This window comes from Nilaparvata lugens, chromosome 10, assembly GCF_014356525.2.
Source record: "Nilaparvata lugens isolate BPH chromosome 10, ASM1435652v1, whole genome shotgun sequence".
Classification (NCBI taxonomy): Eukaryota; Metazoa; Arthropoda; class Insecta; order Hemiptera; family Delphacidae; genus Nilaparvata; species Nilaparvata lugens.
The window spans coordinates 32,206,951-32,783,666 of NC_052513.1; the positions used below are offsets into that span (position 1 = coordinate 32,206,951).

Sequence of the window (576,716 nt, forward strand, 5' to 3'; positions counted from 1 at the left end):
CTTTGTCAATTTTAAGTGTGTTCGACACTTGATGAAGAATTTTTATCCAAATGTCTGTTTCATAAAAATTAGAGGTCTTGTGAAACAACTGCTGAAAGAAACAAGTTCGCACACTTTACTAGGACTATTTTGATGCAATTACCGTTGAAAATATCTTAAATTTGGTTAGTTCAAGTTACACTGTTTGTGTGCACATCCATTGTCAGTTGTTCCCGTTTCACAAGTCTTCTGAATTTTTTTTGAAAAAGACCTTGTATCTAGGAAAATATGAATATCTTTGGTGTTATTAACTGATCAACTAGTTAGTAGCCTAATGGTAAAATATGGTGAGGAACTGAATAAATGTAGATAGTTGGATTACAGGATTGTAGAGCTGGTGATATTAGATTGTATTATTTCATACTAATCTTTAACAAAAATATCAACTCTTAGTAGTAGATCCCGTTTTTCCTAAACCCGTTTTCCCGTTTTTACCTAATAAGTGGTCATCATTTCTCACCATCATCCCTCTCACTCATTACCCACGCACAAGCCTAAGAGCTTATGTGGGCATCACCCTCAGTATTATTATTATAGCAATAATCAAATAAACGTATGGGTTAGTTATGTACTCTTATGAGTTACCGGCAAGAATTTAATTACTTTTGATACGATCTAATAGTTGCCGCCTCATTTACATTTTATTGATTAAACAAACTTGGGGTGCACGCATAGTGAAAAGGGAAGATATAGAGGTACCTCCTGTAACACAAATAATACACTAGTAGTTCTGTGAACAGTAGACCTCACGCAGTATTCTCATCCACAAGTACCTGATTAAAACTATAGACCTTATGGAAATACAGCAATAGACTCGCTTCTCCACACATCTGTGTAATCACTTGTCAGCTGATTTATGATGAATAATTCTATAGTCTGATTTTCACTTTCCTTGCCCTAATACCATAGGTAAGGAAAGTATTGCTTTCCGAAAAAATTAAGGTACACCAATTTCTAAATTTCTATACGTTTCAAGGTCCCCTGAGTCCAAAAAAGTGGTTTTTGGGTAATGATCTGTATGTATGTGTGTGTATGAGTGTATGTGCGTCTGTGTACAAGATATCTTATCTCCCAATTAACGGAATGACTTGCAATTTGGAACTCAAGGTCCTTCCCCTATAAGATTCAAGTCGACGGTTTGGCATTTCTCTTAATGTTTGAATGTTTAAATGTTACGCAACATATAAACATTTAAACATTAAGAGAAATGCCAGACCGTCGACTTGAATTTTAGACCTCACTTCGCTCGGTCAATTACATGTTATGGGGCGCCCGCATGGTACTAGACCGAGGTAGATGTACTGTAAACCTCTTCCATAACAGGGAATGTATTTATGTTACAGTGAGGTACCTCTATCCCGCTTCGACCTCTTTCCAGTACCTCTTCCCTATGCGCCTACCCTTCCTTCAGATCAGCTAGATCCTCTTGGTAGAAAACAGAAAGAAAAAATCTAGTGTGGCGCACACACACAACTTTCCAATAACAGCTTATCAATGTCTGTTTTGAGTATGAGTTTGATCAAAATCGTTGGAGCCGTTTTCGAGAAAATCGCGAAAAACCCTGTTTTTAACAACATTTTAGCCGCCATCTTAAATTGCATTTGATCGAAATTGTTCGTGTCGGATCCTTATAGGGGAAGGACCTTAAGTTCCAAATTTCAAGTCATTCCGTTAACTTGGAGATGAGATATCGTGTATACAGACGCACATACACTCATACACACACACACACATACAGACCAATACCCAAAAAACACTTTTTTGGACTCAGTGGACCTTGAAACGTACCATATAGAATTTTGGAAATTGGGGTACCTTAATTTTTTTCGGAAAGCAATACTTTCCTTACCTATGGTAATAGGGCAAGGAAAGTAAAAATATACAGTTCTCCATTAATTAAAAAATATACTCTTCAAAAATTGTGTGTTGAGATAAATAGACCGATTCACAGTTGTGTCTTAAGAAACATACGAAATGGTATGAACCAGGACCTTCTGTATATATAGGAAGTCCTGTATTTAATGCTCTTAAGAACTTTGTCATTCTTAACTCACTGTGAACTGATAAAGAAATATTACTATGAAGATTGGTAAAGTCAATTTAAAAATAGTATCCTTCATGGAAGTAACTATTGGTAGAAATGAAGTGGTTTAAGTTTTTCATACCAAGATTGATTTTTAATTTTTTGGTATTGTGTTGTCTGTTGTCTTTTCTATTCTTATGTGCATTGTCTAAGTTTGCAGCTAATGAATAAAATTCTATAAATTCGCTTCATTGAACAGAAAGTTGAACAGCTATGAATCATCATTCATCGTTATGAATTTGAAGAGAGAACATTCAAAAGTTATTGTGTGTGATTTTTCTACGTTGAATAATTTAATAATTTTGTCCTTTGTCCAAAGTCGTTTTCCATTCTCATTACTGAACTCTCTTTACACGAAAATACTGCACAATTGCTTCAGAATTGACTGATACCATAGAGATAAAATATCATAAGCTATATGCTATCCTTTTTCTATGCTGATACTGAAGTTCCCGTTTTCGACTGCCGAAAATTTCCGGCGAAACGTAACGTTAGTGGCTTACCTAAAGCGGGTCATTCACTGTTCGATTTGTTGTCCCAACTCTGTTGGACTACTATAGTATGATCGGACCAGAATTTCACGGACTGTTATCGGAACCAATGTTGGATGACAAGTTGCACTACAAATCGGACAGTGAATAATCCATCCAACTAATATAATTTTGGAAATAAATTATTACATTTTTCTACTTTCTTTTCCTTCCCTATAATTCAATCTTGTAGTGAATGGAACCAGGGAACAAAGGTAATAGTAAAACTAATTAGGTAGATGTTTTTTGCCTTTATAATTTTCATAAAAACAAGAACATATACAATCTTATAACTAGATTTTTAATAGACATTAATGCATGCACCAGCTAAACATCACAGACAGTGCTAGATATTTTTGTAATCAAACATTTGTGCAATTTTAATAGATCAGTGTTCGAATTGCATGTTCAACTTGTTCTCTAGTAAATATAAAAACTAAATAGGAAATATATTCAAATATTAAAAGTTGATTCAATATATTGGAAAGATCATAAATTTGAATGAGCCATTTATTATCTGGTTGGTTTTGTTAACTTTTCTTAGTTTCATCTCATCAGAAAATATGCTAAATTCTGATTTAATGTCTTTTGAAGTGCGATAAGTTTTGATTTAAATTCTGGTAAAGTACCACACTATACAATTAACTGACATATAGTGGGGGTATTACGCCTATATCGCCAATAAGATTTAAAAATAATTTCTGGACATAATTATAATACCTATAGATGAAGTATAATATTTTTAGAACATGCAATTCATTAAATATGGCTCCTAATAAAGTTGGGGTTCGTGACCTCATAATATATAGGTTTATTCTATCGCTCCAACTTGATCTTACTCTAAATTAAAACTATTTTCTCAAGATTCACAAGTATATTTGTACTATTATCAATTATTACACATCAAATACTGCATATCTCCAATTTAATAGTCCTTAGTATACACATTAATGTTTTGTGATTTGTGCATTTTATTCTTCTAACATCTTTAGTAACGTGAAATATGTTTTTTGTCTTTTCTTCTAGATTTCAAATATTGAAAAACTCTTCATTGCCATTGGATCTGTAGGATAATTAAAATAAGTATAATAACGTATATTAGTATATACGTTTTTTATTCATACACGAATTAGTGTACATCTCTAATATGAAAAATAATTCCATTGTACCATTTTATAAAAAACTGTTTTATATAAAATACAATAACATCATTTCTAGTTTCGAAATGATGAATCCATTATCCGTTATTGTTAAAAGATTTAAGAAAAACTTGATAATAAGAATAAGAATCTTTATTATCATAGACATTGTTAACAATGCATTGATAAACGTCAAAAATAGGTACTATATATTACATAATACAATTAATACATACAAATAATATTAGCCTACAAATATCTGGTCCAGTCTATTATATTAATTCTTGTATGTTATATAAACTTTCAGCTTTCAGTAAAGTTTTTAATTTCCTTTTGAAGAATGTAAGAGGCAATGCCTTAATTTCTAGTGGTGATGAATTCTACAGTTTAACTGATGTGTACAGAAGTACACATCAGAAGTAATGGATTCAACATTCTGAAACTTGGAAGAATCTTGAAAGATTTAAGAAAAACTTGATAATGGATTCAACATTCCGAAACTAGTTGCTATTGTATTTCGTATAAAAAAGTTTTTTTATAAATGGGGACTATGGAATTATTTTTTAACGAATAAAAAATATGATATTATTCTCACCCTTCTTTGTAATTTTGTAAAGTAAGATTTATTTAAACTATCAGCATTCGTTGAAAATAACATGAATGCTTCGCCCATTCAACGATGAACGCTGTCAGTGAATCTCACTATATATATACGGTACCATTTTGTGACCGATAATTAATGTTGAATCATGCATTGATAGAAGCAGATCACAGCTCAATGTGGTTGGTTTGTATCTGGCCCGGGGCAGTGTACGGTTCGAGGTTGCGTATGTTATCGGGCACTCTGTACTTGTCAATCTGTTGGGCCAGTTTGAAGTTGCGCAGTCGCAGATGGTGCGCCGCTGCCTTGGGTTGACGCTCACGTGTTAGGATTCCCTTCTTGTTCCCGCCCACTCTCGTGTAGGCTGCAATCACATTTTCAAATTAAATTGAAATTCATTCATTCTCCAGAAAAGTAATTAGAAATTAATGAAATATTATCATCATACACGAAATTAAACAATGAAATACAATAAAACTCCGGTTTTTAAGAATAAGTATAATGATATAAAGCTAATCGGATGGACACGTTAAACTGTCGGTCACGGCTGAAGTACGACAGTCGTAAGGCCCATTGACGGCTTAAATGATATGTGACGGAAGGAGGTATCTATATACACTACCTCACACCTGACATCATTGTAACGGGTGGAGATATTCATAACACTACCCCAAACCTGACTTCATTTGTAGCGGGAGGACGCCATGGGGACTTTATGATAGAACCCCACTTTGTAACGAGTAAAAAATATAATGATAATTGCTTTTAAAATCTCCACTCAACTATTAACCTGCTTAAATTATTTGAATCCACGGTTGGGAGCTTTGGATGGATTCGTTCATGCAAATGCCAAGATCTCCACTATTGTTCAACAACTTGAAAGAAAGGCACAAAGAACTACTATTCAAACCTCTCAATATTCACCATATATTACAGATATATTCAGACGAGGTGGATCTTCCGTCAGGAAATCCCCACTAATAAAAGTTATAAGAATATTATTATTATATAAAGCTCAACACACTTTTTTCTTTGTATTTCACACGACATGCAGTCATATATTATCTTCTTCTTCTCTATACTTATAAAAGGCTAAGCCCCGACAGACTGAAATCACACCACAGCCCAAACTACTGAGCCTAAAAACTTGAAATTTTGCACGATTGTTTATGGTAGCCTGAAAACATCCACTAAGGAAGGATTTTTAGAAATTTGCCCCCCTGAGGGAGCTGGGGCCCCCCAAAATTTTGTACTTTTAACCGCTCATTGCACAGCAAAGTCATGAGGAACTTTTTTGTTCAGCTACGAAAAAAAATAGATCTATGCAGAAAAATTTCGATCAGGAGCACCGGGGGTCCAGGAGAGGGCATTTTTCGAAATTTTTTATGTAAAATCACATTACAGCTCAAACTAATTGTCCTACAGACTTGAAACTTTGCCCAAATATTCTTCAAACATGCTAGACGCGCACTAAGAACGGATTTTGAGATATTTTGCCTCTAAGGGTTTCAAAGGATGAAAAAGGATCCTATTAAGTAAGGTTATGAACATGGTAAGGTGAGTGCCATATGGAAATGAGATAATTTATTCATTGACATGTGATATCCTAACATATGTTGTAATCATTGGAAATACGGTAACAAAATAATATGATAATTATATTAATAATAGAACATCTGTTCAATTATTGCTTTCTACCTGATTCCACTCAACCTCAATAATATTGTTCTGATAATTGATAAATATGTTTAATAATATTATTATTATTAATATGATAAAGGTATTGTTTGATAATTAATTATTATCATTAATATAATAATAGTATTGTTTTGGTAATCAATAAATATTTTTATTTTCACAAACTCTCTATAATTTATAATGGTGGATGTGAGACAGCTGCATCAAAGAAATTATCTCAAAAACATATGTTTAGGAAAACCATAGTTTTGAACTTCGTTTTCTTGATGCAATGTATAAGCCTACACGTGGCATGAATTAATTTTTCAGCTAGAACAGTTTTTTGAGACTGCTAAACGTCTACAGTTTTATCAATGCTGTATCGGCAATATGAAAACGAATGCAGTTAATATGTCTTTGAATAAAGTGTTGATATCTACATGATAATTATTCTCCACCATTTTTATTCAATTAAAATTTCAAAATTATTCAAGCCTTGATAGAATGATTGACTCACTGTACAGTCAGTCGAAAATTTTAATATTGAAATGAGGGGTATTTCAGCAAGCTGAACAAAAAAGTAAGGTCCTATGCACCTTTTTGATATTATTTCTTCAAATGAAAAATGAGTTTTGTGGGTTGTCAAAACTCCCCCTGAAAGAGAACTATTCATTTTATCCTATCTTTTAGTAAAATAACAATGATTTCTGCGTTGAATAACATCTTTCTTGCCAACAAGAATCGAACTCTTTGTGAATTTAGATATGACCTACACTTTAGATTTATATAATTCTATTAATAAATTCATGGAAATTGAAGTACTTTTTTCAGTTAGTTGATGAAATTGATTATCAATAGATAAAATGATTATAATTTTATCAATACAGAATTAGTTGAATGAATTGTCGATGTACTGAGTTCTTGGTCAACAATAATTCAATATTGGTATTTATCCAATCATTATTTTTTTCAGAAGTTATTTCATTTGAATTAGAAAATATTATAAGCTCCTATTAATTTATCATTCGTAACAATGAATTCTTTAAAACATGAATTTAATCAATTAAAAAATTGCCCATACTTCTGTATTCATGTTCGCATGTTTTCCACTTGTGATGGATAGCCAGACTTAAAACTTTGCACAAATATTCTTCAAACATGCTAGATGCGCACTAAGAACGGATTTTGAGATATTTTGCCTCTAAGGATTTCAAAGGATGAAAAAGGATCCTATTAAGTAAGCTTATGGTAAGGTGAACTGCATATGGAACTGAGATAATTGACACATGATATTCTAACATATGTTTTAATCATTGGAAAGCTTAAAACAATTTCATTAGCTGATCGAATTGATTTTGCATTGATTGAGAGCGCGAGCTTGCCACGTGTTTGTTCCATTGTTGTATGCTTGGCCAGTTCGGTTTGCGCCTTCTATCAGCTGTATATGGAGTCTCATACACTCCGATTAGAACAGAGCACAAAGGTTTTCTTTGGTTAAGAGTTTGTTGATAATTCTTTTTTCAAATTCAAATTTTATTGCCATCAAAAACCACATTGAAAACTTTCTTAATAGACAACAAGATTACAGAAACAAAATGTCAAACATATACCTACATTTATTTGTAGCACGGCCAGAAAAAGACAAACTTGAGTACTAGCCGTGAGTTTATTAAGTATAACTTAATATATTATATTTTTTGTTAATATTTTGTGAATAAAAATTACGAGTTGATGAGAGATGTGAACAATTCCTTATATTTGATTCGAATGGTTATTCATAATAGAGTAGTCGGGGTCACTGCAATCAAAATTTTTTATTCTGTACGGTAGCTAATAAATTTCATACGTATTGATTGTCCATAATGTATCCAGTGTCCATAATGGAAGTAATTGAACTACTCAAAATTAATGGCTTACTGGTCCCTCGTAGCTTTATAGTATTCCTGGTGATTGAGCCTGTCTTTTTCAGCATTGTCTATTAATAATAAAGCTTAATTTACAACTAGCTAATGTTTTATCAGTGTTTCAAAGAAAAATATTCAATTTCTTTCATAGCTGTAGATTGTCGATATATGGTCCAGGAAATATGCGATGTACAATGAATCACACAGTAATTCCATATTCTTTCCATTTTAGGATGAATATAAGCTAAGCTAAATTCAGAAAATTGTAAATTATTCTTTCATTCTTCAGTAATTAATGAATACAATATGAATACTATACATATATACTATACAATATAAAAATATACACTCTTTCATTAGGTGAATAATTTTTTTCAACAATTTCCAGTTTCTCAATGATAGGGGAGTGATAATAATTATTTGTATAGGTCTTCTAAGGAACCATTATCAACAGCTGGTACCAATCAACTACACTTCAACTCCAAACTACCGTTTTAATACCAGTACACAATTTATCACAGGGTGATGTGTTTATTACAGCTGGTAACTTTAGATGCTAAATCATATTATCACAATATGATCTTGAATCATGATCATCCTTTCGTTCTTCAGTAGCCGCTCGGCCGAAAATTTCGAAAACATATGTCTGTAAAATGGATTAATAAATAATTATTATTAGCCCCCTTATTAAAATTTCTGTTCAGAAACCATCCCCAATATTCACACAATATATTCCCGAAGTTTCATGCCGTTACGTCAAGTAGTTTTCAAGTCTACAGGGAACAAACAAACATACAAACAAACATTCATTTTTTTATAAATAGATTTCCATTCGGCTCAAACAAAAGCCTCTCTAAATGAAGGTAGAATGATAAGGATTCAGTTCTGTTGTTTTAACATTTTTTCAAATCATTTTCAAAAAGTTCATGTAGTACCTACTACTGTATTGTGTTTGAGACAGTTCTGGCGCTATCATAGTTTCACCACTATTCTGTTCCACAGTCCTATCTCTTGCAGTCGTTAACTATATCTATAATAATTATATAAAGTAAAGAGCTGGCTTATGCACGTACGGGATAAAAAAATTATGTTTGACACATCATCACGTCTGAAATACTGGACTAATCAACTTGAAATTTTGCTTATAGATTCTTAATTAACCAAGGATGGTTATAGGCCTATTCTCAATTCTTCAATATTTCATTACGTCAAGTTTTCATTTTGTCAAGTTTAAAAATAGATCCTTGCGAAGCACGGGTTCTTGCTAGTATTATTATATTTTACTGCATCGCTATATCAATATAGGCTACTATATCAATATTATATATCATATTTGACTGCATGTCGTGTGAAATACATAGAAAAAATTGTGTTAATACATCGCCGTGAATGGATCAAGAAACCATCACATATAACGCTTATTACTATTAGCTTTAGAGTTAATTACTATTATTTAGAATCTTGAGCGGTTCAGTTTAGACTCTCACACTCGGTCTGTCAACTTTTTTAATTGTGATATTTCTTATGAATAAATTAGTGCTATTTCTGACAACATCCCAGTGTTTTTATTATGGATAGATATCACAACATCTCACCAACAACAGTAGGCCTATCTGAAGTTTTAAATTGCATAGGAATTGTAACATAGCATGAAAAACTATATAACCTCATTGGACTGTGTCATTACCTAAATTTGGAAGGAAAATATCACAAGGATTGCTTTATTATTCTATCTACCAATGTTTACATCAGTGCCATTCGTATCATAAATAAATCCTGATTGACGAATGCTACGAAAACCAATCAGAGAAGCTACTTTCTCAGAAAACCCCTCTCTGGCTCTCATGGAGTTCAATAATGATTAACAATAACAGGCTTTTGTGCAACCAGGCCTTAATATTATTGTGCAATATAGTCCAGTCAATATAGACATAAAAAAAGGGGGTGTGCTTGCAATATATATTGCAGTTCTGATTTTTTAAATATATTGTTTGGATACATGAGAGAAGCTCAGAACCAATTTCTTCATGCAAAATTTCTTTATGCTAGATACAGAGTGGCCCAAAAAATTTCCTCTCGCCTTTTTTTAGATTCAAAAATTCTGAATAAAATGAGATTATTCGGAACTCTCTATATCTAATGAGTACTGAATTATGATTTTTCAAAAATGAGTGAAATTTAAAAGAAAGAAATCAATTTAGATGAATTTCAGTTTTTGATCAACAATATCCTATTGCTACCATTTAGATGTATAATTGAAAATCCCTTTGGGCGTATTTTTGTGCTCTACAATCTGAGATCAGGTAGAGCGCTCTATCTCATATAGATTCTCAGGTACACCTGACAACAATGCTCTTTGTATTGTGAAAAACACCTAATTTTTAGCTTCAAACCATAATCACAAACTAAATTGTCGTCACATTGATATTTTGTACAATGATATAAGTTCATGAGATTATGTTCTATGAGAATCACCCTTCAGATGCACTTCATTTCAGTATTTTCTAGAGGAGAGGCGCGCATAAGGACACCTCAAGGATCAAAATTTCAAACACTCATAACTGTTGACACAATGCTCGGATCTCATCGTACTACACTTCATTCTTTTCAGCTCGTCACGGCGGTTCAAAATCATGCATCATAAGTGAAATTCGGTCGAAAAATGGAAAATTTATTGTTGAGAGTAGCCTACTTCAACCCGGTATTACAATATACTGAAAAATGACCTATTTCTATATTCAAAGCTATGTATCTCGGTAGCCCGTTATTATAACCCGTTTTAGACCCGGTTTCTAGGATACGGTACCTACTTATTAATGGATCATTAAACCTAAATATTCAACATTCAATGGGTCATTAGATTTAATAAGTGTCTTAGAAATTAGACCATTTACTAAAAAATATATAGATGGTGGATTTGCTTACTCTGTGCTGTTTTGAAATCAGCGAAATTCCAGATCATTTCACCAATGAAGAAGCCCTTCTGTCGCAGATTGTCGAATGCCTTGAAATGCTCGGATAGCATTCTCACTTGGTACTCCTCTGACCAAACGTAGGCGGGTTCCTGAAAATCAAAAAAAAAAAAAAATTATAAATCACAAAATATAAGTGGTAACTGGACTATCAAGCCTTATATTATAGAATAAGAATACAGAAATCAGTACACATAGGCTATCATATCATATACAGAGTGTTTCAGAAGTAGTGTCGAACATTTTTAGGGTATTGTTCCTGGATGATAGGAGTCTACAAATGTCGTATTTGAAGTGTCCAAAACTCAACGATTATCCTTATAGCTGCCATTTTGTTTTTTTACTTGAGAATTTTTATCTCAAGAACGAAATGATGTATTGATTTGAAATTTGGCATGAATATTTATGCTATAAAGACTTAATTTTAAAAAAAGAAATAAAAAATGTTCGATGTAAAATTTCAAATTGGTGACCATTTTAAATTTTTGATTGCAAATTTCACGAAAGCCGTTCACTTCACAGAAAATTTACAAGAGACAAAAAAGTTAGCAAATTTTATCCAGATTTCAAGGATACCTCATTTATTAAGATTGGTCAGAGAATAACAGAGAAATTAATTATTTTCGTACAGCATGCATGATCATGAACAAACAAGATCATCTGAAAAACATTGTAAAATCAGCTGGATAGCCATATGGAGCCATACCGTCAAAGCCGTTTCAAAGCTTCATCCTAAATACAATTGGAATTAAAAATGTTATATTGATGTTTAAATTGTGAAAAGTGGTCATGCATGCAATGATTAATTTCTTGGTTATTCTCCGACCAATCTCAATAAACGAGGTATCCTTGAAATTTTGATAAAATTTTCTAACTTTTTTGACTCTTGTAAATCTTCTGTAAAGTGAACGGTTTTCGTGAAATTTGCAATCGAAAATTTAAAATGGCCGCCATTTTGAAAATTTACATCGAAAATGTTTTATTTTATTTTTTTAAGTTGAGTCTTTATAGCATAAATATTCATGCCCATTTCAGATTAATACATAATTTCGTTCTTGAGATGACAATTCTTAAGTGAAAAAAACAAAATGGCAGCTACAAGGTTAACCACTGCGTTTTGGACACTTCAAATATGACATTTGTTGTCTCCCATCATCCAGGAACAATAACCCTAAACTGTTTGACACTACTTCTGAAATATTCTGTATATTATGTTTTCTCCAATGATATTTTATTTAAGGTTCCTCTAGAATACAGGTATTCTAGGTACCTCTACATTGATATTATTCAAATGCAATTTTTGCTACCCTAGCCAATTTATTCATCAATACACAATTATAAATTATAATAGAGCAAGCGCAATACTGAGCAAGAGCAACAAGGCTAGCCCAAACCTGCTCTACTACCAAATTTTATAAAAAATGATAGAATTATTCCCAAAAGTTAGATATATATATTTTCACTTCCAATTTATTTGATGTTTTAGAATTTCTTGGGTATTCAGAAACTCCATGTTCAAAAATATTTCTCTCTTTTATAATGTTCAACTCGCCAAGGCTTTTAAATTCAAATCAAAATTTCATTGCTGATTTTATATTATTGTATAGAAACTCTAATAATGGATGAAAAGTTGTTTATACTGATCATCAACAATAACCTGCTTCCTCACAGTGCTGGGCTACTTGGTGTAAATATACAGAATGATTCATAATTATGGTAGAATATTTTAATACGTGATAGTAGAGGTAAAAATAAGAAAAAAAGTTCATATAAACATAATATATCCATAAACGCTTCATTAGCGAGCTATACAGGGTGAAAGATTTCGCCCAGAATTCAGTTCCTCTGGTGAAATACACCGATGCTGAATTGTTTGGGCACTAGTTTTTGAAAAACTTATGCTGGATTCATATGGAAAAATATCTGAAAAATTGAATAAAACTAGTCTGGCAGCTGTAGTGTGAGTAGTTTTTGAGAAAAAAGTTGAAATATGCAAAAAATCTAAGTAGAAGAACATAGACTTCTACGTTTGATGCCCAATAACTTTCTTTAATGACCAGTAAACAAATAATTTTTCGCAATAAAAATCGTAGAGAATTTAATTCTGAAAAGAATTATGTAAGCTGTGTAAACTAAATTCAAATAAAAGTTGAATAAAATGTATTCTTATGTAGTACATTACACCACAAAAATTTGCTGTTTTACAAGGAGAGATCAAATAACTCATAGGTTGTAGCTGATTGCGAATAAAACATGGATTAACAGCTGTTCCAAAACAGCTGATTTATTATGTTTTAAATAAGAGAATATTTTAAAGAAATTATCAGCTGAAAATTATTTTCAGAAATATTTAAGCTCACTGTTGAACAAAAAAAAAAACAAACTGTAAGTTAGGCCTACTGTAACCGCGCTGTGTTTTTTGTTTAATCTATTAACTAGTAGTTATTTGTAACCATTCCACTTCGCTTTTGTGTTGAGTGTTAACTTTTGAAAAATGGCAGGTAATCTTAGATTTTATCCATATTCCGAATTAGCTGACATGCATTGAATGTATGGAATGGGACACAACTGTAATAGTACTGAAGCAAGACGTTTGTATCAAGAGAACTTTCCTAACCGAATATGTCCAAGTTCAAGGTTTTTTGCCACTATTCATCAACGTCTGTCTGAAACAGATTCTTTGATATCCAAAGAGCACATTTATGCAGGCAGATCCCGATCTACTATGACTGTTGAGTTAGAAGAACAAGTTCTTAATGAAATTTATAAACATCCAGAGAAGAGCACGAGAGAATTGTCAGTGCAGTTTAATGTCAATCAATCTATTATTTGGAGGATACTAAAATAGCAACAATTACATCCATACCACCTCCAGAAAGTTCATACTCTATTGCCACGAGACTGTATTCCCTGTGCTGATATTTGCCTATGGTTTTTAGAAAAACTTGTTTACCCAAACTTTTTAACAACCGTTTTATTTACCGACGAGGCACACTTTACAAGAACAGCTATCGTTAACGTCCACAACCAACATATTTGGGCAGCTGAGAATCCTCATGCCATCAATCCTAATCTTCCACAACATCAGTTTTCAGTAAACATTTGGGCAGGAATCAAAGGAGATCATCTACTTCTGCTCGAGCTTCCTCCCAGGCTTAATGGCATAATCAACTAGTCCTTTGGTATAAGTTTAATGTCATTTAGATATGCTACTTTCATATAAAAAAAAACTTTTCACAAAAAACCGAATATTTTATTCGCAATCAGCTACAACTTATGAGTTATTAGTTCTCTCCCCATAAAACAGCAAATTTTTGTGGTGTAATGTACTACATAAGAATACATTTTATTCAACTTTTATTTGAATTTAGTTTACACAGCTTACATAATTCTTTTCAGAATTAAATTCTCTACGATTTTTATTGCGAAAAATTATTTGTTTACTGGTCATTAAAGAAAGTTATTGGGCATCAAACGTAGAAGTCTATGTTCTTCTACTTAGATTTTTTGCATATTTCAACTTTTTTCTCAAAAACTACTCACACTACAGCTGCCAGACTAGTTTTATTCAATTTTTCAGATATTTTTCCATATGAATCCAGCATAAGTTTTTCAAAAACTAGTGCCCAAACAATTCAGCATCGGTGTATTTCACCAGAGGAACTGAATTCTGGGCGAAATTTTTCACCCTGTATTGCTCGCTAATGAAGCGTTTATGGATATATTATGTTTATATGATTTTTTTTTCTTATTTTTACCTCTACTATCACGTATTAAAATATTTTACCATAACTATGAATCACTCTGTATACTATATGGTGGAAACCTTAATATTTGAGAATAATTAAGGAATAGACGATTTGATACCGATCGAGTGATGAAAAATATACATAGAAATTTCATTAGATATAGATTGGAATTGAGCTTCGATAGGCTATAGATCATTCATAGATAAAGAAATAAATGATTGATTATCAAGTTATGGGTGATTTCTTTTCCCATCATGTTTATGTCTTCCCTTTTCAATTTTTTCCTTGTTGCCGATAGTAAGTCCTCACTATTTTTTTCTAAATTGGGACTAGAAGAGCAAATTGGCTCGATTCTGACTCACTTTATTAACTAATAAATACATTTTCTAAACTTTAGAGAGCTCGATCCTAACTCACTTTATTTACTGATAAATACATTTCTGAATGAAAAATCTTACCAAGTGTAGTCCAGCCATGGTATCAGCTCCATACTCTGACATAAGGACCGGCTTGTTGTACTTTTTATGCCAATTTGTTGCCTCTTCTTCGACGTTTCCTTTGATTGTTTCCAGTCGGCCCGTGTTTTGATACCACGAGTTGTAGCGGTTGAATGATATTATATCCAAGTATTGAGCCTACCACAAATTAAAACAAATTTAAGTGCAAGTTTTTAGAGCAATCGTAGTAGTCTCAAATGTAAATAAATTATGTACAAGACACAATAGAGTTTCAGTAAACGTTTTTAGAATAATGATTGTTTTACTTGATGTGCATACCATACATAGTCTTATTAAAGTTTTAATTGCATATTTAACGAACATGTCAAGTTGACTGGCAATATAGCCTAGTGTATATTTGAAATTTCCAATTTGTAAAAATACACACATTAGCATGTAATGCCAAGGAGCAAAAACCTTTTGCTAATTATTTGTCAGATTATTCTGTTCTCATCTCAAGAGAATAAAAATTTAATTTGTAGTTTCTATGTAATTGTCTTATGAGTAATTTGAGTAATAAACTCTAATAAAGTATTGTCTACTAAAATGAGTTGTAATGAGTATATGAGTATAATGAGTATAAAAGAGTTATAATGAGCAAAAAATCATATTGCTCTTTTAGTTATGTACCTGGTAAGTTACACAATCTAAAACTCTGAAACACATACATAATGTTAATAAGACTATAAGACGTTATTACTAGTAATTGTAGTGATGTGATGCTGTTTTTGTAGTTTTTTTACCAGAAATAATAATTAAAATCAGTATTAAAATAATTAATCAGCATTAATTAAAATTTGAATGTAAAACTTTGGAACGTCTTATCTTAATCATGCACAGGCTATTTACATGAAGTTATCGTACTATTTCACAGTGTGTTAGTTGTAAAGTTACCCTTAAAACTTATATAAATATATATTTTGTATTTTTTTTCAAATTGCATGCAGTAACTTTATGCTGGGTGTCAAAGAAAAGTCTGTCAGACCATTTGCATAGCGTTTTAATGGAAGATTCATGCATTCAAAAGATGTAACATATTATGTGAGTATGAATTTCTAGAAGTGATTTCTATTGATGTCATTCTGCACTTATTGTTAGTGATTAGTTTTATAATAAGCGTGAGAGTAATGGAAAATGGAGAGTTCGTTCCCACAAACTATACAGTATCTATCACCAACTTACAATAATTAACTACTCTAAAAATAGGTAACTTTTAATACTTCAAGCTATAAAATAAGAAAAAACATCTATAATCAACATCCAGTTGTATATAACTAATGCAACCTCCAACATGGATAAATAAATAATAATCTCGTAAATGTAAATGTTATAATAATGTAAATATAATTTCGTAATTGTAAATGTAAATTGACAAACTTTAAACTTGAATTAAAAAAAAACATTTATAGAGTGAAAATGCACTTACATTGGTAGTGACGAGTCTGATGAGTCTGATGATAACCAACAACAGGTCGAAACGATCGTCACTATCAAAGTAAGTGCTTTTTCACTCTATAAATGTTTTTTTTAATTCAAGTTTAATTTTAATAGTGAAATAGTATGGATATGCAACAGAGTGACAAACTTTGCATTCATACTCCTGGGTTTTTTTTAATTTTATAAAATTAAATTGATATCAGCTTATTACATGGATAATGAATCGGCATTAATTATGATGAGTGGAAGTGGATTGACAGTCTTTGTATTTGTGGTTCTATTTTTTTGAAAATCGAATTCTCACTCTACTAAAAACTATTCAAATCACAACGATGCACTTTTTTCTAATGGCAACCTCCAAGATGATTTATGATGAATTTTTCCCCTGTGCGTTCAATTTATTACTGTGTATTATCATAGATAAACAATAGCATAAGTGGATATCCCATGGTATAGGACGTTTATGTCGCATCTTTTACTGTTATCTCAAGCCGATAGTCCAGTTCTTTCCCGTGAATCTGTGTGACGCTCGTAGTCTCTCAAACTGTGCCGTTCATACACTCTCACCCCAACAAAACATTAAAAATCGACAATAATCGACAGTAATCGGCTTGAGATAACAGTAAAAGTTGCAACATAAACGCCCTATACCATGGGATATCTACTTACGCTATTGTTTCCCTAAGGTATTATTCAAATGAGCTTCAACTCTACTTATAATCATTCAAATTATAATAACATTTTTCTATTCAACCTTAATATAGGTTCTTTAGTGGGTAATCTCTCTGATAATATTATTTTTTGCCTTTGCGAGTTTAATATTTGTGCATAATTTATAATTCTTCGAACTCACCTAAGTAAACTATTTGAATGTTAAATCACAACAAAGCATTTCTATTTACAACGTTTCTTAACTTCCCTGAGAATTAGCAATATTTTTACCAATATGTTCATGTTTTGTGCATTATTTACAGTGAGTGCTCCTATAAAAAATAGCTGTAGTGCTATTTGTTGAATAGCCTCCATATCAACTTCACTTACCAACTCTTTGGAAAAATAGGATGTGGCAATGGCGGCAGTAATAGGGCGGGATGTGTCCAATTTCTTAATATAATCCACCACAGATCTAGAATAATTCAGTCATTAATTCATTTTTGTTGTAGACTGATTCATTTAGTGATTTTTGTATATAATCATTCTAGTTGTCAACGCACTAAAAAAGATATTTTTTTTCTTGAGAATTCAAGTAGTCTAAAACAGTTATATTGTTCTCCAGTTTCGGTTTTAGTAGATTTTTGTCAAGTACCTATTTTTCCTCTTACGGCTCCTGTTTTTTCATCTATCTGAATAATACATATTTTTAACGATGAGGTATTGTTTATATTTCAACTTTCCATGTCTACCTATATCTATATTATTCTTGCCTATTGTTATCATTGTATATATATTTATCAGGTCTATTATTATAATTGTTTGTGTATTTTTTCTCTCATTTATTAGTGGTCGATTACCTTCTACAAATCTAAGCTACGATAGTATCGATGTTATCTACAATTGGTTTGAACATAATATGGAACTGCACCTGCACCAGTAATGAAGGAGAACTGTATTGAATACGTTGTAAGAGAGTGTGAGATGATACTTTCTATGTGGGGTTGGTTGTTGCTAATTGGAGGTAGCTGCGTTTGCATCATCGTGGGATGCAGAGATGGTCTGAATTTAACTATATTTAGTTGAGTCCAGACGGTGATGAGCGACCCTTCGCGTTTGCATGATCCTTGCTGTGGAAGTGATTTTGTGAGTGGATGAAATGTAAAATGGATTATCTTGAATATTTAGATTTTAAGTGCGGACAGTATAGTGTCCGACTTTTAAATTGGAGAGAAGTGCTGATTGCTCTCAGATTTTTTTATGATGGTAGTCCACAGAGAGACTGGTGATTTATCATAATGTGAGAGTACTGCAGCATCATGTCGCATTGTACATAGTGTTGCGAAGCTTAGTGATGAAAAAATATTAGGCTACATCAAATTCCTAGCTGGACAATACGCTAGAAAAAACTAAATTTTTGCGAAATGAATGGAAATTAATTCCAAATGATCACCAAAAAGGTGAGGAATTGTGTTAAGAAAGTAAGTATCCACTGTAACGACATTTGAAAGAGTTTAGAAGATTATCTAATCGCAGATGATCATTACAACCTTGCGAAGCTGGGCAAAGTTGCCCTCGGCCAAGAAATGACCGGCGGCTAAACCCGATCTCAGCAAACCGATTTTTTAGCCGAGACCAGAGTTGCGCTAGACCAACGTTGCGCCGGGGTTAGCCAGACCAAAGACCTTGAAGAGATATCTTTAGAGAGCATCTTTAAGGTCTTTGAGCCAGACCCGACTATCTAAGTATTCTAGAATAAGTACTCTAGAACTATATCTAGATCTAGATCCAAGTACTCTAGTGTTCTAAATACTCTAGAATATTCAACACAAACATGAACAATTACTGTTTCCATGAATGTTATTCTATCTATATGGTGTTAAAGATAGTTCATCAAGGAAAATAGAAACTTAAAAACCAAATGAAAAAGACACTTTCTAAAGTAGATGTTTGTATAAATAAACTGAATGCTATTACTAAACGGAATACAAGAGAAATGGATATTTCATTTTCTCTGGTGGATGGTTCCAAAATTGGTTTTGGAGATGAAAAATTAACTTCCACAATGAATATAAGCAATTATATTGGCTGACAATTGATTGAGTTGTGAATGTGTGCTTTTAACAGATAATAATAATATTATATCATGTGGCATATATTTTAAGTAGGTACAAATATTATTGTATTGTGTAAATTTTAATGTTAGAGTATCCACACCATTCTATAGCTATCTACTCAACATATATGTAAGAGTTTTAATGCGAATCTCTAGGAAACGTTTTATGATTATTTTGAAGTAGTTACTTTTAGTAAAACAAAGATTAGACCTTAAAGGGTCAACTCACATTCTTCATGTTAATTGTCACACACATGCTTCAGTAGTATATGGGTCTTTACAAGCATTAGAACACGGAAAACATCAAAACAAACAAATAACAAATATATGTAAAAGCAGAACAAGAAAGGAAACATAACCCTCGTTTAAGACTGATCTAGGTTTTGACTCACTGCCTCATCAACGCTAATCCCCTTGTTAATTGCTGCGGTAATCGGTCGGTTAGTGTCCAATGTCTTAACAAATTTCACCACTGACCTACAAGTTAACATTGAACAGACAAAATGAAAGTATTCAAATTTGGGGTCAGCTGCTCGAAAATCTAATCGAATTTAACCTCCGTAAAATTACCTCAGATAAGATTCGCTCAATGTTTTTGTATGGCATTACATTAAAACCGTTGGATGGCGCCATTTTACGGCGGTTTAAATTGATTGGAGATTTGTGCTGACAGTAGATGACTCTATTTTGACACTTTTCTGTAGCTTTGCTATTGGATAAATCTGATTCACAAATAAAAGGTTGACTATTCCATATCTATAATCCACAAATGATAACAAGGAACCAAAATTGAACACATACTATTTAACACTCAATTAAATACACTATTCAACACTTTATTGAGATTCTATTAGTTTGATATTGATATTGTATAAATAGACTATGACAGACAAGAATAATAAACGTGACATCTAGGACATTATTTTCACAGTCCTGTGTAAGTATAGGTTTTCACTGATATTCCTTCTATAATAGGAATAAGAATGTATTTACTGTATTATTTTCATCATATTTAATCATCTTATATTAGATGTTTAAATTTTCTATGACTTTTTCAAATAATTCGATCCCAATACTTGGGTATGAGTTTAGTGAAAGAAATATAAGGGTTGTTTTAGTTTTGACCAAGAAAACTGTCATTCATATAGGATAATCATTACGAGAATCTAAATTTTCTTTCCATCTTAAAATTATTCGTTTTCTCTTGAAGATAGTAAATTTACAGTATAACAAAAATTAACGAATACATACGGTAGGCAATAATATTTATCAAGTAATAATGATACGCTTATGACCCAAGTTTACATAAACTTTTTTACTTTATTTTCAGCAATAAAAACCTTCTGCTCACTGTTCTTGTGAATAATTTTGTTCCTTCTTGAACATCTAATGTTCTGTAACTGAGAGAGCTCGACATCCTCACCATATCAAGGTACGGTAACTATTTCATTACACATTCTATTATCATCTTCTCATACATTCCAAACCGAATAGTAACTTGAAGTAATTTATCTCCGCAACAAGTATCTCTATGAGGTTTGAATTCTAATAGTAGTGTTCACTGTCAAAACTATTTAAAATTGAGTGCCTAATAGTTATCCACTTGATCTTCTATATTCTATTCTTTATACGAGTACAGTGGCTTACGGAATTTGATGAAAATCTTGAGTACCTATGAATGAAATTTGAAAATATTTATTTTATAAACTGTAGGCCTATACTGTTCACAGTTTATTGTTTCTTGGTGAAACTTATTATATAATAATATACAATTCTTCAATGTGTTGTTTTCAATCACGAACTGCTTACTATTGAATCACTTCTTTGTTATTAAATAGAACAACTATCAGTCAAGTTTCTTCAATAAATTAATTTATTCACTAACTGCTAGTCATTCTATTCAGTAAAAAATATGATAATACATAATAACGGTGTATATATTTTCATCATTCATTCAATTGGGGATTTTTTCATTTATTACTAGTTAATGGGATTTAAATACCCGATACTAGTCGTGTGACAAATGAAATAAAAAAGAGTAAGCCTAGGCCTAATAGTAATTATAATATATGTAATAAAATATATTTTTTAATTGAATTTAATAAGGCTACTAGTAGGCTAATTATAATATTATTTAATGAAATATATTTTTTAATATAATTTGTTGGAATATTGCTTACTTGAAATACCAGCTGGCTCCCGGTTTCGAGCTTCGAGGTTCATTGGCAATAGACCACATTATAACACTGGGTCGGTTCTTGTCTCTCCTCACCAGCTCCGCCAATGAATGGCTGTGCTTTTTGAGCAGATCTTCTGAGAAATTACTGCAAAAATCAACCAAATTAGCACTGATGAGAATTTTACAGGTTACATATTCACAAATAAAAATATAACATTTTGGAGAAATTATTAGCTACGATACTATACTGGTTTACAGTTATTATGAATACAAATATAAATGGAAATGGAGTAAGAAGTCCGTATATGAAATATGAATTAATAAATGAATATCAGATAAAATCAATAACAGATACAATAAAAATTTGTACGAATGGATCAATACATGAGTAAATAAAAAATAATATGATTAACTGTAAATTATGATGAGAATCCTTAATTGAATAAGAAGATTATAAATATATTATCACATTAGCAAGTGCCATCATCATTGTAAATGAGCACAAAGTAAAAAAATATTCCTTCTCTGTGATAGGAATTAGCTTGATGATCACTATAGAAGTGACTTGTTAGATACCGGTATCATAACAAGTAAAGAGCAAATTCGTATGGCTTTTTTTTGGTGTGGAGTTCCTTACGGGAAGGTCCCACCAAGCCTGAATATATCATTTGAGCGGTCAGTGGGCCTCACTGTTATATATAAAACAACTTTACTGTAATAAACAGAGTGATTCACATAAGGTGTAACAATAGGTAACTCGTTAACCGTTCATTTTACAGAGAACTTTAAAAGTGCAACTTCTCTTCTTTTTTGTGACATTTTACGACATACCATTTTAAATTGAAAATTTGGCCGCCATCTACCAAAATGGAGGACAACTTTATTTATTTGAATGGCAACCCCCATTTTTTATGAAATTTATAGATTCTACGTAAAATTCAAATACATTTTTACTCTTGTCATTTGTTTGATAAAACCTAACCGTTCAGGATGTACAGCCATAATAAGCCTAATATTGCAGCCATAATATATTGCATTACTGGCTTATTATGGTTGTACATCCTAAACGGTTAGGTTTATCAAAAAAATGACAAGAGTAAAAATGTCTTTGAATTTTACTTAGAATCTATAAATTTCATAAAAAATGGGGGTTGCCATTCAAAAATATAAAGTTGTTCTCCATTTTGGAAGATGGCGGCCAAATTTTCAGTTTAAAATGGCCATGTCACAAAAAAAAAGGGAAGTTGCACATTTTAAAGTTCTCTGTAAAATGGACGGTTAACAAGTTACCTATTGTTACACATTATGTGAATCACTCTTTATATATATCAGCCGTGACCGATAGTTTTACGTGCCATCCGATAACACAGGAGTGACCCGGCTAAACAGTTTTGTCATATCAAAAACAGCACATAGCAGTATCAAGTGTTCTGTACAGTAGGCCTACTGTCAAGATGCAGATGGATCCTATCACGGTATTTAGATAAAAACGGTAGGGGTCATGAAATGTGTGCGCAGTGGCCAGCCAGCTAGATTGCGTCATCGCCACCAACCGAGGTTTTTAACACCTATTGGCAATTTATGAAACGTATTTGTTAAAAACAGATGATTGGATATAAAATGACGTCAGCTACACCGGGAATTTAGCACAAATATGCGCGTGACACCTACCGTCTTCTTCTATATACCGTGGATCCTATCACGGTATTTAGATAAAAATGTATAGATTTTTCGATAGTTTTGGAAGACGTCAAAAAATAGGATGGTCATATTCTAATTCTAAGGTTATGGTTTGTAAGAGGAAGAAATTTCCAATAAAATTCATAGAATTTGTTTCTTTCTTTGACGTTTTCAAACTTTTTATGAGCGTTCAAACTGTTTGAAATTTGGCTTTGAACTCGAGGAACTACTTTTTTCAACTTTGAATTGGCTGTTGCACCTTTCGTGTGGTACACTCTGTAGCCTATATGATTCTACTTTAGATTATTTATTTATTTATCTTTACATTGATAGATGTAATATCAATTGATCAACAGTTCGTCGCACGAAGGTTGAAAACTTTTTTAGAAGTCCGGTAATCAAACCTATGATACTAATTAGTTTTCCATGACTTTTGACATTATGTTTGACAGTGATGATTAGAGTAGGGGGTAGGCCTACTCACTCAGTATCAACACTGGGACACTCATCGATGACCATAATGCCTTGCTGATCGGCAAAGTCCATGATCTCCTCAGCATAGGGATAGTGTGACGTGCGGAATGCATTGATACCCAGCCACTTGAGTAGGTTGAAATCTTTGGTGATTAGTGCGTAGTCAAGACCTTTGCCTCTTATCTGCAATATTCGTAAAAATTTACTGATAAAAATTTATTCATAAAAAATTAAATTTATTCTTATTTTCACTGTAGGCCCGTTTAAGCAAGGGTACAATTTAGCATAAGTACAGTATCTAGAGTTTACAAACTCTTATCGTAAACTACATAAACAAATTAGGGTTAAATCTGTGTTTTTATCATTTTATCTCATCAAAGAGATATGATAATAGGCGGTAGCCTATTCAAAATATCGAATAATTAATTCAAAGTTGATCTATTATTTGAGTTGAAGTATAAATACGAATAGTATAATTGCCAAATGAAATATCCTAGACGAAGTACCTTAATAATAAAAACTCTCTATTGAAATAAAGATAGAAAGCATTAGAATATAGATGAATCCTAACTTGAATGAAATATTCTGAAAGAGAGCCGCACAACGATATCTTGAACCGATTCAAAGATATTCACATTTTGAAGATAGACCGTATAATAATACAAAAATGAAATAAATGAGTACGATAGGTACATAAAAGTCTGACAGATCAGACTTTAATGTTCAAAATGTTGAAGATTTGAGTAGATAAATGCTTACTAGCACTTGAATAAAATAAAATTTGATAACTAACATTTTTTAGACGTCCAATGTACGTCTAAATTCATTCACTTTTCGTCTAAATTCATTTCACTTTGGTATGATTTATGAGCATATTTGAATGTGAATATCTTAGAAAATATTTTATGTGTAGTTCTGGCCAATTATTTTCTCTTGAAATTCTGTATCGAAAAATGTAGGCTTATATCACATGAACTCCTTCCCAATTACAAGATGAAGTTGGATTCAAAATGGCGGACCAACAATTTAGACCCACAGAAAAGTATAGGTAGTGTTTGCAATTCAAATTAAATTCCCAATCAAACCTGCTGTCAAATTATATTCTTGTCAAAGAAATATTATCAAGCAGTTTCGGTAATTTTTATAACATCTTTAAAGGTGCAAATAAATACTTTGCAGTGTAAAATTGTTAGCGAGTGATACAGTATTAAATATTTTTACTCATGGCTTGGTGTACTACACGTCGCATTAGATTATAATAACTAACTTCCAAGCTCCTCAATCTAACCCTGAGAATATTAAAAAAATATCCAAAACTATTTAAATTCAACAATTTTGGTAAATTTAAAAGTTATGTTGACAAAGGTGGTACAGTCACCGAAAATTTCGTAAAATAATTTAATAATAATATCATTTTATTTCTACATGTACATAACTTGTATGTATTACAGTCGTAACCATAACAATACCAAACCTACTTCAAAAGCATGAATAAAATTACTTATTCCAACGAATCAAATATAGAAACTCAGTTGACAAGATGATAAAATTCAGTTGAGAGAAGGAAAACTTTTGAGAAATAAATGAATTGAAGTGAGCTCACATCTGAATCCTCGTGCTTGCCGACTCCTCTGATGTAAACCTTCTTTCCATTATGAGCAAGTTTTTCTCATCCCAGCGCACCGTCCTAATGCCCACCGGTTGTCTGTAGATGTCACTGATGTTGTATTTCGGAGTTGTTATCACTACCTGCAAAATCATCATTTACTTATTCATTTATCTAAAACGGCAACTTTCTACAAGTACATAAGCCTGTTTTTGTTATTTTAAGCCTGTATTTCAAGTCTGGGTGATGATAAAAAGGGGCTGAATGATAATACAAACGTTTTCATTTATGATGATTTCATAAATTTTATAATATTCAGTTCAACATTCAACATGTTGTAATTATTCGCTCTCCAATGGTAACACAGATTTCCCAATAAATTAATTGACCCTATCCTGCTTCACTGTTGAAAATATAATAATTTGTTCAAATATGAAAAATAATTCATTATTTTAACTAATCATTACTATAATAATTATATAAATATTATTAAAAGGGTACTTGATGATTTCTATTTCATTTCAATATAGTTGTAGTAGCCCTAAGAAAGATAAAAATGGATACCGCATATTTATTTATTTATCTCATTGACAATTACAAATCATAATTATAATAAATTAATATAATATGATTGGGAGAAGACAACAGGCATAGCCCAAAACTGTCTTCTCCCAAATTTTTACAAATAAAAGTTTCAAAAAAGAATAAGGTTAAGATTTCACTTTTACTTCAAAAAGTCCAATTTCCACTTCAAAATTAATGACTAAACTAAAAATTTTGAATTTTGATATTCAAAAACTGATTAAAAACAAACATATTTCACTCAAATCTCTACAAATTGGAATTTTTTGAGTAATTTTTCAAAATTTTGAGCCAGAAAAGAAACACAACACAAATAATATTATTATAGCCATTCTCAATCATTCGTTCAACCATCCTTATGGAATTTAGGTACTGAAAATTCAAAGCTCTGTTAACATAGCAATGCAATACGAAATTCAGATATAGATATTAATTTATCAATATAAATTTATTGTTTCAATTATACACAACTCATTAAAATGATTTCAATAAAATTTGATTAATTGAGCTGAGAGCAGCCAATAACATGTTGAGGTTCCCAAGGCCTCACAACTCCTTTTTTCAAAGGTGTTTTGTTTGCCTTGGCCCAATTTTTTTTCAATTATTTGCCTATCCCAATAAGAGAAATTAAAAAAGCGAACACTTTCAAGAAACAAGTTTTTGAATGGCTTTTGACATTGACACCTACTTCAACAATAATTGAGTTTGTTTGATATTATTTGTTGATACAGATGTCTTGAATTCAATTTGTTAGTTCTATGCTTGTATAACGTGCGTAGGTATGCAATAATAATGGAAATAGAGAACATGTATTTCAATCATGGAATGATGTTTTGATGTGTGAATGTGCTGTGTGTGAATAAGGCATCCAAAAAACCTTTTTCTAATGCTTCCCACTTGCATACGAATTAGTTTTAATGCAGCAAGGGGTAGCCTACTTTTAATTTCGTCAGATTAAAGTAAAGATTTTATTGAATCCAGTATTCTTATAAATATGTTGAATTATATTATATTATATATTTTTTTTGCTCTGGATTTAGAATAAGCGAGAATTAGAATAATGAATTAGCGATGCTTTTTTTTTTAGTTTTGTCATACATGACATCAAAACCTATTCAATTTTTGAAATATTATTTTGTGAATTAGAAGTCTGGTCGCGGATTTAATTATTAAATATAATTGATAAAGCGAGAAGATCTCCAATGTACAAAGATGAAACGTGAGTGTTTTATCACGTTTTGTGAAGGCAATATTATGGGTTTTAGCTCCATGCTATACAAACAAGAGTGAGTTGACTTTTGGTCTGTGAATCAAGGCTGCATGTGTTTTTCACATAAAATAGATTTAGAATTTTTCTTTCGAGGCCCGTATACTTGAACCGTTTGTGAAGTGAGTTGTTGAGTTAAGGCATTGGTTACCTGAAGGATTCTGTCTTGAGAATTCAATTATAGGCTGTCGCAGTCTGGGCAGTTTAAACCTACATAATTGTATTTTCAGGATTTGAATCTTGTAGGGAAAGCTGGTGTTTTTGATTCATCAACTGGCAGAGTTTTTTTTATTTTAAAATTCGGGAGTGTTTTAACTGGACCTTGAAGAGCAGGCCAAGGGACTCTTGTTAAGGTAAAGTAAGATAATAATTATTGTACCGTACATTTTTTTTTTTTAGTTTTTCAGATCTATAACTCTAAATAGTAATCTTTGTTTTTTTTATTTATTATTATCATAAACTGAGCGACCACAGATCAGCAAAGCGAGTAGCCCCTGAAATATTCATCTGATTATTATTTCATAATAAATTCTAATTATAATTCTAATTTCGTAATAAAATAATTCATTGATCTGTTTAAAATATCAAAAACCTGTACGATCTTTTCTTGTTTTTCATTTTTCCACCCTTACATATTTGGTGAAGGCACATCGTGCCTTCGTATTTTCGTATATGTAGTAGATTGGAGTGTGTAATTAGAAAATGTGAAAAAGTGATACACATAACCTAGCTAGATTTGCACTATCATTACAAATTAGAATTGGAACCATTTTGGGTTTAAGCGTGTGGTGCTTTACTGAAAGTTGTGTAATACTGAATAATTGAATAAATGATTTGAATGAATGAATAATTCATTTTAATGAATTAATAATCAATTTGAAAAAAATGAACGATGCATTCGAACGAATGGATGCCGTACATCTGAACGAATAAATAATTAATTTGGAATGAATGAATGATGACGCATTTGAACGAATGAATAAATGATTCAAATGAATGACTAATAGATTTGGAATGAATGAGTGAATGAATGAATGAATAATGACCTCGACAGTGTACATGTAGCCAGGTTGGGGATGCATCATGTATGGCCACCACAGAGTGGCATTGGGGATGACAATCTGACCCGACTGCCCCTCATTCTCCTCGATCTTCTTGATTCCCTGCACCTCCTCCCCATTCTCAGCCAGCAGACGGGTGGTGCAGATCACCTCCTCTGTCTCTGTCACGAAACCTCCGAACGTTATGTTGTAGTAGATCAGACCTGATTACAAATAAATACAATAAAATATAATATGTTTTTATCGTATTTCACAGAAAAATAGATAAACTACAACAATAATAGTACGGATAAAGTAATAAAGTTTTACTTTTTGTGTAGTTGAGAAGTTGATATTGTGGTAATTATTCATATTGAATAAAAAAGACTAAGAAATTGTCAAAAACCAAAGATTTATTGATACCGGTACTTAGAAAGACCGGTTTCGGTTATTACACCATTGTCAATCTCTGATAAACATCAGGTTAAATAAATCTGTGGTTTTTGACAATGTCTTAGTTTTTTTCATTCAAAATAAAGTTTTAAATCAACTCGAACAACCTCGCTCCTACAGTGTTAGAAAAGAAGATAAGAGGATAAAAAGGAGGAAACCAAATTCACATAACAAGAAGGATGTACTGAAAGAAGAAAAGAAAAGAAAAGAAGAAAATTCATTGTAATTCAAATGATTATGCGCAAATAATACGGTACATTGATTATAGTGTCTTTTTTCTACTACTTGTCATATACGGTAAATAGAAATACAAATCTCACTACCCTTCTACATTTATCACAACATGTTTCGGACATTAATGCCATTTTCAAGTAATTTTTATTAATTATAGTGTATTGTGATATTTCTCCATACTATTGATTACAAATAAGTTATAATAATACATAATTGATTATAGTTTATTATGATTAAAGTTGTGGTATTTCTCCGTAATTGATGACAAATAAAATACATTCATTAGAGTGTAAGCTACTGTGGTTGAAGCTCCGATACTTCTCCATAATTATTGAAAAATTGACTCTCATGAGAAAAAAATCCACAAGAATAATAATTATATAGAATTAAGAAGAAGAATAGTAATAGTTGAGGCTGTGTTGGGTTGGGATGACTATTTTTGAAAACAATAGAATAAGATAGTGTATTATGATTGAAGCTGTGATATTTCTCCATGATTATGGAGAAAATTTGATTTTCATAAAAAAAATGCAAGAACTGTTAATGTTAAGGTAGAGTCTGGGATGACTATTTTTGAGAACAGTATACCGTAGGTCTAGTGTACTATGATTTAAGCTTTGATATATCTCCATAATTGAAAGAAATTGATGCTTTATTTGAAAAAGAAAAAAAACACATAAGTACCGTAGTGTTGAGTTAGACTAGGTATTTTTGAAAACAATAGGTAATAAATACCCAATACATTATTAATTACAGTGTATAATGGCTTATGGTAGGGTGGCCCCAAGAAAAATGGGTCATAGGCTCGGGAGAAGACTGTTATTAATTATGATAAAAGCTGTGATATTCCTTCATCATAATTGAGAGAAATAGATGCGTATGAAAAATAAATGACCATGAAGTCAATGTTTTTAGAGAATTATGCATTGGTCTATAGAAACAACATATTATTTAATGAAATAAATTTAGATCATTATAAGCAATATATAATTTTGACTGCCATTGCCGTTTCCATAGGTCCATACACTTCAACTGAAGAAATTGTTTTGGATGATCATTTATTACGTATTATGACACATATTTGATAAATTTTGATACATAATTATTTACTCACCAGTGTCATTCTCAATATCAGTATTTATAGTGATGTCATCAATGTAGACAATTGGGGTGGTATACAAATGTACCGATCTATGAATTCCGGCGTAGTTGAAAAAGTCGAACGTATAAGTTTGGTACGTTCTTGGTTGGTTGTCACTGAAGAAAGCAAGCAAACAAGAAAAAGATGTTATTAACAAATAATTCCATAGTTATTACAAAAAGCAGTAGGCTAATGTAGTTCAAAATTGAAAAGTAGTATGTGTAGAGTCGTATAGTTTAGAGTTGAATAATGGAGTAGAGTAGTTTTGATAAGTTGAATGAGAAATTTTAATTTGTTTTTGAGATTTCTATCCGTCATGGATAGTGAAATAGATGAGGAGTTTAAGTTCAAAATTAGATATTTTTTGTCAGAGTGCTTGTTGTTTCTCTAAAAAGTTGAATATACTAACTAGTCAAAGCACAAATATATTGAAAACAGTAGGTGGTTTATTGATTCGAGAAGAAATCATATAGACAGTTCCTGAAAACATCAACTATGTAGAGTTGAAAATTTAGTTTAAGTCAGTTTGTCTGATAGTAGTATTTTGAATAATAACCCTTGGCTGCAATCAATATTAAACATTTAGGGCCGGTTTCCGAGCTCGGGATTTATAGCTAAGCTCTAGCTGTAGACTTTAAACAGCTGCAGTCACAAAATTGGCTTTCCAAAACGGGGCGTAGTCCCAGTTTTTATGACAGTACCGTAGTCGTAGTTTTTAATTTCTCATTTCTATAATTGGAAACGCTTTTCCTTGACGAAATTAATGATTCCTAAATAATTCAAAATAGCTGAAACTTTACACTATTCTCTCTTTATTTTATTTTGTGCTCATTTTCTAGTTTTTTCGAAATTTAATTCAAACGTGACTATGACAATATTACTACGACTACGCCCCTCATTTGAAAGCCAATTTTCTGACTCCAGCTGTTCAAAGTCTAGAACTTAGCCAAATCCCGAGCTCGGAAACCGGCCCTCAGCTAGGTCAGAAAACATGTTGTTTCTCTCCAAGTATTGAATAATCAATAGAAGTGGATAATGGTGGAAATGATATTCTCCACCTTCCAGGAACAGAATTCAATTACTAAATGCACTGTTCTATATCAAACTAATTTTGTGATTGTGACATTGCAGATTATTCGAATCCAGAGCACGCAACTTCGCTTAATATTTTACGTGTCAATTTTCCATGAAAACAGAACAACCCATTTGCAAACCATTTGTCACCCGAATTCCATTATCGCAAGCTGTTTTTTCCATTACAGATTTTCCTTTATCCTATCATAATATAGGATATGTAGTGTATTCCATTATTGGAAATCAAAATTAGACTGCGATTGCTTATTCTCACATTATAAGTTACATGTTATTTTCATACACGTGAGCAATATTGACAATTGACAAAAATGTGTCTAAAATTGTCTAAACATGAGGTTCGTGTGTATGAACCAAATGTCAATAGATAGTCCATTATTCTACGTTTGGCGAAATTTGGCTGGAATTTGAAAAATGAGCTTTGGAAAATGTGTTTCATACATCAATGAAGGATGGCTATTCATGTTTTTCTGGCGATTTTTCATCAGGGATACTATAGCAAATAATGGCCGAGTATACATATGTTTCAGTCATAAAATATTTTGTGAATTATATTTGTCAATATTGTGCCCTTTCATAAGTGAATTTATCAAAATTTTATTGAGGATTTTGCAAGTATCAGATAAACAACAAACAAAAATTGCAAAAATTATTCAGAAATTGAAACTTTAAAATGTTGAGAACATTTTCCAGGCATAGTATGATATTTTTTATATACAGAATGTTTATGAACTCCCTACCATAGCCCACCCTTGGGCATTGTTCCTGGGTAAGAAACATATCTGAATATCATAATTATTTAAATTGTCCGGAAGTCTTCAGCTACTCACCCAGCGGCCATTTTGCTTTTTTCACTTTTTTTCTAAAAAATTGTTTAACATACGGGATTGAAACTTCGCACAATCATTTATAAAAACTAGACAAAGCTAAAAAAAATAATATTTTTTTAAATTCATAAAACAAAATGGCAGCCATTTAACATTTTGTCTCTTGAATAACTCAGAAACCGTTGGTTTTACAAAACATACAAGAATAACTTTTTTTGGTAAACTTAATTATTTATCGAATGGTATTTAATTTTCCAATATTTAACCAATATTAACTGAAATATAACAGCTTTAGTGATAGGACACCCCTGGGGGTTAGTTGCAGTGCATGTCAAGACATGCGGCTAAAGTCCGCCACAACAATGCAAAAGTCTCCGTCTGCTTTGCATGTGATTTGTAAGGTACTTTAGATTATTTCAAACAATAATTAATGTTACATTACCCTCTTGGTCACTAACCCCCAGCGGTCACCTATCACTAAAGCTGCCATATCTCAGTTAATATTGGTCCAATCTTGAAAAAAACAGATACGGTACCTACCAATCGATAAAGTAAGTGAAAAAACCAAAATGACCGCTGAGTGAGTGAAGAATATAATTCAAATAATAATATATTAATTTAGATGGTTTCAATTTTATTGCAAGGAAAAATAATTCAGAGAGTGAACTTACACAATAAGAGTTTCTACGGCACCCTGGGGAACTGTTACATTTGTGAGGGTATTATCGACTGCAACTGTTAACCTGTTGATCTTGCCATATGCCAGCTTGGATGTCACCTCTGCTTGGAAGGGAAGGTGACCGATCTCGTGGGATACCAGTTTCTGACCGTTCAGAAACTAAAATATGAAAAAACGTGAATTATTTGATGAGAAAAGCAAGTAAATGACAGAATAAAAGTACTACATAAATTTTGACCCCTTGAAATCTGAAATATGGTAATTAAAAAATGAAATCATTATAGAAAAAATGGAAAAATTGATGAGAAGTGAATATACATGATCAAATAAAAGACATCATCCTGCTCAATGAAGAATGGAAAATGATGAAGATGAAAATGAACTAGACAATATAAAATTATTGAGATTTTTAGATTCACGATCTAAAATAAAAAATCAAAACAAAAGTTATTTGATGACAATGGAAATATGATAAGAATGATTTCATGTGGAAAAGAATAATTATTTGCATAAAATTGATGATTGAAATCTTATGATTGATGATTGAAATATTTTTGTTAAAATTTACAGAGATGTAGAATTTCTCCATATTAAGGTGAAATGGAAGAGGTGTTATCAGTTCCACAGAATTATGTTTAATTTCAACCATAATTATTTCTGTAACAATATTATTATCAAGTTACTTCTAATAGAAGCTCAAACAGAATAGATTACACTACAGTATTCAAATAGCAGGGTGATAAATTATATGTAATTATTTCTATTATTAAGTGGAGCCTGCAATTTAAATGGAACAAACGTTATATTGACATTCGAAATCAATTAATTTGTGTTATTCTTTGATAATACTATTTATCATCAACATAATGGACCACTATCCATTAATTTCAAATAGTCAAAACGTTGACGCTCTCCACCATCTTATACAACACTCAGAATAGAATTATAAACTATTATTGGGAGGTGGTATTTTGGAATAAAAATATGTATTTGAATACATGTGAGTTTATTTAATCTCTAAACATTTCATCTCTGATTGAATTGAAAGAAAACACCATACCTAAGATAAGATAATATATCCATTTATTCAACACAGTATATCATGCAGTACAAAATAATAAACAGAATATCAAACAGAACAACCTACTCAAGAACTGATTTATTGAAGAAAAAAAACAGAACTTCAGGAAATAGAATAGTATTGAAGAAGTATTATAAAAGCAGCATCTAGCCTCATCCGAGTTCATGGCTTAATTGATTACAGTGGTATACTAAGCTCGGCATTGAATGTATATATACATTTATAATAAAGGTAAATATTGTAAATACTGTAGTATGTATATCATATTTTTGACGCTGTTCCTGATGTACCTGTACCTACATAATTATGAATGAATACTTTTTCAATTCGATTCAATTGAATATGAATTATATGTGATCAATTGAAGAATGTCCTTGTACTATTCACTTTCACTAGTAATCATAGAAAAAAAAAACATATTATCACAGAGAAAAGATAACATAGAATGTATTTCTTATGCTATAAGCTTATGATTTATTTTCTCTATGATATAATTTTAGTATAATGTTAGTGATAGAATAAGGTATAATTTGGTCGGTTCATATTAATATTTATTTTGTTAGATTCATAATGCTCTATCTTCATCTACAATCTATCTATGTGTAATAATATAAAAAAGGAAAGAATTGGCTTTCACACGTACATGATAGGAAATTCACGAATGACGCATCATCACGTCTGAACAACTGGACTGATTAAGTTAAAATTTTGCATTTTGATTCTCAATTTACCGAGGATGGTTATAAGCCTTTTTTAAATTCTTCAAGATTATAGTAGGTCGAGTTTTTAGTTTGTCAAGTTTTTAATTAGACCATTGCGGAGCACGGGTTACCTTCTAGTCATATTATAATATTATTAAAATGTTGAGCGTTAAAGATTAGAATAAATTTCAGATAAATGTTCAATTACTGTGTGTTATTATCGGTTTTTTTGAATAATGAACTCACCACATGAGCGAGATAATGCACGGACCCGAATCTGAGCCAAACCCTGAGAGAATCCAAATGCCATCTCTCTGGCACGAAAAAGGTTCGCTCATACCACACAAAGCCCACATGGTCTCGCAGGCTTCTCTCCTGAGTTATGTCATTGTAGCTGCTAGGAACTGGCATAGGAATCACCTCCCCTGTCTAGAACAAAATGATTCAAAAAATGTTAGCCTATACCGTCTTAAATAATCAATCTATTTGAAATAATTTTCAACTATTCAAATAACTATTTTAAATAATTACTATTACTATTTTTAATAATTACTAAATTAACTATTTTGGATAATTGAAAATTTTAACGTCTCCTGTCTAGAAGAAAATGATATTCTAAATAACTATTACTATTTTTAATAATTTACTATATCAACTATTTTGAATAATTAAAAATGTTAACCTCCCCTGTCTAGAAGAAAATAATTCCAAAAATAATAGCTGTCAATGTCTTAAATAATCAATCTATTTGAAATAATATTCAACTATGCAAATTACTATTTTAAATAATTACAATTAACTATTTTGAATAATTGACAATTTTAACCTCTCCTGTCTAGAAGAAAATGATATTCTAAATAACTATTACTATTTTTAATAATTTACTATATCAACTATTTTGAATAATTAAAAATGTTAACCTCCCCTGTCTAGAAGAAAATAATTCCAAAAATATTAGCCTTCACTGTCTTGAACAAAATAATTTGAAAAATATTAAACTTCCCTGTCTCAATGAAAGTAATTCAATAATAAATGTTAATCTCTTTCGTCTTAAATAAAATTATTTCAAAAATGTTACCTCCATTGTTTAAAAAAAACCTTGAAAATGTTCACCTCCTTTGTCTAAAAGAAAATAATTATTTTAAGATCATTGAAAAATATATTGTTAAAGACTATTGAATAATTAATATTGTTATTACAGATGCAAATTACTGAGATATTGCAATTATTCAAATGCTAATAAATTGATTATTATTATTAAACGAGAATCCAAATTAAATGCTGTAATTCAGCCCGAAGACTTCTGCTACTGCAAATATTGACAACAGGGTAAACAGCTAGATGGAAATTCTATGAGCGCTACTATTCAAAAATTATTTGTCATCCCGGGCTGACAAATAATTTTTGAATAGTAGCGCTCATCGAATTTCCATCTAGCTGTTTACCCTGTTGTCAATATTTGCAGTAGCAGAAGTCTTCGGGGTGAATTACAGCATTTAATTTGGATTTTCCTTTAATAATAATATTGTTATTTGCTGAAGTAACAACTTGGTCTAATAACGTTGTTTGTGTGTTGATAACTTGAAGATAAGGTTTGGTTTAACTGTGTAGTTATAATATTGAGTCAAATATTAGAATGAGTGATCGAGATGATGTGTTTGCTAGAACTAATTTGACAGTGATCATTCCATCGATAATATGATAAAGTAAAGAATTTGCTTATGCACGTACGGGATAGACTGATTAACATGAAATTTTGCATATTGATTCTCAATTTACTGAGGATGGTTATAGGCATATTTTAAATTCTTCAAGATTTCAGTAGCCTACGTCAAGTTTTTAATAAGACCCTCGCGGGGCACGGGTTACCTGCTAGTCATGAATATATAAGGTATTTAGCAATAATTATTGGAAACAAGTAAATTAATAATAAAATGCTCCTTAAAGTAATACTAACTGGATTTATGGAATTGATTATAGAGTTGAAGATGAAGTTCAGTTTTACAGATAAGTAATATTATAAACATAAATATTGTAATAAGACACAATACTATAATAGAACATAATTTTATTTTTATTTATTTATTTATTTATTAATTGGTGGATAGAATCACAAATCATATAAATATGATTAGGAAGGAACAACAGGCTTGCCCAAATCTAATTTTAATAAGAGTATTGAAGTATTAACTGGAACCATAATATTACTTAGGTGTTGTTAATTTGAGGATAAAGTTCTGTTTTGAAGAGCAATATAAATATTAATTATCCTTTTTTATGGAGAGTAACTCAACTTGGAGATAGGCCTATAAGTCAGGGTTACAGAGTAGTGAAAAGTCAATGATAAATGTTTGTTGATAATAGCTTGGAAATATGATGCTGTACTATTCTGCTTTTAACTATATGGTGCAGAATAGGTCTAGTGGAGCATTATATGGATAAATTTGCAGTAAAACATATCTGCGAACGATAAAAATAACATTATTGTCGGCTGAGAATGTGGAACGTTTAATAACTTCATTTTTCGCTATTCCTTAACGTAAGACGAATTATTGAATTAAATAATAACTGAAAATTTTGTGAAGTGAACAACTACGACTTAGGCGGGGTGCACACCGGAAAAACGCATTTCGAGAAGCCCTTTTCATGAAACTTTTTTATGCAATCCGTTTCACTCGCGCATACATACAAAAGAAACGTTCCCTGCTTAATCTTATCAGTCGATTGCGAGCAACTTTCGTTTTACGTTTCCTGAAACTTTTTTCACGAAACGCGTTTCTCCCGCCTTAACCTTTTCGGACTATGTGTAACCTTATCTAAATTTGGGAGAAGAATAGCACAAGGTTATAAAGAAAATAAATAAAAATCTCAGTACCCTTTTTTTAAAATATTTTATCACAACATGTTTCGGTCATTTAAAATGGCATAAATGACCGAAACATGTTGTGATAAAATATTTTAAAAAAAGGGTACTGAGATTTTTATTTATTTTCTTTATATTCATATTACAAGTAGCCCTATACAGGGGAGAGATAAATAAGATAGCGCAAGGTTAGGTACCTTATTTTTTCTCTTCCTATCATTTTTGATGATGTACTTATTGAAAGAATTAATAAAGAATAAATATTGTATGAATCAATAAATTTATTTTAATATTCAATAAAAATAGTTGAATTGCTGCCTATATTCAATAATTATAGGAAGGCGAAGTTAGGACGCAGCCGACCCTCTCTTGCACTTAATCCTCCAATACAATACTGATTCACAAGCTAAAACAGTATATCAGAATATCACAAACCTAGTTCGTTAGGAATTTTTATCATTTGAATATTGATAGCACTCAAAGTCCAGCCGATGAATAAATTTGTTACAAGCTTGTTCAGTACAGCATGTTCACATTGAACAACTATCATCATAAAAGTAATCAACAGTTTTCCATTACAGGATATGTACGATAGGGAAAGCATGCTCTTCCTGTATGCTAATTCTATGCTATTAGTTAGGTTATTGAGTATAGTTCATTATAAATTTAGCACATTGTACAATTGTTTTTTGTAAAGGATAACAATAAAGAATTCTTCTATTTTATGTAAACATACCTCATGCAATGGGTAGTCATACCAACGCTCCTTGAAACCCTGGTATTGACTGTCATCCTTTCGAAAAGCCCAAACCCCGTCCAGCGATCGCACCTCTCTCGTCTCGGACTCTTTCGGGTACAAAATTCCACCAATCAGAGCAGCTCCCGCCAATTCCGGGCCCAATTGCACCAATAGGAAGACAGCGACTCCACTAAGAAACATCAAAATCAAAAGTGCTACTAAAATGATTTTGAACTTAAAACTACTTCTACTAATGTACGGACACATTAAAAACAGTGGAGTGTTTTCTATTGATCATGACAACTGAGTAAGCATGAACATATGAGACTGAATTTTAATTTCCATTAAATTAGATAGGCTGTTGAAGATAAGCGGCACGATACTAGCGCTTCTGGTGGGGTAAAGTTTCTCCGGAACATGTCAAAAGAGAGAGAAGGATATATTTATGGTGAGTATTAAGAGGGAGAGAAGGAACATATATAGAGTGTTGGAAGAGAGAGAAGGAAATGTATGAAGTGTGAGTGTGTGAGCAAGTGGGATGATAAATCCATTCAGAAAGGTATTAAGAATGAATGATGTTGATAACACTGCTTTCAGTTTGGAGAATGCAACGATTAAACCACTTGAGAGCAATAAAATGACGGGTCACGTCAATAATAATTTATTGATAGCTCTTTATTTAATTTAGGATTGTAACTGAATCTAATTTTAAATTGATATGCTGGTAGAGGTGGTCTATGACAAAATGTTATTGAATGAGGGGTTTGAATTTGAAGTGTATGATGCATTGTGTTTATTTTGAAGTGGAAAGCCTAACAAACACAGTTATTTGAACTCTTGTATCTTATAGATAAATATATTCAATATTCAAATACAATTATTATTAGACAAATGGAATTTAGTAGTTTAAATATCATGGTCATCAACGGATGTTGAAAGGTTGTTTAAATTTTAGAGAAAAGACCGAAGTATACTAATTTTAAATTTCCTAAAACAAAACTTTTCATTCTCAGTGAAGAAGCACACTAGGAGTAAATTACTACTCTGCACATGCGCATTGAACAGTTTTAATAATATTAATCATATATATTTATTTCATTCAAAATCAATGTTGTCCCAATATTTATTTAACTATTTTACTGAACCGTACTGCATATTGAAAAACGAAGTCTAGTTGTGAGTTAACTCTAATCAGGAAAATTTAATGTCGGAGGTGGGAACTACTAATGTAATGGGAAATACTGAAATACAGCTACATTGTTATTTGATTGCTCTTATCATGAAAAAAGGAAATTACAATTTTTTAGTAGGCCTATGACAAGGACTGGGTTGACGATTTGTTTACTCTTGAGCAGATTTTTGTAAGGCGCGCCCCTTTCTCCAAGGGAGGGGTCATAATTTTCATACACTCTGCCCCCTCACATAGTACAAAGCTTCTGTTGCTCAAAAAGCTTCCGTTCCTCAGAAAGGGAGAGTTATTTCGTCATTAATTCACTTAGGCCCGGTTGCACAAAAGACGGTTGAGTTTTAACCGTGATTAATTTCACGAGAGCCAATCAGAGAAGGCTTAAAATAGGTTTAAATAAAGTACATGTTATTTTTACCTGTATATTCAAAAAGGCCGCATAATTCAATGTGGCATTCTTATATACTCACAAGAATACACATTATTGACTTGAATATCACTTAGGCCTGGTTGCACAACAGCCGGTCAAATTTTAACCGTGATTAAACCTTTTAGGTCCTAGGCAGGACCTTTTCCTGCCTAGACGGATAAGGCGAGTGACGCGAGCCTACTGGCTACTCGTATATAATATTTGTCACTGATACTACGTACTTTATACTATGCATATGCCTATCACATGTATACCAAGTAGTTATTTTAGGTAGTATAACAGTGTGCTCCAAACGAGTCTTGTTTTATACTTTTATAGTCCGCCGCTCACTTTGACAGAAGATTTTAATCGTTATCCTAAACCATTAGATTGAATTTTTTAATTCATAAATTTAAATTCTCAATCAGAATATTTTCCAAGCATATCTTCCATTCTATAAATTTTAAAAATTATGAAATAATAATAATAACGAATGCTTATAATGAACCAAACCTCACAGAAAAATATTTTATCATAAAAATCAACTTTCGATTGTTCTATTCTAACATTAATTCAAGTGTCCTCTTCACACAAATTCACGACAGACTATTTCATAAGATTCATGTTATTTTGTCTCAACCAGGACATCACTATTATTCCCTTCCCAAATTTCAATGATTCATGTTCTCATTGTTGGGAGTGTGTTTGAAACGTCAAGGCTGTTTCTCTTTCTTATGTAGAGTGGAGTACTTGAGTATTGTACCTGTAAAGCAATGTTTCAAGTAGATACTGTGGAATGGAAGAGAGAAATTGTTTGCAAATTCGCTAATTACACTTTGGAAAAATAGGAAAGGTACCATTGAATATGCATTTTGTTGTGACAGACTTCTTTTGAAAGGTTTTTCGATGTTAAAAAGAGGAGAGCTGAGTTTTTCAGTCTCCATTGAGGAAACTGCCTCTTGATAATTCAATTTGAATGTGTTTTAATGCTGTATATTGTAGGAAACTTCAACTAGGCTACAGCCTTGCTTTCCAATAAATGTGCGCTCTGATGGGCAGGAAGAGAATACAAATACCATTGGCTCTAATGGGAGTGTTCACACATGAGCAGACTGCAAATGTGTCATAAGAATGCATTGTTCTCATTTCAAAAAATGTGATCACTCCCGTACGAACAAATTCTATTCTCTATACGCCCAACAAGGAAAATTCATTGGAAAAAATGGCTTGAGCTGTGGATAGAAGATAGTAGATAGAGTAAGTTTTATCGAAACATAATATCAATGACAAAAAGTACTATTCGGCTCATATGAGATATTACATGCATGTGTCGAATAGTTTTTAACATAATAGTATCGAATTTTCATTGATAATACCATAGAGAAATATAAACTTCAAATCAGTAGTAAAAGAAACTACAGAATACTATTACGGTATGTCCTCTTTGATAATATAATAATGATACAACAATTTAGTCATACGATAATATTATCAATTACGTTATTAATTTAAGCGCGATAGTATTGAATTGGAATATTGATCATTACTATCTATTAGAATAAATAGGTACATGCATAGATAATTATAGTAATATAATAGTGGAGTACATGAATAGATAAATTATAGTAATATACTATTGGAGTAAGTGGAGTATGAAGGCTAATACAATAGATAATAGAGTACAGTAACTTCAAGTATAAATTCAGAAAAAAATGATGCAAAAAATCAGTGGCGTTAACCGCATTTAATTAAGTCACGATAAGATTTACTGTAATTGAATAATTTCTTATTAATATTAATTTATCGTAGTGAAGGACGTCTATCCTGTGACCTTGCATGATGTAAAGCACTTCACTTTTTAGAAGTGAATGATCAGTTGAAGGACACATAAAATTTCTATTATTTTTGGATGAATTTATGTTTCCCGGACTGGAAATTGAGAGCACTGTAATTGGGATGCCGTACTTGGAAGTATTTTGTTCAGTTTCCTGCTGATGAGCATAAGGAAAAGGAGGACCAACTAATTTTCATCGTCCTCAAATTTACTTGGAATTATCATGAATCTTTCTCATGTTTGAGAGACATACTTCAAATCTTACGTTCATTTTTATTGATACAGCTATGTCTCATTTTCGATTTTGAACTAGTAAATTTTGTCAAAAAGTGGAAAAGCTTTCAACTTGAACTGTTTTACATTATCACTTACTGTGTTACATTAGAAATGACATTGCAATAATATGATTAATGTACAGTACTGAAACATTAATTTATTGCATAGAGCAAACAATACAATAGTCAGAAAAGAAAAAAACAGGCTATTGTCCAAAACTTCTTCTATTTCATAATTTTGTCTCAAATCGTACAAATATTATGTAGTTTATCTATTTATTTATTTATTTATACAATATGACAATTTCCACTGAGTCTAACAGGACCCATAGTGCTACAAAACAAAATAGCACTGTACATGAATAAACTATACGGTGAGTATTAATGTAAAACTAAAAGTATAATAGATGAGCACAGTAAAAATTAATATAGATTATTTCAAAAACAAGATAGAAATAGAAAAATGAGAAGGGAAAAAAAGTCATGCAGTTCGTGAACCCATGCAAAAATCATTATCCACATTTCATAAGTGAATAATTTATATAAAAAAAGGAATACAACTTCTCCTCGCTACCAGCCATAAGTCAATACCCAGAAGCAAGAGCTAGGTGTCGGTGCACTCTCTTTTGGAATAGTGATAAGGATGGGGAAAGGATGATATAAAGTGGCAGAGCATTCCATTCACGAGAAGCCGTAGCACAGAACGAAGCTCCGAAAATTGCCGTTCGGTGTTGAGGTATCTGGAGAAAGAACTAATTATCTACTTAGATTAATTTCTACACCAAATAACACATCTGGCAGTGTTCTTGGAGATTTGTATGAAATTATGCAATAATTGATTGTGATATTATAATTATGACTCCAACTGATTTACTTTTTTCAGGTGAATCATGAACAATGCATGAAAGTAGAGATCTATTGAAATTGAAGAAATCCAGGAAAAGTCTGTAATGTCAGTTTGAGAACTCTGAAATGAATTACAGTAAGCTATGGAACATCATTGCTGAACCTTGGAGATTGGTGAGTAAATTTTCTCAAAGTAATATTATATTGAATTACCCTTATATAGATTCATAATGACTATTGGATTCTCGTACTACTAAGGATTGAAAATAATTCTCCGAAAATAATCTCCAGATTGAAAATAATAATCACGAACTGCGATTATTAAAAAAAATGATAGTAGTTAAGCTAATTGTAATTGTAAATAGTGATAAAAATAATGAGTAGTAGTATTGGATTATTCCGTTAACTGATAAACATACCCAATGGAGTCAATTTGATCATATTCTTATGGATGTTAATAAGAATTCTCTTATGTTTCATTGAAATTCGTTTCTGCTTGGTAAATGCATGGGAAATAATAATATGTTTTTTTTGTTTGTATACATGGGAAATGTATACATTAATATATACATACTAATATACATTAGTTAATAATTGGGAAATACTCAGTTATTTTATGGGAAACATAGCTTATCTTCTGCCTGCTTTAGTTGTACTCCAGAATAAAACCATCAATCATGAGATTTTGAATTAAAATAATGTGACTAATATATTATATAGTGCTTCACATATTTTTGATGGAAGAGTACGTGAATATTGCTTATGAGATTAAACATTAAAGGTAATTACCTTTTTGTTTACTAAATAATTAGGTGATGTCAATCAAATCTCGACCACTTAACAACAATTAGGTCAAGTACCTATTTAAATAATAATTTCAAGTACCTTGTCATTAATAATATGGATAATACTGTCAAACTAAATTGAAATTCTTGATACGATTTTTAATATCTGTTTTAATGACTCCAAATACGTATTACACTGAATAACAAACATTTGACTTGGAATTCCCTGATAAAATACAGTAACTGGATCTATGGCCAATGCTAAAAAATGACGATCTCAGAAACTAATCTATGAGTTTGGAAGTCTATTTCAAACATATTCTGATAAGATTAGACGTTTATTCAACGAATAATAATTTCATCTTATTCCTATCACGCGATATCTAATTATAGGTGACTCTATTATTTTGATCATGATTATTTCAAATGAAATGAGTAGCTTAACGTTGAGTCTTTACGAATATATTGATGCTGTTTTCGGTGATCATAATCTTGTTTCATCATTGTTGAACTAAATCGTTCTATCGATTATTCACTCAAACTTAGAGTTCCTTGAGATCCTAGAGATCCTTGGAGTTCCATTCTATTCCTAAGACAATTTTGTCACGAATATTACTGAAAATTCAGCCAATCCTAAAACTATTTTAATCTTAAAAACTAACGAATTTGATTGAATTTGGATTATAAAGATTTTGCAAAAATAATCTTCCTTCAATTCCCGTAGCGAAGCACGGTGCCCTGCTAGTCATCTAATGAATCAGAACGAGGATCTACACACATCTTTCATAGCCTACTATTCAACAGACCATAGTATATTCTCATTAATAATATTATGGATAATACTGTCAAACTAAATTGAAATTCTTGATACGATTTTTAATATCTGTTTTAATGACTCCAAATACGTATTACACTGAATAACAAACATTTGACTTGGAATTCCCTGATAAAATACAGTAACTGGATCTATGGTCAATGCTAAAAAAATGACGATCTCAGAAACTAATCTATGAGTTTGGAAGTTTCTTTCAAACATATTCTGATAAGATTAGACGTTTTTACGGTACTTAATTTATTCAACGAATAATAATTTCATCTTATTCCTATCACGCGATATCTAATTATAGGCGACTCTATTATTTTGATCATGATTATTTCAAATGAAATGAGTAGCTTAACGTTGAGTCTTTACGAATATATTGATGCTGTTTTCGGAGATCACAATCTTGTTCCATCATTGTTGAACTAAATCGTTCTATCGATTATTCACTCAAACTTAGAGTCCCTTGAGATCCTAGAGATCCTTGGAGTTCCATTCTATTCCTAAGACAATTTTGTCACGAATATTACTGAAAATTCAGCCAATCCTAAAACTATTTTAATCTTAAAAACTAACGAATTTGATTGAATTTGGATTATAAAGATTTTGCAAAAATAATCTTCCTTCAATTCCCGTAGCGAAGCACGGGTGCCCTGCTAGTCATCTAATGAATCAGAACGAGGATCTACACACATCTTTTTCATAGCCTACTATTCAACAGACCATAGTATATTCTCACTGAATCCTCACATTATCAAAAATGATGTATTTAGAATCTCATATCTTCTCATAGGATCCTCATACAGCTTTTATAATCTCATATCTTCAATAGAATCTCCACATAAAGGTGAACGCACACAGCAGCAAACATAAGTTTGCAGACTGATTGACGAATAGTCCCTCCCCAGAAGATCGAATATTGCAACGAAGACGTCCGTCTGTCTCCTTATGTCTGATCACATATGCATACATATACATACATATGCATACAGAAGTTTAATTTTTCACCCTCTGTATGCATACACCCTTTGTCTGTTGCAGTGTGCGTTCGCCTTAGTCAATTATTACGCAACTTAATAGTTGACTAATTACCTTCCGGCAGTCGCACTGTTGTAAAAAGTACAACACACAACAAAGTGGTGTCAGTGAATGAGTCACCTATGCATTCCAAAACTTTCCCCCATCACACCACTGAGTTGCAGTATCAAACCGAGCAATGGTTCAGTCTTTAGGTGCCATTTAGTCGCGACAGTGCATAAGTCGCACTGTGCATAAGATAGAGAAAGACTGTACACGGAGACTAAACGAGCCAATAACACAGAATTGATGGCTTTGCTTGATGTACCTTATTGGGCTATGAAATGGTAATCATCCAAATGTTCATAGGCGTAAAATAATCCAAGAAGATGGAAAAGTAATTATACAATTAATTAATATGTTTTGACAGCAAACAGAGTACATAACACTTGGAAAATTGGATGTTGTACAAAATACAACACGCGACTGCTCGTGTGATTGAGAAGGGCGTGACTACCGGAAGGTTTTGTAGTTGATTAGGGATTAGGTTAGGACTATGGGATAATCCAATCCCATAATAATTATCTTCTCAATCCAAACATACAAACATAACATAGGCTAATTTATTATCCCATTCAAAATTCATATAATATATATATGATCATGATCATTGATATAAATAGTTATACTGATCATATGCGAAAGAGAGATAATAGTGTGTGTGAAATAGAAAAGAGATCGTATACGTTTGAAAGAGAGAGAGAGAGAGAGAGAGAGAGAGAGAGAGAGAGAGAGAGAGAGAGAGAGTGAGTGAGAGAAATTGAAAGTGACAGATGTGTGTGAAGTAAGAAAGTGTGTCAATGATTATTGTTAATTTCGGCGTTGTGTTTCCGAAAATGCACACTAGACACCGTCCGCCACTAATGATTATATTGATGATAATTTTCATTACCGTAATAGTGTTTGCCTATTCATGATTAATCATTATCAAGTAACGGGTTACGATTTAACAATCGTGAGTGTCCTTGCAGCTCCTGAATTCATTCAACTCATTAAATTATCATAAGATCCATTTTCACTTTCTGTCAGAGGTTAGCCTGAGACTGTCAGCATTCCTAATTTATGAAACCATTATGCTACTCATTTGAGCAATACTGACAGTTTGAAGGGAATTTCACAATAGAGACATGCATTATGCGTGGATTCACATGGTTAACGGTAACGATCTTCATAATATTTATCAACTGAGGTGTGAATGTTTTTTGTGGAATATGGTGCTCTGAATTCTGAGAGACTTCAGCTTAAGTCAGAAATTAATTTTCATAAATCAGTTTAGGATTTCTTCGAGAGGATAATGTTCATGTCTCTTGATAGACCTATAGTGAGGTCTACGTTATAATGGCAGTGGAGAAAGATAGGAGAAAAACGTTGCCGATCCTCTGTCAATGCCTTCTATAGACGGTAGCTGATACAGGTTTATTGATGTAATATTAACGGTTCATTCTCGTTTGAAATAGTCAATTATATTTTATTAAGCAAGAAATTATATTTTTCAACAATTTCATAATGAATTTTCATAATTAAGATGAAATATTTTGTTAATTAATTATTAATTATACATTGTTAAAAGACGATCTGGCAACAGAACAAAGCGAGAAGGAGATATCGCTATCCGCTTTGTTGATTGATAAGCAAGGATAGCAATACCATTGCTAATCAAACACTGCGATTATAACGTGCAAAGTTAGTAGACAGAAGGTTGGTCACTCATCTATATAATATATAAAAGCGAAATGGCACTCACTCACTGACTGACTGATTCACTCACTCACTCACTCACTCACTCACTCACTCGCATAACTAAAAATCTACCGGACCAAAAACGTTCAAATTTGGTAGGTATGTTCAGTTGGCCCTTTAGAGGCGCACTAAGAAATCTTTTGGCAATATTTTAACTCTAATGGTTGTTTTTAAGGGTTTAAAGTTCGTCTTTTAGCATGTATATTCTTCTTCTCCCAATCTCTTGATTATAATTGAAATTTCCATATCATATGTTACTATAGAACTATAATCTAGATAGAGTACCTCTTCGAAACAGTTGTTAACTGGCAACTAAATTAATAATTTTGTCAGGTTGGCATTAAGTTGAGTTGACTTTGTTAGGTTGGCACCAAGTTGAAGATTTAAATGCATTTATCGCGGAAAAATTGGTGGGCACTGCTACTTCAATCCTGGGAATATTATATTACTAGCCGTCAGGCTCGCTTCGCTCGCCATATCCGTTTAGCCAGACGTTTAGTCTGGACCCCCGACTGGATTGTTCTAACATATGATAAAAATGCTCAAATGAAAAATGCAGGCGAGCGAAGCGAGCCTGCTGATCTCATTCCTGGACGATCCAGTCGGGGGTCCAGGGGGCGGAGCCCCCTGGCTAGACGGATATGGCAAGCGAAGCGAGCCTGACGGCTAGTCTATAGTATTTTAGTTGAAATGCAATTGGAGTGGGGGAACTGCAGCCGTGACGTAGGCTGTAGTACAGAGTAGGCAAAATATCGCATTCTTGAAAATCATACGGTGACATATAGTCAAATTATATAACACAAACATTTTCTGACATGCAAGCTTTCTGTTTCTGCCTTACAATAATTATCAAAACATTTAAATAATACAAGCATTTTGCCATATAAAAGCAAAAACCCCACCTCCTAACTTTCCTTTTCAAACCCTTAAGGTTTCTTCATCTTCTAGGTCGTGTTTATATTTGTAGTTTGGCTATACATCAGCTTGTGAATTTCGGGGATAAGATATTTTGATTCTCGTAGAACATGTGCTCGATACCAGCATGTGTTCAGTGCCTTTATATGAACGAAATTTATCGGGATCGGTTTATTGCAATGCATTAATTTTTCAATATTTTTCATGCGTTAATCTGAAATTATAGTAGTATAACGTTGTCTACTAACGCTTTTCCAGCTTATTAACTTTTTCTTGTCACGTTTTTAGATTCTTGAATAACTTTCAACTTCATTTTATTCATATAAGTTGAATGAACTTGGAATATTTAACAACATAATTAGAAGCGGTGATTCATTAGCTATAAGTATGGAGAATTTTCAAGTTCTAGGTCAATCTTGAGGGCAATAAACGACGATTTATTTGAAGATACAGTGAATAAACTGTATGCTCAGTAGTGTGGTTACTCTATCACATTTTTACTACACGTGACGTCACGCTGGCGTTCCCCCCTCCACTTCGAATCTTACACCTGTGAGTGATCAACCTTCTGTCTACTAACGTTGTATAACGTGAACCTCAGTATAAAGAGATTATTTTTCCATCATAAATCAGCTGAGGGATAGAATTTTGTCGGCGAGGATGTAGGATGATGCTTTAAATAAGTATGAAAACTTGTTCTTGATTGATTTTATAATTTTTCTCGGTTGTGACAAGTGTTGATTTCGCCCAAGTATGATGCCCAGTGTGATAATTAGGCCTATATAAGGATGATGATCACCGGAGAATTTTCTGAAATAAGTAAGAGATGTTGGTTAACAAACATTAACTCTTCCCAGTGATACGATCGAGCTGTTTTTGACGCTCAGAATGATAAGTTAGATGTAAGAATATGATATCCATGAAAGGTTTGAGTTGACAGTATTTCAACAATCAACCCCAGAGAAAGAATTCGCGAGTATTGAACCAATTATTACTTCCAATCCAATTCCCTTTACCTTTAGTTTCGATAATTTTCAAATAATTACCTTAATACCAGGGTTTTAGATATGGTAATAATTGTTTTAATTCCCAGTAATCTGGATAATTATAATAATTTTGAGTAATAATCGGAAACAAGCTTTTCAAGTACAATTAAGGAACGGATATCCATGTCGATTCCACAAATTATTTATTTTTTTAAATGAATTCCAATTCATATTCACTCTATTCAGAGCAACTATTTCTATTACAACTTATTCCATCACAATTTGTTCTATTATATCACATATCCAATTAATGTATATTAAACCTGCTTCACTGTGATCAAGAAATCTCAGATGTTCTCAAGAAATATTCCTATTTTTCCTGAGTTCGTGGAACTATGAGAAAACGCCTAAGATTGGAAATGATGAGTAAATGATAGGAAAAAGGAAGACGACAGCAATTCTATACTGAAATTCACTTCAAACTGTCAGCATTAGTTGAATGTAAATCATTGCTGTTATTTATAAGGAATGCTGACAGTTCGATTATCACTATCAAGGTACAGTAGATAGATAGATCTACCTTATTGAATCAATATAGAAATAGCTTGTTCCATATCCTATAATTATTATCACCTGGATCGACGTGATAAGTTATTTTTATTATTTTTCTCACGGAAAAGTCAGTCTCCTTTTGTTCAAGATGTGATGTAATGCAACAATAATACAAACTGATACACCGTGGCATTGTTTTCATGTCAGTTATCTGAATGTCAGGGTTCATGATCAAGAAGGAGAATTTAAATACGGTTTCAATGAAAAGTAATATAATATATGGTAAATAAAACATGGATACTATTTTAGTTGAAGTTGAAAGTGGGAGAAGCTAAACAATTTATTGGCCCACATTACTTGGACATTAGAATTAGTAGGTGCAATGATTACTCAATTAGTGAAATTAAAAGATATTGAATAAACAGTTTGATTGGGAATAGACTATATGGAAGACATTTTTAGCGGAAATAGAGCAGATTCAGTAAAACTGAAATGAACGTTTGATTTATTACTTTACGATAGTTTATAACTGATATTATTACTACAGTATGTCATTAGCATTATGATTTATTACTTCAAGGTAGTGAACCTAGTTTACAAGTTTACAATTATTAAAAATTACTACTACCCATGTCATTTGCATTGTAACTTACATATTTTTTATGGATGGAGTCCTTTAAGTGAATAAGACGGAAATATTATGTTGTGGATGAGAATCATGGAACAATAATATTAATATTAATATTCCAACATATCTGAAAGTAATGGTTCCTGTTGTTGAGTTTGAAGAAGCCTACATAAACCCTAGGCTTGTGCGTGTTTAATAGGAGGTATTATGACGAGAGATAAGAGGACCTGGAGTTTTTGGTCAAAACATTTTTAATATTCATTTATTAGGTTAGCACCATCAATACAATAATCGGAAAAGAAAAAACAGGCTATTGCCCAAAACTTTTTCAATTACCTAATTTTGTTTCAAATTGTCCAAATATTATAAATAGGTTATGTCCATTTCAATTTTCTACATCAAATCACAATCTGAGGATATAGATTAGAATAAAACAAACAATTTTAAATTTGGAGAGATTGATAGTAAAACTTTCGTAAAAACATGAAACAAACTTTAAATTCACAAAATAAAGAATAAAACCACTTAATTTTGAGCTCGAAAATATTACGTTCACCTCAACTACATAATTATATCAATTTTTGTATATGTATGTATTTTTATTCATTTATTATTTTACAAAGGCGACTTTCCAGAAGTATTTTGAGCCTAGGTGATGATGATGGGATGAATGATAATACAATGGAGGTAGAGTTATGAATGAATAAAAATTATAGGTTATGCTATCCACTCGAATTGATTTGAGTCCACTTTTCAGTCCAGAAATAAATAAACTAGAAATTTCGAATTTGATTTGATTAAAAACCGAATTATAATAGAATGATTACTATCAATAAATTCTCAGAACTTGAAAATATTGAGTTATTGAGAAAAATTTTGAACCAGAAATAATATGCTTTGTATTTGCCAGTAATTATGTCGTATCTTAGATTCTCCTCGTATTCCCTACAAAGACAATGGAATTTGATTTGATTTGGTTTTGTATCGTGTTATTTTTAGAATTTATTTTAAATCGGACTTTTTTGCGACTCCCACCACCGGTCAAAGACTTTTCTTTTGCTAGTAGTGCCTGAAACAATTTTTAGTTTTTTAGTTCTGGGTAGTTGATTTTATTTTATTTTCTTGTAATAAGTGTTTGATTTATTAGCCTTTGATTTGTTACGTTGTTAAATCTTGGCATTAAAGAATTGAATTGAATTGATTATATGGAAGGTTAATGACCTACTTTCAATTCTCTACACTGTACACTGTAAATATATATTTTATAACTGTTGATATCTCATTCATTTTCATGATGGAAGTATCCGGCCCACCCAGTAGAATACGAAATACAAAACAAAAAGTAAAAAATAAAAAAATTAAGAAATACTGAACGAAAAATACAACGCCAAAAAATAAAAACGAATAATAATTAGTACTGTACACGGAATGGATAAATATGAGCAGTAACGCTAGATCATTTCATTGATCTAGAAAAAGTAAAAGTAAACAACAAAGCCAGTGTTAACAGATTCGATTTGCTTGAGTTTGTTAACTGTTGCAAATGAATGGCACGAAGATTTGTTAAGGCCAGTCGACTATACTGTGTCTTGTGAAACGGATTTGAACTGAGAAGAAAAACACTGTACTTGCCGAGATAATTTTTATCCTACAATCGATAGAATATAAATATGTTGAACTATCTCGTTCATTATATGCAATTGATAGCTTATTTAAATGCTTATGAGCTCATATTACATTAATATGATACTCTCAATACTGCATTTTTATTGTTTGAATTTGAGCGAAAAACATTCATAATATCCAAATGTTTAGTTAATCTTGAATCATTATATGGTTTGTATCCAATTACCTGTAAAAGAACAGCCATGATATTTAGTATTGTTTGTTTTGAGTAAGATGATCTCGAACAAAAATTGTCGTCTTATCAAAATCAAAGTAAATATTATATTATTGTTGAGGCTTTGAGTGTCATTTTGAAGTTTGAAAATTCGAGAGTAATTATTAGAGTTTTGGGAAAAGTTTGAATACATCATGTTTTAATAGAATCGGTTGAGAAAGTGTGAAACTCAGGGTTCACAATTCATATAAAATAGGAGTGTCTCCTTACGAAATTAGAACAATAGACAATAATACAAATTGTTCTGACATTGATCACACTGTGTATACTCCGAAATTATATTTTGAAAAAGAAGTCATAAAGCTTGGTAATAGATCCAAACATGATTAATGTTGATGCTTGTGAGGAAGATTAGGTAGCTCAAGTTGAGGAAAACTGAGGTATTATGAGCCTAGTATGTGTACAAAATACTTTATGTATGAGAAATTTGAAAGAAAAGTATTTCAAGTTGAAAAGAAGAAAGACTGGAAACAAATATTTGTGTTTAGAAAACTTGTAAATTGGTAATTTGTGATGGAATTTGGGATTTCAACAATGATTGATAGAGAGGATTTCTACAAATATTTGTTAAGAAATAGAATAGGAAGTAATAGACTAGACTAGTGAAGTGAATTGAAAGCAAGGCAAAAGAAATTGAGAATTTGAAAAAGAAGGAAGAATATACAATGCGGAGAGAGAAGACAATATGAAAACATCATTAACGAAAAATGAATGGAAACTGAATCTAGGTCTAGAAGAAGACGAAACGTTTGGATGTTGTAGATAGAAGAAAATGAAGAAACATGGTAAAAGATAAAAGTCGTGTCTAGTAATTATTCATCATAATAGAAAAATATTTTTACGTGAAATCCCGTGTCTACTAGAAAGTTTAAAAACCCGCCAAATCAATTCTTTGTATAACCAAATTCCTAATTTACTTCACTAGGAGAAATGCTAATAAATAAAAATGATAATGTGAAAAAAAATAGTTTCATTCAGAATAGAAAGGAAAATAAAAATCTCAGTACTCGTTTTAAATTATTTTATCACAACATGTTTCAACATTGATGCCATTGAGGGTACTGAGATTTTTATTTTCCTTTCTATTCAGATTACAAGTAGCCCTATACAGAAAAGAGATAGTTTCATTCAATATCATAGAAAATACTCCTATGGGAAATCCCAAGGTTTTCAGCTAGGGTCAAGAATATTTACTCATTCCGATTCTGATTCAGTCCAATCCGGTTAGTGCTTTCTATAGGCCTTCTTTGCTTAGCGAGTATTAGGTAGGATAGAATTTACTTGGAACTGTTTACACAATATAGACCAGGACACTAAGCCAAAGTATAGATGCGCCACCCTTGGGCATAGAGCTATATATCTATGGTAAACTATATAGATCCAAGACCCTGAATTATATGTATATATTTTAGCTATACATGCATATTTGAGCCTCTGAATTAAAGTATATATTGGAAGTATATACATATATATTAGTAAACTCCTGGGGCGACAACCTCATTTGTCTACCATTGCAAAAGATCGATCCATGTATTTCGTGTGCCAAATATGCCTCCTACTACAAAGGTACTACATGTCACAAGGTCCCAATCCATTGCTGATTTTAATCTTATAATCTTTAGGATCAAATTTGAAGATGTATTACGATGGCCACAAACAGCATGGTATCCTCCTACTGCAATGCTCACTATTTCCCAATGCTCCAATGTTCCAATGTCCCATTGTTCTAATGTTCCAATGCCCCAATGCCCTATAATGTCCCAATGCAATGCTGAATTGAATCTAATAATCTTGAAATCGAATACCTTTTGAAGATTTATTACGATATAGCTACAAATAGCATTGTAGCCTTCCACTACAGTGCTCACTATGTCCCAATGTCCGAATCTATTGCTGACTTGAATCTTATAATCTTTAAATCGAATACTCTTTCAAGAATGAATAATAATTATTAAGATACCCCAATTGTGATTGTGAGTAGGCCAATTCATTGATTGTCCCAATGTTCCAATATCCCAATGACCAATGAGCAATTCTGACTCAAATCTTATGATCCTCAAATATCAAATACCCTTTTGAAGTTTTAATACAATAGCTACAAATAGCATTTTAGCCTCCTACTACAATTCTCACAATGTCCCAATGTCCGAATCCATTGCTGACTTGAATCTTATAATCTTTAAATCGAATACTCTTTCAAGAATGAATAATATTAAGATACTCAATTGTGATTGTGAGTAGGCCAATTCATTGATTGTTTGAGAACCGTTGAGATTCAAGTCGTGCTACTTGAGAACTTATTGATAATGATGGCAGGGTACAAAGTAATTCATTCAGAATTTTATCTGAAGTCACACGTTTTTATTTTATATAATGTATCAATTTGATTCAGTCACTAGCAGAGCTATAAATCATAATATACAATATAATTAGGAAAGAACAGGCTAAACCAAAAACTGACTCGCTCCCACATTTTGAAAGATAAGAGTTTTCGAAGCAATAAGGTTTACTTTCACTCATCTAGATTAATGTATCATTCAAATTATCACTTATATTGAATATTGTTTTGATTCATTGTTGACTTCTTGAAACGGTTGAACATTTCTTACAGACCACTTGCAATGACCACTCCTTGAAGAACTTTTGAAGTTTCGAAATTTTCTCGAAATCTGGAAACTTTTGAGTTTTTAGGGTAGAAGCCGCCACATGACATATCAAGGATCCTACAGACTAAGCGTCAAGAACACGCGCATTTCACTTCTCATAAGCTCATTATATGTGTATCTGTACAGAAACAGTAAGATACTGATATAATAAACATACAGAGTGTCTGATATGTCACTACCTATTTTTATACAGCTATAATTTCCTTATTTATGAACCAATTTTGTTAGAAATACATTTGTTGGATAGAGTACTCCTTGAGGTTTTGTTTAACACCAATTTTCATTTGTTTCAGTTTAAAAATTCCCCCTCTCATGTCTGTGGAAGAATGAGCCAAAATAGCAGCTCTTTATGAGGTCTGGGTATGTGTGGTGCAAGTACAAAGGTGGTGGACGGCTGGACGAGGGATCCATGCAACACTGGATGCAAAAACTGTTAAAAATTGCCATTTCAAATTACTAACAGGGAGTGTCGCTGATGCAAGACGATCAGGAAGACCATCAACGTCAAGGACAGCAGAGAATGTTGACAGAGTTCGTGAAATGTTCATGAGGAACCCTAAGAAATCAATGTGTCAAGGATCTCGTGAAAGTGGTTTTTCACATTACTCTGTTGCGAATCGTTGCGATTCTCAAGAAATATCTCAGTGTTTTTGCATCCAGTGTTGCATGGATCCCTCGTTCAGCCCTCCACCAGCTTTGTACTCACACCACAGATACCCAGACCTCATAGAGAGCTGCTATTTTGGCTCTTTCTTCAACAGTCAAGAGAGGGGGCATTTTTAAACTGAAACAAATGAAAATTGTTGTTAAAACCTCGAGGAATGCTCTAACAAATGTAGTTTCAACAAAATTGGTTCATAAATAAAGAAATTATAGCTGTAGAAAATAGGGAGTGACTTATCAGATACCCTGTAGAATCAGCTGATGAAAAGTGAAATGCGCGTGTACGTAGCACATACGTTTGTACGCACCTTCAGAATATCTCATAAATTCAGCGTTCCAAAATAAATTTATGAAATCGTTGAGAAAAATCCATTCAGGACTCTTTCCTGAGAACCTACCATACATCTCATGAATTCAGCGTCCCAAGATAAATTTTTTAAAACTATTGAAAAACATTCATTCAAGGCCCTTTCCGGAGAACCTACCTACATAGAGATCTCATGAATTCAGCGTCCCAAAATAAATTTAGAAAACCATCGAGAAAAATGCATTCGGGACTCTCTCCTGAGAATTCACCATTTGACTGGACTACTAAGGGTGTAAGTATTCTTGTAACTAGAGACGGCTACAAAAATAATCATGTCTTCGTTAATCTTGGGCGAGCAAACAAATTCCAATAAGCGACGCCCAGACAACGAGAATGAAAACACGAAAGGACTTACAGCGAGACCAACCTTGTCAGCATTCCTTGTGAGAAACACCCGCGTTTTCCATTTAACCAATGCTGACAGTAAGCAGATGATTTCAGAATAGATAGATCCACTTCAAACTGTCAGTATGGTTGAATGGAAAGTATTGACCTTATCTATTGGAAATACTGACAATGTAGAGTGAATCTCACTATACCACTTCCCATTCAACCAATCCTGACCGATGAAAGTGAATTTCATTATAGTTGCTATATATAGAATGTTGTGTATGTTTATAGTAAGTGTATAGTGTGTAGGGTATATATATATATTTGAGGGGAGACATTGCAGGGTGAATGAGATTACATTATTACAGGGAAATGTGGGGTTATTGCCCCCTTGTAGGGGGGGTTCAACACGCAATGTTGAAAAGGCCACAGGATAATGGACAAGCCAATTGAAAACATCGGAAAAGGAAGAGGGTGACTTGAGAAAGAGTGGAAGACGAGGAGGAGGAGGAGAGAGTGTAGTGATTGGTAAAGGAATGGGGGGAGGGGTATATTGGAAAAAAGAATGAGAGGTGTGTGAGATATTAGGAAGCCTCAAGGAAGGAGGAGAAATGATGATTGAATGAAAAAAGAGGTGGAAGTGAAGAAGAGGGTGGGAGATGAGGAAACCTCAAGGAAGAAGGAGAAGAACAAGGAGGAACGATGATTGAATGTGAAGAAGAGATGAGAGGGGGAAGAAGTGGGTGGAAGATAAGGAAGCCCTAAGAAAAAGGAGAGGAACTGGAAGGAACGATAATTGAAAGAAAAGAAGAATAGGGAGGGGGAAGAAAAGGGTTGGATATGGGGAATACTTAAGGAAGAAGGAGAAAAACTGGAAGGAACGATGATTGAATGAAAAGGAGAGAGGGGAAGGGGAAGAATTGGGTGAAAATGAGGAAGCCTCAAGGAATAAGGAGAAGAAGAAAATGAACGATTATTGTATAAGAAGAAAAGAAGGCTGATTATGAGAGTTTGAAGGAGAGAAAAAAAGGAGAAAGATAATAAAAAGGCGAAAGGAAAAATTGGAATAGTGAAGCAGGAATATGAAGGTGAAGTGGGAAGAATAAGGAAGAAGAGAGGAGATAGAAGATTGGGGAGAAAAGAAGTGGGAGAGCGAAGGGAAAATTCCCATCAAGAGCATTAACAAGAAATGAAATGGAAGAAGATATAATATAAGAAGATAAGTAGATGGAGGAAGTAGAAATGGAAATGAAGATAGATGAGTAATTGAAATAGAAGAAGTTTGATTGAGAAGACGAACACTTAATAGGATGAGAAGGAAAATAGGAGAGAGAGGAGGAAGTGGCAGGTGAAAGAGTGGGAAGAGAATAAGGAAGGAAAGGTGAAATAAGAGAACGGCGAGGAGATACCATCAGAAGCAAGGAGGTGAAAAGGAGATGGAGAAATTTAAAAAAGGAAGAGGACGAAAAGTGAGAAATAGATTCGAAAATACAAAGAAGAAGGACATCAAGAGAGGGGAGTGAGAAATTATGGGAGAAGAGGAGTGAGGAGGACGAAGAGAGAGGACAGAGTGGGAGGTAGAGAAAGAGAGAGTGGAGGAGAAGTTCGAGAAGAGAATGAATCTAGTGGAAGAATAAGAAATTGGGGAGATGAAGAATGAAACATAGAGTCAGAAGCAGCAGAAAATATAAGAAGACTTTATAAAGCATGAGCATTACTAGGAAATTGTAAGGAGCTTAAAGAAGGTAAAAGCAGCATGGAAAAATATTCAAACAAAGAACAACGGGAGAAACAAGTAGAAGATGATGGATTGAGAAGGACAGACTAGAGAGAGATAGTAGAAGAAATGTCTTTTGAGAAGAAGACGAGAAAGAAGAGAGCAGGAAAAAAGAAGAAGAAAAAATTGATTAAGTAGTAGAGAAGACGAAAAATAATCATGTAGGAAGAAAAAGAAGGAGAAGAAGAAAAGGAAAGTACGAAGTAAAAGAAGGAGAAGAAGAAGAAGAAGAAGAAGAAGAAGAAGAAGAAGAAGAAAAAGAAGAAGAAGAAGAAGAAGAAGAAGAAAGTAGGAAGAAATTGCCGGAAGAAAACGTCAAGTAGTCAATCACGTATAATAGTTAGTAGCTGAAAAGGGGTGAGTGAGAAAATGAGTGTTTCTAAACCACAGGGGAGGCGAATTCAAATTATGTCAAGAAATAAATTGCTTCCAGACTTCCATGACCTGAAGGGTTAAGAAGACTGTCCCCCTCCTCCAATCTCCAATGTCTCACCTAAAATTCATTAATCACTGGTAACACTTGGGTTTTACAATTATTTTCACTCAAAAAATACCAGTGTCAAATCCAATAATTTATGAAAAATTCTCCTCAATGAACATCGCCTCACTTTGGGGTGCGCGCAAAGTGAGAAGGTCGAGATAAGAGGTGAAGCTTGAGATAGTAACACGAATACGGAACATGTTGTTTTATGAGGCGCCCGCATAGTTAGGAGGTCGAGGTAGAGGTGACAGGTCGAGGTCGAGGAAGGGGTACCTTAATGTAACATAAATACATGTTCAGTTATGGGGCGCCCTCATGGTGTGAAATGGAGGTAGGCCGCGCGGTAAACCTCTATCACAACCTCCTCACCATGCAGGCGCCTTCATGATTTGAGGAGGTTGACCGCCCTCATTAGTGAGGAGGTCGAGGTAGAGGTGACAGGTCGAGGTCGAGGAAGGGGTACCTCAATTTAACATAAATACATGTTCAGTTATGGGGCGCCCTCATAGTGAGAAAATAGAGGTAGGCCACGCGGTAAACCTCTATCTCAACCTCATCGTCATGCAGGCGTCTCTTAACACAACATGTATTTGTGTTACATTGAGGTACCTCTATCTCAACCAAGACCTCTCACCTCCACCTGTACCTCTACTCCTATCTACTCACTTTGAGAGTACCCTCAATTATGAAAGCCATAAGTTAACTAAATAAAGATACTTTTCAATTCTTCTGTAATTATGTCCTTTTGTGATAACCGTATCCAAACGTAGATATTTTTCAATTCTTTTCCCGTAATTATGTCCCTTTGTTACAAATTCATCCACGTTGATATTTCCCATAACAATAAATTCAAGTTCCAATTCAACTGGAAGCACCTGTTAATTTAATTTGAAAGAGTTAATAATTCTTAGTCGAGCACATGTTGAGGATGCATCCATATATTTCTATACTCTGTGTTTGAACAAGATAGTGAGTCTATTGGAGTAATTGAAGAATAATAATTGGATTAATAGAGGAATTGACTCTTCACATCATTTGATCAAACATTCAATCAAGCTTGTATATCATGGGTTCATTGCTACCACTTTAGTGATCCCACAGAGTAACTGGATGATGTAGGTATAATATTAATCTATGGTGATAGACGGTGTTTCATAAATTATTTTTACCGTAAAATGAATTGTTGCTGCGTTCCATGGTACCGAAAATGTTTTGTCGTGAAATAATGGAGGTTTATCGTTTCATCAACAAAAAATATTTCTTCATAGAAATGTTCAGTAATTAAATAAAAATACTAAGAAATTGTCAAAAACCATAGATTTTATTGAAAGTTAGAAAACCCGGTTTCGGTTGTTACTGTATAAACTGATAAACAGTTTATCAGAGATTGACAATGGTGTAACAACCGAGACCGGTCTTTCTAACATTCGATAAAATCTGTGTTTTTTGACAATTTCTTAGTCTTTTTATTTAATATGAATGATTACCACAATAAAAACTTCTCAACCACACAAAAAATGTTCAGTAATATTGTTAATTCAATAGTTATCTTGTTTTTTGCTTATTTCCTTCTGAACAGTACTGAACTCAAAATTCCGAATGGGAAATATGATGGAGTTTTTCCTCTATTTTAAACAAGTTACATCACATTAGAAAAATATTTGTACACGAACATAATCTATTAAACAGAATTGAATGCTGATTTAGGAAGTTTATCTTTAATTTTTAATAAATTACATCGTGAATACATTTATCAATTTAGAAATTTGATAGATTTGAAAATCGAAGTTTGACACTTCAAAATAAGATATGTTGGTAAAATTGTTGGACCTGATTATAGATACTCTAGAATTCAGAATATTTCACAAGTACGTTTTAAACTAATGGTAGTTTTTAAGTAATCCTACAATTTAGGAATACCAACCATATCCACTCTACTCTCAATAAGAGGAATAGAAAGACGTTCACAATTCACAACAGAGAACATACAACAAGAAATCAGAACAAAACAAGTAAGTAGAGGATACGATAAAGAAGACCGTCTCAAGTTCGAGGTTAAACGCTGAAGAGCTATCAGTAATGACAGGTGGATTTCTTGACCAGAATCAATAATAAGAGTTTAATTTGTTCCCTAACCCGTACCGGTTATAATGAACAAGTCAAGATATTGCAAATTATTCAATGATCGGCAATTATTTATAAACCAGTTGATAATGGACTTATCCGTTAGAATTACATCGTTAAAAACGGTTACCCCATTTCATTCTTCTTTATCCTCATTATTAACTTATTATCCGTCTATCCTCTTCATTTTTCTTCTACATTCTCTGTCTTTATATCATCATTAGCTAAGTTTATAAATAAGTAGGCCTACTATCTATCTACTATTGTATATTTCATTTGTTTTTCTGTGAAAAAAAATCTATTCTATTCTATTCTATTCTTCTACCCTCTCATGTGTTCATCCTCTTTCATAACATTCGTTTGTTGTACAATCTCTATTTTCCATCTTCATATTTTCCTTTACCTTTCCATCCTCGCCGAATCTCTCTTGAATGTTTCCTTCCTGTCTCCACCTATTCTCCTACTTTTCCATTCTTCTATCTGCTCGTTTATCTTGATATTCTTCTCATTTCTCAATATTCTCCTTCTTCCTTACTGCTTCCGTCTTCTCCAAAATCCTTCCTTCTTCTTTTCTTCTACTTTTCTTCGTATTTTTGATCATCTTTCATCATATTCTTCTCAATCAATTTCCTTATTCCTCTCGTGTGTCTTTTTCTTGTTCCTCCTACTTCATCTTCTTATTCTTCTTTTTTCTTCTTCTTCTTCTTCTTCTTCTCTTCTTCTTCTTCTTCTTCTTCTTCTTCTTTCTTCTTCTTCTTTTTTTCTTCTTCTTCTTTTTTTTCTTCTTCTCTTCTTCTTCTTTTTCTTCTTCTTCTTCTTCTTCTTCTTCTCCTCTTTTTCTCTTCTTCTTCTTTTTTCTTCTTCTTCCTCTTCCCGCTACTCCTGCATCTTCTGGCTGTTCTTACATCTCTCGATGTGCTGTTACTTCATCTTTCTCTCATCTTCCTTTTCTTTTCAATACTACCTCCTCCAACTTCCCTGTTTATTTCCTCTGTCTTTCTCTCTTCTCTTCCGCAGTTTGCATTATACCCTGAAATCAGCTCAGTAGGTTAACCCTTGGCTGATTTCGTATTCTTATCGCGAATAACATATTTAGTTCAGACTGGCGGGAGAATGTCAAGACAAGCATAGAGAAGAATCGATTAAAAGAGTAAAGATGGTAGATTGAGGAAACAGAGATAGTCGCTGCAGTAAGTTGATGAGAAAGTGTGATTTTGTGTGAAAAGTTTTATGACTTATATTTGGACTTCTTGAAGTCTCATCTCATAATTTTATAATGTAGTTCCATGAAGTCTAAATAATGTCATGTTATGTTATTTCCATATCATTTCCATTAAAATCAATATACAATTTTGTAGAATTAGTTTTACATAATTCTCACTAAAATGTAGGCCTTCTAAAAGGTGGAGTGATTTTTCGCAGAGGAAAAAATACGTGATACGTGATGTATGAATAAGTAAAAGAAAAAAGTGGAAAAAGATTCATATATTTATCATAATTATCTACCTAGTCATGAGAGTAGATGCAGGTTGTTTAGAATAAGTCAACAAAACAGAAATGAGAAAAAAGTATATGAAAACTTGAAGAAGAGAAACTTTGAAAATAAAAGTCACAAAATTTAAGACGAAAATGGGAGCAGGGGGAATTGTTAATGAAAAGTAAAATAAGATTATTTGAGAAATTGTATTATAAGTCAGAACGAAGTTTTTTAATTAAAATTGACAAATTATGTCGGCTACGTGCTGAAATTGAACTGAAAAAATGTTACTTTGTCACGATCATTCTTCTGTTGAGCAATGATTTTCACGAAATGAATTCATTATTTCTGCAATATTGAAGATTAATGTTGCTCCGAGTCATTTCTTATAAGATACTACTTATTCCTCAAGAGCCTATAGATTTCACATTCACAGTCTTGGCATAGACCAACTTAACAGGTTGGGTTTGTGGTATTGGAAAGATTAATTATCGCAAAAATCTTGTGTGACAAATGCATGAAAATTTCCTTGCTTGTTTAATATATTCGACATTCAGTGTTGAAGTTCTACGGTATTGGGTAATTTCTACCTCATTCATACACTCTCTGACTTTTTATATCACTATGTATTCATGACTTCTATTTTTGACTACTTAAAGTCTCATCTCATGATTTTATATTATGTAATGTAGTTATTTAGTTATTTATTTACATTGTTTACAAATACTTAACATGAGGAAAGGCACAACAGGCTCATGCCCAAAACTGTCCCATTTCCAATTTATACTATACTGTCCAAATCAAAATGTTGGTTATGTCACTTTCACTTTTCAAAATACAATTTACACTCTTCAATACTCAGGTAAACGAGCAAATTTTGAATCTAATAGATACTATTAGAATCTGAAATTAAAAAATCTAGAACAGTGACTAAATAATTATTCAAAAAGTCTAAATTTTGAATGAAACTAGAAATTTTTGAGCTAAAAACTTCTCACTTTATTGAAAACTAGTCTAGTTTCATGAAGTCTCAATAATGTAATGTTATTCCCATCTCATTTCCATTAAAAACCAATATAGAATGAATTTTGAATAATTCTCAGTACACTGAAGGCCTTCTAAAAAGTGGAGTGAATACTGTAAATAAAAATCATGACAAAGATTGATGGATATGATGGAATAAATTGAGAGTTTTCATTAGGTTTCAACAATGAGACCGATAACTATGTCCTTTCAGTTGACATCTGATTATCAACATCCTTGAAATAGCTATGGAATATTAAATTTATTTAATGATTCACAGAGCACAATTCATTTGAATGATCGGGGAAGGACCAGCAGGCACAGCCCAAAACTGTTCCTTCCCCGAAGTTTGATTCATTCACTATTATAATAGTCGAAAAAGTAGGTTATGTTGCATACACTTTTAAATTTGAGTCCAATTTCCAGTCTAAACATTTGAGAACAAAAAATTTTATATGAGTATATAAGCTATTGCACCTCTAAACCACAAGCATTATGTCTTGTCATCGCGAATTTTAATCAAGTTATCGAATTATATCTCATACTCAAGTCGATATCTACCATATCACTCTCCTCATAATCACTTTTTATTCTTCATGGCTAACTTATTTTATGTTTAACGTCTAATCTCGCCTTATACTTAACACAAAACAATTTTTGTTTTTCTATAGAAGAAAACAAATGAGTATTACAAATACGTTCCGTAGCGCCGTCGACAAAATCAGGATAGTCATTATGATCGCCAACATCCGAAACGGAGCAGGCACGTGAAGAAGAAGAAGATTATAAATACAAATAAAAATCTCAGTACCCTTTTTTGAATTATTTTATCAAAATAATAATTACCGTTTTGATAAAATAATAATAATAATTGCCGTTTTGATAAAATAATTCAAAAAAGGGTACTGAGATTTGTATTTCTATTTATATTACAAGTAGCCCTAAACAGAAAAGAGACATATGAGTATTTCTTTATTTTCCACCATAACTACCTGAGATAATTTTATGTTTAACGTCTAATCTCTTCTTGTACTCAACACAAAACAATAATTATTCTTTTTCTATAAAAGAAAACATATGAATATTTCTTTATTTCCCACCATAACTACCTGAGATCATACTAGAGATTGAAAAGATTATTATATTTGAAGTACGTTAAACCAGTGATTATGATTTGGTGGTAGAATGGTGCGGGGGGAGTGGTGAGGGGAGTAGAGTTCACTCACGACTTGAGCCAGGGTCAGTGATGGTCAATAACATTGTAGTCAGATTCACTTTGAATTGTCAGTATTGGTTGAATGGGAAGCATTAATGTTGTTTATGAGGATTGCTGACAGCATAAGAAGTGAATCTTATTGAAAGGATTTTCACCTCATTGCTTTTTTGTATTTTTTCGCTGAACACATCTTTTTATCCGTCGGTACTCACTGCTGAGGTCCTATCCCAATATTGAGTGATGCTGGTATGAATATGTTTTAAATGAGTATTGGATTTCTGTCTTCGTACGGTTAGCGCAGGAGAAGTTGGTTAGTTTGATGAAGAGAATGAAAAATTAATACTATTATTCAAATTTTTATCCCATCTGATATTATTATTCCTTATCTTCTTTGATTTGATCTACGATAAAATTTGTTTTCTTATTCATTCGAAACTTATATTCATCTAAATTCATCATTCCCCATCCTTTTTAGATAATTTTTGATCTACGATAAAATTTGTTCTCTCATCAGTGGGCATAATTCCAAACAACATTGATTGCAGTGGGTTAGGGTTCTTATTCTTATTCACTAATTGAATCAATTTTTTCAAAAAAATTGTCATTATTGCCACACAAATTCAACATTCCAATTATTCTAAGTAAATTAGGGTAATAAAAATTATCTAAGTAATAAAGATTTATTATTGATCCGAATATTACTTTAAATGATTTAGTTGTTCTCGAATTATCAGCAATCTTAGTTGTATTTTGTATTAAAAATAGGATGCCTTCATACTGCTTTCATCTGTAATTAGAATGATTACAAGATGAATATAAGATTATCAGATTATTACTATCATAAGATTAGATTAAATGGATTATTAAATAGTATAATAATAATAAAATCTGGTGTGGCGCACTCACACAACTTTCCTTGCCGTTATGAAGATTGATCACCTGACGCTAGTGTTCCCGCGCATCTCAAGTCTACTATTCAAAGATTTGAGTCAGCTGGTGACAGGGCAATAACGCTGGAGACACACGAGGTCTGTTATCTCTTCATAGTGAATCATTCAATAGAATCAACAGTTGCCTACAGTTTGCAATAATTGGATAATCACATTTTCTCCAATTTCGAGCTTATTTTCAATTTTAGGTGAAAATTTTACTGAACATTAATATTGTAGAGATTCACATGCTCAATCTTTTCCACTCAATTTTTTTAAAATTGTATCTGAACCCTGATCATTGAGAATCTAAAATCAAACTTTGCATAGATGGGACTGAGCTCATGAAATTTTTACAGATATGGGACTTGTGGCAGTTGATAGAGCTTATCGATTACTATTTCAGGTATAACTTTAATCGAAATCGTTGTAGCTGTTTTTGAGAAAATCGCGAATAACCATATTTTTGACAACATTTTCGCCATTTTAGCCGCCATCTTGAACCGCATTTGATCGAAATTGTTCGTGTCGGATCCTTATATTGTAAGGACCTTACGTTCCAAATTTCAAGTCATTCTGTTGATTGGGAGATGAGATATCGTGTAAACAGACGCACAACGCACAGGGGACCTTGAAACGTATAGAAATTTAGAAATTGGGGTACCTTAATTTTTTTCGGAAAGCAATACTTTCCTTACCTATAGTAATAGGGCAAGGAAAGTAATATCGAGTAGCCTGGCTGGCTCAGGTCTGGTCTCAGAGTTTTCAGGTCACAACTGATCAATTTCAGCGACTCTGACATGACCTAACGACTGCTTTTTAGGCAGCCGGGACCGACGGTCTAACGTGTCCATCAGAAACACAGGAGTGGCCCGAGAAAGATATCTTGCCCAGGCCAGGATTTGATCCGGGCCTCTGAATTATAAAGCCAGCATCTAATCCACTCGACTACGACTACAATAGTATGTAGTATATAATATACTATTGGAAGGTAGTGTGCTAATCATTACAATCTATTATAAAGAAAGAAACTTCATCCATGTTACAATCTATACTGGTTGCAATACTGTTCAGTAGTGGCAATAATCTTCAATAGAAAAATGTTGATATAGGCTAATTTGCTTCATTCTTTTCGAAATGATCATCAATTTGAGTTTAACGATCATCCGATAAATCCAAGGCCAAATAGATTTGAAGCAAATTGCAATCAATTGATTCGTAATTAGTCTCATTCAGGATGCAGAGTAGAAAGAAGATAAACTTTAAATGCATACAATAAAGCATGATTGATTGTATCACTCGACCATATTATCGGAGATCTTAAATATTATCTTACAAATTCTGAATAACTGCACCTCCTCTTCAAGCTTTTACGTCATATTCTTCGAACTTTGTTTTATTGCAACACATGAATTAAAATCTTTCTGAAGTGAATTTACCCAAGCAAATCACAATTAAGCTCCTTTGTCTCGTCTTTGACAATCTGTTTAATTTTCTCGTCAAATCAAAATTCCAAACGAAACTCATCTTTAGGTTTTGGATCGTATTTCTCAGTTCCTACAATACATGTGACAGAACAGCTATGACTCTATAAAAGTTTAATTTCAGCGGTCCTTCAACTATCACAAAAATCTGGTGTGGCCTTCTCACACAACTTTCCTTGCCGTTATGAAAATTGATCGCTTGACGCTAGTGTTCACGCGCATCTCAAGTCTACAAACGTATAGAAATTTAGAAATTGGGGTAATCCAATAGGATTTTTTAGGAAAGCAATACTTTCCTTACCTATGGTAATAGGGCAAGGAAAGTAAAAACTTCAAATAATATCTAACTATAAGTCGATATTTCGTTCCATATCATCAGCTTTGGACTCAGCCTATTTCCCTTTCTTGTTCATAATTATTGTATAATATTATGATTTGTGACATTATTTGAGAAAAAATGAATGAATCGTTTAATACTTGAAGATTTTAGCTATATACTCGCAGACTGGTAGACTAACATACGTGAGTTATACACGAAATGTGTAACAGTCGAAGATTCTACATGAAATTTGCAACAAAAAATAGTCATTGAAATTATATCGACCTTAGTTTTCGGTTTTTCGATCTTTTTGAAAAAGGTCAACAATAACTTGAATACTATCAGTCAAAATCTAATTCTAAGGATATGGTAGGAAAGAGAAAGAAATTTCAAATAAGATTTGTATAATTTGTTCTTTTGACGTTTTTGAACCTTTTACCACAGATGAAAGAAACACTACTTTATGAAGAATAAATAAACACTACTTTATGAAGAAACACTACACACTTTATGCTTCTTCCGTGCTTTTACTAGCACTCAAAGTTGAAAAAAGTACTTTCGTCTAGTTCAAAGCCAAATTTCAAACGGTTTGAACGCTCATGAAAAGCTCAAAAACGTCAAACGAAGAAACAAAATATTATAATACTAGCGTCAATATAGCAAAATTTTACTGTTCATTTTTTGTTGCAAATTCCATGTAGAATGTAACTATGATCTTCGGCTGTTAAACGTTTTGTGGAAGAGCCTGAATTTATGCATGATTCAGATAATCTATGCTAGCTGTCCTATAATATTTATACTCAAGGTTGAGTGGTAGAGAGGACTTTAAAGTCCTAACTCCGTCTAATAAATCATTTTTTCATTTCCATTTTCATTTATACCTGATGGGTTGAAAGCGAAACGTGACAGGAAACCCTGCATTTGAACCATTCCAGATGAGAAAAAAGATGAAGCACAAAAATAGGTCCATAAATGGAAGCTATATTTGGACGCCAAACCCCAGCTAACAAGACAAACACAGCATTTTCCACTTGATGACGTCATCCCAGACCCCCTCACACCATCACCGCCCTGATCACGACTCTATTTCGGGAGGTGCATCCTTTCCACACCATTAATGGTGTTTATAGAGGGAAGGTAAAATAGGGGAAGAGATATTTTGTATTCTTGAGGGTGATTCTAAAAAGATTGAACTCTGTATCATCAAGGTACAGCATTCTACACCAATTTAGTGGTTATGTTCTTCCTCTTCCTCTTCTTCTTCTTTTCTTCTTCTCCTCCTCCTCCTCCTCCTCCTCCTCCTCCTCCTCCTCCTCCTCCTACTCCTCCTCCTGTCGTCTTTTTCTTCTTATTTTTCTTCTTCTTCTTCTTCTTCTTCTTCTTCTTCTTCTTCCTCATTTATTTACCACTAGACATTTATTCTACTTTTTTATTCTAATCTTCTTTTATACGTTCGTCCTCTTCTACCTTTCTTCACATTCAGATCCGTGTTGGTCACTGTGTCAAAATCAGACATCATCATCATTTTAGGCATCGGAATTTTAGGCACATTTCAACGTTGTTTTAGTCGGCAAGCAGCCCATTCGACACAAAGAAAAGAGAGGAAGAGGAACTCAAAAACCATGAGAGCCTCTACGGTGGAGTGATTCGAAATTATACAGTAAGAGATAGAGAGTGATGAGAGGGAGGGAGAGTGAGTGAGAAATAAAGAGAGAGAGATTATGAGAGGGAGAGAGAGATTATGAGAAAGAGGAGTAAAATTTTAGAGAGAGAGAGAGAGAGATGAATTGAGAGAGCGAGAATGATTGAGTATGTGAGAGGGAGAGAAATAGAGTGAGAGAAATGGCAGGGATGAAAAGTGGTAGCGTTCAAAAAGGGGATTTTCCGTATCTCGCAGAGCAGAAAGGATGTAATGGGCTGTAAGAGCTTTCCTTTACTCACGACCCATTTAACTTGGGCGGGAAAACCGAGAAAGCTGTTAGTAGGCCAACTTATTTTTACCTGGCAACCTGCTGCTAATGCCTGCAACTTTCTCCTGGGATGGCATTCATTTCAGATTCGTATCTTGGGGATGTTTAAAACTGAATGAAAGGGAGTTGGCTTTAGAGTTGGGTAGGTTATAATATTGTTGTAGGCATCTATTCACTGTTTATTACCATAGAAGGAAGAATACTAATATATAATCTTTGTTATTACACATGGATGATATGCTAGGAAAAGACCTAAGATTGAAAATCTACATATAAAAAATCCATTTTGAGTATCAAAAGAGGTATAAAACAATGGATGTATAAATTATTTAAACAGTATTATGTTGAAAAAAGCTTGAGACTTTTGAATGTGATTATACGGATGAAAAATTTCAATATGGGCCTAATTTTAAAAGATGATACCTTGTAATTATTTTAAAAATTTCAGCATTAATTAGCATATTTGATTTTTTATCACTGATGTAATAACAAAAGTCATTAATATTATGTTAATTTCTCCAATAACAAGGAATTTCTGTCAAAAACAGGAGTTATTAAAACTTTTGTTGAGATAAATTTTTGAAGATTCAGTCAAGTTAATAACTCGAGTTATTAATTCCTGTGTAAATGCAGCTTTATATTGGTCTCATATAAGATTATCATAATAAGATAGGTCTATCATCCAATCACTACTATCTATCATCTTTACTACTATCTCAACTACTAAGGGTTCAAACCCTCTCAATACCAAAAGTTCTTTAACCAGATCACTCCCGTGTTATCGGATGGAAAATGTCGGTCCCGGCTGAAGTATGACAGTCGTAAGGCTCATTGACGGCTTAAATTATATATTCAGGCGGTGAGACCTTCCCGCAAGGGTCTCCCCACCAACAAAAGCCATATGAATTTACTTTTACTCTCAACTACTCATAGAAGAATTCTCGAAAAACAAATTATTAATACACTTTTCACGAATCTAATAATTGTATCAAGAGGATAGAAGAATAGGAAGATACTATGATATTGAAACTTCATGAAGAGCATAACTTCGTTTGTGATAAAAGTTTAAACGAGTAGTTTCTCCACCAAGATTACTGGAGAAATGGAATAAATAACTTACAGATGCTTTGCATTCCCTATTTACCTTCCTATCCACAAATACAACAAATAACAAATTTGAACTCTTGAAATTTTGTGAACTGTTTCAAGTATTAGGCTTACTGTTGAAAAAATAATTAATAAATCAGTAAACTGTTTTGATTGGTAAAACTAACTTAATTTTTCCCCCTAAACTCTTACATAATTATTTGTAAATTATATAGACAATAATTTGAAATAATGAGTAATAAATTTGTGAACTGTTCTGCTTTGTAGAACTTCCCTCTGATTACATGAAAAATTATTTGAGAATTTTTTTTTGAATGTATTAATTTAATTATTTGCCAAAAAAATTTATGTTTGAGTTATCCACGTTTCTGCAGTTGAAGAAAAATTTCCACTAATTTTGTCATCCATACATGCTCTGTTCGTAGAACTTCCCTCTGATTCCATAAAAAAATATTTGAGATATTTTTTGAATGAATCAATTTATTTACCAAAAACAAAAAAAATCATAAATGAGTAGTCTATATTTTTGTCATCCAAGAAAATGTTCATTACTTTGTCATCCATACAAGAAGAATACTAATTATTAACAACAATATAAAAACATGAAATAAAGTATTTAAACTTGAAAATGGCCAAAGGCCGAAACTGGTTGTTTGAATTTTCTTGAATAAAAAGGTACTTAATGTTTTATAATGCTTTTAATATTTTTTAAAAGTGTAGCCCTTACAATTGAAGTGATCTTAAGAAAAATACTGTATTTACTTGTCCTACCTGTTTACAAACAGACGATTCAGTGACATCTTGAGCACAGTGTGAACGAAGCTGGAACAACAACAATTAACCTATCACCAACACTTGGGCCATTCGTTGAGTTGTTGATCACACGACGCCACTTTGATAACTGATAACGGATTACCGCAGCTTCCACGGTTTTACGCCGCTTGCCAGTGCTGCCAGCGGAGGGAAATTTTCCTGGCCTCGGGGGAAATTTTGGTCGGGCTGAGGGATGCTGGAGTTGTTGAGGTGAATAATTTTGTTATCATCTATCCATGAGGTAGGGAGGATGCGTAGTAATTTTGATAACTGTGTTATTATGTTGAAATAGTTATTTGTATATCTAGAGTGAAAAGTGCTGTTTTTTCTCCCTGAGGGAGTAAAAATTTTTTTCACTCGTGATATACACAACATTTTTCCTCCACCTACAATTTTAAAAAAAACTGCAAATAAAATAATTTTTTAAAAACGTACGTGACCAAACAATGTGTTTCATGTTACAACATAATCTGAAAAGTAAACAGATGGGCTGGATTGTAATCACAGTTCTCCGTCGACTGCGCTATGCGCTACCATTCGACAAAAGTTGTAACAACAATGGCCGCCACAACTACAACTATGATTTAGTTCCCGTTTCAAATTTGATTAGTTTATAAGGAATATTTTGAATAGCATGGAATATAAAAAAATATTTATACATTTTTTTAGTATAGTGATATGTAGTTTGTAATAATTTTAGCATACAAGCATTATATTTCATATGTTGATTAAATCTGGTTGAGGTATTGAATTTAGTTGGCTCAATGACTGACTACTCTATATGCTTCCTCATCTGAGCTCAGACCTTCTAACCTATTACAATGTAAGTTTTTAAAATAGAGATGCTTCCCATGTTATTTAAATGGAGTCACTTTTCCTCCCTAGGGAGTTTTTCTGTTTTTTACTACCGAGAGCGAAAAAGTGACACTTTAGTATTATATTTTAGGGAGTAAAGTAAGCACTTTAGACAGTAGGTGGAGTAAAAGGTTATTTTCAACATATGTTATGTTTTGTAGGTTCTTTTTAACATCTTATGTTGAAAAGCGAAGTTCTTTATTATCAATCGCATTCATATATTACTATTTTATTATACATATTCAAGTGTTCCCACACATGATAGTCTATCGGGAACATCAATTATGAATCGGAAATCAATATTCCATTTGCTATTTGGGATACATTTGTTTATTAATATGATGCTGGGTTTAAAGAATGAAGAATTTCATGAAGGTGAATAAAGGGATTGGGATTGTTGTCACTATAGTAAGATTCATTCTGGATATTGTTTGTAGGGGAGGCATTGATCTTATTCGTGAGGAATGGTGTTACCATTACCAAACTGTTAGTTTGTTAGTGAATTTTACAATTCATTCAATTGATGGAAATATATTTTAGGACAGCTAGAAAGCGAAGTTTCCTATGCTTTTCCAGTGATTTGGCTCTACCAAATTATAAGTTTAGCAGTTTAAATTATAAGTTTATAATTATATACAGATGTACAAAAAGAAATGCGATGTTTTGGAATTTCGATAAACATTATGTGGTTGAGTTGAGTCTATTCCAATATATGTTTTTTTTACCAAGTCAAGTGTTTGGAAAAGTGGCTAGTATCTTCTCTTATGACTGGGATCAGAACAGTGACGTGCTCTCAGTATTCTCATTGGAAGGGTGACTTTTTAAATTCATCCTCACGAACCGGTAGTTATTAGAGTAACCGCTTGAAATATTCCCCATGAACCGATAGTTAATGAGCTCTAAATCAATTCTCTGAGGTTTAGAACTGGCCTGCAACTTCAATATGATTTTTTCCACACTCCCTCTCCCTCTAAAAACAAGAATGAGTATAACTTTCCGATTATGCTTAATGGATATGTAGTTATAACAATCAAAATGAAGTAAAATCCTAATTGTCCGTATTGAAATCATTCACTTCAAATTCAAAAGTCTTGAGCTCAATCGGACATAATCTAGCACAAAGAATATCATGATGAATTTTAAGAATAGGTTCTTTACATGAACAGAATTCCTAGTTTCAACCTTTTTTTCAACCATCATACTTGTTTCGATTAAAACTATCACATCTATCTCTGTGATGAACAGTGGCGCCATTTCACCAAACTGCTAGAGGGTGTAAAAACCAAGAGATATTGGGGGTGGGGAGGAATACCCCCAAAGGATAGAGGGACCTGGGTTTTTCCCCATAAATGTTACATTCGAAGATGTTATAATATGCTTCATTTTTTCCACTTTTATACAAATGTGCTTAAATTATCAATACAAACATATACATTATTAGTTATTAAATTCAATCATGAAATATTTATTAGAAATATAGGTCTACAGAGAGGCCCTAAAGTAGGAATACACTGAAACAGATTTCTCAAAAATCATGGAAAAAGATAAATTTTTTTACAATGACAATTTCAACAATTTCATTGGGGATCATATTCTAATTAGAAAATAACTTTCAGTTAGAAAGCTAAAGATACATCAAGCTGTTCCCATAATTATTCTCTTACCGCTCTTTACATACATTTTTGATTGTCTGATTGTGCCCTTTCTTTTGCTTTCACTGTGACATCTTGCAACTTGTTAATTCTCACATTGAAATTTATTCAACAACTCACTTATTGTGCTCTGATCAATAAGTGTACCCATTCTGTATTCAAACTATACCACAGGGAAAAATATATTCTTTATTACTCTGTACCCGTATCCATACTTTCAAGGCAATTTTGCTACATTGTTGATACTGTAGAAGGAATTATACTACTGCTGTTAAAAAAAAGTATTAAATCATTATGGGATCCTAAGGATTCGTGTAGATATACCCGCATTTTCATTATTCATCTGATCCTTGAGGGGGGCCTAGGACCCCCCTGCCACCCCTAATGGCGCCCCTGGTGATGAACTATTATCATATTGCACTTTTCTTCAAACTCTTAATTCAAAACAAGAAATTAATATTCGATATGTGGATACAATTATTACAAATCATATAAATATGATCGGGAACGAACAGGCTTGGCCCAAAACTATTCTTTGCCCCATTTTTCCGTGTAAAACTGTGCCAATATTCTCAACTCGACATGAAGTTACATCTCCTGTAAAAGAGCGTCTCTCCTAACAAGCCAACCAATCCACATAACACATTGCGAAATTGAAATATCCACAATCTTCCCCGTTATTATCCTCTAAATACCGATGGGAAAGTAATTAGTTAATGAACGTCTATTACTTGTACAGAGGATAATAATTAATTACCGTGTAGTAGCTGTCATTCATTGTTCTATCAATTTACAACTATTACACATGTTAGACGTGTGTAGTGGAACTTACACTTGTGTAAAAGTTGGCATGTGTATAGTGTCACAGATTTTCTCATAGGATAAAACTCGAGTGTGCTCAATAGAGAATAATGGTCAGCCATAACCATAAATGACGTATAAGTGGCATCGTTTATAGTGTAGTGTGTGTTATGAAAGGTTTTTCTTGTTCACTAGGTTATATGGGTTTATGCAATAATGTTTCCGGGATGATATTATTTGCACTTAGGTTCTGGCAGAGAAAAATTGTACATTAAAGTCAACTTAACGTTCAACTTGAGATTGTTCTATTCTACGGCTCTGGGTTCGAGCATAAGGTCTATTTTCAAAAGTGATTTTTCATCTTTTAGTCTTGGCAGCTGAAACTAAACTTGGTCTGTTTGTTCTCTTCTATTGAATTTTAATCATGGTCAAATGCCATGAGAACCAATCATTGGAGGCTTTTTTGAAAAGAAAGCTTCTGTGATTGATTCTTACGACATTTAATCACGACAATAATTTGATAGGTAGTCATTTGTGCACCCGAGACTCATGCTCGGTTCCACAAATGCCTGTTAAATTTTAGCCGTGGTTAAATGTCACAAAAACCAATCAGAGAAGACTTCTTTTCAATAAAGCCTTCTCTGATTGGTTCATGTGACATTAATCATGATTAGAATTTAACAAGCATTCGTGCAACCGGGACTTGATATTATAAAAATTCTGAGAACAATAATTATTATTGTATTATAGATTGTAAAAATTGAGATATTATTCTTGAATTAAATGGACATCTATAATCCTAGCTTGTCAACTGAAAATTATATTTAAAAGACTCTTAAAGAAGTTGAAAAATATTTGAAATCTTAGAACTCAAAGAAAAAATTATTGCGACATTCTCTGATAAGTCTATTCGCACTTGAGTCCTGGGTTTGAGTAGGGTATCACTCAATGAAGAATTCTGGATTACTAAGGACCTCTTGGAACCTTGAATTTGGGAAGAGGGAATTGTTATTGATGACTTGGAAAGTTTTATCAAAATTGAGAAAATTATGAAAAGAATAATTGGATGGAGGAATAATTTGGAAAAGAAAGCTTCTTTAAAACAATTCTGCAGTACTAGTGCTGATTTGGAGAAGAAAACTGAAAGGAACTCCTCTGAAAAAACTTCAAATATCACACTAAAATTTCCAAACGAAATATGAGTAGAGAAAACAGCATTCGAGTGTAAAATTTGAATGAGTTACATTGGAAATTTTTGGAACATACTTTTTTCAATGTCAGTTGATTGGAAAAATGCAATTTTTTGAACCTGAGGAAAACTTCAATTTTATTCAAAATCCAGATATCTTATTGATATAAACTGTGATGTGAACGTAAATGCGTGAATGAATTCATCTCAGAATACAGTAATTATTACATACTAATTTTTGACACATTTTACATGACAGCTTGTGTTGGGAAACTAATAATTATTATGTTAAATGATAAACTCAGCTTTATTCAAGGTGATGACAATCAAAATTTGATAGGCAGTCGATTGTCGTTTGATTGGCAGTGATGACAACAGTATAAAAATTGTAACATATTTGATAAGAGGTACGAAGTTGCTGGATTATTTTATCAATAAGATTTCTTCCAAGAGTTCTCGAAATTCTCAATGTAGTCGTACTGTAGTCTCATTGATTCAATGTAGTTTGTTGTAGTCTTTCAGCATAGTCTCTTGTAGTATTTTGTTAAAACTCGGATTATAAGTCAATATCAAATCAAGTCGCCAATTAGGAACGTATAAAATAACTTTATTGTAGTAGATTGATCAAAATTAAGATTGAGATGATATGTCATGTTTATAGGATGCAAATTTATTCGATTTGAAAATCTTTTCGAGCTCTAATTGGCAAAATTTCAAGTAAAATAATAATTTTTAATTATAATTTTTCATCATTAAGAATGTCAGCAGGTGATAAGGAAAACTTTTTGTGTAGTTGAGAAGTTGATATTGTGGTAATTATTCATATTGAATGAAAAAGACTAAGAAATTGTCAACAACCACTGATTTATTGATAATCAGTGAGTTTATCAGAGATTGACAATGGTGTAATAACCGAAACCGGTCTTTCTAATTATTTTTAAGTCTTATATTTAAGTCTTTTTCATTCAATGATAAGGAAAACTTGGAATAATTTACTCAGTTATCAAAACTGTGGTCATACTTGACAGTGTCTTTCAAAGGCTTCATAGTTTTAAGGAGGTAGAATTAATAGTTTCAAATGGGCTATCTTTATCTTTATTCACCGATTGTAGAATAATTTAATTTAAAAATCGTCAAGTACCTATGTGAGTAGTTTACCAGCGTTAATAAGTTTTAGGGAGTGTCTCAATATGGATGGTACAGATTTTTGGTTATATAAAAATGATAGAAGCTTCAAGGTAATAATAAATTGGGAAAAGTTGCAATTTGTTGAGCTTATGTATTAACATGAAAAAATTTAATAATTCATTATGAAATGAAAATCTGCTATTGAATTTAGGTCGAATCATTCAAAATTGGATGGTAATGTGCTCCATTCCAAAATCAAGGAAACTTTTGAACTTTTTCAAACTTTAAAACTTTAAATACTATTGTTAGGCTAACATCACCTGTTGAAAATTATAAAATGTGTGAAATATGGAAGTCGGGTTAGAAAATAAATATAATTTTATAAATAATATTGTAATTATTTTACTCGAACTTGAATTTACCAAATAAAATTCGTCAATTTTGAAGCTGATACATTTCAAATATTTCACTAAAATACGATCCGTTCGATATAACTTAATGAGTTAATTCGTGAAGAATTTATTTGGAAGATGAACTTGATACATTTCTGATTTCTTTCTTATTTGAATGAAGTAGATCTATGAATTCCTGAAAATTTGGAAGCTAAACTCCATACATTTCTAAGATTTGAACTATTATATTTCTTTCTTCCAGCACACATTATTTTAGTAATATTGTCTTTTAATGTGTTAATATCATTGTTACTGTTATTGTTATTGTTTTGTTGTATGTTGCATTTTCTCAATGTATTTTGGTGTGTTGTGGATAGATTAAATTTTAAAATTGGAATTGAAAATGCATGTGATCTTGATAAGGCTGACGGTTGATTAACCCACCTTCATCTCATTCATCATCTTGATAGCTTTATGCTTCTCAATTGAGAAAATTACATATAGTGACACTTCGTTCACACTGTCAGCATAGTATACTTTTATAGCATTATCAATGCTTCTCATTCAGACAGTAAAAAGTGAGTCCTATCTGAGCTTCTGCTCTGGCACAGATAAGTGCATCAATAATTAAAATACAATGGCTGCTGTGAGATTGGAGGCCACCCAGGAAAAATGATAATCTCTCCATTCATTCACTCACCGATCTCATTGTTCTCTGCGGTGTATTGAGTGGCTACAATTAGTCAATAAACGTGATTCAGAATACAATTATAGTGCCTCAGATTCCTATAAATAATAATCACTCCTATCATCATAATTGTAGAGGAAGGTGAGCTCTATCTATAACGTTTAACAGTGTATCGTTTACGGTACTATAACTATAGTGTGGTCCACGTTATAATCGCTGTGGAGAAAGATGGGAGAACAGCGTTGCCGATTCTCTGCCTTGCCACTGCCTTCTATATACGACATTCTGGTTAAATATGATGAGCATGAAGTGTGATACAGAGGAACAGTTGGACTTTGGAGGCTTCTATCACAGGACATGAGTTATTTCAATGAGGAATTCTAGTTCAATGATGAGGAATGGGTGGTTTTTATATGGAGATTCTGATGAGGACAGACCTTGCAGATTGTGCCAACGGATAGAGTTAATCACGTGGGATCACTCCATACTCTTATAGAGGATAGCTGATACAGTATATCCGATGTAATATTAATTTTTCATTCTAGTTTAAAATAATAAACTATTTTTTATTCGTCAAGAAAATATATTTTTCCTACAGTGATATATTTTACCTTGGAAAGTGACCATTCCTGCACTGATTACAGAACGCAAAGAATCACTTTTCCGCTCTAGTGCGCAAAATAATCCTTTGCTTACTTTGCGTATTATCTTGCAGCCATCCCAATCAGCTGATGACATTGTTGGCGTGTATTTTGAATGCGAATTTGTTCTATCTATATTTTTTCAAATTTCAAATAAATAAAAATGAGAACTCATTGAATTATACATTTTGAATATTATTAATTATTCATTATTTCAAATAATATATTTTTATTCATAAATTGATTGGTTGAAAAATTATTTAGAAATTAAGATTTACTCAAAATTATTAGAATTTTCAAATTAATTTGATTAATTTAATTTTTAATTTGAATAAATTATCGATTATTAATTTTCAATTGGATTATCAAGTTTAAAATAAATTAAAGTTGTTATTAATAACAAAATTATACAGATAAACATTTGATGGATTTCAGCCATCATTTTACCCATAATCAACCACTTCTCATATTCAATGGTAACTGTAGGAAAAATTTCATGTGAAATACGTGCGCAAAGTTCCTCTGCTGCACTCAAGAAACCATTCCGCCCTCGCCTACGGCTCGTGCGTAAACGTTTCTTTCGGTGCAGCAAACTGTCACTTTGCGCACTAGTTGCACAAATAACTATTTCGATGATTTTATAATGAATTTACAAATTCGAGATTGAATATGTTGTAAATTGATTATATTTTCACATTGTTAAAAACCGATCTGGAGGTAGAATTGATTTGGTTGAAGGTTTTGGTATGATGTTATTAATGAGTTTTAGTTATATATCGAGTGAAATGTAGTTCCTTCTGTACTAGAAAATTATGCAGGCCATTGCAGCATATTGATTAAACGCAGTAGATCAAGATCCAATTGGTTACCCAGATCTCACCCCTACACACAGACGTGTATAGTCTTGTAGGGGTATTCTTGTAATATTAATAGTATTCGAATTGATTGAAAAGTGTATTTTAAAAATTGTAAAGTGCTTTTCGGAGAATAAAAAGTAATTTGATTTAAGAAAAGGATAGAGCTAACTGCTTTGTCGAATGATAGACTAGGATAGCAACACCAATGATAAATAATCAAATACCAAATCAAATCAAAATCAAATCAAATCAAATTTTATTCACAATTTCAAAAAAAACAATTTAGGGTCCTGCCAAACCTGTAGGTTTTTCGGCGGGTGCCCAATCACAAAAACAATATTAAGAACATAATTACTACTTTTTTTAACGCGGACCGTACTATAGTATAATATAACTATGTATGAGTGTGTGATGCACTCTGTAATTTTTTAATATGCATACTGTAAACTACCGTAGCGTATATATTAATTACTCGAGGAGCTTTGAAAAATATCAATAAACTATGTAACCATAAAAGATTGAATCATAGTATTCAGCTTATGTTGGAAGTATGACTTCGTAAACCGGTCAATCATTACTGTCAACTTATAGGCTGTTAATTGAATGGAGGAATGTGATTGAAATTTCAATCTATCAATCAAAGATCAACTCGGGTGATGTGATTGATTGACGTTCAAATGACAAGTGTCAAGAATGTCGAACAAGTGATAATAATAAGTATACTTACTTTGTTCTTGTATTTGTACAAGTATGATTTGATTTTTCAGTTATACTTTGAATTTAAAAACCTAATATGCATTTTAGTTTGATTTAATTTTTTTTTAATAGACTATGATTATGAATAGGTATTCATCATCATAGGGATGCATCATCTTGGAATTTTTTTGTTTTTTATTGGGAATAATATTGATTATGATTATTATTAACTTTCTGGGGACTTAACACCATCATCATTAATTTTTTGGGGGAAATAGTTAACTTTTCGAGTTCACGATTTCATTCAGAACTATTCAGTCATCAAAGTATCGGTATATTTTTTACCATTAGTCCTAATATTTTTATGATAAAATTCATGTACGTTATCTACTAGGACAGCTCATACATTTATATTAAATTAATTAACTATAGTATGCATTTACATCTTATTATTAAGTTTTAAAATCAGAATTATCAATTTTTCATTGTAAGCTCTTTTATTGTTCTGGCTCGTACAATTTTGCAATATGAATGACAAATATGAATTCAGACATTTCACATAGTGTATTAGCGTGAATATAGGTTTAGGATGAATTTTGGGTGTGTTTGATTTTCTGAAGCTATTCATACTTTCAGAATATTCAGAGATTAAGTCTCTCACACAATGCAAATAGGTACACGATTCTTTTGTACTTAGAAGATGAAAACTTCTTATTATAAACTGAAACTTACTTCAATTATCATATCATTTTAATACTGACTTCAATTGATCAGTTGTTATTCCATTGTTGAAATTTTTGTTATATTTATTTGGTATGTAGTAGTTCAAATGTGCTGTTGAAATACTTGTGGATGTGCTAATTCTTTGTTCCATTTCCTTCATATCAATCTTCACTTGCTAACCATATTCTTTATTCTTGCTACCACAGAGGATAACATTACCATTTCCATTTTCTGTGCTTCTCCTTCTCCTGAGCTGCAGCATTGATTTAATGGGTAGCATTTATGTTATTAAGCAATATGTCAGTTCGTGGTGAATCTATAGACCTCATTGGAGTATCTGTAGTTGTGTCTCCTATAGCTGCTGCCACCTAGTAGAGAATTCATGTACTAAGTCTTCTTGTTGTCGAAGCGGTACAGTCTGTTCACTGGTAGATGTCGCTTTAAATGCTAGAAGAAAATGTTTTTATTGCATATCTTATTTTTGTTTCATCAATATTTTACATGAATTATTGTGGATTTTATGGTTGACTTTTAAATATCAAAAGGAAGAATTCGAATAAGAAAAAATCCAGTCGAAGCAGTCATATAGAATGATAATAGAATAGACAAAGACTAGTATATCCACATTATCATTAGGTGTATTTCATCAATTGTGGTTTAGAACCCACCTTAAACTATAGGTCCATTCATCTCTCATTATTATCCGCCACATTGCCCATTCACAAACCTAGAGCTCATATTTATGCGCATCATCCTAAAATATGATACACTACTTCTACAATTAAAATCAATAAATCAGGTCTTACTTACTTACTCCTCAGCTCTACAGGTCTTTACAACCCTTGGCCTCCCTCACATAGCCTCTCCATCCGTCTCGATCCTCGACCTGCCTCCTCGAGTTACGAACTCCAAGCGTCCTTAGATCGCGTTCCACATCATCCGTCCACCTATTTCTTGGTCGACCGTTTCTTCTTCTGTTATATTATATCCTCTCCTTCCATATACATTTCACCACTCTTCCATCTCCCATTCTCAACATATGCCCATTCATCTTATTCTGCCAGCTTTTATCGACCGCACAATGTCTTCATTGTTTAAGAACTCCTCTATTTCAAATTTTTTTCTTCCTCTCCAGAGACCATTCTCAAAAACAGGGCCCACGATTCTTCTCAACACTTTTTTTCCAAAAACTCTCAGTCTTTGCATATCTCCAGCAGTAAACACCCATGTTTCCGATCCGTAACACACCACAGGCTTCACCAATAAATCAGGTCTACTCCTCAGTACACCTACTACTCATCAAAGACGTTACACATAGATAATTTGTCAATATTTTGTCCCTTTTACTTTATTCCGTATTATTCTTATACAAAATAATGTGTAGTATTGAAGAAACAAAAACGTTTAGAATGCATGAAATAGAATATTCAATTATCAATGTCCCAAAACAATACAGGTATTTTATTCCCTTCCTAAATCTAAATTAATGTTCAACCTTTATACTCTGTCCAGACTGCGATGAGCGCTGAAAGATTAAGCCGACCCTCCTACTACTCACACTCACACTCACAAGCGCAGTCTCCTTTTGTGTGTATGAGTCAAGGGACGGTCTGTCTACCTGTATACTTACTAAGTAATATACATAGTATATCAATGGCGCAGGTAGGCCAGGCGTGTGTGACTGCGCGTGGAGCAGCGAGGGTCGGCTTAAAATCATCCAGCGCTCATCGCAGTCTGGACAGATTATATACAATCACTTATCAATAAATATCACTACTCTGTATTCTACTACTCCACTAATAATGTTTCCATTATATATTAATTAAACGCCTTTTCCTGCCTTCTTATTATATCTTGCGCCTGCTACCCCCTTTGGAAGGGTGACCGCTTGAGTAGCGAACTCCTCTGAATATGAATCATGAGTTTTAAAATCGCTTCACGGTGGTTCGGAACCCACCTAAAACATTATGTCCATTCATCTCTCTTTATCATCCGCCCTTGTGCGTGGGCCTAGAGCTTATTTGGGCATCACCCTCAGCAAAAAAATCAACACTCATCGTCTCACAATCGTACCACCTTACAAAATACTTCAATACCTGAGATGACCCTGGACTCCTGTTTCTTTCCATACTTGAACTTTTTATATAGATATCTAAGGGCCGGTTTCCGAGCTCTGGATTTGGCTAAGTTCTAGACTTTGAACAGCTGGAATCAGAAAATTGGCTTTCCGAAACGGGGCGTAGTCGTAGTCATTGTCACGTTTGAATTAAACTTCAAAAAAAAAGAAAATTAAACATATAATAAAATAAAGAGAAAATAGTGTAAAGTTTCAGCTATTTTGATTTATTTTGGAATGTTTAATATCGTTAAGAAAAAACGTTTCCAATTATAGAAATGAGAAAATAAAAACTGTGAATACTGTCTTAAAAACTGCGACTACGCCCCGTTTTGGAAAGTCAGTTTTCTGACTCCAGCTGTTTAAAGTCTAGAACTTAGCTAAATCCCGAGCTCGGAAATCGGCCCTAAAAAATGTTCTTAGAGAAAGCTATGTGTATATTTCAATATACCTCAGATGACAAATTATTGAACGTCCATCCCATCAACTCTGTTACATGAATGTCTATTTCCCTTCCATTATTCAGTGGCTTTATGGTTTCATGCAAGCAATTCGGTAGCAACCAGCAAGGGAACTAGGAAAGCTATGGTCTGATTCACTACATACTGTCAGCAAGTCTCATGAATAACATCAATGCTTGCCGTTCAACCAATGCTGACAGTCTCAAGTAGTAGCTGGCTACTGATCATTATTCGGTCAGAATGGTCAACTTCCGCCCACCTGGTCTATCCATAGATATAGGTATAGTTCTAGTAGATATATAGAGGAAATGTGTATAAAACATATGCATAAATAGATATAGCTCTGATAGGTAGTGGACTCTAGAATATAGCGATTTGGTTACATAGTTATAGTTCTAATAGAAAATGAAGGAACCATGTATATACAAGTAGATATAGTTATAGTGATGATAGGTGTATGGGGGGAATATGTATGAAACGTATGGTTATATAGGTATAGAATGCATTGGTTGTTGGGCCCGTGCTAGTGATGAGTCATAAGACAGGAAGAGGCACTCTCTCTTCTTCCGGACAAACTGAAAAGTTTTACGTGAATTTATTCTGTCGTTAACTCATGATTTACCTCACTGAATTGGTGATTTTGAAGCGTGTTGTAGCTGGAAGTTGTGATGCTATTGAAATTTTTGAAGCTATCATGACTTTTATTTGACATTTCATTGATAGATCTGTTGTAGTATAGATCCGTTTCATTGATAGATCCGACTTTTCAATAGATCCGTTGTATTTAAATTGAAATTTCATGCGTTATTTATTGAGTATTTTATATTCCGAAGATATTATTTTCTCGAGGCTGGATATTTTTGATTCAGAGAATTTAGCTACTACTGAGTCGCTAAAAGTTCACTGTCAGAATAGTTGTCTAGAATAATTTCCAGCCTTCTGTGGAATGAGTAGTTTTATTCTTACTCAGTTGATATCCATAGCGAAATATGTATGATTAAGATATTGAGGTCTTTTGAATATGGAGTTTTAAATCTAAAAACACATTTCTAAAACCTTGTCCACCTTCTCAACTAGTAAATTTCAACTTAGATTTTCAAAGATCCGTTGTGTATCTGAGTTGAAATTAGCCAGTGACATTATAAATATGTAATTTCTTGAGTATTTATTTTCCGAGGCCGAATATCTCTTGAGGCTGGATTTCTCTAAAATAACAATTTATGATAAAATGGACTATGTTAAAATAGTATCATTGTGGATAGCGAACAGATTATTGTATCCAACTTCTACCAAAATTGCGAATTCACGTTCATGTGAATTTATTCATTGTATTATTTGGAAATACTCCAAGCTCTTTGTATATAGGGCATGGCCTTGACTACAAATAAATGCTATTCTACTCCACTACAATATTATTTTAGAATAATTTTCTTCCTGTTGGTTATTGTTAGTTGTTGAATATCATCTTAGCTTAACTTCGCCAGCAAAATTATTAATAATAAATACAAAAATAGCTCATACATATGAAAATGTGTTGATGGTATAAAAGGTGTGACAAATTGTAATAATTTTTCTCTCAGGTGTTGACTCTTCTTCAGCTTCTCATTATTTATCTTCATCCTCTTTATCCGATATCATATCAAGACAAGTTATTACTCTAGCTGTAATTATTTTGTAAATTATCACAGTCGCAGTAGCAGTGTTTCACAATAGAGAAATGGATATGAAATCTATATATGGTTCCTCTTATGGAAACATTGGGATTTGGAGAAATTAATGCTTTACATGGATAATGAAACTCCATCCACAATTTTAAATACAGGAAATATTCTTGAAAATTCTTTATACTAGTCTATCAAATTATATCAACAGAGATCTATAGATTCCTCGTAAGCTATGAAGAAAGTTTCCCAAAAAAACTCCTTTATCCTACTACATTTGTGAGGAAAGATTTACATAAACCACCCACCAAACGATGAGAATATTCTTGCAATAGCGGGATCCCTATTTGTATATCGAAGTTGACTTCTCCATTCTTTTTCTCTCAAAAAACAGGGCAGCCCAACCAAGCCTGAGACAAAATACTGTTTATTCTATTTTGTGTTTCTTCAGTTGTTTTCTCGTCTTCGCCGCATACATTTACACTACATAAACACAGACACAAACCCTCGCACGCACCAGCACGCATGCGTTCTCACATACAAATTCTAGCAAACAATAGAGCAGACAGACATTTGGTACAAGGGGTGCGGCCATATGGTCATGATCCTCTCATTTTTCTCTTCTCATTGTTCATTATTTTTCTCCTTCTAACCCTGCTTTTCTTCCTTCAGTCCACTCCGATCTCTTTGATTTTCTCTTTTTTTATTCTTATGGTAAAATTCATTTTAATTCTAATCCGAAACATCATTACGGTATAGAATAATTTATCTTATTACAGAGTGTAGATGCAAGTAAGTACCTTAATTTTCATAGAATCCGGGCCAGATGCAAGAAAATAGGATCGAATTCAATTCACCATCGTGAAATGACGTCATTGCTTTTGCATTGCATTTTCAGAGTTCTTTATTGGTTTTCGTTGAATAACTTGAATGACTTTTGTTTTCGTTACATAAAGTCATTCTACAGTGGTTGAATTTAATTGGGTCTATATGCAACTTGCTGATTTATTATATTAATGCATTATCACCATACTCACTGAATGATATACCCCTTATTCATTTTAATGAGTATGTTAATTTAATGTTAATTAAATTAAGTAATTTATTAAGTAAGATCAGTAATTTAATGTTAATTTTTTCATACTCTTAATGCTGTCTTCCTTCCCCAATTTCATAATTTCTTTAAACTTCACCGTTATCTATTTCCACCTTACCCTCCAACTGCTTTTTGACTCATCCCCTAGTTTACTCACTCTTCCATCTTGTGAATAATGCCTAATTGTCTTTTCCAACTTCCAATGACCTGTTTCGGGCTGAATTTCTATTATATTCTCTACCCGGCTTCTCAATGTCCAAATTCATATTGGATGAATGAATTTATTCATCATCCCAAAATACAAAAAAGCTTTACAAGAGATAAATATAAACTAAAGTACATCAATAAAAAATAAGGAATTGCTAATTTATTCAATTAGAAATAAACAAGAAACGATATCCTTTACCATAGAAAAATTCTCATAATCTATCATACACCGGTGCACCCTTGTGCATGCACTTGCCTTTGCCAATAGCACGTTAATGCAAAAAGGTAGACGGCACCTTTGTTAGCTCTAAAAAGACAGGTTAGTTGAACAAAAGTTGTCAACACATTAGTTTAAGTATGCTAATTTATATTGTTCTTATATTTCTCATTATATTAGCATTTCACTAGAAAATATGCCAATCCAATCCCTCCTTCAAATCGTTTCTACTTTGTCATCAATATTTCTATAATTTCTCTATTTTCTACCCTCACTTCTTCTGTACATTTACAATTCTATTTCATGAATATTATTCCTCTTTCTCATTCCTTCCCATCACCCACTCTTATACTGTCTACAGTCGAAAACTCATTTACCCTCACACCCTCTCTCACCACTTCTCCATCTTCACTCTCTTTTAAATCTCCTGTTCTTCTTCTACGCATTCGCAAGAACAGCGGGAGTGTCATCCCCATGGAGCTTGGCTCTTAGATAATAGTCCTGCTTGGCATTCCTCACATCACGGGCGGTCCACAAACAGAATTGCTTTCTTCATAGTATAGTACTGTACTTATTATTGCTCTCAGTTTAAGCATGAGATATTGCCCTGAACTTAAGTTCATAATGTATTGCATTGAGCCTAGTTCATAATAAATTGCCCACATACTATTCCATAATTACATTGATAATAATTGTTATTGCAGTTATTCTGTAATCTGCTACCCGCATACGTTACTGTATTACTGTTACTTCATGTAAGTTTGCAGTATGTTACTGTTCTCTTAATAATAAAGCAGTAATAATGGCATAATGCTCGAGTTATTGCCCAATTGAAGATATCATCTTAATTCAGCCTATGGTTGATTTGAGAATAACATATTCTCATATTTTATTATTTCTTTTTTTTTCATTGTGCAAAATATCACAATCATAATATAATTATGACATTGGAGGAAAAAATAGGCTGAGCCTGTACCTAAAATTATAATACCTATGTACCTATAGCCTAATACCACAAATTTTGATAAAAAGTTAATGTTGTCCAAAGTTTGAGGTTATGATATCACACACTGCTTCTTCACTTGATTTTTGATCCAGGGATAATATCTAAAGATTTTGAATTTTGAAGGTTGACATAATACTTCAAATGAATCACAGTGAATAAAAACCCTTAGAAATAATACACTTACTTGAAAAATTTGAATACAAAATCACAAACCTACTCACTATTAGTAAGTTACAGCTGTTATAGGTATATTGAGAGGCAATTTGCCTTAATAGAGGCCTATGCCTTTTACCATCTCTTTAATAGAGGCCTATTCACCTCTTTCAATAGAGGTCAATATTACCTTTCAAACTATGCCTTTTAATAGAGGCATATTGAAAGTTATGCCTCTATTAAAAGATATTTCAATAATTTGAAGAATAATTTGTGAACCTTTTCATTTTTGGCAAATGTTCAGTCGACTGAAGATTTTTCAATAGAGGATATTTTTTTCGAAAAAGTGCTTTCTTCTAAGCGTTAATTAAATAATTGTAAAATTCTCTTTTTTCGTAATGAGGAGTTTTTCTCCAATTGTAATAGATTTCAATTCAATCCAAACTGACCCATTATAGCCCTGAAAATTATTTTAAAATGGCGGCGTTCAAATAATACAAGCTGAAAGTTTTAGTAGGAATTCTCAATTGAAGAAAAACAAGTTACTATTAGACAGAGTGTCTGTAGCTTCAGTATCAATTTAATGAAATAATTGAAAAGCGTCTCTCTCATCAACTTTAGTTTCCATGTATTCATTTTCCAAGATCGCGGAGCTCGGAACACCTGACAGCTTTCTGTGTACTCGAATCACCCTCAATGTAGGATTTTAAAAAATATTCAATCTTCACCTCTCAAATTCTATTGAAATTTGTGTTCAAATCAATGAAGACTGCAAACATATAAGATTCGATGTTACAGTATGAATTGTAACAAAATATTTCTTCCAGTATTGAGTATTGACTTGAAATTCCTCTATTCTGTATTTTCGTTCAATCTTCTCCTTCCTGATATTTATCAATTGCTTTCCTTCTTCCATTCCAATTTCTCCAAATTCCCCATTGTTCATTTTCTTATCTTGTCTCACTCTTTCTTTCAAATTCTCACTTTTCTTGTCAATTTTGTCCTCTTCCAGCAATCCAGTTCCATTCCCTCCAACCATTTCAATCTCTCTCCTCTCCATCACTCTCTATCTATTTAAATAGCATCCTAATCTCCTTTCCTCTCCTTACTCCACTCCTATCACTGTGCTATCCGTGAATTGAATGAACTCTAATCTATCCTCTTTCTTCTGTTCACTTCTTTCTCCTCTTTCTTTCCTTCTATTTTGTAGAGAGTTAGTGGGAAGGATATTTTGAATATTCTTTCCGAAGAATGAACATTGATATGTCCAAAGCTCAGCCAATTTATGTAGATGTATAGAAATATTATCTATTATATTATTCCATATTGCTTTTTTCATATCATATACGGTTCAATAATTCTTTTCTTAGTCTATATTATGTAAATTCATCTATAATTTTGCTGCATACAATGTAAGCCATTGTATATAAATGTATAAGCCAGTATACATTGTAATCTACATAAATAAAGTACTCAATCAATCAATCCCACCTGTACTCCTCGCCTATATCTCCCCTATTATTCTTTTTCTTTACTTATACTTCTTTTTTCACTTTTAAATTCACTTTTTAATGATTTCATTCGCGTCATTGACATTATTTATCCTTCATACACTTAAGGATGAATGCTTTAAGAAGATACACCTTATAAGGTACAAGAAGGTACACCTTCTTAACAACAATCTGGTCTTAAGTTTTAGTCACCTCATCTTCCATATTACTTCGCAACCTTATTTTCCCTTCTCTCATCTCTTATCTTCTAATACAGATGGCTTTTATTCTTCTCATTTTTCTGTTTTTCAACTTCTTTTTCTCCTCATTTACTGAAGAAATGAGTGAGCTACACAACATCCATCTTTGACCCTCTCTTTCCTATTCTTAGTTTTCCAATTCTTTGACTTCCTTTCGTGTTCAGGTTCTCTTCATTTCCCTCCTCTGCTATTCCTGCTTCTTCTTCCTCCTCAGGTTAGATTCTTCCCATACCGTCTCTTCTTTTTAACTCCTTCTTCATTTGATATACTGGAAAATAAGTGATTCGGACAACATAGTATCGGTTACTATGGGCCCGGTATGGGATTGATTGTCAAGTTGGCGTTGCCATGACGACGCGTTGCGCCATAATGACGCCTTGTCGGCGTCCCGACGCCGATTCGAAAACCCCCTCAACCCCATAAAAAGGGTCTCAACCCCTCAAGAATGTCCGGTGTCCCTACAATGAAGACACTACCCACTTCAATAGTTTTTCTCGCCTCACTGTTCATTCCCTTTCCCCCTTTTTTCTCCTTAATAATCTCTCAGTACTCATACTATTTCTCACTTACTCACTCACTCTGTCTCTCTCCAGCTTGTCTTTCTCTCACTCACTTCCTCTCTCTCTTGATTTTGTTATTCATAGTATTTACTTTTATCAAATTAAATTTTGACTAAAATTTGACAAATCAATTGATCGATTTTTCTATAAATTATTATCGATTTTTTGGAGATAGATAGAGAGAGAGAGAGAGAGAGAGAGAGAGAGAGAGAGAGAGAGATTGATTGATCGATTGAGTGCCTTTATTAAGGGCAGAGTTAGAACTCAAGGTCCTCTTATAAATATCCCTATTTCTCTTTCTGCTCTCTGTTTCTATTTCTTTTTTCTAGTTCGTTTTCTCCATTTAATTGCATGTAAATCACTCGCTAAATTGATCTCTCAATATCACACTGTTTCTCTTCTTTCTTTCACTAAATTTTACTGAACGTGTCTCTCTCTCTCTACTTACTTTTCCAACCACCCTATCCCTTTTTATCATACCATCTCGTATCGTTTCTTTTCATCTATCATAAACTTTCTCTCCTCCTTCCTTTCTTTCTAGAGCGCTGTATTTATCACTCTCTGTTACACACTCTCTCTCCCCCATTCACTCACACACTCTCTCTCTATTCCACAAGTACTTGGCATCCCCAGGTGGTTGATCTGTCATCCTACAGGTTGCTGTTGTCATCCTCCCAAATTTATCATCTTTTTTCTCGCTGTCCCTAGCGACTGTGAAGGGAATTGATTCGGTTTTTTCGCAACACTGGAAAGTTTCAATTCGGCGCAGAAGTGATTTATCACTATTTTGTTAGGTTTAGATCCTCATTTCTATCTTGTTTTCAGTTCGGTCTATTCTATCTTGTTATATTATATTGTCGGGGGTTTTTGATGATAGATTTTCGTACCCTCTGTGGTTCATTAGTGAAGTCTGGTTATTGTGGTCAATCAGAAATATTGAACTAGAGTGCCATCCGGGCTGGGGAACTCGCTCAAAATGCCACTAATCCTTTGTCAATTGCTGTATTGGATGCAGTGGAAGGTTAAGAGAAATGATTAAAGTTGCATTAAGTCTGCAATGTTAATGGTGCAGGTTGCATGCAATTAATAATCCAAGTTAATTATAAAATAATCGAACTTCATTTCGAAGTGAGTAGTGTAAATTTAAAGTATTGTGCTGACTATAACCTTAGTGTCCGGTTTCCAATTAGGGAACTTTGGACTATATACGGCGAGGTTTTGTTTTTTATTTTGTTATTTCAGATTGGTTTCTACGGTTTTACCCTTCTGGGTGGAACTACCCTTAGGTCTCCCAACTATTGAAAGCCAAACGCTAATTATAATGAGTATAATCTAATTGATATCCTGTTTCTATAAATCCCAAAAAAAGGACGAAGGAGTAAGTCAATTCCGTTGGCCAACAAACTAAATCTATTGTAGATTCAAGTTATTGATGAAAGAATTCAAAAGTTATCGTCGAACATAGACTAAAAGCAAACATGCCTTAAAATAGACAACTACTCAAACCTCCAGTTATGAGCACGGTATATAAAAGAATTTTCATCTAAATACCGTGGTTATGAGTAGGAACTCTACGATTCTAAAATGGATGGGATGAAATCAATATTTTCAATTCCAACAACACTTGATTGGCATGAGTCAAATGATCAAATTTATCATTGATAAAGGACCTAAGCATCATCATCATCATGTTGATAATATTGGGATTGAGTTGATTGGAAATTTCAGATGAAAATATGATAAATGAAGGGACCTGTTTTCAGATTCAAAGTTAAAACAAGTCTACATTAATTAAATTTTAGTGGATGTATGTTATCCTATTTTTTCTATTTGAAAAAATTGTCAATTTCATTTCGATTTTCAGAGTGACTCATTTGATAATTGGGATTGAGTTAATTGAAGATATCAGATGAAAATATAATGAATGAAGGGAACTGTTTTCAGATTCAAAGTTAAAACAAGTCTACATTAATTAAATTTTAGTGGATGTATGTTTTAAAAAAATACAATTTCATTACGATTTTTAGAGTGACTTTGGAGTTTTTACAACTACAACTTTCCAATTTTCTAAACTTCAATATTTTGTGATCAAGGAATCTTATAAATCAATTCACCTCTTCCAAGATTCAATCAATCCTGGAAAATCTTTTTGGAATGTATTAGAAAGTTAAAGTTTCTTTCCGGCTGGATTACTTGAATAACTGAGTCTCTGAGTTTTAGAGAATATGAAAGAAAAAGAGACTTGGAAGAGAACAGAGGACGGAATGAGACACAAAAATTGAGTTGACTTCCGTTGAAAGCAGTGATTTTTTATGAGGGCAAAGGTCATTGACTTCTGGCAACAGAGTCAGTCAGAAAAATCTAGAAAACTTCTGCAAGCTTTGATCACGAACATCCAAGTCCAATTAAGGGCATAAGAAATCCGAAACGGATTCCTCAAGTCATCGATACTTGGTACAAAATGACACCTCAAAAATATATCTGTCTGTGAACTTGTCAACACTGGATTTCTCTATATTTGACACAAAAATGTCTGTCTGTTCTAGAATAAAAGGTCAAATAGAATGAAATGATGTTTTTTTATAATTTATGGATCGCAAGATATTCATTAATCTTTAAATTATAGGAATTTCAATATTGTATGGATAGATCGAAGAAGGTTCTTTACGTGTGCGGTTGCCTGTGAGTGAGGAAATACTCAAATGGTGGAAAAGGATTTCTTGGTTATACCTTTGATTATGGATACTGTATACATAATCAAAGATAATACCTACAATATTGAGAGAAATTGGAAATTTTCAAATTAAATTGTTTAGTTGGAGTAATTGAATTAATCTAACTCAAATTTCTTAATTAGAACATGTTTCATTGAATTACTGATTGATTGGTTCTTGACATACTGATAACTACATTAACTATATTACCCAATAGGTAATTCGTACCTCAAATATAGTTACCCAATATAGTATTGGAATATTACCCAGTATAGTTACTGTACTGATAACGAGTGCTGTATAATCTATCTTTTTCAGTATAGTGAACATAAATTTTGCTTGCTGTAGGGCTATACTCATCAGACTGATTAAACATAATGTTTCAATAGACTACTCCCAAATAATATTTCAATATTTTTAGTACTGTATTCTGGAAGGATCTATTCTTATCTATTGAATCCTCATTCAAGTTTCTATTCCTATAAGTGATCCGCTTATTCATAGAAATAGGAGAAATAGATTTATGCGAATCTATCAATATGGAAAGAAAATTGATAGAGGATTGATTTTCCAAATTGAGATGTTTCACAATTGAAAGAGATTAATTACATCAAATTCCTTCTCGAAAATCATTGTCTTCCTCCTCTATGAATGTATGGTCATTTCAACAATAGCTTCACAAGTGACCAATATCTACCAAAACATGATCTCTCTATCATGAATATCTACCAACATGACAAAACCACTCATTTTTCCCCAAATCCTCACTCTAAAAAAATCGGAAACTCACATCATATTCACACATTTCCTCCCAAACACTGATAACACTCCTGACACATTCAAACTTATACTTTCCGGTGTTTTCATTCATAACAATTTCGTTTAGGTTACAAAAAGAAAGGTCCAACGGATGTTGTAACCTGTGTTTGTCTGTTTTTTTTCGGGCACTTGGCTACTCAGGGTCCAAATCTGAGATGGACTATGGGGGGGGGGGGTTTGATGGTCAAAGGGGGTTACACTAGCGCGCCCTAGCGTTGACAACTGATAAGCAGCAGCAGCTTGGTGATTTGTACTTGAATGTTTGGTAGCTGGGTAGCTCGAGGCTCGAGCTCAGTAGCGCTTAGAACTTGTGGCGGGACGGTTGTGTTACAAGTTTTGAGGTTAAGTTTCGCGCCGTCTGTATAAAGAATAACAGAGTGCTTGTTTTATGTTCTGCTTTATTTCGACATGTTCAAGTGTGTTGTGTTTGTTCTAAAATAGGATACTTTTTCACGAGGTTTAACAGTTGGGGAACATTGTCTCTCGTAGGTCTAACTATGTTTTGATATTATATTCTCTAATGATATTCTAAAATCAATTGATTTTTATTTTTGAGACAAAAGAGTTTCATAACATTGATTCTCTTGAGTCTAACAATGTTGTGGTATAGTTGTCATTAAAATTCCAAGATCCAAAATAGAATTTTCTCCAAGGTAGAAAGTTTGGGAATATTGTTCCCATTGGACCTCAATATGAATATAGTTTTTACTTAGATTACCCTTTTCTAGGTAAAACAGTTTGAAAATATTGTTTCTATTAGGTCTACATCAATGTTCTGATATAATATATTACTTTTATTTCTAACAAGAAGTAGTCTGTCTAAAAGTCTGATTTTGAGGTTGATCATCCTATTCCTATTATATTATGAAAGCATTGTATCTCAGATATGATGTAACTAGGTCTTTAATAGCTGGGCTATAATCCTATAATATTTCTATTATCATAATAATTTAATTCACTATGATTTTCTATGAAAACAAGTAAAGCTGAGATTCGATCAATCAATTCATAGCTTCTAAACAGCTTGTCAACAAATTTTTTAAAATATATTATATTCAAGTGAATGATTATTTCAAACGTTTTCTTTGAGTTTTGGAAGGTCCTTACCATTTTTCATGGTATACATTTGACAGTAGGCATAAGTTTCCATGTAGAGATATGATAGATTATTGGAATAATATACTGGAATGCAATGCCCCAATAACTTATGGACTTACTGAATCAGAGTAATCAATATCTTCATTGAGGCTACCTGCAGCTACCCTACCCTATACTAGGACTTTCTGTCTCTTGTATAACAATACTACTATCCTACCATGTATGATAATTTTCCACCTTATGATTTGTCCCATTTATTACGATTATACAATTTAGATCTATGCACGCTTGTACAAATTACTTTGTTTATTTATTGTTGAATTTTCTATGATCCTGCAAGGATCCTGGATGATCCTGTAAGGATCCTGGATGATCCTGTAAGGATCCTGGATGATCCTGTAAGGATCCTGGATGATCCTGTAAGGATCCTGGATGATCCTGTAAGGATCCTGGATGATCCTGTATAATTGATTGCAAGTTGGGGTAAAGAATACGTTCATCTCTCATTGTCTTTCATCAGAGAAAATAATCTGTGATGATTAATTCTATTTTTCTATGCTTTTATTAATAATCCACCTGTAAGCAGAAGGGGAGCAAAAACGACTTCAAATTTGAGAATATTTGAAATGTATGAACAAAGAAGTTCAGCGCTATAACCTGTTTTTCAATTCCGTTATTGTAATATTGTTATTCAATGTATAAATATTGCCCAAAGAGCAACAATTTATCTCATGAAGACTGTCATCAGCCACTTTATAGTATCTTGAAAATACTCTTTAAATTATCGCCTGAAGCCTTTTTAAGTGTTCCATTGTGTTAACATGCTTTTATAATGCACTCTCAATCGGTGATTCTCTATTATATTCTTTTGAAAATATGTTATTATAGCCATTAACTTTCATTGTATTATATTTACTTGATCCATGCTATTGTTACTGGTTGCTGATCGGTTGATTGAGTCTTGGACCTCCCATACTTCTTAATCAGCATTATAAATTGCATAAGAAATTCTCACAACCACTTGTTTAATCAGCCTATGTAGATTCAATTCATAAATAATAGGGTTTGTAATAATTTGAGATAGTTTCATTCAATATGGATACCTCCCACAATATGACTTGTACTATAACACAGAAAGTTGATGGTAATTGAATCAAAATCAACCCTTAATTATTTCTTTGTTATTTTCTCAAACTCACCCTTTGTTATTTCCTTGAACTCCAAGTCATGTACCATTTCCTATTCAGTAGGGATCAAACCAAGTTGTAATGGCATGTATTGAGGGTTAAATAGCCGAGTTTCGACTGTAATTACCTCAATAATTGACATGGTTTTCATGAAATGTAGAGGGGTTGATTCAAGAACTGTAGGGCATCAACCTCAAACCATATCCAGACCTCCATCTTTAGCCCTACAAGAAGGGTTGTTTAGTGATGATAATTTATTCTGCTGTTCATGTTTAGCTTTCTATCGAATTGAACATTTCTTTTCCACTCTTTAAGGCATCAATAATTTTATTCAAAATTACACACTACTTGAAGTTGCAGTACATATGAAGCTGTATCGTGTAAGAGATCTGAACATTGGATTTAAGATAGAATTTAGAAGCTTTTTGGTGAGTGCTACTCTTATTTATCAGGAAATTGAAAATGTAGATACCCTTTTTTAAAACTTTTATTCACATCATGTTTCAAAATATTCCACACATTTTCAAGTGAGTAGAAATGACATTCACTCAAAATTTACTCACTTGAAAATGGCATTAATGAGTTGAAACATATTGTGAATAAAATCTAAAAAAAAATAGGTACTTAAATTCTTAATTCCCTTATTTAAAAGCTACTTACTACAGCTCTTTAATAGCTAGCTACTGTATATATTTTTTATTATATTATTTACTGAGAATGTCTCGGTCTTGGCCAGCAGGGAGGAGGAGGGAACAGCTTTTTATCCTTTTCCATTTTTAATTTGTCTTCAAGTGTTTTTAATTCTCTCTATCTCTAAAACCCACTATCTTACTATATTTAGACCAAACAAAAAATTGGTCTCATCAGTAGTCTATCTCACTCAGATTATTCATTCATTTTCAAAGATAGGACAATTTAAAGGTAGATAGACAGATAGATAATGCTAAACCTTCATATCGTTGCGAATTCGATGATACACAACTGAAGAATTGAGTGAGATTTAACGCTCTCTCTTATCTATTAATGCATCTACTACATTGAATTGAAACTGACTTTGGTTCGTTCAATCGAACTGCATTACCATCTCAATATAGATTGTCAACTCCCTTAAACATCTCAACACAAGTTGTCAACTTCAAATCTCAATTGAAGTTGAACCAAATTCGAAACCTAAGGAACAAATTTTAATTGGAGAACTCACTTGAAATGTCAGTCTTATCGTCCAGTAGAGCTGATAAAAGTCATGTTGGTCACACTGTTTTTCTCTATCTTCATTTCCAAGACGTTAATTTAGTCTCAGTTTTGATGGAGAAATCCAAGAGCTACTTCCTACGTAGTAATTAAATTAATTGCTTCTCTAGCCATGAATAAAATCTTTAGAGCTCGCTTATGAAGTTCAACTTGTGGCATTGAAATCTTGGAGGAAGATGATCTATTTCTCTTCTTCAAATTCATAACTCCTATTCCCACTACTATCTCACTATAGTATGCTAATTGTATGCTATATCTATTAATCTGCTCTATGTTGTACGCTATAGTGCCTATCGCACTGAAATAGATGTAACGTTGTATGCATAGTTTATTAACAAACATCCTAGACACAATTAATATTGTAAAAATTAGGAATTAATTGATTCAGTCAGGTCTACAATATGTAGCATTCGTTTATTCAGAGGGACATTTCAAATTTCAATTCATACTCAAAATTCAATGGAATTGTCCGCAGCCTATACCGCCTAATCCGCCTGATAATGATCATCAAGTTTATGTACCAATTTCCACTAAAATTGACTTTGTGCAACATAAACTCGGTACACCGATTGGAAAGATGACTGCCTAAGGCCATCTCCATGAACTGATAGCTTCAAAATCACTTCTTGCTGCTTTGGAACCATTCACCTCTCGCTATACAAGTCTAGGGCGCAAGTGGCATCATCCTAAAAAAATGACATCCCAAAAATTCTAGAATAGAATATCAACTTCATTTTTCATGGTAAATTTCTCTCAATTGTCAGCCCAGTTTCTATAATTTTCACTATCTTCTCCTACATTCTGCTTTGTTTTTCTACTCAATTTCGTTTTGTCTTCTCCACTTATACTCTTGATACATTTCACTCTCGTTTTCCCTTATTCCTGCTGTCATATTCTTCTCTCCCTCCTATTTCATACGATTTCTTCCCCCCTGCCATCTTCACATTCCATTTTCTTCAAAACAGACTTATCCAATTCTATCTTTATCCGTATTGTACGTTTCCTGTTTGTATTGGTTCTCCCTACCCTCTACTACCTTTACGTCTGTATTAATTTCTCATTCTGCTTCCGTGCCTCCAATTCGTTGCTAGGCTTCATTCATTGATTATTAGATTCAAAATTGTATCATGGAAGTGCTAGTTATGATTGATGAATACAAGTTGACCACGCCTAGAGAAAATTGGAAGAAGGAGGTTTATAGGATAGGAAATACAATTTGCAAATTGGAAAAAGGAGATTAAGTTGGTTATTGATGCAGATAGATATCAGATAGAAAATTTGCTATTGGTAGCTTAGATATTCAATTTTATAAAAGAGGGGATAGATATACCTATACACTTTGAACTTTTGAGACAGGTACTAATAGTTAATGGAAATTGGTGATTTATTGTGATTTGCAATTATGAACTGAATAATCAAGAGAATCTAGTTGGGAAAGTTATCTCAATCAGGAGACAAGCTGGTGCAATTTCCAAGTTATTCAATTGGAATCATGACTAATTAACTCAAGTACTGTCATTTCAATTAGGTAATTACTGGGCGTAGTCATTACAAACCAATTACATTATCATGTTCCCTTGACTACCCTTTCAAATCAGGGAAAATAATATTACATTAACAATTTCTCAAAGCACCCTTCTAAGTTTGTCTACCATAGTTGAGCTGGTGATATTTTTTGGTAAATTATTTAAACAAATTTGACAGTCTCCAGAGAAACTGTAGAATTGTTCTATGGTTTCTATTTTCATAGTAGGCCTAGTATTATTCCATTCTATCATCATTCAATTCATTAATTTGACATTTGACATGAATAAAAAGCAATCAACGCTGATGACATTCTTTAATTAGATTCCAAAAAAATATATAAAAGTAATAGATTTTATGCAATGCACCTAAAATGATGTATCCTAGGAATCTTCATTCTATAGAAGTATTCATACGAGTATTAATGAATTAGATAGATAATAACATAGTATCATCTCTATAGTAATGTACCCATTTGCCTGGGAAAATTCTATGATTATCTCCCAAAATTTGCAGTCTATATTTTTGGGCTATTGCATTCCAGTAAATTAATTTATTAATTCTAGACATATTTCACTTACTAGCTTCTGCTTACAGTTCTCAACAACGCTCCTAAAAATCGGCAAATATTAAGTTGAAGATTTAATACAAAATTGACTTTCAAATCATCTCTAAATAGATTATGTGAGAAACTCTGACAATCAATTGCGGAAATAATTTTTGGCAATCAAAATGTATCAATGAAATACCTCAGATGGAACATTTTTGGAACTCAAGTTTTATCTAAGTTGAACTCTTTTTTAGATCAAAGTGTTGGTAGTGATCAAACTATGTCTGTTGAAAATCCTTCAAGAAGACATTAATAAGTGGAACAGTTGTGACAAAATTCGAACCTAAAATGGCAGAAATATGTACCAATAGATTGAATGTTGTTGTATCTTATTCAATTCAAGACGAGAGACTCGAATTGACAAAATAAACAACAAAACGTAATTTTACTAACGACAAGACAATCTCAAGACTGAGTTTTCCAGAACATTATCAATTCTAAGATTTAGATTATCAATATTGATGTGCCCTCTAGATTCACAAAAGTATACTCTCTCAAGATAAAAAGTTACGAAATACGTGTGAATCCCATGCAAATCAATGTGAATCAATTCATTCTAGCAACCAATCAGAGCAAGAGTTATAAAATGAAACAGTGAACAAATTTTGAAAAACAGTGAACTTTCATCGTTTATAAGTGATTGAACTATCGTTGAGCAGTTATTATAAAAATTAACTCCAAGGCTTCATTCGAGATACTCAAGGAACTTTAATATTGGGAGAGCCAAAAATCTCTGGTGAGAAGAATTGTAACAACATTCAACTTTTAGTTGGAAAGTAAGTGAAAAATACAAAACAATCGAACAATTAGGTGCAAAACATGGGACAAGGTACTAACAGTTTTTAGAAAGGAGTAACCAAAGGATAATTCAGTTTTCTTTACTTGCTGTTCCTTAGACAATTAGGTACAAGATAAGTCAATCAAACAATCAGGTACAAACAAAGAAAGACTTACAAGACAAAGTACAAGTATTACAAAACAATCGGAGCTTGATTAGGAGCATCGAAGGAGAACAACTCTCTTCTAGATGTAGTTTCTTCTTAATCTTGGTGCAAATTACTAGACAATTGAACAAAATATCAACTAAATCTCTAGTGGAAGTGACAGAAAACTACATTTTCAGTGCAACGATCGAATCAATCAAACAATCCCGTACTATCAAACAAATATCAACAGATTTGCAAGTGAAAGTGACAAAAAACCACAACATTCTGAGTGAAAGGATTGAAATAATAATTTTATACAATTCTCAAAACAAGGTACCTATACTTGGATAAAAATCAAGGTAAAAGATCCGAGACAATCAATTTTCCAGACCAACCAATAGACGCTCTAGTTTGAGTTTTTTCTTGTACATTCACTGGGCAATCATTCACTTGTACATTCACAAGGAAATCAAACAATCAGGTGAAAAAAGTACACTTGAATACAAAGAAGAAACACTTGGGTGCAAAACAAGGTACACTTGGAAACAAAGCAAGATACTTTGAAACAAACAATTTTACATAGAAGATTGAAGAAGGGCCAGCAGTTTTTTACTTGTCAACGATTTTTCAGTGACAATCACACCCCTCTCATGCGTTTCAGTTGTTACCCCGTTCCTAACTCTTCAAAATGAAGTCAGCTGACACCGACAAGGACCGTCAGTCTACGTCAGTCGCTGTCGGCAGATGATTGCGTCAGTTCGGCTGCGTTCTAACTGAAATCACGTGACAACGTGACACGACCGCGTCACAACCAGTTGGGAAATGTGTCATGCGTGCTCTCTGTCATCGGAAAATGTGCCGAACAAAAAATGGAGAACGGACTGGAGAGTTGGGGAGTTCTTTGCGGTCATTGTCGGAGTTCTTGCGTTCGCCTCGTCGGTCGGAGACGCTATGCCGAGGAGGTCGACTGGACGGGAGGCTCCTGAGATGGATAATAAGTTGGTGAGTTTTCAAAAAAAAAAATACTCTTATTTATTATTGATTTTTCTGTGGTAGTAACTCGAACAACATTTTGAGTGCAAGGAATGATCATTATTAAATATTACTTGTTTTGCTCATGATTTCATGGTATATTCTCTTGTTAAAATTATTGTTGTTAAGTCTCTTTTGTGTTTTGTATTCGTATTAACTTGTATTGTGAAGTTACTGCAATACTACACTTTCTTCTTATCACATTAGCCCGGTTGCACGAATAATTCATGAAATTTAACCCTGATTGAGTGCTGATTGAAGACGTCAACCACTAAAAAATCTATCTTCTAAATCAATCAATCAATGTCATTGCTTCACGTGCCATTGAACCGTCATTTAATAACGGTTGAAATTGAGTAACCGTTCATGCAACCGGATTTAATCATTCATAAAATAATATTAAAAATAGAATCAGGAAAATAATTCTGTTTCATGGAAGTCTAGACGTCTGGAGAAACAGGAAAGAGCCTCACAAACACAGGACATATGCAATTATCATATAGCTCATCATTCTATCATCCATGGGCTCTCGAGAAGGAAACAATATAACGATATAGAAACCGTGTATAGAGCTACTGTTTAGAAATTCTTATCATTTCATCCAACATTTTCCCTGTAGTATCCTACAAAGCTTTTAGATTTTCATGAAAAAGTTCCCAGATACATAAAAGCATTGAATACTGTAAACTCCGCTTTTTATTGAGTTTCGTCGCTTCCCCAATCATATTTTCAACCGTACTTTTTAGTATTACTAGTCCAGTGTAATACAAGAACGGATTGAGAATATTTAACAGTAGTTGTATCTATTAAGGAGTTCCACAATATCTAACTGAGATTCTATTCCGTGGGGTCCCATCTGACCGAATCCCAAAAGGTCGAAGAGTATACTTTCCCATATGGTCGAATCCCATCTAGCCGATGAGTCCATCGAGCCGATCAATTGCGACGAACTACAACATTTTTCTATCAAATGGGATTCGACTGTTTGAGAATCGGTCAGATGGGAAAATCAAATCTTCGACCTTTTGCGACAGCTGAGATTTTCGGCCAAATGGGATTACTATTAAAAATTTTCGATCATTTGGGATTCGACCATTTGGGAAAGTACAAGTTTCAATTCTACCATTTGGGATTCTTCAATTTTCGATCTTTTGCGACAAAATAATAATTTCGACCAAATGGGAATCGGTCATTTGGCATGCCACCTTGTATTCCAATGATAGATTATGTACAAATTATAGGCCTATAAAATATTATTCATGGTAGTAAAAATCAATCATGTCCTATCAATTACGAAAGATCCTATCACGCTAAAAAGTGGAATCCACTTGAAATCTGTCAGCATTCCTTATAAATACCACCAAAGATTCTCATCTAAACGGATACTGACGGTTTGAAGTGAATCTCATCATAGAGGATAGTCAATGTTAATCTGGAGCGAACATAGAACGCGTTTGTTTACTTGAAATCTGGGAGAAGCACAAGTCGCTTTGAAATTTACCGCCCGTAAATAGAGTCTCAGTTTACTGATTCCCCCAGTGGGGTTCACTTTAAACTAGCAGTATTCCGCATAAATTGCATCACTGCTACCCATTCAACCAATCCTGACAGTATGGAGTGAATCTCTATAATCTTCAAACTAGCAGTATGCAGCATAAGTGGCATCACTGCTTCCCATTTAATCAATGCTGACAGCTTGTAATGGATCAGAGAATAGCCTGAGTTTAGTTTGGCTTCCGGTGTTGTCAGTCTGTGGGCCGTGGCTTATGTAGAATTACACCCTTCTGTTGTAAGCTGTCGGTGAACGATTGATGGACTATTTTTTGCTGAGGATGATGCCCACAAGGGCTCTAGGCTTGTGCATGGGTAATGAGACGGATGATGCCTACATGAGCTCTAAGGTTGTGCGTGTATAATGAGATGGATGATGCCCACGTAAGCTGTAGGCTTGTGTGTGTGGTTGATTAGACGGATGATGCCCACATTAGCTCTAGGCTTGTGCGTGTGTAATGAGACGGATGATAACCACGTAAGCTGTAGGCTTGTGCATGTTTAATTAGACGGTCGGTACCCACATGAGCTCTAGGCGTGTGCGTGTGTAATGAGACTGATGATGCCCACGTAAATTGTAGGCTTGTGCGTGGGTAATGGGACGGTTACGCCTACTTGAGCTCTAGGCTTGTGCGTGGGTAATGAGACGGATGATGCCCACATGAGCTCTAGACTTGTGCGTGGGTAATGACACGGATGATGCCCACATGAGCTCTAGGTTATGTGCGTGGCTAATTAGACTGATGATGCCCACATGAGCTCTGGGCTTCTACGAGGGTAATGCGACAGACGTTACCTACATGTGCTCTTGGCTTTTGCGTGGGTAATGATAGGGATGATGTCTTCATGAGCTTTAGGCTTGTGCGTGGGTAATGCTAGGGATGATGCCTACTTGAGCTCTAGGCTTGTGCGTGGGTAATGATACAGATGATGCCCACGTGAGTTTGTGAGTTTGTGAGTTTGTGTGTCACCATGAGACGGACGATGATGATTAGAGAGAGAGAGAGTGAACCTTAAGTTGGGTTTCGTACCATCATTTATAGCATTTTAACGGTTATTGGTGAGAGTCTCCCATTATGGAGAGTTGATTGAGTATAAGCAGAGTAAATAAAAGAGTAAAAATACTCTTATAGTGGAGACAATACGAGTAAAATCCAATTTTTTTCATGGGAAAAGGCAATGGTGTTCTAATCAGTAGGAGATTTGAATACTTTTTGGGAGGCTATTGGTGATATTGATTGGAAAGCAGGGTAATCGTGAGGAAACACTGATAGAATTGAAAGAGTAGAGAATCCAACTTTATTACATATTTAAATTGATGAGAACAATGTAATATTTTACATTGATGAGGGAAAGCTTGTTTCAGAACTTCGTCTTTATCAGTCTTGTTTTGATTAAAATTTGGAATATCTAGAGGTTTAAAGAGAAGTTCTAAGTTCCTTGTTATATTCCTAGTTTTTTATCCCTGTTTTTCTTGTACATGCTTTTCTTCTTCTTCATCTTCGTCTTCTTCTTCTTCTTCATCATCATCTCCTCCTTCTTCCTCATCAAATAATCTATTCCTTCCCCAACAGTCTACATCATCAAACTTATCATTATCATCTCCCTTATGCATAGCTTCCTTTTTCTTCCGCTTAAAAAGCGATCTATATTTAACTAGCAGCACCCCGACCAATGCAAGGCTTAGTGCATTGACACTTAACTTGACTCATATTCAGTCTAGCTGCCAAAATTGAGTCAACTCCCCTCTCTACAAAACAACTCTCTCATTTACCAGTTTAAGACCATAGTGCACAATTAGCAGTGTAGAGAACAGTATGTAGTACATTATGTATATACACAGTATGTAGCATGTAGCATATAGACACATATATTACAATGAACGAACATTGAACTTGACTGCAAAAATTTTAGTTAGTCTCCGCCTCCCCTCTCCACACAAATGAATTAATCATTCTCACTGAGTAACAACATGTTGAACAAAATTTAATCAGATTCACTTCATACTGTCAGCATTCTGAATAACAGAATTGTTAACAGAATTCCAAGCATTGTCAATCCTGATAGAAACTCACTATAGCCTAGATAGAGCAGTGTGTAGTACAATAATTTGTACAGCATATATTATATACGAAGTTGAAGTATAAAGTTTAAAGAATATTAAGTTTGTTTTTTTTTGGTCCTGCTAAATTATTTCTTTTACATGTGAATATTTCCTATTTCAGTGATAATAATGTGAAATATATTTCTTCCATGTTTGGTTTTGAAGCATCTAAATTTAAAAATCTACTTTGTGAAAATAATTAAGTATTCTGTGGAGTGAAAACTACAAGACCTGTATAACCTTATCTTAATTTGGGAGAGGAATAGCACAAGGTTACATTATTTTTCTCTCCCTATCATTTCTAGGATATACTCATTATATGAATCAATCAATTAATAAAGTACTTGAATTAATCCACAAAACATTGAGCCATTTTCTCCTACATAGAATTCAACACTTTCATATACAGTAACTGAACATTATGAAAAAAATCATGTTTTTGGACTCAGGGGACCTTGGAACGTATAGAAAACTTGAAATAAAGGTACCTTAATTTTTTTTTGGAAAGCAATACTTTCCTTACCTATTGTAATAGGGCAAGGAAAGTAATGAAACGTATAGAAAACTTGAAATTAGGGTACCTTATTTTTTTTGGAAAGCAATATTTTCCTTACCTATGGTAATAGGGCAAGGAAAGTAATAATTCATTATAAATAATAGAAAAGGAAAATTATCACTTTTAATATTGTATTGTATTGAACAAGCGTTGTGATTTCTTACTGGTGACTCGAGCCTTAAGCCCTGCACACACAAATCGATTTTTGTTCGTACTATATTTTTCCGTACTTATGAATTCTATCAGATTAAACGGAACTTGACATACATCATCTGTTTGAAATCATCTGTTTAATTCAATAGAATTTATAAGAACGAAAAAATATCATACGAACAGAAATCGATGTGTATGTAGCTAGCCATTTGTCCGTTTGTGTGTAAGTCGGTTACTTTTGATTGGTTTTATCAATCAACGTCATATTTTTAATATATTTTCTTTGAACCTTCATAATCCATAGTCTATACTCCTTACAAAATTACTTCAGACTTAGGAGGGACATGCGCAGCAAAGAAGGCATACAGAGGTAGAGACAACAGCGGTGATGTTGCCGTTCTGAAACGGCAAGCATTCTCCAATTTCTAGTGAGTATTCAAGCGCTCATGATAAACTTACAAAGTTTCCTCTCTAAAAGCCTTCAGTCGACTGACTCTAATCGACAAATTGGCAACTGCGCTTCTACCTTTGACTCTATCCATCACAGTGATTGGCTGATCTCCCCTCATTCCTCTTTACCGCATATTTTTCCAAGTCAAAAGTTATTTTGTACGTAGTATTGTTCGTTGGGTCGAAATCGGTACGGTACAATAGTTCATTAGCGAGTTCTCTAGCCTGGGGGGCTTACTAGTATTTTAATGTATGTACAGTATAAATAAGAATACAAATCTCAGTACCCTTTTAAATTATTCATATTAAAAGTAGCCCTAAAGAAAAAAGATTGTATGTACAGTCATAGAGACACAATAGCGTAAGTAGATATCCCATGGTATAGGGCGTTCATGTCGCAACTTTTACTGTTATCTCAAGCCGATTACTGTCGATTTTTACTGTTTTGACCGGGTAAGAGTTTATGAACGGCACAATATGAGAGACTATCAGTGTCATAAAGCTTCACAGGAAAGAACTAGTGGACTATCAGCTTGAGATAACAGTAAAAGTTGCGTCATAAACGCCCTATACCATGGGATATCTACTTATGCTATTGTTTCTGTATGGTACAGTGTATTGTCTGTGCAGTGTGTTTCTTCACAGTACAGTATACGACGATGATGCTCAATAAATTAGTACCAAATCCCAGTATATATTGTTCAGTTTATGTGAAATATACTAATAGCCTATACAATACTGCATAGTACCAAAGTTAGTAGACAAAGTTATTTCTGTCTACTAACGTTGGTATAGTCATAGAGAAACAATAGCATAAGTTACAATAGAAACAATAGCAAATACATAAGAAACAATAGCATAACTTACGCTATTGTTGCTCTATGGTATAGTACAGTATTCAAACATTCTAAACGTTGGTATTCAAACGTTGGTATAGTCATAGAGAAACAATAGCATAAGTTACAATAGAAACAATAGCAAATACAAATACCTAAGAAACAATATAGCATAACTTACGCTATTGTTGCTCTATGGTATAGTACAGTATTCAAACATTCTAAACGTTGGTATAGTCATAGAGAAACAATGGCATAAGTTACAATAGAAACAATAGCAAATACATAAGAAACAATAGCATAACTTACGCTATTGTTGCTCTATGGTATAGTACAGTATTCAAACATTCTAAACGTTGGTATTCAAACGTTGGTATAGTCATAGAGAAACAATAGCATAAGTTACAATAGAAACAATAGCAAATACAAATACCTAAGAAACAATATAGCATAACTTACGCTATTGTTGCTCTATGGTATAGTACAGTATTCAAACATTCTAAACGTTGGTATAGTCATAGAGAAACAATGGCATAAGTTACTATAGAAACAATAGCAAATACAAATACCTAAGAAACAATAGCATAACTTACGCTATTGTTGCTCTATGGTATAGTACAGTATTCAAACATTCTATTTCGAACATCCAACTCAACATACGTTCACTGAACGCTCTTTGATAATATAATTTGAGGTTATGTCAGCGAGCCTCCACAATTCGCGGTTTCCGACCTTCGTTTTAATGATGTCGTTGATAGGGGCGATGTGCGATGAGCGACATCTTTTTTATTCCAGTAGAATGTTGTTCTGGCATGGAGCCTGTTGCGAGTAATGTCGTGTGACACAGATTAAAGGCAGATTCCCACATATCAGTGTACGTTTTCGCTACAGTGAAAATAGGAGTATAATTCCCATGAGTTCTAATGGGACTATTCCCACTCAGCCTGGACGAGCGTGTATGAATAGTTCCAATAGAAGTTATGGGAATCATATTCTCATTGTGCCGGACACTTTCACTGATATTGATATATGGGAATCCAGCACAGAGGGCAGAGGAAACTTATACTATTGTCCTATTCATCGTTATATTCTATGGTTAGGGCGTGAGAGTGAGTACCGGTTGCACAAAAACCGGTTAAATCTTAACCTTAATTGGAACCGTTTTGGGCATAAAGCCTGTGGTACTTTTCTATAAGTTGTATAATTCAATGATTAACTAACTAAATGAATAAACCTTGATTGATTCCACGAGAACCAATTAGAGAATGTCGTTTAGAAAAGACGGCTTCTCTGATTGATTCTCGAGAAATTGATCAAAGTTAAAATTTAACTGGCTTTTAACCTGGCCTTAGTGTTGAGATTGGAGACCACTAGTAGTTGGTGTAATTGGTGAGCAGTTTACCTCTTGATTTGACTTTAAGTTTTGTAAGGAATTTAGGACATGCCTTGAGCCCCATTTTGGCGGAGGGCTAACTATTTGATTTGAATTGAGTTCTTGTGAGTAGTATAGGACGTGTATTTATTGTACCTTTGGCATGAACATTGTATTGTCTCATTGAACATTGCATTGGAAATATTATTTTATCAAATTGATAGAATTGATGTAATTGAGTTCAATTAATGTCAAATCAATGATGTCATGAGTTATTAGATTCATAATTAATAATACTAATTGATTATATGTCAATTCATAGGAAAATAATGTTATGATAATGGTAGAAGGGAAATGGAAGTAGATTCCTCTTGAATTTTATAACCTTAATTAATTCCACGAGAACCAATCAGAGAAGGCTTTTTAGAAAAGACGGCTTCTCTGATTGGTTCTCGAGAAATTGATCACAGTTAAAATTCAACCGGCTTTTAACCTGGCCTTAATGTTGAGATTGGAAACCACTACTAGTTGGTGAAATTCGTGAGCAGTTTACCTCTTGATTTGAGTTTAAGTTTTGTAAGGAATTTAGGACATGCCTTGAGCCCTACTTGGCGAAGATTAACTATTTGATTTGTATTGAATTCTTGTGAGTAGTATAGGACGTGTATTTATTGTACCTTTGGCATGAACATTGTATTGTCTCATTGAACATTGCATTGGAAATATTATTTTATCAAATTGATAGAATTGATGTAATTGAGTTCAATTAATGTCAAATCAATGATGTCATGAGTTATTAGATTCATAATTAATAATACTAATTGATTATATGTCAATTCATAGGAAAATAATGTTATGATAATGGTAGAAGGGAACTGGAAGTAGATTCCTCTGTAATTTTATGACAGAAGGGAATAAAGAGGGAACTACAAGAAAAAGGGGAAAAGAAGAATGATGTGAAGAACAAGAGAAGTTGTGTTAGTTGATGGGAGAGAGAATATGGAAATGAAGGAAGACAATAAATAAAAAGCCAAAGTGAAACTCCTGGGGTGATCTCTCAACAGGTATCATATACAGAATATAAGCCCATATTTATGCTTTATATCTAGTATAAGAAATAAATCCACTCATTAATTTCTAATGGCTGAAAAAGCTGCGTACCTTCTTGGTTCTCCAAGACTACAACAGAACTTTTCAGGATTGCATATATCCATTGTCAGGCTGATCGCCAAAATTCGAAAAAATCGGCAGAAGAAGATTGATTTTTTCGAAGAAGACGATGATGAAAATAAGTAAATGAAGAAGAGAAACCAAGAAGGAAAATATCAAGAAGGAAAGCACCGGTAAGTAAAGCCCCATGCATGCTACAACATGGCAAGCCTGGGCGTTGTCAGAATTGTGTATACTGTATTTTGGAGCAAGGAGATCCCCTTGCATAACCTAAACAAACCCAACAAAAACAAGCAGGCAAAGATAAAAAAGTCGTAAATCTAACGACGTCTGGGTGTCTCTTCGCGGCTATCCTGCTGGGCAGCTATCACCAGCGACAGTAATCGTTCTTTCCCCTCCCCCTTTATCCACTCACTATCTACTGATAAAGTTATTGACGACCTTCAAAGGGGAAAACAACATGGAAGAGGAGAGAAGGGCAAATATAGGAGGAAGAAGGAGTAGAAGATGATGGAGAGGAGAAGGAGTAGGAGGAGGAGTAGAAGGACGAGGAGGGAGAGTAGAGAGTAGGAGTAGTAGGAAGAGGAAGAGGAAGAGGAAGAGCAAGAGGAAGAAGAAGCAGAAAAAGAAGAAGAAGACAAAGAAGAAGAAAAAGAAGAAGAAGAAGAAGATGATGATGATGATGATGATAGTGGTGGTGGTTAAGGTGATGATGAAGAAGAAAAATACGGAGAAGAGAAAGAAGAAGGAGGAGAAGAAGAAAAAGAGAAGAAGAAGAAGAAGAAGAAGAAGAAGAAGAAGAAGAAGAAGAAGAAGTATAAGGAGGAAATTATAACGATGGGAAGAAGAAGGAGTAGGAGGAGGAGTAAGAGTAGGAGGAAGAAGAGGTGGGAAAAAAAGGCTGGTGGAGAGGAGAGAGAAAAGTTGTGGAAGAGAAGAGTGATAAGAAATATAAAAATGGAATATATGAGGATTACATGAAGATAGAAAGCATGAAAATTAATAAATTCATGTTTTATAAAGCATGAAAAGTATGTAACCTAGGAAAACGGAGCACAAGAAGCATAAAAGGAGGAGAAAGGAGGAGGGGAAGGTGGAGGAGGATGTGGAGCAATGGAGGATGATGAAGATGTGAAGAAAGTGGAGGAATAAGAGGTGGGGAAAAGAAGAGGATGGGGAAGAGGAGAAAGGTTGTGAAAAATGAGGAGAAAAGAGATAAAAATGGAATCATGGAGGATTACATGAAGATAGGAAGCATGAATATTAAGAAATGTAGGAAAACGAAGCACAAGAAGTAACGTGAGAGGAGGAGAAATGAGGAGGAAATGGCGGTGGGGGATGAGGAGCAGGTGTAGGAGGAGAAAGTTGACAATAAGAGGATGAGCCACAAATGGCGACCATGTGCTCTCCTAAAATTTAAAAATTGTAGATATATGTTATTTGTTGCAACACGTGCTCTGAACATATTGTATTTAGGAATATGAACGCTCGAAGAGCTAGAATAATAAGAAGAACCGTTTCTCAAAACTATTGAGAATGCATTTGAATAGCTTACCTAGCCAGATGACTGGGGTTATTATTCTTTTCAAAGTAGTTTGAGACAAAATCATTCTTTCATAGAAATTTGCTAACAGCATTCCTAACGTCAGTCACAGACACGTTTACAATAGAAACCACATGGCCCACTGTGCTTTGTGTCAACCCTTGTATATATCTATAGCATAAGTTGATGGCAGGTGAATGAAGTTTGTGAATAGCGATATAGATATATAGTTAGGAGAGAAGTAAATATAGATATTTAAGTTAGTTTACAATGTAACCACGTGGTTAGCATATGCTACAATTTTACCACGTGGTCAGCATATGAATATTATTGAAGCAATTATTTGATGATCAGTTATTTGAATGGTGATCACATAAAACGATGAATATGATATATGAGTAAATGTATTTATAAATTAGGGCGTGAAGTAGATTAGGCTATATGTATAAAGTATTCAACAAATAATGTTGTACAATAAATTATAATTCAATAATTATTATAAGCTAATTAAGTTAGTTGAATCCGAATTCATAGGCTAAGGACAAATTTGTAAATAGAATAAATTGGGTATATTTGATTGAAACAGGTTGACAATGAGTATAAGAAACCTGCTTAATTAATTAAGTAATAATTGATTGGTATCTTATTAATTTGATTTATTCAACTCGATTGTAATGATTACTGTATGACATTGTATTTTGTTCATTTCATGTATTTATTATTGAAGTATTTGCTATATTAGATTTATAAGATTGATTAGCCTACTGTATTAATCAAATCAATGCATTCAATTGTCAGTATCCAAACTTCAGAGTTTAAATATTGATAAAATATATGATATCATTTGTTTTAATAATGAAGGGGAGCCATAGTTTAAAATGATTTAACATAATAAACATTATAGTGAATTCAAATTGATATTTGAATCCAGTTTGTTAGCAGAATATTAGCTGATGAGTTTGAGGGTAGGCGGAGCTAGAGGGCGAAGGGTGATGAGGGGTGGAAAATTGTGGTTCTAGTATATAAACAGGCAGACCATGCCTTGCAAGTTAGTGGCATTTGAGTGGGAGTTAGTGGCAGTTGAGTTGCTGTTAGTTGCTGTGAGTCTCTTGGATTTTGGACAGTGTTCAGGGTAGGAGTGAGTTTTTGGTTTCAGACTTCAATTATCCTATAGGGAATTGACTGAGCCAGGTAAAGATTGCATTTAGAATTTTCAATTTTTCTCATTTCAAATCCACACCACCCCACCCTAAAAAGCCCAAATAAGTATATCAAATTACATAGCATCAAAGTAAACAGCAAATTTAATTATTTAGCTCTTCTAAATACAAATCTGTAGATACAGTTTTAATTAACTTCTTGAAGCTTACAGTTGAAATTTTCTTCTAAGCACAAATAATAGTTTTTAGCAAGGCTCCCCTAATCATATTCATTCTTCAAACTTTATCAATTCTCTTATTTTTGACTATAATCATATTTTTTTACTAGAGTTGTTCAATACTTTGATTTTATATCTTATTGTTCAAGTAACCTGATAAAAGTAATAAGAACTGTTTGTTAAATTTTGTTGTTTAAAATTAAACTTGAACTGTTGTACTTTCAAAAACTTAATCATCTTGTATTTATATCTAATCATTACTATATTTTTGATCAATTTTTTTATAAATTCATATAAATTTAAAGTTCAATAATAAATTCATAATTAACCTTTGTTTTGCCTTTCACTTTATACATTCCCTTACACACGACCCTGATCTATCTATCTTTATCTTTTTCTTCAATACTATTATTAGCTCAGTGAGTGAAATATAAGTATCCACACAGTGAGTGAAATTATAGTAAAATAATTATTTTATCAATCCAAAGTGATTGATTGGCGCCGGGCAAAATACCGTATAGAGTGAGGGAGTTCGAAACCCACTCTAAACAAAGACCGACAGTGGAAAGAGTTCAAGGAATGGAAAAATATTAATACTGATAGTAGACTGATTTGAGTGACAGGTTTTTGTTTGTCAAAGAATTGAGGTAAACTGTAAATTATTCAAACACCAATTATTTAAACAGTCAGGTGATGTGGGTATGACAAGTTTGTCACTTTATCTGTATCTATATGCTATACGGCAGGTTGCCCTCATTAACTTCTGTGTTTTCTACAAGGGAAGAGGTGGTTGACATCCCATTAACGTCTGTCAAAGTTCTTTGTAAATATTCAGTTGTGACTGAAATACCTGGATGTAGGCCTGCAACTGTTCAAAGTACATGTAACTTTGCTGTATGAAAATGTGATAGGAATCAGATAAGCCTAGATTCAATTCTGAAGATTGGTTTCAGGCTTTCATCATTGTTTAATGTGAATAATTCATGTTGTTTGTAGGGATGCTGGCTTTTTAGTTTGAAGTTTAAAATCTCTTATTGTGTTAAAAATCACAATATTCTTATTGTGCTGATGTGTTATAGCCTACTAGAATGTAATAGCTTAGAGGAATTATACTATAAATTGAACTAAATTAGAGATTGGTTATTCTATGATATTATTGAATACAAAATTATGCTTTCAAACATGGTTACTTCAAATTTTTTGTTGTATTAAAACATACAATTTTTGTAATATGAATTTTTGAATGAAACTTGACCTTGCCACAATTCAATGTTAGCGATTCATTATTTTGAACCACCACAATGGAAATCTAAACTCAGTTATTTATGAATCACATTATCTCTATATTCACAATTTTGTCCCCGAATTCCACGTTTGGATGAATTGCTATCGAAATCAGTGGATGAAATTTGCACTATTTGACTTTGTCACTGTGGAAGTTCAACGGTTAATTATTCAGAACTCTGACAGAGCAGCCACAATGTTTTCTGTATTTTTTGGCAATTCTGTTCAAAAGTAATGAAATCGTGATAATTAGTGGAGTAGAAAGTAATGAAATATTGTAATTATCAATTTCAATTATTTTCGATGCTACAACTACAAATTTTGTGTCGAAATTACCACGATTGAAGGAAATGTAAGCCAAAGTTCTTGACCAGTAAACCCAGTTACACACTCATCGATTCTTGGACGCACGAGTTTTTGCCGTCCTCATGAATTCTATCAGATTAAACGGAACATGACAAACATAATCTTTTTAATCAAAATAAAATTCATAAGGACGGCAAAATATCGTACATCCAAAAATCGATATGTGTGTAACTGGCTCAAAGGTTTCTTTTGAGCTCTCACATAGGACATTATTGATAGCTTTAGAAGCATAGAATACATTCTATGTATTCTAGGCACATTGGTTTTAGTTGTGTATTTCATTGCAATATTATCCAAGATTTGGTTTGTGGAATCAAACATTCATGAAAATGATACCGTATCATAGACTAGTTACAATAACTGTTTAGTTATTCGTGAAAGTAATAACTTGACCTTCAAAACTTCAACACCCTTAAGTAAGAATAACAGTGGTTTGGATGTTAAAGTGAATACGGATTCAGTAATTGATAAATATTCTGATATTCATATTCCTAATATCCATGATAATAACAAGATTTCCAACTGAATATGGTTATGAGAGATGATGAACTTGACCTTCAAAGTATAACGCCGCTCAATGGTACCCGTGATGTTTTCTTTTTCTGCTAAATTGAGTTATACCTTAATAGTTATCTTTCACAGTTAATTCAAAAATTCATCATAATAAAAATGAACTATAATCGAAAAACTTCGAACTGAATAATATTACTAAAATAAAAAACATGGCCTTCAAACTGTAACACCGAATAGTAATAGTAACCTTGATTTTGTATTACTAGTAGTTAAATTAAACATTGTTGTTGAAAATTGAATGTATACTCCCAAATATTCTGATAGTTCACTCTGAAATTAATGATGAAAGCGAGATTTCTAACTGGCTACCGTTACGTTAGAGAGGGAACTTGACCTTGCCATTGAACTGTAACCGTGAGAGACAATTTGTAGCGGTTCCGAATGATTTGAGAAATTTAAACATTTTCATGTTTCTTGTTAAATCTATCAAAGTTCAAACAATATTTTAAGGAGAATTTCATCAACTGACTTCAGTACTTGTGATATGGAACACTGACATTGAATAATGTAGAAGCCTTGTAAAAACTTGGCGTTAAATTGAATAAGTATTGTCGACCTGCTGACAGAACGTTTTTCATCATTGAATGAAAAGTTGTAGTTGTGAGATACTTAATTTATCAATATTTGGGTCATGATGTATGTACGGTATAGTAGGTCCGTATCACATAATCAAACTGTAGACTACTTTTATTGGAACAAGCATGAACTTCGTAACATTTATATCAAGCTTTGAACTATTTTCAAGGGAGATCAATTTTACTTTTAGCATAATGCTGTTTGCGTTTTCTTCCTGAAAAGTTGAAATATTTCACAGAGAATTTTGTACCTTAACTTGGCTACTTCCAAAATTGATTAATGAACTAGGCATTATATATGAACGTTTTCCTAAAAAGTTTGAATTTACAGTTTATCCTCATTAGATTCGTAATTCTCTAATAAACTTGAATAAATGATAATAATTTTCGCAGATAATTGCAATAGGTATTCTCGTACAAAAATTCGAGTGTATAAAATGACATGACCTTGATACTGATGTCAATGTCAAACGATGTCTGAGTTCTGGTCCAGCCTAAATCTTGTAGAAACCTTTCCAGGAGTATTTTGACCTCACAAAATTTCTTGGAGAAATTCGGACGTGAAATTATGGATTTCATCATGAATATTAAATTGGCAGTCTGCCCTCATAAGAGATAACTATGAGAAGGAAATTATCCAGAGAATCCATTGAGAATGGAGTTCAATAGAAAGCAAATAGCTCCAATTTCTACTAAACTTGGATATTGTATTTTGCTGATTCAGGGGAGTTAGCGAAAGAAATACCTTGATATCGTATCATATACAATTTATTTAATATTGAAGTATTTACAATAATATTATAGTATATACAAAGCGAATGAACTTTTAGTTCATACATTATTTTAATGTCGCAGTAATCTTCTCTTCTGCTGACTTGAAATTGACTTTTTAGGCCTCTGAATCTTCAAGCTGCTTTCCATGTTGACTTTCAACTTCCCCAAAATGATTTCTGAAATAATAAAACAATCAATATTAGTTTATACTATACTATTACAAACATGAAAATTTTATAAGTTACTCTGTTCCTGTTCGCATTAGTGTTTGAATCGAAACAAAATAATATGACCTCAAAATCATCATACTCCTGAAGAATTGAGCTGACAACCAAAAATAAACTTTGAAAATTTCAATAAAACTTACCATTGGAGCGTGGAATAACCATTGCAGGTTCTGCAGTACGTTTTTGGATCTGAATACTGAAATCCACATTCCTGGAGGTTTTAGGCCTGAAAGCTGGCACCTCATCAACGGGAACATAGGAAGATCTCTTGAGTGTTCCATAGATCTGCTCCTTCTTCCTCTTCTTCATCATTCTGAGTTGTTGGCGTCCTCTTTGTCTCAGTTTCTTGTCTCCTCTGCACAAGCTGTTCCATCGCTTGCTAACGGTGGCTGCTTTTAGAATACTTTCGCCATCCAGATATCTGAAACATCAAAATAAATAATAATTGATCAATCACAAAATTTAAACTTAGTTGGATTATGAAGTTATTATTTAGATAAATCTATATTAATAATCTTCATGTCAATATTATAGTCTACCAAAAATTAAAAATAGAAAACAATAGGCTAGAAGTAATTCAAATGCTAAACATACAATTCAACTTACAAATCGGGTCAAAGTGAAATCAATAATAATTACCTTAATATCATTGATCCAATTTCATTGGGAAGTTGTCCCAGTATATCAAAGTTATCAAAATCCATCAGTGAGTTAAATAAACCATCCATATTTTCTTCTACCTCTTTACTCATTCACAACCAAAGCGAGAATGATCGGTCCAGCTCAGGTACACGCTTTTATAGATCTTCGTGCTCGCTTCTGATTGGCTCTTGACGTCCAATGGGAAGCAATGGCAAGTCTGACGGAGTCGGCCAATGGGAAGCGTAGGCTTGAGTTTGACTCCTCCTACATTTTGTTGCAAATACATCTGTATCACTGTTGAATATTATTGATACGTAATTCAGTATCTTTCATACGTATCACAATTTATAATAATAATGTTTATCCAATACTTGTGTAGTAACTCTTATGAAGTCAAGTTTGACTCTTTTGGAGTCGGCCAATAGGAAGCGTAGGCTTGAGTTTGACTCCTCCTCCATTTTGCTGTGAATAGTTCTGTATAACAAGACATTTTATGCATAACACAGTATATTTGATATTTATTATAATGATAATGTTTTTATGGTGATTTTGCAGTAACGTTTTTGGATCTAGATTTTCAGATTAAGTTATCAGTAAATTTTGTCCACTCATATTTTGCAGATCAATAAATGATGTTAATAAATGAATTCACTGTATGGAATGATGGATATAAGATTATACCAATATTTGAATGGCCTTTTATTGATGGAGATTCATGAATGGCTGTGTGATTTATTTATTCCTGAATCAGTTAACTTTACCTTCTCCACTCCAACACTCCTCTGTAACAATAGCATTGGTTTGTTTGTTCTGCATTATTTTCACTGCAATTGATACAGAAATTGATAATTTAATATCATCCTCATCTATGTACCGTTATGAGAGATTATAAATTTGACCTTCAAAGTGTAACACCGCCCAATGATTCCCGATGTTCTCATTTATCACTAAATTGAGTTATGGCCTAGATCTTCAAAGATTTTCATAGTTAACTCCAAAATGTACCATTATATGAACTGGGCTATACCTCCATAAACTTCCAACTTAATAACTTTAGTAAGGCGAAGAACATGACATTCAAATTGCAACACTGCATAGTAATAGTAGCTAAACCTTGATTTTGGATGCCTCTAGTACAGTAGTTGAATAAGACTATTGTACGAGTAGTTGAGATTAGTTAATATAAGATACCTATACTTATCAAATAGTTTGTTAGTCTACTCTGAAATTAATGAAAAAAAACCAAGATTTCCAACACTGGTTACCGTTACGTTAGAGATTGAACTTGACCTTGTCATTGAACTGTAAAGGTGAGTGACATTTTTTAGCAGTTCTGAATGATTTTAAACCTTTGTATGTTTCTTGACAAATTAATACTAGAATTCATCAAAAATCAAACAATAGCTTAAAGAGAATTACATCACCTGATTTTGGTACTACTGATGTGGAAAATTGATATTCAATAGTAATAATCCAGAGCCTTGATGAAACGATAAAATGAATAAGTTGTCGACTAGATGGCAAAATTCAACATGTATCATCATTGAATAAATGATAGTTGCAGAGATATTCTATTTTGTGAATATACGGGTGATGATGATCTTATGATTGACGTAATCAGGCTGTAGACTTCATTTATGATTGGAACGATCATGAACAAGGCTTTTTAAAATATTATTGAATCTATAGTTTATCATCGTCAGATTCGAGCTTCCTTTACCTGGATGGATGACAATTATTATGTATACTGATAATAATTGCAAAAGGACTCCCTTAGAAGATTTTTTAGAATGTGAAGCATTCAGTGACATGACCTTGCTACCATTGTCAATGTCATTCGATATTATAGGTCTGGTCTGTTTGCTTTTCGCAGAAACCTTCCTAGGAGAATTATAACTTTACCAAATTTTTTTGACTTAAAATTGATTAAATCCTAAAAATTGGATTTCATAAGAATGCCATTCTGCCCTCACATTGAGGGGGCCAACTATGATGGAAGTTTCTAGAGCATCTTGAGAATGAAGCTTGTTAGAAACCAATCAGTTCTAAATTATGCAAACCTGAGACATTGTTAATTATCAATTCAAAGATATATACTTCCATGTACCATGAAAAACATTCGGGGGTAACAAGAGTTCTGGAGGACCAAAGATTAGATTATGTTAGTGAGCTGTGTGAAAATACAGCTAAAACAGTTCATTCTTGAGGGAGTTTGAGCCAATGAAATACTATGATATTTTTTAATATACAATTTATCCATAAGATAATATTAACAATAAAATTCGTTATTTTCAATTTTTACAGTATGTATCTGGTAAAATTTCAACTTCCTCAAACTCGTTTGACGTTTTTATAGAAATATGGGCTTAGCTAGCCTCATAATTAGATTTCATGATATATCAAAATGCCATTTGAGCCTCATATTGAGGGGGCCAACTTTGGGATGGGAGTTTCTATAGCATCTTGAAAATGAAGTTTGATAAAAACCAATTAGTTCTGAATCATACAGAGCTGAAGACGTCATTCTTGTAAAAATAATGAATGAATTGAGGTAGTATGAGCCAAAGAAATACTATGATATCGTATTATATACCATTTATTCATATGAAACTATTTACAATAAAATCTATTATTTACAATTCCTACAGTAGGCTAGGCCTAGGTACAAAGTGAATGAACTTTCAGTTCATGCATTATTCTAATGTCGCAGTAATCTTCTCTTCTGCTGACTTGAAAGTGACTTCTTAGGCCTCTGCATCCTAACGATGCTTTCCTTGTTGACTTTCAACTTCTCCAAAATATTCTCTGAAAAAAAAGAAAACTAATATTAGTTCATACTATATTACTGAAAAAACTTTATAAGATACTATTCTATCGTTCACAAAATTACATGACCTTGAAATGATGAATCTGACTTATTGTACTCCTCAAAAATAAAGCAATCAATAAAAAATAAGTTTTCAAACATTGAGATGAAACTTACCATTAGAGCATGGAATAACCATTTCTGGTCCTGCAGTACGTTTCTGGTTCTGAATATTTAAATTCATATTCCTGGAGGTTTTTGGCCTGAAAGCTGGCACCTCATCAACGGGAACATAGGTGGATCTCTTGAGTGTTCCATAGATCTGCCCCTTCTTCCTCTTCTTCATCATTCTGAGTTGTTGGCGTCCTCTTTGTCTCAGTTTCTTGTCTCCTCTGCACAAGCTGTTCCATCGCTTGCTAACGGTAGCTGCCTTCAACAAACTTTCGCCATCCAGATATCTGAAAAATTAGAATAAATAATTATTAGCGATTCTTCAAACAAAATCAAAAAGGAAACCAGTAGTTTTGACTCAGAAGTAATTTATAGCCAAACATACAATTTAATTTTCCAAATCGCAAAGTAAAATCAATAATAATTACCTTAATATCATTGATCCAATTTCATTGGGAAGTTGTCCCAGTATATCAAAGTTATCGAAATCCATTAGTGAGCTAAATACACCATCCATATTATCTTTATTCCTTCACAATCAAAGTGAGAATGAACGTTGCTGCTCAGGTACACGCTTTTATAGAGCTCCATGCTCCCTTCTGATTGGCTCTTGTCGACCAATGGGTGCGATGGGAGCTCTGACCGAGTCGGCCAATAGGAAGCGTAGGCTTGAGTTTGACTCCTCCTCCATTTTGTTGCAAATACATCTGTATCACTGTTGAATATTATTGATACGTTATCCAGTATCTTTCATACGTATTACAATTTATAATAAGAATGTTAATCCAGTACTTTTGTATTAACTTTTATGAAGTTAAGTTTTCAGATGATTTTATTTGATCAGTAAATTCTGTTCACTCTTATCCACAGTTCGATGTATAATATAAATGAATGAAATCATTGTATGGAGCAATGAATAAACTACCACACAAATATTCGAGTGGGTCTTTTATGGTGATATTTATGGCAGTAGACAATGAAAATATAATATAATTGAGAAAATTCATTCCTTTAAAGCAGTTTTACGAATAACGAAATCCAATAATAATAATATTCGTATGGCTTTTATTGGTGGGGAGTTCCTGACGGAAGTTCCAACTCGCCTGGATATATAATTTGAGCCGTCAATGGGCCTTACGACTGTTATACTTCAACCGGGACCGACTGTTTAACGAAATACAATACACATATGAATCGAATGATCCATACGGAAACTAGGCTATATCAAAATTAGTAAGGTACCAAAATTTATAAAGACCAAATCTCTTTTAGATTCTAAAAATAATTATTTGAACATCTATGAGAAATGAATATCTTCAAGTGAATTTATGGGATATAACCATTTGAACAGCGTTGAAACAAGTAAGCAAATGCATAAGTTTTGTGATTTTGGCCAAGTATACGGTAAACTGGATGCGTGTGCTCAAGATGGGTAACCCACCTACTCACTAAGTCCATGAGCGCAATAAGGACAGTATCAAGATCACAGTTTTCTAGTCCATTATATCTCAAATATTTGATTCAGTCATTATGAATTTCTGTATGGTTACCTTGCTTATCAACTTTCACTCTTTTTCAAGACAAGTGGTAGAATCGTTAGCTGCTATGCAATAATTAAGTTCAGCGTTTAATTGGTCAAGGTAGCCAGGCGCTATACACTATTCCTCTACTGTTGTAGCAATACTTTTGAATATCATTTTCTTTGCAATCAATCATTTATTTATGAATACATACAATATTATTAATATGATCTGTGTAATAATAGATATCATAATCTGAGAGAGGTAACCTAAAACTACCGAAAAAGTTGAACTAATCAAGTTAAATCATTCAATTCCCATAACTTTTAATGTGGATACTGACCATTGATAAACTACAACTAAAACCGAAAAAGTTGAACTAATCAAGTTAAATCATTCAATTCCCATAAATGTTAATGTGGATACTGACCATTGATAAACTACAACTAAAACCGAAAAAGTTGAACTAATCAAGTTAAATCATTCAATTTCCATAACTTTCAATGTGGATACTGACCATTGATAAACTACAACTAAAACCAAAAAAGTTGAACTAATCAAGTTGAATCATTCAATTCCCATAAATTTTAATGTGGATACTGACCATTGATAAACTACAACTAAAACCGAAAAAGTTGAACTAATCAAGTTAAATCATTCAATTCCCATAACTTTTAATGTGGATACTGACCATTATAAACTTTTGTATTTATTTCATTCCCTGAACTCCACCAGCACTCGATAAGTTCTGTCTATTGCGATTCTCAATCTTCCTCAATCAAAAATACATTTTAAGAGAATTAATTTGTAAAATAACATCATATTACCCTTTTTTGGGAGCTTTACAATATAAAATAACAAATTAAAAACAATTATTTTTTATGCTTACATAATCTTCAAGTTTTCAAAAAGCTAGTAGTTGTATTTAATCTGTGTTTTTTAATTTGGTATTTATATTAAAAAATTATCAAAAAGGGTACTATGCAGTTATATTACTAATAAAAAATAAAGTAGCTATGAATACGTACGTTTTCAAAAACATTTAAGAGAAATTAAGAAGATTCGAGTATACCCTCTGTATAGTAGGAGAGTGAGAAGTTGTGGATAACTGTGAGATAAATTAAACAGATGCAAATGAGTTGGGGAGGGGAGGCGATGAGAAGAGGTAGTGAGGTTGAACCTTCACACAATACAGAACGAAAAAATGAGAGTTTATTTTTAGCTCGAGCTCTGCTAAGTACAATAGAACTGTAGTTTGAAACGTCATCAACATACAGCTTGTTACCGAAAAAATACAAAGTTCGAAAAGCTCTGTTCAGTAGTATTTATCCAGACTATGACAGACAAAAGTTTCTTTATTTCAAAGAAAAATTCACATAACTACTACTATGTATATTATTACTACTATTATGTATATTACCTTGCTGGGCTCATATATGTGCGTGAATGCACACAGCAGTCCTGGAAATTGGATGCAGGAAAATGAAAAATTGGAAATGCAGTCTAAAATGCGTTCTGGAAAAAAGCCTGTGTAGATTCCACTATGCATTTTCTTCCCAACTCGGATTTGAAGGCTATGGACATATTATTTTAGCGTGGATAGCACACACACTCTTGTATTATACATACATGTATAATACATACTGCATTATCATACAGTTGTATTCTTTTAATGTCATATATAGAGTAAATTCGTTAGTTAATTACTTTAATAAATCTTCACCTCTCTACCTTCTCACTTGTAATTTTCTAATTGTACTTAACTGCATAATTTCAACTGTTTAATAGAATATTACTTGAGAACGGACATTACTATAATACAGTATTGTAAAGAAATGAGAAACATCAAGTTACCATTTTTAGATGTTATCAATTCATAACATGTTTTATCTCATTAGAGCCGTTTTCGAATGAAAGTTTCGTTTGTTGATGAGATGTAATTATATTTATCCATAATGAAGCACATGTTTCAACACTATGGTTTCATATTCTATGTGAACTTCAATAAATTCATTTTTCCTACAGTTACGTTGAAAAGTGGCCATTGCTGCACTGATTACAGAACGCAAAGAATCACTTTTCCGCTCTAGTGCGGGAAAAATTTTTCTGCACTCCAGATTTGCAACATGGCAACGCAAAATACTTAGTAGGTTATATGGAGCAACAGTGCAGCAAAATCAAAATGAAGTTGGTAACAGTGACTGCTGTGGCTGCTATAGTGAGCAGAGGTGCAACCAAGCACAACGCGCTAATTATTATTCATTATATATTATAACCAAGGACAACGAGGACTTTAGGATTTTAGGATTAAGGTTTTTATCAATAATAAAATTACACAGAAAAACATTTGATGGATTTCAGACAATTTTACCCATAATTACCCACTTTTCATATTCAATGGTAACTGTAGGAAAAACTTAATGTGAAATACGTGCGCAAAGTTCCTCTGCTGCACTCAAGAAACCATTCCGCCCTCGCCTGTGGCTCGGGCGTAAACGTTTCTTTCGGTACAGCAAACTGTCACTTTGCGCACTAGTTGCACAAATAACTATTTCAGCATTCTAGTGTCTCATTATCTTCTATAATATAATAAAGGAAAGAATTGGCTCATAAACGTAGGGAATAGGAAATTCATGAATGACGCATCATCACGTTCAACTACTGAACTGATTTACTTGAATTTTTGCATATAAATTCTTAATTTACTGAGGATGGTTACAGGTCTATTTTAAATTCTCTAAGATCTCAGTACTTCAAGTTTTCTGTGTGTCAAGTATTCAATTAGGCCCTTGCCGAGCACGGGCTACCTGCTTGTCTTCAATAAATTCGTGATATTTTTCTTGACAACTTCTATAGTTTCATCATTTCCAATAATAAAAAATGTTTAATAAAATATGAAAGAGGTACCTTGATGTTATTTTCATCTCAATAAAGTGGTAGCCCTGTAGGACAAATAGAATATTTACAGTATTGTACTATATCGTTATCACATTAACATTGTCCTAGACTGCAGTTTCAGTACATTCCTCGCCCGTTCGAGGACAGTCCACCGACTCTCTGTGCTATTTGCGCCATGCCCCTTGCACATTCCAGTGCACACTCCAATAATAAACAAAACGTGTTCCCAAACGATCAGTAAACAATCCTCCATTCTGTGCTGCCTCCAGAGAATGCTGATCTCTGGTTGAATGCCAAATTTTTCAGCGGCCCACTCTTGAAAGCAGGAGGGACTATAATGTCAGCTGTTCCGTTGCTATTCAGCAGAAATGTATACTTGTTAATTCACTGGGGTTTATATTCATTGTAGCTAGTTTTTATGGCAATTGTTACTATATACGTGAGTTATATACAGCTACACTATACCAGAGAAAACTTCTATACTTCTATAGATTGATCTGTGACTATAGATAGCTTAAACTAGTAAGATTCACGTAGAACTGTCAGAATTCCTCCATAAATGACAGTAATGCTTCCAATTCTACCAATGCTGAAAGTTCAAAGTTATAGTGAGTAATCTCACTATAGATATATACACAGACCTAATCTGACTTAACTCATCAATGGGCTTTCGCTGCTACGGAAAGGGAATATTTAAACGACCGGATATAAGACTCTTATTTTTGTTTTTGCCGCTGCAACTCTTTTCAACTTTTCTCTTTCTGTTTCTATATCCTTCTTTGTTCATCCAGGCTCTCTATCCTTGTTCTGTAGCTCTTTTTCAACAATATTATGTCTGTCATTATTGAGCCAAGTTATTAAAACAATAAAATAAAAACAATATAAAAACTTGTAGTACCCTTTATTGAAAAATTAAATATATTAAACTTGATTGAAATATTTAAAGTTTGAAAGGTACTACAAGTTTTTTATATTGTTTTTTTTTTTAACAATAAAATACTATTAGTCGACTTTTTACGATAAAACTAAAGATTTTTAAAGGTTTCACTATAAATTTGGAGTGTATACATCATCTCATTTTACCTAATCTTTCTGACTGTCTTTGTCTAGGTTCATAATTCATGTAACTTTTAAATGCTTGTCCCAACTGCATTGAAACTACTCAGTGACCATATCCAAATATTTCTAGAAGGCAGTAATCTTTCTATCCCAATAATATTCATCCATCATTTTGGAAAGAAGATGGAAGTTTCAATTGAATACATTTTTTTGTAACTAACTATTGCATGTACTAGTAATTGTATTTATCTAATATTTTCTGTAATTGATGTAGTAGTTTTAGTTTTTTTTTGGGAAATGAACATTTATTTATTTTTATTCATATCTTCACATTTTTCATGTACAATATTCTTTCAATTTATACAATATTCTTTTATATTATCTGTAATTGATGTAGTAGTTTTATTTTTTTGGAAATAAACATTTATTTATTTATTTTTATTCATATCTTCACATTTTTCATATACAATATTCTTTCAATTTTCATACTTTCTCCTCCCATCACCATTTCTCAATCTCTATCAATTACTGTTTCTCCCAGGACAATATAAATATTTCAGTACTGAGTATAGAACATTAGAGTTTTGTACTGTAAAATGCAGTGCAGTGAATACTGTTCAGTATACTGTAGGAACTATACTGTTAATTTCATCGTTCCGATAGTTTCTCCTTCACTGTCGTGCTGTGTGTTGCATTACAAAACAATAGCTGATTAATATTTCAGAGGCTGTTCGCAACCAAAATAGGTTTTCTCTTTACTGTTTTAGCTTTCAACTGTTGATTCTCAATCCAAATACTCTCTAACAGTTAATCCAACTAATTCTCTAAGTAACAGTTTATCCAAAACTTGATTATATTTTCTATTTTGTGAAACTTTGTAGTATACATTTCAGTATCAGATGATTTAACATTTTCTAATATAGTATTTTCAATGGGCTCTTGAGTGTCCAATTACAGAAAAGTACTCTATAGTACCCTCTTTATAATTATAAACACAACTTGCACAGTGCTCGAAACTACTTTTTGTTTATATGAAAAAATATAAAAAGGTTTTTAGTGACTTTCTATAATAATTGATATAGCATTTACTTTATCGGGGAAGATATATCTGAATTGAAGGAAACAAAACGTAGTCTAGAAATGTATATAGTGTCTGAAAAGAAGCTACTTAAACTTAGTACACATTACCAATGAATATAAAAAAAATCCCGAATTACCTATTATTTAAAAAATTACCAATTGTAATTTTGGGCCATTCTGTATCTTCTGCTCCTGTATCTTCACTCTGTATCACTTTACTCTGTATCAATTGCAAATTATTGTTAAGAAAATTGTCTGAGTTTGTTGCTCTGGGAAGATTGTTTCTGTTTTATGGAACATGAAAATTGAATGGTTTCTCAAATGTTTCCTCTCTCTATTTTCCGATCAAAGTGGCTTAGAAACTGGGGTTTGAAATAATGTGAAAATGTAACAGTAACCTTGATCTTGAATTCCTTGTTACTAAATTTATCACAATAAAACTCCCATTAAATAAATCCCACTCACAAAAACCACCTGCATATTCACCCATAATCTACATCCAATCTATGTACACTTTCAAGTAAATTCAACTCCAATCTGTGCTGTATTTATTGGGACAACTTTGCCTGCTAAAAACCGTAGGAGTGTGAGTTGCAGCCAATTTCCGTCCTCTACCTTTCCCTACCATCAAATTAGCATAATCCTGTCAATAGGAAAGACGTATCGGTCTCCATTTTTCTTCCTTTTCTCCAAAACCATTTTCTGCATTTCCTCTCTTTCTCTACCTCTATTTTCCTCATCTTTTTCTATGGGTGGAGTTTCAGTACTTATTAGAACACTGACCCAGTTTTTGGAGGTTTTCGTCTCATCACTTCGCTACACGAATCTATTTATAGGATGTGAAACTATGGTGCGATTCACGTGAAACTGTCAGTATTCCTTTATTAGATCCAACACTCTTCCAATGCTAAGTAATGCTGACAGTTCAGAGTGATACAGCAAACTTGTATATTTTTCAAGTTTATCTAGATATGTTGGAATAGGCGTCTCATCCCAGGTGCATTGCGCAATTTTGTCACCCGTCCAAAAAACATGTTTTCTCATTTCTTTTATTTCTGTTTCATCTGTCTGCTCTGTTTTCGTTTTATCATTCTGTTTCACTGTCAACTGCACACAATCTGTGTCTTCTCCCAATATTTTTTCAAGTGACGGTCTACTCTATTGTTCTTAGGAAAGTGTTTTGTTCCATTCTATTGTTCCGTGTCATTGTAGTCGTCAATAGCTGGTTTGTTCCTTTCATTTCAATTACAAATGAACTGTAGTAAGATTCACTCTTCAAACTGTCAGTATTGGTTGTATGGGAAGTACTGATGCTATTTATAAGGGATAAATGACAGTGTAAAGTGAGTCACACTACAGACTACGTAACTAGTCACGTTTGTTGAGTTTGGGTTGCCATCGACGATTTTGGTTTATCCAAAAATTGCTAGACAGACCAAATTCTACAGAATTGGGAATTTATTCAAGTGGAGGATACATCCACAAGCATATTCCAGTATGCAAATTGATTAAGCTTTATGGTAGAATTTTCTGTTCAAGAATATCTTCGGAAAACCTGAATTATATCAGACCGAGTGAGTTCATCATACAGTAATTCGTGTGGTAAATCAATTCTATACATGCTTCTCAGGTAAAATCTTTGATTAGAAGTTGACTTGAATTGAATCTAACAAGATTTATCGTTACATTGGGAATATCAACACTGTTTACAAACACTTCAGTCCTATTTCGGAATTGAATCTGAATTGTTCATTTAAACTGTTTTTAAGGGGAGTTTTATAAATCGATAAATTTATTGGTACAATGAATCTATTGTACAAATAGATCTAGGCTTCAAATTTGGTAGCCTGAATGACGGATATGAATTAATCAATACTGTTTACATAATTGCATATCCCTTAGCGCATATTCTTGCCATGAGTGTATAGGATGTTAAATGAACATCATAGAACTTTATTATTGTGATAATGAATAAATAAATAATGTGCGTGTTTAAAAACAATGAATCACTACTAGGCCTACGTCAATGAGAAAAATCTATAACTCAATCAATTCAGAAGGAAATAGTGAAGAAATGTGGAAGGATGTTTGAAAATGATTAAAAATAGAGAACCAAATTTGTTTATTCATCAGAAAACTAGAAAAATGATCTATAACATCCAGGAAAAGCTGTATCTGAACTGGAATAAAACTATGAAGGAGATAAAAATTGTTTTGTAGCTCACTCATAAATGAATGCTTGTCTAGATTTCCCGATGACGCCAAATGCAAGAATAAAATATTTTCCTGTTAACTGGAGGTGATATTCCATTCAAATCAATGTATTCATATCATAGTGTCATTGGAATAGAATAATGTTTATATACACTTTTCCTTCGATTCAGAATCCAGGAATTAAATGCTTTCCAGTTAATTGAAGTGGCGTCAATCCATTATTTTAATTGAAGTAACAATCCGCCATTATTTTAATTGAAGTAACAATCCATTCAAATCACTCTACGTACATTATACAGGAATGAAGTTTCGTTTTCTGACTCACAGCTGTGAATGTTTCCTTGATGCACCATGCTAGAATCAGAACTTTGTTTGTGATTGAGATAAATTACGTTGCATTCCGACATAGATGGGCTTTTTATAGGAAGAAAGAGCTCTGCTCTGACTCAGAGTGTGAAGTGCTGGTCTGGACTCTGGACTTCCCATTGATGCACTTTTAAGCCACGAATATATCCAGGCTCAAGATGATACTTGTCTCAAAAACTCGAGATCCATCCTGTCTTCTCGATAACTTTCTGACTCAGAGGTACAATTTCACCTTCTCAACTCTTTTACTGGTATTTGTAATTCATGGTAATATATCAATAAAAGAAATAGTTGAAAATATGATACATTACAGTAATAAGTATTCACTCTAATAATATAGTCTGTTATATTATTAAGAGCGAATGGAAGTTTGAAGATGCTGAATTTTGAGGTATATCTATTGAACTTTTATTCTGAAAGTGTATTGAACAATGAAACTACTCGAATCTTGCTAGCTACTAGATGATGACAATAAACCCAATCTGTAGTTATTGAAAAATTTATTGGATTGATGAGTGAGTGTAGTAGATGGATTAAATATAAATTATGGATCAATCACTGAATTTCGAATGCTGTTCTTCACTTATTAATACTGTTGTTCCACGATTTTATCTATTTTTCTCGTGACTTGAACAGAAAATCCCTCTCTTTAGGATCCAATAAGATCTAGAATAAGTTGATAAATAGTTGGTTGATTCCACAATAAATGTGGGCTTTTGATTGAAATACTCTCAGTTTACTGACTAACTGACTTACTACTAATTTATACTGTAGTTCCATAATGTTATCTAGTTTTCTCGTGACTTGAACAGAAAATCCCTCTCTTTAGGATCCATTAAGATCTAGAATACGTTGATAAATCGTTGGTTGATTCCCCATTAATGTGGGTTCTTGATCGAAATACTCTCAGTTTACTGAATCACTGACTTACATAAAATACTCATATAAACTTCCTCTCCTTCCAATAATGGAATTATTTAATTTTATCTCTTTTCTGTATAGGGCTACTTTTTATAGAAATAGAAAGAAAAATAAAAATCTCAGTACCTTTTTTGAATTATTTAATCACAACATGTTTCGGACATTGATGCCATTGATTCAAGTCTTGAAAATGACATGAATGTCCGAAACATGTTGTGATTAAATAATTCAAAAAGGGTGCCATTTTTATTCAATTTTCTATTATGTCTATGTTCTATTTGTCTTTTAGATAAATCATGACATTTCCTTTCAAGCAGTTTAACGTCAAGACTCTAGAAAATTATTGTTTGATTAAAATAATTCACTATTAAAGTAAAACAATGAGAAATATGTCATATGTAAAATAGAAAATATTTCATATATGATTATCAAGTTTATCCTCTGAATTTATCGATCTCTCCATCGGAATGCTTTGAGTGACATTTCCTCTGTAATCTAAATAAAGTCGTACAGCGTCAACGAAATTTTTGTATTATTACATTAAAGAGATGAGAATTTTTTAAATTTGGACATCACAACAACGATGACGCGACTTTTGCAGCTTGAGACATTGATTGACCTTTTTAACCTCAATCTGATAGCCTTTAACCGTCATTAGAAGACAATTGCTAGTTTGATTTATTATCAATGGAGCTTCCTGCCGGCATTCTATATACGTCGTGAACACAGATATAGCATCCAATATAGCCACACATCACCTTCATAATAAGATTAGTGCTCTTTATGAGGTCATTTTACTACTTTCTACAATTTCATTCATGCTTAGTAGGCATTGTTCGGCTATTATTGTTCAATTTGTGAGATGCAACGAATGAATCAGACGATTTTATTTGGAAATAACTTTGATTGGGACATTATGAGATGGCTTCAACTTGAGACACATGTCATATTGATTTCATCATTACTTTTGTGAGTTTCATTCCCAACTTCCAATGTAATCATTGGTTGATAGTGGGAAGCACTAATGTTATTCATACTGACAGTTCTAAGTGATTCTCTTCATACTTGATTTATAGACTTATTTCAATTTTATGACAATATGATATTAATAAATTAATAATGTGCATTGTTATTTTTAAATTTTTGTCACATTAACATTGATACGCTGAACATGACAGTAATATGTAATATCGATTTTGTATTATTGTGCATTGTTATTTTTAAATTTTTGTCACATAAGCATTGAGACGCTGAACATGAATAATAAATTTTTGATATCAAGTTGAATCATGACATTTTTGTATGTGAGTAATTTGGATATTGTCTCGTGATCAATTGACATTTTATTTGTGATCAATTAACAATGTCTACATGATCAATGCTAGTGGCATAGTCTCAATTCCATCTCTTGGACTTACTTGAAAAATGCACTTATTCTTACATCATACATGATGTGACATTGGTTTTATTGGAGCATTCAAAAGACACACTAATGTCTTCATTTTGTAGATTAAATAATCTCAATGATAAGAATGCATTATTTTATTTAATGACTCATTATAGATGGGGAGAAAACCACGATTTGAGCCCAACTGCTTTAGGTCTGATTTATGATCACAGATAGGCATTTATAAAGATAGATGGGTTGTAAATCATTTGATAATTGTTGTCATCTATCAACCTCATTATTACATAAGAGGTAGTTCATACATGAGTATGTATTTAGATAGAAATTATAAATTGTTTGAATTGTTCGTTCCTAAATGTATAAACTTTATTTTCTTATCGAATCAGTCCTGTCGGCTAGAAATCGGTAGGCCCAAATTTTTAAACGGCCAAAGAGTGTTGAGTAATAGCACAAAGAAAAAAAACGAATTTGAAGGAGTTTTTTTTTGGTAATAGAGATTTCAATGAATTACAAGCTAACCAATGAGTGTGTAGCGAATCTGTCTATCTTGGCGATAGCCAATAAATTAGAGTTGAGACTTGCTAGAGAATTCAACCAATGATTTTTGGTAGAGAGCTAGTGGGGAGGATATTTTTAATATTCTTTCCGAAGAATGGATATTGTCCAAAGCACCGCCAATTTATGTAGATGCATAACAATATAATTATCTATAGTTATTATTATTACAAATTGCTTTTCCATATCATATACAGTTCAATAATAATTATTTCTTAGATTATATTATGTTAATTCATCTATAATTTTGCTAAATTGTAAGCTATTGCATATAAGTGTATAAGCCAGTATATATTGTAATCTACATAAATAAAGTACTCAATCAATCAATCAATCAATCAATCATTAGCTAACCAATAGGAGAGAAGCAATGTTGAAGTCATGGCGATAGCCAATGGGAGGAGAGCAGGATAGTAAGAGACTTCAACTAATGACAATTACTATCTGACCAATAAAAGAGTAGCAATTGATTGTAATGTTTTCGGTCACATCACGCATCTAAACGCTCAATTGTAAAATCTAAGTTATTTTGGAATTTGGATTGACTGAGTTGTAAATCTAGTGTCTGTTCCATAAAAATCTGAAATACAATTTAAGGTGAAGGGTTCCTTATACACTGAATATACGTATAAAATTATTAAATATTTCGCCATATCAAGGTGAAGCCTTTTCCGATTATCAAGGCTTATAATTTTTCTTGAGAAACGAACACCAGCTCAACAACAATATCATTTTGTTTTCACAAGCAACATACAGTTTGATGAACTCAATACAAAACTACCATTTCCAAATCCAACTTACGAAACTGTTGAATATCATTCTAAATCCTGTTGTCATTCTTAATCCTTCTAAAATCTTAAACATGTTTTCACATTTCTAAATCCTTAACTCACTCCTTAGTACATACTAGAATTCACAACTTCTCATGCTGAATGTTATCCAATAGAATCTGACCGGTTTATCACTGTTTCCCAAGGGATTAATCCCTCATCACAAACTTAATCCCTTCTGTCAGCCTGATTTGGATCTCCAAAGAAGACTCTGATAGGGTTCAATTAGTACATTAACCAACTGCTCTGTAGTGGGATCAATTCTTAACTGTCAGTATCCCTTACAAATAATAATCAATGCTTCCCGTTCGAACAATGCTGACTGTTTCAAGTGAAACTTACTATACCTAGCTTGACAGTTTCAGCGCCTGGTGATATTTAGCAAACTGAAACGCTCTTGCTTAGAATGTCAGTACTATGTATACAACATCGTCTATGTATATACTTGTACATGTGCTATGTACTTTGTAATGTTACTATGTACTTTGTAATATATTTGGCGCCAGAAGCTGTAGATCCCTGCACTTTGACCTAATCCACTCAGAGACAAGTTGATGATGTGTTCTTGAAGTTTCACCCTCTGGGGACTCTAGATTCACTTTCAACTGTCACCAATCCTCTCCAATAACATCTCAATGCTATCCATTCAAACAATGCTGACAGATTAAAGTGAATCTCACCATAGACAGACTGGCAAAACAGCTGTCAATCCTCTGGAGCGTTCCTGTCTACATTATTATAGTTGCTATCACATAAAAAACGCAGCGAATGAGTATTCCTCTCCACAATTTACAATCTCCACAACATCATTATTATCCATTCATTTTTTTTTATCTGGGATGAATCATGCCGTATTTTTGTGGTTCCCGTCTGGAAGGGAAGGCAGTTCTGTCGGCTCCCGCTTGGATGAAAATGAAGATTAATTTGAGTTCAACTAGATTAACGTCGTCTAATGGGTGTGACCACAATGAGGGGGTCATGCTAGTCTCTTGCCCTTTCAAAATGCACAATACTAAGCGTTCAAGACTTGTTTTCATGATCCTCCAGCAGTTAAGGAAGGATCTATTGATAATTCATAAGTTATTAAAGAATTTATTAACTTTATAACTAGTAGTTCTGTGAGCAGTAGACCTCGCGCAGTTTGAAAAAACAGCCTCCTCTTATACTGTTCATCAGAGTAAATCCTGTATGTATGTCTTGTCGGCGAGATATCGGTCAAAAGGATTGATATCGAGATATAACATCAAAAGCTTATCTCCTTCAAGACATACTGGCAACAGGTCAGCCCGAGTTCAAAGCAGGGAAAGGTCGAGAGACAATAATATGTTATTTTAGTTATTAATTGCATGCAATCAATAGTTCATTTAATCGTGTATAAAAATTGCATTCAATGAGGCATGCAATTAATAGTCCACACAGCAGCTGATTTTATCAAGTTACATTGAGATATTGAATTGCATGCGTCATGGCATGCAATATTTATAATCCACTCGACAGCTGATTTATGATGAATAATTCTATAGTCTGATTTTTACTCTAATATTGGCGTTAGAAGGAGACTCTTTTCCTTATGTACTATCCTTAAAATGTTTATAATCCACTCGACAGCTGATTTATGATGAATAATTCTATAGTCTGATTTTTACTCTAATATTGGCGTTAGAAGGAGACTCTTTTTCCTTATGTACTATCCTTAAAATGCGAAATTTCAAAAAAAAACTTATATATACGTCGATGCGAAATTCAAAAAGGAACATACCTGTCAAATTACATGAAAATCTATTGCCGCGTTTTTCTGTAAATGCGCAACATATAAACATATAGAGAAATGCAAAACCGTCGACTTGAATCGTATACCTCACTTCGCTCGGTCAATGAAAAATAATAATTCTATTCCTATATCTAGTAGCTCTGTGAACAGAAGACCTCACGCAGCTTTTTCATCAACAGTATCTGGTGTCCCCTGTTCACCGGCTTCTCCAGACATCTGTGTAATGCATGCAATGGATTAATCAATTTGTTAGCTGATTGATTATGAATAACTTTATAGTCTGATTAATCCTTTCATAGTGATTTCGGAGTATGGAAGAAATTCTATTCCTTTCATAATATTATCCTTAAAATGCAAAATTTCAAAAAAGGTATACATCGACGCGCATTTAAAAAAGGAATATTCCTGCCAAATCTCATAGAATACTATCAACACGTTTGGCCGTGAATGCGTTACATACAATATAGACAAAAGAAAATGCGAGACCAACAAATCACTCACTGCGTTCGGTCAACAAATAAGGCAATATTATTTCACAGTAATAGAAAGAAAAATAAAAATCTTAGTACCCTTTTTGAAATATTTAATCACAACATGTTTCGGACATTGATGCCATTTTCAAGTTCTATTTCTATAAAAGTAGCCCTATACAGAAAAGAGATAAATTCAATTATTCTACTTGTTGGAGGAGTCAACGACTTGAAAAGTAGATAATATCAGCTACCCACTTTGAAAACGAAGGTTATGAAAATATTGCAGTCAGCAGGACATATTATGATTGTCAATATGAGAAATGTTCAAATTGCAACTACACCACAGTTTTTAAAAAAGTCACTGACTTAACGCAGAGATATTTTAGAACTCAGAACTCCGATGTTATTCATAAAGATCTGTGTGTATCCACAGTAGTTTATATTCCTCTAGTCTCTATTCGGCAGTCACACTAAAGCTACGTCTACTAAGTTAAAATTACTAACAAAATGTTTATTTTTCTGTCCTTATAGATTCTATTAGATTGAACGGAACTTGACAAACACATATGTTCATCATGTGTATGATAAGTTATGTTCAATCTAATATAATCTATAAGGACGGAAAAATAAACATGTTGTTAATAACTTTGGTGTAAACGCAGCTTAATTAGATAATGTTGTATAAAAAATAGAATAATATAGGAAGATAAACCAGGACACACTATGAACCTCTATATTAAAGGAAGTCCGGATAAACTCAATTGAATGTTGTGGCTGGATGAAATGCATGGAAGAAAGAATCATTGTTAATATTATTAGACGTTCCATTATTCCATGTTACAAATATCTCAAATTTTAGGTGGAGAGTCCCTGACGGAATAATATTATACAATTTTGAAGTGTGATAATAGAACCAAGTTTGGATCATTTTTCTCTGAGAACTTGTGAAGAAAATTCAAATTACAGAATTCTTTGGAAATGAAGATGCTGAAGGTATCTTATTTTTATCTATCAATTTTGTAATTTTTCATCAAATGAATGAATTAAGTAATGACTAATTAGTAGAGTAATATTAAGAATACAATAAGCATTATTAGAAAAATATATACACAAATGATAGTTTCACAAAATTTATTATATTCAAAGTATCAATGAAGCTGAATGGAAAAGACAGTGTAGTATTTCCAAATCAAGTTTATTCCAAGGCCAAAAGGAAGAGAAAATCCATTATTTTTTTTCAAGTAAAGCATGTCTTTGGTTGTTGAGCATACTATTTTTTTGTACCAAATTTTTTCAATAAATCAAGAATTTTTAAGAATTCCCAGCAATAATCAAGCACTCATTGATATTAGGATGGAGTACAATATCATACCTCAATGTCCAGGATGAAGTCAGTCCAATGATGTTGCCTTATTTCAGTATATGATCTTGTCAAGTAGATTCGAGGAGTTCAATTCTAGTTTCTGTAGGTTGATTGTCTTGGAGTGAAATTCTAGCATGCAGGTTTTGTATCACATTTCTTACATTGCTTTTTTGATATTTGAGTTTTGCTTGGTGAACAGCCCTTTGAATTCTTCTTCATTTCTGAAACACATTTATTACCACCTCCAGAACTATAACCCTTATTTCCACCTTCATAGTTATAGGCTGATGCTCCCTTTCCGCATTCATAATCTTGTTTTCCACCTTCATAGTTATAGGCTGATGCTCCTTTTCCACATTCATAATCTTGTTTTCCACCACCATAATTATAAGCAGATATTCCTTTATTTCCTCCCTCATAGTTGTAAGCTGATGCTCCTTTTCCACATTCATAATCTTGTTTTCCACCACCATAATTATAAGCAGATATTCCTTTATTTCCTCCCTCATAGTTGTAAGCTGATGCTCCTTTTCCACATTCATAATTTTGTTTTCCACCTTCATAATTATAAGCAGATATTCCTTTATTTCCACCTTCATAATTGTAAGCTGATGCTCCTTTTCCACATTCATAATCTTGTTTTCCACCACCATAATTATAAGCAGATATTCCTTTATTTCCACCTTCATAATTGTAAGCTGATGCTCCTTTTCCACATTCATAATTTTGCTTTCCACCTTCATAATTATAAGCAGATATTCCTTTATTTCCACCTTCATAATTGTAAGCTGATGCTCCTTTTCCACATTCATAATTTTGCTTTCCACCTTCATAATTATAAGCAGATATTCCTTTATTTCCACCTTCATAATTGTAAGCTGATGCTCCTTTTCCACATTCATAATTTTGCTTCCCACCTTCATAATTGTAAGCAGATATTCCTTTATTTCCTCCCTCATAGTTGTATGCTTTGTCTCCCCCATAATATCCCTTATTTCCAGCATCATAATTATAAGCAGATATTCCTTTATTTCCACAATCATGACCTTGGTTTCCTCCATAATTATAGGCCGATATTCCTTTATTCCCACCCTCATAGTTGTAAGCAGATGCTCCTTTTCCACATTCATAATTTTGTTTTCCACCTTCATAATTATAGGCAGATATTCCTTGATTTCCTCCTTCATAATTGTATGCTTTGTCTCCTCCATAATATCCCTTATTTCCACCTTCGTAGTTGTAAGCAGATATTCCTTTATTTCCACAATCATAACCTTGATTTCCGGCTTCATAATTATAAGCAGATATTCCCTTATTTCCTCCCTCATAGTTATATGCTTTGTCTCCTCCGTAATATCCTTTATTCCCACCATCATAATTATAGGCAGATATTCCTTGATTTCCACAATCATATCCTTGATTTCCTCCTTCATAATTATAAGCAGATATTCCTTTATTTCCACCTTCATAATTGTAAGCAGATGCTCCTTTTCCACATTCATAATTTTGTTTTCCACCTTCATAATTATAGGCAGAAATTCCTTGATTTCCTCCTCCATAATTGTATGCTTTGTCTCCTCCATAATATCCACTATTTCCACCTTCATAGTTGTATGCTGATATTCCTTTATTTCCACAATCGTATCCTTTATTACCACCTTCGTAATTATAAGCAGAGACTCCTGTATTCACATCCCAGTCATTATTGTTAATATCATTGTTGTATCCTTGGTTTCCTCCTGCATAATTGTAGGATGAAACTCCTTTATTTCCACCTTCATAGCAACCTCCTTCATAATTTCCGCCTTCGTAATTGTATCCTTGTTTCTCACCCCCATAATTGTATGGGGAAACTTCTGTAACAGAGAAATTCATGTTTTTACAAATAATGTAACAATATTGATAAAATGAATTTATCTATGATCAATTTTTATGGTACTTGTCGAACTGAATTATCATCATTTTCTGTTCATTAATTGAAAGACCTGAAGCTCCATGGGTGATTTTATTCCATCTAAAATCATATCTTCTAAAACATTTCAATATCAGTTTAATGTGATTATGAATCATGATAGTATTTGAACTTGAACCTGATAACCACTGGCGCCGACTTCATAAGGCCTGAGTGGGCTGAAACCCAACCAAAAACTTGTTGTAAATAGAAAATGGAATTTTTAAAACTGTAAAAATTATTGTCACCCTTTTATTGACGTACTGTATCATATCTATTAAGAATATTTTAATCAACAAAAATTGTCATTGTAAAAACATATTAGAGAACCATCTGAATAGATCTAACTGCATCTCAAGCATAGATGTTGTTGTAATCATGCCTAGAAGTATACCCAAGAATCTCGAAATATCAAAACGTTTCTGGATCCTCCTATTTTGGAAGGTGTTAAATAGCGCCCCCTCCCCCAGATCAGTTATTGAGGCTACTCAAAGTTTTTGAAAATTCGGCCCCCGTGCTGTGCTGATAACAACTTTTTGGTACCTTTGGTGTTGAAACTCTAAGTGCCGGTTGCACAAAAGCCGGTTCAATTTCAATCGTGATTAATCCCACGGAGAGAAGCCGTCTTATCAAAAAGGACTTCTCCAATTGTTCTTGTGGAATTAATCACGGTTAAAATTTAACCTGGCTTTTGAGCAACCGGTCTAAGATTTTTTGTGTTATAGCATCACATTAGTACTTAACATTCATTTGCCATATTTTTCACCTTCAGCTGAATAAAATTGATATTAGTGATGACACAGTAATAAATTGAATAATTTCCTAATGTGCCAACAATGTTGAAATTCTCATACAATTTCATACCTTCTAAAATTCTATTGGTAGAAAACAAGTTATTATAGGGACTGTATTTTGTATCCAACTATGTAAAACTATACTATAGTTGTAAAAGAACTGAAATTATTTATACTATAATGACCGACAATCTCTATATAAACTTGTTCTTTTGATTAGAAAGTCTCAACCCAATTTGCAACTCAATCAGAAGTATTTATTTATTCATTCGTTGATATAATTACAAATCATATGAATATGATCGGGATAGAACAACAGGCATAGCCCAAAACTATAGCCCAAATTTGATAAATTATGAAATGTCCGAAAAAAATAAGGTTATGCTCTTACTGAGGAAATTTAAAGTTCAAAGTTCTGTCCAAGAATTTATATTAGCTAGAAATTTTGAATTTAGAATGATTTTAGAAGTGTATGATCACATTGAATGCATGTATTAATTTAATTTATACATTGATAGATACAATATCATTCTCAACTATGAATGATTGGGGAAGGAACAACAGGCTTAAAGCCAGAAACTGTTCTTTCCTAAATTTGGATAGAAATTGTCCAAAAATAAGTTATGTTTATGCACTGTATGTGCAAGGCAGATCATGCATGAGCCGAGAAACAAAATGTGGAAAGAACCATTGAAACATATGTAGCTGTTCACACTGAATACATCCAGCGAGTGCACACGTTCAGTGTGAGTGTTCCTATTGCTATTTCCAGATTTTTTCTCATCTGTGCGCTTCGTCATGCATGAACATGCGTGCACTTGCACATATACACATCCAAAATGATCATACCCTCAGATGCATTGGAAGGTCAAGTCTTATATGAATAACAGAGAGCATCAAATTGTCTAGGGTTGTCCACTTTTATATCTTTCTTTTTTATTCTGTATTATGGTTGTTTGTGAAATAAATGGATTGATTGATTGAATTGAGCAACAATTTGTCAACAAATGCCTTCCCGCTTTATAGTTCAGTGAACAATGGAAAGGACAAAGTCAGTGGAATATGGGAAAGATTGGAAAGTGCACTCCCCCCTCTACCTAAAAGATAAGCCTATGTTTTCATTATTCACATGTTTCGGCTTGAAACAATTAAATTGTAATCTCAAACTCCATTCCTTCTTCTGATGTTTTAAAAAATTGTCGAATATGTTGAGACTTAAGCTGGGTTTACACCAAAGTTATAAACAGAATACTAATAGCTTGATCCTTATAGATTCTATTAGATTGAACAGAACTTGAAAACGCATGATGAACATATGTGTTTGTCAAGTTCCGTGCAATCTAATAGAATCTATATTATTTGTCTTTAATTTGAATCTATTTTGAGAATGTCTTTGAGAATCTATTAATCTTTTATTTGTTTTTATGTGAAATAAAAACATATTCCATTCTATTCTATAAAGCTGCGTTTACACCAAAGTTATCAACAAAATGTTTATAACTTAATTCTTATAGATTCTATTAGATTAAACGGAACTTGACAAACACATAATTATGTTCATCATGTGTTTGTTAAGTTCTGTTCAATCTAATAGAATCTATAAGGATTAAGTTAATAACAATTTGTTAATAACTTTGGTGTAAACGCAACTTAAGGAAAGTTATTAACATTTTGTTAATAACTTCTGTGTAAACGTAGTTCTATTATTAATTAAAATGTGAAATGGCAAGAAAGCATCCCAATTTTTTCCAGATTTTTTGGTAACATCATAAGCAAAAAATGTTTATTGATGAAATATTTTGTGATCTAGGTAATTTGGGTATCCAGTATTAGAGCCATGTTTTATTTTTTCTTATAATCAAAAGATCTGATATCAATTTTATTGACTTTTTCCACCTACATAAACATCAACCTAGGAAGAATTCACATGAGATTCTAGTAAAAGTATTATGCTCACCATTTCCATCGCATTTTTTGCCTACAGACATGCGAATATCTGTGTCGTTCTCAAGCGCAACCACTTCCAATTTGACGTTATTAGGCATGATGTTATTTGCCTTTTTGCCTTGGAAAGTTGAAAATAAAACTGAAAATTTTGCACCCAAGCGTGGTGGACTCCGAAATTGATTTGATTAAAATAACAAACTTTGTCAATCAACACATGCCAACACCTGGGTTATTATAGAATTTCCAAGAGGTATTGGTAATTTATTTTATGTTATAAACAGCTGCTACTTTTGTTTAAAGTTATTTGTTTCTTCTTATTGAGCGAGTTCAAGATTTAATGGTTCATTTCGACATACGTTTATTAAATTTGATAGACCCGGTTGCACAACAGCCGGTTAAATTCTAACCGTGATTTATTTCACGAGAACCAATCAGAGAAAGCGTTTTTAGAAAGACGCTTCTGTGATTTGTTCTCGTGGAATTAATCACGGTTAAAATTCAACCGGCTGTTGTGTTGTGCAACCGGCATTTCCTTATAATCATATCCTTTTAATTTCGTAGAGCTTAATCGCGTTTTGATTTACATTGCATTGCCGTACAATTAGCATTGATGAATTTTAAAGAAAAATCTATATTTTAATTTGAGGGTTAGATTCAATAAATTACATACAGATACAGAGATTTTGATGAATTTATTTTGTAATTAAAATGAAGTGATACACAGTGTATGCTCTCTCCCAAATACATTCTATTTTGCTAATCAAGGTATTTTTTAGGCAACTTTTTCCACAAACAAAAAATGTTGTACATGATTCAGCTTCCGCTTGAGGTCCATGAACTGGTGGAATACTTGGAATACTTGGAATACAAGAATGTTTGCGATAAAATATTGATGAATTATTGATAACGTGAAATATTGATGAATTATTGATAACGTGAAATATTAACATAATTTATGAAATATTGATGAGTTACTCACTACCTATTTTCTACCATGAAGACATACTCTAACATTTATCATTATTGTTTACTGTGTATCATTTTCAATTGTTCGTAATATACATCATTTCTCTTGGGAAAAAAGGAAGATATAGTGAGATTCACTTTTTGCAGCATTTATTATAAATAACACCTATGCTTTCAATTAATACAATGCTGACAGACCTTAGTGAATTGCACTGTAGGAAGCTGGCTGGAAAACTTAACAATAGGAAAACGGGATTAATCATCAGCCTACAAGGTCAATCATTGTTTGTTGTAAAATGTAGCTTTTTTCCAGTAGAATTAAATGACCCACTGAATCATCATTATGATTCAATTGAAGGATTACACAATAATTGAGGCTTGAAATCCATCATAGTGACATTAAACTTTTCAAATTGAGTCTGTAGTTGGTATGCCCTTAGAGAAAGATATGCTATTTTTTCTCTATGGTATACTCTACAAAAAAAAAGTTTGAAATGTACTTTCAACGCTGTAACTCGAGTTTCAAAGATGATGACTTCCATCATAGCCACCTCTAATACACTTCTAATGTATTAGAAGTGGCTATGCTTCCATACTTGATTGATATAATGCTTAGGAAAATTATATTTGATCAACTATTAAATTTTTTGGAATCTATCCATCTATTCTGTTAATTGATGGCAATAAATCTGAATTTGAAAAACTCAATTGAAATCAAACTACAATAATTATTTTTGGACGGTGAAGTTATAAAAATTGTTACCATAGCTTCATTCAGACTCATCAACTAAATTCGGGAGAGGAATAGTTTTGGATTAATTCTGTTCTTTCTCTCCCAATCATTGCTTTGATTATGTGCATGTGTGAATGGAATAAATAAATTAGTAGTTATTGACTCTTTATTGATTGATTGATTCTTTATCACAAATGACAATGTATTGCCAGGTCTCGCAAGACCCATTGCATACTAACACTACATTATAATGGGAACAAATTAAAATTAAAAAATTAACATATTCAGAACAGATAATAAATATGTAGATGAGTTGATAACTTCTAGAAGCACAGAGTAGAACCTATTTGTTATATACAGAATAGAAATTAGGAATACACCTTAAATTCTATGAATGCTAAGTAAATAAGTAAAGTTATAGGTGGAACAAGATTATCAGGATCGAACAAACCCTAGTAGTGCATGTGAGTTTCTTGCAGATTGTACTTCCATTCTATACTCTCTGGTTCTAAGTAATAGTTCTTCCATTGTTATGAGGTATAAATCCGCCCTGAACATTCACTACCCCTTGTAAAAAGTGAAACTTTATGTCCAATATGGTCCCTGTCCATAGGATTAACAACTGTACTAGATGAGACACTAGTACAAATCATGAATCTTGTGTGACCACACCCTTTGCTTGACTTATCACGAACTTTTCAATGACCGAGGCTATCTAACTGATGTTCATTTCCATGATTAAAATTGTGAATTCATCCACCTGTCCTTGATGTGGAGCTAACAGGTCATTTGGGAAGACTAGGTGGTATATGGACATAATCAATAACACTGTATGTCTCTTTCAAAAGAAGTTCTGTGTACTCTATTATCGTGATAAACCTTACTTTTGTTCCAACCTACTCGTGGAGCATCATGTAGGCCTATTAGTTTGAAGGGTTAAATCATTTATTACTTTTTAATTGTTGAAGAGTTCAGATTGGATTTCTTTGAATATATAGATTACAATATATACTGGCTCACGATATACCCTACAGTATATAATAACACTTATAACTTCTAATAACTTACAGACAACTTTATAATGCATGTACAAGATTGTATTACTGAATAAAAAATAATACTGAACACTGATACTGAATAAATGATACTGATATGGAAAGACGAAATGCAATTTGAAATTACCATGAAATAGTTAACGTGAATATGCTATAATGAAATATGGTAAAATATGGCTTTAATATTTTAGAGCTAGAGATTTTATGACTTTAATAGTTATAAATTGGCAGTGCTCGAATCGACACTTTACCAACTTTTATACTTAACAAGCACAAACTTTTGTTTGTGAAACTATGTTTTGTCTCTTTTTTCGATGAACAGACTATAGTATAGTTTATCAATGATGCAATAATTATATAATCACCCCATACGCTGATGTTACTATGTTAAAAGTTTTATTATTTATATTAACTGCTAGTATAACTCAGTCTATACGCCAGTTACACACACATCGATTTCTGGAAGTAAAATTTTTTGCCTTTCTTATAAATTCTACCAGATTTAATGGAACTTGGCAAACACATGATGAGTTGAGATATTCATCATAATATACAGTGTTTGTAAAGTTATGCTCATTGTAATATAATTCATAAGGACGGTGAAAAATCGTACGTCGAAAGATATCTAGTTAGAAGATGTCTAGTTGCATCGATGTGTGTGTGTAACTAGACATAGGCTCATGGTTTCATATCGGTAGTCTCATAATTTATTATCATCCAATCATTACAGGTTAATCCATACTATATTAACACTACCAAGATTCTCCGTTATATTCTGTATTCACTTATTTTATTTATATTATTTAATGTATCTTATTTTATGAATCATTTTGTCGTTGCACGTAGACGAGTCAGACAGTACTTTGAGATATTATTTGTCTCTGCTTCTCCTTGGAGATATTTGCAGTTTGCTGTTTAGTGCGATGGCTGCGAGATATTATCCCGCTTTATTAAAACATTCTCTCACTGACCCCTCTTTCCTCAGTTTATGATGTCTGCCACATCTTCGTTTCCCCTCTTCCTCACTCTCTCACATTCTTTCTCTTATCCCTTCTCTTCTTTGCCCTTTTTCTCTTTGTTCTTCTCTTTCTTCACCCATCCTCTTTAACTTTAATCCCATTTTTGTGAAAATTCTCTCACTGACTCTTTTTTTGTTCTTATCTTTATTTACTCATCCTCTTCAACTAATCTTATATTCTATTTTTTTGTAAAAAATCCTCTCACTGACTGACCCTTTCTCCTCATGATGCTTCTCACTTCATAATTCTACTACTCCCACTTACTCTTTTCATCTTGTTTTCTTCTTCTCTCACTTCTCATGATTTCTGTTATTTCTTCTATCTTTTCTTCATTTACCTTTCTCTTTTTGCACTCTTCTCTCTCTCTTCTTCTTCTTCTTCTTCTCTTTTCCTTAAGTTTTCCTTTTCCTTATATTTTTATTTTTCTTATATATCCCTCCTTCTGAATACTTAGGGTTACACTCTCTTCCAGACCCTTTATCTCTTTCCTCGAAATCTCGCGCTTCTCTTTGATTTCCCTCTTCCTTTTCCTCACTCACACTCTCTCTCTCTCTCTCTCTTTCTTTCTCTCTCTCTCTACCCGGTCGTGTGTTAATGAGAAGGATATTTTATATCCTTCTAAAAGAATCGACAATTATTTGTTGAAACACCGCCGATTTATGAAGTTACATTACATTATTATATTATCGTTATTCTAATTGCATTCTATATTTATTCTCATTGATTAATTATTATTTATACTTTGTGAAATTCATTGAACAACTAGCATTATCGTCATTTAATGTTAATTAGTGTATAAGTCAGTAAATATTGTAACATACATAAATAAAGAAATCTAATGTAATCTAATCTAATCTCTCTCTCTCTCTTTCTCTCTCTCTATCCATCTCTATCTCTCTCATTAGCTATCCCGTTACCCTTCTTTCCACTCCTATTCTTCCTCTTTCCCTCCTCTATTAGAAAGCGAGAATTGAGAGCCACCCCATTTTTCAGACTTCTCTTCTCCACACACACTCTCTCTCTCCCTTTATTCTTATCCCACCCTCTCTGAACCATTCTTCTCTTCTCTATTTTCTTTCTTGCTACTACAAAATTGAGAGTCTGCAACCACCCCATTTTTCAAACTCGTCTGCACGATATTAAAGCGAATGACCAACAATTTCATATCCGCCTCACTTTTATTACGGCCATTCAGCATTCTATCTTTTCTGGCTGCATTCAAAGCCAACAATTTTCCGAAATTCTTCGACAGCTGTACAAAGCGGAAAACTCTTTTCATGAATTTTCATCAGTTGTGTTCGCAGACTTGAGATTGTGCCGTTGTGTGGTTATTTTTTCAAGACTCATATTGACAAATAATGAAAATATTGTTGCTTATAATCATGAAATTTAGTTTGAAATTAATTAAATCAAGATACCTTGCTCAGTGACTAATAGGGAATACGAATGCAATTTTAATTTTGATTCAAAAACGTTTTGTTCATTGCAATGCAAAGCTGAAGAAAGTTCAATACTTACTATATCATTTACATTCGTCTTAAATGTAACTAACGACATCGAATTGGAACAACTGAGGCCATGTTAAGAATTCTACTGTATGTCTTCCGGAATTTGGGAATTCCTATAGAAGTCGTTGTTTAAATTTGGTATTCGGATACAATCAACTCCAAAGAGGACTTTGGAATGATAATTTTATCATGATAATTTTCTTTGCTTGATTTTTGAAATTTATCAAAATAGGGCTTCAGATTAGAAGGTCATATGAAAATGGTGAATGTAGGAATAAATTCTAGAATTATTCTTATGAATTCTGGAGAGAGGTGGTAGGGATCATCTGCTATTTCTCTCCCAATAATCCCAAGTGATAATTGCATTAATTGATTAATGATTGTGTGACTGCTGGCTATCTAATCATCTCTTTTATAAAAAAGGGAGGAATTGAGGCTTATACACTTGCGGGATAGGAAATTCACGAATGACGACGCATCATCACGTCTGCTTTGAATTGTATTCAGAAGGAAAAATTAAATTGAATTGAATTGAATTGGGATACCTGGACTGATTAACTTTAAATTCTGTATATAGCTTCTTAATTCACCGAGGATGTTTATAGGCTTATTTTGAATTCTTCAAGGCTTCAGTAGGTCAAGTTTTCAGTTTGTCAAGTTTTTAATTAGACCCTTGCGGAGCACAAGTTATCTGGTAGTATAAAATATTTGTATATGCTGTTGAGAGTCCTCTCTTATTCACGATTTTGTTATTCTTTTCTCGCATTTTATTAACATTTTTGTACCCAGCTTACATATTTGATGTAGGTTCTCTCCTCACCATTACATATTTTTAGGCTTATAGCCTACTTATTGTTGTTATCAATTGTATTTCTCCCGGTTCTTCATCCAAGATTGATCTGAGGAATGCAAAAAATGCATCAAGGTGAAAAAGTATCTTAATTCTCCTTCTCCTCTATTTTTCCATCATTATCCCCTGGACAATGAGTTGAGGTATTTCTACCTCTCCTCATTGTCTCTCCTTCTCATCGTATCCTCTCTTTCTCTCTCTACCTTCACATTCTTTCTCCATTTCTGTCTCTCAGTTCCCACATTCTTTCCCTCCTCTGTCTCTATCTCTCTCCCACTATCTAATCATTATTTGCTTCATTTTGTTCCTGGTTCAAGAGCGGCGCGCTTCGAAAAAGGAAAAAAACCTTACGTAACAAAAGAAGTTTATAGATTATGTGCGCATAGCTTGAACAATGGCTTGAGCTTCTTCGCGTTGACCTATCCAAGGCATTCGATAGAACAATTCCGACTAAGTGCTTTTTGAGCCTTGCTATAACATTTTTGCCCCCAGAAAGGTTTTGTCCCTAGCAAAGGTCTTGCAAGCAACATATATGTAACAGGGATTCGAGTTGACAATGGATGGGTTGGCAATTAGTTGAATAAGCAAGGAAAGGTTACTGGGGCATGAGTTGGAAAGTCTTTTTCTAGAGATTCCACTTCAATATGTTGTTGTAGGAGTTATTTAGTACGTGACAATTTTGAAAATTTGGAGAACAAGAGTGGAAATAAACTAATATGATTTGCTGTGTTACTAATATGACTCATATCTTCACCTAAATGTGAGTCATAATATTCTAGATAGGCCTATATTTAAAAAAATATAAATTGTTCGAAAATAGTTAGAATGGAACAATAAGGGCCGGTTTCCGAGCTCGGGATTTACATAAGTTCTAGACTTTAACTGGCTTTAAACACTAAAGTCAGAAAATTGGCTTTCCGAGTCAGAACGTTAACGTAGTTGAGGACTTAAATAGACTCTGGAGTTTAGAGATCACGTTAGACCCTGGAGTTTATAATTTCGCTTTCTGAGTGAAGGGCTTATAAGTCCAGGACTTGAAATAGATTCTCACCTCTTTCCGAGTCGAGGATTTATTAAAAATCGTTAAGTCCAGAACTTAAAACAGCGTAATTTTAAACCCTCGACTGGGGTAGGGTTTAAATTTAAGTTCTAGACTTAACTTAGCAAACACAATATTCAGTTGTTTTGGAGTAGATGAAAAGCCAAATAGATGTCATGGAATACCTAAATTATTTGGATTAGTCATCTAAATTCATAATTTATAGTTTGCAAGTTTAGTTTGCAATAAAATTGTATCAGAATTATGCGTAAAAAACTAACCCTATTTTACGAATGTGACATAACCTAAAAATGTTCAAGAAAAATAATACAAGGATTGGCTTGGAATTTATATTCCAATCTGAATGTTATTAATCAATGTCATATTCAACATATTAATTAACATTAATAAATTATTATTCCAGTTTTTTTCTCAAAAAAATACATTTCCAAACTCAATAGCCTAATGAAAATTTTATTCCAAAATCACTGGTTAGGATCAATGATCAAAAATAGCATAAAGTAAAATGAAATATTTATTCATTCATCTTTCAAAAGGTTAGGTTTTGCTTTGAATAGGCCTACAAAGAAATCGAAACGTATTTTCACAAAATAGTTTGGAGAGCATGCTAATTTGAATTATCCCGCTGCAATCAGCTGTTTTCGTTTTGCTATAATGCCAAAAATATAACAGCAAAATATAGTGAATTTCCCTCATGTTTACTACATTAAAGTCCTGGACTCAAATACGGCGTGAACTTTATAGACCCCGGAGTTTAGAAGATAAAATCGTGACTCAGATAGTCGATTGGACCCGAGCGCTTATTTCAGTCCTGGACTTTGTAAGTCCAGAACTTATAGATCCCAAGCTCGGAAATCGCCCCTAAAAATCAGACTTTAAAACGCCTTGAAAAATGCAGAAATTGGGAGAGAGCTATGTTAAATTAGAAGGAGGAGGATTTCCAAATCAATTTCTTGCTCTAGGGGGATTTCCAGTTCTCTACTAGAGGAGAACTCCTGTTTTCTGATATTCTATTACTGGAGAAGTACCGTATTGGGGAAATTTACATGAGTGTATGGAAATATACATGGAAACGTTATATATAAACTCTACTAAAAGACGTAAAATATTCATACTATTTAGTTATTCATGAGTTTCTCAGCATATCTAGAAATGAAGATTACAATTTTAAGATAAAAAAACTCTTGAATAAAAAGACTACGACATTTTCTAAAACCGCATATTTTATTTAAAGTTAGAAAGACCGGTCTTGGTTGTTACAACATTGTCAATCTCTGATAAACTGAGTTTTTTCAATAAAATCTTTCTAAATTACAAATTAATTGTTTCAAGTGTTTGTGTTTTGTTTCAATGTGGAAATTAGTGAAGAATTGGAAAGTCGCACATAACCTTTATTTGGACAATTTATTTTATGAAATTGGGATGAAAAGAAGTTTTGGACTGTAGTCTGTTTCTTTGTCCTTAAGTTGATTGTAAATGATAAATAAATAAAATCTGTGGTTTTTGACAATTTCTTAGTCTTTTTATTCAATATGAATAATTACCACAATATCAACTTCTCAACTAACTTACACAAAAATAAAAACTCTCATGATCAGACAGTGTTAACGAAAATTCAATGAATCACTGATGATTGTACCCTGGTTTGATCTTACATGCCTCATGGAGAAGAATCTGTTTCCAGTGCTTTCAATATTCCTACAAAGAAATCGAAACGTATTTTCACAAAATAGTTTGGAGAGCATGCTCATTTGAATTATCCAGCTGCAATCAGCTGTTTTCGTTTTGCTATAATGCCAACAATATAACAGCAAAATATTGTGAATTTCCCTCATGTTTACTACATTAAAGTCGTGGACTCAAATAAGTCGAGAACTTTATAGACCCCGGAGTTTAGAAGATAAAATCGTGACTCAGAAAGTCGATTTAGACCCGAGCGCTTATTTCAGTCCTGGACTTTGTAAGTCCAGAACTTATAGATCCCGTGCTCGGAAATCGCCCCTTAAAATCAGACTTTAAAACGCCTTGAAAAATGCAGAAATTAGGAGAGCTATGTTAAATTAGAAGGAGGAAAATTTCCAAATCAATTTCTTGCTCTAGGGTGATTTCCAGTTCTCTACTAGAGGAAAACTCCTGTTTACTGACATTCTATTAGTAGAAATACCGTATTGAGGGATTTTACATGGGGGTCTGGAAATATATAGAAGACTTTACTAAAATACGTAAAATATTCGTACTATTTAGTCATTTATGAGTTTCTCAGCATATCTAGAAATGAAGATTACAATTCTAAGATGAAAAGACTAAGAAATTGTCAAAAACCACAAATTTTATTGAAAGTTAGAAACACCGGTTCCGGTTATTACAACATTGACAATCTCTGATAAACAGAGTTTGTTCAATTGAATCTGTGGTTTTTGACATTTTTTTAGTCTTTAATATGAATAATTACCACAATTATCTCAACTACACAAAAATAATAAACTCTCATGGTCAGACAGTGTTAACGAAAATATTCAATGAACATACGAATATAATGATTATATTGAACATACGAATATAATGATTATATTAATGGGTGATAATTGTACCCTGGTTTGATCTTTGATGGCTCATGGAGAAGAATCTGTTTCCAGTGCTTTCAATATTCTCTATGACTGAACTCCATATTTATTGTGAAAGATTCAGTTTGCACTGTCAGCATTCTTTTCCTTATATCATCAATGTTCCCCATTCAGCCAATGCTGTCAGTTTGATGTGAGTCCCACCATATTTCATGTGATTTCCCAGTTTCATAAAAGTTCCACAAGAGCCGCGTTATTGTCATAATAATACTGAATGATAAGAGTTAAATCCAGTGCATAGCACATACAAGATACCTTTCAAACGAATCAATTTTGAAGATTCTCAATGATTCTCCCGTTTCATAAGAGCTGGAAAATACCCTTGATTGAAATACCTCTGATATGAACTGACAATGTCAAAATGACGAGCTGGAAGCAACCAGTGCGACGTATGATTGAGCAATTGCTGCAATTAAACCATGATGATATCCATTGAATCAAGTCACCGTCCGGCAAATTATAACTCAATTACGCCAACTTCAATCAATGTCAGTGTAGGCGGTGTCGTGCAACTTCAAAGCCATCGTTATGTCATATTATCATCGCAGCTGTTGAGTTGTTCTGGATTTGACTTTATTGTAGCTCACTATAATTGAGTATTCAAAAATATACTACAACTCGAAGGTTGATTTTATTTTAGCCAACTATGATAGAGTATCCAAAAAATATCCTTCACCAATACTGGAGTCAAATCAACACAATTTAACTTTTATATGAGCAGTATATCTAATACAATATCACTCAATTCAAAACAACAAGTTTAATTGAATATATTGTACACAATTGGAACTGTTGAGCATTTTGTATTTGATTTAATTGTAGCTTAGTACCATAGAAAAAAGGTCTTGGGTCCCGGCTGCCTAAAAAGCAGTCGTTAGATCATGTCAGAGCCCCTGAAATTGATCAGGTGCTACCTGAAAACTTTGACACCAGACCTGAGTCAGGGTCAGCCAGGTCACTTGATATTATTATTATTATTGTTATAGAATAAAACAATCTCGTATAAGTTTTCTCTGCTAATACAAGAACTATGGTTCAAAACCTAGAGCAGTGAAGGAAGGTGCAGTGATGTATCAGAGAAGATAGTTGAGAGTATTTGAATAATGCATGTATGTAACCCTTATCTAAACAGCAGATCCAATATAATGTCACCCAGTTCAAGTGAACTTGCACAGTACTGCAGATCAAAATAATGTTCTTCTGACTGGAAAAATATTATTTGCCAGAAGTTATAAAGAGTCGCCAAGAACTTTGGGCAAGCCAACTAACGCCAATTGGTTCTGATCTAATAAAAGAGCCTCGAGTTTATTCATTTATTTATTTATTTATTCATGGAGACAACAGGTAAAAACCCATTTTGCCTCCTTCACACTATACAATAATTTCCAACATAATACAATTCTCATTTAAAAGAAGATAGAAAATAATAAATTATAAAAATAGCTAATTATAAAATTATGAGAATGAAATAAGACGAAAAATAGAAGAAATATACAAATATACCATGCAAAGGTGTCGGCTGAGCCACAATTTCGTGTACTCTCAAGATTCTAATGTGAAATTTTCAGTTCAAATAGGTAGACCGTAGTTGTCTAAAAAGATAGAATGAATGGAATTCAAGAAAAATTAATGAATAACAATCAATAAAATCTAATAGGAGATGTCTTGAGATGTGTAAGGAATTTTATTGTGTAGTCTTGTGTTGAGATTGTAACATATAGTTAGAATCTTAACATATATAGCATTCATATTTCTACTATATACCTAAAACTGCAAGAATACCCAGTATCACATATAATAATATCGTAACTTTGTGGTAAAATTTTACAGTTTTAATAGTTACAATCTATTATTTACATTCTGGTTAGGGCTACTTATATCTAATATAAGCTACTTAGGGCTACTAATATCAAGAAAAAAATTAAAGAAGGGTACTTGAATTTTTTATTTTTGCTTCTTGAACTTACAATAAAATTCTATTTGCAACATAGTTTCGTTCCACTATCTGAGGAAAATGAATGATTTAATTGAAAACGTAGCTTCCGCGTTCGTATGTCCAGTGTTATCTTAAATGCTAATGACCTTTATGCAGTTAGTGAAGGGATGCCGGAATTCCGTTGATAAGCCACTAAGACAGGCTGTGGGTGTACTATTATACTCTAAATAATGCATTTCTCTCTGGGATATTCTCTGTTGCCTCCTTATCTATGTCAACTGGAATCAGAGTTCAATGAAATGTCGTAAAAAGTAATTTGAAACACGAACGGAACGTGGAATAAAAATTTGATCTTTCACTCGTCAATTGATTCTGATCTAATAAAAGAGCCTCGAGTTTATTCATTTATTTATTTATTTATTCATGGAGACAACAGGTAAAAACCCATTTTGCCTCCTTCACACTATACAATAATTTCCAACATAATACAATTCTCATTTAAAAGAAGATAGAAAATAATAAATTATAAAAATAGCTAATTATAAAATTATGAGAATGAAATAAGACGAAAAATAGAAGAAATATACAAATATACCATGCAAAGGTGTCGGCTGAGCCACAATTTCGTGTACTCTCAAGATTCTAATGTGAAATTTTCAGTTCAAATAGGTAGACCGTAGTTGTCTAAAAAGATAGAATGAATGGAATTCAAGAAAAATTAATGAATAACAATCAATAAAATCTAATAGGAGATGTCTTGAGACGTGTAAGGAAATTTATTGTGTAGGCTATCTTGTGTTGAGATTGTAACATATCGTTAGAATCTTATCATTTTTATATAACATTCATATCTCTACTATATATCTAAAACTGCAAGAATACCCAGTATCACATATAATAATATCGTAACTTTGTGGTAAAATTTTACAGTTTTAATAGTTACAATCTATTATTTACATTCTGGTTAGGGCTACTTATATCTAATATAAGCTACTTAGGGCTACTAATATCAAGAAAAAAATTAAAGAAGGGTACTTGAATTTTTTATTTTTGCTTCTTGAACTTACAATAAAATTCTATTTGCAACATAGTTTCGTTCCACTATCTGAGGAAAATGAATGATTTAATTGAAAACGTAGCTTCCGCGTTCGTATGTCCAGTGTTATCTTAAATGCTAATGACCTTTATGCAGTTAGTGAAGGGATGCCGGAATTCCGTTGATAAGCCACTAAGACAGGCTGTGGGTGTACTATTATACTCTAAATAATGCATTTCTCTCTGGGATATTCTCTGTTGCCTCCTTATCTATGTCAACTGGAATCAGAGTTCAATGAAATGTCGTAAAAAGTAATTTGAAACACAAACGGAACGTGGAATAAAAATTTGATCTTTCACTCGTCAATTGATATGCTGCCTTTATAGTATTTCGAGATATTCTCTGGAATACAGTTTGAATTTTTTCTGTATTTAGTTTGGATCAATTTTTTGTAACACCGTTGTATTAAATGATCACTCAGGTGAGGTGAATCAATTAGGCTCTAAAGCTTAACTTTCCTCAACCTAATACTGTTAATCTATAACTCACAACATGCTAATAGATTTATAGTCAATTCCATCCAGATACTTGCATAGATCGGGTATGGACTACTAGCCTATTGTAGAAAAGCTACTTCATAGTCGTGTTCACTAATTAGAGAGATTAACTCCCTGTATGTACGGTCAAATAACAACTATTTTCGTATCCTCTATAGTTTTCGAGATATCCTTCTCTCAAAACTGGCAAATGGTCTTATACGGAGATGTTTGTCCGATAAAACTTGAAGAACATTTTATGAGGATTAATATATAGTTTTGGTATAGATTAAGTTCTATACTGAACTTAGTTGTGTTTTCAAGTGCGAGAAACAAAGAAAAAAATGGTGTCTGGCCATAAAGGGTGATGACTTTTATACCAAACATTTTCAAGGTCAGAAATTGTGTTGCAAACATCATCCCCCAAAACCTTACATTGACTGGAGTTTACTTTGTACAGAAAAGGAAATCAATCAATCGATCAACTCATTTATTTCACAAACATAATACAAAAAAACAAAGAAAGATTTAAAAATGTGAAATAAGAGTGGACGTATAAGCCCGATTGGGATGTACTACTCCTAATAAAACAACTAAAAATACTTAGAGTAGTAAGGCCGCTCCGCTCTATAAATAAACTTGGTATAATAAATAAAGTCCAAATACATTTGAGTTGAATTTAAGTTTAATAAATTTGAGTTAAATTTATTTCGGAACATGAAAAAACCAAAATTGATATTCTTTTAGACTACTACTTAAATATTCAATAACAAGAACTCCTTTTTCTGGAAGGAACTGGTTGATTGGTCAGATGGATGTTAACAGAAAATGCCTGCCAAAAAGAAATGGATGTCAACTTGCATCGGATTGGCCAGCACGATGACATCTTCTCTGCTCTGTGATTTGAGGAGATTTGACAAGCCTATGCTCCATGAAGGTGAGTACAGAGTGTTGTGATCCCCGAACACGCGCATTTTTCTTTTTCATCGGCTGATTTTCAGCTTCTCATATCTGTATTTGCACAGGAACAGTAACATACAGAGTATAGCATAGAATCAGCTGATAAAAAGTGAAAGCGTGTGTTCGTGGGGGTCAAGTCTGTACGCAGCTTAATAAGAAAAGCCAGCTTAATCTATATAAGAGAGAGTAGGGTTGTGTTTGTTCGTGTGTTCGTTTGTTCGCATCAAAACATGTCAACTTGTGGATTGCATACCGGAAAAACGGGAATGATTTAGATCTCCAAATTCTACACATAGATTCTAAAAATATCCATCTCGTGCACCTCGAAGCCCAAATTTCAATTTTCCTTCTAGATTTTTCAGAATTAATGTTCAAATTTCATTCATATGACATGAAAACATATCAATAAATAATATGTTAATATAGAACTATAATCTGGAGAGACTACCTCTTCGAAACGTTTGGTTAAAATTGTTAACAAAATTAATAATCCAATTTTGTCAGGTTGGAATTAAGCTGAGGGAGGTTTTTAAACAATTTTTGAGTTCTGTCACTTTATTAGGTTAGCACCAAGTTGGAGAACTTATCTATACTGTAATAAAGGAAAGAACTGGCTCATACACGTACGAGATAAGAAAATTATGTTTGACGCATCATCACGTCTGAACAACTGGACTGATTAACTTGAAATTTTGCATATAGATTCTTAATCAACCGAGGATGGTTCTAGGCCTATTTCAAACTCTTCAAGATTCCACTCGGTCAAGTTTTTAAATAGATCCTTGCGGAGCATGGGTTACCTGCTAGTGAATGAATAAAATAATTGAAGAACGAAAGAATTATTTTTTCAAGTAATTGAAATGAAAACATGAGCTTTTTACTTGTGCGTGGGTAATGGGAAGAGCGTTGGTGGATTAATGAGACGGTCAAACGTCCATGCCATCGGCGGGATTCGAACCCATGGACCAGGTGGTGCTAGCAGACCGAAGTTTGTAATGCACTAGACCAACCCGGCCGGCAAATTGCTTCTCGGTGGTTTCCTATTAGAAAGTACTTCATGAACTCAACTAACTCACTTCTACAAAAAATACAATCAATCTTCTGTCCTCTCATTCGATTCCTCATTATTCACTCGAAGATAATGATAATCAAATTTCTGTACAGTAAGTGAGAAACATGTGATTACCTTCCACAGAAATCGCAATGTTTCCAACCTCCTTCTGTAGTGCCTTTCACAGTCCCCAAGATGGCGGTCTAATTTGATGTCGATCTCCTTTTCGGGATTGTGCACCTTGTTCAGAGCTCTGTTGATCATTATCCCAGCAGACCATGAATCACTCTCCCATTCAGACGTGTGTACCCAATTATATTTAATGGCCGCTGGATTAAATTGTTGTTGCTCTATGTATTCTGTAAGTTGGATTGTAGAGATTCAAAAGGCTATGTTTTGTATAAACTGGTGCTTTTTTGGAAGAAATCATGCACATAGAATGGTGGAGTTAGAAGAGGGAAGACTGATTGGAAATTTATCCTTCGGTTTAGGCTGATTGAAATCTATCCTGATTGGCACCAGTATTTGCATTCCAATTATTATAATGTAACAATATTTTCATCTAATTTTGAATGTAACATTATTAGAGTAATATTGATTGGTTGTAAAAGCCTATGTTTGTCCTAAATTAAAAGTGAGTGACATATACTTTTCTAGTAATAGGGTTTTATTTTTCTGTAAGCTAATTATCAAATTGACTGCTCCAAGGTTTTCACACCTCCATAGGCCTGAACACATCTATGAAGCCAGTCTGCTCAATGATGGTATTCAATTATCACCTGTTGAGCTAGTTTTTAAATCAGTATTTGTATGATTCGTACTTTTTTCATATATACTGGGGATGCACGTATTCGAATGAGCTATTAAGATTTCAATGCTATAACTTAGTGGAAATGGTGAAGAATATATTGCAATTGTGAAGAAGCATTGCTCCATTACTCTCGAGTTTGAGCTTCTAGTTTAGTATTTATAATTGATTGCTCAGATATTGTAGTATTTTGTGTAGTTGAGAAGTTGATATAGTAGTAATTATTCATATTAAATGAAAAGAAGAAGGAAATTGTCAAAATTTGAATAAATTTGTCAATTCTTTTTGACAATTTATTTGTCTTTTTATTTTATATTTTAGTTTTGATTTCAAAATTTATTGGTGTTTTCCTTCTCAGGTGTTGTCGCTATAGTGAGGTCCACGTTTTAATAGCAGTGAAGAAAGATAGGAGAAAAACGTTGCCAAGTCTCTCCATTTTGCCACTGAGTGTACACATCTGTTACTCAATTCATCCCATTAAATTTGATTTGAAAATAATTATCATTTCCTAGATAAAATAATCAATTTAATGTCAAATTAATCAAGGATATAATTTTTTTTTTCATAATTTGATTTGAAAATTTGCTTCCATAACTGAGATCAGATTTTATTTTGATACAAATCTGATATGGCGGCTAATTTAAAAAGCTGTGATACACCAATCTGAATTTCAAAACAACAGAAATTGAGTTATTTGGTAGGTATTATTTCCCAATTTCTTTTAAAATAATATAAAAATTGAAATCCTATTGAAAATAAGTAATTTCAATGGAAATAATTCTGAAATAACCTTTCAATATTATTTATACCGGTACGAGTAGGTCTAACCTATACGTGTAGGCTAACTGAAGCAAGGATGAAGTCTAGGATGGTTAGTTATCAACTTTTGAAATGTCATTTCAGGTATTTTGATTTGTGTTTCTCATACGGTAATGTCTAAAAATGATCCAATTGTTCTGAGAATACATTTTAAATCAATTTTACGACTTGTATAATAAAGTATTTTGATAGAATGAAGAATAAAAATGGCGGCTGAGAATTGTTTGTCTACTTTTGTACAGTCACTGTCAAAAGTAAAGATAAACTATTCTGGAAAACGGACAATATTGCAAAGCTAGAGAGAGATAGCGCTATCTGTTTTGTTGTATGAGAGAAAAGGACAGGAACATTATTGTCAATCATACACTACCATTATAACGTGGACCTCACTATAGTTTTGAAAGATTCATGGAGTTGAGAGAATGTAAAAGTTTACTGAATGAATGCTCACTTTTCTCTTTAGGTCTTCTGAAATTATTGAAACGTAAACTATCATTAATTCAATGTTGTTCATTTATTTCATTCACACTTGAAAATGGCTCTTGAATAGTTGAATCTAGCTGTGTTGTGATAAAATAAAAGGATACTTGATATTATATATATTGTGAAACTGAAAGATTGGAAGAACACTGGACAACTGCGATTATTCACCCACTGCACAAAAAAGGCGACAGAAGCAATCCTGATAACTACAGGGGAATTTCGCTTCTAGATTGCACATATAAGATACTGTCGCGAATAATTTACAACAGAATTAAAGATCAGCTAGATCTAGAATTGGGAGAATACCAGGGGGGTTTCCGACCGTGGCGAAGTTGCGCTGACCAAATATTAACGCTAAAATTAATCATGCAATATTACAGGAAACGAGGCAAACAACTAGTACTCTCTTTTATTGATTTCAAAAAAGCGTATGACAGCATCCATAGGCCATCTTTACTGAAAATTTTAAGGCATTTGGGTCCCAACCCGAAGTTGATCAAAATGATTGAATTATCTTTAACAGATACAAAATCAAAAATAAAGTTCAGAGGAGAACTGTCTGAGGCATTTGAGACGAAAACCGGCTTGAGACAGGGCGATGGGCTCTCTCCAATACTCTTTAACTGTGCTCTGGAATTCATCATTAGGAAATGGAGAGAAATTAATCCTGAAACCATACAAATTGGCTATCATAAAGACAACATCAAACTTAACTGCTTGGGTTTTGCAGATGATTTGGTTTTCCTTGCAAATGGAGTAGCAGAAGCACGGCAACAAATAACATCTTTGGAAGAAATAGCAGGAAAAGTCGGACTGAAGATTTCTTACGAAAAAACGAAACTCATGATAACTGATCCTTTGTGTATAAATAAAATTAATATTAACGGAAGTCTTATTGATATTGTGGACAGTTTTAGATATCTAGGAGAGACGATCACATATAATCTTAGTGAGAAGGCCTCATGGAAGGCCAGAATTTCAAAGCTTTCCAAGGGACAGCATGTAACTAGGGACACTTATAAGAGAAAAGTCTTTCCATTCATACAAAACTGAAACACTACAAGGCAGTTCTAAGATCACAAGCAATGTATTGCAGTGAAACACTTTTCAATATTGATGGAAATGGAATTAAAGAAACTATAAGAAGAGTTGAAAGACGGATTCTTAGAACCTGCATAAACAAAAAACATGTAGTTGACAACCAGTTCAGACTCCTTCCAAGAGAACAGATTTATAGAGAAATCGAACCAATAACTGACGCAATGCGCAAAAAGAGAATTTCTTTCTTTGGACATATTCTCAGAACCCCAGCTAATCGATTGTTGAAAAGACTTATTGAAAAATTCATGAGTGCGAAAACAGACAGAGCCACAATTCCTTGGCTTGTGGAAATTAAAAAAGACATATCGGAACTAAATTTAACTATTGACGATGTCAAAAATCGCACAAAAATCTATAGGGAAACCATCACTGACAGAAAGAGGATCTTATCTATAAAAACAATTAGGAGAAGGCAACAGGTTTGTTCAAATGAATTGAGAAAAGAAAGGTCTGAAAGAATGAAAGGTACTGGGAAGAAAGGAGGAGAATTGAAGCGAATAAACGAAGAAAGAGGACTAACCAGAGACTACAGTGATCCTATGTGGTCATAAAATTGAAAAAAAAAAATATATTGTGTTTCAAGTTTATTTTTCCTGTTGGCTGTTTCCACAGTAACATCATTTTTGTACAGAATCATGCTTCTTCTGCTACTCTAATGTCCAATCTCTATGTTTTATCTTCTACTCCTGTCACCCTCTCTTCATCTATCAATATTCTTTCTAATTCATTTTTATGATGACTTTCGTCTTTATTATTCGTTCCATATGACTTGTTCGTGGTGTATTTCTTCTGACTCCTGATCTTGCAAAACGATAATTATGTTACATTAGAAGTTGAAACGTTTATGCTACATTAAAGTTACATAAAGTTGAAACTCATACAACTTCCTCTCACCCAAACCGGAACCACATAGGCTACTTGGTACATTTTCAAGTGGTGGCTAGCATGCTCAAATCTACCGCCCGCTTTTGTTGAAAGCATAAGTGGTGGAGCTGCAACCTACCCCAAGTGGGTGCTAGCTATGTAGTATTTCCATCAACAACATCATGCATCATCATAATCATCATCCCACCACCTCTTACATCATCGTCATCATGATAATCATCATCATGAACGAGGGTGACTCCCCCACAATACACCTGACCTTGTCTCTCTCCTAACTCCTCTCCTGGTTGTTCTCTCACACTCTTTCACTCTAGCTCTCTCACACACTTACTTTCTCTCAATCTCTAACTCTCTCACTCTCTCTATCTATCTATCTCTCTCTCTCTTTCTCCCTGTGGCACTCCCTTTCCGTCTGTCTGTCTAGTGATACCATAGAACTGCTATATATTTATAGAATCATAGATATAGTGATACATTTACTGTAAGTGGCTAGCCTATATTTGGATTATGCGTGAGGGCGAAACTAATCCATCCAGGGTAGGATGGAAATATACAAAAATGTATATATTTTTACTATATATACAGACTTGAATGCACCCTCTCACATCACTCAGACGTTGGGCTGCATCTTGAGTTCAATTTCATGCTCGGATTTTTTTCAAGCCAGAAAACTATTGATTAGTTTGGGTTGGAGTCGAAATGGGATGAATGGATGTAGATCCTTTGCTGGCTCCAATTCAACTCGGATTGTATAGTAAAGAAATCTATAAATTGTTCGTACTTACTAGCTCTAGTGGAGGGCTTCATAACTCTCAATATTGAAAACAGAGACTTGAATTGTAATAACGTGATTTTATCGAGTGATAATGTTATAAAAAATATTGACATTGAGAATAGCGCACACCAATTTGAAGAAGTGAAGTTTTTGATCAGCTCTTATTTGTACTTTTTCCCATCATTTCATACCTACCTGCTATTTACTTTTCCTGATACCTTTTTACTTTCCTTGCCCTATTACCATAGGTAAGGAAAGTATTGCTTTCCGAAAAAAATTAAGGTACCACAATTTCTAAATTTCTATACGTTTCAAGGTCCCCTGAGTCCAAAAAAGTGGTTTTTGGGTATTGGTCTGTATGTATGTATGTGTGTGTGTGTGTGTGTTTGTGTGTGTGTGTGTGTGTGTGTGTGTGTGTGTATGAGTGTATGTGCGTCTGTGTACACGATATCTCATCTCCCAATTAACGGAATAACTTGAAATTTGGAACTTAAGGTCCTTACACTATAAGGATCCGACACGAACAATTTCGATCCAATGCAATTCAAGATGGCTGCTAAAATGGTGAAAATTTTGTCAAAACAGGGTTTTTTACGATTTTCTCGAAAACGGCTCCAACGACTTCGATAAAATTTATACCTAGAATAGTCATTGATAAGCTCTATCAACTACCACAAGTCCCATATCTGGAAAAATTTCAGGAGCTGCGTCCCATCTATGCAAAGTTTGATTTTAGATTCCCAATTATCAGGCTTTAGATACAGTTTAAACAAAAAAAAAATCAAGTGGAAAAGATTGAGCATGAAAATCTCTACAATAGATGTTCAGTAACATTTTCACCTAAAATTGAAAATAAGCACGAAATTCGATAAAATGTTATTATTTCAATTGCAAACTGTTGATTCTATTAAATGATTCACTATGAAGAGATAGCAGACCTCGTATGTCTCCAGCGTTATTGTCCTGTCACCAGCTGGCTCAGATCTTTGTTCATAAGTAGACTTGAGATGCGCGTGCACACTAGCGTCAGGTGATCAATTTTCATAACGGCATGGAAAGTTGCGTGAGTGCGCCACACCAGATTTTTCACATTTTCAAGAATTGTAGGTTTTCCTAGTACATGGATAATTATAGTTGGAAAACCCTTCAATCTTCCCCCCCTTTTTTGCACCACTATTCTTTTATTATTGTTCTATTGTGATTGTTTTATGTTTTGTATGTGTTCATTTCTTCATTTGTATTTATCTTGTATGTGTGTGTGAACAAATAAATTGAAATTGAAATTTTTACTCTGGTTAGCGTGTCTTATATGGGTGGTTTCGACTTCAGGGACTATAGTCATTCATACTTTTGTAAGGAAACTTGTATACAGGACTCCTTAACAATATAATGATACACTTGAACCACCTAACCAATAATTGACCGTCTGATTCACCTTTTGGGGAGCAGGAATAAATCCAACATTACAAGTAAATTATATACTGACGCGTCAAGTGTCTGCATGCAAATAATTCAAAACAAGTTCTTAGTTTATTTCTGAATCGTCTTTTCAAGTTCAATATAAAAGAATTCAGGCTGCTCTGCAAGGCTTTTCTCCTGATGATAATTTTATTCCTTTTGTGAAGGCGATTAAAAGGAAGAAGTAAGCGAATTGAGTCAAAGATAGAGGGGGAAGGAAATGATATGCAGAGGAGAAGGAAAGGGAAGAAGAGGAAATTAGAATGTAGAGAAAGAATCCAGAAGGATACAGAGAGAATACGATTTGAATACAAAAGCACCAGAGGATACAAAGCATCTCATTGAAAGAATCATCAATTTTTGTTTTGTACTTATCTTCAAAGTTCAAACTTATTGTGAGGAAATGGTGAACTTGGAACTTGGAACTGGAACTTGATGGAACTGGAACTGAATTGGTTCCATGAAAATGGAACTTGTGATTAAGCTGTAATCGTTGAGATCCTTCTATTAGTTGATCTTCGAAATCGATTGAATAGTAAATTATTTAAGCTTCTTGAGTTCATTTAATTACAAGTGAAAAATATTCAACTGAGCGATTCGGTCGATACCACTTCTGGTGGAAATAGTATATTTCGCACCTAGGGCCGAAAATGAGACTTTTCCGGCTCGAAATCGGTTTTCAAGTCCGAGGCCGTAGGCCGAGGACTAGAAAAGATTGAGAGCCGGAAAAACATTTTTGCCCGTGGTGCGAACGCTATTTTTCGCCACACAGAAAAATATACAATATATATGAGAATAATTGTTCATTAAGCACTTCCGAAAGCAAAAGTGGAAGGTCATAGCTCTAGCAAATCTGAGGTAATCTGAATATCAGGAAATTGTCCAAGTATTTTTATTTTTTATTCTGATTTGTCTAAATAACCTAAAAGATTATGTTCAATTATGTGGGACGTTGAGTTTATACTTTTTTATTCTTTCATATTACAATAAGATGATAGACTATTATTATAGATGTTTTTATTATTGAATAATAAACACAAATAATCGAAAGTTTTTTGATCAGCTGTTTTAGCACACTTGAAATTTGGCTAATCTGAATGTCAACGTCTACAATGCTTGTTGTCATCGACTTGGGAAGTTTAGGTTAGAAGTTCTATCCTACTCTGAAAATAAAATTTGAATAGTTTATAATATATATGAAAATGGAACTTGTGATTGAGCTGTAATCGTTGATATCTTTCTATTAGTTGATCTTCGAAATCGATAAAATAGTAAATAATTTAAGCTTCTTGAGTTCATTTAATTACAAGTGAAAAATATTCAACTGAGCGATTCGGTCGATACCACTTATTCTGGTGGAAATAGTATATTTCGCACCTAGGGCCGAAAATGAGAATTTTCCGGCTCGAAATTGTCCAAGTATTTTTATTTTTTATCCTGATTTGTCCAAATAACCTAGAAGATTATGTTCAATTATGTGGGAGGTTGAGTTTATACTTTTTTATTCTTTCAAATGACAATAAGATGATATTATTATAAATGTTTTAATTGTTGAATAATAAATTCAAATAATGAAAAGTTTTTTGATCAGCTATTTTAGCACACTTGAAATTTAGCGGCCGGAAAGTAAGCTGTTCTGACGTCAGACGAGTCGTCTGCAAACAATGTCTTTCAAATCTACGTAGTGACTGGAAAACAGCTGCTTTCTGTGCAGTGTGGCGAAAAAATAAGTTGGCGTTCTAGTCTCTCTATACACTGTATTTCTGTTGGGAATGTGACTATATCAGGTCAACTCACCAGCTCACAAACTGATATTGTGTGAAATATAAGTTCATTATAACTTATAAGTTCCTGGCACCTAATATAAGTACTATAATTACTGTAATCAATTAATATCCCGGTCGTTCAGAATCATCCAAAAACTCTAGATTCTGCAGTCTTATTTTGATTTTGTTTCTTGAAAGCACATTGAACCGGCTTCAAGCCTGTTTCTCCTTTTCCAATCATTCATAGTTGAGAATGATTTGTATCTATCATGTATGAAAAAAATTAAAATAATTGCTACCATGATCGCATAGAAAAATAAAATTCAATAAGAGTTGTATTCTCTCTGTTATTACCCACAGTATATCATCAAATTCCAGTGGACATCAAATTCAGCATTCACAATTTAGATAAGTTTTTCTAGTCATGTACAAATGAGGTAATAAATACGAGAAATAAAATATGGATGACCGAATTTATCACTATAAATTATTATTTAACGAAAATCCCAAATAAATGCTGCAAATCACCCCGAAGACTTCTGCTACTGCAGACATTGACAACAGGGTTAACAGCTAGATGGAAATTCGATGAGAATTACTATCCAAAAAAAATCCTTTTTTTTGGATAGTAGTACTTACCGAATTTCCATCTGTTACCTGTTAACCCTGTTGTAATATGTCTGCAGTAGCAGAGGTCTTCGGGGTGATTTGCAGCATTTATTTGGGATTTTCGTTAAATAATAATTATTATATATTAATTAGCATTTGAATAAATGCATTCTCTATTTAATTCCATCTGTAACTATAAATTATTCCAATTTTAAGTCATAAATCATCAGTAAATTCAGAGGAGGGTAAAGAGTTTCACGACATTGCGACAAAAATGGATGAGGTAATCTCCAAAAATTATCCTTTTTGAAGTAAATTTCGCAAAAGATAGAGTGAAAACCTGTTCGATTGTAGGATGGACGTGTTATGACTCTATAATGATCCGCTTTTCTCATTCAACATACCTGTATCTATTCTATCTGTACTCCTATAATAGGCCATGCCACCGAAATAAGCTATGTATACCCTGCCTTATACAACCAAGTGAACCCCAATTCTGGCAATCCAGAATAATTCGCAGGATTTACGTGACCTGGGTTGATTTCGAACCTTGAAACGGGATTGGCACCCCCAATTTCTTGTGAGACGTCCGGAATAGAATTTTGTGTCGGGTTGAGACCCTAGCCAATTGAGATCACCTTTGATCATCCGAGAATCGGTTCTCAAGGTGGTTATAGTTGAGGATGGATCTATCAATGAATGCTTATACCGAATGTTTGTGGAATTCGTGAACGGAGGGGGCTCAATTTTACCCTGCGAACCGTTATAATTGAAGAAGTTTGGTTTTCTACTTCAAGATAAAAATAAAAATCAGTAATTGTCATTAAGAACAGAAATTTTTTTAACAACGTCAAATACAGTTGAAGTTTGCAACATTCATTTCAAAATACATGAATAAGTATGATAAAGTTTTTTCTACAACTGCGCGTAAAGAAAGAATTTACATACTCAATTCTCCTCGTAAAACAACTTATTTCTGAGGAGAATCTACTTTTTCGCTCGCTAACCATCCGCGCATGCGCAGTTGTTTTTTTACGCTTGCTAATCAGCTGATGATAAGCAGCTCGCCAAAAGACTAACCACCCTCGGTCAGATCTTACCCTAAAAAGTCGGTAGTTGTACCGATTCTACAGCCATGATGGATATCAGTGAAGACGAATTATTATTATAACCACGCCAGATATAAGTAATTTTAACAGGTTTGTGCAGTTGTAGAAAAAAATTTGTATGTAATTCGCGCGTAATGCTTCTTTATCGCTCTTGCAAAATTATCATGCTCTGCTTCGCGTCACGTGATAACTGTATTGCGCGAGCGATAAAGTCGCGCATTACGCTCTTAATACATAAATAGCTATTTTGCATTATTTGTTTATAAAATACGGTTACAATAACTCCTCCTCTCTTCCTCATATCTTCCTCCCCTCCTACTCCTCCTCCTCCTCCTCATCCTCCTCATCCTCCTTCTCCTCCTCCTCCTCATCTCTTCCTCCTCCTCCTCCTCTCTTCCTCCTCCTCCTCCTTCTCCTCCTCCTCCTCCTCTCCTCCTTCTCCTCCTTCTCCTCCTCCTCCTTCTCCTCCTCCTCCTCCTCCTTCTCCTCCTCCTCCTTCTACACCTCCTCTCCTACTCCTTTGCCTCCTCTCATTCTACTTTCCTAATCAACAGTAGTCACAGATACAAGTTGTTATGTCTGTGCTACAGTTCAATGAATTCAATGGCAGACTTATTTGTCAATTTGTAGGCTGTCATTGTCGGCTGGACGGCGTCTCTGTCTCTCTGTGGAATACAAGTTATTCTCATACAGCTGACCATCTAGGAATTTGCACAGTTCCAATAAAAATTAATTATTGCAGCAGCAGTCGCCTTCCATCTTTCTAAAGATGCGACGTCCCCTGCTTCAATTCTAATTGGTCTCATTAATTAATGCTCGTGTGCATGTGTGCGTGCGGTCGTTAGATTGTAGAGTGTAGGGGTGTAGAGATTGTAGTTCAATTCAATTCATTTAAAAACTTTATACATTACATAGATAGTATGTAAAAACAAAGTAAAATCGATACATTGGATTGTAACATTAATATGAAAAGCAAGTAAAAAGTGAATGAATAACTGGCACTTGGACGATTAGTCCGTGTGCTTGGAGGAGTCTTCTGACAATCGATAAGAAAAAGAATAACTATACCATTAATATTGGTGTCCGTTCACTGTGAATACATTTACAGGATAAAAAGTAAAATTTATTGTAGATAAATTATGTTTTCAAGTACTTGAAATAATATTAATCATTAAAGAAGTTGTTGAAATGAGGTGAATATTCCAAACATTGTAGTATAAATAGTTTGGAATCATTCACAAGTCATCAGCTGAATACATAACAATAACTAAAAATTTAATTATCCTTTTTTTCTTCTTCTTCTTCTCCTTCTTCTCCTCTCCATAGTCTAGACATTAACCCTTCGACCGATTTTTGTGTTTAAACCACATGTAGGTCATTTTTTTCTAGGTCCAAATTCAATTTCCCTGCAAATCCCTTGAACCTTGAGTAGGCTCATACCTCATTAAATTAACCTAGTCCAAGAAATTTCTCCAACAATCATATTTTACATTATACATAATTATGAGTATTTTGAAAGGGAAAAAGTACAAACCATTTCTTCCTCCTAATTCTCCTTAACAACCACCTCCTCTTCGAATCTCACTACTTGGCCTTTCCATTGCTTTCAGTTGCTTGTGTAACCTGGTGATATGATACAGTATCATAATATACTAGCAGGTAACCCGTGCTTCGCATTGGTTTAATTTATAACTCTACACACTGAAAACTTGACGTGATAAAATTTTAGAAAATTGAAAGTAGGCCTATAATCATCCTCGATAAAGAATCTTTATGCAAAATTTCAAGTCAATCAGTCCATTAGTTCAGCCGTGAATATTTACTTGCAATTTGAAAATTTAAGCAATTTAAAAAGGCGTCAAACATAATTTCCTTATCCCGCTACATGTATAAGCCAGTTATTTCCATTATTATAGTATAGATGAATGATTTTATCAGTATCTTTGAATGACAATAACTCTTGAGCGGTTTGAGAAATCGATTTCACCTTTGTTTGCTTCCCAATCCTAAACAAAATGTCTACAAATTCGTTTCACTCCCAATTTGTGTCTAATAGTACATTAAAACTGAAGAATATAAATTATTATGGTGCTGATTTTATTGTGATAATGCTTTTCTTATGAATTACAATAATACAGCATGAAACCCATGTCCATTCATCTACACTGGTTGAGAAATTTTACATACAGAGTGGGTGAATAGTTAGAGAACAGCTTAATATCTCATACTCAAAGGTAATTTGACGGTGGGTGTGATTGGGGTTCCTACTAAAATTGAAAATACTAGTAGTTCAGAGAACAGTAGAATTCGCTACACTCACTAAACTACTTTACTATGAATTCGAAATGTGGTCTGCGTCTGCCATATTGAATGCCATATTGTCTGCCATATTGAATGCAACTTTGTTTTTTAAATGAAGGTGGTATGCAATACATGATTTCAATATGGAATTTAAAAAAAAATCTTCCAAAGGGTTCGAGATTCCGTGAAACTGCCTTGGAATTCCGTATTGAAACCATGTATCGGATGACCACCTTCCTACTTAAAAAACCAAGTTGAATTCAAAATGGCAGATCCAAGATGGCGGACCAGATTTTTGAAGTCATAGTAAATAGTATTTTCAATTTTAGTGTGATCCCCAATCACACCCACCATCAAATTACCTTTGTGTATGAGATATTAAGCCGTTCTCAGACTTTTCACCCACTTTGTAATATATTATTTGATGAAATTCAAGTTCAAACGTAATGAAAACAACTTCCTTCAAAAAAGTATTTATAATTATACATTTCGAGGGAGAAAATTAAGAACAAAAAAAAAGTGGAAAATTCGGGAATCGATCCAACAGAGAACACTTGCCACTCGCGCCGAAGCCGAGCACTCTACCGCTAGACCACGGCTGCATTCTAAATAATTATGATGTCTTGTACTAAAGCTATAGGTTGCTCACTTATAAACAAACACATTTTACAACAATGTAAGCTATGCTGGCTGTAATAAAAATGTCATATCCATAATGAAATTTGAACATAAATAAGAAAAATCTAGAAGGAAAATTGAAATTTGGGCTTCGAAGTGCGCGAGATTGATATTCTTAGAATCTATGTGCAAAATTTGGAGATCAAAATCATTCCCGTTTTTTCCGGTATGCAATCCACAAGTTGACATGTTTTGATTTTGATGCGAACAAACAAACACACAAACAAACGAACACACACAACCCTTCTCTCTTTTATTTAAATGGTTCGTACCAGTACCCGTTGCCAGCCCCATCTAGCGTGTTAATAATAAACTACATTAAGCTGTTCTCTACTCGATTTTCCGTCGATGTGATTTTTATCAGGGATTTTATTGAGATCTTTAAGTTGTTTTATCAGTTTTCACTCCTTAAAAGCATTCTTTGATGTGCTATGAACATTCTCAATGAGTTTTAATGCAATGTGCATTGAATTTGTTACTCATAAATAACTTTCAGTCTGCTGCCTCTCGCTAGAGTTTTGTGCGATCGTTTCAACTCCCCTCATTCATTGGCTATATTTTACATGACACGTATTCAGGAATGAACAAAAACACTATTTTTATGGAGAATCACCTTGAAATAAGATTCCTTTGGGGTCTTTAATGGGTGATTCATCTGGTCTTTTTAATTCGAAATAGTTGGTCATTATCTTTATTCCAAAATTCTGGTTTTTTATAACTGGGGATGGCAAAATTTTTACAAATATCGATATATAGATTTTTCGATATATAATATATGGATATATTCGATATATATATCCGGAGCGAAATATCGATAAACCCGTATATTAGAGATAAAATTAATATACTTCTTGTATATGTGTTTGAATAAAAAATCATTTTAATCGCTTTTGTTTGGACGTATTGCTCAAAACACACTGTAATATTCAATATATTGATTTTAACATAAGATTTTAGAATTATAATGAAGGAAACTTTGAGTTTATTCATTTATTTACTACTAAAACATAATATTATATTTGTTCAGGCTTCTGGCCTCTCACAAAAAATAAGGAAACGACCATTGGACAGGTATTGGGACCACCAAATTCATGAAAAAATTACCTTAATTATTTTTTACTACACTTCAGTCTTCGGTGGGATAGCGTGGATGAGAAGTTTAGTTGGAAATATTTAATGCTTCAAATTATTAATAAGAGGATCATGCAGTAGAAATAGGCCCAATTCATTCAATAACACAATCATTCCTGAGAATTTTATTGAGAATTCTAAATTTACAAAAGTATTAACACTCAATTTACTGGCCATAATCATCTACTATATTGAATAAGAGCCATAATAGCCAAAGTATCTAATATGGTACATTCTTTGTGGGTTTCATTGTAGATTGAATAACAAATTACAACTACTACCTACTATCAACTTCGTCTTTTAACTATATTATTATTCTATTAAATTATTAAATAAAACAACTAAAGGTTAACAGGAACTGGGCGAAGCAAAGAACACGAATGCATGACATCTTGACATGAATGAAATGAACGCGAGAATGAAGACCGAGAACGCCAAGGAAGAGTCGAAGACAGATCGATATATCGGAAGGAATATATCGATATTAGCAATATATCGGTCCAAAGATATCGATGTCAATATATCGATATATCGGAAGCAATATATCGATCGTTCACAAATATCGATATTTAAATGTTTAAATGTTTAAATGTTTAAATGTTTAAATGTTTAAATGTTTAAATGTTTAAATGTTAAATGTTTAAATGTTTAAATGTTTAAATGTTTGAATGTTTAAATGTTTAAATGTTTAAATGTTTAAATGTTTAAATGTTTAAATGTTTAAATGTTTAAATGTTTAAATGTTTAAATGTTTAAATGTTTAAATGTTTGAATGTTTAAATGTTTAAATGTTTAAATGTTTAAATGTTTAAATGTTTAAATGTTAAATGTTTAAATGTTTAAATGTTTAAATGTTAAATGTTTAAATGTTTAAATGTTTAAATGTTTAAATGTTTAAATGTTTAAATGTTTAAATGTTTAAATGTTTAAATGTTTAAATGTTTAAATGTTTAAATGTTTAATGTTTAAATGTTTAAATGTTAAATGTTTAAATGTTTAAATGTTAAATGTTTAAATGTTTAAATGTTTAAATGTTTAAATGTTTAAATGTTTAAATGTTTAAATGTTTAAATGTTTAAATGTTTAAATGTTTGAATGCTTAAATGTTTAAATGTTTAAAAGTTTGTTTAAATGCATTTACGGCGAAACGCGGTAATAGATTTTCATGAAATTTGACAGGTGTGTGCCTTTTTCAATTGCCCGTCTACGTATATACTAGGTTTTTGGAAATTTTGCATTCCAAGGATGATATAAAAGGAAAAAGGAGCCTCCTTCATACGCCAATATTAGAGTAAAAATCAGACTATTGAATTATTCATCATAAATCAACTGACAAGTGATTACACAGATGTGTGGAGAAGCTAGTCTATTGCTGTATTTCCATAAGGTCTATAGTTTCAATCAGGTACTTGTGGAAAAGAATACTGCCTGAGGTCTACTGTTCACAGAACTACTAGTATCTGAAGAGTAGAGAAGTGTTTAACCTGAAACGTAATGTCATTCCATCTTATTCTCGTGTAAATAGAATGTAAAAATATATGTATAAATAAGGATGAGATTGATGTCAAAGTCAGTATATTGTGAGATATATTTTGTTTGGTAATAAAAAGGTATGATTTGGCATAACTTTTGTAAAATCAACACTGTGATCTCCAAAGAAGGATTATTCAAATTAATATCTTCGAAATCACCGCCACTCCCACCCAACCAAATAGCCACGTGTAGACTCCTCCTAAACACATGGGATCTGATCAGCATTTTGAATACAGCGAAATTCTTCCTGGTCCACTTCTTCTTCTTCTTCATCATCATCTTCTCTTCTTCCTCTTTCCTCACTTCTTCTTCTTCTTCTTCTTCTTCTCTTCTTCTTCTTCTTCTTCTTCTTCTTCTTCTTCTTCTTCTCTTCTTCTTCTTCTTCTTCTTCTTCTTCTTCTTCTTCTTCTTCTTCTTCTTCTTCTTCTTCTCCTTCTTCTTCTTCTTCTCCTTCTTCTTCTTCCTCTCCTCAGCCTAGACATGAACTGACCTTCGACCGATTTTTGTGTTCAAACCAAATACATGTAGGTCAATTTTTTTTCAAGGTCCAAATACAATTTCCCTGCAAATACCTTTAATCTTGAGAAGGCTCATACTTCACTAAATTAACCTATTCCAAAAAAATTCTCCAACAACTATATTTTACATTATAAATGAGTATTTTAAAAGGGAAAAGTACAAACCATTTTTTCCTTCTGCTCACCCTCCTCCTCATTTTTGAAGCCTACTATTTCATCAAATTTTGTTGCATTACCTGGATATAATCTTTTCCGGAATGATAGATTGAATAAAGCTTGTGGGGGTGTAGCAATTTATGTGAAAGATGATATCAAAACAAAAGTTTTAATCACATCTGAACAAGACTATTGTTCCAGACCAGAGTTTATGCTACTTGAATTATCCTTATCTAGTACTGATAAATTACTCGTTGGTATCTGTTATCGTCCACCAAAAATAGGTCATTTTACAGATTTCGAAAATGCCTTGCTTTCTCTTATGCCTTGTTATAGCTGTATACTAGTTATGGGGGATATGAACACCGACTTGAACATGACAAATCGTAACTTTGACTACTTTCAAATGACTACTATTTTCCAATGCCTAAACATGACTATTTTACCTCTCGATCCAACTCATCATACAAATGAATCTGACACACTCATTGACCTTCTCATTGTTAGTGATCCTAACGAGGTTGTTCAAGCAGGCCAAATCCCAGTCCCAGCTATTTCTGGACATGATTTGATCTACTGTGTACTTTCCCATAAGATACCTAAGCCAGAACAGAAAATTATCACTTATAGAGACTTCAAAAACTTTGATGAAGCCGCCTTCCTGACTGATGTGGCTCAGACTCCATGGCATCAAATTAAATCTTTACCCTCAGCTGATGACATGGTCAAGACTTTCGAGAATTGGACTTTGACTCTGTATGACAAACATGCACCTTATGTGACAAGGAGGATTAATAGAAAACGACGAGTACCGTGGATGACTGAAGACATACTTAAGATGATGGGACGTAGAGACAAAGCACATAGAAAATTTAAAAAGACATTCGACTTGGACAGTTTGATAGAGTATAGGAGCCTTAGAAATAGAGTTAAACAGGAATTACGGAACTCAAAGATTAGGTACTTGAATTCGTTTATGACAAACAATAGACAAGACTCTAAATCACTTTTGCAGGGAATAAAAGAATTCGGGCTTGGCAAACAGAAATCGAATCCACAAATTGACTTACCATTGAACAATATAAATGACCATTTCGTTTCACACTCTAACCAACGCAACGAAGTTGTCATTGCTAATCATATCGATGATCTTGAGGAACAGGTTACAAACTTAGATTTACCAATTACTGATCAATTTCATTTCCATCTAATCTCAGAAGAAGACACTTTCAGAGCAATTCAACTTATTCATAGTAATGCTACAGGTGTAGACAATATTCCTATTAAATTTATCAAGAAGATGTTATTTGCTGTTTTACCAACCATTACATACATTTTCAACAAGTCACTTGAAGGAGGCATTTTCCCTGAAAACTGGAAGTTTGCTCTGGTTCGCCCTCTAAATAAAGTTCCATCACCCAATAAAGTTGAGGATTTTAGACCAATCAGTATTTTACCTGCATTGTCCAAAGTGCTAGAAAGACTCATTTATGCTCAAGTTGTAAAATTTCTAGACAACAATAGTAAGCTTCATAACTTTCAATCAGGCTTTAGAAAATTCCATTCAATTGAGACAGCTCTGCTTCGTGTCACTGATGATATAAGGTTAGCTATGGACCAAAGAAGATGCACCATCCTCACCCTATTTGATTTTTCTAAAGCATTCGATACTGTTGATCATACAGTCCTTCTGAATAAGTTGGCTATTCTTGGTTTCAGTCACAACTCGTTAGTCTGGTTTAAATCCTATCTATTAGGTAGGAAACAATGTGTATCTGTCGGTGACAAAAAGTCTACTTGGAAAAACGTTATGCATGGAGTACCACAAGGTTCAATTTTAGGCCCTCTCCTCTTCACTTTGTATGCTAATGACCTTTCTTCCATTATCAAATTCTCCAGTTTCCATACTTATGCAGACGACCTTCAAATCTATTTAAGCAGTCCCATAACAAAAATTAATGAAACAGTTGGAATAATGAATCAGGATATCAATTCGATAGTGGAATGAACAAAGAAAAATGGCCTTAAGCTTAATCCCATCAAAACACAACCCATTATAATTGTATATTCTCATCTTATAAACAATATTGACCTTGAATCGATTCACAAAATTAGTGTAGATGGTAATGACATTCCTTACTGTAGCTCAGTAAAAAATTTAGGAATTATTATGAATAATACTCTTGACTGGTCAGAACAAGTGAACAAAACTTGTAAAAAGGTATTCTCAGCCATGCATGCATTGAAGAAAATGCACGATATTCTCCCTAGAAACATTAAATTATTATTGGTTCAATCTCTCATCTTCCCACATTTAATGTATTGTAATTCTGTTCTTAACGATATGCAAGTCACTCTGAATGATAAACTACGGCGTTGAAGAAGAAAAATGGCCTTAAGCTTAATCCCATCAAAACACAACCCATTATAATTGTATATTCTCATCTTATAAACAATATGACCTTGAATCGATTCACAAAATTAGTGTAGACGGTAATGACATTCCTTACTGTAGCTCAGTAAAAAATTTAGGAATTATTATGAATAATACTCTTGACTGGTCAGAACAAGTGAACAAAACTTGTAAAAAGGTATTCTCAGCCATGCATGCATTGAAGAAAATGCAAAAATATTCTCCCTAGAAACATTAAATTATTATTGGTTCAATCTCTCATCTTCCCACATTTAATGTATTGTAATTCTGTTCTTAACGATATGCAAGTCACTCTGAATGATAAACTACGGCGTTGAAGAAGAAAAATGGCCTTAAGCTTAATCCCATCAAAACACAACCCATTATAATTGTATATTCTCATCTTATAAACAATATTGACCTTGAATCGATTCACAAAATTAGTGTAGACGGTAATGACATTCCTTACTGTAGCTCAGTAAAAAATTTAGGAATTATTATGAATAATACTCTTGACTGGTCAGAACAAGTGAACAAAACTTGTGAAAAGGTATTCTCAGCCATGCATGCATTGAAGAAAATGCAAAAATATTCTCCCTAGAAACATTAAATTATTATTGGTTCAATCTCTCATCTTCCCACATTTAATGTATTGTAATTCTGTTCTTAACGATATGCAAGTCACTCTGAATGATAAACTACGGCATTGCCAAAATTATTGTCTACGTTTCGTCTACTCTCTCCAACGCCATGATCATATCACCCCATCCCACATTGCTAGTTCAACATTAAAGCTTCCCAATCAAAGGCTTTTTCGAATAGTCAAGCTTGTTGGAGATATCTTCAGATACAGTAATCCGAACTATTTTAAAGATGATTTCAAATTTGTCTCTGAAGGTAGAAGGATAGATGCTTCACATACTAGAACCGGAGAAAGTACTTTAAGGATACCCAATCATCGAACTACTATTTTCACAAAATCCTTCTTATTCAGTGCATGTCGTGCATGGAATGCACTTCCTGTTTCTATCAGGTCCATCGAGAGCCGAGCGAGCTTCATCCTGACTTTAAAGAAACATCTTTTGGAACAAATGACTGGAACTCTCCGGCCCTAGAACGATCACATGACAACCATCCCCCACCCATCCCACAAATACAAACCTTTAAACCTGTTATAAAATGAAAAAAAAAAAAAAATATATATATATATATATATATTGTCACGTGGTAATTTAAAACCACCAAATATTTTAAAATGAACCAATGAAATGTAATAGAACTATAAAATTGGAAAGAAAGGAGACCTGCTCAAAGGATAAATCAACTTAAATCAAGTATCATTAGCGATTAGGAGCAATAGCGTTATCAAAAACGATAGGAAAACATGTATAATTGTGATTTAATAATTATGAGAACCCATTGGTAAGATCAAAAAAATAAAGCGGCTTACTTATTATTGGCGGATTATAAAAAATAAAATGCATGAACATTGAGGTTAAATTATTTGTTTACATTTTGAAAAGAATTAGTCGATCTTGGATAAATCGATAATTATTAGAATCAATACTGAACGAATCAGCTGATTATTCGATCAACCCATATAACAGGTTGAATTATATAAAATTTACTCATAAAGGATATATTATGTATACTAAAGGAAGTCGATGTGTAGAAATACGAACACCCATTATTTCTGTATAAATAATTTATTATAATCTAAAAAAGCATGATAAATCAAGAGTATACAAAACTCATATAAAAACTAAATATATTAAAATCGCATGTTAGGATTTATTTATGAAATCAATTTAAGATAAACACTCCATACATTTGTATAAAAACTCTTTTTTATTTAATTTTTTTCTATTATAAAGCCGAGGAAGCCCTGATTCCCAAGGCAACCAATTGTATTGAGTTTATTAAATTGAAGGCCAATCAGAGAGTAGCTTACAGAATTATTCGTAAGAGACAAATTTTTCTGAAAACCTCCTTCTTCTGGCTTAAGATCCCGACCTGAGAGATGCACATGGAGTTTAGGGTTCTTTCTTCCTCTTTTTAAATTTTTAAAACTATTAAGCCAAACCCTTTTTTAATGTAAAGTATTTGTATTAAATGTTCAATTATCTGTGAACTCAGTGCTGTCAAAGAGTTCGTAATTTGTAACGATTCCCATAAAAATATCTTTAATTCGAAAGAACTTATAAGAATCTGGATCACACGTTAGCCCAGCAGTGACGAAAAGGAGCCTACCTAATTAATTATTGGAAATAATTAATTCAATCCACGAGACCATCAAGAACTTCAGTTCAGTGAGTGATAAGTCAAACGAGCTCGTTTTAGGTCTACATACAGTGGGGGAATTAATAAAAAAGCGCTATTCAAATTAACTTGAATTAAATAAAAAGTCACCACGTGTTGAATAATATCACATAGTTCATAAGAACATTTTATAAATTTATTTAATATATGTAGGAAGCTTACTTCCATGCACAGCCCGAATTCATATAAATCCCTAAGATCTCATGTTTGAATATTAATTTATTAATTATAATTTTGTTAATTGAACAAAGTATATCATATCAAACTTATAGACCGAACAGGTTTTTGTTTGCAGAATTTTGTATTGATTGGAAGTATAAGTATCAGTATTAAATATAATATATTTATGAATTTGAAACTCACTATTGTGAATATTAGCAAAGCCTGTGATAATTATTCAGATTTTAGAAATAGATTATTTAAGTAAATTATAGATATATCGAATATTTTATGCACATCTTTTTATGGGAATATATTTTGTGTTTTATGTCAGCATACAAACTCATAGAATTTTTTATTATATCCTAACTCATCTCGTGATATGCAGTTTGAGCTGTTTTATACCAACAAATATTTAGCAGCACTTGAAATTATTGAATCAAGTGATATTAATCTTATTCAAAGCACTCAATATTTATCATCCTTTGATGATATTCATTTTATCTGCCAGAACAAGTATATTAAAAAATTATATTAATAAGGTTCCAGTTATATCATATAAGGATCCAGAGAGCTTCAAGAACTGGCGTTGTAAGTTCTAAGGAATTTTTTGAAGGATATATTGGTGAATACCTGTATTCACGACGAGCGTTTTAAGAATCAACTAGAAACAACTATAGTTGGTCCTTATCATTCTCTAGTGGTACATGGTTACTGATAATCAGTCATCAAATATTCTTTTAATTTCCTTACTGGTATTCTTCAAGAGCTTCATAGAAGCAGCGGTAAGAAATTATCAATCACCGGTCCTTGAACCTTATGGTGATTATTTGTATTTATAAAATTCATGTTTCTACCACTGAGCTAGAGATGAGGTTTGATCCCAGTAATTTTGCGAGCCGGACGGCCTTAATTTTTTGTGAATTTATTCGCAAAGGAGGGAATTTAGAGACTGCTCTTAGAAATATCAGAAACCTCGTATCATCTGTGAAGGATTTACAATCCACAACTTCACAATATATATATATATATATATAAACTCATGTTATTCTAATTATCCACTGCATACTGCTGTATATTAACTGAAAGTTGATTACCCTGATCTACTTTCAGCCTACTTCATTTTATTAATCAATAATTTGATCTTATCTACCTATATAATTATTTTACTCTATCCATTTTCTGTTTTTTCCTCTTAAATATTTATATTAATTAAAACTTTTACAAAATTTACATTAATAAATAAATCCTTAGTTTAATTAATTAATTAACGTTTTGGTAGAGAGTTAGTGGGGAGGATTTTTAATATTCTTTCCGAAGATGGACATTGATATGTCCAAGCTCCGCCAATTTATGTAGATGCATAACAATATAATTATCTATAGTTATTATATTACAAATTACTTTTTCATATCATATACAGTTCAATGATTATTTTCTTAGTCTATATTATGTGAATTCATCTATAATTTTGCTGTATTGTAAGCTATTGTATAAGTGTATAAGCCAGTATTATATTGTAATCTACATAAATAAAGTACTCAATCATTCTCCTTGACAACCACCTCCTCTTCGAATCTCACTACTTGGCCTTTCCATTGCTTTCTGTTGCTTGTGTAACCTGGTGATATGATACAGTATCATAATATACTAGCAGGTAACCCGTGCTTCGCAAGGGTCTATTTTAAAACTTTACACACATGACGTGATAAAATATTGGAAAATTGAAAGTAGGCCTATAACCATCCTCGATAAAGAATCTTTATGCAAAATTTCAAGTCAATCAGTCCATTATTTCAGACGTGAATATTAACTTGCAATTTGAAAATTTAAGCAATTTAAAAAGGCGTCAAACATAATTTTCTTATCCCGCTACGTGTATAAGCCAGTTATTTCCATTATTATAGTATAGATGGATGATTTTATTAGTATCTTTGAATGACAAAACTATTGAGCTGTTTGAGAAATCGATGTGTGGTTTTCACCATTCATTTCCTCTTGAAATTCTGTATCGAAATCATGTATCATATGACTTACCTCCCAATTTAAAAAAATGAAGTTGGATTTAAAATGGCGGTTCCAAGATGGCGGACCAGAATTTTGATTCGACAGAAAATCAGTTATTTTTATACGAATAGGATCCTCAATCATACCTATCATCTAATCTCCCTTTTAAAAGAAATGTTCAGCTGTTTCTATACAACTGGAAGCATGACAAATTGAAAACTTGACGTAATGAAATTTTGAAGAATTGAAAATAGGCCTCCAACTATCCTCGGTTAATTAAGAATCTATATGCAAAATTTCAAGTTAGTCAGTTGAGTAGTTCAGACGTGTTGATGCGTCAAACATAATTTTCCTATTCCGTACGTGCATAAGCCAGTTCCTTTCCTTTATTGTAGTATAGATAACTGAAAAAGACATAACACTTGAAACACTCAAATCATATTGATTTTTTCAATACATCAATTTTAGAATTGATTAGATCCTCCTCAATTTGAATCAGGCAGCCTTTTTTTGCTTCCCAATTCTAAACAAAATGCCTACAAATTCGTTTCACTCCTAATTTGTGTCTAATAGTACATTATAACTGAAGAATATAAATTATTACGGTGCCAATTTTATTGTGATAATGCTTTTCTTATGAATTACAATAATACAGCATGAAACCCATGTCCATTCATCTACACTGGTTGAGAAATTTTACATACAGAGTGGGTGAAAAGTTTGAGAACAGCTTATATCTCATACTCAAAGGTAATTTTGACGGTGGGTGTGATTGAGATTCCTACTAAAATTGAAAATACTAGTAGTTCAGAGAACAGTAGAATTCGCTACACTCACTAAAATCACTATTGACTCACGCCCGCCTATTCACACACAAACACACATACAAATTGGATTCAGAGTATACTGATATAAATGCAATAGGATCAGTGGTGGAAATAGAGAGAGAGAAATAGAAGTTCTTTATATTTTTGAGCTAGGATGCACGGTTAAAAAGATAAAAAATCAGAATCTTGAAATGTGGGTCTTTTGGGGGGGGGTTAAATAATTGAATTACAAAAATTCAAAATTTTCAACATGTAATGTATGAAATAAGACCGCCTTCGAGCTCTGGAAAATAAAAGTTTCCTACACTTTTGAGCTAGGATGCACAACTAAAGAGATAAGATATCTGAAACTTGAAATTTGTGACTTTCGGAGGGGGGGATTATCAAATTCTAAATTTTTTAAATTTTGAACATGTGATATATGAAATATAAGACCACCTTGGAGCGCTGAAGAATAAAGGTTCTCTACACTTTTGAGCTCGGAAGCACGGTTTAAAAGATAAAAAATCTGAAACTTGAATTGGGACTTGGAAAAAAAATCGAAATGCCAAAAATTAGAAAATTTTCAACATGTGATACATGAAATAATACCGCTTTGAAGAGCTGAGAAGAATGAGCCCAGTTTGAACCTGATCTGATAAGTATTGAAAAGTTAGGTTTATTTTTAGGGTAAAATTTCCGAATTAAAGGGCAGCCATCTTGAAACGGGAATGAATTTAAAAATTTTGAATACATACGTTTCTGCGCCTTGTTTTAAAGTACTTGTATACCAAATTTTATCCAAATCGGACCATAACTGCGACTGTAACTGCGGTACAAACAAACAGACAAACGCCAATAATTGACTTGAACAATAGAATTCGCTTCGCTCATTCAACTACTTTACTATGAATTCGAAATGTGGTCTGCGTCTGCCATATTGAATGCCATATTGTCTGCCATATTGAATGCAACTTTGTTTTTTAAATGAAGGTGGTATGCAATACATGATTTCAATATGGAATTTAAAAAAAAATCTTCCAAAGGGTTCGAGATTCCGTGAAACTGCCTTGGAATTCCGTATTGAAACCATGTATCGGATAACCACCTTCCTACTTGAAAAACCAAGTTGAATTCAAAATGGCGGATCCAAGATGGCGGCCCAGATTTTTGAAGTCATAATAAATAGTATTTTCAATTTTAGTGTGATCCCCAATAACACCCACCATCAAATTACCTTTGTGTATGAGATATTAAGCCGTTCTCAGACTTTTCACCCACTTTGTAATATATTATTTGATGAAATTCAAGTTCAAACGTAATGAAAACAACTTCCTTCAAAAAAGTATTTATAATTATACATTTCGAGGGAAAAAATTAAGAACAAAAAAAAAGTGGAAAATTCGGGAATCGATCCAACAGAGAACACTCGCCACTCGCGCCGCAGCCGAGCACCCTACCGCTAGACCACGGCTGCATTCTAAATAATTATGATGTCTTGTACTAAAGCTATAGGTTGCTCACTTATAAACAAACACATTTTACAACAATGTAAGCTATGCTGGCTGTAATAAAAATGTCATATCCATAATGAAATTTGAACATAAATTAAGAAAAATCTAAAAGGAAAATTGAAATTTGGGCTTCGAAGTGCGCGAGATTGATATTCTTAGAATCTATGTGCAAAATTTGGAGATCAAAATCATTCCCGTTTTTTCCGGTATGCAATCCACAAGTTGGCATGTTTTGATTTTGATGCGAACAAACAAACACACAAACAAACGAACACACACAACCCTTCTCTCTTTTATTTAAATGGTTCGTACCAGTACCCGTTGCCAGCCCCATCTAGCGTGTTAATAATAAACTACATTAAGCTTTTCTCTACTCGATTTTCCGTCGATTTGATTTTTATCAGGGATTTTATTGAGATCTTTAAGTTGTTTTATCAGTTTTCACTCCTTAAAAACATTCTTTGATGTGCTATGAACATTCTCAATGAGTTTTAATGCAATGTGCATTGAATTTGTTACTCATAAATGACTTTCAGTCTGCTGCCTCTCGCTAGAGTTTTGTGCGATCGTTTCAACTCCCCTCATTCATTGGCTATATTTTACATGACACGTATACAAGAATGAACAAAAACACTATTTTTTTGGAGAATCACCTTGAAATAAGATTCCTTTGGGGTCATTCATGGGTGATTCATCTGGTCTTTTTAATTCGAAATATTTGGTCATTATCTTTATTCCAAAATTCTGGTTTTTTATAACTGGGGATGGCAAAATTTTTACAAATATCGATATATAGATTTTTCGATATATAATATATGGATATATTCGATATATATATCCGGAGCGAAATATCGATAAACCCGTATATTAGAGATAAAATTAATATACTTCTTGTATACGTGTTTGAATAAAATAGTATATTTCGCACCTAGGGCCGAAAATGAGACTTTTCTGGCTCGTAATCAGTTTTCAAGTCCGAGGCCGTAGGCCGAGGACTAGAAAAGATTGAGAGCCGGAAAAACATTTTTGCCCATGGTGAGAACGTTATTTTCGCCACACAGAAAAATAAAAATATAATATATATGAGAATAATGTCTATTATAAGCACTTCCGAAAGCAAAAGTGGAAGGTCTAGCTCTAGCAAATCTGAGGTAATCTGAATATCAAGAAATTGTCCAAGTATTTTTATTTTTTATTCTGATTTGTCTAAATAACCTAAAATATTATGTGAATTATGTAAGAGGTTGAGTTTATACTTTTATTCTTCCAAATGACAATAAGATGATATTATTATATTTTTTTTTATTATTGAATGATAAACACAAATAATTAAAGTTTTTGATCAGCTGTTTTAGCACACTTGAAATTTGGCCAATCTGAATGTCAACGGAAGTTTAGGTTAGAAGTTCTATCCTACTCTGAAAATCGAATTATTTGAATAGTTTATTTATATCTTATCTGTATTTTATTCATCCAAATAAAATGATAGTATATTATTACAGAATACTTTATTGAATTCTAGAAGCATAAAATGATTCCGTTTATCCACCATGTTCCGTGATAAACTCTTTACTAGGAGGTTTGAGGTTAGATCTATTATACTCTGAAAATTGAATTTGAATAGTTTATAATATCTCATTTGTATTTCATTCATCCAAATAAAATGATAGTATCTTATTGCAAAAACTTAAATATATTAACATTTTCTAACTTACTACCATATCGACAATCATGTGATAAAATTGTAAATACTGTTGGAAAAAAGCTTTTAGATTTTATGGATGAGAAACTTTTCATTTTATTGAATGGAAGATCAAAAAGCGATTCTCCTGGCAATTATACGTTTATTAACAATAATGGAAAAAGTACAATTGATTACATCTGGGTCAGCACGAATTCTATTGAATTAGTATCAGATATGATAGTTTCGGATTTTGTGTTATCGTCTGACCATTTACCTGTTATCGTTAAAACCAATTTAGGAGTAGTGACAGGTAGAGTAGACGAAAACATACAAAGCAAAGAGAGATTAAATTGGTGTTCAGATAAAAAGGAACTTTACAAACTGTCAATGACTTTATCAGATAGATTAGAAAATACCTCCGATGATTCGAATAGCGATTATTGTAATTTAATTGTTTCTATAAAGCATGAGGCTAACTCACTTGATATGATAAAGAATTTTAACGGTTCAATTGAATTTAGGAATAAGCCATGGTATGATTTAGATTGTAATAATAAAAAAAGACTTGTACGTCAGGCTTATAGAGCTGCTAAAAAAGTTAATTTCATAGGAGAAAGTCTTGAAAAATATTTGACTATTAAAAATTATATAGGCTATTATTAAGAAATAAGAGAAATCAATACTATACTGATATGCAAAAAGAATTTCCAACATACGATCATCAAATGAATTCTGGAAGGCAGTTAAGTTTTTCAAAAGAAAATCACTAATAACAAACTGTATCAGCAGTGAAGTTTGGGTTGAGTTCTTAATCAATAGATATACTTCTGAATTTGTTACGCCTCCAATTTTTATAGATGCAACCCACCCAACACTCGATGCAGATATCGGTATGGTGGAATTGAATTATGTATTGAGTAGTTTAAAAGATAGGAAAGCCCCTGGTTCTGATAATGTAACTAATGAATTCTATAAAGCATTACCAGATTGCTGGAAGATTTATTTGTTGAATTTACTCAATAAGGTTTTCAATGGTCAAATTATCCCAAACGAGTGGTGCAAAGTATTAATGTTCGTGTTACATAAAAAAGGAGATCCGAATGAGCCAAGTAACTATAGGATAATCGCCCTAGTTAATACAATTGTAAAAATTCTAACGAGAATAGTTGAGATTCGTTTATCGAGGTGGGCAGAGAATAGCAGAGTTCTCCCAGAAGGACAAAGTGGGTTTAGAAAGGATCGCAGCTGCATGGATAACATATTTGTTTTACATTCAATAATATTTCAACATGTAGAATTGCGACATAAACCCATCTATGCACTATTTGTGGATTATGAGGCTGCGTTCGACGGTGTACCCCATTTTAGTTTATGGTACAAGCTGGGAAACGTGGGAGTTAGTAGTAAGATTGTAAGATTTCTTAGCGAGCTTTATCGTAGAGCAGAGCTGGTCCATATGAATGCATCCATCCCAGTAGGTAAGGGCGTATTGCAGGGGGACTCGATTAGCCCGCTTCTCTTCTCATTGTATATTTCAGATATTGAGGAATTTTTCAGAGCTAGAGGTCTATCTGGAATATACATAGATGGAGTTACTGATATTCTAATTCTTCTGTATGCGGATGACGTCGTCATCCTAGCAGATTGTCCTTCCGACATGCGAAACAATTAAATGCTTAGAAGATTATTGTGAATCTCTGAAATTGAAAGTTAACATTTCTAAAACGAAGATAATCCCTTTTCATAAGGGCAGGTTGAGAAGGAATAGATCATTCTATTATAAGGAAGAAGAAATTGAAGTATGCAATACATATAAATATTTGGGTGTTGAATTCAGTTCCTCAGGCCGTTTTAATACACACTGCTCATCTGTATTAACTAAATCTAAGGGGGTCAGTGAAGTAATGTTACAGGTTCTCAGAAAATCTCGCTCGGATACTTGGGATAGCAAGATAAGATTATTTGAATCAGTTGTTCTTCCAACGGCGTTATATGGTACTGAAGTGTGGGGGTTGGCTTGTGCTGAGCAGGTGGAGAGAGTTCAACTTGGATTTTTCAAGAGAATGTTGTTTTTGAGTAGACGTACACCGAGCTGGGCACTACGTTTAGAAACAGGAAGGGTTAAACTGGTTAATTTGATTATGTTTAAAACTTTAACGTGGCTGATAAAATATTAGGCATGCCAGAAAACAGGTACCCCAAAATTTGTTTTAAGAAGCTCATGCTTTTGTCAGACAGTCAGCTCTATCAAAACAGAAATACTCTCAACTGGGTGAATTTGGTGAAACATCATTTAACTCTTGCTTATGTCAATACTGATTGGAATCAGGCGGAGAATTGGTTGACACGGCTTGGTAGGATGAAATGGGATATAGTTAGTAGACATGGTGCAATATTGTTCGAGGCAGACAAACAGGAAGCATTCAACTCCATTTCTTTCCCTTTCTACCAGGCTTTAAATCCCAATTTTGCTCTAGGCGACCAGCTTCAAATAAGATCAGCGTTTAAATGTATAAGATTAGTCACACAATTACGTATGGCATCGAAATCCGGAATTTATCTTTATTTAGAGAACAGGGGTATATACATAGACAGTATGGAGTATTGTCCACTTTGTAACATGCGAGAAGATGAAACACCCACTCATGTCCTGGTACGTTGCCCGATGTATATTGATTTGAGACAACAGTTCTTGGCCAAATATGTAAGAAACATAGTCAATCCTGAAGATAAAACTCTAGTTCTTCTCTCAAATATAACAGCAAATAAAATGAGGGATATTTACAATTACATGATTAACGCTATGAATATTCGAAATTTAATTCTGGAAACTACAGGATAATATTGATGTATAAATAAGTATAAGTTTAGAGTGTATGTACAGCGTAAAGCACATTTTAATAAAATTATAGACTTTGTTGTTGATATTGCTCGATGATTGATTAAGAACTAATAATTATTGTTGGTTATTCTTCTTATGTTTTTGTAAAGTTTCTATTTGTAATGTTAAAGGCCTATTATTCTCATATTATATTATAAACTTTGTACCTATAGTATTGTTATTGTGATCACTATGAATAATTTTGTTGTTTATGGGCTCTAATCAGATAGCAACTCTATTTGTATGTGCATAACATGCTCGTTTACAAATAAAATGATTATTTATTTATTTATTTATTTATTTATTTATTGCAAAAACTTTATTCAATTCTAGAAGCATAAACTGATTCCGTTTCATAAACTATTTTGTAAACACGTTCACATCAAATCAGAATCAGCTGACTTCAAGGTTATTTTACAGCCCTAGGGCCGTAAAAATTTTACCGGCCTGGTCAGAAAACAATCACTTTCGGCCTCCATATGACGCACGTAAACCAGCTCATTACATCCAAGTGGGGCGAAAAATCATTTTAATCGCTTATCATTTTAATCGCTTTTGTTTGGACGTATTGCTCGAAACACACTGTAATATTCAAATATATTGATTTTAACATAAGATTTTAGAATTATAATGAAGGAAACTTTGAGTTTATTCATTTATTTACTACTAAAACATAATATTATATTTGTTCAGGCTTCTGGCCTCTCACAAAAAATAAGGAAACGAACCATTGGACAGGTATTTGGGACCACCAAGTTCATGAAAAAATTACCTTAATTTATTTTTTTACTACACTTCAGTCTTCGGTGGGATAGCGTGGATGAGAAGTTTAGTTGGAAATATTTAATGCTTCAAATTATTAATAAGAGGATCATGCAGTAGAAATAGGCCCAATTCATTCAATAACACAATCATTCCTGAGAATTTTATTGAGAATTCTAAATTTACAAAAGTATTAACACTCAATTTACTGGCCATAATCATCTACTATATTGAATAAGAGCCATAATAGCCAAAGTATCTAATATGGTTCATTCTTTGTGGGTTTCATTGTTGATTGAATAAAAAATTACAACTACTACCTACTATTAACTTCGTCTTTTAACTATATTATTATTCTATTAAATTATTAAATAAAACTAAGGTTAACAGGAACTGAGCGAAGCAAAGAACACGAATGCATGACATCTTGACATGAATGAAATGAACGCGAGAATGAAGAACGAGAACGCCAAGGAAGAGTCGAAGACAGATCGATATATCGGAAGGAATATATCGATATTAGCAATATATCGTTCCAAAGATATCGATGTCAATATATCGATATATCGGAAGCAATATATCGATCGTTCACAAATATCGATATATCGTTGCCATCCCTATTTATAACCGTTACTGTTACTTCTGCTTAACGGTTATTTTAAACCGTTCTTTAATAACTGCTATCAATATTTTCAATCGATACACATAGAAAGTTCCTTTTAACTGTTCTTGTGTATGCTGTAGCGTAGCCATAGCCTACCAGACGATTAGATGTCTTGTAGTCTACAGTTTATATTCACCATGGATATTAAATGAAAATTTGAATAAAATTATGCATATTTATATTAATTTTCCTATTCTTTCATTCATTTCCTATAAGTATTTTTTCTCATTTATCATGGTAATTTTCTCAACCAAATTGCACAAATAATATAATTCTAATTTTTAAGATAATCTAAAAAAGTTTACTTGAACTGTTTACTTGACATTATTGAATAAAAATGAATATTGATGACTCTCAGCTGAAATTTGGATATCTCAGAGATGAAACTTTCTCAGATAATCTTTGAAATTAGAAAAGTATTTAGCCATCAATTTTACCCATAAGTATTCATAGGCCTAGTAGTTGTAAACAGTTTGTCATGGAAATCCAAATCAAGAACTTATTATTTTGATTGTGCTTTAACCATTCAACCAGTATAATGTATAATGTTTTTCACAGATAAACTTACTTCAACAAGTTGATTTCTTTTTTTAAGTTTTGTTGCCATTGATGGTGGTAAGGTAAGGACACAGTTGGGTGTTTTATCGAAAGTTTTCGCAAATTGGAGGTTGTGCTTTTATATGAAAGTTGGCATTTGCACATATTACAAGTAGCTATTTCATTATTCAATGGAGTGAAAAAGCTCCACAATTCGCTAGTTTTGCGTCACTTATTATTTGAATATTTCAAATAGACGAGAGAAGTGACTGCAATTTCATCAAGAACCATGAAGCAATATACATAACCTATAAGCAATAGGCCAGTATTATTTGAAATTCAGTGCACAGCTGCACAGCGCGACAACGGCCAAATAATGTACTACAGTGAGTATGTTAGTATAGTGCAGTCCACGTTATAATGATAGTATTTGATCAACTTTGATGCTGCTATCCTTGTCTATCATTCAACAAATCAGGTAGTACTATCACTTTCTAGCTCCACAACGATGCCAACTCTGTTTTTGACAGTGTATAAGTATAATTAATTAAGGCAGAGAATAGGCAACGCTGTTCTTCTATATTTATCCACTGCCATTATAACGTGGACCTTACTATAGTTACCACGCTGCCTACTGGCAAAGCATTGTATTACTAAACGGTTTATTTTCTTTGGCTCCTTACGTTATTCGTTATTCGAACATTTTTGTCAGTTCATAAGGTTATAACATTACAACATTTTAGTGAAGTTGAGTAAGTTACTGGAGGCTGAGCCACCTAGTGGCAAAATATTGTACTACTAAACGGTTAGTCGTTCTCGTTATTCGTTACTGTCAGTAGTCAGTAGTTGAGCTTGACGTGTTGCGGTACTAGCCTACTGTAGTGTTGCTTTGCTATTTATTTGCTTTGGTGTACTCCGAAGCGATAATATTCTGAATAATAATATATAATGAATAATATTCGCTCCTCGCTCGACGTTAACCGTTCAACTCAATAACAGTTATTTGCCAGATGCGATAACCGTTCTTGAAGTTATTTTTCAATAACGGTTATAAAATCACAGATAACAAAATAACGCTCTACACTACCAAAACACCGGGAGTGCACGCACGCCCATGCACCAGTATGAATAACTTCATATATTATACGTAATCAAAGACCTTAAAGATGCATGATATCTCTTTAAGGTCTTTGTACATAATATACACTGTTCTCTAATATTGTTAGGTTAGGCATATAGTGGAAAACCTGTTTTCCTCTGCTCACTGCAAGCAGATGTCTACTTTTCTCTCTTCATCCCATCACATTCCAACCGTCAAAAACTGACATACAGTCTCCAACCAAGTCTTCAACCAAGGATAGTATATAGTAGCTATATACTAGCTGTATACAAGCTATATACTATCCTTGGTCTTCAACTTGGGATTTCAAAGCTTATGAAAAAGTCCACTATACCATAGAGAGAAATTTATAGCTTGAATATCAGTTGTCTCTGACTAAACTGTGCCAATGATATGAGTGTTTGTTCACTGTGAATAAATTTATAGGGTGGAAGGTAAAATTTATTGTTAAAAAATTATGATGTCAAGTTTTGAAATTATACTATTCATGTAAGAAATAGTTGAAATGAGGTAAATATTCCAAACATTGTAGTAGGAATAATAATTTGGAATGATTCCAAAGCAGGGTAGTAAACCTACTGTAGAACATGGTACGCCATAGTGGAGTAGGTCAATTTCCACACAGATAACACTAAACAAGTAGAGGACACATTATAAGAAATTTATGAAACTAACCATTGTATGTAATTGTAAACTATCTAGTATTTTTTGTAATTGATGTAGTAGTTTTAGTATTTTTGGGAAATGAACATTTATTATATTATTTATTCATTCACAAGTCATCAGCTGCAAATATAAAAATAACTAAAAATCTAAATACCTTCTTAAGATTTTTTTCATTTCTATTCAAGAGAAGCCCTAACGAAAAAAGGTAACAATAACTATTATATAACTATTAATTATATCTGAAGAGTAGAAAAGTGTTTAATCTGAAACGTAATGTCATTTCATCTTATTTTTGTGTAAATAGAATGTAAAATATGGGGGACCGAGCTTCGCTCTGGAGTACAAAAGCATAACAAATTACGAAAGAAGAAATTATCATAACATTCATACAGAAATGTTCCATCTAATCACAGTAAATTGAGATTAATTCCCAGATGAATGCAAAAATTTCCCTCACAAAGGCCCATTTGCACAAAAGCCTGTTAAATTTTAATCCTGTTTAACTACACGTGAACCAAATCAGCGAAGACCATTTCAAAAAGATGGATCTACTGGAATTAATCAGGATTGAAAATAACCCGGCTTTTTTGCAACCGGCACTAAGTACCTGATTCAATGATTACAAAAGTTTAACAGCTTAGTCATAATTTTGACACAGTCCCACACACATGAACTCGCTCACTCACTTCCATCAGACGACGAAATAATTATTATCAGCTGTTTTCCCAAGGATGAATAATAATTATCCTTTCAATGTCCTCCAGCGAGTTTTCCCAGGGATGAGACCTAGTGCAATCGAATCTTTATATTATAAATCTACTATGTTCTGAGTTTCGTGAGAATCGTTAGAACCGTTTTCGAGATCTGGTGAAATACAAACATATAAACATCTAAACATCTTAACATCTTAACATCTAAACATATAAACATCTAAACATCTAAAAATCTAAACATCCAAACATCTAAACATCCAAACATCTAAACATCTGAACATATAAAAATATAAACAGAAGTTGCTCGTTTAATAGTATAGGATATATGAGAATGTGAATAAGGATGAGATTGATGTCAAAGTCAGTATTTTGTGAGATATATTATTTTTTTGGTAATAAAAAGGTATGATCCATCACAACTAATGTAAAATCAACTGTGATCTTCAGAGAAGGATTATTCAAATTAATACTGTCGAAATCTCCGCCACTCCCACCCAACCAAATAGCCACGTGTAGACTCCTCCTAACCACGTGGGATCCGATCAGCACTTGAAAATAGCGAGATCATCTTCAACTGTCAGCTCCAGTTGAATGATAAGCATTGGTGATTCCTATATGAGGAATGCTGACAACATGATATGAAGCTCATTGTACAGTAGCAACAACCACTTGAGATGTTCAGTAGCTTCCATTAAATTTATAGTGCTGAGATTGAATTTTAACTGACAGCATCGCTTGAATGCACAGCATTGATGCTACTAATATGGAGTGATGTCAGTTTCAAGTGAATCTCACCATAGTAATCAACTAGTTTCAATGCAACCTTTTAGGACTCGGATAGAAGCTCACTCGTTATAGTGATAGGCAATCAATTCGTTTATAGTCAAAGTTGAATATTCTCATGAATATTGGTTATTCTCATGATTATCAAGTTTAATTTGGTCAATCAATCGTCTACTGAACTACTCTATTGGTTTTATACACATTTGTACACTCAAGTGTTTTATCTGTCTATGCTCCGTTGGTGATTATAGTCCGTGAAATTTTACTTCAGACTTTGAGGAACATGCAGCGCAGAGAAATGGAGGGAGATCAGCCAATTACAGTGATTAATATAGTCATAGGTAGAAGCGCAGTTGCCAATTTGTCAGTCGTCTGACTGCTTTCAGACAGGAAACTTCGCATGTGTAGCATGAGCACATGAACAGACACTGGAAGTTGGAGAACGCTGGCCGCTTCAAAACGGCAACGTCGCGCCTCTTTATCCCTCCCGCTGTATGCTTTCTCTGCTTCGCATGTCCATCCCAAGTAATTCTGCAAAGAGTATAAGTTAATTATATTATTAAGTTAATTCTACTTTGGATGTTTGTGATATTTTTCACAAGGTTGAGTGGTAGAAAGAACTTTAAAGTACTAAACTCTGCCAAATAATTAATTTTTCCATTTTATGATCATGTTTTGCCACAAATTGTCATACCTAGTTATTCTCCTAGAATGAACTCCACTTCAGAATAAAAATTAGAATTAAATTGAGGCGGAATTGTGATTTTTTCATTTCATTTCAATTAAACGTGGATGTAGAATTCTTTTTGTGTAGTTGAGAAGTTGATATTGTGGTAATTAATCATATTGAATGGAAAAGACTAAGAAATCTGTTTATCAGAGATTGACAATGGTGTACTAACCGAAACCGGTCTTTCTAAGTATCAATAAATCTGTGGTTTTTTGACAATTTCTTAGTCTTTTTCATTCAAGATGTAGAATTCATTTATTAGAGTTCTCTTGTATTGGCTCAGAACTGCATTCTTTATTGGTTGATAATTATCAAGGTATATAATTTCATTGATTGAATTATTGATTTTGAAATATATGGGCTACATTTGAAAATACAATCGATAAATTACATCAATTTTCCGAAATCTATTTAATGTTCACTACAACTGAAAAAATATTACAAATATTAAAGAGAATTTCATAATCGAACACATTTGAAAATGATGTTGCTGTCTATCTATGTAGCTACTGACTAATCAAAAGTTTGAACTGAGTTATGATGGACAATAAGCATTATTCACAGACTACCATCATCTTCATTATCACCATCATCATCATCATCATCATCATCATCATCATCATCATCATCATCATCATCATCATCATCATCATCTTCATTATCATTATCATCATCATCATCATCATCGAAAAAAGTTATTAACTTTCTTAATATGTCATTCCGATTAGAAAGGTCAATTAGCCTGTGCCTATCTTTCTTCTTTTTTTTGTTTTCTTAACTTAATCAATTTTCCATCCTTCATCTCTTTTGTTATCTCAGTCATATTCTTCGTTCATATCTAATTTCTTACTCCTGTTCTTATTTTGTTTGAATACATCCTCCTTTCATATATGTTGTATCTCACTCATCTCCAATCAATCATTTCTTCTTCATGTTTCTTTGGTTTAAATCTCCTGCTTCTGATCGTCTTCCTCTCCAAAAACTCTCTGTTCCTCTTTCCCGTTCTCCTCCTTGTTCTATTTCCTATTCTAATACCATTTCTATCCTTATCACCTTTATCGATATTCTCATTTTCTTCCCTTCTCATGATGTCTATGAGATCATCAATTTCTAATTATTTTTTATTCTCTTGAATAAAAATATTTCCCCTTCTACATTCCTTTTTGTTCATTCAGTCATACAATAAGTATGTCATCAAAATTATAGGGAGACGAAAAAATGTCTAATAATTCTGTTCTTAATGCTCTTGCTCATCTTCATCTTCCTCTCTATTTTCATGTTATTCGACTACTCCCCGTTTTCTCTTCTTTACAATACCTTCTTCTATCTATTCTGTCTTCCTCTTTCCATGATACTTCTGCTTATTCTCTTTCGTGTACCTTTTTGGCATTCAATTCATTAAACTCATCTTCTTTTTCATATTTTTTTTGGTCTCGCCTTGGTCCTAACTCGTATTCTTTCTCCTCCTCTTCCTTATATTTTTATCAACTTCTTTTCCACTTTTATCTTCCTCTTCATTCTCTTGTTATTCCACTATTTCGGCCCTGTTATCTCCTTCTCGTTATAATCTTCTCCCCCTCCTCCTCTTCCTTATATTTTTATCTACTTCTTTTCCACTTTTATCTTCGTCTTTGTTTTCATGTTATTCCACTATTTCGGTCCTTTCATCTTCTACTCTTTATAATCCTCTTCTCCTTGTTTTTCCTCTTCTGTCCTTCTCTTCCCTCCTTCTCAAGACACTTTAGTGTATTCTATTTCGAGTAGCCTTTTCCCATCCAATTCATTAACCTCGTCTTTTTCACCATCATAATCTTCATTTCTGTTCTCTCCTTAATCACCTTAGTCTCTTTTCAATCTTATTCTTCTTCATCTTATATTTTTTCTCTCTTACTTTCCATTGTTTCCCCCTTCTTAATCTTCTCCTTTTATCTCTTCTTCTGCGATCTTTAGACACATTCTTTAATCATCTTCTCCTCAAAACTATCCGCCTTTCCCTCTCCACACACTCACCTTCCTCTCACTCATTCTCTATAATCTCTTCAATTCTTCTCTCTCCAACTCGAATCACTATATCATCGCTATCGAATGATACTGTCTTCTTGATTGTTCCAAATTGCAACGACACTAGCGCTGTCTGCGCGACAACGGAGCAAACAGGAACTGTCAGTGACAAATCGAATAAATAATGAATGAATGAGCAAGTCAGTTGAAATCGTATGTAAAAGGTCCTTGAACTTGTATATTTAGTAGTAGAAGTCACCACAGCAATTAGTTCCAGATCGGTTCACATTTTCTTTCTTCTCCTTCTTCTTCTTCTTCTTTTTCTTCTTCTTCTTCTAGTTTTTTTTAGGGAGTCTCAGCACACAGTGACTCCCTTTGAACAATATTCTCCACTAATGTCGGCTTAATTTCCGCTCGTTCGAACCATTAAGAAAGGCCCATCATCTCCCCTTGCATTATTGAAACAATTACAATAATTCAATAATAATTGTAATTTGGAATTGATATTGTGGTGTACGCAGTACTTCATTCAATTATTAATGTTGGTGGATAGCTGCATAACGTAATTGATATTACCATAGAGTTAAGATATCGTTTGAAATTATTTGATATCTAGATTATTTTTGTCTCTGATATTGCACTGTATATATCTCTATTGAGAGTTAGTTCAAAATAATGAGCATACTATATAATAATAAAAGGTAATCCGTGCCCCACAAGGGTCCATTTTAAAACTTGACAAATTTAAAACTTGACATAATGAAAACTTAAAAAAATGAGTATAGGCCTATAACCATCCTCGATTAATTAAGAATCTATATTCAAAATTTCAAGTTAATCAGTTGAGTAGTTCAGACATAATTTTCCTATTCCGTACGTATATATAAGCCAGTTCTTTCCTTTATTATAGAATAGATAAGAAGAGGAGGTAGGCTACTAGAGTTTTATAACAGTCGTAACAAAGGGCATAATAGTGTGTATGTGAACCAGAGGTTTATTTATCAGAGGGTTTAGAGAGATTTATATACCAGAGGTCTTAGGATACCAACAGAACGGTCAGGTGGCTATGTGGATTTCAGCTCTCTAGCCTTCTTCTATATCTATATTAATTACTCTAAGTGCCGGTTGCACAAAAGCCGGTTAAATTTTAATCTTGATCAATTTCACGAGAACCAATCAGAGAAACCGTATTGTCAAAAAGGTCTTCTCTGATTGGTTCTCTTGAAATTAATCACGATTAATATTAACCGGCTTTTATGCAACCGGACCCAAATGTTTTTATCAATGCACAGCTGTTTAGTGGCATTGATCTTCACCGCCACTTACTCTACTAGTTCTGTTCGCACCTTCATGGTTAATAACTGACCTTCCTTATCAATCATAATCTACTGAAATGTCTTGAAATTTTTCACTTTTCACTTTCATATCCCTAAGAATTCTATAGAGAATAACTAGCGACACCCTGGGTTGGAGAACTCGCTCAAAGACTTTTGTATTTTTGTATTGTAATCTTTGAAACCCGCAACTTTGAATTATACAGAGTCGGTGAAAATTATGGAATCACCTAAATATTTCTCGTACAAGAATAATTTGACAGTAGGTTTCATTGGGGATCCTATTTGAGATGAAAAAAAATCTGGTATGGCGCACTCCCAATACTTTCCTTGCCGTTATTTAAATTGATCACCAGACGCTAGTGTTGACGCGCATCTCAAGTCTACTATTCAAAGATCTGAGCCAGCTGGTGACAGGACAATAACGCTGGAGATACACTACTGCTATGTCTCCATAGTGAATGATTTAATAGAATCAACAGTTGCCAACGGTTTACTATTCAAAGATCTGAGCCAGCTGGTGACAGGACAATAACGCTGGAGATACACTACTGCTATGTCTCCATAGTGAATGATTTAATAGAATCAACAGTTGCCAACGGTTTACTATTCAAAGATCTGAGCCAGCTGGTGACCGGACAATAACGCTGGAGATACACTACTGCTATGTCTCCATAGTGAATGATTTAATAGAATCAACAGTTGCCAACGGTTTGCAATTGAATAATCTCATTTTCTCGAATTTCAAGCTTATTTTCAAATTTAGGTGAAAATGTTACTGAACATTACTTGTAGAGATTTTCATGCTCAATCTTTCCCACTTGATATTTTTCGTTCAAATCGTATCTGAAGCCTGATAATTGGGAACCTAAAATCTAACTTTGCATAGATGGGGCGGAGCTCCTGAAGATATGGGACTTGTGGCAGTTGATAGAGCGTATCAATTTCTATTTGAGGTATAAATTTTATCAAAATCGTTGGAGCCGTTTTCGAGAAAATCTCAAAGAACCCTGTTTTTGGCAACATTTTCACCATTTTAGCCGCATTCTCGAATTGCATTTGATTGGAATTGTTCGTGTCGGATCTTTATAGTGTAAGGACCTTATGTTCCAAATTTCAAGTCATTCCGTTAATTATGAGATGTGATATTATGTACACAGACACACAAACACACATACACACACATACAGACCAATACCCAAAAATCACTTTTTTTGACTCAGGGGACCTTGAAAAGTATAGAAATTTAGAAATTGGGGTACCTTAATTTTTTCGGAAAGCAATACTTTCCTTACCTATGGTAATAGGGCAAGGAAAGTAAAAATTAGTTAGTCGCTTCAACATCTTTGCCACTCATATGAATACAAACTCATTCTATTGGTGGTCATGTGATACATTATTTCAATACTTAGTTCCAAGAGAAGATAAATAGTGAAAACCGCACATTTATATCTCAACCCGTATTAGCTGAAATCAGGTTTCAGCTCATGAAGGACCGACTGTGTGATAGCATAGAGAAACAATAGCGTAAGTAGATATCCCATGGTATAGGGCGTTTATGTTGCAACTTTTACTTTTATCTCAAGCAGATTACTGTCGATTATTGTCGATTTTTACTGTTTTGTTGGGGTGAGAGTGTATGAACGGCACAGTATGAGAGCCTACCAGTGTCACACAGCTTCACGGGAAAGAACTACGTGGACTATCGGCTTGAGATAACAGTAAAAGTTGCGACATAAACGTCCTATACCATGGGATATCTACTTACGCATTTGTTTCTCTATGGTGATAGCTTTCAATTAGTAGTCTCGGTTGATTTCATGAATGAATGGAAAACGGTTGCAATTGAATTCTCCAGCTGATAAGAATAATTCGTCACCATACAATTTTTTTCTTATGCACTTCCAATGTTATTTGTTATATCCTGAAAAAGGAGTGAGTCAATTTTGTTGTCCAACGAACTTGACCTGTAAAAAGCTTTGAAGAATACGTGTTCGAAATTTGAAACTGATTGATCAATCCATTCTAAAAGTATAACATACAGACGGACTACGACTTTTGGCTTCTAGTAAGTCAAAAGTGAGAACTCGCTGACGCTCGTTCAATAATAAAGTATTTCAATAGGGCTTCTTCATTTCTTAATTAATAAAAAAATGAATTCATAGTACCCTTTTGTTTTTAAAAATTTTTCTATATAAAACACAACAACTAGTATCTAGCTTTCGTGAGCCGTTTTCAAGTTTTACCCAAAATGAACTAGTTGAAAGTAGAAAAATACAAGGAAATCAAGATACGGAAAGATTAGGAAAGCTGAAACTAGTTTGTGTTTCAAATAAAAAAGTTTTATCAAAATAAAGGCTACTATGAATTCATTCATTTATTGATTGGTATAATAATACATTTTCGAAGAAAATATGATCATTTTGGAGCAATCATGACAACATTGATTTTTCCCCGGATCATGTGACATTTGTATACGAGTTGAATGAGGCCACATTCATCAATCATAGACGTCCCCTCTATACGACATTATGTTGGAACAAAAGAATTCCAGCGAAGTTTTCCAGTTTTCCCGAACCAGTAGACGAGAGATAGAGAGTACTCCGGCTGGCGTTCATTGAAAAGTTCAAACTTCATCAATATCACATAATCGCGTCACTAGGCTGGAAAATTGTTCCTGCAGTCAGATTCACACCAAACTGACAGCATCGGTTAAATAGGAAGCATTGATCCTATTCATAGAGAATACTGACAGTTTCAAGTTGGATTTCGTTGCCGTAAGATCCACGACAAAGTGTCAGAACTATTTTAATGGGGAGAATCGTTGTTAAATTAATGGAGGACGCTGCCAGTTCGGAGTGAGTCTCAGTCCCCCTCGAAGGGCCACGTTAATTATCAAAATTCAACATCCCTTTAAGGGCTAAGTGAAGCGTTTGGTGGAAAAGGGCTTGCGAGGAGGGAAAACCCTTCGAAAATGCTTTTCGTTCACTTGGAAAAGTCGAAGCGGAGAAAATCGCCTCCTACCAATTTTCTCATTAGGTCGCGCGCACTGCTCTATAAACCGAGATTCACTACATACTGTCAGCATTGTATAGGAATAACATCAGCAATTCCCGTTCAACTAATACTGACAGTTTTAAGTGAATCTCACTGTAGATAATTCCGTTTGAACTGTGTCAGCATTGTTTATGAATAACAGCAACGCTTCCCATTCATCGAATGCTGACAGTATGAAGTGCATCCCAATTCCTGCTGCAAAGGTCAATGAGCAGTCATTGTTTAATTGATTGGCGCATTCTGCCCGGCTTTTAGTGATTGGAGACAAAATTGTTGAATGGGGTGATTTTCATTCATCAAACTTCGAGGACCACTGGGTTTTTTCCAAAGCTTTCAACATGGTCGATAAGTTCATTGATTGTAGTTGAAGAAGTGGAGGATTTTGTTGGAATTCGAGATTTTCATTCATCGTTCTTTGAGGACTTCTGGGTTTTTCCAAAGAGTCAATAATTATTATCTAATTATTATTATCATGTACTTATCATCTACAGTGATTGTTCACTATTATCACTATTGACTCAATAGTCCAGTCAATATAGACATAAAAAAGGGGGTGTGCATGCAATTCATATTGTAGTTCTGATTTTCTAATATATTATTTGGGTACATAAGAGAAGTCCTGAACCAATTTCTTCATGCAAAATTTCCTTGTGCTAGATACAGAGTGGCCCAAAACCCTCGTATTTTCGGTTCATTTTCCAGTTTTCAGCTATTTCTGACAAATCTCGTAATCGTACAGAAAAATTTGCTCCCGCCTTTTTTCTTTTAAATTCTGAATAAAATGAGATCATTCGGAACTCTTTATCTCCAACGAGTACTGAGTTATGATTTTTCAAAAATGAGTGAAATTTGAAGAGAAAATCAATTTTTGATGAATTTTAGATTTTGATCAACAATATCTTCTGATTGTTACCATATGGATGTATAATTCAATATGTACCCAAAAAATATATTAAAAAATCAGAACTACAATATAAATTGCATGCACCAATGTATATAGTGACTGGACTACAATGTACAATGTATGTTATATGAATAAAGAGATTATAATTGATTAAATTGAATAATCTCATTGAATATAGTTTGTTCTTCATAAAACGAGTATTTCATCACTCGAATAAAGGGTATTCTCCCTTAATTCATTAAAATTTGAAGACCACTGAATTTCTCAAAAAAGTTAATTAATAGTACTAAATTGTACGAGTTGCTAAATTGAGGCAAAACAATGATTCTCGTTCAAATCAATGAATGATTTTTTTTCAATGATCATTGAATTCCATTCATAAAACTCTGGAGTATTCTAGTATGCTATCTCGAAGAGTAAATAGGTAAAAAATGTTTTTGATCGATGATTGACTCATATTATTGAACAGTTTTCATGACTTCAGTAACTAACTTCCCCAATAATAAATCATAATTCATGTCCGATTATTAGATATCGATAACTTTAGATATAAAATACTTCTTGGAGTATTTCTTTCGTAAATTTAGCATGTGAATTGATCATGGAATAAATATATTCTATACATGTAATGAAAATCACATGTAATGAAAATCACGAATCCCTGTTCTTCTCCACTCAAAACTACAGTTTTGTTCTTGATTGTCATATCTGATAGATAAATGAGTCATATAGTCGTACTTATATTCAATCATTTGAAGTGAATTTCACTGTGGATGAATCCGATTTGAACTTTGTCAGTATTGTTTATGAATAACAGCAACGCTACCCAATTCAACTAATGCTGACAGATCAAAGTGAATCTAACTTTAATTTCTACCGAAAGGTCAATGAGCAGCCATTGTTCAATTAATTGGCGCATTCTGCCCGGCGTTTAGTGATTGGAGACAAAATTGTTGAATGGGGTGATTTTCATTCATCAAACTTCGAGAACAACTTTTTAAAAAATATGATTATTAAGAATTATTTTTTAGAGAAATACATAAGTTAAAGAAAAGTACCATATAGGCTAAAGCTCAAATCTGTTTCAATTCTAATCTATACATAAGAGCACTTCTGTTATTGTTTTACTGATACCAACTATTTCAACTGACTCAACAAAAGCATCTATAGTGAGGTCCACGTTATAATGACAGTATTTGATCAACTTTGGTTTTGCTATCCTTGTCTATCATTCGACAAAACCGGTGGTACTATCCTTTTGTAGGTCCACAACGATGCCAATTATGTTCTTCACAGTGTAGAAATATAATTAATTATTGCAGAGAATCGGCATCACTATTCTTCTATCTTCATCCACTGCCATTATAACGTGGACCTCACTATAGAAGCTATTTTATACCGGTATACAGTGAAGTATTTGAAAGCGTCTTTAGAATTTGGTTGAGTATAATATTCCGTATAAGGACTGACATCCGAACTGTTACTGACAACGTCTCTTATCCGTCTGACAGACATGGAACTATGTAATGTCATGCACCTGACAAGGATCATAAACTAGCAGTGAGATTTATTTCAAACTGTCATTTAGACTGGATGGGGAGTTTGTTGTTTGTTATGAGTAATTCTGTCATCATCTCACCATAAGTAGTTTGTGATGAATTCTTACTGTGGGCTACTCCTTTTCAATAAAAAGTTGAGAGCTGACATTTAGACTTGAGAGAATGTATTTTGTCTTCAGTGCAATCTCTGAGTGATAGATTGGAATATATTGTTTTGTTTCTGTATCATTTCGGATGGACACGTTAAATCATGGGTCCCGGCTGCCTAAAAAGCAGTCGGGTCATGTCAGAGGCCCTGAAAATTGATCAGTTGCGACCTGAAAACTCTGACATCGAAACTCTGTATCATTTCGCATGGACACATTAATCGTTGGTCCCGGATGCCTAAAAAGCAGTCATCAGGTCATGTCAGAGGACCTGAAAATTGATCAGTTGCGACCTGAAAACACAGACCTGAGCCAGCCAGGCCACTCGATATTATTATTATTTAGTGTAACCGAGCCTATAGTGTGGTCCACGTTATAATGGTAGTGAAGGAAGCTAGGAGAACAGCGTTACCGATTCTCTGTCTTGTCACTGCCTTCTATAGAGGATAGCTGATACCGATATATTTGGTGTGATTTTGTTCGTTCTTGTTAAAAAGATAATCAATTCTATTTTTATTCGTCAAGAAAATAATATATTTTTCAATTTTCAAATATTTTATAATGAATTTTGTTCTTCTACTTCTTCTTCTTCTTATTTTTCTTCATCTTCTTCTTCCTCCTACTTCTTCTTTTTTTTCTTCTTCTTCTTCTTCTTCTTCCTCTTCTTCTTCTTCTTCTTCTCTTCTTCTTCTTCTCTTCTTCTTCTTCTTCTTCCTCCTACTTCTTCTTCTTCTTTTTTTTTCTTCTTCTTCTTCTTCTTCTTTTTTCTTCTTCTTCTTCTTCTCCTTCTTCTTCCTCTTCTTCTTCTTCTTCTTCTTCCTCCTACTTCTTCTTCTTCTTCTTCTTCTTCCTCCTACTTCTTCTTCTTCTTCTTTTTTCTTCTTCTTCTTCTTCTTCTTCTTCTTTTTCTTCTTCTTCTTCTTCTTCTTCTTCTTCTTCTTCTTCTTCTTCTTCCTTCACATATTATTTGCCTATTTCATCACAGTCTGAAGCTAAAGACGACTTGGCAAGAGTGCGCAGTTAGAAAAGGATAGAGCAACCTGCCTTGTCTAATGACAGACTAGGATAGTAAATCAATGTTTGTTATCAGGTGCTGACAGGATCCTACTAGAGATTGTATATACCTCGATCCATCTTCTGTTTGCTGATCAGGTGCTGATTTTAATACGTTAATCTCGACTCACGATTCTCGATTCTTGAATCTCGACTTGAATACTGTTTACCTCGATCCATCTTCTGTTTGCTAATCAAGTGCTGATTTTAATACGTGAATCTCGATTCACGATTCTATAATCTCGATTCTTGAATATTGACTTGTATACTGCATACCTCGATTCATCTTCTGGTTGCTAATCATGTGCTGATTTTAATACGTGAATCTCGATCCACGATTCTCGAATCTCGATTCTTGATTATTGACTTGAATACTGCATACCTCGATTCATCTTGTGGTTGCTGATCAGATGTGCTGACTTTCATCACTGCATACCTCGATCCATCCTCCAAGTCGGGCGACTGCGTGACTGCTGTCACAATCAAATGGCTCTCCAAATCGGGAAGGTGGAGGACGGCCAACCTCTTATCGGGCAACTGGCATCTAGTTCGCCTTGAGTCAACTCCAATCGCCGCTCTTCCGCCTCAAACTGTCAGTACCCTCCATAAAATATCATCAATACTTGCCATTCAAACAATACTGACTAATTGAAGTGAATCCATGTCGCTCTTATTTCACCCTCCTCTGTCAGCAATCTCCATTGAATAACATCAGTACAGGCCATTTAGACAATACTGACTAATTGAAGTGAATACATGTCGCTCTTATTTCACTCTCAACTGTCAGCAATGCCCATTGAATAACATCAGTACAGGCCATTTAACCAATACTGACTGATTTTGGTGAATCTCACTACACTTCACATGTGTGCACTTGTTGCAAGATCTTGTTGTTGAACTCTGAGGGAGTCTGTTGCAGGAATCTGCAGTGTACTGAACTCTGAATGACTCCGGCATATTGATTGTCATCTTTCTTTTTGTTCGTTTGTTTCTATCAGTTGGATGTGAGCTGTGAACGGGGCCAGATGGCTACAAATTTCGTGATTAACAAAGTTAATTTTTTAAAAATTACATGAGTAATTTATATACTTTATAAACTTTATATACTATTACTTATAAAGTATACACAAGGGATGGGTATCGATACATCGATGTTTTAACATCAAACATCGATGTTCACTGGTCGATGTTTTTCACTTATCGATGATTTTTCCTAGACATCGGTCATCCAATGTTTTTCCCAACTAAAAAGTAAAAACAATTCTAATTTTTTAATTTGATTTAAGTTTTTTTTTTGTTTGAAGAGGATTATCTTGAGAGCTTATAGTAACAATATAAAGCAATAGTAACAGAATATAATCATTATCTTTGTCATATTTAGTTTAGTATTCTGTTTAGTGTTTTTCGTGAATATCGATCACTCTTGTGAAAGATCTCGCATAAGTTTTGACTTCCTGCTGATTGTTTTTTTTTTAATCAGGCTCTCTGTGTTTTTTTTTTTAATCAGGCTCTCTGTATTTTTATGTGAGACTGTTAATACTCTTGAAGATTTACATTACTTCTACTTCTGCGGCCCGTGTCAAGGTTGGATACTTATTCAGAATTGAATAATAGGTCGGATTCTTCGTTTCTTAGGAAGAAAGAGTTTTTTCTTATTACAATTATATATTTCCTCAACATGCGTTTAACACTAATTAATCTAGCTCTGGAAAAGAGGTCCTCCTATTGTAAGGAGAGCAGATATCATATAAAAAACTTAATCCATTTTCATTTCCTGTGCTCTGCTAGAATACCTGTATTCTAGGTACCTTGGTATCATCCGTAAAAACGTAGGGCGATACAACGTTGTTCAAAAACATCGATGTTTACTCTATTCGATGTTTTTCACTTATCGATGTTAAGGTGAAAAAAACATCGATGTTTTTTCTTTCGATACCCATCCCTAGTATATACTCTATATACTTGACATAATTTTTATACTTTATACATGTATTACAATCATAGTAATTTTTTTTAAATTAGGGCCAAACCACACGAAACGTTTTTTTCAAAGTGTCGGCAGGGCAAGAAGCTCAAATTTCATGTTTTTTTAGAATTAGGGCCAAGCCACACGAAGCATATTTTTAGAGAGTCAGCAGGGGAAGAAGCACAGATTTCGTCTTTTTTTAGAATTAGGGCCAAGCCCAACAAAGCGTTTTTTCAGGGAGTCGGCAGGGCAGGAAGCTCTCCGATTGGCTGATTATCAGCATATTCCTGAAGGCTAATCCATTCAGCCAATCGGAGATCTAACTGCACTGCTGACTCGTCTGAAAACGCATGAAAAAACGCGGCATGTGCCTTGCTCCTAATGTTGCTGAACTCTGAAAAAATTGCTGAGAATTGAAAAGAAAGAAATTTTAAGGAGTACTGAGCTGTTGACTGGTAAAGCGGCACAACTATAGTGAGGTTCACGTTATAATGGCAGTGGAGGAAGATAGGAGAACAACGTTGCCGATCCTCTGTCTTGTCAATGCCTTCTGTAGACGGTAGCTGATACAGGTTTATTGATGTAATATTAACTGTTTATTCTCGTTTAGAATAATAAATTATATTTCTATTATATCTTTCAATAACTTTGAATTTACATAATTAAGATGAAATATTTGTTTATTCTACATTGTTAAAAGGCGATCTGGCAACAGAGCACAGTGAGAAAGTGATAGCAACAACCGCTTTGTTGAATGATAGATAAGGTTAGCAAAAGCATTCCTAATCAAACACTGCCATTATAACGTGAACCTCACTCTAGCAGAGATTATTGTAATTTTCAAGCCTTGTTAATCATTGTCAAGCCTTTTAACTTGAAAATATTTTATTGGAACTGAAAAGAAAAAAAAACAGGACTCATTTTATATTCATCATCGCATCTGTACTTCATGGATTAGGTCTATCGCACCTGTTCCGGTACCCATCTTATTTTTTTGGCATATCTAGATCTCTTTTTCAATCGATTTTTACTTCTGCCCTTCAAAAGTAGTCTACTCATATTATGATGTAAATAATATAGTTGTTGGAGAAATTCCTTGCAACAGGTTGATCTAGTGAACCATGATCCTACTCAAGGTTCAAGGGATTTGCAGGGAAATTGGATTTGGAGCTTGAAAGAAAATTGACCTGCATGCGGTTTGAACACAAAAATCGGCCGAAGGTCAGTTCATGTCTAGACTGAGTCACTCCATTATATCACTGAGCGTGACTAACTGCTCAGCTAAACTTGTTAAGTCCCATTGCTAATCAATAATTGCGAAGCACGCATGAAGCTCAGTGGACTTACAGACGGTTCATAACAGACGTTCACAACTAAAATGGTTCAAAGAAATTGTGTTCGAGAATTTTTACTTTATTATCTTTATCCTAATTTATTCCACTATATCCATCTTATTCTACGGTATTTCTATTCTACTTCACTCTCTTTTTTACCTTATTCTACTTAATTTTACTTATTTCTCTTTCTATACTTATAACCTTATAATACTTTGGACATCATTAACATTTTATCAATTTTTTTTGGAGATAAACAGTACTGGCTCAGCCTAGTTTCCCTCCATGGTCATAATTTATATTATGAGTATCGTAGGGTCCCAATTGACAGAATCCCAAACGACCGAAACGCTATATTTTCCCAAAAGGCCGAAAACTACTTTTTTCCCCAATTGGCAGAACGCTTTCTGTCATTTGTGACTAACTAGAGAAACTTTCTGTCGTTTGGGAAACCAATCACTTTCGGTCGTTTGGGACTCTCACCACTTTCGGCTCGATGCGACAAACAACGTTTTCTGTCGATTGGGAAAATTCTTAAAAGTTTTCTGTCATTTGGGATTCGGCTGAATGAGAAAGTTCCAGTTTCAATATTTCATCAATTCTGCCAATTGGGAAAAAAGTAGTTTTCTGCCGTTTGGGAAAATATAGCGTTTCGGTCGTTTGAGATTCTGTCAATTGGCATGCCACCATGAGTATAGTATTTTGTACATTGAATGAATAAATACCCTATTTCATATTATTTTTTCAACTTCGCTCTTTCCTAATCCATATGATTCTACTTCATTTTATATTACTCCACTCCATTCAAATTAATTTCAAAAATTTACTTTCTTCTTTACCCTACTCTACCCTACTTTATACTTAACCCTCGTGAGTTAAGAGGAAGAGGGGGCTCTTATTGCCTCAACTTCGCCCACATCACATTTATTGAAAAGTGTAAATACAAGTAATTCATCTATCTATCTATCTACTTTAGATTTTTCTGTTCAATTTAAATTTTTTTTTTCATTTTTTATATCCACTTCATTCGGAATATGTGCTCTGTTCTACTTTATTCCATTGCATTCTACTGTTGGCTGTGGTTACTTATTATCCGGCCCATAAACCTGCCTCGAAAGGTCGAATAATAAAGAGGTTAGAATAATAGGATAATAGATCGGATTATCCAGACTGCTACACGTTATTGCATTTTGAAGTACCGTATTTCAATGTCACTAATTAACCATAATGTAATGTTAACGATGAATAGGTAACAATTGTATGTTACAATGTTATTTTAACAACGATTTGGTAACAATTGTATATTACAATGTAATGTTTACATTTTAACATTTTACATTGTAATGTAAATGTTATATTTTTTCTATTATTCAACTCAACTACTCCAACTCAATTTTTGTAATTTCAATGTGAATTGTACAATACAGTACTCATTCATGTTCTTTTAAAGTAATTACTCAAGTAGTTACCTCTCCATGATAGAGAAATTCAGTGATTGGAGACTGCAAACAATAAATAACCTTCTTCTGTAATGAAACTTCGATGATAGCTGCCTTATTCGAACATGATTACCTATTACTACAGATCTAAACAGATCATGTTCAGTTATTCTACGCTATTACTCAGTCTTGACTCTTGACAAAGGTACCGACATTTTTAAATGAATATTAAAATACATACAATGATTTACTATGGTTCAGTCTGATTCTTTATTAAATTACAGTTCCACTTTTTACTGGCATAGACAAGCATAACTTGAATATCATTAGTAAGTCTGTTATACTACTTTTTAAGTAGACGTCTTGGAACATAAACCTGTGAAAGGTTACTACCATGTAGAGTTTTATCGTTGAAATCAGTTTAGTAGATTGGTTTAGTTGATGAGGATTACTGGATAATTTATAAGGTTGATGATAGCTCCTTAGCCTACCTATATCTTACCACTTACCTATTACTTACTATTCATGTACTTATATATATTTATTCAACTTATTACTTATATATTTCTATGGCGATACTTCACAATCTATACCTATAATCTATCTCTCATGTAATATTATTGTTTTCTCTTACTACTTCACACTAACTTTTTTTCTCCTATACGTGTACGGTACATTTTCTTCCTCATTCTCCATGCATTTTTCTCTTTGATGACTCAATTCAAGGTCCTCTACTACTTTAATCGAAGTCGGGTTTAGTGGAACCTCCAATGTAAATATTTTGTTCAATAAAACTTGAAACTTGACTTGATTGAGTAATTGAACAAACGCAGTTAGGTCTATGTTTTAACTCTTCTTTCGTCTGTCTGTATGTATGTAACGCATTTCTGTATGTTTGTACGGCCAAACGCATTGATAGAATTCTATGAGATTATTAAGGAATATCCCTTTTTTGTGCGTCGATGTATACACAAAGTTTTTTTGAAATTTTGAATTTTAAGGATAGTATGAAAGGAGAAGAAATTTCCTCCATACTCCGATATCACTATATATCATCTATTCTAAAGATAGGATTATTCAGACTACAGAATTATTCATAATCAATCAGCTGACAAGTGGATTATCCATTGCATGCATTACACAGATGTCTGGAGAAACCGGTGAACAAGTGACACCAGATACTTGTGGATGAAAACTGCGTGTGGTCTACTGTTCACAGAGCTACTAGTATAATAAAGGAAAGAACTAGCTAATACAAAAAATTCACGAATGACGTATGATCACGTCTAAACTACTGGACTGATTAACTTGAAGTTTTGCATATAGATTCTCAATTCACCGAGGATGGTTATAGGCATATTTTCAATTATTTAAGATTTCAGTACGTTACGTTTTCTGTTTGTCAAGATTTCAATGAGACCCTTGCGGAGCACGGGTTACCTGCTAGTCTGAAGTTAGTGAGTTTTATCGAGTTAGAAGAGGATAGAGGTAAAAAAGCTAGTGAACTTCAATTTCCACAGTAAGACACCATGTGTTTTACTGTGCCAGTCCTACTATTTTCGATAATAAGGAATTATCGTATTTTGACGAATTATTGACTAATTATTTGGTTTTAGAATTTTATCAGCAAAATTCTGATGGTACTTTTTCTTTATTGTTACAGATGGGCTATCTAGAGAGCTTCGGATATCTTCCTGAGGTTAAAGGCGGTCCAGGAAGCCTCAGGTCCGCAGATCAGCTCAAGGATGCCCTGAGAAACCTTCAGGTCAGTAATAGTTATTTGTGCAACTAGTGCACAAAGTGACACTTTGCTGCACCGAAAGAAACGTTTACGCCCGAGCCATAGGTGAGGGCGGAATGGCTTCTTGAGTGCAGCAGAGGAACTTTGCTCACGTATTTCACATTAAACTTTCCCTACAGTTACTATTGAATGTGAGAAGTGGTTAATCATGGGTAAAATGGCGGCTAAAAATCCATCAAATTTTTGTGTGTGTGTGTGTGTGATGCTGTTATTAATAACAACCTTAATTAATTTAAAAATTAATAATCCAATTGAAGTTGAAAATTCTCAGCCAGAGTTCTCATTTCTATTTATTCAAGAATCAGAAGAAATACAGATAGAACAAAAAATGTGCATTCAAAATACACGCCAACAGCTGATTGGGATGGCTGCAAGATGGCTGAACCGACAAGCGCGCGACCTAGCGGGAAGAATCGTACCTAAGTTTGTTTCATCCAGCTAAAAAATACTGAAACAGGATTCAGAAATTTAGACTTTTGCTCAAATTACCGAGAAAAATGCTCAAAGTAAACTGAAAAATATTTATAAAAATAACATAGACAACAGAGAATTTTTATTGTAGTATTGTTATGTTTTTTATTATTTTTATTTATATGAAAAAAAAATTAGAATTTTATAATTATATTTGCTACTTTTCTCATTTCTTGCAGTTGAAATAATAATTATCAATATAAGAACTATTATTATTATTAAATGATGATTATTTAATTATGATTTAGATGAACATTATTCTTGTTTTGGATTTCTGGATTGGGATTTTATCATCAATGTAGGGTAGCCATTGAAATGATTCTTATCTCAATCTAACCACAGTCATTGTTACCAACTTAATTCTTGTTTGCGTGCACTAATCCTCCATATAACCACCAGCTATTTTGTGTTGCCATGTTGCAAATCTGGAGTGCAGAAAGAAATTTTCCTGCACTAGAGCAGAGAAGTGAATCTTTGGGTATTGTAATCAGTACAGGAACAGCAACTTTCCGAGGTAGCTGTAGGAAAAAATTATTTCAGCTCAAATAAACTTCAAGGAGAAAATATCTAATTTTAAATTCATTTATATAAGTATATATTTAGAGTACCCACATTTCGAATGTTAACAGTCATTTTACCTCTCTCTCTCTCTCTCTCCCTCTCTCTCTCTCTGAAAATTCAGAACTAAGTTTTTCCTAGGTAAGAAATCCTAACACAAAGGTAAAAACTTGTCAATCAAGTTGACATTCATCCAGTTTTTAATAATATTGTTCATTTAGCAGCTGAATTACGTTGAAATTACGCTGAAATGAATTCGTTCCCCGTCGATTTTATTGCTTTACTATCCAAAAAATCTGGTGTGGCGCACTCACACAACTTTCCTTGCCGTTATGAAAATTTATCACCTGACGCTAGTGTTCCCGCGCATCTCAAGTCTACTATTCAAAGATCCCAGCCAGCTGTGATAGGACAATAAGGCTGAGAAACACGAAGTTTGCTATCTCTTCATAGTGAATTATTTAATAGATCAGCAGTTGCCAACAGTTTGTAATTGAAATAATAACATTTTTCGAATTTCGAGCATATTTTCAATTTTAGGTGAAAATGTTACTGAATATTATTGAAGGATTTTCATGCTCAATCTTTTCCACTTGGAATTTTTTGTTTAAATTGTATCTAAAGCCTGATAATTGGGAATCTAAAATCAAACTTTGCATAGATGGGGCGGAGCTCCTGAAATTTTTACAGATATGGGACTTGTGGCAGTTGATAGAGCTTATCAATGACTATTTTAGGTATAGATTATCGTTGGAGCCGTTTTCGAGAAAATCGCGAAAAACCCTGTTTTTGACAACATTTTCGCCATTTTAGCCGCCATCTTGAATTGGATTTGTTCGAAATTGTTCGTGTCGGATCCTTATAGGGAAGGACCTTAAGTTCCAAATTTCAAGTCATTCCATTAATTGGGAGATGAGATATCGTGTACACAGACGCACATACACTCATACATACCACACACCACACACACACACACACACACACACACACCACACACACACACACCACACACACACACACACACACACCACACACACACCACACACAAACCACTTTTTTGGACTCAGGGGAACTTGAAACGTATAGAAAACATGAAATTAGGGTACCTTAAATTTTTTTGGAAATCAATACTTTCCTTACCTATGTAATAGGGCAAGGAAAGCAATGAAACGTATAGAAAACATGAAATTAGGATACCTTAAATTTTTTGGAAAGCAATACTTTCCTTACCTATGGTAATAGGGCAAGGAAATTAAAATGAATATTATCATTGGATATTTATTATTGATGATAATTATTGTTTGTGATAGGCATTTGCTGGTCTACAAGCCACTGGTGAACTAGATGTGGAAACGAGGAGACTGCTTCAGAAGCCCCGCTGTGGGCTGCCAGACATATCACTGCAACACGCCAAGCGTAAACGTTATGCCGTGCAGGGCCAGAAATGGCACACTCTCAACATCACCTGGAGGTAATGTCCCATTTCAAGTCAAATTTATCATATCAAATTTAAAACAATACAATGTAGAATTTATAAATAATAGATAAGTAAAAAATGCACACTATATATTCCAATCAACTCAATTCAATTAAAAACACTTCACTCACAAGGGCTACTTTTTAACAAATTAATGAAAACAATATACAAATCTTGAAGTACCCTTTATTTTTTAAAAAACTTTAAAATAGTTCAACAACTAGTTTCCAACCTAACTTAGGTCATTTTCAAGTTGAAAAGGGTACTTCAAGATTTGTATATTGACTTTTTGTGTAGTTGAGAAGTTGATATTGTCGTAATTATTCATATTGAATGAAAAAGACTAAGAAAATGTCAAAAGCCACAGATTTATTGATACTCAGAAAGACCGGTTTCGGTTAATTGTCAATCTCTGATAAACTCTGTTCGTCATTTGTAAATGGTGTAGGTAATACCGAAACCAATCTTTCTAGGTATCAATAAATCTGTTCGAACTCTGTTCGTCATTTGTAAATGGTGTAGGTAATACCGAAACCAATCTTTCTAAGTATCAATAAATCTGTGGTTTTTGACAATTTCTTAGTTTTTTTTCATACAATTTGTATATTGTTTTTATTAATTTCTCAATTTGATTGTATGGTAAGAGATGTAGTGGTATATCTCCATAATTGGAAGAAGAAAGAGGCTGAGGTGGTATTGACAACATCATCATCTTTTTCGTTCAACACATACATTTTTAACTAAAAATAACAAGTTTTCAATGTGACAATGCCAGCAAACCCTCCTAGTTTTGTTCGCTGGCATACGTAGTTTTACACTGACAGAGTTTATAAGGAAAAATGTAAAAAAATTGATCGATTGCCTTTATTAAGGGCGGAGCTAGGACTCCAGGTCCTCTCTGCCACACAACCAGAATAAGAGAATAAGGGAGACAGATATAGGAGGATGGAAAGAAATAAGATTTTGGAAAGGTTTGCATACAGTAATTATTTTAAATTACTACTAAGATATTTTTGAAGTCACCCTGCAATTTCATCCAATCCTCTATTACTTGCAAAGTTGACTTTAAGATCCTGTTTTTGAGGAAATTTTCCGGAATTTTGTTGGTTGTTTTTTTAGAATTATTATGGGAATAGATTTCAATGAGAATAGATCATAGTAAACTAAATATCAAATAATAGGAAACTGGTGGTTAGTTTACAATAATTCCATGTGTAAATAGATTCACATATTCTGGTTTTTATTCCTAAGGAAAATTGTTAGGGGAGTTCCTCAGATCGGCTAGATTTCCAAATTTGTTTTGCCTATAAAATTAATAGGCTACATTGTCTACAAAATTGAACATAACCTGTTTAATTAGGTCCTTTTTAATGTTTAAAGAAAAAGCTTCAGTATTCTTTTTTACATTGAATGTAACAATTTAGGAACAGGAATGATAAAATCATAAAATGATTGAACAGCATTTCACTCTCCAATTCTCTCCCCAGTTAATGGGAAGGATATTATTTTGTATCCTTATCAGACAGCAGTCGACAATATTATTTGTTAGAACACCGCCGATTTAGGTAATTACATCATAATTATTATACTATCATAATTCAAATTGGATTCAATCTTTGTTCTCATCAATTGATTTCTAATACACCGCAAAATTTGTTGAATAATTAGCAATACTGTCAATGTAAATTGTTCAATTTTTAAATGTTTAATTGACCGAGCGAAGTGAGGTCTAAAGCTTCGTTTACACCAGAGTAAATAATACAAGTTTTTAACATTTTTGTTATCAACTAATGTTAATTACAAAAGTTAATAGCATCATGTTGAGCTGCGTTTACACCGGAGTTGATAACATGAGTTATTAATAAAAAGTTGTCAACTTGACTGAATTGACAAAAAATTCTCTTGAAAAAAGTTGATAGCTCATGTTTTTAACAGAAAATTCCTTGTTATTAACAATTTATGTTATACATCGAGAGTCGGTAACTTTGTTAATAACAGGTTACTATCTTCCCCGCAACCCCCTCGCCCAGCATCCTACCATACAACTACAGCTGCCCCTAATAACTACAGCTGCAGACAAACACGTGACAAAGCTATTAACTTTTGTTGATAACAAAACTAGCAGCCAAATGAAAATGTTATTAACTTATGTTGAAAACTTTTGTTTTAACTCTGGTGTAAACGCATTATAATTTATTTACATTAGATCAATGAAGATCATTATTTTAATGATCACACACATGTTTCAATTCAAATACATTTGAATGTATTTTTTAAGTACTGTATACGCTAATTTTAAAACGGTTTTATTATTTATTTAAATATCTCTCTCTTTTTGTTGTCTACAAACGTTTCACTTCGCCAGTACAGCTGTACAGGAGTCAGATCAGAGTCGGTTGTCATTCAGTTGGTGGAGTAAGAGCCTTAGACCAGTTATAGAAGCCTTAGAGCAGCTCTACAAAGGTAACACTAGCTGATAAAGATCAGCTGTAATCAACGAATTTTCATTGGTGTAGGAGCCCTACCTGTGCTGACGTCACACGAATGCACTACGGTTTTGTTTAGGGAGGTAGTGGTAAGTGTCGGTGCTTTTGGCTACTTTGTGTTTATTGTTTTTTTTTCAATTTGTATTGGATCATTTTAATTGGTTTAATGTTTATAACCATCGCCAACAACATATAACAAGATTTTTTTTATTCTGGAAAGAATATATGAGCACTTATATTCTTTCCAGAATAAAAAAAAATCTTGTTATATGTTGTTGGCGATGGTTATAAACATTAAACCAATTAAAATGATCCAATACAAATTGAAAAAAAAACAATAAACACAAAGTAGCCAAAAGCACCGACACTTACCACTACCTCCCTAAACAAAACCGTAGTGCATTCGTGTGACGTCAGCACAGGTAGGGCTCCTACACCAATGAAAATTCGTTGATTACAGCTGATCTTTATCAGCTAGTGTTACCTTTGTAGAGCTGCTCTAAGGCTTCTATAAACTGGTCTAAGGCTCTTACTCCACCAACTGAATGACAACCGACTCTGATCTGACTCCTGTACAGCTGTACTGGCGAAGTGGAACGTTTGTAGACAACAAAAAGAGAGAGATATTTAAATAAAAATAAAACCGTTTTAAAATTAGCGTATACAGTACTTAAAAAATACATTCAAATGTATTTGAATTCAATACTGTATATCAGACCAAAAATATCGATATCTACGATACTATCGGAACGAATTTGTCGATGGCGATTTTTCGATATCAACCTATTGATTTATTATTATTATCCTATCATCTATAACATTATTCCTTTATTAGGCTAGTTGACTTTTGCTTGAGCTTGTCAACAGATGTCAACAGCAAGGTTTATAGAAACCTTTGGTATTTATATATAATTTGAATATAGAAACCTTGGTATTTATCAGGACCTCCTGAATACCTCCTTGGTATTTAGGAGGTCCTGGTATTAAATAGACCTTGGTCCAAAGACCTTAAAGATGCATAGACTCACATGCAGCGCTAGTGTAGTGTCGTACTTGGAATTGAAATCGGCCATTGAGGGGGCAACCTATAAGATTATTACTTACCAAAGACCTTAAGAGATGCATCTTTAATCTATATCAGCTAGTGTTACCTTTGTAGAGCTGCTCTAAGGCTTCTTGGAGATGCATCTTTAAGGTCTTTGTTACATACCAATGCCTTTGTAATCTATAATATTACAAACATATAGATATAATATCTCGTGCTAAAATACCCCAATGGCGGTCTTCAATTTCAAGTAAGAGCTATCATTGGGAAGGCATAGGCATTGTGGGTCTATATCTCTTGGTCTTTGCCTTGGTCGACAGAAGAGAATCACAGCGCATTCTGGCAGACTAATGTAGAAGCAGAGGTCTTTAAGTTCTGACATGTGCTGCGCTCTTGTGATACTTTGTAACTTTCTACAAAGTATCACAAGAGCGCAGCACATGTCAGAACTTAAAGACCTCTGCTTCTACATTAGTCTGCCAGAATGCGCTGTGATTCTCTTCTGTCGACCAAGGCAAAGACCAAGAGATATAGACCCACAATGCCTATGCCTTCCCAATGATAGCTCTTACTTGAAATTGAAGACCGCCATTGGGGTATTTTAGCACGAGATATTATATCTATATGTTTGTAATATTATAGATTACAAAGGCATTGGTATGTAACAAAGACCTTAAAGATGCATCTCCAAGAAGCCTTAGAGCAGCTCTACAAAGGTAACACTAGCTGATATAGATTACAGATGCATCTCTTTAAGGTCTTTGGTATGTAATAATCTTATAGGTTGCCCCCTCAATGGCCGATTTCAATTCCAAGTACGACACTACACTAGCGCTGCATGTGAGTCTATGCATCTTTAAGGTCTTTGGACCAAGGTCTATTTAATACCAGGACCTCCTAAATACCAAGGAGGTATTCAGGAGGTCCTGATAAATACCAAGGTTTCTATATTCAAATTATATATAAATACCAAAGGTTTCTATAAACCTTGCTGTTGACATCTGTTGACAAGCTCAAGCAAAAGTCAACTAGCCTAATAAAGGAATAATGTTATAGATGATAGGATAATAATAATAAATCAATAGGTTGATATCGAAAAATCGCCATCGACAAATTCGTTCCGATAGTATCGTAGATATCGATATTTTTGGTCTGATATACAGTATTGAATTCAAATACATTTGAATGTATTTTTTAAGTACTGTATACGATAATTTTAAAACGGTTTTATTTTTATTTAAATATCTCTCTCTTTTTGTTGTCTACAAACGTTTCACTTCGCCAGTACAGCTGTACAGGAGTCAGATCAGAGTCGGTTGTCATTCAGTTGGTGGAGTAAGAGCCTTAGACCAGTTATAGAAGCCTTAGAGCAGCTCTACAAAGGTAACACTAGCTGATAAAGATCAGCTGTAATCAACGAATTTTCATTGGTGTAGGAGCCCTACCTGTGCTGACGTCACACGAATGCACAACGGTTTTGTTTAGGGAGGTAGTGGTAAGTGTCGGTGCTTTTGGCTACTTTGTGTTTATTGTTTTTTTTTCAATTTGTATTGGATCATTTTAATTGGTTTAATGTTTATAACCATCGCCAACAACATATAACAAGACTGGTCACCTCCCTCCACAAAAGTTTCTGATGAAAAAAAAAACATTCATAGTGTAATAGTTTGAAGTTACCTATAACATTACCAACACTTGACATCATTGTAACGGTGGGAGGCCAGGGGTACTTTGTTAGGACCCCATTTTGTAACAAACAAAAAATATATAATAATTGCTTTGAAAATCTCCACTCAACTGTTTAAATTATTTGAATCCACGGTCGGGAGCTTTGGATGGATTAGCTCATGCAAATTCCAAGATCTTCACTATTAACAACACCTGTTTTAGCAACTAAGTAACTTATCACGAGCCAGGAACGTAAAGTAAGAGATTTTATAGAATTGCTACTGGCATTAATTTATTAGTTGTATTCAAACATAAAATTTTCGATCATCTTTGAAATTCTGTTACATCGAATCATAATCTTCACTGTAACCAATCTGGTTATTTATTCAATTACTTGTTTCAAAATTACAACATTAAACAAAAATTAATTTCAAATTATATTTCTCAAATTAGCACTTTATCGCAATGATTCATAATAAATTGATATTTAGACAAGAATTCGCTAACTCACTCTACAATAAATTTAGGGCCCTGGTCTATTTATCTGGTCAATCTATCTATTCGAGCTTAATAAAATAATTTTGGCACTCACCATGGAATCGAAAGTTTTAGAAATAAATCAGCACTCACAATCACTCACGTTTACATTTTAACTACCATTTTCCAGACTACATGCTTTTAAATTATACAAAATAAAGAAAAATAAGAATATTTTCCATCTAAATAGGCCGAAGCCTAATTTAGAGGCCGAGACTTGTTCTGCGACTACATCTTCTCGCATTGACGACTCGTTTAGAACTGCCGCTCTTCCACTCAAATTTTCCGATTTGCAAGAAAACACGTGGAGTGCCCGGCCTAATTTCAGGATGAAAAGTCGTGGGGACGCACGGTTCAAATACATTTCTAAATACGTTTGCATTAATTTCATTACGAAATCCAAACCAGTACTATGTAAATGCTAGAAGACTGCAATAATTTGGATGAATAAGAAGCAAGTTAGCAAATCTTTCATGGCAACACGAAATTTAGGTGCTTAGTTTGTGCATGAATAAATTCTTTAACAATCGAAACAAGGTTCACTGGAGTTCATATTGGAAACATTTATTTCAATTTTAATCAGTTCAACAACCTGAAAGAAAGGCACAAAAAACTACAATTCAAATCTCTCAATATTCACCATATTACAATAGTCTGAGGAAATTAAATAAATCAAAATTATAAGCTTACCCCTCAAACCAGCTACATTGTACACGAGAAATTCAAGTTTATAGTTCTTCTTCACTTCCTAACGGCTCCCTTCAAGTCTTCACTTCTGTCCTGGAAGTATGGAGAATATAAACTCAATCAACTAAACCTGGGTTTTCGTTTGTGCGTAAATGCCGTCGTCGACCACGACAGGGTGGGGATCTCAGATTGGGTAGATTTCAATTTGTCGAAATAAACTAAAAGATAATGTTGAATTATTTTTTAATGTGGGAGATTGAGTTTATTATTTTGTATACTTTTAAATGGCAGTATGTTGATATTAATAGAATAAATAAATATTTTGATTCTTGAATAATAATAAACTGTCACAAAGTGAATTTTTGTGACGGACGTAGAGCCGTCGACTAATGTATAATTTAGCGAATTTATTCTGTTTTAGAATAAGAATAGGGTCGACTTCCAGATATATCTTGTTAGATTTGTAGTTGTGTATATGCATTATCACCATCACCGTCAACCCCTTTAAATCATCAGCAGCGGATTCATCTAACCAGAAATTTCCAGATCTTGTTTACCACTCTGAGCGTTCTCGTATTTAGTATTGCAGCAGCAGCAGCCATATCATCTAAAGATAAGCGACTACTGAGTTGAGTCGGTATCATTCTTCTTGTAATTTCTGGTGAGAAATATTGTTTACCGGCCTGATTTAGTGTAGCAATTAGTATCATTGTCATCATTAGCTGCACCCTTAGCATCAGCACTAGTGGATTCAAACCCTGTCACATGACCAGTGGCGTGATCGTCTTTTCAGACTCCCATTGGTCGGGAATCTCTTTTCCCCCGGCCTCCTAATTTTCAGCGACCCGGTGCTGCTTCAAGAAGACCTGGGAGAGGGCAGTTGTTCAGTGAACGGGGTTGTGTACGGCTGCGTTCCGAGCGGCGCTCCCAATAGTGGTGTACTAGAGGGTTGATATTCTATTCTGTATTTTAGTGAGTGGAATATTGTATGACGAATTGCTGACTGTATTTGAAGGTAAATTCTCCTGGGGGATTTTCTTTCTTGTCGGTTATTTTTCCTAAATTCGTATCACTGGGGGTGAACGAGTTATCCTTGGTTTTGAAACCTGTAAGGGATCTCAAGTTTGTGCTACAAATAGTTGAGTGGGAAATTTAGCTAGGCTCTTATAGCGGATTATTTTGGAGTACTTAATTTATAAGTCTCGACTCTGTTGCTTCACGACGTTTTTAATTAACTTATAATACGGGAAGTGAGGATCGGTTCGCTATTCTCCGTATCAGTATCCACGTCGATTCAGGTAATTGTATGTCAGGACTGGTAGTCCGTATATTTTTCCTTCTCTGTAGTAAGGTGGCCTTCAGTTTAAAGAGTAATTCTTCTCCATTGAATTTTTATTCTTTCAGGGAAATCCCTGTCCTTTTTGAGAATAGTTTTACTCAATTAATTTTTATTCTTGTGGGAAAATCCCTGTTCCTTTTGAGAAAAGTTTTCTCGATTAATTTTTATCCTTGTAAAGAGATTATTATCATTTATGGTAAATTTTCCTTGCTTAGTTTTCATACGATAGAGTGGCCATGTATTTTAAATTCGCTTAGCAGTTTCTGACTTGCTGTAATTCCAAGTAGGAAAAGTCCAATCCTTTTCCTAGAGAACTCAGGTGCAGCTTGAGTTCGTCCTTGTCGAAGTGTCTAGACTGCGACGTTCATTCTCTTTCTCTCTCTTCACTTTCCCTATTCTAAAATCCTTCTAGCTCTCAGGTACAGCTTGAGGACTTCCTCGCCGAAGTTTCTAGACTGCGGCATCCTTTCTCCTACTTTCTCTTCACTTTCCCTATTCTAAAATCCTTCTAGCTCTCAGGTACAGCTTGAGGACTTCCTCGCCGAAGTTTCTAGACTGCGGCATCCTTTCTCTTTCTTTCTCTTAATTCTTCCTGTGTTAAAATCCTTCCTGATCTCAGTTCCAGATTCGAGATCGTCCTAGTCGCGGGTTTTCAGACCCGCGAATCCTTTCTAAAATTCTTAGAAACCTGTCTTCTTTAATAGCAAATATTATTTGCTGGTTTTCCCTATGGAAAATTCACGAATTTTCCTGTGATCTCAGTTGCAAATTAGAGATCGATCTTGTGGTAGTCCTCAGACTGGCAATTACTTGGAAAAGTCTATTGAAATCTTTTCCTGAATTAGGAGTCTCTGACTCGATATTTTCCTTGTGGAAAATCCTGGAAAAATCCTTTCCTACCCTGACAACGACAGACTGTTGTCTTCCCGATATTATTCTACAGACTGTGTCTGTGAAAAATCTTTTCTATCCTCTCATAATAGTCGGCATACTGACTATTAATTTAAAAGCGTTTCGGATGATTGAGAGTGATTCCCATACCCTTAAGGGCAGTCACAGATTGGCCCTTAATAACCGGCGCGCAGTCATCAGATTAGCGCGGAAATCCTGTTTAGCAGTTTCAGAATTGCTGAAAATCCTTTCGCAGCTGCAGGCTCGCGATTCAGAAATCCGACACCCGCAACCTCATCCTCAAAATTTTAATTATCATAAAATTGAAATAGATATACTATGTTTAGCTAGCAGGTCCAGCCTGCTGAGAGCTAGAGCGCAATTCTCAGATTGCGGATTATTGAGCAGATATTTATTTGCTGTAGAGAATAATAATCTTATTATTGATTCTCTGTTCCCTATACCCTATACCGTATACCTCATACCCTGCACCCTATTCTCTATGGCTTACACCCTATACCGGGCCCTATTTAACCACATCTCAAATACTACTAATAACTCCATAGTTCCGTCATACCTTTACCTCATAGCTCTCACCTTAAACCCCATAGAAAAACCACATCCCGGGCTTGCAGGTACAGCTTGCTCGCCGTCAATTCGCAGTTGGTTCAGATTGCGTACTACCTTTATAAATAGAATTATTGGTAGGGATCTGATAGTCAGATCCGTCTCCTTGTGTAGGGTTATCTTAATATCCCTTAACACCCACCCTGTATTCCAAAGGCCGAGGGCCGAATCGGCCAGTAACGCCACGGGTAAACGCTCTTCCCCTGAAAGTAAAAATCTCGCGAAAGAAGCAGAGGGTAAAGAATCAGGATAGAGGGAGAAGTGTAGGTCCGGTAACTCCACCTGTCAGTACGGCTACTGACCCCGACCCATATCCGACTGTAGCTAGTCCGGACTGTAGCTAGTCCGCGTTGTAGCAATACTTCGCAATTATTAGGAAACCTAGAGGGTGGAATAGGACATTCTAATAAAACACAATAATGAAAATTTATTAGATCAGCTGTTTTAGCACACTTGAAATTTGGACAGTATGAATGTCACCAATCTGCTTGTTGTAGTCGACTGCAGAAGTTCACGCCCAAACGAAAATACACCATTAGTAAGTTGACTGAATCACGATGATTAAATCAAAGTGATCCTCCAAAAAATACTCGAAAATGCAGATTCTAGTCGACAAGGTAGAATGGAAAAAGTTTTATCAGTATTGGGAGCATCCACAAGCGTTCCAACAAAACTCTAGCGAGAGGCAGAAGTTTCACAGTCATTTATACATGACAAATACAATGCACATTGCATATGAATACATTATAAAAGTTCATTGCACTTCAGAAAATGTTTATTGATAGTAAAATGTGATAAACAACTTAACGATCTCAATCAAACCCCTGATAAAAATCACATCGACGGAGAATCGAGTAGAGAAAAGCTTAATGTAGTTGATTATTAACACGCTAGATAGGGCTGGCAACAGTTACTGATACGAGCCACATGATACTGTATCATACCCTAACGTGTATAAGCAACAGAAGGCAACAGAACGAATCGGAAATGGGAACAATATTGATGATAATAGAGGAGGAAAAGAAGGATTAGGATGAGGAGGAGGAAGAGGAGAAGGAGGAGGTGGTAGAGCAGGAGGGAGTGTTGGTGGTGGGGGTGGAGGAGTGGGAGTGAGAGGCAGGAGAAGAAAAAGAAGAAGAAGAAGAAGAAGAGGAGGAAGAGAGTTTTGAAAAAGAATTGAGGAAGCGGAAAAAAATCTGGAAGATATTATCAAGATGAAAAAGATCAGCCAATAAAAGTAGAAAAGGATGAATGTATAGGGGAATACTGAAAGACCAGTCACTGGAATATTTTTAGTGAGAAATGGCAGATGGGTAAAGTAAAAGAAAGAAAGAGTAGTAGAAGGAGGTGTCGAAGAAGAAGGATTAGGAAGAGGAGTCTTCTTCTCCTCCTCCTCCTTTCTTCTTCTTCACCACTAAACATTTACATGTTCTCCTTCTTTTTCTTATTATTTTGCCATCAGTGGTGCAATGGTCAGACAGTGAATAGCCTGCTTTATAATATGATTGATTTCTGAAGTTCACTAGCACAGTAGACTTTCATTGGGCGATATGAATAAAACCAGAGTAAATGCTCATTAGCATGAGCATGGAGCATTCGCTCATTTTTATATGAATAAGCTTTACCTTATACTCTTACCTTATGCTCCTGAACTCTGTAGCAAATGCTCACATAATATTTTAAGGATTTTTCATCAGCTGATTCGCCTTTGTGACCTTACTTTGTTTTTATAGCTCACGTAAGCGCTAAATATGCAAGTATAGAAACCGCTTGTGTTTGGTCCTCTGCTGTGTTCTCTATTTATGAATTGAGTTTTAGTTTAGTTGAGTTATGAATTTTGAAATAATTGCGTGAAAAATGTCATCTCTATAATAATTTCCAGCATAATCTTATAATCTCAATAGCCTTCTTATAATCGTCTACACTCTCATCTTCTTAAATGCCTATTTCCTATTCTTTGATGGCTATCTTAATATCGGGTAGGTATCTTTTGTAGGTATAATGGTGAGATATATCATGGTTGAATACTAAAAGAGTTTTTTATAGTTCTCAACTATTGGTTGTGATCGTATCTGGTATAGTCTCCTCTTACTCACACGAATTAGTTAAGCCATTTTACTTTGAGCAAAAGTTAAAAAGCTGCTCCAGAGTAGACTCAACTTCTTTGAAGCATTTGCTTCAAAAGTTGAGCAAATGCACTTGTTTATTAATACAATTTCGAGCGAAAGCTTTTATACTTTTGAGCAAATATGCTCAAACTATTTTTTTATTTATAGAAAATGAAGCAAATGTTCCATATTTTAGAAGTATATTTGCTTATACTCGACTTTACTCATATGGCCCATTGTCTCTGTACTTACTATTCTGTATTTCTGGACCTGGATATTGATTAGGGAACTTAATCGAATTAGTAAATGAATCACTATGATGGTTATAATAGTGATCCTCCAAAAATGTATTTTCTGCATGCTATTTTTTTCACAATTTGTAAAAGATAAGACTAATGTGAAGACTTCAAAGGTCTTCACAATAGTCTTTCTTATCTTTCACAAATTGTGAAAAAATAACATACAGAAGGTACATTTTTGGAGGATACAAATAACACTATTATGAAGAGCTTCATACATAGCCTCCACAAAACTCCTTCGAGAGGCAGCAGCTTTAAAGTCATTTTATGAGTGACAAATTCATTGCTCATTGCATATAATTACATTATAAAGATTTACTGCACTTCAGAAAATGTTTATTGATAGTAAAAACTGTTACACATATCGACGAAATCAATAAAAGCCATGATGTAAATCGTGGTGACGGAAATTTGAGTAGAGAAAAGTTTAATGTAGTCATTTTTTGATACGCTAGATAGGGCTGGCATCAGTGATTGATGCGAGCCACATGATACTGTATCATATCAACTCATGTTACAAGCAACAGAAAATACCAACAACTAATAAGTGATTATGATAGATAAGTGATCATGAGGAAAAGGAGGTGTTGAAGAAGATGAAGAAGAAGAAGAGTAGGAGGAGGAGGAGGAGGAGGAGGAGGAAGAGAGTTTTAAAAAATGCAGGAAAAGAGAATAAAAATATGGAGGATGAAAAGAAGGAGTATGATGAAGAGGAGAAGATGAAGAAGTAGGAAGAGTAGTAGGAGGAGAAGGAGTGGGAGTAGATGGCGGAGGAGTAGGAGGAGGAGGAGGAGGTGGTGGTGCTTGAGGAGGAGGAGGAGGAGGTGGTGGTGGTGGTTGAGGAGGAGGAGAAGAAAAGAAGAAGAAGAAGAAGAAGAAGAAGAAGAAGAAGAAGAAGAAGAAGAAGAAAAGAAGAAGAAGAAGAAGAAGAAGAAGGATGAGGTGGTGAAGAAGAAGAAGAGTAGGAGGAGGAGGAGGAAAAGAAGAAGAGGAAGAAGAAAAGAAGAAGAAGAAGAAGAAGGATGAGGTGGTGAAGAAGAAGAAGAAGAAGAAGAAGAAGAAGAAGAAGAAGAAGAGAAGAAGAAGAAGAAGAAGAAGAAGAAGAAGAAGAAGAAGAAGAAGAAGAAGAAGAAGAAGGATGAGGTGGTGAAGAAGAAGAAGAAGAAGAAGAAGAAGAACAAGAAGAAGAAGAAGATGATGATGATGATGATGATGATGAAGAAGGAGGAGTTGGACAAGAAGAGGAATAATGAAGGAGAGGAGATTTAAGGTTGGCGCCAGTTATAAAACCTTCTTGCTCTGGACACAAACATTGACATCTTATCTTTCTTTTTCTTATTATTTTGCCATCAGTGGTGCAATGGCCAACGATCAATCAGTTTGTTTGTCTGCCTGCCAATGTTGGCCCATACTTCGTGCATCATGCAAAATGTTGTCTCATGCAAAATGTTGTCCAATAGTTAGCCTCACTACATAGGTTCGGTCACTTTCCTTGCAGAGGGATTCTGTTCAGTGTTATTAGGTCTGCTTGCATTCTACAACAAGATTTCTATTATCAATTTTGTTTGTTTTGAGAAAAAGTGTTTTCAGGTTCAAATAATAAGAAAATAATATCGGCCCACAGTCACAGTATATACATACAGTATGGAAACTTGGCTATAGTGAGGTCCACGTTATAATGACAGTATTTGATCAACTTTGGTTTTGCTATCCTTGTCTATCATTCGACATAACCGGTGGTACTATCCTTTTCTAGGTCCACAACGATGCCAATTATGTTTTTGACAGTGTAGAAATATTATTAATTATTGCAGAGAATCGGCATCGCTATTCTTCTATCTTTATCCACTGCCATTATAACGTGGACCTCACTAATAGTACCCTGGCGCAAAAATCGGCCAACTTGTTAGGAAGCTCCGCATTGTAATAGTATTGATGGGAGGTTCGGATCACTTTACTGATCCGGATCAATTGATCTCATTCACTGCCGCGAGCCAATCAGAGGACCAGGATTTGAACTTCCTAAGGTCACGTGACGTGTCCAGTATTTGCAACATGTAAAAGGCATTGGTTACATAGGCGTTTTATTGACAGTTTCCATTCTGTACCTATTTTGTGCCACAGCTATCCAGGTAAGATAACAGGCAAAAACAGCTGAAAACTCACTTTTTCAAAGCGTCAGATATAGGACATTTCATTCTTGAACGACATTCTAAACTATGTAGGCCAGAATAATAATGTAGAAAATTTGAGTCTGCAGGGAAGAAAGTGCCAAAGTAGTCAGACAGTGAATGACATACTTTATGGTATGATTGGTTTCTGAAGTTCACTATAGTGATGTCCACGTTATAATGACAGTGGATAAAGATAGGAGAATAGCGATGCCGATTCTCTGCATTAATTAATTATACTTATACACTGTCAAAAACATAATTGGCATCGTTGTGGACCTAGAAAAGGATAGTACCACCGGCTTTGTCGAATGATAGACAAGTATAGCAATTCCAAAGTTGAGCTAATACTGTCATTATAACGTGGACCTCACTATAGCACATTAGACTTTCATTGTCTCTGTACTTACTATTCTGGACATGGATATTGATTAGGGAACTTAATTTATTTAGTGAATGAATCACTATGATAGTTATAATCTAAGTGATTCTCCAAAAAAAAAATATTGAAAATATTATTGTCAAAAAAAATGTGAAACATATCAATGTATTGACTATGTACAAATGCAGGTCTCCACAAAACTCTAGCGAGAGGCAGAAGTTTCACAGTCATTTATGAATGACAAATACAATGCACATTGCATATGAATACATTATAAAAGTCCACTGTACTTCAGAAAATGTTTATTGATAGTGAAATCTGATAAAAAAATTAACGATCTCAATCCCTGATAAAAATCACATCGACGGAGAATCGAGTAGAGAAAAGCTTAATGTAGTTGATTATTAACACGCTAGATAGGGCTGGCAACAGTTACTGATACGAGCCACATGATACTGTATCATACCATAACGTGTATAAGCAACAGAAGGCAACGGAACGAATCAGAAATGGGAATAATAATTATTAATGATTGATTATTAATTATTAATGATAATGGAGGAGGAAAAGAAGGAGTAGGATGAGGAGGAGGAAGAGGAGGAGGAGGTGGTAGTGCAGGAAGCTCTCGCATGAAGCTGGCTTAAAGTAAATTGAATAGACCAAATCGTTTTTATGAAAGTTGCGGTATCATGCCAGTTTATATTAAAAATTATTAATAATATATAGCATATACAATAAAATACTGTAAATAATCAAAAAGAATTATATCCAACATTATGTCAATACAAGTCACATAGCTTCATTTATACCTATTTAGAAATTTTATCTGTTCAGTTAATTTTTTTAAATTATACATGTTCATTAAAAGTGAGCATAATAATGAATTTTTAAATAACGAACAAGTCATCAACATCCAACATGAAATTCTGTTCAAGTCACGTAATTTCTAAATTTACGTTTAATCAATGTATACGTTTTATTTCGAAGAACTATCACTGGTCTATAGAAAATATTTGAAAATACAGTAATATAGACTACAGAATATTATTATAATGAATTTCGATATGATCAACAAAGTCAACAAATGTATCTTTTATTTCAATAAATATATTTTCAATTGACCATTATGTTTCCTCTATGGTTTCATTTATATATTTTTCAGTCAATCAGAGGGGATTGAACTGTTCTGTAGATGGCACTTGGGCATTAAACAAGAATTATTATTGTTTTGCCATAGAAAAGCATACACAATATCCTATGCTTATTCTCTGGTATTACTGTGTTAATTTCTATGCCAAATGCATTGAAAGGCAACTGCGAAACTTCATGACGTACCTACTGCCATCTATTTATTTTATTTATTTATCGTATAAAATAATATAATCATAATACAATTATGACATTGGAGGAAAAACTAGGCTAAGCCTGTACTATTTTTCTCCAAAATGTTTGATAAAATGTTAATGTTGTCCAAAAGATAAGGTTATATAGTCACACACTGCTTCATCACTTGATTTTCGGTCTAGAAATGATGATTTAAAATTTTGAATAATGAATCACAATAAATTAAAAACTTTACAAATATTGCACTTATTTCAAAAAATTGAATACAAAATCAAAACCCTACTCACTATTTGTTATTCACAGCTCTGAATACCGGAAGAATTGAGAAACGCGTAAATTGTTGTTGTTGACCAATCAGTAGAGAGTAGACAGAGCTTGGAGGCGTGACTAATGAGGCTCTTGCGCGTGATTGGCCCGTTCTGCTCTGTCCCATCTATCTTCTCTCTTCATCTATCTATATTGATCTGTTCATTCTCATTCATCTATTCAGTATATTTTTGTTTCTCCCTCCTGCTTCCTTCTCCTTCCTTCTCGTTCCTTCTCCTTCCTTCTCCTTCCTTCTCCTTCCTTCTCCTTCCTTCTCCTTCCTTCTCCTTCCTTCTCCTTCCTTCTCCTTCCTTCTCCTTCCTTCTCCTTCCTTCTCCTTCCTTCTCCTTCCTTCTCCTTCCTTCTCCTTCCTTCTCCTTCCTTCTCCTTCCTTCTCCTTCCTTCTCCTTCCTTCTCCTTCCTTCTCCTTCCTTCTCCTTCCTTCTCCTTCCTTCTCCTTCCTTCTCCTTCCTTCTCCTTCCTTTTGTTTTCTTCTTCCTCTTTTCTATTCTATCAATTTCTTTGTCAAATTTTCAGCACCAAAACTCATCAATTCCTCTTTCTTGTCGAATCATATTTCTTTTTATCTTGAATTCAACCATCTTCATCTTTTCAGATTTGTAACTCACTTTGAAACTCATTGAATTGTCACTCCTCTTATAATTTCAGTACAATTTCACATTTAAATTTGAAGTAATTATAATACTAGCAGGTAACCCGTGCTCCGCAAGGGTATAATTAAATAATTGACGTACTGAAATCTTGTAGAATTTAAAATAGGCCTATAATCATCCTCGGTAAACTGAGAATCTTTATGCAAAATTTCAAGTTGATCATTTCAGACGTGATGATGCGTCATTCGTGAATTTCCTATCCGGTTCTTCTCTTTATTATACTGTAGAAGTAGAAAGTGGAATATTTATTTATTTATTCATTTTCTTTACATACAAAGGCTCACAGAGATCCATAAAGAGCCTTATTTACACAATTAAATGAAATAACAATTTAACTTATATACATTTTGAAATATAGTGAGGATACCGATGCTATCTTTATGTCAATAAAAGTGGGAACCCTATGTATATAGACAAATTGCATTTTTTTAGTAGAAGTGATGTAGTGGAAGTGATATTGTGGTGGTTATCCATATTGAATACAAATATTATTGTCAAAATACAGATTTTATGTGGTTTCAATCAGAAATCTGTGGTTTGAACAATATATAATTTATGATATCTTCTTTATTAAATGACAAATGGAATGTATACAACGTGTCTACTCACTAATTTGAATACTCTACAGCTGCGTTTTCACCAAAGTTATTAACAAAATTCAAATAACTTAATCCATATAAAACACTTATTAAAATGGGCTGCTTTTAAATTAATAAAACAAAATAAATCTTATAGCACCCTTTATTCTTTAAAGAATAGTTCAACTATTTTAAAGTTTTTTAAAGAATAAAGGGTGCTATAAGATTTATTTTGTTTCTTAATCCTTTATATTCTATTAGATAGAACATAACTTATCATTCATTTATAATTTATTATTATTATTCATTTATTCATAGACAATAGATACAATGCAGGTAAAAACAACAGGCATTCGCCCAAAACTGCTTCAACCCTTAATTTGGAATACACAGTCTACACATGCACATGATGAACATATTATGTGTATGTCAAGTTCCATTCAATCTAATAGAATCTATAAGGATTAAGTTATTAAAATTTTGTTAATAACTTTGGTGTAAACGCAGCTTAAACATTTGAAAACTTTCTAAACTAATATTTGGAAACAGATCATTGAATTTCAAATAGAATTTCAAGTAAAGATGGAAATTTAGTGATAAATTTTCAAAGTCAAACTTAAAAATCTGGTGTGGTACACTCACACAACTTTCCTTGCTCCGATCAGACTTTTGTATATGTGTATATATATAATTGTTTTCAGAGTACTTTTTCCTTTGTGTAAATTGTGAAATTCGATGATTTTTCTAGTCGTCATTTTTTTTAAAGCCGTCAAAACAGCTGTTCTACAGATGAAATATCTCGACTATGTGTTCTTTTTATGAACTGCGCTACCTACCTACCTCATGCACGAGAAGGAGGTTACTAAGTCCATTTCTCAAGGATGGGGTGGACCCCCCATTAGTTTCCCATAAAGGAGACTCATGCCAGTTGATAGAGCTGATGAATATACAGAGCTGTATATATATAGAGCTGTACTATACAGGGTATGAATTTTAAAAAAAATCGGTCGAGTTACTTTTGAGAAAATCGTGAAAAACATCGTTTTTTAGTAATTATCCGCCATTTTTCTCAAGAATATTACGGAGCTCCTGCAATTTTCCCAGAAATGAGACTCATGTCAGTTGATAGGGCTTATAAATAGCTATCCATGGTATGAATTTGAAGAAAATTGTTAGAGCCGTTTTCGAGAAAACCGTGAATAACATGGTTTTTTAGTGATTATCCGCCATTTTCACAAGAATATTACGGAGCTCCTGCAATTTTTCCAGAAATGAGACTTATGTCAGTTGATAGGGCTTATAAATAGCTATCCATGGTATGAATTTGAAGAAAATCGTTAGAGCCGTTTTCGAGAAAACCGTGAAAAACATGGTTATTTAGTCATTATCCGCCATTTTGTCCGCCATCTTGAATTGAATTTTATTGAATTTCTTGTTGTCAGATCATCATGGTATAAGGACCTTAAGTTTAACATTTCAAGTCAATCGGTTGATTAGGAATGGAGTTATCGTGTTCACAGACATACACACATACACACACAGACCAACACCCAAAAATCATGTTTTTGGACTCAGGGGACCTTGAAACGTATAGAAAACTTGAAATTGGGGTACCTTAATTTTTTTTGGAAAGCAATACTTTCCTTACCTATGGTAATAGGGCAAGGAAAGTAAAAAACAGATCAAAATATACAGTATTAAATGAGATTCACAAAAGAATTGACAAAACGTGAAGTGTTGATGCCAGTTATAGAGAAAAGTGTGATACATAAAAGTGTGTGTAGGCCTACTTTCATCTGTTTTTTCAAGTTTGACTTCGAAAATTCATTATAGATTGTCATCTTTACTTGAAATTGTATTTGAAATTAAATGATCTGTTGGCATATATTAGTTTCGAGAGTTTAAGCTGCGTTTACACCAAAGTTATTAACAAAAAGTTTAACTCAATCCTTATTGATTCTATTAGATTGATCGGAACTTGACAAACACATTTATGTTCATCATGTGTATGATGAGTTATGTTCAATCTAATAGAATCTATAAGGATTGAGTTGTTAACATTTTGTTAATAACTTTGGTGTAAACTCAGCTTTAATCTAACCATAGCATGGATAATTTGATATTACACACGTACACATCTCCCCTTCTTTACTCACGATTAAATCATGCAATAAATGACCTACATTGAATTCACCTGCAAGTTTTTATTTGTTTTAGTTTGCACTGAAAATTGGAAATAGGTTTTGAAATTTTCCCATACATCCAGTCTGTCGCCAGGCTACGTTAGCCTAATTATATTGGGTGCATAAAAGTGGCCATTTTATGGACCATAATAAATGTGTAAGGGCCCCATTGATTAAAAGCGCACTCGTAAACAACCTTAACCACTCCACCTCCTTCTCCTCCTCCTTCTTTTCCTCCTCATCATCCTGTACCTCCTCAACCACCTCCTCCTCCTCCTTCTTCTTCTTCTTCTTCTTTAGAAGTTTATATCCTCCTATTTTTTCTTTCTTCTTCTTTCGTCTTCTTTCGTAGTCTTCTTCTTCTTCTTCTTCTTCTTCTTCTTCTTCTTCTTCTTCTTCTTCTTCTTCTTCTTCTTCTTCTATTTCTTTCTTCTCCTCCTCCTCATCCTTCTCCTCTTTCTTTCATCATCATCATCTACTATCTCCTCCTCCTACTTCTTCTTCTTCAACTTCTCCTCCACTTCCTCCTCAAACATCTCCTCCACAAAGATGATACCCGAGAATAAGGCATGGTGACTTTCTAGTGCACCATAAAGACATTTTCAATCAACCCGTTATAAAGAGTGGGTTCGCACAAGATGGCGGACCAAATTTTCAAAGTTTCAGGAAAATAATATTTTATGAATTGAGTAAATCCTTAATCACATGCACCGTCATATTACCGTTCCCATACGTTCATCCACATTGTAATAAGTCAGTGAGAGTGAACGAGTCCGGTTCAGTGAAAAATGAATTTCATGTGTTTTAATGGGGCCATTCATACTCGCTTGGCTAAGATGTGTGGGAATAGCCCCATTGAATATCATGAGAATTATTTTCACTGTACTGGATGTCTTGTTCACTGATACTGATATGGGAAAATTCAGATTAATTATTATATATCATTGTCCAGTAGGGAAAATGAGTATTTCCCTGTAATTTATGAGACCAATACCTATCTCTTGTAAAAAGGGCATTCTCCTTTACTATATATTCTTCTTTTAGTTGCTATTCGTTCAGTGAATCAGCGAATAATTTTGGCGATCAGCCCGACTATGGATGTCTCATTCACAGCCAACCTGAAACGTTTTGTTGTACTCCACTGAACGAAGCTTATCAATTTTCAGTTCTATCATTTTTTAGATTTTCATGATAAATTTCTCTGATTTTCTTTGGAGTTCATTATAGCCAAACCACGGAGTTAAGAAACGTTGTTTCTCTTTTCTCATTCTCGTTCTTTCTCGTTGTTGTCTCTCTTTTCTGTTGCCAAACTGAAATCAACCGAGTGGAGAAAGATGAATTTGAAGCAATATAGAATAGAATAGAATGGAATAGATATAATTCATTCAAGTCATTTAAAGCCATATCAAACGGCTTTCATTTTTGAACTAGCAAACCTCGGTTTAGCTAATTCATGAACTAGCAAACCTCGGTTTAGTTGCTATGCAAGCTCATATTAAATCAGAGTTTGTTCTAAGGATCTGTTAATGAACTCTGAAGAGTTCATCCCAGTTTACAGGCTTGTTCTGGCTTATACTTCCAACATTATCTCCGCAGTGGCATATTCACTCTACAGTTGGTTTTGTGTTTTATCTTGAACAAAAACAGACATGGCTGAGCACAGAGATTAGACAAATCTTCCGGCAAAACTATGAGCTTATCACAGGATACGCCCACTGATTTGCTCGCCACTAGGAAAACATGAAATTTGTCTACTGAATAAGTTATCTGGTGTTTCGCTCAGGCGAAACTGGAAACCAAAGCTACTGGGCGTCAAAAACCGGTTATTTCAGTAGCAGAATCCGAAAATTAAATTCTGAATTTAAAAAATCTAGTGCATAGGAGATGGAATCCAATTTTTCAAAAATGTCTGAAATCCACAGTCCAAGAGAATCAGTATAACCTATCTTTTAGAAATTTTGGTATTTCAATAAGAATAACAATATTGTATTTTACATTGTCTCTTTACTGTATAGGGCTACTTGTAATATAAATAATATATTATTTATTATACATAAATAATATATCATACAAGAGCTACTTGTAATATAAAAATAAAAATAAAAATTGAAAGATGTTGTGATTAAATAATTCAAAAAAGGGTACTAAGATTTTTATTTTTATTTCTATTTGCATTCTACATGTATTTTTGTGTTTAATCATTGAAATGCGAAATGCATAAGTACGAAATGCTACGTACGAATGTGTAAGAATGCGAGAGTGCTACATCACATAGGCCTATAAATTCAGGTCTCTATATGTTCATATATCATACATGATACATGTATTAACTTTATGGTAAGTGCTACTCTTATCTACCTTGGGATTAAAAAAGTTTTTTAGAAAAGGGTTATTCGATTTTTAATTCCAAGATGATAAATGTGTTTAAATTACATGGTAATTCCATTTTATCATACTCGATATGGTTTGAATTATAGAAGTACAGAAGCTATGCAAAATATATAGAAATGAGGAACAATAAATTATTGATGATGTAGGATGAGTGATAATGAAATTGTATTTCAAAATACTGTTATAAAACATTGGAAACCGTATAATTGTAGTTGATATTTGACTGTAATCTAGAAAAGATAATATAGTGATCTCTGTACATTCTGTGATATTCTCTTCTATAAAGAATTGTTCTCATTCAAAAAATCTCTTGTTAGTATATAATATTTATAATGTATAATATTCCATTATTTTTATTTCATAATATATTCGAACTGATGTTTCAAGGATGTCTAGTTCAAATATATATTGAATTTTTAAAGAAGACTTTTATATAAATTCATGAGGTCTGTGATTTCAAGTTCACAATTGAATGGTTGAACGTGAACTGTATAATATAATATGAATTCAACAGTTCACGAGAATTGTCATTAGTCAAATGTTACTTTAACTTTTGAACACGTTAACCCGACCAAAACCACGTTTAATTAATTGAACACTGTATTCAAAGATGCTTTCAGGATGAATTAATTTTTTTTTTATTTTAAATGACAGAATTTTTCATGATGAGATAAAACCCAATATGTTGTCTTTTCTAATTATAACCACATAATTCTACCTATATTTTATTTCCACAAGACTCAGGGTTTCAATGCTCATGACATCATCATCAATATTGACTTTTTTGAGTTGGCTTTTACTTCAATATCACTTCCGGTACCAATTTCTTCTGATAGAAAAAAAATCGTCCCCACAGGAACGAAGAGATCGGATTGGGTTGAACGACATCGGCAGAACAATGTTATTACTTCCAAGATTTGGTAACATGTGTTCACTAACAATAATTGTCGTAAAAGAATTCTGACACCAGTTATTAACAAAAATCCTCTCCGATCTCACAAAACTTTATTTCCTGTTTTGTAAAATTGTGGGTTAGGCCTGGTTGCACATAAGTCAGTAAAATGTTAATCCTGATTAATTCCACGAGAACCAATCAGATAAGGCCTTTTTGATAAGACGGCTTCTCTGATTGGTTCTCGTGGAATTAATCTCGGTTAAAATTTAACCGGCTTTTGTGCAACCGGCACTTAGAGTCTAACCCTAGATCATTGCGCAGATTCGATTGATTATTCAAGAGCGCGCATTTTTTGAAGTGCTACATTTTTTATACCACAATACAACCTGCGCTACATCGAGTAGTGAGTACAAGACCACTTCAAGCTCGAGTTTAAAGTTTTTCGATAACAACCTGGCCCTGCTGTAGGGGGTCTTGGGGGGGTGAAAAAGGGGTTCCACTCCTCTTTGACAAGAGAAGAGAAGAAGAGGCCTTCCACCATGACTGGCTCCTAGAAGGACAATAAGAACAATGGCAGGAGTCACTTGAGATTCAGATACACGGCACCCTGCTTTGTTACCGGGGGTGCTCGGCAAGTTTATCGCGATATACGTGATCGAATATCATGTGATCGAATCTTGTGGCTTCGTCGTGGAAGACCCATCCGGGGCACAGTTTTCTGTGCAATCTTCACTGAGAGCTTGGTTTCGGGATTGTACAGGATATTTTTAGAATAGTTGGAATATTTCAGAACCTCTATAGTTGTTGACCCAAAACTTATATATCTATAGGCATTCATAGGCCAAGGTTTATAATGACCTAAGAATTGATTACATTATACGAGTATTTCGATGAGAAGCAGCTTCATTTGGGATATTCTTTAGAAATTGAAAAACTTTCGAACCAGTAACTTAGTTGAACCAAGTATTGAATAAAGTACTTGGTCAATCAAGATTACAAGGTGCAAAAGTGGTTAAACAATTTTCTCAAGGCTTTGATAAGTAATATTATATTACTTCTCACATAAGTGTAATAATTGTCCATGACTGGGTAAAAAATATATAACTGGTAAATGGTAATTTATAAGGTACAGTATTGTAAGGTATGAATCAAAATTCGGGGAAGTAACAGTTTTGGGTTGTGCTTGTTGGTCCTTCCTCAATCATTTTGATTCATTTTGTTTTATGTATCATTGAATGAATAAATATACAATATACGAGTATGATGATTAACGGGATATTGAAATGAAGGTTGAAATTCAGTATTATGGAAGTGACCAATAGTTGAACTAGTAGTTCAGAGAACAGTAGAATTCGCTACACTCACTAAAATCACTATTTTCTCACGCCCGCCTATTCACACACAAACACACATACAAATTGGATTTAGACTATGATGATATAAATGCAATAGGATCGATGGTGAACTCTGAGAAATAGAATATCTTTATATTTTTGACCTGGGATGCACGTTTAAAGAAATAAAAAATCTGAAACTTGAAATGTTGGTTGATCTTGGGAGGGGAAATGATTGATTTACAGAAAATTAAAAATTTTCAACATGTAATGTATGAAATAAGACCGCCTTGGAGCGCTGGGAAATAAAAGTTTCCTAAATTTTGAGCTAGGATGCACGGCTAAATAGATAAGAAATCTTAAACTTGAAATTTGTGACTACAGGTGGGTGGTGGGGGGGGGAATTATCGAATTCTAAAATTTTAAACATGTGATATATGAAATAAGACCACATTGGAGCGCTGAAGAAGAAAAGATAAAAAATCTGAAATTTGAATTGGGACTTTGAAAAAAAATCGTATTCCAAAAATTAGAAAATATTGAACATGTGATACATGAAATAATACCGCTTTGAAGAGCTGAGAAGAATGAGCCCAATTTCAACATGATCTAATAAAGTATTGAAAAGTTGGGTTGATTTAAGGGTAAAATTTCCGAATAAAGGGCCGCCATCTTGAAACAGGGATGAATTTGAAATTTTTGAATACATACATTTCTGCGCCTTGTTTCAAAGTACTTGTATACCAAATTTTATCCAAATCGGACCATAACTGCGACTGTAACTGCGGTACAAACAAACAGACAAACGTCGATTGACTTGAAATAAAGAATTTGCTTCGCTCATTCAATAATTGTTTAAGTGAATGGGATATTTCATGAAAAGAAATAATTTTCGAGTTAAAATCTTTTCAACTATATCGCGAATAACACAGGCATAGGAGTATGTATTATTGGAATCTTTAGAGAAAGATTTCTTTCAAAACGATTCTGCCATAATTATTGAGAGATTTAAATTGGAAACTTATTCCTCAACATTAGAAGGAACAATTTTTCTAGATTGAGTGTTTGTGATACTTTACTTTGTCAGTGCTGTTGCTGCTATCAAAATTGATATCTTCAACAAAAACAATCCTTTTTAAATTGATTTCAACGAAATTCGGTTTGGCAGTTACATTGAGGATTGACTATCAGTATAATAATTATAATTCCTAATGTATTTCTAGCATTATAAATTATTCAATGATTGATTACATCCATTGATCGAAAAATTGAGTCACATACAAACTCTCAAACTCCCAAATACTGATTTCGAATGAATAATAAATTCGATGCTGAGTGGGAAATGTTGAAGTTGTCATTCAACCTACTATAAATAGAATTTTTCTGTATAATTTGTTGATAAGCCTGCCTGCCAATTTTCATTACTTTGAGTTTTCATTAAATTTATTATTCTACATTAATTGAAATTTGAAGAGTTTGATTTGGTTTCAGTGCATAACTGATGAGTGCTCAATAAAAACTGATGAATAGAGTTTTAATTGAATTTTTGCATTTCGTATTTTCAAGCTTCATTCATATGAAATTTCATTTTGTTATTATTGGAGTCATCCCAATAATCATTAGTCATTTGGAATTCAGTTGCAATAGAAACTGAGTTTTAGTCAAAGTTTTCTCATGATGTTCAATAATAATTGGGTTTATGACTTGTGTCTGGATAATAATGATACGAATTAATTTATTGTATTACATAAAAAACAGGCAAGTATATTCAGAAGTTTTTCACTTACTTTTCAAGTTATTTAGAAATGAATCAGAATTCAGGACTGATTCCTGAGCAGATGGAAACAGAATTTCCCTAAAACTCTCTACATCTGTCCACAAGTTCGTTTCCAGAACGAATCTCTGGAAAATGGAGGAAAAGCGAATGTAAGAAAAAGGAAATGACTCGTAGTTAGACGCACGATTAACATGTATACGAGTAAACGGAGGAACGATTATCAATTCTCTCGGTCCAGAAACGGTGCGCTATTTGCTTTTGCATGAGAGAGATAGAGAGTGGTTGAAACGGATTGACATTGACGGAGAAAGAGAAGAGCGTGAGAGAGAGAAATGAATATGTTGTAATGAAGATTGAATTTAATGGGTGACAGAAAGAGAAGTAATATGGACTGACCGGTGGATAAGAGAGAGAGAGAGAGAGATTGGTTGATTGATTGAGTACTTTATTTATGTAGATTACAATATATACTGGCTTATACACTTATATGCAATAGCTTACAATACAGCAAAATTATGGATGAATTTACAAAATATAATTAAGAAAATAATTATTGAGCTGTTATAATATGAAAAAAAAAATTGTAATAACTATGGATAAAATACATAATTTGTTATGCATCAATAATTGGCGGAGCTTTGGACATATCAATGTCCATTCTTTGGAAAGAATATTCGAAGTATTCTTCCCATTACTCTCTACCAAAGAGAGAGAGAGAGAGAGAGAGAAAAAATATAGTAAGAGGATGGAGAGAGTGGAAGAACCTCACTTTCTTTCACTCTCTCCATCCTCTTACTATTTCTCTCTCTCTCTCTCTCTCTCTCTCTCTCTCTCTCTCTCTCTCTCTCTCTCTCTCTCTCTATCCACCGGTCAGTCTATATTACTTTCTCTTTCTGTCACCCATTAAATTCAATCTTCATTACAACATATTCATTTCTCTCTACAGAGAGAGAGATGGTTAGAGAGTGATGAAGAGTTGAGCATTGGAAAGAATTTGCGAAGTATTCTGCATGTTTTTAAAACATGAATTGGGAGAAAATTAAGGGTACAATAATCACCTAATTGAATGTGAGACACAAGTTTGTCAAAACCCTTATTCGTTGCATGGTGACTCTATTCACTCCACTCATATATTAGGTTACTTCTCTCCTCCATACTTATTAGGAGATATTCCACATAAGAGATAATATAAAATGCAGATAATATCCTCATGAGCCACGTCAATAGAAATTAGACATGCCTTTCTACAATTGGATTTGAAAATATAATTGGCTTCATGATTGAATCTATTTCCACGTAATTGAATGGTAGAAAACGTAACGAACTAGATTGAAAAGTAATTTTGCCTCTATTGGTACATGAATTAGGCTATCCTAATTTCTATTTGGTTTGTATTTTCCAATATTTGAAAGTTATTTATTGTTTACAGAAGCAAAGCTTCTTTTCAATCTAGAACGTTACGTATTCTACCATTCAATTATGTGGAAATAGATTCAATCATGAAGCCAATCATATTTTCAAATCTAATTGTAGAAAAAGCATGTCTAATGAAAGAAACAAGTACTTTTGAACATCTCTTTTAATTCCATTAATGGTTGGTGCATGCCGATTACAACGTCAGTTGAGAGATATGGAACATTAAAAAGGTTGACCAATCACGAGCGAATACAGTCCAGGTCACGCCCACAACGCACTCCTATTGGCTGTTGACATAACGAGTCAGCATAGCGACTCCATTTTGTGTTAATGACTTATCGAATAGAAATGACTGTGATATTACTTTCAAATTCAATTGCATGTATATTTTATTACAAAAATGTTTGTTTGTTATGAAATGTGAGCTAACATTACCTATGTTAGCTATATTACCTACATTAGGTAATACCAATAATAATTTATTACACCTCATTAGAAGCAAGTTGTGATCAGCATTTTCGAAATATAATCATGTTGATGCTGAGCTCCATTTAAAAAAAATATATATTCAAATAAAAAATAATATTCGAAATTGGTTCATTAGTTTGAAAACACTCAATAGAATGGGTACAGTTTTTAAAGATTTTGGATATAGGTAGACTAATACATAATAGGAATTAGGTTGAAAATGTAGTCACTTGTCATGAGTTGTCTATAGTAATGTTTTGTAATAATTATGCCCAACCCGTGATAGGTCGAAGAAGAATCATAGTGACCTATTATCACATATAATATACTGTACATTATAAGGGTATTCACAATATCGTTCAATTACTGTATCGTTAATTACAAAGACAGATTATTATTCACCTTCTGATTTCCATACCTGAACTTGTATAATCTGCCAGCCCCACACAAAGGTGGGGAATGTTTTATCTCCCCAATCAATATATATTTATTTCTTTCCTTGCCCTATTACCATAGGTAAGGAAAGTATTGCTTTCCAAAAAATTTAAGGTACCCTAATTTCATGTTTTCTATACGTTTCAAGGTCCCCTGAGTCCAAAAACATGATTTTTGGGTGTTGGTCTGATTTTCTTCAAAATTATATCCTAGATAGCTATTTATAAGCCCTATCAACTGACATAAGTCTCATTTCTGGGAAAATTGCAGGAGCTCCGTAATATTCCTGAGAAGAATGCATTTTGTTAAATTTCTATCACAATTTTCTCAAAAATGACTCGACCGATTTTTTTCAAATTCATACCCTGTATAGTTAGTTATATATCATCTCTATTAACTGGCATGAAACTCCTTTCTGAGAAACTAACAGGGGGTTCACCCCATCCTTGAGAGATTCACTTTGTAACGTCCTTCTCGTGCGTGAGGTAGGTAGGTAGAGCAGTTTATTCAAAAGAACACATGTCGATATTTTATTTCTAGAACAGCTGTTTTGACAACTTTTAAAAAATCCTCAAATTTCATAATTCAAACAAAGAAAAATGTACTCTGAAAACAATTACAATAGTATGATCGTAGTTTTAATAAAATTATTTAGCCGCCAATCGGCATTATGTTATTCCCCTAAAATATCCTCGTTAATGAGGGTTATAGATCAATGAGCAAGGAAAGTTGTGTGTGAGTTTGGTAGTTTATTTATTGAAGCTTTTCAGTTTATCTTTTGATAGTCTGACACCTTGTGAGACCGGACTCCCCGGTGTGTACCACACCAGATTTTTTCTAGATAATATTTGGTCTGCCCGATCACTATATCTAAGTTTGATGATAACTTATATAGAGTAGCTAACAAACATTATGAAGGGGCTTCAGTGAAGCCTTACGTATTACGACGCATATATTGGTGGGGAATCAATTATTACGCTTCCACAACCATGGTCACAATATGGCTCCCGAAATGCGACTAGTCACTAGCGTTTCACAAAAATAGAAAAAGTTCAGGGTAAGAATTTTGTCCTCTATGATAGCTAGGTACTGACGATATAATGTGTAATACACGAGTTACTCGAGAAATTGTATTGAATATTATAGTGTTGTGTTGTAGGGAAATATACTGAAGAGGAGAGGAGGAGTATACTAAATGAAGAGAGACAAATATGAAGAACAATATGCCAATAAAGAAAAATTCGAAGACTCCAACATGAACCTCGTCGTATTCTTCATCAATTTCACCATTCATGAATTATATATTTTTATTTTTCTGCTACAGCAAAACTTCATTGAATAAAAAAACAAAAAATCATGAGTTACACACTAAAATTTGTTGGATGCGTATTGTGCTGAATTCAGTAATGATACAGAGTGAGTTATATCACAGACAGGGGTGCTCACAGCGTATTTGGACAAAGACTACGTCAAAATTGAAGTCAAGTTTACAAGAATAATTGGCATATTAACAATTTATGGGCAATATATTAATGTACTATAGAAAATCTACTGATTTGAAACTGAGAAATAGTAAATCACATTGTCATAACACTCGATCAGGAAGATCATATATAGAAAATATAAGATGTTTTAAAGCTCATCTGAAGGACTATCTTTTTACTGGGAATGTCTTTCAGGAATTTGTTCAGGAGTAATTTTATGCGATTTCGACATTGACTGTATTTATTTGTGTGTTGGTTTGTTCTTTTAATTTTCTCTGTTTAATGTGACAACATGTGTATGTGAAAATATTCAATGTACTTGTACATTTGATGAATAAATATGATTGCTTGAAGAACAGAAACAGAATTCGCTATACCAATGGAGACCCTTCTCCAAGTTTTTTTGGCTCAAGTAAATGTTGAACTTATGAATAAAAATATAGTTCTGCGTACCCTTTTAAAATTATTTAATCACGTCATGTTTCGGCTATATAATGCCATTTATCAGCATAAAATAATGGCATTATAAATATGGCCGAAACATGTCGTGATTATTAATTTTGAAAAGGGTACTCAGATTTATATTTCCATTTATATTCAAAAGTAGCCCTAAAGGATACTGTTGAACTGTTTGAATTTTGGATTCAACTTGAATTTTGAAGGTGTCAGTCAATAGAGAATGTCTATAAACAACTAAATAGAGCAGTATGATACAAGAGAAGTTTGATAAGAGAGAAGAAATCTTTAAGGTTAATTAATATCTAGATTGATTATAGTTACTTTATAATTGCCTTTTTACTTTCCTTGCCCTACTACCATAGGTAAGGAAAGTATTGCTTTCCAAAAAAAATTAAGGTACCCCAATTTCAAGTTTTCTATACGTTTCAAGGTCCCCTGAGTCCAAAAACATGATTTTTGGGTATTGGTCTGTGTGTGTGTATGTGTGTGTGTGTGTATGTCTGTGAACACGATAACTCCATTCCTAATTAACCGATCGACTTGAAATTTTAAACTTAAGGTCCCTATACCATGAGGACCCGCAATAAGAAATTCAATAAAATTCAATTCAAGATGGCGGAAAAAATGGCGGATAATTACTAAAAAACCATGTTTTTCACGTTTTTCTCGAAAATGGCTCTAACGATTTTCTTCAAATTTATATCATGGATAGCTATTTATAAGCCCTATCAACTAGCATAAGTCTCATTTCTGGGAAAATTTCAGGAGCTCCGTAATATTCTTGAGAAAAATGGCGGAAAATGACTTAAAACCATGTTTTTCACGGTTTTCTCGAAAACGGCTCCAACGATTTTCTTCAAATTTATACCATGGATAGCTATTTTAAGCCCTATCAACTGGCATAAGTTCCATTCTGGAAAATTTCAGGAGCTCTGTAATATTCTTGAAAAATGGCGGATAATGACTAAAAATCCATGTTTTTCACCGTTTTCTCGAAAACTGCTCTAACGATTTACTTCAAATTCATACCATGGATAGATATTCAAAGCACTATCAACTGGCATGAGTCTCATTTCTGGGAAAATTCCATGAGCTCCGTAATATTCTTGAGAAAAATGGCGGATAATGACCAAAAACCAGTTTTTCACGGTTTTCTCGAAAACGGCTTTAACGATTTTCTTCAAATTCAAGCCATGGGTAGCTTATTCATAAGTCCTATCAAATGACATGAGTTTTTTCCTTGGAAAATTGCAGGAGCTCCGTAATATTCTTGAGAAAAATGGCGGATAATTACTAAAAAACCATGTTTTTCACGATTTTTTCAAAATAACTTGACCGATTTTTTTCAAATTCATACTCTGTATAGTTATTTATCAGCTCTATTACTGGCATGAGTCTCCTTTCTGGGAAACTAATGAGGGGTCCACCCCATCCTTGAGAAATGGACTTTGTACCTCCTTCTCGTGCATGAGGTAGGTATGTAGAGCAGTTCATAAAAGAACACATAGTCGAGATATTTCATCTGTAGAACAGCTGTTTTGACGACTTTAAAAAAATGACGACTAAAAAAATCATTGAATTTCACAATTTACGCAAAGGAAAAAGTACTCTGAGAACAATTATATATACACATATACAAAAGTCTGATCGTAGTTTCGAATATGAGCAAGGAAAGTTGTGTGAGTGTACCACACCAGATTTTTTTTTAGATCTACTTTTGAAATGAATAAAAATATAAATCTTAGTACCCTTTTAAATTATTGAAAATGGCATTAGTAGCCGAAACATGTCGTGACGAAATAATTTAAAAGGCTACTGAGATTCATATTTTATTTACTTCACAATTTCATACTCTTGAGTTATGAAAATTAGAATTCAAGTAAACTTGACTTCAAGTTCCAAAATCACCTATTCAACTCAAACGTTAGAAAATCTTGAATTCAAGGAAACTAGGCTAATGTAAACCCTACTTCAGCTATATAATTTTTTAGTGAATTTACAAATTATGAGACAGTTAACGGAATAGTTTATGAAACTGAACGGGATTCTCGTTAATTTATTATCATAAAATTCTTGTTTAATTGATGAGTAGAGTGGAAACAGGGATGGATCACTAACAGCATACTAATAACACTTTTTATAAGGTCACCGGCAGCCAGTGTGTCTAGACAGTGCGCGCATTGTCGGAGGGTAAAATAATTAAATTGCTATTAAAGGGCCCGCTGACGCCCTAAAGGTTGTGGAGCCCTACATGAACTTTCCTCCAGTCGTTGTCATGATATTTTGGGGCGCAAATGTCACCAAATGCCCTTTTAGGGCTTCCAAACATCGTGGGGTGTGTTGCATAAGGGATGCTAGTTTCGCTGAGTGATGGGGGTTTCCACGTTGGGGTGGTATTTTTGAGGCGCTAGTTTTTATAGGACAATGAGGTTTCGGTTTTCCCTTAGTACGGGCATGGAGAAAAATACTACTATTCGTTTGTCTCTGGTACGGGTATTGCTAAGTTATGTATGGAAATGACAATTAAGCGGCACTGAGGATTGAGGTGTAGGTTTTATTAAAACAATCAAATAATGAGTTTTTCCAGTATAAACGAATGAAACAAAACAATAAATGGAAATAAAAGTCCAGTAGGAGAGGGGAATGAGTTTATCTGTCAGGACAATAAATTATTTTGTTCTAACAAAGTAATAGATGGAAATGCGGGTTTGGTGGGAGCAAAGCATTATAGAAAAAGCTTTTTAAGAAAATGAGTTATTGATTTATTTTTTTAAGAACTCTTCAAAATGAAATGAAACAATTTTTCATTCTCAAGAAACATATCATTTACAAACAATCGAATTATATACAATTGTAGAAATGATGGGCGAATGTTAGTGAGAAAAAACTGTTAGTTCATTAAGAGAGGAAGTTTCATATTATTCAGTATAAATGATCTGAAATGAAGGTTCCAAGTAAATTTAGTCAGAGAGGAATGATAAGAGAATTTCTATTGATTTATTTGAGCTATTCATATCTTTGAAGGTTTTTTTGTACACTTGAGCTCCATATGCGGTTTAAATTTGAATAGGGTTCCATATTTTGTTTGGAGGCTTAAATTGAAATTTTTGTGTTTTAATTTCTTTGAATAATTGTTAGGTTTACAAATTTATCGTTAAGTTTTGAAAATTTGAAATAATGTATGTTAGATTATACATGAAGCTATGATCTGTATACTAAGGACATACTAAGGAAATACAGTTGATTCTCTTTGAAGTCAATTTATTCAATTGTTTACATTGTTTGTAGCATAACAGCTCATCTATATACAATCATGAAGTATCACAATATTTTCTCTAATTTATCATAGCTAGATAATAGTTATCAACCATATTATCAGCTGGAAATATATCCTCTGTTATCTGACTTCCCCTTTCAAAGAATTTTCGAACCGTGGGCAATCTCAGCCTCTGGCGTGCTATCAATCCATCATAGAACGGTGATTGACACAAACTAGAACAAAAATCGAACAAAATCCGGAATGAGACAGAGAGCGAGTGACAGAGAGAGTGAACAGGAGGGAGCTGACCACTGAAAGATGAATGATTATAGTCCATCCTAGCAGGATCTGCTAGGAAATGCACATCAACCCTTAGCCCTCCGTGTCTGACAAGGTCCTAAATGTTTAATGTCATCTCCATTTACCAATCGCAAGTCTTGACTTGAAGTAACAACCAGGGTATCTCCCCTGACTTGCCTGTCTTGCTTGAGTCTTGACTTACGAGGAAAATCAATGGTCTATGGTGAAATTCACTACATACTGTCAGCACTAGTTAAATGGGAGGCATTCATGTTATAGATAAGGAAATCTGACAGTTTCCGCGAATCTGACTACACCTGCTGGCTGTCACTCTTCATTCGTTTTCCCGCGCTTTTACCAGAGATTCCCGCGTTTTCTCAACGTTTTTGGCGCGTTTTTCTCTGTTTTTTTTCTGAGGATATCTTCTACCGACACACTTCTCAGTGCAATACGACAAGCGTTTGTAGTTAGGTACTCTACTGATTTAGAAAGGAGTCGGGAAATATTCGAAATATTCATGAGTGAAACATTCCAGGAATGACTAACTGAGAGAATTGATGCATTCAGAGGAATAGCTCAAGGTTCAACTTTAAGCTTACCTTTCAAAAGCTTGTATAGACTTATGGTTTTACGCATCTACCCATATACGTTTAAAATAGAATAAGAGAAATTTCACAGTTTTAATAAAAGCCCATATTTTATTTAGTTTTTTTTTAGTAAATGAGACACAATTCACTCTATATTGAAGCTATTTTTCGTTTCAGTCGAGAATTTATAGTTTACAAGTTTACCATAGCTTTACTATAAAGTTAGGTTGGTTTTGTGATGTCTATTAATTTCATGAAATAGATAACTAAATGGAGGATTGATTATTATAGAACCACTCGACGCTTAGACTCTACTAAATATAATATTCCTGAAATTGAGAACTATAGATTAGTTCTCGTTTTAGTATTGTAAAATATTTTAGGATGTACGAGAGGATATTTTGACAGTAAACTTCTTGGTTGAAAGATTGACTTTAGGAACTCTGATTTTAGGAACTAAATTTAATATTCCTGAAATTGAGAACTACAGATTTGTTCTCGTTTTAGTATTGTAAATTATTTTAGGATGTACGAGAGGATATTTTGACAGTAAATTTCTTGGTTGAAAGATTGACTTTATGTTCTAGTTCATAAGTTAGAAGCAAGCAGGTTTTATCACTTTGAGGAAGTTTGTATTGAAACTTTTCATCTTCTGCAAATACGGTAACAGATCTTTTAACTCGATGAGAACAAAAGCTTTACGGTTACTCTTATTATTTTTTGTCAACTCATTTTTGAATTTATCTCCAACTTTGGTACTTTTCCAAGGCTGAAGGCTGGCAAGCAGTTCAATAAAATCCTAGTAAAATTAAATTTTCTAAAATTCAATTAGCTCTTCGAAATCTCAAACTCCCATGAAATTTCAAGCTCCATAGACAAATTTTCAATAAAATTTTTAAAACTCACTTTTTTCAAAAACGTAATATGCTTATTGAATTTCAAGCTCGAACGACAGATTTTTACAATAATTTTCTCACTTGTAGAGTCTGGCGTTGATTCGTGTTATGGGTGCAGAATTGGTAGAATATATTGACAGAAAATTATGCTACTTGAGTTTATTGAGAAAAGAATGTAATGGGGCGTACATGTAGAGAATTATTGCTATCACTCAACACTGGCTGCAATACGAGCTTCTAACTGATAAACAAATGGACCAAGCATCATTTCAGCTCTCTTTTTCAATCATTTATTTTTCATGCACTCTTTTCTGTTCTGCATGTTTCCTCTCTCTCTCTCTTTCTCACTCAATACTGCATTATTTGCCATCTCACTTGTTTTTTGTTTATCGTTCTCTGTCTTTTCCCAACCCTCCTCTCTATCCTTCTTCCTCATCCGTTATCTCACTCAAACGTCTTTTTCCTTTTTGTGACTCATATCTGCTACCCATTCCCTTTCTTCTCAATCTACTTTCTCTCTTTTCTCTCACGTTCCTCCCATTTGATTTTTTTTGTTTTCTATTCACTCTTGTTCTTTTAAAACCATATTTTCCTTTTCCATACTTTTTGTTTTTCATGATACACTTCTTGTTCTCACTCAATCATTATTTCTGTATTTCTCTATTCTTTATTAGTTATTTCTTTAACCTCTTACTATCTCTTCAACCAAGCGTCTCCTCTTCTATCAGTCATATTCCAATCAAAAACTTTTTCCCCCTTATACTCTATTTTCATATTTTTTCTCATTTAAACCTGTTCTCACTGCAACCTCTATTTGCTTCCTCACTATGTTCCAATTTGTGATAAAATGACTCCTTTTTGTTTATCGTCAAACCTTGGTTCTCTCTTTCACTCTTTTTCATTTTATTTTTCTCACTGTTTGTTGTTTACATTGAAAGATTTTAACTTTTCTTTTATCTCTCACGTCTTCTGTTTTCCATTCTCTCTTGTTCAACCCTATCTTTCATTTCACTGGTCCCTTTCCTCTCCTGTTTCCATATCTTCTATCTCCACTGAAACCTCTCTTTCTTCTCTCTCTTTCATATTATCTATCTCCACTTGAACCTCTCTTTCCTCACTCTCTCTCTCTTCTTTTCCCCATTCACCCATGTTCCCCCTCAAATCTTCCACTCTGTTTTCCATCAGTTTTTTCATTGCCTCTTGCTCCCACTCCTTATCTCGCCCCTCTCACTCACACTTTTCGGCTCACATGTCGTCGTTTTGAGAAATACCAGATTTAATGGGCACTGAGTACTGGGAGTCGGGATCTGCGCATGAGCAGTAGAGCTTTTTCAGCTCCATAAAGTTGACAGTTTGAGTCGGGGAGCGTCAGTATGGTTCGAACGTGTTAGCGAGTTGGGCGTTATTGCTTCAGACAACTTCTCCCTTCTTTCTTTGGCACTTTGTTACTTCCTGGTGACTCACTTCCAAGTTTCCATCTGCAAGAGATTGTAAGTTTGATATTTTTGTCAGTTTCGTTCAAGTTTATCAAGTCTATTTCCAACTGAATTGTAGGAGATCTTTCAGAAGAAAAACAATTCACTAGATATTTATACTAGAGGTCTTCAGGGTTTTAGATAGCAAGTTGGATTTTCGTTAGACGATGAAGTATCTCTATTGACAAGTTGTTTAAGAATCTTTAATCTGTACGACTGCGATATTGTCAACTTATCCATTAAAGATTGTATCAATATTCAAGATAAAGCTTCATTTTCGGCATTAAAGAGAAAAAACTATTTATTCATTCTCTCAACGGCACTTAGTGATTATATGAACGTCATTCAGCTACATGGCTTTTCTTGTAAGTGGGTGATTTTCATCAGCTTCATATGTGCATATCTCGAATTAAATATTCAGTTTAAGAAATTGAGTACTTCGATCGGGGGTTTTTAATTCTGTTAACTATTGACTTACTAATGATGCAATGATTCTTGATGCATTTTTAAGCCTCATATAAGTATGTGTTTTTTATTATGTGCCTGATTCAATTACTGATTTCTACTTGAGGATCAGAGTATTTCGATCGGGGATTTTAAATTCTATTGACTTACCAAGAAAGTTTTTGATACATTATTCTGTAAACCTCATATAAGTGTTATGTTTCCAATTATGTGACCAAAATTTATACTAGATTCACTAAATTTTGTTTCAGCAGTATATTTTTTGTGGATGATAATTCTGTATTAATTCACAATATTTATTTAATTATTTTATTCATATACGCAATTTCTTACTTCGTGTACACAATTTTCAATTTATCATTGACCTTTCACAAAAAAAATCCTGAACATGTAGGATATTAATTTCTTTTTCTATTTTTGTTCACTCCATTCTAGTTTGTTCTCAATCAACTGAATTATAGTGAAGAATACATAATTGACGATTCTTTCTAGATTTTTTATTAACTAGATTATTACTCTTAGAGTTTCAGTGTTGCATTTTCCATTGCAATAATCTTTTCTATTCTGATCTTCAATAGTGATTAATTTCAATAGGCTTTTCAGATTATCTGATCCATTATCTATTCAAAAAGATGTTTCTATGTATTAATGAGACCTACAATTGAATTCTTTATTCTTTATTGATTGATATAATAAGTATACATCATATAAATGATAGGGAGAGGAAAAATGAGGTAACCTTGTGCTAATCCTCTCCCCAATTTAGATAATATGGTTACACATAGTCCGAAATAGGTTAAGTCTTGTAGCAAAATTTAGTCTAGGTAGCTTGTAGCTCCACTTCGCAAAATTTTCAGACCACTAATATGTTCACAAAGTAAATTTTCAAATTTAGATGCTTCAAAACAAAAAAATAGAACAGATATTTCACATTATTATCACTTGAATAGAGAAGATTCATATATTAAAGAAATAATTTTGAAAAAGAACCGAAAAAACAAACTTAATAAATTCTAGAATTGTACTGCATGTTGTAATATTCCGTTTCACAAAGACCTCTCTCATCTAAGACTACATAATTAAGATAAAATTATCATTATTAATTTTCGGAAAAAATCGTCAAGAATTTTCCAGACTGGATACTTTACAGGCCTTCAAAGTATTTCATTTGAGATGAATTTTTCTTGTCCTCAACAACTATGTTATATTATCTTTGTCTATTATTTTTTTCAAACATTGATGAATCTTCAATTATTTAATGATAATGGGTTTGCTTGATGATAAATTACTCCAAATTACTGAATAATCAATAAAGTAGAGTACTATTAAACGAATCCCTCATGAAGTATTTCCAATATTGAACTTTTAAAATGGATTACTGTGGCAATGAATATGATGTCAGACTTTGATTTTGTGAATCACTAATGTATTTTTATAAAAATGTTGACCCTCGATGTGAGATTTCAGTAGGTTAATTGTTGGGAATTTGAGATATACAGTAGAAATTTCATAAAATAAAGGTAATAGAGTGAATAAACTGAGCTATTATCTTCAAGAAAATTTTAATAGAAGAAGTTAATTCAAAATAAAATCTGTTATGATGGATCAATAACTTTTAATCCAGCATTTTGTTTATATCAAATTCTACAAAATGTATTGGCATTATTCTACTCAGAGATTTTCCAAGTTGAATATCATTGAGATTCCCTTCTTTAATATTATTTCATTTTCAACCTTCAAAAATTCGAATCCGAATCATAAACTTACCTTGTAAAAGGTGAACATGAGTTGCCCAATGAAAATATAGTGAAAAGACAAAAAAAATATATAGCACATAATATTTAATTATGAAACATGATTTTATCGTGGAACACGTCATCAGTAAACCATGCTGAATTCAGTGAACTTCTAGCTCGATCTTCGAGTATTTTATTCTATTTTCAATCAGTAGGAACTCCAATATACGAATTCGCATCATTAATAAAAACTAAATTGTGAGAATTCAGTCTAATTTGCATCATTCGTAAAAACAAAATAGTAGGAATTCAGTAGAATTTGCACCATTCATAGAAACTTAATAATTATAAGTCAGTTTATAACCTTTTAACACAAATTGACAATTCGGCACACACGAGCGTCAATAATAATGTATTTTAGATTAGTAATATTAAAGTGAAATAATATAATTGTGATTTGGAATTCATTCGTTGGTTGTATTTCATACATCGAAAAAACATCCCAATCATGATGATTCTAATACTATCTTGAAGAATCACTCCACTTGTATAGGCTACTTAATTCAAGTTAATAAAATCTAGTCGTAAAAATATTTTAAAGATTTTAATAAAGGGTACTACAAGTTTTTATATTGTTTTTATTATCTTTAAGATTTAATGCTGCCCCTTCCTGAATAATAATTGACAAGCATAGTCTTCATTATTCTGGCCTTTGACTCACATATTGGTCTGAATAATCGATTCCGTAGTCATTTGAAATAGTTTCCAATATAGATTCTTATCTGCGTTTTTTTATTGAGAACTGAACGTCTGTAACAGAGACTGTGTGATAAGCAGGCCTGCTGCATTCGCTCTCTATCTAAACAACTGATGATGAAATACAATAACAGCAATAGAGAGAGAGAGAAAGAGAAGAGATCTGGTTAAAATCACAGCGTGAGACAGCTTCTACTTGCACATGTCCCTCTCTACAAAATCATCTTCCATATTTTCGAAAAGTTCGAGCACATCCTGTAAAGGATTAAAAAGGACCGTGGCCGAAGAGAAGGAAAATGGAAAACTAGGGAAAATTGGATAGGATGAAGGAAAAGGAGGAGGGGGAGGAGGTGGATGAGGAGGAGGAGAAGGAGGAGGAGGAAATAGAAAGAAAGTGGAAGTGAATTCGGGAGGACGTAGGATGTAATTTGGCGAAGGCCCTTAACTAGATTACGGCCCGTGTCAGGTAAGTTGCTATTACGGTTTGCTAGTGTGCAACGGGCCGAAAGAAGGAGAAAGAATAAGGGAGAAAGAGAAGTGAAATAAATTTGGAAGGATATCGGAAAAAGACAAAGAGATCGATGGGAAGTAGAAAAAAAAGAAAAGTGAGAGGAAAAAGGAAGAAGAATAGGAACAGTATAGAAGAAGCAGAAGCAAAGAACAAGGAGAAGAATGAAGAAGAGGAATGCGGAAGTGGCAAAATAATAGAAGAGGATGAGGAGGTTAATGAGGATGAACATAGAATGAGACATGGGACGGAGAGGTAGAAAGAGAGGAGAAAAAACAAAAAGGGAAAAGAGACGTGAGAAGAAAAAGGAAGGGGAGAAAATGAAATGAAACTATAGAGGGATGAACATAGAATGAGACATGGGACGGAGAGGTAGAAAGAGAGGAGAAAAAACAAAAAGGGAAAAGAGACGGAGAAGAAAAAGGAAGAGGAGAAAATGAAATGAAACTATAGAGGGATGAACATAGAATGATACATGGGACGGAGAGGTAGAAAGAGAGGAGAAAAAAAAAGGGAAAGGAGATGTGAGAAGAAAAAGGAAGAGGAGAAAATGAAATGAAACTATAGAGGGAGAAAGCGTAGGAGATGGAACGAAGAGAAAGGGGTGAAGAGGTAGGTGATGGAGAATAAGAGAAGAAAAAACAATTATCAGAGAAAAAGAGAAAAGCTAGTTTTAGTATAAGGAAGAGAACCAGGGGACACCGAGGGGGAGAAACAAGAGGACAAAAGAAGATTAGCATGGGATGGAGAGGAGAAGAGGAGAAATAGGAGAGCGATGACGAAGAGAAGAAATGAGAGAACAATGATGAAGAAGACAAGGAGGGAGGAGACTTAGAGATATAACGAGAAAGAGGAGAAACTAAAAGAGAAACTATGAGGAGGAGACGTGAGAGAGAAATTGAGGAGGGGGAGAAGGGAAAGAAGCAAGAAAACATAAATTGGGTGATGAAAAAGAAGGGAGAGGAACCAGAGAATCGAACAAGAATTGGGAGATAGTTAAGAAGGGGATGGGGAAGAAATATGATAACAAAGAGGGAAGAAGATTGATTGATTGATTGATTGATTGAGTACTTTATTTATGTAGATTACAATATATACCGTCTTATACACTTATATACAATAGCTTACAATACAGCGAAATTATAGTGATGAATTTACATAATATAGACTAAGAAAATAATTATTGAACTGTATATGATATGAAAAAGCAATTTGTAATATAATAACTATAGATAATAATTAAATTGTTATGCATCTACATAAATTGGCGGAGCTTTGGACATATCAATGTCCATTCTTCGGAAACAATATTAAAAATATCCTCCCCACTAACTCTCTACCAATAAAGGAGAAGGAGAAGAAGAAGAGAAGAAGATTATAAAGAAAAAGAGAGATAGGAGAATTGCAAAACGAAGGATTTAGGATATGAGAAGGAATCGAAAATCAAAAGAAAATATGATGAAGCTTCATCAGAATAAGGAGGGTTCATGAGAGTGAGGGTAATTAATAGGAGATTGGAGGCCGTAATGCTCGCTCACTGAAAATGTGCAAAACAGCGACTAGATGACTGGAAAGGGATGAATTTCGGATGAATTTGGGATGGGTGGGATTCACACCTCCTGTCCGTATATCGCTCATAATCGACATCAAACTTCTCATCATCAACAAAATTGATTACACTTTCCACTCTTCCTCATCTTATCCTTCTTTTCCTCCTCCTCCTCCTCCCCCTCCTCATATTACTTCTCCTCCTACTTCTTCTTCTTCTTCTTCTCCTTCTCCTCCTCCTCCACCTCTTCCTCCTCATCCTCCTCCGCCCCATCATCCTCCTCCTCCTCCTCTTTCTTCTTCTCCTTCTCCTCCTCCTCCTCCTTATCCTACTCCTCCTGCTACTCCTCCTCCTCCTCCTCCTCCCTCTTCTTCTTCTTCTTCTTCTCTTCTTCTTCTTCTTCTTCTTCTTCTTTTTCTACTTCTTCTTTTCCTTCTCCTCCTTCTCCTCCTCCTCCTCCTCCTCTTAGTCTCCCTTCTCTTGCTACTTCGTATTAATCTTTCTTCACCTTCTTCTCCCTCATTATTCTCCCCATCTCCTCTTTCTGTTACTTCTCCTTCTCCTCGCTTTATTTTATTAATATAGTATCTTATTCTCTTGTACCTTCGTACAATTTCGACCACCATATATCTCTCTTCTTCCTTCATGATCTTTGTTTTCAATCTTTTTCGTTTCTATAGTTACTATTTACATAATTTTTCCTCTCCTTTCACTTCTATCTCAAAGTACTCTTTTCTTTCGTTCAATCTTCTTCTTCTTCTTCTTCTTCTTCTTTCTCATATTCTTCTTCTACATCTTCTTCTTCATCTTCTTCATCTTCTTCATCTTCTTATTCTTCTTTTTCGTCTTCTTTTCTCTTTCTCCTCATACATCCCCTTATTATTCTGTCTTTCTCTTTCGCTTTCTTCTTCTAGACCCCGTTTCGCAATCGACACATCCACACTCTCACCTTCCAATGATCGACCCAATCACTGCGTTAATTTTGTCCCATGCATGAAAGCATTGCAAATTGATTCAGGCCTATCGATACTTATCATGTTTAATCACTTTATGAACATGATTTTCTAGTCGTTAACATGTCAAATTTGAGGAAGATCAATTTTGCACTAGGACATTTCCAATTGGAATCTGAAATTTGATTTATAATTAAGTTTGTAACCCAATTATCGTCAAGAAATTATGAAACTGAGTTGATTTGAATTACTATCTGGAAGAGATAACTTTATCTTAGATGATATTATTATTATATTTATGCCAAATCATTAAAATACAATTTGCCTATGTGAGGAGTCGAGAGGTTTTCCACTCCAAACTGCAGGCATTCCTTATAACATCATTGCTTGTTATTCAACCGATGCTGACAGTTTTAGCTGAATCTCACTTAGGCCCGGTAGCACAAAAGTCCGTTTAACTTTAATTTTTAACCGTGATTAATCTCACGAGAATCAATCATAGAAGGCCTTTCAGAAAAGACGGCTCTACTGATCAATCATAAAAGGCCTAGACTTTATGTATGCTATTTCAGGATAAATGCTACTATCATGCTATTTCAGGATTAGAGTTTTAACTATGAAAAAATTATACATAAAGGATTTACTCATTCATGTTTATAAACAGTTTGGTTCAATTTTCCTGCCATCTTTACATTTTCATAACACGAGATATGCAGCCACAGTTGGGATCAGAACTATCCAGCTAACGAGATCCTTCTCAACAACAAATTGTTTCTTCTTATCCCAAGTAATATATCGTAATCTCAAGAGATTATTTCCGCAAAATAACATTTTTTTAGCTGCAAGTCTTGCAATTTTCAAAAAAAGATTGAAATATTGGTTGTTTGAAATATGTGATGAGGAGGCTGTGGCTCTGGTCTTGGCGGGCGACGGACTCACCTGACTTCACAATTAACATGACTTCTACTGACTATATCAATACCGACTGACTTTACCATACAGACTGGCTATATACGTTACAGACGGACATAACAATATAGAATGACTTTCTACAATACGAAATTATGACAATCATTTGAATGAAATTATCCTCATCTATTAAATCCATTTAGGCTCTCCTTCTTCTTCCCCTTCATAAGATTCACTCTACTTGAAATACCAACTCGAGTCTACGCACAGGCCACAGTGCCCATGTAGGCTCATTCCATAATGTATAATATGAAACCCTAATCTAAGTACTTAATATTTTGTATTTTATATTTCATATTATTTATCATTTTTGTACTTGCTGTATTGTGGAATAAAGAAGATTCTTGATTGATTGATTGATTGATTGATTGATTGATTGATTGCCTTTTAGAAAAGACGACTCATCCGATTGGTTCTCGTGAAATTAATCACAGTTAAAATTTAACCGGCTTTTGTACAACCTTGCCTAAGTGAGATTAAGTTCAAACTGTCAGCATCGGTTGAATAAAAACCAATGATGTTATAAGGAATGCCTGCAGTTTGATGTGAAAAACTTCGATGACTTTTTGGCAAAAGGCTTTTGTGCAACCGGCACTTGGAGTCGTTTAATCAATATTCTTCTTTTTTTGCAATTCTCTTGATACATCCACTATCATATTGTATTGATAAATGTAATTTGTATTTTTGATTTTTTCTTTTCTTTCACAGGTAAGAACAATCTCTTCACGAATCTATCATTCTCCATCCTTCCAATCTAAAGCGAGAAAAGGTCAGTTATTAACTGTATTCACCGATTATTAATTTATTCATTTATTATAGCAAACATTACAATAGTCGGAAAAAACAGGCTATTGTCCAAAACTTCTTCAATTTCCTATGATTTTGTCTTAAATTGTCCGAATATTACGGAGGTTATGTCCATTTCTATTTATACACCAAATCATCAATCAGAATATAAAAATCAGAATAAAACAAACAATCTCAAATTTAGATAGATACATAATAAAACTTCCGTAAAAACATTAAACAAACTTCAAATTCACAAAATAATTCTATAAAAACACATAAAGTTCGAGCTATTAATATTATAAATACTAAATACCAGTTTTTTATTATTTTTGCTCTATTCATTCATTTCGCATTCTTCATATCATGCTAATCAAGTAGTTTTATAGGTCTACTTTGAATGAAAGGTGTAGTTTGTAGAAGTTCTTTGAAATCAATCATGCTATCTATTTATTCATTAGAAATGATAAATATCTGCTTCATCCTTCATACCATTCTTTCTTGCTGCTGATGATGATACCCATGTGGCCCCTAGTCTTGTGCATGATGAATGGTAGAGATGAATGTACTTACAGTTCTTCAGGTGGGCTCCAAAGCATTGGATAGTAATTTTGAAGCTCATAACTGTCATTCAGTTTAGCAGGTTTTCACGACAAGTTTACCTATAGCAAGTTGAATGACTTATCTAATCTAATCAATGACTTGATTACCTGGTCAACCACTGGTCCACACCAGAGTGATAACTTATTATTTTTCTCTCAAAATTTTTACTCGGTTTTTCAATTTTTTTCTAACAATGTCTAATAATTAATTTTCCCCATCTCAATTGTGATTATAAATTTGAATATTTTACTCATACAGTATTATTCAATATCCAATTGATGCTATATACCTATTTATACCAGCTGTGCTTAGTAAGAAGTTGTGTGTATTTTCGGCCTCAAAATGTTTTGAAATAACCATTTCAGAAAAAGTTATTCAATGTGCGGTGATAATTAAGTGTAATATTTGACTACAATTTGCTGTTTTAATTTTACTAAATTCAAAATTTCTAGCTCATATATATTTTTTTAGCAAATAATGAATTTGTACTTATAAGTATAACCTATTTTATTGGACATGATATTCATTTTCAAAATTTGGGAATAGAATAGTTTTGGGCCAAGCCTGTTGTTCGTTCTCGATCATATTTATATGATTTGTAATAATTGTATCCACAAATAAATATATCAAATTTTCTCCTTGTCCAACATCAACTAACTATTCACAAAGAATGAATAAAACATGCTTTCCCTCACATTATAGTTTCTATGTTTTTCCTCATTTCACTAAACTCAGATACCCTACCTCCTATGACCTCTCCCCCCTCGCCCTCCTACTACTTTCTCCCTATTCCCTTTCCTCCCTTTTTCGTTGCACACCCTTCCGTGATTCGTCCCTGAGTGCCTTCTTAGGGGTGTGGTTGAGTGGACTCCACACGGTCGGTTGCTAATTGGAGTGCCCCAAGGAGGCGTTGAATCAACCAAGCAGTTTTATTAACAGGTTTATAGTTATCAACTGGTTGATAGTTATCAACGGGTTTCTGTTTCATCGTATCAGACTAATTAGTTGACGTTGAATTGACAAACAGTTTGATTGAAGAGTTAATGATTATTATCAACAGTGGTTCAGATTTCACCTGGAGATGTACAATAATTGTTTGTTGTTCAGAAAATTAATCTCACAGTATTCCATCATAATCCTAGGGTTTATGTGTATCTAATCAATGTTTGAGTGTTGTTTAGAGAGATGGTAAGAAAAAGATTAATTCTATTGTCTGATATTATTCTGCACAGACTTATTGTACTTTTATTTGAATAATAATTATTAAGTATAAGTATGCCTATTCTATTATAGTGACAAGTAAGTCTTTATTTCGAATGAAACCTCCATTGATACCAATTTTATACCATATTCATGAGTCAATTTTCGTTTTTCAAATTTAAACTTTGACTTAGATGAGAAAATTCATGAAAAACCTAAATTTCCCAACTAATTCATGTTTTTATTTATGGAATCAATATAATAGGAATCAAGAAACAAAACTTCCCTTTTTCCTAATTTTTGGAATTGGAAATTTTCAATTTGTAATTGAATGTAATATCGTATGTACTTGTAAATTCAGTTGTAAATGAATATGTTATTATGATATTATTCCAAAGACTTCACTTCTCACAGAAACAGACTATGAGCTTAGAACTGTCAAGGCTAAAAATGTATGATCACCTAAAATACCAACAATAAACTACACTGAATGCATGTTTTAAATACTAAATAACACTTAAAAATGTCCATACAGCCTGATATCAACACCTTTATACCAGCTTCATCAACTAGTTGACGTTTTTCCAAAACCAGTTTCGTTTCCTTGATGTTTTAAACGTCAACGGCTTCAACTGGAGTGGTCCCCTGGTGGTAGAGAGAGTACGAGGGAGAGCCATCCTCGAAATGATCGTTGATCATGCTCACTCTGTTTGTCTGAATGATAAGATAGTTTGCAAAAAACGTTTCCTGTCTCTCTTGGAAACCAAACCAGTCACGAATCGTTGAAGGGTTTCGTCCCCAATACTTACTTTCTGACTTGATTTGACAAGATTCTTGACTTGCAGAGGTTGTAGGTTTCGTCATGTTTTGTGGAAAAGTTTTTTCCCCTATTTCTGTGATCTCATGGAGATAAAATGATCTCACAGAGATGATCTCTGTGATCTCATGAAGTAGACTATGAAAAGTGGTTGGAGTTGGTTGAGTAGTATATCTATTCTTCATTCATAGATCTCTCTCTATTTGGATGGAATGAAACGATAAAAATCAATATGAGAATTTAAAACGTTATTGAAACACTATTGCGAACCAGGCTATAAAGTCTGAATCTGATTAACATTCGTTTTCTATTCATGTCTGTCATTAGACAAAGCAGATTCTTTTCTAGTTCGCATCGTTGTCAAATTGTTTGTATGCTATGAAAAATATTATTTATTCATTGGATAGAGCAAACAATGCAATAGCATAGAGAAACAATAGCATAAGTAGATATCCCATGGTATAGGGCGTTTATGTCGCAACTTTTACTGTTATCTCAAGCCGATTACTGTCGATTATTGTCGATTTTTACTGTTTTGACCGGGTAAGAGTGTATGAACGGCACAATATGAGAGACTGCCAGCGTCATAAAGCTTCATAGGAACGATCTACGTGGACTATCAGCTTGTTATCTCAAGCTGAGATAATGTGTATGCCGTTCATACACTCTTACCCGGTCAAAACAGTAAAAATCGACAATAATCGACAGTAATCGGCTTGAGATAACAGTAAAAGTTGCAACATAAATGCCCTATACCATGGGATATCTACTTACGCTATTGTTTCTCCATGACAATAGTCAGAAAAGAAAAACAGGCTATTGCCCAAAACTTCTTCAATTTCCGAATTTTGTCTCAACTTGTCCAAATATTATGTACGTTATGTCCATTTAAATTCATACAATAGATCATCAATCTGAATATACAAATCAGAATGCAACAAACAATTTTAAATTTAGATAGATTGATGATAAAACTTTCGTCAAACATTAAACAAACTTCAAATTCCAATATATTTTCCACATTAAACAATTCTTTATTGAAGATAATGAGAAAATTGATATTAAGTTATAACCTTATAGCACCTAAAAAATCATTGACATAATGCAAGAAACAACGGAAGATCGAACTTCAAATTATGATCTACCTACCAAAATATTTCATGTATTATTAAATCATGAAAAACGTGTATATTCATAGAAGTAGTTGTAAAATGTTACCGCATGTTTTCGGCAATATTCAATCTATTGAAAAAAATATTCAAATAAAATACATTTAAAAAACACCTTCTCCATGAAAAAATAACTCTCATTAGATTTTTCGATGAAAAATAAACCATCTTCCAAAAATAGATACAGGATACAGGTGAAAAGAAATAGTAAAAAAGTATATTACAGTGACATTTTTTTTTGTTCTCACAATGGACCTAGCACATATTTCATTGTTGTATATGCCAAGATTTATTGTGACTTCTCAAAGATCCTGGGATCCCGATTTTCAAAAATCTTCATGAAAAATTGAAACTCTTGCTTCAAGGTGTTTCCAATTCACGCTATCTGTCAAAATTAGTATTTCAAATCATTGCAGATCTAATGGAATTTGTGCTACAAATTTACGCAGATTATCAGTCAAACCCATCCATCCTCTTTCTTAATAGTTGGGAAATATTTGTGAGCCTTTTGAATGCTTCCTATCATTAGAATAATTATTTCATTTTTCTATTTATTTATCAAAGACATTAACACTCAAGGCTGTGCAAAGGCTAAAGATAAACTTTCTACTGGTGTTTCTTTTCTGTATAGGGCTACTTTTATAGAAATAGAAAGAAAAAGAAAAATCTAGTACCCTTTTTGAAATATTTTATCCCAATGTTTCGGACATTGATGCCATTTTCAAGTGATATGAAGTAAATAAATAAATACTGCTAGATGATTCTTATTTTGATCATAAGTTAGTGTATTCATATGATTTTATGAACTAAAACTATAAAAAGGGTTTTCATATTTCAAAAAGGGTACTAAGATTTTTATTTTCTTTCTATTTCTATTTCTACTGGTGATATTTTCCAAAGTTTTCGATTTGTATATCATCAAGCTATCAAAATGAAAATGTTTTCTCAGAAAACATTTTTTTCCGATCATTACTTTTTGAGATATGTCTCACGACTAAAGTTTGAATTTTTGGGACAGAACATTTCAAATTCGGTGAGAGATAAATCCATGAGATTTGGAGGATAAATTCTTCATGGTATTGTTGATTGAAAAATATCACCAATAGAAAGTTTATTTTTAGCCTTTGCACACCAATTAATCATAGAATATCTTTATATCTCTTTATTTCCAACTTTCTGATTGGTTCAAACTTATTCTGCGCAAGTCACTCAGTCAACCGCTATCATGATAGACTACCGAAGTCCACTAATAGAGCAAACTCGATTGTGTGTGGGTGTTGTCATGGATTGGGGGGGTTTCAGTTAGATGAGGGGGAGGGGGAATAAGTCGATCATGTTGTGTAAGGAGATCGATTTGTTGTCGACAAAGGATGTTTCAGTTTCCGGTTTGGGTGGAAAGGGGGGAACCCAGCAGGGGATGATTAGGGTTGTCTTGTGTCCCCTCTAACCACTCACTCTCTTTCTCACTACTCTTTCTCTCGCTCTCTCCCGTGACAGACAGAAGGCGGACTTCCTGAGGTGTGGGCAACACTGTGAGGCTTCTTTCCCATTTGTCTCAATTACATCATGTTTCACCCCGATCTGTTTCCCCTTTCACTTTCTCCCTCTTCCTCCTCGCTTCCTCTTCCTACTCCTCTCCTTCTTCTCCTACCTCCTACCTTACTCCGTCCACTACTCCGTCTCCTCATAACTATACTTATGCTGAATTCAAAATACAAGGTTATGTTGTGAGAAGAAGTTTTTGGAAAAAATGCCTATTATTCCGACCCTTTTGCTCTTCTTCGTTTTCCTTTTTATTTATGAATAAAATACAAAATATTTGAAAATTAGTTTGGAAGAATTTCATTTTATTCTGACTCTTTTCCTTCTTCATTTTCTTTTTCACAACATATTTCCACCACTTTTTCTCAAAACCTTCCCTATCCAACTTTCATTTGCATTTATTTGATATTCTTGCTATATTCATTGTCTTTCATTTCTGTCTCTCGTTGTCCTCCACTTCTCCTTTCTCACTCTATCGATAACTTTCGCTCCTTTTCTTCATATTAATCTAATTCTATAATTTTTAGTTTCCTTCTTCTTATTCTCCCATTCGTTTGTTATTTTTTTCTTCTTTATTTTACGTCTTCTTTTCCAACATCGCCTCAAGCTCCTTATCGCCTTCCTGCTGCATTCTTCCAATAATTTCCATCCTCTGTCTCTTTATTCCTCTATCTTGTTTTTCCACCTTCTGTTCCTTTTTATATTATATTTTCTTCTTACATTATTTTCACTGTCTTTTTTCAAATTATCTTCTTCACATTTCCTTCTCCATATTCTATACTCCTACACTCGTTCTCATTCTGCCCCTTTCTCCCTCTTTCCTCCCCTTTATTTGCTTTCTCTTTTTATGTCTTCTTTCTCTTCTTTTCAATCTCTTGTTCTCCTTCTATTTTTTTCCTGTTCTACTTTTACTTTTTTTGTCCTTGTTCTTTTCTCAATTGATCTTCTCCTCCACCTTCCTACCTCTCTTCTCCAACTTCTCTGCATTTGCTTGTCTCCCAGCAGGAGGTCCACACATACACTCATTGTGCAAGATCCAAGTCAAACAAGCTAGTTTCCATGTTGCGGCGCTCGAAGAGAGGCTGAGTGAGTCCTTGGTGGAAGGGGGTAGTGACACAGGAGGGGTCCCTTCATCAATTGACTAGCACGTGTCAAACTAAATTAGGCCACGAGTTTCAACTACACTATGAACTACACTCTCGTCTTTCATTCATAGCTTTGTCCCTACAAAGACTAACATCTAGGAGAAAACTTCATACACGGTACCTTATATTCTTTTCATCTTTTGTGGCAGATGGAGTAGAGTTTCATGATTTCAAAATGTTATTTTTGTTTCATTTATACTAACTATTCATAAAAATCTGGTGTGGCGCACTCACACAACTTTCCTTGCCGTTTTGAAAATTTATCACCTGACGCAAGTGTTACCGCTCATCTCAAGTCTACTATTCAAAAATCTGCCAGCTGGTGACAGGACAATAACGCTGGAGACACACGAAGTCTGCTATCTCTTCATAGTGAATGATTTAATAGAATCAACAGTTGCCAACAGTTTGCATTATTGAATAAACATTTTCTCGAATTTCGAGCTTATTTTCAATTTTAGGTGAAAATGTCACTGAACATTAATTGTAGAGATTTTCATGCTCAATCTTTTCCATTTGGAATTTTTTGTTTAAATTGTATCTGAAGTCTGATAATTGGAAATCTAGTATCAAACTTTGCATAGATGGGGTGGAACTCCTGAAATTTTTACAGATATGGGACTTGTGGCAGTTGATAGAGCTTATCAATGACTATTTTAGGTATAAATTTGATCGAAATCGTTGGAGCCGTTTTCGAGAAAATCGCGAAAAACCCTGTTTTTGACAACATTTTCGTCATTTTAGCCGCCATCTTGAATTGCATTTGATCGATATTGTTCGTGTCGGATCCTTATATTGTAAGGACCTCACGTTCCAAATTTCAAGTCATTCCGTTAATTGGGAGATGAGATATCGTGTACACAGACGCACATACACTCATACAAACACACACACACATACAGACCAATACCCAAAAACCACTTTTTTGGACTCAGGGGACCTTGACACGTATAGAAAACATGAAATTGGGGTACCTTAATTTTTTTTGGAAAGCAATACTTTCCTTACCTATGGTAATAGGGCAAGGAAAGTAATGAAACGTATAGAAAACATGAAATTAGGGTACCTTAAATTTTTTTGGAAAGAAATACTTTCCTTACCTATGGTAATAGGGCAAGAAAAGTAAAACATTATTTTGTTACTGTTATCAAACATTATTCATGACTACTTTTACTATCATAACTAATACAGTATTATAAAGATTACTAGAAAAAACTAATAATTAGATTGTATTCAGTTATTGATCATCAATGGAGTAATTTAGAATAAAATTCAAATTTTGTAAAATATTGTTAGTTAAGGTTTATGTAATCAAACTTTCTGTCACATTGTTGTAATTGGAAAAAATAATCCATTTGTATCAATATGTTTGTAACTTTGTTTGGTAAGCCTATGAGTTGTATTGTCCCTATATACAAATAGCTACGTTTTGCTGGTTCCCATAAACTAGTCTAGAATGAATTACGATATTTATTACCACTAATACTATATTATGACATTTCTATCATAGCTATTATTTTTAATAACACTTCACTTGAATGGGCTACTTTTGTACAAATTAATAAAAACAATATGAAAACTTGTAGTACACTTTATTATTAAAAACTTTAAAATATTTTAACGACTAATTTCGACCATAAGTCATTTTCAAGTAAAAATCAAAAATTATAATTTTATCCTGAAAATGACTTAAGTTCGGAACTAGTCGTTGAAATATTTCAACGTTTTTAATAATAAAGGGTACTACAAGTTTTTATATTGTTTTTATTAATTTATATTATATCTAGTATTATAGGTCTAGGGTATTCTATAGCAGCAAAGCTTCATGAACGCTGAAAATGAAAAAACATGAAAATTATAAATTTAACTTAAAATGCACCACATTGATGAAAAATAAGAAATTTGACTTATAATGCAACACTATTCTCATTCTTACTGCTAAAAATCCATTGTACTCTTACATCCTCCTTCATGAAGAAATTTATCTATATCAAAACTATATCCTCACATGTTTTTGTCTTTTATTTTAATATTTTAAGTCTATATCATTAGTCAAGACAATGAATGTATTGAAGATTACATGAAATTTGTGGCAATTTTTTACTTAGGGGATTGATTTAGATATAGCCACTAGCAGACTAGCACTTCTGTTGTTACTTTATCTCCATCATCTCAATCATGCATGGATATTTACAAGTAATTACTATAGTAGTTTTTATAAGTATTTCTACTTGAATGCCGAGCAACTAGTGAACTCCATAGTCGACGTCCGAAGCAGATGAAAAATGAAGAAGCAACAAATGAGGAGGTTCCTCAGAAGAAATATTGGTGAGTAATGGTCACTCACTCAATCCGGGTGTGATGAGTTCATTTCCACCATCACAACCTCCTTGAGTGAGCGATTTTACTCACCTCAATCACCGATCATCACTCATCAATATCATCAATGAGAATTGATCAGCATCATCAATGGAGATTTCGTCAATGGTATCACATCAACAAATTGATTATCGATGAATATTGGAGCTTCAAGATAGACCAAGTTAAAATCATGAATGTAGAATTATGAATAATATAGAAAAAAATATTAATATATTGTCGAAACATTTATGTATATTTTATTTATATTATTAGCCTAATATATTATCATCAATAATTTAGATTATATTAATCTGGATTATCACCATTACATGAATATCAAGGAAAAAATCAATTTTAATCATTGTAAAACTGACTGAAATTGTAAACTGGCTTGAGTACATTGAAAATGAATTATAAGTTTATAACATTGTAAGCGGGATAGATTATATCAATTATGAGTATCAACTCAAACTTGGTTCGGTACTTTTAAAATTTTAATAGATTGTATATCCATTGTTTAATCTGACTAATCATGAAAATTCTTCAATAATTAACGAAGAATACTTCCAATTTCATAGTTCCATTGGAAATTTTGAACCATACTTATATAAATGCAATCTTCTTCACTGAATTATTGTGCTAAATCTTGTTTTCAGTGAAAATTAGTCACGTGGCTTTAATAAGTAACTAAATAAGTTGAGTTTTTGAGAGTATTACCATAGAGAAACGTTAGCATAAGAAGATATGCCATGGTATATTCATTTATTCATTTATTTCATTTCACAATCACAATATCAAATTAATGATTGGGAGAGAATCAACAGGATAAACCCATAACTGTTTCTTACTCTAATTTTGATTAAAATAGTCCAAATGAGGTTATGAAAACACTCTTATGAAGATAACAAAAAATTGTATAAGTCGTTTATGTTCCAAATTTCAAGCCGATTTTTGTTAACTTAAGCCGATAGCTTGGTGAAAGTCCAAGAACGGCACAGAATGAGAGACTATCAGCGTTTCATATATATTCACGCAAAATAATTATTTGGACTATCAGTTTGAGATTTAGAATATCAACAATGAAATTTGGAACATAAACGCTTTATACCATGAGATATCTTCTTATGCTATCTTTTCTCTATGGTAATGCTCTCAAGAACTAAACTTTATTATTCACTTCTTTCACTTTCACTTTTCTCTGTGGTGTTAGGCCTACCCATTGTAATATGCATGAAAATATATTCGAAAATAGATGAACAAACAATTTCATGTTGGTGCTAGAATTTTGAGAGGCAGCAGGCAGGCAAAACAGCGCAAAGAACATGCGAGTAGATGTTGTTGGATTCTTTTATGGCTTTGACTTGGCTTTTAAATAGACGGCAATTGAGAATTGACTTCTGCCCCACACAATCAACGCTGCCTCCATTGTGGCTACACTGCAAACTGTCAACATTGGTTGAATGCGAAGAATTCATGTTGCTCTTATGGAGAAGGCTGACAGTTTAAAATGAATCCCAGGCTTCAGCTTTTCTTTTCGACGCTGCTGTCTTGAAAATATGTCTAGCTCTGAGATGCCAGTGCTCATATTTCCGAATGAAATTGTTCAAAACACACACACAATGCTTCCACTGAGAGATTCATCCCAGACTGTCAGCATTGATGGAATGAAAGGCAGCGATTTTAGTTATGAGGATTGATGCTGATGGTTTGAAGTGAATGTCACAGTTTCCTGTTGATTTAGTAGTTTCAAACAATTTGCAACGAATTAGAGAGGATTTCACCCAACAAAAATGGTGTTCATATTTGGTTTATAGACGATTTATAAATACTTTTCGTGTAGTTGAGAAGTTGATATTGTGGTAATTATTCATATTGAATGAAAAAGACTAAGAAATTGTCAAAAACAACAGATTTATTGATACTTAGAAAGACCGGTTTCGGTTATTACACCATTGTCAATCTCTGATAAACAGATCAGATCTGATAAACATTGTCAGTTTATCAGAGATTGACAATGGTGTAATAACCGAAACCGGTCTTTCTAAGTATCAATAAATCTGTTGTTTTTGACAATTTCTTAGTCTTTTTCATTCAATCCGATTTATAAATGATTTGTGAACAAATTGTAGAGGATTTCAAATTTCAAACAACATGAATTGTTTTCATATTCGGTTTATAGACAATTTATAGACCATTTGTGAAATATAGAATTAAAATGTGTTCATATTTGGTTTATTCCATAGTACAGAGTGTTTGAAAAAGAACTCCCTAGTTTTAGGTATAGATTTAATGTGTAAATTAATGGAAAACTTCATCAACAAGTACATACAATGAAAGAGAGAATCTTCAAGTTTTACTCTGTTGTATATCCATACTTTGATGATGACCAACAACAGGTCGAAACGATCGTCACTACAAAAGTAAGTGTATTTTCACTTCGAAAGTGTTTTTTTAAAATTCAACTTCAAGTTTTGTTCAACATCAGTACACTTCAACATGGGATCCATTTGTTGCCCTGCACAAGCCGAGACGATATTCAAGCTCTCGCCATGTATTCACCAACATATCAGGTGTAGTGTAACTGTCCCAACCGCCTTGGCGATTCTTTCCCGTAAATGGTTTATGTCTCAGATTTTTTAACTGTACACAAAATTTGTATATGTCTCCAAAAGAAAAAGTCCAGAGGGGCTTAGTCCGGGCTTCGTGGTGGTCAAGCAATTGGGCGAGCTCTCCCTGTCCACCTTCCCGGAAAGCGAGTGTCAACTGAAGGAACTGTTCCCTGGCGCCGTCTTAAGGTCAAGCAGGTCTGCCAATTGCAGGGGGGACAAAACTTGGACAGTTGCTGAATCAAACACCACAAACTAGAATAGTGTATATCACTTTTTACAGATTTTATGACACATCAAAACTAGGGAGTTCTTTTTCAAACACTCTGTATTAACGCAATCAAAAATAGTAGTTTAAATCCACAGTTCTTCAAGTTTCCTGTAAGTACAAACAGGATTCCAAAAAAACAGAATAGTATTATAAAACATATTATTGGTTAATGGGCCTATTAACGTTTTGGTGAGATTACTATTAATAATCAGGATTTAACAAACAGTACTTGGATTTTCATTTTTTCGAGTCTACGCACATGCCATAGTGCCCATGTAGGCATGCTCATTCCATAATGTATTATGTATTATGTATTATTACATGAAACCCTATTTCAAGTATTTCATATTTAATATTATTTATCATTGTATTTTTATACTTAACGTGTTTTGGAATTAAGAAGATTTTGATTTGATTTTGATGCATATTATTGGTGTATGTGAATATTCGTTTCACTAACTCAAAAGTGTCTCAATACAGGAAAAAAGTATTGTACAGCAATATGTACAGTATTGTAGGCTACATAAGCTGTATTGTACAGCAAGCTAAGAGCTCATCATAAAAAGCTGCTTATTTTAAATGTCTAGTGTGTTGAGATATTGCATTTTGATCATATCGTCTTTAATGTGCTCTAATATTGAAAATCATATCGGAGATTTCTCAATCAATCCTGATAATCGATAACCAATCCTATAGGTAATAGAGGAAAGAAAAAATTCACCTTGAAAGAAAAAATTGAAACTGGAAATGATTCTGAGAAAAATCTTCATAAAGATTAGAAATTTTTCCGGGCCACCAATAACAAAATGTAGGTCATACATGTATGCAAAGTGTATACCGAATGCAAAATGCAGTAAAGAGGGGAAGAGAGAGAGAGAGGGAGAGAGAGAAAGAGAGAAGAGATGGAGAGAGTGATTTATAGAGAACCGCAGTCATATTGCAATTGCAATATTGCACTCAAGCAATGCAGGCACTTGTTCTATTTATGGCAGCAAATCTCAAAAGGATACTTGAAAATATTTCATCCAATTATGTCACGCTCACATTATACTTGACATAATATTATTTGAGAGATTGTCTGATGTCTTAAGAAGATTTTATCATAGAATGATTCGTTTTTGTTAGATAATTGGACATTGTAGAATTAATGAACTCAAAGACTAGAAGTGATAATCTGGGCATGATGTGATATAGATCACAATTTTTTTCAAATCAGACAATTTTTTGTTAACTGAATCTAAACTTTTCTTTGAAAATTATGAGTTGTTTGTAGACTATTAGTGAGAAGTTGAATTAATACAGTAAACCAAACGGATTGATGGTTCAATCATCAATGAACTGATTAACCAATCACCTCGCACACAGCTTGAACCCATAATAATCACTTTGAACAATTAATTACGACATAGCAGTCAGGTATTAGCAGTCAGGGTACATAGCAGTCAATACCTGACTGCTGTCGTAATTAATTGTTCAAAGTGATTATTTAACAAGCAGTTCATATTTTAATGGAATCAAACATTGAAGACCATAATAATCCTTTCTTTTCTTTTGTTTCTCATTCTCTATTGTTACTTTTTCAAGTGCATTTTGATTTATTCAGGCAATAACTGATTATTCTAATTTTAACTATATGTATGGTTTATGAAAATAATTATCCAGGTAAAGGGTAAAAATCAATATTCAGGTTCATACGTAGATAATATAGAAGGGGAATCACAATAATCCATGACTAGCCGTCAGGCTCGCTTCGCTCGCCATATCCGTCTAGCCAGGGGGCTCCGCCCACTCGCTTCGCTCGCCATATCAGGCGATATAATATTCCCAGTAATAGCTCTGATTGAAGTAGCAGTGCCCAATCAATTTTTCCGCGATAAATGCATTTCAATCTTCAACTTGGTGCCAACCTAACAAATTCAACTCAACTTAATGCCAACCTGACAAAATTATTAATTTAGTTACCAGTTAACAACTTTTTCGAAGAGGTACTCTCTCTAGATTATAGTTCTATATTAACATAATGGTATGGACATTTTTTCAATTATAATTAAGAGATTGGAATAAGAAGAATATACATGCTAAAAGACGAACTTTAAACCCTTGAAAACCACCCTTAGAGTTAAAATATTGCCAAAAGATTTCTTAGTGCGCCTCTAAAGGGCCAACTGAACATACCTACCAAATTTGAACGTTTATGGTCCGGTAGATTTTTAGTTCTGCGAGTGAGTGAGTGAGTGAGTCAGTCAGTCAGTGAGTGAGTAAGTGCCATTTCGCTTTTATATAAAATATAGATAAAACAGGATGAAAATACCTTACGGTAATAGTAACTTTTCATGTGATTCCAGAAAAATCACCTATATATTTTATCTGTAACTTTTGACTTGCTTTAATATACACGTATAGATAAATTAATTTATTTAGATAAAAACAATATAAAAAACTTTTAGTACCCTTTTATTAAAAACTTTAAACTATTTTAACGACTAGTTTCGACCAGAGGTCATTTTCAAGTTAAATTTAAAAAATAAACAAATTGCTACAAATTGTTTTTATTTGAATCAAGTAGCCCATACAAGCGAAGTGATTTAAATTTATTTAAATATACTGCACTCGTCTACACAATGCACTGTATTTCAAGTTAGAGGCTACATCGATTAAACATTAGAGTATAGTCCTAGTTAGAAAGTGTAACATATTATTTTCCTTTCCACTTATTTGCCTTCAAATTACTAGTAGTTCTGTGAACAGTAGACCTCACGCAATATTCTCATCCACAAGTACCTGATTGGAACTATGGACCTTATGGAAACACAGCAATAGACTGGCTTCTCCACACATCTGTGTAATCACATGTCAGCTGATTTATGATGAATAATTCCAAAGACCTTAAAGATGCATCTTATCTCTTTAAGGTCTTTGTGAATAATTCTATAGTCTGATTTTTACTTTAATATTGACGTATGAAGGAGGCTCCTTTTTCCTTTTATATTATCCTTGAAATGCAAAATTTTCAAAAACCTTGTATATTGACGCGCAATTAAAAAAGGAACATACCTGTCTTATTTCATGAAAATCTATTACCGCGTTTCGCTGTAAATGCATATGAACATACAAATATTTTAACATTTAAACATTCAAACATTTAAACATTAAGAGAAATGCCAAACCGTCGACTTGAATCTTGAAACCTCACTTCGCTCGGTCAATAAAATTAATATACTTCCACTACTGAATCCTACAAATAGTGAAACAATATAAATAGCTTTTATTATTGAATCTCTCCATGCCTACACCACCAAAAGTCCTGAAATTTTTCCCTGTTTTTTCCAGTAAATGAAGACTCTACATCTAGCATTGATTTTCCATTGATTCCATATTTCACAGCATTGTGCCAACGCCCTATTCACAGCGTCTGTTTGCCCATGACGTGACTTACGTGACTCATGATTGGAAAATAAAAGATTATTGTCTTTGATTGCAAAACGGGTCGAAACCAAACGCCGTCTATCAGCAACTGCTTTTTTATTCTGTCGATGGAGGCACGTAGCTGAGATATGTTGTCATTAGACTTGCCTTATTCATTTGTAACGAGATTCACTGATACTGTCAGCATCCTTCATAAATATCATCAGAGCTTCCCATTCAATTAATACTGGCAGTCTGTAGTGAATCATTTCACTATCGTGCTGTGAATAGTTACAAGAATGATAAGTATTTTCTATCAATATAGTCGCTCGCTATAGCTGTTAGAACAGTACTGAATGATAATATAAGTTATCTCTCTCTCTTTGAATATAGTCTGTATAGTCTTCAAATGGTACTTCAGAATAATAAGTTGATTCTTCAAATATTATAAATGAAGGAATTGTCTTATACCACAGAAAGAAGGAGGAACAATTTTGTTCTCTCCTCAGTGCTTTACTGCTTTTACGGGATAAGAAATTATCACGTTTGACGCATTATCACTTATTATGAACTAATGAACTGATTAGCTTGTCATTTTATACAAAGGTTATTATGAATTCACCGAGGATGAATATAGGTATTTCATTTTTATTAATAAATTGATTTAAAATAATAATTGAAACAGATCAATTTTCCATTTGTGATTCAAAGTTTACGCAACAATAAAAGCTCATCAAAACAAAGCTTTCTCCAAGTGAATGAGTGGCGTTATTGGTAGCACGAGTGTCTCATGTATGAAAGATGTGGGTTCAATACCAATAAAGCTATTTTTTGCTGAGAATTTTCAACTCTAATGAAGATTATCCACAAAATTTTGACAAAATAATAAATAATTATTCTATTTTTGTTTCCTGGACATAAGGAGATTGCATTTTACAACACAACATTTCACCCGATGCGAAGCACGGGTTACCGGCTAGTTGAATATAGCTTATAGTCACTATAGTGACGATATAATATTATAATAGTCACTACAATACAACAACTCTTATAAACTGAATCTTCATATTTGCTCCAAAGCCCCATAATGAACGTATACTTGAATATGGATCTAATAGGTCTTCTACAGTATATGGGCATTTGTTGGGCGGTTTTTCAATTTCAATGCAATTTTATTCATTCACACACAAGCTACAGAATATTTGCGGACAAATAATATACAAATGAATACATGAAAATAATATAACGACAATCAAAATACACTAATTAGGAACTGCGGTGCTACACCTTTTGTCTTTAATTTCCTTTTTAGTCATTTTTCTACGATTTACTTACTAATTTTCTTCTTTTGCAGTTTGCAGACCCAGAGACTTCTGTCTTTGGACCATGGCAAGGTACGAAGGGAATTGCATCGAGCTCTCGATCTGTGGGCTCAAAATTCCCAGCTCACTTTTCGTGAGATTGCGTCCGAGAATGCTGATATCGTGATCAACTTCCATCGGTGAGAAACTAAAAATAGACCTATATTTCAAAAATTAGACCTTTAAAAATGTAATATGAATTAGTTTTCTCGCTTTCTTTCAAACTCGGTAATTTTCAAAAGTGTGAATTCAATCTTGGTGTCTTTGAAAATGTATCACATAGTAAATAACCTTCATGTCATCTCCACATTCATCATGAATTAAAAATGGTGTATTATGATTCATCATCACCTTGACTAATACTTCTGGAAAATTTACTTTGTAAATATATAAATGTATAAATATAAAAATTTATCCTTGAACCGTCAGCAATCCTCAAGATTATAAGTAACGTCAAAATCAATGCTTCTCATCAACGAATGCCGACTGTGTCAAACAAATCTCACTATAGGAATTATAATAATAGTAGTGACTAAAATTTATTAAGATAAGATTATACAGTGGAAAATTTACAGAGATTAAATAAAATTGGTAATTTTTCAGAGGCTATCATGGAGATGGATATCCATTCGATGGACAAGGCTTGATTTTAGCGCATGCGTTCTTCCCTGGGCCGGGTCGGGGGGAGACGTCCATTTCGACGAAGATGAAATTTGGCAAGTCGATAGTGACAGCAATCAAGTTGGTAAGAACATAATTAATAATGGTACATGATAGAATACAAACAAGCATCATCATAAAACAAATGAATATGATATATTATAGGCCCAGGAATAATGCTCTAGCAGTTTTGTAGAGTATTGAAAATGTGATAAAAACTTTTTCCGATGTTGTGAATTGTTATATGCAATAGGCTACATGTAAGAAGTTAATTATGAAACGTTTATTTATTTCACCTATATAATAAAGAGGATTGAAATTTTTAAATATCGTCTCTCTCATTAGCAGCCTATTGAAACATTTTCATTTCGTCAAATTTACTCATAAAGATACCCAACCATGATCAAGTATCAAGAAATTTAAAAAGGTAAGCAGTATCAAGAAATACTTTCAAGAAAATTCATAAACGAAGAAAAGAGTGGAAAAAGGGGGGTTTAAAATCAAGATAAGCTGATTTCATAGAGACCTGTCACAAATACTGAGATATTTGACATATATAGAACTAGCTTTAATTATGGAACTTATTAATTCTTTATAGAACCAGCTTTAACTAGCTTTATAGAACTAGCTTTAATTTTATGGATAAGTTTTGACGTATCATTCATCCATAGTCAATAGAACTAGTAAGTAGTCATTTAGAAATTTATTTATATCTACAGGGCTTTTTGATAGTTTTTGTTTTATAGGAACTAGTAGTACTATTCACGTTCTCTTATATTATTATTATTAACTCGTATTAATTTAATTCTCTTTACAGATGGAAATTACTGTGATATTGCAATTATTCAAATGCTAATGAATTAATTATTATTAAACGAAAATCCAAATTAACTGCTGTAATTCACCCGAAGACTTCTGCTACTGCAAATATTGACAACAGGGTAAACAGCTAGATGGAAATTCGATGAGTGCCACTATTCAAATAATTTTTTAATTAATTCAATAGTTTTTGAATAGTGGCACTCATCGAATTTCCATCTAGCTGTTTACCCTGTTGTCAATATTTGCAGTAGCAGAAGTCTTCGGGTGAATTACAGCAGTTAATTTGGATTTTCGTTTAATAATAATTAATTCAATTCTCACTTGAAAATGGAAATAAATAGTAGAAACATGTTGTGGCGAATTGATAAGGCATATCAAAAAGGGTACTTGAGAATTTTTATTTCATTGTAAACTATTAGTACCTTTTATTTTTCGAAGATACGCCCAACATTCATTTCACAAATGTGAAAGTTATTAAACAGAGTTATTACACAACATTTATTTCGACTATTTATTTATTGGGTTTCTGTCAATCCAATTATGCCATCAGAAAGTGTTCAATTTAACATTTTTTGGTAACATGATGACACAATTGGGGCTGAGTGTCTTCAAAAATCAAATGTACTAAGCTAGTAATTAAAATTGAATATTTTTTTGTGCGAAATAGATGATTGAATTGTTGATTTATGTGGCAGGAGGCACGAGTTTGTTTTCGGTGGCGGCTCACGAGTTTGGGCACTCCCTAGGCCTGTCACACTCGTCTGTGGCGGGGGCGCTCATGTACCCCTGGTACCACGGACTTGTCGACTCCTACCGACTTCCCGAGGACGACAGGCATGGCATACAACAGCTATACGGTTAGTATTACAAATAAAACCCAATACAATTTTATTATAATGTGAGATGGAAAAATGATAATAAAATAAGAAATGAGATATTTCAGGCTACAAGATGAGAGATCAATATTTTTCAGGGGATTCAAAATAGAAACAAGGAGATGAAATGATAATACTCCACATTTTTTCAATTTCTTTATTAAAACACACAAAACAAAATGACAAAGAAATACAAAACAAATAAAATACAATAAAATGTTACAAATATAAAAAAAAATCATGCACTTTGTGGTTGGATGTGTTGGAGAAGAGAAAAAAAGAGAGGAAGATACCTAGCCAACTATGGTTTTCCATGTAATAGGCAGGCAACGAAGAGAAGTGATGAGGAAAAAGGGAAGGGAGTAATGGGGGGAAGGGAGAAAAACAGAGGAATAGGTACGCAAATATTATTATATTATCTTTCTGTACATTTTTTTTTTTTATCAAGTACTTGGATTATTGATAAAATTCAACATCCATAGATTACCATCCATCAACAGAATTATATCATTTGTACTGCTGTTATTAGATTTAAAAAATGTATTTCTTATTTTTAGAACTCGTGGCTGGAGCTCAAGGCTTCTTTTTGCAGTCTCGCCAAAAACATATGTACTTTAATGATGATTTTTATTTGTAATTGGTAAATAATGTAGTCTACATGATGAGAGATGAATATTTTCCAGAGCATTAAAAATAGAAACAAGGAGATGAAAAATTAAACAAAAGATATTATAGGCTGCAAGATAAGAGTTGGATACTTTTTAGGGGATTGAAAATAAAAAAATGACTTTTAAAAAATACAGAAGATATTATAGGCTACCTACAAGATTAGAGATAAATATTTTCAGGGGATTAAAAATAGAAACAAGGCAAGGGCTTCAGTAAATTCATTTGAAGAATATATTTAAATGACAAAAAATATACTAATCTATTTCACTTTCCATGACTAATACATTGAAAAATTTAGACTGCAGATTCGTCCAAAGAATTCTTAGTGTAATGAGAAATAGGCTATAATAATATTCTCTTCTACACATAATAATTCAATCGTACCAAATCCTAAATTTCAAGTGAAAATACATTTGGACAGAAAATTGTGATGTAGAGTGAAACGTAGAAAGTGATTTAACCGTAATTTGAACTTTTTAACTAAATTTTGAAAAGGAAAATCAAAGGGTTCGCCTGTTTTTGCTCTTCCAATATCATTTTAATGATAAGTAATTTTGTGCTAATGAATAGATGAAAATAAAATAAATAATAGGACAGAGAAGTTGTATGTTTGTCTGCTTATTGGTGGAAATTTGAGGCTCAATCCATATAAGGTTTTTGAGATAGTGATATTAGAAATAATATTAAACAATATATTAGAAACAGTGATTTTCAACTCTCAGCGTCTTATAAGTTACCTGTTTTTATAATTTTCTTCCTATTACATTTTTCTAAATATTATAATATATAATAGTTGAAAATAGCTTGCATTATAAAATATCTGGAAAAAATAAGAATTAAAATTCATAAGAGGAATGATACATTATAAAAAATGCATAAAGTTGAACTTGAATAGTAAACTTTTATTCAAAATTCAGTTCAATCAATTTTATTATTGCATACACAAGCATTACAATAATTATGGTACCTGTCATACAATGTAAGAATATTCAAGTAGAACATATCCAATTATACTGTGTGTACTGTACTTTCTGTTGAAATAAAAGTGCGCAGGTGAATAATTGTTTTTGGAATGTGGTAAATTTAATAAAATGAATATGTCTTGATTATAAAAACAACTCAATTAAGAATAAAATAGAAATAATAAATTTCTAAAGAAATATACCTTTGATTTCACGCAAAACTATGTAGGTGAAGGTGAGTACTGTATATGAAAACTAGTAATAAACAAAACAGCTAAATTTGAACAGAAAAATTTGTTCAATAAAATATTTCACTTGCCATTCGATTAACATAGTATTTCATCGAATAATAATAAATTCTGTAAATTCAGGGACACTAATCAAAAACGTAATTCAATTCTAAATAATTATTGACAATAGATAAAATCAATTATACTAATAATAATTACGTTAGTGGAAAAAATAATGAATAATCAACAGTTTATAAACAATGAACAATGTAAGTTTATAAATTGCATTGATTGATATTCGGATGGTGATATTAAAATATTATATTGAGTAGTAAATATGAATATTATAAGAGAACTAAAATAAGTAGCTTTGTCATGGAAAATAAGATCAATTTCAATTGAATAATTATTTTTAGCATTTGTTTGTGGGTGGTTTGCCTAACTAACATACTACTTGGGAACACAATAAGATTCGGTTGACGTGTGGGGCTCTTTGAACCTTTGGATCCTTGAATCCGTCCCTTCAAAAACAATAAACAATAGCATTTGTTCAACCTTTTTTACTTTCCTTGCCCTACTACCATAGGTAAGGAAAGTATTGCTTTCCAAAAAAAATTAAGGTACCCCAATTTCAAGTTTTCTATACGTTTCAAGGTCCCCTGAGTCCAAAAACATGATTTTTGGGTATTGGTCTGTGTGTGTGTATGTGTGTGTGTGTGTGTGTGTGTGTGTGTGTGTGTGTGTGTGTGTATGTGTGTATGTCTGTGAACACAATAACTCCATTCCTAATCAACCGATTGACTTGAAATTTCAAACTTAAGGTCCTTATACCATGAGGACCCGACAATAAAAAATTCAATAAAATTCAATTCAAGATGGCGGGAAAAATGGCGGATAATTACTAAAAAACCATGTTTTTCACGTTTTTCTCGAAAATGGCTCTAACGATTTTCTTCAAATTTATATCATGGATAGCTATTTATAAGCCCTATCAACTGGCATAAGTCTCATTTCAGGGAAAATTTCAGGAGCTCCGTAATATCCTTGAGAAAAATGGCAGAAAATGACTAAAAACCATGTTTTTCACGGTTTTCTCGAAAACGGCTCCAACGATTTTCTTCAAATTCATACTATGGATTGTTGGATGATGTCGCCGTGGATGACCGGGGTCACCGTGGCTTGGAGTGTAGACCGGCATTAGACAACGACATCATCCTAACATAAGCCCTATCAACTGGCATGAGTCTCATTTCTGGGAAAATTCCAGGAGCTCCGTAATATTCTTGAGAAAAATGGCGGATAATGACTAAAAAGCCATGTTTTTCACGGTTTTCTCGAAAACGGCTCTAACGATTTTCTTCAAATTTTTACCATGAATAGCTATTTATAAGCCCTATCAACTGACATGAGTCTCATTTCTGAGAAAATTGCAGGAGCTCCGTAATATTCTTGAGAAAAATGACAGTTATTAAAAAACCATGTTTTTCACGATTTTCTCAAAAACGGCTCTAACGATTTTTTTCAAATCCATACCCTATATAGTTATTTATTAGCTCTATCAACTGACATGAGTCTTTTTCCTGGGGTACTAATGGGGGGTCCACCTAATCCTTGAGAAATGGACTTTGTAACCTCCTTCTCGTCATGAGATAGGTAGGTACACGGTTTTTACTTTTTCTTCTTCCATATACCGTGGGTACGGTAGGTAGAGCAGTTTATAAAAAGAACACAGTCATAGTCAAGATATTTCATCTGTAGAACAGCTGTTTTGACGAATTTCACAATTTACATGAAGGAAAAAGTACTCTGAAAACAATTGTATATATACACATATACAGTAGTCTGATCGTAGTTGCAGATATGTTGACGTCAATCGTCATTATGTTATTCCCCTAAATTATTCTCGTTTGATAATGAGGCTTATAGTTCAATGAGCAAGGAAAGTTGTGTGAGTGTACCACACCAGATTTTCTTTAAGAGAAAAGAGATGAGTTTCCTCCAGGAAAAAACATCAATCTCATATTAAATTAGATAGTAGTTCTATAAATAAATAAATAATTGGATATAACTCTACCTTTCATTAAGTTTATATCCTTATAATAATTAAATTCATAATTCTGTTTAATTCATCCTTATACTAATTAAATTCATAATATTCATTCTAATTTACCATTTTCAATTTTCAATTCAATTCAATTTATTAAAACACACAAAACAAGAGAAAACAAAATGACAAAGAATTACAAAACAAATAAAATGCTACAAATATAAAAAACCATGGGCTTTTGGTTTGGTGTGTTGGAGAAGAGAAAAAAAAGAGAGAGGAAGATACCTAACCAACAATGAACAATATAAGTTTATAAATTGCATTGAGTGATATTCGGATGGTAATATTGAATTATTATATTGAATAGTAAATATGAATATTATAAGAGAACTAAAATAAGTAGCTTTGTCATGGAAAATAAGATCAATTTAAATTGAATAATTATTTTTAGCATTTGTTTGTGGGTGGTTTGCCTAACTAATTAAATCTATAATTGTTTGTAGGATCGAAAGGTAAACTGTGGGCGAAAATGCCGGTCTACACTCCAAGCCACGGTGACCCCGGTCATCCACGGCGACATCATCCAACAACCACTACAACCACCACAAGCACGACCACCACGACCAGCACCACACCGCATCCACGGCCCGAGGAGCCACTCACCTGCGACACCACCTATGACGCGGTGTCCGTCATCCGCTCCGAGGTGTTCATTTTCAAAGACAAAGTGAGATACTTCATAACTTCAGTCATTCCATTAATTAATTACTTCAGTAATTATTATTTAAAGAGAATCCAAATTAAATGCTGTAATTCACCCCTGACTTCTTCCTGCTACTCAAAATATTGACAACAGGGTAAACAGCTAGATGGAAATTCGATGAGCGCTTCTCATTTGTCATTCCCGGGCTGACAAATAATTTTTGAATAGTAGCGCTCATTGAATTTAACCATATTCCAGCGGTTGGGCATTCATAATATCTATGGACTGTACATATTAGCATCAATACTTCATGTCAAAAACACCTGTCTGCGTTTTCAAGAAGAGAGGAGGTGCATGACACTCGAGGGAGGATCAACTTAATTTCCATCTAGCTGTTTACCCTGTTGTCAATATTTGCAGTAGCAGAAGTCAGGGGTGAATTACAGCATTTAATTTGGATTTTCGTTTAATACTAATTTTTAATTCATTAGCATTCGAATAATTGCAATATCTCAGTAATTTCCATCTGTAGAATTACTTCAGTTTTCAGTTGTGTACATTTCATTATTGAATTCCTATTCATCAGCCATTACTGATTCCGTTATTTACTCAGAGGTAAATAAAATTTCAATCCATTCACAATCACTGTGTCTCGAGGTATGGCATGTTGTAACCCATTTAGCGATTAACAGTAATATACCTATGTTGTTAAATACTTTTTAGAATAATATGATTAGAAGACAAGTATAGCATTATCAAGTTGAATCAGCCAAAGAATACGATATAATTATCACTTTTCACCTATATAATTATTAATTATCACCTATGTTCTTAAATACTTTTTAGAATAACATGATTAGAAGACAAGTATATCAAAAAATCAAATCAAATTTTATTCACTCGAAATTCATACAAAATATTAACAAAAGTATAACACGACAAGTTACAAGTGAACAAGATACTATTCACAAAAAGTACAGTATGTTACTGGACTTTGTCCAGTAAAATACGATATAATTATCACTTAGCAACCGGATATATGGGTTAACGGAGCTTGTGAGCCAAAAATAGGAAAACGGACTGACAAAAGACGGATGCGTGTGGACGCAATTTTACATCCTTCTTTTGATTGAAACGAATGATCCGTCTTTTGCTTGAAAGACTGACGGCAAGGCCGTACCCAGAAAAAAATTTCGTAGTGGTGGGGTTGTGATACTAGGCGGGGTCCGGAGGGCCCAATAAAACCTTTCAAAAATTGTCAAATAACCCTTTTCCAGACCATTATGTTTTTATTGACAAAACGAAGCTTTGATGGGCTTGCCGCTTGGACCATTTCCATACAAAGCCGTTTGTTGTTCTCTCTGGCTGGCTCAAAAAGGTACTCATGGCATTAAGGCTGGTCGGTACACTTTTTTTCATTTAAATTGGATAATCTTTGTCAATATAATTGTTAAGATCATTATAAGAGTGGGAAAAAGTGGCAAATTAAATTTTTAAGTGGTCTAATAAGCGAGTTATGGGCTGTTGAATTGCTAAATCCGTTTTCTTTTCAGATCATAAACGGTTTCGACTATATTAAAAGAACTTCTCTTAAAAATTCAAAAAAATGTATCTTTCCAAACTAAAACATTTTATTCCCCATCATCGTTCATAAATAAAAAAGTAACATTTTTTGTAAATTTGATAACTGTTTTATTTTGGCATAAATCGCGAAAAACGCATATTAGAACAAAGCCAATGATATACTGAATGTATTAAAAAAACTCCAAAGGAAAATTCGATACGGTTTAAATGATCTGTGAAGAAAACGGAGTTTAGCACTTCAGCAACCCATAACTCGCTTATTAGACCACTTAAAAATTTCAGTTGTCACTTTTCCTCACTCTTATGAATGAGATAATATGATCTTAACATTTATATTTAAAAAGATTATCCAATTAAAAAAAAGTGTACCGAAAACCTTAAATAAACTACGTATATGAAAGATAAATTAATAAAACAAACTTGAAGTACCCTTTATTATTTAAAATATGTTTCAATATTTTTTTATTAATTTATAAAAGTAGCCCATTCAAGTGAAGTGTTTTTATGAAAGATAAATTTATACTAAATTTTCCCCGTTATGTAGTCTGTGGTGATTAGGAAAATAAAAATATAGACAATACAAATAGACTTAACGCACCACAAAATTGTGTACTTAACGTACTTTTTACTAGATATTGTTTTGAACTTTCAGCTCTTCTTTATTTACATATGAAAATAATTAAATAATAGCCTACTTGAGAAATTTAGTTCCTATGTTCATAAAAATTTTCATTTTTGGGTAAATTTCCGGGGGGGGGGGCACAGAGGTTGGAGCTGGGTACGGCATTGACCGACGGTAAACTAGATGTTCTTTGTAGAAATTAGGGATGGGTATCGATAACATCGATATATCGATATATCGGGAAAAAATATCGATAAATAATTATCGATAAGTTCCTTCCGATATTTATCGGTTATCGATATTTTGCTCATCGATATATCGATAAATACTTTTGCTTTTGGGGCATCCATTTTGTTTTTTCTTTTTTGTTTTGATGAAGAAAGAACAAGACGCTATAGAATTGCAGTGAGTTACTGAGTTTATGAGTTTAGATTATGTTAGTTTTATTTTGTGTTAGCTCATTTTAGTCTATTAGGCCTACTTATTAGTTTCTTCATTTTTCCAATATCTTGAAATGCCGCCCAAAAGTGACATTTGGCAACATTATGAAAAAGTTGGGAAATGGCATGGCAAAATGTCGTTACTGTAAAATTACAGTGAAAACCTCCGGCAACACGTCGAATTTGCGGAGTCATATACAGTTCAAGCACTCAAAACTTTCAGGTGAGTAAATAGTTAATAGTTGATACTGTTAGCCTGTTACTGTAGTTGGATTTTATCTTAGGCTACATAATTCATAGACTACCATAACCATAAGAGCTCAGCCTTAGCATTTTACAACGTTTTATTTTCCTATTTTACTTGTTTGAAATACCAGTCTACCTAACAAGGTAAACTACTCAAATATCGTATATCGAGTAGAAATAGTTCTTCAATTGGTTACTGATCAATTGGTAATTGATTACTGCCATTTTTCACTGTGTCACAGTATACATACAGTACGGAAACTTGGCTAGTACCCTGACGCTAAAATCCGCCATCTTGTTAGGAAGCGCCGCATTGTAATAGTATTGATGGTAGGTTTGGATCACTCTAATGATCCGGATCAATTGATCTGGTTCACTGCTACGAGCCAATCAGAAGACCAGGATTGGAACTTCCCAAGGTCACGTGACGTGTTTAGTATTGGCGTCATGTAAATAGCATTGGTTAGATAAGCGATTGATTACAAGTTTCCATTCTGTATATTCTGAATACCAGTCTGTGCTGCGGCTTCCTTCCCACTGGGTCCTGGGTTCCCAGTGGGAAGGAAGCCGCAGTTACTATGGAAACAATGTTGTGATTAACAACAATGTTATGGTGTGAATGAATAAATTACTAGACACAAAAATCATTGAAAACCCCACTCTCATGTGGTAGATGATATCAACAATATCTTGGGTTTCGCAATTAATTTAACTTGTTTTACTTTAACCACTCAGATATCAAGATCTCCCTCAGACCAGGCAAGAGATAACCTAATCCGAACGATCATCGATGACCAAATCAGAATCATAAGATTCCAATAAGATCTGCCTCACGCTCAGGAGAACTTGATAAGAGTTCCTCATCGTGGTAAAAGTGAACTCAAAAGTTGAGATTTAGATGAGAAATACATACTACAGAAAAGATCCTGTCAAGTATGATTTCGATTTCACCGTTCCAACAGCCAACTATATATACCAACCAACGCACAAAACTCAAACGAGAGTTGCTAGAAAGTAGCGTCAAAAGACTGCTGGCGCTATCTGGCGGCATGGATACAGACTTCTTGGCCAACTGACAAAGACAAGGCGACTAGAGAAAGGACTATTCGCCTTGGACAAAGATAGTATTGTTCTCATCCAATTATCCTATCCATTAATATTATGCGCCACATATATTCAACTTAGAAATTACATAGCTGCGATATATTGTCTATCCACATTGTATTATAAGTTTAGACGAATAATAAAAGCAATTTGAGAAGATAGAAAGTTGAAGGAAAAGTCGCAGTATGTAAGGTGATGAACTATCTCAAAATGTCAACTTGAAAAATGGAATGCAAATGAATGAACATATTCACTAAACAATCACAACGTATTCTTTAGAATTATATAGGCCTTCAAACACCGCATCATTGCATTATTTTTTAGTTTTAATAATCCAATTCCAACCTTTTGCCATCAACCTTGGTTCAAATCCAACATTTGAACTTGCCGCGCATACCTCAAAATCGAAGTTTCGACTACAGATGCCGCTAGCCATACCAAAATACTCTGCAGGTGTACATTTTAATCAATTCTAGCTACAATAACAAATTTTAGTAAATATTTGATCGGTTTGTGATGATTTTACACTTGTTTTATCTGATGAACTAATTAGATTCACATGGGAATTGTTATAATGTTCATAAAACGCGATTGAAGTTAGAGATATTCCCAGTTCTCGCCAGAGTTTTGTGTGTTGGAAGAATGGTGTGCTCTGAAGATTATGGTTGAGGTTAACTTTGCGCAGTGGCGATATCGTAACCAATGAAGTTCTACTGAGGTGCGATTATTGCTAATTGAAAACTTTTACCAATACCCCGCCTTGTGGACGTGAAATACCGTCCGCTCTGGCAATTTTTGAAAGCCCTAACGAGGGCTCCCTATTTTAACCAACAAAGTGACTCACATTTTCAAAATTAGTTGAGAAATTATTGATTGCTATAACATTGTTTCCACATAATTTTATGTTCTAATTTATTTTTAGAATCTACTAGGTAGTCTAGGTAGTCAGCAATCTCAAAGCTGCTCAAATCACAAGAGCAATATTTCCAAGTCACATTAATAAAATAGGTTTATTACTAGTGACCCCCTGGGTTGGAGAGCTCGCTCAATAACTATTGTATTTTAATCTTTGAACCCTGCTACTTTTAATTATACAGAGTTGATGATAGAGATCAAATATTATAAAAGTTTATGAAAAATCAACAGATTAGACAGAAAAGATGAACAGCTAAATATTTATCTTACAAGAATAATTTGATAGTAGGTTTCATTGGGGATCCTATTTTAATTTAAACATTTCTCTTCAAATATTACTCTGTCGCTTCAACATCTTTGACCCTCATATGAATCCAAATTTATTCCTTTAAATGAGAAGGAATTGTATGATCTGGATGAAAATCCTTCTAACAGGAATCATGTATGTACCTCTCCAAGGGCAGAATACTGATAATGACGATGATAAAATTAGAAGGTTGTCATGTGATACTTGATTTCAATACAGAGTTCCAACAGAAAATAAATGGCAAAACCGCACATTTATAATATAATAAATATAATTATCAACCCCTATCATTTTGTTCATTTGTTGATGTGAAGTTGTATATTAACCAGCTAAAATCATGGTGTCAGCGCGTGTGATAGCTCTCAAATAGCCTCATCTGATTTTATGAATGAATGGGAAAACTGTAGGAATTGCATGCAATGAATTCTTCAACTGAGTATTGCAGAGAATTGACTTGACATTTGAGGCAGACCCATAGAGGCCATTCCAAAATATGCAGTAATACTGCGTATAGCATGTCCTTCAATGTACATCTTTGATGTAATTTTTGTTTTGTGTTTTTTTTTAAATTATGACAAGTCACTTCTGACGCTTCCATATGCTGGCCCATAAAGCATAAGCTTATAATTATTATATATAATAATTATAACTGTCTAAATGATGAATCATAACAATTTTTTTCTTATGCACTTTCAATGTTATTTTTAGATCCTGAAAAAGGACGAAGGAGTGAGTCAATTTTGTTATCCAACGGACTTGACCAGTAAAATGGTTCGAAGAATACATGTTCAAAATTTGAAGCTGATTGAACATTTCTTTCTAAAGTTATTGTGAAACATAAGCTTAAATGCAAATATAAACAGACGGACAACGACTGTGTATATAAACAGAAATTTTAATACAAACAGACGGACAGACAACGACTTTTGGCCTTCAGTAAGTCAAAAGTGAGAACTCGCTTACGCTTGTTCAAAATTAATTGTTTTAATAAATGTTGTTTGTTTGTTGTAGTACATGTGGCGAATCAGCGACAAAGGCCTGATGACTGGCTACCCGGCGCTGATCACACGGCTGTGGAATCACCTGCCGGCCGACCTGACGCATATCGACGCCGCTTACGAACGCACCGACAAACGCATTGTCTTCTTCATAGGACGCCGTCTGTTCGTGTTCCGCGGCAACAGCCTAGAGCACGGTTATCCACAGCCTCTCACGTCACTCGGCCTGCCGCACTCTCTCAACAAGGTAATGAGAATTACCAAATTCAGAACAGACCAAACTCTTGTACCTGTCGAATAATGAAACCCTTGTATCAAAATGCCGGAAGAACTCTTGTACCGAATAATAAACTCATATTTGAAAATGGGTGATCCTGTAAATAGATCATTGATGAAGGTTAGGTTAGGTTAGGCACAGAGAAAGAGAATTACCTTCTACTTTGTGGGTTAGGTTAGGACCTTGCATTGAAGTAACTGTGTTATTATTTAATATTAAAATAAATAATTCAAGTGGTTTGGTGTATTACATGACTGCATGCTAGTAAACCTGCAGCGCTTATATAAACCAGGAAAATGAGATTTTAAAAACTTTCTTTAAAAAACGTATTATGGATGGATGATACATAAAATATAATAATACAATTTGTCAAGGTTTCCATCCTTCGAGTTTTCATTTTGTCTTTTTTCAGTATTTCAAGTTTTTAGTTTAGGGAAGTCCGATGGTAGCAAGCATTCAAAAGGCACACCATTGTATTTAAGGCTGTGCAAAGGCTAAAAATAAACTTTCTACTCGCGATATTTTTCAAAGTTTTTCGATTTGTATATCATCAAGCTATCAAAATTAAAAAAGTTTTCTCAGGAAACCATTTTTTCCGATCATTACTTTTTGAGATATGAGCGCCTGAAGTTTGAATTTTTGGGACAGAACATTTAAAATTCGGTAAGAGGTAAATCCGTGAGATTTAAAGGATGAATTCTTCATGGTATTGTTGATCTGGTAAAACAAAATTTTTCTGAAAATATCAATTTTTGAAAAAGTTATTCAATTTACCAAAAATACCCAAAAATTAACACAACTAAAAGTTATTTTTAGTAAATTGAATAACTTAAGTAATTAAGTAATTAGTAAATTTTTGTCTTAAAAATTGATATTCTCAGAAAATTTCTTCAATGTTGTTTTCCATCACGAACTGCTTATTATTGAATCACTTTTTGCTTTTAGAAAAAAACGACTAGCAGTCAGATATTTTACAATAAATGAATAAATCACTCACTGGACAACGAGATCTCTCGGCAGTTCCGCCGTCTTCTTGGTTGTCAAAATTTATGTAGAAATATAAATATAAAATATAGATTATATATAGAAAATTTCTATTTTACTATATCTACAATACCATGAGAATATATCCTCTGAATCTCATGGATTTATCTCTTACCGAATTTGAAAAATGTTCTGTCCCAAAAATTTAAACTTTAGGCGCTCATATCTCAAAAAGTGATGATCGGAAAAAAATGTTTTTCTGAGAAAACTTTTTCATTTCGATAGCTTGATGATATACAAATCGAAAAACTTTGAAAAAAAAATATCGCGAGTAGAAAGTTTATTTTTAGCCTTTGCACAGCCTTAATGTTGAGTCGGGCTTAGGCCTCAAACTCATCTCGGTCATAAATTTGTCAAACTCTTTAAATAAAAAAAGTTCTTAGTTCACTGTTCACTCGCTCTTAGTAGCTTTTCACCTATCGTTACTTCAATATTTTTACCATATAGGCATGGTTGATTTCTATAAACTAACAAAAAGTTAGCAATGTGATTCTTTGCTTGTATGGTCGCAGATAAAATATATTGTATACAACAGTATTATATATATGTTCTTTGAAGCACTCATGAGTTGTTTAAGACACGCGTTCTCTCGCTAGTCGCTACGCTTGCTCACTTGTATCTCAATTCTACATCTAACTCGTGCGTCAAAGACCCTCATTATAAAACTATTGTATTACTGATTTCAATTGTTTTGATTTGAAGGTGGACAGTGCCTTCGTTTGGGGCCACAACAGCAAGACGTACATCTTTGCTGGCGACAAGTACTGGAAGCTGGACGATGAGGATGGCAGGGTGGAGAAGGACTATCCCAGGCCCATTGGCGGGGTGTGGGGGGGAGTCGGCTACCCCATCGATGCTGTTTTCCAGTGGAAGGACGGTGAGTGGTTTGGAGCTCACCTAAACCTTTCATTTTCTCAATTTAGATCAATGTCATTGATTTTTTTTTTTGAAACTTATTTATTCTTCAGATAGAAGAATATTGATAATAATCATTATTTATTAATAATCTATTTGATTACCCATGACTAACTGCAATAAATAATCCGTTTTTGACGACACTACTTTCTGATATCTTTGAATATTAGTTATTAAAACTAGTTACTCACTGTGGAGTGCTTTAGGACTTTAAAATATAATTAACTAGTTTTAATAACTAAGTAATTAGTTTTAATAACTTATATTCGAAGATATTAGACTGTAGTGTCGTTAAAAATAGTTCAAAAATGGATCATTGGCGCGTTTACACCGGAGTTTGAAACACGAGTTGCAAACAGAAGTTGCAAACATCTCTAAAAACGCGCATTTTTAGACGAAACATTTCGCTGTTGCAAACAGTTTTTCAGTGTTTGCAACAGAAATTTTTGTTTCCACCTGAAGTCGGTAAAGATCAAAGGGAGTTGCAAACTTCTGTTTGCAACACTAGTTTCGGTCACTATGTGCCGTTGAAACACGAAACAGAAACATTTCCCCGCCATCCCCTACGCTGCCACCTCCACTCTCACTCACGTGATCACTCGAACCACCCTGTCTCGACTCTATAATACAAGCATTAGCGTCTAGTACAGAGCAGCACACACTTCTGGTACAAATAAAGCGAAATACCAGTAGTAGATTTATTGCTTAAAATTATAAAAATATATTTGCCATAAAATACCCTAGGACCTTTTAGGGGCGAGAGCGGGGGGTTCTTAAACAGGTTCTGAGTGTTAACAACAATATTTTATATTATATTATTTAAAAATGGCTGTCAAAATAACAAATATAGGCTATGTATAGTCTACTTATAACGTCTTACCTTTATGTTATCCTTCAGAAGATCTATTAAAGCCTCGCACACCTCAGGTACAAACAAAGATATGGTTGATTTTGATATCTTGAACAGGTAACTCAAGCTTGTGTATGAACTCCGGTAGCTAAAAAACGCAAGGTTACGGCTAGTTTTTCCGTTACAGAAATAGCCTTTCGGTAATTCGTATCCATTTTCGAAATTTTGTGACCAATCATTAAAGTTATATTTCAAAATCCTAACTGGTCATTCTTACAAAGTTTTTAAAACTTCCGTCCGTTCTCAGTTCACCTGATAGAGGGTCGACATCATCTCTATTTAAATCGTCCAACAGGTCGTTTCCACTGTACGTAGCTCTGGAATTCAGAGACGGCCTCACCCAGTATCGTCTCGGCCTACGTTGCTTTGACAACACGACACACGCCGCCGCGGCTAAAATGACATCCTCGACACTTGACATCCTCGGAAGGACTGATCCCAGGAACCAGAACATAGGCGAGTCATAATCAAGGTTGAAAACATTTTCATGAAACATGGAAATAAAACCATGAAATAAAAGTTGCAAACTTTTATTTGAACTACTGTTTGCAACTGCTGTTTGCAATAAAAGTTTGCAACTTTTTGTTTGAAACTTCGGTGTAAACGCGGCTTTTTTATTATTCCATGAGTTTGCATAGAAAGAGCTTCTGGACTTCCTTACAACATCATGAGTGTGATGCATTATCCTAAAATTGCATTTTCGAGAAATGGAAAACTGTATAATTAAGGTCAATTTACAATAATTACCGTATATTTCAATCCAGAACAACAAAATCACAATGTATAATACCTGAATGTTGGGGTTAACTACAAATGAGCCTTATGGCCCAATTGGCCTTATAACTAGGCGGCCACTGTTTCTAGGGTTAACTTTATTGAGCGAAAAAACGCTCCCCATAGGTTCCATGCATTTACTGAAGATGCGCGAAATAGATTCAGCACATCTTGTCGCTCGTATTGTTGGGGTCTTTCAATATTGACAACTAGTTAGCTCAGTTGAAACATGGCCAATGCGCCAATCTACAGTGTAACACTAAAAATGGCCATGGTTAAAAGCCGAGAAAGGTCGAGAGAAAATATTTAAGTTATTTTGAGCTCTTAATATTGCATGAAATTAATAATTCAAAGTAGTCATCATTGAATACTGCTGCATATGCATAATGACGCATGCAGTTCAATTCATTGGTACTTTTATTGGGGTAAAAGAAAGGAGATGGGGCCGCGCTACCTGTGCACTGGGCTATTGTTCCAAAAAGGTGCATCCTCTAACTCTCGACTAGCATACTTCATTGTCCTCTAATTCCGCTTCATTACCCTTTTAGTGGCCCCGTGTGCTTTCTTGAAGGCAATTATTCTAGCTGGTAGCACCAACTTATCTATTACTTTGCATCTTACTTACATCTGTTATTTCTACTTGTATTTTCTGCAGTTATTGAATGTGAATCAGTGATCAAGTACTTGTATATTATTTTATTATTCCCAATAGTTCATTTGATGAGACTAAACTTGCTCGCAATAGATTTTTTGGCGTCCTTTCAAATTCTATTAGATTGAATTGAACACAACTTGACAAACAAATGTATACGTGTATTATGTGTATGTCAAGTCCCATTCAGTATAGTAGAATTTATAAGGACGGCAAACAAATGTACGCCCAAAAATCGATGTGGGCTTTACTTACACACCACGTACATTGACTAAATTTGTACTCATCATCGAAAGTAATGTGTGTGGTTATCCAATCACTGTATGCTACCACTGGTTTACAATTGAAAGTGCCTTCAAGCAATCACACTGGTCCACCAATATATTCCTCGGAATAGAAACCTTGACAATAGTCCACGAAAATTTCGAAATTCAATAACATCGGCGACCACTGTAGGGCCACTAGAATTTCTACCTGTCCATCCATTGTTTTCGGCGGCCCCGTCTCATTTCTTTAACCCCTTTTATTGTCTATAATTTTGTTTTATTTCGAAAAACCTGTGATTTTCGGAATAAAACGAAAAAATTGAAAAAAATCCCTAAATTTGGGGGTTTTAGGGGTGAAGCCGCCCTCTGGTATGTTAGCAAATTCTAGATTCGAATTCAGCGCTCTAAAAATACTTATAAAACCGACGAGATTAATTCTTTCGGGGCTGTTTCCTGAAAAATGACAATTTTTCCATTTATTTGTTCATAACAATTAATTTGCTCCACAATTTTTGTATTACTCCATAATATCAAGTATTAATTTTACTGTACTTCTAGGATAAGGGACATCAGTGTGTTTCACCACCATAGTGGTGTACCGTTTAGCAGAGCGCAATTCCGTTCAATTGTCTGACAACAGAACTCTGGTGTCTCTAGTGTAATAAGTGCCCTAAGAACTGCGGATACTCCACAATTTGCTTGGCCACTGTCTCACAACTGGTATCCTCGTGTCCTAAATGTAATACACACATAGAATTCCACTTGGTTATTTCAGTTCTTTGTGATCACTTGATTGATACTTTTTTATCCAAGCAATTGATCATCTAGCCTAATGTAATACAAGCATAAGAATAGAAAAATGAAATGCCACTTGATTATTTCAGTATTCTTCGTGATGCCGATGCTAATCAAGAAAAATACTTCCCATTTCAGGCGCTACATACTTCTTCAAGGACAAGAGCTTCTGGAAATTCAACGATCTTCTAATGCGAGTTGACAATGAGCGACCAATTCTGTCGGCGCCATTTTGGATGGGGCTGTCCAAGGCCAAAAGTAGATCCCATAGACGGAAGCACAGACGATAAGACCGGTTCACAGGCGATCACACTCTCTCCCGACTATGTGCATATCTATTTGTTACTTTTTGCAATTTACACACTATTTAGTTGACAAATACTTCATTTGTGAAGAGGAACTATTTCTTTCATTTTATTGATACTTGTTTCATGTAAGGAGATCCAGTTACTCTAAGACCCAGTTTCTAAGACACTTATTTAATATAATAAGTGGTTTAATGGTAGCCTACCTTATCTTATTAGAAACTGGGAGAAATACTTTGACTAGTCAGAGTTATGAGTCAGAACACTGTGTCTGACTGCTTGTGGTCTGATTAAAAAAAAATGTATTCATGTAGAAATGCTAAAAATGTATTTTGCTAGTATTGCTGCAAAATACATTTCAGCGTTTCCATATTAATCATTTTTTATATCAGACCACAGTCATGTGTATAATTTTACATCAGAGCATGTCTTGGAACTTGCTTTGTTACAGATGGGGTACACTTATCCACTGATGATCAATAATAATTTGATGATCTTTTGGTATAAGTAAATGTGTAATATTGTATCAAAGTGTATAGATCCTTATGTTTTTTCATGATTCTCATGTAGTTAGGCTACTCAAATTTGATATATTTTTAATATAATGTAGTGTGTATCACAAAATGTTCCAAACAGCTTCTACTGAGGATAATACATGATCTTTTATAGATAAAGTTTTAACAAACATTTCTCATAGTTCTATGTAATGTACAGTATCACATATACCTATGTGTTACAATATTTAAATTATTGTAAAAATTTTGTACAATATTAATCAAAAATAGTATATATTACTGATTCATATTTCTACTAAAGATATATATCTCCATCTCAATACACATGTATCTAAACCTACTGCAGCACATGTAAAAACTATTTTCATGCTCTGGAATGAACACAGAATCTGAATAATCTGATGTAAACTTGAATTAAAAAAAAACACTTTAGGAGTGAAAATGCACTTACTTTGGTAGTGACGATCGTTTCGACCTGTTGTTGGTCATCATCAGACTGTAGGAATTTACTCCTTGACTCGTATTAAACCTTGACATCTGAGTAAATTCCCACAGTCTGATTATGACCAACAACAGGTCGAAACGATCGTCACCACCTAAGTAAGTGTATTTTCACTCCAAAAGTGTTTTTTAAAATTCAAGTTTAATTTTAACAGGGGAAAATTATGGATATACAACAGAGTAATCTGATGTTTCATTTTTTGAGCCAATGATACGGTAATATGTTTAATAAAAAATAAAGAAAAACACCATACCGTAATTGCAATGCCCAGTTGTAATAAAAATGTTAGTGTATAGATGCTCTTATAAATTATCTAAGAATCTATTGTACTCTATTGTAATCATTATACTCTTCTATTTATAATATTATTTCAAAATGTTTATATTCATATTATTTTATTGTCTTGCGTATTTTTGTTTATTCAATTATTCCAATTGCCTGCAAACTATGGAACTGTTGAGATAAAAATAATGAAAAGTGTTGATGTTGAAAAAATCAATGAAATTTATACTGCCACTTTCATAAGACTGATTTTGTCTTGAATGCAATCATGTTTATTGATAGAATGATACATTAAGTTGAATGTTTTTATGGTATTAATGTGTTTAAGTGCAAATTTATTGTTGGACTTATCTAATTGGATGGTATACTATTATTTATTGAAAGAGCTTCAATTTTGTATACTATGATTCAATTGAAAATGTATTTATTTTAACTATACTGGCCTTATACTGGTTCAATTCATGAATTCTGATACATATATTTTTAAAAATGACTAGATTTAGTATAAAATTACGCAGAGTATAATAATCGATTATACTTTTATTATAATAGTCTCAAACTCTATTATAATTCTCTACCCACATCATTATGTATTGCTTGAATGTATAAATGTATCTCTTATCTCAATAATGTAGAAATAACAACGTTATCTCCTTTTCGGAACTATATTTTTGGGGCAGAAAATTTGTAACTACTGTGATAATTATATTTGAGAAAGATATAGTATCTTGTTTTTGGAAATTTATATAGCATTTTTTTTTTTTAATGAAGAGGTTATCAGTGTTATTTTGTTTTCCAAACTCTAATTTATAAGTATTTTAGAGAGATTAAGTACTGTACAGTATAATATTGTAATACAACAATGTATAATATATTACAGTTGTATTTCTGGACACGTCTCTATCAATATATTTCCCTCTACCTGACTGTGATATTGATATTTATGAACAAAACTTGCATAATTTGTGTGATTTATTTCAATTTATGAATTCTACTCTGTTATTTCTAACCAAACATCAATTTCTGTATTTTTTCTCTTCCATATTATCAGAATCTTTAATTAATTCACTTCAATCCGCACTGAACTCTAAATAACTTTCAATGCTTTTTCATTAAAAGAATGCTGACAGTTTAAATTGAATCTCATTCAAATAGAGTCCTAACTATAATCATTCTTATTTTCATAAAAGGGTACCTACTAGCACAGAAAATGGGAACAAAAATGAAAAATGTTGGACATTAATCTGTGGTACAAGTGATTCTATATAACAAAAAACTATCAAGTGGCCATGAATAAACAAATGAAACATCCTAAATATTATCTATTCAATCTACAAAAATCCTTGTTTGCAATAACTATAAATTATAACTCTTATAAATTTTTCAACTTAAAAATAACACGTTTTGACGGAAATCAATGAGAAATTGCATTTATTCGAATACTAATTAATGAACAATTATTAGTAAACAAAAATCCAAATTAAATGCTGTAAATTTTTGGATAGTAACTCTCATTGAATTTTAAACTAGCTGTTAACCCTTGTTGTCAATATCTGCAGTAGCAAAAGTCTTATGGTGATTTACAGCATTTAATTCTGATTTTTGAATTTTGAGAAATATTAATTTGATGAACTCTGTACTGCAGATACAGATTTGTACTACCAGCACTACTAAAATAGAGTAGGACTATATACGTCATATTGACATCAAATTTGAAATAAGCATCAAACCATTTCTAGTTGAAAATGTTGAATCACTATACCTATAGCATTATTGATAATTTATGAATATAATAGATAACTCAATCATCATAATAATTATTCTAGAAGCCCACGAAGCACTAAACCAAAAATTGGAATTGGTTAGAATATTGACAACTGAGAAGTGAGGACTGACTATTAGCCCTTCTTTCCTATGAGGAGAATATTATTATGGGAGTAGTCACATATTTGCAGTCTGCCAATGGGTGAATACTCCCATAAGTCAATGATATTCTCTCAATTTTATCCATCAACAGGATTCAGTAGATACTCATACTGCTCAGTTTTGATGACAAATAGATCAAACTTTTCACTAATGAAATTCAGCAGTTTAAACTCAAAAATTGAGCTATTATCAAGGATACACTGGTTGCAATTAGATTTGGAAAAGTTTTCAATTTGTTATAAAGCTTTAGTGAATATAATATAATTACTATTTCTAATAATTTTACCCCTACCTAATAGCTACCCCTACTGCTCAGTTCAGATAAGAAGTGGTAGATCATTAATGAACTTCAGTTTAAACTCAGAAATAGAGCTATCATAAAGGATACATTAGAGCTATCATAAAGGATACATTAGTTGACATTGGATTTGCAAAGTGTTCAATTCATTATAAAGCATACAGCCAGTATAATGAATTGAACACTTTGCAAATCTAAAGATGCGTACAGACTCCCGCTCTGCTCCGCAATCGAACTTTACTCGAGCAGATCGATTGATGATCGACCGGGGAGCAAGAGTGGAACGCGAGAAGAGCTAACATCTCCCGTAACGTTCATGATCGGAGCGATTGCAGAGCGTGTTGGAGGCGCGTATATCTGTACGCACCTTAATGGCAACTAGTGTATACTTGATAATAGCTCTATATCTGAGTTTAAACTGAAGTTCATTAATATATCAGTAGTAGCAACTACTGGCTGATAAGGGAACTTGGAATTGTACGAAACTGAAATATACTACAGCCAGTGAACGCTTGGTTGACGCTTCTATTGTCCATGTGTACAGGCTGCTCAAGGATAACGGCAGAAGGATAGTAGTATGCTATTTTTTATAATCGAAAACAAAATCAGATTTATCTCCAACACAGTTTTATATAGTCTTATTTTATTATCTATAACAAAAATGCACAATATATCTTCAACAAACTATCAATTTGAATTCACAAAACTAGTCCATAGTCTGTTAAAACTCACATTATGAACGTAAGGCCGGCCACTAATGTTATGTATCACATGTCCGAAAAACAAATAGGGGCCAGACCATATTAAGCGCTTTTTTCAGGCGTTTTCTAGAGTCGGCAAAACAGAAAGCTCTCCGATTGGCTGATTGGATTGGCGCCTGAAAAAGCACTTGATAAAATGCTTAATATGGTCTGGCCCTGAATCTTCTCAGTTCATCTGTGCAACAGATTTTCGTCTGCAGACTTTGCAGACCTACATGCATTGGGAAGCCACAGCCTTACATTATAAAATTTATATTATAAATTTTATAATATCAAGTTATAACTTATATATTTGTCTACACCTCATTGACAACTCTAACACAGTGAGGAGACTGAAAAGGAAGAAGCCACCAGATCTCAATGTAAGTTTAGCAGAGTGATACCTTAACAGTGCATGGGCATTGCACAATTAGAGTGTGAAGGAGTGATATACCCCTTTAATGTCAAAGTTTCCTATTAAACTGTTCATTAGGTTCCTATGAAGTTCCTCGAAGTTTCCTATTTGAACTGTTCATTAATCAAAGTGTTAGATTACAGTCAAATTACAAGTAAAAATTTAACTTGTATTTTATAGAATCCCTTATATAATAACAGTTGACTTTCCTTCCTTCATTCATTTCCTTTTTAAATTTTCCTATAATACTCTCAAACCTTAAGATTCAATTGAGCGTAGTTTCAGTAGTAATTGTGAACTTTACTTATTCTATTTGTATGCTGTGTATAAATGCACATTGTATGCTTGTATTTTGTTGGAAACAAATAAATTCAAATTCAATTCAATAAACTCAATTCTAGCTTACGCACAGACAGATGTTGCCTATCTAAACTTTTCCCTTTATTATTTATTATTACAGTAACTTAAGATTAATTCAATAACCTAGCATTGTTTTGAATTCTTTGTCAAATTGATTCAGGTTTGTTTTATTTTCATATAATTAAATGAAATTAAGTTGAAAATTATTAATGTATAATTTGTAAATGCTGATATTTTTGCTGTATTTCTGAGGAAATAAATTTGATTTGAGTAATATTATATCGTAACTGTTATAATATTGAGTTATAACTTGTATTTTATAGAATCACAACTTATATTATAACCTGGCTGTCCCCCAGATTAGCATTAGACGTTCAGGTTTTCGACTTTATACAGATGTACCAGACATGTGAAACGTTACTTTAGTGACCAGCCTAACCTGAAAACAACTAAATGACTAGTAACCATCCCTACTGTTTAGGTTTGATAACATGCGGCAGATCGTATTTGCCGCGAATGCACCTGAGTTTGACTCCGGGCGTGTCTTTCAGTTTGTGCGTCTCGACAAGGACAACGTTGTGCTCCTGAAGGTTGTGCCCAATGCCCGGCACAAACGCCACCATTTCCTTTCCGGTGCTGAGTCGGAGCAGAACGCACTTCCGGTTCGCCGAGTTGGGCTTTTTTGGCTTCTTTATGAGCGCCTTCAACACAATGCCCTTCGCCTGCGGCTTGCTCATGATCGGGTTTTTGTTGGGACGGTACTTGGTGACAGGACCTCGTCTGTGCATGTACTCTAACGAGTGCTTGCCCTGAGCCAGAACTGTAAACATCACAAAATAAGAAATTGAATAAATAAGTAGTGTAACAATTCAAATCCAATCCATTGTATTCAAGAAATTAATAAGTATAGACTCATATGTTATGAGAAGTGATTGTTAAGGGCCGTTTGCACAGTATAGATTGCTAAACTCGATTAAGTTAATTTGAAAGTTTAAACTTGAATCGGTTTTCTCAGTGCATTTACTAATCCAGTTCAAGTTAAACTAGTTTAGCGTTAAGTTGGTAATAGAATGTCATCGTTTAAGGCTGATTTTTACAGGAAATTTGTTATAGTTTACAAACCATCAGTAAATTGAGGTTATGTAGCTATTATTTTAGTTTTTCTTGTTTTTGTTCAAAATCCACAAATCTGTTAGTAAGCTGTACGGTTATAAAATTGAAAAGCAATCAAGAAATTCTTAAAAAACTTATGTTAGTTGGCACCAGAAAATATATTTTAGAATGTAAAATAAAAAGTTTTTTGTTACGCTTGAATCTACTACGGTCTTCCTCGTTATTAGAAATCTCTCGAAAACAATATATCTCAGTATGTGTTATTAAAAACATGTTTTCTAATCAAAGACCACTGTTAAAAATTGTCTCAATTTTATCAAGTGGTTTATCAATCAAAATACTAAATGGCAGTTGCTGCACGTACTCAAGCAAAACCGTTGAAAATTCTCTATCCAGAAATTTAAATTATTTGTTTTTTGACCAATTTCTCCCAGTTTCGAAATTTCTTCGCAGTCATCTTTATCAATCGCATTAAAAACTTCTATCAATTCCTCCATTACAGTTATTTTACATTCAAATAATGATTCACTGTAAATTAAAAAACTATCGTCTACAGAAGCATTAAAAACAACTGTCGAAAATAATTTACTCTTCTCCTAGACTTCTCGGAACTCGCAATCGTAAAGGTGTGCGGAGAATTGAAGTGATAAACGGTTTAGTGAATACGCGTGTGAAAGAAGGCTGGCGGACGGAAGACTACCTAATGCTCTACCGGAGGTATTGCTGTCCGGGGACGAATGCTTAAATAAAGCCCGTCCGTTCCTTATTGAAAAATAGTTAAAGGGACCCTTAGTCAATCCAAAATTCTCACAAAATGGAGTTCAGACGTGATGATGCGTCATACATGAATTTCCTATCCCCCACATGTATAAGCCGATTCTTTCCTTTATTATAGATTACAGTAAACCAACGGCTGTAATATTATTACTGTATGATAATTATTTCAAATATCCAATGTGATAGAATAAATAAAAGAACATAAGATACATAAATACATGAACATAGATACATAAATAGAATCATAGAGAAAATATAGCATAATAAGATATCCCATGTATAGGGTGTTTATGTTCCAATTTTCAATGTCAACTCAAGCTGATAGTCCTAGAACTACTTCTTCATGAAGCTATGTGACGATGGTAGTCCCTATATTTCCTGGTAGCCTAGATTTTCAATCATTTTATGATTGTGTTTTTGTCTGTTGAAGAAATATTTTGGACTATTTCTATCAAAATTTGGGAAAGGAACAGTTTTGGGCTTGAAGCCTCTTCTTACTTTCCTAATCATTCATATTGAGTTAATAATGACATTGAATCTGATATTGATATTGAAGTAATAGTGTGCCGTTCTTACAACCTCACCCCAACAAAACAGTGATAATAGATAGTATTCGACAGTAATCAGCTTGAGTTAACAAGAAATCGGCTTGAAATTTGGAACATGAACGACCTATAGTATGGGATATCTTCTTATGCCATCTTTTCTCTATGATAAGTCCTTAGTTCTATTTATATAGAGTTCATTGAATATTGAGAATAATATTATTATACAGTAATATTACATCCTAGTTGTATTGTGACATTGTGACTGGAATTGTTATTGATTATTTCTCAATAATGAATTACAATAAAATAAAGGCTTTAGCCATGTTCAATTTATCAAATTTTTAAAAAGACAGTAGGTACCTGGTTAAATATAATGATATTTCAATTTTTCATCAACTTTTTTATCATTATTACTTATGACAAACTTTGTGATATTGAATCGGGAACAGTTTTGGGCTATAATGCCTGTTGTTCGGCCATACCTGTTTGCATTTTTGTAAATAAATGAATAAATAAAAACAATATAAAAATCAAGTTGAAAATGACCTAAGTTAGGGTCGAAACAAGTTGTTGAAATATTTTTAAAGTTTTTAATAATAAAGGGTACTACAAGATTTTTTATATTGTTTTTATTATTTTTGTACAAAAGTAGCCCATTAAGTAAAGTGTTTTTATGAATTAATAAATATTCAGGTTTAAGTCAGCATCTGATTAATATTGGTTTGCTATCCTTGTCTGTTATTGGACAAAGCAGATAGCTCTATTCTTTTCTAATTCCGCACAGTTGACAAATTGCTTGTATCGAAGACTGTAGGAATATTAGAAACTAACATATTTCATCACATTTCAAAAATGTATTATAAAATCATGAAAAGATTTATTTTCTTGGTAATATACATTTTGATAATATAGTTGAAATTGATCAAATATTAACATAAATCAACGAGCTATCTATTATAGAAGGCGGTGGAGGAGTAAACTGACAACTATGCTGTCCTTTACACAGACGGTTTTATAATAGTCATAATAGAATTATCACTATAATAGGTAAGTAATTCTTAACAATTGCAATCCGTAGTATCCAAATAATCGGATAAACATTAAAGTTGTATTGTGACTGATATTGTGGTATTCCTCAATGATGAATAATATCAATAAACTTCATGTTTTTCAGTACCTGGTTCTATAGCTTACCAGGATCATATTCTCCTTTCTAGACAGTAGTGAACAACACAACTGAAGATGTGACTATTCAAGCCATGAAACCACGTACTGTTTTGTAAAAAAGTAGTCACAATACAACTAAAATGTAAAAATTCAAATTGAACCAGTCGTTTCAAATATATTGTATAATATTACTATTAACTAGTTTTTAAGATTCTGGAATTATAAGAAAGGTGTATTATCTCTCAAGGACATTCAATCATTTTACACTAGCCACTGGAGACATTTTGACTCCAGTATAAATGTATTATAGTAACATTCGTTTTAAATTGTCAGCAATAGCTGTTTTCACACTCCGACACGATACCCCGAATGTCATCCGATTGGCTGATTCTCATTTCAATTTAAATTGTGACTTATATTCTAGTTGTCGTTTCAGCCGAAAATCGGTAAGTGTGAAACGGCCATAGGTTAAATGTGAAACCACGATGATGTTAAAGAAACATTTTTTTTTCTAAACATAAATGTTATTTATAGGGAACGTTTACACATCAAAGGGAACTTCACTATGGTAAAAGCTCAGACAAATTCATACGAATAACTTTTGCTGAGGGTGATATCCACATGAGCTATAATCTTGTGCGTGGGTAATGAGGCGGTTGTAATTGTATTTTTGTAGTGCTCGTTCCGTTTGCCTGCCAATCTCTTTTTCATACATCTATATTGAACCAGAATGCAATTACGCGCAGATGCAAGCTAAGCCCTTTAGTGGTGTTCACAATTCCTGAGCTGAGAGACAACTATACAGGAGGCATTCGCGTCCCCAGTATGACGAGGATGACATTATATTCATGTAGGATGGGCTTGGCACTGACATGAGTCCCCGGCATAGCAACTCTCAAAACTGGATAAATGTACCCTCTAAAACTGCTACCTAGTGTTCCCCAAGAGAGAAGTTGCTGGAGTTCTCATAGAGAGAAACATGTTTTTTCTCATTTATTTATTTCAATTTACAATCACAACATTAAATTAATGATTTTTCTTGTCTTATTCTGCAGGAGGGGTTCAAGGAGCAAGACAGATGTCCGCCTTTTTCTTGGATTTTTGTTTATTTAGTATTTATTTTGATCAATTAGGTCCATGAAAGAGATCACTAAAGTGAAGCCCACTGAGACACATGATGTGACCCGTGTTGAGGTGAGCAGGTTGAGTCTAGTGATTTGCAGCATTAGTTGCACCCTTCATGTTCATGGCACAATTTAAATTTGTGCTATACTCATTCCCTGTTACTAATCACCCACACTCAAGTCACTTCTCATTTTGGGGGTTTCAATCAACTCCATTAATTAGCCTATTATCAATAAAAATTAATCGCAAGTCAATCAGAAAAAATATTAGAGAATAATTCTACTTACTGGTACTAAAAGGTGTTTGAAACATTGACGACAGTGTAGTAGTGAGTCTTTGGAACAGCGCACTCATTTTGAACTAGAAGCAAAAAAGGCATGGTGTATCATAAAGTAGAATATATAGAAGAAATTCGAGTAAGACAAAAGTTATCACAATGATATAAAACTTGGATAATTGTAACCTATATGTTATAAATCTTCATCATCATCAGAAAAAGAGGCATACGTCATTGTCGTGCCATTACCTTTTAGGTAGTCACTTCACTCTTATAAATGACCAAAAATCAGTTGCCTTCATGTTTGATCGTCAAACAGCTGGCAAAATTATAAATGAGAGAATAATGCGGTGGCATCAGAGCTAGCTGGGTACAAATATGCCATGATTGCATGATATTCATACCTACAAAGAAAATACAGTTCATACTTTCAAGAGTATGTGCACCGATTGACTCCAGTACAGGGAGCATTTAAGAGCTCCACGAAACATTATGTCATCCTGGCATTGAACGAATGCTTCACTGCAGTTGAAACAAGAGTCCTCCATTCTCAGTTGAAGATATTCGAAATTTAATCAATTCTTGTAAAGTCTGTTCTGAAGTCAAAATTAATTTTTTGAAACACAACGGAACTTCAATAATTAAGGCTACTACACCATTTGAGAGACTAAATACTGCTTTCAAAGGATCACTACCTACTTGTACCCGTAATTATTGTTATATCATCACTATGGTGGTTGAGTAGGCCTACACAAGATTCGCATTTACCACAAAAATAGAATGAACTCTTCTTTTAACTGCTTAGAGTGGTTCAGCTCGCACCGGTTAATTCATATAATCGTCAAAGTTATGTATGGCCGCCAGAAATATAGGATTGGTAATAGTATATGATTCTGCATTGAGTGAAGCCATTTATAGGAACTGTTTCTAATCAAAGGCAGCTTCAAGAGTAAGATTTCGATTTTCTAGTAGTCGTTGTCTAATTCCAGTAGGTAATGAAGACATCCCTGAGCTGAGATATTAATATGTTTCCATGATAGAAATGAATATTCACTCTCATCATTATTTATAGTAAGAGAGTACTTTTGAGCAGCATCTAAAAATCTTTACATATTCAAATAACCTACTTATGAAAATATCGTGGATGGCTGAGTGAAACTTTCAACTCTCATAAAATAACATTAGCTTCAATTCTTTCTATCAGATTCATTGACTTGTGTGTTCTCTCTTATTTATTATTGTTAAAAACTCAATAATAAATATATATTTACGATAAGAACAGATTAATATTACATTTTGATTTAGATACAAAGCACTTTTACTTACCACGGTAAGGTTAACAATAATAATAGATAGGTACTTTTATTTTATAGAATTCACTCTTATGTAAACAATTAAAAATCAATAAGAGAGAAGAGGTTTTTATGATAAAAATAAACTACGTAGAATTACATAATTACATTTATAATCTACAATACAAATTAGTAAAAATGTTGAGCACTAGATTTTAGCTTTTTTAGGTTATGTCTGACAGTCTGACCGATTTCACGAATATCGAAAAATCGAAATAAGCAACCTATCGATATTAAAAAAATCGAGATAGTAAAGAGTTTTAAGTCTCGATACTCGATAATCAATTATACTTTCGATAGTGATGTTTCATAATTAATAGTGAGGTCCACGTTAATATAATGATTATTATAATGACAGTATTTGATAAACTTTGATGTTGTTATCCTTCTCTATCATCTGACAAAGAAGGTATTGCTATCCTTTTATAGCTCCGCAACGATGCCAAATCTGTTTTTGGCTATGTAGAAATATAATTAATCAATGCAGAGGCAAGGCAACGCTGTTCTTCTATCTTTATCCACTGACATTATAACGTGTACCTCACTACAGTTTCTTGGTCCTTTTGGTTTCCTAAAATGTTTTGTAACGTAAAGAGTAAAGAGTGCCGGTTGCACAAAAGACGGTTAAATTTTAATTGTGATTAATCCCACGAGAACCAATTAGAGAAGCCGTCTTATACAGTTCCGTAAACCGGGGTGAATTCGGACTACTGTGGCGAAGTCGGACAGAGCTACCCGCGTCTACTGATTTTGAATTTGGAGGCATTAGACACTCGATATAACCTCAAAAAGTGGTGACTCGAGAAGGCAGTAAGCTGTTGAATGTTGTTTACATGTTTTAAGAACCAACACACGTGATATTTCGAGTGAATAAATAGAAATTTGAAGTGCCAAAAATATTGATTTACATTTATATTGATCAAAACCTCCACAAATCATCGATATCAAAGTAAGTTGAAGCTTGCACTTATTTTTCTTCGATAATACATATTCTCAGCTACATAACCAAACTTTCACATTCTATGTTTTCGACTTTTTAGTATTTTTATATAATAAATACTGAAAAGTCACACTTTTCAGGGGCGAATTCGGACATGCCAAGAATGGTTGTAAAATGGTGTTTAAAGTTTAAATGTCAAAACAAACGTAATTTTTCATTATTCTATGCATTGCGGTACAGATACGGTATCGTGACAAACTTTTTTTTGGGGGGGGGGGCAAAATGTTTTATGAGTGAAGGGGTGTACAACATGCCAATATTGTGTAGTTTTTCATTATTTTATGTTTAGCTAATGCATTATTGTGTACCTACATTTTTATTACCTATTCTATGCATGTCGGTACAGAGGTGTACTGTGATCAACTTTTATTGTTGGGAGGGGGGGAGTAGAATAACTTTTTCTTGAAGGGGGTACAACATGCCAATATTGTGAACTTTTTCATTATTTTATGTTTAGATAAAATGAGTTACAGTGTAATGTTTCATTATTATTAGCTTAGTGGTACGGAGGCGTACCGTGACCTACTTTTTTAAAATGGGGGGGGGGGCAAAAATATTTTTTGTGGAGTACAACATGTCAATATTGTGTAGTTCAGGCATTGACAAAATTCTTTTTTTTTAAGGGTTTTCAACATGACAAGGAAATATAAGCCAGTCCTTGGGCCAACTGGCCACAAGAAATATAGTGAAGAATCACTTCTAAAAGCTGTAAGAGAGGTGAAGACTGGATTACTAACGATACGTAAAGCTGCAGAGAAACATGGGGTCCCAAGGTCTACGCTATCAGATTATCTGAAAAGAAGCCGTTCAGGACAAATGCATCGTAAACCGGGGGGACAACCTGTTTTGTCAAACAATGATGAACAATGTTTGATGGATGGACTCCTTGTATGTGCAGAGTGGGGTTACCCACTACACGCTGCAGACGTGAAAGATGTTGTGCAGTCTTTTCTGAACCGGGAGGGTAGGGTAGTGAAGCGTTTCAAAGACAATAGGCCTGGAGAGGATTGGACTTGGAATTTTTTAAAAAGACACCCCCAACTGACCAATAGGTTCGCGGAGAACATCAAGAGGTGCAGAGCAGCAGTTGATGCTGAGGCAGTAAAAAGCTATTTTGAACACTTAGACAAAACTCTTGAGCCTGAAGGAAGTGCTGCAATTCCACCTGAAAATTGGGTGAACTTCGATGAAACAAATTTTTCCGATGACCCCGGATCCAAAAAAGTAATTGTGCGTCGAGGCTGCCGCCGTCCAGAAAGAATAATGGACCACTCTAAAAGCTCCACTAGTGTTATGATGGCAGTAAATGGGAGGGGTGATCTACTGCCACCATTCACTGTGTACAAATCTCAATTTTTGTACCCCACCTGGATAGAGGGTGGTCTCCCAGGAATGAGATATGGATGTAGCAAGAGTGGGTGGTTTGACATGCGCCTGTTCGAGGAATGGTTCATCACGGTGGCCCTCGTCTATTTTCGTGACAAAGTGGGGAGAAAGTTGTTGATTGGTGACAACCTAGCCAGTCACTTCTCAGCTGAGGTTATAAGACTGTGTAAGCTGAATGGCATTGATTTTGTTTTCTTCCGCCAAATTCTACCCACTTATTCCAGCCGTTGGATGTTGCAGTTTTCAGAAGCATGAAAGCTGCCTGGCGTAGCACATTAGGAGAGTGGAAGAAGAGGAACAGAGGTGCTGTGCAAAAATCTGTGTTCCCCAGACTTTTGCGTGAAGCTATAGAATCCATGGGGGACAAACTTCGAGCGAACATCATTGCTGGATTTAGGGCTACTGGTCTAATCCCATTAGACAAAGAGGAGGTGCTCAAGAAGCTACCTAAGCAAGCAGATGATACTTCACCAAATTGGTGCGATGCTCTAAGAGAAAAGTTGGAGGAGACACGAAAAGGTGACACTCCTAAAAGTCGTGGGAAACGCGTGACTGTCCATCCAGGGCAGAGCATCACAACAACATGTTTGAATAATGACACCGACAATAACGTCCTGCAAACTGTTATGGCTGAAGAGGAAGGAATCTTTGCATCTGAGTCTGAAGAAAGTGATGCTGGCACCTCCCATGAAGAGCTGGTCGACATCCCTGATGAGCACAAGGCTGAAGGTGACTTCGTCCTTGTTAAATTCGTGACACAAGAAGATAACCGGGACAAAGTTTATGTTGGAAGAATCGAAAACATCCTTGATACAGAGAACACCGAATATGAAATTCGATTTTTAAGAAAGAAGGATGGAAAAAAGGAGATTACTTTCAGTTTTCCTGATATCCCAGACATTGAAACTGTGTCACTGGGATCAATCATAACAAAACTGAAACCCAAAAAACTGCGTAGAGAAAAGTTCATGTTCCCTGGACTAGAAGACTTTGTAAATATTAAGAATGTATACTAATATTATCTGATTGTGTTCAATTCATTCCTTCATATTATCTGATTGTATTTTTGATTTTTTGCATTATTGATTTTGCATTATAGTAAATTTCAATAGTGAATTTTATGGATAAATGCTTCTAATTATTTTTAAAGGGTTTTCTGTTTTTTTTTAAAACGAAAATATGTGTCCGAAATAGCCCCTAGTGTCATCAGAATTCGGAAATAAATGCAAAACAACCTGTGTCCGACTTCACCCCAACCCATGGGGTGAATCCGGACACAATTTGGGATTTAAAAAAAAAAAACGGGTTGGTGTACAAATATGAAAATGGGATAGAAAGCACCGGAAAGAACAGTAGATTTTATATTCCAAGTATGAAAATGATCATTTTAATATAAACCACTTAAATATTTAAAAAACCTGAAAAAGTGTCCGACTTCACCCCGGTTTACGGTTTTTGTTCAAAACTCCCTTTTTTTGCTGGAAAATTGAAATCTTGCCTTAGCACAATCAGTGCGTTAAAAGCTAAATAAATTCTTCATAGAAAAATTTAGTTATATGCCTAATAAGAGCCTACCCTTATTTTTATACCATATCCACCTCTCAGTTTTTCCGAGATGCACTTTTTTAAATGAATGTACAGTTCTGTGTTACAGTAACCATGTATTTACACCGGTACCTACTAAATCTAAATCTTAGGATTAATTAAAATTTTTTGACCTGAAATTTGTGGTTCTTATGTAAAATTATTTCGGTCATTAATTATATTCAATTTAAGATATAAAAATTCAAATGAATTGATTAGAAAAAAGCTCAGAAAATAAATTATTAGATGAATAAGAAAAGATAAAAAATATTATCTTTGCAAAAATTTTCATTGGATAGAAGATCCCTAGGTAGTGTATGTAGGAAAGATGATAGTTCAAAGGTCTTCTGCAGAGTCAGATCTATACACACTCTATACAGGCATATATTCTCATGTCATCTCTCTGATAACAATAATGGATTATACTATTATCAAATTATTGGGAAATTATTCACATGAATATGACTGATACGCTACAATGTGTAAAAATAACAGTAATAATTTTATTTTGTGTGTGAGTTTTAACTCAGAGTGAAGATGAAGTGATAGCAGTAAAACAATCATGAAGAGCGTTTGCATTATTATTGTTGGGATGGACTGTACTTAATAGCCACCTAAAAAACTACTGAATTACCACTGTGCTACTAGCCGTTCTGAAAATGTTGGTCTGTCATACAAATAGAGGCACAGACTGCTGGTTCAGTATGTTTCATAACGCTCTATAGTGAGATTCACTTTAAACTATCATCATACGTTGAATGGGAAGCATTCATGTTATTCACAAGGAATGATCTGACAGTAGCTTGAATCAAATCTCACTTTAGTGAAGAATGTTGTTTATCAGTCTATCAGGCAGTTGAAGCGTACAATAGCCTACATTCAACAGTTAACACAGTTTTGCTAATAGATTTTGTGTTACTACGGCGATTTCAATGTATAAGGGATTAGTTGTGTTTGAAAATTGCATTAGGATAACAATTATTATTATTCCAACGTAATCCCTTAAAGTGAATACTTTTCTTACAATAATAATTAATCATCTTGGAAATAATTTTTTATCGACAGTGAGTATTTTTTCAAACAACTGTTGTGATTTTTCTTCTGAACAAGAAAGTGTCTTTTTGAATCAATTTTCAAGTACCGGTAAGTGAACTATTGATAACATTTTCAAATTGTGACTTTTAATATTATATAATTATATTTACGGTGTGCTGCTTAGAAGTAATTTTAGAATGGAGCAATGGAACTTTCAAAGAAATAAACGCAAAAGTGCCTTGAAAAACCTCATAAATTTATGAATCCATTTGTCATAAATATTTAACAAAAACTATATAGGCTTATAAACATAAAAACTGGATTTTTAATTGATAAATGAAATATGGATGAATAAACATAAATTGGTTTATAATTCATATATGGTTGATTATTACATAAATAAATTAATGTTCAACAGGTGTGGATAAAACTTTTGACATTTTCCCCCCACATATAGATGACATTTATTATCGATTACCTACTATACACATCTTAAAATGTAATTTGTAATTAAAGTAACTAAATATAGATGCTATAATTCAATTTGTCCTTCTTAAAGAATAATGATAGTTCTTATGCAATTAATTGCTTAATACGTCTTATTGAATTTCATAACACGTTATTAACAATTTAATATTTCCAAATAAATTACTACCTAAGTATGTTTATTATTGTAATGAATATTAATATGTTTTCAAATCATTGCAGAGCCTGAAAGAGCCTACCTATCTAAATTCTCGCAATAATTGATGGTCACTCAAGCAAAAAATTCACTAGATTATTAACAATAAGTTAGTACAGTATTACTGCTGCTTTTATGAAAAAATATAAGTTTATTTTTTGAGGCAGCCTTTTTCTGTACTGCACTGTACCTGTAGTGAGGTCCACGTTATAATGGCAGTGTTTGATTAGCAATGGTATTGCTATACTTGTCTATCATTCAACAAAGCGGATAGCGCTATCTCTTTCTCGCTTTGCTCTTTTGCCAGATCGGCTTTTAACAATGTAGAATTAATAATTAATCAACTAAATTTTTCATCTTAAATAATTATGAAAATTCATAATGAAATTATTGAAAAATATTTTCTTGCCTGATGTAATATAATAATTGATGATTTCAAACGAGAAAGAACATTTGATATTACATTAATAAAACCTGTATCAGTCACCTACCTTCTATAGAAGGCATTGACAAGACAGTGAGGATCGGTAACGTTGTTCTCCCATCTTTATCTACTGCCATTATAACGTGGACCTCACTATAGTTAGTTTTTCTATTGTTAATCGGATACTATATTATTTGAATCAATATTTATTCAATTTATTATTATATTCCAGATAAATTGATGCAGTTCGTCAAGATTTGTTGAAAACCATAAAAATGTATATTTTCGTAACAGCGTTTTTGGGGGCTGTGATACTACTGCTTTTCTACTTGAAAACATCACAAAAACTGAACTACTTCCAAGAACGAAATTTCCCCTATGCAAAAACAAGTGTTCATGAACTTCTTAGGAAGATGGTTGAATTTGTTTTGCGATTGAAAAGTATTGATGCTGTGGTCCAAGATATCTATGATAGTGGCGCGGGTATGAAATATTTCGGCCAAATTGGACTACATAAGAACGAGATTGTGATTCGTGATCCCGACATAATTTACAATATAATGATAAAGGATTTCTCGTATTTTATGGACAGACCGTTTCCGGTGGATGAAAAAAACGATCCCCTGAGCGCTCATTTGTTCAGTTTGAAAGGCGACCGCTGGAGAGGTCTCAGATACAAACTTGCTCCCACATTTACAACGGGGAAATTACGAAGTATGTTCAAACAACTAACAGAAAGCTCAGATTCCATTACTAATTACATTTCCAGCAAACCTAATACATGTTTGGAAGTAAAACAGCTATCGTATTGTTACATTTTAGATGTGATTGCTTCGGTTGCTTTTGGTATGAAAGTGGAAGCCCACAAGTATTTAGACGGAGAAAAAAGCGAGTTTGTTGAAATGAGTTTGAGATTTTTCCGAATGAACAACATGAGATACTTCAAGTTTTTTATGATAACTTTTTTCAAAAGTTTTAGTAAGTTTATTGGATTGACATTGACTGAGGATGACGTGAAGGCGTTCTTTTTCGATTTGGTCAAGAATATTTATCAAGTATCGTGAGGAGACTGGAACCAAGTCTAATGATTTTCTCCAGCTGTTGATAAACATGAAAGAGCAGGATGAGGAGAATGGTGGGAGGGTGGAAGAAGCGAGAAAGGAGATGATGAAACATGAAGAGGAGGATAAAGAATTATTTGAAAATTTGGATACAAGCAAGAAAGGAGCTCAACATTTCAGTGAGTACTGTAATACTTGCATAGTCAATGATACAATTTATGTTAATATATACCGCTCACATTATCATTTCTTGTATTAAAAATTGAAATATGGTACCATAACTACAAATTCTAATAATTGAATAACTCATCTTCCTTTTAGTTATATCCATTTTCAACTTGAGCTTCATAAGAATATTTTTTAAACATTGCCTGCTTTATAAACTTAAAAATAAATTGAACGTTTATTCTGTGACACATTTTATAACTCAACAATTCAAATTTTCTTAAATTTGCAAGTAAAACAATTTTGTAATGATTCAACTTTTCTCTTCAGAAGTTGAGTGATAACAAAGAAATAAAGAATATAATATTAGGTGCAAGTGAGTTAGAAGATTACCAGCAGGCTATATTATAAGAAATGATTTCATTATTTCTGTACGGTTATAGCATAATAATATTGTTTCATTATAACACTGTTGAGTTTTCTCCTTTTTATTTTTCACTTTACTGTATCATTTTTTCTAAATATCGGGTATTATTATTTCTAAATTATTTCACAAGATATTATTTTTGTGAAATACTTTATATTCTTCTTATTTGCATTTTTATTTAAATTTGCTTGTAAGTTGTAATTTATCAATTTTTCTAGAAACCACCTGTATGTAGTATCACAATACTGCAAAGTACCTACTTTATACTTCTCTTTTACTAATTATTCAAGTATTTTCTTCCATTTTATCCGGTGTCAATAGATGTAAATTTCAAATGTAATCTGTTTATTTATTCAGAGATCACCGATACACACTTGGCAGCCAACACATTTGTGTTCATATCGGGAGGAAGTGAGTCGACATCGACAGCGCTCACGTTTGCACTTCTGGAAATCGCATGCAATCCGCCAGTGCAACAGAGAATGCAGGAGGAAATTGACAGTGTTCTAATGGACCAAGAGCTCAGTTTCTCTGCAGTCAACTCTATGACTTATTTGAACCAAGTTGTGTTAGGTAAGTTGAGTAAAAAAACAGAGAAAGACATAAGTATATACTGTATAAATACATAATTATTATTGAACGAAAATCCAAATTAAATGCTGTAAATCACCCCGAAGACTTCTGCTACTGCAAATATTGATAACAGGGTTAACAGCTAGATGGAAATTCGATGAGCGCTACTATCCTATTATATTAAGCGAGCAATTTCCGTATATTTGTATATATTTTATATCTGGTTATTGATGTTCAACGGATCTCGAAAACAGCTCTAACGATTTCAAGAAATTTGGAACATAGTAGGTTTATGATATGAAAATTCGATTGCACTAGGTCTCATCCTTGGGAAAACTCGCTGAACGACATCAAAAGGATAATTCATCCTTGGCTGAAACAGCTGTGGATAGTAAAAAAGTGAGTCAGCGAGTATGTGAAAAATCAAAATATCGCATCCCCGAAATTCATAAGATACATATAGCCAGCTGTGAAATATAAACATGATCATTTTAGAGAATTGTGTTCTGTTTATCAATAAATAAGAATAACGAGCGAAGCTCGGTGCCCCGATATTTCAAAAATTATTTGCAGCCCGGAAATTTGAATTAATTTTTGAATAGTAGCGCTCTTCGAATTCCCATCTAGCTGTTGTAAATATTTGCAGTAGCAGAATTCTTCGGGGTGCTTTCCAGCATTTAATTTGGATTTTCGTTCAATAATACCGTTAGCATTTGAATAAATGCAATATCTCAGTAATTTCCATGTGTATAAATACACATAATTATATTAATACTACTATTATTATTAATAATAATTATATTAGGAGGTACTCAGCCATTCCAATTTCCATCGGACTATTTTTGTGCGGTTGACTATAGTTACTACTAACAATATATTGGAAGAGGCTACGAGAGATATAACATGATACTCAACAGAGCCTGGTTTGTGGGAGTCAAAGTGTAATGTTTATATACCTCGCGGCCTAGTTCAGTCTGAAAAGTTTTTAAATTACATAACTATAAAATGAATTGTCATTGGACACTTGATAATTACGGTAATAATCGAAATCATATTTTAATTTTTGTTATTGATTTTATTCTCTGCCTTCTCTTTTTCAGAGGTTTTCCGTAAACATCCGCCCATCGCATTGCTGAACCGACTGTGTGTTCAGGACTATAAGATCCCAGACACAGATCACGTGATCAGGAAAGGTGATGAGATAATATTGCCAGTGTCGAGTATACACAATGATCCAGAAAACTTTCCTAATCCGGAAGTATTTGATCCAGACCGATTTTTGTATCCTGACTCTATCCGGAAAGGAACTTACCTTCCGTTCGGAATGGGACCTCGGTTTTGTATTGGTAAGTTGAGAAAGATTAATAATTACAGAGTTAAGTGAAAGATAAATAATTGAAAGAATAAGACGTAATAAAGAATAAAAATGCCGCAAAATCTCCTCACATACAATCAAATTATTAGAATATGAATAAATTGATTTTCCAGGTTCGTATGTTCGAAATCAGTTATCAGAAAACATTATATTTCGAGCTTTAACCAATAGCTAACACATTCTAACAAATTCTATCTTGCATCAATTTAAACTTGGAACTGCTTTGAGAAAATGGTCCTTAAAATTAATCTTTGACATGAATCATGTAAAAAATCCTCTAAAACCAGATTATTTTTCAATTATAACAGTAATTTTTGAAAACATTGTCAAATATCTAGGTCAAGGACGATGTTTCGAGTGAACATTTTAGTAGCTTTTCTTCAGTGAAAACAAACCACCAAATCAAGATGATGATTACCAGGGTTTTTGATGTGGTTCACAGTAAATTATGAATTTTCAAATATAAGAGTTACATAGAATTTTCATTGTGTTACCGGTTCTCTATGCAAGCGCTAATGAAAGCTCCAGCAACGTCATATTTCTAATTTCCTGTTCTAAAATTCTAACAGTTTCCAAATCCTGTTAAAATCCCAATCTTGTTCTGAAATTTCTAATATCCGATCGAAAAAGCTAGACTAGTCAAGTGATAAAAATATTAGAGAATGTCTAAATAATACTTAAAATTGTCATCAGAAAAAAAAGAGGTACACAATCTATATTTCTTGTGTTGCGGGTAGTCTACAGGTATACTTGTGTCCTAAGGCGCTCACAATTTTGCAGTTAGCATACATTGTTTAAAAAAAGACAATCTATTTGTAATAATTTTACTACAAAATTGTCATTAATTTTTTTTATTCTTTGTTACAGCTATGCGCTTTGCTATTCTTTCAGTGAAAGTGTTGCTTGTCAAGATATTTATGGCATACAGTATCAAAATAAGTCCAAAAACTATAATGCCTATAAAAATGAAGACAGAGTTTTTCACAAAAGGAATCCAGGGAGGACTGTGGATCGACTTTGAAGCAAGAAATTGAACAAATAAAGCATTTTATCATTTATAAAACTATTACTGTGAAATAATTATTTTAAATATCAAATGAAAGCTATAAAGATAGAACTAAGAACTTCTGCTACTGCAAATATTGACCGAAGTTATAATGTTACAGCAGTTGGTACACTGCAATTTCTAATAAATCGTCCATAATTTATAATTGGAGGTTCTGTATTATAGTGAATAAATAAACAAAAACCACTTATTGGAAGCTCACTTTATTAAAAACCTTACACTATTTATACAATTACAGGCGTTTAAGAAAATAGAATAATTTACAGGAATCAAAAGCTTATCGTCAGTTAGTAGGTTGGTAACAACACAGTGCTCTATCTCTCTCACTCTGAAAGGCACTGAAGCAAGTTAAAGTCTCTTAGGTGAGTGAGGCAAAGTGAACCATTTCTTCTTGCTCCTCTTCTTCCTCTCTTTTTCGCTTTCGTCTATGTCCTTGTCGATGTCGATTTTCCCCTTCTTCTTCTCCTTCTTGATCTTCTTTTCTCCCTTTTTGTCGGGCGTAGTTGATCTGCTCGATTCTGAATCGAAACCCATGGCAGCTGCAAGTGATAAACACAAGAAATCAGAAAAACATGTCATAAAGGAAAAAAGCAATTAATTTGAAACTAAAGTCAATTAGACAATCTATAGATCATTATTAAATAATATTTTAAGTTAGTAAATTTTATGAACCGGACACTTCAAAATTCGGCATTGAAAAACTCTTAATGCCATAATAATACTTGAATACATTACATATTATACAATATATTTGAGATTGCAGTAGTTTTGAGAAAACGTCTGTAGTATCATTGTGATGCTTATTTTTGAATACTGCAGAAATAATACAACGAAATATCTTGTGAATTTAAAACTCTATATCTACGTCTGCATTCTTTCCGATTATTTGACATTTCTACTGACATTATTTGAAAAATATCCAAGTATTTGCAATGCACATCGAATGCTCTTCATACGAATGAATAAGGATTATTTTTTGAATTATAAGAAATATTAAAACATTATTCAAGTGCAAACCATTCATAGCTCAAACATTTTTTATTCTGTAAGGACCGAAAGAAATTAGATTACTAAAGGCTAACTTTTATTATTTTTCAAATGCTGTTAAATAAAATATTATGGTTATTAAACAGAAAAAGTAACCCGTATAATTTTTGTTTACAAATATTATAATGCTTTCTTATTCTGTTAACCTTTCAAAGCCTTTTGTTCAATAGACAGTATACTACTTTACAACATCCACGTTATCGCCAACAGTCACAATATAATAGACAACATCCACTATTAAGAGGAAATTTAATTGACACAAGATTCAATGAATGACAGTAACTAAGTACGGGTGAAAACATAGTGAAGCGGCGAAGGGCGAAGCTAGCAATATTAAGTAACCTTTTTTTAGAATATGCATTTTTCTTTGTAAATTTTCTATTTTTGGTTTCATCTCTGTAAGGCATACCTTTTATTTATCATAATGTTATAATTTCAACGAAGCAAGCTTTCGTTGTATTCAAGCCTGAGAGTGTTGAAAATAATGCATGTATTTAAATGGGTCAAAACACAAAGTGTAGCGGTACCCATTTAAATAAACAAATAAATAAATACTACCTTAAAATTTATATACTCAGGGCTACTTAATTTCTTATTTGTAAAATAACATCATAGTGCCCTTTTTGAGAAGTTTTTAATGTAAAATAATAACAAATTAAAACAACTAGTTTCGATGTTCACATCTAGTTGTTTTAATTTGTTATTTTATATGAAAAATTTCTCAAAAAGGGTACTATAATGTTATTTTACACATAAATAAATACTAATAAATTAATAAATGCATATTTTCAACGCCCTCAGGCTTGAAGCAACCTTTGCCGCTCCACTATGTTTCGATTATATGACCGTTTTAGGTAGATTATTTCCAATTTTTATGACATGTTGATGATTTTCTTGGATGACTCACCTGCAGATAAGGTATTGAGTTGTGCGTTGACGCTTCTGTCCTCCTCCGCCTCCCTGAGTCGGTCCATCTCCAAGCACTGCACTATTTCGTTCCGCCTCTCCACTATGTCCACCAATCTACAAAAATCAATTAATATGATAATGACAATATTAAGTAACTTTTTTTAGAATATGCATTTTGCATTGTAAATTTTCTATTTTTGGTTTTATTTCTGTAAGTCACAACTTTTATTTATCATAATGTTATAATTTCATCCTTGTTTTCATATTGTGATGTAGCAGAAAAAAATGTATTTTCTTTCAAGTTATAATTTATTATGCCAAGTTTATTAGAGCGGAGCGGCCTTACATCTCTGAGTATTTTTAATTAGTTTATTAGAAGTACACCCCAATCGGGCTTATGCCTAGGGTTGTCCACTTTTATTTCACATTTTTATATCTTTCTTTGTTATTTTGTATTATGTTTGTTTGTGAAATAAATGAATTGATTGATTGAAAAAAATATATATGATAATGACAGTTAGTAACGTATTTCAATAGGCTTCTTGATTTGTTAATAAAAAATAATTCCATAGTACCCTTTTGTTTTTAAAACTATTTTATATAAAACACAACTCAGTTTCAAAAACAAAAGGGAACTATGAAATTATTTTTTATTAATATTAAATGACAATACAGTATTTATCTACATGAATGGATTGAATGTAGCAGGTTTTTTATGCAACTGAGCATCAATGATTGACAAAGTTGGGAGTATTCTACATGACAGATAATATCAAGCATGCAACAAAATTGAAGTAAACTTCTATGGTGTAAGGTCCCTTTTGTTGGTGTAAGGTCCCTTGCGGTAAGGTCCCACCTCACCTGAATATATAATTTAATCCGTCAATAGGCCTGTCTTAAGACTGTCATACTTTATACTACACTCAATTAAATGATTGATATGTGAAATCATTAGGCCTATTGTTTTTTTTTACAATTTATTAGTGGAAATATAATAATTACCGTATTTGAAGATGTCCAGCTTCCTTGCCAAACTGTGTAAAATTATTGTATTTTGCTCTTGATATACGAGGATAATATTTTGAAAATTATTAAATAACAGTTCAGAGAATCTGGACATCTTCAAATAGTTATATTTCCACTAATAAATTGAATATAAAAACCAATAGGACTAATGATTTCACATTTCAATCATTTAATTGCTTGATTTTTGAGTGTAGTATAAAGTATGACAGTCGTAAGACAGGCCTATTGACCGATTGAATTTATATATTCAGGCGAGGTGGGACCTTACCGCAAGGGACCTTCATGAACATGATAAACATGCATATTCTACCGATATAGGCCAGCCTTACACGTTCTACACCAACCTAATGATCCATAATCACTAATATTGGTAATGTGTTTACAACAATTGTGTAGACTCTCGAACAAATTATTATAATTTTTTATTGCGGATGATGCCATGAGCTTTTTGCGTAGGCGTGGGTAATTGATAAGGCTGGCTACTAACGGTTGAACGTGAATGCACATACACTAGATCAGCGGGAGGCTTCGAACATAAAATAAACAACCAATAACAATAAATAAACCACAGGAAAATTACAATTTATAATAATAGAAAAATAATCTAACCTCAAATAGAGCAGCGAGGAAAAAATAAATATTGGAAATACAAAAGCCTAACTTCCAAAAATATTGCTCGAAGCGTTTCGCTGTGAACACAGCCGTGATGACATAACAATGTAAGTCGACTGTGTACATTTGCATGCTCATTCAACCGTTAGTGGCCAGCCTTAGATGATCAAACGTCCATGCCTACTGGCAAGATTCGAACCCACGACCAGGTAGCGCTGACAGACTGAAGGGTACAACGGCTAACCTGGCCGCCATCTATTGGTCAATATACTTAATAATACGAATTATAATACAAATAATAAGAAGTAGAAGGTGTTTCTGAAAGGGTACATATTCCATTTAATTTCTATTAAAGTAACACTTGGTAAATTAATGATTAATAGTACGAGTGCAATCATATTGTTTGGTAATGATTGATTGAATGACTGACCGTTGAATGAGTTCCTCCTCTCGCTCCTTGTCGGAGTCAGTCTTATTCTGCTCGGGACAGAGCATCAGGCACCGGATCTGGTATTCCAGCTCAGCATGCTCCTCCTCCAAGTGGTGTTGCCTTCGTCTGAACAAATAAAAAGAACACATTGAAACACAATATTTTGTATATTGGCGTTCATGTTTCAATTTTCAATGTTAATTCAAACCGACAGTTTTAGTAGTTGTTTTTCGTGAAGCTATGTGACGCTGGTAGTCTCTCATACTGTGCTGTTCTTACACCTTCAACCGGCCAAAACAGTAATAATAGACAGTCGTAGTACAAAATTGATGAATTTTTAGAAAAAACCTCCAATGTAATTCAAGACCATACATGTTCTGATATGTATCACAATCTCCACCTCCTGACGGCACTCTGCCAAGGAGAAAACGCTGACAATAAAAATGTATTTACATTTACTTGATTATTTTCAAAAATGTGATGTATAATAAAAGCATTTATTTATTCATTTATGTATCACAATCTCATTAATTTATTTGTTCATTTATGTATCACAACCTCATTCATTTATTTGTTCATTTATGTATCACAATCTCATTCATTTATTCAACCATTCTTCGTTGTTCCCATTTATATTCAAGTTGACATCTCATACATCACTAGAGCTCTGCTCTATCAAGTGATTCAATGTGAAAACTGTGTAATAAATAAAATAAAAAGTAATCAGTATGAGTTAACAAAAATCGGCTTGAAATTTGGAACAAGAACAACATATTATTCTTTATTGACTCATACAATAAGTACATCATCAAAAATGATAGGAAGAGAAAAAATAAGGTAACCTTGTGCTATTCCTCTCCCAAATTTAGATATGGTTACACACAGTCCGAAATTGGTTAAGTCTTGTAGTTGTTCACTTCACAAAACTTTCAGTCCTTAATTATTTTCAAAAAGTAGAATTTCAAATTTAGATGCTTCAAAACCAAACATAGAAGACATATTTCACAATATTATAACTAAAGTAGGAAATATTCACATATAAAACATATAATTTTGAAGAATTACCGGAAAACAAACTTAATTTTAAAAGCACAGCTAATCTTATTGTTTTCAATAAATAAAATAATTTGCTTGTGTGTGCCAACAACAGTATTGAACATTTGGAAAGTGAATTGACTCCCTATACATGCGAGCAACACTTACAAATTACATAGGTACAATAGGAGTAACAATACTTACAAGTACATGAGCTCAGCTTGGCGCCGGAACAGTTCGTTCTTCTCGTTGACGAGTTCGAACAGCTGGAGAATGAGCTCCTCCACGTAGGGAGTCATGCTCGACTCCACGTCGAACTTGTCACGTATCGTCTGCTCCAAACTCACGCCCTGTCGCTCCAGGCCCTGCTGCTTGATCTCTATGTCCTGAAAAACAATAGATATCGTCATTCAACAACTGAAACCAACGTACCAAAGTCTACACACAAATATTGTAGAATTACCTAGATGTCCTTATGGCCTCATTACACTGTATATATTCGTCCGTATAAAGCTGAATTCCCACATATCAGTGACAGAGAGAGCGATACCGGTTCAGTGAGAACATTATTAAATAATGTTTTATAAAAATTCTCATAGGACTATTCATTCCGTGCTGAGTGTGAACAGAATTCATGAAAATTCTATTTTAACTGTACCGGTCACTGATAATTGAGAATGCTGCTTAATACATAATATTATCATTTTGACAGTCATCATTCGATTAAGTATTCTTACGTGTAATGAGGCACTTAGAAATGAAAATGGAAATACTTTATTTATTCTTTATTGATTCATTCAATAAGTACACCATTAAAATGATAGGGAGAGAAAAAATAAGTTAAACTTGTGCTATTCCTCTCCCAAATTTACATAATATTTTTGTAGAACAACAAACAACTCTGATATTATGCAAGAGTACATTCAAGTATTTTCACTAAAATCAAATTAAATGAATTTTATTGGACATATAAAAAGTAATGTCATTGAAAAATATACGTGATCTATTCAATTTTATACTTGTATTCTCTTATTTTTCAACAATGAACTTCGTTGATGATGTGACGATTATATCATACTTTAATGATAAAGGAAACCATTCCTCCATATCTCATTGATTGAGTAACAAAAACAAACAATCATTTTATAAATAAATTATTGTTTACGGTAAACTGTAATTTATACTGATTGACGAGCAGATTTTACCCTTGCTCCGCAAGGGTCTGTTGAAAGCACAAATAGTTGAATTTAGTTTTATAATACCGATATTGAAAGTATCAACAGCTGTAAGGATTAACAATAGAAAAACTAACTATAGTGAGGTCCACGTTATAGTGGCAGTAGAGAAAGATAGGTGAACAACGTTGTCGAATCTTTGTCTTGTCAATGCCTTCTACAGACGGTAGCTGATACAGGTTTATTAATGTAATATTAACGGTTAATTCTCGTTTAAAATAATCAATTTATATTTTATTAAGCAAGAAATTATATTTTTCAATAATTTAATAATGAATTTTCATAATTACGATGAAATATTTTGTCAATTAATTATTAATTCTACATTGTTAAAAGACGATTTGGCAACAGAGAAAAACGAGAATGAGATAGCGCTATCTGCTTTGTTGCATGATAGACAAGGATAGCTACACTATTGACAATCGTACACTGCCATTATAACGCGGACCTCACTAGAGGCTTTAATCTTACGTAAACATTGCAAAACAAATTGAATAAATTTGTTTTAATGAAATTATAATCATTAAATGATTAATAAAAAAAGTCTATAACCATATAACCATCCTCGATAAATAAAGAATCTTTATGCAAAATTTCAAGTTCATGAGTTGAGTAGTTCAAAGGTAATGATGCGTCAAACATGTATTTCGTATCCCGTACATGTAAGCTCTAATTCCTTCCTTTAATCATAAAGTATAGATGAATGAATACATAAATGAATGAATGAATGAACTGAACCTGGAGCTCTTGGCGTAGCTGTTTGATGGGCATAGGCTTGACGGGGCGGCGGTGAGCAATAGGTGGGAGGGGGGCAGGTGCCTTCTTGCGTTTCCAAGTGCCGTACACGCTCTTGTGCGGTATGTAGTCTGCAATCATAGAAACCTAAGTTCAATAACAGAAGTTTGTTTGCAAATAAAAGCTTAAAAAGTTCGGTGAGAATTTAAACTGTCAACGTGGAGATTGTTTAGGATTTTTTAGACTCAGGTCCGGTCGCACAAAAGCCAGTTGAATTTTAATTATGATTAAATTCTACGAAATCATCATCATCACCTTCTTCTTCTTCTTCATAATCATAATCATCTTCTTCTTCTTCTTCTTCTTCTTCTTCTTCTTCTTCTTCTTCTTCTTCATAATCATCATCTTCTTCTTCTTCTTCTTCTTCTTCTTCTTCTTCTTCTTCTTCTTCTTCTTCATCATCATCATCATCATCTTCATCATTTTATTCATCTTTTTCTTTTCCTTCTTCTTCTTCTTTTTCTTATTTAATCACTATTTATTCAACTGGCTTTTGTGCAACTGAGCCTCACTTTACAATCATGAATCATCTTCACGTTGAAAACTGTTTAAAACGTGATGAAAATTGAATTTTGGAAGTTTATTCACAAATATAAACTTTAAAACATCCAACAATATGAGAAGATTGTTTGAAGCTCTATCATGAAATAATATTCTCAGTGTTGTGATAACGGTGATCTTTTATTAGTGATCACACTGCAGTGATATTCAATTCAAACTGTCAGCATTAGTTGAATAGGAAGAGTTAATATTACTGTAAAAGAAATGCTGACAGTGAATATCAGAATAAAACGCCAATATTTTGAATTTGTTTTTCAACTTATCGAAATTCCTAGTTTATTTTGGACTCAAAATTGGACAAAGCTTATGAAGTTATAAACATAACCTATTTTTAGACAATTTCTATCAAAATTTAGGAAAGGAACAGTTTTGGGCTTTAGGCCTGTTGTTCCTTTCCCAATCATTCATAGTTGAGAATGATATTATTGTATCTATCAATGTATAAATTAATAAATAATGGTCGCCTGGGAATTTAAGTCTCAACTACTTATTAATCAAACTATAATAGCGATTCAAAGATTTTATTGATTTGAAAGCATTAGAATGGAATCCTTCATATTCATTAGCATCATAGATTATTACCATATCTGAATTTGAGAATGCGTTCATTTATTTATGGAGACAACAGATAACTCCATATTTGCTTCCTTCACAAATACATAAAACAATTGAATACATTAACAATACACGTGATCTAATAATACTGAGGGTGATGCCCACATAAGCTCTTAGGCTTGTGCGTGGGTAATGAGTGAGAGGGATGATGATGAGAGATGACGACTACTTTTTAGGTAGTCGGGACCGACGAATTATCATGTCCTCCGAAAGACGGGGGTGGCCGTATCTGTGTCATTGTGCTGTGGTCAAAAATTTTTGCCCCGGTCGAGATTCGAACTCTGGTTCTCTTGATTATTAAACATTATAAGATGTTCATGGATCAAGAAAGATATCTAATCTAATAAATTGTTACAAATCAACTTACCTGCACTCTGCTTCTGTCTGTTGGATGCATCCTTGTAGGATTTCTCCTGAGCATCAGGCGAAGAGAAGGTGCTACTGAGACTGATGGCAGAGGGGGTGGGGGAGACACTGCGCGAATCAGGGCCCACCTTTTTAGTGGGAGGGGGAGGTGGGCGTGTCTTCTTCTGTTTTGGAGTCTGCAAATTTGGAAAATGAAAAATATAGCAAAAAGTTGAAAAAATAACGTTGGAACTCTGGAACGAATAGGAGAAGCGTATGACATATTTATATGATATAATAAAAGTAATTTAGAGTATAAGGTCCCAATGAAACGTTTGAATATTTGCTAAAATATGAATGGTGACGTATATAAAGACGTATGGTGACATTGGAAGAAATATTTCTATGATAGAATAATAGTAATTTAAAGTATTAGGTCTCATTACACGTTTGAATATTTGGTAAAAGATCTTTGATAAAATGTTGTCAAAGATAAAGGACGAAATGTTTTACCCTGTAATGGGGTGCTAAAGAGGTTGAATTTGAAAATAAAATACTAGGAAGGAATTTAAATACTCTTCAAATTAAGAAATAAATAGAATGTTTACATCATAGTTTTCCTCAACGTTTTGTTTTTTGTTTTGAAAAAAGAATTTTTGATTGATTGATAGTTCTAAATCCTAATAAGACTTTTTTCACTGTACTATTCATTGTAGTTATAGTGAATTTTTCACTTTTGCAGCGTGGTGAAATATAATGCTTGTGATGTAGAGCTTCTAACACACATGGAATTTGAATAAAATAATAGAATTAAAATAAGTTTTTTATAGAAAACAGGATCTAAATAGATTAAATTGATGATTTGTCTAAAATATGCTATTACAGTGAATGTGTTCAGAGAAATCCCAATAAATGAGAGCTGAATTGGTTTATCATAAAGATAACTTAATAGAAAGATAAAATAATTATCAGATGAGAGTTGTTAAGAGTGAATTTTTCACTTTTGTGGCCTGGTAAAATGTAATGCTTTTGATATGGTGCTTCAAATACACATAGTTTGAATAAAATAATAGAATTTGAATACGTTTTCTATGGAAAGCAGGATCTAAATAGATAAGATTGATGATTTGTCTCAAATATGCCATTATAGTGGTTATATTTTGAGAAATCCCAATAAATGAGAGCTGAATTGGTTTATCATAAAGATAACTTAATATGAAGATAAAATCATCATTATAATAATAAGATCACGTATTTCAGTTTTGAAGCTAAGAACTACTTCATACTGTCAGCATTGATTCAATGGGAAGCATTGGTGCTGTTTGGAAGGAGTAATGACAGATTGAAGTAAATCCCACTATACCGGTGGAACTATCGATTTAAGTGGAATCCGAATCACTATTTGACTCTAAAAATGGTATTTTTTAGTTGACTTATAACCTCATAATATCATCATAGTATGATGTTTCAAGGCAATTATTATTGAAGGCTTCACTCGGATTCAGAAATGTTTTATAAATATCACAAGCAGTCCGAAATTGAAGTAGTCCAGTCCAAATGAGAAGGAACACAATGATAATGATAATGAGTGGTAGCTGGTGGGATCGCATCATATATTTAAAAATTACTCCCAATAATGTAGTAATATTTGTAGATAAAATACAATAAGGAAATAATGTTCCTTTATTAAATTTATTAACATCCTATAGCGATTCACTTAAAATTTTCAGCATTCCATAAATTTTCAGCATACATAAAGTATAATCCATTTTAATGGGCTGGAACCGAGGGCTTACTTCATTCCTATGCTTCTTAAATCTCTACAATTTAATAAATAAATTGTCACAGTCTTGAGTCCTCTTGCTCTTTTTTTTTAGCTCTTTCTTTCCATTTAAGCACTCTTCACAAATGGTTACAAAAACAGTGGTAGGGAAGTGCAATAGTCTGTAGATTGCACTCTATCATACTAGCATATATGTTAGGTTAACTTAGTATTATGAATGTATATTATTTTGCTTATAACTATTTCAAACTTAATTTACTTTTTGTTATATTTCTTGCTCATAGGAACTCTCCCCCATTCACAGATGTATAGTCTTCTTGGGGGATTCCACTTTTCAATAATGTTACAAGTTTAAATAAAATAGTGAAGTAATTTATCTTTATATTTATTGTTTTATTGTAACTTAACTATATTTACAAAATTTGTAATTTCATGTGGAAATAAATTGAATTGAATTGAAATTCCATATGAATAAGACCAACGTTTCCCATTCAACTAATTATGACAGTTAGAAGTTGAGGGATATCTTGTTTATTCTCTACTAATATCACCTTGATATATTCTTATCGTTTTTGAGCTATACTATTATTATTTTTAGAAAAGGTTTGAATACTAATCAAATTGAAGGGAATTACTTCTTGGAAGACAAGGACAAGGATTTTGTATACCGGCCAGATAGCCGAGTTGACTAAGGCGTTGCACCCTTCAGTCTGCTAGTGCTACCTGGTCGCGGGTTCGAATCCCGCCGAATAGGCATGGACGTTTGATCATCTCATAATTCACCCTTGCACTTCCCATTACCCACCCACAAGCATAGAGCTCATGTGGGCAATGAAAAAAAACTAAAGTATAAGTATAATAATCTATTAGACAGCGTAGTATATGCACTGCAACGACCTTCATGAAGCTATCAAAAAAATTAACAATTTTATACTAAAAATTTATTTATTCATTAATTTATTGTACAAAATACTACAATCATAATATCATTATGACATTGAAGGAAAAACTAGGCTGAGCCTAGAATTTAAACCTTCTCTTAAAATAATAGTGTAGCTCAAAAACGATAAGAATATTCAGTTTTCTACTAAAAATATTCAGTTTTCTATTAAAAATATTCAAGTTCAGTACAGTTTATGTTGGGATGAAAACGTTAGCATAAATTCGAAATATTATCTTTCTTTACTGGAAAATATTCTGAATACTCAGATATTGGTATAAAGCTATAAACGAATTGCATTCGCATACAATATGCACTGAAAACACCTTCATCAAACTACCAAAAATATCTCCGATTTTTTCTAAAAATGTTCTGGACTCAACCTCACCTATTTATCTTGCTGCATAGGTGAGAGAATAGATACCAATAGGCCTATCACATGAGTCCTTAGTAGGGTTTGTTCTATGTTCATGAATTATTATCCATTTTAATGTCATTAATATATTCTTCTAATAAACATCATGAGTTTTACATAGGAAATTCATTTCTCACGATAGACTACAGTTTTACTTATCTAACAATTTCAGTTTCCTGAAGATTTCATTACAGTACTTAATGATTAGGTTTAACTATAGGTTACATAATGATTTGAGACAAAATAAAAAAATAGAAGTTTTGGTTCTTCTTTTCTAACTATTGTATTGTTTGCTCTATCCAATAAATAATAATTGTTTCAAAATGACTGGCCTCTCCACGATTCTTGCCTGCAATTTCAGCCTTTTATTATCACATTTTCTCCACAAAATGAAGTCCAACTTGCAACTTGTAAAATAGGCCTAAGTTTTCATTCGGCTGAGGATTTGTTGTTAATCTTTACTACATCAATAAGAAATTAATTTCTAATTTTGAGACATTCCCTCATTGAACCATAAGTCCAATATTTCTACTCCTTACATTGTATTTAACCTTTACTCTGAATATTATTGACAAAAGGCAACACCTAACGATACTCTTATATATATGGTACAGGGCTATTTATGATGCATGAGTCATATATTAATTTCAGCTAGGAGTTATTCAGTTACATAAACTGATAAAATTGGCTCACATAACGGAATGAATCATAATCATAAAAGCTTGAAATATAAGCTATGTCCCAGAAACATTCGATATGAATGAAATAGATTTTCGTCAATATTCAAAGTACAATTCCCACGTGAAGTCATGAAATCACAGATTGAGATAAGAGCTTCAAATCTTTATAATGGTACTCCAATATCTGAAGGTTACAGTTTTGGGATTACTGAAATGAAGGTTTAAAATGTGCATTATCACACTCCAATATTGAAAGTCTTCATCTGCCATATATGAGCAACCCACCCAATAAAAAACACCATAAAATAACAATCTTTATTGTTTACAAAAAATATATCTCGCCACAAAAAATTATTTACATAACAAAATCACAGTTCAAGTTTCACAACTTCTCCAACGCAGTTCTAATTCTGGTTGAAGCCGTTCTCAGAAAACCTCTGGTGGTCTTTTTCAATTTTCTCAATTTACCCAACGGCTGACTCAGTTCGCTTCTCTTTTGAACATGACTGTCCACGACTGGCCTCTCCACGATTCTCGCCTGCAATTTCAGCCTTTTATTATCACATTTTCTCCACAAAATGAAGTCCAAAATGCGTCAAGCGTTCATTCACATGCTTCAAGCAAACGTTTCATAACCGATTACTTCGCAACTAAACAGTGGCTTATTTACAACAGGTCCATCACTTTTTTACAAGATTCTAATTTGGCTCATTTGAAACGGGATCCTTCAATGTCATTCGTTATCAGGTTTCAGAAAACAAGAGTAGATTTTTTTATTTTCTCTTGATGTTCAACTTAACTATGTTTCAGGGTTTATCTCAGTTTTAAGAAGGCGATGAAAGTTCCATAGGAATTTTGTAATATAGGGTAAGGGTCAACTAACTTTTATTATTTTCATCATCGTCAGATACATAGCTCATCGTAGGCCTACTATCTATATCTAGCGAAAGGAAACCTTTTCCCTCTAAAAATTCTAAATTAATAGGAAACCGGCCCATATTGAAATATTAGTAGGACTGTATACTGGCAAAGTATTCCTCAATCAATGTATCCATCTCAAACTCTATCTAATCCTATTTCATTCATCCTTAATCAAATTCTAACTAATCCTATTTCAATTATTTATTCCTAAACAAATTCCATCTAATCCTATTTCAATTATTTATTCCTAAACAAATTCTATCTAATCCTATTTCAATTATTGATTCTTAATCGAGTATCTTTATTCAATTCATTATTGCTGGTTGTTAGGTTACCTCTTATACTCTAGATACCTCTTAGAGACCAACTCAAGCCTTATTGATAATGTCTATTATTGTAAGATTATTAATGTAGCAGTGGGATAAGCTGTTACTCGACTAATCCAAACATATAAAACATTACATCTCCAAAGTGGAATGAATTTATTCATCTACTGCATCATTGTACAATACACAGAAAACACTCTCTAGTTATAAGTAAATCCAATCAATTCATGTTCTATTACTGTATTCTACACACAATAATAAAATATAGTACTATATACAAATTGAATACCGTACATTTGTATTTCTTATACATATATTGAATATGTGTATTTTAATACTACATATTCAAATATTTTCTGAATAGTGATGAAGGTGAACTTCTCGTAGATAAGAAGAATTGATATTGTCACAGCCATTTATTTAGTGATAGAACAAAATTCTATAATTCTAAAAGCTTTCTCATTGTTCCAATAAGTGAACAGTTGTGACAAGTCTTCTCATCAAAATATTTAAATAATCTTATAGCCTAAATAAAAATTAGAAATCTAAGTAGCCTACTCTTTTAAAATTGTTACTATCCAATCACTTGATTACATTGATTATAGAACAAAATTCTATAATTCTAAAAGCTTTCTCATTGTTCCAATAAGTGAACAGTTGTGACAAGTCTTCTCATCAAAATATTTAAATAATCTTGTAGCCTAAATAAAAATTAGAAATCTAAGTAGCCTACTCTTTTAAAATTGTTATTATCCAATCACTTGATAATGACATTATATAGCCGAAATATGTCGTGATTGAACAATTTTAAAAGGGTACTTAGATTTCGAATTTTTATTTATATTTAAGAGTACCCCTAAAGAAAAAAAAACATATGATTTTTTTTTGACGTTGGATGAATAAACGGAAACTCCTAGCCTATCCTGGGTTTTGATTGATTGATTACTTTATTCAATCAATAAAGTGTTGGAAGGTTTATAGAGCAACTTCAAAGAGTGAAGGTTTTAGAGCAAACTTGTGTCTGTATATAAGAAACATAAAGAAAATGTCTAACTTTAATATAAAATACGAGCAGAAATAACTTATTGTCAATGAGATAATTGTAATGAATACTTACGAGAGGTGGAGGTGGAGGAGCCGGCTTCTTCTTGCGAGGTGAAGGGGAGACAGGCACTCCGATTGAGCTGGACATTGAACTGTTTCGTGAATGGAAGCTGCGAGGCTTCGGAGTTGGACTCAGTGGAGGACTTTTCAGCTTCCTGAATAAAATAATATTTTTAAATGCATCTATGTATTATTAGTATTAATTTATAATTAACATTATAAAATGGGTGAAGACATGAACATAAAAACATACTAATATGTGATGGTGTACAGAAGAACAAAATTGCATTAGATTTAAAACCAGCAATAGGTTAAACTTATAATTTCAATGGGAGTATTGGAATTACAATATCCTTTACTAGGCGGATTATTTTTATCTCTCTTACACCAATTTGCTAATATGCAAAGTAGAATGAACGTCATGCAATAATATATTGATAATATTTTATCAATAATTGCAATACAATTTCTTGCATGAGCTTATCAATAGCAGTTTCATTATTGCAATGCATGTACTTGATTTTTTGTATTTATTAATTTCTCTAGCATCTCCTCATAGTTTTTCGTATATTACATCAATTTTCAATATTTTTGGCCATTTAATTTATACCGTGATAAGAAAAATATTGAGACTGTAAAAATTATTGTTGCATGCTATTCTATCGAAATTTTTCCCACATGATAATTAATTGAACTAAGATACTTCTGATGCCATCGAAGATGCTGAATTCTGGATTGAATAATTCAAAATCTTACGATTTCGTACATAATTAAAATAATTATATGAATCTGGTAAATTGATAAGAGCATCTTGATTCATCTTGATTATTATTACTATTTTTCTTATGCTTCATCGAAGATTTACAATTAATTCTTATAGTTTTATTCATCACAAATTATGAGATAGGTAGGCTACAAACATACACACAATAGCTCGTGATTTGAATGAATTTATTTATTTGCCAAAAGCAAAATACAAAAATCTATCTTGCTATGAAGATGAAACCTATCTTTCCATATATGGTACACCACAAGGTAGATGGGTACACCAGACCTATATAGTGTGAATATCAGTACCGTATATTGTGTGACATATAGTTTGTGAATATAAACATATATTATTCAAGCCGTATTTCAGGAAACTATCATAACAACATTTTTGTAAATTGTTGTGCATATTGTTTTAATTGTGTTAGCCTATGTGTATTTTTTTTAAACTGTATGACGATTGTCAATGCTATTTTGCAATAATCAATGGCATGTATCAATAATATCATAGCCACCTCTAATACAAGGCCGCGGCCTACGATATTGCAACGTCGCAGTGTAGGCCTAGAATCTAATAAATGATTGGTGAAAAAGATTTCTAAAAATACCAGCTGATCTTTTTCTCCAATCAAGTATTAGATTGTAGGCCTACACTGTGACGTTGCAATATCGTAGGCCGCGGCCTTGTATTAGAGGTGGCTATGATAATATACAATAAACAATAATGTGACATTTATAGTTTGTGGATATAAGCTTATACTACTCAAGCCGTATTTTCAGTATCTATAATGAGATTCACATCAGAATTTCAACATGTATAGCATGGTAGAAGTAAATCTCACAATGGATACAAAAACAGCTAAGTCAGCAAAAATCCGAAACTTACCTGGGTAATGGCACAGGTTGAAGCAGCGAAGTCGCCTCAGATTCTTCTTCTTCATCTTCATCATCGCTTCCGAAAGGATTCGTACTTGGCGCCGGTGAATTCTTCTTCTTTCTTTCCACCGGTTTCGGCACAATTTCCTCTTCCTCCTCATCTTCATCATCCGACCCAAACGGATTCAAACTGGTCGATTCCTTCTTTGCTGGCACATTCTTCTCTTCTTCTTCCTCCTCATCATCATCTCCAAAAGGGTTCAGTTCCACGGGGTAGTCAGTTTGTTCCTTCATACTTCCAGAACTGATCCTCTTCTCAGGTTCTTGTATCTTCTCCACAACTACTGGGGGTTTTCTGGTGCGTTTTGGAGGAGTTATAACAAAACTTTTCTCTTCAATTTTGCTCGATGACAAACTAGGTTTTACTCCTCTTTCAACCGGTTCAACAAGAGGTTTGACCCCTCTTTCAACTGAATCATCAAGAGGTTTTATTCCTCTTTCAACTGAGCCATCAAGAGGTTTTATTTCTCTTTCAACTGAGTCATCGAGAGGTTTTACCCCTAGTTCGTCATCAGCTTTCACTTCACCTTCAATTTTTGCTGTAGCTTTCATTTCCACCACTTTCCCACCAAAATCATCACTACCACCCTCGTCTTTATGAACTGATGAATTCTCACTAATCTCCTCATAAATAGGCTCCTGTACCACTTCCTCAGGCTCGGGTGTTAATGGCTTCATCTCAACATAAGTATCTTGATGTACATCCAAAGTACTTTGCCCAACATGAGTATCCAAGTCATTTCTTGCAACATCAACATTAGATTCTTCTTCAACTTTTTTGGAAGACACTGGGGGAATACCGACATCAAACTTCTTCTCATCTACTGATTTCAATTTTAAATCGGAATCAACAACTTCTTCATGATTTAGATGAGGTTGTGAGACATCTTCGCTAGAAACTAGATCAGGTTGTTCTTCCACAATGTTTGCAGGTTCAACACTATCAATAAAAGGAATACTGTCATGGCGTACGTTCTTTGTTTCACCTTCATCACTGACAACAGCTCTTTCTGTATGTTTAAAGCTAGATTCAGCATCTAATTCTGGACTTTTTGGGGTCTCACCATCTTCTTCTACATTCTTTGAGGTATGGCTACCAAAATCACTTCCTAATTCTAGACTTTCCCGGTTCTTGCTACCAAAATCCACACCGATTTCTACACTTTTTGGGGCTTTGCTATCATAAGCTTCTACACTTTTGGGATTTTCACTACCAAAACCACTTCCTATTTCTAGACTTTTCCGGTTCTTGCTACCAAAATCAACACCTTTTACTACACTTTCTTGGTTTCTACAACCAAACTCACTCCCTACATCTAAACTCTTTCGGTTTTCACAACCAAAATCACTATTTGCTTCATTCTTACCTAGCCTAACATTACCTAACCTAACTAAAACACTATCTGTCGCCGGTTTGCTAGCAAGCTGAGCACTCTTGATATCCAGCTTGGCATCAGTTTTCAGTTTATCTGAACTAAACCTATCTAGAGATCCCTTACGCGCTTTGTTCTTGATGACTTTATCGTCATCAGTAAGTTCACAACCGGACTCAAACATGAGTTTACGCACACCTACTAGTGAAGCAGGTCTTGGCTTGTTTGTAATGGCAGTATCAAGCTGAGAGTTAACACTGGACTCATCACTAATGTTTGTTTGTGGTTTTGAGTCATTAAAATCGAGGCAAATGTCTTTTTTCTGCTGTTTGGAGGCGTTTAGATCGAGGCGGCCACTGTCTTTGAGCATGTTTTTCTGCTCGTGCGGTTGGCAAATGTCTTTGAGTTGATCAAGTTGGCAATCCTCCTCGTCGGGACACGTTTCGCAGCAGAACTGGCCGTCCATTGTCTCGTAGCAGTTGGCCAGACTGAGCTGCGCAGAACAGCGTGCGCACCGGAAGCAGGTGCGGTGATATAGATGGCCGCCAACTAGCAGACGCTGCGCGAGGAAGACAGACGTGCCACACGCGCGACACGAATCGCCGCCGCCGCCACGTCTCAACAGTGCGCCGCACCTCGCCTCCTGCCAACACAACAACACAAAAACTTATTAATTCATTCCAAAACCATTATAAAAATACATGATACATTACAAAATCTTCTGAAGAAACTCAACTACTGCTAACATAAGAACACAGAAACTCATTAGTGGATTTCAAAATAACAACAGTGCTAGCATACTGCTTAATGCTAATATAACAACACAGGAACTCGTTAGTGCATTTCAAAATAGCAACAAATTAACAATTCATAAGCTTGAAAAACATTAGACTATTTTAGTTAAGACAGTTTTGTTTATGAGTGGAAGTTGGTAAGAATTCTAATACAGAGGATAAGATTTTTATTCTCGCATTACACCTCCTGCCAATATCACAAAACAACACAAAAAAAATCCATCAGAAAACTGATTAAACTATTTGAAGAGTAGTATTTGGGGAAATCAAGTCACAAAATTCTTCAAAACAGTAAAATTTGTAATGTAAGTAGTAGTAAATGATATGGGTGAATAAATGAATGGATGAATGAGATGATTATTGAATGAATTTTAAAAGATTCCACAAACCTATAAAGATAAAAAACTGTTCCATACATGATCTAAGAATAAATAAATAAATAAAATAAATTACAATTACATACAATAGTTAGTTACAAAATTTCTTATAATGTGTTCTCTACTTGTTTAGTTTTTTCTGTGTGGAAATTAACCTACTCCACTATGGCGTAAGTTACCATGTTCTAGAGTAGGTTCAATACACCAAGATAAACTCTTACTAAGATGAGCTTCATAACATAAATAAACTAAAAATCATCAGTGATAAAAATTTATGGAACAATTTCCAATAACAGCCTACAAGATTAGACCAGAGTAGTTGGGAAGTCGGGAGAATGAATTAAAAATCTAACTAATTTACATTTGAGAAAAAACACATTTTCGCACAATAAAACATAAATTGAATTGGCATCAATGATTTTGACATTGAAATTTCAATCTCCCAGCAAAAAATGTAACACTTTGTAAACTCGTAAAATACAAGACTAATAGACTCATAAAATAATTTGTTGCTTGAATGATATATAGTAATTGATAATTATGAAGAAGCTAAAGTAATATTAATAGTATAGCTATATACTATAGTAATAGTATAGCTATGGTCATTGACAATTGAAGAAGCTATAACAGTATCTCTTACTTAATAACATAAAATACAAATATGGAAATCTTATTGTCAAAAGTAAGCCATAATCTATTTATAGAGTGTAAAAACATTGTGAATTGAATGAATCAACTGGGAAAATTAGAGTTATATGCGAATGACAACTACCAACAAAACGAAATAGGCTATCTATCATCTATCTAGCAGGCTATCTATCCATCTAATCTATCACTCACCTGAGGCCTATATCACAGCAATTATCTAAAATATACAATCCACCAGTAAACCACAATGATAACAAACGATCAGTAGGTTGAAAGTTGGCAGAAAAAGTTAGCGAATTGAATGAATGAACTGGAAAGACTAGAGTGAAAGAAAGCAGCTAAGCCATGACACCTATCTACCTACGTCAGTCTAGGCAGACGCCCAACTCAGCTAAATGTCAAACAACTTCTAGCCACTGAGTGAGTGGACTGTAAAGAAACACTCCACAAAACAAATCCTACTGAAAGAATAGAAAGAGAAAAGAAGAGGAGTGGAGAAGACAAGGAGAGAAGATGTTGGGGAGGAGAAGGAAGAGGAGAAGAGAAGAGGAAGGAGGAGAGAAGAAAGACAAAGAGGAGAGAAGAAGAGGAGAAGAGGAGAAGGAAAAGAAAATTCAACAAAACAAATCCTACTGAAAGAATAGAATAAGTCTATGACGTCACAAGATAGGTGAGTCAGAGACAAAGTTGTTGGTAACTGAAACTGGTTTCTCTCTCAATCTCTCTCTTTTTGTAGAAGAAAAGATGGATAATCCCACTCAAAGCTGACATCATCAGTGAGAAAAATTCAAAACTTGAAGTGATGATGACACCATTGGTGTAGCAACATGTTTGTAATTCTACAATAAATTAGTGATCTTTATGTCATCAATCTAGTGTTTTTTTCTGGATAGATATCACATCTCAACAGCAACAGTATCTGCTGTTTCAATAATTGTCGAATTCTCTATGCAGGATGAGGATAATAGACCGATTATGAATGCTTTCAAGCTATGTTCCTTTATTACTCCTCAATTCTACATAATATTCGAAATTCCTGGATAGTTGAAGTAGCTGAATTCAATTGAAAAAGTTGTGGTGAATGTTAATTCACAATTATTGGTGTTATCAAAGACAATACCATAGGCCTAATCATTCTACTATATCATTCTCACCCTACTCTACCATACCACACAGGCTACCCTACCATTGACATATCATAGAATTTACAATACTTCTGACATTTTTATTTGTTCATGCCAGTTTGTGGTGTGATGTAATTATTTCTATAATTTTTTTATGTAGAATACTTCATGCTTTTTTCGAGGGAACTAAATGAGGCCATTTCCTCTAATCTTTATTGTATCTGTATTCTTTATTGATTTATACAATAACTATATCATTAAGATTATAGGGAGAGAAAAAATAAGGTAACCTTGTACAAATAAAAAAATATTTCACATTATTAAAATAAATAATTTTTCCGAATCAGATCATGGTAAAAAATAGCTTAATACATTCCTTCATTTCTGTTTTATTTTCTTCGTTTTCTGGTTAACTTCGCTAATGTCTTGTGTATTTTTCTCCTGTCGTTTTCATTCATGTTTTCTCTATGTACATCAGTCGTTCTAAACATCTTGTACTGAACCATAGACAAGCAGTTTCAGACTAGTTGTATATTATGTGGCTGAACATATTATGAGTCTCCTAATAATAAATAATTTGTATTTCTCATTAAACAAAAGCACAAACAAAAACTCTTCTAGTTTGATATTCCATTCATAAATATTCAAATATTCCGCTAGTAAAACATAGTGTTGGAAAAAATTTAAATTGGAGCAATCATTGGTGTTATAGCGGTTTAAAACGGTATGTGAAATTCGGCCAAAATAATTTGGCATTCAACTAGAATTTCAGTACGTTCTGCACTGTACTTGATAGTTGCTCTTCGTTTTTGTCACTCCTTATCTTCTTCCTCCCGTCTTTCTTTCTCTCTCCATCTTTCCCCTTCCACTACCACCTCCAATATTTATTTCAGTACTACATTTTGGCATTCAGCTAGCTGCAACTTTACTTCAACTTAATTTTTTATATATTTCTTGTTTGGTTTGCTTATTTTTTATTTACATTTTGGCACACATACCTTTTCTAATTGCCTACTATATTATTATCTCTCCCCACCACATTCTTTCAGTGCATATTTTTTGATTCTACTTTGTCGATTTTGTATAACTTTTTACCAGCTGAGCATTCCAAATATTCCTCTCTGTTCTATTCTAAACAGTTTTTATACCTTCCCAATCTCATCTATTTCACTATGTTCTTTTTCTATTTTTTTAAATTCGATAAGTTGAATGTTAACAACGTCAAAACTATTTTTTGTAAACTTCCTCTCCATTAATGTTTTGCTGAAAACTTTTCCTATTCCTCTATTCCAGTACCTTCACATTATTGTGCTGAATTTTTCTCCTCTCTAAAATTAAGCACAATAATGTGAAGGTACTGGAATAGAGGAATAGGAAAAGTTTTCAGCAAAACATTAATGGAGAGGAAGTTTACAAAAAATAGTTTTGACGTTGTTAACATTCAACTTATCGAATTTAAAAAAATAGAAAAAGAACATAGTGAAATAGATGAGATTGGGAAGGTATAAAAACTGTTTAGAATAGAACAGAGAGGAATATTTGGAATGCTCAGCTGGTAAAAAGTTATACAAAATCGACAAAGTAGAATAAAAAAATATGCACTGAAAGAATGTGGTGGGGAGAGATAATAATATAGTAGGCAATTAGAAAAGGTATGTGTGCCAAAATGTAAATAAAAAATAAGCAAACCAAACAAGAAATATATAAAAAATTAAGTTGAAGTAAAGTTGCAGCTAGCTGAATGCCAAAATGTAGTACTGAAATAAATATTGGAGGTGGTAGTGGAAGGGGAAAGATGGAGAGAGAAAGAAAGACGGGAGGAAGAAGATAAGGAGTGACAAAAACGAAGAGCAACTATCAAGTACAGTGTAGAACGTACTGAAATTCTAGTTGAATGCCAAATTATTTTGGCCGAATTTCACATACCGTTTTAAACCGCTATAACACCAATGATTGCTCTAATTTAAAATTTTTTCCAACACTATGTTTTACTAGCGGAGTATTTGAATATTTATGAATGTAATATCAAACTAGAAGAGTTTTTGTTTGTACTTTTGTTTATTGAGAAATACAAATTATTTATTATTAGGAGACTCATAATATGTTCAGCCACATAATATACAACTAGTCTGAAACTGCTTGTCTATGGTTCAGTACAAGATGTTTAGAACGACTGATGTACATAGAGAAAACATGAATGAAAACGACAGGAGAAAAATACACAAAACATTAGCGAAGTTAACCAGAAAACGAAGAAAATAAAACAGAAATGAAGGAATGTATTAAGCTATTTTTTACCATGATCTGATTCGGAAAAATTATTTATTTTAATAATGTGAAATATTTTTTTATTTGTACAAGGTTACCTTATTTTTTCTCTCCCTATAATCTTAATGATATAGTTATTGTATAAATCAATAAAGAATACAGATACAATAAAGATTAGAGGAAATGGCCTCATTTAGTTCCCTCGAAAAATAAGCATGAGGTATTCTACATAAAAAAATTATAGAAATAATTACATCACACCACAAACTGGCATGAACAAATAAAAATGTCAGAAGTATTGTAAATTCTATGATATGTCAATGGTAGGGTAGCCTGTGTGGTATGGTAGAGTAGGGTGAGAATGATATAGTAGAATGATTAGGCCTATGGTATTGTCTTTGATAACACCATAAATTGTGAATTAACATTCACCACAACTTTTTCAATTGAATTCAGCTACTTCAACTATCCAGGAATTTCGAATATTATGTAGAATTGAGGAGTAATGAAGGAACATAGCTTGAAAGCATTCATAATCGGTCTATTATCCTCATCCTGCATAGAGAATTCGACAATTATTGAAACAGCAGATACTGTTTGCTGTTGAGATGTGATATCTATCCAGAAAAAAAACACTGGATTGATGACAAAAAGATCACTAATTTATTGTAGAATTACAAACAAGTTACAACACCAATGGTGTCATCTTCAGTGAGAAAAATTCAAAACTTGAAATAGTAGGTTAGGATACACAATGTTTGAATTTTTAACACTGAAGATGATACCATTGGTGTTGAAACGTTTGTAATTATATAGTAAATTAGTGATATTTTTGACAACAAACCAGTGTTTTTTTTTTTTTAATTAAAACAGCTTGAATCGAAATAATATGGTTCAAAATCACACTATTCATCGAGTTTCAGCATACTCACTAGAATATTGCTCGATGAATCCACAAATCACAATTTTCTAGAATCAATAATGTCGTATTACAATTTTATTGAAGTGAGATATTCAAAATGAGTGATGTAAATCAAAAAGTTGAATAAAATTGTCTAAAATTAAGAATCACAATTCTGCCTTGCTAGAATATTCTAAAATTAGAAACGTCAAATCACACAATTTTTCAGAAATGCATCACTATGCAACAATTTGTGCAACACCACACAAAAATTCACAACATGCTGACACAGAAATCCATGGAATAACCACCATTCCACTCACAAAACTGGACTAAATCTCTGCCACATAGCCAAATTCTAAAATCATTACATAACCAAGCAAAACTACTCAACTAACAGAGCTAGTTATTAATGGAATAATGCATGAAAAAATATTGGAGCAATAATTCCAAGTATGACAGGAAGTAGATAATAGCCGAATGTGTGCTGCAACCTAGTCGAGAGTCGAGAGTCACTTTATCGTAAAATACTGAATGTGTGTACAGAAAATATTATCAACGCATGCGCATGTACACGCGTTAAAAATTACTTTGAACTTGATAAGGCGCTCAAATGTTTAGATAAGAAGTGACACATATTGAATTAAACCAATAGAAGGAGCTCACGGTTTCTAGTTTTATTTTAATAGAGATTGAGATATCAACGTGATATTCAAATAGTCTTAAATATTAACAAATATTGAATATTTAATAATAAGGTCACAGTTTTCTAGTTTTAATAGAAATTGAGATGCCAAAGGAAATAATCCAATAACTCTGTCATGACTTGCATGAAACATTAATAATGCAAAGTTTCTAAATTCTAATAGAATTGACCAAATAGTGGGTGAGTGATTCATTGATTGCTCACAGGTAAATTAAATTGTATGAACAAGATTCAAGTTTGTATTGTATTTCTACTATTATTACAATAAAACATTATTGGGAATTAATATTATGATTGGCAGATTGAATGTAAATTATAAAAATAATAGGTTATTTCTTTACAGGGGACTATTAGAATTCTGAAAAGATTGATAAATTCTGTAAAATGCGAAAGCCCAAGACTAAAAAATTATGCAAAATGCACTAAAATCGTTAGCAACAGAGAAGACTGGATGCAAAAATGCAATACGTTCATGCAAGGTAAGAAAATAGTGTAAAATAAACAAAAAGCATCCAGCACAGAAAAATAGGATTAAGCACATAAAAAGCAAATAGGCTGATATCATCATGCATGCAGTTATGAAAAAATAAGAAAAACCAACATACCACCAAAAGAAAAGTCTTCGAAATAAAGTTTCTGAGATTATAAAAAAAATAAATAGAATCGTTTTAAAAGTAAATAACATCCCAGACAACTTCACAGAAATTTCTAAAAGTTGACAATCTAGCAACGTTTATTAGGGCAGCACAATTCAATTCTCAATCATCAATCAACCAAGAATATTAATGAGCCAATAGTAGACATGTAAAGGCCGAAAAAGAAGTTGATTGGGCCTGACAATACTACTCATCAAAATCATGTTTTAAGAAATTTTCAAATTGAGACAAGAATATCTATCTATAAGGATTATATTGATTGGTGATTAAGTTCAAATTATACTGAATAGTTGAGAGTTTGGAATGGATAATAATGTTCGATAATTGAATTGAAAGTAGGTAGAGTGCAAAATTATTGTAAATACATGAATTCCAGATTTTATATTTTTCAACAGATAAGATTATGAAATTAGGTAGCCTACGGTAGAGTACTTTGATTCGACAAATCTATTCCATTGAACTGATTATAATATCAGCATTGGAGAAATTAACTTCAATATTAATAATACATTCAACCAAGTTTAATTTTTAAAATGAATAATGGTTACTATGAACGATATTATTATGGACTAATTTACTTACTATCTCTTATCTGTAATTATTATTTGCAGCAAACATTAGAATTAAAAAACGTGTTCAAGTCATAAAACTCACCGAAAAGAATGATTCATTATGAGTTAATGAATCATTAATTTGAATAGCACAGGAGAAGTTCAACTCAACAATGAAATACATCCTCGCATCATGCAAAAAAATTGATAACTAGAAGTCGATCTGATTTGAAAGCAGAGTTATATGTTTTCAGAAAATGTAGACAATAACATTATAATAAACATTGAAAACGTATGAGAGTATTTTGAGCATAGTACGGTATGTAAAATCTGGATAGAAACCAAACGTTATTAGTTGAGATTAAATTTGAAATTCGTATATAATGTGAAGAAACATAATCTATCACTGTATTGTAAAATTAAAAAAAAAATAAATAAATACCAATGGACATGGAAGATAATTATGTTTGGTACTAGCAGGTAACGATGCTTGGATGTTCGATTATAAAAAATAACTACTGTTCTAATATCACAAGGTAACTACCCTTGTAATATTACAAAGGCACTACAATAGTTACTTGTTATATTTGAATAAAATTAGATTTATGAATCTTGGATTAGTATGAATCAATAAATTCACACTCACTCTGACTGTAGGTATATCACAAAATCTAAATGTTATTGGTGTACCGTATTCGAGAATTACACTAAATAATAGAATAGTTTAACTTCAAAGTTTTGTGTGAAAAAAAACATGAAGAAATTAAATAAACTACAAATGCAGAAAATGAAAAGATTAATTTTGTGATAAAGTGCAAATCTACTGAAAGAGATAACCAAGCTCAGTAAAGCCAGATAGATACGGTAATCAACGCAATCATCATGCACTAATAAGATTTATTATTCATCAAATATAAGTTGACTGTCCAGGAAATTAATTGTGTTAAAAGAAAGATTATTTTTTAAATAAAATTTTTAATTTGTACTCAATTTTTACCTCTTTTTAGCAGAAAATTTCGGGTTTGTATTGGCCCACTATCTCTAGGCCATCCTCCTGGTAAAAAGAACAGTTTTTGTTAGGAGGTGGAAGACAAAAAATATATAACTATAAAAACAAATACAATAAAACGATAAAAGTAAAGTGCTCAATAAAAAACTCAAGGTTTTTTCAAAGAGTTTGCAATATTAGAGACTTTTAACCAACTATGTATTTCTTTACGGCCCAACCCCCTACAAATTGATAACTTATTATATTTCAAATCACTTCAGATTATGAGCAGATGAAAAACAATTATTTACATTAAGCATTACTGCATCTGCAATATATTCACTAGCTAGCCTATGATAAAAAAATGCATAAAATACAAGAAGTCGTTTAGTTTGTGCTACCTAAAATTTTAAATGTTATTTAATTATTGTCATTAAAATTATTGGTTTTCTCAACACTGTTAATTTATAGTAATACGTGGTAATACAAATAAATAATGCTTTTGCAATCACAAACGGGTGACCGCTAAGTACCGGTAGCTCTATCAGCTATCAGTATATTTTATCATAATTTACCTGTTTAAAGCCTACAAAATAAATTTACAATTAACTGTCTAACTCACTACCAATCAAATAAATAAAAAATATTGAAAATTTTATCCAGCACTAAAAATAAAATTTGCCAAGTCAATCGTTGCATTCGTTGCAAACATAACCTAACAGCCTTACTTTGAAGTGTAAACATAAAATGTCAAGACTTGTTCTTTTTTAAGAACGCCTTATAAAATTAACAACAGTTTTATCAGTTTTATTTGCAGATATAATAGCATTGTTGAATTATGATTATCTCTTTGGTTTTTATAAGTTATCACTCACCGGGTGTAAACAGTTTTTGTGAACACAACCTATAAATAGACGCGGTTCATTGTTATGATTTGTCATTCAGGAATTCACAACTGAAGTCATTTTGGAATCAAGCTTTGTTAAGAAAATAACCGGTCTACTGATTTTAATAAACTTTTTATTATAATTCTCAAGAAATGAAATAAAATCAAAATAGAAATAGAAGTTTTAGAACTGATAACATAAACACAACACAACGCAAACCACAACAAAAATCTTGATTGTGCCTACAACGCTCTCTAGTGACGAGTTGATCAACTAGGATACCAGTTTAGAACAGATATGGCGGGACTTTCAAATTATTGACTCAGAAAAAGTTTAGCGCTTTGTAGTAGATAGTGGAATAACTCTTGGAAATAAATTTAAATCTACTTCTTCAAAAATTTCTACAAAAATATTTGAACTTTTCAATCGTTGGTATTTTTTTTGAGAAAAATTTCCAAGGAAAACATAATCAAATTTATTACGGTACCCAAGTTACTACGGTACGGAACCTCTATCATTGAATACTATTACAGTATTCCGTAATTTATTATCATATAAAGCTAAAATCTGCTATTGTGTTATTGTATTATTATAAAATATTTATTATTCGTGGTTCAATTTATTGTATTGAAATTTCCGAAAGTCTAAAATTATACAAACTAAAATATTAGAGACCTTATTTCAATTATGACATTCTTACAGAAAAGAATGTCCAGGTAAGATTTTTTATTTAAATTTCAACATGCACACATTCAAGTGATAATGTGAACTAGTCTATGAATCTATTTATTAAACTAAATATCATTTACTTCAGTGTGTATAACAGTGTAACACATCCATTCTAGCACAGTTGTGAATCAACATTTCAATCTAAAAATGTAAACGTACCGTAACATTCTTACAGAAACAAACAACTACTTCCACTTATAATTTGATTATTTTGAACTATTTCAGGCAATTGTGCAGGAATTACACATTCAAGTTCTCAAGTTCAATAATAGACATTTCAGGTAATTTTTGAATTATTTATGTTGAGTTACTCGCATAACATGTTCAATACTACCATAGAGAAACAATAGCGTAAGTAGATATCCCATGGTATAGGGAATTTATGTCGCAACTTTTACTGTTATCTCAAGCCGATTACTGTAGATTATTGTAAGTTTTTACTGTTTTGTTGGGGTGATAGTGTATGAACGGCACAATTTGAGAGACTACCAGCGTCACATAGCTGCATAGGAAAGAACTACGTGAACTATCGGCTTGGGATAACAGTAAAAGTTGCGACATAAATTCCCTATACCATGGGATATCTACTTATGCTATCGTTTCTCTAAGATACTACAGAGTTAAATCTACAGATATATGAGTTCTCAAACCATAAGGAATGGAAATTTAGGTTCATTTAGACGTTCTAAACATTCAATCTCTAGCAGATACTACAATATCTACTCTATTATATTGAAATTATTTTATACAGTATGATGTGAAGTTGTACCGTATGAAAATGATTTGTTAATTGATGAGAAAGACTCAATTTCTCAGTGATTTGAATTTGATGAAAACACTCACTTATAATATTTAGTTACCCACTGAGTAATAGTAATAACACTGTATTACAGCCACAGATTGGGCTATTTTAACCTCAGTTTAAGACACTTCAGAAGTGTCTAAATTTCTTACAGAAATTTCACGGATCTATAATAACACTTTGTTATACATCTAGAATGTGAAAAATATTAATGAGAAAACCAAAATAGGCTACCGACCAGTGAATAAACGAACTGAGAAACGATTTTCAGATCACAACTAATTTAGCCTACAATCTGAATAAAATTAGCATGATAAACGTTCAGTAGGCTACTATGATGACTGGATATAATACTATTGTCTTTGAGTCATGAAAATTCTTATGACCTAAATAGGAAGTACTGAGGTTTGCTTTTTTGAATTTAATTTTAGATCAGCACTTGCTGTTGAAGTTTTATTCAATTGTTTTGAAAGACGAGATGGTAATTAACAATTACAATTTTCAATTGGATTATTTTTGTTATTCTGTAAGAATAAGTGAAACAATCTAATTCAAGAATTCCTTATTCAAGATGAATTGTGATATAAATCTCTTAAATTATATTTATATTAAATTTACATTTTATTATGATATCATATTCATATTATTTATATTATTAAATCGTACAGATCATGATTCTGAGAAACAAGTCTTGATTTTCACACCATTATTTATCTCCAGTGGATTCAATAATTTATCATTCATTCACGATTAGACATTAAAATCACAATGAAACATTCAACAATATTCTAATCACAATGATCCTCCTTAGATGTGAGATCATGATTATTCAAGTATACCTAATTTTGTTCCTACATTTCAAGTATAATTTGTGTCTACAGAGGAAAGTAGAAGTCTACAAGCAACAGACATGAGAAGAATCTAGTTTCATCTAACCAAAAAATTCCTCCAAGTTCCAAAAACTTTAACAAGCTATCTGTCATTTGGTGTACCACCATCACCATATAGGGCAAGTGTGTGTTGTACCCCTATGAGCGAGCATGCGCGTATGGGATTCACTCTTCCCCCCTCCCCCAAGCAGACAAAAACTAACATCTGGAAATGTAGATGAAAAATTGCCTTGTCGAGAAATCTTTCCCAGAGGACTTCCAGCCTTTTTACGATTCCGAAAACACGTAGAGACCCCACAGATTTACAGATCACGTTCTATATGTTTTAAAACTATAGATACACTGAAATGGACTTTCAGGAAACCCTGTTTTTGGGAGATAATTGGGCCTACACTTCACACAAAACAGAGACAGATCTTTTCCTTAAAATTGTTTGAGTTCTGGCGGTAAAATCAGAGCGTTACTTAATGAACTCAGTGGCTAAGTTTATTCTCTTGTTAACACAGGATGTTGTTAAACTGCTCTAATTAATTTGACGATGGCCTTTTAAAATTATGACCGTACAAATAAGGAATGGATGACATGTTAGCGTAACAGGTACACTTTTACTCTTGACGTGTTGGAACGCCGTGAATTCGCAAAATTGGTAACCGATTACATAGAATGGTATTGGATGAGGAAACTTCTATGTCTCTTATTAGATAAGTTAATAATTTCCTAATTTGAAAGTTACACAGAGTAAGTTTTGTAACATATTTGAGTCTACTCCCAAATCAATTTTTAATTACTACATTGCAATTTCAGTTTCTATTGGATTTTATATTTGTAGGGGAAATGATTCATTGTATTCATATGTCAAATATTATTTGAAATCTTCACTGTTGACTATGTGAATTTCATATTGCAACGTTATAATTATTTCCAATGCTGAGTTCTCAAACAGTGAGAAGCTTCAAAACAGTTCTATCAATTATATGAATTTTCATGAATACATACAAGAGTTTATCATTTGAGGAAAAAGTGTGGTCATGCTACCAAAAATTTCAGTTTTCAAAGAAACTTTTACATAAACTTTTCAGTTTTTAAAGAAAATTATTTTAATGTAGTTTAGATCTCTAATAAAAATTGAGATCTCTCTTTATAATTATAGATATAACGCATATTGTTATGACAACACGAGCTTACGCACAGGCCTTTGTTGCCTATGTAAGCTCTTTCCTATCTGATACAAGAATAAAATTGTGATTGTTCAAGAAGAACATGTCTAAGTTTCACTTTTAGCTCTTTTATGATTAGTTAGTTACATGAGTTGAAAATTGAGCATTTTATTAAAAAATATCTTTTGGGGATTCCAATGATTTTGCAGCTTTAAATTAATGTATCTCCTGCATTTATCAAGGAGTCGACTAATTTTAATATTTTTCTTATTAAAAAAAATCCTAATAAGTTAATCTATATTACATCGTAAAAAATAGGCCAACCGAGTCGGTATTTTATTCACACTAAAATGTACTCATTACAATGGTGCTGGAACATTTATGTATTCCATGCAAATGAATGTGATAGCTTCACAATCTTATAGTTATTTCAATGGAATGCATTTGAAATCAAGTATACTCTGAAAAACAATTCCTAGATTTCATGATAAGAACACGAAACTAAAAATACAACCAAACACTTGACTACCTTGACTACCTGTCAAATGAAATTAACATCTCTGCTACAACCCTACAATACTTTAATAAAATAACACAACTATGAGTGTAGGCCTATCTGTTAGCTACAACCCAGATGATCTTCACATTTTCAAATGCACATTCTCATTGATTTAAAATTACTAGACGTCCTTATAGAGCCAAGTAATTACACACAAAGAAACCACTGTTCTTTATGTGAAGTTACTTGGCAGATTTCACTATCACTTGGTACAAGATTTTATACACCACTAGTGAACATAGATAGCTACACATATACTTTTCAGAGTCAGTGATTATATCTACCTGACGAGTACAGTAGTTATACCTATGATTTTTGAATTTCTATCGTCTCGTATCTACAGTTCATTATTTGAATTTCATATCACTATATACCTATCTACAGCTCATTCAATTAATAATATTCACCTGTAGATATTTTCATTATCCTTGAGTCAAGATTTTAAGTATACCTATTTATTATGAATTCTTACTATTACTTGTAACCATCCATATATCTATAGCTCTCACTCAGAAAGATTCCGAATGATTTAGCGATAAATAATTGTTGGCGCATTACTGCAACCGACCTTAAGGTGTCCTTAAAGTATTCAGGTCACACCTGTAGGTAAGTCACGTGTATAAACATAGAGCTCGAACTTCACTTTTACTGACTTGAAACTTTCGTTCTTCTTCCATGCATAATGTGTTTTCTAGTGCTTTTGGAAGAGGATTTACTTGGAAAGTTCTCAAAAAAGAAAAGTAATTTCAGAATAATTTTTATATTTTATCGGTGGTTTGTGTTTATGTCATTTGGTTCCATTGGAAGGAGATTTACTTGTTGAGCTTTCGATTAAAGTAGTTTGTAGATTGATTTTTATTTATAATTTTGAAACGTTTATTTTCACGTTAGATAATAACATAGAGAAACAATAGCGTGAGTAGATATCCCATGGTATAGGGCGTTCATGTCGCAACTTTTACTGTTATCTCAAGCCGATTACTGTTGATTATTGTCGAATTTTAATGTTTTGTTGGGGTGAGAGTGTATGAACGGCACAATATGAGAGACTACCAGTGCCACACAGCTTCACGGGAAAGAATTACATGAACTAGCGGCTTGAGATAAAAGTTGCGACATAAACGCCCTATACCATGGGATATCTACTCATGCTATTGTTTCTCTATGATAATAATTTGATCGGTTATAATAATTTCAAGTGAATAATGAATAATATGGTGAATAATATTCGTCAATATATTGAGTGAATAATGAATAATGTCAATATTACGAAGTAGTTTTCATTCCAATTTATCTCAGGGTTCTTGACATTATTTGGGCTAGGTTCATTAGTTAGTCACTTGATCAAATGACTCTCAAGGAAAAGAAGTTCAATGCTTATAAAGTGTAACTTTGAGTAACCCATAAAGCCTAGAAGTAAAGTAAGCTTTGAGTAATGTCGTAGTCAGCTTGATATTATAACAATGGTGTTAAGTATTGCTATTGGAGATATTTAACTCATAAATGTGTTACTAGATGAATTGAAAGTCCATATTGGTTCCATTGGAAGAAGCTCAAAAAAATGAAAAGTATTTTGAGATTTCTTTTTTAATTTTGGAACGTTTATTTTCATGTTAGATGATAATTTGATCGGTTAAAATAATTTTATTGTGAGTGTATATTTTTTTCCTGTATTGTATTAAGTGTATTATTTTGTATACAATATTGCATAATAGTATGTTATTATTCAATTGTATTTTTGCCTTGGAAATGGAAAATAAATTTGATTTGATTTTATTATAAGCCTAATTGGCTGCCTGATTACATCGTACTGTGGCCTGGTAGATTTTCAAGTTAAAAACACTTACTAGCAACTTGAAAACATTAAAATCTTATTTAATACACACCGACTCCACCACACACATAATAAAAAGCTCACTAAGATGTTTCACGTTAACCATTGTTAGCCTTCAACACAGGAAATTAAACACAAAAAATAACATTAGAATAGTTAATTCATTATAAATTCAAACAGACCCCTCAAGCAGAGAAACCCTACAGTATGTTCATTGAAAGGAGAAATAACAACATAAGGTTAGCGCTTGTACTTATGTTGTTCTCTCCTTTCTATGACCACACAAGTATTACACCAGCAATTGAGCGTGGGTGGATTTTAGTGTAAAGCTTGTAGCAATGCAAATATTAGAGAAAAAAAAAACACACATACACAAACAAGAACAGAAAACAAAAATTAGTTGAGTGGATTAGCAATATGAGAATAAATTAGATTTGATTGAAGATTAGGTCTGATAGCATTGAACCATAAATTACGTTCGTTTTTTAAATACATTTTCACCGTAATTGAATTTGATTACAGTTACCAATTCATAAATTCTGTTAGGTCATTAATAGAAAATAGTAACTTTGTGAATCCTTAATTAGAAGTATTCTTAACTGTTTGATTTGTTTGAAACTATCACTAATACAAAAAAGTGAATTAAAGTCAAATTTGAATAACTTTTAGATATTCTAGATTCAAGCCTAATTGAACGCTTTTTCAGATTCTAATATCTGACATCAAAAGGGAGTTGCATAAAGTGCTGTAGTATTTTAGGTGGGTTCCACGCCACAAGGTGAGTGATAACAAATAACGGAGAGATCATGTTCTTTATTTTATTCATGATGGATGACTCCACTAATGATTAGTACACTAATCCATTATTATTAGTAGTTATTATTTTTTAAAGAGAACGGCGCTCTTTGAAAAATAGACTATATATCTTTTATTGAGTCTATCAAGGATTTTTTCTAGTTTTCGATCAGGGTACGATATTATTTTATTAGAGTAAGGTAGTGTTTTGGGTTGGTTCCGAACCACTGAGTGATGACTAGCAATGATTAGTATATTATTTTATTTTAAAATAATGTTAATTTTCATGGTAGATGACTTCAACAATGATCATCGATGATTATTAAACGAAAATCCAAATTAAATTCTGATTATTATAATTATCCAACACAGACAGATCATGTTTTTATAATAATCAAGTACTTGATAGGACGACTACATAATTTCTTTATGTTGTAATATATAAACATGAATTTCCCAAAGCCTAACAACGAAAGCTAGATGTATATATCCCAGTACTAAGTTATAATAGCTTAATATTAGGGGTGGGTTCTGAACCACCCAACCAAGGTAACTTCAACAATAATTCATTACTACGATAATAATATGATTTTTCAACAAGAGATGATATTTTTTTAATTCGAGAGATGAGATGACAAATGATTTGTTTCTAATAAATGATTTTTTTCTAAACAACTAACATCAAAAGCGAGAGGGATAGAGTATCCAGATCCTTACCTTGCTCTGAGGACTCTGCACTCCAGAGTTTAGCACCAGGGATCGTTCAGCGGGTTCCGGAGATCGTTTCACTGGAGACGAACCTGCAAAAATGGAGAGAGAAATTTTCACTACGAGCAAAATGACGGTCAATGGGATCACATTCACTTTCAACTGTCAGCATTCCTTATAGATAATACTAGAGCTTCCCATTCAACCTTTGCTGACAGTTTGAGGCGAACCTCACTATAGGCGTATCCTAATACGCCTTATAAATCGTGGGAAAAGCAGAAAACTATCGTGGAAAACACCCAGGTCAGTCACTAGTTGTTTACTATAGTCACTGTAATACAATGTCGTATAATAGTACAATGTAGGAGAAGAAAGCAGAAAGCACATTGTAGTAAAGTGAGTATAGAGTATAGTGAGTGTATAGAGTACTATAGTATAGTACAATGTGGGAGAATAGTCATTCACACAATGTAGTATACAATGAAGTGTATAATAGAATACTTGAGTAGAAAAGAGCATCACAATATAGGCTCTCACTGAAATATAATAAAGCACCAGACAATATTGTGAATGAGAGTATAATAGGGAGATACTGTAGACGATAGAATATCATCTCGACCTTTATTGGGATCAAAAGATAGGGGTACTGTATGTTGGTAGGAGGTGGGGTTATAAATTGTTAGAATTTTAGTTTTAGGTATCATCTAAAACTAAACTAACAATCTTTTTTTTTTATATATACACTGTTTATAAATCTCTTTAGTGTTCTCTATGCTGTAAAGTGTTGTATTATTATGTTTTGTTTTGTTTATTTTGAGAAATAAATTTCATTTTCATTTTTCATTTCATTTTCATTTTCATCTGTAGAATTTCAGTAAGATCTTATTTGTAAGGCGACGTGAAACATTTAAAGATAATATATTTTTGAACTGATAAATGCTTCTCAAAATATGAGTTTCAGAGATATTCTTATACAAACGTGATAATTCAAAGAAATGTAATGCTGTCCAGAGTATGGGTGATACTGGAAAATATGAATAGAAAATGAAAAATAGGCATAATTGAAAGTATAGTATTTATTATGTTGGAAGGAGTTGTAGGGAATGCTCATTTGAAAAGTAAATTATTCCAAATACTTATATACCTAATACATTAAATAGATAAATTAGATAGATACATTGAAAAGATGCAAGGTTTTGAATATAAAAGGTATATTTCTGTTTACTTTGATTTTAGAAAATTACTTCAGCAAAAAATATTTAGTTATGAAAGTTAATCGATATGATTTAAGGAATGAGAGGTATGTTGTACCATTTACTTCGAATAATTTAGATAGAAACACCTTAATCTACATTGTACCAAAAACTTTCAATGATTTACCCGATAATTGTGCTGAGTTTGTTAATATGTGCCTGTTGAAAAGAAATTTAAAGATTTGGTTAAATTACACTTTAGATGTAACTCATTAATGTATTGTATTGTTGTAATTCATTCTGTTCTATTTCTTGTATGTAAGTTCAGGTTGACTATATTATAACACTTTTTAGATTTTTGAGAGCTGAGCCAACAATTAATTAATTAATATCATGATAATTTTAACTGTTAAGTAAATTCTGTAAGTAAATTTAACAGTGTAATAAACTGATAAGTAAATTTAACTGTTAAGTAAAAATAAAGTTTACTGATAAATGTAGATTTATATTTGAATTTACATGTTTTGTATAATAGTACCTTGTCAAGCAGCCTCTTTGAGGTTCGCTTAAGGTAGCTTATTTATTCAATAAACGTTTTTTTCTATTCTATTCTATTATCTACTAGATGATAAAAATCTTGGAATAAATGTTGGGAATATTGAAGCAGAAACAATCAACCCGCCAATTGACATCAACTCATAATAAATCAATCAGAGCTCTACTACTTCGACTTCCAGTTTTTTTCTTTGATTCTATATATCTTATATTTTTCTTTTGACTTCTTATCTTGAGCTTTATTCTCCTAAAGATTCTCTCGACAATAATTGATAGTTATGCCGCATCTACATGTTATATACTAGATGTGTTATGTTATATACTACACGGATGAATATGATCTAATATTGAACTAAACAATATAACAATGGTTACTAGGTATTAACAACTTATTTAATATCTCACTCTGATTTATACTTATCTTATACGTTTATTTTATACTTAATTATGAAAAATCGGAAAAATATCATTCTCTGAGCATTAAAACTTTTTGAACATGGGCGCTTAAACGATGATCTTTTACTTGCACTATGGAGACATATAAGTGACACACTAGAGATTCATATAAGTGACGTCAGAGACAAATAATCTATATATTATATCTTTACTATATTATGGTGACACGCAGTAGGCTACAAAAACATAAACCCACTTTTCAAAAACTAGGTAAACAATACACTAAAACAATCCATCAAACAAGATTCTCCTAACCTACATTGTATTTGGCTGTTTTAGTGTAAATAGTGTAAGTAGGCCAAACAAGAGAGACAGCAACATGTCCAACAACAACGAAAATCATTAACAAGACGAAGAGGAGGAGGAAGAGAGGATTTAGCCCAGCAAAAGCCCATTAGCTCTCTTCATATGTAAATAGCAGTCAAAAACCGGAAAGGGAAACGCTTCTGTTGACCAGTCATGACTAAAACAGGAGAAATATCAAGTTTGACTTCCTGTAGGTTCGTTGGTACTTCAAAACAATTTCAAAATGTTCGAGTTTCGACCATTGAAAATGGATTCAATGAATGGAATGATTGCCATTTCCATAATCTACAGAAACTACTGGAGCTGATTTTCATAATGTTACGAAATGAGTTTCCGTTGTTTTGTGTCAAAGAGGAGTTAGTAGGTTGGAGGCTGCATTTTGAGAAACTTTCACTCAGGTTCGACTGTACAGGTTCCGACGTGGGTACCTCATGAATTAATCAGAAGATCTGAACTGAGTGACAGGCAATCTATGTAGGCCGTGTTTTGGAATAATTTTATGGAACTCGGAAGCTGGTAAAACTGCATAACTTATTAAAATCAATGAGTTTCACAAATCTTCTTTAATATAATAAAGGAAAGAATCGTGTTACACATGTACAGGATAGGAAATTGACGAATGACGCATCATCACGTCTGAACTACTGATTAACTTGAAATTATGCATATAGATTCTTAATTTACCGTCAAGTTTTCAGTTTGTCAAGTTTATAATATTAGACCCTTGCGGAGCACGGGTTACCTGCTAGTCATGAATAATTCTATCGAAAATCAATTGATTGATCGATCTGAAGAACATAAAATTTACTATAGTGAGGTCCACGTTATAATGACAGTATTTGATCAACTTTGGTATTGCTATCCTTGTCTATCAACCGACAAAGCCGGTGGTACTATCCTTTTCAAGGTCCACAACGATGACAATAATGTTTTTGACAGTGTAGAAATATAATTAATAAATGCAGAGAATCGGCATCGCTATTCTTCTATCTTTATCCACTGCCATTATAACGTGGACCACACTATATTTTGTTTCACTTGATAAGTAGAATTAAATTGGAATCTTCTACACGATTTCACCAGAATGTAGAATAGATTTAAAGAGGATTCAGCAAACAGTAAGTACGTGTACAAAAAATGAGTAAATTTAAGTTAACATTCAAAGGACAAAGAAGATGCGTAATAGTTAGTTTTATGGAATTGAGTTCTTTTTTAGCAATATTAGGACGTTTTTGAAAATGAAGTGATCAATGAACGTGTAGTATTGAACTCTAGTGGCCCTCCGCCGGTAGACAAAGCTAAACGACGGGGACTGTACATACAGCATCATAGAGTAAAATACTCAAATACTCGAAATTTTAGATATGCTAGATATATTACTGGATATCCTAGATTTAATACTAGATATCCTAGATATAAGGCTAGACATCCTATAATACTAGATATCCTAGATTATTTGTCTCTGGCAGTATAAACTAGACAAACATAAAATCCAACTTCAACTTATATGAAAAATCTAACAATGTATTATGTGGAAAATACTTCTCCAATTGTACACAAATGCCACTGCATAGAATGTTTCAAATGATGATTTCTATAGAAATGCAGTACAAAGAAACCCCGATATAACGTACCTCAAGGGAAACAGAGAAAAAAATGTTGTATCGAGTATTTTTAATGGAGAGGGGTCACTTTTATATTGAATGTAATATATTAAAACTTTCAAGGGTCATCAAAATAAATACTTTAAACAGTAATGGGGAATTCATTTATTCGTTTAACAGTGGTTAAACTGGGAACATATTATTTTAGGTGGATCAAGACTTTAACTGTGCCAATTAAAACGATTCACATGAGAAATCAAGATAACATCATACGAGTTAAATGAGGTATATTACAGCATAATATCCGTTTTATAACTCAACCCAAGTTCCTGTCGAAGAATCAAGCTCCATATTTGATTGGGAACACGTAATCGATATGCCAATTCCAATGACCCGTCTACTTCTTAATTAATAAATTAATGACTTCTGGAAATGTCCAATGGGAGTGAGTCAATCCGAACGTTCTCACTGATTTATTGAGTAATAAAGTTCAGTCTCAAGGTGGAACTTAATTAAGAAATGGATCGTGAAATGGAATAAAATTATTTTATGACTGCAATATTTATTTTGTAAATTTTGAAAAATAGTTCTTGAACCATAAATGTATGATGGTATATCATGTCTCTAGTATTCAGCTCTACGGTGTCTATTTAGTACAAATATCGGGGCACCGAGCTTCGCTGGTTATTTTTATTTATTGATAAACAGAACACAATTCTCTAAAATGACCGTGTTTATATTTTACAGCTGGCTAAACGTCAGCTTATGAATTTCGGGGATGCGATATTTTGATTTTCCACATAATCACTCGCTCACTTTTTACTATGCACAGACGACGAAAGTCTCAGCTGTTTCAGCCAAGGATGAATTATCCTTTTAATGTCGTTCAGCAAGTTTTCCCAAGGATGAGTCCTAGTGGAATCGAAATTTTATATCATAAACCTACTATGTTCCAAATTTCGTGAAAATCGTTAGAGCCGTTTTCGAGATCCGTTGAACATAAATAACTAGATAAACAGATATAAAAATATAAACAGATATACAGAAATTGCTCGTTTAATATAATAGGATTTTTGAAAGAGTTCATGAACCATAAATGTATGATGGTATATCATTCATGTCTAGTATTTAGCTCTATGGTCCATTTCCTATTCTAAACCACTCTGATATATAGAGAAATAAAGATGTACATCCACGGTATTTAGATGAAAGTATACCGTGTGTATATATTCTATATTGTATATCTTCTTCTATATACCGTGTGTACATCTCCATTCCCATACTATCCCTGATTATGACTCTTCCCAATGATAAGGCAAACAGTTGGCTCCATGGTCGCGCTGATAAGCAATCGATAAGGTAAGTTAAGCTTCATGCACCTGCTACACCCGCTGGAAGGGTGACAACTTGAAGAGCCGATTACTCTAAAATATCATTAATTTCTGAGTTTAAAAAATCGCTTCCCGGTGGTTCGAAACTCACCTAAAACTGTAGGTCCACTACAGATCAACCTGAAGCTCACTAAAAGTCCACTAAACCTAAAGGCCACTAAAGGTCCGCTAAACCCAAAGTCCACTAAAGCACACTAAAGGTCCGCTAAACCTAAAGTCCACTCATCTCTCATCTCTGGTAGAGAGTTAGTGGGGAGGATATTTTTAATATTATTTCCAAAGAATGGACATTGATATGTCCAAAGCTCCGCCAATTTATGTAGATGCTTAACAATATAATTATCTATTACAAATTATCTATAGTTATCATATTACAAATTGCTTTTTCATATCATATACAGTTCAATGATTATTTTCTTAGTCTATATTATGTAAATTCATCTATAATTTTGCTGTATTGTAAGCTATTGTATATAAGTGTATAAGCCAGTATATATTGTAATCTACATAAATAAAGTACTCAATCAATCTCTCATCATCATCATCCGTCTCATTACCCACGCACAAGCTTCAAGCTTGAAGCTCATGATGACATCATCCTCAGCAAAACAATTATCTATACTAGTTGAAGAGATTCATAACTATAGATAAAATCATTATTATCATTTTCTCTAATTCAACCACTCACAAAAATGCAAAAAGCTCCAATTATTTTTCCACCCATACATAGTCATAATTTTGAGCACAAACAATCTAATCACACTCCTTCTAACCTAGCTTCTAGAATATTCATATAAATTCTCCTTTGTTTCCCTTCTTTAGTGAAATAATTAGCAGGTTAAGTAGACGAAACGTGTGAGTAAACTAATCACAATCTAAATCAATAGTAAATTAATCACAATCTAATCACACTCCTTCTAACCTAGCTTCTAAAATATTCATCTAAATTCTCCTTTGTTTCCCTTCTTTAGTGAAATAATTAGCAGGTTAAGTGGACGAAACGTGTGAGTTAACTTCCGTTTGGCCTTGGGAAAAGCTTCCGTTTGGAAAACTGTAATTTAGCCTGCCATTAGCGACTTAACGGAGGTTTTCAGCGGTACACAAAAGTCGTTTACTTCACTTCAAACTGACAGTAGTGCTCATAAATAACATCAATGCCCCCCATTCAACTAATGCTGACAGTTTGAAGTCAAACTCACAATATAGGAATTATACTGAACTGAGAGACAGATCTGTCAGTTTTCCTTGTAAATAACCACAAAGCTTCCCATTCAACAAAAGCTGACAGTTTAGAGTGACTCACAGTATGTCAACAAACAGTGTTTTGTGTCTAAACACCGCAAACCAAATGCATCCATTAACAGAGTTCTAACAGAGTTAATGGATTTCAGTTGTACCAACATTTGTGTAATGGAATACTAATTAGAGCTGTTTTAACGTACTTTGCAGATTATACGTGGAAGTATATTTTGATACATTATCAGGTATCATGCCGAACCAGAATCTGTTGAAAACTTCTCATACTGGTGTGAGACTATAGTATGCAACTTGTAACTTCCTATAGTCTTTTTATTTAGGGCTAAATTCATGATTTATTAGTGTATACAAGTAAAAATTATTGTAGTTTTATAATGTTGGTATTCAATAAAATATTCATATCATCCCCAATAAGCAAAGTCCTTATTGATACCGTCTCTTTTAAAAAGATTAGTTGAGTGGAAGAAAGGTAACATTCCAAAATACAAATTATTTTATATTCATACAACTAATACAGTTACAGATTTGCAATTCTGATATGAGATTCTCAGCTTATCAATCTACAAGTTCACAATGCTAAGTATTTTTCTAAAGTTACAAGTTTACTTGATATAGTTTTTTTGAAATTCTCGGATTTGGCGTTTTTGGAATATTACTGTTTTTCCACTCAGACGTTCAATTGTAATATAAATAGAAATACAAATCTTAATACTCTTTTAAATTATTTTATCACAACATGTTTCAAACATTAAATTCAAAAGAGTACTGAGATTTGTATTTCTATTTTTTTTATGTAACTTCCTAATTTGTATAATTTCTTATCACACTCATTATAAACTATGATACAGTAGTATGTGAGTTTCCTCTGAATAACTCTAAAAACAGCTACAATGGGTAACGGAATTCCGCCCTTGAACTACTACCATTAGAGGTAGATTCTATAATGCGGTCCACGTTATAATGGCAGTGGAGAGAGATAGGAGTACAGCGTTGCCGATTCTCTGCCTTGCCACTGCCTTCAATAGAGAATAGATGATACCGGTATATCTGATGTATTAACTGATCATTCTTGATAAATTATAATTTATATACTTTAACAAGAATTATTATTTATTAATCGAGAAAACTTATTTAGCAATGATTGAATAATAAATTTTCATAATTGAGAGAAAATATCTTGTTAATTAACTATATTCCTACATTGTTAAGGAACCATCTGGCAACATTAGAGAAAGAAAGCGCTTTGATCTGCTTTGTCCAATGATAGTAACACCAATTTTAATCAAATCAAATTTATTCACCAATTATCAACAGTGTTACAAGAAAATAAATAAATTATTTTTTGTTAAATAATTGGCGTTGCTAGTAAAAGAAATCTTGTGCTCTAGTCACGAGTACAAACATTCCCCACTATATTTAACATGATTTTTGAATTAAATCAGTCATTATAACGTGGACCTCACTATAGCATAGAGTAAAAATACAGTTAAATATGTATTATTTGTCTCTGATTCTAGCAAGTAGAAACAGTTGATTGGACTTCACTTTCAACTGAAGAGCCTTCAATCAAGAAGATGCAACCCGCTTAACATGCAAATTCAGAAGTACTAAAGTGAATGATATGATAAAAGAGTGAATTATAGAAACCAATTATAAAAGAGAGAAAGCAAAGGTAGAATTGGGAGACAAACCTAAGAGAGCAGTAATTAGGGACAGAGTTGATGAAAGGTAGGAAAGTGGATAATAAAAAGTGAGAAAGTGACCGATAATGAAAACACTAAACATCAGACGCTCCTAATCAGCTACTGAGACAAGAAGTTGTATCTTGACCGGTGGACGGGAGTGTCCCTGGCCGGAAGCTGACAACGCCCTAGAGATGAGGAAGAGGAAGTCAGATAGGAGGACGAGGATGGGTAGGAGGAGAGGTAGTTGGAGGAGGAAGAGTGTCGATTGCAGACACGACGTGATGCGAATTTGAATGAGCGAGACAGTTTAGGAGAAATGACGCTTTCTAACGAGATTGAACTTGAATCAGATGATACCCATTGAAAGATGAAATAGGTTTTATTTAGTAGCACAGGAAAGGGATACTTATTATATTCAGTTTTAACCTTCTTTAACCAGCAATCAGTTTTTATAATTCAAATATAGTAACGCTAGTTCGCCTCCATGGTGCACATTGGGTAACGCTAAATGGACTAGCAAATGATGGCGGTCAGACAAACGTATGTTCTCCTGACCAAAAACTACACAAAATCTCAAAGGAATTGGAAATATACAGTGTATATCTAGGCATTTGAGACTCATAAGCTATATATTTGTTGTGTATCTGCCATACGCTAAATTCCACCTAATATAAATATATATAAAAAAAGAAAGTAGCCCTGAATTCATACATTTTGAATAAATATATTTATATTATTTATACTGTGATAAAATTACAATACTGCAATTACAATATTATCACAATAGCTTCAATTACAATATATTTTCTTTCATACTATTCATCAACACACTGGCTAAAAGGATAGACAGGAGTGTATATTATGTGGAAAAGTAGAATTGAATTGAATTGAATTACAGCCTTTATTTTCGTAGAGAGCGCAGTCGGCCCTCTCTTGCACTTAACTCTCTATTACAGGATAACAATACAAAAAAATACAAATAATATGATAAAAAAAATTTCCAAACAATATGAAAAAACAACGCATCAACGTATCAATAGAGAGAGAAAACATGAGAACGAGGAGGTGCAAACCACATGGGAAATATTGAGTGAGAGATGAGGACGGAATGGAAGAAAGAAGGACCTGAAGTTATGAGAAGCCTACGAAGATAGTGATGAAGAAAGGAAAAGGATGAAGAAAATAGATTTATGGATAGATAATTGCCTTTATTTATAGCACTTTAAAATACTACAAGTGTTGTGGGCAAAGAAGAAGTAGAAGAAGAGGGAGAAGAGAAAGAAGGAGACAAGGAAAAAGATGATGATGAAAAAGAGGAAGTAGAAGAAGATGAAGAAGATAAAAAAAGAAGAGAGGAAGAATAATGGGAAAAAAGTGGAAAGCCAAGGGTAGAAGGAAAATGTCAACGAATAAAAGAGAGAAAACATATTATTGGTGAACATGACCCAGAGAGGGGAAAATAAGATGAAGAAGAGAGGAAGATTATTGAAGGGAGAAGAGGAGGCAGAGAATGGTTATAAGAATGAGAGAAGAGAAGAAGATCGAAACTATTGAATAATTTGTAGGATTCGGCCGAGAAAAATCTGGAGATAATATACGTACAGTATTCGAATATATGTATATTGAGAAGTTTGGAGATTGAATAAAGGTATAGAGAGAATCAATCGTGACCAATTGCTGTTTATATAGGTGGTCTGTTCGTTTTAGGACGAAAACTGGTAACTGGTTATGAATGCTGGTTATGTATGGGAGCTAATTTCAAATCCATACACGGATGCTATTATGGGGGACACACATTTAGGTAGGTGAGTAGGCCTACAAGTTGCTTCCTTGTAGTCAAACAAGAAGAGAAAGAAAGAGATCGAGAAAAACGAGAAGAATAAGAGGAAAAATAAAATGTATGAAGATGATGGAGAAGAAGAGGAAGAGTATGATGAGGAAGAACAAGAACAAGAAGGAGAAGAAAACTAAAAAGTGGATAAGAAATGAATAAAAGAAGAAAAATGAGGAGAGGAAGAGGAACAACAAGATGAAAAAGAACAAAAAGATGAAAAGAAGACGAAGAGGAAGAAGAAAACTGAGTAAAATGATGAAAAGAACCATAAGGAGAATCGAAAAGTTAATATAAATAGAAATGAAAGTAAAATGTACTTAAATTTGATTTATACAATGTAGAGACTAACCTCCCAGTACATTCAATTCTGTATTTGTCTAATTGGCACAATTTGTTCTTCATATTATTATTTACTGTGGCCAGTATTGTTGTAGTCAAATGGACAGACTACTACAATAATTTCAATTGTAATCGAAGTTGATTACTACGAAATTGATAGTGAAGTTGTGTTTCTTTTCTGGCTCAACATTTTACAAAATTACTCAAAAATTTCCAATTTGTAGAGATTTGAGTGAAATATTTTTGTTTTCAAGTATTAAAATTGAAAATTCCTAGTTTAGTCATTAGTTTTGAAGTGGAAATTGGACTTTTTGAAGTGAAAAGTGAAATTATAACCACATTCTTTTTTGAAACTTTGTAAAAGATTGGTAAAAGACAGTTTTGGGGTATGCCTGTTGTCTTCTCCCAATCTTATATCATATTTTAATTATGATTTGTGATTGTCAATGAAATAAATAATTAGTATAAATTTCCATTCAAAGAATGAATAGAGTAGCTTGAAATCAAAGTTCTACGTAACTCTTTAATGCAAATACATTGATGGCGGACCTGAATGGAAATTAAATAGCGTGATTGTGAACTTCATAGAGGAATACCTTATGATGGGAAAAGGAGCAAGAAGGAGGTGGAGAAGGAGAAGGAGGAAAAGGAGAAGATAGGAATAACCATGATAAGAGAGTAGAAAGACTGATATAAAAGAAGTGAGAAGAAGAAGTAGAAGAAGGAAAAGAAGAAGAACAACAATAAAAAGAAGCAAAAGAAATACAATAAGAAGAAGAAGAAGAAGAAGAAGAAGAAGAAGCAGAAGAAGAAGAAGAAGAAGAAGAAGAAGAAGATGAAGAAGAAGAAGAAGAAGAAGAAGAAGAAGAAAGAAAAAGAAGAAGAAGAAGAAGAAGAAGAAGAAGAACAACAACAACAACAACAGCAACAACAACAACATCAATAACAAAAACAAAAAACAAGATGAGAAGAAGTCGAAGAAGACGAAGAAAATCAAGTTAAAGGATAAAGTAAAGGTATACAAAACATAATGCAGTATTTTCTACTGTACAGCAGTACTTTAACCTATAAAGGCTTTCAATTTCTAAGCTCAACGCAATAGGAAAGACGTTGGTGTGATAGGAGTCTATTAGTTCCACTACTACTTCCCGAGTCGCGACTCTATAATTGATTGTCAAAACAAAATTGGTTGCGTTTGGTCTGGAAGATTTACGCATAGTGTGTGTGCTTCAGCCACACCCTTATCACTTTCACCTTCTCATCTCGGATGCTGTTCAATCTCTCTCACTCTTCCAGACTCTTCTAATCATTTATTTTCACTCCTCATTTTTCTACTTTTTCCTACTTCTCTGACTTGTCTCCTACTTCTCCTCTTTTCATGTTCTTTTTCCACTTTTATTTATTATTTAATTTTTTTCCAGTCCAATATCAGATTTTCTCTTCATTTACCAGCAACCAAATAATTTTCTCACCATAAAAATGGCCACTATCTTCTTTTCGACTATTTTCTGTCTATGTACTTATCCATTTTCTTTCTCTTCACCACTATCTCTTGCACCTTTACCTTCTTTTTCTTTAAACCTATCAGACTCAGATTATCTCATGATTCTACATTATTGATGAACTTGTCCTGTTATCTCCAATCTCTTGTTTACCATTTTTACTTCCTGTAGTTATTCCTTTTATTTATTTTCACTCCTCGTATTATATTTATCCTTGTATTATACTTATACTTATACACTCCTTGTATTATATTTATATTATATTATCACTCCTTCATATTATATTTCAGCTGTGGTAGCTTAAATAGGCCAACGTATTTTTAACTTGGTTTCAAGTGAAATTTTAAATATTTTGAAAATAGTGATGGAGGTTTCTTGTTTGGAAGTAAATTCCATTTACAAGATCATGAGATGATCATTTATTGACTTAAAATTGTGTGTTAATCAAATCACTCTACCAAAGACCTTAAAGAGATATAGACCCACAATGCCTATGCCTTCCCAATGCTCTTACTTGAAAATTGAAGGCCGCCATTGGGGTATATGTAGCACGACATATTATATCTATATATTTGTAATAATATAGATTACAAAGGCATTTGTATGTAATAATCTTATATGTTGCCCGCTCAATGGCCGATTTCAATTCCTAGTACGACACTAGCGTTGCATGTGAGTCTATGCATTTTTAAGGTCTTTGAACTCTACATAACATCTGGACTATTTATTTTTAATTGAAGTTAAAAGCTGATTTGGGCAAATGTCTGTTGTTTACACCTGGATTGTATCTATTGTCTACGAATAAATAGATAAATATTCCTTCCTCGTTCCTCCCATTCATCTCTTAATTTCTAATTTATCACTCATCTTCCACTTCAAATTCTAATGTTGTTCCATATCTTGTCTTCGTATTCTCATCCCCACCAATTCACCCAGTCCACCTACTTCTCCTCACCCTATTTCCTAATCCTGCCTGTCCACTCTCCTTCACACTCCTATTAAAATTTCCTTTCTTCCAATATCTCTTTCATCCTTATCTCCTTCTTCCAATAACTCCAATACTTATCCTTCACCAATTAGTTCCTTGATAAGATTACCGTCCTTCATTCCACTTTTATTTCTACCAATCGGCAGTGTGACCCACTTACTGCCTCAGATCTGTTCCGAAATTTGTTTTTAGTCAGTTATCGACGAAAAAAATAAACTGAACCTGCTCTGTATATTGGATGGGAGATTGCCGAATCCTGCGAAACTGGATCAACTAAAAAAATAATTGAAAGAGTGAAAGGAAGCCGATTATGGGTGCCGCTGTTTGTTTATAAACAACAGAAAGGCTTCACGCAAGAGAATTTTTCCAAACATTGATAATAATAGGATGGAGAGTTTTTTTACGAAACTATTTCTTATAAAATATAATCGTCTGTGGAATAACGACTCTGCAGACTAATAAAGGTGTCAAGGATATCGTAGAATAATAATGGAACCTCATTTTATCTAGAATCAAGACCACTTTTTCGCGCTGGAGTTCTAATATAGAAACATAGTTACAGCAGATCTAGTTACTTGACGTGATTTACATATTTTCCTCAATAATTCACTCAAACCATATTGAATTCCATGTAATACAGATACAGTCAGTGAGTATAGAATGTAAGAGAATGTATCTCACTGGATACAGTAGAGTTTATTATTGCAACAGAGACACGTGTTCACACACAATTCACAATGCAAATGACACTGATGTAATAACATGGTTAGATAAAATAATAAGGTAGTGCTATTTTTCTTCCAAATTTATAGGTGACAAAATCCAAGATCAGGTTAGAATTTCACGTGTACAATTTTTATACAATTTTAGACCAAATTAAACATTAAAACTATAAATTTTGAATTTAGATGGCTTGAATTAATATAATAAATTGATTAGAAGTATTCCATTCAATTACCACTTGTAACGAATAATATTGAGTTATTTAAGAAAATTTGGAACCATTCAAGAAATGAATGGTTACAGATCAAATCTTCTAATCAGAAAGAACCTCCCTCCTCAAATCAAATTAAAAAAATTGGGAATTTTTAATTCTCTTAGATAACTTCTATTTACAATCTTGACACTGGACTCTAACGTTTCGGAATTAACATGATTGCAACAAACCAGATAGACTTTCAGACAGATAATAAACAAATTACTCTAAGTTTGAACCCAACTTAACTGAAATTTAGTCAATAATAAACAACTAACCTCACAACAAAATATAAACTAATTTGATGTCCTCAATAAATTTTAAGGCTGTTAATGGATAAACAACTACTAAAAACTACAAGCAGAGTCAAAAGATACTATGAAATGAATAATAAATTAATATAGATGAGATAAATAATACTATTGAATATCTTCACTCTACAGATACTGTTGTTGGTGAGATGATGTGATATCTATCCATAATGAAAACACTGAGATGTTGTCAGAAATTTCACTAATTTATTTCAAAATTATATACATTTTTTAACACCAATGGTGTCATCTTTAGTGTGTTCACTGTATGTTCTCTGTGTGTTCACTGAAGACAAAACCTTTGTTGTTGAAAAATGTATGTGATTTTGTAATAAATTAATGATATTTCTGACTATATCTCAGTGTTTTCATTATATTCACTCCTAACTAGTAACTAGACTAGTACCTAGTCTGCTATTAACTAGACTTGCAGCTAACTAGTAACTACTTACTACAGCTATACTGAATAAACTACATCGCTCTAAAATCTAGTAAGCTCACAAATTTGAACTACACCGCGCTAACACAAACAATGTAGTAAACTGGACAATGATTCAAATATATTCTCAGATCGCTAGCAAACAACTACACTCAATTATTGATTCGTAACTCACTAATTCAACAACTGAACCGAACTTTCGAAGCGGATGGAATAATTAGATAAACAAACTCTCGCATAGAATGGAACGAACTCCATTGAACTGAAAACTGAACGCTTCCAGTCGACAAATCCAATGCTTATTCTGCCTGCCTCTTCTTTGCTATCTGCTTTTAGTGGAGGTATTTTGAGGATATCGATCGAAGAGAGAGGAGAAAGAAAGAGAGAGAGCGAATGAGAGAGGGACAGGTCGATGATAGCGAGCTAAAATGCGATTCATCATCTGTCAGCCATGGTTGATGGGAAGAGAAACAGTAGGCGGCTGGAGCCTGGTTATCCGATTTTACACTTTGCATTCGATCTAGCCGATTCAAATGAAAAGTCTGAAAATCAAAAATATTCATTTCATATCCTTCTCGACAAACCTCCAACGACATATTTAATTCGTTAGATTATCAATTTCCAATTCGGACAATAATGCCTATCTACATACATATTTGCAAAAACTAGTGACGTTTTAATAGTGAAGGAGAAAAATTCTCATTTCTCAAATTCAAAATTCTCATGGATTCTCCCCATGTGTGGAATCATATATGGGAAGAATCGATAAAACTGATTTGGCTATAATAATATCGTGTGACCTGGCTGGCTCAGGTCTGGTGTCAGAGTTTTCCGGTCGCAACTGATCAATTTCAGGGCCTCTGACATGACCTAACGACTGATTTTATGCAGGTGGGACCGACGCCTTAACGTGTCCATCCGAAACACGGGGCTATTATATTTTGGAAGTATGAAGCTATTTCATTCAAGTTCTAGAATACAATGATTTGCATCCATTTTGTAGTAATTCTTATTCATTGTCAAAATTGCAGATCATTAAATTATAGATTCAAAAAGGGTAATAGCTTGGCCACTATTATAGCCTTCAATTATTATTATTTGGTAGACATGAAATCGTCTATGTTTTCATTGATTGAATCAATATTTCTCTAATCACCCTAAGCTTCATACACCCGATAAAACTTTGATAGTTAAATTAGGACTGTGTTCCAAGTTTAAGTTATTTTACTATTCAAAGTTTTTTATAATAGATGGAGTGAACATTATGTTCTTGGACCTTATTTGATTCATCAGCTTTTCTCCACTCGCCCTTATAGTAGTTTTGGCAGACATCATTCAACTTATTTGAAAGTAGATTTGGTAACATTATTAGTCGATGATCAGTTTTTTCTACTCTGATGGGTACTAGTTTTGTCAATCGATATTATTATTTATTTTTTAAAATGGATATTCACTTTTAATCAGCTGACTATATCTGTATTTTTACAAAAACGGTAAGATACAGATATAAAAAGCTTGGCATCAGCTGATTAAAAGTGAATTGATCATGTTCACGGCGCGTGTATCTGTACGCAACTTTAAGCAACATTATGGGTTTATCAGTAGTTGATTGTTATCAACTTGTTTGATAATACATTGATAATGATATTGATTATTAATCTTCATTATTATCAACGTGTTTGTAGTGGCTGATAAATATTGGGAAAAATTCTATCCGATTAATTAAGAACATGGAAAGTTAGCATCAACTTGTAAATTAATTGGATGAATTTACACGTTTCAATGAATTTATAAATAATTGATGAATATTTTGGCACTCAAGTACAATTAGTATTCAACGATATCTTTATGGTATCAAATTGTAAATTGATTGCATGACACTCAATGTTTCAATGAATATTTATCATTTGATTGATAAATATTTCAACACTCAAGTATATATTAGTATCTTTACTCTAAGGCATCACAGTCTTCACTCTATTACTATTTGTTTTACTATTATTTGGTATCTTAACTTTAGGGTATCAACTTGTGAATATAATTGGATTACTCTCAACTTTTGGATGTATTGATTGATTGATGTCACTCACCCTGCGACGCGAACACCTGATAGAACTGCGACAGGTAGGTGAGGATGGAGAGACGGTCGGGCACTTCGTAGAGGGCCATGTCTTCTGCGTCGAGGAGGGCCGGAATTCCAAGATGGCGTTCGGCCACCCTGAAAGCCAGCTCGTTGTTCGCGTAAACGTCGCCCTTCTCCAGGCTCGGGAAGTCTCTGTTGGGCAGAAAAAATGAAGAAAATTAGTTGGTTGCCAGCAGAAAAATTGAAAAAAACTATAGTTAGTTGATTAGCAAAAAATTGAAGAAAATTTGTTGGTTGATAAGCAAAATCATCATCGTCTCAAGCAGCGTACAGACTTGAGCGCCACGAGCACGCGCATTTCACTTTTCATCAGCTGATGCTATGCTTATCTCACTGTTTCTGTACAAATAAAGATAACTTATAATAGGCATAGAGCATCAGCTGGTAAAAAGTGAAGTGGCGCTCAAGTCTGTACGCACCTTAAAGCCGGGTCCAGACGCTCAAGTTAACCATCAGTCGTTTGCTCAAGCAAAAGACTGATCGTTTGGTTCAAGCAAAAGACGGATGTAAAATTGCGTCCACACGCATCCGTCTTATGTCGTCCGTTTTCCTATTTTTGTGCTCACAAGTTCAGTTCGTCATCAACTATGGAAGAGCTAGTACTCTTGGCCACTTTTGTTTTGTGTGTAAAAAATAGGAAGGAAGGTAGAGTTCATCGTTCACGTTGGAGTAGGGACTGGTTGAAAAGACACAAATTTTCTCACGTTGCATTGCTTCGAGAATTGCAAGATGAATCTGAAAATATGTTTATAATTTTGTTTATATGTTCCTCATTTACGGTGAAACGCGGCAATAGATTTTCATGAAATTTGACAGGTATGTTATGTTCCTCTTTAAATTGCGCGTCGACGTATATACAAGGTTTTTTGAAATTTTGCATTTTAAGGATGATACAAAAGGAAAAGAAGTCTCTTTCAAACGCCAATATTACCGTAAAAATCAGACTATAGACATCATAAATCAGCTGTCGAGTGGATTATTACTTGCATGCAATTAATATCCCATTGTAATTTGGTAAAAAATCAGCTGTCGTGTGGACTATTAATTGCAATCAATGTGGCATGCAATATTGGTAACTCGATGTAGCTTATTATTTTTTCGCCCGACTTTTTCTCTGCTTTCAACTCGGTAAGCTTTTAATGATATTAGCATAGTTGTTTAAAACAAATTATTAGCATTATAATGCTAATAATTATTTTTAATATTAATAATTATTGTCGATACAACTAAAATCATAATATCAACATTAAATTCTGTGAGTATCATGAGAATTAGGAAAGAAAAAAAGCGTTATATAAAATCAATAAAAAACTTGCTTATTTTCAAGTAATCGCGAGGCATTTTATTAATTTGAAGGCGCTGAATCCGAATCTGAAATCACAATTTATCTATCTCCATTTTTACGCGATTTAGGTTTTGGTGAATAGGCAAAAGACGGACGGTTTGATGGAAAAAGATTGCCGGCCGATACATTTTAAGTTTGACGACTTGAGCTTGAAGACCCATCCGTTTTACCGTCCAGACGCAACGACTTACATGCTCCGACTTTTGCTTGAGCGTCTGGACCGGGCTTTACATAGCCCAAGGATTGGGCTATCGCCTGTTCCGACTTACAAACAGTTTATTGTTATTTCAGTTCGATAGATAACATGGAAATCTGAATAAAAAATTTGATGAACAAAATATACATAAAATTAATTTAATTACAAATGAACTGTCAAAAAGAAGAGTGAAACAAACAAAAGAATAAGAGGTCGGCAGCTGATTACAATCTGTAACAAGTCGGTCATACACCGGCCAATGAACAGGTAGCAAATCATCTTTCCAAGAGCACAGAAGAGAGAGAGAGCGAGAGAGAGAGAGAACGATTGAAAGAAGAAGAAGAAAAAAAAGAAGAAAAAGAAGAAGAAAAAGAAGAAGAAGAAGAAGAAGAAGAAGAAGAAGAAGAAGAAGAGAGACAAGAGCTAACACGCTGACAGATAGTGGGTTATAAGAGAGAGGATTGAGATGAGTGACAGTGACATTGCATTAGTGTGAGTGGCCAGTTTAGTATTGCATTTGCATTGCAGCCGCCTGCGCATGCGCATGCCCACTGCAGACTGCACTCTGCACTGTAAATAATTTGCATCTTTCGTCTCGGCTCTAGGACTCGGCCCAGTCTTGATTGTCACGGTCGCGGTCATAAGCACCACTAAATCTTTGCTTTGATCACAGCTCATTTCCTCCAGTTTTCCTTTCTTCCTCTTCCTTGCGTTCTTCCTCAATCTATCCTTATTCTGTGCTCTTATTTTCTACTATAATCAGCAGTGTCTATCGTGTTTCTTTACCTTCTCTTCATCATCGTTTTCTTCTCTAGCTTCAATCATTCGAGCCTCATCTTCTGCTCCTCTCTTATTCATCTTCATCAAGCAAGGGGATGAAGAATATGGAAAGAAATAGAGGATGAAGAGCCTCAACTTGATTTTTCCTAACTGCTCTTGTTGTTCTTCCTCATTTCTCACTTATCATCATGTTCTTTTCTTCTCTATCATTTCTTTATAGGTCCTTCAATATTCTATTCTACACCAGCTTCACCTCTCACCTATTTCGTTTTGTTCCAATTGTTCTACACTACAATTTCTTGTTTTTTGATTTTTTCTTTTTGTGGAGGATTCTCTACTTCTTAATTTTCCCTCCATTTTCAATTTCTCAGCTTTTTCGTCTCCTAACCTACTCTAATATACTTTTCCATAATCATAGTTACACATCTTGTATTGGGTCCGATTTGTTTTATTTTCTCTTCGGTTTTTCTAAATCTCTTTCACCTCTTTCGAACATTGCACTCATTTGCGTCTCCTCATCTCAGGCTTGTCTATCTTTTCAGTACTCTTTCTCCTCTTGTTTCATTCTTCTTGTCCTCTCGTTCTTCTGTTTCTCTCTCATCTCCATATCCTCCAATCAATCAATCAATCATTTATTTCTTTCCAAAACATACATGAAAATGTACATGAAAAAGTCAAAAACTAAAACTAACTTAAAGCTAAAGAGAAATCAGTGACTGTATAAAATTCATTTTTTTACAGTAAACTCGTTTATACTGTAGCATGCTAAATCCATCAAATATGCTCTCAGCAATTCCATAAATTTTGATCTATCAGGTTCATGTCTTATGCAACCTGGGAGACAACCAATAAATTTTATTCCCATGTACGTTGGACTTTGTTTATATTTTTCCTTATTGTGTTTCTTTACTGTAAAATTATTTTTATTTCTTGTGTTGTAATTATGTATATCTACTTGCCGTGGGAATCTAGATTCGTTAGTTTTTATATATAATATTGTCCTATAAATGTACAGGCTGTACACCGTCATGAACTTTAACTTACTGAAGAATGGCTTGCATGATTGCTCTCTATCAAGATTTAGAATTATTCTTATTGCTTCTTTTTGTAATAGGAGTATTTTATTCAAGTTTGAGATGCTTGTTCCTCCATATATTTCAATTCCATATGAAATGTGGGAGTGGATCATTGCAAAGTACACTGCTTTTAACGTTTCTAAGTTGGAAATTTTTGCTAGTCGTCTCAGCGCGAAAATTCCTGAGCTTAATCTTTTACATATTTTTTGAATGTGAACGGACCAACTAAGTGTGTTTTCAAGATATAGGCCTAAAAATTTAATTTCTTTCTTATTATCTACGGAATTAAGTTGTTTTACCTCTGAATTTCTACAAGTAAAATGGAGGAACTTTGTTTTGTTATCATTAAGTAGCAGATGTCTGTGATTTAGGTACTTTTTAGTTAATGATATAGAATTGTTACATTTAATTTCTGTTGTGTTCCAGTCCTTATCAGCAATGCACAGACTTATATCGTCAGCGTATAAGCATAATTTACTATTTTCAACTAAATCGCACATGTATTTAGGCAACCCCCCTAAGTAGCACAGAAACAAAAATGGACCTAACACCGATCCTTGTGGTACAGAATAGTTATTACATTTTAAGTTTGATCCAATATTGTACTGATTTTTATTGCTTGTATACTTTATATTTACATACTGTTGCCGTCCTTCTAGATATGACTTGATCCAGCTAAGCTCTTTACCTCTAATTCCGTAATTTGAAGTTTATTTAATAATAATTTATGATTCACACTGTCAAATGCTTTGGTTAGATCCAGGAATGCTCCCACAGTATTTAATCCCTCATCTAAGTTTTCTAAAATGTTTTCTGTTTTCAATAGCTTCTATTTCTCCTCTTACTTCTTATTTTTCTTCCTCTTCCTCTTTTTCTTCTTCTGCTCCTTCTTCTTCTTCATCATCATAACTTTTATCTCCTCCTCCTCCTTCTTCTTCTTATTCTCCACCTCCTTTTCCTTCTTCTACTTCTTCCTATTCACCACCTCCTTTTCCTCCTGCGTCTTCTCTTTCTTATCTTCTTCTCCGAGACCTTATTTTTCTCATTCTCCTTCTACTTCTTCACCACCTCCTTTTCCTTCTCCATCTTCTCTTTTTCATCATCTTCTCCTTCTCCTTATTCTTCTCATTCTTCTTCTACTTCTTCTTATCTTCGTCTCCTTCTCTTTTCCATCCTTCTTCTTCTTCTTCCCAATTCTTCTTCTTCACCACCTCCTTTTCCTTCTCCGTCTTCTCTTTTTCATCATCTTCCCCTTCTCCTTATTTTTCTCATTCTTCTTCTTCTTCTTCACCACCTCCTTTTCCTTCTCCATCTCCTCTTTCTTATCTTCGTCTCAATCTCTTTTCCATCCTTCTTCTTCTGTTTCCCTATTCTTCTTCTTCACTACCTCCTTTTCCTTTTCCGTCTCCACTTTCTCATCTTCTCCTCCTTCTCCTTCTTTTTCTCTTATTTCTTCTTATCGTACTTATTCTTTCTCATCTCATTTTTCGTCTATCCTTCTCCACTTCTCCTTCTCGACCAAGTCTCTTCCTACATCTTCTTCTATCCACCTGGAAATCATTGCACAACATCTCCATCTCCCTCCCACCTTGCAGAGCTCACCAGATGCATCTTTCCTTTCCTAATTAATTCCAACCAGTGACCATGCAGCATCATACACATTACAACTCGCCAACTGACGTTTTTGCAACCTAATAATTTAACGGACAACTTGATGGACATTTAAATTGCAACCAACGGTTACAACTGACTGCTGCATATTTGACGTCTAATTTCTTCATATTGAGTTATCAGATTAACCGGGTTGAAATCTTACTTGCATATAAATCATTATGTTACCTGGAGCAATGTCTTGAAAACAATAATTTACTATCTAATTGGTATATTGGATACAGGAGTGATGAGGAGCTACATCAATAATCTTCTCAAGGATTTCTTAATGATTTACTGATTGGATGCATAGAATCCATTAAGGGAAGATCAGAGTAGTGCGTAGTCTATGATATTATTGCAAAACAAAATCATAGAATAATTATGTAACCATCACAATCATAGTGAAACATCAAACAAAATATGAGATAATATTGGTTTATCAAATGGTGGTTCAAGGACGAGACCTAATCCTTGAAGTAAAGAAGAAGAATAATATTTGTTTTTATGATTTTGTTTATCAATAGAATAAAACACGATCAATGAACACACATTACTTGGAAAGAGCAAACTTATTATAGGGTTTTGAACGAGAAATAAGTGTAAGAGAGGGCCGGCTGCGCACTAACTTCGCCATCTGCAATTCGAACAGTTTAAAACTGAATGAATTTTCAACAAAAAGAAGAAATAAGGGACAATACTACCAAACAATGTTTCAAAGACTGTTCGATATATCAAGTTCATCTAAATGATTAGGCAAAATAGCCTGTTTTGATATTGATAAATACATAGATTGTTGAAATAATCACCTGTATATTAGATATTTGATCAATATGAAAGTATTAACTGACTTACTATAAAATATACCGAAACAAAAATCATGAAGGTTCAGGTTACAAAATGTAGCCTACACAAATAATTTTACTTTCATAATGTGATAGTGGAAAAATGAAATTTCTTTCATAATGATTGAAGCAAGCAGAATGCACTTGAAGAAAACATACTGAAATGAAAGTGATTATATCACGTAACAATGATAGAAATATCGAAAAATTATGAAGCAATTGGAAGTTACTCATGTAAGGGCTTAAAAACTACCTATAAGTCATCGACAAATATATTTCATTGACGCAACAACAAAAGCATTGACAAATAACACTTGTGAATCACAACCTATCACACAATTTCCATCCAAGATAACTTTAGTAATTAATCATTTTCCAAGACAGAACATTTCCTGTATCATACCATCAGTTGTAGTACCAATGAAATGGATTCCCTAATTATGCCAACATTTTTTCATCAACAGTGAGAACTATGAGATCAGTGATAAGGCACTCCGTGAGAATTTTCAACACTTGTTGCAATCGTAGACCAGTAGATCTACAGTGTAGATCAATGTTGTTAACACGACCGGATTCAGAAATTAACAGTTGTGCTAATTACGAAAAGCGAATATCCAGAAATCTGTCATAATGACGCTGTGGGAAGTTGAAGATGGAACTTTGTTGGTTCAAAAATAAGGTGCGAAAGTAATGTATTTTGTAATTTGTATATTGTTGTTTTTGGTAAATAATAAATGAATTCATTCATTCATTCAATGAACTGTCATATATGTGGATATATTTAATTCGATTGGATATAATATGAGGTTTGGTTTGATTGTTATGAAATTGAAGCTCGAAAAGTAAATCCGATGAATAAATAGAACCTGGCACTATGATGTAACTGAACTATAGTGAGATTCACTTTATACTGTCAGCATTAGTTGAATTTGAAAATTTATGTTAATAAGGAACGCTAACAGTGTCAAGTATATCTAAATTAAAGAGTTACATTATTTAATAGCATTCGATACTACATTATTTAAAAACGTGTAACATTTAGACTGATCCAGTACAAAAAATTAAATATACTAATTATTATTAAACGAAAATCCAAATGAAATGCTGTAATTCACCCCGAAGACTTCTTCTTATTAATTCATTAGCATTTGAATAATTGCAATATCTCAGTAATTTCCATCTTTGTATATACTCTTCAGAATTACACATTGAGATTCATTCCTTGAAAGCTTCGCCCGTGCGATTGGCTAACGAGATCGCTGTCTCTGATAGGCTGAACTATGCTGGTCTGTGATTGGCTGCTTGACAGTAACAGTGGTGGGGAAACATACCCAGTGTTGAAAGTGGGCGGAGCCAAGCTTTTAATTTCAGTAGCTCTGTTCAAATCCATCTTGTTAGTATTTTGGCTGTAGGATGGGGAATTTCTAAATGTTGATAGTATTCTTTCTTGTGATTTCATATGATGCGACCATGTAAATTTTCTAGTATAGTGATGATACACATTAAAAATTAATTTCTTTGAAAAAAAAATACAAATGGAATGGATGAAATAACCAGATAACCAAACGTATGCTAAGTAAAAACGTTTTTGGAATTCACAAATAATAAAAATAAGAAATCAACCAGTACTTGGAGGGAAGTAAGCTATCGGGCAGATTCTATTGTTTATTTGAACCACAATAATTTCATAATATAATAGATGCACAAAAAATATTGAAACGATTATTCTGGAATTTGATACAAGCAGAGTTGGAAACATTATTTATAATATAATTCAAATTTGAAGCCTCGGTTTGAGATAATTTTGATTATGTTTGATTTTGATTTTGATTATGAAGCTCGAATTTGATACAAGCAGAGTTGGAAACATTATTTATAATATAATTCAGATTTGAAGCCTCGGTTTGAGATAATTTTGATTATAGCTCAACACTGTGCCTCAGTTTTGAATTGAAGCTCATATAAAGAGCGTTTAAGAGCAGAGCTTCGATAGACAGTAGTATGGAAGGAAGTATCAAATCAATATAATATTATGCAGGCGGAAAGAGAATAAATCAATATTATCAATATTATAGAATATAAATTTGCCTTAAGTTTGAGCTAAGGCTTGTACGAAATGGAGCAGAACATCTATAAACATCATGGGAGTATCATTAAGTCGTAAGGAAAATACACCAATATCATCATAAAAAATATAATGCTATTAGAACTTGTATCCTCTTTGATTTATTATCAAACCAAGTCAAATCATATGTTGAAAATTCTATCAATCAAGCTACTGGACATTGAAGATGCATTCATTCAATTCTGTATTCAGAACAGCCTATTTTGGAAAAGTATTTACACCCATTACCACGTAAAACGTGAATTGACCGGTTCGGTGACACCAAAATAGAGCAATGACCATCACACACACACACAGCCACGTGACGGGACGTGATGACGTGAGTGTGTGTGAGTACGAACGTGAACATATGCAGTGCGCATAGAGTGAAGAGAGTATAGAGTAGCCACCAGGTATACAGGAAGTCCATTACCCTGTAAGTGCTAAGAAAGAGTTGATTGACCGTTATAGTATCTTCTGGCACGCATATGCCAAACTATAGTTATAGTACAATTGTAGCAGAGTATATACTAAGTGAGGACACGGTCAAAAACGGTGCATGAACTCGGGAAGATGGGCAGGAAATTTTTAATGAGAATTTCTTTTGTACATTGTAGCTTACAAACCCCCGTTGCTATTCAATTCAAATTAATTGTTCCACCGGTCGCTCGAAACAAAAGAATTCCATGTGGATGAGAAGATTAAAACTGTTAATGAATTTAGGATTTGGCGTGATGTATGCCGATTGAGTTATCTTTGATTCTCTGGAGATTATCTTTGAAGAGTAGTCTCTAAAGAGTGTTCAAAGACCTTTCAATTACTGTTCAAAGTCTTTGGATATGCGAAACAGCTGTTATTGAAGACGGAAAAAGACTGTCAAAAGATTTCCAATACGCGAAACAATTATTATCAATTATTGTATTAAAGACACTGCCTCATTCGAGCTTGTAGCTGAAAACTCAGGTTTTGATCAAAATCCATACATTTTTCCATAGTGTTAATAAGATAATACTGATGGGCTATCATAACAATGCTACCAATTCTACAATAATATGAGCTATTGAGTAATTACAACAGTTTTTATATCCACCAATCTCAATACACTACTCAAAAGAGTACAGTCGAAAATGGAATTCCTATTTTTATTTTTTAGTTTCAACTTCTTTAATATTCATCGTTAAATTCAACGTTTTATGTGAAGTTGTTGGTTTTCTGAGAGAAAACAGAAGTCAGAAATGAGTATGATACTGACCAGGAATGGTCAGAATCTTACATTGCAAATACAGAAAACTGCGTCATTAAGAGAATGAAGGAATATTATTTTAAACTTGGCTTAAACATATTTCAAATGCACAAAGGTTTAATATCAGAATGAATTTCTTTTATAGTGCCAGAAAAATCTCCTATTGGATATTCATCGATAGCAGAGATGAAATCAATAATCGAAAAAGCGAACTTTCCAAACCTACCAAACTATATTACCTTCGATTCCATTCTATTACATCTCTATTGTCATATTTTGTGAATTATTACATGAATAGATGAAATACGTGAAATAGTAAAATGTCAATCCAAGGCACTAGAACTGACATTAGAAGCACTTTAAATGTCGAAGTAATACAATCCTATAATAGAGAACATTCCACTCAAACAATGAATCAAATATTATGCCTTCAACAGGGAAACCAGCCAACAATGAAGACAGAGTTACGTAAAGATCGATGGTCATTATTTATTAACAAGTCGCTAAAACCCAACACAACTTTCCAAAAAAAAGATTCAATTAAAAAATTGATAGATTCAAATAAGTAAATTCGAAAGGCAATCTAGGAATAAATTTCTGGTGCCATTTCGCTTCTCTATATATATAAATAACATAACTGAATTGTAAAGGCAAGTTGGAATATATACAGTGATAATAAATGAAATAGGCAACTAGAATATAATATATACAGGTAATGAATAAAATATACAGAGGTATATAGGTTAATGTGAATATCTCCAGCTCGACACAATGGAATTGTTCATTCAACACTGAAAGGTCAATGAATGTAATTTATTGTTAAGTTTGTGCAATAGGTTCGCAACATTTTTCTCTCATTCCGAACAACAACTGTATAAATTAGCAGGGCGCGTGAAGGCGACTGCGCATGCGTACAGGAGGCAGAACATGTTATGTAACAAACGTGTAATCTGTTTGTGATCACTGTAATTATGCGCTTTGTTTTTCTCATTGGTGTTGTGAATCTGTTTTCCAAAGTTCGGTGAACTGTTTTCACCACAGGAATAGGAATTCGAAAATACTATAGAATAGTACCGAAAATACTGAAAACACATAGATGTAGTCCAATCAGAGAGTATAGAGAGTGTAACTTCTGTTCTCTCAGTATTTTGTACTCTTTAAGTCGAATATAATAAATTGTTTGTTATATTGGTCTACATCTTTGTGTTTTCATTATGATTGAATACAGCTCACCAATCACTGTGTCAGAGCCTGAAATACTCATCAAAACCTTATTTTGATACTGAATCATAGATTGCCACTCTCGTTCTTAGATTGTCTCTTTGAATAATTAAAGTCTCTCTTACTGATGAGGCTTACCAACTTTGAAATTTGACTGGGAATTATAATCTGCTATGAAGAGATCAATGAGTCGCTGGCAAAGGGAAACCTTTGAGTCAAAATTTTCAATATTGCGCTCTTGTTTTTAATTTTTCCAGAATTTCAAGCTCAACAGAATTGATAATTCATAGTTCTGAGCGTTAAAACTATCCTTCGAACAGTATGAGCATCTGCAGAGGGAAAGAATGCCTATAAGTTATTTTCCTTATCCTTGTACCCTGTACTCTTCCTCCTACTCCCACTCCTTTTCCTCCTTATCATCATCGTCCTCCTCTTTCTCCTTACTTTGAGGACAAGAACAACTAAGGAAAGAATACTTACTAAAATTTACCTAATATATACTTCAAGTTTTAATCACTGCTATGGATAAAATGCCTCATATTTATAATGTTTACATCAGTTTGTGGATTTGATTGAAATTTTCAATATTTTTTTGCAATTATGGAGGAAGAGTTTTGTTTGGATTCGTATTTGGAAATTGATCAATTTGATAAATTCAAAATTGTAGTAGATACATTTTTTGGACTCAAAATTGTGTACGAATCATCATTTACGTTACGTAAGTTGCATAACCTTTAGACTGTGTATTCAAAATTAAGGTTTAAAGCAGTTTTGGGCAAATGCCTGTTGTTTTTACCTGAATTGTATTTGCATATGAATAAATAAATAAATAAATATAACATGGAAGGTTGGGTTTGTCGGTGTCTCTCAAGTGATTAGTGCGGATTTATTGGAGTGCAGATTAATTACACATTACCTTTTTGGATAATTAAATAAAACACATAAAAGATCTAAAAAACATTGAAATTCATATCAAGCAAGGAAGAATTAACTCATTTTATTCAATTACGAAGACGAAAGAGGATGGGAAGGAGAAGAGGAAGCAAGAGTGAGAAGTGAGGAAGATGAGGATAAAAATGAAGAGTATGTGATGAGGATGAGAATGAGGAGGAAGAGGAGTGAGAAGTAAGGAGGATAAGGAGAACGATGATGAGGAGAAGAAGGAGTGGGAGAAGGAGGAGGAAGAGTAGAGGGTACAAGGATGAGGAGAAATATGAAGTTGAGGAGGATAAGGATGAATATCAGGAGTGAAAAGTGAGGAGGAGTTTGGAGGAGGAGGAGGAGGATGGACGTAATGGTGTCACATCCGTTCGTCAACCTAAATTGGTGAATCAATGGCAACTGGCAACCTGCTGACTGCTGATATGTACACCGGATATCACCTCCTATAATAGGCCCTTCAACTTTGATCCTACTACTCGATCTGGTTATTCTTCTTCTTCATCGTCTTCTCTTTCCCCATTCTCCTTCTTCTTCATCAATTCTCATCATTTCCACTGTTTCATACATTTCTCTCCTCTTGGATCATCTTCTTGTCCACCAGTTTCGTCATTCCCCACTTCTCATATTGTACTTGCCTCTTCCACTACCTTTCAAAATCCCTTCTCTTGCCCATCCTTCTCTTTCACCTTTAAAACCAACTGGAAAAGATACATGACTGGACTTACGAAGAAATAGTCTGGTGACTGAGAAGAAAATGGAAAATAAAAGCGAATGAGCAAGAATCAAAAGCATCAGAACAAAACTATGAAGGAGAAGGAGAAATGAGAAAAATTTAGAATAAGAAGGAGGAGGAGAGGAGAGTTGGTGGAATAAGGACAAGTCGGAGGAAGAAGGCGCTCCCTGAGATGTATGAGACTTCTCTTCATACAACAAAACAGTGCAGGCAGTCTCAATAAGACAGGTGTCCTCATTTAATGTGTCTTCGCTGAGAAATTGTCCTTAACATGTCTTCCTCTTTATTTCTCCTTCTTCTTCTTCTTCTTCTTCTTCTTCTTTGTATCCTACTTCTTCTGCTTCGTCATGAGGAGGGAGACTTCCACCCTGATACTCTTCTGGCTTCTTCTCCACAGTTCATTCTTAGTAGTTTGTATTGAATGCTTTATTCTTCTTTCTATTTGAGCAATTCAATTCTATTTGGAACATCAGCATTCCTTGTGGATAACAATCAATGTCCCCCATTCAAACAATGCTAAACCTCACTTTAGGTAATGAAACAGTAGTTTAATATTAGAAAAAGAAACACATTGAGTTGTAAATGATAGGAAAATTTTCAATCCAATACAATAATAATAATAAACTTCCATTCTTCTAAACTAAACATGTTCATTATTTTAAGATTGTTACTCATAGCAAAATCTAACAGCTTCTCCCCTCTTTCATTTGTAAGCTCTTCTTTTCCGTATCTGCTACTGTTTCTCTTTCCATAACTCCTTGTAAACTGCTCTTGCATTGAAATCTCCTCAATCCAATGTACAAACTAATAAAAAACTCCAGTAGTAATAAAACGGTACATTAACATTTAGTTGAACATTGAATGAAAAAAAAGGAAAAGATTGTTCAGCCACTGACGATTAACAAACGTCATTCCTTATTTGTATCTACGAAGATCATAATGATTTTTGCTGTATTAATAGAGTCTACTACGGTAATGACGTCTATACAAACCAAATATCATGTTGGCATACTTGGACCTACCAAGATCATTATAATATCTCCGGGTGTTGTCTAATGATTTCTATAAACCGAGTCTTTGAATCCTTCGACTACCAGGATCAAATTATTTTTCGCGACTTAATGATCTTCATATTTCCTATTAGGAGGTGAGTGGTCAGATTGCCACTACAGAAACCAATGCAAATATCAATCGGAAGTTATTCAATTCGACATGCGCGATTCTAAAAATAATTGTGAGTTGCAACTGGTTTCTAACAAATATTAAACTTTACCTTCTTTTTCTTTTGATCAGCTTCTTAATTTGGGTCTTCATTTTTCTTGTACTTTCTTTCTTCCTAATCCTGTTCTTCTTCTTCCCTTTCACTTCAACTCTTTTCTTGTTATCCACGTCTTCTGGTGTAAATTATTTTCTCTTTTGACTTCATTCATTCCTCATTGAACTCTTCATTGATGTTTTAATTCCATTTTTTAGAAATTTTTCCAATTTCCACTCTCCTACTTTTTCTTATTCACGATTTTTTTTTGTATTTATCATGTTATTTTCTTCTCTTTCCATGTCATTCATTCCTCATTGTTGTTTCAATTCCATTATCTGAAACATTCTTCAATTTTCATTCCTATTTCATTTCGAGTATTACCATGTTTATCTAGAGCTGCTTCCATATCTATCCACTTATTCTGTTTTCAAATTTCTTGGCTTATCACATTGCTATATAAATTTCTTAATTTTTTCTAATAAGAGTTGTTTTTTAGTTATGGTTTTCATTTTTCGACTGCGTTTTCTCCCTCTTACAATTTTTCTTTTCTCATCATTTTTCTTATATTTTTCCATCAACATATTCTTTTATTTTTTCCTCAACATAATGATTTTTTTCTCAATCTCTAGTTTCTTCATTATCACCACCACCTTCATCACTTGTTCGAATGATCTTTCAATAGTTTTTGAATTTCTCCTTTGTCTCTCTTCTTTACCTTCTCTTCGACTATTTCTCTAACTTTGTAGACTTTTCTTCTTCTTCTTCTTCTTATTCTTCGTTGCTCTAGTCTTATTTCTTTTTTTCACGTTCCTCTATGTCTTATTCTGTTTTTTCAAGCACTTCACCTACATACTATTCTTCTTCTTTCTACTATCTGCTCTTCTTTCAAATCTTCTTTTCTCCTTCCTCTTCTTGTTCTTGTTGTTTTTCTTATCTTCTTCTTCATCTTCTACGTGCTCTTCATCTATATATTCTATTCTCCATATTCTTTCTCTTCTTCTTCTTCTTCTTCTCCTTCTTCTTTCTATTCTTTCTCTTCTCCCATTTCTTCTTCTCTCCTATTTCCCACGTCCACCACCTCCTTCTTCTTGCAAGTTTCAGATCAACGTCTACATAAAAGTTGATGACAGAAGCACTATCACGCAATACTGTCTTCAAGGGGGTCAGTGTTTCGAGAAGGGAGGAAGGGGTAATTTGAAGGGAGACCACCGGTCACCTTGTACCAGAGGCAGACCACCTCGGATTTTTTTATCGACCCGACAAGTCGATAAAAAATCGATTGTCGATTAATTTCATCCGGTTGTCTGGTTTCTAATCTACCCAAATCTGAATCGATACGATGTTATCGTGTATCGTTCATGGTAATGGAAGGAATTTTGTATCTATTTTCACTTCACTTATCGTATAATAGTGATGGTAATGATGGGAATCTCACTGTGTTATCACGATTTTAAAAAGTTGATGAGCAATCTGATAACCTGATACTATAGTGAGGTCCACGTTATAACGACAGTGGATAAAGATAGGAGAACAGCGTTGCCGTCTGTCTGCCTTGATTAATTATATTTGTACATTGTTAAAAACTTATTTGGCAACGTTGTGAAACTAGAAAACGATAGTGCTATGTCTTTTGTGGGATAATAGACAAGGATAGCAACACCAAAGTTAATCAAATACTGCCATTATAACATGGACCTCACTATAGTTGAATGATAGCTAGTGATAATGATAAATCATTGTAAAGTTTAATCATCTTATGAAATAAGTATGACGATTTTTTATAGAAAAACGACATATTCTATTACAATAACACAATAGGGCATGTGAATAACTCACATTTTCTGAAGAAAAAAATTCTCAAACCAGTATTTTTGTGGTGATTTTAGTGAAGTGGATTTACTGTTCTATTTATTAGTGGATTTATCTTTAGTGTTTTACTGATACTCTTCTGTATTTATTTGTGAGCATAACTTTATACGTGAAGCTATACAGCTATACGGCTTATACAGCTTCACGTATGTAGGAAGTCTAAGCAATAGACTAGACTTCTAGCTTTACTAGCTGTAGGTTGTAGGTAGTCTGAATAGGTTAAACAAGTTAAAAATTGAGAAGAAACGTAATATAAAATCGAAATACGTAATTTATTTATTTAGCGTATGGCAGATACACAACAAATATATAGCTCATGAGTCTCAAATGCCTAGATATATATACTGTATATATTTCCAATTTTGAGATGTTGTGTAGTTTTCGGTCAGAAGAACATACGTTTTTTTGACCGCCTTTTCCTAGTCCATTTAGTGTTACCCAATGTGCACCATGGAGGCGAACTAGCGTTACACATAACTAGTAGTTCTGTGAACAGTAGACCTCCCGCTCAGTAAGTTACATTGACCTGTTGTTATGTTATCTCAAAAATTAATAAATAATTTATCAATTTAAAATGTCTAGAAAAAATCCTAAATAAATATAGAGCTTTCTGTCCTATCGTACCGTGACGTGTCGTCCCGGAATGTGAGTGTGAGCGCTGTTATCAGGTGTGGCTGCAACTGTCTACAACGTTGATGGAAAGATAAAATTTCAGATGTTCGATGTTTTTGAACGGGTAATATTATAGTCCTCCAGACAGCTGATTTATGATGAATAATTCTATAGTCTGATTTTTACGGTAATATTGGCTTATGAAGGAGGCTCCTTTTTCCTTTTATATTATCCATGAAATTCAAAATTTCCAAAAACCTTGTACATAAGTCGACGCGCAATTTAAAAAGGAACATACCTGTCAAATTTCATGAAAATCTATTACCGTGTTTCCCCGTAAATGCGCAACATAAAAACATTTAAACATTAAGAAAAATGCCAAACCGTCGACTTGAATCTTAGACCTCACTTCGCTCGGTCAATTAAGTTAAAAATCTGATTGCTGGAACAATCGAAATACGTAATCGTTCATTGCAAGTAAAAGGAGTAAATGGAAGATTAAGTTCTAGAACCAAGGACTAGTCATTATTGACATTGAATTGGAATAAGAATGAGAATTATGATAATAAAAAACGAATTCCATTATAAATCTATAATATAATAAAGGAAAGAATTGGTTTATACATGTAAGGGATAGGAAATTCACGAATGATGCATCATCACGTCTGAATCACTGGATTGATTAGCTTGAAATTTCGCATATTGATTATAAAATTTTACCAAGGATGGTTATAGGCCTATTTTGAATTCTTTGAAATTTCAGTTTGTCAGGTTTCTAGACTCTTGCGGAGCACCGGTTACCTGCTAGTAAATAACGAGTAGTTCTATGAACTGTAGACATCACGCAGTATTCTCATCCACAAGTACCTGATTGAAACTATAGACCTTATACAAATACAGTAATAGACTGGCTTCTCCACACATCTGTGTAATCACTTGTCAGCTGATTTATGATGAATAATTCTATAGTCTGATTTTTACTCTAATATTGGCGTATGAAGGAGGCTCCTTTATCCTTTTATATTATCCTTCAAATGCAAAATTTCAAAAACCGTTGTATATACGTCGACGCGCAATAATTGAAAAAGGAACATACCTGTCAAATTTCATGAAGATCTATTACCGCGTTTCGCCTTAAATGCGCAACATATAAACATAGCCTCATTTAAACATTTAAACATTAAGAGAAATGCCAAACCGTCGACTTAGACCTCACTTCGCTCGGTCAATAAACACGAATTCCGTAAGAAATACATGAAAATTCAGAAACAGGAGTCAAAGTAGTGTATTATAATGAGGATGAGGAGGATGAAGATAATGATCCTCGCTTAGGTCAATTATTGCAGCATGCAACAGATAGCACAGTCTGTGTCCTTGATAGTGTTTGTTTTGAAACATAACCTCAAACCATCTACGAAACCTATCATTACAAGTATATGCATGGTTTGCGCATATGATGAGCAGCAGGATTGCTCGCTTGCATGATGAAGGAGCCGACTTCACTCTGCTGCAGACAGAATCACTTTAAAATATCAGGGTTCCTTTCAAATAACCTTCATTAAAACAATGCTGACAATTTGAGGTGATTTTCACAACAGCTTCTCACACGATTTAACTGGTGGAAAGACTATCAAAGTCACGAACCTGCGTTTTCTTTCACCACCGCTTTTAGCTCTAGTGAAGTGTGTCATCATTTTAGCATCTCTATGTACTCGTACTGTTTCTAGTATCAGTTGTACTGTTTCTAGCCTTTACTTGTGTGTTTTGTGAGAAATAATTTTAGCATCACTGAGTACTGTTTCTAGTCTCACTTGGGCTGTTTCTAGTATTACTTGTACTATTTCTAGCCTTTACTTGTGTGTTTTGTGAGAAATAATTTTAGCATCACTGTGTACTGTTTCTAGTCTCACTTGTGCTGTTTCTAGTATTACTTGTACTATTTCTAGCCTTTACTTGTGTGTTTTGTGAGAAATAATTTTAGCATCACTGTGTTCTGTTTCTAGTCTCACTTGTGCTGTTTCTAGTATTACTTGTACTGTTTCTAGCCTTTACTTGTGTGTTTTGTACAGTCTATATAGTGAGACCATTCAGTCATTTTATCATTCCATTCAGTCATTTTATCATTCCATTCAGAAATCATTTTAGCATCTCTGTGTACCGTTTCTAGTCTCAGTTGTATAACCATTTTAGCATCTCTCTGTACTGTTTATAGTCTCACTTGTACTGTTTCCAGTCTCACTTGTACTGTTTCCATCTTTTACTTGTGTGTTTTGTGAGTATCATTTTAGCATCTCTGTGTTTTGTTTCTAGTCTCAGTTGTACTGTTTCCAGCCTTTACTTTGGGTTTGGTGAGATATAATTTTAGTATCTGTGTACTGTTTTTAGTCTCAGATGTACTGTTTCTAGCATTTACTTGTGCGTTTTGTGAGATATCATTTCAGCATCTCTGTGCACTGTTTCTAGTCTCACTTGTACTGTTTCTAGCCTTAACTTGTGTGTTTTGTGAGATATCATTTCAGCATCTCTGTGCACTGTTTCTAGTCTCACTTGAACTGTTTCTAGCCTCAACTTGTGTGTTTTGTGAGATATAATTTCAGCATCTCTGTGTACTGTTTCTAGTCTCAGTTGTACTGTTCCTAGCCTTTACTTGTATGTTTCGTGAGATATCATTTCATCATCTCTGTGCACTGTTTCTAGTCTTACTTGTATTGTTTTTAGTCTCACTTGTACTGTTTTTAGCCTTAACTTGTGTGTTTTGGGAGATATAATTTCAACAACTCTGTGTACTGTTTCTAGCCTTAACTTGTGTGTTTTATACAGTCTATATAGTGAGACCAATAGCATTGATTGAATGGGAAGCATTGCTGTTTTATATAAGAAATGCTGACAATTTTAAGTGAATCTTACTGTAGTCTCTAGTCCAACTTACTGCTTGAGTGAGCACCACTGAACTTAATCAGTGAACTTGAGTTATGTTACACTCCAATAGAGAGAGAGAGAGAGAGACAATCGTTCTGAATTGGATTCTTCAGTGATAAACGAAGCAGGAACAGAAATCCTCACCTAATTCAATCCTAATCCAAGTTAACCTAGGTTAAGGTTAATCTAGATTGTTTATTTTATGGTTGAGGTTTAAAGAGTATATGATGAATTATAATGAGTTATTATTAATGACGAATGTGATTTTTGTACTTGATTACACATAGGCCCACATCATTCAAAATTATAAAAATGTCTATTATAATTGGTCGGTGTAACATAGTTTATACCCTATACGTAGAAAACAAATTTGGAAAAAGACGTTAGAATATATTAAAAATTAGGGTTCAGGTAATGTAAATGGATACTAACAGAGAAAAGCTGAGGATTATCTTACTGTTATCAATAAGGAATTCTACACAGAATATCTATAAGGAATATCTTTCTCTATAGATTTTGGTTTGTAGTATTTGTTGTTTTCCCTTCGATTAACAGACAACTATGTAATAAATCTACTGTATTAGAATTGTGAATCCGAATGGAGAATTCAAATTTGTAGTTCCAATAGTAATTAGAAAGCATACTCACAAACCCAATGACGATTAAATCTTGCAACAATGAGTCAACTCACCTGTAAAATAAGAGAACAGATTATTAGACAACTCCAAATGAACAAAATTGAATAGAATACTACAAAAGTTAGAATGGAAGTACAATACACGCAAGCAAGCAAGACAAATTAATCGTTTAATAATGTTTTGTTTTCCATGACCAAACACTTTATAATACCCTAGTATTATATAAAATATTAGTATTATATAATTGTAGTATTATCAACACTTTGTTGAAGTGTATTTGTTTATTCACTTTGAAACAAAATGTCTCAACGTCAACAGAGTTACAAATTAATCAAAATGAAACCTCAAATTCAACACTTTGTTGAAGTGTCTTTGTTTATTCACTTTGAAACAAAGTGTCTCAACGTCAACAGAGTTACAAATTAATCAGAATGAAACCTCAAATTCCAGTACTTTCTTTACTAATTTAAAATTTTATTTTTTCAGATTCCCTTTGTAAACTCTTCAAAGTACTACGAAGTTTGACGTCTTATACTTTTTCTTCTACCATTCCTCCAGTACATCCACTTCCTCCTCCGTCTCCTCCTCCTCCTCCTTCACATCTCTTCACTACTTTACACTACTTTTACAACATTTTTACTCATTTTAATATTACTTTTGTACATCTTTCTATTCTTTCACAACGATTTCCCATCTAGCGTTTGAAGCAAGTCTTCACTGTGAAACGGTAGGCCGATTGTCCAAAGCCAACACATTAACCAAACACGAATAGGCTGCAGTCAAGCATTACATGCATGAGTGGGAGCGAGAGGTCACCAAAGGGGTGAAAAGCAGCTGACCTTTGACCCCAATAAAGTGACCTGTCACGTGACCCTATGGTGAGATTCACTTCAAACTGTCAGCATTCGATTTGAATGACATCAGTGCTTCCCAATTTAATAGATACTGACAGATTTGGGTAAATCTCACTAAAGAGGAGCCCAAAGTATAATCGTGCGATACGCGATTTGAATTGAAGTTAAATGTGAGACAATGCGAGAAACGAGGAGAGGTTATAGAGTGAGAAGGTGTAATGAAATGGGACAAAGTTGGTGGGAGAGGGGAATGGTTTCGGAATGAAAGAGAAAACAAAAAAGAAGGAAAAGAAGACAGGAGATGAGAAGGAAGAGAGGAGATGAAAAACACATAATCTCAAGAAGAGGGAGAAATTGATGAGGAGAGGGAGGTGTTGGAAGAGGTAGCGGAGGTGGAGGAGGATAAAGAGAAGGAAGAGGAAGAAGAGGAGAAGGAGGAGAAGGAGGAGAAAGAAGAGGAGGAGGGGGAGGAGAAGGAGGAGGAGGAGGAAAGGGGGAGGAGAAGGGAGTAGATATGCTGGAGAAAGGGAAGAAGAAAAAGGATAAGATTGTATTTGAAGGATAAGAAAGAGAACCAGCAGCAGAGTAAAGATGATGACAAAAAAAGTAGAAGCCGAGAAAAGGTAACGAGAGAAAGAGACAAGAAAAAGCAGGAGGGAAAGGAAGTGATCGGGAAAATACTGAGTGGAAGAAGATAAAGGTGAATGCAAAGAAAAAGCGTACGAAAAATAAAAATAATGATTAACGGCAATATAGAACAAAAATAGATAGGGGGAGAAGTGGGAGAAGAAAAACAAGAATAGAAAGGGAGAGAAGAAGAGAGAATCGCAAAATCAAGAATCCAATGATGATGAGTTCAAGTTGGCAATAAAATATTATTTTTGTTAAAAAATCTTGGAAGAAGAAGCAGGAGCAGAGAAAGAGGAATAAGAAAAAAGGAGAAGAAATAATGGAAAATGGAAATGAGACGGGAAAAAAATGGAAGAGATAAAGTGTGATAAGAAATGGCAACAAATGATAAGAAATGGCACCAAAAAGGGTAGAGTCGGTCAGAGGTGTTTGCTTTCCGTTTTATCTTTGCTTAATTACGTTCGCACGACCCAAGGACCTCTGTAAACGACCTCTGTAAGGACCTCCATTTGTCCTTAACCCGTCCTATAACCCAGAGACTTGAATCTAATCACTCACATTAGATAAGCAGCGTGCCCTCGGTACTCCTGTTGGAAGGGTGACTGATTGAAGCCAGTACACTAATTGATAGCAGAGACAGATAAATAGGTATCTTTAAACAGTAAACAATTGAGCATCAAAGTCAGTGGTTCGGTACCCACATAAAGTTATAGTTCCATCTATATCTCGAAAGGGTTTCAAGCAAAAAGATGTAGAATTTCAAAAAGGAGTTTGGTTGACAAGATTGGGAGTTTTCAGTGTTTTAAAAATATATCGGGGCACCGAGCTTCGCTTGTTATTTTTATTTACTGCTAAACAGAACACAATTCTTTAAAATGATCATGTTTATATTCTACAGCTGGCTATACGTCAGCTTATGAATTTCGGGAATGAGATATTTTCGCATTCGCTCACTCACTTTTTTATTAATCCAATTTTATTATCCACAGACGACGAAAGTCTCAGCTGTTTTTCCAAGAATGAATTATCCTTTTAATGTTGTTCAGCAAGTTTTCCCAGGGATGAGTCCTAGTGCAATCGAATTTTAAAATCATAAACCTACTATGTTCCAAATTTCGTGAAAATCGTTAGAGACGTTTTCGAGATCCGTTTGACATAAATAACCAATATTTAAATAACATGAATTGCTCGCTTAATATAATAGGATATGAAATTCGTATTTTAAAACAAATCCTATAAAACACAAAAAATGATAAATGAATGAATGTATTTTTCATCATATCATACCTTCGATTTATTTGTTTACCTTTCTTTCCCATATTTTTCATCTTATCATACCTTCAATTTATTTGTTTACCTTCAATCCCCACACATTCATGTAAGTATTATCTTAAAAAAAAAAATTAAAAACTTGATTCCACTCAACCCTAGACCAAAGTTCATACCAGAAACGCAGTTCTGATATTAATATACCACGTTATTTCTAACGTTACAACAAGTAAGTCAATGACTTTTGAAAAGAAAATCGAGTATTGTACTCGCAGTTACTTCATAGCTATGACCTATTGTTCTATTTTCATTGGTATATAATCGACCTTCAATCTGATAGTAGCACAGCTGAAGGTAGCGTGCTTTACTAACCGGACTTGGATCTATATACAGTACTGCATAATAGTATCTGAAATGATAGATATATGAGAGTTGATAATGTTGAGTAACAGAGTCTAGTTTTCAAGTACAGTTGGTTGTATATGTGACTGCAGTTGTCGAAATCGTTCACGATCTCTACATGCATATAGAGACAATAGAATAATATAGAGTACAATAGTACATTTAATGTTGTATTGCTAATGTTTAGTATGTTAATTTTGTTAATATTACTTGTTTTATGGATCACTTATACAACTAATAAGTGATATATGAAATACTGTTTCTGAAGATACCCAAAAATTGTAATGGTAATTTGGGAAGACCAAGTTGAAGAAGAGTGATGAGAAAGAGTAGTGAATTAGAGAAAGAGTGAATTCAATATTGAATAATGGAAGCATTTAACCTACTCTAGAACATGGTACCCCATAGTGGAGTAGGTCAATTTCCACACAGAAAAAACTAAACAAGTAGAGGACACATTATAAGAATTTTTTGTATCTAACTATTGTATGTAATATTGTAATTTATCTAATATTTTGTGTAATTTATGTTGTTTTAGTTTTTTTTGGGAAATAAACATTTATTTTATTTATTTATAGTGAATTGCAGAAGGAATAATGAAGTGGAATTAAATTGAATCGTTGCCTTTATTAAAAACCTTGGAGGGCGAAGTTAGGGCGCAGCCGGCCCTCTCTTACACTTAACCCTCAAGTGGAAAGAAAGAGATGACAACAACAAATCATCTTATCTCTGAGGATCGTATCATCGTTGAGTAATGAGTAAATGACAATCAATTATGGAATTGTGAAGAGGGAAAGCAGTGAAGAATGTGAAGTGAATTGAGGGAGAAGATGGAGCAGATAAAAACTGGGATGATTATTAAGAATTGACAATGACAGAGAGGTATGATAAAAAATGAAGAGAAATGTGGCTGTTTGAGGCAAAAGAAACCAGGGATTGAAGACAATTATAAAAATGGAAGAGGATAATGAAGAAGGAACGAGAAGATAAGAAGAACAGAAAGTGGTGAATAAGTAGAGTGGGAGAATAACAGGAGATGAAATGAATAAACAAAAATTGAAGTAGAAGAGGAGAACCAAATTGAAATAGACATGAGTTAAAAAGGAGAGATGACGAAGAAGAAGGTGAACAGAAATAAGGAAAGCTGAGAGAAAACTGTAAAAAGTTGGAAAGGAGAAGAGCAATAATAGTGAACAGCTGTTTATATTTAATACTAAATAGAGAGCAGTAACAGCTGTGCCTGGTTGAAAGTTGTGTGTATATTTTTGGCTTCAAAATTTTCTGAAATAACTTAATTTATTCAAAGAGCGGTGATATTAAGTGCAAAATTTGACTATAATTTGGTATTTCAATCATTCTAAATTCAAAATTTCTAGCTAATATATATTCTTGGACAGAACTTTGAACTTTAAATTTCCTCAGTAAGAACATAACCTATTTTTTCGGACATTTCATTATTTATCAAAATTTGGGAACAGAATAAGTGGGCTATGCCTGTTGTACTATCTCGATCATATCATATTATTTGTAATTATATTAACGAATAAATAAGTAAATAAATAAATAAAAAAATAGATAAATAAATAAATAATGACATAGAATAAAAAAAGAAGGAAGAGGAAATGGAAGAAAAATATGGAAAAAATATGAAGCAAGAGGACAACACAGATTATAACATAAGGAACATCAGGAAAGAGGTAAAAAATGGAAGGAAAAAGAAAGAAGAATCAGAGAAAGAATAATAACGAAAAGGAGAAACGGAGAAACGATACGAGTAGGATGTGCTCATATATTTATAGTGATACATGTGACTATACACTCTTACATCTAGAGCAAGTAACATATACATGTCATCACAGTATTGTGCCGAATATTACGAGCAATACGGTTCACACGTTTTTGCATGTGCATGCGCCAACCTGATTACATGCAATACATAAACTGAGTTCTCGTGCTGAGCGAGGAAGATGCTCTCGCTTGATGCCCTACTCATGCTGCTGAATTATCAACAGCCGATTATGCAACCAATGCACTCTTCGACCTCGGATCTGCCTTTTGCTGCACTCTTCTATTGCACAGAGGAGGATGGGAGGTCTTTCTAATCTTCTCTATTCTTCTCGTATATCCTATCTTTATTTTATCCCTTACTTTATCCTTCTGTATATTTTGTATAATATTTGTATTTTCTGCTGACGACGTGGTTGAGTGATAGAGGGACATTAATGTCCAAACTTCGCCACGTCAACAAATAACATAGTCATTCTATTCTATTCTCGGATAGAAAAGATTAGAAAGACTCCTATCCTTATCTGTGATTAGTGTTGAAGTGAAGTTGTGAGTTCTTTCTCATCACGTCAACCGGTTGGGATGGGTGAGATAAAGAAGGAAAAGATTGGTGGATGGAGAATAGATGAAAGGAAAGATGAAGACAAACATAGGCCTACAAGTAAACGGTACAAGTAGGCGGTAAACAAGTGTTTAGATAAAAACCAATAAAGGAAAAAAGAAGTAAACAGTAGAAAAGGTGAAACTATAAGAAGGAGAGGAGGATGAGTAGAAGAGAAAGAAGAAGAATGAGAAGGACGAGGAACAAAGAAGAAAAAAGACTGAAACAAAATGAGAAGGGAAAGAAGGAATAGAGTAATAACCGTATTTGATAGAAACGAGCATGAATGAGATTAGAAATTAATCATGAAAAACAAGATGAGCATGAAGTAAGTTAACAGAGGAATAATGATACAGAGAAAAAAGTGCCAAAGGAAAGAATGGTGGAGCACAGATAGGGTGGGGATGCAAAATTTGAAAGGAGGAGGTGACGAAGAGGAGAGGAGTGAGAAGAAGAGATAAATAATTGGAACAAAGTTCAAGGAGGAAGGAAGAGATCGAATTCAAAGATGAATAATAGAGGTGGAAAAATAAGAACACGGGAAAGTAGTGTTTGAAGCAGAAAAATGAGATTGAAGAAGCATAAAAGTGTAGAAGTAGGGGATGAAGATGATGCTCATGGAAGGATGATGATTGTGAGAAAATATATTATGTAAAAATTATATTAAGAGCATAAAAATAAAAAAAAACTCTCAAGGTGGTTCAGTAAATAAAACGAACTTTGGGATGAGAAATGATAAAGAAGTGATGGAAATAAGAGAAGTAAATGGAAGAAAAAATTGAATGAGGACGTTGGAGGATGATTGGGAATGAATCGATAAGAGAAAAACATAATGATTCAAGAAGTAACGAGTAATGAGAAAGAAAAACAAGGAGTATGAGTAGATAATGAGGAGAGAAAAAAAGAAGAAGGAACGCATAATAGTTGAAAGAGATGAACAGAAGACGTGTAAGGACACGGATGAAAGGGCAAGAAGAGAAAGGAAAATAGAAATAAAATGAAGAATTCGCACACTTGGATGATTCTGTGGCCTTTCAACGAGATCTGCTAGAAACGATAAAAACGTTCGTGCTTCATCGACCTATCATGACTACTCCGCAATAAACCTCTGTTGAAGGGTCACTTGCAAAAGGTTTTGCTCTTATTGATGTAATTGATTCATCATTTGACATTTCAATTGTTTGTGGGTGTACAACAATAGATAATTGATTAAATGTCCACGGGTTTACATAATACAGGTTTAATACGGGTTTACATACACAGTAAAGCCAGTTAAACAAACATCATTTTTTTGCCGTCCTTATGAATTCCATCAGATTAAACAGAACTTGACAAACATCATCTGTTTGAAATCATCTATTTAATCTAATAGAATTTAAAAGGACGACAGAAAATCGTACGTCCAAAAATCAATGTGTGTGTAACTATAGTGAGGTCCACGTTGTAATGACAGTATTTGATCAACTTTGGTTTTGCTATCCTTGTCTATCATTCGACAAAGCCGGTGGTACTATCCTTTTCTAGGTCCACAACGATGCCAATTATGTTTTTGACAGTGTAGAAATATAATTAATTAATGCAGAGAATCGGCATCGCTATTCTTCTATCTTTATCCACTGCCATTATAACGTGGAACTCACTATAGCCTTACCTATTATTTAGCATCAACTATTCTTAATGATATTTCTGAATGAGGGCGATACAGCATCAGTAAATAGTAAAATTATTAAATACACTCATCGTGAAATACCCTACACCATAAAGTCACTGACGCTAAACATTATTTCACAAGATTGCATCAGAATTGATTGATAAGAGATGTGAATGATACATATTCCTGAATCAACAAGACTAAGGCTAGGCACACACCAGTTAGTCGGGGCAAAACAATACATGATCAGACCCGTTTAGTCACAATACTTCACATGGTTACTTATGAAGACATGTCTAATTGCAATGACTAATCAGTGTGAGATGCGTCATAAGCAATAATGTAAAGTATTGTGACTAAACGTATCTGATCATGTCTTGTTTTGACTAACTGGTGTGTGCCTAGCCTCTAATCAGTGTGAGTTGCGTCATAAGCAACAATGTGAAGTATTGCGACTAAACGTGTCTGATCATGTATTGTCTTGTCTTGACTAACAGGTGTGCGCCTAGATAAGATATACTTCAAATACTAAGAATTATTGAGATTCTCATTGCGAGATGCAATTAAGGATTGTGAAACCATTTCACAGTATGATAATAGAATGTTAATCTCATAAATGTAAGTTTTAAATTAGAGTGATAAAAATCTAGTATCATACTGAAGAGTAGTAGATTCAGAAAACTTGATTATTAGATAGGTTTCTAATGTTCGAGTCATTTCGATTGTAATGGAAACTGATATCTTAAATAGAACTAACATCAATACACAACATATCAATCAATTGGACTATTTTTAGAACAATATACAATAACTGAATTAATAAAATTGTAACCTATGATAATGTATATGAATTGAAAAATTATATTATATTTATTTATCAATTCATATAAATTATTGGAAAATTCATCACCAAATCTACACAACAACGGTTCAGCTGCAGGTCATTGGCCCAGACATCTTCTTAAATTTTCAATTCTATTTTTCTCAATGACCTTTCCTCTCTCAACAACAAAAGACTAGCAGAATAATTGCAGCCAGAACTGCTATGGCTCACAATGATGATACGATTGATTATTGTTAATTAAAAGCCAAGTGACCGTTGCAAATTGGAAGGAACATCTTCCAAATAAGATTCCAAATTGCTGTGTCCACTGGTTGAAAAGAGGCATGCAACATGTCGCATGAGAGGAAAAGAGGCATGCAGCATGTTGCAGGAAAGGGATAGAGGCATGCAGCATGTTGCATGAAAGGAAAAGAGGCATGCAACAAGTTGCATGGAGTGAATCATTATTATACTCTAGCATGTAACCCGTGCTCCACAAGGGTCTGATTGGATTTGTCAGACTGAAAACTTGACCTACTGAAATCTTGAAGAATTTAAGATAAGCCTATGAACATACTTGGTAAGATTGAGACTCTCTAAACTTAAGTAAATTAAGAATCTTCATGCAAAATTAATCAGTCCAGTAGTTCAGACGTGATGATGCGTCATTCGTGAATTTCCTATCCCGTACGTCTATAAGCCAATTCTTTCCTTTAGTATAATATAGATTATCATACCAGAAAATTAAGAGATCAAGAATTGAGTTTGAATAGTCGAGGCAAGATAAAATGTGAAGTTGAAAAGGCAAGACACAAGTTGAACAGACATTGCACATGTGTTGAAAGCTTATTGGGAGCTGCATATCACGTATAGTAGCAGTCCATTTTCAATTGTTCAATTGCCATTTTTAAAAGGTCAATCAACGGCAATTGGACTATAGTGAGATCCTCTTCACACACTGTCAGTATTAGTTGAATGGGGAGCATTGATTTTGTTCATAAGAATGCTGACCGTTTGAAGTGAGTCCTGCACACATCATGTCTGCACTGAATTATACCATTTTCTACTCTAGTCTGCATGCACGATATTAAACTGAATTGCCAATTTGAACAATATTGAGATTGATGGTTTGAAAAGAGCTGTTTCATTATAGTTAGGAAGCGTATATATTGAATATGATAAAATGGGATCACTAAATCTATGTATTATTATATTATAAAATATATAAAATTGATTGCTTCAGTAATTGGATAAACTAAACTCCTAATTTGGACAATATTGAGATTAATGATTGTAAAGGGCTGTTTCATCATAGTTTAATGGCGTTAGGAAGCCTCCATATTGAATATTATAATAATACACGATCATCACATCTATGTTTTTTATATTAAAACATATATAAAATTGATGGTTCAAGAAACTGGATGAGTTGAACTCGTAATTGAACAATATTGAGATTGGCGTGAATAACTGTATCGTTAAAGTAGAGGCGTGACGTAGCTAGTTCGCTACAAATGAAATTAATTTCAATGGATTTCATTGAATGAAATTAAATATTGATGGTTCCAGTCAAAGGTGATAAAAAGGTATACCTGTACTATATCATGTATCTATACTATCCTTTGGTTCCAGTAACCGTAGGCCCACTGTTTTAATGAATGGATTCAATAACTAGATTTTCCAATTATTCATAAATGCATTCGAATATGACAAGGTACTTCAAAGTTAATTGGAGGAGTCCCCTCTCCATTGTTCAACAGTTATGTTGACAATAATCCACCTTTGATCTTATCATTTCACTTATAATGGAGTTTAACCCTTAAACTGTAAAAAATCACTTATTCAACAAATCTTGTTGGATATCTGCTCATAAATCGACCAGTTTTAATGAGTTTATCTGACAACGATTTATAATTTCTGTTTTCACATGAAAATCAAATGAGAAATTCTGATAATGGATGAAACAAATTGAAATTATTGTTACAAACACTTATTCCTAGAAATAATACGATATAGGTACCAGTTTCGTTACACAATTATCAATCTCTAGTAAAGTAAAATCTTCAAAATGGTGCAGCAGAATAGATGAAGCCATATGATTGGTAGTTGGCTGACCTATCAAGCTAAAAGGCTACCATTGGCTGAGACGAGACACGCCCATTGAAGGCGAGCGCCTATATTATCTCCCTTCGCCAATATTGCATTTTAAATCTCTGATACACCTTGAAGGACAAGGATAGCTGCACAACAGCTATAAACTGAACGATAAATGATACAGAAGAAGTATAAATTTAACATCCTTCAGAACAAGTTATTGTTAAACATAGCAACAAAGATAAGAAAAAGGTTTAACAAAAACTTCAACAAACCTTCATAATCTAATGATAACAAGTTTCAAATAGATAACTGACAAGCAAACAGATTATGATTAAACACTCCTGAGAACTAAGTCTGGTGTGAAACTGAACAAATGATTTATTTATTAATTTATGAAGTGAACATGGAAGCATACAGGATTTCTCCCAAAAATTGCTTCCATAACAACACAATTACAATAGTTCATTATACATAGTAAGAGTACAGAAAAGAAGAATATTAAAAAATTACAATGAAAGAAGAGGAAAAATAATAGAAAAAAAACTGAATCAGTACTAATCATACCCTCGAGGACTAGTTCAAAAGTGGATTAAAAAAAACATACAACATCAACTCAACAGACAAGAGACACATTAAAACACTCGACTGTCAAACTCGCAGAAGTCGCCTACAATCCCTACGGAAGCAACTGTAAGCGGATGACAAGTCGTGATGATCCGAGAAGCAATTGAAAATGAATGATGATCTATAAAAAATGGGAGAGTTCTGATACAAAAAGATACAAAAACTGATAAAAAATGTACGGCGTTGGAAATAGTCACAGAAGCTCCATCTTATTAATTATATAAAAAATATCAAATAAATTTTATGAAATATAAATTATACAATCAAAGGGTACTAGTTGATTCACTATTACGTGGTCCTACAAAATATCTGTATATAACATTCATAGCTATCATATTATTATTATTAGGTAGGTCTATTATAAGTACAGTAATAATTTCGTAAGACGCTAGCAATAGATGTGTGCTTTGAGTCAATTGGTCGGAAAACGGAGTTTTATTTTTGGAATTAGCCCTCTGAGAGTCCGTTACACACTGATAACGGCTTACCGATAGTGTAATAATGCCTTTCTACCGTTCACGTAAACGCTTGATGGCTATTACTACTACTTGCAACCAGCAAACCTATCTTCTTCTTCTTCTTCTTCTTCATCCTATTTCTCCATCTTTTTCTACTTCCGACAGGTTCTTCCTCTTTATCATCGTCTTGTTCTCCTTCTTTGATCTACGTGATCATTTTCTTCTTCTACATATTTGTGTTCTTTCCTTGAAATTCTTCTTTAATATTAATTTTTGTAAATGCATTTCCTTTTCTCCTTCAGTTTGTCATCTTCTAAGTTTTCTACTCAATGCCATTTCTCAATTTCTCTAATTCATACATCAATAAGCTATAGTATCAAAATTATTTGATACATTCTGTTTGAATAATCTCAATTTCTACGATTTTTCCTTTCTTTTTTATTTTCCTTCTCCAAACATCACTCAAGTCTGTTCAAACATACTTTGACATCCTCTTATGACCTCTTCTGATTTACTCTACTCTTCTTGTTCTTCTACTGACTCATTATTTTCCTCTAGATAATATTTTTCTTCTCCGCCCTTCATCATTTAATACTTCAAATTGTTTGTATCCTTCTCAAATACACTCATTTTCTTCATTTCTTTACCTCTTCTTCTTCCCCTTCCACCATTGGCATGAACAACATAGTTAGTTCTGCTTCCTCCATCTTCATCATTCTCTTCTTCAATCCAAAATATTTCTTTGTTTTTCCTTCACTTCTGAGTCTTCTCCTCACTTTTTTCAAATACTCCACTTCCATACACCCTTTCCCTATTTCTTTTATATTATCATATTTTCGTTTTTCTTCTTCAGCTTTTTCTTCTTCTCCTTCTTCTTCTTCTTCTTCTTCTTCTTCTTCTTCTTCTTCTTCTTCTCCTTCTTCATCATCATCATCAACATCATCATCATCATTTTCTTCGCCTTTCTCTGCTTCTACTCTCCACTTCACCTATTCTTATTCTGCATCATCTTTATTCTTTACGGTCTTCTTCTTCAGCTTCTTCTCTATCTTCTTTTCATCTCCCACTTCCTCTTCATTTACACTCCACTTCCACTATTCTTCTTATTCATCATCATGATCTTTAAACTTTGTTCTTCAGTTTCTTCTTTATCTTCCTATCTTCATCTTTATCTTCATTTTGTTTATCATCATCTTCTTGTTTCTTTTCCATACATTTTACTCTCCACTTCACCTTCTTCTCATTCCTTTGCAGTTAGGAAAGGAAGAGGAAGTCAGGTGAGGTCTCCCATCACAGAAATGAACCGTAAGCTATTTGCTGCTCTAATCAGTCGAGTGGTTTTTATTGGTGTGGTTCATTATTATTACAAATTGGCTACTAGTTGCCGTACAACGTTATTATTCAACGGGATTACATGGATATGACTCTAAGGAACGGAAAATTTCCCTGGCTATGCTAAATGAGGACGTAAAAGGAAGATTAGAAATATATGTTACAAAATATGTCACAAATATAACATCCTAATTTGAATGAATAAGCTATTTTATTAATTATATAAATTCAGGTGAAACTTACTTCACTTTAAAATAACTTTACTTAAAACGTTTAAAGTTTAGAGCATACTGGAACCTACAGGACTTTTGAGGAGCTGCATCATACGATTTAGGTTCTATCATATGGGAAAGAAAGCACAAGTAGATATCTCATTGTATGGGTCGTTTATGTTCCAAATTTCAAGCCAATTTATTGTAAAGTCAATCCGATTACTGTCGAATACTGTCTATTATTACTGTTTTGTTGGGGTAAGAGTGTATGAGAGACTACCATACTATAGCTTCACGAAAAAGAACTACTTTTTCTTCCTACCTCTTCTTAAATGAATTTGTTTTCTGGTCAAGGGACCCACTGTTCATGTTTGATCTGGGATGTTAGCTATCAGATTTAGTTAACATTGAAATTTTGAATATAAACGTCCTATAACATGGGATATCCTATGCTAACTTATCTCTATGGTTACATTCAGTCTCTGAAAATCCGACCAAATATAGTCTAGTAAATTCTTGAGAATTATGAAAATAATTTACTAAAATGTTTCGAGATAAATAATTGTCTCATGTTTCAAATTTTTCTTTATACTGTATTTCGAATAGTTTGAGCTCCAAATATGATGAACACAAACCACTACCCCAAAAATAAACCCAGAACGGCTAGTAGACTCATTATTCCATGCCATGCTATCAAGGAACCACGCATTAGCACTTAATTCGTCCTTGAGCGGTTGTACGCTATTTAACCTTTCCAAACAAGGTGCAACCTTTTACTTTGTGCCACCGTACTGCTTTTAGCCGCGTGACGTCACCACGGTGACATAATTCATTCAATACGGTTCCACACCACTGAACTGCTGCTGAGCTCTGGTGAAATTCACTTCAATCTGTCAGAATTTGTAAGATTAGCAGCCGTTGATGTATAATAAACTATGATAGATGAAGTAGACCACACTATAGTATTGATTCAGAGGACCAAGGAACTATGACAGTTTTAAGTGGACCTTACTAGTATTGCTTCTGGCAAACTTACAATAATTATTGAATGCAAGTCTGATGCAATTAATTGATACGTTTGTTCAGCACCCGGTTGTGGAAGGAGACTTGTTCAAGATAAAGAATTTATAGATGTGATTACAATGGAACAATAATAATTATCCAATTGGTGCATTGACATCCAGGATGCAGTTAATGGTGCAAAGTACTGTAATAGATAAATGTCTGCATGACGAAATTCAAATTCAACAAAACATTACAATGAGAAATTAGATTGATTACTTTGAACATGTTTCCTACAACTTCGGCTATTTTCCTACCAAGAGAGAATTCAAAATTTTCTGAAGGTTGTGTGATTGATTTACAAAAAAGGCTACAACATTTGAAGGATAAGAGTAATATTTAAAGTATAGAAAACTACTTGTTAGAATTGGGCAAGTCCAAGGGATGACAGGAGGTGAACTGTTGAGGAGGCCAAGGTCCACACTGAGCTACGACCAAGGCAAGAACGACAAAAGCAGTCTCCGCCATGCCAAGACTGATTTTTAATGCTAGGATGGATGTGTCTGGGTTTGACGTTAGTGTATGCTGTCTGTGTCTCTTTTGGGCCTGTTGCGCTCATCATGTAGTGAGTAGGTGATATTTGAAGAGAGGAAATGAACTTGAGTAAGTAATATCATAGAATGAATAAACATATATAGACGTTAAGATTAAACCTGTGGTAATATTTGAATAACTGAGAGTGATAAGTATGATGCCAGTTGATGATTTGATAGCGTTATTTCTCCCAGAATTGTGATTATGAGCTTGAGACTTGATAATAATATTCTTCACGAAATTTCGTATTTTTGGCGTCCCACTCCGACTGCATAGAGTACCATTAAAGTTCGATGATTGGGTGTGATGATTAGTATAATATATTATTATTATAATCGATGAATGATACAGGACAAATACAATAATACTGTATATTTTATTCATTCATTTATACAATAAGTACATTATCAAAATGATAGGGTGAGGAAAAAGGAATATATATTTTTATATTTATTATAAAAATATAATAAATATTTTCTCGATGCTATTATGATTATTAAGAAGTGCTACTCCTACCACTTTGCACTACTACTTTGAAATCCGAAAATAGTTTGTGAGTTACCATAAATCTTTTCAAATCAATAAAATTTTATCCAATCAGCCTATTCAATAAAAATTAGCACATAGAACCATACAGTAAAGATATTCAAGATTATTTGTCTCTGATAAAACTTCATCACATCTTGAAACCCATATACAAATACAAATCTACACCAACTGTAGAAACGAGGTTAATAAGATGCTCAGTTCACACACCTTACCAGCTCACATTAGATAACAATAGTTAATGAAGAAAAGATAACTAATCAGCTCCTAAACAAATTACACGATGTTCGTGAGTTCTTTCTTAGTTAGCTCACATATACTCCTTGAAACAATGTACTACAGAGTATGCATGCATAATACTGATTATGAATAAGGTAATAACATACTACTGTGAATAATAGTATACTATACTTTGTATGTATAGTATGTATCCCATCTAGCATTGTGTCCATTGACCTCGCTAAACTCTCTCACTCTATCTCTATCACTCTCTCTCTTTTCTCTCTCTCTCTCAGTTTCTACCTTTTGTCACTAGCTCTCTCTTTTACTCTTTCTTTCACTCTCTCTAACAATCACGTACTCAGCCTCTCTCACTTCCCTCTCCCACTCTCTCACTCTCGAGCTGCGAGACATACGTGAGAGTGAGACAAAAACATGACGACTTTTTTGAAGTCAGGTACATTGTACATGGCTTTGTTAAGGCCGGTATTATGTGGATATTGTATCTTCCTATGTTAAAAAAAAGTCAATAAGTATTTGAATAATGAGAAAAGATGCTCAATTCATTACAATGTGCTAAAATAAGATCTGCCTGAGGTCGATGGAATGAGTGATAGATGAAGTTAATTCAATTCAATTGTATGGTTTTTGAAAATTGAAGTAATGGTAGAAAATGACATTAGTAGCCGAAACATGTCGTGACAAAAATAATTCAAAAGGTTACTCAGATTTATATTAAAAGTAGTCCTAAAGAAAAAACAAGTAGTAGTTTTGGAGTAAGTCTTGTTAGAAATGAATACAAAATACAAATGTTGTAGATAATTTTAGTTGAAATTGGATATTTAAAAATTATTTAATTGAATAGAAGAAAGAGAGGGAGAAGGAGGTGAAGAAGAAAGAGAAGGAGAAGAAGAAGGAGGAGGAGGAGGAGGTGGAGGAGGAGAAGGAGGAGATGTGGAGGATGAGAAAAAGGAGGAGGTGCAGGAGGATGAAAGAGGAGGAAGAGGAGAAAAAGGCAAAAGAAAAGGAGAATGAGGAAGATGAGGATAGAGTCCCTACAGTCGTGGAAGTCTTAAGGTGCGTACAGATATACGCGCCGCGGACATGAGCAATTCACTTTTAATCAGCTGATTATATCTGTATTTTTAGAGAAACGGTAAGATACAGATATAAAAAGCTTGGCATCAGCTGATTAAAAGTGAACTGCTCATGTTCGCGGAGCGTATATCTGTACGCACCTTTATATGAGTGTTATTTCCATTGGCGGAAGGAAACCTGGCTACAGGTAATCTTGGAGCAAGCTTTTTGAAGCAAAGTATCAAGAAAAAGAATTAGTTTACAACAATATTAGAATAATTTATTGAAGTTGGTGAAGCAAAATGTTGAGAACAGCACACAGCTTGAGTAATTTTTTTCAAGATTTTTGATGCCAAGAAAACTGAGTGAAATTTACAAGAAAAATTGCACTTCGGTCTCCCAGATGAACAAATGCATCTGTATCAATTTGAGAGTATTGATACCTGTACAGCATAATCAGTGAGAGTACAATGTAACAATGAGTTACATCAACAAAGAAGTCAATGAATCAAATTTTTAAAGAGGGTTACTCTTATTTATCAGGGAATGAAAAATCAAGTAACCTTTAGTAAAAACTGTTATTCAAAAAACATAAATGCTTCTAATAACGATTACTTGGATTTTTTTATTTCCTGATAAATAAGAGTAACCCTATCCAAAAAATTTAATTCATTGAGTGTTGAAATTTAAATTAGTGAATTATTTAAAGGCTTAGAAACTCCAACTCGCTAATGTACAGTAACAAACAATCCACGAAAAGATTATAACAAAGTTGCAAGCCGAGTTGTTGAGACCAATGATTCGTCGTGAGACTAAGCTACTTAAAAAAGCTCAACTAAGCATTATAAAGTGTAAAGTTGCCGCTACTTAGAATTCTTGGCACTCTTCAAATAAACAAAGAGAGAAACAGTTCACACCTTCCTGAGTAATAATGTAATTCTGAGAGAAAACTTTCAGCTCACGTTTATTTAGGGCGTGTCAGAATCAGTTAAAGTGAGATTCATTGTAATCTGTCAGTATTAGTTATGAATGAGACAAATGCTTCCCATTCAGACAATGCTGACAGTTTTAAGTGAGTAGTGGAATAACACGTGCCCTGGGATTGGACAGCCAAGCCTCTCTGAAACGCTGCATTAGTGAAAATGAGTTAAAACCTCACACAGTTCGTCACTCTCTATTATTCTCTTGTTTGCCTTCTCTTTTTAACACATTTGTACACGAAAGGAAAATATTGTTTACAGTTCCTCACAGAGCTAGTCACTCTATTTCTCTCGTTTGCCATCTCCTTTTAACACATTTTTACATGGAAGAACAATATTGTTAACAGTATTTCTCTCGTTTACCATCTCTTTTTAACACATTTGTACACGACAGAACAGAATTGTTTTCAGTTCGAAGTATTTTGAATGGATTTGTGAAGTTTGTAATGGATTTTGTGTGGAAGTCAACAGCCTTAACTGTTGTCAATGTCAATGAAAGATCCGAAATAATACAAGCGGTCAATATCAAAGTGGTTTATTCTCATTTTTCGGCGATTAATTTGGTTTCCGTACTTATAACAGAGAGTAAAGAATGTAATTAAAAATAATATTCGTATGGTTTTTATTAGTGGGGAGATCTGACGGAAGTTACACCTCGCTTGAATATATAATTTAAGCCGTCAATGGGCCTTACGACTGCTATACTTCAGCCGTGACCGACAATTTAACGTGCTCATCTGATAACACGGGAGTGACCTGTTTAAAAAACGGTGGTGAGCGGGTTTGAACCAGGGGTCTCTCTAGGCTGCTATGCAAGCACTCTATCCACTGGACCACGGATCAGTGTATTATTTAATCATTAAGAAACATATTCTCTTGACGTACAAAATCCAATTGATAATTTTTATCAAGTTAACAGTTAATATTTCATTAGATAATAGGTTTACCGGTATTAGCTTTACTCTACAGAAGGCAGAGAATCGGAAACACTACTCTCCCACACCTCCCCACTGCCACCACAGTGGCAGTATTATGTAAACAGAGTATAAAATGTAATTTATACAATGTATTTATATGTACATTCTATACTCTCTTTTAGTAGAGAGTCTGTATACTCTCTTTTGCTAGAGAGTGAGTGGGGAGGATATTTTTAATATTCTTTCCGAAGAATGGACACTGATATGTCCAAAGCTCCGCCAATTTATGTAGATGCATAACAATATAATTATCTATAGTTATTATATTACAAATTGCTTTTTCATATCATATACAGTTCAATAATTATTTTCTTAGTCTACATTATGTAAATTCATCTATAATTTTGCTGTATTGTAAGCTATTGTATATAAGTGTATAAACCAGTATATATTGTAATCTACATAAATAGAGTACTTAATCAATCAATCTTATAACCAAATGTTCAATTTTCTCAATTTCCCACAATAGTTGAGATTCAGGGGAATTGTCCAACGTGATAAACTTACACTAGGTACATTTGAAGTGAAATTGAACATTTGAGAGCAAACCTGCAGCATCATTAATAGACGTACAACTTTCTTTTGGAATGAAATTGAGACCACCTCGAGAAATTAATCAACTGCCAAATCTCTAAATAAAAACATCGGTGTTCCATCTCATAACAAATCGAAGTGCATTTGAACCAACAGCCAATGAAATACTCAAACGATCTGTTTTCAGAACTTCTTTCACGATATAATTTTCTCCTCTGTTCATTAATATCTTCTGTTCTTCCACCTTTTCATGTTCTTTTAATTCAGCCTATCGTTATTCATCTACGGTCTACGCATTCTTCAGTCATTCTCTTCTCGTAACTCTATCCTTTTTTCTGAGTTTTTTCCTCATTTACTCATTCTATATATTCCTTTCTCACTTCTTTTAGATTTGTGTATTTTGATTATTTTTACTTCACATTATTTGTTCGCAGTTTCTTCATTCAAAACCTCTATTTTCAAATATAATCTTCCCCTTTCTTGTATCGCTACTTTCTTCATCACTCCTCTTCCTTCCTTTCGAATAGAATTTCTTCTTCCTTCGAATCTATTCATCTCTTATTCCTTTTCATTCTACTATTCATTGTCTTACTTCTCCTTGTTCTTCTTCCTATTGTCTTACTTTTCCTTGTTTTCCCTCCTTCCCTCCCACAGTTTTCTCCTGGTTTTCCTCCTTCTTCATCACATTCTCATCCCTCACCTTCTCCTTCTTCTTCTCCCCCTCCTTCTTTCCTTGTTCTCTCTCGTCACCGGTTCATACTTATTCTGAGTATATTTTTCTATATCCTTATCCAAGAATCAAAAATTATTTGTACAAACTCCAGCGGTTAACATACTGTACAGTAGTAAGATTTCAATATTATAGAATCTACTCGTTATTGCATAATTTAAAATAGTAATTCAAATTGCATTCCATTCTAATACCGTTCAATACTTCTTCATACTTAGTGAAATTTACTAAATAACTAGCTATAGTCAGGTCCACGTTAAAATGGCAGTGTTTAATTAGCAATGGTATTGCTATCCTTGTCTATCATTCAACAGAACGGATAGCGCTATCTCTTTCTCGTTTTGCTCTGTTGCCAGATCGTCTTTTAAAAAATAACAAAATACTTGATCTCAATTATGAATATTCATAATGAAATTATTGAAAAATATAATTTCTTGCTTAATAAAATATAATTTATTGATTGTTTCAAACGAGAATGAGCAGTTACAGTGAACAGTTCTGGGCTATGCCTGTTGTCTTCTCCCAATCATATTTCAATTATGATTTGTGATTGTGAATAAAATAAATAAATGAATAAATATTGCATCAATTAAGCTAAAATCACTTCGCTTATATGGGCTACTTGATTCAAATAAAAACAATATAAAAACTGATAGTATTTATATTGTTTTCATCAGCTACTGTCTATAGAAGGCATTGACAAGACAGATGATCGGCAACGTCGTTCTGCTATCTTTCTTCACTGCCATTATAACGTGGACCTCACTATAGCTATTACTAACAGTACAGAAGCTAGTTATTAGTAAGGTATTAATATACAGTACAAGATAGCATATTATATTGTAAAATACAACAACACATTTCTTCACAAAAATGAAAAGATCTCATCTAATCTAGTCCAATTTCACCTTTACTTCCACCTTATCTCCCTCATTATCACCGTTAATCCCCTTTCTTGCACCTTGCGTTTACTACTGAGATCGTGTAGATTTCACTCTAGCTTCAAACAACTATAACAGCTGCCGCCTGCCCATATTTGAGACGACAAATCTATTTTTAATGGCCGTCCAACACAACAAAATTGGCCGGCGAAACATAAAAAGCGAAAGAAAGAAGAAATGACCACCGCAATAGTTGAGAGATGAAAACAACCTGCGATAAAAAGAAAATTTAAACTCTCACTCACTACTATCACTGGGTGATCATTGCATGCAATGGCTACTACCTTCACTCTCACTATTAGGCTACTCAGATTCACGTGAGGCTGTTAGCATTAGTTGAATGGGCAGCACTGAATAAGGAAAGCTGACTGTTAAAAGTGAATACTACTATAGCTTACACCTGTTGCACTTCTCTAATGCACTTGCTTTTTGCGCACTGGAAGAAAGTGTCCTACAATAGATTGGGTATCTGAAATTATCGAGTTGGAAGATACAGTAGGATTTCATGAGTAAAAGTATACTGAGGTATCAAAAACGAATCCGTGTTGAAGGTTTTGTGATGTTGATTTCATTAAATTTATTTTAGAAATGTGTTTATTGATTTCAAGATAATATGCGAAAATATGTATTTAAAAAGTTTTTGATGAATACGTGCAAGCACGTACTCTAGGAAAGCTACTTAACAAAAGAATTTTCTACTATAGACAGATTTTATATTATGGGTTTACGAAATTCTATTTTTTGAATGAGTGATATGATATGTAATATTGAAATTAATACAATTTTCAAAATCCAGCATTCATATGGGATTTATCTATAATATGATACAGGGAAGAATCGGCTTACACATATACGGTATAGGAAATTTATTTACTTATTTATTCACAATGGAGACTACAGGTTTCCCCAAATATGCATCCTAGACGCTTCATCACGTCTGAACTACTGGACAGATTAACTTGTAATTTCGCATATAGATTTTTTTCTACCGAGGATGGTTTAACGCCAATTTTAAATTCTTCAAGATTTCATTACCGGTACGACAAGTTGTCAGGTTTCAAATTGAACCCTTGCGGAGCGCGGGTCGCCTGCTAGTTCATTGATAATTCCAATAATTTTCATTCAAATTCTCAAGTATTATCATTATCAAGATGCTATGATATACTAATCATAATCACCGGTCTCCAGTTTTGACTAAGGATGTTAGGTTCGGAAGCGCTTCCAAGCTTTGATAGTAGTTTTTACCACAATATTTGAATTTACTTAACACTTCTATATACTTCTAACTACATTGGAAGACCAAGGAAAAGGTAGTCTTGGAACTAAACACGATTATAAGTTAAATTTCAATTATATTTTTAATAAAATTTAATTTCCAAGGTTATTTTAAAAAACCGGAACAGGCAATCATACCTGTACCGTGGAAGTCAGAAGAAGAAGAATACTTCTATATTTAAAAATATTACGTAAACAATTTGAGTATATTATCAAGAATTGGACTATGTCAACAAGAAAGGATACACATTGTTTGAAATTTGAGTTTGAACACTATAAATACTAACTCATAATCCAAGACTAAAATTGTTTTTCATTCTGTCTTACAAATTGTTTCTTTTTTAATTTTAATTTATTTAAAACGTATTTGCTTTCTAATATTACGAGAACAATTTTAGTATTATCCAGAATTGGACTATGTCGACAAGAAAGTATTCAAATTGTTTAAAAATTGATTTTGAACATTATGAATACTCACTCATAATCCAAGACTAGAATTGTTTTTTTCATTCTGTCTCACAAATTGTTTCTTTTTTAATTCTACAGACGTAGTGGAATGATTAGATTTATTGTTTTGAATAATTAACTACAAGAGTCAATATCTTTTTGTAGCAGATTTACTAAACGAAATGAAAAAATAAGTTGAAGGGATTCAAAAATGAACGAAGGCTCTCTGAATGTCCATCCTAAATCATTGCACCAAACCACACACAATTATTACTAAGCCACATAATGCACTCAATATAACTATAGTCTTCTTCACCTCACTCAACTACAGTACAATGTAGCACTAAAACATAAGACAGCGGTTTTTTTTAAAGAGTTTTGGAAGAAAATAACAATAATTTACCCTTTCACTTTCGCCTTTTTTCCCGCGCCAGAAGAAAGTAGTTTTGCCCAAAATTCGGCGCCGCCTCTATCATTTACAATCTCACAATCTTACTACCATTTACAATCTCTCAAATGTCAAGAGATAATAGGTGCTGACTGATAGGCTGTTGGCCAAACCTATCATTTCACTGAAAGCTCGTAATCGGCTATTCATTTTTGGTATTTGCAGTTGTGCATCATGTGAATTATGTACTGTGTTTGAATTATGGCTGAGTGTTTGTGAGAAATCTTCTAACAGTGTTTCTTTGCATTTTAGAAACAGCATTCAGTATAAGCTGGATGCATTCTGAATCTAGAGAGAATATGTGTGCAAATAAACATGATATTTTTATCCTTAGCTACTGAGTAGAAAAATATCTAAGTTTATATAGTTTAAATAGTCAATAGTTTCTCCATTTACATATTTGTTTTATTATCTTTCACACTTGTTTTCTTGGTTCTTATTTTGTACTAAAGTTAAATTTTATTATCATGGCGATTCTGTTGCTTAAGCCGTCATTTTGTCACACCGTTGAGTGTGAGGACACTGTCTAGCTAGGCCAATGGCAGGCGTTCATGCCCTCGACCAATAGCAGTACTCGCCTACTAGTATGAATTCTGCTGCTCTTGTATTTAGTTTTAGTTTATCAGAGATTGACAATGGTGTAATAACCGAAACAGGTCTTTCCAATTATCAATAAATCAGTGGTTTTTTGACAATTTCTTAGTCTTTTTCATTCAAAAATATCTAAGATATAAAATTATATTATTAAAGCAATCAATCATTTTCATTACTATTTTGACTATAGTACTAATTTAACTTGGTACCTATTTAAATTAAATACTAACTTACTGTTTTGACTGTGTACTATTTTTTTTAATCAAATTCCTTCTGCAATTAGAAGCATTAATAAAGTTTTAATATAGAGCATTAAATAAATATCATGAAGCATTCAATATCCAAGCATTTACTCAATGTTTCTTCATTTTTTTTTTCAAATTTCATGTTCAAATAGAACTAGTTTCAATTCAAGTACCTAACTATCAGTTGCAAAAAAGCCTGTTAAATTATATTTAACCATAATGATGTTTTTAATTTGTTAATTTCATCTCTACTAAATTCCAGGAAAAACATCCAGAGAAGGTATTGTTGAAAATAAATCTTTCTTGAAATCTTCTCAGATTGGTTCTCGTGGCATTTAATCGGGATTAGTTAACAGACTTTTGTGCAACTGGGTAAAATTGTCACTTCTTCAAGAGGATTCTACTTCCTCTACTGCTTCATCTTGATTTGGGAAATTCAGGTGAACTGGTTGCAACCGTTCCGCTTCTTCTTCTTCTTCTTCTTCTTCTTCCCCTCCTTCATCGGCTCCTTCATTTTTATTCTCTACTTTTCACTTCTGGTTGCAACCGTTCCGCTTCTTCTTCTTCTTCTTCTTCTTCTTCTTCTTCATCTTCTTCTCTTTCCTCTCCTTCTTCTTCCTCTCCATTTTCTTCTTCTTCTTATTCTCTTCTTCTTAACTCTTCTTATTCTTCTTCTTCTCCTTTTTCTTCTTCTTCTTCCCCTCCATCATCGGCTCCTTCATTTTTATTCTCTACTTTTCACTTCTACTACTCCAAATTCTCCTCCTTCCCCTCCCTACCTCATCACACTGCTATTAACTCACCAACATTACTCTATTTGTTAAGGACTAATAGAAATAGAAGAAAAGAGAAAGAAGAGAAAAAAATAACAATAATACAGTATATCTATAACACACTATAACACCACTAGAAGAGTCGAGTAGGCCAAAACTTTCCATTTCGAAAATTGAAACCGACAGGAAAAGTGAAGGTTAATTTTTTTCCTAACCTCAATCTTCCCAGCACCAACCAAGCCACCGCTTCATTATTCCAGGCGGTTGGCGGCGAAAAAAGCCAATTTAACTTTCATATTCTTTGGCCAACACTTTTACCTGCAATATATCATAGACGTTTTTTCATTACTGAATGAATAGTAATTTGTTCGGCTATTGTTTTTTTAGTTCATCCTATGGTAATGGGAAAGTATCATAAGGGGACTGTCTTTCAGAACAAAATGACTGTTTTCTCTTCACTGATGCACAATTTTTCTATAATCGTATTTTTAAAAAAATTTGATCTCATTTTTTTCAATAAAAATGTTAACAAGTTATACTTCGATAGAAAAGAAGCCTGAAGAACGTCTATTACCAACCCCAAAATATAATAGGTACTGTACATTCTTCATTGATAATTTCAAGCTAATGGTTAACAAATCATACCTCAAACAAAAATGAAAATATACTCAAAGTCATAATGAGTTTTTTATTATATTTTTTAAACTCATAATGAGTTTTTATTATATTTTTTCATGAGTTATACTCATAAGTCAATCAAAAATATAATATGTACGGTATTGTACATTCTTCATTGTTAAATTCAAGCTAATGGTCAACAAATCATACCTCAAACAAAAATGAACTAAAACACTTTCCAGAATGTCTCAAGTCTGAAGAATAAAATTAATGCAGTACATTTTGAAATTGTTTTGCTAGAGAAGTTATTCGATTTCAAGCATGATATATGAAGATTCGAAAACTTTCAATATTTGACAGATACCCAAAAAACTTTCGAACCCTGTCCAATTTAAAACTAGGAGGGGAGTTTCTGATACTAACAGGAAGTTATTTTTCAATATTTTTGCAGCATAGGCTACATCGAAATTTTATAAGAAAAACTCCGTTACATCCTCTAACAATATTCTACATATTTTTGCTACTTGCTGTGTTTGAATCCCTCCTAAAACTTGATGATTATTCATAGACAACAGACAATAGATACAATTCAGGTGTAAAAAAAGAGGCATCCTGTCTGTGTTGAAACTGCTTTGAACTTTAAAATAACCAGTCCAGATGTGGAGTTCATGATTTGTTCTACACATAATTTCCATCTCTCATTCACCTCTTACATTTTCGGATGGACATGTCAAGTCACGGTCCCGGCTGCCTAGAAACAGACCTTAGGTCATGTCAGAGGCCCTGAAGTGTTCAGGTGCGACCTAAAGCTTCGGCAACAGACCTGAGCCAGCCAGGTTACACGATATTATCATTATTTACTCTCCCATAGCCAAGCACAGTACTAAAGATTCACAGCTTATAAGGGCACCAATCTCATCAAACAAAACCATAGCCCAATCAAATAAAAACACTTCACTCACATGGGCTACTTTCTAACAAATTAATAAAAACAATATAGAAATCTTGTAGTACCCTTTATTTTTCTAAAACTTTAAAATAGTTTCATTTTCAAGTTGAAATGTAGAAAATAAATAAACAAGTTGATACTATATAATACATTTCAACTTGAAAATGACCTAAGTTAGGGTCGAAACTAGTCGTTGAACTATTTTAAAGTTTTTAAAAATAAAGGGTACTACAAGATTTTCATATTGTTTTATTAATTTTCCCAATCTGGCCAAACAAGAATTAAGGTAATTAAGAATTTTAATGTTTTAATTGGTCCATTTGGGTACTAGTAAGAGTATAGTTTCCCACCAAAATTTCTGAAGGCATAACTTTGGCAGCTTTAAAACCACTACATTTTTGTATTTTTTTTATATCTTCAAAACTCTATAAAAAAGAGTAAAAACGCTGAATATTTAAAAACTAAATATTTTTAGTTTTTAAATAAACTAAAAACTATATATTTTTCTATATCTTCAAAACTCTTTTTTTATATCTTCAAAACTCTATACTTCTTTGAAGAGCATAAAAATCTCTACAATTTTCATCCCCTAGACGTACTTCTATCTCCAATAGGAAGCGAGTTATAACTCGATAGTCGAAAATTGCTTATACATCAGTCGAAATGAAAATTTCTTATATCAGTCGAGATAGTTGATAAGATCTTGTATATTGACGTATATATTGGATCTTGACGTGTCAAACACGTCCTACAGAAGTAGTATACAATGAATCACCAAGTAAACTCTCTCTAGGAAGAGAGTTTCTGATCCTAACAGGAAATTATAGATATTTCAATATTTTTGCAACATGGCCACATCGAAATTTTATGAAAAAGAAACACCGTTACATCCTCTAACAATATTCCAATATGATAATCCGCCTATAATTTTTTGCATCTTAACGACAATAATTTAACGTTACTCTAACGGTAAACCTTATTCAAAACATCAACAATGTAGAATGTAGCTCATCTGTCCAAAAGCAAGTAACGTTAACGCTACTATAATACACACAAAACCGACAACACATTTTGACGGAGAAAAAATATTTACAGAGCAGTCTCATAGTGTTATTTGTAGAGAGGTGGCCCAGAAATTTCTATGCTATAACGTTTTCAGGGCATGGCTTATTTTCCTTCTTCTCCACCTCTTTTCAATGCTTATTTTCCTCGTCTTTTTTTAATTCTTATTGTTGACTATCCTGCCGCGGGAAGGATGAGATTAACTGAGTGGTGTGCAAGGAGGATGGTTAGGTTAGAGAGAGAGATAGATAGATAGATAAATAGAGAGAGAGAGAGAGAGAGAGAGAGAGAGAGAGAGAGAGAGATAGTGAGAGTGAGGATGAGCGTTTTTATTGCAAGATTAGTAACGCATCGGCGTGTTGATTAAGTAACGACAGCGTTATTATGATTTCAATAGCGCCATGGAAAAAAACGTGTGAAGAAGAAACGAAGTAAGAGAAGATGAAGGAGAATAGACAAGATATTGAAAGAGAACGGGCGGGAAACAGAGAAGATTGGAAAGAATGGTTGAAAATGGGAAAGAAATAAATAAGAAGAGGAGAAGCGAACGAGAAGGAGGAAAGAAGGAAAATAGGGATAGGGAAGGTGGAGATAGGGATGAAAGAAGGATAAGGGAAGAGGACATGGAGGAGACTGAGGAAACTCAAGAAAAGGAGGAGAGAAGGAGAAAGAAAGAGAAGAAAGGAGGGGAGGAGTGAAAGAGATGGTAGCGAGGAGTAGAAGTGAGAAAGAATAGGAGGAAATGAGAAGAGATGGATGACGAAAAGAGATAAAAATGGAAAAGTCAACCTATCAGTTGGACAAGGGCTTTGAAAAAAGAAGCCATTATAAGGGGAAAAAAGATTATAGATGGCTTAAATTTTTATTATTATTATTAAATGAAAATCCAATTTAAATGCTGTAAATCACCACGGAAACTTCTGCTACTGTAAATATTGACACAGGGTAAACAGTTAGATGGAAATTCGATGAGCGCTACTATTCGCCTGTAGACTTAAATTGACTTTATCATTTAATACATAAGAAATGAATAAAGAGAAATCAAATTGATGAGATTGTTAGTCGGATAGGATGAGTAAAATTATAAAAGGCAGAAAGGAGAGGAGATGAAATATGAGACATCAGAAGAGAATAGACGATAAATCAAATTTAATATATAAATCGGATAAGTTCCAACATCTATAAATATTATCAATTCTTGAAAAAAGTATATGACATAATGATATCCTTCATCTATCAAATAGACACCTTACCGGAATGAGTGATAAAGATAAATGAAATGAGAATGAAGGAAAGGAAATTATATGAAGAGGATCAGGAAGAAGGATGAGGGATGAGAAATAAGATGAAGTTAGAATAACATGGATAAGAGGAGAATGGGGAGAAAATGAGAAGGAAATAGAAGAGAGGATGGACAAGGATGAAGAGAGAGAAGATGAAGGAGGAGGAGGTGGAGGAAGAGGATCAGGAAGAAGGATGAGGGCTGAGGAATAAGATGAAATGGAGCACAGGATAAGAGGAAAATGGGGAAGAAAATAAGAAGGAAATAAGAGGGGGAGGACGACAAGGATGAACAGTAATAAGAAAAAAAATGAAATTGTATAAAGAGGATCAGAAAGAAGGATGAGAGATTAGGAAGAATATGAAGTTGGGGCTTAGGATAAGAGGGAAATGGGGAAGAAAATGAAAAGAGAATAGAAGAGAGAGGGAGAACAGGTACGTGGAGGTCGATGGAGGAGGTGTTGAAGGAGAAGGTGGAAGAAGAGGAGAAAGAGGAACACATTAGATGAGAGAGAGGAGGTCATCCATTGTAGGATTGAGGGGTATTGTATGCTCATTCGTCATACCCAGCACTCTATACAGCGAACAACCATCCACTTGGAAAAAGGCCTTCTCTGAATTTTCCACGCTTCCTTTATTACAGGAGGTCAACCCACATCGCTCATCTTTTCAACACCGCAGCCTCAAACTGTCCAAGCAAACACAATTCACATCATCCCAGCGCCGCCGTGGACCGGCTACAAAAATACACTTGATGGATGGTGTAAACATGGTCTTATTCTGTTCAATATTTACAACTACGTTTACACTTTCAAAGGTACTCTTCTTTATGTGAGATAATGTTACGAAAAACCCAGTGAACTCTGTTACATATCACACTCCTAAATCTATCTATCATAAAGTAGAGAAATAATTTTGTGTCATAAATAAATGATTATTTCTGTCATCTCTGCTATCTATCTATCATATCACACATAACATGTACACAGAGGTGTATATCATACCTGATATATTCATGGCAGAGTTCCCTGGGTGTTTCTCAATTTTGGAAGTTTGGACTACTTATTTAGTTCAATATGTTTACCATGTTCACTGAACAATACTCTGTTTCTGAGATAATTTTGGTGATTTGAAGTGTATATGATGTATAGCAAGGTTGACTTAGGGCCGTTTGCACAGTCAAAGCATGAACTGAATTAAGACAGCTGGTGGCTTAAACTCGAAATCAAGGTACCTAGAATACAGGTATTCTAGGTACATTGCTCAAAGTGAAACAAATTTTAACAAACGAGACATGATACGGATCTAGTTCTAAATCTAGTTCAAAATGAAATTTAGTTTAAACTGTCACTGTGCAAACTGCCCGAAGTGTTTCTCAATTTTGAGGGGATCATAGAAAAATTTGATTTACTCACTTCACATGAATACATCCAAGTAGAGACAAGTAGCAAGGTTTGAATGAAGAATACTCACCTGTAAAATAAAAACAATAGTTAGATTTGCTTGAAATTTCATCCATACAACATGCAACATATAGAATAGTTTTATTATTAAATTCGTTATTCATTCATTATAACTTATTATACAGTACACTTCAATGACATGTATTAGATTTTCTTCAAATCGAATACTGTGATTCCATATTCCATTAAAACAAAATTGACTTTCAAAGCGCATAAAATCGAAGATAAGCATGAATAACGGATGAACTGTTGAACATTTACAAATTCAAAAGTGATCCTTAGGTTAAAATCTTATCAAAAATTCAAGTCTAATTTTCTGTCCAAAAATGAAGAAAATAGAAATATCGAAATAGGGAAAAAATAAAGGACTAAAACTTTTCTGAAGTGAAGAACAAGACAACCTTAACTAAATTTGGGAGAGGAATAGCACAATATTACCTTATTTTTTCTCTCCCTAACATTTTGATGATATACTTATTGTATGAATAAATAAAGGATAAAAAGAATCTTTAGTTTATCACACTATTGACGAATTCATTGTAGAACATTATAAATGACTCTCTACTCGGTCTACAAAGATGGCACAGCCATCAAAAAATTTCTGAAAATAATGTGTTTTCAATCTATCTATGTCATGTGTTTCCTGTTTTATTTGATATTATAAATTATATAGTATCATACAATAATGTTATTCTACTGAGAAGTAATTCTTGACAGTACAAACATCTGAATACGAACAATGATCCCAGCATTTGTAGTTTCTAGTTTTATTGTATGCGATCTAGCAGATACCGTCTAGTCCCAGTCCATTCTACGGTATATATCTAGTACATACTATAACAACTTTCCCCGGTTGGCAGTCAACCGATTTATAATAACGGAGACAATAATAGCAAAAACAGTCGTTAACTACGTGAATACTGCCGCTGCTAACAATAGAATTAGAAAATTACAAGAAGTGAATTGTAGTAAAGGTGGGACCCGGCTGATAATAAGAAATGCACAATTGCATTCACAAATGGCCGAGTCACGTGACAATGCCACCACCCATTTACAACTTGTCATAAATGAAATCTAGGCGGATTCACTTTAAATAGTCAGCATCGGTTGAATGGAGATGCGTTAATGTAATTTATCATGAATGCTGACAGTATGAAATGAATTGGCTGCATTTCAAAAACAGGCATCATTTGTTGTATGGAGAAATATTGGTGAGATTTGGTAGGAGCTGTGACAGATTGTAGTGAACTGGCTGCACTTCTTGTGAAGGTGAAAGTCAATTTCTTGCACTGCCTAGGTAGCAATCGGTTTGTTTCCAGTCGGTGAATTTTGATCTAATCTGTGTGGACTTGTGCATAACTGTGCATTACGAACGGTGCAGGAAATATTGCATGTCGATTTGTTTCAACCAATCAATGAATGAGCTTCGGTAGAAAGTTGTACGTGATTGCTATAAAATGATTGAGTGTACTCGTGGTGTATCGGGGATTGGATTAACATAAAATTCATAGATCTGCAATTGCACGTGATTGAGAATAGTAAAGAAATAGAAAATGTTTTGTTTCATTTTATAATATTTCCAACTTACTACAGTATATTGAATTTTTAAACTTCTCAACTAATAATCTACACATCTACAGCTTGAATTGTAGCTATTTCCCAATAATCAACCTTCATTAAAGGTTCATTTTCGTTTGTGCGTAAATTTCCGCAGTCGACGACGACAAGCATTGTTGACATTCATCTTGTCCAAATTTCAAGTGTTTTAAAAAAGCTGATCAAATAACTTATCATTATTTGTGTTTATTATTCAAGAATCAAAACATTTCCAGTAACATCAACATATTGCCATTGAAAAGTATAAAACATTATAAACTCAACCTCCTGCATTAAAAAATAATTGAACATAAACGTTCAGGTTATTTAGACAAATTGAAATCTACCCAATCTGAGATCCTCTCCCTGTCGTGATCGACGACGGCATTTAAGCACAAACGAAACCCCAGCTTTTAGGTGCAAGTAATTGCAAGCATTGCAAGTAATTGAGGGTATTTATAGTACATCAATTATCATCACGGAGAGATCGAGTTATCATGATGAATGGATGAAGTTAGAACAAGCCTCGCCTTTCTCTTGTCTAGTCTGAAAATTGTGGGTTCAAGAAGATGATGTTAAACAAACGTACAAATGTAATTTTAGGTAGGATCCAAACGACCAGTAACCCGACATATAAAATGAATCGACTAAGTTAATGCCAATTTTCTTATCGATATAGCAGAAATTGTTACATTATTGATGCTTGAAAAGTTTTTTCATTTATTTATCTAAGCATCTCTCAAAAATGTAGTCGAATGTCATACCTAACCTTTATTATCAAGTTGGCGCCTCTTGGGCGTTTCAATTTTTACGTTTATCAGAAGAACTGCCGAAAAGTTCTTGAGAAAGAATGAATGGGAAATACAACAAAAGCTAGCGATAAGACCCAGCTAAAAAGGACCGAAGGGAACGAAGCAGACTCAAAACTGAACAATACCCACGAAAGTGCATGTAGTCAACAACAACAGGATATGGGAGAAAAAAGTGAAGAAGAAAACGAAAAAAGGGAAAATAAGAATGGAAATGTGACAGGGGTAGAAAGACTGCTGACTAAAATTAATAAGAAAAAGAAGAAAAAGAAGAAGAAGAAGAAGAAAAAGAAGAAGAAAAAGAAGAAGAAGAAGAAGAAGAAGAAGAAGAAGAAGAAGAAGAAAAAGAAAAAGAAGAAGAATATGAACGAAGAGGAAAAACAAGAATATGAACGAAGAGGAAAAAGAAGATTATGAACGAAGAGGAAAAAGAAGAATATGAACGAAGAGGAAAAAGAAAAAATATGAAAAAAGAGGAAAAAGAAGAATATGAAAGAAAATGAAGAAAAAGAAGAAGAATATGAACGAAGAGAAAAAAGACCGACCGAAAGGTGAGAGAGTACAGTCAGGGAGTTTCAATCATAAAAGGGAAAGATAAGAAAAAAGAGAAGGAATTAATTTTGAAAGGAAAAGAAAAAATCAAATCAGGCAAAAAAATTGTTGAGAACGGTACTGGAATAGGGTTGCTCTTCACAGTACAAGAAAGCTTCAAAAACGGTTTATTCAACTCAATGATTTAATATTATAGTTGATTGATTGTATGACAGCAATATCATTCGTTATCTTTACCCCTTATAGGATCAAATTGGAAAAATATGACTCCTTAATGATATACAACTTTCATCTACCAATGAAATGTTTCTTGCTACTTGTTGAAACCAATTGATAAAATATGACCCTTCGATGATATAAAACTTTGATCTACCAAAAAGATTATTCTTTTTCTTACCCCTTGCTGAAACCAATTTGAAAAATATGACCCGTTTTTGATATACAACTTTCATCAACCAAAGAAATGTTCCTCACCCCTTGTTGGAACCAATTGGAAAAATATGACCCCTTGATGATATACAACTTTTATCTACCAAAGATGTGTGTTTCATCATTTTGTGTTCACAGTCTTTAAAAACAATGAAATTCACATTGGTGTTATATCACTCAGCATATCACATATCAAATAATGTTGAAACCGTAATTTAAGGCTCAACACACACTTATGCGACTCAGGTCGAGAAGAGACTCTACTCTAGTCGAGAGCATGTGTTTCCAAATGGTGACAGTTGCGGAGACCAGAATCGACTGGTCTGAGTGACACCATTTGGAAACACATGCTCTCGACTAGAGTCGAGTCTAGACCTGAGTCGCATAAGTATGAGTTGAGTCCAAGTAAATCGTACCGTAATCTATATAATATAAAAGCGAAATGGCACTCACTCACTCACTGACTGACTGACTGACTCACTCACTCACTCGCAGAACTAAAAAGCTACCGGACCCAAAACGTTCAAATTTGGTAGGTATAATTGAATAGACTTAGAACGTTGTCAAAAAATCCACTTTGATTAAATAAAAATAAATATTTTATAGGAGCATGCTTTCGTGTGTAGGTATGTTCAGTTGGCCCTTTAGAGGCGCACTAAGAAATCTTTTGGCAATATTTTAACTCTAAGGGTGGTTTTTAAGGGTTTAAAATTCATCTTTTAGAATGTATATTCTTCTTATTCTCTTAATTATAATTGAAAAATGTCCATACCATATGTTAATATAGAACTATAATCTAGAGAGAGTACCTCTTCGAAACAATTGTTAACTGGTAACTAAATTAATAATTTTGTCAGGTTGGCATTAAGTTGAGTTGACTTTGTTAGGTTGGCACCAAGTTGAAGATTGAAATGCATTTATCGCGGAAAAATTGATTGGGCACTGCTACTTCAATCAGAGCTATTACTGGGAATATTATATCGCCTGATATGGCGAGTGAAGCGAGCCCGCTGATCTAATTTTTTACGGGGGTCCAGGGGGCGGAGCCTCCTGGCTAGACGGATATGGCGAGCAAAGCGAGCCTGACGGCTAGTTAAATATAAAAGAACGCTCAAGAGGAACGTTGAGAAAATATTCATTTTACCCATTATTATTACCCATAAACTCATTGTACATTGAGAAATTGATACTGTACTTGAAAATTGTGTTTTTCTTGTTTAGGCTACTAGTTGTTTAGTACTCATTAACCTTCTAGCTTCATCATCCTCCTTCCCCTCAATTTTTCCCTCCTCTTTTATTACTGTCTCCTTCTTCTCTATCTCATGTAAGTCCTCTTAACTCCGTATTATGCATGTAATGATACGATTCATTAATATGCGTCCAATCTATGCTCCTTTCTTCCTTATCAGTCTCTTACCTCTCCCTCACATCATTCCCCTCAATTTTTCCCTTTTCTTTTACTGTCTCCTTCTCATATGAGTCCTCTCAACTCTGTATTATGCATGTAATGATACGATTCATTAATATGTGTCCAATCCGTGCTTCTTTCTCCCGTATTATTCTCTCACCTTTCTCCCTCACATTTTCCTTCTTACTCTTGCGCCCATTTTACATCTCCCCTTCCTTCTCTTCAAATCATCATCCTTCCCCAACGAAACAACCTGCTACTACAAAAAATATATAATGAAAGGAAACACCCCGAGCTATAGTATAGCAACGACCTACATCCTATACTCAAATCTCCAGTTACTCGCCAACATGCTAAATAAAAGATTCTCTTTTCATTTCTTTCTCTCAATCTTTCACAGACACTCCCTCTCTCTCTCAATCTCTTACACTCTCTCATTCTCTCTCACTCTCTCTCTCTCTCAATCTCTTAAACTTGATCTCTCTCACTCTCTCACTCACCCTATCTATCTTCCCTCTTTTACACCTCAAACTATTTTTCATTTCGTTCTAATCTTCACTTTTCGATCACCTCCTCTCTTTTCATTCTCCTCCTCTTCCACTCCTCGCTTTTCTCCCACAACCTCCTTCAAAACATCTTCAAGCTACTCATTGCACTTTTCTCACTCCCTCTCAGTTCCATCATCTTCCAACAACCTCTCCTTTCTCGCTCCATCTTCTCCAATAATCCTGCTAGTTTTTTTTCACCTGCTAATCCTTTCTGTGCAAACAGAGAGACAAATAATAGATGAAGAAAAAAGAGACAGAGACAACAAAACGAGACGAGGCTAGTGATGAAGCGAGAGAGAGAGAGAGAGAGAAATGGAAGATAATCCACGAATAGCCCTGAGGCAACAACGGATATGATATCAAAGGCGGATGAACTATAAAAATGAGGAAAACGAAGGAGAAGAGGTGGGATGAGATGATTATGTTGACGATGCTGCTGCTGCTGATGATGATGATGATACAGAAGGAGGAGGGGGACGAGGAGAAGGAAGAAGAGGTAGATGAAAAGAAGGAGAAGGTGAAGGAAAAGGAGAAGAAGAAAGAGAAGAAGAGGAAGATGAGGAGGAAGAAAAAGAGGGAGAAGAAGGGGAAGAAGGAGAAGAGGATGAGGAAGAAGAAGAAGTAGAAGAGGAAGGAGAGGGGGAGGAAGGAGAAGGAAAAGAAGAAGGAGAAGAATAACATAAAAAAGATAAAGAAGGAGGAGGAAGAAGACGAGGAGGATGATGAGGAGGAGGAGGAGGAGAAGGAGAAGGTGAAGTAGAAGGAAAAGGAGAAGAAGAAGTAAAAGAAGAAGATAAAAAAGATAAAGGATGAGGAAGAAGAGGAGGAGGATGATGATGGGAGAGAGAAACAAGAAGGAGAGAGAAGAATAATAAGAATCATATTAGAGAACCAACAACAACAACAACAAATACCACCTGTTAGTTCGAAACAGATGTCACAATCAGAAATGTCCCGACCATTCTATCCGCGGCACATTCAAAAAATAAATAATCAAAATCATTAGACCACAGCTAATAACATTTGCATACAAAAGTTAGTCGCCCATTGTTGACAGAATACAGTTAACTTTTGTGGTTCCGAAATTCCAGTAGAGGATCGTCTTCGTTTGATATAAACCCACCAGCCAACACAACAATGGTTGGGATTTTCCGTTACCTACCGGTTTTAAGGCGCCGTTGAATGGGAGTTGAGAAAGGATTTTCTCCTATTTACAACAACTGCTGCTGCTGCTGTCAACGGAGATTTGCATTTATCTATTCAAGTCCACGAGAAGAGAAAAGAGTTTAACTGAAAGAGACATTCAATGACGTGACATACAGTAGTTGAAAATTGATCAATTTTCAATTTCTAAATCTGTTCTACCTCTAAATCTTGAACATCTATAATCTTTAACATGCTATCTCAAACTATTTTAATCATGATACTTTTGAATCTTTTCTATCTGATGTCACCTATTTGAAATGTTAACAGACTCAGTTCACGTTTGAATTTGTATTCCATATGATAATTCATCCAGTTCCGTGATTATCTATTTCTCAAATATTTGAAAATTAATTTTTTTCAATAAAAAATATAATTTCTCCAGCATTATTTAGTTCATTTAATTATTTTTAATCGCATATTAAATTTGTTTATTCAAATGTGAGAATATTGATACTGATGGGCACGCATAATAATAACATGACTGCAAAACAAAATAATATTGAAACCATAGATCTTATAGAAATAGACATGGCTTCTCCAGACATCTGTGTAATGCATGCAATGAATAATATACTTGTCAGCTGATTGATTATGAATAATTCTGTAGTCTGATTAATCCTATCTTCAGAGTAGATGATATAAATATATACTATAGTGATATCGGAATATGGAGGAAATTTCTTTTCCTTTTATATTATCCTTAAAATGCAAAATATCAAAACAACCATGTATATACATAGACGCGCAGTTGAAAGAGGAATATTCCTGACAAATCTCATAGAATTCTATCAACGCGTTTGACCGTAAATGCGTTACATACATTCATTCATACAGACAAAAGAAAATCCGAGTTAAAACATAGACCTCACTACATTCGGTCAACAACAGTGAGTAGTTGATCCTCCAGTTGAATTTCTCTGATTTTGTATCATTCTCCAAACTAAACCTCATATAAGATTAGAGGATAAGAAGTAGGTTAGATTGAACATTCTTTGCGCTTGGAGAAAAACATCAAAACCACACAAATCACCCAAGAATTAAAAATATCCCCAAAAACCTTCACCAATATTTCAACATATTTTCAGAGTTTCATCCCTATTAGTCAAGCAGAACTTCAATCCATAGGTACTCATATATAAAACCTGCATACATTTCTATTTATAAGCTGAATTCTTAGAATTGGCCAACAGCTACTCGAGTACAAAGAAAGTTATAATTTATGGAGGTTTGATAGGCCCACACATGATCTGATTCATTTTCGACAATGCAGACAGCAAAAAAAAGTTTCTCAATAGTTGAAAATATGAGGAACCGCCCTAATAACCCTCATAGGCCTGAAAGAACAAGTAGTGAATATGTAGAAACAGATAGCTTGCAGCTACAAGACTATTACTATTACTACAAGACTATTCAAGTCTTAAAAACTATCTCAAAGTCTTTTTTCAGAAAACAAGCTGTGTGAGTTCTACTGTAAAGTTTCAGCATACCTCACTAACAATATCTATGCTTCCCATTCAAAAAAATGCTGACCGTTTAAAGTGAATCTTCACTATAGTTGTATTGGTCCTTCTGGCTTGAATGGTGGTCCAGTGTAGAAGTAATACCACACAAGTAGATCTGAATGTAACAATAATAAAAGGTCTACAGAAATTTGGAGCATTGTGCAATATACTTGAAAAGAATCGTATGGGAATGAATTATTGCTTTTACACATGAACGAGCACAATTTTGGTTGAAGATATAGAATGTTAGGTTGTATGATTAGAATAGTATACAGATATGATATAGGATGTACGAAGGTGTAGAGATAAGGGCAAAGAATATATATATATATAGGTAATACAATTGGTGAAATATATGTGAAGATTAATGGATAAAAGAATAAAGCAAAAAAATCATGAGCAAATATTTCCTAAAGCTGCTTAGATTACGCAATTTTTTGGAATAGAAGAATATTGAACTATTCATTGCAAAATATATATCTTCAAATCCTGATATTCTGAATTCGGAGCGCTTCTTTTTCATTAGGAAGTTATTTAGGAACCTACGAATTCGGAGAGGAATATCGCAATTAAAATTCATGGATAGGAGTAGAGAAGTATAGTATTCATGAGAAGTTAGTTGACCGAGCGAAGTGAGGTCCAAGATTCAAGTCGACGGTTTGGCATTTCTCTTAATGTTTATATGGTTATATGTTGCGCATTTACGGCGAAGCGCGGTAATAGATTTTCATGAAATTTGACAGGTATGTTCCTTTTTAAATTGCGCGTCGACGTATATACAAGGTTTTTGAAATTTTGCATTTGAAGGATAATATAAGAGGAAAAAGGAGCCTCCTTCATACGCCAATATTAGAGTAAAAATCAGACTACATATTCATCATAAATCAGCTGACAAGAGAGTGATCACACAGATGTGTGGAGAAGCCAGTCTATTGCTGTATTTCCATAAGATCTATAGTTTCAATCAGGTACTTGTGGATGAGAATACTGCGTGAGGTCTACTGTTCACAGAACTACTAGTAGAGTCCTAACAAATATGAAACCAGTATTCAAGAGAAAACTGAGTAATATTTACCATATTGAATGACACGTTTCGTGAAGTCACAATTTATTAAAGCACCGAGAAACTTGTTCAAGTTTTTACACCACCATTCAAATCTAGCAAACTGGAACCACAAATAATATAAAGCAGCCGAATTTGATACTGTGAATGGAGCCATATCATTGGTAGTCGGCTGTCATTGTTTATCAAAGTGGAAAGCTTCCATTGGTCGAGACGGTAAACGCCAATCGTAGGCGTGCATCATCTCGGCCAATGACTGCCCTTTCACCTTGATTTGTCAGCCAACTACAGTACCAATCGTATGGCTACATTAACATTAGCCTACATCATCAATATTCTGCTATACAGAATGAAAAGGAGAATAATCTAGCTATTAACCCTGTTGTCAATATTTTGCAACAGCAGAAGTCTTTCGGGTGGTTTACAACTTTTTTTATTTATTTCGGGATACTATTACTTTTTTTTAAAGATTAAATTAATCTTTAAAAATACAACATTTATTTATTTCTGGACACATTTTTTTAATGGTTGAAGATCTTTGAAAGTACAACATTGGATTTTCGTTTAATAATAATTAAATGTAGTTAAATTACAGATAGGTAAAACATAAATAATTTAAATTTAAATAGACTAACAAGAAAGTCAAGGAGTCTGAATATAACTTTTTTATGTACGGAGTAACTAAGCTAACAGTTACTCAGTATATAAGAGTAATCTAGTTACATTCAACAACCAGTCTAATCCAATAATTAATTAGAGCTCTGTCAATTATGTCTTCTGCAATTCTTAACATCAACTCCTAATTAAAATCAACTCTAGTTAACAGCTCGTCAATTATGTCTTCTGCAATTCTTAACATCAACTCCTAATTAAAATCAACTCTAGTTAACAGCTCGTCAATATGTCTTCTGCAATTCTTAACATCAACTCCTAATTAAAATCAACTCTAGTTAACAGCTCGTCAATTATGTCTTCTGCAATTCTTAACATCAACTCCTAATTAAAATCAACTCTAGTTAACAGCTCGTCAATTATGTCTTCTGCAATTCTTAACATCAACTCCTAATTAAAATCAACTCTAGTTAACAGCTCGTCAATTATGTCTTCTGCAATTCTTAACATCAACTCCTAATTAAAATCAACTCTAGTTAACAGCTCGTCAATATGTCTTCTGCAATTCTTAACATCAACTCCTATTAAAATCAACTCTAGTTAACAGCTCGTCAATTATGTCTTCTGCAATTCTTAACATCAACTCCTAATTAAAATCAACTCTAGTTACAGCTCGTCAATTAGGTCTTCTGCAATTCTTAACATCAACTCCTAATTAAAATCAACTCTAGTTAACAGCTCGTCAATTATGTCTTCTGCAATTCTTAACATCAACTCCTAATTAAAATCAACTCTAGTTAACAGCTCGTCTTCAAATTCCAAGCTGATAATTCGCCTAGTATTAAGTGGGAGTATAAATTTTGCTCATTGTTTTTAAGTGGGATAACTTGTGTTTCTATTGTATAAGTGGCAGCTTTTCTGGGCCATCGTTTATGTCCATAAAACAACTATAGTGAGGTCCAAGTTATAATGGCAGTAGTTGATTAACATTGGTGTTGCTATCCTTGTCTATCATTCGACAAAACAGATAGTACTATCTTTCCATAGCTCCGCAACATTGCCAAATCCGTTTTAACAATGTAGAAATATAGTTAATTAATGCTGACAATCGGCAACGATGTCCTCCTATCTTCATCCACTGTCATTATAACATGGACTTGACTATACAAAGTGGGTCGTCATCATGTGGGCTGAATGAATGATTCATTTACGGAGTCATTCACTGGATGAATTGGGGTGAACGTTCACCTCACTGTGACGGCGCTTATTGTCCTATAAAAGACGAGTCAATTTTAATAATGCGTTTTTAACGAGGACTACCCACTCTGGTAGAGGAATTGATTCACTTATATTCTGAAATGAATATGTTCTCAAAGAGCCGTTCAAGAGACTGCAATAAACATCAATTACAATACAGTTCAATGAAATAAAATGCGGTACAAATTCCATGTTCTTTTCAACCCAGCGATTCAAGTAATTTTGAATAGAATGCACACAATATTGCTATGTTCAAAATTATGAAAGGCTGTTTCATGGTTATTTTTAGAAATAGTATATATAAAATTCAATATAAGAACATGAAGTACCCTTTCATTTTAAACTTTAAAACATTTCAAACGTTTCTCAGTTCGGCTTACTTTGGCGATTTTCAAGTTAAAATGGAAGGGCACTTCATGTTTTTATATTATTTTTAATAATTTTAAAAAAGTAGCCATTATGAATGAAGTGATTTTAAATAACTTTCATATATTTTATTATTAAATTTTTAGTTCGTTGAGATTGATAGCATTTCAATAATTTACAGTGATTCTAGATGACGATAACTTCTCCTTCTTCTATTTTATTTCTTCTTCCTCCTAATTCACTGTCCTCTTCCTTTTCCATACTATACTTCTTGAACGACTTTTCTTCCACATCACATATTGTACAGTCCTTTTATTCTTTTATTCATGTCCTCACTTTTTACGTTTTAGGCTTTTACTCTTCGTCTTGAACTCAAACTACCTCAGAAAATCATTGCACTATTTTTACTCTTTTTTTTTACTTTTCCAACAGTGATTCTCAGATTTCTATATAAATTCAAATGCATTTCCTTCAATTCTAAAGAATTCTTGCCTTCTCTCTTCTTCATCATCTTTTTGTTCTTCCTTTTCTTCTTCTTTTTCCTCTTCCTCTTATTCTTCTTCTTCCTCTTCTTCTTCGTCTTCGTCTCTTTTCTTCTTCTTCTTCTTCTTCTTCTTCTTCTTCTCCTTCTTCTTCTTCTTCTCCTTCTTCTTCCTTCTTCTTCTTCTTCTTCTTTTCTCTTCTTCTTCTTCTTCTTCTTCTTCTTCTTCTTCTTCTTCTTCTCCTCTCTTCTCCTCCAACTTCGACTTCTATTTTTCTTCTTGATTATGTTCCCATTTTTGCGTTCTCCCATTTTTCCACTACTTTCTCCATTCTCTTCCAATTCCTCAATTTCTTCCCTAAACTTTTCTCTCCTCCAATGTTCTCTCATCTAGTAACTTGATTAGATCTTCATCTCTTTTTCTGATAGGTTTTCCTATAGATTATCTAGTGGAATTTGAAATATTGTTTCCAATTGTATAATAAATATAGTTTAAAATTCTCTTTTATCACTGTGTTATTGTATTTTGATTAATAGTTCTATCTACTATATTAATCTTATGTAATCTTATTACATAATGTAATCTATTTTTTTCTGTTCTCATGTAAATTTGTCTTCTTTTGTAAAGGGTTGTGTGGCAGAGAGAGGACTAGGAGTCCTAATTCCGCCCTAATAAAGGCATATAATCTATCTCTTTGCCACAATTTCGCATCTACCTCCCACTCCTTCCCCAAACCAGTGTTTGCAATAATGGTGCCAAAACACACCAGAACTACCGAACTTATGGTAGTGACACTAACAACTTCTATTAGCCATCCTAGCGTTTATCTCTGCAACCTCAGTAACCTGAGCAAGCCGGCACATATAGCGTTTTCATAATAAAACTCGATAGAATTCATAATGGTTGACTCAAGTTTGTGCATCCTGATCTGAGTTGCAAGCACTGAGCAGCCAAAGCAGTGTTCCTTGTAGAAACTCGATCCGTCACTCAGCTAAAGCCTGAGAAAAGTAGGTAAGCTTATACTTATAGCTCAAACTTATATTAGTCAAGTCTGCGGCCAAATCTGATACCCAAAACAACAGAAACCACTCCAATGCTTGCTATTCCTTTTTAGAACTTAATTCCTTACCTGCTCCTCCAATTTTTCTTCTTCTTCACTACACTTTTTGTCTCTTTTCCTTCCATAAGTCTGATTCCCTTGTCATCCATTTCCTCCATTCCCACGTTTAATTTTACATCATGCTACTCTTAAAAGTATCTTCATTCTGTCTTCAATAATTTTTTTGTTTCTCTGAGCCTAATTTTTCATTTTTCCAATAGTTGTACAGACATTGGCTGCCTTCTCATCAATAGTCTTCCTCCCAGTATATATCATCTTCTTTGGTTTCTCTAGTAGTTTTTCTTTACTGTCTTGCTTTTCTTGCTCCTTCTTCCAAGACTCTTTTCAAGTTCTCCTCATTCTCTTCTCATTCTTCTTCTTCTTCTTCTTCTTCTTACTCTTCTTGTCTTCTGATAGAAGTTTTACTTTGGTTTTCCAAGTAGTTTTTATTTTCTGTCTCGCTTTACTTGCTACTTCTTAAGAATTCCGAATTTCACCTCTTTTACTTAAAACCAGTATCTTATTGCTTGGAATTCTCCTAAATTGCTCCTACTACATACATTACTTTTTCCTCACTCTTTTTCAATTTTCCTTTTACTTTACTTTATGCTAGTTTTTTTTCTTTCTATCATTTATTATATTTCATAATGTTTTTCCTTGTTAATTTTTTCGTCTATCTGATTTTGGTAGAGAGTTAGTGGGGAGGATATTTTTAATATTCTTTCCAAAGAATAGACATTGATATGTCCAAAGCTCCGCCAATTTATGTAGATGCAAAACAATATTATCTATAGCTATTACCAATTGCTTTTTTCATATCATATGCAGTTCAAAAATCATTTTCTCAGTCTATATTATGTAAATTCATCTATAATTTTGCTGTATTGTAAGCTATTGTATATAAGTGTATAAGCCAGTATATATTGTAATCTACATAAAGTACTCAATCAATCAATCACACTATCAGAAACGTGATCGGTGGAATTTCCAAAAAACTATTTAGTTTCTAATATTATAGGCCTATGTTATGTAATTTGAGGAGGGAATAGATTCATTTAATCATTTATTTATTTCATATTATTCTCCATCCCATACTACTATACTTCCTTTGCTTCCTCCCACTTGTACTTGTACTCATACATCTTCTCTTTCTTCCACATTTTCTTCTCCTTTTTCAAAAAATTCCCTATTTTCTCTCCTTTTCTTCATCAGTTCCTTCTCTTTATTTCATACTTTCTCATTTTGTTATACTCCTGTTTTCTTGTTCGTGAAACTTACTCTCCTTCATCTTTTTCCCTTCCCCCTCTTCTTCATTTTCTCATACTGCTTTCTCTCTCTTCCACTTAATTCCTCTTTATCTCCCTTCTATCTTTATCTCTTTTATATCTTACTTTCGTCCATCTTCTTCCTTCCCCCTGTCCTCCATTTTCTCATACTACTGTTCTCTCTCTCCCACTCAATTTCTCTTTATCTCCCTTCTATCTGTATCTCTTTTTTATCCTACTTTCCTTCATCGTCTCCCCTTCCCCCACTCCACCATTTTTCATACTAATGTTCTCTCTCTTCCACTCAATTTCTCTTCATCTCCCTTCTATCTGTATCTCTTTTTTATCCTACTTTCCTTTATCGTCACCCCTTCCCCCTCTACTTCATTTTCTCATACTACTGTTGTCTCTCTTCCACTCAATTCCTCTTTATCTCCTTTCTATCTTCTTTTCATATCTCACTTTCCTTCATCTTCTTCCTGTTCCCTCTTCTTAATTTTCTCATACTGCTGTTCTCTCTCTTCCTCTCAATTCCGATTACCTCCTTTTTCATGCAATACCTTCTTCCTCACTCCCCTTTCAACATCCTTCTGATTTTCTTCCTTCATCGTCTTTCCTTTCCCCCGTTCTTCATTTTCTCATACTGCTGTTTTCTCACTTCCACTCAATTCCTCTCCTTAAAAATCTCTTTTATATCTTAAATCTCTTTTATTAAAAAAAAATATTGTCATTGCTTCCTTGAATTGGTCCTTTTGAGTTTGTCACTTGCTTGTGATTTTGTTACTTTTGTCTTATCGTTTGTAAGTATTGAGATGTGACCTGGTTTCCATAATTTTATTTATTCTAGTGGTTTGAATAAGCTCTTTTTCTTTGCATTGACATGTTTGCTGTACCTAGTTGTTCGAACTCACTGCCGGCGCACAAGTTTTCTTTGCTGGTAGTGCCATTTTGTAAGTTGGAATATTTATATTATCAATTTGTACTATTTTATGGCAAATAAATGAATTTGAATTTGAATTGAATCTTACTACCTCCATATTCTTCCTTCCCCCTCTCCTTTATTTTCTCATACTACTGTTCTCTCTCTCTCTCTTCCCCTCAACTCCTCTCCTTTTTCATGCAATAGCTTCTTCCTTATTCCACTTCCTACATCCTACGAAGTCTGATATCTGATAAGTCTTCCATCACCAAATTACAGGCGCCAAGCCAGGCCGGCACCCAAACCTTGAAACTCTTCATCTTTTATGTTACAAAATTTCACTCCACTAATAAAATTATCGACTCAGGCAATACGCGTTCAAAGACCCGCTCCAAGTTAAAAAAGAAAACAAAGTCGATAACCCAAGTCCGCCCTTTTCACGAAATTATCTCATCGTGGAAGATGTTGTAACAAAGGAAAATAAAAATATAAAAACGTAACTATGAGGTAACAGTTTCAAACTTATCCTAAGGCAGTTTGTACGAGGGATCACTCATTCATGGGATCACTTTTTAGAGGTAAATACACCCTTGGAGATCATTCAAGGCGACCAACAAGCGGAAGACGAACCAGTGAGTAAGAGAGAGAGAGAAAGAGGGGGGGGGGGGAAAGAGAGAGAGAGAGTGAGAGAGAGAGAGAGAGAGAGTGAGAGAGAGAGGAGAGAGAGAGAGAGAGTGATTATGTCTGTATAAGAGAGAGGGAGCGAGATAGAGAAAGAGAAGTACAAATTATTAGTCTTCACCGACCACATTTCAACATGAATTGTTTCAGGGTGATTTTTTGTAGTATTCTAAAGTACGTGGGAAGAATAGTGAGAAATGGAGTATTAGGAATGCTTTATTATAAAGAGAAGGGGAGGAGAAGAGCGAGGAAAGAAGAAGAGAGAGAGGATTCGGGAGAGAAGTGTGGAAATGAAGAAGGGAGAAGGAAAGTAGAGGAAGAAGAGGGTGGAGGAAATTGAGATGAAGAGGATGGAGAAAGGTGAAGGAGATGAAGATGATGAGAGAAAGAGGTGATTATTATGAAGAGGAGGGGAAAGAAGAAGAGAGGGAAAGATTGGGAGAGAAGTGAGGAAATTGAGAAGAAGAAGGGGAAGAAGTTAGAGAGAAGAAGATGGCGAAAGGTAAAAAAGATGAAGATGATGAGAGAGAATGAGGAAGTATAAAGAGAAAGACAGATACTAGAAGAAATTTGGGGATGAAGGAAAGAATGAATGAAACAAGGATGTAAATCAAAAATATGAGGGAAAAGTAGAAGAGGAAATGGAAGAAGAAGAAATAGTGGATGAGGAGTAAAGGAAGATAAGATTCAGATTGATTTCTACATGGATGCAGGTTTGATGCCTAGTGAGATCGGACTCCCCATAAGAAAAAAAAGTTGAAAAGAGAGGGCGAGGAAGAAGGAAAATGATGAGAGAAAGAAGCACAATATTACAAGGAGAAAAGCGTTGGATAATGTCAAAAGGAGAAATATCTGATCAGAAAGAAAAGTGGAAAAATTGGCTTGAGAGAGAGATTATATGATTTTTTGGAGATAAATAAGCAGAGGGAAAAGGCGAAGTGTGTGTAGAAAAGCTGTTAAAATGATATAAGTTAGTGTACAAATGAAAAGAAAAATCAGAAGGTGGGGAAGATAGAGTGGGAAAGTAGAGAAGAGGAAGAGGAACCAGTGAATGAGAGGGGAGAGAGGTATAAGAAACCAATTAAGAAGAAGTAAAAGAGTGAGAAGAAAAAGGAGAAGAAGAAAAAAAGATGAAGAAGTAGAAGAAGAAGAAAAATAGGAGGAGACAGGAAATACGAGAATATAAAAGTGAATGGATAAGATTGAGAAAACCGAAAAATGAAAAGTATAGATAGAATTATTGGAGAGGAGACAGTCTATAATAAGGACGGTTTGAGTTGAAACAAAATAACACCTTATTACCCGAAATTAAGAACACTCACATCTCAAAACTGCCCAAAGCCCGGCAGCTAAAAGCGAAAAGTGAAGAAAAACTATGAAAAAAAATAATAAAAGAGGATGAAATTTAAGACAAAGGGAAGGAGCAATTCCACGATTCTGAATGAACTTACAATGCATCAGCTTATCATTGCATTCGACGCTTATCTTCTATAGTGAGGTCCACGTTATAATGACAGTATTTGATCAACTTTGGTTTTGCTATCCTTGTCTATCATTCGACAAAGCCGGTGGTGCTATCCTTTTCTGGGTCCACAACGGTGCCAATTATGTTTATAGTGTAGAAATATGATTAATTAATGCAGAGAATCGGCATCGCTATTCTTCTAACTTTATCCACTGTCATTATAACGTGGACCTCACTATAGCTTCTTTATTCTCATATCTCTATTTTTTCTTTGACATTTCTCCTATTTTGACATTAAAAATACATAATCAATTTGGATAGATAAGGAGTTTGTAAAACAGATAAAACATTCGATTCACATGAATTGATTTACAACATTTCAACAAAGAAAGTTAAATTGAAAAAAGGAATCAAAACACAAAACCTCAGCCGGCAATAAACATTCAAAAACACATCTCTAAAATCGTAAAGGTCACCATAAAATAAATGAAATGAAGAGAGGGAGAAGAAGACTAATATGATGATGATGATGATGATGATGATGATGATGACGATGATGATGATGAAGAAGATGATGATGATGATGATGATGATGAAGAAGATGATGATGATGATGATGATGATGATGAATGATGATGGATGAGAAGAAGAAGAAGAAGAAGAAGAAGAAGAAGAAGAAGAAGAAGAAGAAGAGAAGAAGAAGAAGAAGAAGAAGAAGAAGAAGAAGAAGAAGGAGAAGAAGAAGAAGAAGAAGAAGAAGAAGAAGAAGAAGAAGCAAGGCGGCGAATGAGAAAGCACAAAGGAACATAATAAAATAATGGGATGTTTGTGGAAAGGGTAATAGCTCTTCCTTTTCTTTTTCTTCTTCTTCTTCTTCATCTTCTTCTACTTCTCCCCCCACCTACTTCTTCTTCTTTTCATTCTTTCTCTCCTAAACTCTCTTCCACACTTTATTTTCTCTAATTTGTTTATTTCTATGTATTTATGCTATCAACTTTCATATAATCCTTTTTCGTGTATTTGAGTTTCTTTATGTTATCTACCACTTCCAGTCAAGTTATTACATTCAGACTGAGATGCCTATCGCAGATATAAAATATCTAAACTTTATTGCTTTGGATCAGATGGGGCAATAAAAATTAATTCAGATAAAATCCTCAGTTTGTTTATGCGGCGTTAAGGCAGCTTGATGAAAGCATAGACGAACAAAAAGAAACTAAGAATAAATGGAGAAAACCAAACCAATGATACAGAGAGAAGAAAGATGGAGGAATTTGAGTGAGAGTGTGAGTAAGAGAGAGGGTATGAGAGAGATATAGATAGAGAAAGAGAGAGAGGAGAGAGAGAGTGAGTGAGAGAGAGAGAGAGTGAGAGATGAAGAGAGAAGTGAGGATGAGAGAAGAGAAGTTGATGACAGCAATGAAACAAAAATAAAGCATGACATTACACAAGTATGAACACTGTGGTACAGGACCAAGTCTTGAGTTGAAAAGTATGGAAGACTGAAAATAAATATCAAGTTTCAAATATCCAAATTCTTGAGCCACGGAAAAAATGTTGAAAAATTAATGAAAATTGCATGAGGAAAGGTCAGGTACATTATTTGTAAAGTTTATTGCCTACTTTATGGAGATGTAATTGAGTAACTTGAATTGGAGGACATTTCTTGGAAATGGAAAAAGATTTTGGATTATGATGATAAATGACCGTGTTTTATCAGATGACGGAGATAAGAGCAGTTGAATTTAGTTTCTGAGTAGCTCAAGTTGAAAATCAACTTGGAATAAAATATTTTCAAGGATAAAATTCGGAATTTCTTTTCTTCCCCATAACAATAATTGTTATAGGAAAGAAATTTTTTTTGTAGGGAAGAAAAATTGTTATAGGGAAGAAAATATAATTATTATAATAATTGTCATATTTTCTTTATGAGTATCAATCATGGAGTATCATGGGACTCCGATCTCATTAGGCATCAAATCTGCGAGCCCGTAGAAACCAAGCCGAAAAAACAAGATGCAAGGGGAATGTCGGAAAAGGTGAGTTCGAAATAAATAAAATATAATGAAAAAAAAACACACATATACCATCAAATTCGAACGGTTCTACAACATCGACAGTGACTCGAATTCTCAAATAAAAGATGGAGGTGAAAATTCTGGACACCATAACCATTGTCATACGTGGAATTAATTGCAAGAAAATATCATACAATAAGTGAGAAAGAAGATGATAGAGCAAGAGAGTTGTAATGAGAGAGAGAAATATTCTTTATGATAGAGAAGAAGAGAAAGAAATTTGAATTTGTGAGCCAAAAACCGCAATGTGGGCAAATTAAAACTATGCTATTTGCCAGGAAAAACGAAAAAAATGATGAAAAAATTAGATTTAAAAAACCGTATAAGAAAAAGTGGAGGAAGTACTAGAATAGAAAAGAAGAGGACAAATTGGTAAGGAGGAGAAGAGGATGGAGATGATGATGATGGGAAGAGAGGAAGAAGAAGAAGAAGAAGAAGAAGAAGAAGAAGAAGAAGAAGTAAGTGACAAAGAAAAACGTGAAAAAGAACCTGTCTAAATAGTTTTAGTGGGAACAAGTATAGTCACGAGTATCGTGTTGTGGTTCTCAGGAGGTTAGGGAGAATCTATATCGGCGACCTGATATTTATACAAATTATGTCTTTTACAAAAGCAAACTAATATGCTAAACGCTAGAGCCAAGGTTTTAATGGAAAGTGCTATAACATTATTTGCTATTGAATTGTTGTGTAATGTTATCCTACAGTTGTTAGGTTATCATAAAAGTGAAAAATTTATTATTTTCTAGTTAATCAGTTGATCAAGCTGATAGCCTAACTACTTTGATTTCCAATCACTCCTGTTGCCCAAATTTTGACTCATGACTGAAGTTTTAATGCTGTGGGGGTATCTTGTCTCAGCCAATGGCAGACTTTCATTCTTGAGGTGCATTCTTAAGGTGCGTACAGACTCTCGCTCTGCTCCGCAACCGAACGTCACTCCAGCAGAGCGATTGATGATCGACCGGGGAGCAACAATGGTTCGACCGGGGAACGCGGTCTAACATCTTCCGTAACGTTCATGATGGGTGCGTGGGCGGCGCGACTGTAGTTCGATGGAGGAACGAGGGCGGTACGAGGGAGGAGCGTGCTCGGTGCGGGTTGGAAGAGCGTATATGTGTACGCAGCTTAAGATATACGCGCCGCGAACATGAGCAATTCACTTTTAATCAGCTGATTATATCTGTATTTTTACAGAAACGGTAAGATACAGATATAAAAAACTTGGCATCAGCTAATTAAAAGTGAATTGCTCATGTTCGTGGCGCGTAAATCTGTACGCACCTTTATAGATCAAATAATAACTACAAATTATACAGCTCTATTCTCTCGATACACTCTCCTGCTCGTTGTTCAGTCAATTTTCTATTCTGCTTTTCTGTTGTTCAATTTGACACCTGACTGTAGTTTAAATGCTTCGCCTACAGTGGGCGTGTCTTGCCTCAACCAATGGCAGACTTTTACCCTCAAAGGTCAATCAGCTACAAATCATACTAAATTCGCATCACACTTTACACTCTCCTTCTCGATGTTTAGTAATTCAGTTTTCTACATTGATGTTGGTGTAATGACTGATACTAGTTTCTTAATCATAATTCAAAACTAAAAAATTATTATGCAAAATTTCAAGTAATTCCATTCATGAACAGTAAATTACGACGAATATACAGTAGAAGGTCAGAGTTGGAATGATGGAACTCGATAGAGTCACACATTAAGGTTGTGCAAAGACTAAAAATAAACTTTCTACACGTGATATTCTTCCAAGTTTTTCGATTTGTATATCAACCAGCTATTAAAATGAAAAAGTTTTCTCGGGGAAACATGTTTTTTCCGATCATTACTTTTTGAGATATGAGCGCCTGAAGTTTGAATTTTTGGGACAGAACATTTCAAATTCGGTACGATATAAATCCATGAGATTTAGAGGATGGATTCTTCAAGGTATTGTTGATCTAGTAAAACAAAAAGTTTCTGAAAATATCAATTTTTGAAAAAAGTTATTCAATTTACCAAAATAACTTTTAGTTCAGTTATTTTGGGTTATTTTTGGTAAATTGAATAACTTTTTTCAAAAATTGATATTTTCAGAAACTTTTTGTTTTACTAGATCAACAATACCATGAAGAATCCATCCTCTAAATCTCATGGATTTATATCGGACCGAATTTGAAATATTTTGTCCCAAAAATTCAAACTCCAGGTGCTCATATCTCAAAGAGTAATGATCGGAAAGAAACATGTTTCCCCGAGAAAACTTTTTCATTTTGATAGCTCGATGATATACAAATCGAAAAACTTGGAAGAATATCACGTGTAGAAAGTTTATTTTTAGCCTTTGCACAGACTTATGTGCCACGAACACGCTGATCATCAGCTGACTCTATGTTTATGATAGCTGTATTTCATTGTTTCTGTACAAATACAGATATAGTAAGCTTAGCATCATCAGCTGATGAGAAAGGAATTGCGCATGCTCATGGACCTGAAGTCTATAACCTGGGAATTGGCTAATAGATTCAATATAGACTGTTTACAATAATTTACAAACAAATTGTTCTGCCGACTACGCTGCTGTGGAAGAAATTCACAGTAGAAAATTTCAGTCATGACATTGACATTTTCGATTAAAGTGGAAACCATGACCGCTTCTGAATGACTAGACTCGAAAAATGTGTTTCAATAGTGAAAGCGAAACTTGTTTTTGCATTCAATTTTTTCGCCCATCGACTTAATAGACCTGATGACATTTGCAAGTCCATGACACCCAGTCGATTCCATTACAGCGGAAAGAATAGAGAAAGAGATAGAGAATGATAAGAGGACAGAGAGAGATTGAGTTCAAGAGAGAGAGAGAGAGAGTGAGAGCGAGTGACTTGTAAGTTGTATAAAGACGTGTTGCGCAAACTTCTTGATAATGAAAAAAGTTGTCAGTTATTTCATTGACAGTTGTTGCTGAATTCAGCTTTCACTTTGTAAACAATCCCGTTGCTATAGCAACCAATGATGGTTGCTACCATTAGCAATAATATTGGTACCTACTGACACCTCCCAGGACTATAGAGAGTGTGCAATCACTCTCTGATTATACTGTTCTGATTATTATACAGATTATTGACCAAGCGAAGTAAGGTCTAAGATTCAAGTCGACGGTTTGGCATTTCTCTTAATGTTTAAATGTTTAAATGTTTCGCATTTACGGCGAAACGCGGTAATAGATTTTCATGAAATTTGACAGGTAGGTTCCTTTTTTAATTGCGCGTTGACGTATATACAAGTTTTTTGGAAATTCTGCATTTCAAGGATGATATAAAAGGAAAAGGGCTTCATACGCCAATATTAGTGTAAAAAATCAAACTATAGAATTATTCATCATAAATCAGCTGACAAGTGATTTCACAGATGTGTGGAGGAGCCAGTCTATTGCTGTATTTCGATGAGGTCTATAGTTTCAATCAGGTACTTGTGGATGAGAATACTGCGTGAGGTCTACTGTTCACTGAACTACTAGTATAGTCTCTATACTCAGGACCATTGACATGAAGTAACATCAGGACAGAAAAATTCTTATGGTTACTAGTTCCTACTCGCGCTTCGCGCTCGGTAGAGGGCTTCGCCCCCTGCACCCCCAGTAGGGTGGGTTAGCAGCCTCCGCGCTTCGCGCTCCGGCTGGGAGGCGGGCTTCGCCCGCCTAATCGTCTTTTATGACTGTATAGTGTTGGATAGCAGCCGGAATAGTAAATGTGTACTTGAAAGAATTACCAAAATTAGTTTACTGCCTTGTTTAGGTTGCAGGAGGTTGAGAATCGATCGTGAAACTTGTTTGACACTGCTGACTCAGTCACTTGTTCTCCAGATTTTATTTTGAGCTCGATGCTCAGGATCGTATTTCGACTTGCTTAGCTGAGGTAAGCTGCTTGCCTAATAAATAATGTTGATTTTAGCATTAAGGCTGTGCAAAGGCTAAAAATAAACTTTCTACTGGTGATATTTTTCAAAGCTTTTTGATTTGTATATCATCAAGCTATCAAAATAAAAAAGTTTTCTCAGGAAATTTTTTTCCGATCATTACTTTTTGAGATATGAGCACCTAAAGTTTAAATTTTTGGGACAGAACATTTCAAATTCGGTAAGAGATAAATCCTTGAGATTTAGAGGATAGATTCTTCATGGTATTGTTGATCTGATAAAACAAAAATTTTCTGAAAATATCAATTTTCAAGATAGTTATTCAATTTACTAAAAATAACCAAAAATAACTTTTAGTTGAGTTATTTTTGGTTAATTGAATAACTTATCCAAAAATTGATAATCTCAGAAAATTTTTGTTTTACTAGATCAACAACACCATGAAGAATCTACCCTCTAATCTCATGGATTTATCTCTTACCGAATTTGAAATGTTCTGTCCCAAAAATTCAAACTTTAGGCGATCATATCTCAAAAAGTAATGATCGAAAAAAAAATGTTTTCCTGAAAACTTTTTTATTTTGATAGCTTGTTGATATACAAATCAAAAAACTTTGAAAAATATCACCAGTAGAAAGTTTATTTTTAGTCTTTGCACAGCCTTATCTAGACCAGAGTTGACATTGGATTTGTATTCCTATTGAATGAAAAAGACTGAGAAATTGTCAAAAAACCACTGATTTATTGATAATTAGAAAGACCGGTTACGGTTATTACACCATTTTCAATCTCTAATAAACTTAAAAAAAATTGTTTTCCTCCCCAAGTTATCCTCCCTAACTTATTCCTCCCTAAATAATCCAAAAATCCAAACCCACAAACCACAAGCGGACAACGATTCGAGTCTCAAGTCAAAAATGGGAATTCGCTGTGCTCGTTCAATAGGGAGGAAGACAGAAGAGTAGAGAAGAAGAGAAAGACTTACAAGAGAGGGTAGAAAAAAAATAAAAAAGTGAGTGTGACTCACGATAAAGGCAAAGGCAGTCGACCTTCTCCTGCATAATAATATCAGGATTAAAGTGCTGCTGCTGCTGCTTATGAGGTGAGTGAGAGAGTGTGAGTGGTGAGAGTATGTGCTCTGGACCTGGGTTGGATGTTGGAGTGTTCACAGCAAAACCAGTTCTCTGTTCTCTTTCCTGGGAGTCTGTGTCTGGGCACAACAGCTCAAGGACGAGCACAACAGTGGTGGAGGACAGAGGAAAGCAGAAAGAAGAAGAAGAAGAAGGTGGAGGAGAAGGAGATGAATAATAAGAAGAAGGAGGTGGAGGGAATGAATCAGTGAGAAAAGAAGAAGAAGTAGAGGAAGAAAAAGAAGAAGAAGAAGAAGAAGAAAAAAAGAAGAAGAAGGAAAAGAAGAAGAAAAAGAAGAAGAAGAAGAAGAAGAAGAAGAAGAAGGAGAAGAAGAAGAAGAAGAACAACAACAACAACAACAACAACATCAACAATAACAAGAAGATGAATAACAAGGACAAAGAGGAGGGGTAATAGAAGGAGGAGGAAGAAGATTAAAGCAGAAAGAATGAGAAGGAGATGAAAAAGTAGGAGAAGAAAGGAGGAGGGGATGATGAATAAGCAGAAGGAGGAGGGGAAGATGAATAAGCAGAAGGAGGAGGTGAAGGTGATGTATAATAAGAAAGGAAGGGGAACGAGAATTCGGAGGAACAACAAGAAGAAAAAGATGAATAAGAAAGAGGAGGAGATGAATAAGAAGGAGAGAAGAAGGAAAAATGAATAGGAAGAAAGAGATGAAGAGGAAGACAAAAAAAAGAAGAGGATACAATTGGAGAAACTGAAGAGAAAATTTGTATTCAAGTAGTAGAGTATAGGAGAGACAAATTGAATAGGGAAAATAAGGAACACTTGAAACAGAAATGAGAATATAAGAGAAGATTAACTACTATGGAGGGAAATAAATGAGGACAGAAGAAGAGACAACAAAATATGGTGGAGACAGAGAAAGGTGAGGAAATGAAAGAGTTACATGTGGAAAAAATGAAGAAGTGGAGGAAAGATAGAGTTGAAAAGTAGAAGAGATAAGATAACTGGAGCGAGAACTTGACAGGAAACAGAAAAGAGAGAAAAAAGATAAAAATTAGAAGAATAATGTGCAATGAGAGGAAGGATGGGCATGAAGAGAAAGGAAGAGATGAACGTAGAGTACTTTGAGGATGATGATCAGAAGAGGGTAGAATTGTAAAAGGACGAGGTTGAAGAAGGAGAGATGATGATGATGATGGAGGAAGAGGAGACGAAGGAGGAGGAGGAGGGAGAGGAGTACGGTAGTAGGAGGTGGTGGAGGAGGGGGAGTAGGATACGAAAAAGGAGGAAGAGGAGGAAGAGAAGGAGGAGGAGGAGAAGGACAAGGTGTTGGTGGTGGAGGTGGATTTAGATAAGGAGGAGGAGGCAAATAAGAAGGAGAGATGATATTACGAAATAACCCTGTCACGGTTTCACATGCAAAGAAGTACTTGTTGGTTGAATGTCCTCACAGTATTATGGGAATAAACTCAAGTAGGTGTTTCAAACGATGTAAGATCTTTGTACCACAGTTCAGTACATACTATATCTTCAGCTTTATGCATCATCTTTTAGCTCCTAGTTATGTATTGTATTGAGAAGATCCCACAAAATAATGAAATTGATAACATGGAATATGTACTCATTATGAGACCCTTCTACTAGAATTCAGATATTTTCACCCTCTCTCTCACACACATTTTCTCACTCTCTCTCTTTTCAACTTTATCATCTTTTAGCTACTAGTATTAAAAAGTACCTCACAAATGAATTATTTATAACATAAGATAAGTTAGTTGTAACTCACATGTTGAATCCTTGTACTACAGTTCAGTATATACTCTATGTTAAAAATAAGCATAATCTAATCTTAACTCCTATAGTGAGGTCCACGTTATAATGACAGTATTTGACCAACTTTGGTTTTGCTATCCTTGTCTATCATTCGACAAAGCCGGTGGTACTATCCTTTTCTAGGTCCACAACGATGCCAATTATGTTTTTGACAGTGTAGAAATATAATTAATTAATGCAGAGAATCGGCATCGCTATTCTCCTATCTTTATCCACTGCCATTATAACGTGGACCTCACTATAGTTAAGTGTTGAAACAAGTATCTCACAAATTATATGTATAGCATGCAATAAGCTGTATCCCACATGTTTGTATCGTTTTACTACAATTTAGAATACACTCTCTCTCTTTAGCTAAGCATCATATTGCACAACAGCCGGTTAAATTTTAACCGTGACTATTTTCACGAGAACCAATCAGAGAGGCGTTTTTGAAAAGACGGCTTCTCTGATTGGTTCTCGTGAAATTAATCACGGTTAAAACACTCAGAAATTAAATTAATAAATTTGGATAAGTAGTAGCCAACATGATGTGAAACACTCACTCTCTCTCTCTCTCGCTTTAGTTGAACATCATCTTCAAGTTTGAGTATTGTAAGACATATTTACAATTTAAATTAATAACTTTGTATAAGTGGTAACCTACATAATGTGGAACTTTGTAACTAAATACACTCCAGTACACACTATTCTCTTGAGCTATGATCATCTTCTTTTAGCTCCTAGTTATGAATCCGATATAGGAAAAAATACCTCACAAATTGTACGGAGGACATGAAAATAGCTTGCAACACACATTGAAACTGATTTGAGAATGAATATTAGAGAATGAATGAGTTTATCATCATAATTTTCTTACAATGATCAGACTCTATTGGCCTGTACTGGCATCTATATCTTTCTTGGTCTTCTTACGACTCGTTTTACTTTGAACTAAGGAAAAATGAATTTTAATTCTTTAGGATTACGTGCACATGTCCATAAATATAATTTTTTCACCAATGCAAAAAACTGTTTTTATTCACATTGTTGGAAATTCCATCACTTATGTAAGTATTTATTGATGAATACAGATATTAGAAAACACGTTATGGAGCTGAAATTTTTAAAATGAGAACTTATAAATAAATATAATATCAATTATGAAAAATGGAAATGTGCACTTTCTAAATATATCAATTTCAATTGATACACTTGACACAATTGTGCACTTTCAATTCCAAACAATTCATTTAAGGAAATCTAAGGGAAAATTAATTGATAACATGAAAATAAGTCACAACGTACATTGAATAGTGCCTGAGAATGGTATTTGAGAATGAATAAATGGATTACATAGAAATAAGTTGGAACTCACATACAATGAGACCTTAAAATACATATATCTGAGGATGAATGAATGAATGAATGAATGAATAACATGGAAATAGGTTGTAAAATAAGTAGAGTAATTGTAAAATAAGTAGTGACTCACATTAAATCGGGTCTGAAGTGGTGAATGAGGGCACAGAATGCCAGCCCATCTCTCCACGATGTGGTCATGTTTTCCACCTTCACCCCGGCATAGCCGTCTGTGATTTTCTTGCACCACAACTCCAAAGCTTTCATGCCTCTGCGTTCACCCATCTACAACAAACAATTACAAATTCAACAAATTAATAACTCATATATATCAAATAAATAAATGTTTGATTTAAAAAGAAAACTAAAACTACTACATAAATTACAGTAAATATTAGATAGTTTCAATTACATACAATAATATTAGTTTCATAAATTTCTTATAATGTTTCTTCTACATGTTAAGTGTTTTCTGTGTGGAAATTGACCTACTCCACTATGGCCTACCATGTTCTACAGTAGGTTGATAGGCTACAAAGGTTAAGAGACCACAATTACAACAGAATACTACAAATAATTATTAATTAATAATCAATAAAAATTATTAATCAATTACTGATTATTTATAATAGTAATTAACAATCAGTTACAATGTGTCAATTACAACTGAATAGTAATGTGGCCATTGATAAATAAAATTACAACATAATACTAAAAATTAATTATCAATTAATAATCAATAAAAATTAGTAATCTATTACTGATTATTTATAATTAGTACTCTGTTCAGTATAATTACTCTGTTGTATATCCATACTTTTTCACTGTTAAAATTAAACTTGAATTCTAAAAAACACTTTTGAAGTGAAAATACATTGTATTTTCACTTCAAAAGTGTTTTTTAAAATTCAAGTTTATAATTAGTAATTAACAATCAGTTACAATGTATCAATTAAAATGATGAATCATTAATGTTCTGAACAAAAGAGAAGTTTTGAAGGACATAAAAAGCTCATAAAGTGATCCCTACATTATTGATCATGTGAGGAGCTGAACGCAAAAGGTCAACCGACCAATAGCAATACAGTATAACAAGCTATCAACACTTATATTATCTGAGGATCAGCCTACAAATGGATCAATCTCTTAAAAAATATTCTTCCCAAAGAATGGACATTGATATGTCCAAAGCTCCGCCAATTTATGTAGATGCATAACAATTTAATTATTATCTATAGTTATTATATTACAAATTGCTTTTTTATATCATATACAGTTCAATAATTATTTTCTTAATCTATATTATGTAAATTCATCTATAATTTTGCTGTATTGTAAGCTATTGTATATAAGTGTATAAGCCAGTATATATTGTAATCTACATGAATAAAGTACTCAATCAATCAACCAGAGGATAATGCTTCATAGGGCTTTCTTGTAAATATTCCATATCATTTTTTCGATGATCTAATTCAAACTGAGAGTCAAGCTTTATATGGCTTTCTTGTGAGATTAATATCACATAGTGGGGGTTGCACAATAGCCGGTTAAAATTTTAACCGTGATTAATTCCACGAGAACCAATCAGAGAAGCCGTCTATTCAAAAACACCTTCTCTGATTGGTTTTCGTGAAATTAATCAAATTAAAATTAAACCGGCTGTTGTGCAACCGGGCCTTACTTCTTTAATGATGTGATTCAAACTGAGGGTCAAGATTCATGGTTTTTCTTGTGAGTTTGACATCACTTCTCCAGTGATCTCAAAGGTTCAAACAAGGGTTTAATGAATAATAGACAAGCAAAGACTAGGGCCTAATGACTGATTGAATATTCAGCGAAAATTCGGAGAAATAACAAAAATTTGTAAAATAAATACTGTAATAAAATTATTACATCTATAATTATATAAAAGCGAAATGGCACTCACTCACTGACTGACTGAATCACTCACTCACTCACTCACTCACTCACTCGCAGAACTAAAAATCTACCGGACCAAAAACGTTCAAATTTGGTAGGTATGTTCAGTTGGCCCTTTAGTGGCGCACTAAGAAATCTTTTGGCAATATTTCTACTCTAAGGGTTGTTTTTAAGGGTTTAAAGTTCGTCTTTTAGCATGTATATTCTCTTATTCCAATCTCTTAATTATAATTGCAAAATTTCCATAGCTTATGTTAATATAGAACTATAATCTAGAGAGAGTACATCTTTGAAACAGTTGTTAACTGGTAACTAAATTAGTAATTTTGTCAGGTTGGCATTAATTTGAGTTGACTTTGTTAGGTTGGCACCAAGTTGAAGATTGAAATTTATTTATCGCGGAAAAATTGATTGGGCACTGCTACTTAAATAAGAGCTATTACTGGGAATATCATATCGCCTGATATGGCGAGCGAAGCTAAATTTAGCAACAGTATAAAATGAATACTAGACTTTTAACCCCAAATAGTTAATGATAATTAAGAAAATACTAGTAGTTCTGTGAACAGTATACCTCACGCAGTATTCTCATCCACAAGTACCTGATGTCAACTGTTTTAAATGTTAACAAATCAGTTCACGTTTGAATTTGAATTCCATAATTTATTAATATTATGTTAATTTAAACAATGAATAAATATATTTCTATTCCAGAATTTATATAATATTCATCCAGTTCCGTGATAATCTTTCCATCTAATGAAATTAATTTTTTTCAATCAAAAATATTATAATTTCTTCAGCATTATTAGTTTCATTTGATTATTTTAATCACCTATTAAATTAGTTTTTTTCGAATGTGAGAATATTGATACTGATGGACACGCATAATAATACCATGACTGCAAAACAAAATATTGAAACCAAAGACCTTAACGCGAGCTGCGTAGACCAAATTATTAACAAAATGTTAATAACTCAATCCTTATAGATTATATTAGATTGAACATAACTTATCATACACATGATGAACATTTGTGTTTGTCAACCTCGTTCAATCTAATAGAATCTATAAGGATTAAGTTATTAACATTTTGTAAATAACTTTGTGTAAACCCAGCTTGAAGATGCATACCTCTTCAAGGTCTTTGATTGAAACTATAGACCTTAAATATACAATCAGTAGACTGGCTTCTCCACACATCTGTGTAATCACTTGTCAGCTGATTTATGATGAATAATTCTATAGTCTGATTTTTACTCGAATATTGGCGTATGAAGGAGGCTCCTTTTTCCTTTTATATTATCCTTGAAATGCAAAATTTCCAAAAACCTTATATATACGTCGACGCGCAATTTAAAAAGGAACATACCAGTCAAATTTCATGAAAATCTATTACCGCGTTTCGCCGTAAATGCGCAACATATAAACATTAAGAGAAATGCCAAACCGTCGACTTGAATCTTAGACCTCACTTCGTTCGGTCAATTACAAAAACTAATGTGCAATGCGATTACTACGTTCAACATTAATTTAAACGATTGGTGCCACAGCGCGTTTCTAATTTCGTAGTCAAGCAATATTTTCGCCCGATAGACTGAGTGGGCGACAGATCCTTTCGGCAACTGCAACAAGTAGGTTAACAGCTGACCGCTGATTGTTGGTGAGGTTCTTGAAGTCAGGGAGGGGGATTGTTAAGGTCAACTGGCCAATGGCGTTCGAGCCACCTGTCCGTGACACAGCGAGCTAGCGCCGGTTCAAGGTCACGCGACCAATCTCAACAGTGACCTTGCTGGTGATCAGCTGATTCGAATCTGATTGCTGTTACAGTAGTGGTGTAATGTGCATTGTTCACCTCAGTGAGATTCTCTTTAAAATGTCAGCATTAGTAGAATGAGAGGGAAGCTTTGACGTAATATAATGTTGTCTCTTTGGGAAGCTTTCATGTTTGATGCTGTCAATCGCTGAAACTTTGATGTTGAAAGCTGACAGTTTCAGATTTTTTTATTATTATTGAGGGTGATGTCCACATAAGCTCTTAGGCTTGTGCGTGGGTAAGTTTCAGTTGTGAAGTCAAATAATGTTGAAATATCTATCATGATAGAAATACTCTACTTTTAATTTATTATTATGTATTAGTAAAAAATAGTCCCATAGTACCATTTCTCAAAAACTTTTTTATAAAATTCAAAAGCAACTAAGTTAGTTTCGGATATTTATCCATTTTCAAGTTTTCTTAAAATCAAACTTGAAAATGTATTGAACATCCGAAACTAGTTGCTTTTGTATTTTATATTAAAATGTTTCTTAATAGAAGGATACCTACTATGGGTTTTTTTTAACTAAAAAATCAAGTAAAGAATATTAAGTTTGTTTTTGGTCCTGCAAAATTATTTCTTCAATATGTGAAATATTTCCTATTTTAGTGATAATGTAAAATATTTCTTCTAAATATTCTATATATAAGCATCTAAATTTAAAATTCTACGTTGTGCAAATAATTAAGGATTGAAAATTTTTTGAAGTGAACAACTACAAGACTTAACCTATTTCCGAGTATGTGTAACCTTATCTAAATTTGGGAGAGGAATAGCACAAGGTTACCTTATTTTTTCTTTCCCTATCATTTTGATGATATATTTATTGTATTAATCAATCAATAAAGAAAGTAGCCCTAATGAAATACGTTATTAGAAGATATGTATTAGTTTAACATTAATTAAATCTGTGTTTCATGTTGTTAGCTAAATCAGATGAAAATTACAATAATCAACTAATAGAATAGAAATTTTGCATTTTGGAAAAAAACAGAAAATGGATATAATACAATTCAAATAATTAAAAAGAGAACAAAAGAATCATAAAACTCACATCATTTTCTGTCTGTACAAAAAGTAAAAAAGTTCTGTAGGCTTAGCCGAAGCCTTCAGCCAGAAAAATCAATGAATTTGTATCAATAATTTTATTATTTATTTGAGCCTATACGTCAATATCAACTCAATCTGAAATTCTGAAATTGATTGAACTAGTGTTTTTCTACGTTTCTATTACTTTTAGATTTGCATCTTTTTATATTTTCTTCAATTTCTCTATTTGTTCCAGATTTGTTAAAGTAAATCTAATCTAAATCAAACCAAATCAAACTAAACTATTCTCTTCTGACTTGAAATCACCTTCAGTCACATACAGTATATATGAGTAATACATATGCACCAATCACCAATACAAATACAATCTCGTCAGTTCATTGACTTGAAGCCATAAATGTACTCTCAACCCACTGACACCAATTTATGAAGTATTCTGATTGAACATGAAGGATTCGAGGGGCACTAAATATAGACGGCAGTGCAATCTTATTACATTAGCTAACGGGTCTCCCCTCTAAACTGTGCATCATACACAGCTCAAAGCTAACAAACATACACTTGCAAGGCTTCATTATTACAACAAACATATAAAGTTTAACATAAAATCATTTACTTCCACTACGGACGTTTCAATTAGCTTTGTTCATGCTTCATTATTGAAACAAACATATAGTGCCGCTTGCACAAAAGCCGGTTAAATTTCAAACGTGATTAATTTCACGAGAGCCAATCAGAGAAGCCTTCTTTTCAAAGAAGTATTTTCTGATTGGTTCTCGTAAAATTATTCACAATTGAAATTTAACCGGCTTCTGTGCAACCGTTACATAAAGTACAACATAAAATCATGTAGTTCCGATATGGACGTTTCAATTAGCTCTGTTCATGTTTCATTATTGAAACAAACATAATATTAAGTTCGACAAAAAATCATTTAGTTCCAATACCCAGGTTTCAATAAACTACTACTGTTCATAAACTTGTATATAAAATTTTAGTATTTAGTAGTTTACAGTGACATTTCAGTAGTTTGTAATGAATGTTTACTACTGTAAATTTCTATGGGTACTAATTTAGGTTTCTATTAGTTCTACACATTAACTCCAACATGAAATTGGAATCTTCTAGTTTTCAATAAACTACAATAAATTTCTATGAGTACTAATGAAGGTTTCAATTAGTTCTGCACATTAACTTCAATATGAAATTGGAATCTTGTAGTGTTCAGTACTAACTCAAAATTAACAGTTAACGATCTAGAAAATAAGTTAATCTAATGCTAGTGATTTTTTGTCATAGTTTTGAATATCGCATTGATGTTTCAAAACATTGAAACGTGGAATTTATTTGATAACATGACATGATGTTGGAACATTTGCCTAAAGTAATGCATCAATTTATTATCTTTCAAACACATTTCGTTGATGAAACATGACTTAATGTGAGGATTTACGATCCAACACAAGGAAGTTTTGTTCAAATTAATAGCAAAAACAAGGAAATTTGTATACAATTTGTAAAGAAATATTAATTACTTTCAATGCATATTGAATGAATGAATGTTTAAATAAATTATCAATCAACTACTTTCTACAACTAAAAGAAACATCACCAAATCTGTTATCAAACAGGCAGTTATTACAAGAAATGACGACGATGAGCTGTTAATTGGCTGTCAACATCACTGCAGTGATATAATTACACCAAATGACATAATTATTCACTTTCATCAGATGGCAAAATGTCTACGTCATCCGAGGACAGACCGGAAACAGGAGAGAAATAATTAAAAAGGAGCTGATGAAACAGGTTGTGACAGCTAATGAGACACCATTAATGGCAAAAGGAAGAGGAATAGATTTAGAAAAGGAAGAAAAGATTTTAGGGAGAGATTTAGACACGACGAGATGCAACTCCAGTGAGACTCACTGTCAGCATTCCTCATAAGCAACACCAAAGATCCCCATTCAACCAATGCTGACAGTTTAAAGTGGATCTCACTATAGGAACTGATTCCACTTTATAACGACAGAGCGAAAAATGGAAGAAACTAGTTTGTAATTTATAGTTGGAAGCTATAGTTATACCAAAGTTGTTCAACTATAGTCTCGGCAACTGGGTTAATATAGGCTTATAAAGCCTAATCTCGTCTGAAAGCCTAATGTTCACATTTCACGCGCTCATTCTTAAAAGGCAAATCGAATTGCGTTGGCATGTCTGTCGTAGTAATGCGTATCTTATGTGTTTGAGGTGTGTTTTGTATGTTAATGTTTTGTGTGTTTCTTTCTAACATTATCTATACGGTAATGTTATGTTGTTGTTTTTGCATGTAGTTATTGAGTGTTTCTAAATATAATTTGTGTTATATTATTTGGAGTGCGTGTTAATATTGTGTGTATTTCTGAGATTGTTACGTATTTCATTGGTGTTGCTATTTCAAGATAACATTGTGTGTCGTCACTACCTCCGTAAACAAAGCCATAGTGCATTCTGGTGACGTCAGCACAGGTAGGGCTCCTACACCAATAAAAATTTGCTGATTTCAGCTGATCTATATGAGCTATAGTGAGGTCCACGTTATAATGACAGTATTCGATCAACTTTGGTTTTGCTATCCTTGTCCATCATTCGACAAAGCCGGTGGTACTATCCTTTTCTAGGTCCACAATGATGCCAATTATGTTTTTGTTAGTGTAGAAATATAATTAATTAATGCAGAGAATCGGCATCGCTATTCTTCTATCTTTATCCACTGTCATTATAACGTGGACCTCACTATAGTGTTTCTATTGGTGTAGGAGCCCTACCTGTGCTGACGTCACCTGAATGCACTATGGCTTTGTTTACGGAGGTAGTGGTGTAGTACAGTTGGGTTCTTTTGCTATGAGTGATTCCATGTTAATATTCAGTGTTTCTTTGCTTATATTAGAATCATAACCTATATGCTAGCCTAGATGTATTAAAAGTAGTGATTTGGTTTCACGTACGCTACAATTTTGTGTATCTGAGATTGTAATCTGTAATGCAGGATTGAACTCTCATAATACTTCTGGCTTTGAAACTAGACCTTATGATTTTTTTACGAATTATTATATTAACCAGTGCAACTAATTTTCCTTCACTCCTCGCAGCCATCATTTTATATTTTGTTTCTGATTGAGCTCAGCTCCACTTACTGAGGCTAGGTGCACACCAGTTAGTCAAGACAAGACAAGACATGATCAGACACGTTTAGTCACAATACTTCACATTGTTGCTTATGATACATGATACAACTCACACTGATTAGTCATTGCAATTAGTCATGTCTCCATAAGCAACTATGTGAAGTATTGTGACTAAACGTGACTGAACGTGAATAGTCTTGTCTTGACTAACCGGTGTGCGCCTAGCCTGACAGAGTTATGAACTAGAAAATCACTTGCCAGTTGTTTGGAGCCCACGTAATTCTGTAAGTCATTCATCTAAATATAAATATAAATAACAAATGATTATTTAGATGATTATAATATCATTTATATCATTTTTTGATGATTTATCATTTTATAGATGATTTATAATATAAATCATAATTCCTCCCATTTTTCACGCACAATCCTAGGACTAATCCCCAATGCATTACGATTACTCCCCTACATTCTAATTAAATGGAATCCAATAGATCTAATTCATCTAATTGCCTGTAAATGAAGCTTGCCTTTAGTTAGCAATACTCCAAGATGAGACATGAACTTCAGCGCTATTCTATGCTGATAAAATTCATAAATAGATAAATTAATTAATATCTCAATGAATGTATAAATTGATAAATATACAAATATATCAGCATGATTATGTCAACAAGAAACTCAATTTATCTATTTATCCGGGTTCAAATCCCGGCCCGGGCAAGATATTTATCTCGGGCCACTCCCGTGTTTCGGATGGACACGTTAAGCTGTCGGTCCCGGCTGCCTGAAAAGCAGTCGTTAGGTCATGTCAGAGGCCCTGAAATTGATCAGTTGCGACCTGAAAACTCTGACACCAGACCTGAGCCAGCCAGGTCACTCGATATTATTATTTTATTTTATTTATCTATTTCATTCACACTATAAACAAATTATTCGGTTTTCAAGATGTGAAATCGATACAGGTGGTCCATGTAGGGCGTCAACTAAACAACACGGAAGTAAACTGCCAAATTTCGGATTAGGACCTTGAGAGAGTGAGAAAGAAAGAAGGATGATGATAAGGAAGAAGAGAAACAAGATAAGATAACTGGTCAGTTATCCCACTGGTCAGTGCAGCCATGCCATGTATGTCCACCTTGTGTTTTCTTCTTTTTATTCTCCTTCTTCGCCGACTTCTTCTTCATCTTGCATCTTCTCCCCCAGCATCCGATGTAATTATCAACTTTTCTTAATCGCTCTAAACGTTTAGAAAGCGAAACATAATTAGGATGAAAGTTAGATGTAGCTTTTTAATAGTAGAGGCGTGTGTTTTTTTTCACTAATTTATCGATTTCAAACACGATCGGAACTTGAACTGAATTTATACTTCCGATAAACTTGTTCCCGAACTGAGTATTTGTTTGACATAAGTAGATTTATGACGGTCAACTTATTAATAATCGTTTTTATCTTGTATTAACATCTTGAATTTATTATCTTGGAAACTTCGATATTTATAATATACAGTGAAAGCCGTTCTGGTATAATTGATTTATAGTGATTGGTGTGATACGAGTAAAAATGTTTTCTGGAATTGCTTTTGAAAGTTTTATTTGTGGTACTCATCTTATTTTTTGTTTCGGTTTGCTTTATTTAGCTTCTTAATTTCTACAACTTACAATTTATTAAATTACATTCTTTCGAGTACATTGCAAAGAAAAACATAATCTCTTGAAGGTGAGCACAGACTTAAGCGCCATGAACACACACATTTTATTTTACATCAGCTGATGGTACTACGCTTATTATATCTGTACCTACAAAGTATTATATATGTATCCTTTTACTTTGTGCTGTACCTTACTGTTTCTGTACAAATACAGAAGATTTAATCAGCTGATGAAAAGTGAAATGCGGGTGATCGTAGTGTTCAAGTCTGTATGCAGCTTAATTAATATCCTGTTTGTTTCAATAGGTCTACACAAGTTGCATCAATTTGAGAAACTAAAATTGATATTTGCTACTTTTTTGTCTTTCTCTAATACAAAATACGATTATTTCTTCTATACTGAGGTCCACGTTATAATGACAGTGGAGAAAGATAGGAGAAATACGTTGCCGATCGTCTGTCTTGTCAATGCCTCTATAGACGGTAGCTGTTACAGGTTTATTGATGTAGTATTAACTGTTCATTCTCGTTTAAAATAATCAATTATATTTTATTGAGCAAGAAATTATATTTTTCAATAATTTTATAATGAATTTTCATAATTAAGATGAAATATTATTTCTTCTCTTTTTCCTTTTCTGTTGTTCTCTTTCTCTTGGGTATTGAAGGCGGCATTTGCTTGAACAAAATATTATTATCAGAGAACAAAATATATTTTTGAATTAATAATTAATTCTACATTGTTAAGAGACGATCTGCATCAGAGCGAATTGAGAAGGAGATAGCGCAATCAGTTTTGTTGAATGATAGACAAGGATAGCAATACCTTTGCTAATCAAACACTGCCATTATAAAGTGGACCCAACTATAGAATAATGCCTACATGATTCCAGACTTTTGCATGGCTTGAACATGAAGATCATGAAAAACTTCACCTATTTCTTTTATCATTTGAATTATAGTAATATTATAGAACTGTTAATTATTTGTGACCTTCTTGATATTCTTTATATCAGCCCAATTCTTTTCCCCCATTCCATCTACATTATAGAATAGAATAGAAAAATACTTTATTCATCAGATGTAAGAAATACATTAGAACAGTGTCAATAAATTACAATATAAATATAAATACCTAGGCTAGCCTAGTATATATAGACAAAATTGTTTCATCAAAAATCAATGTTGAACTCTTGAAAAGAATACAGCGACAATTTGACCAGATATTCCTTCAAATTCTTTTTAAACATTCTTGGATCTTCTAATATTTGGAGACTACTTGGTAACTTCATAAAACACTTCTTACCTCTGTATATCCATCTCCACCTTCTTCTACTCAATTTTTCACCTGCACCCATCCTTTTTCACACTTCCCCTCCTCCTCTATTCCTCCTCCTTTCCCTCCTCCTCCATTTCTCCTCCCAACCCTCATCCTTCGGCTTGTTAAAAGAAAATAAATGATTGGTGCAGCTCTCCCTCTGACTACTGGCCATTAATTTGTAGCAAATGCCGCCTTCAATACCCAAGAGAAAGAGAACAACAGAAAAGGAAAAAGAGAAGAATGCCTAAGGATGACAGAGAACAACATAAAGTTACAGTGAATAAGAGAGATAGAGAGAGAGAAAGAGAGAGAGACAATCAATTGCTAGCAATATTATAGTTCCAGTGAATGAGAGAGAGATAGAGAGAGAGAGAAAGTGTGTGTGTGTGAGAGAGAGAGAGACAATCAATTGCTAGCAATATTATAGTTCCAGTGAATGAGAGAGAGATAGAGAGAGAAAGTGTGTGTGTGTGTGTGTGTGAGAGAGAGAGAGAGAGAGAGAGAGAGAGAGAGAGCGAAAGTGATTGAGAGAGAGACAATCGATAGAGACTCGTGAACGGTGAACCCATTGATCAATGGTTTTCAATGTCTACAATGGAGTTCTAAAGGGAGAAATAATTATAATTGAGTACCGGCTTTAGACCAATAGAACAATCTTAATAACGGTCTTCATTCCTATAAAACCTATATAAAAATCAAACCCCATCAAATAGTAAGGTGTTATTATCGAGTAGATGAGATGGTTTCAATGATAACAAAAAGAGTTGGAACTTTTCAGAAGAGTTAGAGGTTACCGTTCTCTTCAGAGTAGAACTCATTACAGTAGGAAAATAGTAGATACTCTTTCTTGTGAAGTGCTTACATGATGGCCCAATCTTATTGACCGAGCGCAGTGAGGTCTAAGATTCAAGTCGACGGTTTGGCATTTCTCTTAATGTTTAAACGTTTATATGTTGCGCATTCACGGCGAAACGCGATAATAGATTTTCATGAAATTTGACAGGTATGTTCCTTTTTAATTGCGCGTCGACGTATATACAAGGTTTTTGGAAATTTTGCATTTCAAGGATAATATAAAAGGAAAAAGGAGCCTCCTTCATACGCCACTATTAGAGTAGAAATCAGACTTTAGAATTATTATTCATCATAAATCAGCTGACAAGTGATTACACAGATGTGTGGAGAAGCTAGTCTATTGCTGTATTTCCATAAGGTCTATAGTTTCAGTCTGGTACTTGTGGATGAGAATACTGCGTGAGGTCTACTGTTCACAGAACTACTAGTTATCAAACTCTAGAGGTGAGACGTGGGACAAATTATTTTGGGAAGAATATTGATAGGAAGAATTTGAGACAAATAAACCAAACATACTAGATAAAAACTCCTCGACAGAAAATTCATGTATTCAATGGTAAATGATCTATTGATGATGTGAATGAAATAATGTATTTAATGATCTCCTATTGATAGATATTTGAGTAGCATGATAATACTTGGGGAGTATGCTCTATGCAATATAATGGAATGTATGCCACAACAAAAATCTATCCACGATATGAATATTGGAAGGTATAATAATTGGACAATGTGCTCGTTGAAGACCCCGGCTACAATATCTGAAGCAAGTTACCAAAGATCTAGGGATCCAGAGCTACATCCAACTGGAAAGTTCAGCTCTGGACAGAAAACGATGAAAAGCTGCCTAACAATCGAATGATTGAAGCTAAAAAAGATGCCAGAACTGCAATTTTAATTCGGAGCCTTAATCTTTAGAATTTTTCAAGTTTGGAAAGAATATAACGATTCAATTGATGTTGCTTATTGTTTTGTGGTTAGAATAATTGAATGATTCGACAAATCCTTAAAATTCATAACGAACCAGAATTTTTCTCACACTCTTTTTTTATTTCATTTCTAAACCTACCCTTATTACAACATCCTTCTGTTCCATTTCCTTTCTTCCTCACACTCACATCTGATTCCAGTCCGATTAACAATCCACTTCAAAATAGCGTGTCTATTGTTAGGTGGTACCCGAGATTACGATGTTCAATTAACCCCTACTGTTTTGAATGAGCGGTTCCAAGCGGCAAAAAAAAGAGAGACAAGGCTTCGATTTGGTCCAGGTAAGTTGAGACGAGAAGGGCAAATAGAAGAAGAGGGATTGGACAAAAAAGGAAGAAAAAAAATAAGAAGAAGAAGATGGAGGAAGAAGAATACAAAGAACAAGAAGGAGGAGGGAGAAGAAGAAGAAGAAGGAGGAGAAGTTGAGACGAGAAGGAGGAATAGAAGAAGACGGATTGAATGAAAAGAAATACGAAAAAGAAGAAGTATAAGAAGAAGATGTAGGAAGAAGAATGAAAAGAACAAGAAGACGGAGGAGGAAGGAGAAGAAGAAAACGAAGAAGAAAAAAAATTATAAAAAGAGCAAGAAGACCGGGGAGGAAGGAGAAAAAGAAAACGAAGAAGAAGAAGAAGAAGAAGAAGAAGAAGAAGAATACAAAAGGGAAGATGAAGAAGGAGAAGAAGGAGGAGGAGAATACAAAGGATGAGGAGGAGGAGAGAGAAGTAGAAAAATAAAACGAAGAAGAGAAAAAGAAGAATACAAAGGGGAAGAAGAAGAAAATGATGAAAAAGATGGAGTGATAGGAAAAGGAGGAGTAGCAGATGTAGGAGAAGAAGGAGAAAAAAGACAAACTAAGAAGGTGGAGTAGGACGAGTGGGAGAAGGAAGAGAATCAGCAGGGGAGAAGGGGATGAGGAGGAGGAGGAGGAGGAGGAGTAATAGTAGTAAAGGGTCCAGACAGCATCCCTATAATCAAATAAGAAGAACGAATCAGAAAAGGAAAAGAACGAAATTTACTTTGAAAGCAAACGCGGCTGCCGCGCATACAAAAACCTTTTTGAAGCCATTATCAAGGGCTGATGAGGTGAGGAGGAGAAGGAGGTTGAGGAGGAGGGTAAGGGGTAAACTAGTGTTGGTGAGGAGGAACTAGTCAGCGGGGATTTAACTAGCGGGCGGTCTCACGAATGAAGGAGAAAAATGGAATACCTAGTAGGAAGGTGATTATGGAGAAGATTTGAAGGAAGCACGATGTTGTCGATTATGCAGATGGCGAAGTTGAAGAAATTGACAGGGAAAAAATTACGAAGAAGAAAAGAGGAGGAGGTTAGGGGGAAGAAAAGGTTCAAGAAGAATAAAAATATCTAGAGATGAAAATTATTATGAGAAATGAGGGAACTTGAGATGAACATGAGTTACGAGTAAGTCAATCAAATTTATTTCCTATTGAATACACAGTTTACAAACAAAATATAAATTACATTTTTATGGAAAAATTAGCATCTCCAAAGAAAGAATCTCAGCGCGGATGCAAGTTGTCCTATTTTATAAACTTATAAAGCACTAAATTAGAATATTACTAAAATTTTAATTAGAAATTTGAAACTATAGTGAAATCCACGTTATAATGGCAGTGTAGAAGATAGGAGAAAAGGGTTGCCAGATCTCAGCCTTGCCACCCAAACAGCTGATACTGGTACATCTGTTCATTATTGTTGAAAATAGTTATTCATATTTTATTTGTCAATAAAATATATTTTTTAATATGTAATAATAAATTTTTATGATTGAGATAAAATATTTTGTCAATTAGTTGAATTTCTACATTGTTGATAAACGATGTAGCAACATCGCAATGCGTGAAAGAGATAGCGCCATCTGCTTTGTTAAACGATAGACAAGGATAGCAGCACCATTGCAAATTACACACTGCCATTATAACATGGACCTCACTATGGAACGAAAGTAAAAGAAACAAAAAGAAAAAGTATTACATTGAGAATCCTCTCAATCAAAAATTCACTTGGCCTAACATTCAATCAGAAAGTTAAAACTGAAAACAAAACAAAAAAAGTTGTTGTAAATTCACAAGTATGGGATGGAGTATCGGGAGATTGAGTAGAAAAAAAATTAAGGAAAAGAAAAGATGAAGGAAGAGGAAGAATAGAAGGGTTCGATAGAGAATGAGAGAAAATAGGCAGAAGACAATGAACGAAAATAATTACGGATGAGGAAAATTTCTCTCAATAAGAAGTATAATATGAACAATGAAAAAAGAAGAGATTATGATAAAGATGGGAAACGGTAAAAAGGACGATAAGGATAATGAAAATAGGAATAGTAGAAAAGCAGATGAGTTCGACGAAGAACATGAAGAGGGGAGAGGAAAGGAAATTCCCTGATGAAAGGACGAGTAGCCAAGGATGGAAAATCGAAAGTTTGGGAGGAGAAATGAATAACAGAAAGTGGACAAGATGGAGCAAGAAGAGAAAGGAGACGATGGAGGAGAGAGAAAATGAAGAGAAGAAGAGGATAAGAATAAAAAGCAAAAAATGTGAACAAGGGATGATGAATCTGGAAGATGATGAAAGAAACCGAAAGTGTCTAGGAGAAGAAGCAACAGAGTATGAAGGAAGTCACAGACAAAAAAGAGAATTAAGTGGTGGAAGAGGAGAGAGAGCTGAGAAGGAGAGAAATAAAAAAGAACGAGATCAACAACACGAAAAGCGCCTGCAGACAGGTAGAATGAGGTAAGAAGATGTAAGGAAGATCCCGCTCAGACCATAGAATAGCTCTGATAGCAGAGAACATAGAGGTAGAGATTCACGTCTATGGCTCAGATACCTTTCCAAGGTCTAGTAGACCCCCCACAGCAACCCTAGACTCTCAGTAACACTACCATACTATTCCTAGAGTACTTTTGTACTAGGAACCAGGTACAGAGAGTACTTTTGCTATCTCACTTGGGGCCGTATTTGTAAGCGATTCTTGAGAATGTTCTTAGCCAAGCACGCTTCATTTATCCACGCCACTAAGAATAGAAACTTATTGTAAAGGTACTGACGTTCTGAGGAATGTTCGTTTGGCAACCAATTCCTTTCATTTTATTCATTCACAATGCAAATGACAATAATGTAATAACATTGGTAGATAAAATAATAAGGTAGTCCTTGTGCTATTTTCCTTCCAAATTTGAAGGTGACAAAGTCCAAGATAAGGTTAGAATTTCACGTGTACAATTTTAGTCAAAATAAACATGAAAACTATGAATTTTGAATTTAGATGGCTTGAATTAATAAATTTATTAGAAATATTCCACTCAATTACCACTTGTAACGAATAATATTGAGTTATTTAAGAAAATTCGGAACCATTTAAGAAACACAAACTTGTAAACAACATTTAATATTTGTTTTAGAACGATTAGATCTTGAGAATTGCTTTATATAATTAATGCAGTCCCAAGGTTATAGGACTGAAGAATAGAAAATTTTTCAAAGTATTATACAATTATTGATACTATTATACATAATACAATAGTTATCGGATGAGAACTCCAAATGTAGGTTATGTATCTAATGCTAACAATTTGGTTCCAGTTTCGAGTCAAAAGGTATGAAAACTGAAAATATAAAATATTTCACCGATTAATAGTGGATAAGAATAAGTGGTGTTAAATAGATTTCTGCGAATTGAAGCAGTTGAAACAATCAGTTTATTGTTCAAATAATCAATCTAATCCCATCAAACTTGCATATTTGAAGTATTGTAAAATATCTCACAGAAGAACTTTCAACTTATTACATTGTATTGTTTATCCGCTTGAATTGAATGAATGAATTTATTTATTTGCCAAAAACAAAATACAAATGGAATCATGATGTGCTTTGACGTATAGAATCATGACCATTTGAAAGAGAATGTCATCTCATTCACGAGAAATGTCAATGTATTTTCGACAGATAAAACGTAACTTACTTAATAAATAGGTAACTTACAAAAAAAACTAGGATTTTCCCAATCAACATTTTTTCATGCTTTAGATATATGGTGTTACTGAAATGTAGAGTCACTCATTAAGGATCCACGGGAAAACTGTCAAGTTTTTCAAGAGGGAAAAATCCAATTCTCTCTCGACACAACATGTGAACAAAAACTAAAACCCAGAGCAAGCACTTTCCTGTATTACACTGTCAACAAAACAGGAACCTTATTTCCTTTCCAATTAACAACTTCCCATTTTCTCCATACATAACAGTAGTTCAACCATAGTGAGATTCACTTAATACTGGCAGCATTGAACATATAATGCTTCCCATTCAGCCAAGGGTGCTGATAGTTCTAAGTGAACCTCAATATTATAGTCCTATAGTTTTGGACTATATAGGTTACATTAGACAGCATTTCCCCACTGGTGCTATATAAATAGGTATACTAGGCGACAGGTAATTGAAGTTTACATGTGATTGGGAAATAGACTATAGATATACAAGTAGTGCCAGGCAATGTAAAAAGTATAGGCATACAGAAGATAGGTGGATGGGATATCTAGGTATACAAGTAGTACTAGGCAATATAATAAGACTTCTAATCCAAAATAATCATATAATAAATGTATATAGGAACATTTCCCAGAGAAATACAAGGTATAGATGTATACTGCTAAGCTGTAGAGGAACAATATGACTGTACTGTACTGTATACATACAGACTGTACTGTATAATGTACTGTCCTGTACTGTATATATACTGTACTGTAAATAATTTCCCTGTAAATTGGACACACCTAATTTCCCGGAAAGTGCAGTCATGCTACTTAAAAGGGGAACAGGTAGAGTGTGGAGGGGGTCACGCTTAATTTAGTAGCTTTACGTGAGCAATATCACGTGATCAAAAATGCATGGACAAGAGGATGTCGAAAGGTTTTTTGGGGTGAAATTGAAGTCAATATTGGCAGATGTTTGATAGGAGCCTTTGTTGATCGAAGGGGGAGTTGAAATTTCTTTAAAAAAGTAGTAAAAATGGATAATTTTATGGAAAATACTGTACTGAGTTTACAGGAATCTCTCGAAAAAAACAGTAAACATGGATAATATTAACTTTACAGTTATAGTAGATTATAGAAGTTAAACCCTAGATTTTCATAGCTACCGTGAGATCTACTTAAAATATTTATTTTTATTATAATATTTTGGCTCGGTTGCACAAAAACCGGTTAAATTTTAACCGTGATTAATTTCACAAGAACCAATCAGAGAAGGCCTTCGTGATAAAACGGCTTCTCTGATTGGTTCTCGTGGAATTAATCACGGTTAAAATTTAACCGGCTTTTGTGCAACCGGCGCTTTGTATTCTTGCTGGCGAACAAGTTTCACTTATGCCATTAGTGCCTTTTTACTTTCCTTGCCCTATTACCATAGGTAAGGAAAGTATTGCTTTCCAAAAAAAATTAAGGTACCCTAATTTCAAGTTTTCTTTACATTTCAAGGTCCCCCGAGTCCAAAATATGATTTTAGGGTGTTGGTCTGTGTGTGTGTGTGTTGTGTGTGTGTGTGTGGTGTGTGTGTGTGTGTGTGTGTGTGTGTGTGTGTGTGTGTGTGTGTGTGGTGTGTGTGTGTGTGTGTGTGTGTGTGTGTGTTGTGTATGTGTGTGTGTGTGTATGTGTGTATGTCTGTGAACACGATAACTCCATTCCTAATTAACCGATTGACTTGAAATTTTAAACTTAAGGTCCTTATACCATAAGGATCCGACAATAAGAAATTTAAAAGAATTCCATTCAAGATGGCGGAAAAAATGGCGGATATTACTAAAAAACCATGTTTTTCACGTTTTTCTCGAAAACGGCTCTAACGTTTTTCTTAAAATTTATACCATGGATAGCTATTTATAAGCCCTATCAACTGACATGAGTCTCATTTCTGGGAAAATTCCAGGAGCTCCGTAATATTATTGAGAAAAATGGCGGATAATCACTAAAAAAACATGTTTTTCACGATTTTCTCGAAAACGGCTCTAACGATTTTCTTCAAATTTATAACATGGATAGCTATTTATGAGCCCTATCGACTGACATGAGTCTCATTTCTGGGAAAATTGCAGGAGCTCCGTTATATTCTTGAGAAAAATGGCGGATAATTACTAGAAAACCATGTTTTTCACGATTTTCTCAAAATAACTTGACCGATTTTTTCAAATTCATACCCTGTATAGTTATTATCAGCTCTATCAACTAGCATGAGTCTCCGTTCTGGAAAACTGATGGGGGGTCCACCCCATCCTTGAGAAATGGACTTAGTAGCCTCCTTCTCGTGCATGAGGTAGGAGGTAGCGCAGTTCATAAAAAGAACACATAGTCGAGATATTTCATCTGTAGAACAGCTTTTTTTACGACTTTAAAAACATTACGACTAAAAAATATAATCGAATTTCACAATTTACACAAAGGAAAAAGTACTCTGAAAAAAATTATATATACACATACAGAAGTCTGATCGTAGTTTCAAATATGAGCAAGGAAAGTTGTGTGAGTGTACCACACCACATTTTTATAAAAATTTATGTATTAGTACATACTTACAAAATGATGTATTATGTATAGTATATATTATGTGTAGTATCTATTCCATTGGAATTTAATTGTGAACATGAAAGCAAATAAATAAAATTTCTCTGCAGCGAATGCTTTAAATTTCAAATTGTCAGTATTTATTATGAATATCCTCAATGCTTCTAACTCAAACAATGCTGACAGAAAATTACGTAAATCTCACTTCACTAAACATGGCTATTTCGACATCTATATCAAATAAAAAAATAAATCAGTATCAATATAAAAATTATATATCACCAATAAAAAAATAGTAATTCACAAAAATAGATTCCTGATACAAAAAACACGATTTGAAAAGCAATTACTCGTACAAAACCGGGAACAGAACAAGGATTTCACTAAACCAACACAACAAGAGAAAATAATAGAACTAGACCTAATATAAAACACATTAGTACATCCTCATCTATCAAACAAGCTTTGAAAGACTTGAGCATTTATCCATTGTAAGACAATATTATTCAAAATAGCTGCATTCAAAGGATAATGTTACAATAGCATTGAATAAATTTAATCCTTTCAAAACAACTCAGATACGGCGCTAGATTGCTATGAATACATCAAATATAAAATAATAGCTGCACTGAATACCTATTTACGATATCATGCATAAATATATAAATAGATATAAACTAATGAAAACAGCTTGAATTGAGCCATGTTTTCCGAACCAACATAGATATATCAAGTGTTATGAATAATGATGGAGAAGGCATTATTCATTCATGGCTGCAATCCTGATGAATGGAGCTAACGTGACAATAAATTCATTCGCGTGACCTGATTTCAAAATGGCGACGCCTCATTCATTCATCCCCCAGGATGAATTAATGACCCAGGGACAGCTCCATTCTGAGGCATTGTACAGGTATTATCGCATGATACAAGCTGGGGTAATAAAATGTGTGAATTAATGAAGACTGGAGTTAAGAGAGATTGAATCAAGAGATCATTCCTTATCGTGGGAATAGTGTCGGATATTTTCATATTTTACAGGTAATCACATAAGTTTGAATGCTCTATTCCCATCTGAGATTAAATCAGTTATGTTCGACGAGAACAATATATTATTGAATAAAAACGACTACATCGATTTATATCACATCAACACTGACAACAGTATGACCTGTTACCAGAAGAGTTACATTCTACACTAAAAAGTTCGAGATAAACTATTGAAATATGTAACTCTCAAGATTTTATATGAAGTCTGGTGGAATCAACAAACTAAATTTGAAAAATTGATTCAAATTATTACAAAACTGCAAATTAAATTAAAATGATACTCTTTATCACATTCTGAATGAATCACATGCTGAAGAAAACTTACAAAAATTTCATTTAATTTTGGATGGCATTTCCATTTAAATTACAGAAACTAGAATTGACAGTATCCGTTATTGAGCTCAACAGACACAACATATCTATATTTTTGGACTGTTGTATTAATTATAATTGAAACCGATTTGGACTTGAGCCTGTGGTAATTTTCCTATGTAGGCCTAACTTGTGTATTTCTAAATGATTGAATAAATTAATGAACTTGAAATATAATGCTCATTATAAATATGTTCTCTACATTCCTCCATAAACATACACAGTTCACAATAATTTTGGTTCAAAAATGTTGAATATCCATCAAAAATGTTTGGGTCCATGAAGAAAGTGTTAATTATACTCTATTTTCTTGATGAAAAAAATAATTATACTCTATTTTCTTGAGAAAAGAAATAGTTATACTATATTTTTTGAGAAAAATTTTTGAATTTTCACACTGAAGATGACAACATAGGTCCATAGGTGTTGAAGCATGTTTGTAACTTTTTAATAAATTCGTGATAATTATATTTAGACAATATTCCAGTACTTAAGGCTGTGCAAAAAAACTAAAAATAAACTTTTTACTCGTGATATTTTTCAAAGTTTTTTGATTTGTATATCATCAAGCTATCAAAATGAAAAAGCTTTCTCAAGAAAACATTTTTTTTTCTGATCATTACTTTTTGAGATATGAGTGACTGAAGTTTGAATTTTGGGACAGAACATTTTAAATTCGGTACGATATAAATCCATCAGATTTGAAGGATATCTGAAAATATCAATTTTCGGAGAAGTTATTCAATTTACCAAAAATAACTCAACTAAAAGCTATTTTTGGCTAATTTTTGTAAATTGAATAGCTATCTTAAAAATTGATATTCTCAGAGAATTTTTGTTTTACTAGATCAACAATACCATGAAGAATCTACCCTCTAAATCTCATGGATTTATCTCTTACCGAATTTGAAATGTTCTGTCCCAAAAATTTAAACTTCAGTCGCTCATATCTCAAAAAGTAATGATCAGAAAAAAATGTTTCCTGAGAAAACTTTTTCATATTGATAGCTTGATGATATACAAATCAAAATACTTTGAAAAATATCACGAGTAGAAATTTTATTTTCAGCCTTTGCACAACCTTAACCATTAGAAGAAAAACAGTTTCCTATAGATTATTACCCTTTTATGTAGCAACCAACAACAACTTTCATGATGCAATAACAATATTTTTTCTGCAATGAATTACATTTCCGACAATAATAGAACATGATTAAGCAGCAGGCTGTAGGAATAGAATGCATTTTCCAATAGACAGTAGTAATGAAGAAATAGAGCTTGATTGAAATAGAACAATGCAACAATTTGCTAGTAATAGAGGGAGCATGTTACAATAAAAAGTACCACAGTGAAATTCACTACAAAGTGTCAGTATTCCCTGTATATTACATCAATGCTTCCCATTCAACCAACGCTGACAGTAAGTAGTAGATTTCACTGTTAATACTTAAAAACAGCTGATCTGGCAGTGAGAAATTGAATGGAATCGTTCATGTTATCCTATGAGGATGGCTGACAGATTAGAGTGAATCTTACAATGAATACTTTGCACAGCTGTAGTGAGAGTCTGGTAGCGAAATACAATGGATTTCGTCATTAAATGCGATGTCACAAGTAATAATAGAGTTTTTAGATGTCATTGTGGTACATCAAGTCAACAGTGAAATTGAAATTCAGTAAAAATTATATTGAAGAAATTACGTTCATGATAAGTTTATTTATTTATATCATTGACAATCACAAATCATAATTACAATATATAATATGATTGGGAGAAGACAACAGGCATAGCCCAAAACTGTCTACTCCCAAATTTTTACAAAGTTGTTCATGATTTGATAGATAAATAAAATGGACCACTTTCAAGTACCATATAGGAATATAATTTTAATAAATAGGTACATTTTAAGGATTAAAAGACATATATAATATAATCTAACAATAGATTGATCAAGTATACAAATATTAGAGGAAGATATAATCCATAATATAATAAAGGAATGAATTGGCTTGGTACATGTACGGGATAGAAGAAACACGAATGACGCGCATCATCTCGTCTGAACTACTGGACTGATTTACTTGAAATTTTCATATTGATTCTTAATTCACCGAGGATGGTTGTAGGCCTATTTTGATTTCTTCAAAATTTCAGTGGGTCAAGATTTCAGTTTGTCAAGTTTTTAATTAGTCCCCTCGGAGCACGGGTTACATGCTAGTTCATAAATAAATTATAAAAGAGATAATCAATTAATAAAAACAATACAAAAATCTTGAAGTACTTGAAATAAAGATTTTTATATTGTTTTTTTTAATTTATTAAAAGTAGGCCATGTGAGTGAAGTGTTTTTAAGAAATGATCAATTTAATCTGAAAAATTGAGACGATGATTTCGATTTACAAATACTGAACACCTTATTGCATCTAACCTACTGTCTGTTGGCAAAGTCAGGTTAATGACATCGAAGCGGTCAGGTCAACCAATTCTCAAGCTATATCAACGAAGATATCCATAAATTTTGGATTTCAATACACGGACTAGAAGATTTCAATTGAATGTGGACACCGAACTCAAGAAAGATAGCTAAATACAGCCACAAACGTGTCCTGCTATTCTAATGGAAATGTTTATCATGAAAAGCTCCGAAAAATGTTACATCTCACGTAGAACTAAGCAATTAAGAACCTCGACAATAACACCTATATAATACACCTTCACAATAACAATAACCTTTCCCAAAAATTAAACTTGGAAAAATTTTATCGCATGTGATCTAAGAACAAGATTTTGCATATATCGCAATCTTTCAGTGGGAAACTATAACTTACTGATAACTCACAATAGAATACCTACAATTAAAAAAGAAAAAAATTCTTCAGAAATATGTTGAATCTCCGATAAGTAGAAGAATCTAGAATGCACCAATATTATACCTATATTTCTAACAAGAAAACCCGTATAAAAAAATTACCACATGTGGTATAAGGTCAAAATTGTTTGCAATTATTGCAACCTTGCTAGAAAAATAACGGAAGATGATTTAGGATTAGATTTCGAAAAACTACGACATGTAAGTTAATGACATTGAAGGTGAATTACAACACAGGTAAGACCACACAGCGATTATCAACTACAGAAACCAAGATTACGAATTGAAAATTACCAACATTAGACGTAATTATAAGAGAGAACTACCACAGTATCCGTCGTGAGCGAAATAAGCTACGGACATTTTAATAGTAGTTTCTGTTTTCAAAAATGACATATCTCACTGTTTCCTTCATTTTCAAACAGTATTCTGATGAGAAAAAATGGTTGAAGTCATATTTCTCCATTATTACTTCATTTCTGACACATCTGGCGTCTTCGTGATGACTTTTTTAAGAGGTGAAAGGGGAATTGTAATTTCAGATGATGATAATTACATAAGGATTCGCGCTTTTGAATAAGTGTCTGTTAGAAAAGTAAGGTGAAAAATTATTGGAAAATATTATTCTTATAGTTTTGAGAGGGTGTTTCAATCGGGGAGAATATCTTAAATGGATTTTTGTTCCTAAATGGGAACGTCATTGATAATATATTACTAGTAGTTCTGTGAACAGTAGACCTCACGCAGTATTCTCATCCACAAGTACCTGATTGAAACTATAGACCTTATGGAAATACAGCAATAGACTGGCTTCTCCACACATCTGTGTAATCACTTTTCAGCTGATTTATGATGAATAATTCTATAGTCTGATTTTTACTCTAATACAGTATTGGCGTATGGAGGAGGCTCCTTTTTCCTTTTATATCATCCTTGAAATGCAAAATTTCCAAAAAACCTTGTATATACGTCGACGCGTAATTAAAAAAGGAACATACCTGTGAAATTTCATGAAAATCTATAACCGCGTTTCGCCGTAAATGCGCAACATTTAAACATTAAGAGAAATGCCAAACCGTCGACTTGAATCTTAGACCTCACTTCACTCGGTCAATTAATCCATCCAACATTAGAGGGAAAAACTGTTTTAAAATACAGTGTTATGGGATTTATTAAATTCTGTGCATTAATTTGAATTGAATCTATAGTAAGAATAATAATTATATTTCTCCAGATACTTTAGTGATATTCATCCATAATAAAACACTGGAATGTTGTCTAATGAAACATGTAACCTATGTAATTGTTCAATAAATTCGTGATACTTCTAGACATTCCAGTGTTTCATTAAGTAGCCTATATTTCTATTTAGTCTTATTTTTAACAACACCATTATTACTCAGTCATTAATACATCAGTATAAAACTTGGTAATTGACCTTATTACAATTAAATCAAATCTCTATAAAAAAATTTCAACAAATATTTATCATCTGAATAGACATTGACAAATAAGTAAATTGTTTATTCAGTTTTGAAATTTTTCAAACTAAAAAAGGATTCTATTGTTTATTTTTATAAAATATGCCAACTATGTGCATTTCCACCTTACAAGATCATAGCAGGTGAAGACAGAATGAAAGTCAGCTAAATTTTGCCTTCTATTCTGAAATAATGAGAACTTTTTTGAGAGAATGGAAAAATTAGAAATTCCAAATTTAGTTTATTTAATTTTCCTGGTCACAATATTAAGATTTTTATTAAAACTATACATTTACATCGTGAATGTAGTTATGTAGTTATCCAGTTAGTTATTTATTTATTCAAAAATGATAAAAAACAAACATAAAATGATTGGAAATGGAAAAACAGGCTTATGTTACATGTAGTATGTAATTTGCATTCTATACTCTCTGGTTATTAGCCTACTTGGAATATTTTCATTATTCAACAGAAGGTTCATGAAATAATTAGAATTTTAATACACAGTATAATAACATTGATTTTACATGTTTTGTGAGTAATGTTTATAGAATGAGAAAAGACACTTATTGAGTTGAAGCATAGACAAACAATAGCGTAAGTGCTATTGTTTCTCTATTTTTATGCTATTTTTTCTCTATGATTAAAGACATAAAATGATTGGCATTTTCTATTAAGTGTGTGTTAAGCAATTGCAAAACTGTTAGTAGTTGTAACTGTAACATCACACATGTAATAGATGAAATGTCATAGTCATTTTAAAATGCATTAGATGCGCCCAGCCAATCGTCATAGTTATTTTGAAAGGTGGGCTATTAGGTGGTCACAACCAGACAGGTTAACTACCCTGGCTAACTGCTAACTAGACATTTTCAGCAAACACAAGTACCTGGCATTTTATCAGCAATTGAAAATAATATCAATTGTCTGACAATTCAATTAGTTTTCAGTGTTACTGGGTTAACCAATTATTCTCTGCTCTAACCTTGTTACCAATTAGGCTACTAATGCAACGTACAAAATTGTAATCTAATCTGGGTTAATGTTAAACGGGATTATTTAATTGTTATGGTTATTCTAGTTATAGGAGTACATTTTAAATGTAACACTGATGCAAATAGAATTGAAGATTCAGTAATAAGGGTTATTTTAATTTCTATCACTAGTACTTCTCTACAATAATTTAGTAACCTTTCCTATAATTCTTCCACCATTTTCTACTATCATTATTTTATGTAGTTCAACTACATAATAGTTGAAAATCTCTATTATAATAGAGACATACATTTGATTGAAATATATATGTAGTTAGTTACGATCCCTTTCAAGCACTGAATTCATAAACAATAAAAATTCACTGTAAATTAAATTTTATTCTTAGGTTCCTCTATTTAGGATTGTCAACTTTTGTTGCTATTTATTCCTAGTTATTTATTCATACAGGCACTCAAATTTACATTTGTTGGTTGATTTAATCTGTCTTTTAATACTTTATGAACGCTATAATATTCATGATTTTATTTTAAAGAAATACATTATTTAACTTTGATTGATTATACAATTTCAATATAAGACAATTAATTAATGAACGCAATGTTCATTAATCAAGTGTTTTCATTTTTTTTAATGTGTTTAGTAATTTTCCATCAGTAGGCCTACTCGACTTAAATTTAATAATATTAGAATAGAATAAAATTGAACTTTTATTTCCAAAGACAAAAAATATGTTGAGCTATCAATGTATTGGGTTAATTTTAAAGCAAAAAAGTTTCTATAACTGATTTAGTACAGTTCTTCACACTTGGTACTGCGATGTAACTAGATAGGCTACTATCAGCTTCAAGGCGTTTCTATATCAACAACGATCACTACTGTAAATAATCAGTTTTATTTATCGATCATGACTAATTTTCGGCGTTTCCGGCACGCTTCATGCCTTCAATAAAAACATAATTTGACAACCGATGCAAACAATGATAAATGGAACAACTGGAAAATGCTGACAATATCTATTCCTCTGAAGATACACTTCAATTTTGTGATCCTACAATGAATTGAAAATGTTGAAAATTGCTGGAAACTGTAATAACAAGGTTCTATTACTATAAGCATTCATTTTCTTCAAATCAATTCCTATTGAAAATATTGTATCAATTAAGATAGGTTCAAGTTTTCCATGGGAATTTTAATATTTGAGTTTATAGAAGATTGAATACCAGATAATAGACCTAGTTCACAACTAGAAGAACAATTTTCAACGCTTCAACCCTTATTAAATGTCTTAAATATTGAAGAGAAGTTAAATAAATAACACATCAACTTATTAATATGGCAAAAATAGAAACTAAAACAAATCTGTAGAATCCCTTAAAAATTCAAGACTTAAGCTTTGACTTGGGATTGTAATGAGCTGGATTACCAATACAAGAATAAATTATTCTAAAAAGGTGAGAAATTTACAAGGTTCTATTACTATAAGCATTCATTTTTTTCAAATCAATTCCTATTGGAAATATTGTATCAATTAAGATAGGTTCAAGTTTTCCATGGGAATTTTAATATTTGAGTTTATAGAAGATTGAATATCAGATAATAAACCTAGTTCACAACTAGAAGACAAATTTTTAACGCCTCAAACCTCATTAATTGTCTTAAATATTGAAGAGAAGTTAAATAAATAACACATCAACTTATTAATATGGCAAGGGTAGAAACTAAAAAAAATCTGTAAAATCCCTTGAAAATTCAAGACTTAAGCTTTGACTTGGGATTGTAATGAGCTGGATTACTAATACAAGAATAAATTATTCTAAAAAGGTGAGAAATTTACAAGGTTCTATTACTATAAGCATTCATTTTTTTCAAATCAATTCCTATTGGAAATATTGTATCAATTAAGATAGGTTCAAGTTTTCCATGGGAATTTTAATATTTGAGTTTATAGAAGATTGAATATCAGATAATAAACCTAGTTCACAACTAGAAGACAAATTTTTAACGCCTCAAACCTCATTAATTGTCTTAAATATTGAAGAGAAGTTAAATAAATAACACATCAACTTATTAATATGGCAAGGGTAGAAACTAAAAAAAATCTGTAAAATCCCTTGAAAATTCAAGACTTAAGCTTTGACTTGGGATTGTAATGAGCTGGATTAACAATACAAGAATAAATTTATTCTAAAAAGGTGAGAAATCTTTCTATGTACACATGATTCCTAACCTAACAAAGTTTATCCAAACTTATTTTCTCTAAATAAATTTTGAAACAGTAATTGAGAGTTAAAATGAATCTTTTTCTATCTCAGCAAACTTACTGTCAACTTATTCAGTATTTTCATGGAATTATTATTAGGAAACTGTTGCTAAAATCGTAAAAAGCAGGTAACATGCTCAGTTGGTAGAACTTGAATTCGCACCGTCTGACAAACTAATAGCCCTATAAATATTTGTTTTCAAAGATGAAACTAGTTCATTTCTACTATTTACAAGCTTTTAGAATTCGAGACAAACTATTTTTATAAATTTTACGGATGTAAACATTGGAAGAAAGAACAGTTTGATGACCTGCGCGAAAAATCTAACAGGTTGTAAACACGACATAACCTATAAAACGAGTTTTTGATTTTTCAAACACAGATCAATAGTTTGAGCGATTGTTTTGGTGTGGATATAATAATTGTAGAAGTAAAGAATTTAAATGTTCTGTAACTCACCTTGTTAGTATAAAATTGTTGATTAAAAACACGAAAATAAATCACATAAATTCACACAACTCGCGATATTGAATCACTTGCTGTTAACTCGACTCTTGGCTAAAGACTGAAGCTGATGTGAACGTTCTGTTGTGTACGGCAGTTGCTGGAACTACTGTCTCTCCCCACCACAATCATTGGTGAATCCCTACCTACTAAAATCCTGCTGCTTCAACTTGGAGTTGCAGGTCGATTTATTGGAGTTATTAAATACTTATTTCCAGGACAACTAATACTTTTTCTTGGATATTATACCGCATAATGTAAATAATATTATCTCTTCAATTATTTTATAGGATAGTGCACGTGAATCTTTACAAAGTAGTATTGAAAAGAAGGCTTTTCCCCGATGAACCCGGAGAAATAGAAATAGTAAACTTGTTTTTATTTTATGAAACCTTGAATAACAGGTAGTAATGGAACAATGATTAATCAATCAAAGAAGGTAATATTATATTTCATATGTATCCAGCGTTATTGAACTGTCACAAGCTGGCTCAGATCTTTGACTTGAAATGCGCGTTTACACTAGCGTCAGGTGATCAATTTTCATAACGGCAAGGAAAGTTGTGTGAGTGCGCCACACCAGATTTTTAATCGATCGCAGTTATCATAAATCTATTTCCATAAATGTACTACTTTTTTATGTTAAAGCATTTACGCCTATAATCAACCCATCCCCTAGTCCTAGAATTATTTTATGAAATAGAATTTAAAATTCTAATATGAAATAAGCTGAGACTATTCCAAGGAATTTTTTACTGGAATAGTATAGCTAAAATAATAATATTCACAAAATTTAACTTTACAAACCAATGAGCTAATAATCTCCTTAATCTTCTGAGATATATTTCTGAATTTTATATTATATTGGTAGCAATTATTCACTATTTTTATTCCGACAACAAATTAATAAAATCCATTTGAGCTAATCTTCAGAAGTAGCCTATGTATGACAAAAAATATCTCTCAAGTGTACCTACAAATGAAAACTTTTATTTCCTACTAGCAGGTACCCGTGCTCCACAAGGGTCCAATTAAAAAATTGAAATCCTGAAGAATTAAAAATAGGCCTATAACCATCCTCGGTAAATTAAGAATAATTATGAAAAAATTCAAGTTAATCAGTCCAGTAGTTCAGACGTGATGATGCGTCATCTGTGAACTTCCTATCCCGTACGTGTAAAAGCCAATCCTTTCCTTTATTATATTAGGCCTATAGATTATAACAATGAACCTACTCCTATGAATGACAAAAATTATTTCCCCAAGTAATGGAGAGGCCTCATCTAAGCTGGTTTATAGTTTTCCTCATCTAAGCTGGAAATTAAGCGAATCTTTGAAAAGAAAACAATCAAGAACGGTCAAGCATGTTGACACGTTGACTATTAATACAGTAGTTACACTAATGTATTTGTGACTTGATCATTTCATAGGTCAAGACCATCTCCACACGATTACTCATTTCCTAGCAGACAGTCCTTCTTTAGCCTTTTAAGCAGTTAATGTCAAGTGCTAATTTACCATATGAACATCGGTCTCATTCAAAGAGTTCCATTGTAAGTCTTTCAAACCATGACTCATGAGGCAACAAATCTGAAATCTTGAGACACATTAGCTACTGTATAAGGATAATTTAGTAGTTTGATGCTTATTTATCTTACTTTAGTAAGATAAAGATTTTCAGTAAGATAAGATTTTTTCTTACTTTAGTAAGATAGATTTTTCCGGTTTTATAACCGGAAAAATTGAGCAAGTTAATCATTAATGTTTGTGACCTCATAAAGCGTTTTCTATGCTTTACTTAGTAGAAATAACCTTTAAAAATTAAATGGAAAGCCCTGAATTTTTCAGACATTTTAGAAAAAGCTATTTTAAAATGTAATGTTTTGTGAGAACAGTGCCTTATACAGTATTATGAGTTGTAATTTTATTCCATGAAGCAGTATATTTTTTCCACTATAGCTTACCAAAATGATTCTACATTTTTCGTCTGTTCTTACTCTCTTTCCTTTCTTTCTTTATCTTCATAATTCTTCTCATTCTTTCCTTTTCTTCTTCTCCATTTTCTCATTCTCCATCTTCTCATTCTTCTCTTTTCTTCTCATTCTGTCCTTTTCTCATTCTCCATCTTCTCATTCTCTCCTTTTCATCTCCTCCATCTTCTCATTATCTTCTTTTCTTCTTCTCCATCTTCTCATTCTCTCCTTTTCTTCTTCTCCATCTTCTCATTCTCTCCTTTCCATCTTCTCATTCTCTTCTTTTCTTCTTCTCCATCTTCTCATTCTCTCCTTTTCTTCTTCTCCATCTTCTCATTCACTCCTTTTCTACTTCTCCATCTTCTAATTCTCTCCTTTTCTTCTTCTCCATCTTCTAATTCTCTCCTTTTCTTCTTCTCCATCTTCTCATTCTCTCCTTTTCATCTCCTCCATCTTCTCATTCTCTCCTTCTCTTCTTCTCCATCTTCTCATTCTCTCCTTTTCTTCTACTCCATCTTCTCATTCTCTCATTTTCTGTCTTCTTCTCATTATCATTTTGTCGTTTTCCCAAGTTCTTTCTTGTGAACTAGCCTCCTTTTACTCATATTTACAACCCAATTCATTGAATTTTCAAGGCAACAAATGTATTTGTGAGAAGCATCAAATTCTTGAAAATAGAAATAAATATTAGATTAATCATTTTATTATAGTTTAGAATAGAATATGTTTTATTGTAACATGAGATCTTCAGAAGCATTACCTTCGTCACAATATACAATAAATATGCCATAATACAACATACACTATTCATTAATATTATTGAAAAGATACTATTCTAAAAGCACTACAATATCATAAAATATCATGATCCTAACTTTACTCGTATGCTTGGAACTGTTAGCTCTTACTTTGAGACTGTTAACTCTTATTTTGAGACTTAACTTAATTTGTTATAGTTAATATTATTAACTTGTTAATAATACTGTCAACACTTTACTCCCTTACTCTGTTTTATATTTTTTTCTGTTATCAACCTCTATTCTATTTCCTCCTCTCCTTCTACTACCCATACTTAAAACCATTTCCAAATCTGTCTATATTCATTACAATCAGTAACTGTTCAAGTTTCTAACAATCCGTGACTGTTTACATCCAATCTGATATTCGATTGCAAGGTCACAGTCTATAATTTCAGCCATATTCGGGCTTCTGTGATTGACCTCGCGCGGTCAAGTCCAGTTCCTTCTCATCTTTTCTTCTTCTTCACTCCTTCTCTTTCTTTCCTTATCATCCTCCTCTTCTTTCTCTCTTTCCTCTTCCTTCTCTTATCCACCGACAATCTGTGATGAAGATCATGATCAACGGTTAACAGCTGATCGATTGTTTACCAACAAATGGCGTCTTCCTGATTCCATTTACGGCAACATAATCGCGTAGCTGTATCTTTAATGCCGGAAACATACTTTACATGGCTATTGGACAATATGTTTGCCTGATTCATGATTTTCCAATTTGGCTTCGGAGTTTTACTAAAGACAATACAAATAATAATTATTCTATTTCTCATTATCTTACCGTTTTGCAACACCACAGAGAAGTAAAATTATCCCTTTTTATTACTAGTAGTTCTGTGAACAGTAGACCTCACGCAGTATTCTCATCCACAAGTACCTGATTGAAATACATAGACCTTATGGAAATACAACAATAGACTGGCTTCTCCACACATCTGTGTAATCACTTGTCAGCTGATTTATGATGAATAATTCTATAGTCTGATTTTTACTCTAATATTGGCGTATGAAGGAGGCTCCTTTTTCCTTTTGTATTATCCTTGAAATGCAAAATTTCCAAAAAACCTTGTATATAGGTCGACGCGCAATTAAAAAAGGAACATACCTGTCAAATTTCATGAAAATCTATTACCGCGTTTCGCCGTAAATGCGCAACATATAAACATTTAAACATTCAAACATTTAAACATTAAGAGAAATGCCAAACTGTCGACTTGAATCTTAGACCTCACTTCGCTCGGTCAATTATTCAGACGAAAATCCAAATTGAATGCTGTAATTCACCCCGATGACTTCTGCTACTACAAATATTGACAACAGGGTAAACAGCTAGATGGAAATTCGATGAGCGCTACTATTCAAAAATTATTTGTCAGCCCGGGAATATCTTCTTTGTCTTCGGGGTGAATCACAACATTTAATTTGGATTTTTATTTAATAATAATTAACTCATTAGCATTTGAATAAATGCATTATCTCAGTAATTTCCATCTGTTATCCTTTTTACTTTGTAGTAACATGTAGTCGTTGAAATTTTGGCATTTGAATTGTTAAAATTCTCAAAGAAGATGGAGTGATGCAGGTGGACATCGTTTTTGATGTCTATGATAAAAATTCAATTAAAGGTAGTGAACGTAATAGAAGAAGCAGAGAAAGAGAGCCTCTCCAATATACTATCCAAACTATCGAGACTAAATTCCCAAAGCAGTGGCAGAGATTTATTAGTGTGCCTCGTAATAAGAAACAGCTGATAGAAGTTATCTCAAATATTTGATGGACACTATTCCAGTTCCTGATGGGAAAGGTTCATCATTTCGGGAGGGTTCAATATCGGTAGTGTCAGTAGACTCAAGACGAGCACGGAGATATTGCTAGATGTGGTGGAATTGCAGTGCAACCACGAAGAAGCTGATACAAGAGTATTCTTCAATGCTAGAGTAGGTCTTGAAGATTGAATTTCCCAGCAACTATAGTCATACACTCTCCTGACACCGACGTTTTAATCATTGGGATCAGGGTATGGGAGGAACTGAAAAAACTAAATTGTAACGGTTTGTGGATAATCAACGGAAACACGACAAATAAGAAATATCTAGGATGTCACGTGGTTGCAATGAATATGGAAAAGACTCATGTAATATTTTGACAGCTGCTCACGCTTTCTCAGGTTGTGATACTACGAGCAAATTAGGGACTAAGAAAGCAATTCTCATTGAGATGAGGTCCAAAAACATTCTGTACTAGAAAAAATGGGTCAGGAAGAACTGTGTGAAGAGGATTTCATTGATTGCGAGCGATTATATTTGAATCTTTTAAAAAAAAAGGTAAAACCTGTGATGACAGCAGATATAGAATTATATCTTCTAATCCATCCTCTCTAAGAAACATATCGACTCTCCCAGCAACATCTGACAGCTTCAGACTCCACGTTCGTCGTACCTGGGCACAAACTTATTTATGGAATAATGCATTAGACGGTAATGTGAAGGAATTGAATATGGAAGATTACGGTTATTACAAAGATGATTCCGGTTTTATTCTTCCATTATTGACGACAAAACAGGCAATACCAGAAAACTTGATACCACCTTGCAAATGCAAAAAGTGCTTTAAAGGATGCCAATGCAGCAGCAAGGAGTGGCATGCTGTATTTACTGCAGTTGCTATGGATCTACGTGCAGGAATACATTCAACTAGTTCCTGTTAGAACGGATTGAACGAGAATACCCAGTGGATGAATCAATCAAAAGTGAGTAAAAGATCATTATAATATTACTGTTTAAGATCCAATTTCATTGTATATTTCATTTTTCTTTTCAATCTGTATTAACTCGAATCGATTATTATATTGCATATATTGACCATAATTTATGAAATATGATGAGAACCATTGATTATTGAGGCTTCAGAGTTGAAAAATCGTGTTCAGCGACCAAAAATACATAATATAACGTTCGATTATTATATTGCATATATTGACCATATTTGGAAATTTGATGAGACCATTGATTATTGAGCTTCAGAGTTGAAAAATCGTGTTCAGCGACCAAAAATACATAATATAACGTTCCTGAAATACATAATTTGGATGCATAGACTATAGGAGCGATGCGATAGGTAGGCCGCTACGCGCACTGGTCATAGGGGTGGCCCGCGCTGCAGTGTAACAGTGCTACTAATCCCCCTCCCACAGCCGCATCTATGGTCGTAACCCCCAAACTATATACATCATTGGATTCAGAAAGAAACGGCCTACAACGTTTATTGAGAACTTTTTCCTCTCAGTCGGCTAACGACTGAAATATTCGGAAAATAAAAAAAAATCTATACTCAAAAAATACATTTTTTGAGATATTTTATTTTTTTACGGAAAAACTATGCGGTCTATCGTAAAAATGAAGAGGACCATTTTGAAAGCTTGTTATATTTAGATAATATTAGAAAAGGGTCAAAGCTGTAATATGAATGGTTGCCGCAGGACAGGCGATTATATAAGCGCGCGTTTTTTACAACTTACCCCCCTCCCCCCCAATCTCTCGACCACCCTGGGACGTGACGACATCGAGTTTCATATACACTAAAGACCCCCCAACATAATCCGAAGTCAAATTCTCTGCCTCTCTCATGCATGCTCAATGTAAGCCAGCGCCTGGACTAAGTATATATTTTCCACTATGGCTTACCAAAATGATACTACATTTTTCTTCTGTTCTTACTCTCTTTCCTTTCTTTCTTTATCTTCATAATTCTTCTCATTCTGTCCTTTTCTACTTCTCCATCTTCTCATTCTCTCCTTTTCTTCTTCTCCATCTTCTCATTCTCTCCTTTTCATCTCCTCCATCTTCTCATTCTCTCCTTTTCTTCTTCTCCATCTTCTCATTCTCTCCTTTTCTTCTTCTCCATCTTCTCATTCTCTCCTTTTCTTCTTCTCCATCTTCTCATTCTTCTCTTTTCTTCTCCATCTTCTCATTCTCTCCATTTCATCTCCTCCATCTTCTCAATCTCTTCTTTTCTTCTTCTCCATCTTCTCATTCTCTCCTTTTCTTCGACTCCATCTTCTCATTCTCTCATTTTCTGTCATCTTCTCATTATCATTTTGTCGTTTTCCCTAGTTCTTTCTAGTGAACTAGCCTCCTTCTACTCATACTTACAACCCCATTCATTGAATTCACAAGGCAACAAATGTATTTGTGAGAAGCATAAATTTTTTGAAAATAGAAAGATTAGATTGATCATTTTATTATAGTTTAGAATAGAATATGTTTTATTGTAACCTGAGATCTTCAGAAGCATTACCTTCGTCACAATATACAATAAATATGCCATAATACATACACTATTCATTAATATTATTGAAAAGATACTATTCTAAAAGCACTACAATATCATAAAATATCATGATCCTAACTTTACTCGTATGCTTAAAACTGTTAGCTCTACTTTGAGACTGTTAACTCTTATTTTGAGACTTAACTTAATTTGTTATCTTTACGATTATTAACTTATTAATAATACTGTCAACACTTTACTTCCTTACTCTGTTTTATATTTTTTTCTGTTATAAACCTCTATTCTATTTCCTCCTCACCTTTTACTACCCATACTTAAAACCATTTCCAAATCTGTCTATATTCATTACAATCAGTAACTGTTCAAGTTTCTAACAATCCGTGACTGTTTACATCCAATCTGATACTCGATTGCAAGGTCACAGTCTATAATTTCAGCCATATTCGGGCTTCTGTGATTGACCTCGCGCGGTCAAGTCCAGTTCCTTCTCATCTTTTCTTCTTCTTCACTCCTTCTCTTTCTTTCCTTATCATCATCCTCTTCTTTCTCTCTTTCCTCTTCCTTCTCTTATCCACCGACAATCAGTGATGAAGATCATGATCAACGGTTAACAGCTGATCGATTGTTTACCAACAAATGGCGTCTTCCTGATACCATTTACGGCAACAGATGGTAACATAATCGCGTAGCTGTATCTTTAATGCCGGAAACATACTTTACATGGCTATTGGACAATATGTTTGCCTGATTCATGATTTTACAATTTGGCTTCGGAGTTTTACTAAAGACAATACAAATAATAATTATTCTATTTCTCATTATCTTACCGTTTTGCGACACCACAGAGAAGTAAAATTATCCCTTTTAATTACTAGTAGTTCTGTGAACAGTAGACCTCACGCAGTATTCTCATTCACAAGTACCTGATTGAAACTATAGACCTTATGGAAATACAACAATAGACTGGCTTCTCCACACATCTGTGTAATCACTTGTCAGCTGATTTATGATGAATAATTCTATAGTCTGATTTTTACTCTAATATTGGCGTATGAAGGCTCCTTTTTCCTTTTGTATTATCCTTGAAATGCAAAATTTCCAAAAACCTTGTATATACGTCGACGCGCAATTTAAAAAGGAACATACCTGTCAAATTTCATGAAAATCTACTACCGCGTTTCGCCGTAAATGCGCAACATATAAACATTCAAACATTTAAACATTAAGAGAAATGCCAAACCGTCGACTTGAATCTTAGACCTCACTTCGCTCGGTCAATTATTCAGACGAAAATCCAAATTGAATGCTGTAATTCACCCCGATGACTTCTGCTACTACAATTATTGACAACAGGGTAAACAGCCAGATGGAAATTCGATGAGCGCTACTATTCAAAAATTATTTGTCAGCCCGGGAATATCTTCTTTGTCTTCGGGGTGAATTACAGCATTTAATTTTGATTTCATTTAATAATAATTAATCCATTAGCATTTGAATAATTGCAATATCTCAGTAATTTCCATCTGTTATCCTTTTTACTTTGTAGTAACATGTAGTCGTTGAAATTTTGGCATTTGAATTGTTAAAATGAAATTGATTGTTATTAGATACTGATGTTTTTGTGTAATGAATTATTAGATTCAAAAAATATCACGTCGATATTCAATACTGAAGAATAATAAAATTCAACACCCTTGTGGAAAATGATTGAATCATTGAATCAACATCGTTGATTTATACGACGAAAGTTTTAAATCATTCCAGTTCTAAAACACTAGTGGAAGTGGAAGTCCCTTGAAGTTATCTGTGAATAAGCCTGAATATAATGTATACAGCCCGAATCTCTGATAGACCTTATTGCAGTACGAATTATATCCAAATTCTAGTAGTCAAAAGTGCTGGCTGGGAGGCGAATTCAACCCCCTAAAATGTTCCAAAAACAATTGGGAGTGTATTTGGTTTGACTGTATCTTTTGACAATCATTATCTCCTCCTAAATCCCAATGGTTCAGTTGTAGTCCCTTTCTCAACTAGGCAGTGCAGAGGTGTTTCAAGTCCAAACATTATATTAGATGATAGCATTTTAGAGCATTTAACTAGCACAAAATTCCTAGGTTTGGTGATTGATGAACATTTTAATCTTGATGAATATTTGTCTTGGAACAAGCATGTCAATCATGTTCTGAAGAAAATATTCCCAGGTCTGTTTGCTCTCAGGCGTATGACCAATGTGTGTGGGCTGAATGCTCTGAATGAATTATCATATATGAGATGCTCTGTCAATACTGATTTTCCATTCTTCCAAAAAATTAAATTGACTGTTGTATTCTTTTTATACTTATTGTACGCTCATTAAACGTATTAACATACTAGCTGCCGGCTGCACAGAAACCGGTTAATTATTAATGGTGATTAAATTCAGGAGAACCAATCAGAGAAGACTTTTTCGAAAATGCCATCTTTGATTGGTTATCGTGTAACTATTCAAGATTAAAATTTAACCGTCTTTTGTGACCGGGCCTATAGTCTTCATGTTTTCAGAATGTTTTGGATTTTCATTTTCCGTGCAGAGTTCTCTAAATTCTCCTTAAGCACTACTTTTTGGAAACAAATGAATAAAACAAAAAAATGAAGGACCTAGAAGTTTGAGTAGAAGAAGAGTTTAGTCATAATCTATTCTACAGTATCTTTGGATTTTAGCCAACAAGATAATCAATTTACATGTACTGTTTCCAAGTCTATTAGATCTACTATATAACAATGCTCTCAATAGTAACGAGCTACTCAATTGAAGAAAAGTGATAAATTCATTAAATTGATGACCCTGTTGATCGCAGTAGTGACGGCTTTAGTGCATCTCTTACCTTGACATCAACTTAAATTTATTGGGACCAACTTTATTATTAGAAGCTTCAACCGTCCTAATCTTTCCAATAATAAATATTACTCATGGGCTAGGTCGCATAAAAGTCGGTTGAATTTTAATCGTGATTAATTTCAGTAGAACCAATGAGAGAAGGCTCTCCTCGTGAAATTAATCACGATTAAAGTTTAACCGGCTTTTGTGCAACCGGCATATAGCATACAAAAATCATTTCTATTGTCCATATTGAGATTGCAATATGGAATTACTTCTCCTAATTAACGTTATTTAACTGCAACTGCAACAATACCACGGAGTGAAGAACATCAAAAAGTGCGTACAGATATACGCGCTGCGAACATGAGCAATTCACTTTTTATCAGCTGATGCCAAGCCTTTTATTACCTTACCGTTCTGGCCTTCAAGCCTTCAAGCCTTACCGTTTCTGTAAAGCAATTCACTTTTAATCAGCTGATGCTAAGCTTTTTATATCTGTATCTTACCCGTTTCTGTAAAAATACAGATCTAATCATCTGATTAAAAGTGAATTGCTCATGTTCGCGGCGCGTATATCTGTACGCACCTTTATGTGTTCTGGGTTCCTTCTTCTGTGTGTAATATATACGGAAATGTATTGTAATACTTCTCACTGATCTTCCATTATTTACAAGGAGACTGCCTCTTTGTTATTGAATATACTGGTACCCTTAGTTCTTAGATGGAAAAAAGACAGAACGAAAAGTTCTAGAAATAGAAAGAAAAATAAAAATCTTGGTACCCTTTTTGAAATATTTAATCACAACATGTTTCGGACATTGATGCCATTTTCAAGTGATCTATAAAAGTAGCCCTATACAGAAAAGAGACAAAAAGTTCTAGTTTATTCAATCAAATCTATCAAGTAAACCATAATATAGATAAGCCCGGAATCAAAATAGAGAAATATCATATTTTTAATGTAAAAGTTCTAAAGGGACCGATTTGACATGGATGCAATTCACATCACAATATACTAGCTTGAATATTAACAAATAACGAGTTTGAAACAACATAAAATAATACGACCTTTTTGATTGTTTCAAAAGTTTTATCATTTCTAGTCAGAGAGAATAGAATAGCTGGATTTCATATCATTAATTGTTCTATTTAAAATATTGAATAATCATTTAGACATTCCGAATATTATCGAACTCTTTAGTATCTTTGTTCCGTTAAATAGACCTAGATTAAATATGTTTTTTGCTTTGGATAGAATATACACTGTACATCATGCAAATTGCTTCTTACAAAAAACTGTTAGATTGTACAATTCTTTGAATACGATTCTAGATATATTCGCTGATTATTTGCGCAATTTTAGTGAAAAATGTTATCAAGCTCTTAAATTATAAATGCTTAATCAATTTTGCAGACCATAAATATTTAAATTTCAATTCTTCTTCAAATAGGCTTGCTACCTATTCTCTTTTTTTTAATTAGTCTATTTTTTTTTATTATTTCTTCAGTCTTTTTTCTATTTTCTATTGTGTCTTGTGTTATTTCCTATTCATAATGTTTCTTCCAAACTATTTTTCGTTTTTTCTTTCTTACTAATTTAGATTCAGTTTGTGTAAAGAATTGATTTTCAATGAGGCTTGTTTTGGCATAAAGCTGTGAGCCTCTATATGTTGTTGTAATGTTTCTATTGATGTAAATAAATTAATAAATAGTAATTTTTTTATTTATTCAATAATACACAAAACACATATCATTAAAATGATTGGGGGAGTACCAACAGGCACAGCCCAAAACTGTTCCTTCCCCGAATTTTGATTCATACACCAAGTCCAAAAAGTAGGTTAGGTTTCATTCACCTTTGAATTTGAGTCCAATTTTCAGTGCAAACACTTAAAAACAACATTAGATCTACTCTCTATATTATGATTCCAGTATAGTGAATCCAATTCTTGTATCTTGTAAAAACATATTTCTACAATCTTATTCAATTTCCTAGTGGTAAATATAGGCCATCAATGAAACCAGCACGAAGCACAATCATAGTACATTCCACGCACTCCCTTTCTCAATTCAATTCATCGAACTGCAACTATACAATAATTCAAATTGCATTGCAATTCACTTTCGAATACAATAACCTTTGAACGAGCTCGACAACTTTCTTGAACATTGCATCCAGTCCAAATAACAATAATTTCACTACTAATAATTTCAACGTAATCATAGGCATGCTTTCACATGGGGAGAACTACTATCACTACTCTATAACTATACCGGTATATGCTAGTATTAAAGAACCACTATATATAGTGCTGCATTGTTGTGAAGACTGCATAAGTCATTGAAAATTTCTCTAGGACTCGCAGCTGAAGCCAAGTTGAATAGACATAGTAAACATTTTAAATAGACATAGATATGAACATTTGAACAGACATAGATATAGTTAGATATAGTAAACATTTCCAAAATATATAGTAAATAAGGTAGTAAATTATTTACAAACCAAATGTATAGTCTAATCAGGTAATGCAGCTTTCGTATGTCATCCTGGGCTCATGTCTTCGCATAAATTGTAGTACTTTATATGCTTTAAAATAGTGAAAAGGTTAATAAAATTGTATACAGTTTGTTAGCTTGTTCATTATGCACGGGGCAATCTCTGTAAAATAGTGACTTGGCAAGTGAAAGAAATCCTTTGTAAGTACGTTTGTAAACATTGAATAGTTTAAGTAGATTTATTATCAAATTTAAGTGAATTTTCTACCATATTATGTTTTTGAAAGCTAAGAATACTTGTTATTTCAAGTCTCAGACTTGGCAAGTGAAAGAAATCCTTCGTATGTACGTTTGTAAACATTGGATAATTTAAGTAGATTTCTTATTAAATTTAATGAATTTTCTACCATATTATGTTTTTAAAAGCTAAGAATACTTGTTATTATACTTGTATGTGGATTATTCGTATCTTATTTTTACTTCAGAGCTGATTAATAGTAAAAGTAAATAATATGTAAGACAAATTAAGCTGATAAGTAAGGCAATTATTTTTCATATCATTTACGTTACAGAAAACATGAGGAATATAAACAGATTGATATTTTCAAAACGACTAATTTATTGAATCGATTTGAGATATTAGTTTTCTTTGTTACACCATCATCGATATTAAACTAAAGCTTGAACATTGAGCAGAATAATTTATATAGTATGGTACTATTGTTGAAGCTCTTTACGATTGGCCATTAGCTGTTGACCAATCGTACAGTATGATTCCAATCCGTATCCAATACACTAATACAGTACAGTATTGGATATACAGTATGTCCAATCCGAACCAATGAACGGAGAGCTCTACTGTCATTGGCCGCAGTCCTTAAGTATTCCAAGTAAGTGCAGGGACACACGATCCGGCGAAATCGCCGTCCGGCGTTTTCGCCGGACGAAGCTTCGCCGTCCGGTTGCAAGAAGTACACAGGAAGGCATGGGGCAGAACACACGACTCCGGCGACGCCGGCGACGGCGAAAACGCCGGCCCGGCGAGAAATTGATCCGGCGATATCGCCGGGTATTCTCTACTTCGCCGTCCGGTTTTGCCGCCGGAAAGCAGTAGCAGGGCATTGTACTATATGGAGATGAACACACGACACGGCGAAAACGCCGGACGGCGCTGTCCCCACCCATGCCACTTCTTTATTTATTAACATTTGTAACGTTACAAATGGGTAGGGTAGGGTTACAAGGGTAGGTTACAAGGGTAGGGTTGTAAGTAGGGATGGGTATCGATACATCGATGTTCAGGTATAGCGATCTATCTCATATTCTAGGTACACCTGACAACAATTCTCCTTGTATTATGAAAAAGACCTAATTTTCAGCTTCAAGCATCATCACCAACTACATTGTCCTCACATTGATATTTTGCACAACGACATAAGTTCTTGAGATTATGTTCTATTAGAATTACCAGTAAGATACACTTCATTTCAGTATTTCCTAGTGGAGAGGCGCGCTTAAGGACACCTCAAGGATCAAAATTTCAAACACATAACTTTCGACACAATGCTCAGATTTCATCGTACTACACTTCATCCTTCTCGGTTCGTCACGACGGTTCAAAATCATGCCTAATAAGTCAAATTCGGTCGAAAAATGGAAAATTTATTGTTGAGTGTACGGTACTTAAGCCCATATTCCAATACACAGAAAATGACCAATTTCTATATTCAAAGTTGCATGTCTTGTGAAATACTTCTGATAAAATTTCAAAATCTAGTGAGAATGTGAAAATATATTGTCCCCCTCCAATAAATAATACTTTCGATTCCAAAACAATTTGGAAGTTAAGATTTTAAAAATGGTGATTTCCGGCAAAAACGCCGGACGGCAGCTTCGCCGTCTGTCGTGTGTTCTGAATGCTAATTGCCGCCGGGTCCGGCGAAAACGCCGGACGGCGATGTCGCCGGATCGTGTGTCCCTGCACTAAGGTCATGAGTACAGAATAATTACCACTGAGTATAAAATTGAAATGATACCATTCTATCTGTTGGCTACTTAATAGCAAAATATTTAGTAATTTCTTGTAGAATTCAAGAAGGTTTCAAACCTTCAACTATTACTAGTGTTCAAATCCTAACAGGTAGATCCATCTCTCCATTTAAGCTGTCTCATTGGTTATAGTTTCTAATTAATGACTTTCATTGTGGCAGTCTAACACCTGATGGCCTTTCAAGATTAATACCAAGAATAAAGTTGACATCTCAACCAAGCATTTGTTACTGTAAACCCTGTTGTTACATTGATTAATCAAATAAGGTTTATTGTTTAATCAAGCAAGGCCCATTGTTTTGTCTGTCTTGTAAAAATCACAGAGCTGTGATGATTTGCAATTTTGAACAATAATCTATTTTAAATAAACAATTAAGAAGTTGAAGAGAGGCAGTTGGAGGAGGATAATATGTAAGATAAAGAGAGAAAGGACAATTAGAGAGAGAGAGATTAAATAAGAGTAGATTTCTTTATTTAAGTATGTTACAATATATTATGAGAGAGAGAGAGATAGAGAGAGAGAGAGAGACAGAGATTGTGAGGCGGAGAGGGCGAGTTTTAATTCCAATTTTTATTGGATAATTATACTAGTATTGGCATGACCGAAAAAGCAAGCCTGTGACAAGCATTGACCAAAATAATCAAGAAATAACATTCTTATAAGAAGTCGCTCTCTAAATAAGAGAGTGACAATGAGAAAATACAGAAACAATAGAGAGACAGAACGAGAAAGAATGTGAGTGTGAGAAGGAAAAATCAAATTCTCAATCTTCACATACTCCAATTTCCAATCTGCTCTGTTTCTGATATTGAACATTGATTGAACTTCTATTGTCTCCAAATGCTTTAAATATTTTTTTAAAAAATTATAAAATAATATAATGAATGCTTGAAAATGGGTTGGAATACTGATGAAAACAATAAGTAGAATGAGTAAGAGCATAGAGGAAAAAATCGAATTTTACTTGTATTATACTTTATTATTTATCACTGAATTTTACTTGTATTATTTATCACTGATAATACTATAGAGAGAATGGTAAAAGTTTTCCGGAATGAATATCCTAAATAGATCTTAGCATTGATATATCTAAGTTATCCAAGAAGTTAGAAAGAAAGCTCAAAAATCTGGTGTGGTACAATCACACAACTTTCCTTGCTCATATTTGAAACTACGATCAGACTTCTGTATTCATGTGTAATATATTGGTTTTCAGAGAACTTTTTGTGTGAAGTGTGAAATTCGATTATTTTTTAGTCGTCATTTTTTCAAAGTCGTAAAACAGCTGTTATACAGATGAAATATCTCGACTATTTGTGTTCTTTTTATGAACTGCGCTACCTACCTACCTCATGCTGAGAATGAGGTACAAAGTCCATTTCTCAAGGATGTGTGGCCCCCCATTAGTTTCCCAAGAAAAATACTCATGCCGTTGAGAGAGCTGATGAATAACTATACAGGGTCCATTTTTGAGAAAATCGTGAAAAAACATGGTTTTTTAGTAATTATCCGCCATTTTTCTCAAGAATATTACGGAGCTCCTGCAATTTTCCCAGAAATGAGACTCATGTCAGTTGATAGGGCTTATAAATAGCTATCCATGGTGTGAATTTGAAGAAAATCGTTAGAGCCGTTTACAAGAAAACCGTGAAAAACATGGTTTTTTAGTAATTATCCGCCATTTTTCTCAAGAATATTACGGAGTTCCTGCAATTTTCACAGAGATGAGACTCATGTCAGTTGATAGGGTTTATAAATAGCTATTCATGGTATAAATTTGAAGAAAATCGTTAGAGGGTGTTTTCGAGAAAACCGTGAAAAACATGGTTTTTTGTAATTATCCGCCATCTTGAATGAATTTCTTGAATTTCTTATTGTCGGGTCCTAATGGTATAAGGACCTAAGTTCAAAATTTCAAGTCAATCGGTTAATTATGAATGGAGTTATCATGTTCACAGCAATACACACAGACACACACCACCTAAAAATCATGATTTGGACTCAGGGGATCTTGATACCTATAGAAAACTTGAAATTGGGGTACCTTAACTTTTTTTGGAAGCAATACTTTCCTTACCTATGGTAGTAGGGCAAGGAAAGTAAAAAACAAACGTCTATTTCGTCTGAATGTCCATGCTCAAGATACAATCCGATTCAAATTCAAAACTCAACGGACAAACATTTCAAGATTCAAAACCTAACCGTGCTTTGATTCTGAAATATCTCCACATAATATATTCAACGGTCTCTGGAACATTCTCATTCCATGGTTTTCAAGAAATAAAACGTTCACCAACTTCCGTTCACATCATTTGAGTTTTTTATTTGACAACAATGGGGGAGACAGCGTCAATATTACAGTAGGATTCATTTTAAGATGTCAGCATTGGTTGTATAGGGGGCCATTGATGTTACTCATGAGGTGAACTGTCAGAATTTGTATTATACCACAGAGAAACAAAAACTATAATTCGTTCATCTCTGTTTATACATAAAACATTAATGATTGTCATTAAACAGTGCTGACAGATTGAGGTGAATGTCGCTGTAGAAAGAAATGAAAGGTGGTTAGATTAGGAGAGGTCATTGATATTCATAAGGCATAGATCACAGTGTAGAGGGTATTGTTCCATGTAGGAGGATTGTGGAAAACAATGGTTGGTGTAATTCTGTAGTCACTTCAGCAGTGTGTCTGGGCATCAGGCTCACCGCTATGGAATATTTTATTGTTAGGAGGAAAGGAGGTGGTTGAGAAGGAGGAGGAGGAAGAAGAGGAGGAGGAGGAGGAGGAAGGAGACAGTAACTGAAGAGAAAAATCTGGTGTGGTACACTCACAACTTTCCTTGCTCATATTTGAAACTACGATCAAACTTCTGTATATGTGTATTTATAATAATTGTTTCAGAGTACTTTTTCCTTAGTGTAAATGTGAAATCGATTATTTTTTTATTCGTATTTTTTTAAAGTCATCAAACAGCTGTTCTACAGATGAAATATCTCGACTATGTGTTCTTTTTATGAACGCGCCTACCTACCTACCTCATTCACGAGAAGGAGGTTACTATCCCTTTCTCAGGATGGGGTGGACCCCCCATTAGTTTCCCAGATAGGAGAATCATGCCAGTTGATAGAGCTGATAAAAAGCTATCCATTTAATGAATTTGAAGAAAATCGTTAGAGCCGTTTTCGAGAAAACCGTGAAAAACATGGTTTTTTAGTGATTATCGCCATTTTTTCTCAAAAATATTACGGAGCTCCTGCAATCTTCCCAGAAATGAGACTCATGTCAGTTGATAGGGCTTATAAATAGCTATCCATGGTATAAATTTGAAGAAAATCGTTTGAGCCGTTTTCGAGAAACCATGAACAACAATGGTTTTTGGTGATTATCCGCCTTTTTCTCAAAAATTACGGAGCCCTGCAATTTTTCCCAGAAATAAGACTCATGTCATTGATAGGCTTAAAATAGCTATCCATGGTATAAATTTGAAGAAAATCGTTGGAGCCGTTTTCGAGAAAACCGTAAAAAACACGGTTTTTAGTGATTATCCGCAATTTTTCTCAAAAATATTACGGAGCCCTGCAATTTTCTCAGAAATAAGACTCATGTCATGTGATAGGGCTTATAAATAGCTATCCATGGTATAAATTTGAATAGAATCGTTAGAGCCATTTTCTCCGCCATCTTGAATTGATTCTATTGAATTTTCTTAATGTCGGTCCTCATGGTATAAGGACCTTAAGTTTAAAATTTCAAGTCTCGGTTATTAAAATGGAGTTATCATGTCACAGACATACACACATACACCCACACACACACCACACACAAATAACATACACACAAACCACACATACACACATACCACACACCACATACACACACACACACACAAACACTACACACACACACACACCACACACACACCACACACCACACACACACACACACACACACACCACACACCCACACACACACCACACAACACACACACCCACACACACACACCACCACAACACACACCAACCACACACACACACCACACACCACACACACACACACACACACACAACACAACACACACACACACACACACACACACACACACACACACACACACCACACCAACACCACACACACACCCACCCACACACACAACACACACCACAAACCCACACACACACACCACACCCACACACACCAACACACACACACACACACACCACACACACACACACACACACACACACACACCCACACACACAGACCAACACCCAAAAATCATGTTTTGGACTCAGGGGACCTTGAAACGTATAGAAAACTTGAAATTTTGGAAAGCAATACTTACCTTACCTATGTAGTAGGGCAGGAAAGTAAAAATAGAAGATGTGAAGAAGAAGAAGAAGAAGAAGAAGAAGAAGAAGAAGAAGAAGAAGAAGAAGAAGAAGGAGAAGGAGAAGAAGAAGGAGGAGGAGAAGAATATGGAGAAGTAGGAAGGAGAGGAGAAGAAAAATAAGTGGAAGAGGAAGGAAAAGATGAAACGAGGGGGAAAAAGAGAAAAACAGGAAAAGAGTGATGGGAGAAGAAGAAAAAAGGATGAAGAGGAAGAGATCGAAAAGGATAGAATTAATGTAAATATTGAAGGTAGAAGGTAGAAATTTAAAGAAAAGGAGGATAATGAAAAGGATGAGAAAAAGGATATGGGGAGAGAGGAGGAGAGTTGGAAAAAGTGGTAGATAGAAGGAGAAAATTATGAGACGAATTAAGAAGGATGAAGAGATTGAGGAGGTGGAAAAAGAAAAGGTAGGGGAATATAACATATCATAACCTCTTTTGGACTATTTTTATCAAAATTAGGAAGAGAAACAGTTTGGGGTTTATCCTGTTGAGTCTCTAATTATTAATAAGATGTAGTGATTGTAGAATTGTGGAATAAATAGATTCAAATAAATATTGTGAGAAGTGGTAGAGGGGAAGAGGAAGGGATAGAATCAGAGCTACGAGTAGGAAGAGGAGGAAGCGAGAGTGCGGAGAAGAAAACAGGAGGAGAAAGTAAAAATTGGAAGAAGAGAAGTTGCAGAACGAAATAAGAAAAGGTGAAGAAGAGATAGAGAGAGAAGGAAGCAAGAAGAAGATGCAAACATAACTAAGATGTGTTCTACCAATGTAAAAAACTTTGAAATAGAGAAAGTGAAGAAGAAGAAAGAGCTTGACTACAAGACTAGACAAAAATGGAGCTAAAAAGTGAAAAATATAACGAGGGGAAGAGAGAAGGATGAGAAAAAATGGCCAGAAGTGGAAAGCGTAAAAAATCAAAATAAAAAACGTAGAAAGGTGCAAATTATTATAGAGGAAGAAAATATTGAACAAAGAAACAGACAAGCAGTGAAGAGTGAAGCAGAGATAGAAATAAGAAAAATGGAGTAGGAGATTCATATAGGAAAACCAAGAATAAGTAATAGAATACGATGTAGCAGTAAAGTTAGAATAATTTTGTAGAATAATAAGACGACAGAGTAGGAATTGAGATGATGTGCCTGTGGAATCCTGAGAGTTGTAGAACAATATGTTTGAAAATTATGGTAATAAAACTGTGTCAGGGGAAAATGTACACAATTTGTAATACTAGAAACAAAGACAGACAGTGCCATCATGTTGTATAATGAGGGGTCGGTCGGCGCCTTTACAAAATAAATTTACACCTCTGATAATGCATGATTGTTGTGGTCTAAGGAATTGTTTGAGAGAGGAGTAGGAGGAGGAGAAGAAGAAGAAGAAGAGAGTATGACGAAAGAAAGATTATGAAGAAGACAAGAAGAAGAAGAAGAAGAGAAGAAGAAGAAGAGGAGAAGAAGTTGGTTCAATATGTGTTTCGATTGTTGTCTGCTAACTGCTAAGCAAGTATGGAGAAAGTTGCAGGTCAAATACGTTGTTGGATCTTTCAGTGTAGTGGATTTCCTGTAAGATATTTTGAATTTACAGTATTGCAGTATTTACAGAATTGTTGCAGTATTGTTGGTGATCTGTTTATTTACTTATACATTCAATAATATACAAATCATATTTGAGGAAATCATATGTTACTGTTGAGGAAGAATCTTCAAAAAAAAATTGTTCTATGGAGATATTATGAGTACTGGAGTACGAGAACGAGGGTTCTATAAGATCAGGTACCATCTATTTCTGGGTTTCAAGTGAATTATAAACCATAATGTCAAGTGAACATAATGTTGATTTATAGTTTCCATGATAAACAAATAATATTCGAGGAAATCATATGAGAGGTGGTCATATATTACTTTTGAGGAAGAATCTTCGAAAAAATGTGCTCTATGTATCTGAAGTGCTGAAGTACTAAAGTAGGATTCTATAAGATTAGGTACCGTAAACCTCACTTTACTATACCTGAAGATCCAGTCACTATAAACTATTTCTAGGTTGAAGTGAATCCTAATGTCAAGTAAATGAAATGAAAATACGTTGTTTTAGAGACCTATACTAAAGCCCTTCTATTACAGCCCTATACTAAATCAAGAATAAGAAATAGAATACGAGTAGCAGTAAAGTTAGAATAATTTTGTAGAATAATAAGACGACAGAGTAGGAATGGAGATGATGTGCCTGTGGAATTCTGAGAGTTGTAGAACAATATGTTTGAAAATTATGGTAATAAAACTGTGTCAGGGGAAAATGTACACAATTTGTAATACTAGAAACAAAGACAGACAGTGCCATCATGTTGTATAATGAGGGGTCGGTCGGTGCCTTTACAAAATAAATTTACACCTCTGATAATGCATGATTGTTGTGGTCTAAGGAATTGTTTGAGAGAGGAGTAGGAGGAGGAGAAGAAGAAGAAGAAGAAGAAGAAGAAGAAGAAGAAGAAGAAGAAGAAGAAGAAGAAGAAGAAGAGAAGAAGTTGGTTCAATATGTGTTTCGATTGTTGTCTGCTAACTGCTAAGCAAGTATGGAGAAAGTTGCAGGTCAAAGACGTTGTTGGATCTTTGAGTGTTGTGGATTTTCTGTAAGATATTTTGAATTTACAGTATTGCAGTATTTACAGAGTTTGCAGTATTGTTAGTGATCTGTTTATTTACGTATATACATTCAATAATATACAAATCATATTTGAGGAAATCATATGTTTCTGTTGAGGAAGAATCTTCAAAAAATTGTTCTATGGAGATCTTATGAGTACTGGAGTACTGAACGAGGGTTGTATAAGATTAGGTACCGTCTATTTCTGGGTACAAGTGAATTATAAACCATAATGTCAAGTGAACGTAATGTTCATTTATAGTTTCCATGATAAACAAATAATATTCGAGGAAATCATATGAGAGGTGGTCATATATTACTTTTGAGGAAGAATCTTCGAAAAATGTGCTCTATGAAGATCTTTAAAGTGCTGAAGTACTAAAGTAGGGTTCTATAAGATTAGGTACCGTAAACCTACCTCACTTTACTATACCTGAAGATCCAGTCACTATCAACTATTTCTAGGTTCAAGTGAATCCTTATGTCAAGTAAATGTAATGAAAATACGTTGTGTTAGGGACCTATACTAAAGCCCCTGTATTACAGCCCTATACTAAATCAACATAAAATGTAGAAATCCTGATTTCTATAATCAAAAACAAGGTTTTGGTTTTAGTCACATCATGCGAATGAGTGAGTCCTCATGACTTTTTGTTTTTCAGATGTGCTTCAACGGATTTGCTGATTCAAGACAAAGTCCCGAGTGAGAACGAAATCTCTTATGGACTTCACTAAAGACTTCACTTTTACAAAACTAATAACAGTCACTGCTGTATATTAAAAATAAATTAAATAGAATTTGTACTAAAACAAAATAGGTCACGAGTAGCGATTGATGTCTATCTGTGATATCTTAACATACTATTCTGTCATTAAAACTTTGCCATGCAGTCTTTTTTATCTGATTAAATGAACGGAATATATCAAGAAGCCTTCATCTTCACATTGGTATTATGCTTGAATTATAAATTAAAATATTGAAATTAAATTTAATGTCTGTTGTAAGAGCAGTGATATTTAATGAAGTTGAACACAGCATTTTCTAATGCTTACAGCTAATAAACTGATGACTAACTATGGGATTAAACTTTAGAATTTTCCTCCAAGCCGTCCGTCTGTAACTAACACTAGAGATGCATTGATCTCATTACATGGCTGTGGTTTTTCAGAGCATGTAAGCTTGCGTGCGTGTGAGATATATATGTGCTCCCTATTACTATACACACACATTTATATCACGTGTATTATATACACCCACCTGCAATGAAACAGAAGATCCGTGTGAAGTGAATGGATCGAGAAAAATAGAAGAAAGAGAAGTGAAAAATAAAGAAAGAATAAACTAGACAAGCAGAACTAGTGAGTAGCTGCTGCAGATAATAATTATTAGCAGTACAGGCAAGTCCAGTGAACTCCTAATCATGTGGGATTTTTTGGGGAAGGCGTGCGAGAGAGAGAGAATGAGAGAGTAAGATGGGACAGGTAAGGATTAATTTCAGTAAGTACTCACCACACAGCAATGAAGCACGATACACGCAGGTATCAGTATCATATAAATCTAAATTATCATCGGTATCATTATCGTAGTCATCACCTACAATGCACGTCATAATTAACAACAGTATCATCATCATCATCATCATCATCATCAGTATTATAGCAAGGTAATATGGTTTGGCAGAATCTTATAAAGTATCATGAAACCTGAGATAAGTTTCAAAAGTTTGCAGTTATATTACTGCAGCTGTGGATTACTGTAGCCATGGAATACTGTAGCCATGGAATACTGTAGCCATGGAATACTGTAGCCATGGAATACTGTAGCCATGGAATACTGTAGCCATGGAATACTGTTGCTATGGAATAATGTAGACATGGAATACTGTAACTATGGAACATTGTAGCCATGGAATACTGTAGCCATGGAATACTGTAGTCATGGAATACTGTAGCTATGGAATACTTTTGCTATGGAATACTGTTGCTATGGAATATTGCAGCTATGAATTACTGTAGCTATGGGATACAGTCGCTATTATAATAGCTATTATATAGCTATGGATTATAGATACAGTGATGGATAGAGTCATAGGTGGAAGCGCAGTTGTCAATTTGTCGATTAGAGTCAGTCGAGTCAGAGCTTGCAGAAGGATAACTTCTTCTTAAGGCTGTGCAAAGGCCAATTAAAGTTTTTTGATTTGTATATCATCAAGCTATCAAAATGAAAAAGTTTACTCAGAATTTTTTTTTCTGATCATTATTTTTTGAGATATGAGCGCATAAAGTTCAAATTTTTGGGACAGAACATTTCAAATTCGGTAAGAGATAAATCCATGAAATTTAGAGGATAGATTCTTCATGGTATTGTTGATCTAGTAGAAATGTATGATCCTATGGTACTAACCATTTGTGTACAAAAGCAATCAATGAAATAATTAACACAAAAAGAATATGGATGAAACCCCCTTGAAAACAATGCAATTTCAAATAGGCTACAACAAGGATGATTCAGTTCAAAAAACTGAAAAATAAAATTACTAAATTGAAAAAGCAACAACTAAAGAATTATAACAAGATGTGATATCCAAGAAAAATGGCAAAGGATTAGAACAGGATATATAAATTATGCAGAAGAAATACGGCTGTAAATCAGTCGGAGAAAAAGATGAAATGAGCTTAAAAGAAAGTTGAGGCATTGAACGATAACAATGTGGTCAATGTTATTATGTTTATTGCAACAATAACGATGCTCACGTATGACCTCACATAACCACCAGAGCACTCTCTTTTTTATTTCAAACAAAACCGCAGTCCTACACCGCATTTCACAGTCTGCCAGTTACAATAATTTTCGAAAATTTCCCTTTTTTTAAACCAGACAATATTTGCATCATCGCGTTCCAGTGGAACCTCAAAAACTACAAGAATATTGAACTTCAAGAATTAAAAACCTTTAAGAATATTGAACTTTAAGGCTTGGTTGCACAAAAGCCTGTTAAATTTTAATTATGATTGAATGCCACGAGATAGACGAGAAAAAATCACAGAAGCCCTCTCATCAAGAAAGCCTTTTCTGAATTGGTTTTCATGGTATTTAATTATGATTAAAATTGAACTAGCTTTTGTGCAACCAGGCCTAAGAATATGAAAACTTGAAGGTTATTGAGATTTGTGAATATGAAAACTTTTAACAAGATTGTGTTGGAAAGAATTATTACGAGATGTATCTCGTAACTATGTATCCAAATTAAACATTTGATACAAGAATACAGTATTGTACTTGAATGAATTATTATTAATACATTAATAATTAATACATTAATACATTAACTGTAATAGTGATACTTAGGCCCGGTTGCACAAAAGCCGATTGAATTTCAACCGTGATTAATTTCACGAGAACCAATCAGAGAAGGCTTTCTTGATGAGAGGGCTTCAGTGATTGGTTCTCGTGACATTGGATTTACATAAACAGGCTTTTGTGCAACCGGACCTTCAGGTTCAATATTCTTAAGTTTTTAAATTCTGTCAAGACGGCTTCTCTGATTGGTTCTCGTAGAATTAATCACGATTCAAATTTAACCGGCTTTTGTGCAACCTGCATTTAGACACAGTACGAGGAACATAATGACAGTGTATGACTTTAATTTGAATAGGATACAATGATTAATTTGACCGAGCGAAGTGAGGTCTAAGATTCAAGTCGACGGTTTGGCATTTCTCTTGATGTTTAAATGTTTAAATGTTTGAATGTTCAAATGTTTATATGTTTTTATGTTGCGCATCTACGGCGAAACGCGGTAATAGATTTTCATGAAATTTGACAGGTATGTTCCTTTTTAAATTGCGCGTCGACATATATACAAGGTTTTTAGAAATTTTGCATTTCATGGATAATATTAAAGGAAAAAAGGAGACACCAATATTAGAGTAAAGATCGGACTATAAAATTATTCATCATAAATCAGCTGTTTAGTGGACTATAATACTACCCGTTCAAAAACATATTGAAAATGCATCTTTCCATTAACGTTAGTTGTAGACAATTGACTATAATACTACCAGTTCAAAAACATCGAACATCTTGAAAATGTATCTTTCCATCAACGTTGTAGACAGTTGCAGCCAGACCTGATAACAGCGCTCACACTCACATTCCGGGACGACACGTTTCGGTACGATAGGACAGAAAGCTCAATGTTTATTTAGGATTTTTTCTAGACATTTTAAATTGATAAATTGATAAATTATTTATTAATTTTTGAGAAAACATAACAACAGGTCAATGTAACTTACTGAGCGCGAGGTCTACTGTTCACAGAGCTACTAGTAATTTCGATATATTCTATTTAAATGTATTCTCATCTCTAGAATGGTCTCCATCAACACAATAAACTGGAGATTCAGAAGAGAAAAAAAAAATAAAAGTAGAAGAAGAAGACAGGGGAGGAAGAAGAAGAAAAAGAAAAGAAGAAGAAGAAGAAAAGAAGAAGAAGAAAGAAGAAGAAGAAGAAGAAGAAGAAAGCGAGGAAACAAGACAAGTGCTTGAAAAACACAACCCAACCAAAACCAAAAAACTTACTCGATTTCAACTTGATACACTGCTAATGATAGAAACGGTTGGCTTCCTTTTCCGCTCATGATTTCGTTAGTGGATAATATTTTACCATTTTTCAGCCGATTCTTCTCTTTTTCTCCACTAATTGCTGACAATCACGTGAACAATAATTATTTCCAGCCTCTGATCCATCACCTAAATTCAGCTCCATAAAATTGACCCAGAGATGAGAGAAATGCATAACATCAAAAGAAGAGGTTACTCTATCACTTAGAAAGAGGTGAAAGGAGGAAACGAAACAGAGAACTGGAGAATCATCAAAGAAGTTAACTAGAACTGGAAACTGGTGAAAGGAGAAGAAGGAGAAAAGATTGGTTAAAGAAGAGAAAAGAGAACGGAACATAGTGGATAATCATGTGCGAAAGAGAAACGAAAAGAGAAGTCAACAGTAGTTGAAAGTATGGTAGATAAGTACTTCACGCTTTCAGAGGACATTAAATTTTACATGTTCCTCATAAACTTTCCAAACTAGCACAAGAAATTCAGAACAAATTAATTGGTTGAAAAATATAGGTCAATTTGCAACAATGTTTACGAATAACTACTAATCTAATTAAATTAAATACAATTATAAAATTAAAAACCATAAGTTTCAGAAAAAATTAATTTAATTAAATTAAATTTCTAACTGTATCAAATTTATTCAAATTAGATTAATCCTTAATAGAATTATAACAATATTTAATTCTTCTAATCATAGTGGATGGTCTCAGGTCAATCGACTTCCACACACATATACAAGTAGTAATGATACAGGTGAGATACAATTGGATTTGTAATGAGAATATAGGGCCTACGTTGTAATAAATTGATTGCATTTTTAACTTCCTATTCATTCATTTATTCATTTCAATCAATGACAAAAATACGTAGTGGAAGAAAAAAATAGGCAATGCCCTTACTATTTATTACTCACTTATTGGAAAGTTATAATTTTTTATTATAATGCAATTGAATTGGAATATTGATGGCAATTTTATTATCAAAACTCTTTATTGTAATTCATTTTTTATCAATTTCCCTTTGATATAGGCATGTAGTTGTTTCTAACTTCCTGTAAATCTTCCTTACTTCTTGAATATAGATGTCTGCTTCTTTATTCGTGTTTTTACCAGGTAATAAACGCTTCAAATACAATATAAATACAAATATCAATTACAAATATCAATTACATAAACGCTTCAAATACCTTTGTTTTACCAAACCAATCTATCAAAAGCGAGTGTCTTTGGAGCTCTCCAGCTGAGTTCTCATTGGTCGATGGAAGAGACGCCACTTTGTTAATTGACCAATCCCAAGACACAGTCTCTGATGTTACAAACAATAAGGAAATACTAATGATCGACTGTTCCAATTGATAATGATACAATGGCAAATCATATTCTATTATTATGTTAACTACTCGTAAAATCAATATTAATTAAATATTGTAATTACTGAGTTAAAATTGAAAATTGAATCATTATAGAAGAATTGAATTGGAGAAATTGGAAATTTGGATTCGAATTTCTATACTTGAATTTAAAATATTCAAACACAATTCAAATGTAGGAGAAGTGAAGTATAAAAATTTGAATTGCAGTACTGGAATTTCAAAGTTCTGTAATCAAAAATTAACTCACTGTAATTGATTAAATTTGATCAATATTGAAGCAGTTACGGTATCTGGAAACAAGCAGCTTTATGCTAATCTCTCCGGGCCCGGACCGCACTGGTGTGAAAGAAGCCTAAAACATCAACAGATGATCAGCTGATCATGAACTGCTATATTATCAAAAGTATTATATTAGAAACAATAAGCTCTCTTCTGATTGTACCTATTTATGCAACTATTACTATTTCTTACAATATTATTCCTCTTTTCATCATAACAATTCATTTATTTCAAGTTGATCATAAACTGCTATATCAAAATTATAATATTAGAAACAAGAAATGCTTTACTAAATTGTACCTATTAATGCAACTATTACTACTTCTTACCATATTATTCCTCTTTTCTTAATCACAACTCATTTATTTCAAGTTTTTTCAATAGTAATAGATTCATAAGAATTACACTACGATAAAACACTCATAATCTCCACTATTTCCTCCATAAAACCTCAACAAATGATCCTCAATTACTCTACGAAAGCTGGTAATTGCAACAATCCTGAAAGGTTAAATTTGTTATAAAACTTGTTTTTGAATATTCATTACTAGGATCTACTTGAATACTGAGCGGACTCGATCGCAAATAATAATAATAATACTGTAATAGTTTCATAACATTTTATGGAAATTGAAGGCCATAAGCGCAGCATCTCAGTTTGTTTCGTTTAGTTTATGGATGCGGATGCTAATAAAAATGTTTAATGTCGACGTTAAATTAGTACGGTGACTCTGGCAGGTAGCCTTGAAATTAACGGTGCAGTACGATTCGGATTATTATTGAGCTGTACCGGGGAATTGCATCAGAATATTTTTGTAGCTCCTCGATCAAGAAGCGTGTTTTTTGATTATTTTCAAAGTTTTGATAGATGCAAGGAGAGATTAAAAATTAAAAGTATTCTCTTCTTTATGATGGTAGTTTCACCTACTGATTTACTCTCCGAGAATCTTACAATGAATGCTATAGTAGTTATTGACAGCCACAGCTTCCAATCCTATACTATTAAACGAGCAATTTCTGTTTACATGTTTAGATGTTTGGATGTTTAGATGTTTAGATGCTTGGATGTTTATATGTTTGTATTTCACCGGATCTTGAAAACGGATCTAACGATTCTTACGAAATTCAGAGCATAGTAAATAATATAAAAATTTATAATATAAAAATAATATAAAATTTATATATAGTATAAAAATTTGATTGCACTAGGTCTCATCCCTGGAAAAAACTCTCTGAAGGACATTAAAAGGATAATTCATCCTTGGAAGAACAGATTTCGTCGTCTGTCGATAACAGAATATGCGTGTGCCTGTGTGGGAGATCAGCTGTGTAATCATTCTAACAGCTTACCGTATCCCGCGAGAAATTATTATCTAGAAATTTTAATAGACTATCAAAATAATCTGATTTGTTGATTTCATGACATGGTTTATCACTCTAAATTAGAGTATATCATAATATTCAAACTTAATCATTATTTTACAGTTTTAAGTGTTTAGTGAGTGTTATTTTGTTATTCAATTTGGTTGTAAACAATCTAAATTCGAACTTTTCTGTTTTTAAATATTTTAACTGAAAATTGGACTTGAATTCAAGTGTGTGAAACATAACCTACTTTTTGGACAATTTGTAGTGTTTAAATCAAAACTCGGGGAAGAAACAGTTTTGGGCTGTGCCTGTTTGTCCTTCCCCAATCATTTTGAAGAATTGTGCTCTGTTTATCAATAAATAAATAACGAGCGAAGCTCGGTGCCCCGATATTAATCTATAATATAATGAAGGAAAGAATTGTCTTATACAATTACGGGGGTAAGTGATAGGAAATTCACAAATGACGTGACGTGAAATCCACGAAATGATCATCACGTCTGAACTACTGGGCTTATGAACTAGAAATTTTGCATGAAGATTCTAAATTTACCGACGATGCTTATAGGCCTATTTTAAATTCTTCAAGAAAATTTGTAGAGTTTCGAATTAGACCCTTTCGGAGCACGGGTTATCTGCTGGTCTATAATATAATAAATGAATAGAATAGAATAGAATAAGTTTTATTGTAACCGCTTCTAAGGTCTTCAGAAGCATTACCTTCGTCACAATATACAACAAATGTCACACACAATACAATAATTGGGAAGATACTATTCTAAAAGAATGAAAGAATTGAATGAAAAAGACTAAGAAATTGTCAAAAAACCACTGATTTATTGATAATTAGAAAGACCGGTTTCAGTTATTACACCATTGTCAATCTCTGATAAACTCAGAGATCAGAGATTGACAATGGTGTAATAACTGAAACCGGTCTTTCTAATTATCAATAAATCAGTGGTTTTTTGACAATTTCTTAGTCTTTTTCATTCAATATGAATAATTACCACAATATCAACTTCTCAACTACACAAAAAATGAAAGAATTGGTTTACACACGTACGGGATGGAAAATTTACGAATGTCGCATTCACCGAGGACTGTTATATGCCTTCTTTAAATTCTTCATGTTTTCAGTAGGTCAAATTTTCAATCAAACCCTTGCAAAGCACGGGTTACCAGTCCCAAATACTTCGATTTGAATGTCTTATCATATCGATTAGTAAAGAAACCCCGAGTTTATAAAGTGGATAACTTGATATAAGACATGTGAAAGAATATGTTATCATAGCGTTATCTTTGCTATTTTCTAAAAGAAGATATTAGTTAATTGCGTTGCTTTTAGTTTGTGAATAGTACAGTAATACAACAGGCTGTAATGAATACAACAAATGAATACAACAATGAGTAAATGAATACAACAACAGGCTGCAATGAATACAACAAATGAATACAACAATGAGTAAATGAATACAACAACAGGCTGCAATGAATACAACAAATGAATACAACAATGAGTAAATGAATACAACAACAGGCTGTAATGAATACAACAAATGAATACAACAATGAGTAAATGAATACAACAACAGGCTCTAATGAATACAACAAATGAATACAACAATGAGTAAATGAATACAACAAATGAATACAACAATGAGTAAATGAATACAACAACAGGCTGTGGTTGCACCATCTTGGCAACTAACTACTGTTCATTAACTAACACTATCCACTCTCAGCAGTCTGAATATTAATCTTCAATCCAACTGATCCTCTCGATTCTACAAACTACATCAAGGATCCAGTGTCAAGGTGATTTTAGCTATTAAGTTACACTCCGACCAGCAATTTTTCCTCTTCTTCAAAACATGTCTCAAATGACTCATCCTCAACACACTACAGTAGGCGAGAAACCAAATCCAATTGCCTCGTATCATTTTTCAAAACAATTCTACTATTATTTATGTATTTAATCAATGAGAATCACACAACTCACAGAAAAGTACCACAGGCTTATACGGCCAAAACGGTTCCAATTCTAATTTATACAACAGTTCTAATTTATCTTTTATCTATCTATATATATAAAAGCGAAATGGCACTCACTCACTGACTGACTGACTGACTGACTCACTCACTCACTCACTCACTCACTCGAAGAACTAAAAATCTACCGGACCGAAAACTTTCAAATTTGGTAGGTATGTTCAGTTGGCCCTTTAGAGGCGCACTAAGAACGGATTTGGAAAAATTTTAACTCTAAGGGTGGTTTTTAAGGGTTTAAAGTTAGTCTTTTAGCATGTATATTCTTCTTATTCCAATCTCTTAATTATAATTAATTGAAATGACCATATCATATGATAATATAGAACTATAATCTAGAGAGAGTACCTCTTCGAAACAGTTGTTAACTGGTAACTAAATTAATAATTTTAAGGGTTGACATTAAGTTGAGTTGACTTTGTTAGGTTGGCAGCAAGTTGAAGATTCAAATGCATTTATCGCGGAAAAATTGATTGGGCACTGCTACTTCGATCAGAGCTATTCCTGGGGAATATTATATTACTAGCCGTCAGGCTCGCTTCGCTTGCCATATATCCGTTTAGCCAGACGTTTAGTCTGGACCCCCGACTGGATCGTCCTACAAATAAAAAATGCAGGCGAGCGAAGCGAGCCTGCTGATCTCATTCTTGGACGATCCAGTCGGGGGTCCAGGGGGCGGAGCCCCCTGGCTAGACGGATATGGCGAGCGAAGCGAGCCTGACGGCTAGTATATTATATGGTTTGTAACAAGGATGTTGAGCGTGAATTAGAAATTTAATATATAAAAAGACTCGATAGTCAAAATAAATTACAGTAGAGTAGAAATAACGTTATCCTGAATACATTTTTTTACAAAAATCAAAGATCAGGGGAGAAAAACTAAGGATTCCTTGTACTATTCACTCCAAAATTTAGGTAACATTAAAAGTCCGAAAATAGGGTTATGTATTCTAGGTTTTCACTTTGATTTGAATGTCTTATTATATCAATTATTGAAGAAACCCTGAGCTTATGAAGTTGATAGCTTGATATAAGACTTGTGAAAGAATGTTATCATAGCGGGGCTATCTTTGCTATTCCTGAAAGAAGATATTAGCAATCTTGAATACACAAAGTAAGATCAGAAAAGCCCTCATAAAAGCTAATATAGTGACAGTCGAGATAAAAATTTTACACAAACCCACCCAAAACCGGACCAACCCATAAAAATGAGTTCCCAAATAGTCACAAAAAGTGCTTGTTGTTGTAACATGACCACCCAAAAAACCCATCTATGTTGCACGGCCCAATCGGACCATGTAAACATTTCCGAGCATAGATTAAACACTCCACAAAAAATAGCATTTCTAGCATAGATTATAGAAAACACGGTTCAGAGTTACGATTTCACTGCAGGGCTCCAGAAGGGGATGAAGTTTATCGAAAAATCTCGAGAACAGGTTTTTGAGTCGACCCAACCCAACCCTAATTAGGAAGTTTCAAAATTGAAATGTTGACGTGGTCAGAGTCGTTTTTTGCCCCAGCTTCCCCTCATAATATTTCTTCTCACAAAGGATGCCGTGTTGCTGAGTTACTGTTCTTTTTTCTCTCACTTTTTTACATCTGAAATACGAGTCTGGATGAGATGAAAAGAGAAAAAGGTCTAATTCTCCAATTCTTCATTTTGAATCACTTCATAATACGGGTCCAACCTTGCTCTATTCCCAGTTTTGATCATCCCTGATTCATTTTATTTTTTATATAATATCCTATCTTTGTGAGATTTCCCAGTTTTGATCCTATGTGATTCATTTAAAAATTTTTTGTACTTACGGTTCTATTCCTGTCCCATTTCTCAGTTCTAATCTTATGTGATATTTTTTCATGGTCCTATTTCTCAGTAGTTGTAATCTGATGTGATGGATTTTATTTTTTATACAGTTGGCAGTTTCAGGTTTAATTCATGATTCACAATATTTATATTCATATTATTTCAGGATCTAAGATGTGACAACTACAGGGACCCCAAAAGGATGGCAGATGACAGAGAGGCATAGAGAGTTGCTGCCAAACAGCCCAACGGATGTTAAGCAAAAAAAAAAAGAATATTTTTGATTGGGTGAGAAAGATGCGATGAAAGAAGTCAATCAAATGATGTTTGGGTTACGTTCTGCAGTGAGCATGAAATTCAAGAAACTGGAAAAAATATTCATCAATCACATAATAATTATTCATCGGTGGTACGTCTACTACGTCTAGAGCGGGATTTCAAAATGAATGTATCACCTTTTTAGATCAGAGAAAAGTTTTCAACAACTAAATAATATGAAGAGAAGGAAGATTTATTGAAAATTGCAGCTAACCAATTGCTGGGATATTTATAAAGCTTTCATTGGTTATTTGAAATAGTTTTTATACAGTAATATGAAGAGGTATTATCAAGGATTGACTAGAGTTTGATAAAACAACATTGATATGATTGAGAATGAAAATAACAGTAGAGTTGTCACATGATATTGAATAATCAGGATTTGGAAAAAAATCATATTATACAAATTTATAAAATAGTATCACTGTAGTTCTAACATAATTTTAGTAAACTAGAATCTCAAACATTGAGTAGCCAAATATGTATGTAATGGTAAATAGAGCCGTATTGGTAGATCCAGAGTCCCAATGCCCAATTGGCAGTTGGCTGACTTATGCAGAAGCTAGCTGTAATTGGCTGAGGCAAGTGAGCGTAGCCAGCTGAGCTGTAGTCTGGTATGCTCCGCCCACGATGGGTGTGTCTTGTCTCGGCCAATGACAGCCTTTCAAGCGATAGTCCACTAACTATCGACAATAAAGACTCTATTCGCAGTAAATTAATATTCTATCGCTCATGATAGATTTGCTACTGTTCAAGATGTCAGTTTGAAAGTGATTGATAAAGGCATTACACAGTGATTTCAATTCCATTATTATTCAATAAATGGTTGTGACAGCTTCAAATTTATTTCATCTTGTTTTATTCCCTCAAACTTTCCTTACTCATATTTTTCTCTCAATTTTTTCCTTGGTACACTCTCTATTTTCATATTATCTTCCTTCCTCTCCCCCACTCTCTTCTTCAACCACATCTGATTCAAAATTTTTCTTATTTCTGTCGTGAAATGACGTGATCTTATTTCTTGTTCATCTGTCACCTTTGTAATCTGCGTGAATGAATAAAATAATAAATCTTAACTAATCCAATCTTATCATTTTTTACTTTCCTTGCCCTACCTACAATAGGTAAGGTTACCAACCTATAGGTAAGGAAAGTACGGTAATGCTTTCCAAAAAAATTTAAGGTACCTCAATTTCAAGTTTTCTATACGTTTTAAGGTCCCCTGAGTCCAAAAACCTTTTCTCTTCAAAAGAAACATTGTCTCTTTCTACTCTCACATCTGTTATCCATTATTTTGATTCACTACTATTACATGCAAGCTATAGGATTTCATAGGAGTTATCCCTTCGTCCTGTATTATCCTCTATAAGCTGAGTCAATTTTGTTTATAATGTTACTTCGCGGGCGGTCCATCTTACCCCTCAATCTTATTTCTATTTCTTCTTCTTCCCCTTCTATCTTCTATTCGTCATCTCTTCTCTTCTTCTTCTTCTTCTTCTTCTTCTTCTTCTTCTTCTTCTTCTTCTCTCTTTTTCCCAAGGCCCTCGAACCATCCCTCGCTCAAGAAGAGAATAAAAAGTATGAACCTTCCTTCAGGGGAACCACAGAAACCCTCATCCTGTTTCCATTTTTTATTTGCTCTCAATTTATGTTTATGCTCTTCTAACACAGTTCAAAACCAAGAATCATTCAGCTATGAATTTCATTTGGATTTAAACTACAACACACTTCAATTTCTCAAGCACAGATGAACTTCAGTTTAAATCTGTGCAAAGGCTAAAAATAAACTTTCTACTGGTGATATTTTTCGAAGTTTATCGATTGGTATATCATCAAGCTATCAAAATGATAAAGTTTTCACAGGAAAACATTTTTTTCCGATCATTGCAACAGAACATTTCAAATTCGGTAAGAGATAAATCCATGAGATTCAGAGGATAATTTCCTCATGTTATTGTTGATTTTTATAAAACCAAAATGTTTTGAAAATGATTATTTTTGAGAAAGTTATTCAATTTACTTAAAATGACCAAAAATAACTAAAAAAAAAGTTATTTTTGGTAAATTGAATAACTTTATCAAAAATTTATATTCTCAGGAAATTTTTATCTTATTCAATCATCAATACCATGAAAAATTTATCCACTAGATCTGATGGATTTATCTCTTACCGAATTTGAAATGTTCTGTCCCAAAAATTTGAACTTTAGGCGCTCTTATCTCAAAAATCTGGTGTGGCGCACTCACACAACTTTCCTTGCCGTTATGAAAATTGATCACCTGACGCTAGTGTTCCCGCGCATCACAAGTCTACTACCGTATTCAAAGATTTGAGCCAGCTGGTGACAGGGCAATAACGCTGGAGACACACATGAGGTCTGCTATCTCTTCATAGTGAATGATTTAATAGAATCAACAATAATTTACAATTGAATAATCACATTTTCTCGAATTTGAAGCTTATTTTCAATTTTAGGTGAAAATGTTACTGAACATTAATTGTAGAGATTTTCATGCTCAATCTACTCCACTGATTTTTTTTGTTTCAATTGTATCTGAAGCCTGATAATTGGGAATCTATCTGCATTGATGGGGCGGAGCTCCTGAAATTTTTACAGATATGGGACTTGTGGCAGTTGATAGAGCTTATCGATGACTATTTTAGGTATGAATTTGATCAAAATCGTTGAAGCCGTTTCCGAGAAAATCACGAAAAACCCTGTTTTTGACAACATTTTTGCCATTTTAGCCACCATCTTGAATTGCATTTGATCGAAATTGTTCGTGTCGGATCCTTGTACTGTAAGGACCTTACGTTCCAAATTTCAAGTCATTCCGTTAATTGGGAGATGAGATATCGTGTACACAGACGCACATCCACTCATACACACACACACATACAGACCAATACCCAAAAACCAGTTTTTTTGGACTCGGGGGACCTTGAAACGTATGGAAATTTAGAAATTGGGGTACCTTAATTTTTTTCGGAAAGCAATACTTTCCTTAGGGCAAGGAAAGTAAAAAGCAATGATCGGAGCTGCGGGATGTTTCCTGAGAGAACTTTTTCATTTTGATAGCTTGATGATATACAAATCGAAAAACTTTGAAAAATATCACCAGTAGAAAGTTTATCTTTAGCCTTTGCACAGCCTTAATCTCATTTGTTACATGGAAATGTGATTGTAAAGCAGTATTGTTCTTCAACTTAGTACATATTTGTACACAGTCCTGTATTCTGTATTAATACAAAGTAAAAAGTACGTACATAGAAACATGTAGATAAAGAGCAACGAACTGACTAGCCCTTGTTTTAACACTAACTTACAATACTAACTAAACATACACACCTGTGATAACAGAAAGGCTAGTGAACCAGAGTTGAAAAGCACTTTCAATACCGACAAAGAATTACCATTAACGTTAATGAATACTAGAGAGTAACAAAAACACAACTTGTACCATTCTTGAACTGAAATAACATACTATGATGCGGTAATAGAGGCTGGAGGATAGACGTTTTCAGTACTTGGGTAACAGTAATTAAAATATAGTATAGGCCTGAACTGAGATAAGTTTTTATCTTTCCTTTTATTATTGGATTTCGATCACGAATGTTGTTGTAATTGCTTCACTGTATTGGTCCAGTTTATGATGGCAATTCTGGTAGGACCTCAACTAGATTTTCAATCAACTAGAACTCAATATTATGATTTTGGATTGGTGAGGGCTTCTCTTATTTATCAGGAATAAAAAAATCTAACTACCCTTTTTAAAAACTTTCATTCACAACATATTTCAACATGTTCAACAATTTGTGAATATTTTGAAACATGTGAATAAAAGTTTTAAATAAAGGGTACTTGGATTTTTATTTGCTGATGATTAGTCATACACTACAGTCATGAGATCATGTAATCATCATGTAATCATGTCTATTTATTTATTTATTTACAATGCAAATGACACTAATATAATAACATTGAAAGATGAAATAATAAGGTCTTCCAAATTTATAAGTGACAAAGTCCAAGATGAGGTTAGAATTTCACGTGTACACAATTTTTATAAAATTTTAGTCCAAAATAAACATTAAAACTATAAATTCTAAATTTAGATAGCTTGAATTAATGAATTAGAAATATTCCACTCAATTGCCACTTGTAACAAATAATTTTGAGTTATTTAAGAAAATTTGGAACCATTCAAGAAACAAAATGAGTTCCAACATTATGAGATTCATGATAATGGATTTTTCAAAGAAACAAAATGGCGTAACCTATTCCGTGATAGCTGAGTCGAATTTTTCTTTCCGAATACAATATAATCTCTGATTTTCACAGCTTGAAAAATATCGCTGTGATAATAGGATAGCAATCATAGCAGTCATAAGGGATATATTGTGAAATAAAAAAAATTATAAAGAAACATTGGTAAATTAAAGGCAATTCTTGCACAAACTACTTCTACTTCTTGTAGTTAAATTCATTGCTTCTGCTTCTTCTTGTTCTTCTTCTCTTCTTCTTCTTCTCTTCTTCTTCTTCTTCTTCTTCTTCTTCTTCTTCTTCTTCTTCTTCTTCTTCTTCTTCTTCTTCTTCTTCTTCTTTCTTCTTCTTCTTCTTCTTCTTCTTCTTCTTCTTCTTCTTCTTCTTCTTCTTCTTCTTCTTCTCTTCTTCTTCTTCTTCTTCTTCTTCTTCTTCTTCTTCTTCTTCTTCTTCTTCTTCTTCTTCTTCTTCTTCTTCTTCTCCTTCTTCTTCTCCTTATTCTTCTTTTCCTTTTTCTATTTCTTCTTCTTCATCTTCTTCTAATTATTATTTTTCTTCTCTTTTTCCTGCTTCTAGTATGTGAATCTTCTGTCAATTTCTCTCGATGTGGGTTAGCTACTGCAGTGATAATTTATTTTATTTATTTTTTACAAAGAAACACTGATTGGGAGAGAAAAACTAAGGATACTCCTTGTACTATTTCTCTCCAAAATTTAGATAACATAATAAAGCATTGACAATCAAACAAGAAACAAAATGAAGATGGAGATGTCTTGAGTTACGACAGTGATGGTTATATAAACAAACCACCAGCTATAATAAGACATCTCGAATTACTGAGAACTGGAGGTGAGTTGATGACTCACTCACTGCATTACGATTGTTATTATCTAATTTAGTCAGCAGTGCTGATATTATTAACACCGTGACACTTCTTCTGCACTTTCTCTGGATCGAAATTCCCAGAAATGATTCATTTTTCTTCAGGACAATAATTCTGTTATTTCTATTTCCGTTGAGGCTCTATGTAGGCCTGATGTGAATTATTCTGGGTGCTTTGTGAATTCCTCTTTTTTATGTTTTTTTCTCATAATCCACATTTTACTCACTTTTCCACCTTCCCACCAACTAAATATTAATAGAGAATTTGAATCCATAAAAGGGAAGAACTGGGTTTATATACTTACGTGAAAGGAAATTCACGAATGGTACATCATCACGGATCAACTGAACTTGAAATCTTCCATATAGATTCTAATTTACCGAGGATGGTTATAGGCCTATTTTGAATCTATCAAGATTTCAATAGGTCAAATTTTCAGTTTGTTAAGTTTTTAATGAAACCCCTGGCGGAGCACAGGTTACCTGCTAGTAGTGAGTAAAATGGCGGCCTTCTCTCTCTTTCCTTTTCATCATTTTTCTCTTCTCCAACTCTTTTTTCTTTCAACCTATTTTGTAGTGTTTCACTTTCCCTCGATTGTCAACATGATCATGATCATCACCATTAATATCTATTTGTTGGATCATTTAACTTCTACTCTTTCTACTCTCTTTATCTTTTGCCTTTCCCCCCGTGTTTCGGATGGACACGTTAAGCCGTCGGTCCCTGCTGCCTAAAAAGCAGTCGTTAGGTCATGTCAGAGGCCCTGAAATTGATCAGCTGCGACCTGAAAACTCTGACACCAGACCTGAGCCAGCCAGGTCACTCGATATTATTATTATTATCTTTTGCCTCTTATATTACCAACTCCTGTTCATAATTTTCTTTCATTTTCGGTCTTCTATTACGTTTCCTATTAGCCTCATAATCTAGTCTTGATTTCATCCTCCATACTATATCATATTTTTAGAACTGGTTAGTGGAGTTTTGGGCGATTGTTTCATCTTCTCAAATATAACGCCACAACCAATTATTCATCGAGAAATTAATAAAATCAAGAAGATACTTTTAGCTGTTACACCATTAACAAACCGTAGGAAACTGAAGTCACAATCTTGAACATGGAGCACCAGAATACAAATGAAGCTTTATGGTTGGTAGTTGGCCGATTAAGGTGAAAGACTGTCATTGGCCGAGACGAGACATGCTTATTGTGGATGGATCATTCATAGCACAGTAGAGCACAGCACAGCAGAGCAACAAACCAAAATGACTGTTTTTTTGTCTCGGCCAATGGCAGTCTTTAGATTTGATAGGTCAATCAACTGCCAATCAAATGACTGCATTCAGTTTCTCTTCTGTGCTACATGTCTCAGATTCTGGTTCAGTAGAGATTGATAATTGTCGAACCTCCAAAAAACCAGTATGACTATAAGAAATAGACTAGTCTATGCAAAATGGGATAATATTCTTCCAATTAGATATTGTTCATTCACTTTCTCAACTTCTCTGTAATTTGTATCAAATTTTTCTATAATTCTCGTTCCCTTATGTGGGCCTACAACCTAGTCTCAATCTTTTTTCATTGTGTTGTTTTTAAATTTTGATTTATTTTGTGTTGAATTTTATAAAATTGTTGGTTGATTGATTTAACCCAGGCTCAACCTAGTTTTATTTATTTTTGAGATACTCAAGGATGATATCCCATAATTGTTCTCTTAACACATAATACAAGTAAATATCTGAAAGTGCAATATTTTATACAAATATTGAAAGAAATAACAAGTCTCTACGAAAGGTATCTCTGAAAAAACCTAGTTCCAACCTTTCGCTAGCAGGAAACCATCCTACCCATCCTACTCTCACACACATGGTAGACATATTTCCTTTTATTCATACAGTTGTTACAAACAAGGAAGAACAAAGTAGCAGTAATGAACTCTGGGAACAATGAATTGACAACGCATGATTACATATCCGACATACACAATCACAGTGCTCCAGAGTATATCTATATATACCCGTACTTACTGGGAGATACATGTATACAAACCTTACAGTTGTACAGTGAAGCCATTCCTGTACATATTTGTATATACAGTACTATATTCAGTCAGCTATATCCAGTTATATACAGTAGGCTATATTCCAAGTACAGAACATGACTATATTCATTGGTATATACTTGACTATACTGGTAAATACATGTAGGTATACTTCAAGTACACAGAGCTTCGTACTTCATTAAAAACGACGGAAGTTCATCAATGCATGTTAGTTTTGTTTATACTTTCCCACCGAATATTATTCTATAGAATGGTACGGACTACGATACTAGGAACAGTACTAGAGTAGTTGGGTATTATAGCTATGTGATATTTGTACATATGTGATGAGTTCATGTCACTCTTGTAATACTAATCATTGTTCACGTGATGAGGAATCATGATCAGGAAGGTTTGGAAGGAGTATGCACTCCCAACAAGCATAAGATGAGAACTTTCCTACTGGATATACGATATATAATGTACGTAAGACTTATTGTCATTAGTAAATTACGTATTGTATACTGGAATATCAGAGAAAACTTATACAGATGGAAATTACTGAGATATTGCAAGTATTCGAATGCTAATGAATTAATTATTATTATTATTATAAAACGAAAATCCAAATTAAATGCTGTAATTCACCCCGAAGTCTTCTGCTACTGCTGCAAATATTGACAACAGGGTAAACAGCTAGATGGAAATTCGATGAGCGCTACTATTCAAAAATAATTTTTGACATAAATTTGACATAAGACAATTATTGTCTATCCTATTCTCTATTGTCTTGTTCTATTGTCGCTGCTATCCGGAGATTGTCAGTTTGGTGTAAGGGTAAGCATTCCTGACCGGGAATTAGGAGGTACTGGTTCGAGTCCCGGGCTGACAAATAATTTTTGAATAGTAGCGTTCATCGATTTTCCATCTAGCTTTTTACCCTGTTGTCAATAGATGTTTGCAGTAGCAGAAGTCTTCGGGGTGAATTACAGCATTTAATTTGGATTTTCGTTTAATAATAATACGAAGAAAACTAATACGTTTTAAGATTTATTTTATGCTTTATTTTATATAGTAGAATGTAGTGGATTGGATATTGAGTTCTGCTTATTTTATATTATACTAGCAGGTAACCCGTGCTCCGCGAATTCTAATTTAAAACTTGACGTACTGAAATCTTGAACAATTCAAAATAGACAATAACCATCCTCGGTAACATGAGAATCTATGCAGAATTTCAAGTTAATCGGCCCAGTAAATCAGACGTGATGATGCGTCGTGAATTTTTATGCACTACGTGTATAAGACAATTATTTCCTTTATTATATTACTGTATAGATATTCTATAATCCTGTGTATTTTGTTTTCAATTGTAAGAAGAGGGTTTTTTCAATAAAACGGCAAATTGAAAAAAAATTGGATCACAAACAACTAAGCTAATGAGAATATCAGTGACTGTTATATTCACCTCCAATGATTGATGATTGTGCATTAGGATCAGGTCAATCTGTAATGACAAAATGAAACAATAATTCTATTTTAAGTATTACAAGAATCAAACCATCCGCATTAGAAAAATATAATATCAGTATGTTATAATTATTAATTCTCTGTAAATCGTCACTCTATCTCAAAAAAGTCATTGTAGGCCTATTTTATAAAAAAACGTTATGATTTTTTCCGGAATTATCCTACTTCTTCAACTGTTAATTATTACTGTTGTGAATAAGAAAAGTGTATGGCACGATAGATTATCATAATTTATTTAAATAGCGCTTCATATCTTCTAATCCTTCACATCATTATGAATAATACGATATTGACAGTTTTCTACATAAGATTTTTACACGTACAGTATATAGCACAAAAACTGTAAGCTTCCTTTGAGTGCAGAGTTTTAAAAGGACCATTTCACATGTATATAATTCCCATTGGGTCAAAACCCATCATAATAGGATAAAACCCTGAGTTAAAACATGTTGTTAGAAAGCAAACTTATGTTTTCGGATATCTTCTAGAAATTTCTCACGAATCATTACCTAATAATGTCAGGTTTGAGTTATCAGTCCAGTTGTGCCTGTTATCTAACGATGGGAGAGGTACTTATGAGCTTATAACGACGAAAACACAGTTTCTCAATAAAAATGGAACACTTTTAAGGGATTGAAGAGAAATTGAAAGCGATAATTAGTATGTTAGAGGCATTAGTGGAGTTATCGAAAGTTTTTTCATGTGGCTTTATGAAATGTTGAGGGCTGTTAGTTTCAAAGGATTAAGATATTATTTATTAGTACTGTGGAACTATATGAAAAAATCAATCCTCGCTCAGTTTTTTTGGTTTTGTTGTAAAAGTAGATTGGAGACTAGAGTGTAGACTCCATTGGTGAATTGGAAATTTAAAAATTTCAATTCAATCAACTGGAATGAGGAGTGAAATTAATAATTCATTATACAGCGTTGAAATTTATTATGGAGTTTCACAATATCAACAAAAATTATATATAATTTATATAAGTTAAATAACTTAAAATAAGAATACTACTTCGTACAGTAAAATTCTGGCTCCTCTGATTTAAAGTCAATAAACTCACTTTTTATTACCTATACTTTCAGTAACTATTAGAAACATATTATTCTCCACGTCAACAAATAAAAAAGTCATTCAATTCTATTCTATTCTAACTCATCTAGAAACTTATAGATTATAATCTCATTATAGCTCAAGTGCAAATTTACAACTCGAAGAAAGTCTCAAGCTGTTTGGTGTACAGTATAAGCTATAAGCTCTCGCATATCAAGCTCCAACTATACTACACAGTATTATACTCTCTCACTCTATCTACTCTTCTTATACTCTATCTACTAGTCTATATGAATGATTTATGGGATAAACCAATGTACCTAGAATACATTTATTCTGGGTACCTTGGGATAAACTATAGTTTATGATACTATGAGATTGACTGGAGTATAACTACACGATAGACTAAACCATTGTCCTACTCGAAAGATAGTAGGCTATATATCTCGAAAGATAGTTGATAGTAGATAGTATGATATATCTACTCGAGATATATCAGGATATATTATATCTACTCCATAGATATTAGGATTGAGGATATTTTCATCTACATCTAGAATCTAGTAGACCTATACTACTAGAAAGGTCATAACTTTAATTATCAATTATCAAGAGCATACTTTCGGTGAGGCCGAAGCTTGTAAGCAGCTGTTGCAAAACTAACAGTGTACAGAAGTTATTACCAACAAGCTGAGAGAAAGTGACTGCAACAAACATAACGCAACAAAAAACAATAAAAAATTAGAACAGCCAAGTGTAAAAATTACATGCTTGCATGCTCAGTCTCAGTATGGTATTGCTTGTCGTTACTGGAGTCAATGTTGAGTCAATGTAATTATCTGGGGGGACCCAAGAATAGTATATAGAATATAATAGCTATATACTATCCTTTGCGGGGACCAAGCTTCGCTCTGGGTATCTGAACCGTATTTATTTTACTAATTCTTAGTAACTTTCTTGGCCAAGCAAGCCTTGGTTGATTAAGGTTTATCAAATTATCTCAAAGATAAGCTACCCTTGAAATTAACGATTTCCAATGAAATTTAGCATTCTCTCAATTTTCACCAGATAGAGTCGGCCGAAAATGTTCAGAATCCCTACAGAACATCAGAAATAGACTTGAAAGTTCGTGTTGGTTAGAGTTTGTAATCTACTGGAAACACATAGATTCAGCTACATAATTGGGGAACGTTTCACAACTTTTTTGAGAATAAAAGTAAATATACGGTAGAACGGTACCAGGAATTCACATTTCCCAAAGTTTTATGCGTTATCAATGCATATTCCCATACTCAAGAGCAATGTGAACAGAAAAGTCCAATTTGACATAACAATATTATATTTTATTTAATTGTACACAATGTAATAAATAAGTAAATAAATAATGAATAAATTAATGTAGTTGAGGGCTTCCGGCTTAGGAGGATTCGTAATAATATTCAATTCTGTTTGTGACAATGAAACATTCTTGATTCTTGATTCTTGGTTGTAATGAGATGTTTTCAAAAGTTTTCTGAGAACTTATGAACAGCATGAAGCTGCTAAAGCAGCATTTTTTGCTTCAACAAGAAGCATGAAAAGTTCAGTTTAAATCTCAGGCGAGCGAAACGAATCTGCTAGTTCTTTTGCAAAATCTAGGGTTCAACCCTCTAGCTTGACGATTTGATGAGCTTACCGATTATACTGTATAAATATAGATAATATTATATCAATAATAATTACCTACTAGGAGTTCTGCGACAGTAGACCTCGCTCATGAATACAACTTTCAATCAGATGAAAAGGCCAGTACAGTAAGTACAGTATATTGTGAAGTTTCACAATATCAACTGCGTACAATAAAATTCTGGCTCCTCTGATTTAAAGTCAATAAACTCACTTTTTATGACCTATACTTTCAGTAACTATTAGAAACATATTATTCTCCACGTCAACAAATAAAAAAGTTATTTAATTCTATTCAATTCTAACTCATCTAGAAACTTATAGATTATAATCTCATTATAGCTCAAGTGAAAATTTACAACTCGAAGAAAGTCTCAAGCTGTTTGGTGTACAGTATAAGCTATAAGCTCTCGCATATCAAGCTCCAACTATACTACACAGTATTATACTCTCTCACTCTATCTACTCTTCTTATACTCTATCTACTAGTCTATATGAATGATTTATGGGATAAACCAATGTACCTAGAATACATTTATTCTAGGTACCTTGGGATAAACTATAGTTTATGATACTATGAGATTGACTGGAGTATAACTACACGAAAGACTAAACCATTATCCTACTCGAAAGATAGTAGGCTATATATCTCGAAAGATAGTTGATAGTAGGTAGTGGGATATATCTACTCGAGATATATCAGGATATATTATATATACTCCATAGATATTAGGATTGAGGATATTTACATCTACATCTAGAATCTAGTAGACCTATACTACTAGAAAGGTCATAACTTTAATTATCAATTATCAAGAGCATACTTTCGGTGAGGCCGAAGCTTGTAAGCAGCTGTTGCAAAACTAACAGTGTACAGAAGTTATTACCAACAAGCTGAGAGAAAGTGACTGCAACAAACATAACGCAACAAAAAACAATAAAAAATTAGAACAGCCAAGTGTAAAAATTACATGCTTGCATGCTCAGTCTCAGTATGGTATTGCTTGTCGTTACTGGAGTCAATGTTGAGTCAATGTAATTATCTGGGGGACCCAAGAATAGTATATAGAATATAATAGCTATATACTATCCTTTGCGGGGACCAAGCTTCGCTCTGGGTATCTGAACCGTATTTATTTTACTAATTCTTAGTAACTTTCTTGGCCAAGCAAGCCTTGGTTGATTAAGGTTTATCAAATTATTTCAAAGATAGGCTACCCCCAAAACCAACGATTTCCAACAAAATTTAGCGTTCTTTCAATTTTCACCAGATAGAGTCGGCCGAAAATGTTCAGAATCCCTACAGAACATCAGAAATAGACTTGAAAGTTCGTGTTGGTTAGAGTTTGTAATCTACTGGAAACACATAGATTCAGCTACATAATTGGGGAACGTTTCACAAGTTTTTTGAGAATAAAAGTTTCACAAGTTTTTTGAGAAAAATATACGGTAGAACGGTACCAGGAATTCACATTTCCCAAAGTTTTATGCGTTATCAATGCATATTCCCATACTCAAGAGCAATGTGAACAGAAAAGTCCAATTTGACATAACAATATTATATTTTATTTAATTGTACACAATGTAATAAATAAGTAAATAAATAATGTTTATAAATAATATGAATGAAAGATTAAGTTTTACAATAGAAAAATAGAGACTACAAACATAGAGAAATATAGCATAAGAGTGTATCCCATGGTATAAGTCGTTTCAAATTTCATGTTAATTCAAGCCAATAGTCCAAATAGTTATTTTTCGTGAAGCTATGTGATGCTGGTATCTGGTAATCTCTCATACTGGCCATTTTTACACTCTCACCAGACAAAACAGTAATAATAGACAGTAGCCGATAGTAATCGGCTTGAGACAACAAAATTTCGGTTTGAAATTCGGAAAATAAACGACCTTTATCATGGGATGTCTTCTTAGTCTATCATTTTTCTATACTACATTGAGGTAACGAAATATTGGCTTGTAATATTTGGAACATAAACGACCTATACCAAGGGATATCTTCGTATGCTACCTTTTTCTCTAAGCTTCATACGACTGTTATATCCTCTTCGGTTTACTAGTCACAAATGCTGTACAATCAGATCACACAATAATTTGAAAGAATAAGGTGACTCAATAATTTGAAAGAGTGGAGTACCGTATCTTTGATTGGAATTTGTAAGAAGGTGATTCAAGATGAAAATCCTCGGATCAACGACTCTACCGACTCCATCCTTGGACTCAGCCACTTGACTCCAGTCAATTTTTTCAAGCTGTAATGATGAAGTCATGTCGAACACCCATCCATTCGGTGACCAATCACCGCGTGGTTACTGACGTATAATTAGTGCTGCAACTACGGTTTACTTTTCAATTAACTGCATGCTAGGCTAAGCTATGCACCGCTCTTGGGTGGCACACAATCAGATTCACTTCAAGCTGTCAGCATTAGTTCAATGGAAAGCGGTATAACGAATGCTGATTGTTTCTGAAGTGAAACGTTCTAACAACAGAACGGAGATTGCGCTGTACTTTGTTTGGTCGACTGCGGATAGCATCTCTATAATAATCTTCCATCTCTAGTATCTTAAACATTGATAGTTTTCTGGTCTCTTCTATTATAGACATTGAGGAACATGTCCAGAGATTGAGGGAGGGTCTACAAACTGCTGTATTGTACAAAAAAGAGAATGCTGCTTCTGGAAGGAATAGTGATTGAAGGTTGCTGTAGAAATAATTGTTATTATGGAAGTGGGGTAGCTTGGTATTTGTACTCCTAATTAATGGATTGAATCTTAGCTGTACTGTAGCAAGATGATTTTCTTTTATTCATCTCTCGAGTGTAGGTAACTCGAATGAGAAACCAGTGACCAGCAATTGATTGAAGATTTTTTATTGCATAAAAATACTTATAAATTGTCAAAACCACAAATTTTATTGAAAAACAATCTGTTTATCAGAGACCAGTTTACCAGTGACCAATTAATTGAAGATTTTTTATGAAATAAAAATACTTATAAATTGTCAAAACCACAGATTTTATTGAAAAACAATCTGTTTATCAGAGATTGACAATGGTGTAACAACCGGAACCGGTCTTTCTAACTTTCAATAAACTCGGTGGTTTTTGGCAATCTCAAAGTCTTATTATTTAATATGAATAATTACCACAATATCAACTTCTCAACTACACAAATAGTGGAGATTTTTTTGTTTTTTTCCAAAGTGTAAATAATTTACACAATATCAATTATTGTTATTTTGATAAGTGATAGTAGCTTAACTTAGATTTTGAATTAAACTGTAGTAAAAATTTGAGAAGGGACAGTTTTGGGCATAAGCCTGTTGTGCCTTCTCATCAAAGTGTAATAATTGTAAAGACTAAATAAAGACTTAGCAATCCAATATTAATTATATTGAAGTTATCGAAGATTTCATGCTTCACAGTGGAAATTAATATATTTTCACCCATTTCACATGAGAATGTTACCAATTCCAAATTACGATGATTCCAGAAACGTCATTACTGGGGCTACTACTACTAACAAATAGGTCAAGAATACAAATAAATAGATAAAATCTTCATCTAATGACAAGTGCATTACAGAATAACAATAATCAAATATTGAGTTCAACAACAATATTTCTATTTTGTTTGTATTGTTAGTACCATAGAGTAACGAAATCTATATTTAGTTGAAGATTTAGTTCGTCTCTGAAACTACTTATTAGTAGTTCAAATATTCAATATTCTTCTACTGATCTACGGATGTTAGAGATGTGGATGATCAACCACCCCCCTCCCTCTACCACCAAAGACTAACATCGCACCCCCAAGTATTTCAAGGACGCAGCCTGCGAACAACCCTCCCCCCCTCTGTGTTAGTAATTTTATTTGGAATTAATGATAGTTTTAATCAATACTTGAAAACGTATTCTTGTGCTTAAAACTTTAGATCTATTGATTTATTCAATAAACTTATCATGAATGTCACATTTCCATGCGAATAATAATAAAAACCAGTAGGCCTAATAGTTCTAGTAATAATATTGAGTTTTATTTGTTTTATTAGTAATTGAAGTTGTTTATAGTTTTAATAGCAATAAAAAAAAAATCTGGTGTGGCGCACTCACACAACTTTCCTTGCCGTTATGAAAATTGATCACCTGACGCTAGTGTTCCCGCGCATCTCAAGTCTACTATTCAAATATTTGAGCCAGCTGGTGACAGGGCAATAACGCTGGAGACACACATGAGGTCTGCTATCACTTCATAGTGATTGATTTAATAGAATCAACAATAATTTGCAATTGAATAATCACATTTTCTCGAATTTAAAGCTTATTTTCAATTTTAGGTGAAAATGTTACTGAACATTAATTGTAGAGATTTTCATGCTCAATCTACTCCACTTGATTTTTTTTGTTTCAATTGTATCTGAAGCCTGATAATTGGGAATCTATCTGCAATAATGGGGCGGAGCTCCTGAAATTTTTACAGATATGAGACTTGTGGCAGTTGATAGAGCTTATCGATGGCTATTTTAGGTATGAATTTGATCAAAATCGTTGGAGCCGTTTCCGAGAAAATCACGAAAAACCCTGTTTTTGACATCATTTTCGCCATTTTAGCCGCCATCTTGAATTGCATTTGATCGAAATTGTTCGTGTCGGATCCTTATAGTGAAAGGACCTTAAGTTCCAAATTTCAAGTCATTCCGTTAATTGGGAGATGAGATATCGTGTACACAGACGCACATACACTAATACACACACACACCACACACACCACACACACACCACACACACACACACACACACACACACACACCACACACACACCACACACACCACACACACACACACACACACCACACACACACACCACACACACACACACACACCACACACACACACACACACCACACACACACACCACACACACACACACACACACATACATACATACAGACCAACACCCAAAGATCATGTTTTTGGACTCAGGGGACCTTGAAACGTTTTTATTGGAAAGCAATACTTTCCTTACCTATGGTTTACCTATGGAGGATCGGAAAAAATGTTTTCCTGAAAAAACTTCTCCATTTTGATAGCTTGATGATAATTCAAATCGAGAAACTTTTGAAAATATCACCAGCAGAAAGTTTAATTCCAGTCTTTGTACAGCCTTCTGCCGATGAGTGGAGCGGTTTAATTAATCGAAATTGAAACGTTGCATTCTGAACAGAATTGGAGACATGGCTGCCACACATGGATTTGAATTCTGACTTTGGTGTCAACAGAAAATAACAGAGGATAAACAAAGTTCATTCAAGTACAGTGTTTCAAGGACAAAATTTCAGAGTAATGAACAAAGAGTACAAAAATAATTAACTTCTCTGGTGGTGATGTTTTCACAACATGAATAATTTACTCTATTATTGGAATGAAATATTGAAAGTATGAAGGTGTGGTTTGTGAAATAATATTGAATCAAGCAAAACACAATTGTATGATAATTTTACTCAATCACTGCAACGTTACTATAAGTATAACAATGAAATAGTTATTATATGTGTTACTATAAGTAAAACACTGATGGATTATGATTATATAGTAAGAGCTACACTAAGATTCGCTTTGCATAGAATCAATCATGAATATGAATCTCTGAAAATTCTTAAAATTAGAAAAACCCTTGAAATAGGAAACTGTGAATTTACTTAAAAACCAGATAAAGACTCTCCGAAACCTTGTTTTGAACCAATAAATCCAAGCGAGCTTTTTCCAAACTAAGTTTTTCTTCATTCATTTGAAAGTTCTCATAGTTGGGCGTGTCCAGTCTCGACCAATGACAGCCGAGCTCAAGCTTCATTGGTCTGCAGATAATAGTTAATAGTAGGGCTGCACTCTACTGTAATAATGTGCTAAATATTCAAATTTCCAATTTTCTAGAGATTGATAGTTGTGTAACAATTTCGAAACTGGTATCTCAAATTGATTTGATAAATTAGTGATTTTTGGCTGTGTCAAGTCGTTGATATCAAATGTAATCTTGTTCAATTACATTTTTTATTTATTTATTTATTTATAAGGTTAGCAAAAAATACAAGAATCGGAAAAGAAAAAACAGGCTATTGCCTAAAACTTCTTCAATTTCCTAATTTAGGTTTAAATTGTCCAAATATTATAGGTTTTGTCCATTCAAATTTCTACACCAAATTTTCTTTCAAATCCAAATTTTAAATTCTATCTTCAAATTCTATAATATAAGATGATGTGCTTTCTGTCTGATGTTCTAACGGAGATTATTGATGTAAATTATAATTTTTGATTTGTGTATTGGAACGGACTAATCGACAATATCAAGTCGTTCTTATGTCATCTTGATACTCTATTTAGCAAAATTCGCGTGTTCATGGCGTAGAAGTCAGCAGGCGTTGATGGTTTATACGTTTCCATATGTCACATCTCTTGCCTGGGATTGTTTCCTTGCAGATGCTATGATGTTGTTTCAATCTATTTTTTGTGAATTTTTCGTAATATTATTTAAATTCCATCCGAGTTTTTCATGTGATGACCAATTTTCCAAGAATGAGTACTGAATACTACCCTACCTACGTGCCCGTGACGTTATCTCTTCCTCATCAATTAGCTCATAGAAAATCTTCTCATCCATATCATCCCGTTTCAAAAAGTTTTCATGTGAGAAATAAACATCCATGTTAAACAAGGCGACATTATACTTCACCCAAAGGAATTTCTCAAAGTCTTTGACAGCCTTGTAAGATATTAAATCTTTTGAGATCACCGACGTCATCAGAAATTTTGAATAATCGGATAGCCCAAAGGATAAATGAAGGTAAAGAGATTTCTTTGATGGACTTTTGATTCCCGTGTCAATGTGATAATCTGATCCAGATTTTTGTTCCTGATGGAGATCATGATTGCACTTATTGTGTGTTTCGCAGCACTTCCAATAAAGTTTCGTGCCGTTTGTATCTGAGGAAGCTTGATCCTGTTCAATTATTGGTGTTTTGTAGCACGTCAATACGACTCCATCTTTTCCTTGTACTCCAGACTGACCTCTCTCTCCATCCTCGCCATTTTCCCCATTCTTTGATAGGAAATTGATGTTGGATCGGTGGCCACCCGCTTCTACAACTTTAAAATCACCTCCAAGTCCCCCGAACCCACCCTTTCCACCGTATCCCCCTTGTTCGCTCATTCCCCCACAATCACCATCGAACAGCAACACTTGACCACTTCTGTTTTGACAAGAAACATTGTCTTCATCCATGGAAACATTCCTGCTTTTAAATACATCATTACGCAAAATAGCTCCATGCAGCTCGATTGAGTGATTTGCCTCAGTTATCCCGTTTACTAGATGATTTGAAGCCGCTTCCGTTGCCAGTACCTCAACAGCTCTCTCATAACCACTTTTGCCATCCTTCCCTGGCTTCCCGTTTGCCCCATCAATGCCAGGACCTCCTTTGCCTCCGACAGACATAACATGCAGATTCTCACAATTCACAAAATTCACACCAAACCCGGCAAAACTCCCTCCATTTCCACCTGGAAGTCCAGGTTTTCCATCCTTGTTGTTCTCCAAGTAAGGACTTGATTCTCTTTCTCCAGCACTACCCACCAATTCTATATCTGTTCTTTCTCCAATCACCTCCCAGTGTTGGGCTGCTATAAATAGTTTTTTCACCTTCAAACTCCATTGAGGAATATCAATGAACACTTTATCAACAGCAAACACAAACAATTCCTTCACAGTTTTATTTTTGCAGCAAGATTCTAGAAAATCATCTGAACTGATATGTGACAAACAAACCGTGAACCCTTTTACGAAAAGTCTTCCATAAGGTGAATACGTGACAGTATAATTCTTTTTCAACATATTGCGTGCTATCAACTCGATTTCTGACTTTTGTCTTCTACTGATAATGTGTGACTTTCCAAACAGTTCAGAGCCTCTACTATCAGTAACATTCAACAACATTGATATTAGTGCATGTTCTTTGGTAGATTTGGATTCCGCAGAATAAATTTCATCGTAAATTTCATTCCTCCACTTTTGCATCTTGTAACTTGAAAGTCCATCAATGAACTTGGTCAGTGTATTACACCATTCCTCCTCTTTCTTCATTAGATCGATGGAATGTTTTATTCCAGCAATCCAAGAAAATGGTTTAAATATCCCACTCGTGTCAACGAATCCCGAATCAATTATTTCCCCATACTTCTCTAAGAAATTGAATATGATTCTTTCTCTGGTTTCCAATCTCCTTTTCGACCATACGGCAAGTTCAGTGGCATTGAAAGCTTTGGAGAATTCATAGTAGCTCCCAACTTGTTCGATATCTTGTATGAACTGTTCCGATTGATTACACATTGATTGTATATCGGAAATTTTTTTAGTGAGAGAATAGGTGGTATAATTTATATTACTTGCATAACCATCAACGAAAGAGACCACATCATTGACTCTGCTCTCATAATGATTGTTCAACAATAATATTTGGCATCTCAGGAGAACGGTCGCTTCATCCGACAAATCGGTACGAAAATCAATCTCATCTACATCAAAGCTGTCCAATTTCTCAACTGTTTTGAGTAAAGACTCTCTGTTCCACTGCATGAGTCCAATATCTTTCACTTGTCCCGGTTTGTTTGGACTATGAAACACATTGATTCTCAGTGATTCACCTTCTCCACTCCTTGTTTGTAAACTTTTCAACAGTAGTATCACATCCTCATAAAACCCTTTTTCGTAGTTCATGATTATTCCAAGTTTCAGTTTCACTTCCAAGAGCGCCTGTAATTGATTGAAATATTCCATAACATTCTCAATAATATTAGCTTGCGATTCCAAGATTTCATACATGTCTGCTCCAGGAGATTCCTCGGAATCATTCGATTTGTGGGAGACGGGTACTTTGGTCACGATCAGTGCAATGTGGTCCTTATATCTATTGAAATCGAACGAGAGGTATTTGTGCAAATGTCGAAGGGTATTGATGAAATAATCCTCAGAATCCCCATGTTGTAGGGTGTCATCGTCAACGAGGAGCAGAATCTTAGCCTTTTTCAGTTTTTTTTTTTAATTGTTTTCATGATAACTGCGGGAGCTACTTCATGGGCAGGCTGTGTTGTATCCTGGAAACCCGGTGTGTCAACGAAGTTGATGGTCGTGTTGAAGCTGGCAATCTCTGGGAAGAGCGTAAAAGATCCAGAATCCGATGTCCCGATCCTTTTTCCATCCTCAAACACATAAGTTGAATCATTTCCAGCTCCAAGTTTCCTTGACTGCAAATCGGCATTTCCCGTCAATAACTGCACCAGGCTTGTTTTTCCAGCTCCAACATTTCCCAGAACCACAATGGTCTCCTCAGCTGTCAGGTTTTCCTGCTTTTCCATCAATTCGTCAGCGTCACTTACCATTTTTGATAACTGCTCTTGAAAATTTATCGATTCAACAGGGCAGCTCTCAACTTTCCCATCGGATGTTAACTGAGGAACAGGGCCTTCCGTCTCCTCTCCCTGCAAAATGTTCATCAAATGATAGAGATTTATACTACAGAGATTTATTAAATTATCACCACATTTTTCATGTTATTGGGAAAAATTGGAAACTTGGGACATGGGATAAACTTGGGAAATTTGGGAGAAACGAGAAACAAATTATCAGCCTGAGAAACGATTATTATTAGAGTATCATAGATATCCAGTGACATCTCGTGATCTGTATAGATTTCACTGTATAGCCAATTTCACTGTTAATCATTAATTGAAATTATTCAATATCATGTAATTATTATTGAATGAATCTCCGGGAAAACGTTAAAAGCGCCAAAATTTGAGCACTCGATTTCTTATGGAAAAACGTTCTTTGTGCTCTTGCCTAAAATGTCATCTATTGGTAAATTTAAAAACTTCTACTAGTAGTTATTGTAAGGAGAAGTTTTTAAAATACTTTTAAAATATCCAAAAAATCAAAATTAAAACGGTTTTTTCAGTTCTTGTAAAATTTGAAAAATGGCGCGTGTAACGTTTTTCCGGGGAGTCATTCTAGTCAACTAGAATATAACAATCAATATCCATAATTTTTCTAAGTTCTATAAATTAGTGGTTTCAACAATATCAACAGTATTGTTTCAAACATTTCCTCAACTAGTTCTCAACATTCAACTATGTTTCTTATTATAAAGAATAATTTCCTAAAAAGCAACTTTAATAAATAAATGAATGAATAAAATAAAATACATAATATTATTATAATTCATTTCCATAACTAATCATCCCAAATTTGATGATCTCAGATCACTTTATTGATGTAGATTACGAATTGAAATGCACGTATTTCTCCATAACAATCAATATCCATAAATTTTTTATCGAGAATTTTATGATTAATATGAAACTGAACGATAATACCATCATCTATACTGATTCATATCCGTTTATAATACTTATCGTGATAATTTGTGTCAGTGTTCATCTAATGATATGGAGCAACAAAATTATTTTGTGCCGGTTGCACAAAAGCCGGTTGAATTTTAACCGTGATTAACTGCACGAGAACCAATCAGAGAAGTCTTGTTTTCAAAATCCTTTCTCTGATTGGATCTCGTAAAGTTAATCACGGTTAAAGTTTAACCGGTTTTTGTGCAACCGGACCTGTGTGTTTGTCATAAATGGATATGATCATCAGAACTCGCTGGTATTAATGTAATTGATGTTTGTAAACAGTACTCTGACCAAAATACGGTGAAATTAAAAAAAAACTGGTTCTCTTCCTGATTGTAATAGATAGTCCAATTTACAGACTATCATACTATTATCATAGAAGATAATGTATAATAATTTCTGCATAACGGAACGTTGTTCAACTGACGAATTGGAAGATATTCCAAATTAAAAGAAATAAAGTGTAGAATGTAAATTGTTTAATTAACATAACTATAATAATAATATTATTATTAATAAACTTAACTCACATCTAGTAGCTGGGATGGCGGTTTTATCAATTCAGCCCCCAATTGGAAACGGTCAGATGGACTGGCATTTGATCTGAAAAATTCAAACTCTCTTTATTCATGTTAACACTCGGAAAATCTATTCAGCCTAACATTAGAGAAACAATAGCGTAAGTAGATATCCCATGGTATAGGGAGTTTATGTCGTAACTTTTACTGTTATCTCAAGCCGATTACTGTCGATTATTGTCGATTTTCACTGTTTTGTTGGGGTGAGAGTGTATGAACAGCACAATATGAGAGACTACCAGTGTCACACAGCTTCAAGGGAAAGAACTACGTCGGCTATCGGCTTGAGATAACAGTAAAAGTTACGACATAAACTCCCTATACCATGGGATATCTACTTACGCTATTGTTTCTCTAAGGCCTAACTGACAACAGTAATGAAATTGAGAAATTATCAGTATTTTGGATTAAAAACCTATTTTGGACTGTGTGTAACCTTATCTAAATTTGGAAAAGGAATAGCTTAAGGTCACCTTACTTTTCTTCTCCCCATCATTTTGATTTCTATCGAAATAAATAAATTGGATAGATTTTTTATTCCACATTTTAATATATTCCTTTGTCATTTTTTGTGAAATAAATGAACTGATTGATTTTTCTGTACTTCTTTGAACATTGATAATTGAATGGGCGTTAGCTCCTACTTTGGACTCAAGGCCGAAATCGTTGCCTGTTTGTTTGTATGCTCTACAATCACTTACCAACGCTCTGATCAATCAGCTTTGAAATTTTATTTATTTATTTATTCGTGGACAGAATCACAAATCATATAAATATGATTAGGAAGGAACAACAGGCTCTTTTTGAACACATATTCATTGAATCGTTTTACAAATCAAGTTTGTTGGACAACAAAATTTACTGACTCCCTCGTTACGTCCTTTCTCAGACGAAAAAAATATACGCACTCAATATATTACCATGTACTGTGGATAAAAATATATATTTGAGCGCCCTTTTTGAATAATTTCGTCACGACATGTTTCGGCTATACAGGGTGGGTGAAAAGTCCGAGAACGGCTTAATATCTCATACACAAAGGTAATTTGACAGTGGGTGTGATTGGGGATCCGATTCAAATTGAAAAAAACCACTTTACAATGACTTTAAAAATCTGATCCGCCATCTTGGATCCTCCATAATGAATGCAACTTCTTTTTTTAAATAGGAAGGTGGTCATGCGATACATGATTTCGATAGGGAATTTCAAGAAAAAATGAATGGCGGAAACCGCAAATTGATATCTCAAACCGTTTCGGAAATATTTATATTATCAATACTATACAAAGCAGAAAAGAGAGAAAAAGGTATGAGAACGGCTTAGTATCTCATAAATAGAAGTGATTCCAAGGTGGGTGTGATTGGGGATGTTACTCGAATTGAAAATACTAATTTACTATGACTTTAAAAATGTGAATATTTCCGAAACGGTTTAAGATATCGATATGCGGTTTCCCCCACTCATTTTTTCTTCAAATTCCGTATCGAAATCATGTATCGCAAGACCACCTTCCTATTTGAAGAAATGAAGTTGCATTCGATATGGCGGACCAGATTTTTGAAGTCATTATAAAGTAGTTTTTTCAATTTGAGTAGGATCCCCAATCACACCCACCGTCAAATCATCTTTGTGTATGAGATATTAAGCCGTTCTCGGACTCTTCACCCACCCTGAATAATGCCCAGTGATTGGAGAATAATGACATTACAAAAAATTAATAATGGCATTATATAGCCGAAAATGTCGTGACGAAATAGTTTAAATTATAGGGTAGGCCTACTAAGATTTATATTTTCATCACCATGTACTGCGTATGCTATTATAGATTAATTCAATAATATTACGAGAGAAAAAATCATACAAAAGTCATTACATATGACTTTTTCTATCATTACATATGACTTTTTAACTTTCATTACATATGAATATTTTTATCAGCTGTGCTAATAGTGAAGTTGTGTTTCTTTTCTGGCTCAAAATTTTACAAAATTACTCAAAAATTTCCAATTTGTAGAGATTTGAGTAAAATATTTCTGTTTTTAATCAGTGTTTAAATATCAAAATTCAAAATTCTTAGTTTAGTCATTAGGTTTGGAGTGGAAATTGGACTTTTTGAAGTGAAAGTGAAATCCTAACCTTATTCTTTTTTGAAACTTTTATTTGTAAAAATTTGGGAGAAGACTGTTTTGGGCTATGCCTGTTGTCTTCTCCCATTCATATTATAACTATTGGTGTAAGTGCACGTCCAGTGCCAACATACCTATTATCAAATTTTTGGTTGGGATCGATTTAGTATGTTATTTTGAGCACAAAATCACAAAAATTAAACGGCGCTCACTATTGTTTTTTAAATAAACTAAGTTAAAAGTAGCACAATTTTACATGCATTTAACCTATGAGTAGCAGCCATTTTGATTATTTAAATCATCAAATTATGATATTCCTAATCTGAGTTTTCCTAACCCAAAGCTTTTCCTAACCTAAGCTTTCCTAACATAAAGCTTTTCCTAACCAAAAGCTTTTCCTAACCTAAAGCTTTTCCTAACCTACAGCTTTTCCTAACCTTAGCTACTTTTAGCTTTGATGCATGTAAAGTTCTGCTACTTTGAACTTAGTTTATTTAAAAAACAATAGTGAGCGCCGTTTAATTTTTGTGATTTTGTGTTCAAAATAACATACTAAATCGATCCCAACCAAAAATTTTATGACAGTATGTTGGCACTGGACGTGCACTTTTGCCCAACTATTTATTATAATTATGATTTATTATAATTAATTATTGTCAATGAAATGAATAAATAAATATGAAATTTCATAATTTCATCCCAATCTGAGATTTCAATAGAAGAGCTGATACAACATAAGCATACAATATCTAGATTTTTGAAAACTATTATGCAAGTGCTTCTAAGTCAAGGAAATAATTGGAAATCCTAGTGAGTTTTTACTGATGACTGAACCTCTAGTCTTTGTCCGTTTGTGAGTTTGTTCGACGATTACTACTGATTGCTTCCATAAATCAAATTGAAATTTTCAACACACATTATCTGATCAAGTACAGATCAAGTTCGTTGGCCATCGAAATTGATTCATTTTCCAAAAGGAAAAAATGTCATCCAAGCGATTGCTGAGTTGTGTTTTGGAAGTTGACAGAGATACTGTGTCTTTTTTGCACTGACACTCAATTCCAACTGTCTTGAATTTTGATTTTGACTTATCCACCCGCATACTTAGTGAACAATAGATTTCTATTGATTCACATAATTGACCGAACGAAGTGAGGTTTACGATTCAAGTCGACGGTTTGGTATTTCTCTTAATGTTCATATTTTTATATGTTTATATGTTGTGCATTTACGGTGTGCCGAGCACTCCTTTTAATTCAGGCCTTTTCCCAAGTTATAATAGTAAATTTAATACGCAATAGACTAGAGCCATTATTGTAAGTGAGTTAGCGAAATAAATTATTTTCTCTCTCTATTATGAACGGCCATGACTTCGAGTTTCCCATGATAGATATTTAAAAATTGTGGCTCCGAGTCGTCGAGGAATGTAGATTATGGAATTATCTCTAAAACTTAGCCTCCCTGTCGCGACATAAAGTGCGATAAGTTGGAAAACAGCAAGCATTGTAATTATAACAAACTACCGATTTTGCAGTTACTATTTGGTCCAAAGGCTCTAGAAGCCACGCGACGATTGGTCAAATTGATTCCCTTCGCCCAATAGGAGACCTGTTTCTAAATACAGTAGTGGGGATTCCCCAGCCGCTAGACCAGATTACGTTTCGGAGGACACTTTGCTAGGAGCACTACGAGAGTAAAGATGTAGTCACTATGTTTCGCCCTTTTTGGGCAGGTTTATAAGTTTATTTCATTAGTTAATGTAGGAGCTAGTTTTATTTTTATTAATGTTTAAATTTTCTAGTAGTGCCATGTCCTGAAAGGTTTAATTGTGTTTCTTCATCATGTACGAATAATTGTTTCTTCAAATAACCGCTAAGGTACGTAAAATAAGGTTAAAATATAATTTAGGGAATTTAATTGATTGAAACTTCCATAAGAGTATTGAATTAATTAAGCCTGTTATTTTTCAAGTTAATAATATTGATTGAGAATAATCCTTTTGATTTTATTAGTGATGGAAGATAATTATAATTTTTTTTCTAAAGAAGTATAGAAAGTTTTCAGTTACGTTACATTTGAGTTATTGTTTCTGGAAATATATTATCGTAGAGTATTGCTGAAAGTCAGGAAGATAGCCTTTAAATTGGAATGAAATTTTTAAGATTATGTTCATATTGAGTTTATGACATTTTATAATTTTATATTTTTCAGACTCTGTTTTCTTATGTCATTAAGGCTTTCGAATAATTTAGTAAATTTTTATGATAGAAATCTTAATAGACAAAGAAGAAAGTTTTTCTTTTCCATGAAATTAATATTAATAAATGTTGGCTAGCGCACAAGTTTCCAATAATACTAGTCGAGCTACTATATGAAAAATTATATTTGATTTTGCAAACCAAACGAAAAATATCATATAAGTTAGCATCATTTCAATCTGAATTATTCCTTTCCTAAGAGTATTATATCAATTTATATAAAAGTTAACATCATAATTAATGAAGTATTCATTTTTCTAAAAGCATTATATTAATTTATTACGAGTGTTTTCATAAAGTTGCATTGTATATTAATGACACTCTGGCAAGTAAATCCGTTTTAATTCAATTTTGAGAATGAAATCAGAACGTCAGGATAAAATCTAAATTAAATAATTGAATAAACTCCTGTTTTAGCTTTTGATGAATTGTAGGAAGAGTTAGAAATTAATGCTGTAATACATTTATTTACAGCGGTTCATGTGTGTCCCCAAACCAACTTCATGTACTACCACCACTTTGGTTCCGCAATTTTATGTAACACCGCTTCAAGACACCCGTTCAGACGACAGGTCTAGGGACGTAAGAGGACGTCGCCGTCAAGCCAAATTCAACCGGTAAAAGTTCACCGCCAAAAACAAGGTACCGTAACCCCGACGATAAAGCAACGTACAGACCAACGAAAGTGCAGTGTAGTGAAACAAAGGTTCATTCGAGAATGTCAATCAAAAGTGGGGATTCAAAATTATTATGAAATGGGTTATATGGGTTACTATCGACGAAACTTGGGTTCAACGGGCTTTTCTTTCTTGAGTAATTCCATGTTGAAATTAACTTGTTATTTGATGACTGATATTGTTTGGTTTTGTAACGTATTGCTATCTAATCGGGGATAGTAATGCGCCACCGAATCAGATGAAGAATGTCACCAAAGTAACATGAAATTGTTGTTTCTGTTGTTCGATTTTAGTTGCCAATGTTTATTGAAGCTGTTTGTATTTTTCTATTATTTCAAATTGTAGTGTTATTCTATAGTATAAACCTATTAAATCAGGCATGGCAAGATTAATTGAAGTTTTCTTGACTCTAGCCCGTTCACCTGCATGAATTAGGTATAGACTCAGGTATTTTCTAGATGTGTCGGCCTATTTCTAAATTCTAAATTTTATTCAAAATTATCTTCTTTATCACCTTTAAAAGGTAAAGGCACAACGGCGAAACGCGGTAATAGATTTTCATGAAATTCAACTGGTATGTTCCTTTTTTAATTACGCGTCGACGTATATACAATGTTTTTGGAAATTTTGCATCTCAAGGATAATAAAAAAGGAAGAAGGAGCCTCCTTCATACGCTAATATTAGAGTGAGAATCATACTATAGAATTATTCATCATAAATCAGCTGACAATTGATTACACAGATTAGAGATCCCGGGTTCGAACCCACCCACAACCAAAAGTTTTTTAACCAGATCACTCCCGTGTTATCGGATGGGCACGTTAAACTGTTGGTCCCGGCCGAAGTATGACAGTCGTAAGGCCCATTGACGGCTCAAATTATATATTCAGGCGGTGGGACCTTCCCGCAAGGGACTCCCCACCAACAAAAGCCATACGAATTTACTTTTTACAGATGTGTGGAGAAGCCAGTCTATTTCTGTATTTGTATAAGGTCTATAGTTTCAATCAAATACATTAAAGAGGTATGCATCTTTAAGCTGGGTTTATACCAAAGTTATTAACAAAATGTTAATAACCTGATCCTTATAGATTCTATTGGATTGAACGGAAGTTGACAAACACACATCTTCATCATGTGTATGATAAGTTTTGTTCAATCTAATGTAATCTGTAAGGATTGAGTTATTAACATTTTGTTAATAACTTTGGTCTAATCGCAGCTTTAAGGTCTCTGGTTTCAATATTTTGTTTTGCAGTCATGATATTATTATGTTTGCCCATTAGTATCAATATTCTCAAATTCAAAAAAAACTTAAGTTAATAGGTGATTAAAAATAACCTAATGAACTAAATAATGCTGGAGAGAGAATAATATTTTTTATTGTAGAAAATTAATTTTCAGAGAAAGATTATCACGGAACTGGATGAATTATATCATATGGAATACAAATTCAAACGTGAACTGAGTTTGTTAACATTTAAAACAAGTGACATAAGGTACTCGTGGATGCGAATACTGCGTGAGGTCTACTGTTCACAGAACTACTTGTTTATTGCAAGTTACAGATTTCAAAATCAGTACAATAGAACATAAGTTGAGAATTCTCTTTTTCATTACTAGGCTTCTAAAACTGTGGCCTCACTGTAAACTGAAAGAGAATCATTCTTACCTTTGACTTCCTATGAAAGCTAGTACGAAAATTGTGTAAATTCGCGAGAGAAACATCTTTGTCACAGTCGAAATTGCAACTAGCAAGCTTCAAAGTCAAGAACCAGGATCAGTCCCAGTAAACATAATCAATTTGATAAGAACCCATAGAACCGATAATTATATAAATTGAAACATTGCCAATATCTCTCAATCATAAACAATAATTATTGATATCGTAGACTGGCTGGGTCACCGAACCAACGATCATATAAACACAGTTCATTATTCGACAAGGGTCATGTCTTTTATAACCTCTCTGATTAGAAACCAGGATTTCCCCATTGCGGGTTTTCCCAACTCAAGCAGATTTTCTGCTAAATTGTAGTTTTATGTAAGAATTTTTTCTTGAATTGGAGACTCAATCTCTATTATTGGGATATACTGAATAAAAGCACTGAGAAATTGTCCAAGTTTTATCTAATATGGAAAATTACCACAGTAAACTTCTCAACTACACAGAAAATTGAGATATACAATGCATAAATGAATAATGAATGTTTCATAAATGAAGTCATAAATGAATAACTTCATCAGCTTCAGATCTGCAAAGGTGATCGATCATACATCTGCAATCAGTCCTCGCCATTCATCCTCCACCCTTGGAACAATGAAATTCTCTGAAGCCTGATATTTGCGAATCTGAAATCAAACTTTGCATACATGGGGCGGAGCTCCTGAAATTTTTACAGATATGGCAGTTGATAGAGCTCATTAATGACTATTTCAGGTATGAATTTGATCAAAATCGTTGGAGCCGTTTTCGAGAAAATCGCGAAAAACCCTGTTTTTGACAACATTTTCGCTATTTCAGCCGCCATCTTGAATTGCATTCGATCACAATTGTTCGTGTCGGATACTTATATTGTAAGGACCTTAAGTTCCAAATTTCAAGTCATTCCGTTAATAATTGGGAGATGAGATATCGTGTACACAGACGCACATACACTCATACACACACACACACACACACACACACACACACACACACACACACACACACCACACACACACACACACACACACACACATACAGACCAATACCCAAAAACCAGTGGGGACCTTGAAACGTATAGAAATTTAGAAATTGGGGTACCTTAATTTTTTTCGGAAAGCAATACTTTCCTTACCTATGGAAGTAATACAGTTCTCTTATTATATTACAACTGACTATGAAATTCACCTTATTCAAATGAAATACAGAGTGCGCAAAAATATGGGAACGTTTTGATGTGATGTTGGCAGAATTAAGAGGGTCAAAAATGCGATCAACATGACAGTTGTACACTGGAGAACACTGGAGTGTACATTGGAGATTCATTATTTATGTAACAGTAGACCGTTCAAGAACGTGTACTGTTAATTGACTCATATAATATTTCTATAGACTAATTTTGGAGGTCGAGTTTTTAAGAAAACATAGTTTACACAGCTTTTTCTGTAAAAAAGGTTAATCCTCAAGTTTACTGTCATAACAGTTCTATGGACGAACAGAAAATTTTTGTTTTTCAATTAAGTTACTATAGTAATTTCTATGTTTTATATTGATCTTATAAGTATTTATAATATTGTAATTTTACTTGACGTTGTTAACAAATTGTATTTTTGTAACGACATTAGGACAAGAATTGATTTGATTTCGTTTGACTAACGAAATAACTGTAACAGACGGTAACAGTCTTCGGCTTCCTCTCTATTGTTATTATTCCATAATCCATTTCATTGGGGTGAGCTCTTGAGATGTGTATATATCATGCAAATAACTATGGAGTGCACAGCTTCATTCTTTTTATTTTTAATTCAATTTTGTCCAGCTTAATAGCATCACGGATCTCTCACTCACTCCCTTGTTATTATATTACAGTCACAATATACAAAGTGAAATAAACTAATTATTGACCGAGCGAAGTGAGGTCTAAGATTCAAGTCGACGGTTTGGCATTTCTCTTTATGTTCAAATGTTTATATGTTGCGCATTTACAGCAAAACGCAGCAATAGATTTTCATGAAATTTGACAGGTATGTCCTTTTTGAATTTTGCGTCGACGTATACATAAGGTTTTTTTTAAATTTTGCATTTTTAAGATAATACAAGAGGAAGAGTAGTTTTATTCAAACACCAATATTACCGTAAAAATCAGACTATACAATTATTCATCATAAATCAGCTGTCTAGTGGAGTAGAATACTAACCGTTTCGAAATAAATTTTTAGTAGAATACTAAAAATATCGAACATCTTGAAAATGTATCTTCCCATCAACGTAGTAGACAGTTGTCTACTAACTTTTTTCTTTCCATAAGCTGAGGACCATAATTCTAGTTTGGAGTATTGATAGAAAACATTTTTTTCTACATTTTTCTTTTTAATCTGATGATTGAAATTGCAACAAATATTATTGAAAGGAAAAAGATTTCTTAAATCATGAAGTCAGAATGGAGTTTGTAGGAAATCAGCATTATGGTAGTTCTTTTTTTAATTTCACACACCGATTTTTCGCCAACACAGCACAGAAAGTTCTCTGATGGGTTGATTGGATTGGCGTAACCAGCCAGACTCGATAGCCACTCTCACATTCCGGGACAACAAGTCACGGTACCATAGGACAGAAAGCTCTATGTATATTTAGGATTTTTCAAATTTTTATAAATTATTTATTAATTTTGAGGAAAATACAACAGGTCAATGTAATTCACTGAGCGCGAGGTCTAGTGTTCACACAGACAAATATTTTATATACAGCCCGCACTGTCAGCAGTCTTGCGTCTTTGACACTGTGATATTTCGTTTTAGGATGGTTATAAATTGTCTTGTCTTTTCAATAGAAATTGTACATTAAACACAAAACTTAAACACAAATGTATTCTCCTTCATTTGGCATAAACAAACGTTTTTAATTTTCTCCAAAATCCAGTTCTTTGCAATTTCATTTTCAATCGAGAGTATCGTGAGTGAATATTGAGATTTCTTGTGCCATTGTAGAGCGCTAATACATTTTAATAGGTTTGACTTTGCTGAAACTACGTTCTGCACTAAGCACGGGAATTGTCAGGAAATTGAATTGTGCAACCCACAAGTTTGTGAACATGTCTTCGCTGTTGAACTTTTTGAATTAAACTCAACACTTCGCTCGCTATGAGCCGATTGGAGGGGCTAACCTAACCTAACCTAACCTAACCTAACCTAACCTAACCTAACCTAACCTAACCTAACCTAACCTAACCTAACCTAACCTAACCTAACCTAACCTAACCTAACCTAACCTAACCTAACCTAACCTAAACAAGTCGGCCTTGTTCACTCCCCCCCCCCCAAAAGGACATAACTTCTAAGTAGCTTGACCCTCCCCCTAGCATGATCCTAGGTATGCCTATGTTGACAGAATAATTGAGAATAATGTACCCTTTTTATGTTTTTGTTTTTGGAGGGACAGATTCAAGGGTCCAAAGGTTCAAAGTTACCTTATTCAGAAGGGTGGATGCATTAAAAAAAACATATTTGAAAGCCGATATTCCTAGTACTTGATAATTTCATGCTAATCAAGCCTTCAATAATTGCAAGAGATATGCTGTATATTGCATACTTTCCGGAAAGAAATTATGTACAACAATAAAAAACTAATTCAATATTAATGGTGTATTGCAATATATTAAAAGAACTCAAGAAATTTGTATTCATGTTTCACGAGTCAAAACTGAACTGATTTACAAAATTTAATTATTTGAGTATACAATGAAGCTTTTCATGGAGCTTTTGTGAGTACTGACATAAATGCTTAGAAGCTTACATTTGGTTTTGATAAATTATAATAACTTAACAGGTTTTTGATAGAGATTTTAATGTCAAAGATAATGAAAATAATATATACATGATCTTGCAAAATAATAATCATAATAATAGTATGTTGATCAGATATAAATAGCTGCAAAAAATTATAGAAAATGTCTCATACTTTTTCAAATAGAATAAATTAGAACATCTCATAGCCTAACACTCGAAACATACAATGATTAGGACATTCAAAAAATAATGTTATGTTGGGCTGTTGTTGAGCCTAGAATGTCAATCTCATGCCAATTCATTGATGAAAGCAATCAATGGATTATCGATTGAATGTATCCATTCATCAGAAGGCTGGAAGTGCGGAAAATAGTATGAAATAGAGTGAAAAGTTTAAAATATGATATAAAAATTATTATCCATTACAATAACTAAGCTATTATGATGTAAAACTTTTGTGGGTAGCCTGCTGTAAGGATATGTTGAGATATTTTTGAGCCTCGAATGCCAAGCTCAAGATTCTATTACTTCAGATTAAATCAAACACTCAATGGAATTATCTAATGTGCATCCATTCATCAATAAGTGATTGAAAGTGAGTAAAAAGTCTAAGTAGATAGAAAATACCAAAGGATAACACAATAAAAAAAGAATCATGACTAATTACAATTGAATTGAATTGAATTGAGAAAATCTTCATTCACAAGCATGTGAAAATACATATAAATAGTGTCACTGAATACTAAGGAATATAGCCTGAATACTAATTACAAACAAATGTCATTCACATAAGATATTATAAAAAACTCCTGTAACGAGTAGAAGGATAATCTTATCAAAAATTCCTTCAACTCAATACCAAACCTTTCAACATCTAAAATTTTCAAATCGTTTAGCAATTTTGAAAAAAATGACCTTCCCCTAAAAACGGTTTTCCTCTCAAATATAATCTATGTCTTTCAACAATTCTGCCATAACGGTTAAAGTAGTTGTGAGTCTGGTTTCTTATTTCTGTATTAGTCTTTCTAAAAAACATGATGACATCATATTATATACACTGTCATAATCCCAAGCTGCGAGAAAAACAATCGTACTGAATCACATCTTCCAAACTTATGGATTATTCTGATAGCTCTCTTTTGCTGCCTGAGTATCTTGTCCAAATTCTTTTTGGTTGTACTGCCATAGATACAAAGTCCAACGGCCAACTGTGAATGAATTACAACATGGTATACCGATTTCAATGTCTGTACACTATAAACATTGGACATCTGTCTTAGAGCATGAAGACCTGTGGAAATCTTTTTCATAACATGGCAAACATGACTATCCCATGTGAGATTACAGTCCACTAATAATCCCAAAAACTTTGTACTCTCTTTTGTTGCTATAATTTCATTATTCAAAGTCACCCTGGGATACAGATTTTGGTTCCTACTCTGCTTTGTCATAAATGGGATAACTATTGATTTACTTGAGTTCAAAATAATATTATAGCAATTCAGATAATTATTAATAGAGGCTATTCTAATAGCAGATGAGATTTCTACATCCTGAACCGATCTACCAAGAATATTATATTTGCATCATCGGCATATAGACAGACATACGCTCTATCTTGGACCATCCTATAAAATATTGTGATGCAAAACTGTTGTGAATATTATTCACATGAAAATTTAAAAATATCAAGCCTCTATACAGAAGAATGGATGTATGCAGAAAATACATGAAATGGTATTATACATAGGCCTACTGATTAATTTCACGTTGATCAAGTATAAATATTTATTAAAAGATCATTCATTTTTATCTTATTTTTGTATTGGAGTTTTCTTATTGGAAATTTCTATTGATACTCGCTGGCAGCACTCAAAACTTCGGTTTTGCAGGCATTACCTATGTGTTATTTAGATTATCGAAATTACTTTTTGTGTGTAATTGCAACGTCACGATAAATTTATCAATCATTCACAAAAATTTATTTATTTATTTTGCCAGAGGCTTTGTTTTGACATAAATGTCAATAGATTAGTAATGGAGATCAAATTCCGACTTCTTTTTGGGCACTCTGTAATTCGCTGTACTCAGAAACCGTTTTTAAACCTATATTATATTGGACTTCAAACAGCAGAAGTTCGAGTCCAATCAAAAACTAGTCGAGAACTTGCAATAAAGCGTGGAGTCCGTCAAGGATGTGTACTCTCCCCACTCTTGTTCAATTTATACTCGGAAAATATCATAGCAAAAGCTCTTGAAGAAGAAGCAGCGGGCATTGTCATCAATGGTACCCATATCAACAACACCGCTATGCAGATGACACTGTACTCCTGGCTGAAAGCATAGAAGACCTGCAAGAATGCTAGGAAATTTGATAAGGACAAGTGAGGAATATGGGCTTACATTAAATGCCAAAAAAACAAAGTATATGGTCATTACAAAGCATGAAATTCCACAAGAGCACCTTTTTGCTGGACAGGATATGATAGAACGGGTAGAGGCATATAACTATCTGGGAACCCGCGTCAGCTGCAATGCAAGTCACATGCCAGAAATAAAATGAATTGAAAAGGCCAGAGCTGCCTTTGTAAAAATGAGAACACTTCTGTCGGCTCGTGACTTGTCTATTGAGGTTAGGACCCGTCTCTTGAGGTGCTATGTGTTTCCTGTTCTCTTGTATGGGTTGGAAGCATGGACACTAAATAGGGAATGTGAGACCAGACTTCAAGCATTTGAAATGTGGAGCTACCGGCGGATTCTCCGTATATCGTGGACAGATAGAGTCACGAACGTAGAAGTTCTCAGAAGAATGGGTAAGCAACTAGATATTGTGCGTGACATTAAAATACGAAAGTTGACTTACCTTGGACACATTATGAGAGGACCCAAGTACATGATTCTGCACCTCATAATCCAAGGAAATAGTTGGTAAGCGCTCGGTGGGACGCAGGAGAATGTCTTGGTTAGAAACCTGAGGGAAGCGTTTAATTGCACAACCAATGACCTATTTAGAGCGGCTGTGAACAAGGTAAAAATCGCCATGATGATTGCCAACCTCCGAAATGGAGACGGTACTTAGAGAAGAAGAGATATTGGACTTATCAAGGGTGCCTCAATTGGAAGATTATTTCCAGCCCTCTTCGAACTTTTTATTCATGTGAAGATTTCCTCGCGACAGCCAAGATGACAAACCGCTACTCTAACCCCAACCATTCTCGAGTGAATCGACTGAAAAAGGCTTATTTTAAATATCAGCTGCAACAAAGATAACAACAATAAAGTTGTTCAGATTAGCACTGAACTTCTCTTAAGGCCCCCTTTCACGACAGGGCCAACGGAGCCAAATACACAGAACCATCCTCCGATTGGCTGATTCTCACCAACAGTGTTCTTAGCCAATTGGAGGATATGTTCTGTGGATTTGCCTCTGTCGTGAATGGGGGCCTTTAGAGAAGTTTTATTTCGTTATAACTTTTCATTAATGTTACAAATCTCAATAGGCTTATTCCTCAATATATATAAGATATATAAATAGAGAGAACGTGGGTGGCTCGTTGGAGTAAGTCAGTGGTTCTCAAACTTTTTTTTTCGAGCCCCACCTGCTTAATTCAGCTGTGAGCCGGGCCCCCTACATGTATAAGCATAGACTACGTACTGTGCATGTTGTACATATACGTATACGTACGTATATTACCTACATATTTTACACTCAATATTTATTTAGTTGAGTTTAGCACGTTCTATACATAACCCAATGGGGCGATAGTCTCAATCATAATAAAACAACTAATTCTATAAAAACAATTATCATTTATTCAGGGACTATCGTACATAGCTGTTATTTTTGTTGCAATTGAACAATAAAATGAGCCTAAGTGTGAATGATGAGGAATGATGAGCTCGTTTTTTCGCACAGAGTCTTTTGAAACGAGGTGTCAGCTCTGATAACGCTACTCTAAGTTCCTGGGTCACAACCAGTCTTGATCTATATTTACTTTCATGGCAGTTAGAGTAGTAAACCAGTCTCACACAAATAAATTGTCGCAAATGGAATCAATATCTTCAATACATTATCACTCAAAATTTGGTGTTCCATTTGCATACAATCCAGAAGGATGTGAGAGAATATTCTTCAAACTTCATTTTGAGCGCAGAGTCACCTTGGAGATCAATGTTTTCTTTACTCATTGATGAGAATTTAAATTTAACCCATAACTCGCTTATTGGACCACTTAAAAATTTCAGTTTTTCTCACTCTTATAATGATCTTAAAAATTATATTAAAAAATATTATCTAATTTGAATAATAAAAAAAAGTGTACTGAACAGCCTTATGAGATTGACTGTTTCAACTACCACATGTAAACCTCCATCAAGTTCAAGAGTCACACCTTTTGCAGCTAAAGTAGCCTCCCTATGAATCATACAGTGTGTCCATCTAGCTTCTGGTGCTACCTTTGATCAACCCTCGAAGTCCAGTGTACTTTTGACATAGCCGGAGCTCCATCTGTACAAATTCCTACACATTTGCTACAATACATGTCAGTGTCCTCCAAAAATGTATTAATCATTTGAAAATGCTTTCACGGTATGGGGGGACTGGGGGAGGGCTTCGGGAAAGTCATTATTTTTCTCTCCCTTCAATTTTTATGATGTACTTATTGTATCAATCAATAGAGAATAAAGAATGAGAGAAGAAAGATGTTATCGTAATCATTTTAGAAGTAAATTCATATAATTTTTCAACCAAGCTTCGCGCCCCCCCTGAGGAATCATCGCGCCTCCCTTTAGGGACGCGCCCCACACTTTGAGAACCACTGGAGTGAGTGATTACGCAACGGTCTGACAATCAAGAGAACCCGAGTTCGGTCTCGACCCGGGCAAAAGTTTTTGACCACAGCACAATCACATGGATACGGCCACACCATCTTTCGGAGAAGACAATAAGTCGTCGGTCCCGACTACCTAAAAAGTAGCCTAGTCGTCATCTCTCATCATCATCCCTTCCACTCCGATTTGTAAAACTCCGCATTGTAGAATCATATTCATATAAATATAAAACGATTAAAAATTGGTTCTTTTATTAGCCTACTTATATCCATGTTGATTTTTCAACACTTTAGACTTGACATCTTATTCACATATCTATGGAACAAAATTGGTTGAGAACTCACAAAGATACTATGCATACAAGAATCTCACAATTATTTCAGTTTTATGTAAAAATAAAAATTAGAGTACAAACTGGCAAAACTGATTAAGTAGTTCCACAAATTAAACTATAAAAACAATATTATAATGAATAAAAATAAAACTCCTTGATAATTAGTCTTCAATAGTACAATTATGATATTATCACAATAATAAACCATAAAAGACGACTTATTTGAATAATTATCCATTCATAATAATTCATATAATAATCCATTCAAAATACTCCCCAAGAAGTGGAATTCTTTAAAGAGTAGCTAAGAATTCAGTCATCTCATCAGAAAAGCCATCATCATGACCTGAACTAGTCAACACAAAACCGACTAATCTAATCTGCAGTTGCAAAACTCTGGTCCAAATCACCTGATTTGTGTTACGGAAATCGATGAAACTCCAAGCAGCCCTACATGGATTTGCAGCCTCTGATATATGAATAGCGCATTAGCATTTCTTAACTTCTCTCAATCTGTGTCGTCGGTATGCTCTTTCAGCCTACCCGCATGTAGCACTAGATTATACCTGGTTCCAGACAAATAATGCATTATCATTAATTCTTAAATGAGTTATTTGGGAATGATAGTCTATCATATCAAATCTCTCATTGGTTAAGCTGCGAACCAATCCTTTACTGTGGAGCACTCTCTATTCTGGCCAAGATCGATTGAATTGAGGTTTTGAAATGCCAAAGTAATAAACCAGAACTGCCTGACAGGTGCGTGTTTATAATTCAATGTATAATACAACCCCACTTACAGTTTTCCGAGCAATTCTACAACTGAACATTTCTACAGTATTTGAATGAAACCTGGATACATGCACCAACTTATTTTATTCATCTTTACAAGGACCACAAGGATAGGATTCATATAATTTTCTTTTTCTTGATTTCTATACAAGATTAATATTGAAGCTAGGATAAATAAAATGGGAATCTATAACGCTCTCCTGATTGATGAATAAGTTATTTTTCTGATTGAGGAATAAGTAGTTGATATATGTAGTGTTATATAAATTTCCTTCGCGAATTTAACATGTGATTGATGGAACACTATCCTTCCCCACTTATAAATTATTTTTATTCCAATTCATTGTCGGTTATGATTGTGACTAGTATAGGTGGAACAATCCATAAACTGGAAATTCTAAATTGATAATTTGACTTATCATAATAATACATTTATAACATCCAAATAAACATTCCACGTATGGATATAAGCTACTTAGTACTGGGATTCAAGAAAGTGCTCGTTTCACAGTGCCTCCCAACTCTAAATTCCGGGTTGGTCCTCGACATTGCTGGTAGGTGAGGGAGTCCGTAGAAACATTTTTTTTGGGAACCCCAAGTCTACATTGCGTTTTGCTAATTGTGCTTATTTGAAAAAATTGAGATTCCGGAACTGCTATATCTTTCTGATCATGATAGATTACCGTACTTCATTTTATGGTGCATTGTGAGAAACTTTCAGCTACCAAAATCGGTTTATTTAATAATATGAACTGGAAGGACTCACTGCTCACACAACTCTGATTTCTCATTCTTCATTTTCTCAAAGATAAATCATTTTGGAATGCCTTGACTCTCTGAGTAATAGCCCGCGCGGTCACCCTCCTATCTTAGAACTAATGACTACAATTTTTTTGAGCAGGGTATGATTCTTAAATCTTTTCTCCGGAACAAAGTCTTTTCACACGAAGTGAGCATATCATACACAAGTAAAATATCCAATCTGAGGTTCACAATACAGTTTTCGCAAGGATATTGTCAGACTCAGAAGGAAATGGCAATATGGGGAGAAGCAAAGAGACAAATTTCATTTTATCATAGGCTATCCTGGTCTTGAGATACAATGTCAGGTTACCAACTTTTTACTATTCTGTAAATCAGTGAGTGAATTCTCAGTGAAGCCTGTTCGAGAATATAAACTTACTGACGTGCTATTCTTGAATCTTAACAAATTTCCATTCCCATCATTCTAGCAATAGCCCAAATTCAATTCGGGGAATTGTGTTTCAAAGAATCATGTCTCAGTCACCATTTGGAACCTAATAGGTTTCACCATGTGGAACCTAATTTGGCATTGAATTGTAGAGGATTTTGTGCTCTTGAGAACGGTTCTGGATTTTTTCACTATGAATGGTTTTTGAGTTATTTGGAGAAAAACAGGTATTTTCAAAGACTGTGAGGTTAGCAGAGGGTATTTTTTGGTGAAGAAACATCTACAGACTATTTGTACCAAATAACTAAAAAATCAGTACTACAATACATTCTGCAAGCATGTATCCTCGCTCCCTTCGTATGTCACAAGTGAATGAACAGAAAAATGAACTATGAATTTTCTAAGCTGTGAATCGATGAGTCTGAACGAAACAGGAAATAAGCTGCTGATTCATGAATTCACGGCAAATCCCATAGCAAACCAGTTACTTCGAACAGTGAAGGAGACAATGTAGATTTGCAGGGATATGCAAGTACCCCGCATTGTATGCTCAATCCATAAATGAGTTTTGTGTGAGTGTGTATTAGCGATCGTAGCACAACGTGGTGGCAATTTTGGGAACTGGAGTGTATCCCAATTAGGTAGAATACTAACAAAATGGGGAGATTTTTTTTTATTATGTTTTTACATGGTTTCAAGCATGTAGAAGTGATTTTTACTAAAATTGAGCATTGACAATACGGGGTCTCCCCGTAGTGTACACACCTCCCCTTAATGTGCTGTGTATACTTGATGTCTCCCCGTATTATACCTTGTTCCAACACACACACACACACACACACACACAACACACACACACACAACCACACACACACCACACACCACCACACACACACACCCACACACCACACACAACACACCACACAACACACACACACACACACACACACCACACACACACCACACACACCACACACACACACACACACACACACACCACACACACACACACACACATACAGACCAATACCCAAAAACCAGTGGGGACCTTGAAACGTATAGAAATTTAGAAATTGGGGTACCTTAATTTTTTTCAGAAAGCAATACTTTCCTTACCTATGGAAAGTAATAACAGTTCTCTTATTATATTACAACTGACTATGAAATTCACCTTATTCAAATGAAATATTATTTTTATTCAAACTTTGTCATTCAAAAAACAAATAAATATCACATTCAAAAAACAACAATTTCATTTTACAAAAAATTAGAATATCCTGTTCCTGCCACTGAGTTCACAAAAGGTAACCGCTCATTTACCTTACAAAAGATCCAATTACATTTTTCGCAGAGTTAACTGTTAAAACAGTTATAAGCCGAAAATCCCATCTATTCGATATCTAACACTGGTTTCGCGGGTTAATGACTTCTTTAGAAGCTGTCTTCTGAAATTTCACACGCCAACTTAATAATCTGCACTCACGCTCACGGTTCATGCAACCAGAGAGTAAGGGAAGATCTTAGAAGTACTAACTTCCTCTGATGCAACCCACACACGTTAGTTTAATGTTAGATTCACTACAGTCAGCATTTAATGGAAAACTACAATGTATAACATCAATGGTCCTCGCATTCAACAATACTGTCAGTATTAAATGAATCTCCCTTCGGGCGCTTACTGTATTCTCAGATTAGAGCAGTGAGCATAGAATGTAATATACATTTTAAGAAATGTATATTCAATGAATGAATATTATTGAATATATTACATTCATAGAATGGAATAAATTACATTCTATACTTACTGGATAGCGAAACAATACTATACTTACTAGAGAAACAATAGCGTAAGTAGATATCCCATGGTATAGGGCGTTTATGTCGCAACTTTCACTGTTATCTCAAGCCGATTACTGTCAATTATTGTCGATTTTTACTATTTTGTTGAGGTGAGAGTGTATGAACGGCACAGTATGAGAGACTAGGAGAGTCACACAGCTTCACGGGGAAGAACTACGTGGACTATCGGCTTGAGATAACAGTAGGCCTCTTTCACACGATAGGAGACGTGCAACTTGAACACTGAACAGTGTTCTCGTTTTTTTGTCGAAGTACATTGAGTCAAATCGTGTCTTTCACATGGTGACTCCTATCCAGGAACCTCGTTTTGTCACGTCTTTTCCCCTCGAGGCAAGCAGAGGCAAGATCTAACAACTACGCCGCCGTTTCCACAAAGTATGACTCATCACTTTTTTCTCAAAGTCTAACTTCCTTAAAAATATAGATAGAAGATTTCTGATTTCGGATTTGGATTCAGCGACCCCAAATTCTTTAAAGCGTAAGTCCCGTTTTCGAAAATATCCGAAAACAAGGAAGTTATGGCTGTTTTTAATAAAGCTTTCTATTATCATATAATTATACGGTAAAAACGAACAGGTACTGTACTATACAGTACGTAAGTACTCTAGCTATTATAATACAACTTACACTGTATTCGTGTAGGAAATTTGGTAGGTTATTATCTTGATTTCTGGAAATACCCCAAAATAAGGGAGTAAGATAACTTTGAAAAACCAAAGTTTTCCTGCCGATTGAAGAAACATTAAAAATTAGTCTACAAGACATATATGTCTTAGAATAAAAACGTGTAACAATATCAGATCACTATTCAAGCTATCTAGCTTTTCATAAATTTCATAAGTTTGTGTCGACGGTATATGACATAAAAGGCAAATGCTCGCGCTTGGTCCATAGTTCTACGACTGAGGAATGAGGATTTAGGTCAGCAACTAAAATCGACAAGCCATGATTGTCAATCTTACTCATGATACAAAGCTTTGTACTATGATACATGGTTTTCATTCCGTATCATTCTTTAATAAAAATAAAACAAGATTCCGGTTTCAAAAGCATCAATGTCGCCAGGCTGGTCTGAGCTATTCATGACTTTTTTTCAGTATGCATTATCAACTCAGCAGTTCTAATACACAGACATCACTACTTGGAATGCCATGACATTTTCTATTCTTTCAATTCCTATTATTACCATAGATCGATTCAGATCAGCACAATGTTTATACTGTATGTTCATAATAGATTTTTCTGAAATAGTCAATAATTGCTGAGAATTTAAAGTGATATTCAACGATTTGAACCTGATAAATTGGATTGTTGAATGACAATTGAAATTCAGTGAATTTTACTGTACAACATTCCTTTTCCTCCTATTTTATTGGGTGATGAGTGGAGATGATTTATGATTTCATATTTGGATTCATCTTTTCATAGTTCAATATTTTTTTGGAAAACTAGAACTTCTAAAAATTAAAAATGTTTATGTATAAACTTCTCAGGTGTTCAAAAACTTCTTAAAACCTTTGCCTGTCCCTTTGTGAGGCAGGAGTTTCGGATTTGGATTCAGCGACCCCAAATTCTTTAAAGCGTAAGTCCCATTTTCAAAAATACCCGAAAACAAGGGAGTTATAGCTGTTTTTAATATAGCTTTCCATTATCATATGATTATATAGTACATACTAAGATAATATACTCCTGCCTCACAAAGGGACAGGCAAAGGTTTAAGAAGTTTTTGAACACCTGAGAAGTTTATACATAAACATTTTTAATTTTTAAAAGTTCTAGTTTTCCAAAAAAATATTGAACTATGAAAAGATGAATCCAAATATGAAATCATAAATCATCTCCACTCATCACCCAATAAAATAGGAGGAAAAGGAATGTTGTACAGTAAAATTCACTGAATTTCAATTGTCATTCAACAATCCAATTTATCAGGTTCAAATCGTTGAATATCACTTTAAATTCTCAGCAATTATTGACTATTTCAGAAAAATCTATTATGAACATACAGTATAAACATTGTGCTGATCTGAATCGATCTATGGTAATAATAGGAATTGAAAGAATAGAAAATGTCATGGCATTCCAAGTAGTGATGTCTGTGTATTAGAACTGCTGAGTTGATAATGCATACTGAAAAAAAGTCATGAATAGCTCAGACCAGCCTGGCGACATTGATGCTTTTGAAACCGGAATCTTGTTTTATTTTATTAAAGAATGATACAGAATGAAAACCATGTATCATAGTACAAAGCTTTGTATCATGAGTAAGATTGACAATCATGGCTTGTCGATTTTAGTTGCTGACCTAAATCCTCATTCCTCAGTCGTAGAACTATGGACCAAGCGCGAGCATTTGCCTTTTATGTCATATACCGTCGACACAAACTTATGAAATTTATGAAAAGCTTGATAGCTTGAATAGTGATCTGATATTTGTTACACGTTTTTATTCTAAGACATAATATGTCTTGTAGACTAATTTTTAATGTTTCTTCAATCGGCAGGAAAACTTTGGTTTTTCAAAGTTATCTTACTCCCTTATTTTGGGGTATTTCAGAAATCAAGATAAATAACCTACCAAATTTCCTACACGATACAGTGTAAGTTGTATTATAATAGCTAGAGTACTTACGTACTGTATAGTACAGTACCTGTTCGTTTTTACCGTATAATTATATGATAATAGAAAGCTTTATTAAAAACATCCATAACTTCCTTGTTTTCGGATATTTTCGAAAACGGGACTTACGCTTTAAAGAATTTGGGGTCGCTGAATCCAAATCCGAAATCAGAAATCTTCTATCTATATTTTTAAGGAAGTTAGACTTTGAGAAAAAAGTGATGAGTCATACTTTGTGGAAACGGCGGCGTAGTTGTTAGATCTTGCCTCTGCTTGCCTCGAGGGGAAAAGACGTGACAAAACGAGGTTCCTGGATAGGAGTCACCATGTGAAAGACACGATTTGACTCAATGTACTTCGACAAAAAAACGAGAACACTGTTCAGTGTTCAAGTTGCACGTCTCCTATCGTGTGAAAGAGGCCTAAAAGTTGAGACATAAACGTCTTATACCATGGGATATCTACTTACGCTATTGTTTCTCTATGGTAGTATTCTGCAATTTGAGCGTGTTTACAATTTGACTGCTGCGTTTTAAATTTACTGCTCGTTCACCTTGACCAACGTTTGTCAATGCGTGTGCGTGCGTGTGATGGTCAGCTGATCAGTTGTTACCATTTCTTCTTCTTCTTATTCTTCTTCTTCTTCTTCTTCTTCTTCTTCTTCTTCTTCCTATCATTCAACTTTTTTCATTTCAATCTGATCAAAATCTAATCTAAAACTTCTCCTTGCTCATTCTTATTCCCTTCCAATCCCATTTTCCCTTTTATTTATTATTCCCTCTATTCTCATTCTTCCCCACTCTTTTTTTTTGTTTTTCTTCTTGCCCCTCTCACGTTTTTTCCCCTTTTCACATTCTCCCTTTCTTCCATTCCCGCTTTCCATTACAATTTTCATCGCTTATCCCAAATTCTCCTTTTCTCCTTAATCCTCTTTTTCTCCTCAATCCTCTTTCTTCGACTTTCTCTATTATTATCTTTTTCCTCCTTCCACATTACTTTTCACCTTTTCCTATTCTCTGCTTGCCCACCTATTCTCTTTTATTTTAATCCGCCGCTTTCTCATTCTCCTCCTCTTGTTTCTCCTAATCCTTCCTCTTTTTTCAGTCATTCTCTTTCTCCCACCTCCTCCATCTTTCTCCTCTTCCCACACTCCTTTCCCCCTCTTCATATTCTCTTTCATTCTCATTCTCCTCTTTACTATTCTCTTTTGCCCCCTTTCATTCATTATCTTTCTCCTCCTTCGACACAGTTTCTCCCCTCTCTCTACTCCCTTCTATCTCCATTCTCCTCTTTACCAATTTTCTTCACTTCCTTTCCTCCCTTATCCTTCTCCTTTTCCTTCTTTTGGTAGAGAGTTAGTGGGGAGGATATTTTTAATATTCTTTCCGAAGAATGGACATTGATATTATGTCCAAAGCTCCGCCAATTTATGTAGATGCATAACAATATAATTATCCATATTATTATATTACAAATTGCTTTTTCATATCATATACAGTTCAATAATTATTTTCTTAGTTCTATTATGTGAATTCATCTATAATTTTGCTGTATTGTAAGCTATTGTATATAGGTGTATAAGCCAGTATATATTGTAATCTACATAAATAAACTACTCAATCAATCAATACCATTCTCTTTTGCCCTCTTTCCTTCATTATCTTTCTCCTCCTTCGACACTGTTTCTCCCCTCTCTCTACTCTCTTCTATCTCCATTCTCCTCTTTACCATTTTTCTTCACTTCCTTTCCTCCCTTATCCTTATCCTTCTCCTTCTCCCACACATTTCCCTGAATCTTCTACGAGAAGCACCGTATCACAAAATAGTATTCATTCTAATAACATTGGTCATCTTCTACGAGAAACACCGTATCACAAAATATTATTCATTCAAATAACATTGGTCATCTTCTACGAGAAACACCGTATCACAAAATATTATTCATTCTAATAACATTGGTCATCTTCTACGAGAAACACCGTATCACAAAATATTATTCATTCTAATAACATGGTCATCTTCTACGAGAACACCGTATCACAAAATATTATTCATTCTAATAACATTGGTCATCTTCTACGAGAAACACCATATCACAAAATATTATTCATTCTAATAACATTGGTCAGCGTCAGCCTACTGACCGAATTCGCGTCTCTAGGACAGGGTTAACCTCATGCAATCAGCATTGCTCGAATAAGAAGCATTCAACTTGTATTAATAAGGAGAACTGACAGTTCAAAGTGAGTCTCACTGTATAGGGCAAGACCTACATCACATGCACACAATTATTCGCTTTTGCATACAGAAAACACACACCAGTCGAACCTGTTCCACTGTAGACTGCTGCACACATGGGTCACTAAACTTATTGTGCCCCTCGAAATAATTATCATGCATTATTCACAACGCATTATGATAATTAGCGGCGATTTTATCGATTATCGATTGTAGAAGAAGAAGGAGAAAGAGGAGGAACAAGAAGAAGAAGAAGAAGAAGAAGAAGAGAATAAAATCAAGTCCAGATTGATTTTGTAAGATTTGGAGTTTCAATCCATCTAGAATACAGATGTAAATAAATTAGAAATTGCATTTGTTCAAATGCTAATCAATGAATAAAATTATTATTAAACGAAAATAATTGGTTCAATAAATCGTTAATAATAATTATCTATCTAGACAAATATTCTATTCTAATTTATCCTCCACTGCTTCACTAATAAGGTTTTAAATGAGTATGAGGCATTGATAGCCTAGTAATTGTAGCCCTAACACAACAACTGATCATAAATTTAGTGATAGATAATTTCCTCGAATCCTCGAATTAATGAGCCATATTTTCATAATACAATAAAATAATTTATCATCAGTTTCCCTGTTCTAAAATCGAGGAAGTGAAAAATTTCATTGAATCCTCTTTAATAATTACTATATTGTTAATCATTGTCATTGAATATGTCTCCACAGGGACCTGCAGATGGAAGAAGTCGATGTCATGATCACAAAGGCTGCCAGAATCCATGAAGAGACTCTACATAATCATCAGAACATCCAAGCTCTCCACCTCATTGACAACTCTAATACAGTGAGAAGACTGAAAAGGAAGAAGCCTACAGATCTCGTTTGAATGTAGCAAGAGTGATTCTGAAAGAAACAGTGCATGGGCATTGCTCACTTAGACTGTGAAGAAGTGAATACCCCTTTAATGTCAAACTTTTACGAATTAATTTAAGCTAGAATTGAACTGTTCATTAACCAAAGTGTTAGATTGCAGTCAAATTACAATTAAAAAAAATTGAATATTTTTCATGAAAACAAGTTAGGTACATTATTTGATAATTTATACACATTTGCATTATCGTCCAGAATAATCAATATTACGTCAAGTCTACCCACAAACGAATTAAGTAGACATGTTTGTTTTAATGAGCTTGACATCTCAATTTTTAACTAGATCTGATTTAAAGTGAATGATTTTTTCCTCCCATTAGTTTGCCTCTAAATTGACGCATCCAACTCTTATCTTCCACAACATCTTTATCCTGAATTGAGTTGGATAACTGATAAATTTCTTGCTGACAAAGCAAAAAGTAGTTTTCTTTGATGATTTGCCGTAACTGTTTCATTAAAGCAGCAAACGATTCATTCCAAAGCATTATAGCTAATGATGTTACAAGGAGTCTTTTGAGATGTTTTCACTTTTTTAAATTGATTCACTTATCTGTTTTTAGAGATCTGCTTCAATCGCTCTGGTCAATGTTTTAATAAACATGTCAGCATTCGATTCCGTATTTGATACGGAAATATTTCACTTAGAAAACTGAATATAAATTTCAATTTTGGCACTAACATTAAATTGAGCATCGACTCTTTAAACAAGTAGATTGAACGATTGTGAAATACTGAATTTTTCCATCTTCATTATTCTCAAAAATAAATTTTACAACTATATGAATTAATTGAAAAACTCTTCTCTTCTTCTGGTGCCTATCCTTTACCGAATGTTGGCAATCATTCTGGCAATTATAACCTTGTTGACAGCCGATCTAAAAAGTTCCGGGATGGACACTGCAAACCATGTTCTCAAGTTCTTTAACCAGGAAATTCGTCTCCTACCAACACCTCCCTGCCAAGAACTTGCCCTGTAGTACACATTTCAACAACTGATATTTAGTTCCATTCTTCATAATGTGTTCCAGATACTCCAATTTTCGTCTCTTGACAGTGTACATTATCTCCGTCTTCTTATTGAGTTGTTGAAGAACCCTGTTGTTGGAAATTTAGTACATCCATGATATTTTCAGGATTCGTCTATAGGTCCACATTTCGAACGCTTCAAGTTTCTTTGAAAAACTCAATCCTCATAATCATTGAAAAGTCAAGTCGTCGGTCCCGGCTGCCTAAAAAGCAGTCGTTAGGTCATGTCAGAGGCCCTGAAATTGACCATTGCGACCTGATCACTCTGACACCAGATCTGAGCCAGCTAGGTCACTCGATATTATTATTTATTATTGAGAAGTTAGCTATACTGTACTTATAAATTATAGAATCTACGAATCTAAGCCAACAATATTTTTGTCCAACTATGAAAATTTAGTGTAATAGATAAATCTTGTGTTATGTGTGCTTCTTGCAAAGATGTTTCTTTGATCGATATTGAAGTCTCTTCTACCTGTATCACATTCATGATTCTTTCCCCTTACACCTTTTCTCAATCTGTAATATAATAGAGGAAAGAATTGGCTAAAAAACGGGATAGGAAATTCACGAATGACGCATCAATGCGTCTGAACTACTATAGTGAGGTCCACGTTATACTGACAGTGGAGAAAGATAGGAGAACAACGTTGCCGATCCTCAATATCTTGTCAATGCATTCTTGACGGCAGCTGATACAGGTTTATTAATGTAAAATTAATTGTTCATTCTCGTTCAAAATAATCAATTATATTTTATTGACCCTTCTACTACCAAGCGGGGTAATTGGATTACCCCAACCCACATTTTGTCCATTTTTTTGTAAATAATGTTGACGTATTTCATTGAAATCTTGAGTACTTGTTAAAAACATATAACTTTAGTTGTTTTTTCTCATAAAATCATTTCATTCCTCTTTTTTTTTTATTAGCAGATTTATCCTTGGGGTAACTAACTCTATTACCCCGCTTGGTATTCCATGTCATGCAATTTTTTGGTATATTTCATCCATTATCGAATACATAAGATAAAAATTTGATGTTCCATTTTCATTTTTTTGCTAAACCTGATCCATGATGATCACTTAAAATCTAAATTTGAAAATATTGCTTCTCTATAGCCATAATTCAATTATTTGACAACATTTCCCCTACATGTATATGATAGAATGCTCATTTTTTTTGTCCTGACAGTTTTTTATTGAAAACATATTTTTCAACAGAATAAATTTATTTTTAATTATATTAATAGCTTTTGTAATGCATTTTATAGATGAATTAATGGAAAATAATATAGAATAATTATATAAAACAGAAATCTTGTTGGGGTAACCCAGTTACCCCTCTTGGTATTTCGTGTATGTGGAAAACGTTGGTAGTAGAAGGGTTAAGCAAGAAATTATATTTTTCAATAATTTCATAATGAATTTTCAAAATTAAGATGAAATATTTTGTTGATTAATTATTAATTCTACTTCGTTAAAAGCCAATCTGGCAACAGAGCAAAGCGAGAGAGATAGCGCTATCCGCTTTGTTGAATGCTAGCAATACCATTGCTAATCAAACACTGCCATTATAACGTGGACCTCACTAGAGACTGGTTAATTTGGAAATTTGCTTATAGATTCTCAATTTACCGAGGATGATTATGGAAATTCCTGAAGATTTCAGTACGTCATGTTTTCAGTTCGTCAAGTTTTCGATTAGACCCTTGCGTAGCACCTAATAGTCTTCCTTGAAAATAGATTAGTCCATTAGAAAACCCCCTACTACGTATGGTATAAGGGTAACCATAGTTGGAAAATCTTTCAATTCTTACCACATCCCAATTTCCTTTCGTTTTCCACCACCATTCTCCGCACCACATTTTCCCAATATTATCCTTCTTTTTCAAGTTTTTCTACAATTTTTCTCTTCATTCTCATTCACTCCAACCCATTCTCTTCACCTCTTCCATTCTTCATCTAATTATCTTCACTTAAATTCATTTTCTTCATCACATTTTCCTAATATTATCCTTCAATTTTAAGTGTTTTTACCTGAATAGTTTATTTAAAACCAGACTCGAGTTTCAACGCCGTACTTGTCATCATCTTCAGTGGAAACTTGGATCCAAGTCACCTAATATTACAATAACATATAAAGAAAAATGGTAAAAACAGTGATTACACCAATATTGTCAAATCCACAAAAATAAGTTTATTGGATCCAAGTTTCCACTGAAGATGATGCTAAGTATGGCGTTGAAACTCGAGTCTGGTTTTAAATAAACTTATCTTTGTGGATTTGATAATATTTGCGTAATCACTGTTTTTACTTTTTTTCTATATATTGTATTGTAATATTAGAAATTGTTAGTATATAGTTATATATAGTCTATAAATAATAAAAAGTATGAATTTGAAGATAAACTTCTATGATTTCAGATTTTTGTTGGATTCCTGCAACGATGATGCTAAAACAAATTTTCCAAGTAACCTTGATGAAAATCCACTACATTTAGATTCACTGTCAGCATTGTTTGAATGAGAAACATTAACTTTTCATTCTCATTCATGCTGACAGTTTGAAGTGAATCTCACAAGGTGAGGTGAACATCCAGTGTTGAAAATAGCTCAATGATCCTAACTGGAGCGAGCTAATCCATTGCCAATGAAATTGCCGTAGAATAACACTATAAGAGAGAAGCCATTGTCCTCGCGCTGGTGTTATCCCCTGTTATTATAACAGTACAGGCAGCGTCACTCTAATATCTCCTTCGTCTAAGCTCGAGACAATACACAGAGATTTAGGTCGATGCCATTTTCAATTATTTCGGACCAAGATGACGGATTGATATAATAATTTACTCTTGAAAAAACGTCAGGTATAGTAAAAGAGAAGTACGCTATAGTTTTGATAGCTATATCTGTTGAAATAATTTGGGAATCGTATCAGCTAAAAATGAAGTGAGGTATATATGGCATATTTATATCATATATTGTAATCAGACGTTGTTCCACAATGGAAAAACTATCTTCAAATCAAACTATAGTAAGATTTAAGATATAGTAATAAAAAATCTGGTGTGGCGCACTCACACAACTTTCCTTGCCGTTATGAAAATTGATTACCTGACGCTAGTGCTCCCGCGCATCTCAAGTCTACTACTATTCAAAGATTTGAGCCAGCTGGTGACAGGGCAATAACGCTGGAGGCACAAGAGGTCTGCTATCTCTTCATAGTGAATCATTTAATAGAATCAACGGTTGCCAACAGTTTGCAATTGGATAATCACATTTTATCGAATTTCGAGTTATTTCAATTTTAGGTGAAAATGTTACAAAACATTAATTGTAGAGATTTTTATCCTCAATCTTTTCCACTACGAATTTTTGTTTAAATGTATCTGAAGCCTGATAATTGGGAATCTAAAATCAAACTTTGCATAGATGGGGCGGAGCTCATGAAATTTTTACAGATATGGGACTGGTGACAGTTAATGTAGCTCATCAATGACTATTCTAGGTATAAATTGTTGGAGCCGTTTTCGAGAAAATCGCGAAAAACCTGGCTTTGACAACATTTTCTCCATTTAGCGCCATCTTGAATCGCATTTGATCGAAATTGTTCGTATCGGATCCTTTTATTGTAAGGACCTTAAGTTCCAAATTTCAAGTCATTCCGTTTATGGAAGATGAGATATCATGTACACAGACGCACATACACTCATACACACACACACAACCTATACAGACAATACCCAAAAACCACGTTTTGGACTCAGAGGACCTTGAAACGTATAGAAATTTAGAAATGGGGTACCTTTTTTTTCGGAAAGCAATACTTCCTTACCTATGGTAATAGGGCAAGGAAAGTAAAAAGTAAGATATAGCTTTGATAGCAATATAGAATAAAATAGAATGACTGCCTTTATTTTAGACCAAGGAGGGCGACGTTAGGGCGCAGTCGGCCCTCTCTTACACTTAACCCCAAGGTATTGTTAAAATAATTGGGAATCGTATCAGCTAAAAATGGCATATTTATTTCATATTGTAATTAGACTTCCCCAATGAAAAAGCTATCTTCAAATCTATCATATAGTAAGATTTCAGATATAGTAATAGAACAGTACGGTTTTGATAGCTATATTGATGGTATTGTTGGAATAATTTGGGAATCGTATCAGCTAAAAATGAAGTGAGGCATATATGGCATATTTATTTCATATTGTAATTGGACGTTCCACAATGAAAGAACTATCTTCAAATCTACCTATAGTAAGATTTCAGATATAGTAATAAAAAAGTAAGATATAGCTTTGATAGCTATATAGAATAAAATAGAATGACTGCCTATATTTTAGACCAAGGAGGGCAAAGTTAGGGCGCAGTTTGCCTCTCTTACACTTAACCCTCAAGGTATTGTTAAAATAATTTGGGAATCATATCAGCTAAAAATGGCATATTTATTTCATATTGTAATTAGATGTTCCACAATGAAAAAGCTATCTTCAAATCTATACATATAGTAATATTTCAGATATAGTAATAAAACATTACGATATAGTTTTGATAGCTATATAGGTATTGTTGAAATAAATTTGGTATCGTATAAGCTAAAGCATTATGACGTATTTCCTTGTGAATAACATCAATGCACCCCATTAAACCAATGCTGTCACTTTGAGGTGAGTCCTATTATTTGAATAGACTCTGTAATAGTTTGGAAAGAAATGAAGATCCAAGTACCTTTTTATAATTGTATACTTACGGCATGTTTCAACATTTTAATTTAGTTTTAATTATTTCTATTAAGGCTGTGCAAAGGCTAAAAATAAACTTTCTACTGGTGATATTTTTCAAAGTTTTTCGATTTGTATATAATCAGGCTATCAAAATAAAATAGTTTTCTCAGGGAAACATTTTTTCCGATCATTACTTTCTACTGGTGAGATTTTTCAAGTTTTTCGGATTGTATATAATGAAGCTATCAAAATAAAATAGTTTTCTCAGGGAAACATTTTTTTCCGATCATCACTTTTCGAGATATGAGCGTCTAAAGTTTACATTTTTGAGACAGTTATTCGAGAAAGTTATTCAATTTACTAAAAATAACTTTTAGTTGAGTTATTTTTGGTAAATTAAATAACTTTCTCTAAAACTGAAATTTTCAAAATATTTTTGTTTTATTCAATCAATAATACAGTGAAGAATTTATCCTGTAAATCTCATGAATTTAAATCTTACCGAATTTGAAATGTTCTGTCCCAAAAATTTAAACTTTATGCGCTCATATTTCAAAAAGTAATAATCGGAAGAAAAATTTTTTTACGAGAAAACTATTTCATTTTGATAGCTTGATTATATACAAATCGAAAAACTTTGAAAAATCTCACCAGTGGAAAGTTCATTTTTAGCCTTTGCACAGCCTTAAAGAGTGGCCCTAACGAAAATAAGGTAATAATTAACGAAAGGTATAATGAAATAAGGTATAAAGAAAATAAATTTGGATATTGAAGTACAGGTCTCTCTCTTGTCTCTTAAATATCGATATATTACACAGCCTAGTCTTCAGCATTGCAACAACAATACTAAAATAGCCATACCATAGATATACTGTACTCGTACAAAGAGTTCGATATAGTTCATAGATACAGTTATAACAGTTCTGATAAGTATAGATATAGTTCTTGGACTAGAATGCCCGAATTTTCCTGTACGTGCTCACAGGTTACGTGCCCAATTTTCCCGCCAATTTCCCATGGATTTCCCGCTCATTTACTCATTTCAAATTACCGCTAAAAGTGGACCTACCTTTTTTGTTGATTTCTGTTACAAAAGGCTTTTCATTATAATATGAGTTTCAAAGATTTTTTTTGAAATTCAAACAGAATAAGCTGACATTATAATTTTGATAATATTTCGTGGGTTCTTAACGTAAATAATCGAACCAATGCCGCGAGAGAGTACAGATTGTTATTTATTGAATGTAATTCTATAATCTCTGGCGAGAACCAATGAACAGATCGATCGACAATTTGATGATGTCATTTTTATTTATTCTCAGTTGATAACAGTTGTATTCAACAAACCATAGTACAACCGTACAATCTCAGTCTTCCTTTTATTGTGAAAAATCATAGCAGATATTTATTTACACATTGGCTACCCATCTAAAATTTATTCATTTCGCCTATTTTATTTATACCAATCAGGAGGTGTTGAGGAGGATAAATATGACCCCAGAACTGGTTAACATCATACAATTCAGGAAGTTGCAATACTCGGGCCACATAATGCGCAATAAGGGCAGATATGAGCTATTGCAAAGCATAGTGCAGGGCAAAATAGAAGGCAGGAGAGCCCCAGGTCGAAGAAGAATATCCTGGCTGGCCAACCACTTCCAGCTTGGTTTGGAAAAAACTCCATTCAATCGTTCAACAAAGCGCAACTAACAAAGTCATCATAGCCAATATGATCGCCAACGTTCGAAACGGACAAGTACACTAAGAAGAAGATGTCTACAAGAAAGCAGAGATCGGGGAGAAAAACTGAGGAAATCTTGCACCATTTCTCTCTCAAATTTAGATAACATTGTGAAAGTACGGAATATTATTATGACTGTTGTTTCAATAAGACAATAGTTTTGGCAATATCAAATAGTTTCTGTCCTCTTCTTCTTCTTCTTCTTCTTCTTCATCTTCTTCTTCTTCTTTTTCTTTTTCTTCTTCTTCTTCTTCCTCCTCTTCTTCTTCCCTATGCTACCTTTGAATGTATTGTGTCATAATATGCATAACTTACCTGCATTTCGAGTACAGTAACTCACAATAAGGTAATTGAAATGTTGACTAACGCCTATATTGAAAGGTGAGTGCACATACGACACACACACAACACACACACACACACACACACACACACACACACACACACATCCTCACGCATCGTGATTCCTAACGCGTTATGGTAAACAGACCATTGGACACGGTCATAGATGGACTATGGCTCATGCTATCAAATAATTATGGTACATGAAAAACACGGGTACACCACCATGACCACGGTATCACTTTCCTCCTGTGCCGGGGCTTGCAATTGGTCACGCATCAACAGAGCTGACTGCGGGTGGTCACTGGTGGGATTCACTTAAAAATGTCAGTATTACTTATGACTGACAATATCATTTTTCCAATTGATCCAAAGCCGACAGTTTCCCATAATAATACTAGTAGTTCTGTGAACAGTAGACCTCGCGCAGTTATAAACCACAGCCTCCTGAATCCTGTATGTATGTCGTGTCGGCGAGATATTGGTGTGAAAACGGCTAATGGCTGTTGGGGTTGGTGTATCAAAAATGCTAACATCAAAAGCTAATCTCCTTCAAGACATACTGCCAACAGGTCAGCACGCGTTCAAAGCAGAGAAAGGTCGAGAGACAATACTATGGTTATTTTAGTTATTAATTGCATGCGTTATTACATGCAATCAATAGTTCATTTAATAGTGTATAAAAATTGCATTCAATGAGGCATGCAATCAATAGTCCACACAGCAGCTGATTTTCACCAAGTTACATTGAGATATTTAATTGCATGCGTCATGGCATGCAATTTATAATCCACTCGACAGCTGATTTATGATGAATAATTCTATAGTCTGATTTTTACTCTTGATATTGGCGTATGTAGGAGGCTCCTTTTCCTTTTATATTATCCTTGTGATTCAAAATTTCCAAAATCCTTGTATACGTCGACGCGCAATTTAAAAAGGAACATACCTGTCAAATTTCATGAAAATCTATTGCTGCGTTTCGCCGTAAATGCGCAACATTTAAACATTTAACATAGAGAGAAATGCAAAACTCGACTTAAATCAATTATATTGTACTGCTACAGTGGAATTCAGTTGAAACTGTCAGCTTTGCTTATGACTGACATCATTGGTCTTTCCATTCAAACAATACTGAAGATAGAGCGTTTGAGTAGTAAGCAGTACACTTGAATCTGTCAGCATTGGTTGAATGTGAGGCGTCACTGTTGTGTATATAGGGGGTGATGACAGTTTTAACTGAATTTCAGTGTAGGTACGTGTGGTATGGTAGCACATTGACCAAGGGCGGAGTTTCTTGAAAATTAATATCGGTACCATTGGTGAAGGACAAGAAGAAGAAAGGGAAGAAGTAGAAGATGAAGGAGAAGAAGAAGAAGAAGAAGAAGAAGAAGAAGAAGAAGAAGAAGAAGAAGAAGAAGAAGAAGAAGAAGAAGAAGAAGAAGAAGGGGAAGGGGAAGATTATGATGATGATGATGATGATGTTTTACAATAATATTGAGCAATGAAAAATGGTGTAATATGCGAAAATTGAGGAGTTACTGTAATGTTTTCACATGAAACGGTGAAGTTTGGATCTTTAGATGTCCATTCTCAGAAAGGGTATCGAGGATAACCTCCCTTCCAGCACTTGGCCGTAAAATGGAAGAGAAAGAGGAAGAAGAAGAAGAAGAAGAAGAAGAAGAAGAAGAAGAAGAAGACAGGGGATTGGATGGTTGTGGGTGGGAAGGATCATAGTCAGAGGGAGGGAAGAGTAACACACTTCATTGACTTCATTATTGGAGTTTGTATGCCCTGCACTGCAATTAGGTGAACAATGCCTTGAAGGTGGGTTATGTTTTGACTGTGATTGGGGAATATTCCAGCATGGGATGAGTCTATTCCCATGAAAGGTAGCAAGTATCTTTAACAGAGTAAGGCTCGGTTGCACAAAAACCGGTTACATTTTAACCGTGATTAATTTCACGAGAACCAATCAGAGAAGGTTTTATTGAAAAGGTGGCTTCTCTTATTGGTTCTCGTGAAATTAATCACGGTTAAAATTTGACTAACTTTTGTGCAACCGGGCCTCATTCAACTTTACTTACATCTTTGAAGACTTCATTCAAATAGTGTAAATACTGAAATATGATATTTTCACTTTTTCCATATCCAGGCAAAATATGATATGCATTTTCATTATTAATTTAGAAAGTATATAATGGATAAGTATAGGCTACATGAACCAAGAAATTGATTTATTTATATCTTATATTGTATTTGTTTTTCCAATCTCCGTGGAATTAAAATACCATAACTGTAATATATATCATGGGAGCCTATTAATACGATAATGTGTCTGAGCTATGTGAATTGATTTGAATTGAATTGCTGCCTTTGTTTAATTCTAAAAGGGCAAGGTGAGGGCGAAGCCGGCTCTCTCTTTCACTCAATGTGAAGAAGAGTACGAGAAAGGTGGTATGTTTTCAAACCTCAAACGTCATAATTATTAAAATGCTCTAGAGATATACTTTAACTTGGTTAATCAGTGCTTTTATCAAACATTTGATAATCACAACTCAAACAATAGTCCAGCCTAGATATTGATAATGAAAGACTGATAACATTTTATGAGACTGACCAAATATATACTAACAAAAAGACTGACGTTAAAATTTTTCGCCACACTTGGATGTAATGAGCTGGTTTACGTGCGTCATATGGTGGCCGAAAGTGATTGTTTTCCGACCAGGCCGGTAAAACTTTACGGCCCTAGGGCTGTAAAATGACCTTGAATAACAGCTGATTCTGATTTGATATGAACGGGTTTACAAAATAGTTTTTGAAACAGAATCAGTTTATGCTTCTAGAATTGAATAAAGTATTTTGCAATAAGATACTATCATTTCATTTGGATGAATGAAATACAAATAAGATATTATAAACTACTCAAATTCAATTTTCAGAGTATAATAGAATCTAACCTCAAACCTCATAGTACTGCGTTTATCACAAAACCTGGTGGATAGTTTTGGAACTACTTGGGCAATATCCATGGTGCTGAACGTTTTAACAAATAGTTTATGAAACAGAATCAGTTTATGCTTCTAGAATTGAATAAAGTATTCTGCAGTAATATACTATCATTTTATTTGGATGAATGAAATAGAGGTAAGATATCTTCTTCTTCTATATAATAAGAGAGAGTGGGGTTGTGTTTGTTCGCATCAAAACATGTCAACTTGTGGATTGCATACCGGAAAAACGGGAATGATTTAGATCTCCAAATTTTGAACATAGATTCTAAAAATATCAATCTCGTGCACCTGGAAGCCCAAATTCTATTTTCCTTCTAGATTTTTCAGAATATTAATGTTCAAATTCATCTATTCTACCGTAGGCTAATTGAAGTTCCATAGCCCAAAGTGTGTATTTTTATCAGCAGGTTATAAGACTACCATTTACCAACGTCTAAGTAGCGCAGCGGTAAGAAGCTTGCTTACGGAGCGATGGTACCTCGGTTCAAATCCCCCGATGCTTCCCATTTTTTTGTTCTTAATTTTTTCCCTCGAAACGTATTATTATCAATTATTTTTTGAAGGAATTTGTTTTCATTACTATTGAACTTGGATTTTATCAAATAATTATTTTCAATGTAAAATTTTGCCACCAGTACAAATGAATTGGACATAGTCTTCATGCTGTAGGCCTATATCAATAGAATTTCATAAGAAAAACATGAATAGATCACAATAAAATGAGTAATAATTTTTATTCTTCAGTTATAATGTAGGCTACTATCAGACACGAATTCCCAGTGAAACGAGTATTTTAGGTATTTTTTTGGAATTGGGAAAACAAGAGGCTGCCTGATTCAAATTGAGGAGGATCCTAATAGAACTAAAATTTATTGATGTATTGGAAAAATCAATATGATTCTGTGAGGTTTCCAAGTATTATGTATTCTTCAGTTTTCTATACTTTAATAACTAGATACTAATAACTATACTAATAGCTAGAGCTATGACCTTCCACTTTTGTTTTCGGAACTGCTTAATAAACAATTATTCTCATATATATTGTTTATTTCTCTGTGTGGCGAAAAATAGCGTTCGCACCACGGGCAAAAATGTTTTTCCGGCTCTCAATCTTTTCTAGTCCTCGGCCTACGGCCTCGGACTTGAAAACCGATTTCGAGCCGGAAAAGTCTCATTTTCGGCCCTAGGTGCGAAATATACTATTCCCAAAGTAAATAGTTGGTGGCAGGCGGCAGGGTGGCAGCCGATGTTTTTCTGTTGAACTACATCTGGTAGGTAGTCCGCCTACAGGAAGTGTGTGTGTTTGTACGAAGGATCGAAGGATCAAACGGGGTGAATTGTACGCAAGAAACGGGGTGCGATAACCAAACGAGGTTGGTACATGTTTCTTACCCCACTGAACCCCAGGTTATAGATCGGCAATAAATGGCGTTCTAAATGGCAATATTCTAGTATTATTTGGAAGTTTATGATTTTTTTAAAATGAGATACATGATACTTTATCCACTGGACTTCCTGAAACCTGACGAACTAAAAGCTTGACAAAATGAAGTTACCAACCCGAGCTGATGTTTGCTCAACTGAGATCTTGGTGAAATGAATATTACTCCTATCACATTTCAGAAATCATTCTAGAAGCTTTTTTTAGAAGCATATTTAGAATAAAAAAATACAGTACAAATATTTAAATTATTTAAATATTTATATTGACATACAAAATATTTCTTAATCTGCGAATTTTTAGTCAGATATGTGTTCTAAGATCTATTATTTTACGTGTGCTACAACCATGATTGGACATTAAAAATATAATCTCACTCATGAATGTAGAATTGTTAGTCCAGTCAATATAGACATAAAAAGGGGGTGTGCTTGCAATTCATATTGTAGTTCTGATTTTTCAATATATTATTTGGGTACATAATAGAAGTCTAGACCCAATTTCATCATGCAAAATTCCCTTGTGCTAGATACAGAATGACCCAAAAACCTCGTATTTTCGGCTCATTTTCCAGTTTTCAGCTATTTCTGCCAAATCTCGTAATTGGACAGAAAAACTTGCTCCCGTCTTCTGTTTAGATTATAAAATTCTGAATAAAATGAAATCATTCGGAACTCTCTATCTCCAATGAGTACTGAGTTATGATTTTTCAAAAAAGAGTGAAATTTGAAAAGAAGATTTTGATGAATTTTAGTTTTTGATCAACAATATCTTCCGATTGTTACCATTTAGATGTACGGTATAATCCAAAATTCCTCTGTGCCAACCTGTATCTAGCACAAGGAAATTTTGCATGAAGAAATTGGTTCTGGAATTCCCTTATGTACCCAAATAATAGTCTATATTAAAAAAGTAGAACTACAATATAAATTGAAAGCACCAATATATTGATTAATTATAATTATTTTCATTATATATTTATTTATTAATTCAAGCCATCTAAATTCAAAATTTATAGTTTTCATTCTTGTTTTGGACTGAAATTTTATCAGAATTGTACACGTGAAATTCTAACCTTATTTCGGACTTTTTCACTTTTAAATTTGGAAGAAAAATAGCACAAGGACTATCTTATTATTTTATCTTTCAATGTTATTACATTAGTGTCATTTGCATTGTAAATAAATAAATAATAAATAATAAATAAATATAGTGACTGGACTATGTATGTAGTGTCTTTTGTCATAGAAAAGATCTCATCAACAAAGCAATCAATTCTTACTGAGAATATTATTCATGCTGGTAATACTATTGTGTTGATTAGTCATGATTTCCGGTGCGATGTTTAGTAACGGAGTGTTATGAATGATACAGCTTGCAGGCAGCTGCAGCCTTCATGCACATCAAGACAAAATGCTGTCAAGAATCACTGATCACCCCTGGCAGTTGGCAGTGTAACTAACAGAATTACTGATAACTACCGGTAGCATTACACCATTACTAATAAAATTAAACAGTAAAATATCAGATATAGCATTAGCATTAAATCCAATTTCCTACATACATTTACATCCAATACCTCATTTTTATTGTTCTTCACATGATATCGATTCCATAAGGTGAACGGAACTTTGGGGCCAGGAATTTTGCCACCAATTAGGAAAACAGGAAATTTAGGACCTGCAAGATGATTAACAAACAATAGTCGGCCCTTTTGCCGACAGATTCACTTCTGTCACTGTTCTCATAGGGACTCAAGATAGTGCCAGTGCCTGCTATATGGATATCATATCATAATTTGGGAGAGGAATGGTACAGGCTCAGCCTAGTTTTTCCTCCATGGTTAGAATTATATCATGATTATAGTGTTCGTACAATAAATTAATAAATGGTATAATATATATATATAAATAAATAATATCCATACTGGGGACGCGAATGCCTACTGCATGGGTTGACGTTGACTCTCATCTCAGCAATTCAGAGTCAAAAACAAGATGGGCTTAGCTTGCCAATGCTATATCTGAGTGTAAATGCATTATAACATCCTTTTAGAAATGTACAAATGAAGAAATTATTATTAAAAAAAAAATCCAAATTAAATGCTGTGAATCACCCCCAAGAATTTTGCTACTGCAAATATTGACAACAGAGTTAACAGCTAGATGGAAATTCGATGAGAGCCACTATCCAAGAATAATAATTAATTAATTTTCGTTTAATTAGCATTTGAATAAATGAAATTTCTCATTAATTGCCATCTGTATGGAAAAAAGAATCTGCATGCGTTCAAATTTCCAACTCCTTTCATTCACTACTTTCTCCCATCCTCTTTCTCCCTAACGAGACTCCCAGTGTTTGCCGTTCTAGTAACTTATACCATTTATCTAATCGAGAATCAATTCATTTTCTATAAATATGCATTATGCAATACTGTTTAAGCCCTCTCCTCAACTTATTGCACTTACAACAACTTAACCGAAGCCTATCTGCTTAATCGTACAGACAAAGAATATTGTAAGCAACTTTCACTGTAATAAATTTCAAAGTCTAGCGGGGTGGTATCAGATCTTAGAGAGAGAGAGAGTGAGAGTGAGAAAGAGGGAGGTTTCGTAGATCGAAAGTAAGTTTATCAAGACTACAACCAATCTAAGCAACCGGTTCGCTAATGCTTTTTGTTGTACGCATACATCGAGACTGCAGCAATCGTTTCAATCAAAAAACGGAACAATAAAAGTACAAGCAATTTTTATTTGTTGCGCCTTTCATTACAACAGTAATGGGTTGCGTAAGGTACACCCATAGTGGCATTTACATTAAACTGGCAGCTTTTCCTATATACACAACACCAATACTTACCATTCAACCAATACTGACTGTTTAAAGTTGATCTCACTAATAATAAACCTTGTTTCACCGACTGGGATTAAAATCGACCACAGGCGATATAGATAGACGTACTCACAACCTCAAACCTTATTAAATGCTTGACCTATCCATAAATTACAATCAATCACTGGGATAGATTCTGAGATAAGATGAATTCTCGTATTATTGCTCCAAGGTGATCTAGAAACAGAAAGTTGTGTGAGCATGTATATATGCTTGATATTGTTCATATATATATTTGTATACAAATTTACGGTTTACATGTATGTAATAAGTTTCTAACCCTGTATGGATTTTGAATAGATAAATAATAAATAAATATAGTGACTGGACTATGTTTGTAGTGTCTTTTGTCATAGAAAAGATCTCATCAACAAAGCAATCAATTCTTACTGAGAATATTATTCATGCTGGTAATACTATTGTGTTGATTAGTCATGATTTCCGGTGCGATGTTTAGTAACGGAGTGTTATGAATGATACAGCTTGCAGGCAGCTGCAGCCTTCATGCACATCAAGACAAAATGCTGTCAAGAATCACTGATCACCCCTGGCAGTTGGCAGTGTAACTAACAGAATTACTGATAACTACCGGTAGCATTACACCATTACTAATAGAATTAAACAGTAAAATATCAGATATAGCATTAGCATTAAATCCAATTTCCTACATACATTTACATCCAATACCTCATTTTTATTGTTCTTCACATGATATCGATTCCATAAGGTGAACGGAACTTTGGGGCCAGGAATTTTGCCACCAATTAGGAAAAACAGGAAATTTAGGACCTGCAAGATGATTAACAAACAATAGTCGGCCCTTTTGCCGACAGATTCACTTCTGTCACTGTTCTCATAGGGACTCAAGATAGTGCCAGTGCCTGCTATATGGATATCATATCATAATTTGGGAGAGGAATGGTACAGGCTCAGCCTAGTTTTTCCTCCATGGTTAGAATTATATCATGATTATAGTGTTTCGTACAATAAATTAATAAATGGTATAATATATATAAATAAATAAATATCCATACTGGGGACGCGAATGCCTACTGCATGGGTTGACGTGACTCTCATCTCAGCAATTCAGAGTCAAAAACAAGATGGGCTTAGCTTGCCAATGCTATATCTGAGTGTAAATGCATTATAACATCCTTTTAGAAATGTACAAATGAAGAAATTATTATTAAAAAAAAATCCAAATTAAATGCTGTGAATCACCCCCAAGAATTTTGCTACTGCAAATATTGACAACAGAGTTAACAGCTAGATGGAAATTCGATGAGAGCTATTATCCAAAGATACTAATTAATTAATTTTCGTTTAATAATAATTATCCATTAATTAGCATTTGAATAAATGAAATTTCTCATTAATTGCCATCTGTATGGAAAAAAGAATCTGCATGCGTTCAAATTTCCAACTCCTTTAATTCACTACTTTCTCCCATCCTCTTTCTCCCTAACGATACCTTTCGTGTTTGCCGTTCTAGTAACTTATACCATTTATCTAATCGAGAATCAATTCATTTTCTATAAATATGCATTATGCAATACTGTTTAAGCCCTCTCCTCAACTTATTGCACTTACAACAACTTAACCGAAGCCTATCTGCTTAATCGTACAGACAAAGAATATTGTAAGCAACTTTCACTGTAATAAATTTCAAAGTCTAGCGGGGTGGTATCAGATCTTAGAGAGAGAGAGAGTGAGAGTGAGAAAGAGGGAGGTTTCGTAGATCGAAAGTAAGTTTATCAAGACTACAACCAATCTAAGCAACCGGTTCGCTAATGCTTTTGTTGTACGCATACATCGAGACTGCAGCAATCGTTTCAATCAAAAAACGGAACAATAAAAGTACAAGCAATTTTTATTTGTTGCGCCTTTCATTACAACAGTAATGGGTTGCGTAAGGTACACCCATAGTGGCATTTACATTAAACTGGCAGCTTTTCCTATATACACAACACCAATACTTACCATTCAACCAATACTGACTGTTTAAAGTTGATCTCACTAATAATAAACCTTGTTTCACCGACTGGGATTAAAATCGACCACAGGCGATATAGATAGACGTACTCACAACCTCAAACCTTATTAAATGCTTGACCTATCCATAAATTACAATCAATCACTGGGATAGATTCTGAGATAAGATGAATTCTCGTATTATTGCTCCAAGGTGATCTAGAAACAGAAAGTTGTGTGAGCATGTATATATGCTTGATATTGTTCATATATATATTTGTATACAAATTTACGGTTTACATGTATGTAATAAGTTTCTAACCCTGTATGGATTTTGAATAGATTAATAAAAACGTAGCTGTTATAAATGTTTGTAGATGTATTGAGTAATAAAGATAAGCGCCAGTTTATGGCTGGAAGTAGACTCAACTTTTCTATCTATTTGAAAAGATGTGAAAGTGAAAGAGTTTTATGGCTTTTATGTTATAGAACTAAAGCATTATGTTATAGCTATGTTAAAGGTACCTTTATACGAAAGAAAGTCAGGAATCACTAAACTGTACTTGTCAATTCAATACGGTATAATGTTAGTTTGAACGATTGGATTTGCAGAAATTAATATCTGAGAATTGATTTCATGGTAAATGATAGCCGTTTCAGTGGCGCCATTTCACCAATCTGCTAGGGGGGGGGGGCAAAAACCAAGATGTATGAGGGGGGGAAGGAATATCCTCAAAGAATAGAGGGTCTTGGGTTTTCCCCCATAAATGTTACATTCGAAGATGTTATTATGTTCTTCATTTTTTCCAGTTTTATACAAATGTGGTTGAAGTATCAATACAAACATATACATTATTAGTTATTGAATCATGAAATATTTATTAGAAATATAGGCCTACAGAGAGGCCCTAAAGAAGGATACACTGAAACAGATTTCTTAAAAATCATGGAAACAGATAACTTTTTCTTTTACAATGGCAATTTCAACTATTTCATTGGTGATTATATTCTAATTGGAAAATAAACATTAAGCTAACATTGAACATTGAAATTAAACATTAAGAAACATTAAGCTTTTCCCATAATTCTCACCAACTCTGTACATACAATTTTGATTGTCTGATTGTGCCTTTCTTTAGCTTTCACTGTGACATCTTGCATCTTGTTAATTCTCACGTTGAAATCTATGCAATAACTCACTTATTGTGCCCTCATCAATAATTGTACCCATTCTACATCTAGCTTCAACTATATCACAGAGAAAAATTCTTTATTACTCCGTACCCGTAGCCATACTTTCTATGTGTAGAAATCTATGAAATAACTCACTTATTGTGCCCTGATCAATAATTGTACCCATTCTACATTTAAGCTTCAACTATATCACAGAGAAAAATAATTATATTCTTTATTACTCCGTACCCGTAGCCATACTTTCAAGGCAATTCTGCTACATTGTTGATACTGTAGAAGGAATTATACTACTGCTGTTTAAAAAAGTATTAAATCAGTATTAGATTCTAAGGATTCGTGTAGATAGACCCGAATTTTCATTTTATTTATCTGATCCTTGGGGGGCCTAGGCCCCCCCTACCACACCTAAAGTGTGTGTGTGTGTGTGTGTGTGTGTGTGTGTGTGTGTGGTGTGTGTGTGTGTGTGTGTGTGTGTGTGTGTCTGTGTGAACAGGCCTAACCATCCACCATATATTGAGAATCTATAAGCAAAATTTACTCAGTTCAGTAGTTCAGACGTGATGATGCGTCATTCATGAATTTCACATCCCATATGTGTTTAAGCCAATTCTTTCCTTTACTATGTTGTAGATAGATTACTTAATAGAACCTTCTTTGTTTTGGTACAATATGATCGCTTTATTATTTTTATTAATTACAAGCAGTTCAACGCTATAGTCAGGACACATTGAAAAATTCAGTTAAGTGAAGAATTAAAATCAAACCTATTTCACTCGTAATCTCGTGATAATACTCTAGAAAATTGAAAATCAAATCTTCTTCCTGTTCCTCTATAAATAACTATACTATGACTATAAAAATAGAAAGAAAAATAAAAATCTCAGTACCCTTTTTGAATTATTTAATCACAACATGTTTCAACATTGATGCCATTTTCAAACTCTCTAAATAACTATACTACGACTTCAAACTTAAGGGATCAAACTTAAGGTCCTTCCACTATAAGGATCCGACACGAACAATTTCAATCAAATGCAATTCAAGATGGCGGCTAAAATGGCGAGAATGTTGTCAAAAACAGGGTTTTTCGTGATTTTCTCGAAAACGGCTCCAACGATTTTGATCAAATTCATACCTAAAAAAGTAATCGATAAGCTCTATCAACTGCCACAAGTCCCATATCTGTAAAAATTTCAGGAGCTCCGCCCCATCAATGCAGATAGATTCCCAATTATCAGGCTTCAGATACCCTACAATTGAAACAAAGAAAATCAAGTGGAGTAGATTGAGCATGAAAATCTCTACAATTAATGTTCAGTAACATTTTCACCTAAAATTGAAAATAAGCTTTAAATTCGAGAAAATGTGATTATTCAATTGCAAATTATTGTTGATTCTATTAAATCATTCACTATGAAGAGATAGCAGACCTCATGTGTGTCTCCAGCGTTATTGCCCTGTCACCAGCTGGCTCAAATATTTGAATAGTAGACTTGAGATGCGCGGGAACACTAGCGTCAGTGATCAATTTTCATAACGGCAAGGAAAGTTGTGTGAGTGCGCCACACCAGATTTTTTGAACTAGGACTGTAAATTTTGGATTTGAATTTGCATGATTCTATCAAAAATGGGGTTATTGGTGTCTAATTGGATTAAGTTTATTATTTTATCTCTGTTTAATTTTGCCGCTTCATAAATATGAAATTCTTCTTTAATATTCAGTTTTCCACTTTTATTACCATAATAAAACGCTAAGAAACGCTATTGTTTCTCTATGCTATAACTTACTTCAAACTCAAGTCGTAGAACCTATTTCATTCGTAAAATCATGATAATACACTAGAAACTGCAAACTCAAATTTTCTTCTTGTTCCTTCCTCTAAATAACTATACTATAACTTATAACTTACTTCAAACTAGAATCGCAGCACGTGTAGTTACTAACTAAGACCGTTACAAGCGCAATTAGTAGAAACTGTACAGTCGACTTTTTCATCAAATCGCGCTTTTTATCGTCGTTACCGCCTCTCATTTCCAAGCGCATCGCACTTCGAACTGTCAGCATTGTTCAAATGGGAAGTACTCATTTCATTCATAAGAAATACTGACAGTTGAAGTGAATCTCACTTTAGTTTAACCCTGTCAGCATTGTGTGAATGGAAAGCACTCAGGATATTTAGATAAGTGATACTGACAGTTCAAACTGAATCCCACAAAACAGTTTTGAAACCACATCCCTGTAAACCAGAGCAGAAAACCTCACTGAATATACACGTTTTTAAACGAAAAAAGATAGTCTCATCTGAGCTTATTATTACACGAGTTTTTCGAACAAACCAGTCTGCTCTTTTGCGTACTACAACGTACCGCATTGTACGTGATTCTATTTATATGGCTTTATCATCTCTTCTAAACTGTAACGTGAAACTTGTTAACTTGTTCGGTTACTGTTACCAATTATTATAAAGTGAATGGCATAGGCTGTACGCAGACTGTAGACAGACTATACTCAGATTGCCTAGGAGTTTCTATATACCTAGAAGCTGTTACAGTGGTAAAATAATGAATTTCATTTAATATCTTCTTCTTCTGGTGCCTATCCGTTACCGAATGTTGGCAATCATTCTGGCAATTATAACTTTGTTGACAGCCGCTCTAAAAAGTTCCGGGGTGGACACTGCAAACCATGTTCTCAAGTTCTTTAACCAGGAAATTCGTCTCCTACCAACACCTCTCCTGCCAAGAACTTTACCCTGTAGTACACATTTTAACAACTGATATTTAGTTCCATTCCTCATAATGTGTCCCAGATACTCCAATTTTCGTCTCTTGACAGTGTACATTATTTCCGTCTTCTTATTGAGTTGTTGAAGAACCCTGTTGTTGGAAATTTTGTCCATCCATGATATTTTCAGGATTCGTCTATAGGTCCACATCTCAAACGCTTCAAGTTTCTTTGTTGTTGTTTCAGTCAGGGTCCAAGACTCAACTCCATATAACAAAATGGAAAATATATAACAACGGAGGAGTCTTATTTTCAGTTCAAGGGTCAAATTATGCGACTTGAATACTCTTGACATGATTTTGAATGCCACTCTCGCCTTTTCAATCCGAGCCCTCACCTCCTGAGAATGATCCCACTGCTCATTCAAAACTGTACCCAGGTAAATATAAGTTGGCACTCTCTCCACTACCCTACCATCAATAGTAAAATGCACATTGTCAACTTTTTCTTTACTAATTATCATTGTCTTTGTTTTGTTAATGTTGACTTCCAGACCATATATTTTACTAACTTAATATAAAGAGTAATTATTACTGAACGAAAATCCAAATTAAATCCTGTAATCCACCCCGAAGACTTCTGATACTGCAAATATTGACAACAGGGTAAACAGCTAGATGGAAGGGTAAACAGGGTAAACAGCTGGATGAGCGCTACTGTTAAAAATTATTAGGTCAGTTTGGTGTAAGGGAAAGAATTCCTTACCGGCAATTAGGAGGTACTGGGTTCGATTCCCGGGCTGACAAATATTTCTTGAATAGTAGTGCTCATCGAATTTCCATCTAGCTTTTTACCCTGTTATCAATATTTGCAGTAGCAGAAGTCTTGGGGATGGATTACAGCATTTAATTTGGATTTTCGTATCCTATTATATTAAGCGAGCAATTTCTGTATGTCTGTTTATATTTTTATATCTGGTTATTTATGTTCAACGGATCTCGAAAACGGCTCTAACGATTTTCAAGAAATTTGGAACATAGTAGGTTTATGATATAAAAATTCGATTGCACTAGGTTTCATCCTTGGGAAAACTCGCTGAACGACATTTAAAGGATAATTCATCCTTGGCTGAAACAGCTGAGACTTTCTTCGTCTGTGGATAGTAAAAAGTGAACGAGTGATTCTGTGGAAAATCAAAAAATCGCATCCCCGAAATTCATAAGCTGACTTATAGCCAGCTGTAAAATATGAACACGATCATTTTAGAGAATTGTGTTCTGTTTATCAATAAATAAAAAGAATAACGAGCGAAGCTCGGTGCCCCGATATTAATATTAATAATAATAATTCATTAGCATATGAATAATTGCAATATCTCAGTAATTTGCATCTGTAATATAAAGAGATTTACTTCAAACCAGGACCTACTATATACTATAGGAAGTACATAGGAAGTCCTGTTCAAACTGTCAATAACCTATTAGGAATAAGAACAGGAATGAGAAGTTGTTACATTGGGAGAATAATATTAATCTAATTTGATATGAAAAGATGTACTTTGAACTGTTATCAACCTATTGGTGTAATAGGAAACAGTGATGTTTTTGTGAGAAATGCCAACAGTTTGTATTGAATCTCACTATGCATACAGAAGCTTTTGAAAGAACAGTATGTTCTTGAAGGAGATGAAAAAGATAGATGGGAAAATTCTCACATGTATGAGAGCCACCTTCTCTCTCACCTATTTTGACTTAAAGAATATAAAAAAGTGTTGTTTAATGTTTTCATTTTATTAAATAAAATACAAGAGGAATAGAGGGTACAAAAGGAGAATAAGATAGACAAGGATAGACAGAGGTAGATTGATTGATTGATTGATTGAGTACTTTATTTATGTAGATTACAATATATACTGGCTTATACACTTATATACAATAGCTTACAATATAGCAAAATTATAGATGAATTTACATAATATAGACTAAGAAAATAATTATTGAACTGTATATGATATGAAAAAGCAATTTGTAATATAATAACTATAGATAATAATCATATTGTTATGCATCTACATAAATTGGCGGAGCTTTGGACATATCAATGTCCATTCTTCGGAAAGAATATTAAAAATATCCTCCCCACTAACTCTCTACCAAAACGTTAATTTCGTTATTTAAACTAAGGATTTATTTATTAATGGAAATATTGTAAAAGTTTTAATCAATATGAATATTAAAGGGAAAATAAAGAAAATTGATAAAGTAAAATAATTATATAGGTAGATAAGATCAAATAATTGATTAATAAGATGAAGTAGGCTGAAAGTAGATCAGGGTTATCAACTTTCAGTAATATACAGCAGTATGCAGTGGATAATTGAAATAACATGAGTTATATAACATAGTTTAAAGGTTTATATTGGTGGAATGGGTGAGGGATGGTTGTCATGTGATCGTTCTAGGGCCGGACAGTTTCAGTCATTTGTTCCAAAATATGTTTTTTTAAAGTCAGTATGAAGCTCGCTCGGCTCTCGATAGACCTGATAGAAACAGGAAGACAGTGTATTCCATGACAGGCACTGACTAAGAAGGATTTTGTGAAAATAGTAGTTCGATGATTGGGTATCCTTAAAGTACTTTCTCCGGTTCTAGTATGTGAAGCATCTATCCTCCTACCTTCAGAGACAAATTTGAAATCATCTTTAAAATAGATCGGATTACCGTATTTCAAGATATCTCTAACAAGCTTGACTATTCGAAAAAGCCTCTGATTGGGAAGCTTTAATGTTGAACTAGCAATGTGGGCTGGGGTGATATGATCATGGCGTTGGAGAGAGTAGACGAAACGTAGACAATAATTTTGGCAACGCTGTAGTTTATCATTCAGAGTGACTTGCATATCGTTAAGAACAGAATTACAATACATTAAATTTGGGAAGATGAGAGATTGAACCAATAATAATTTAATGTTTCTAGGGAGGATATCGTGCATTTTCTTCAATGCATGCATGGCTGAGAATACCTTTTTACAAGTTTTGTTCACTTGTTCTGACCAGTCAAGAGTATTATTCATAATAATGCCTAAATTTTTAACTGAGCTACAGTAAGGAATGTCATTACCGTCTACACTAATTTTGTGAATTGATTCAAGGTCAATATTGTTTATAAGACGAGAATATCCAATTATAATGGGTTGTGTTTTGATGGGATTAAGCTTAAGGCCATTTTTCTTTGTCCATTCCACTATCGAATTGATATCCTGATTCATTATTCAACTGTTTCATTAATTTTTGTTATGGGACAGCTTAAATAGATTTGAAGGTCGTCTGCATAAGTATGGAAACTGGAGAATTTGATAATGGAAGAAAGGTCATTAGCATACAAAGTGAAGAGGAGAGGGCCTAAAATTGAACCTTGTGGTACTCCATGCATAACGTTTTTCCAAGTTGACTTTTTGTCACCGACAGATACACATTGTTTCCTACCTAATAGATAGGATTTAAACCAAACTAACGAGTTGTGACTGAAACCAAGAATAGCCAACTTATTCAGAAGGACTGTATGATCAACGGTATCAAATGCTTTAGAAAAATCAAATAGGGTAAGGATGGTGCATTTTCTTTGGTCCATAGCTAACCTTATACCATCAGTGACACGAAGCAGAGCTGTCTCAGTTGAATGGAATTTTCTAAAGCCTGATTGAAAGTTATGAAGCTTACTATTGTTGTCTAGAAATTTTACAACTTGAGCATGAATGAGTCTTTCTAGCACTTTGGACAATGCAGGTAAACTGATTGGTCTAAAATCCTCAACTTTATTGGGTGATGGAACTTTATTTAGAGGGCGAACCAGAGCAAGCTTCCAGTTTTCAGGGAAAATGCCTTCTTCAAGTGACTTGTTGAAAATGTATGTAATGGTTGGTAAAACAGCAAATAACATCTTCTTGATAAATTTAATAGGAATTTTGTCTACACTCATAGCATTACTATGAATACGTTGAATTGCTCTGAAAGTGTCTTCTTCTGAGATTGGATGGAAATGAAATTGATCAGTGATTGGTAAATCTAAGTTTGTAACCTGCTCTTCAAGATCATCGATATGATTAGCAATGACAACTTCGTCGCGTTGGTTAGAGTGTGAAACGAAATGGTCATTTATATTATTCAATGGTAAGTCAATTTGTGGATTCGATTTCTGTTTGCCAAGCCCGAATTCTTTTATTC

At 33.5% G+C, this 576,716-nt stretch overlaps 7 protein-coding genes and 2 non-coding genes across 14 annotated transcripts; 3 read left to right on the forward strand and 6 right to left on the reverse strand.

Moving 5' to 3' along the window:
• Positions 1-3,806: 3,806 nt before the first annotated feature.
• On the reverse strand, positions 3,807-70,835 carry LOC111049067 (beta-glucuronidase). Its single transcript, XM_039437239.1, is given in 14 exon segments — positions 3,807-4,756; positions 10,899-11,037; positions 15,153-15,329; positions 19,788-19,872; positions 21,576-21,719; positions 23,739-23,911; positions 25,332-25,384; positions 25,387-25,477; positions 28,230-28,447; positions 30,025-30,167; positions 32,642-32,808; positions 34,678-34,860; positions 38,031-38,223; positions 70,691-70,835. Coding segments are annotated over 14 exon segments (1,992 nt in total). The 5' UTR covers positions 70,720-70,835; the 3' UTR covers positions 3,807-4,559.
• A 29,261-nt stretch (positions 70,836-100,096) lies between these two features.
• LOC111050290 (matrix metalloproteinase-2) lies at positions 100,097-292,762 on the forward strand. The gene is given in 12 exon segments (XM_039437242.1): positions 100,097-100,712; positions 208,102-208,203; positions 210,579-210,739; positions 271,442-271,588; positions 272,052-272,119; positions 272,122-272,193; positions 273,626-273,787; positions 275,666-275,671; positions 278,217-278,440; positions 284,646-284,879; positions 286,656-286,830; positions 290,404-292,762. Coding segments are annotated over 12 exon segments (1,683 nt in total). The 5' UTR covers positions 100,097-100,532; the 3' UTR covers positions 290,556-292,762.
• Positions 135,485-140,678, reverse strand: LOC111049066 (loricrin). Of its 2 annotated transcripts, none has more exons than XM_039437240.1 (2): positions 140,434-140,678; positions 135,485-137,587 (listed from the first exon to the last, which is right to left on the reverse strand). In XM_039437240.1, the coding sequence occupies exons 1-2, from the start codon at positions 140,519-140,521 to the stop codon at positions 135,861-135,863; spliced, it is 1,815 nt and encodes a 604-aa protein (XP_039293174.1). In that variant the 5' UTR covers positions 140,522-140,678; the 3' UTR covers positions 135,485-135,860. The 2 variants fall into 2 exon arrangements, with proteins under 2 accessions (XP_039293174.1, XP_039293175.1); XM_039437241.1 differs by having other exon boundaries at positions 135,485-137,584; positions 140,434-140,659.
• On the reverse strand, positions 282,035-282,251 carry LOC120353445. Its single transcript, XR_005572404.1, has one exon. It is a non-coding gene; the product is annotated as a small nucleolar RNA U3 (small nucleolar RNA).
• LOC120353457 lies at positions 283,086-283,226 on the forward strand. The gene has a single exon (XR_005572414.1). It is a non-coding gene; the product is annotated as a U4 spliceosomal RNA (small nuclear RNA).
• A 1,899-nt stretch (positions 292,763-294,661) lies between the features above and the next one.
• Positions 294,662-302,185, reverse strand: LOC111050294 (40S ribosomal protein S12, mitochondrial). Its single transcript, XM_022336590.2, has 3 exons — positions 301,942-302,185; positions 300,626-300,698; positions 294,662-296,428 (listed from the first exon to the last, which is right to left on the reverse strand). Exons 2-3 carry the CDS (start codon positions 300,690-300,692, stop codon positions 296,079-296,081), a joined length of 417 nt encoding a protein of 138 aa, XP_022192282.1. The 5' UTR covers positions 300,693-300,698; positions 301,942-302,185; the 3' UTR covers positions 294,662-296,078.
• A 4,307-nt stretch (positions 302,186-306,492) lies between these two features.
• On the forward strand, positions 306,493-312,745 carry LOC111050293 (cytochrome P450 9e2). The gene is given in 6 exon segments (XM_039437249.1): positions 306,493-307,001; positions 308,311-309,127; positions 309,129-309,318; positions 310,089-310,304; positions 311,405-311,650; positions 312,547-312,745. Coding segments are annotated over 5 exon segments (1,593 nt in total). The 5' UTR covers positions 306,493-307,001; positions 308,311-308,353; the 3' UTR covers positions 312,714-312,745.
• A 186-nt stretch (positions 312,746-312,931) lies between these two features.
• On the reverse strand, positions 312,932-470,367 carry LOC111050289 (MICAL-like protein 1). 5 transcript variants are annotated; one of them, XM_039437245.1, is made up of 13 exons: positions 470,220-470,342; positions 441,527-441,678; positions 364,902-365,086; positions 347,985-348,067; positions 339,624-339,680; positions 329,179-331,244; positions 327,538-327,679; positions 321,378-321,552; positions 319,778-319,905; positions 318,009-318,190; positions 316,770-316,895; positions 314,700-314,815; positions 312,932-313,284 (listed from the first exon to the last, which is right to left on the reverse strand). In XM_039437245.1, exons 6-13 carry the CDS (start codon positions 331,065-331,067, stop codon positions 313,094-313,096), a joined length of 2,949 nt encoding a protein of 982 aa, XP_039293179.1. In that variant the 5' UTR covers positions 331,068-331,244; positions 339,624-339,680; positions 347,985-348,067; positions 364,902-365,086; positions 441,527-441,678; positions 470,220-470,342; the 3' UTR covers positions 312,932-313,093. The 5 variants fall into 5 exon arrangements, with proteins under 5 accessions (XP_039293179.1, XP_039293178.1, XP_039293180.1 ...); XM_039437244.1 differs by lacking the exon at positions 339,624-339,680 and having other exon boundaries at positions 470,220-470,367; XM_039437246.1 differs by lacking the exons at positions 347,985-348,067; positions 364,902-365,086; positions 441,527-441,678; positions 470,220-470,342 and adding an exon at positions 340,490-340,726.
• Positions 470,368-521,246: 50,879 nt separating this feature from the next.
• Positions 521,247-532,935, reverse strand: LOC120353215. The gene is made up of 3 exons (XM_039436045.1): positions 532,803-532,935; positions 526,020-526,092; positions 521,247-524,562 (listed from the first exon to the last, which is right to left on the reverse strand). The coding sequence occupies exons 1-3, from the start codon at positions 532,856-532,858 to the stop codon at positions 524,110-524,112; spliced, it is 582 nt and encodes a 193-aa protein (XP_039291979.1). The 5' UTR covers positions 532,859-532,935; the 3' UTR covers positions 521,247-524,109.
• Positions 532,936-576,716: the final 43,781 nt, after the last annotated feature.

What these genes read in the sequence shown, in the direction of transcription:
- LOC111049066 (XM_039437240.1), bottom strand. Translation starts at nt 140,521, where the DNA reads ATGCCTAATAACGTCAAATTGGAAGTGGTTGCGCTTGAGAACGACACA. An exon ending in CAAAAAATGCGATGGAAATG is followed by an intron (nt 137,588 to 140,433) that starts GTGAGCATAATA and finishes TCTCTGTTACAG; the next exon opens with AAGTTTCCCCATACAATTAT.
- LOC111050294 (XM_022336590.2), bottom strand. Translation starts at nt 300,692, where the DNA reads ATGAGTGCGCTGTTCCAAAGACTCACTACTACACTGTCGTCAATGTTT. An exon ending in TCAAACACCTTTTAGTACCA is followed by an intron (nt 296,429 to 300,625) that starts GTAAGTAGAATT and finishes TGATGTTTACAG; the next exon opens with TTCTGGCTCAGGGCAAGCAC.
- LOC111050289 (XM_039437244.1), bottom strand. Translation starts at nt 441,678, where the DNA reads ATGGGTGAACGCAGAGGCATGAAAGCTTTGGAGTTGTGGTGCAAGAAA. An exon ending in TCAGGTGTTCGCGTCGCAGG is followed by an intron (nt 348,068 to 364,901) that starts GTGAGTGACATC and finishes CCATTTTTGCAG; the next exon opens with GTTCGTCTCCAGTGAAACGA. An exon ending in TGCAGAGTCCTCAGAGCAAG is followed by an intron (nt 331,245 to 347,984) that starts GTAAGGATCTGG and finishes TTGTGTTGGCAG; the next exon opens with GAGGCGAGGTGCGGCGCACT.
- LOC120353215 (XM_039436045.1), bottom strand. Translation starts at nt 532,858, where the DNA reads ATGTTTCTCTCGCGAATTTACACAATTTTCGTACTAGCTTTCATAGGA. An exon ending in GCTTTCATAGGAAGTCAAAG is followed by an intron (nt 526,093 to 532,802) that starts GTAAGAATGATT and finishes TGAATTTTTCAG; the next exon opens with ATCAAATGCCAGTCCATCTG. An exon ending in CGCCATCCCAGCTACTAGAT is followed by an intron (nt 524,563 to 526,019) that starts GTGAGTTAAGTT and finishes AACATTTTGCAG; the next exon opens with GGAGAGGAGACGGAAGGCCC.